Source organism: Vicugna pacos, chromosome X (assembly GCF_048564905.1).
Source record: "Vicugna pacos chromosome X, VicPac4, whole genome shotgun sequence".
Classification (NCBI taxonomy): domain Eukaryota; kingdom Metazoa; phylum Chordata; class Mammalia; order Artiodactyla; family Camelidae; genus Vicugna; species Vicugna pacos.
The window spans coordinates 12,075,630-12,616,928 of record NC_133023.1 but is presented as its reverse complement, the minus strand read 5'-3'; the positions used below and the strand labels follow the sequence as shown (position 1 = coordinate 12,616,928).

Here is a 541,299-nt window from a genome sequence, read left to right as displayed (position 1 = left end):
TGGGTCAGCTACTACACAAGCAGTCAGATGCAGTTCTGACTAATAGGAGTATTGAGTCCTTACAAAGCACTGCTCCAACATTCAGGATAGCAGGGCTCTGGATCCTGCTCATTCATTCAGTCATAGATGTCATTCAACAAACAAATACCTACTGTGTGTCTGTGACTGTTCTAGGAACCAAGGAATCATCTCTGAATTAAACAAAGATCTGCCCTCAAGGTGTTTCCCTTCCAGTTAAACAGCATTAAATAATCCTTGTCCAATAACAGTTTATGTATTAAGAACATGGTTCTAGTCCAGTTATAAGTAATAGGGATGTAATGTACAACATGATGAACATAATGAACACTGCTGTATGTTATATATGAAAGTCATTAGAGTAAATCCTAAGAGTTCTCATCACAAGAAACAAAATTTTCCTAATTCTTTAATTTTGTATCTACAGAAGATGATGGATGTTCATTAAACTTAATGTGATAATTATTCCATGATGTATGTAAGTCAAATCATCATGCTGTGCATCTTAAATGTTTACAGTGTTATATGTCAATTACATCTCAATAAAACTGGAAGAAAAAAAGATGATTCCAGTGGGTTCATATGCTTAAAATAATAAAAAATGACGTCTGTAGCAGATGACGTCGATTCCCTTCCAGAATTCCTTCACCTGGCTGGAACGCTCAGCCGCACACTGCTGTGGATGTTGGCTGCTCATAGCTGCAACATGCTCTGGAGGATTTCCTGTATCTCACTAGAGCCACTGGAGAGGTTACATCCTCCCAGAAGGGCAGCCTACAGCCCATGACTCAATGGTACAGTGTGGATACACTCTGTGCTGGCATTCACACTCCAGAGCTCTTTGTGGGATGAGGCTGAAGTTGCCTTTTGCTGAATCCACATCTTTGCTGAGCTCCTTCCCCTGCCAAACCTGCTTCCCTCACACCTCACATGTTCTGCCCCAAGAGCTCTCCCTCACTACATCACCTGCACCAAACACTCTACTTCAGGTTCTGCTGTTGGGAACTTGACCTAAGACACTGTCTATCTCCATTTTTCTTTAATCAATAGAGTATAATTTTTTTCATTTTCCCCGTTTGAACAAACCATCTGAAAACTTTCTCATTTGAATTAATGTTTGTAGAAATTAGAGGGGCTTACTTATAACTCACAGTTTATCATCGTTCAGTTGAACACAGCTAGCCACCATTTTGATTTTGACTAGTAAAACATCCTAATTGTACTAATAACAACAAACCATTTAATTTTCACCCTCAAGTGACCACCAGAAAAGAAAGGATGCATAAAGCTTCTTAATACTGGAATATCATTTCATGAGAAGTATAAAAACAAGAAAAGTTATGAAAATCTCCTCTAGTAGTCAATGGATCCAAATCTTTCATTTTTCATTTTCTTAATTGAAATATATAGCCAACTTACAATGTGTCAATTTCTGGTGTACAGCATGTTTCAGTTGTACATGCATATACATACATATATTCCTTTTCATATTCTTTTTCATTAGAGGTTACTACAAGATATTGAATGTAGTTCCCCGTGCTATACAGAAGAAACTTGTTGTTCATCTATTTTTATATATAGTAGTTAGTATTTGCAAATTGAACTCCCAATTTATCCCTTCCCATCCCCTTTCCCCCCAGTAACCATAAGTTTACCATATCTGTAAGTCTGTTTCTGTTTTGTAGGTAAGTTCACTTGTGCCTTTTTTTAATTTTTGGATTCCACATGTGAGTGATATCATATGGCATTTTCCTTTCTCTTTCTGGCTTACTTCACTTAGAATGATGATCTCCAGGTCCATTAATGTTGCTGCAAATGGCATTATTTTATTCTTTTTATGGCTGAGTAGTATTCCATTGTATAAACATACCATAGCTTCTTTATCCAGTCCTCTGTTGGTGGACATTGAGGTTGTTTCCATGTCTTGGCTATTGTAAACAGGGCTGCTATGAACACTGGGGTGCATGTATCTTTTCAAATTAGAGTTCCCTCCAGATATATGCCCAGGAGTGGGATTGCTGGATCATATGGTAAGTCTATTTTTAGTTTTTTGAGGAATCTTCATACTGTTTTCCATAATGGCTGAACCAAACTACATTCCCACCAGCAGTGTAGGAGGGTTCCCTTTTCCCCACACCCTCTCCAGCATTTACTGTTTGTGGACTTTTGAATGATGGCCATTCTGACTGGTGTGAAGTGATGAGGTGATACCTTATTGTAGTTTTGATTTGCATTTCCCTGATAATTAGCGATATTGAGCATTTTTTCATGTGCCTATTGGCCATTTGTATGGCCTCACTGGAGAATTGCTTGTTTAGGTCTTCTGCCCATTTTTGGATTTTTGTTGCTGTTGTTAATTAAGTTGTATGACCTATTTATATCCATTTTGCATTTACATTTAGTGGAAATAAATACTATCCACACTGTGATTTGTTATGCTCATAAATAATAGCACCAAAACTTCCCTCTCATATTATGTCTTAGTTGGCTCAGGCTGCCATAACAAAATACTATAGATTGGGTGACTTGAACAATAGAAATTTATTTCTCACAGTTCTAGGCTGGGAGTCTAAGATCAGGGTGCCATCATGGATGGATTCTGGTGAGGACCCTTCTCCTGGTTTTTAGACTGCCTTCTCCGTGTGTCCTCATATGGTGGAGAGAAAGGGCTTTGGTGTTTTTTTCTTCCTATAGCACTAATTCATCATGTGGGCTCCAACCTAATGACCTCAAGTAAACCTAATCACTTCCCAAAGACCCCCCCACCTCCAAACACCATCACATTTTTTTTAAGAGGACACTAATGAACTCATCTCCAAAACAGAAACTGACTCGCAAACATAGTAAACAATTTTATGGTTACTGTGGTAAAGGGATAATTTGGGAGTTTGAGATTTGCAAATGTTAGCCACTATATATAAAAATAGATTTAAAAAAACAAAAACAAGTTTCTTCTGTATAGCACAGGGAACTGTATTCAATATCCTCTAATAACCTTTAATGAAAAAGAATATGAAAACGAATATATGTATGTTTATGTATGACTGGGACATTGTGCTATACACCAGAAATTAACACATTGTAACTGACTGTACTTCAATTAAAAAAATAATAAAAACCAAATATGTCATATATTAAAAAACACAAAATGAAAGAGTTATTAACATCATGTCATGAAAACAGTTTTTGTCTATTTTGATGCCTGAAGATAAAATTAAATTTTCACTAGACTTTAATGTACACTGAGTCTAAGATCACATAGGAAATAATATGTCATTTTAAAATGAATTTGCTGACACTGTTACAAAAGCAACTTAAGGTAAATAAGCCGTATCACTTGTTAAATAGAAAAATATCAAAATTTGTCTGTAAATTTTGAATAGTGTTAAAATCGCATTAAAATGAAGTTCCTAGTATAACTTTTAATTATTTGTTAAGCCAAAATTAAACAGTACTTCCTTAAAATTGGGTATTTTATCATGCATTATACAAAAAAAGAATAATTTTTTTTTAACATTTTAAGGAACAGAAAATACAGTATGTCATTTTCAAAGGGGTTCAAGTTTGCATAAAATGGAAATGGTGAAATAGTTGATCTCTGGAGTTGCATATGATCTGAATAACTATGACTGTCCTCTCATAAGCTGAACTTGAAGCTGCAGCATACCTGGGGACCTTTATTTATCTGCCATTTTATCAGTAGGTAGTTGGATAATAGTCTTTAAGTATTTAAAAACAGGACATTGCCCCAGTCTGCCCCACTCTTTCATTGCCCATTCCTATCCTCATTGGTATTCCACAGCCCATGGAGCCTTCTTCCCTAGATCCTGTCTTGTATTTTTTCTAAACAAGAAGTACTGGGCTTACTCAAGGAAAAAAGTACACTGGGATGTGAAATGAACCAAACAATACAAATGTCTTGACTATAGAAACCCTGAACTAAGTTTATGGATTCTCCAGCCCTAGAGAATTTTCAGAATGTCTCCAAACATTCAACATCTTGGTTTTTAAACATTCAAATACCTAGAGGTATTTGGAAGGAACTGAACTAAATGACCCTTTCAATTCTAAGATGACATGTTTCCAATCACTGGTGCTCAATACTAATCCAAGCTGAGCTCTTGCACACTACTTTATTGTCTTCAATGTTAAAACACATGAAACACACATTGTAGACTTTGTCTACACCACAAGCACAAACCAGTGTGTACAATGACAATAACCAGAGAGAACTGTGATCTGGAGGATAAGAAAAGACACCTAAATCAAGTTTCCATTTGGACTAATTCATTAGCTTTACAATAAACTAGTTTGGATTTTCCCACCAAAAACAGAGGATTCTATCTTTTGTAAAGTCTTGAAATCTGTATCATCTTTCTTCCTCAGTCTTTTTCTCCCACATATGCCAATTGAGCAGCTAAAATCTAGAATTAATTGATAACTCTGTCCATGCATCTCCATAGCTCTACAAAGTCCCCTTGGGCAATTCTTTGTTAACAGAAGCACTGATCATGTAAAGATAGTATTTTGATTGAACATTATGTTGAGTTATGACACCTAACTTAAGTACTTTATATGCATTCTTTGTATATTTATATTGACATCTATTTATTATATATGTTGCAAATAGACAAAAGCAAATCCAATTCTGTGCTACTGAATGCTGGTTTACTTTGCTCTTTACTCACATTTCAAGAAATCCTGTAATGGATTTAAGAAGTTGTCATTGTAAGGAGTTCGAATTATATGAAGTTAGCCCTCCGTGGTTAGGGTAGCATCCAAAGGGTGGAGGCTAGGACTCAGAGTTAGGACTTCTGAGCACAGTACTCTCTCTCAGCGATTTCAATGACTTAAAGCATTCCCTGGGCAAGCTACTCGGCCCTTCTTTTCTTGCTTCCCTTTCAGTCATAATTCCTATCCTTATATATGGCAGTTCTGAAAACAAGCCTCCAATAAAGGGCTTGGCAATACTGGGATGAAATGAACCACCAAGCACTGCCGTATCCAGCAAGACGTTTTTCTGGGAGAAAATGACTCCTATAGCCTTGTCTCTATCAATGTCTAAAATGGCTTCCTCAGTAAACACAACCAGAGGTTGGTCCCTGCCAAATGATGCAAACAAAGAATCTTCCTCAAATCCCTGGAGTTACTCTTCTGCGGTCTAAGAGGATTACTAGGCAATAGCTTCCTGGTAACCAGGCCCAAATACATTTCCATTACTTATTTTCTTCCAGTGCCTCCACCCACCTTTCAAAACCATTTCTCTGCCTTTAGGACACACTTTTGAAAATTACCACATGCTGGTTCTTACCCCGGTGAGGTCCCAGCCCACCATGACAATGTGCCCCCTTCTCCCGCAGATACCACTGTTCCTCAACACGTGCATTTAACGTTCAATCCACTCAGTAAAGCTTTCGATTTTTCTCAAAATTTGTCTGTTAGAGACAGTATGAGGAATAGGGGGCTCCCTTGGCCCTACTTAATGATTTAATATGGTTCTTAACCTTCTCTGCACATTGGAATCATCTAGAAAGCTTTAAAAAATACTGATAGCTGGCTTCCTACTGCCAACCCCACCAAGAAGTTCTAGTTTAATTGGTCTCGAGTGCAGTTGGGGCATCAGGACTTTTTAAACTCCCCAGATGTTTCTAATATTCAGCCAAGGTTAAGAATCAACTGGAGTGAGGAAATTTGATTTAAATGCTGCCACTAATTAGCTATGTGGCCTTGAGCAAAAGAGATACTCATTTATTGAATAGGTATTCCTTAACAGCTTGTTCTATGCAAGACACTGCTAGGGACCTTCTCTCTCCAGCCTCCAAGATAAGTTAATTGGACTCAACCACATACTCATTCATTCAGCAAATAAGTACTGAGTGCCCCCTACCTGCCAGGCACTGAGCTTGGCACCAGGGGTACAGCAATGAATTCGATGGACAGAATCCCTGCCCTTGTGGAACTTACAGTTTAGTTGAGGGAGACATGATCATAAACAAATAATAAAAATTAAAAAGTCATGTCATAGAAAAGATGGAAGGATAATGGGAGGGACTGACAGCCAACATGGAGGCATCAGTGAGGATGGTGAAGAAGGGGGTGAATGGAGAGAGGTGGATAGGTTCCAGAAAAAGTCCAGGAGATATCTCCAGGATTTGGTGATGGATATGATACAGGGGTGGAAGGGAGAAAAAGAGAAGGAGGCCAATTCCTAGGTGCCAATATTGAGGGGGCACTCATTGAGTCAGAATGAGAGAAAAGAACCTTAGCCACCCTAGAAGGTTGTGAGGGTCTAGAGCTAAAGCATGAACCTGGGGCAATGAAACCAACCCCTACCTCAGATGGAGATCAGGGCAGAGGAGGGACGTTAGCTAAGAGATGCAATGGCTCTCACAAGTGGTCATTTTAGTACCTAGGCTGGATCTTTCTATAGCTACAGGGGAGGCACTAAAGAACCTGTTACCATAGGCCTGGAGAGAGGGAGGGAGGGAGAGAGAGAGAGGAGACCCACAGCTAATGCTAGATCATCTGAAGGGAAAACACATGTATGTATCCCTCACCTGGGGCACAGATCTTAAGGGACAGTGGACAGAACACTACCTGTGGAGACTGCAGAGGTACTGACTGACACACTGGGGGAAAGGTCCCACCAGGAGAAAAAGAATGTATCCTGCGGTGAGAGCAGCTCCAACAGATAAACATTTCCAAAAGGCGAGAGGCAGAGGTTAAATAAGGAGGGGGTTCCATAGAGGAACCGACTTGAGGGCAGGGGAGCAGTCACAAGAACTGAGGTCTGCCTCTGAGAGTCCTTCTGTGAAAGCTTCAACTCCTTGTCGGTTTCCGAGATTTCATTGTCTTCCCTTCACATATGGTTTTTCCCCTTTGATGCTCCTCAAACCTTTAGCACAGACTGATAGACATGCATAAGGGTCTGTGTTAGGGAGGAAAGTGAGAACTGGGACTCCCAAATAACCTCCTAAAGCTCCCAGAGATCCTTGCAGAGGGATCAGCAACTTACCCAGAGGATGGTTCTCCAGAGTGCCAGACCTCCACCCCCAGTGACGTTTGTAGCGCCCTCTAGTGTAGTTGGGAGTAACAAGCGACGCAGAGAAGTGACGTGATGCGGGTGGCCAATTTGAGAGGGGGCTGGGATTCAATCTGCCCCTTTCCCAAATACAGCGGGGAAGCATCCCTGAAGAGTGAGATGGAAACTTCCATTTGATGTACAGAAGCCAAACACCAGGCACAGCGCCTGGTTCAGAGTTGGCAATCAGCAATTGGCAGCCATTATGATGATTATGATGATTGAGATTCAGTTGCTATTGATATCCTGTGGCCTTAAATGATCCCAGAATGGTTAACAGAGTAAGAAATCCCACAGGCTCACAAGTAGACTGTAATGTGGAGGGTATGAGGGCACTGTCAATAATCCAGCTCCAAATCAACCTTTAGCCTTTCTTCCCAGCAAGTATATGTTGGCCAACTGAAGCTACTGTACATCACACTCAGACCCTAAGTCTAAAGACTTCCGGGGGACATACTTCTTGTTCTAGAAAAGCTTGTTTCTTTCACTGTGGCCCCTTTGGTGCTATTTCCCAAAGGATCAGCAGTTGTTTTGGAAGGCCCACCATGCATCAGGCCAGAGGCCAGGGGAGGGTAGAAGATGCTGCAGGAGGTGGGAGAAAAATCAGAGCAGAACAGGGCCAAGGGGTGGGGTGGGAATGGACAAGAGAGGAAGATAGGGCCAGTCAGGGTCCCAACAGGAAACAGATGGCATATTCCAATGAGGGTGATCTGAAGAGGGTTCTTTTACATAGGGGCTAATTACACAATGGCAGTGGCCAATGACAGAGGGTGGGAAAATGCAAGAACTCAAGGCAAGAGGCAGCAGAGCTGTCATCACCCCTAGGCCTCCAGGGATGGGCGAAGAGAGAGGTTACCAGAAGAAGACAGTCACACAGGCTTCCTTGAAATAAGCGGTAACCTTAGGTCAAGGGACAGCCCAAAGAGGGAACTGAGCAGAATAAATGTCTGGACCCCACTGTCCTCCCACCCTCTCATCTACTTCCAGAACTCTTCTGAGTTCCAGCCCAACTGGATGCCTCTGCACAAGGGAACCCTGTTGACACCATCCACATCGAACAAGCATCCAGGCCATAGAGCAGCCTGGGAAAGGCTGGAGGGGGCCAACAGTAGCTAACTGGTATGGGAGAGGAGAAATGGCTAAGGATTAGTGAGGCATTCCCTCCCCGCCACCTATTTTGGAAAGTTTATCTTATGCCACTTTGTTTTTACGAAAGACCTACATCAGAAATCTGAAAAGGAGTTTCGCTTTTAGGAAAAAAGGCAAAAAGTGATTTGTTTTGCAAGGAGCTGAGCCATTAGAGAGGCAGCGCGCATCCTGAGCAGGGAGAGTGGCCTCACCCAGCTCCTTCCTGGGAACTGCACTCAGCATCTCAGCATCCAGCCGCCATAGCTCTGACCTGTGTCTGTGAGCACCTGTGCCTTAACTCCATGTATTCTGTGCATCCCTTAGCAAGAGTGTCCTAAGGTAATTGCTTCTTCACTATACGCCATTTCTGCTTACAAAAGTTTTCATAGGTACGCTCTACTTTCAGATAGTGGGAAAACCTAGTATTGGGGGGGGTGTGCGCGTGAGCATGTGCATTAGATAAAACCATAGGCCCATCAGCAGCACAACAGGCTGAGTTTAATTATCCTGGAAATGATAATGGGTTTATAGTCACCATCCAAACTCTCTTCTTGGGGTGAGAGAAGCCTGGTTTTGGAAATAGCCACATCCAGGAGCAGGAGTGCGAAGAGAAAACCCTAGCAAAGAAGTAGAGTTTCCCCTGTGGCTGCTAACAGGAGCACAGAGAACTAGAAAAGGTATTGTCAGGGGGCAAGAAAAGGTGCCAGGGTGGGGTGGGGAAGAGCAGAAGGGCTCATAAAGGAAAACAGACGTTCGGCAGTCAGAGAATAGCATGGAGTAGGAGGCAGCTGTACAATGTGTAGTCAGGGCTGTAAGGAAGGGCCTCGGCCCGGAAACTGGCAGTGAGGTAGGGGGCAGGGAACAGGGTCCAGCTGAGATACCACATTTTTCATAGACTACGACTTTGCTTTCTCCTCTTTTCACCCAATGTCCTCCTGGAAGACATACAGAGCTTTCCCTAACACCGCAGTGTGTGTGTGTGTGTGTGTTTTCACTTGTCACTAAATGATCAGCCTTCAATGAAATGCTTCTATTTTGAGGCATTACCATCTCTAAAACAAGATGCAGAGAAGCAGAGGGAGGCAGTTAGGGGCTGCATTTAATCTTCTCTAATATCGCAGCACGAAGGAAACTGGAGAATGAAAACACAGTCATTTAGAAAATGGTTGATGAGTCACTGATTGGCACCGGGTGGAGAAAAAGAGCAGTCCTTATTCATTCAGAGTACGCCTGGTCTTTACAAATGGGCTCCTCACTCTGCTAGAGGGGCGTCTGGGCTTTAGAGCCCAAGAGGGTGGCGGAGGGCAAGGGCCAGCTGCCCAAGGCAGGCAGGGCCCTCCTCCTCAATCTCCCTGCATTCGGCCCTTGAAAATCCTCCAGCTTTAAGAAGCAGAAAGCTTAATGCTGTCTTGTTCCTCCTGTACCTCTTTCTTGAGGCCTTAATAATACTTTTGGGGAAACTTCAGCTTCAGAGGAAGCAGGCCAAGTAGAAGACGGCACTTTGTGTGACCATAATTTTGCCAAAAGACCCAACCCTCCATTACTCATGGAGTTCCTTTCCCAGGTCCCAGGCTACCCAGGTCTCTCTTCGTCTCCCTGCTCTTGACCTCTTTGTTGTTTATTAGTTCTATAACTGAATTGCTAGGGGTGGGAGATTAGAATCTGTCAAATTAGAACATGGTGAAATGTTCGCCGAGGGAGGAAAATTAAAGTGCCGGCTAAGCAGAGGCTTGGGGATTGCCTGGGAATTTTGTGTCTGTGTGCCTAAGGCGAAAACAAAACAAAATAAAAATCCTGCCTGCTAAGGGGTTTGGCCTTGCCTGATAGTTCTTGGACCTTAATGTGCAGATCTGGGCAATGGGTGAGGCACTGAACCCCCTCAGAGCTTGACTGTTCCACAATGAGAAGGGACGAAAAGAACGATGTAGAAGGGGAGAAAGGGCAAAGGCCAGGTCAGGCTGGGCTGGAGAGAAAGCCAAGAGACACTGGGAGAAAGAGGGGCAAATTGGGGGTTGTGAGGAACTGGAGCTTTGGGGAGAAAGACAAGTGAAAAGGAACTTGGCTGTGTGCTATGATCGTGAATCCTTCTTTACATTTTGTTGATATGACAGGAAAAATTTAAATAGTTTTTCAGTTATTTTCGGTTCATGGAGTGTGTTCTGAGAACTGAGCTGAGGTGGACAGCAAAGTGGCCTGGATTTATGCAGATTACAAGCCTGGACTGCCTTCTGCCCCTGCGTAGGCACGTCCCCCGCCCCTACCCCACGAACAACTTTTACAACATACTTGTATTTTGGGCTGTCTTGCTTAGTTGGTTGTCCTTGCTCATTCTGGGATAAATTTACCTACCCTAAGTAAAGACAAAGGAACAAAGTCTCATGTTGGATCTAGTTTCAGAAACATAGGCAGATCAGCAAGGCCCCAATTAATCTCAGCTTGGAATTCTATCTTGAATATTCAGCTGTGAATATCCAGAATCTTCCAACTTTTCAGTCTCTATATTCTTCAAGAAACTGCTAGGGTGCTGGAGGTAAAAGAGAGACTCAGTGGCCTGCAGACTGTTGAGGAATGTTCCCATTTGTTGGGAGCCTGCAACTACAGTTACTTCTCATATAATGTTACTTTAAACATTATTGTATGTACAATATACAATTTCACTCTTACATATTTTTTCTTTATCAGAATAAGTAATTTGTATTTTAATTTTATGTACTCTTTTTAGTTCCTCAAAATCCTGAAAATGACTTTCGGCACATACATCTTCCTTTTGTCCAACCAAGATGGAACTCTTCTAGGAAAAAAAAAGTTGAGCAATATACTGAAAGAATTATACATCTTAATCTAGCAGGATTTCTACCAGGATTGTAAGGTCTCAATAGACATCAAAGCAGCACCTGATAAGACATCACACCCATTCCTGATGATAATTCTTAGTTAACTAAGAATATAAGGACATTTCCCTAACAAGATAAAGAATATCTCTCATCAACCAACAGCCAACATCATGCTTAATGTTACCAAACAAACAAAAGAGCTAGAAGCATTTCCACTAAAGCAAGGAAGCAACAAAGAAGTTCTGATACCACCACTGCTGTTCACTGTTGCTGAACGTTGCCCTGTAGGTTCTAGACGCTATGGTAAGACCTTAAACAGCAAGAAGTGGAAAAATTTATCAACATTCCCAGGTGATTTACTTGTTTGCCTGGAGGAACCAAGAGAATCTAATGAAAAACCAATGGGCCAAATAATCAAATTCATTAAGGGGGGCCGTTTATAAAACAAATACCCCAAACTCATTTATATCATCTTTTCTATAAATTAGCAGTATCTACTTAGAAAATATATTGGGGAAATATCACATGGGTAATAGTTACATTTGCTTTTAAAAGTTAGTTTCAATGTAGACAAGGTGGTCCACCGCACGTTCATCTGTGACTTCTAGCAACAGAGATGATCACTTCACTGACTATTTACTATGTTCCAAGTGCTGAAATGAGGCAGAGCTTTCCAAAGTGTATATTATGAAGAAAAAACTAGCACATTCAACCCGTGATTTCATGGATATTACTGCTTACGATGGAACAGAAAAGTCGTGTTTCTAAAGTAGCTACATTTCAGTTAATAAAAGGGGGTTTTGTTAAAGGGAGAAATGGGAAAATGCTAATAGAGACAGTGAGCTGCACCGGTTCCATCTGCCCCTCCCAACCCACCCACTCTCCCCATTCCTTCTCCCCCTCCCCGGAGGCTGGTCACATCCTGGGCTCAGTCACCGGAGAGCCCCAGCAGGAGATGGTGTGGGGGAACAGGAGGGGACTGTGGCTGGGGTACTGGTTCAGTCGCCTGCTTCCTCTCCAGTGGGTGTCACTGCAGGTTGACCAAGCCCTGGTCTTGCAGCCTTTTCTAAACGCTCCCCAGTTCTGCCCATGCTTGCTTCCCTGGCCCCCTTCGGGCGGGGCATGATAACAGCTCCTCGCAACTGCTAGCCTTGGGTCCTCGCTATCCCTGAGCTGGCTTCCTTGAACCCTGCCCACACTTTTGTAACAGATCTCTTTACTGAACTTTCCTCAAAGTTGCCCTGACTGATACGGTGATATATGTGAATGACTCAAGTTTGGGAAGCTGAACTCTGCTATTAAGTCATAATAACAACCTTTTAAGTATCATTATTCCCACTTGACACAGGAGGAAAGTGCAGCTTAGAGAGTCTTAGGTAGCTTAGCAGATGTCACCAAACTCCTAAATGGCTGGACGGTCTGGGTTCGGTCTGCTGTTTTAACACTTCACTGCACAGCCTCTCAGGGAAGCCCAAAACTGTACCCCACCTGCTAACGCCTCACCTCGTCAATTCTCCAAGCAAAATACAATAGTAACTCTGGCCAACTGTGATCTAACCCCTTGGATTCCTTTTCTTCAGGCCAAATGCTTCAGAAGATCCTGTTCTGAGGAGTGGTTGGTGACATATCCCTGCACTTACAATCTCTTCTCTTAGCTAATGGTTTGGGGGTTCAGGGAAGAAAGGGAGCCCTAAATTAACCTTTAGGTTCCCACAGAACTGACACTGCTATAGTTGGCTATGACCCACTTGAGGTGATAAAAATAAAGATTAAGCCCATATCCACCCAAGAACGGCACACTCCTTCTGAAGCCACGAGAGGTCTCATATAATTTAAGCCAACTAAGAATAACGTATGGATTTCAAAGAGTTCATGAAAAACAGGACACTTTATAAAATTCTTTTTTTTTTTGCAGGGGTGGGAGTGGGAGTGAAGACTTACACTTTACTCTTTAGACAGAGGGAGGAGATTAAAAATGTAAAATAATTTGATGGAGCTTATTTAATGTTTTGCTGAGGAAAAGCTGAGCAATCTTAACTTTCGTGCCTTCTTTCTGGGAGGACAACTATTAAAAAATTTAATATTGAATTTTTTCTAAATAAAAATTATCTTTTCAGTATTTGATAACAGTGAAAGAAATCCAAAGCCTCAGATGGTCCTTAGAAGGAAGTGCAGCAGTGTGGGTAAGAGCATGAACTCCGGCATCAGCAGCCCTGAGACTGACTCCCCAGCTGTGTTATCTCAGGCAAGTTTCTTAACCTCTCTGTGTCGGGCTCCTCATGTGTAAAGTGAGACTAATGATGGTATTTGCCTCATAGGGTTATTGAGAGAAGTAAATGAGCCAATGCCTGTGGTGCTGAACATATAGTAAACACTCAACAATTGCTACTGATGATTATTACTATTTGAAGCTTCTGTGATAGGCATGGAGGAGGGTCAAAGATCAAAGAATGGTTAAAAGCAAGTACTTTAGAGTTTTATAGAGAAAATGAGCATAAACAACAATCATACAAAGCAGAAAGAATGGATGGTCTGACAGGAACACAGGGTGTCATAGAAATAAATCCAGAGAATAGAGAAATTCTTTTCAGCTTTGTATTCTAGGGAAGGATGCACACCAAAGCACCATTTGGATTGACCCTGACAAAAGTTGGGATTTGGGTCATTAGATTAGGAGGGATGGGAAACAAAAGGAAACAAAGGTTCAAAGGAAATGGGGTCAATGTTATGCTCAGGGATGAGTGACTGCTGAAGCTTAGCTGGAGCACCATGTGCAGTAGGGATGAAGGGAGGCCAAGGGGCTGAAAAAGCAGACTGGAGGAGATAAGGCAGAAGGCAGGCTGAAGGTGGGAGGGCTGTAAGAACCTGAAGCCAAGAATGGAAGGAGAACTGGGCTGGAGTCAGAGCTCTGGGCATCCTCCTCCTGGCTTTCTATTTATTCATTGGCCCATGAGACCCCTGGTTTCAGTGTCTTCATTTAGGAATGGAGAGTGCTGGACATCGCTATCTCTTTGAGAGTCTAGTTTCAATTATTTTGGAGCTATATCCAGAAGTGCAACTTCCGGATCACGAGGTGGTTCTATTTTTAATTTTTGGAGGAACCTCCACAGAATTTTCCATGGTAGTTACAATGTTTTACATTCCCACTCACAGGGCACGAGGGTTCCAACTTCTCCACATCCCCACATAAATCCCCATGTATTTCCTGGTTTGGGGAGAGTAGTTATCCTAACAGGTGTCAGACGATACTTCATGGTGGTTTACATATGCATTTCTCTGATGATTAGTGATGTTGAGCACCTTTTCATATACTTGTTGGCCATCTGTATATCATCTCTGGAGAAATGTCTATTCAAGTCCTTTGTCCATTTTTTAATTGGGTTACTTGATTTTATGCTTGTTTGTTTTTGAGTTGTACGAGTTCTTTCTATATTCTGGATATTAACCCCTTATCAAATATATTATTTGCAATATTTTCTCTCATCCTGCAGGTTGCCTTTCCACTTTGTTGATTATGTTTTTTGATCACAGGTTTTTAAGTTTTTGTTGTTCAACTTATCTGTCTTTGCTGTTGTTGCCTGTGCTTTTGGTGTCATAGCCAAGAAATTATTGCCAAATCCAGTGTCATGAAGCCTTCTCTCTTTATTTTCCTCTAGAAGTTTTATCATTTTGTACGTCACCGGCCGATAAACGTACCAGCTGCGCAGGGCCTTGGGCTGCAGTGAGAAGCCCGGGGAACCAGGCGCAGCTGCAGCAGGAGCACAGCGGGTCCAGACACCAGCAGCAAGAGGGTGCAGTGAAGAAGGATGACACCTTGGGACACCAGCAGCAGCTCCAGCACCCAGGCCCTGAGGCTGCCATCATTCTCACACTCCTCCAAGCTTCAGTTTTACGTGTAAAAGAGTGATAGAATGAAACTCCAAGAGTCTTTCTAGCTCTAAACATTCCTCAAGCGTTAATTCAATGTACACTTCCCATGCATCACATGTGAGAGAAGACATGGTTCTAGACACCTTGCATGTGCTCTTTTCATCCTCAGAATGCGTCTACTGTGAGTGCAGCAAAACTGCACGCGTTAGGGGTGAAAAGTGATGGAGATACACCCCTCATGCTCAAGGAATTCACCATCGAGTCAAAGTCACCAGGGTTTGTCACCACTTTCTTATTTCTCCTTCCCCCTCTCTTTCTTATACTCCGGCTCTTCCTTCTCTCTGACTAATCTTCCATATAGTTCAACATATGTCAGGCTGTCAACATATGGCATATTTTGCAAACAGATAAACAGTGGCACATATGCAACCATGTATTCCTGGCACACAGATTCCCCAGCTTGGCTTCATCAGCTGCAGCAGACAGCATTTGGTAAGTCTCTCTCAGAAATTCCAGAAAGCACGAGCCGCCCATGTATCCTCTGACAAATGGTTAAAAGAAGTTGTTCCATGTCTTCTTAAGTGCAAAAGCCAGAACACTGTCTCTCTGCCGTTTCAGTTCGGAGGCATTTAATACCCAAGGCTCTGTCCTCACTCTCAAATGTTTGGGATGTTCTGACCAGAGGTCAAGTTGCCCATTAACGATTCCTTTTCTTTTTTTTTCCATTTGGCAGTGATTCATGATCTCCTCTGCACCAGTAGATCAACCCTACTAGGACATGGACGGGCTGCACCCTAAGAGTCTTAGTTTTATTTTTAAATGGACAAAACAGACCTAAGTATGTGTGCAGACTCTGTAAATGCCCCCACCCACATCCTCCAGCACTTTCCCTATGTGGCAGCCTGAATGCCTGACTCTGTATTTCTTTGAGGGCTTTCCCTGCTCCTGCACACAGTAGGCCCAAGGGGCTCCTGTACCCCCTCTTCCCCAGCATCCCTCAACCAATGAGTGATGACAAACAATGGATCAATGCCCCGGCTTTCTCACCGAGGCAGTGGATCCCAGAGTTCCCATTGGGAAACTTGCTTGATAGTATATCCTAGTTGGCTTCCCCTTCCTCTTACCCAGCACCCACTACCAGTGCTTCCTGGAATGACCCCATAAACAGAGTGCTTGCACTTGAATCCTTGTATCGGGTCTTCCTCTGGCGTAACCCAAGTTTAGATCATCTGTAATTCAACTTTGGAAAAAAGGTGATAATGGCAACACAGGATCGACTCAAATTTGGGACTTTTGACTGGTGGCCCTGCACTTGAAAAATGCTCTTGGAGTATATAAACAACTAGGTCCTACTGAATAGCACAGGGAACTATATTCAATAGCTTGTAATACCCTATAATGGAGAAGAATCTGAAAAAGAATATATACCTATGTATAACTGAACCACTATACTATACACTGGAAACTAACTCAACATTATAAATCAACTATACTTCAATTTTTTAAAAAATGTTCCTGGATATCAATGAAAGCAGCAGCAGATCCCAAGCTGTTGGAAATACGACACCCAAATTCAACTTGCTCACTTGATCGGGTGAGAATGTATCCTGACAGCTAAGCAGAACTTTCTTACCGCGGTCACGTGGAAATGGAAACCAGAAGAGAGAGTGAGAAAGTTGAGTCTACCACTTTTTCTGCTTATGTGTGGCTTCTTGCCTCCTGCCTCATAAGATATTTTGTTCCTTTTCCTTGTAAAGATTAAACTGTACACAAACAATAAGGTCCAGGAAAGCAGCAGTTGAAGAAGAAAATGAATGAACATGACTGTTGGGTTGTTGTAATAGCTCATCAGAAGTTCAGTGTGTACTAAATCTGAGTTAACATTCAACTGCTAAAAACTCAGGTTAGACCCCAGGAATCAAAAGTCACTTAACAAAGGTAACTCCGGACAGCAAGTTTAAAAATAATCTTTATATGATTGCCTTTTAACTAGCTATTCCAAAATTTTCAGGGAAATTCCAGTGGCAAAATTTGATTTGTAAAAGCTGAATCCAGGGAGCGAGAAGACGAGTTTGAGGTGAGAGTGGAGGCCCATTATGTCTCGAGCCTTGATCCCTTCAGTAAGCTCTACGCTAGTGACATCCAACAGAACTTTCTGCCACAATAGAATGTTCTAGAGCTACAATGTCTAATAATGTAACTGCTAGTCACATGTGGCTATTGATTACTTGAAATGTGGATAATGCATTCAATGTATATTATAGTTATTTAAATAATTCGTATATTATTATACATGCTATACAACATAATTTTATAATTGTATTGTAATTACAATAATGGTTATTCCAGTTCCAACTTTTTTTCCCCATCCCCTTCTCCTTCCTCTCCCCAGCGAAGCCCTGGCTTGAGCTCATTTGCCTGTATTTGACCCAAGCATCCCCTCTTCAGGAGTGATTTTCTGTTCCTGTTCTTCAGACCTGCAGACTGACCACCACCTCCCAGGCTGTGGAATCTATTGGAGGGCCTGGCCCATGAGGACAGTCTCATAGAGCTGTCCGTCTCCAAACCAAACTCCTCTTTAACCTCTTTCCTACTGACTCATCCTGGGGTGGGGACACCAGAGGAAATATGGTGACTTGCCTCAAACCTTACATCACGGACATAGTACCCCATCTCTTCATCCCTACACCTGCTCTGATCTGTGGAGAGCCCTTGACGAACTGTCCCTAGTGGACTAGTAAGGCAGATGTTGTCAGATGTCTGCATGTATCCCCTTAGAGCCCTTCACCATCTTCATGCACATCTGTCACTCCCCACCCCCTCCAGCTGGCACCTGTATCTCTGTTGGAGGGAAGTCCTCAGGCTGCCAGAACCCACTCTGCTATGCAAGGAGGTCCAGAAGTGCCTGGCAATCTATAGGGCAGTGAGTCTTGATTCACTGATTATCACAGGGGTGGCGGGACTATAACTACTCTGGCTCCCTTGATCCCTGATGAGAATTTACACTATCCTCAGACCAGAACTGAGCCCAGGTTACCCTCTTGGGGACATTGGTTGATGTATCATCCCTCCCTGGAGTTCTTCCTTTTCCAGTTCCATCTCCTTACTGGTTTGTATGAACCTGCATCTCTGAGACTACTCTAGGGGAATCCAACCTAAAAGTATTTCTTTAAATAAAACAAGCCAAATCCTAAAATTCACTAAAGCTTCTGCTGCTTCATCTTTGGTTTTTTTTTTTTCAATCTCTCTTTCTCTTTCTCTCTCTGCTTGTTTTTTAAAGAGACCAGTGGGCAGAAATATTTTCCAATTAAACATTTTAAAATATTTTGAGCCTAGCAGAACAGATCAGTGTTACCTTAAACTCTTGAAAATGTTATCTGTCCAACAGATATGTACATAAAGGTCCTCAATCCAAACATGTGAACCAGGAGTTCAGTGTCAGGCCCTCCAAATATAAAAAGAGAGGGATGCTGTTAGATTCAGCAAATATTTGTTGCGGGTATACAGCGTTTGAGGCATTTGTGCCACATGGAGAGATGAAAGTAACAGGGTACCCCAAGTTGCTCTCAATTTCACACAGCTCCAGAGAAGGAGTCTGCTAATCACACTGCTGCTTTGCCAAACATACTTGGCGACAAGGACTTATTAAAGATGGAATTGGGCTCTTCAAAATCTTTTTTAAAAAATTACCAAAGGGCTACTTCATGACCTAGTTTCTTTATTAAGTAATAACGCATGGAACGTCTTGTTTTCAGTCCCCAGCAGCTGCCAAAACCTGAACATATCAAATCCAACAGATCACAGCCATCCGGGAGATCTATTAATAGCAAGATAATTTTCAAGTCCACTGTACCGAGTAGTGTTTTGTTTTTTGGTTAGGCATATAATGCATTCCATATCACGTTTGGTGAGTTGTGTTTTGAGGTTGCATTTTTAAAAATAAATCAGGCTTGTTTTAAATTAGGGCAAAAATCAACCCATCATTGTTTGGTATTTTGGCTTGGGATATTGTGGTACCACAGCTAATATCTAGGTTTATGGAACCTAAATTAAAACACACTTGTCTCTTCCATGTCCTTATACTGTGTTTATCTGGAATCACAGAAGTGAAAGAAAGAAAATAGCTCTCTGGCAAGGGAGTAAGTTGTAATAATCCCATGAAGCATATCATCTAACATGGATTCTGGTCCATTTGGGGGCATCTCAAGTGAAGGAGAAGAACTGCACAGGGAGGAAAACAACAGTCTACCCTGTTCAAACCATGTATCAAGGCCTCTGTGTGAATATGTCTTGTTTAAAAGTCCTTCCCTACCACAGGGTCATAAAGCTATTATGATGGTTAACTTTTCAATTTGGCTAGGCTACGGTGCCTGGTTGTTTGGTCAAACACCAGTCTAGATGTTGCTGTGAAGGTGTTTTACAAATGTGGCTTAACATTTACATCAGCAGACTTTGATAAAGCAGATTACCATCCATTGAGTATATGGACCTGATCCAATCAGTTGAAGGCCTAAAGAGAACAGACTGAGATTCCTCAAGGGATAAAGAATTTGGTCTCTAGACTGCCTTCAGACTCAAGGCTGCAACATCAACTCTTGCCAGAATTTCCAGCCTCCTGGCCTGCCCTGGGGATATTAGACTTTCCAGTCCTATGCCCACAATTGTGCCAGTCCATTGCTTAAAATTAATCATTTCTTTCTCTCATTTATATATACACACACACATATACACACACACAAACACACATCCCAATAGGATATATACACCAATATATATACACACACACATTCTACTGGTTCTGTTTGTCCAGAGAACTCCGACTAATACAGAGATACCTTCTAAAAGTTAAGTTTGGGATTTCACAACTAACTTTTTAACTCATCTGGAATTGATTTTGTGGATATATTCTTAATTTATTATTTCTTCAGGCAATTTCAAGTCTTTTGTGAAGTAAAAAGAGATAAATGTGTTTACCAGTCCTCTAGACTGCAATTCTGTGTATCCTGTCAAAAGCATAAACATCTAGTTCTCATTGTACAAATTCTGATGCAATAGGTCTGAGACGGGGCCTAACATGTATAGTTTATTAATACAGGCAATTCTGAAGTTCTATATAGAAGAATATATAAATGAATATTTTATATTCTTTGAATAGGAAACATCTGAGAAAGGTATTAGAGACAAAATCCATTAAGAAAAAAGCCTGACAATCTACGGGATGGGAGAAAATGTTTGCAAAAGATGAGACTGACAAGGGCTTCATTTCCAGAATATATAAATAGCTGATACAACTTAATAACAAAAAAACCCCACAAATAACCCAATCTAAAAATGGGCAGAAGACCCAAACAGGCAATTCTCCAATGAAGACACACAAAGGGCCAACAGGCACATGAAAAAATGCTCAATATTGCTAATTATCAGGGAAATGCAAATCAAAACTACAATGAGGTATCACCTCACACCAGCCAGAATGGCCATCATTCAAAAGTCCATGAACAACAAATGCTGGAGAGGGTATGGAGAAAAGGGAACCCTCCTACACTGCTGGTGGGAATGTGGTTTGGTGCAGCCATTGTGGAAAACAGTATGGAGACTCCTCAAAAGACTGAAAATAGACTTACCATATGATCCAGCAATCCCACTCCTGGGCACATATCCAGAGGGAACCTTAATTCAAAAAGACACATGCACCCCAATGTTCATAGCAGCACTATTTACAATAGCCAAGACATGGAAGTAACCTAAATGTTCATCGACAGATGACTGGATAAAGAAGTTGTGGTAAATTTATACAATGGAATACTACTCAGCCATAAAAAGAATAAAATTATGCCATTTGTAGCAATATGGATGGACCTGGGGATTGTCATTCTACGTGAAGTAAGCCAGAAAGAGAAAGAAAATTACTGTATGATATCACTTATACGTGGAATCAAAAAAAAATGAACTTCTTTACAAAAGAGAAACAGACTCACAGACACAGAAAACAAACTTATGGTTACTAGGAGTGAAGGGGGTGGGAAGGAATAAATTGGGAGTTCAAGATTTGCAGATACTAATATATTTAAAATAGATAAACAACAAGTTTATACTGTATAGCACAGGGAACTATAGTCAATATCTTGTAGTAACTTATGGTTAAAAAGAATATGAAAATGAATATATGTATGTTCCTATATGGCTGAAGTACTGTGCTGTACACCAGAAATTGACACAACACTGTAAACTGACTATACTTCAATAAAAATATTTTTTAAATAAAATAAAATAAAATAAAATAAAAATGGGCAGAAGACCTGAATAGACATTTTTCTAAAGAGGAAATACAGGTGGCCATAAGGCACATTAAAAGATGTTCAATATCATTAATCATCAGAGAAATGCAAATTAAAACCACAATGAGGTATCACCTCACACTTGTCAGAATGGCTATCATCAAAATAACCACAAATCACAAATGTTGGTGAGGAGGTAGAGGAAAGGGAACCCATGTATACTGTTGTTGGGAATGTAAATTGGTGCATCCACTATGGAAAACTATGAAGTTTTCTTAAAAAAAAAAAAAACTAAAAACAGAACTACTGTATGATCCAGCAAATCCATTCCTGGGTATTTATTCAAAAAAAAGAAAAACACTAATTTGAAAAGATACATACATTCCAATGTTCATAGCAGCATTATTTATAATTACCAAGATACAGAAGCAACTTAAATATCCTTCAACAGTTGAATGGATAAAGATGAAGTATATTACACACACACACACACACACACACACAAGAATACTACTCAGCCATAAAAAAGAATGTAATTTTGCCACCTGCAATGACATGGATGGACTTGGAAGGCATTACACTAAGTGAAATAAGTCAGACAGGGAAAGACAAATACTGTATAATATCACTTATATGTGGATATGTGGATTACTAGTGAATGTAGCAAAAAAGAAACAGACTCAGAGATACAGAGAACTAGTGGTGACCAGTGGGGAGAGGGACGTGGGGAGGAGCAATATAGGGGTAGGGAATTAAGAAGTACAAAGTATTACGTATAAAACAAATAAGCTCCAAGAACGTAACACAGGGAATATAACCAGTATTGTGTAGTAACTATGAAGGGAATATAACCTTTAAAAATTGTAAATCACTATGTTTTACACTTGTAACTTACATAACACTGTACCTCAACTATACTTCAATTTAAAGATGAAAGAAAAAATAGGAAAAAATAGAAGAAAATCATCAGGCTGTTTCAATGATCTTAATGTATGTAAATCAATATCTAAGTGACAAACTTATTTCAAAATATACCGAGCATGCAACAGGTGGGTGTTAAATGACTCTTTAAATAAAATAATAAATTGGCTGCCACTAGGAACATAAAAAAACTTTTAATTACTTTTTGAAACTTTTAAATAAAAGAAAAATGAAACCCAATACCTGATTTAGGCTGTTTAACAGAGTAATAGTATTAATAGCTAACATTTGAAAAGCACTTACTATGTGCCAGGCACTATGTGTTTTACATATATTATCTTAATCTCCACATTCAATTGCAAAGATTATTATTATAATTTCCTTTTTCCAGTTGAGGAAACTGACATTCAGAGAGGTTTAATAAGTTGTCCAAGTTCACACAGCTAGTAAAATAGCAGATCTGTGGTTGATCTCAAAAAGTCTATTTCCTGAGTCTGTAACCTTAACTGGCATAAGACAGAGAAAAAATCGTATGTAAATATGAAAGGTCATTTCTTAACAATTTGGTATCTCAAAGTTACAGCTGTGAGACAGCCAGGATGCTCCCTGGTCTCTTGCATTTCCTGACTTCATACAATTTCATCAAGCAATAAAATGTTAGGTGGATGTGATGGTGGAGATGTGCCAGCACTCAGACTGTTCTGTTGTGCTGCTTGCCATCAACTCTCCTAGATTTGTTGAGGGAGGTGGAGGGTGTTAAACCTCTAACTAAAAGCAGGTTTGTCAATTGACAAGGTTCTTATAATTTATGCTTTCCCTTGCCATCAAGACCGCCAACTAGAGAAAGCTATTTATAAGGCTGTTTATCCCAAGGTTGTTTATCCCACATTCTATTGTGCAAGGAGCATTTTTTATATCACATTTCCAGCACATCTGTACACACTACAAACAGTGCCTGCTCAACAAAAATACAGATGAGGAGGAGGAGGCTCAGATATACTCAGCAAATTCTCAAAAGGGGGTGGTGTGGCTGAGTAGTTAAAAGCAGAACATTAGAATCAGATCAGACCTTGGTTCAAATCCTGGTGCCACCACTTACAAGTCTTTGGGCAAGTTAGTTCATCTCTTGGTGTCAAAAATAGGTAAGAGGGTGTTATGAAGATTAAATGATATGATTCTGGTCAAGAACTTGCCAAGAGCTGCTACTCTGTCATCAACATCATTATCATCTCAACTTACCAGTAAAAATTTAGTAACTATGACTTCATCAAATTCTAAATTATCTATAGACTTCAATGTCATCCAAAGAAAAGAAATAGATCTTTACCATGGAAGACAGAACTGAGAGTCTAAGATTCTTGGTGACAAACCTTTCCTGGGGTCTTGATAGTGTAAAATCAGTACAAGATGGTGACCTGAGGTGGTCAAATGGAATCAAGACTGGTAATCCCATCTGCAGTCACCTGACGATCCTTGTCATTTCCTGAGAGAAATTACCTCCAATACTGTTCTGACTTAGAGATGTGACCCTTTTTCAACTCAGTATGGCCACAACTATAGACTGTCAATGCTTGAAGACAACAGGAAGCATGTCTTGGCCTATTCTGCCATTTCACTATTGCCCCACCCCCCGACCCCACATCCATAATCTCCAACATGACAGGCTTCCTTGAAGTCTGCAACAATTAAACAGAGCCATGCTCAAAAAAAAAAGAAAAAAAGAACAGATTTTGTTAAATGAAAACAAATGAAACTAAAGGAAAGGTCATAGTTTTTGTATTTCTGTAACAAATACAATCTAATGATATTCCATATCTGCAAGAATCTCTCTCTCTCTTCTAGGTTATAAGAAAATTTCTCCTTCATCAATCATCTTGCATACTTTCCTTAGGGGAAAATGTTTACATTTCATCACATCTTTGAAAATGTAATAGATCTCCATCTTAATCAACCTTTCTAATTTGGATCATTCCTTTAAAAGGCTGATGAAAACATTTATTTTTAAGAATACAACTCGGCAGCGAATTCGACTGGTATCAGAGGTACCATAAGTCAGTGCAGTTTTAGGGATAGTTTTGAGAATGAACAGCTGTGATGCCCACAGTAACTCTGGCAGATTGATGCAGCAATGGCTCCCAATTTGTTCAAGTCTCCCTGTATCCATACTCTGGGGTAGTCTCTTTCTGCTCTAACTCTAGACTTGGCCATGTGATTTTTTTGATCAACAGGATAATAGCAAATGTGAAGCAAGCAAAGATTTGAAAAGCACTTGCACACTGGGGCTATCCTTCTCTTGCTATTCTTAGGACTCTTGCTATAGCTGCCACATGAACAGACCTATCTAGGGCTGCCTGATGAATTATGAGAGAAATCCAGCTAACAGCCAGCCAATATCCTACCTGACCCAGCGACTGTCTGCAGACCCATGTGAGTGATGCCTAGTTTAGTCCAGCAGAAGGCTCACCTATCTGAGTCCAGTCCAAATTTCCAGAGCAGCCACTAGGCTGCACAGTGGTTTGTTATACAGTGAAAGCTAACTGACCCAGGGTCCCAGTGAGAGCAGAGTTGCAGAACCAGCATTGGGGCAGAAGTTGGATCCTATCAGAACAATTTTGCTTATCAACAGCTGTGAGTGACACTGATGTAAAACAACAGAGGTGAGCACCCCGGTGGTCCACCCCATCCACACACAGTTATCAACATGGTAACTATGAAAACTGGAACAAACGTAGCTACAAAGGATGGGGTGGGCTGACCCCTGACAATTCAGTGTTTACTATCAATTGAGTAGGCACTTGAAATTATGAAGATTTTAGGAATAGTAGGAGCCTCCAGTTAAGAGCCACCTAAAACTTCACTTGTCTGCTACTCTGCATCTCATGCTTTGCATAGTAAAGCTCCTGTAGCCCTTGGTTGGATCACATCAACTGGCTCGAGAAACTGGGACTTGCTCTAGGATTTTCTTTTCCAATCTACTTTTCCTAAGTATATGCTCCGTAGAATATCCCTTCAGAAAAGGGTTCTGTGGTCACATAAATTACTGCAGACCCTTGATCCCTCTTAGAATTTCACAATGTACCCTGGCATATTAAAGACCAGTTTGTCTTTATTTATTCCAGTGCTGAAATATATTGGACCATAGAATCCTTTTTGTGAGAAACATATATTAAAAACTCATTAACCAATGCTTCTCAGAGCACACTTTGAGAAAGTTGTTTTTTTTAACTTTCTTATGATGAAATACAGCGCACATATGGAAAAGTACATGAAGCACAAACACGCAGCATAATGAATTACTGTAGACCAAACAGTCTCGTAACTACCATGCTGGTCAAGAAGTAGATCACTGAGTGTGTCAAACAAACCTGTCTGGTCATGTTGGAGTCACCCTGACCCCAAAGGCCACGCAGTATTCTGGTCATCTTTCAGGTGGTCAGGACAGGCACAACACAGGCAGCAACGGAGTGAGCTTTCCTTACACCCTGCCCCCCATCCACATGCCTCAGCCCTGACCTGCAGGGACTCCTTCAAGAGGCCAATAGCATATAAGGACAGCCTGCTGTTCCAGAGCCACGTGTGACCAAGCTGCCCCTATTGACAATGCAACAGTCTTGTTTTCTTACACTGCATGGCAACCCTGGATTCAATGACATTGAATCCACTCTCCAGAGATGAAAGGCTATTGGGCAGGTTTGGATGCATCTGCCAAGACTACTAACGAATCCACCATTTCAAGCATTTTAATTGGCTGCATAATGGAGCATCAGGGTGCTAATATCAGTAAGATCCCCCAGATGTCTGGGGCATAGTTCAACATTGCAAACCCAATGGAAGGATTTAAGTTAGGCAGGTGACCATCACTGGACCTGCTGCCAGCAATAGGCTACTTCACTATGTCACTGTCAGGCTTTCCTCAGAGATGGGTGGTACGGGGCGCCGCTAAAACAATGCAGATTTGTCCATAATTCTTTTTGGCCGTTCACCACTCTTGATCCATCTGTGTAGTTTCCGAACAGTCAGCAATTCTAGGTTTTAAACAGTCCCTAAGTTTCAGTTTCTCTACGCTTTATCATCCACTTGTGATTTTTAAATTATTCTAATTCCTTTCTCCATTCAGCTGTTAGAGCAGAGTTCCATATTTAGTTTTATAAGCTTCCCTCTGTTTTGTTTTATTTTGGGGTTTTTTGCTCACGAATTTTTTTTGTTGTTGTTGGTCACAGAACTCTAAGAGTAGAATATGAATACAATTCAGGTTAGTCTATAATGTCAGAAATTTTTCAAAAGCTAATTAAAAGATGGACTGGAAAAAATTTTAGCCAGCTAAGGTTTTCCTCAGTTATCTTTACTACTGTTCTGCAATCACAGGAAACTTGGAATCTCGATACATTCCTGCTCTGGGTATCTTTGCTTTATTATCCCAAGACAAAAGCTACAGACAGAACATTATATTCTGTTGGTAATGACTGTGGACCAGCCTATTGGAAATCAAAGAACCGCCATTTATTGGTTTGCTCCTATATGCTAAGCACTGTACTGAGCTGCGGATGTACATTCTGTAGTTAATTCTCTCCACGATTCTAGAGGGAGGTATTATCATCCCTCTTTTATAAGTGAGGAAATTATGAATCACTGAATAAAATAACTTGATCAAGGTCAGACAAATCAAACAGCCAGTAAATGGCAATGGCAGGACTTGAACTCAATACAGAATCTAACCCCAAAGTTCATGGCTTTCCCACTGCAACACGTTGCCCTCTGGTAAGAGTAGGGACTTGGCAGAATTGTTCTGTGAAAGGGAACTACCCAGTGTTACCTTTGCTACAGGATAATTGGTGAGGAAAAATCTTTCTGTTCACTTTCTGTCTTGGGGTGGATTACCCTAGAAGCAGAAGCTAAGAGAAGGATTTGAGTGCAAGTCACTTCTTTGAGTGGTGAATCTAGGAAACCCCAGTAGGGGAAGTGAGACAGGAAGGAAAGGCAGCCAATAAGGGGAAAGCTAGCAAACACCGAGGGTCACTGGAGCGCACTGCTGGGGAACTCCCAGAGCCCAGTGTTGCCCCATGCCCCAGAGTGACCCCACCTCATCGCTGCTCCAGTGGAGGGGTGAGGCAGCTGGGTTCTGATCCACGAACTCACACCCATCATTAGAAGAGGGCCACACGGAGGGATTAGTTCTCCAGCACTTTAGGTCTGCCCTGAGGGTGGGCCCCAGTGCTCCCAGGGCTCAAAATGGTCCTGCTGCTGGAGCGCTGCAGGTGTTTGCAGTGAAGAGCCTTTGGTGTAGAAGTGGATACCGAGGGGATGTGGCAGAAACCAATACTGTCTGTTCCACCCTCTACTAATAAAAGCCAATGAAAAACAGAAATAAACATGAGCTCTGGTAAAGAAGAGAAGGCTATAGAAAAGTTTTAAATTCCTCCAAAGGGCTGTGCAATGTAATAGTCCTGAGATGTCCACACTGGCACCTTCAAATCTAATTTGCCGAGGAAGCAACACCGACCACACTACAGTTTCATAATTTAGCTATTATTCGAGAGCGATCCTATTAACAGTCCATTCATTTTCTCTGCAGCAGTTCAGTCACTGAAATTCACCCACTGTGTCTTGTGACTATTAGTGATACTCTGGGAAGTATTCTTTATGAGCGTGTACAAAAAAAGATTTGACAAAGGTTTCACAGGCAACCTGATACTAAGGACATGATTTCCAAATTTGACTGGGGAATGGGCTGGGCTGGGTTTAGTCTCAGACACTCTTGTAGCTGGAGTTTTTCCAGCTCACTTTCCCATTCACAAAATGGGGGAGGGGTGGAGAGTAGAGACAGTATTTAGAGATTTAAAATACTGACTAAATATAGGGGCTTTTTAATACTAATTAACCCACTTAATCCCTTTCAGAGACTAGCACTTTCAACAGCTTTAAAATAGAAGAAAAATGTAATAAATGGGGAGGGGGTTGACTATTTAAGAAAGCGACAACTGACATTAACTTGCACTGATGAGAGAGGGCTGGGAGGCTGGGGAAGTTCAGAGAGAGCAAACATTCCAAAGAAAAACAGGACAAAATAGGAAGAATTTTCAGTTTCTGGCTCAATTTCTTGTTCAGTGATGTACAACCCATGTCTTGCCTTGCACAAAGTTGCTGCACTTTAATTCATGTGCTCTTGTAAAAGTAGTTTTACACCAAGGAGTAAAAGTAAAATTAGGCTAAGTAGCTGTCAAAGCAGCCACTCTTTTCTTAACACCCCACACACACACATGCACACATACCTCTAAACACATACCTTTCTGAAGACAATATTTTTCCTTCTCAGAGATGAAATCATTTGTAAGGTGGTCCACTGCTTGGTATGGACTCTAGCCTCAGGACCTTTTGGTAACTACGGTCAGCGACATTGCTTGCTGATCCCAGCACTAATGATGGAATCAGGCTGACCTGGGTCAGCATTCAGGTTCTGTCACTTACTCATCTTAATTCTTTTACTTATAAGATGGAGCCAATACTGGTGTCAGTATTTTCTTATCAGCCATAGGAAAAATTGTGCCTTAATGGAAAACTATGCACTCTCCAGAGCAGGGAGGTCAAATAACCTTTTCTGTAAAGGGCTAGAGGGTAAATATTTAAGTTTTTGTGGGCTACATGGCCACTGCTACAACTATTCAATTCTGCCACTGTAGCATGAAAGCAGCCATAGAAAATGCACAAATGAATGTGCACGGTCGTGTTCCAATAAAACTTTATTTACAGAAACAGGCAGTGGGCTGCATTTGGCCCATGGGCAGTAATCTAGAGCATAATTATTACTGTTATTTTTCCACAATGCTCAAAACCCACAGAATGGATATCACCAAGAATGAAACCTCATGTAAACTATGGACTCTGAGTGACAATGATATATCAGTGTAGGTTCATTAATGGTAACAAATGTACCATTCTGGTGGGGGTATCATTAGTGGGGGAAACTGTGTGCTTTGGGCCAGCGGGGCAGGGATTACATAAGAAACCTCTGAACTTTCTACACAATATTGCTGTAAGCCTAAAACTACTTTAAATAATAAAGTCTATTGTACATCAACTATATGTCAATTAAAAACATACATAATAAAAAACAAAGTCTATTGGAAACTATTTTATAGTGCTTTACATTTTCTAAAACCTTTGCAAAGTTGTTGTGAGGAGGTAGTGCAAATACAGTACCTTCACATTCTAGACAAGGAAAGTTAAGCTTCAAGTACTTCAAGTTCAACTAACAAGTGGGAGAGCCTTCTGATTCTAAGTTCATCATGCATAGAACAGAGGTCAGCTTTGTGGGATGAAATCCTCTGGAAGATGAGAAAGAAAGCAAAAAGAAATTTTCCTATTTTGCACATTTCATTCCCAATAGAAACAGGAATAAATCCTACTTGCTCTGGTCAAGAAAGTGTGTTCAAATATGAGGGTGAGGGTGTGTGTATGTAGGGGGTCAGCCTCATGTGATCACTCTCATTAACTCCTCGAACACTTTATGTTGAGTTGGTTGTATCTTGAGAGATCTCCTTATATTTCAACCTTCCTCACACCTGCCTCTGCTGGTTTCCCAAGGGTAGAGTGGTCCACAAAGATGCCTCCTGCAGATTGTATCCAAAGCTCTAAGGTGGAACACAGGGCTATCAGTGTGCCAACTTCAGAACCTCTGCCTGAAAGATCTCCTCTCTCCCCTCTACCCCTGTCTGACTCATCTTTCTCATCAGGGCCTCAATTTAAAGGTTATTTCTCCCAGAGATGCCTTTTCTGACCCGCAATATAAGGTTTGTCTCATTATTCTGGCCCCTATGCCTCTTTTTTTTCTTCAGAGAGCTTATCACCACATACGATTACTTAGATATTTGCCAATTTGTTTACTGCTTAGAGTTCCTCTCCATAGACCATCAAGTTCATGAGAGCTAAAACATTGACCACCAAGAACCCAGTGTTCAGCACAGGCCCTGACACAGAGCTGATAATCAACAAATTTGTGTTTAATAAGTGAAAGTATGAATAAATTAATTAAATTAAATTAAATTAATGAAAACTAGTCACCCTTTTTAACCTCACATAACAGCCTTTTTTTTTTCTACTTCTAATCAGACTATGGATATCAAGATACCAGAGAGATAGAAAAGAATTTGGGAATAAGGACAGATTTTAAAGATGGTTATAAGGACTTGGGCTTGTGTTCTGAGTGATATGGGAAGGCACTGGAGGAGTTGGGACGTCCTTTGTGCCACCTTCTACCTCACCTAGCACTCCCTCCCATCCCTATTGACTCATAGTAGGCATTCAATAAATGCATTGATTATTCATGCATGCATGAATCAATGAATAAAAATACGATCTCTCTTTCTAAAGAACTTATGAGTGTTGTAGTAAGATACAATTCATATTCATGCAATTATTAGGGGATTCCAGGGATGGGAGGGAGTGCAAGATACATGCCAGACTTCAACCAAATATTTGGTTGAAAAAACTTGGGAATCGCATTTATATATTTCATATTGGCTCATTGTCTGTCTTGTCTCTACTGTTTCAATTATAAACCGCTTCAGAGCAGAGCCCAAGTGTACAACTGACTCAGATCCCTGGGGCCCTAGCACAGAGCCCAACATCATGATGTAAGCCAAAATAACTCTTCCACGTCTCACACTGCTTTAGCAGGTTGGATGAATTTTGAGTGCAGTGCATTTCACATGCCAGCCCTCTAGCTAGACCCTGGGTGATATCTCTTGGGGAGTTACCAACTGTGGTTCCCATCATGCAGCCAAGAGACAGCTCTGAGGATTCTGGTCTTTCCCTTCATTGTCTTGACTCTCCAGTCCTGAGGTGGGAGCAATGGTTGTGTTGTTGATCTGGAAATCACTGGCTTTTCTGCACAAAGACTAGGGGTGGTGCTCCAGGGTTGTGGAAAAAGCAATGGACTTGCTCAGCTCACTATCTGTGTGTCTACAGATGCATTGTTTCATTTCTCTGGGTCTCAGTGTTTCTCACCCATAAAATTAGAGGGTGGACGGTAGATAAGGGAATTCCTAAGATCCCTTCCTGCTATTCTAAGATTCTAATTCCTGATGTGACATGAGAAAATGATTCCTTAAATGGCCATAATCCATCTTCTAACTTCCAGAATACTCCTAAGCCATGTATGCACTATATCTTTGGACCATTTCCAGAGATTTCAGGTTTTGCTCATTTTCAAGGCACTCTTATTTCTGAAATGCCAGGCCCTGATCAGTTTAGTAACTGGCACTTATTTTTATTTTTTGGCATTGGATTTCTGACATCTGGAACAACTTCCTGTCAGATTCCAGAAGGTTCCCTCCTCAAGTGTCTTCAACAGCAGCAAATAATTTACACCCACCCAGGACCCATCATGCCTAAGATGTCATGGGGCATCTTACTGCAATTAGGAGAAAATGAAACCAGGAGCTCAGTCTGATGAAAACTGAAGTTGGAAGCTACTATTAAAATAGAAATCATTAATGTAGACAAAAAGTAGCTGAAAGTGCCAATTCATGTGAGGTAGCGTGTTTGGGAGGGTAAGGAGACTGCCAAGTAGTCATGTCTGCTGTTCTGTGGGACAGGACAAACTCACGAGCAGCATTAAGCATCTACTTGTTGGTTAATGTGCCAGAGATACTGATGAGCCGATAAAACAGGAGACACCATTGAAAGGCTCCTGAACAGAGCCCTTAAGCATCATTACCTTAGAGGGCTAGTAATGGGCTACTCTAGGTTGCATTCACCCAGATGCAGACTCTGAGAAAAGGATGGGAATGTAGTAGTTTACACAGGAAGTGATCCTACAAAGTACCTGTAGAGGAATGGGGAAGTGAGACAGGGAAGGGAAGGAAGCCAATAAAGGGAGTATTATTAAGCAGGGTACCACTGTGGGTGCTGAAGGGGTGGGAGTAGGGCCCTGACAGCACCTGCTGCATTAACCATGACCACAGTTCACATTACAGGGTAGTCAATTCACAATGAGTTCGGTGTCAGGGGGAAATCAGAGCATCTTTGAAATTAATGCACCTTTCTGATCTCTGGCCTATCTGCTTCATTTTCCAGATAACAAACCCAAGGTTTAGAACAGCACTGTCCAATAAAAATATAACACAAGCCACCTATGTAATTTTCAAAAATAATGTTAGTAGCACATTTAAAAAGTCAAATAAAACAGGTGAAATTGATTTTAATAGCATATTTTAGTCAACCCAATAGGCTCAAACTATTATAGTGTCAATGTAAACATAAAATTTATTACTGAGATATTTGGCAATTTTTTTGTACAACTGCTTTGAAATTTTCCACTTACAGCCCATCCCAGTTCTGACTGGCCACATTTCAAGTGCTCACTAGCAACCTGTGACTAGTGCCTACCACAATGAACAGCACAAATCAAAACATTTCCATCACTGTAGAAAGTTCTATTGGACAGTGCTGGTCTACTTAGTTTGTGTCATTTGCTCCAATTTAAAGAGCATATGGGTAGTAGAGGTAGTTGGCAAGAAACCAGAAAAGAACCCTAGGATCTTGAGTGAGGCTGGAACCCTGGGCTTTAAATCTTCCCAAAAATAAAAGGAGGGAAGGAGTTCTTATGGAGTCTCAAGCTACTGAGTGCCAAGATTAACTTGGCTGGTTTGCACCACTTCCTTGATATAAGAAGATCCAGAGGTCAAGCCCAGGTCTCTCTTGTTCATTACTTGGTCTCCAGCCCAGGACCTGGCCCATAGGAAGCTCTCAAGAGAGTGCTGCTGAATGTTAATGAGAAGCATCCTTTGGGTGCCTGTCAGAGATCATCAGTAGCTGAAGGCTGAGGGACAGCTGTCAGGCAACCATGAGCATCACCACCATTTTGGAGGTCATGTGGGTGAAGAAGTCATGAGCAAACTGGTAAAGGGACAGCTGGATGAAGGAACCTGGAAGACATGAAGTACCTTCCTACTTACCAATCCTTACTTAACAACCACTTAATACGGCATCCTACAAAGAGAGAAACTGAGGCACAGAGCCGTGAAGAGAATCTTCCAGCAAGACCATTGTGTTAGCTGGGAGTGAACTGCTGTGACATTGGGCCCAATACACATATTTAACAAGAGGCAATTTGCCCGGCATTTTATTCCCACAATAAATCTTATCATTTTGTGCTCCTTAGACTGGCTTCTCTTCTCTGCATTACACTAACAGCTCCCTTTCCCAGCAGCGGTGGTAATAAATGGTGTGCACACAACGTAGAAGTTAAGGTTTCAAGGTGAAGCCTTTGGAAGCGATTCCTTTATTATTTCATTTATGGCCATGCCATATTTCCTGGTGCAACTCCATAACTCTGTGGGTGGCTTTGTGTGTGTTCTGGAGAAAGGGAGAGTGAGATGCATCCCCACCCTCCAATCCTCACACACCCCTCCCAGTGGAATTTGGAAGTTAAAGCACCTCCCAGGTTTTTAAAGAAGATTTTAACCTCTCCTACTGTTCATCTGGAGCTGCTTGCTATCCAGCCAGCCATGAGAAGAAATGTTGGAGAGACAGCTGCTCCAGGGAGCCTCTTCTAATCCATTCTGCCCACCACGAGGCCCCTTCCCTAGAATTCCAACAGCACTGATTGGCGAGTCAGTCCTCTGTGTTCTGCCCACCATTTGACAGCCATTTCTCTTGAGAGTGGCAGCTAGGGAAGGATGTTACTTTCCTGTCTCCTTCCCTTCTCCACACATATAGCCCGACCCCACCAGAGCACTGGTAACTGACTGACTGACTTAATGAGTGACTGGCAACCTCCATATTTGGTGTATTAAAATCATCCAATTAGTATGACCTCTCTAGAAGGCAAACAATGCAACCTGACTGATCTACATCCTCCAAGAAGAGGCCGAGACTTCCTACAACCAAGGAGGAAAGAAACTCAATGTATATGTTGTGGTCTAGATTACTTTCAAATTCTGTTTGAATCCAAACCATAACCTGACTTTGCATACAGATTCCCCCAACACAACACATACACACAGACACAGACATACACACACAATGGGAGATCCTACAGCACTTTTTGAAGACACAGTCAATATATTCTTTATCTGGTCCATAGTGGATGCTCAATAAATATTAGCTAAATAAAATCAGTGAAGGTAGCCACCATTACTTGTTACCCTGGGAAGGCTGCATGATAAAATGGGAAAAGCACAGGCAACAGACCTGAATTTAAATCCTGCCTCTACCTCAAGCTATCTGCGTGGACTTGTGAAAATGCCTTAACTTCTCAGAGGCTCACTTTTCTCATCTGTAAAATGGGAATGATAATATTTACCTCTTAGAGTTGTTTTGACGATGACATGAGATGTTCTCAATAAAACTCCTAGCTACCTAATAGGGTACATGGGAAACATCAGTTACTTTCCCCTCTGGAATATTCTTGCCCATATGCCAGACTCCCAGGCACCCTCTAAGACTTGCCTTGAATCTAATAGTCCAGGAAGAGAAGATCCCTCCTTCTGCTCTGCTTTACTTATATCTCTTTGGGCAGCTATTATTGTATTTCTCACTCCACACTGTACAGCGTTGGGTCATTGCTCTCCAACCTGAGGTCAAGACCATTTTGTATCCTCAGTACTTACCATACTGCCTGGCATGAAGTAGGCACTCAATAAAGCCTTCCTTTTTTGTGTAGGAAAAAAGATAAGGAGGACACATACCAAGATGTAACCATGGTTATCTATAGTTGGTGGGATCATGACTGGCTTTCTTCTTTGGTGGGAGGGCTCTTCTATATTTTAAAAAATGTTTTTCCCTACAATGGCCAAGTTTTATTTGAGTAATGATATGATTCTGTAAGAATTAATAAATGTATTTCAATAACAAGATGGATGAAAAAAGAATAACAAGATGGATGGATGGACAGACATGGAAGGATAGATGTAGTCAATAGATTTAAGCACTTTCCATTCCTCCTGATTCTCAGTATCTGGGTCAGAGGCTGAGTCTGCTGCAGTGTGAGAAGGGAAATTTCCATTTCCCATGAGCCCACTCCCTATGCTCCCAATTTCCTACCAAATGGTTTTGAATCTCTACCCCTTCTGTTCAAACTCACATTTTCTCAAATATCCATTCCAAGAAGGAAAAATGGCCTCCACTTCACAATGCCAGCACTTAGCAAACTTTGTCTATAAAGGTTCAGATAGTAAATATTTCAGTCTTTGGGGGCCATATAGTCTCTGTTCACAATTTCTCAACTCTACCGTCATCGTGTGAAAGCAACCACAGACAACACCTAAGTGAATAAGCATGGCTGTGTTCCAATAAAACTTTATTTACAAAAACGCAGCAGGCCAGGTTTGGACCAAAAGCCACAGTTTGGCAATCCCCGGTCTGTGAGTTTGCCAATGTTGCTCCCCTTCCTGCCCACTTAAATTCTATCCATCCTCTCTCTTTCAACTATAACATTCCTACTTACCATCTACTGTCTTAGCCCGCTGTTACTGCACTGTAGTACATGTATTCTAGTATGTGTCAGATAAATATTAACCTTTTGCTAAGAAGTCTTCTACTTGTAGGGGGACTTTTAAAAGGGGTATGTTTAACAATTATGCCTGGAAAGAACTGGAATGGGAGAGTGTAAATATTCATAATAATAGTGTACAGGGCCTCAGCCTTATAATGATGTATCAGCATAGTAATTCCCATCTTAGAAGGAAAAGACATCCCCTCCAAATTTTTAAAATTAAGCAGCTCTACAATGACCTAATGGCAGAGCAACAAAAAGAAGCCAGGTACTACAATTCCATGTCTCATTCTTTAAGAAGTGTCCTCACTCTATTTCTAAAATCTAAAAGAGAAATAATAATAAAACCTTCTGTTAGGGGATTGAATACCTAAGTGAAGAGGAGTCTTTCGTGTCTTTGGACAAGCTGGGGATGACAAATCAAACCCCACCACTGGAGATGCTGGAGGTTCCCTTCTAAATAAGCTACCATAGAAAAGTCTGTGCAGAACTCTGCCTTCAGCTTTTGGGTTTCATTTTTCCTGCTCTGCCGAACGCTGAGCCTGTGCACTTGGCTCCAGGAGATGGGCTAAGGTTTATGCTTAAGATCACGTGGCAGTCCCAGCAGCTCTCAGCAAATGCAGCTGACTAGTCCATAAATGGTCCTTGTCGGTGACAAAACGCTTAGCTCCCTCTCCCTAAAAAGGAAATACTCAAGAAAATGTACATTATGGTCACCATGCCACTGACAAGATAATTTCCTGGCTTGCAGACCACTTGATGACAGAGCAGACCCAGGGAGGGCAGAGATGCAAAGCCTGTTGATTCCCACTTGGGGCTTTCCTGAACGTCTGACAGCCCCGTACTCCCAACAGCAGCAGCTCTGTTGGTGAGCACACGCCATCTGGCCCCGGAGCCCTGGAACTAAATGAAGGGAATACATTTGAACAGAGCTTTGGCCTGGGGTTTTAAAACATGCCTCCTATGGCTTCCTTTGGAAATACAGACTTAGTGACTTCCTCCTTCCTTCCCCTTAGGTCATCCCAACCACACCACATCTTCTCAAACAGAGCTAATGTATTCATTCATCGCCGCACAGTCACTCATTCACTCATTCACTCATTCCGTAAGTCAGCATGTACCGGGTGCTCCACAAATGGCCATACTTCAGCTACAGCAGTGTGAAAGTCAGATGTGGTCCCTATCCTCCCAGAAATTACAGCTGAGTGGACAAGACAGACATTCAACATTTACGATGATGTGTGAGGAAGGTTATGCGTGGGGCAGTACAGTGTGCTGTGGGTAGGATGACCATATAATGTGCCATCCAAATCTGGATGTTTCTGAGGGTAAAAGGGGATGCTATTAATAACTATTCCAGAACAGCAGGTTAAGCTAGGATGGTTCTGGGCCAGCTGGGTCACATGGGTCCGCTAAGCTTTGGCCATGTGGCCAGGGACCTCAGCTTGGGGGCCCACCTCCCCTCCTCTCCCTTTGTTACTCTGTTCCTACCTGCCCCCATTCTTGTCCTGCTGTCGCTCCTTTATAGAGAAGCAGAATGAGGTGGCTTGAGTGATGGAGCCCACTGATGTCAGTGCTTTAAATCCAGCACTTGGCAGTGCTGCCAGGCACTCAGCCATCATCATTTCCTCCTACTCCAGGTTACCTTGAGAAGAACCTTCACCACACAGAGCCACTAAATCCTGATTCCTGCCTTTCATTCCAGCTCCCTTCCCATATTTCAAGAATGTGGCTGGGCCTTAGGCCAGGGCTGCCCTGTGATTTTATGCTCTTTAGCAATACAAGGAGCAGGCTGGCTTTGCTGTTCTGGAAGCTCCTTCTTCAGGGATGATGGGTTCCCAAAAGCCCAAAGCTCAGTGGGACAGCAGCCACCTAGAGGGTGTCCCAAAGGTATAAACACCTCACCAACAACCTACCATTTTGTTCCATCTGTAAGTCTGAGCTGTGGAACATTCCTCTTATCATTATCAAAGGTGGACCTAATAACCATACTGCTAATGACAGCTTTGGGGCATGTGGCAGATGCTAATGAGGCTCTGCCCCACAGAACCCAGGCCCACCTCTGAGTTCACCTACAGTCACGGTAGATAACTTTCCAGCAGTCTGGTAGCTTCTCACCACAAACGCCTATAAAGCCTCTGCTGGAGGTGCTACCTGCCTGTCCTCAAGCTTGCTCAACACACATAAGGCAACCCTCAACCAGAGAGGAACGAGAGACAATGGATGTGGTAGCCAGGCTCCAAGATGGCCCCAGTAATCCTTGCCTCCTGGTATTCATGACCTTGTGTAGTTCCCTCCCAAAATGAATATGGCTAAGCTTTGTGAGAAATATAACATAGTGGAAATGATGGTGTGTGACTTTTCAGGCTAGATCCTAAAAGGCACTTCTGCGTCCATCTTGCTCTCTTATGGATCACTTGCTCTGGGGGACGTCAGCCACCATATTGTGAGGAAAATCAAGTAGCCTTATGTAGAGGGCCATGTGGTGAGGTCTCCTGCCAACAGCTAGCAATGAATCGTCAGCCAGGTTATGGAGCCATCTTGAAAGTGGACCTCCCAGCCCGAGTTAAGCCTTCAGATGACTGAAGCCCAAACAACATTTTTACTGCAACCTTATGAGACACCCTATGATAGAACCCCTAACTAAGCCAACCTCAAATTCCTGACCCTTAAAACTGTGAGATAATAAATGTTAATCATTGTTTTAAATTGCTAAATTAGGGTAACTTGTTACAAAGCATTAGATAACTAATATGGTGGATAAAGACTCCAGTTTCCCCAGAGGCACATTACACATGGCTCCTCAATCAATCCTCAATGGGATTGAGTCCTGGTTGTCCACAGTGGTAATCTTCTCATTGCATGCTTTTTATTTTTTTTTCCCCCTCTTTGTCTCATTCTCCCATTCCCTCAGGTCTGCTTCCTGTGATGATGTCCCAAATAAACTACCTGCCCCCAAGTCCTTGCCCTGGCATCTGCTTTGAGGAAACTAAAATCAAGATAGGGCATCTTGTTCCTATTCATGTATCAACTTTTCAAAGGAAGACTAGCTTTTGTAAATATTTTTATGTCTTTAGAAAACACCTAGCCTAAGTCTTTATCAAAAATAGCTCTAACATGTATTTTATGATTCCATGTATATGAAATGTCCAGAACAGGGAAAACTATAGAGACAGGACATAGATTAGTGATTGCCTTGGACTGAGGGTGAGAATGGGGACTGACTGCAAATGGGCACAAGGTGACAGAAACATGCGGTAAAAGAATTATCCAAAAACTGGGGTGTGGTTCAAGTGGTAGAGTGCATACTCAGCATGCACGAGGTCCTAAGTTCAATCTCCAGTACTGCCATTTTAAAAGGTAAATAAATAAATCTAATTACCTACCCCTACCCCCGCAAAAAAAAACTAAAAAAAAAAAGAATTATCTGAAAACTGGATCAAAGTGATGGCTGTAAGACTATATATTTACTAAACATTATCAAATTATTCACTTTAAGCAGGTGACTTTTATGGTATATAAATTTTGCCTCGGTAAGTATGAAAACTGATTTTCATAGCTGAAACATGTGTAGAAATGAGAGAAAAAGAAAGAGGTAGGACAGAGGAAAACGTGAAGGAAAGGATCCCATTGCCAGCCACTTTAGATCCGTAAGAACTAGATTTACTAGAGTCTCTTCCAAGATAAAACCAACATATTTGATACGGGACAAGTAGTAATGAGGCCAAACTATGCCTACTCAAATACAGAAACTAATATTAAAGATAAAACCTCATGAGGGCTTTATCTAACCAAAGAAGACTCTCCCAGAAATGCCACATCCATGGTTTTAGGAACCAATATTCACATCTGATATGTAAGAACACTCCTCAGGAACTTGTCTTAGGAAAGCCATCAGCAACAACCAACCTTCATGGGGTGTGAGGTGTGGTGGGGGAGGTTGTGAGATTCTGGCATCTAAACCTCATGACGAAAGGAGGAAAGCATCAACGGTTATCATCCATTTCCTTACAGTCAGAAGACCTTAGGCATACACACATATCTTCCTTCATCCCTCCTGCTGGGGCTTCCAGAGAGAAGCAGTGTCCCCAGGGAAATGAAGGGTGTGGCCCATTCTAGGAACCTCCTTCCTTCAGACTGGCCAGGTCTCTGCCTGGCTAGACTCAAAGTTCAAGAGCCTGAGGCAGGAGAGGGATGAGGGACGGAAAAGGATATTGATCACTTACTCCTTCTCTACATGTTTACTTATGGAACTTGGAGTTGCTACAGACTATCTGAGTAAAGGCCTTACGTGGACTACACTGATTTCAGAGTATGGTGGGAGCACCTGTTATGGACGTGGGGGGAAGATATAAAAGACATACATACAGACACACACACAGGTACAAACACACACACACACACACACACACACACACACGTATACATACACACATACGCGTACTGGCGAGTTAGTTGTATCAGTTAGCTTTTGCTACATACCAAACCATCCCAAAATTTAGTGGCTTAAAACAACCACCATTTATACAGATCATGATTCTGAGGTTTGTCAAGGTAGTTCTTTTGGTCTGGGCTGAGATTTCTTACTTGCCTGCAGCCAACTAGATAACCTGTAAGTTATCTAGAGGCTGGGTGATCTAGCCTGGCCACACTCTAGTACTGGGAAGCTATTGGCTGGGGCAATGGAGGCAACTACATGTCTCACACCATCCAGCAGGTCATCTTGGGTCCCAGGGTCCCAGGAACCACACGAGAACAAGCCCCAAAGAACAAGCACATTTTAAGCCTCTGCTTGCTTCATGTTTGCTAATGTCCCATTGGCCAAAGCAGATCATGTGGCCAGACCAGACTCAGGGGATGAAGAAATAGATTCTCCCTCTTGATGCAGAGAGCTGTGATGCCACAGGCAGGGGAAGTATGTGGGGCTATCATTCATATAATCTACCACACCTGTTTGTTTCTGTTTTTGTTTTAATTCTCTTCTAAGATCTGCCGGTTGTCATTCTTCTCACTCGCTGGAGAATGTGTTTTGTTCAACAGCTGTTCAAGCAACTAGAGAATAAAATTTATTTTGAGATGAGCCATTATGCCCTGAGATTAATTAAACTCTAGCTCTTTCTCTTGAAGAGAAAACCCTCTGTTGCCCTAATCAGCTATTGACTGCGATGCAGACGCCCCCAGAGTCTGATTACAAGTCAAATATAGGACGCCATTTCAGGCAACCTGTTGACAGCGTGGATTTGGCTCACAGGTCATCATGGGCCTGAAGGAAAGAAAAATGGCAGTGCAGAAGTCATGAAAGAGGAGGGAGGAGAGGAGTAAGGGCGTTAGAGGAGAGGAAGCACTCAGTTAACAGAACTGGCACTGGTGTCACCGGGGAGGAACACCCAAACACATACCACTCAACACCTCAGGAGGAATTTGTAGCCCAGAGACCTTAGCTGCATCTTTTAAAGGGTGATTCAACTGCATATGGGGTAATGTTTGACTAATCACAGTGGAGGGAAAACACTCTGTGTTCAATTACATACTGTCATAGGCAGTCAACACTGTTGGGGTCTGCGAGGGAGGAGGGGAGAGAAAAGACTGTCGGGTAATAGAGGTAGACGGGGCAGGACGCATCTGGCTTGGGAGGATTTTCCAGGAAAAGAGAGATTGCGGACTTCAGTTTCAGCTCCCCACTGTGAGACAAACATGCGGGGGAAGGAACAGGGCCCTTCAGCTCACTTCCCTCCTGCTTCACTCAGCTCCTCAGGCCAGGGCCCGAGAACTAGCAAATAACCCTCTTGCCCAAAGTCCACAGGGTGAGCACACACACACACACAGGGCAGAGGCAGGGCCGGCCAGAGTAGGAAAAAACTCACTGAGGCCTGAAGAATATTGTTCATCCCTCAAAGCATGGATGGAACAGTCCCTCAAGTGGCCCCTTTGGGGACTTGAGGGCTTGCTGTTTGGGGTGAAGGCTGCCAGTTGCCCATTAAAATCCAACTTTCTCCTCCTTATTGGGCACACAGCTCGACTACATTTCCCAGTCTCCGCTGCAATGAGGCTTGATCACGTGATTGAATTCTGGCCAGTAGGATGTGAGAGGAAGCCATGCCACTTCCAGAACTAGGATTTAAGACAGGAGACGTATCTCCTCCATGTTTTCTTTCTCCTTCCCACCACCCGAACCCACCGCCATCTAGCTTCAACCACACAGATAACACCAATACCCCAGGGGACAGCAGAGCCACACAGTAGAAGGATCTCAGGTTTCAGACTGACTGGGGAACAGAGCTGCCTCACCTGTCTGAACCACACACCTCTGAACTGTTATCTGAGAGAAAAATAAACCCCCTGGTTCTGTAGGGTACTGTGCTGTTAAGCCTCTTTGTTACAGCAACTTAGCTTTTTACCCTAATACTTTTATTCATTCAACCTAAACATTGTAGGGCCCCTTTGGGAGATTCTCCTCTGGTTTTGAGGTCACTATGAGGCCAGTCTTAAACCCTAATAAGTAAAAAAATCAAAAAATATATATCCAACTCTGAAAAGACTGTAGAATGATGGCTGATTTCCCTGAAATTTTCGGGGAAGGGGGCAGAGGATGTGTTGACACTGCACATGACTCAGACAAACTGCTTCAAAACATCCCTTTTTATCCCTAAAGTTTATCCCCTATGGCAACTGTCATCCTCTGTGTGTATCCTCTCATTCTTACTCTCGCTCTTATGCTCTACACACACACACACACACACACACGCATGCATACACCTCCTCCTCTCAGGCCTATCTCCCCCTTCTGCTCTTTGCTCTTCTGTTACCTCCTCCTCTCGTAGTCTTATCTCTCTTGTACCCACCCTCCCCCATTTGTATCCCTATCTACCATCCAGGTCACAAAAAGCCAAAGATCAACCTTAGCATCCATCCTTACTAGGAGGCAGGAAAATCAGTCAAACAGTAACAATTTTCATGTTTTTGAAGTCAAGAGGAACAGAAATAATTTATTACTTGTCTCTGTCCTGCCTAGGCAAACAAATTCTAATTGAGCATCTACTATGAACTCACAAGACAGACGTAGAATCATCTGGAAAAAATCTTGAAAAGCAACCAATGAAAAACACCACAGTTCTGAAAATTACTTGCCTGGAACTTATTAAAGGAAGGACCAAAATGGAGCCTGGTCTGTTAACAACTTGTGCTCACTTTCTAGCCCTATGCTGTTTCCTGCCCCCATCCCCGCTCTGAAACTTGGAAGGAAGTACCCGAGGTGGCTCCACAGAATGCTTGCTGGAGCTTCAGTACACTAGACCCACGAGAAGGGGAGGGAGGTAGGCCATACAGAGGGCAAGGGAAACTAAGCCAGCCACAGAGGCAGCCAGAGCAAAAGCTTCACAGCAACTCTGTGATCCGACAAGTTCACTCCTAGATATTTACTCAAGAGAAATGATACTACATGCTTGTAACAATACTTCTGCATGAATGTTCATGGTTGCTTACTCATAATAGATAAACATAGGAAGTAATGTAAATATCCAACATGATGAGAATTGATAAATAGTCATACAAAAGAATGTGATCTAGCAATAAAAAAGGAATGAACTGGCCATATCACTGTCCTAAAGGCCAGGTGTTACAAGATGGCTCCCAACGAACCTGCCTCCTGGTATTACACCTTATGTAGTTCCCTTCAACTTTGTACCAGACCAGAGCTGTTCTGTGTGAATGATAGAATACTGCATGAATGAAGGTATGTCACTTCTGAGATTAGGTTATAAAAATCTATAGCTTCCTGTTGGCTTGTCACTTGATCTGGGAGAAATTGTGTTATGAGCAGCCCAAAGGAGAGTCCCAAATAGCAAAGAACTAAAGCCTCCAGCCAACAGTCCTGTCAGTGAGCTTGGAAGCAAATCCTCAAGAGAGACACCCATGAGACACCCTGATTTCGATCCACTAGCTGCTCCTCAATTTCTGACCTCCAGAAAATGTTTAGAATAATAAAAATCTTTAAGTCTATAAAAAAAGAACAAACTGCTGATATACACAACTATATGGATAATCTCAAAAGCATTATACTGAGTGAAAAAAGCAAGACATAAAAGACAGCACACTGTAAGACTTCATTTGTGTCAAGTTCTAAAACAAGTAAGACTAATACACAATGACAAAAATCCCAGCAGTGATTGTCACTAGTTGGGGGGTAGTTTGGGGACTGACTGAGAAGGGACATAAAGGAACATTCCAAAGTGATGGAAATGCTCTGTATCTTAATTTATGAGGTCAAGGTTGGGTATATACAATTGTCAAAGCTCACTGAATAGTACATTAACGAATCATGTATTTCACTACATGTAAATTATACCTCAAACACACACACATAAATATTATCAGGAGAAAAAAAGACTATTATAAGGAAAATGGAAACATTAAACTTACAGTTTTGTTTCTAGCCATATAAGTTACAAAGCAGATCTCTACCCAGACTTATTCTTCACTCTTATCTCTGGCTTCATCTAGACTTTACCTTCATTCTGTCTCTGATAACCGCAGCAAAAGCTCTCCCCCACCCACCAAAACCATCATGCCAAATCTGTTGGGTGCAAACAGGCAGCTCCAGTCTAGGACAAACGAAATGAGCTCCCTAGGCTCATCCCTGGGTTGTGTGCTTCCAGGTCAGGCTGTGGATGAAAAAGACAATAGCATGGAGATGATAGAAGGTCTTTACCAAGTCCTAGTGCTCAATCCCACTGGAGAACTCTGGGAGAGAGTAGAGGAGGATCTCACCCAAATGATGAGCCATCTGGGTCATTTATACACCAACTCACATTGGTCACTGGTTGATGGCAGTTCATAGTGGTGTTAATTCTCCAGAACATTTGCTCTATTGTGTACATAGACAGGGTAGGATCTGGCAGACAGAGAAAGCCCTCAAGCAAAGAAATGCATAAGGTGATCACAAATAAAATGAAGACAACCTACAGAATGAGAGAAAATATTTGCAAATGATGCAACCAACAAGGGATTAATTTCCAAAACACACAAACCACTTACATATCTCAATATCAAAAAAAAAACCCAATCAAAAATGAGAACACCTAAATAGACATTTCTCCAAAGAAGACATACAGATGGCCAAAGGGCACACAAAAGATGCTCCACACTGCTTAATATCAGAGAAATGCAAATCAGAACTGCAATGAGGGACCACTTCACACCAGTAAGAATGGCCATCATCAAAAAGTTTACAAATAATAAATGTTGGAGAGGGTATGGAGAAAGGGGAACTCTTCTACACTGTTGGTGGGAATGTAGTTTGTTGCAGCCAGTATGAGAACAGTATGGAGGTTTCTTAAGAAACTAAAAATAGACTCACCATGTGATCCAGCAATCCCACTTCTGGGCATATATTCAGAAAAGACGAAAGCTCTAACTTGAAAAGATACATGCACCTCTATGTTCATAGCAGCACTATTTACAATAGCCAAGACATGGAAGCAACCTAAATGTTCATCGACAGATAACTGGATAAAGATGATGTGATGTGTGTGCGTGCGTGCGTGCGTGTGTGTATCTCCACACACACAATGGAATACTACTCAGCCATAAAAAGAATGAAATAAAGCCACTTGTAGTAACATGGATGGACCTAGAGGTCATCATACTAAATGAAGTAAATCAAACAAAGACAAGTATCATGTGATATCACTTTTATGTTGCATCTAAAACAAAGATACAAATGAACTTGTTTACAAACCAGAAATAGACCCAAAGACATAGAAAACAAATTTATGGTTACCAAAGGGGAGAGGGGGGAATAAATTGGGAATTTGGGATTAAAAGATATACACTACTATATATAAAATACATAAACAACAAAAACTTACTGTACAGCACAGGGAACTATATTCAGTATCTTGTAATAACCTATAGCTGAAAAGAATCTGAAAAAGAATATATACGTGTAACTTTGATGTATACCTGAAACACTGTAAATCAACTATATTTCAATTAAAAAAACAGAAATGCCTATGTTGGCAGCTGGACTTCAGATCGATATGGACAGAAATGGTAAGGCTTGAAGGGCTAGAGACAGGGCATTATAACTGTCTGCTATAAGACCTAAACATATAGGACCAGTATTGTTCCCTCATTGGGTCTGGGGTCTTAATCCATGCCCCCTATACTGCTTTTAGCTTTTGCTGTAAAACAAACCATCTGGAACCAAGGTGGCTTAAAACAGTAATTACTTTCTTTAGGTCACAATTCTGTGGGTTGACCAGGTAGTTCTGATCTGGATCAGCTCAGGTGATCTCTACTTGGCTCTCTCCTAGGTCTACAGACATGAGTTAAATGAATGGCTATTTTAAGTCACTCAATTTTGGGATGGTTACATGGCAAAAGCTAACTGATCTGTGGGCTATGGCAGTCCAGCTAGATTAGGTGGTCGGGTAAAGCCTCACTGAGAAGGGGCCATTTAAACTGAGCCTTAAAAGATGCCAGGGAGATGTGGATGCAAAGAGGGGGTAGAGCATTCAAGGCACAGAGAACAACAAAGGCAAAGGCTATGGCAGGAAAGAACTTGGTGTTTTGAGGGAACTGAAGGAAGATGAAGACACGCCGCTAAGACTGAAGAACAGAGAGAGAGAGAAAGGCATGTAGGGAAAATCCATTCCTACTCTGACTCATAAGGGGAAAGGAGTCATTAAAATATGTCTTTATTAATATCCTTCATTAATAGAGCCTGATTCAAAAATATATTCTGACTCTGCAGCATTTTAATTATGTAATAGAGAATATGCTAATAAAATTATCCGTGTTCTTTATACATTCTTCCTGTGCTCTTTACTCTCCCCTCTCCCCAGGCTCAGCTACAGGAGGAGGGACCTGGGGCAGAGGCTAAGTGAATATTCCTTAAAATGAAGACAGAACAAAAACTCGTCTACCAAACAAGAGTTCACAAAAACAAGACGTTGGTGTGAGTCGGCCATTCAGCAAGCCGGCCATTTGGCATGCTGGATTCTGGAAAATTGGCTTCAGGCTTTGTAATCCTGAAAAATTCCAGCTCGTCCCTCTCTGTGTGTTATTCTCTTCTGAGAAAATAGCCCAGATGAAGCCTAAGGCCCTTCTAGCTCTGGTATAATGAGGTTTTACGGGACTCATGAGTTTCATGGGGTTGTGTGTGGGTGTGTAGATGAGTAAGTAGAAATTAATTAAACTCAGATGCCTGAAAAGTATTAAAATAGAAAGGGAGTGAGAGACCTCGGAGGTTGGAGCAGAGCAAAGGGGAGGGGGTGGGGAGAGGGGGGAAGGCGTTCGCTGGGTCGTCTTGAATTGCACCAGATTTTAGTTCAACAAGAAACTAGTCCTCTAATTTCAACATCTAATGCTTGGGCAAGAATGTGTTCTAACAGGACAATGGATCTGGAAATCGACCAGAATTGAAACCCTTGTCTCAACAATCAAGTAAATTCACCAGGCAAATCCCCAAGTAAGTTCTGTTTAGTTTTGTTTTCTGAAATGAAGGAAAGAAACTACACTATATCCGGCATGGAAGCAGACTTCCAGGCAAAAATAGGAGCAAATGTGGAAAGAGAATTGAAGAATACATCATGCCTGAGGCACTCATCAGGAGACCAACGTAGTAGACCTGCTTCTGTTAGTAACTAAGTATATAACATGGAGAAAATTGCATCATCTTTCTGTGCTGCCGTTTCCTCTCATGAAGACATGACTGGACCGCAGATGGCAAAAACTTCGTATGCATGACACCAACAGCTCTGTCCAGGCCAGCAAGAGTTATCAATAATTAGTCACAGCAGTCTTTGCTGTAACATCTAGAGATGCTCTCAGAATCCATCTCAACACAGTGCTTCCAGTAACCACTACCAAGTTAACAGAATTGGCTCTCAAAATGAAACACTTTTCTGAACCAGACCACTAGTTCCGAACCTTTGGGCTGCAGACTCCTGGGAGGCTGAGAGGTTAATGAAAAATCTCTGAAGAGTCATATGCTTGCCAAGCCCTGTCTATAGGCTCAGGGAAGTACTACCTTACCAGTGTCTTCATTCCCAAAAGAGAAGGGGAGTATCTGGCCAAGGGCATTTCAAGCCTCTCTTCTGCTCTGGTACTTTCTATTCTGAAGCTAAATTTCTCTCTGTCCTCTACCTACTTCCCTTCTACCTTCATCCCCTACCCAAGATCTTCCAACACTAACAGTTTCATTTGGTCAGGAAGGGATTTCCCAACCCTGGTGACAGAGGAAAGAACCAGGCAGCATCTGACAGCAGACAAATCTCAGTAATCATCATTGCTTTGTCCTTGAATGAGCTGTGACCCACTTGAGGGTCATCTGTCGAAACTGTCTCTGGATTTCAGTTTCATATTTCAGGTCATATGGCCAGGCCTTCCTTTCTCTATCATCTCCCAGACTTTCCTAAAGGTTTAATATCATCCCAGATTCAAATTTAGTTTCTCTTTCAGCATTTTAGTGTGGAACGCTAAGACCCAAGCCAGTATGGAGCACAAGCTTGGGCACCGTCGCTTATCAGCTGAATGACCTTCAGTAGCTTCTTTCATCTTTTAGAGCCTCAGTTCCCTCGTCTGTAAAGTGGGATAGTGGTGGTGATTAAATAAGACAATGCATGTAAATTGTCTCATACAGTACAGAACCTGCCACATAATAAGTATTTGAAAAATAATAATAATAAGGATGATGCTAGCTAAGTTTACTGGACACTTACTATGGTGTCAGGTATTCTGTTAAGCATGTTACAGACAACCTGCTTAATCAAATACAGTTTCTTTTGTGATAGGATGCAAAAATAGCCACAGTTCTTTGCAGCTTCTTTATCTCCACTCCTTGATTCCAAGTACTAGACAATACAATGTGACAGAAACCACATTGTGAGTTTGAAGCCTAGGCCTAAACAGACTTTGCAGACTTCTGTTCTTGCTCTTGGGACTGTGCCCAGCTGCCATGTAAACAGACCAGGCCTGGTCTACTGGAGGGTGAGGGACAAATGGAGCAAAGACATGCTTTCCCAGCTAAAGCCATCCTAGACCAACCAGTCCCAGGCCGACACAGCAGCTGACCACATTTGCACGAGGCAGCTGATCATGTAAGCCTGACTCAGATCAACAAAACTGCCTCGCTGATTCCAGTGCAAATTGCTGCCCCACAGAGTTATGAACAAATAAATGATTGTTGTTTTAAACCATCATGTTTTGTGATGACTTCTAAAGCAAGCCATTTTCTTCTTGAGTACACAGCTAGACTGTATTTCCCATACTCCTTTGCTCCTAGATTGGCCATGTGAGTAGTTCAGCCTGATGAAATGTGGGTAGAAAGTGGCATGTGTCACTTTCATGCCAAAGCACTTTAGGAGTTGGTGTGCTTTCCCACTTTTCCTTCCTTTGTTGAATGGATGCAGAGATTCTAGCAAAAGGCTCTAAGGCCTTAGGTGTTGTGGAGCCACAATATGGAAAAGAGCCTTGGGTCCCTAAATCACCACATAGAGGAGAACCACCCACTTAATGAAGACATCCATTTGGACTTCACATGATCAAGTAATAAACTTCAATTGTGTTAAGCCACTGAAGTATGAGGATGTCTCTGTTATGGTAGTTAGCATGATCTTAACCAGCACACAGGGAGTGTATAATTAAATTACTCCCATTTACCAATAAAAAAACTGAGTAAACACAAACATAGAAACCAAAATTATGGTTACCAAAAGGGAAAGGGGGGAGACGGATAAATTAAGAGTATGGGATTAATAGATACATACGACTATATCTGAAACAGATAGACAACAACTTTATACTGTATAGCACAGGGAACTATATTCAATATCTTATAATAGCCTATAATGGAAAAGAATCTGAAAAAGTATATACACACACATATATATAAAGCAATCACTTTGCTGTACACCTGGAACTAGCACAATATTGTAAATCAAGTATACTTCAATTAAAAAAAAAGAAACTATATGCTAGTAACACAGGAAACTTGGATGGGCTTCCTCCAAAGCCCACTTCCACGGAGTTCACGGTAGCCAAAGGTTTGGGGCTATGCCATATTAGGTGCCTTCAAAAAGCCATTGCCTTCCAAAAGGTAAAATATTATGCTCACAAAAATGCACATGAAAACATCAGACACACCCAAATAGAGGGACATCTTCCAAAACAACTCGTCTGTACTCTTCAAAAATGTCATGGTTAAGAAAAACAAAGGAAAGCTAAGAAATTCTTCCAGATAGAAGGAGAGTAGCACCGCCAACTAAATGTTAATACGTGATCCTGGACTGGATTCAGTGGGGGCAGAGGAGGCAGGAAAACTATTAAGACCATTATTGGGGTAATTGATGGAAATGAAATGTGGATTTGGTAATAGTATTGAATCAATACTGTATTTTCTAATATTGGTAACTGTGCTGTGATTGAGTAAGGCAACATCCTTGTTTTTAGTAAATAGTTGTTGTTATGTTTAGAGTAAAAAGGAACAATGTTTCTAAACAACAAAAAAGAAACTGAGTAAAGAGAAAATAAGCTAGCACAAATTAGAAGATGAACCTAGGTTATCTTATTCATAGCAAGTCCACATACTAGCTTCCCAAGGTAGTTTTAAGAGTCATTCTTATTAATAGTCCTCCAGGCTTTATGAGTTACTGTGTAGACACACAACAATACAAGCCTTTGACATTTCTTGCCCTTTCCTCATCCCAAAACTCCACTAACTTTGAGGTTGGTGTGGAAGGAGGAATTCACACTGGTGTTCCTGTCTCTTCAGACTCCAGTTGCCCAGTCATCACAGCCAGAGAGAATGGCCTAAAGACCTTGCACCCACAGAACTTCTGAGGGCACTGCTATCATCCATGGCTGCCTGCAGAGCTCTGGGTCTACCACACAGGTCATACTCCAATGCATTTCAGGGTTCTCCCCTGGTTCCCATGCCTCTCACTTCATTTACACCAGTCTCTCCCCAGTATTACAATGATCAATGCAGTGGAAGGGACAATGAAATGTTAATTCAACAGTTACTTACTGGGTACCTACTACGTGCCATGTATTGTACCAGGCCCTGGGAATGCAATGAAAAAACACTGATAGAATCCCTGCCCTCACCAAGCTTATACCTGATGGGCAAAGGAAAAAGAGTAGGTATGATGTCGATAGAGGTGTGAACCTGCTTAGATTTTAATGAATATCCAGAACAGATGAGTGATGGTGCATATGGTGATTACTTTGCCAACACCTATAGGGCAGCAATTCTTCACTTCAGCTTGTATGAGGATCACCCAAAGAAGCTTCAGTTTAAAAAAGCACCCTGGTGGGGAGGGTACAGCTCAGTGGTAGGGTGCATGCTTAGCAAGCATGAGGTCCTGGGTTCAATCCCAGGTACCTCCATTAAAACAAACAAACAAACAAACAAACCTAATTACCTCCACTCCACTCCATCCCCAAAAATAAAATAAAATAAAATAAAATAAAATAAAATAAAATAAAATAAAATAAAAAAAAAGCACACTACAGGACCTTATCCTCAGAAATTCTGACCTGACAGATGAGAAGAATGGATCCAGGAATCTGCATTTTTAACAAACTCACTGGGAGATTCTAATTCATATTGTCCTTTAAGAAATTCCAATCTGTGGTAGAAACTCCCACAGAACTTTGTAGATGTTGTACCAAAACTCATGGGCAGATCCAGGCCTGGGTACTGCAAGAGCCCAAGAGAGGAGGTTCTGTGCTCCAATGGAAAGGTCAGGGAAGGCTTCCAAAAGGAAGTGACACAACATTTGAATGGTAAACCACTCAGAGAAGGAGAATGAATGGCATTCTGGGCAGATGGAACAGCACATGTAGGGGCCTGGAGGCATGAAACAGCATTATGGGGAAGAGAAAAGGCAAGAAGTTCAGTAGGATGCAGTGCTGGGTCCTGGAGGAAGGAGGTAGGACAAAAAGCTAGAAAGGCAGGCACCGATAAGATCATAAGGAATTTCTTGGGCTAAGGTAAGAGATTATCTTGATAATGGTGAGGAGTCATCGGCAGTTGACGTAGGTGACTTCTGGAGCTTTTTTCAATAAAAGTTTTTTGAATCTAGAAAGCTACTTGCTTCTTCCAAAATTACTTTATACATTGGTAATATGTATATAATATCAATGCATTTTAGTCACAAGCATTTATAGGATCTTACTATGTGAATGAGGTGGTATTATAGATAAGCAGAGAAAACAGACACTATTATTAAATAGTATTGGGACAACTGGCTAGCCATAAGGAAAAAGATCAAATTATATCCATAGCTCACACTATCCACAAGCATAAACTCCAAAAGGATCAGGGATCTAAACGTAAAAGAAAAAAAAAAAGACCTAGCCACAGCAATCAAAGAAAAAGAATGAAAAGTAATCCAAATTGGAAAAGAAGTAGTAAAACTGTCACTGTTTGCAGATGACAAAGAAAATCCTAAAGATGCTACCAGAAAACTACTAGAGCTCATCAACTAATTTGGTAAAGTTGCAGGACACAAAATCAATACACAGAAATCTGTTGCATTTCTATACACCAAAAACAAATTGTTTCCTTAATTTCTTTTTCTGACGATCTCATTTACCATCACATCAAAAACAATAAAATTCCTACAAATAAACCTACCTAAGGAGGCAAAAGACCTGTACTCCAAAAACTAGATACTGGTGAAAGAAATTTAAGATGACACCAACAGATGAAAAGATATACTATGTTCTTGTATAGGAAGAATCAATATTGTTAAAATGGCCATATAACCCAAGGCAATCTACAGATTCAATGCAATCTCTATCAAACTACCAGTGGCATTTTTCACAGAACTAGAGCAAAAACTGTTAAAATTTGTATGGAAACACAAAAGATCCCAAATAGCTAAAACAATTTCGAGACAGAAGAACAGAGCTGGAGGAATCACGCATCCTGACTTCAGACTATACTACAAAGCTACAGTAATCAAAACAGTATGGTACTGGCACAAAACCAGATATGTAGATCAATGGTACAGGATAGAAAGACCAGAAATTAACCCACACACTTATGGTCAATTAATCTATGACAAAGGAAGCAAGAATATACGATGGAGAAAAGACAGTCTCTTCAATAAATGGTGCTGGGAAAACTGGACAGCTACACATAAAAGAATGAAATTAGAGTATTCTCTAACACTATGTACAAAAATAAACAAAAATGGATTAAAGAGTTAAATGTAGACCAGATGCTATAAAACTCCTAGAGGAACATAGGCAGAACACTCTTGGACATAAATCACAGCAATACATTTTTGAGCCCAACTCCTGGAGTAATTAGAAATAAAAGCAAAAATAAACAAATGGGAAATAAACTTAAAAACTTTTGCACAGCTAAGGATACCATCAACAAAATGAAAAGACAACCTATAGAACGGGAGAAAAAAATTGCAAATGGTGTGACCAACAAGGGACTGATTTCTAAAATATACGAACAGCTCATACACATTAATATCAAAAAACACAAGCAACCCAATCAAAAAATGGGCAGAAGACCTAAATAGACATCTCTCCCAAGAAGATAGACAGATGGCCAACAAGCACATGAAAAGATGCTCAAAATCACTAATTGTTAGAGAAATACAAATAAAAACTACAAGATATCACCTCACACCAGTCAGAATGGCCACCTTTAAAAAGTCTACACACAATAAACGCTGGATAGGATGTGGAGAAGAAGGAACCCTCCTCCACTGTTGGTGGGAATGTAAATTGGTGCAGCCACTATGGAGAACAATATTGAGGTTTCTTAAACTTTAAAAAATTAAAAATAGAGTACTACATGATCCAGCAATCCCATTCCTGGGCATATATCTAGAGAAAACTCTAATTGGAAAAGATACATGCACCCCAATGTTCATCACAGCATTATTTATTAATAGCCAAGACATGGAAGCAAACTAAATGTTCATCAACAAATGATTGGATAAAGAAGATGTAAAATATATATATACACACACACATATATATACACACACACACATAGACATATACACACACTCACATATATATTCCATTGTGTGTGTATATATATACATATACATACATATAATGGAATACTAATCAGCTATAAAAAGAACAAAATAATGCCATTTGCAGCAATATGGATGGACCTAGAGATTATCATACTAAATGAAGTGAGACAAAGAAAGACAAATGTCATTTGATACCACTTATATGTGGAATCTAAAAACAAAGATACAAATAAACTTATTTACAAACCAGAAATGGACCCAAAGACGTAGGAAAAAAACTATGGTTACCAAAGGGGAAAGGGGAGAGGGAAGGATAAATTAGGAGTTTGGGGTTAACATATACACACTACTATATATAAAATAGATAAACAACAAGGACCTACTGTACAGCACAGGGAACTATATTCAATATCTTGTAATAATCTATAATGGAAAAGAATCTGAAAAAGAATATATATAGGTATAACTGAATGATTTTACTGTACACCTGAAACTAATACAACATTGTAAATCAACTATACTTCAATTTTTTAATGACAAAAAAATAAAATTTTGCATGGCCAAAAAAACACTATAAACAAAATCAAAAGACAACTGACAAATGGAGAGGAATATTCTTAAATATATCATAGAAAAAGGATTACTATTCCTAATATATAAATAATTCCTGAAAAAGGGAGGACAAGGGGCTGGGAGAAGGGTGTGATGAGGAATTAGTGCTTAATGGTTATAGAGTTTCTGTCTGGGATGATGTAAAAGTTCTGGAAATAGATATTGGTTATGATTGCACAACAGCATTAATGTACTTAATGCCACTGAATTGTACACTTAAAATGGATAAATTGGCAAGTGGTGTGATTTATACGTGTGTGTGTATATATATATATATATATATATATATATATATATATATATATATATATAAAACCACTATTAATATTTTTTAATCTTTGAAAAAATTGAAGGACAAAGAACAACGAAAACAAAACCTGATGGAAAAATCAGAAAAATACATCAACAGGCAATTCACAGGGAAGTCATAAAAATAGCCCTTAAACATTAAGAAAAATGTTTAAACTCTTTCATAATTAGAGAAATACAAAATAAAGCAATACTAAGATACCATCTCTCACCTATCAGATTGGTAAAACTTTAAGAGTATGACAAGAAATTGTGTTAACAAGGCTGTGAGGAAACAGGCAGCCTCATACATTATTGGTGGGAATGCAAACTGGTACAACTCTACTGGAGGGAAGTTTAGCAATATGTACAGAATTACATATACAAGTTAACTTTTGACTCAGCAATATATCTCTTCTGGGAAAAACATCTAACAGTACAAAAATACATACGTACAAGATTTACAAAATAATGGAAACCACCTAAACGCTCATACATGGGAGACTGGTTGAATAAATAAATGAAGCATCTGCCCAATGGAGTACTATATGGAGATGTAAAAGAAGAATGAGGAAGATATCTACGAACTGATATGGAATAGATTCCAAGACATAATGGTAAAAGTAGGGGAAAAAAAGCACAGTATGCTCCCCCTCATGTGAGAAAGAAGAGGATATAAGAAAATATAGATTATCTGCTCAATCGTTCAAAAGAAATGGAGAAAGGATAAACTAGAAACTGAGGATATTGGGTAACAAGAGGGCATCCCCTATCTGTGGGAACAGAGTGGGGGGAAATAGAGGAACACAATGAGTAGTGGAGATGAGAGGGAAGTGACATTTTTATGAGCATACTTTTTGTTCAGTTCTGGCTTTCAGAGCTGCGTTAATGCTTTGATGATCCTTTAAAAAATGATTAAAACCAGAATGTGAAGAGAGGTCAAGATGGTCCACAATCAGTAACAAATGAGTTTAAGTTATTACAAGTGAACAATGTAACCACTCTGAAGGGAAAATAACCTAAGTAAAAATTTTAAACAGTAGTTTGATTATATACAATAAAGTTAAAGACATAAAGAACTGTACATTGTTCTCTAGTTAGTAAATTGTTTTCACAGGGCTTTAGTTTAGCAATTCCAAAACTACTTTATGTGTGTGCTAGGACTGAGCAAACACACAAATTTATCATGGATAATGAGAAACAGGTTTCTCACTGTTGGGGGAAGGAATTACAAATAAGGGAAAGAAGGAAGCTAGAATGAACTCTGGAGTGTCAGACTAGACGAAATATCAGTATGAATTCATGGCTTTTAACATATGTACATACGAAGAGGAAGAGAAGTAAATATAGATGTGTTACACACGTGTAAGCATACATACATATACTCCCTACCTCCGTTTATGGAGAGCATGAGGAAGTAATGATGCCCCAGTAGCAACAAGCATACCTAGCACCCACCCACATCTTGGCTCCTAAATACCATTCTCCAATAAAAGGAATCAGGGCTCTGTAGAGAAATGGCCATTTCAAAGTTGAAGCAGGGAAACTATAAGATAAGCCTGGCATATCTTGGAGTGCCAGAAAGTAAGAAAGTGCTCAGAAAATGATAGGGCATGTTGAAAGGACATGGAATCAACTCAAAGGAGTTTCAAATGGTCAAATCTGGGAGAATTTGACCAATAAAATAATGACAGTAATGGATTACAACCCACAAGGAAAATAATATCTATACTGATATAAATAAATACATAAATAAGCAAATAAATAAAACAGTAGCTATTCCTTGCAGTAGAACAACAATGAATAAATGTAAAAGAAATGATGAAAACCGAAAAACACAATTTAGCAAAGACCACAGTAACTAATAGTTGTTGCAGGCAAGAATCATTGATGGATGCTATCTATTATGGACTGAACTGTGTCCTCCCAAAATTCGTATGTTGAAGCCCTAACCCCAAGGTAACTGTATTTGGAGACAAGTCCTTTAAAGGAGGTAATTAAGGGTAAATGAGATCATAAAGAATGAGGCCCTAATCCAATAGGACTGGTGTCATTACAAGAAGAGAAAGAGACACTAGGTATGTACACACAGAGAAAAGGCCATGTGAGGACATAGTGAGGCCGTCTACAGGCCCAGGAGGGAAGCCTCAGGAGAAACCAATCTTGCTGGCACCTTGATCTTGAACTTCTAGCCTCTAGGACTGTGAGAAAATAAGTTTCTGTTATTTAAGCCACTGAGTCTGTCGTATTTTATTATGGCAGCCCTAGCAAATTAATATGGATGATGAAATTAGTGTGCAAAAGCATCATGAGAAACAAGATATTTACATCACCTCAATGTTTCTCCTCACAAGACACTTTTAATTACAAGGGTTAAAATAGTAACTTTATGGTGGAGAAACCCTGCAGACCCCACCTCAAGCAAGTGATCAAGGTTAACATTACTAGTAATAAGACATTGACATCATGAACTCCTGATATAACAGACACAACATCATTTCTGTGGAATTCTTGCCCAAAATGCAAAACCTCAATAAAAAAATGAGAAACATTAGACAAATCCAAATTAAACGACATGCTACAAAATAACTGGCTAGTACTCTTCAAAAGTGCCAAAGTCATGAAAGATGAGGAAAAACTGAGGAAATGTCACAGAATGGAGGAGACTAAAGAGACATGACAACTAAGTGTAATGTAGGATCCTGGACCAGGAAAAGACATCAGTGGAAAACTGGCAAAATCCAAATAGGGCCTATAGACTAATTAATAGTATTTTACCAATTTTAACTTCCTAATTTCAATATTGTACTATGATTATGCAAGATGTTAACAGTAGGGGAACAGGGCTGAGGGTATATGGGAAATTCACACCATTTTTACAGCTTCTTTGTAAGTGTAAAATTATTTCAATATAATTTTTAAAAACCCAATGTTGAATAAAAAGGGTTCAGAATGTTACACTAGGAATTTATGTGCATATTCTTCTAAAATACATATACAAGCAATAAAATGCATTGTTCATAGATATGCATATACAAAAAAAAAAGTACAACCATGAGCTAGACAGTGGTTTGGTTCTCAGTCTTGGCTGCAGAGTGGAATCATCTGGGGAGCTTTAAAAACTACTGATGCAGGCTATGTTAAGAGAAGGTAAGCTACAGTCCTTCCCTTTGTCACCTAGCACTCCCCAGTTTGGAGATAGAAAACTAAGACAGATCCATATCTACATTAAATATGGGGTTCAAAATATACACAAAAAATGCTTAGGAATCTGGAAAATCATACTGACGTAATAAAAATCACCCAGACTTGGAAAAAAACTAATGCTTGAGTTCTCCTCTTCTTACCCTTCTCCCCTTTCTGATTTTATTTGTCTGCAGTGAGACACAGGCACCAGGGATTTCTAATAGATTCCCAGGTGATCCTGATGTGCATCCCGAGTTGAGAACCACTGGGCCAGAAGGAGACATAAGAAATCTGTGCTGTTTGCCTCTGGGGAGGGAAGGAGAAGCATGAAATCATCAAGAGGAAATGAATTTTACTTCACGTCCGAAGGGAAAAAAATGACTGAATGTGAGGATTTGTAATTCTGGAAGGTGAGACTACAGGTGGGTTTTTTTTTTTTTTTGGTTTTTTTTTTACATCATTCTCAATTTTTTTTCTCTATTTCTTTAAATTTATAATATCTCTTTAAGATTAAAGATAAGCTTATTTGTGAATACATAGGAGTGTCATTATGATGAATGTAAGGTATAATCAAGAAACATTGTTGGTTTCATTTTATAGAGACACAGGAACAAGGATATAAACACAGGCCTCAGATTTGCAGCCGCTGCAAGCTCACTGCAAGTCCCATCAATAATTTTAGCATCTTCTCCAGACCTCTCACCCACAGTTGAAACATGTTAATCCTGCTTTAGGGGTTCACCCCTAATTCCTGGTAAATGCTATAGTTTAGTGGCTCAGCCAAGTAGAAAAAACAAGTGGTTCAATGGTAACAACAATAACAGCAATGTTGTTTATAGACAAATAATTTTTAAAAGATGAGCACTTTCATTTGGTTAATAAGCCTACTATTCAGCCTGTTTGCAACAGCTTTGGCTGTACTGGTTGTTCTCAGCCTGATTGGTTGGTTGCCATGCTGCACAGCTGATAAACATTCTCAATTCCCACCTTAGTCTTCTTAATCTGTTTGAATTGATCTACTCACCCTCTCTCATCTTGCTCTTCAGTGGGACCAGTAGCACACCTCAAAAAGAATGCTACTCTGCAGCAAGAGAACAGAGCCAGGCTGATGGCCTCTCAGAGGGGATCAAGTCCATGATCATTAGGAGGCTTTGTCTAACTAAGCACAGAGAAGGCACTCCAGCAAAAAGGATATCAATTAATATAAGGAAAGCTACTGCAGGGGAAAATTATATTCAGTGCTGGAGAAAAAGGAAAAAGAATGCTAAAGAAAGGATAGAAAATGTGAGTTCTAGTCCCATTTCCGCTACAGTGGCTATGACATGTTTTGTTTTAATTCCTCCCCTTGTTGTCATCCATCTTCCTTCTTCCCCCCTTTTCTTAAGATTTCAATCAACAAACATTTATTTATCCAAAAGGAAGTCTAAATGTTTTTAGAAATAATTTGACTTCTGTGACATTATCAACAATTGTATTGCTGCTCAGTAGGAGAAAACCTCTCCTCCATAATGAATGGGATAATTGAAACTTCATGAGATGGTTGTTTTTCTAAACTACAGTGTGTTTCTTTTTTCCTAATACTGCAGACAACTTGGGATATCACACACTGATTAAGCTGACAGTCCCTCTGCACCCCATTTTACCTGTTCAATATCTCTATAGTCATATTGAGTGTTGGTTAATTTTGGATACATTTGTCTTTCCACCAAGCCATGGGTCCCTCAAAGGCAAGGAACTTGTCTTATTCATCTGTGTATCCATAATGCCTGGACCACAGTAAAAAAAAAAAAAATGTTTTGAATTGGCTAGAAATGATACCAAGACAGAGCAAATTAGTATGTCATCTATCACTGGCTCCCTTGTAGAGAAAATTCTTTGGCTTTGTTTCTAGGTCAATGTAGTGGATGCTGTGTTGTGCCTCTCCATTTCTCCCTTCAGGATTCAAGTCCTCATTCCTCCAGCTTACTGGAGTGTTTGTAGCCCAGCATCATCTACTTGATGGAAGAGAGCTGCCCCAGCCAGCATGTGCCCCTTTGTTGGGGGTCAATGCAGAGAAATGAAGACCTGGGCCCTCACCCTAACCCCAGACAACTCTGCAAAGGTTATCCCCGCTCTAGAGTTCCCCACAGGGCCAATAGAGGCCTTTTTCTGACTACACTATAGCTCAAATTATCCCCTGCCTAATCCCACTACTTTCTCTTCTTTCACAGGTGTTAATCCAGAGCACCCCTAATAAACTCTGCAAACTGATCTCTCCACCAGCGTCTGCTTCCCAGGGAACACAACAGGCAACACCCTCTCTCCTCTGCTGCAGGTGTGCCCTTCTCAGGCCTGATCTGTAAAACACTGAGTACCTATTGGAGCCCAGGTCTACTTCTGGGTTGAGTTTTTCTGTTCTCCAGCCCCTCTCCTTCCCACTCTTCTACAAACGTCTACCCATCTCTACTCAGAGATCCTGTTACAATCCAAACAGACGAAAATTCCCTCTCTGGGTCCCAAGTAACTAAACTGAACACCATTTAGTTGCAATGGAATCTCTTTCCAGGAAGTGTCTGCTTCCAGTATCTTTTAACAACTGAGCACATCCCAAGTTCAAATCCCAGTTTCCGACAGCAAAACACTCAGCTCGGCAAGAGGCATCCTTGGCACAGGCCAGCTGCTCTCCGAGCTTCATCTACAGAGTTGCTGCAGCTCAGGTTTTCCACCACCTGGAATTTCTTTTAGCTGGGGATGGCTTTTGGATCCTTATGGAGGAAATGGCTCCCACTGCCCCTGGGCAGAGCTCAGCCTGGAGTTTTCCCAGGCTAGTGCACCCCAAGCCAACCAGAGACGAGACTCAGAGAACTGAGAAGATGCTGGGAACTACCAAACACAGACTTGACATGACTGGTTTTGAGTTGACAGCTAGGACAGCCAAGTCCCTTCAACTCCTACCCTGGAACTGCCCACCATCTTGTTGTAGCAGATGCCCACCACAGACACTGAACGTCAGTCACACAACTGTCTGGGCATCACTGTGCAAACGTCTCTTTATTAGCAATGTAGGCCTTTCCATCTATTTTTCCCTCCGTCTGTGGAACATCCTCTCACGCCCACAAAAAAAAAAAAGCAAGCAAGCTTTCTCAGGAGGCTCAAACATTCCTCTTTCAACCATCCCCCTCCCCAGCAATACAGTTTTCTCTGTATTTGATAGAATCAAAATCAGATGCGTCGCCATCAGGATATGATAAACCGTACTCTGGTGTTTCATCATAAGAGCAGGTTTGGGACTAAAGCCAAACAGTGGCAAGGTCTTCCTCGCAAAGAAAAACTGCTTTCAAGAATCAAATAAAATTCTCCTTCTTCACACCATCCTCAACAGACGCTTCCCCGAACCATGGTACGCTGTTTTATGAGGATGATCTTTTTGTTGAATATCTTGAATATTTCCATATTTCAAATCAATGCATTTGATGATTTCAGCAAAAATAATTAGAGCCTTTAGCAAATCATTTCAGAGTCATAGGCCAGATAAAATTAAGGGGAAATCTGTCCTTAATGCTTAAAAAAAAAAAGTGGAAGAAAGACTACACTGCCTTGTTCTGCAAGCAAAGAGAAGTGATCTGGAGTGGAGATTTGATGGACTTTAATCTCACCCGTGGTATTTGGGGGCCTTCCAGCACCCACACATTTTTGTCAGGCAGTGTTTATAAAGAACTAGAGAAGCAGCAGCAATTCAGAAAAAGATTTTGTTTCAGGATGGAAAAGAGTAATCAAGAAGTCACGTGGTCTATTATTATGCAACAAGAAGGGACTTATAAGTAAGTGCTGAGAGAAACGACTTGGTAAACAAACCTTTTTTCTCTCCAAAAGGAGAAGAGGAAGAGCTAGAGACCATTTCAGTGCTACTCAGGAGGTGAGATTTGAGGTTTGATCACTTCTGCAGACCTCTAAGAGAGAGGATAGCATTTCTAAAGCTCTAGTAAATATTGATTGTGTAACTGCTTTAGATTTACTCTGGGGCTCTTAAGAGAAAGAATTTTCTCAGATTGAGGTTTTTTTCATTGCAGCTAGCCCACCAGGACAAAATGGTTGTTCCTTCTGCTTCCTGTAACTCCAAACTAGTTTGCAATCAGTATTACTGTCAATCATCATCTAATGGAGGTAACAATGATAGTGATGGTGATGATGGAGATGAGAGTGATGGTGGCAGACATGGGATGGTCATGGAAGCAGTGAGAGTAGCGGTAATATGTGGAGGAGGTGGTGATAATGATGGTAATGATGATGGTGATGTGGTAGAGGTGATGATGGTGTAAGAGTTATTGTGACAGTGACAATGTGCAAGAGATGGTGTGGTAGAGACAGTGGTGATGCTGATGCAGTAAAAGTGGTCATAGTAATGGTAGTGGTGACGATGGTGATGGGAGTGGTGACAGTGATTGTGGTGGTGATGGTGGTGATGCTGATGGAGATTATGATGGTCATGGTAGCAGTGACGATGAGAGTGGTAGCGATGGTAATGAGTTAACAATTGTAGCAGTGGTAGTGATATGGTGAACTCAATTACAGTGATAAGACCAGTCTTTTACAGACATTATGTCCCTCTTCTGAAGGTTACAAGATCCTAGAATTGATTTCTGAACTTCCTTAGTGAGTTTTCATAGTAATAAGTGAATTTATTTATTCTGTCATTCAGAAAGTATTGATTCAGCATTCACAGTGTTCCAGGTAGTGTTCAAGGTACTGGTGATACAGCAGTAAACAAAACAAATGAAACTCTGTGCTCTCAAAGAGCCTCTATTTTAGCCAAAGAGACAGACAATAAACCAAAGGGATAAATAAACTATGCATTACATAGGGTGACGATAAGCCCTAAAGAGAAAAAGCATGGGATGTGAGATAGGGAGTACAAGCAGGGCTGTGGTGTGTGTGTGTGCGCGCGCGCGTGCGTGTGCATGCAAATAAGTGAGAGAGAGAGAGAGAGATTGCAGAGCTGCTCAGCGAATATTCTCTCTTCCGCCTCCCAGCGTGGGCAGAGTATACTTCCCTAACTCATGATTATTGGGCTTGGTCACGTGATTTCCTTTGACCAATGGGATGTTCGTGGAATGTGAACCGAGCAGAGATTATCAATTGCTTCCATTGTGTGGCTTGGCCCATGTACCCTGATGATAGATCACAAGAGGAGTATGCCTTGGAAGGCCACTTCCCCTTCATTCGGGGCCTCAGCACAAGTACACAGAGAGCAGACCTGAACCCCACTGCTGTCTACAGCAAAGCTGACAAGTTAGACCTATCCCAGAGCAATCAGGTCTCAGTCAAAGCAGGGTACAGCTCAGTAGTAGAGCACATGCTTAGCATACATGAGGTCCTGTGTTCAATTCCCCAGTACCTCTATTTCAATAAATTAATTAAATATTTAAAAAGAGAAAAAAAGTCTCAGTCAAAGCCACAAGTATGGAAATAAATGCTCGTTGTGAGCCACCAAGGCTTCATTCACCCCCTAATTATGGCAATAGCTGAGTGAACACAGAGTCATCAGAATTTTAAATCAGGTGATCAGGGAAGACTTTCTTGGGAAGACGACACCTGGGAAAAGACCTGAATGAGGTGAAGCAACAAAGAATGCCAGTAGCTACTGAAAGATCTTTCTTGACAGAGAGGAAAGCAAGGGCAGACAGCAGCTCTGAGGTGGGAAGAGAAATGACATGTCCAAGCGAAGAGGCCAACGTGTCTGCAACAAAGTGAGAGAGGGGCAAAGTAACGGGCTGAGGTTAGAGAAGCGAGGGATGGGGGGCTGACTGTGCAAGGCCTCGCAGATCACAGTACAAATACTGGGAAGCCAGGAGAGGGCTTGAAAAGAAAAGTAACTCCATTTAACTTGTATTTTGAGGGGCTTACTCTGGTTTGAGTGAGGGTGAACAATCAGCTCTTGGGAGGTAAGGGTGGAAAGGAGCTAAGGCCCCAAGGAGAGACGCCAGCGGCTCGGATGGGGCACAGAGCAGGGGTGAGTGGCAGTGGTGACATTGTCTCAGACCATCTCAATGGGATGGCCCAGACTCTTCATCCTCCCACCCCAGTAACCAAGGCAGCCAAGGCTGTTAGAGTTGAGATCACTGGTAGTTATCAGTGAGGGAGCCAAGATGGACGAAAGGCCCCACCCCTACATCACCAAGCTGGTGCTGAGCACAGGGAGCGTCGCCACTCCATCCCTCTATTGTCTCGGGAGGTCTTAATGATTCAGGCAAGGAGGATCTTTTCAGAACAGCTCAGGCAGACACAAATACAGCCTGACAGCCCAGCCACCATCTCTTGTGTGCATGGATCCTTCCCGCTTTGTCCCAGTCAGCAACATGCCTTTTATTCCCAGCGTCAGACGAAGAGCCTGCCTGCCTCCCTGGGGCCCTGGCCGCCCTTAATGTTTCACAGTGGCACCAAAAGGGCTGGGATGCCTACTTTCTCCCAGTTTTTGGAGGTTCCGTTTGAAATGAATCTGTCTGGCTCAGGTACTCCAAAAACCCTCCACTTTCCCCCGGTGCTATACTATCCTTAACCAACTGCTTCTCTACTTGGCCTTGAACCTCTGTGCAGTAATCAAAAATGCAGACTTAGTCCAGCATTTTCCAAACTCTGTGGGAGACACTGCACTTTTCTTCAAGTTTCATCTGATTATATGGGAAGGTAGGTAATGGTGTGTGTGCAATTGTGTGTATGTAGGTCTGGAGGAGGAGGTACCACACAAAATATTTTTTGAGTGTTATCCAGTAAGATTTGATTATTATTATCTGCATATTATTATTTAAGCTTGTTTTCTCTGCCTTTTTTTCCTCCTTGGCTCAAGTTCAAGCACTCAGAGAATATGTTTTAGAAAAGAAATTTTCCCCAAGTCAAAAATGGCCTAAGATAAATGCATCTCTCTGTAAGAATATTTTAAAAGATTAGCAAGTTGAACTAAATTGGCCCAGTCCTCTCTTATTTTGTACAGTGACCTCTAAGAAAAAGAGAAACCTTTGTGGAAAAGTATCAGAGCAGCTAAATATTTTGTTTCCTATTAGTGAATCATCAGGTTTGGAGAAATACTTTGTTCTGACCTTCTGTAGCCACAGATGTGAGTCCATTTAGCTGGATTTAGTGTTGACCTCAGAGCCTTTGGCTGCAGGTTACCATGACAACAAGCTCCACCCCAGTCAAGGGAGGAGGAGGAGGTTTTCACCAAAGAACTCCAGACAGAAGAGTTCTTTCGCTTTTGGGAAGGAAGGCTAACTCCATCAAGGATGTGAGCAGACATCCAAGGTAGGGGTCACAAGACCATCTTCCAGCATCACAGTGGGCTGGAACCAGAGAGGGGACTCTGGGAGCACCAATGGAGCCACCTCATTTTATGGAGGAGGAAACTGAGGCCCAGCATTGGAGGTCACCAAATCTGGTCCCCAATACAGTCCTTGGGAGGTGAAGTTTAGTCACAAGTATAAACAGGTGATCTGAGGTGTGGAAGGACTGCTCATGGCGAAAATGAATAATGCAAAAGGTCACTGTGGGATGTCAAGTCTGTCCTGTGTTCACAATGTGTGAAGACTGGCTAAAATGTTGAAGCTGGGCCACTGTCCTGTTTAGATTCTCTTCAAGAACTGTGTGTGAGAACAAACTGAAAGAATAAAGCTGCCTGAAAAAGCAAAAGGAATTGGGTGGGTCTCATCAGCTGATGGTGGTCTGTGTGCACTAGTGGAGGGCCCTTCCTTGATTTGCAGCCCTCACCGTCTGGCTTCCCAGGTGAGGCTGCGGATCTCCAACCTTCATACATCCCCACCTTCCCTCCAACTTGCTATCTCTAGCCATGTGGACTTTAATTAATTGCTGTCATTATAAGTGACCCTGAGATTTTCATGTATTTTCTCATTCTCATCACTCAGCAAAACAAGTCTCAGAGAGAGTCAAGTTCAATGATTTGCCCAAGGTCACGTATCTTGTGAGAAACAGAAGCAGGTCTCTGGGACAAGGAATTCAATGCTTTCTCCATCAACTATGCCACCCACCAGGAAAACGTTACAGATTGCTAACTGGATGGTTAACGCTAGAAATGGTTAATGGGTAGAAACGCCACAAAAATGCCTAGGTAAGGACAATCTCTAAGTAAGGCAAGTGAGGAAAATAACTGCTGAAAGTTAGGAGAGAGACCAAATCGTCAACAAAAGGAAAAAATAAGTAACTACTTGATTCTCTGTACAGGTCAACAAAAGGAGGAAACTGAGTGGTACCAGCATCACATGCCCTTAGATCATGAATCCAAGATGGTAAAGCAGAGTCAAATGCAGAGGAACCACAGCCAAAGCCCAGTTGCCACAGGCACAGAATTTTCTACTACCACTGCTATACATCTGATTTTGAACTTTCCCTACTTTCCTTTGTGCCCCTTGTTTAAGATTCCACACCCCAAGAGAAAGTGTCTCGTTGTCCACTCAAAGCTTAGTGTACTAGGGGACAGATAGAGGGAAGAGCTGTCCCCTTTGCCTTCTATAATCAGAGAATCAGCAGAAGGCTGAGATGGCTCTTGCCTTCCTACTAAAACCATGCACAATGCGGTGTGTTAGTTGGGCAATACTAACTGTTGTAACAAACCACAAGGTTTAATGGCTTAACACAACAGAAGTGATTCTGCAGGCATAAAACTCCAACACAGATACTCCTGGTTGGCAGTCAACCTTCCCAGGATTATTCATGACCCAGGCTCCTTCCATATTGTAGTTCCCCCCTCCTCTTGGGCCTTGGAATCCTCTGCATTCAGCTGGAGGATGGATAAGGTACACTCACTGCTTAAGCTTCTTGGTCCAGACATGACATACTTCACTACCACTCCCATTCCACTGGTAAGAACCAGTCCTATGGCATCAACTACAGGTAAGGAGGCATGGGAAATGTAGTTCCTGGTGGGCTGATGCTTCCAATGATTCTACACTTGGCAAAAGGAAGACCAACTCTTCTATGGACAAAAAGTATCCCTGTTATGGGAGACCTTCTACAAAGAGGGATGGGGGCCAACAGTAAGGGTGCTGGGGATACACAGGTCACTCTCCTATAATCACATGAAGATGATACTTCAACAAAATTGGGGTTCTGAGGTCAAGAAGAGTGGGGTAAATGGATACTGAGTGGTCAATCAACAGTATCCACTAAAGATGGAGAAGGCTTCACCTGGTAAGAAAGGTCATTCCACTTTGGGGGCAGTGCTAATTACTAGTAAGTTCTTCTTTATATTGAGCCCAAACCTTACTCCTAGCTTTGTTCTTGGGAACTCCAGAGCAGAAGTCTAAACCTTCCTTCTGACATACTTTCAAAACTTAAACACAGATATTATATATTTCTACTCACACCAAAGTTTTCTCTTCTTTAGGCTGAACCTACTGGCTTTTATCCTCCCCAATAGATCATTTTCCACCTCTTCATCCCTCTTGTTTTTCATTTATGTACATGTTCCAGTTTGACAAAATCCCTCTTATAGGTTAATTCCCAGGAAAGAACAGCACAACTACACCATCCTTTGTTTTCCCTACAATCCCTCTAACACAGCCAAAGACTATATATTCAACTAAGGTAACAGAAGCTACTGTAACAGATAAACCCCAATATCTCAATGCCTTTACACAACAGATGTTCACTTCTCACTCACATCAGGTCCTGATTGACAGGTGGCCCCGCTCCAAGCAGTGGTGACCCATGCCTCTTCCAACTTCTGGCCCTGCTATAGTCAACACAGAGCTTCCAAAGTCACCCTTTTTTTCGTATCGAGCTAGAAGGGGAAAGAACATGGTGAATCTTGTGTGGGCAGTATTTATAGGCCTAGAAACAGAACATCTCACATTCTGTTGGCTTACACCTGACTGCAAGGGAGGCCGGGAAATGTAGTCTAACGACTTCTGCCCCAGATATTTAGCTACTGGGCACCTGCATCTCACTGATGGTTTTTCTGGAGCTTGCTATTGCCCAGATTCTACCAGATTTTATCTTAATGGGCTGCTGCTAAGATGGCCTCCCTGTCTTATAAAGTATAGAATTCATCATTTGAACTTTTGGGCAAGACTCCTCATGGCTCCCACTCATTGCCCATTTAGGCCCCTCATTCTGCTTGTGGCTTCTACAACTTTCTTCCCTTTTAGGAAGGTCTCTGTGGGCATGGTATAACAAAGACCTACCTAGAGAAGAGCAATTTTTAACTGAGTGCAATCAAATTTGTATAAGTCAAGCAAGGGTACTGACCCGTTTCAAGGATATGAAGGGCTTCAGGGAGTTACTAATTAATACCTCCAGTGAAAATCATGTAAACATTGTCACTTTCTATATTCTTTTTGCCACCATGGGTTTTTTTTTCCCTGAATTTGCAAGTAGATTTCCAGATCTTCTGTTGGTTTACTCTTCTGTGTCTTAAGTGCCACGTGAAAAAGAGGGAAAATGGTCTGTCTGGCTCTGCTCTGCAATGCTGGGAATTTTGAAAATGAACTTCAAGTCGATGTTGCTGTCATTGCTTTTTCAGGCTTTGTGGGCCAGAACATTTGCTCTGTGTATCTATTTCCAACCCATAATGCAAGACATGTAATTAGGTGTCTCCGCCTCTCCCTGGCAAGCTCAATCAGGCAGAGCCCATCCAAATGTACTGCAGACTCCTCTCCCATGGCAAACCAGGGCAGATGTTTCCTACTCCAAAGAACCACTTTCAAACAATTCTCCAGCCCACGGATCACCACTGGGATGTCAATAAACACTATTTGCTCTGAAGGAGCTCATGTTAATTAATAGGGTTCTTAAATACTGGACATAGGTTGTATGTGGCTTGAATTCTGTTAAAATATTAAAAAATAGATCAACAACCAATTTATACTGTGTAGCACAGGGAACTGTATTCAATATCTTGTAGTAACCTATAATGAAAAAGAATATGAAAACGAATATATGTATATACATGTATGACTGAAACATTATGCTGTACACCAGAAATTAACATGCTGTAAACAGACTATACATCAATAAAATAAATAAATAGATAAAATTAAAAAAAACTTCAAAGGAGATAGTACCATATAGGTCAAAAAAATCTCTTAAAAGATCCTTTTCAATAAGTGTGTGGTTCAACCTCAGGGTGTCACAAGATTTTTTTAGACCTGGAAGGAACCTATAGACTCACACATGCATTCAAGGATTTACTATGCATCTGCTGTGTGCCAGCACTCGAGTGGATGATAGACATGGAGGTGAGTCCCTAGCTAGAGAAGCTTCCAGGCCAGTAGGGAAGACAGACACAAATCAGCAATTTGATATAATAATATAAGAGATTAATATAAAATTCAGCTGAAAGATATTAGACCTGGATGAAGTCTCCCACATCATCCAGCCCAGTTCTCCTCAGCCTTTTAGAACCAATACCCCCATTTATATAAAAAAAACCAAAAGCCTCTAGGCTACCCTTCAGGAAACTACAATATCCTCCACTCCCAGGAGATGCGAATCTTTTAGGAACATGGAGTTGGCTCCCTTGGATCTTGGGCAGCCCAGAAGGTTTGTTCCTATTTTGCTTTTTTTCTAGTTTTATTAAAAAAAACTCAATGTTTTCTAAATATTGAAATGTAATTTAAAAACTCCTTCCTCCTCTCCTCCCCACATCCAACAACCATTAGCTCATCCAAGTGCCCCATTTCGAAGATGAAGACATGGAGGTACAGAGAGGGGAAGACCAAGGCTCAGGGCCCCTAGTGCCTTCAGTGTTGTTTGTGGTGAATAACGACCTGGGATGATGAAACAAAGAGCAGCTCTAGTTTCAAGAACAGTGTAGCCTTTGCTTCTCAAGATGTCACCTGTGGACGAGCGGCAGCAACATCATCTGGGAGCTTGTTAAAAATGCAGACTCTAAGGTACCGCCCAAGATCTACAGAGTCAGAATCTGCATTTTAAGCAGACCCCAGTGATTTATATCTACACTAAAATCAGAAGCAGTGTTGCAGCAGTCAATTGTTGATGCCCCCATGCCATATCTCATTTGCCCACTTGAGTTCATCAGCAGATATGGTAGACGGTTTCCAACAGGCCAATAGCTTCGAATGCGTACATCTTAACTCCATGCAAGCATAGTGAAGTAGATGTCACAAGGTAAACGCACAACCAGTGAGGGACTGAAGCTAAAAGAAAAATGCCCCATCTCCCCCATCCTTTAACCAGAGAATTGATTAATCCCTAGCTAGTATGATCTGTCCAATGATGCAAACATCTTACCAAAAAGAATTCCAAATAATCCTGAAAGATTTTGTCCCAAAGCTGACGAGAGGATCATGCTGATTCTTATCAAGATCCACTTTGTTCAGGTGACTGTTGGGTTTTTCCCTGGCTCCTTGCCATCCCTCCGCCTCCTAGTCATCTCTCGTGACTTAGGATTACCCCAGGCATGGGAAAGTAGCACCCAGTAATTTCTTGCAAACAGACTCCACCTGCTTCTCTCATACAGCTTCCCCATGTTGCTTTGGGAATTCATCCAACAGTCTCTACCTTTCAAAGCCTTGAATCAGACACCGATCTGAGGCTGGAATTTCAGGGCACTGCTTTCTTTCTTTGGATTGGGTTTTAATCATAGGCTTGTCCTTCTCATGTCACAGTGACCATAGTCCCTCGGGGTCTCTAATTTACTTTACGTTACTCTTTCTAAGAGGCATGCCTATCCATGGATGATGAATGTTGATATTCTGCCACCTAGTGGAGCAAATGGAATTGCAGGCTAACGGCTAAAAAGAAGGAATCGATTATTTAGCAACCACCATGTTCCTATTGAACGTTTATTATATAGAGACTACACATGGGAGCTCATTTAATCCTCATAACAATCCTATGATGAAAATGTGATCCTAATTTCACAGGCTTAAGAAAATTAAGCAATTTGGCGATAGCAACAGAGGGAAAAGACAAAAGCCAAAAAATGAGCTCATTAATGAATGGGTTACAGCTCTGGGCAACCGAGGCTCAACTCTGCTGGGGATCCTTCGATAAACCATGTGGAACACACCTCCGAATCATCCCACTAGAGGATGGACAGGCTGCAGCATTGGTACTGACTCCTACTCCTTATTGGTTGAGGGTTCCCCCAGGGATGGTAACTCACCCACAACTCTCGGGTGTACCTCCTTGTGGCTGAGCAAACTTCAGTGGTGTCAGAGAACAGACAGCAAAGAAATGACGATTCAGGCTTTTGAGGTGAGAAGCTGCCAGCATGCTGGAAACAGTGGAAGAATGAGATTCTGGTCCAGGCATGTCTCACTCCAAAATCCAGCTTTTAACCCGTCTATCATACTGTCTCAGTAGCTTAGCCACGTATAAAGTATATCACTTGTCAAGCTCTTGCGTGGAAAGTTCTTGCATGGAGTCAGAGCTCTAGGTAGGGGTCAGAGGACCTGGAGTTCTCCCATCCGCTCTGGGTAAGACTGTAATTTGAAGCCAGGGTCCATGTTTCCTATGGATCCCTGATTCACTGCTGCAGCTGCTGGCCTTTGACCTGCTTCATCTCCCCATGCTCACAAGCAGGTAAGCTGCATGAGCTTCTTGAGCTCTAGCCTGGCGAGACCTAGGAGATGGAAATCCTAAAGCCACCAGCTGCCACTTATAGCAGGTTGTGGTGCTACAGCCCCACAGTTCTTGGCTTTATCCACACCCTCCTGTCTTTGCATTTTCTTGTTCAACAGGACCAAGATACAAATTGTTATGAGGGAAGGAGCACGGGCTTCCACCTCACAGACCCAGATTTCTATCTGAGCTCTGCCATTTACCAGCTGACTGAACTTGAGAAGATCACTTGACCTGCCTAATCTGGTACCTCATCCATCAACGGGAGCTGATAATACCTACTACCCTTAGGATTGTTGTAGTGATTGGAGAAAACAATGTGGATAAAGCTGACCATGATACTGCGCTCAAGGAGCAGCTAGCTTATTTGGGAGGTGCAGGCAAGATTGGGAGGGACGCAGGGAAGTGAGGACAGCCGGTAAAGGGAGCACCATCCAGCTGGCTACCATGGACGGCAGCTGGAACCTCATCCCCCAGGAAAACTCTGGAAACAGTGTGAAGCCTTCAGCTCAGAATTATCCCAAACAAGGATTGAGGGAACTGATGTATTTGCGTACCTATTCCTGAGACTCATTCATTGAGGGCTACTCCATCTGAGCACAGTTGTAGGGGCAGGAGGAGGTAGGAGAGGGCCCTCAGGCACGAAGATGCAGACGCTGGCAGTTGGAAGTGGGCCAGAGCACCCTGATAGGACCGTGGACCATTAGCAGGGCGTCAGCATCTGCTCTAAGTAGCTAGCCTGTGCAGGGTACGGAGAGGCTGCTTAGTATGTCGGCCCCAGTCTCTTGCCCCTTCAGCATCCCATCCCCTTCCCAAGTCTCTCTTCTGCCATTTTGCCAAATACAAGATGTAAGGCACTGGCTCTTCTCCTCCTCTGTAATCATGTTCTGATTTAAGCCTCATGCATCATTCTTAATTTCTTTTCTTTACTCTATTCCTCTTCCCTCCACTTCCCCCCAACCTATATTACTACCCTCTTCTACACACTATCCTGCTCAGTTGCTCATGTTTGAGCCGTCATTCTTTGCTTCCCATCCTCTGATGACCAGCAACTTCTTTCCCAACTGTTCAGAAGTCAGCCTGTCTGATATTTCAGAAGTCTCTTCTCCCATAACTTATGTTAACAAAACTATTTCCTTCTTCCTAGCTCCATGAAAGGTCAGGTTACCATTCAAAATGAGTATTAAGGAAAAGAGCAGTGAGGCAGACACTGTGGATTGCTCAGCCAATGGCCATTCAATCCCTTTCTTCTTACCAAGAACACTGATTTTTTTAACCATCAAGAAGCCATGTCCTTCAGAGGGGCCAAGACCAAAGGAGAAATACTTTTTGGTCTAAGTCAATCAGAGGCTAGCCTTTCCTTGCAAGTGACCAGTTTAGATGTTGTCAGGTTAGACAGTGCTGGCCAATGAGACCTGGGGAGTGCCTGATGCAAGGTTTCCCTTGCTAGTGAAAAGGGATCTTTTTGTCTTCTGCTTCTGGGCATCATTACCTGCGTGTACCACCCAGAACTGCCACAACCCTCTCGCAACCATGAGGAAAATACAAGAGAATATTAAAGAAGTGAACCATAAAGTGAACGTTAAAGAAGGCCGCCATGCTGTTAAGCCACTGAGTCCACCAAACCTAGAGCCAACCTATCTGATTGTTTAAGCCCATTTTAGTTGAGTCATCTGTTGCTTGCAACCAAAATCACCTTGAAATGATATGATCAAGTCCTTAGACTTTAGAAGTTAGCTTTAAAAATACTTATGAGAGAATGATTTTAATACATGGATGATCTGCTCACAAATGTTCTTAATGGCCCATATATTTTCATTGGGGTTGGCCACATTCTCTAGCACATTGTCATTATGCATATAATGTTTGTAAGAATCAGCCTGAACAGACACAGGAGCACATCTAAATGAGTCCATCTGGCCTTTAATTAATACAATTCCTAAAAAGTTGGGTGGAAACTGAATTTTTCCTAAGTTGAAGAGCAAGCTAAATTAGATAATGTTTTTGGAAGTGTTCTGGATAAACCTGAGGTAGTGGTAGCTTATGAATTACTTTAAACAATAAGATTTCCTTTAAATAAGCAGGTGCATGGCAAATTCCTTTGGGTTCAGAGGAATTCTCTTATAGAAGTATATACACTCCCTGTGATGAACAAGTCCTTAAATTGGGATTTGGCTTCAGGGAATCTGTAAAATTATCAGCAACATTCTGTGTCTATGTGTAAATGTAAATTTCTCTGAGGAGAAGTTACTAAGCTTTCATCAGATTTGGAAAGGAGTTTGTAACTACACTCCTATCTCCAAAAAAAAAAAAAGCAGGGAGAAGTTAAGAGCCACTGCTAATGTAGGTGTTTTCAAAGCTGTGGCCATGCATGGTGAAGACAACAGGGAAGGGGACCAGAACTGCTGTAATGGCTCCAGACCAGGCGGAGGCTCGGTGGCAGCTCTGGAAGTGGTGGTTGGCAAGCCAGGCTGAGCAGGATGGACGGCCAGGGAGCAGAAGGGAAATAGGATCCCAATGCTGGATCCTCATTGATGCTGGCCAGGCTGGAGTTGTCTGAGCCTCAGAAAGAGGAGACCTACTGGGCTCCTCCCTTCAGTTCCCCTGTCTCCCACAAAAGGAAGGTCTGGAAGGGGGAGGCTAGAAAACGTTTTTTTAAAGGTTACTTGGGTCCTTGCTTTTACCCCCATCCTTGGCACAATTTGACAAAATGAGAATTATAAGAAATTAAGTATGAGAAAAGAACATCATGAATTGAGTGTCAGAAAAGGACCAAGGGATCAAAGAATGAAAGAAAGAGTTAAAAATGAGAGGAAAAAACAGAAGAAAAAGAAGATGGCAAATATTACCCAGACTCAATCATAATGAGCAAGAAGGAAAATCTATGATTGTTATTTTCAGGTGCTTGCATGCCCAGTGAGCTATTTAACCTTCCTAACTGTCCTGGGGAAACTGAGGCTCACACAGGTCCTGCAAGTTGCTCTAAGATCACACTGCCCCAAAGTGGCAGGACCAGGACTTAAGCCAGTACTAATCTCACAAAGAAAAGCAGCCTTGACGTGGCTAATAATAGCAGGCTACACTTTTCAGGTGCTTAATGTGTGTGACACACTATTTATTCTAAGTGCTTTACATGGTTAGCTTGATACTCAGAACAGCCAGGTACCACAATCACCATCATCCCCATTTCACAGATGAGGAAACAAAGACACAGAGAGGCGAAGCAGCTGACCCAAGACTACTGAGCTAGAAACAGGTGAAGCAAGGATGTGAACCCATGTAGTCTGCTTTCAGAGTCTGGACTTTTAGCAACTACACTCTAATGCCTGCCTATCAGCACGCCACCAGATTCCAACCCCACCGCTGCTGCTGCCACTCTTGGGGCTCTTAAGTACCAGGACAGGCCTCAGATGAGGACTGATCACAATGTAAAGACCTGTGAAGGCAGAAAAAGCTGCGAGGAGATCAAGTAGAACCGCCTTCATTTTAGACAGAAAGGCCTGGCTGCCTTATGCTCTCTCCAGAGCCAAGTGTACCTCCATGCGGGATACAAACGCATGGAGCGTGGGGCCTGAAAAACAGCCTAGTGCACTGACTTTCACGGGAAAGAGCCAGGAATGGCTCTTCTCATTTTGATGTCTGGGTCTTTGGAAGCTAGAAAAAGACTTCGCTGGGAGCTGTTTGAAGAATCAAGGAGGGGTTGCATGGGGGAAGATGAAAGCATAGAGACCACATGGAAAGACAGGTGGAGGGGAGGGGGTCGTAAAAGAGGAAGCGCTCCCCAGGGGCAGTTTTGCATTACTGACTGCCTAGCTCGCACATTTAAGTCCACCGGGAGCCACAGGTGACTCCCAGGTGCACCCAACATGAGTCTAGTTCACAACTTGATCCCCTAGAAGTCTGCCACTGTCTAGATCTTAGATAATAGTCCCAGAAGGAAAAGGGGAGAAGATTTTACAGAGGAAAATTTATTTCAGAAATCTGTTTGGCTTGTAATGTTCCTCTGAAGGCAAAGCAATTGCTTTTGTCTCCTGATCTCTACTGCCCCTTACTCTTCTGAGTTTCTTCTCAGTCACAAACACGCTTAAGGCACTTCAAGGCAAGACACAACAACAATCAGTTTAGCATGAAGATTCATTTTTAAAAAAGAAAAAGTGAAAAAGAAAGAAAAGGCTTTGATGATGCTGGCAGTACTCATTTTTGTGATATGAATCCAACTGAAATAAGGAGACGGTAGCTTTGGCAACCTGAGGAGTCCTTTGTGTGTTTTTTGCTGGAAATTCCTGGAACTCTCGGCTTCAGGGGGTTTCATTCAGCATCAGATCATCTGTCCCCACTCCACCAATAACAGAGAAAAGGGAGTGTGAGGCCCTTGGTTCTCTCTCTCCTCTGGGGTTTGAAGTGTTTCTAGGGAGAGTGTTAACACTCTTGAGAACCCCAAGGTGTGTATTTAAATTTCTGAGATGGAAGTCAAAGGTAAGGAAAGAACACGAGGTTTCCAAAGGGAAAATTCCAGAAGAAGTTACCATGGAAACCGTTCCAAGGTCTTCAGAGTAGTGTCACATTGAGCCGAGAGACGACAACAAATCCCATTAGTGGGAAATGAAGCCCTAAAGCAGAGAAGCTGAGCAAAGGAGTGAAATGAATCGAAAATGAATGAAGTCATTTTTAATAACCAGGTGACTCAGACTCAGGAAGCAGTGAAAACCAAGGTAGTAAAAGTCATCCGCTTCTGTACATGGAAGATGCAAACATAGGTATGCTTTTAGGAGCCCTTCTTCCTGGGGGCCGTATTCCAATTATATGTATAACCCTAGGCTTCTCAAGTATACCAGCACCAGATTCTAAGACTTTATTTATTCTCATACATGGATTCATCAGTTCACTCTCTTGTTCAACAGCTGTCATAATGTGTCTGATGCTAAGCTTATTCACCCATTCATTCAATATTTATTGAGTACCTACCATGTGCCAGATATTCTACTAGGTGTGAGATACCTTATAAACAAGACAGACAGATGACCTGTCTTTACAGAGATTGCCATCTAGCTTACACTGCGCTCAGCAATGTGAAGGATTCAGAGCAGCAAAAAAAAAACCGTGTTTGCTAATAACCTCAAGTAACCCAGTTTCTTTAGGAGAAAAAGAAAATACAGGTATAGTAAGAAGTTAATACTCACATACAAGAGCTAGATCAGAATTCCAGGCAAGAATACAAGCGATGTCACAGGCACTGTATCTCCATTTCCCCATTTTATCACTGCCCAAGCTCATTCCCAATCCTGTCCCCAGTTATTTAGTACCTTGCAAAGTTCCTTTGCGAGGGTAATCTTTAGTGAGGTGAATTTCCAAATCTACCTGATGGAGTGGTGAGGTGAGAAGCAATAGATTTTGAGGCCAGTTACTTTGAGGGCATAATAAATAACTGGTCCACTTTGAAATATGTCCCTGAGCCAATTCTCAGCCTTCAGGACCTACCAGTGGTGTCTTCACTCTCACCTTTGGAGTTGGACCAGTATAATTGCAGAATTTAAAATAAAACCTTAGGTTCTTGCCTTCTAGAAGACCAGGAAAATGTCTTATGAGAAGAGAAAAAATGGAATATGAACATCACCCTTGACCATGGGTCTCACACTGATGACCATGTATAAATGGGGCAGAGTCAGGCCCAGGTGGAAGGCAGCCCTGCCTCCTTCCTCTCACCTGGCATCTGGCATGCCCCCCTCCCCTTTCTGAATGACACATGGTGACTAATTTGCCACTTGGGAAGACCACTGTGCTTATTCCAAGAAAGTGACCACTGGGTTGTAGAAATGAGACTTTTTTGAATCTTTAGCTGTGTAATTCTCAAGATAGGCTGGTGGAAAAAAACTATGTGATAGGAGAGGATTATTATTTGGGCAGGGAATATTACCATGGGTTGTGTTTCCTTTCTATTTTGTCTCTAGTTTACTCATTACTGGTAGATAAACAGAATTTAGTGGACAAAGCAAAACCAAGAACTTGGGCTATCATGGATCCAAAGATGGCTAAATTTGAAGAAACTGGGGTTGGAGGGCAAGTATCAAGAGTCTATAGCAAGGGTGATGGATGGACTGTTCTCAGGCAAAACTATGGCAGTCTTGATGAAGCAAGAATGCAGACTCTGGTTCATTTCAATTTCCTTAAATTTCTCAATGAATCAAAATCATTTTCACTTCATTGAGTTTTGATGGTAATCAGGTGATAATCTACTCATTTGTCAGAATTTTCTAATTAGCATGGAAAGAAAAGGAGTCTCCAGTGTTGCTTGTCTTATTTGTCTTCCTCTAAGGCAAAGGTCATAAGTTGGCTACCTTCTTCATAGTTTTTTGAGGGGTTTTTATTTTACTTGGTAGAGGGAAGGCAGAGAATGGGGTCTCCAGTTCTGGCCTAGGCTCACAACTTCATACCTGGCCTAATTTCTACCACTCCTAAACTTAATAGCTTAAAACAACGAACACTTAGTAGCTTATGATTCCATGAGTCAGCAGTTTGGCCTGGGACCAGCTGGACAGTTCTTCTGGTGGCCTCATCTGGACTGATGCACACAGCTGCAGGCAGCTAGAGGACTGACTGCAGTCTGATCAGTTGAGGGTGGCCTCACTCACATGGCTGGTGGTTGGTGCTGGCTGTTGGTGGGACAACATGGGTAAATTGGCCACGTATCTTCGGCAGGCCAGCCCAAGCTTAGTCATATGATGGGGTTCTCAGGGTTCCCAGGAGCATTAAGAGGACAAGTGCAGAAGCACTTCTCAAGTCTCCACTTCCATTATGCTTTCTAATACCCTACTGGTTAAAGCAAGTCACACGGTCAAGCCCAGATTCAAGGGGTAGAGAAATAGATTCTGTACCTGGATGGGAACTGTTGCAAAGTCATACTGCAAAGGGTAGGGGTGTATGCAGAGAGAACAAAGTTATTGCGGCCACTTTTGCAAATAATGTTCCAGAGCTCTGTTGCCAGTTGAGATAGCAGTCCATGCAAGGACTTTCTTTTGTATCTGGCTGGCAGTGTTACAGGCTTGGTTGGACTCCATGTTTCATGTTTTTCCTCTGGTAAAATGAAATGGTTTGGAGGAAACAAAGGAAAAGATGTGAAGTGTTCAAAGTTGCCAGAAGGTATTGTTTCAATTACATTTCCGTATCATTACAAGAACAAAATCACACACATATGTATATTTGATATATATGTGTATACACAGAGAAATTATGTATATACACGTATATACTGTGTCCTTCTGATAACTATGAACAGCGTCTGGGCACCTCTTTTTTCGTGTGTGAAGGCAGTACTGATAATGTCTATCAAATAAATAAAAAGCCCCAATCTTGACTTACTCGTTTTGTAGAAATAGAAACTTTTCACATCAATTTGTAAACTGATCCATGTAATCCCCTAAAAAATACACACACACACACGCTTATATTTTCAAGCTAAACAGTAAGTATTTAGAAGTGGTAAGATTTTCTCTTCACTTTCTTACTTTTATGACAACATATGTTGAACCAGTCCTGTTATTTTTATGCTGGAGATTACAAAAACAACAGTGATGTGAATGGAAAAGGCATTGTATCATTTATCCAGGTAAGAAAACTATACATAATATACATATTAAAAATATATTTAACCCATAGGGACATAATACGATAATGGTTGAACACATATTTCAACTGCCAACTTTATCACGGAAAGCAAACATGGCATTGTTAAGACTCTATATCACATATCAGTTAAGGTTTGGTCAGAAAATCAGAAACTACTCCAGGTATTCCAAGAAGAAGAAGACTTAATTCATAAAATTAAATGCTTACCAAACCACTGAAAGGGTTCAGGAAATGGCAGTAAGGAAAAGCTGCCCGTAGTGATTAAGAAATCAGGAACCTGCAGGAATTGTAGAAAACTACCACTTAGGGTCTCAGGGACTGCCACATTGTGAGTATTTACAAGAGACTGCCTAGAAGCTGCTGAAAAATCTCACATCTATTGTCTGGCAAAGCCCACACAACTTCCTGTTATCACTGTAATGACTTCTGCTTCTCTTCTGCTTTCCAAATCTTGCAAAGGTGCCCTTCATTGAAGGACTCTATCCTGAAAGCAGGCTGGCAAAGATTTCTAGGACATGTAGCTACTAGGTGTCTAGTCCTTCAGACACCTATACAGAAAAAAGGATGAACACTTGTCAAAATAGAACCATTTAACCTTACAGCATCCACTAGTCTTAAGACTGTGACCCCACATTGTATGGATGTATTGTAACAAAATACAATCAATCTATACACACTAGTCTTATGCTCTTTTTTCCAACCTGAATTCACTGACGTACCCATATAACTATCAAAACCTATAAATGGATCATTTTCATGGTAATATATTTCTTTTATTTAATATATTTAAAGCACCCTTGAGTTCTTATGCAAGTGGATTTATATTTTTTCCTCTGTTATAAAAAGTTACTTTATACAAATATCTACTTTTTTCCTTTTTGAGTTAATTTCTTAAGTGTTATTCCCCCAAATGAATTAATGGGTCAAAGTGCATAATCAGTTCTTTAAAAGATACTGTCTTGTTAAAGCCAATGTAGAATTGTAAATTGTACTAATAAACATTATGCAGTGTAATCTTACACCATATGGCATTAATCAATCTGTTACTAGCTTTTATTTTCCTCTAGGTATATAAGGGATTAAAAAATACAGCTTCCCACTAAGACATCTGGCTTCAAAACAACTTAAGTCACAACTATACATACACACACATGTATATGTGTGTATATATATAGCTTTCTATGTGTGTATGTATATAGCTTTCTCACCATTCCTCCCTGAGTCTTACATTCTTACTCTCAAAATTTTTGGCTAATCCCTCCAAAAAGTCCACCTGCCAAACTTCTGAGTACTCCTATCCTTCCATCATTTAACCAGTGTAACTCCAAATTGAATGGTATTATGGATGGGTAGGATCCCTGGATATTAGAGGCCATATCTCAGGGGTCCTGAGAGGCCCTGGGAGTCAGCCCACACTCTAGAACTGTCATTTGCCAGAAACCAGGCCAGCCCTCCCTGCTCCAGGACTTCTGGGGAGAGTGATTAGATCATCACCACACCTCAACTTCTACACAGAGCTCTCTCCTTCAACTCTTGACATCTTCAACCTCTCCCCTTGACTGCCCTTGCCCAGCTCCTCCAAAGGTCAAGACTGTGGCCATGATTCAGAGTTATGCTCAAAGGCAACCTCCTCTAAGAGGCCTCTCTGATTTCCCAAATAAAAGAGATCTCACTGCAGAAGTGCCATGACAGTTCCTCTGGACTAGTTTTTACATAACTATTTTTTTCTCATTTGTAAGGTGATCCAGGCTCATTGTAAAAGAGTTGAGAAATATGGAAAAGATTATAGAAAAAAAAATCGCTCAATACCACAACACACAGAGATAATCATTGTTAACATTTTCCTATGTTATCCCTTTAGCCTTTTCAGTGATTTTTTTTAAAACATAATTGAGAGCACACCATGAACATAGTTTTTTTTTTACTTAACTTTTTATCATGAGCATATTTTCATGTTATTAATTTTTTGATGTCTCATCTCAACAGGAACATAAATTCCATTGTGCAGATGTATTATAATTAACTAATTCTCAGTTGTTCAATATTTGGGTTGTTTCCAGTTTTATACTATTATACATAATGCTGTGATAAACATCCTGCTTAATAAATCTTTGTCTACATGTCTGTTTCCTTAAGATGGGTTTCTATAAGTCGGAGTATCACAGTGAATTAAATGATGCTTTTATTTAAGAATTAAACAAAATTAAGGATCCTCTTCCAAGAATAATGCAATCAAACATACCCACACTTTCGCATGCCCTTTAAGGAAATTTACCTGAAGCTCACATGTGGATTTCCTTAGGGGTCCAAGGATCCCTAAGTTAAATATATTTGAATTACTAGATCAAGAGATACAAAAAAAATTAAGGATATTAATAAATAGTCCTAATTTTCCCCCAAACATATATCTGTCCCACTTTTATGGTACAGATATTATTTTATACCTTTACCATTATTATTCATGTCTTATCACCTCTGCTAGACTGTAAGTAAGCTCTTTGAGGGAAGGGCCTGATTTATCTTTGAAGTTGCCACAGGACTGAGAAAAGTGTCTAAGCTACAATGGATGTTCAGTAAAGGATCATTGAATCAACAGCTCAATTTCAAAGTCAGCAAGGAAAAGAAAGTCCCAAGTTCGGTCATCTGGAAAGTGATTTGGGGTATGCTTCATACTGATGATGAATGACACCAAGAGATGGTCCCCAGTGCCATTACGAAGCCTAGTAAGCAGAACGGGCATGCCACTTTGGATAGTTAAAGATCAATGCTGCTAAGAAGATCTTCAGATTTCAATGCAAGTGCAAACATTCCATTTATGCAGTGTGGAGGAGGGCTGTTGTCAGTCTCTGTGATTCTGAGGACTCTGCACAAGCAACAGGCCATCAATTACTTGCCAATGAAACATTTCTAAGAACTACAATGACCTATTAACTCTGGGATTAAAATTATATCTAAGTCAAATTACCAACCTCAGTTAACTTCTTGAATAGTGCAAAATTTCCAAGCAATACAGAAGGGACCAGCCATCTTGTGGCAGACACACTTAGTGGCCTAACCAACAGCCACCACCCCCCTTCCCTGCAAGAAGATACTAACTCTAATTTGGTTGGGATGGCAATGTGCCCAGGCCTAAGGGGTGATTATGATAAATGAGAAACGAATCATGAGAATTCCATCCCCCCTTTCCAGGTAGACTTCCCTCACACAACGACTATTCAAACTAATGACTTTTTGCCATAACGGCTCTTGAAAAGTTGTACCACTGTTTGAATGACTCCTTTTTTCCCTAATAGATTGACTCTTTCACCCCAAAACACACAAAACAAATATGCTATAAAAAGTGATATGACATCATTTCAGTTTCAGCCTAAGTCCCGCTCAACAATTTTACTCGACATACATTTACTTGTCAGAGCATATCATATGGAACAAATTTGAATTGAGTATCATGTTTGAATGAGCCCAAAATGTTCCGCTTTGCATATGGATACGAAGCGAGAGGGATGACGTGGTGTCATCTCCATCTCTTCAGTCTCCATGCATGTGCAATCTCACACGCTTCAAAGCACTCTTGTGTTTATCTTTTATTTTGTCCTAAAGATAATTTCCAGGCTATCACTTCATATTGAAGTGCAGTTGAGTACAAAATAACCATGAACTCCCCCTCTAAAGTAGGAAAGCTGGTGGAAACAAAAGAATTCACTTCCAAAGAATGACTCCCTCAGTCTCTTCTCCAAGCCTACTTTTTCTACATTATATTTTGTGTACAGACTGCATTATTTACTTTCACATTTTTGTTAATTTCTCATGTAAACTTGTTCTCATTATTCACTTGGCATATTTTCTTATCTGTGAAAATTATTTGGGTATCTTTGATTGGGACAAAACATGTTGTCATGTTTCCCACTGAAATGCATGGAATTTTTAAAAAATTAACAGCTTTCCACTTTAGCAGAGCTTTCAAGAGTGAATTAAAGCCATTAAGTGAGAGGCTGGGGTACTTACTTCTCAGCCCCCCTTGTAGCTAAGGATGGAAATGAGAGTAAGCTCTGGCCAAAGAGAGGGAAAGTCTCATGGGGAAGGGGGTCCTGGGAAAGATTCTTCTCTGTATTACGAGGGGAACACTTTCCTCCCATCTCTGTCTTCCTAGCTTGAATTTTAAGGTATTTTAAAGACTCATTTGAATAGAGCTATGGCAGCCTTCATGTGAACTTGAGGGAGAAAGCAACAAGAGGCTCACACAATGCCAAAGCACCACCCTGACCTTACTGCACTGAAGACACAACCCCAGACCCATTCACTGGAGACATTTATGTGTGAAGCTGACTTTACTTAAGCTTTGAGTTTACGCCACAATAAGGCAAAACAACTTAAAACTATCAGACAGTTGTGTCTTTATAAAATATTTAAGCCAGCCCTCCATGTTATTTAGCCTGGCTGCTTGTCTTCTAAAACTTGCCTCCCAGTGTGGGGATCATCATCTCAGGGTACCCCTGAAAGCTCCATTCCCCTCACAATATCATGCAGAGTCCTGGAGCACTCTACACCTACTAGGTAGGCAGCCACTTCCGCACATCATTGTTCTATTTTTATTACATAATGGGTCAAATACTCCATTGGCAAAGGTTATGAACTATCCATCTTTGCCTTGTCCCTCACTCATAGTCCCTCTGATGAAAGGGAGCAGAGACTTAATTCTTCATTGCTGTGAATTACATCACCACTTTAGAAGGCAGAGTTTGATACAGTCAGTTTAGGTTTTAAATAATCATTTTTTTTTCTCAGTTTCAAAAATACTAGGGTTGGGAAGGACACTGTAATGGTGTGTTTGAAAGAGTATAGAATTGGAACTTGGAAGACCTACATGTCAATCTAACTAAGCTCTACTATTTACAAGTATCTTGGGACCCCAATGTCCTCGTGGGTAAAAACAAGGGGGGAAGGACTCACTAAAGAATATCTGAGGTCTTATCCTGCTCCAGCAGTTTTTAGATGAGGTACCTGGCGTCTGAGAAGCCAGTTGACATAATATTTAACTTACCACGTGTCATCAGTTTCCTTTCTATTTTTAGTTCTGAGGCTTGATTTATCAAGGTTAACTGTATACTTGATATTGTGTTCAGATGCTCTATTTCCCTCCCTTGTTTCCAAGGTTATGCTGATCTCAATACTGACACTGCTGGCAGAAAGGGAAAATGAAAGGTTATGAAATGAAACCAAGTGAACAGAAACACTTTCTATGTGGGGGAAAGTGTGTGTACAGAGATGTTCATTGTAAAGTGTGTGTGTAGAGCTTTATTTGTAACAGTAACAGAGTGGAAACAACCTAAATGTCCATCACTAAAAGACTGGTTTACCAAATTATGCCATATTCCTGATATGGAATACTACGCAATCATTAAAAGGAGGAGGCAGATCTTCATGTATTGATATGAAAGGTGCTCCAAGACAGACAGACCAACTGATTAATAAATCTACAGACAGAGAGTGTGTGTGTGAAGGGTCTGAATAACGTGTATACTATGCTGCCATGATGGAAAAAATACATGTAATTTGCTTGGCCATATACAGAGTATCTCTGGAAGGATACACCAAAAAGGAAAACAGTAGTTGCCTTCTAGGATGAGAATTAAGGATTTGGACGATAAAGACATGGGGGAAACTTTTCTTTTTTATTTTTTGACATCTTGTAAATTTTCTACTATGTGCAGGCCTTATCTGTTAAACTATAAGTTATATTAATTGTTTTAAAGATTAAAAATTCTTGTAAAGAGAACTATCAAGCTATATGAGGTGTGGGTATTATTGGTATGTTTAAACTGCCCACATGCTTCTTATCCTTAACTGGTGAGAATCCTCCATGTTCTATACCTGGGCCTAGAGAAGATTCTATGACCTGGAGTTGTGATGAGCGGTGACCCTGCCCTGAGCCTCGCCCTCCCCACGGTCACGCATCAGACCTTAGGTACTGGCTTTGAGTTCATTAGAGAAGAGCCTGTGTTCCCTCCTTGGGACCAGTGGGAGGCAGCAGCCCTGGATTCCTGGGGTAAAGAGTGAGGGTACTGGAGTCAGAGAGCCCTGGATTGGATCACCAGATTTACCTTAATAGTCACATGTTACTGATGTCCCCTAAGCCTCTAGCTCCTCATCTGTTCAAGAAGGTAATGGCAGCTCCTTCATGGGTTGTGAGACTTTAACGACATAAGTAACGCACACAGTGGGGCCCGGATAAACGTTCATCTCTCTTCTCCCTCTCTCTTGACTTACATCACTGTCACCCACATATCATCACCCTCCTCAGTTTTCATAGTGATTCCTGAGTTGATGTTCCCTGAACGGTTTTTCTACAGCATTGGTTTTCAACCAGAACCAACTGTGCCCCCAGGGGACACTTGGGAGTGTCTGGAGACATTTTGTCATCATAATTGGAGGAAGGGGGACGACTGGTATCTCGTGAATAGAGACCAGGGATACTGCTCAACATCCTCCAACACACAGAACAACGAAGAATGATCCAGTCCAATATGCAGTAGTACTGAGGTTGAGAAACCCTGATTTAAAGGTGTTTATGAAGCTCTAGATGGCTGGTTGTTCCAATTGGCAGGATACTGCATTTAAGAAAATCATTTGAGAGAGAGGGCCAAGATGGCAGAGTAGAAGGATGCTCATAGCTCACCCTCTCCCACAAATACATGAAAACACATCCACGGACCCATTCAGCGAACCAGAGCACCTGCTGAACTCCAACAGAACACTGCCCTCTTCAAAAGACAAAGATGCCATAAATTTGGTAGGAGAAAAGGAAAAAATAAAGAAGAAAAAGCAAAACAGTGCGGAACTGGTCCAGTGGGGAGGAAGTGGCAAAGGAGGACTGGCACTCGTTCGCTGGGTCTCCCCTCTCCAACAGAGAGGGCAGCAGAAGGGAGGGGGAGCCTCTGAGGCTCGGATCTGTATGGAGCGCCCCTTGACCGACAGAACTAAGTTAAACAGGCACAGAGGGTCTCCGTAACTCCCAGCCCTAGAGGCAAAGCCACAGGTGGGGGAAGGGACAGGCTGCCCGAGCAGGGCAGAGGACTGGGACAGCTGCACTGAGGCAGCCCCAGGCGACTGTAGGGTGCTGCCGCCATGGATGAGTGGGTACACAGGGCAGAACAACCTGGGCCCTCCATAAAACAACACGGCTGATATGCCCTGGGGGGAAGGGTGCATACCCCCATCTCTGAAAACCAGCGAAAGGTTTTCAGATGAAGAGAGGTGGGGCTCAGGCACAGCCGCCATATCCTCCAGCGCTTAGCACCCAGGCGGGGGTGGGGGCGAAACCTGTATCCATACCTAAGGGCTTAGCAGCCTCAAAGGCCAGACAGTGACTTGTTTACAGCCTGAGGTAGATAGGATCTTTCCGCCCTGGTACCTCAGAGAACTCACGCTGCCAAGACAAACAAGGAGCTGGGTTTTGGCCCAGAGCAGGGGCGGCGCTGTTCCATGGTCTTCCCTGAGCCTGCCTACAGAGCATGGACCCCGGGTGGAGCGGGCAGCTGCACAAAGCAGGGGAGCAACCAGTGCCAGGAGAGGGTGGGTGGCCACCGCCTTCCTGGCAGGAAAGCAGCACCTGACTGCAGCGTTGGGAGGGGGTGCAATCTGCTTGCCAACAGGCACTAGCAGCAGCACAGATAAGGGGCACCAACCGAGGGCCTCTGGAAGCAGCAAGTTGAGTTTGCAAAACAGGGCAAAGACAGAAAGACCTCTCGACAGAATCATTAAGAGCACAGTCTCCACGAGAATACAGCTCCCCCCTCCTTTTTTTTAAATCTTTTTTTAATCTATTCTATTTTCTATTACCTTTTTAATTTTTACTTTTTAAACAATTGTATATGCTTCCAGTTTTAATTCCTTTTAAATTTGTCTTTTAAAATATTATTATTATTTTTTAAAATCCACATTTCATTTTTATTTCTCTTGGTTTTGATCTCCTGTTATTGATTATACACAGGTTTCAAATATTGTTTTTTGTTCTTTTCTCCTTTTTTTTTAAGGTTTTTAAAAGAAGTCTCAACTCGATTACTATTCTGATTCAACTTGCTCTTCTATTACTGATTATACACTGTTTTCAAACCTTTTTTTCTCCCGTCTTTTAAAATTCTCTCTTTTTTTTCTTAAGTTTTATTCCTGCATAGGCTTTAGATAGATAAACTCCTTAAGGACCACAATAGATATAACTGATACTCCATGAGCCACAGTGCCAGAGAGATACAAGCAATATGAAGAAGCAGAGGAACCACTCCTAATTAAAAGAGCAAGAGAAATTCCCTGAAAGCACGATCAAGGAAATAGACATTGATGGCCTACTAGATCAAGATTTCAAAAAAGGAGTGACCAAAGTACTGAAGGAACTGAAACAGTTAGTGTTCAGAGATATAAAATATGTCAAAAATGAAATTGAAGCTATAAAGAAGAGCCAAGTAGAATGGGTAAACTCATTGGCTGAGATGAGAGCTGATCTAAAGGCTGTACAAAGCAGGCTAGATAATGCAGAGGAAGGAATAAGTGACCATGAAGACAGGACAACAGAAAACACCCAATCAGAACAGCTGAGAGAAAAAACAAATAAAAACCAATGAAAACAATATAAGGGGCCTATGGGATAATATAAAGCGTGCCAATCTACACATTATAGGGGTTCCAGAAGGGGAAGAAAGAACAAAGGGGACTGAAAAGGTATCTGAAGAAATCATGACTCAAAACTTCCCAAACCTAAAGAAGGAATCAGATACCCAAGTACAGGAAGCTCAGAGGGTTCCAAACACGAAGAACTCCAACAGACCCACACCAAGACATATCATAATCAAGTTGGCCAGAGTCAATGATAAAGAAATTATTCTAAAGGCAGCAAGAGAAAAAGAGTTACAAGGGAACCCCCATAAGGCTCTCAGCTGACTTCTCTACACAAACACTACAGGCCAGAAGGGAGTGGCAAGATATATCAAAGTCCTGAATTTAAAAAAGATGCAGCCTAGGATACTTTATCCAGCAAGGCTATCCTTTAGAATAGAAGGAAAGATTAAGAATTTCACAGACAAGCAAAAACTAGAAGAGTTTAGCAACACTAAACCCAGGCTAAAAGAAATACTGAAAGGTCTACTCTAAATAGAAAAGAAGCAGGATGCTACAGAAATGAGAAACTTGTAACTGGAAAGGTGATAACTACCATGAATTACAAATAGAATAAACACAAAATTGTAAAAGAAGACATCTAAATCATTAAGAGTGGGAGAGGGAAGCAAGAAAATATATAGTTTTTTTTACATTTTTAAATTTTTTGTATTGGTAGGATGGGCTTGAGCTTGTATTACTATCTGTTAATATGAACAGTTATAGTAATGGGTTAATAGACTTACAGAAAAAGGTAACCACAAGCCAAAAACTTACAAGTGAGTCACAAAACAATAAATAAAATTCAAGATAATACAAAGGAAAATTAACAAACCACAAAAGGAAGAAGAAAGGAACAAAGAGGAAATACCAAATCCACTGCAAAAATAAGTTCAAAATGGTAATAAACACGCATCTATCATTAATTACTGTAAATGTTAATGGACTAAATGCTCCAATCAAAAGACACAGAGTGGCAGATTGGATAATAAAGCAAGAACCTTCAATATGCTGCATACAAGAGACTCATTTTAGGGAGAAGGACACATATAGACTGGGAGTGAAAGGATGGAAAAGGATATTCCATGCAAATGGAAAAGCCAAAAAAGCAGGTGTAGCAGTACTGATTTCAGACAAAATAGACTTTAAAGCAATGGCCATAAGAAAGATAAAGCAATAAACTCAAAATGGATCAAAGACTTAAACATAAGACAAGATACAATAAACCTCCTAGAGGAAAATATAGGCAAAACATTATCTGACATACATCTCAAAAATTTTCTCCTAGAAGAAATAAAAGCAAGAATAAACAAATGGGACCTAATGAAACTTACAAGCTTCTGCACAGCAAAGGAAACCATAAGTAAAACAAAAAGACAACCTATGGAATGGGAGAAAATCTTTGCAAATGCTGAAACCGACAAAGGCTTGATCTCCAGAATATATAAGCAGCTCATATGACTTAATAAGAAACAACCAAACAACCCAATCCAAAGATGGGCAAAAGACCTGAACAAGCAATTCTCCAAGGAAGAAATACAAATGATCAATAGACACATGAAAAAATGCTCACTATCACTAATAATCAGAGAAATGCAAATCAAAACTACAATGAGGTATCACCTCACACCAATCAGAATGGCCATCATTCAAAAGTCCACAAATGACAAATGCTGGAGAGGCTGTGGAGAAAAGGGAACCCTCCTACACTGCTGGTGGGAATGCAGGTTGGTGCAGTCACTGTGGAAAACAGCATGGAGATTCCTGAAAAGACTAGGAATAGACTTACCATAGGACCCAGTCATCCCGCTCCTGGGCTTATATCCAGAAGGAACCCTACTTCAAAAAGACACCTGCACCCCAATGTTCATAGAAGCACTATTTACAATAGCCAAGACATGGAAACAGCCTAAATGTCCATCAATAGATGACCGGATAAAGAAGATGTGGTATATTTATACAATGGAATACTATTCAGCCACAAAAACCAACAACATAACGCCATTTGCAGCAACATGGATGTCTCTGGAGAATGTCATTCTAAGTGAAGTAAGCCAGAAAGAGAAAGAAAAATACCATATGAGATCGCTCATATGTGGAATCTAAAAAAAAAAGAACAAATACAAAACAGAAACAGACTCACAGACATAGAATACAAACTTGTGGTTGCCAGGGGGGTAGGGGGTGGGAAGGGACAGACTGGGATTTCCAAATTTGTAGATACTGACAGGCATATGCAGAATAGATAAACAAGATTATACTGTATAGCACAGGGAAATATATACAAGATCTTGTGGTAGCTCACAGTGAAAAAGAATGTGACAATGAATATATGTATGTTCATGTATAACTGAAAAATTGTGCTCTACACTGGAATTTGACACATTGTAAAATGACTATAACTTAATAAAAAATGTTTTTTAAAAATTGGAAAAAAAATATACCTTATGTGAACTACTTCTTCGGTCTTGTCTTTGTGTCCCTGCGAATTGTTTTGTTTAAGTTTCATCTACCCAGAATCAGGAAGGTTTTTATTCTTGGCCCACGATTGGTGACAATTGGCCTTTGGCTGAAATCTGGAGACACCAAGTCACACAAGCACCACCCTCACGGAACACTGCAATTCTCAGGGGATCTTCTCAGTCGAAAACTGCCTCAAGAAAGACAAATACTGTATGATATCACTTATATGTGGAATATAAAAAATAAAAAATAATACAAATGAACTTATTTATAAAACAGAAAAAGACTCACAGACATAGAAAACAAACTTATGGTGACCAAAGGGGAAAAGGGATGGGGGAAGAAATTCGGAGTATGGTATTAACAGATACAAATTACTATACATAAAATAGATAAGCAAAAAGGGTGTACTATATGGCACAGGGAACTATATTCAATATCTTCTAATAACCTATAATGGAAAAGAATCTGAAAAAGAATATATATATATTCAGTTACTGAATCACGTGGCTATACACCTGAAACTAACACAACATTCTAAATCAACTATACTTCAATTTAAAAAATAATAAATAAACTAAAATAAAACTGCTTTTTCCAGGAAAAAAAAAGAAAAAGAAAATCATTTGATTTTAGAGCAGCTGATAACTAAATTCACAAAGGAAAATTTCAGCAGTTACCACTCTGTTTTCAAGAACATGAGTCTGTCTTTAAGCAAAGGAGAATGGAAAATTGGGGGGAAATAATTGCTACACCTTTTATTGCAGGAACTTGAGAAATTTGCCTATGCCCTTTTAGACTATGAACTGAGATAGCTTTGTATCACTCATCTATTGCTATCTAGCAAACCACCCCAAATGTAGTGACCTGTGACAACAATCAATGTTTAGTTCACATTCGTCTGGACAGTTCTCCGATCTGGGCCAGACTCAGGTGATCTCAGTTAGCCCAGATCAGAAAAACTACCCAAAAAGATCCAGTTAAAATTGCTGACCTGGAGAATCATGAATTGTTGTTTTAACTGCTAAGTGTTAGAACTGTTTGTTACATGGCAGAAGCTAACTGACAGAATGAGTATTCAGTTTGGGGCTGTTGGCAATAGTGCTATGAAGATTCTAGTACACAACTTGTCCACAATATGCATGCAGTTCTGTACAGTGTGGGAGTGAAAATGCTGGTGGATCTGCTTCCTTCTTAAAGTATCAAATATTCACAAACACACACACACACACACAAATGCATGCACAGAGCTTCATTTTCTTTTCATAGCTTCTCTTTGTTACCTTCAGTTTTAGTAACTGCCATTAGTCCATTTTTCAAAAAGAAAAGACAACTGGCAGGAAACCAGTTTGTGATGACTTTTTCATAGCCAGGCTGGGAGCTCTGCCTGCCATCTCTCCCAAAGACAAAAATGTCTTCTTCTATTAAGACAAACAAACAAACAAAAAAAAACCTTTCATTTTATCTACACAAAGAACTGTTTCCAAATACTTTTGCACATAAGAAGGAGATGACCAAGAGCACACAAGAGGAAAATAATCTCTTGGACATGTGAGAACATAAGAGCTACTGCGGTTTTTAAAAAGCAAACCTCAATGAATTGGACAGAAGTTTTGTTTGATTATGAATCAGGACCTTGGGGCAGTGCATGGGTAAGAATAGCTAATTCCTGTGGGTAAGATGAATATATGTCAGGAAGAAACATATAGGCTGTTCATGTGATTAATCAACAAATATTTACTGAGTGCCAACTGTGTATAGAGTGTTGCACTTCCTGTAACTCCTCTGGACCCTGAGGAAAAAGAGAAGGGCCATGAGCTCAGCCTGCAGTCACAGGTACCAAGGAGACTGAAGCTCCAAACCAGAAACTGGTCCCGTCCAGTTCAGGTTTCTCTGATTTCACACTGGTCAAATTTTTTTTCTAGTGTAACTTAGTTTCTTCATCTCAAAAACTGAGGGAAAAAATATGGGCATAGGTAGCCCTACACTTTTGAGGAATTGACTAGATAATGTCATTGAACCCAAGAGAAATCTTTTTGTTCTCCTCTGACTTATTTCACAAAACCTTCAGCTACTGTGGATCACTTACTGTTGCAGCCAAGAGAAGGTAAGATTTTATAAAGTCGTAACACTCTGCTGGTCTTCTTCCTTCTTTTCTGGGCTCTCTGTCTCCTGGGTAGGTTTGTCCTCTTCTACTAAGCTATTAGACTTTGGAGTTCCTCATTTCTCCTTCCCACTGTCCCTAAAATGTCTCATATACACCTGTACCTCAGACATTTCTATGACACATTTCTTCTCCACCCTAGATCTCTCCTCTGTGCTCCAGCTCTCTACCAATGGCTTATTTGACACCTCCTCATGGATATTCAAGGGCACCCCAAACCAATCACTTCCAAACCAAACTCGTAAGTGCCTAAAACAAAAACAAACTTGGTCCTTATTCATGACCTATTCCCTATCTCAGCAAGTTGCACCATCATTCATCCAAGGGCTATAGAGCAGAAGCCAGTTGATTACTCTTGGCATCCTTCACTCCCTCTTCTCGCTGAAGCCTCATGACCAAGCACTACCCAGTCCTGTTGAGTCTTGTCCTGTATCTCACTCCCATCCTTCCATGTCTCTCCATTTGCAGCTACTGCAAACTATCATCATTGCTCACCCTACTGACTAGCCCCCTAGTCCATTCTCCATACCTTTACAAATTTACAAATATCACATATATGTTTTATTTAATCCTCAGAACAACCCTATGAGGTCGAGTCAGCTGAATGTCTTCTGGTAGTTTTATATAAGGAAACTGATACTCATAGGAATTAAGTGAATTGCCCAATGAACCATACACCCAAGAAACAAAGCTAGATTTCACACCTAGCCTTTTTGCCTCTAAATGCAGCATGAGTGCCATTACATTGTGCCCCACACTCTGTTATGTCCCTGCAGATTTAGCAGGTTTCTTCATTCTAATGTTGAACATGCTATTGGTGGGTACTGCTCATCTCCGTTAAGCAGCTCTTAAATAAAATGGCTAAAGCCGTCCTGCGTTAAGGGTACTGTGGGTAATTTTGTAATGCCCCAGCTCCACTTCTTAGGGAATAAAAATGACTGCTTGGATGGATGCCTTAGGAGAACAGAGATTATGAAGAAGACAAAGGAACTGGAAATAATTCCAGGGCATGACTATAACAGTGTGTGGCTGAGGAGGGGAAAAAGAAAATCGCAGGAAGAAGGAAAGTCAAAGTACAGAGAGGCAGAATACTGGAAAGGTTACTGACATGGTATGGAAATCCCCAAGAATCAGGACAGGACAGGACAGTATCAGCAAGAGTGACAGTGAGCAGGATGTAAAAATCTTAAAGGAAAGGAGAATGACACAGGGTTGGTAGATGACTGTAACCAGGAGGAGAGGTGGGTGGTATGGTCTGATGACCTGACATTCAAAGATGGAGACGGGTGGTATTGGGAGGAAGAAGAGAGAAGGGTCTGGGAAACTAGAAATAGTAAGGAAAGGGTCCAATCCCACCTTCCAGCCCAACAAGATGAGGAACATGGGAGAGAAAACAGCTATCACCTGAGAGGGCGGCAAGAAAAGTTGTGTCCTCAAGACAAAATGAGGTTTCATAGAGAGCAAGAAGGTAAAGGAAACATTCAGAGAAGAGATTTAGAATAAAAGGAATTCTATTGATGACTGAACAAGAATTCCAGAGGGCACAGTGGAAAAATTTAAGGAGTTGGGGAAAGGTGGACAAAAAGGTCAGGAAGTGGGGTATGTGAGCTAGACTCCAAGGATTCCCCAGTAAGTCCTGCCTTCCCTGTGTGCTCATTGAGAGGTAGAGAGCCTATTTCTTCTCCCCTTGAATTGCTGTCCCTTGTCCAATAGAGAACTTCTTTCCTTGGAGTATTCCCTTTTGGGACTCAGCTACAGTGTTGTGAGAAGTCCAAGCAAAATAGAGATGCTACATGGAGGGGAACGAAGGAACTCTGCTTAACTGCCCACTGGAGCTTTCTGCCAAAAGCCTACATCAACTGCCAACCATGTGAGCAAGCCATGTTGGACATCATGGTCCAATCAGCCCCCAGAAGACTGCTGCCCCAGCTGACATCAGGAGCAGAAGAGCCATCCAGTTTAGCTCAATCAACCCACTGAATCACATGAAATAATAAGATGGTTGGTATTTTAAGCCATTAAATTTCTTAGTGGTTTGGGTACAGTAGATGGTTGAAACAGGGATACAAAAAGTAATCTGGGGACCATGGTAAGTAAGTGAGGGATGACCAAAGAGCCTTCAGTTTCTTTTGTCACTGACATCATTAGTGCTAAAAGCTTAATGAGCTAAAACTTTTTGTTCCTCCCTGAACAACCAGAAGAATGAACTGCCTTGGAAAGTGTGCCTTCTCCTCAGAGTCTCTGCACTGAGTCACATTACAATAATGACTTATTTTCTCCTTCAGGGAACATTTTTGCACATAGGCAAGACACAGAGCTCCAACCCCAGATCTGACGAGGAGGTCCTCCAGCTGAACTGTTGTTTCAGGCTGGATCTTAGAAACTGTCTCCACTCTGGAGGTGCCTTCATCTAAAACCATGACCCAGACCCCTGAGAATTAGGACTGCTTCATCCTTCACGTATGAGTCCCTTCCCCTTTGAAAGAGACACTCTGAGTGGGTTTTCATGGTAATATGAAAGAAGCTTGAAGATGCAAATGAACTGAGTAACCATGACAACAAAGGGAAGGAAACAAACCAATTATGCCTATGCAAATTCCATCCTGAACCATCAAGGTGAGAGAGAACCCAGCTGTCACCAATAATGCCTAATGGCAGATGACAAATACAGAGTGAGGGCTAGTGGCACCCTGGGGGCAGCTGTGGTAGAGGGAGAAGCTAGGCCTTCACGAATCACTGCTATATGTTCATGTTCACAATGGTGGTATGTCTGTGGCATGGGTGTGCATGTGTGTGTGTTTACTGAGCACCTAAATACCAGTGACTTTCAGATAAGGCATACTGTATTTCACTTAATTATCAGTTTAGGCCTTCCTGGACTTCAGCATCTTAGACAGCTCCACTGAAGCCCTTAACTTATCATACTTCAATTGGCATGGGGGTAGAGCAGTCCTTCTCCAATTGTAATGGGCATATGAATCCCCTGAGCATCTTGTTCAATTCTAGATTTGGATTCAGTGAGTCTAGGGTGTGCCCAACATTCTGCACTTCTAACAAGCTCCTCCAAGAACCACACCTTAGGAAGGGAAAGTGGAAGGTTAAGAGTGTGGGTTCTGCATCCAGACCAGCTGGGTTCAAATCCTCCGAATCTCAGTTGTGTAACTTCTGACACACAAAACAGGGGTGATAAAACTAACAAGGAATAATGTCTAAGGATTCTTGGGTGACCTAAATGAGTTTATGCATTTAAAATGCTTAAAGCAGTGACTGGCAAGTAGTCAACACTCAATAAATATTAACTATTGTAATCTTCTTATGACTTACCCACTCACTGAACATTTTCTACCTACTGGGAATAATGTACTATGTGCTTTACCCTGAGTATAGGTATTACTTCTCACATCTCTGTGAGGAAACTGGTCCCACTTTACAAAGAAAAACAGAGGGTTAGGGAGGTCACAGAGCTAGCTGAAGTAGCATTTGAAGACAAGCTGTCTGACTCCAGAATCCACAACATCTATGCTGTGAGTGTCATGAGAAGAAACTGTAACTATTCATGACTTACCCTCAGGGAGCTAACACACAAAAATAGTTGTTGAATCAATTACCTAATAGGTATTTTTTGCCTTAAATTTAGAAACAAGTAAACAAAAGTTCAAAAGAATTTTAAAACATGCCCATTTACACCACAAATGGGAGAGTTGGGATTGAAACCCAGATCCCTTATCTATAAAGGCAGTGGACAATTCTCATCACAGAAATAGTATTGACTTTATCCACTGTGAGAGATGGAAGTAGGTGAAGAAAACTGACTCAAAAACCACCAAGCCTTGCAAGGGCTGCTTGGCTTGTTTTGAGAATAAGTGACCAATGGAAAGCTAAAATCAATGCGTTTGCTCACATAGAACTTCTTTGCCAAAATTTCCCCTGCTCTGTTGGAGCCTCTAAAAGCTATCAGAATCCTTAACCCATGCTTCCTTACCCTTACAGTTAATGGGTTAATGGAAGCTTCTTTAATGGTCTGATATAATGTTTAGGGGGTATCTTAGTTTGGGTTCTCCCTAAGAATTCAATGCAAGTGCAAGTATTCTATTTGGGAGGTTTAGGGAAAGTGAAAAGGAGAATGGAAAAGTGATTTGGAAGAGAAGGCATCCAAAAAGGAGTACATTATCTAGTCACCTACCCACAATAGGTAACTGGAAATCAATCCCATGAAGAGGCTCTGGGAAATGGTATAAAACACAGATCTCAAATTTATCTCACATGAGGGGAAAGGAAGCTGAGGTAATCATACCTCAACAGCCAAGATTCATTGGTTGAAAGCTTCTCTCAGGGGTGTTAATTTGTTGGCACTTCAAGCCTGCCACTCATAGGAGCATAGTGGCCCCTACTGTTCCAGAAAAAGCTGACCAGCACAGAAATGTAGATGCTGCCATGTGGAAATCAGTGGGAGTGCTCTGAAAAGGCAGAGCTCAAGGGATATGGACAGGGAGCCCATAGAATTTGCTTAAAAGGAGGTCCTTTTATACAAGCTTACCTCAAGAAACAAGAAAAACCTCAAACAACCTAAGCTTACACCTAAGCAACTAGAGAAAGAAGAACAAAATCCAAAGCTAGTAGAAGGAAAAAAATCATAAAGATCAGAGAAGAAATAAATAAGAGACTAAAAAACAATAGAAAAGATCAATGAAACAAATAAAAGCTGGTTCTTGAAAGGATAAACAAAACTGATAAAACTTCAGCCAAATTGATCAAAAAAAAAAGGGAGGCCCCAAATCAACAAAATCAAAAACGAAAAAGAAGTTACAATCGACACCATAGAACTACAAAGGACCGTAAGAGACTATTATGAGGAACTAACTATATGCCAATAAAATGGACAACCAAGAAGAAATGGATAGTCTTGGAAAGGTACAATCTCCTAAGACTGAACCAGGAAGAAACAGAAAATATGAACAAATTACCAGTACTGAAATTGAATCAGTAATTTAAAAACTCCCAACAATCAAAAGTCCAGGACCAGACAGCTTCACAGGTGAATTCTACCAAACATTTAGAGAAAAGTTAACACCTATCCTTTTCAAACTATTCCAAAAAATTGCAGAGGAAGGAACACTTCTGAACTCACTCTATGAGGCCACCATCACCCTGATATCAAAGCCAGAAAAGTTATCACAAAAAAAGAAAATTACAGGCCAGTATCACTGATGAACATAGATACAAAAGTCTTCAACAAAATGTTAGCAAACCAACTCCAACAATACATTAAAAGGATCATACACCATGATCAAGTGGGATTTATTCCAGGGATGCAAGGATTTTTCAATATCCACAAATCAATGTGATACACCATATTAAACTGAAGAATAAAAACCATATGATCAATCTCAATAGAGGCACAAGAAGCTTCTGATAAAATTCAACATCCATTTATGATGGAACATACCTCAGCATAATAAAGGCCATATATGGCAGACCCACAGCTAACATTATACTTAATGGTGAAAAGTTAAAAGCATTTCCTCTAAGATCAGAAACAAGACAAGGATGCCTACTCTCACCACTTTTATTCAACATAGTTTTGGAAGTCCTAGCCAGAGCAATCAAAAAAAAGAAATAAAAAGAATCCAAATTGGAAAAGTAGTAATAAAACTGTCACCATTTGCAGATGACATGATATTGTACATAGAAAATCCTAAAGACACTACCAGAAAGCTACTAGAGCTCATCAATTAATTCAGTAAAGTTGCAGGACACAAAATTAATACACAGAAATCTGTTGCATTTCTACATACTAATAACAAAATATCAAAAAGAGAAATTAAGGAAACAATCCCATTTACCATTGCATCAAAAACAGTACAATACCTAGGAATAAACCTACCTAAGGAGGCAAAAGACCTGTACTCAGAAAACAGTAAGACAATGATGAAAGAAACTGAAAATGACACAAACATATGGAATGATATACCATGTTCTTGGATTGGAAGAATCAATACTGTTAAAATGACTGTATTACCCAAGGTAATCTACAGTCAATGCAATCTCTATCAAACTACCAATGACATTTTTCACAGAACTAGAACAAAAAATGTCAAAAGTTTGTATGGAAACACAAAAGACTCCATATTCATAAACCCCCATTGGGCCCAAAACAATCTTGAGACAAAAGAACAGAGCCAGAGGAATCAGGCTCCCTGGAGGAATCATGCTCCCTGACTTCAGACTGTACTACAAAGCTACAGTCATCAAAACAGTATGGTACTGGCACAAAACCAGACACACAGATCAATGGAGCAGGACAGAAAGCCCAGAAATAAACCCATGCACTTATGGCCAATTACTCTACGACAAAGGAGGCAAGAATATACAATGAAGAAAAAACATTCTCTTCAATAAGTGGTGCTGGAAAAACTGGACAGCTACACATAAAAGAATGAAATTAGAGTATTCTCTAACATCATATACAAAAATAAACTCAAAATGGATTAAAGACCTAAATGTAAGGCCAGATACTATAAAACTCCTAGAGGAAAAAATAGGCAGAACACTCTGAAATAAATCACAGCAGTATTTTTTTGGATCCATCTCCTAGAGTAATGGAAATAAAAACAAAAATAAAGAAATGGGACCTAATTAAACTTAAAACATTTTGCACAGCAAAGGAAGCCATAAAAAAAATGAAAAGAGAACCTACAGAATGGAAGAAAATATTCACAAATGATGAAACTGACAAGGGACTAATTTCCAAAATATACAAGCAGCTCACACAGCTCAGTATCAAAAAAAAAAAAACTCAATCAAAAAGTGGGCAGAAGATCTAAATAGACATTTCTCTGAAGAAGACATACATAAGGCCAACAGGTACATGAAAAGATGCTCAACATAACTAATTATTGGAGAAATACAAATCAAAACTACAATGAGATATCACTTCACACCAGTCAGAATGGCCATCATCAGAAAGTGTACAAATTATAAATGCTGGAGAGGGTGTTGAGAAAAAGAAATCTCCTACACTGTTGGTGGGAATGTAAATTGGTGCAGCCACTATGGAGAACAGTAAGGAGGGTCATTAAAAAAACTAAAAAAAGAGTTACCATATGATCCAGCAATCCCGCTCCTGGGCATATATCCAGAGAAAATTCTAATTTGAAAAGACAGATGTACCGCAACATTCATAGCAGCACTATTTACAATAGCCAGGACATGGAAGAAACCTAAATGTCCATTGACAGATGAATGGATAAAGAAAATGCGGTATGTATATATGGGTACATATATATACACACATACATATATATATGTACATATATACACACACATACAATGGAAGCCATAAAAAGGAATGAAACAATGTCATTGGCAGCAACATGGTTGAACATAGAGTTTATCATACTAAATTAAGTAAGTCAGACAGAAAGACAAATACATGATACCACTTACATGTGGAATCTAAAAAAATGACATAAATGAACCCATTTACAAAACAGAAAGAGACTCACAGACATAGCAAACAAACTTATGGTTACCAGCAGAGAATGGGGGGAGAGAGGGATAAACTGGGGGTTTGGGATTGCCAGATACAAACTACTATGTATAGAATAAACAAAAAGGTCCTAATATATAGCACAGGGAACTATATTCAATGGCTTGTAGTAACCTGTAATGAAAAATAATACATACGTATGTAGAACTGAATCTCTATGCTGTACATCAGAAACGAATACAACATTGTAAACCAATTATACTTCAATTTAAAAAATTTTTTAAAAAGGAGGTCCTTTCGCTGCTTCCTACTACAGGAGCTCACCAAGAGGGGAATTACATGGGGGGAAACGACCTATTTGTCCAAATTGAGTTGCCGGGGAAAGGGTATACACATCCTATACATCAAGGCTAGTCATTTGATAGTTGTTTCCAAAGAAGGGTGCAGGAGACAACGGACCACACCTACTGGGTAGAGCGTTAATAAGCAGCCCAAGTCTGTACTCTTAACCCTGAATTCATTTCAATGCATTCTTGGAATTGGTTGTGAAAAAGGGAATAAGATGCTCTGTACTTGGGGGATGGGGGATGGTAAGAGAAGGCTCAGAGGAGGCGTCCTGTATGTGTTATTAGATTTGTTCTTAATCCCAGAAGGAAAGAATACACACATTTTCTGAAATATCAGTGTTTTCCAGAATCAGTGAGGTCATGGAAACCATAATCTTTGCCATGTGCTCTCACAGCCACAGTTATGCTAATTAAAGCAGGGGGCTCTGGTAAATAGAGTGAAATCAGACCCGAGTCAGGGCTGGAGGGGGATGGGGAAGCATGTGGAGGCGTGAGCAGTTGCTTATGCCTGCAAGGCTTAGTTATGAGGCCAATTTGCCCCTGATCATCCTTTTATTTTCCAGACACCTGAGCCTTGGAAGCTGCCCATATTCCCTACAGGGTGTAGAAGAGCAGACAGCAAGACTCAGCATCGCTGTTGACCTGATCTGTCCTCACTATGACAAGAGGGAAATCATTCTAGAAGGATTTTAAAACTGGATTTGGGATCTAGAGGACTTCAGACGTTGTTGCTATTTTCACTCAGTCTCTTTAATAAAGGAGGTCTGACACTACTGTGGAATTACAGTAATGTGGACCTCACGAAGCCACAACAGCCATTCATCAGCACTTAGAGTTCGACTTCTAAAGGGAGACTTAAAATACTGAGTGTTGGAATCACCATACAACATTTATCCCAAAGACATCTAATTGCTCAGGGAAGGTAGACCTGTTCTGTGTGTCTATGCAACCCTGGCTCTTTCTTTCTGTCCCTTCTCCTTCCTGCCATCCTTGGTTCTCCATATACAAAATGTCTGTCGGGCATACAGTGGGTCTCTGTATATTTGCATAACGGCAGTCCTCTATATAAAAATAAATCCTGAAGAGATCACTTCATTGTATATATGTGTGGGTATACATATGCCACATGCATGGATTTATTTTTCCAAAAACAAATGTCTTAATGTTTCTCCTCCTTTAGAAAAATTACCAACTGCCAGATTCTCAAATTCCATGTGGAACTTTGCAATAACAGAGAAAATATATGTTAAAAGCCACAAAGAAATTAAATATATTGAGGACTCAGATTTTTGTTTGAAATGGCCCTGAATTTCTAAGACTTCACAAGTCAAGCAGAAGGCAATCCTTGGAATGGCTCTGTTCACCTCTACAGTAGCTGAACAATCTTTGGGACACTGGATAGTGATTAAGTAACCAAGGCTCATTCTTTCCCTGAAGCAAAGAGAAGCTATGCCACAGGAACACTACAGAACTGTGGGAAACACAGCTCTGGAAATAGACTGTCCTGAGTTCAAATCCAAACTTTGCCATCCACTTGGGCAAGTTTCTGAGCCTCTTAGAATCTGTTTCCTCACCTAGAAAATGGGGGCTATTCACACTTAGATCTCAGGGTTACTGGGAAGATTAGCCATATTGTATGTGGAACACCTGGTACACAGCAGGTGTCAAGAACTGCAAAGGGTCTAAGATTCTACCCTGCTTGCAAATTAACAAGCCAGCCTGCCACAGTTTTATGGATGCTGGTAGAAGATACAGATTCGTGGGTCAGAGATGAAGGACAGTTTCTTACAGCAGTAAGAGTAGCCAGATTATCAGCATTTTTCCATCAGTTTCCCAAGCCCCAGTTCCCATAGGGGGGGATGTGAAGGGGACCAGGTGACACCTGCACATGCAAGTGGGTTCTATTATAGGAGAGTAACTGGGGCAGGCTGGGCCAGGGAGTGATGGATGAAGGGGATGTAGAGGGGGAGTGAGCCTTGAAGATACAGAGGAACACTCATTTTGGAAGAGGATGAAAAGGGGAAGAATATGGACTAAGATCCCAGTGAAATGAGAGGATGGACAGGCCATGGATTGAAGGGTGTCTAATGGCTTCTAGCCTTGCACTGAGAAAGGGAATAGACCCGTGAGGCACATGATATTTTCCAAAAATGGCCTTAACAGTATTTCCAGTTCAATATGCTTTTCTAGAAATTTGCCACTCCTCCATCCAGAGGTGGAGTCTATTCTCCCTCCCCTTGAATCTGGATGGGCCTTTGTAACTGCCACAACATACAGAATGCAGCAGAAGGAATGTGTGACTCCCAAGACTAGATAAGAAAACCCACTTCTCTCTTGGACTGCTCATCCTTGAAACTGAGCCACCATACTGAGAGGAAGCCCAAGCTACACAGAGAGGTCATATGCAGGTGTTCTGGCCAACAACCTCAGCTAAGGTCCCAAACACGTTAGTGAACAAACCTGAAGATGATTCTAGCCCCCGGCTGTCAGGTCACCCTCACCCTCTGAAGCCCCACTTTGTAACAGACAGAAACCATTCCTGCTGTGCCCTGTCTACATTCCTGACACACAGAATCCATGAGCATAAGTGGTTGTTTTATGTCACTGAGTTTTGGGGTAATTTATTATGCAGCAATAGATGACCACAACAATAAACATGCTGGGGAGTGGAAAGACCTTTGTAAATAGAGCTGTGGGAGAACTGAGCCAGTGTCTTTTAAGGAGAATTAAAAACTTTCAGTGGAGTGAGACCCACCTCAGAAATGAGAAGCACAGATTTTCAGGGGCAATAGATTCAGTGTGCCAATTTCCTTGAGCCAAGCTCAGATCCCAGAAACAGTGGGTGGTCTTATCAGGCAGGCAGAGTACAAGAAGGCCACCCTCCTCCACAGCATCTCCAACACATTATCCCAGCAGCATCGCTAACAGTAATCCCAGACTCGCTGCCACACTTTCTCTTTCTGCCTATCTATCTGCATTCTTCCTTTTTATTTCCTGCTTTAGCCACACTAACCAGTCACCCAGACAGGAAATGGACCCCTCTCTCTCCTTCACTCCCATGCAGTCACCACAACTCTTTTGCCCTTTCTTCTTTGAATGAATTAAGCTTTTTAAAAAAGTATACTGGTATCAACAGTTAAAACTTATAAACTGGGGTGTGTAGAAATATAACTATTTCTTGCTCTTGAGTTCCAATCTCCATTGATGGTACTGATTATAGACATCTCAGTTTCTTCTTGCTTTAACTGCTTTGTTTTTCAGAATGTTGCCTCCCTATCAAGGATTCCTCCTCTTTTTTTTCTAATATGGTGACTAGGTGCATTTTCATGGTTGGGGTTAGGTGGCTTGGACTTCCTGCTCATCTCTGGGCAGTGGGGTGGGGGGTGACTTGGTCCACCTGATCACTTGGCATCCTGCCCAGGTCTCCACTGGGGTGGCTGGTCTTTGGTCATTGTGCTGGCACCCCCTGCTGTTGATGTGGCCCTCGCAATTGCCTCCACTGCAAGGTCCCCCAATTCTGCAAGGTCCCCTCAGGCTTTCTTGAGTACATCTGCGTTCTCAATGCTTCCATGCCGAAGTCAGGGGCCCACGAACTCCCTCGTGCCTGGAGCGTGCAAACCTATGAGGCTGTTACTGCTTCCCTTCTTCCTCGCCCAGGAGGATGGAATACAGTGCTCGCGTATTGCAAGTTTCTGAGGTGCCTGTAGTAATTCAGGATGTGCCCAGTGAGGTAGCTTCTCACCCTGATGCTTTCAGATTCTCCCAAGTCTATGAGGGTGTTTCTACCACCCCTCACTGCTGCCCTCATGCCTATCTGGAGGGTGGGAAGGGTGGTGAGAAGGGGGGACATTTGCTTCTTCCAACTTCACCTCCCAGAACTGGAAGAGTGTTCCCTCTCCTGCATGTGGGAGCTTCCCTTATGCTCTGTCCTCATCCTTCCTACTCTACGGCTTTTCCATGGTCAAGCCTCTAAGATTTGGTTTTCTATTTTACAAGAGCCCAACTGTGGGAATCCTGAGAAAACCCTTTTCTTCCCTTTGTTAGTCTGGCTTTTAAGATTGTCCCAGTAAGGGCTTTCAGAAATCCAGTTGAAATGTAAAGCTAAGCAATGATTCATTTGTCCTATGTTGTATCTGCCCCTCCCAGGACATCTTATGACAAAATCTTAATGACAGAACAAGTGATTTTCTTTTTCTCTTTCTTTTTTAAATAAAACCTACCTACCAGTCAGGGAAAACCCATGTGGATAATATTTTAAAATATTATCCTAATATGTCGGTTAAGTTGAAGAATAAAGTCATGAGAAGGTATGGCATATTGGCTTCTATGTTTAATTATATCTACTCTAAGAAAATGAAAATTTGTTGCCAATAATTAAAATATTGAGTTATTTTTACTGCATTTTGCATAAACCCAAATTCAACTTAATTATCATTATCCATAGGGGAATTGTGAAGCCAGAGGGAGAAATCTTTAAATATTACCTCATATATACCAGGTACAACATTTTAAAAGTGTTTTCCCAGGAGAGAAGCAAGACCACGAATTTAGAAGAGAAAAATCTCATCATCAGTCATCATCTGACATATCCAGAACACCCACCAGAAGTCATATTTGTGTTAATGACATTTAAAAAAAATTTTATTGAAGTGTAGCTGACCTACAATGTTAGTTTCAGGTGTACAGCAAAGAGATTCTGTTGTATGTAACTATGTATATTTTCTCTTTTCAGATTCTTTTCTATTATGTTATTACAAGGTATTGAATATAGTTCCCTGTGTTATACAGTAGGCCCTTGTTGTGTATTGGATTTCCCCATGTGTACATGCCGTTACACTTTTAGGTTGAATTTTTTTTAACTTAGAAACACGTATTTGGGAAAAGGTGAGCTTTGTGTGTGGATGAGATTAGAATGGGCAGGAGGTTCTGTTGGGCTATTTGAACACAGCCAGGAAAGGTCCCATCTCCAAATACTTTCCCCACAGAGGTGCCAAGGTGCTGAACATTTCACCATTAGACAGTTATTCCTCTAACTTAGGAATTACCCTAATCGTCCATTCTCTTTTAAAATTTTCTTATCAGCTTCACCAAATACTTAATGAACACTACATATAAGTCACTATATTAGAGCTCAAAGATGAGTTGGGGATGGTAGGTGGGCAGAGAGGAGGGAGAAGCAACCAAGTGACTGATTAAGTCAGCAGCACCTTAGTGTGACAGTTTTTCCAGAGGTTTTCCTTCCTTTGAGAATTAGGCTTAATGAGAGCCTTGGGTATCTGGAGAGAGAGCAAGAAGAAGAGAAGCAGACGATGGAGGTTGTGGGGAGGGGAGGGAAGTTGCTAGAAACTATCATATTTCCTTGATTTAAGTTGTAATTCCTCCCTCCCTCACACCCACACACATTTTAATAATTTCTCAAGTCAGGATTTATCTTGCAATCTATAAATAGATTTAACAAGGCAGCACATTTCTTCTTTTTTCTTAAGTTATTAAATTGAGCTTGTTACTATAGTCCTTCTTATAATTAATGGCATGTAATACTTAAGAGATCAGTAATATTTTTAATTGAAATTTTAATTGAGATCATTGTAGCCTTACACGAAGTCATAAGATATAATACAGAGAGATCTGTGAACTCTTGATCCAGCTTCCCCCAATGGTAGCATTTTACAAAACTAGTATAATATCACAACTGGGACATCAACATTGATACAATCCACAGATCTTAATTGGATTCCCCCAGTTTTACTAGTACTTCTGCATGTGTGTCTGTGTACTTAGTTCTGTGCAATTTTATCACAAGTGTAGGTTCACGTATCAACCACCACAGTCAAGATACTGCAAAACCCTTCATGGTGCCCTTTTATAACCACACCCACATCTCTCACTTCCCCATCCTATCCCTAACCTCTGGCAATCAGTATTCTGTTCTCCATTTCTAAGATCCTGTCATTTCCAAAATGTTATGTAAATGGAATCATACATTATATAATCCTTTTAGGATTTTTTTTCTCTTGGCATAATACTCTGCAGATTTGTCTAAGTTTTGTGTGCATCAGTAGTTCCTCTCTACTGCTGGCTAGTTTTCCACTGTCTAACCATTCACCTGTTGAAAGACGTCTGAGCCGTTTCTAATTTGGGGCTATTAGATTAATAATATTTATTGAGCACCTACTATATATGTTAGGCACTTTTGTCTGTTGTCCCAACTAATCTTTACCCCCTCAATCTTTGTAAGATGCGTATTAGTATCTGCATTTGTAATATATATTAAGAAATTGAGGCTCCATGATGCCAAATAACATGCCAAGGTCACACAAATGGTAAGTAGCACTGTCAGAATTCATACTCAGGTCTTCAACTGCTAAGCCCATGAGTGCCATTTGCTAGTTGATTTGATGGGTTTTCCCTTGCGCATCCCAGCTGGGGCTGGCCAAAATGAGCTTAGAGTGAGAGCACTTAGGGCTGTTGATGCAACCCCAGGTTTCTTCATTATTTTCCCACCACAAACCAGGAAAGGCCTGAGGAACTGGGCACTGAAATGCCTGGTAACTGACCTGCTTGATGGACTTCCATTTTAGAGGAGTCTGAGCTTAGGGGGTCATCAACAAACCAAATACAAGGTGAAGGTGAGATTTGGTTTCCCCAATCTTGATAAAGATTGAACTGTTTCTTGTGCTCTTTTCCCACTTTCTCTTTCAATTGACAAAGGTATCAAGGGAGTGGTAGTTAAGCTGACATACTGTCATTCTGAAAACAAATGACTGGAAATGCCATGCCAGCTCAGAGAGTTCCAGAAAAAGCTTCAGAGCAGTGCATCTACCCAGGGGAGGGACACACTCTGCCTATCATAACTCCAGCACAGTCTCCTGAGGAACACGTATGCCTGTCAATAATGAGCCAGCTCTCTGAGGGGAGAGGCTTCACAAAAATAGGCACATGGATGTTGACCCCTTTTGGACTTCAAAGCTGGGGCAATTCCTAAGCCCTCAATCCTGCTGAAACTGCTTCCTCCACCAGCTCATCACCTACAATTGCCACTCCCACTACACACCCCTGAAACCAATCAGAAGTTCTGAAATCGTGGCAACAGTTTCAATCAGAAATTATGGCAACAGTCCGGGCACATGTACATTTCAAGGAGGAAATTTAAACCACAATGAGATACCACCACACACACACCACAATGGCTAAAACTAAAAACACCTACAATACCAAGCGTTGGCAAGATGCAAAGCAACAAGAGCTCTCATACATTGCTGGTAGGAACACAAAATGGTACAGATGCTTTGGAAAACTGTTCTGCAATGTCTACTAAAGCTAAAATATGTATCTCTTAGAGCCCACCAACCAACTCCTTGGCATAAATTCAAGAGAAATAAATGCTTATGTCCACCAAAATACATGGACCAAAATGTTCATAGCAGATTTATTCATAATGGCCAAAAGTCCATTAATGGGACAATGGATAAATAAGTATTGAATATTTGCACAATGGAATAATACTAAAGGACAAAAAAATTACAAATATCTACAACCTGGATGAACCTTACAGAGGCTGAACTCAAGAGTACATATCGTGTGATACCTTTTACGTGAAGTTCGAGAACAGGCAAAAGTAACTTATGAGATAAACAACAGGGGCCTACTGTATAACACAGGGAACCCCATTCAACACCTTATAATAGCCTATATTGAAAAAGAATATGAAAAGGAATATATATACACAACTGAATCCCTATGCTGGACACCAGAAATTAACACAATGTTGTAAATTGACTATATACTGCAATTAAAAATAAACTGATCTACAGTGATAGAAGTCAGAATAGTGGTTACCTCTAGAGGGAATGGAGGATGGTTACTGACTCAAAAGGGGCATGGGGAACCATCTAGGGTGCTACATTTTCATCTGGGTGGTGGTTACTTGAGTACATACACAGGTAAAACTTCATCGAGCAAAACACAAGACTTGTACACTTTATGCCCTTTACTACATAAATGGTGTTGCCAAAATTAAAACTTAAAAAAAATACAAGAGTTTCTCCTCATTCACCTCAGGGTACACTGGACCAGGTCATCCTTCCTTCCTGTCCTCCTCCTCATCTATGGATCTGTTGGACACCAGGACATGTGACAGAGCCAGTTGACTGCTCCACCCAATGGATTATTTGGGGAAGCCAAATTGATACAATAGTAGGCATAATTAGTGGGAGAGCAGATGAGAGATTGGCACAGCAGTCAGAGGCAGGATAAGCACTTCACGCTAAAATGCCTCCAGAGGCTTTTCCTGTCTCCTATTAACAAAAGGGTGACTCACGCTGAGGCGGAGATGGAGGAATTACTTGAGCATGGATAATTTCCGCTCCCTTGGAAACCTGAATTGGGGAGACAGAAACACACACACACAAACACACACACACTGACCTACTTCTGACAAGCACTGATTCCAGTGGGAGATAGAGATTTAAGCACAATTAGCCGGGTGTACCAAACTTGCACAAACAAAATACGCCTTTATTGGTTTATCTAATTTGCATGCAGTAAAATTTACTCTTTGTGGTATATAGTTGTTTAAGTTTGAACAAATGCATACGGCTGTGTAACCACCATTACTATTAAGACACAGAAGGGTTCTATCACACCAAAAAATTCCCTCAAGGCACCCTTTGTAATCAACCCCTTCTCCCAACTCAACTCCAAATGTTTTCCTAGAAGCTTTATAGATTTTTAGGTTTTATATTTGTATGTATGTTCCCTTTCGAGTTAATTTCGCTTTAAGTTGTGAAGTTGTGTCATTTCATCTTTTTGCATATGGATATCCAATTGTTCTAGTACCATTTATTGAAAAGACTACCTTTTCTCCATTCATTTGTCTCTGCAACTCTGATAAAAATCAACTGACTATATTTGAGTCAATTAATTTCTAGACTCTGTTTTATTCCATTGACCTATATTTCTATCCTTTCACCAATACTGCAGTGTCTTGATTAATGTGGCTTTATAGTAAGTCTTGAAGTCACTGGAATGAGTCCACTGGCTTTGTTCTTATTCAAAATTGTTCTGTCTAGTCCAATCCATTTGCCTTTCCATGTAAATTTTAGAATTAGCTTATCAATATCAACCAAAAAATCATGCTGGAATTTTCATTAGGATGGCATTGAATCTATAGATCAATTTATGGAGAATTGGCATCTAAACAATATTGAATCTTCTGATCCATGAACATAATACCTCTTTCCATTTATTTAGATCTTTTTTGATTTATTTCTTCAGTGCATTATAGCTTTCAGCATACAGATCCTACAATGCTTTGTTAGACTTACACTTAAATGTTTCACCTTTTTTGTTGATGTAAATAGCACAGGTTTTAAATTTTGATTTCCAACTGTTTATTTTTAATATAATCAATTATTATAATATTTAATATAATGAATAATATAATCATTTGCCTTAGATCCTGTGACCTTACTAAACTTACTTATTAGTTCTAGGAGCTTTTTCATAGATTCTTTGGTATTTTCTACATAGACAGTGATGTCTTCTGTAAATAGAAATAGGTTTAAAGCATGGAGATTAAACAATATGTTATTGAAAAAACAATGGATCAATGAGGAAATCAAAGCTGAAATTAAAAAATACCTTGAGACAAATGATAATGAAAGCACAACCACTCAAAACCTATGGGACACAGCAAAGGCAGTGCTAAGAGGGAAGTTTATAGCGATACAGGCCTTTCTCAAAAAAGAAGAACAATCTCAAATAAACAAGTTAACCCACCACCTAAATCAATTAGAAAAAGAAGAACAAAAAGCCCCAAAAAGCAGCAGAAGGAAGGAAATAATAAAGATCAGAGAGGAATTAAATACAATAGAGATTAACAAGACCATAGAAAAAATCAACCAAACCAAAAGTTGGTTTTTTGAAAAAGTAAATAAAATCGACAAACCTCTGGCCAAACTCACAAAGAAGAAAAAAGAGAGAGCACGAATTAGCAAAATAAGAAAGGAAAATGGAGAAATTACAACAAACAAAATAGAAATACAGAATATCATACGAGAATATTATGCAAAACTATATGGAACCAAACTGGATAACCTAGAGGAGATGGACAAGTTTCTGGAAACATACTGTCCACCAAGACTGAATCAAGAAGAAACTGACCACTTGAACAAACTGATCACTAGAAATGAAATGGAATTAGCAATAAAAAACCTCCCTACAAATAAAAGCCCAGGACCGGACGGCTTCACCAGGGAATTCTACCAAACATACAAAGAAGAACTCATACCAGTCCTTCTCAAACTCTTCCAGACGATTGAAAAGGAGGGAATACTCCCAAACTCATTCTATGAAGCCACCATCACCCTGATACCAAAACCAGGCAAAGACACTACAAAAAAAGAGAATTATAGGCCAATATCACTGATGAACATAGACGCCAAAATCCTCACCAAAATTTGAGCAAATAGAATCCAATAACACATAAAAAAGATTATACATCATGACCAAGTGGGGTTCATCCCAGGGACACAAGGCTGGTTCAACATACGCAAATCAATCAATGTAATACATCACATCAACAAGAGAAAGGACAAAAACCACATGATCATCTCAATCGATGCAGAAAAAGCATTTGATAAAATTCAACACCCATTTATGATAAAAACTCTCGCCAAACTGGGTATAGAGGGAACATATCTCAACATAATAAAAGCTATATATGACAAACCTATAGCCAGCATAGTTCTCAACGGTGAAAAACTCAAAAGCTTCCCACTAAAATCTGGGACAAGACAAGGATGCCCACTATCACCACTCCTATTCAATATAGTCCTGGAAGTCCTAGCCACAGCAATCAGGCAAGAGAAAGAAATAAAAGGGATCCAAATTGGAAAAGAAGAGGTAAAAGTGTCATTATATGCTGACGACATGTTACTATATATAGAAAACCCTAAAAGGTCCACACAAAAGCTACTAGAGCTGATCGAAGAATTCAGCAAGGTAGCAGGTTACAAAATTAATGTTCAAAAATCAGTTGCCTTTCTTTACACTAACGATAAATCAACAGAAAAAGAAAGTAAAGAAACAATCCCCTTTAAAATAGCACCCAAAGTAATAAAATATCTGGGAATAAATCTAACCAAGGAGGCGAAAGAATTATACACAGAAAACTATAAACCATTGATGAAGGAAATTAAAGAAGACTTTAAAAAATGGAAAGATATTCCATGCTCTTGGATTGGAAGAATCAATATTGTTAAAATGGTCACACTGCCCAAGGCAATCTACAGATTTAATGCAATCCCTATCCAATTACCCAGGACATATTTCACAGAACTAGAACAAATCATAATAAAATTTATATGGAACCATCAAAGACCTAGAATTGCTAAAGCATTACTGAAGAGAAAGAATGAGGCTGGAGGAATAACTCTCCCAGACTTCAGACAATACTATAGAGCTACAGTCATCAAGACAGCATGGTATTGGTACCAAAACAGACATATAGACCAATGGAACAGAATAGAGAGCCCAGAAATGAACCCACAAACTTTTGGTCAACTCATCTTTGACAAAGGAGGCAAGAATATACAATGGAATAAAGACAGTCTCTTCAGTAAATGGTGTTGGGAAAACTGGACAGCAGCATGTAAAACAATGAAGCTAGAACACTCCCTTACACCATATACAAAAATCAACTCAAAATGGATTAAAGACTTAAACATAAGACAAGATACAATCAACCTCCTTGAGGAAAACATAGGCAAAACATTATCTGACATACATTTCAAAAATTTTCTCCTAGAAGAAATAAAAGCAAGAATAAACAAATGGGACCTAATGAAACTTACAAGCTTCTGCAGAGCAAAGGAAACCAGAGATAAAACAAGAAGAAAACCTACGGAATGGGAGAAAATTTTTGCAAGTGAAACCGACAAAGGCTTGATCTCCAAAATATATAAGCAGCTCATACGACTCAGTAAGAAAAAAATAAACAACCCAATCCAAAAATGGGCAGAAGACCTAAACAAGCAATTCTCCAAGGAAGACATACAAATGATCAAAAAACACATGAAAAAATGTTCAATATCACTAATTATCAGAGAAATGCAAATCAAAACTACAATGAGGTATCACCTCACACCAGTCAGAATGGCCGTCATTCAAACATCCAAAAATGACAAATGCTGGAGAGGCTGTGGAGAAAGGGGAACCCTCCTACACTGCTGGTGGGAATGCAGTTTGGTGCAGCCACTATGGAAAACAGTGTGGAGATTCCTCAAAAGACTAGGAATAGACTTACCATATGACCCAGGAATCCCACTCCTGGGCTTGTACCCAGAAGGAAATCTACTTCAGGATGACACCTGCACCCCAATGTTCATAGCAGCACTATTTACAATAGCCAAAACATGGAAACAACCTAAATGTCCATCAACAGGTGACTGGATAAAGAAGATGTGGTATATTTATACAATGGAATACTACTCAGCCATAAAAACCGACAACATAATGCCATTTGCAGCAACATGGATGCTCCTAGAGAATGTCATTCTAAGTGAAGTAAGCCAGAAAGAGAAAGAAAAATACCATATGAGATCGCTCATATGTGGAATCTAAAAAACAGAAACAAACAAACAAACAAAAACAAAGCATAAATACAGGACAGAAATGGACTCATGGACAGAGAATACAGACTTGTGGTTACCGGGGTGGGGGGCGGGGTAGAGGGTGGGAAGGGATAGACTGGGATTTCAAAATTGTAGAACAGATAAACAAGATTACACTGTATAGCACAGGGAAATATACACAAAATGTTATGATAAATCACAGAGAAAAAAATGTGACAATGAGTGTGTATATGTCCATGTATGACTGAAAGATTGTACTGAACACTGGAATTTGACACAACACTGTAAAATGATTATGAATCAATAAAAATGTAAAAAAAAAAAAAGAAATAGGTTTATTTCTTCCTTGCCAAATTTAGAAGCGTTTTACATATGCACTGTAAGGTCAATACCATGCCTAGTTAAAATTTTTCCCTTCCAAAAACCAAACATTGCAGTTCTTAAGATGTTGCCTATCTCTCATACTGCAAACTAATAACTAAAACTGGGGACCACTAAACTCTAGCAGTCAGGATAGGTTAGGTTTTGCTGTAGTAACAAATAGCCCTGATATCTAAACAACAAATATCTCTTACAACAAAAAAGTTGTAAAACCTTGTCCATGGTGTATATATCCATTATCAGCTGACAGGAGGCCTCTGCCCTTCATGGCCTCTCACAGTCTTAAATGTTGCCTGTGACTGTGCCAGAGCAAAGGAGAATTTCAGAAAATATTTTACAGAAGGTTCACCGGTTAGCCCAGAAGTGACTCACATACATTCTGCTCACAATTCATTGACCACAATAAGTCACAATGACCCCACTCCACCACCAGGGAGCGAGGAAATGCCTTTCTGCCATAAGCCTGCAAGTGGAGCCAGAAATACTTGGTGAAGAGCACTAATGACTATCAAGGCATATGTACGCTTACACACACACAAACAGAAGGGAAGATGAGCCGTAAAAATCATTCTAATGCAAGCTAGAACGTGGTATGTTCCTTTTGAGAGGTATAGAGAAAGTGCACGTTGAATTAAGGGAAGGTTTCTCTTGCTTGAACTCAGGCAAGGCCCCAGGCACCAGGAATCTCTAAAACTAAGCCTTGAAAGATGTTAGAAATTGGATGTTCAATATGTTTCCATTTCGTAACATAGTATAATAAAAGCAGGGGTTCTGGAGCCAGAGTGTCCAGGTTCAAATCCCAGATCTGCTCAATACTAGCTATGTGACCTTGGATAAGCCACTTAACTTCTCTGTGCCTCAGTTTCCTCATCTATAAAATGAGGCAACTAATAGTGCCTGCTGCATAGGTTGCTGAGAGGATTAAATGAGTTCATATTTGTAAAGCTCTAGAACTAGAGCAGTGCCTGGCACATGAGTACTGTAAATGGAAGCATGTGCACTCACACAGCACACACAGACATCTTCAACCAGTTTTAAATCTGTGAGATTGTTTAATACAGAGACTTGATAAGAAAAAAACAGAAAATTAGTCATCTGTGGTGAAATTTACCCTTGGTTCCCTGAACAAGGGCTGCAAACTGACGAAGCATCCATTCACTGCCTCCCTGACCCGGAAGTCCTGACCAGGGCTCCTCCTTTCACTCACAGTCACCAACTCAGATCAGATTTCTCAGGTGTAAGTCAGCATTTTTCCTTTCCTGTCCAGAGCTATGCCAGCTGAGCCTTTCCTAGATTTTCCTCTCCATCTTTGGAGACCAAAACTTTGTCTAGGAAAGTCTTTTCACCAAGCTATGTGGAAATAAACGTTCATGGATCACCTGCCTGGGGATGTCTGTGAGTCCAAAGGTGGAACAGAGTGCCACAGGACAATAAGGGACTTGGCCAAAGACACTTCCAGGAAAAAGATGGAATCAGCACTCGGAGACCTCCGTATTTCTCTGAAGATGAGTAACTAAAGAAATATTTCTACTGTAAATGGGAAAACAATAAGCCTCATAAGCAGAGTAATAATGAAACCTTTCATTGGTTTAGGTTATCTTAGTGAATAAAGCTCTTTTAGGTACATTCCCATATTTGACTCCCATAACAACTCTGAAAGGGCAGATATTAACTACTATATATAAAATAGACAAACATCAAGGTCCTACTGTATAGCACAGGGAACTATACTCAGTATCTTGTAATAAACTATAATAAAAAAGAATCTGAAAAAGAGTGTGTGTGTGTATATATATATAAATAACTGAATCGCTTTGCTGTATACCAGAAATTAACACATTATAAACTATGCTTCAATTAAAAAAAAAACGTAGTTATCAAAGGAATAAAGCCAACCACAAAACAAGAATCAACAGAATGTAGTAAATCCAATCATAAAGGACCGTCAAATGTGCTTACACATATTCAAGAAATCAATCATATGTTATAAATAATTAGTTCATTTGTGTCTTTTTTTAGATTCCACATATAAGCGATACCATATGGCATTTTTCTTTCTCCTTCTGGCTTACTTTGATAACTATGTAAGTTTAAAAAGCTAGAGCTCTAAAGTGTTGTTAGAAACAATGAACAGTACATACATGTAAATTTTAAATGGTTTTATCAATGAGTTGTTCTTCCTAGAATAAACTTTACCCAAAAAACAAAAACAAAAACAAAACAAAACTCTGTAAAGAATGCAGATGTGGAGTTTAGCAGTCATCTTTCACAGATGAGGAAACAGACTCAGAAACGAGAAGAGATTTGCCCATGACACTGCAGCTCATGAGAACCAAGAGTAGAAACCTGAACTCAAGAGCTCCTTCTCACCGTTACCTCTAAGGCCCTGTTTCCAAAAAGATGGAAGGCACACCACCAGTGGGGTGCAAAATTTCATTTTGTACTTGATATAGTGATTAGCAAAATGTAAAAACAAAAGAAACTAGAAATTGGAAGCTTCCCTTTTCAAGGAACTTGTTTAAAACATGAGTCAATTTAAAGAAAATCTTAAGCAAGCAACAGTACAGCTGGCACGTGGATATGGGAAAAATGGTGAAAACGACCCTGAAAGGAGCAAAGGGTGGAAACCCTGCTGTAAGGAGGCTGGAAAGAAAGGTCACCTCACTGTCACTCAAGAGCAAGGTGACCTTGTACTAGCCATGCCCTCTCTGAGCGTCAGTCCTACGCTGTGTCAAATGAGGGGGTTGACAGTCATTCCTGGACCTTCTCCAGCTGGAATCGTCTGAGATGGAAGCTGGGTGTTACGTCCACAAGTGTGACGGCTGGGCTGCTCTGGGCTCCCTCTGCCATCAGCTAGCATCTGCCTGAAAGAAAGCTGACAGGAGGCGGCTCGATCCATGTGCATTCCTCCACATCAGCTGCTCCAGAGATTTTCTCAGGAGCTTCCAAGGGAGGCCTGTTCAGCAGCCTGGATTCTAAAGTCTCCTTCCCCCTCACTGGTTGAGCACCCCGGGCCCCACCTACAGCCTGGGAGGGGAGGCCCTTCTGGACAGGGAGGGGAGAGTGGGTTTCCTCAGAGCCATCCTCTGGTAAAGAAGGAGCAAAAGGGAAGTCTTGTTAAGGATTCCAGCAGGGAGGGGACCGAGGGCAACAAGAGGAATGGAATTCATGCCAGGCCCACTCTGAGTGGGATCAGGGTCAGTGGGAAGGTTTTTTTTGCAAAGAGCCAGGATCCCCTGTGAATGTGTCTTGAAGGTACTTATGGGTGGATGGGTGGCAGCTCTCCTACCACTGAACCCGATCAGGACCCAGAACAAGAAGATACAGGAGGGTCACCATCAGCTCATGAAATCAGGAAGAAACCCAGGGTCACCCTGACCTGCCTTGTGACCTCGGGCAAGAACTTAGTCTTTCTGTGCCTCAGTTTCCCTATCTGCAAGATGGGCATAATCACTGTAACTATCTCCCAAGGCCATCGTAGGGATTAAGTAAAATAATATGTGTAAAGCCTGGCACGTGGTAGGAATAAATGCCACCGTTTATGTTTAGCCCTGAGAAACTGAGATGGAGCAGCCAGGATGCTGTTCCAGCTTGGAGTTAGACAAACACATGGGTTGAAATCCTGGCTTGGCCACTAATTAGTCCTGTAACTTTGGGCTGCAGTTTCCACTGATAAAAAATGGTGATACTAACAGTACTCCCTTCAAGAGAGGGCTGTCGGCAAGATTCAGCTGCATGACGGCACAAAGCACGCAGCAGAATGCCTGCATGTTTGAATTGCTCGATAAATCATAGTTGTGATCGACGTGGAGCCGCGCATCCCAAATCCTCCATCTGGGAAAGCCTAGCTGCCCCAGCTGCGGGGAGTGCAGCCAGCAGACAGGGCCACACCGCCAGGCCTGCGTGTCCCTACTAAGTTCTCTGAAGGCAGAACCTCCCACTTCTTTGGTGTCCACAGGATATGCAGCACAGCGCTGCGTATATAGCAGGGCAGCCCTAAATATTTATGGAGGGGCCGACTCATTTAACCACTTACTTCTGAAACGCGGGACGCATTTCAAGGGAGTCTCCTTTGAAACCTTTCAGATGAGACGAGGGGAAACTCCACAGAGCCTAACTCCAAGTCCACAGCAGGGACCAAGTTGCCCCTGCCAGCATCTCTCACCAACTTAGGAGCTTTCTTTTCTTTTCTTTTTCTTTTTTACGATAGGCTACTGAGCATGCGCTTTGGGGGATCCAATTTAGTTCTCATCCAAATGCCTCCACTCTCTCCCCAGGCCTGGCTGCCAGGGAGGACACTCATCTTGCACTGACCTCGTTTCCAGTTGAGTCTCCCTGTGAAAGTAGTAGTCTTGGCAGACGTGCCCTTCGAGAAGATTTTTATCTTACAGAAACTTGACAGATTTTTTGGCCTCACTCTTTAATTTGAAGTTTCTCATATTACCCCCTCCCCTCCTGCCATCCCAGCTGGAGTAATTTTTCTCTAAAGCGACTTTCTCAGTTGGTGGTTGCATTCCTGAGTGGGTTAATGGGAAAGGCAGAATTGCCACATCTTGAAAAACTTAAGCCAAAGGGAAGACTGAATATGGGACTGACCAGAAGGGAGCACAGGCCTGGGCTTTTGAGCAGGACTTTCCAAACACCAGTTCATGGAGCAGGGCCAAGGCCCCACACCCATGGAGCTGTGATCCAGGGGGGACGTGGTCACAGGAATTAAGGCCGCCATCCTGTGCAACTCCCCTCGTCAAGAGGTGGAGGCCCATTTCCACAGCCCTTGAACCCAGATTGGCCTTATGACTTGCTTCACCAGTGGAAAGCAACAGAAGTGATACTGTATCAATTCCTGACTCAGACCTCAAGAAGCCCTGAAACATCCACGCTCCAGCTCCTGGAATGCTACAACTGCTGTGCGAACATGCCTGGGCTAACCTGCCATAGGATGAGAGGGCATGTGGAGAAGGGTCCAGTGACCCCGCCTTCCCACCAAAGGCCCTTATAAACCAGCCAGCCCCTGCTGACCCAGCAGCAGCATGAGAGGCCTGGCCCAAACCAGCCCAGCCCCACTCAAGCAAAAGAATGACCTGGCTGAGCTTAGACCAGAATGGCATCCTGGAAACTCATGAGCAATTAAATAAGTGATGATTCACATTACTAAGTTTTGGGGTAGTTTGTTCCATATTAAAATAGCTAAAGGGAGAGAGAGAAAGCCAGCAAGGAAACAAAAGATGAAGATATAACACAGATGTGACATGTACAATAAAGGAAACAGAGTCAAGTAATAGATCAAGACTATGGGTGACAAATTTGGAAAAAGTAGTCAAGGGAGGACCTCTCTAAAGAGGTGAAATTTTTGCTAAGACCCAAATGAGGGGAAGGAGCCAGTGAGGTGAAGGGCTGAGGGCAGAGGAAAGTGCCAGCACAGCTTCTAAGGTATGCTTTCAAGAAAGAGAACAAAGGCCAGTGTGGCTGGAGCCTGGGGAAGGAGGGAGAACGGGCCCAGAAGTCATCAGAGAGGTGGGCAGAGGGCAGCAAGAAGCCACCAGAGGATTTTAAACAGAAGAGAGACACCATCTTAGTCCCACCTTTGAAAGGTCACTCTGGCTGCAGTGTGAGTGTGGACGACAGCTCGTAGGGTATCAAGAGTAGAAGGCTCTTACAAGGTCCAGGCGAGAGAGGTGCTGGCTTAGACGAGGAAGGTATCAATGGTGGCTGGAGGAAGGGGTCAGATTCTCAAACTGTTTTAGAGAGAAAGCATCCTTACTGCACATATGCTGGCTTAAAACCAAAGTTTGTTATTTGATCCATATGTCTAATAAAGTTTAGGTCACTAGTATTGCTTTACTCTTCATATGCTTATTCCAAAACTTTTATTGAGTTTTTAGCAAGTGTTTAATTTACTCATATTTTATACTGCTTTTTATTGTTAATAGGTGCATGAGGTTCTCCCTATACTTACAGTGGATAAAACATAAATCCAGCATTTGGTTGGAAATAGAATAGAGTATGTGGTTCACAATTCTTACATTCACAATTCTGTGAATAGGATTAAATTTTTTCTATTTAGAAATCATTTTGAACACTTTTGTTTGCTTTAGGGGGTAGGTAACTAGGTTTATTTATTATTTTTAATGGCAATACTGGGGATTGAATCCAGAAACACGTGCATGCTAAGCACAGACTCTACCACCAAGCTATATCCTCCCCTCCTCATTTTGAACATTTCAAACCAGAGTCCCCATTATCATCCCCCAAGATATCAACATTTGCTTATAAACCATTTACTTAAAATGCTAGTTTTCTTAGAAGTCACTCTGGAAACATTTATTTAACAATTACTGAATAACAGTATAGTTTGGTGATTAAAATTATGGACTCTCGAGCCAGTCCACCAGGTCCAAATTCTAACTCTGCCACTTATTACTTGTGTGATCTTGGGCATGTTTTAAAAAGTAAGGTAACAAATTGCTGTTAATAGTAGGGTGTATGTATCTTTTTTAATTGATTCTTATTTTGTGGTTGGCTTTATTCCTTTGATAATTCTAAGTTTAAAAAGCTAAAGCTCTAAACGTTCTCAGAAACAATGAACAGTACATATATGTAAATTAAAAAAATATGTGCAATATGTTGTGTATACGTATTTACATGCAATATATTGTATATGTGCAGGAAAATTGTAATAATTCTACCTAATAAAGCTGAAAAATGAAAAAAAAGGTAACAATTGTATTTCCCATATGGTGGTATTGTGATGATTAAATTACTGAATACACAGAAAGGGCTTAGAACAGGCCCCGTACATAGTAGGTGCTAAGCATTAGCTATTATTATTTAATGTTGAACACCTTTAGAATGCCAGCCTACAATGAGGGCGGCATACTTTGATACAAAGAAGAACTGAATGGGAGAAGAGTGAGGGGGAAACCTGGCAGTATTGAGGATGTGAGAGGTAGAGAAAGAGTAAATTTTGGTGCATCACTGAGAGACAGGATGGTTAAGAAGAATGGTTCTGCGGCCAGATTGCATGGATAACAATTCTGGTGCACTGCTGCTTACCTATTTGTGATCTTGAGATGTGATAATTCATGTAAAACACTTATAAAGTTTCTGGCACAGTCAAGGATCAATGAATCATCATTGTCACCATCATCTGTGTGGAGGTTACTGAGGGGAAGAGGTAGGCCAGAGGATTTTGATGAAGTTTTGTAACATTTCACTTGCCCCCAATTCCCTTTTGACATTTCCTGGAGAAAGATAGAACAAAAGCCTGAAGTATTAATTTCTTTTTTGTCTGGACTGTGTTTCTTCAAATGGGATGTCAGCCAAGATAGGATACGTGGAGCGGGGTTTATGTTGGGGTTACTCACACAAAATGATGCTCTAATCTCACTGCAAGGTAGATGCTGCCATTCTTCCTTTACAGGTGAGAAAACAGAAGTCCAGAAGGGTTAGGAGGCTTGCTCTGGGTCACTTAGTGTGTAGCAGATGCAGGATTCAAAACTAGATCTGTCAGAGTTCAAGTTCCATACCTGCCCTTCCTTCCTTAAATTTAATGAGAAAGTTTATTTTCCTTTATTACATTCCTTTTATTTCAAAGACAAGATGGGCTCATTGTAATCCAAAGATGTAGAAAGTTAATATTTTCACCCCAAGACCCTCTCTCCTCAGTATCACCACCATGACCATGGTCTCTGCCTGCCCCATGCCCAACTTGCTAAAGTTACCAATGTTATCAACAAGGTGTGTATCTTTTTACACATTTCTCCATACTCCTATAAACATATGGACACGTGTATAGATGGGGTTAACTGCTATTAATTTTTACACAAATTGGATATTATAAATTAATCTTTAAATTGCTTCTCTTAACATCACAGACATCTTTCTAAGGCAATTAATTTAGATCTAATTAATTCTTTGTAATAACTACACAGTCTACACTGTGGATATGACACACAATTTATGCAACCATTTCTCTGTTGACAGGTATTCTGGCTGCTTCAAGGGTTTTTTCCCCTATAGTCAAGACACAAGTACATCTTTACAGACCTATTTATGTATCAATGATTGTGTACCTACAGGATATATTCTGAACTTCTGGGTCCCAAATGTTGAAATTACCTATCACTGTGCAACAAACCACCCCAAAACCTAATGGCTTTAAAAAATAACCATAATTTCTTTTTGACCTCAAATCATCTTCCATTCAGGAAGGAGTCAGCAGGGATGGATCACCCCTGTTCTCAGTGGCATCAGTCGGGTCAGCTCAAATTAGGGCTGGAAGATCCACTTTCAAGAAGGCTCATTCACATGGTTAGTGAGCTGGTGTCAGCTGTGGATTAGGAGATCAGTCAGGACTGTGCATCAGGGGCCTGGACTCCTCTCCACTTAGGCCACTCCACAGGCTGCTTGGGCTCCCTCACAGGATGGTGGCTTGGTTATAAGCATGATTGTCTCAAAAGAGCCAGGCAGAAATGGCATGATCTTTTTATAACCTAATCTCAGAAGTCATGCAGCATTACTTTTACTACATTCTATTTGCATAAAGAGTCACAAATCCACCCAGATCCAAGGGGAGGGGAATTAGACTCTACCTTCTGACGTGGAGGGCAAGGTTTTGGAAGAGCAAGTGGGATGGAAGATATTGCTGCAGCCATCTTTGAAAAATACATCCCTACCAGATAAAGATCACGTAACTACTAAATAATGGAACTAAGACACAAGCCTTGGTCTGTTTTTCATTCCATAGTGGGACATTGTGTTTCAGTGGCATTTAGTTGGAGTCATCTCCTGAGGGTTGAATTTGGAGTATGCAAACCAAATCAAGGAAAGACTGAATGCAGGGACCAACCATGCACTAAACCTTACGGAAATAACCTACTAGGATTATCCAATGACTTCAAAAGCCCGTTTGCAGTGAAATGCCTTTTTGCCCATAGCATAACAAGGTTAAGGACAAGGTAGCTAGAGACCCACACGGACTTCCTAATGGCCTTGGCAACCAAGCCCCTTCCAAAGGATGTCAGTCTAGCACTGCTGCTCCCATTCATCATTTACCACTTATCCCAGAGGAGAGTTATGATTCAACCTCAATACATTCATACTATCATCAGCAAAAAAGTAAAACAACTCAGTTCTGCTTTTTGTTGTTTTTCTTCTTTTTGCATTTTTGACAGAGTAGAGCAGTTCAACCGGGAGACTAGAAGAACAAAAGGTCAGCTGAAGCAGGAAACCTACTACCACACAAAGGACAAGGTTACACAGTCAGACAAAGCCCCAAAGGTAAGCATGTAATTGTAAATATATATGCACCTAACATATGAGCAGCTAAATACATAAGGCAAACATTAACAAACATAAAAGGAGACATTGACAGTAACACAATAATAGTAGGTGACTTTTAAACACCCTACTTACATCCATGGACAGACCATCCACACAGAAAATCAATAAAGAAACACAGGCCTCAAGTAACATGTTAGACCAAATGGAATTGACATTTATAGAGCAGTCCATCCCAAAGCAGCAGACTGCATATTCTTTTTAAGTACATATGGAACAAGCTCCAGGATAGATCGCATGCTGGGCCACAAAATAAGCCTCAGTAAATTTAAGAAAACTGAAACCTTATCCAGCATCTCTTCCAACCACAATGCTGAGATGAGAAATCAGTTACAAGAAAAAAAACTGCAAAAAAACCCCACAAACATGTGGAGGTTAATGATATGCTACGAAACAACCCATGAATCACTGAAGAAATCAAAGAAGAAATCAAAAAATACCTAGAGACAAATGAAAACAAAAACACGATGATGATCCAAAATCTATGGGACGCAACAAAAGCACTTCTAAGAGGGAAGCTTACAGTGATACACACCTCAGGAAACAAGAAAGATCTCAAATAAACAACCTAAGCTTACACCTAAAGCAACTAGAGAAAGAAGAACAAACAAAATTCAAAGTTAGTACAGAAAAAGAAATCAAAGATCAGAGCAGAAATAAATTGAATAGAGAGTAAAAAAAAATAATCAATGAAACTAAAAGCTGGTTCTTTTTTTAGACTCCACATGTGAGTGATATCAATGTTTCTGGAATGAATGAGAGCCAGGTGTGCTGAGGACCAGCAGGATCGGCATCACCTGGGAGCTTGTCAGAGATGCAGAATCTCAGGCCCCACCCCCAGGTGATTCCCACACACAGCGATGTCTGAGCACTTCGGCCTCAGCACAGCACAGCACGGGATCGGGGCCGGCTGCCTGCAGGGTGGGCCAACTTGTAAACACCTCTTGTCCCTTAATCCAGACACAAACTCCAGAGCAGCGCTGTAGGGCCGAGTCGGTTACCTCCCTAGGCTTTGCTGGCTGCAGCGCCCTTGCTGGGCCTCCTTTCCTCCCCAGCCCTACTGCCCACTCCCCTCCTGGTCTCTAAATACAGTCCTGTCCTATGAAGCCTCAGGTCAGCGTTTGCTTTCAGAGAACCCATCCTAAGATAAAAGGAAGTGTGACTGGGTGAGGCTACATTTCCCACTGGCTTGATTGTGATGAGGTGTATGCAGGGTGTGCAGACTGCTTAAAGCCTCCAGCCTTCGTTCACACCCCCTGGTGACAGGCACCTGGGCCAAACCAGCTCCTTCTCCAGGCCAAAGCCATAGTATGACAGGGCCTGGCTCCCCTCGCCAACTGCCCCGTTTCTCCCTCGTCTTGGCCAGGTATCATGAGCCCAAACTTTCTGGGCCAAGGCCTTCTCTGCTAAACTGCTAACAGGTCTCCTGAAAGTAGCTTCCTAGGTCAACTTGGCTTGGGCTGGCCCTAGTGATCCCAGAAACTGTCAGAAGATGGCACACAGGTTTCAGTGCTGACCAATAGGAAAGGGTGTGGGAGCACTCTCTCCGCGGAGGGCAGACAGCCAGAGAACTCTCACTTCACCTGGATCCTCTCCTTGCCATGCTTGTTCTGAAGGGAATTCTGAGAGCCGTCCTTGACCACAGAGGATCAGGAAAACACTAAGGGCACATTTCTAGTTTTAATGGAGTGCCTCTAAATCATCTGTCTTGGCAGCACAGATCCTGCTGACTTGGGATGTCAGAACTGGCAGGTGTGAAAAATCCCCACCGTCCATCACTGTACAACTCATCTTCTCCCTGGGGTCTGAAGCTAGCAGAGCTGAGGAAAAAGAAAACACATCGAGGAGATGACACTGCAGGAAAAACAGCCAGGGCTTTCAGATTCAGAGACACCCACATTCATCATTAGCCAAATGAAGAGTTAAGCCAAAGGTCAGCAACCTCCATTACCGGCTCCCTCCTTTCAAGGGCTGGCAGAAGGCAGCCCAGATAGCTGGCAAGAGGCCCACGGTTTCTGGTCCAGGTGCCTCGTGAAGACCTTCAGCCAAGCTGTGGCCAGGAACCCTTGATGCTCCCTCCCTGATCTATGCATCCTGGGCAGAAATGGGGTAAAAGTACTTGCCCATCAGAGGAGAGCTGACATGAAGCACATGACGGGGTTCTGGAGAGGGCATGGGGAGAGTCAGGAAGGGAGACGTCTCAGAGATGGAGAGACCTCTGGGGCATACGGCTTTATTCAGGATGGCGATATGGTTCCTAAAACCATTTCCCGTCTTCACTGGCACACGGCTAGATAGATTCCTTTTCCAAACCTCCCTTGCATCAGGTGCTGACACGTGACTGAGTGCTAGCTAACAGAATGCAGACAGAAATGTGGTCTCCTTGTCCTCGCCTGGGCCAGAGAACCTCCCACAGTCCCTTCCCCCACCTACCTTCCCGAGGCAGACAATTTAGCCGGCAGCAGCAAAGCCAGAGGGCCAGGATGAGCTGCAGGTGGAAGGAATCTGGGCCCCTGCCTGACCGCGTGGAGCCCAACCCCCAGCCCCGCACGGCCAGCTGGGCTTCATGTGAGCCAGAAAGCAACATCAACGGTGTTCAGCGCCTGAGATTTCAGGGTTTCTCTGTTGTAGCAGCTGACATGACCTAAATTAATTCAGCAGAGAAGCTGAGCCATGGCAGAAGCAGCCTCCAATGTCTCCCACTTGGGCGAAGGATAGGCTCTGCCGACAATAAACCTCATGAGAAACAACCAACAAACCAACAAAAAACCAGCCACCAGGATCAGAAAGTTCCCTTCCCAGTCTGACAAGCAAGTGGACAAAGAACAAGGCAACGCAGGCTGACCAGCCAACATATGAAGGAGGCTTTGTCACCGGCTAGCTGTGTGACCAGGCCGTTGCCCCTCTAAGCCTCCATTTCCTCACCTGTAAGCTAGAGAGAACCACATCTCATTCTTGTGGTTGTTGTCAGGCTCAGATTCAATGAAACTGAATCACACAGGGCCCACCTGAAATATGTTTTCCATTCTCTCCCTTGTCTTTCTCTGGAAACTTCTCCACACTACCATTTTCCCCCATCATCACTAGGAGAGTCTAACCTCAGTGAGACCACAGAAACACATACCTCTTACAATTTATCAGGTGCAGGAGAAAGACGGCCTGGTGTGGGCCTCCTCCATCAGGCGCGGACAACTGGACCCAAGCTTTCATTCCACTGATGGATCACGTTCATTTTGAGCTGTGTTAGACTGCTCCGAGAAGTTCGTCCCCAGCCCTGAAAGCGAGTGGGAGGGCTGGCCTGGCCCCAAGACACCTCAGCAAATCTGCTCCCCGGCTCCCATGGCGGGCAGCCAGGCGTCAGGCCCCTCAGCCTCAGTCGTGCAGCTGTGACTGACAGGCAGCAGAGAGCTCGGATGTGACGGTCTGCTTCAGCTTCTAGAAAAACAGCAGCAGCAGCAGCAGGCTCCACTGGAAAACAGGCCGGCCAGCACGGCTGATGCTGACGCCCCGCTGCCCGGGGACCCCCGCCGGAGGATAAAACAGCAGGTAATTGATGGCTTCCCAAACTAACTTAGCAGACTGAGTTGACTCTGGAGTTTAAGACAGAGGTTTGAGTCCAGCCTGCCCCTGGTGGGCCACTTCCTGACAGCTCACAGCAGAGAGAGAGCAAGAGCTGCCTGTTGCTTCCTAGGCTGCAGACAGAAATAACCCCCGGCAAGCACGGGCGGCCCTCGCCCTGGGTCTCGGCCGAGGCTGCTCAGTGGCATCACCTGGGAGCTTTAAAACCGCCCGCTGCCCTGGCCACGGCCCGGCCTGATGACGTCAGCCGCCGCGGGGCCGCGCCGGGCCGGGCCGGGCCGCTGGAGTTCTGAAAGCTCCACAGGTGACTCCAGTGCGTGGCCGAGGGTGCGCATCACTGGGCTACAGCTGCCTCTTTCTCATCCGGGCATTAACTCCCTTGATGTAGGGCTGTTGGCCCCATCGGACGGGGCAGACAGTCAACACAGACGGGATAAATAATGTGCTTACAGCCATATGCTTGGTAAACAAAGGAGCTGGGATGTGGCCCAGGCCTTTGGGTATTTAACTCAGTAAGCTTTCTCTTTAACCCTTCTGGCCTCTTCTAGAAAACGAGCCTATCATTAACCTACCTCATAGGGTTGTTGTGAGGATGAAATAACTCGATTTTATTTATTTTCTTTACTTTGTATCTACATATGGCCTTCCGGTGTGCTGTATGTAGCACTTTACAGTTTTTCTTAATTTAAGTATAGTTGGTTAAAAATGTTTTGATAACTTCTGGTGAACAGCATAGTGATTCAGTTATACATATATCTATTCTTTTTCATAATTTTTCATTATAGGTTATTATAAGGTATTGAATATAGTTCCCTGTGCTATACAGTACAACCTTGTTGTTTATCTATTTTATATATAGTAGTTAGTATCTACAAATCCCAAACCGCCAATTTATGCCTCCACCCCCTCTTTCTTCCCTGGTAACCATAAGTTTGTTTTCTGTATCTGGGAGTCTGTTTCTGTTTTATAATTAAGTTCATTTGTGTCATTTTTGAAGATTCCATACATAAGTGATATGGTATTTATCTCTCTGACTTACTTCACTTAGTATGACAATCTTCATGTCCATCCATGTTGATGCAAATGGTGTTATTTCATCCTTTTTATGGCTGAGTAATATTCCACTGTGTATATATACCACACCTTCTTTATCCAGTCATCTGTTGATGGACATTTAGGTTGCTTCCATGTTTTGGCTGTTGTATATAGTGCTGCTATGAACATTGGGGTGCATGTATCTTTTCAAATTAGAGTCTCCTCCAGATATATGCCAAGGAAGGAGATTGCTGGATCATTTGCTAAGTCTATCTTTAGTTTTTTAAGGAACCTCCATACTGTTTTCCGTAGTGGCTGCACCAAACTACATTCCCACCAACAGTGTAACAGGGTTCCCTTTCTCCACACCTTCTCCAGCATTTATTGTGTGTAGCACTTTACAAGTATTAACTCGGCTAAGCTCACTAAAATAGCCTCCTGTACCTCCCTACGCCCCTGCAGGGAATTGCCCTGGGGAGTGATTTAGCAACCCTAGCAATTGCCTTTAAAATGTGTGAACTTTTTGACCAAGCAGATTCTTATAAGTTATGAAAAGGAAATAACTAAGGGTGTCTTTGAAAACATTTAACCACAAGGGTGATCATTGCAGTTTTTATAATGACAAGAAATGGAAACGCTAATGTTCGAATATAAGGGATTTGTTAAATAAATGACAGCACATCAAAAAAAACTGAAGTGGCCTGGCTCAGTTTTCAGTGGTATGTGGCATGCCCTTCCATGTTACCTGACTCTGATTCTACGGGAGCTATTTCATAAGTCTTTAAATTGTATAACTGATAGCAATGTGAACTAGCTCTTGCTTAGAGACAGGCAAATCCAGACCCTATAGGCGTTCAAATGACTTCCCTCCCCCACTGTGGAAGAGGCTGGTTTTGCCTCTACTTGCACATTCATGCCAATATTCTTCATCTATTAATGTGTCTGTTTCTTAGATTTTCTTTTGAACTGGCTATACCATCTGCCTGGTTCCCTCACTGATTAATGAGTTAAATAAAATCTTTAACCAGGGTGAAATAAAATATAATTTAATTTGAAAATATATTTTAAATAAAATAAAATAAAAGGTGCATGGCAAACAGATTCTGGGGTGGTTTCATGTTCACACCCTGCATAATCCCCTCCCCTCGAGTGTAGGCAGGACCTGCAAGTTGCTTCTAACTAGTAGAACATGGCAAAGGTGATGAGATGTTACTCCTGTGGTTAGACTATAATAGAGATAGCGATGTGATGTCAGTAGAGACCTAGACAGAATACTGATCTTGCCAGCACACACTAGAGAGACTCTCTTGCTAGCCTGGAAGGAAAAACTGCCTACAGAGAGAGCCACATGGCAGGGAACTAGGCAGCCTCTAGCACCCGAGGGCAACCTCTAGCCAACACTGCAAAAGAAGCCAGGCCCTCAGACATACAGCCTCAAGAGGATGAATTCTGCAACCAACCTGAATGAGCTCGCATGTGGATTCTTCCCTCATCAAGCCTCCAGATGGGACTGCAGCCTGGCCTATACCATGACTGTAGCCTCGGGGGACCCCAAGCAGAGGCTCAAGCTAAGCCAGGCCTGGACTCTTGACACATAGAAACTGTGAGATAATAAATTGTGTTGTTTTAAGCCACTGAATTTGTAGTAATTTGTTACACTGAAATAGAAACTAACAGAGGTATCATGGAAGAATCTTTTTTTATGTGAAAGACATTTACAAAATATTAGTAAATTATAAACTCAGACTATAAAGCAATATGATCAGACACACACGCACACAGTCTAGAAAGTGAATATAGTAGAACTTGGGGTGACTTTTATTTCCTTCTTTTCGATTCTTTCTTCTAAAATTACTTGTATTATTAACAGAACACTAGAAAACATTGAAAATAAAATATTGAATAAAATATTCAAGTGTTAACAGTGGTTATATCAGAGTGATGAAATTGGGGTTGAATTTTATACTCCAGAATTCTAAAAGTTATGTTAATTTTTCTACTTTGAAGAGCTGACACTTACTGATGTAACAAAATAAATAAATAACTCCTAATTATTTTTTTCAATTCTTGAAAAAAAATTCTACCATCATTGCTCCCAGATTGAAGTAAGAGGGAAAAACGAGACATGTCGGGTCTGTCTGCTGCGCATAGAGATCCGGGACAACCTGGCGCTAACCGCACAAATTCCAGTACCATGTGATGGATTCCAAGGCTGACCACCCAACTGTATTTTCTGAAGTTGGGCCAATTATTTAGCCTCATTTATAAAAGGGGAAAATAATAATATGTACCTCATCGGGTAAGGACATCATGGAGATTCAGTAAGATAGTATATATAATTTATTTTGAAATGAGCCTGGTATAAAATAGGTGCTCAATAAATTTTGCTTAGTGTTCCCATCGTCATCAATATCATTGTTATTAACCAACCTCCCACTGAAGAGGTGGCTAATAATTCATTCCTGGTATTGGTCTTAGGTGCAGCTTTTAAAACAAGCATAAGAGAAAAACAGATGAATTACAATTATGGCATATTAATTCAGATAGTCAAAGGAATATCACATCTCTTGAGAGACCTAAAGTGGATGCCATGCTGTGAGATGCTGAAGACACATCTCTTAAACAGAGGCTCTTAAACAGAATTAGTATTATGCCTCTGCTGGGTGACCTGGGGTGGCTGGAACTGGCCCTTTAAGAATCTGAGTCAAGCTGGTTTGAGGTTTATTGTATGCTATAATAAACTGGTTAGTTATGGTGTGAGGTGAGCCAGGTCCAGGTCAAAGCTCTCTCTCAAAGTTCCAAGGGCCTCTGGGAGCTGGGTGGGAGGTGGAAGCACTCCAAGGCCACCATGAAGCACAGCCGAAGAGCTACAGCTGCCCTTGGGATAGTGTCAAAATCTGGGCTTGGTTGGGGCAGGCCAGGCCAAGGAGACTTGACAAACAGGCTGGAGCAGGGGAGGAGCCAACATCAGGGGACCTAGATGCCGGGTGTCTGGTTGTGTGGCCACAGGCAACAGGCAAATGGCCAGCCAGACAGGCAGATGGAGTCAGGGATGTCCTACCAAGTTTTCATTGCCTGGGACAGACCTGGCCTCGGGAGTCTGGCAGAGAGTGGTGGGCAGAGGCTAGGCCAAGCCATGGATGGTGAAAGGGAGCCAAGCTACTGGGAGCAGTGCCACAGCTATGAGACGCTCGGGACGGCTTGTGGTCCCAAGGAACAATTCTAAGGGATGAGTCTCCCTCAGAAGCATGTGGCTCCAAAGCACTTTCAAGGGACAGGCATGGGACTACTCCCAGGGTGAACAGAGTAAAAATGAAATTCAACTAAGTCTTTCCCAATAAAACTCCTAAAGGATCTTCATGTTTCCTCAGGAGGACCTGTCTCCACACTCACAAAGAACTAAGCAACCAAATGGTGGCGTCTTTTGTTTAGATGAGGAGCTCAGTAGTGCACGGAAGGAAGTAGCCATGTATCCCCAGACTCAGAGAAGGAATAGCACCTCTCTGGTGGGTCAAGCTTTATTATTATTGTTATTATTATTATTATCATTATTATCATCATCATCTTCCTTTTAAAAACCCTTCAGATGTGTTTATTTTTGAAAAAACTGACCTTTTCAGACTCCAATCCTGAAATGCCAGGATCAGTTTTCTAATTCACAGTCAAACAGGTGGAAACCAATTTAGGCATGAATATTTTCCTGTGCATGGGGGACTGTCCACAATTTAACTTCCTAGTTTCCTCCCCTGGAAGGAGGTTGTTTAACTTGAAAGGATTGTCTACTTTGGTGCTATCCCATTTGCTCTCATGGGCAAAGCTACTTCCAGGTCATTGTCTCCTTAGACCCAAAACACTGCAGAACCCTGCACTTGGCTGCTAAAGCCAGCATCCCCAAATCACTGCTTTGAGGGGTCCAATACCCCACTCAAAACTCTATGAATGATACCTATAGTAGTCTGGGTGAGTAGTGCCAGATGCTGTAACAAACAACCCCTAAAACTTTAATGTGATAAAGTAAAGTAGAACATGATAAAAGTTGATTTCTTGCTCATGCCAAGTCCACTCTGCTGAATGGTTTTCCTCTAAGGGGAGGCTCAGGAATCTAGGTTGTATCCATCATGAGATTCTACCATCCTATGTGTTCAAGGTTGAGCTGTATCATCCAGCTGCCAGAAGGGGCAGAGAGGGAGCATGGAGGATCCCATACTTCATATCTAGTCATCTCAGCCAGGAGGTAACACGCATCCCTGCCACTCACATCTCATTGGAGAGAACTAGTCATGTGTGAAGAGAGCTGGGAAAACATAGTTCCTGGCTGGGCAGTCTGTTTCCAGCAACAACTCTATACTACACAATGGGGAACCCAAACGGTTGATCATCAGCCAACCATCTATTCCACAGCACCTTTTTGCCCACTGAATTACTTTCAAACTATTTAGGATGGTATTCAAAGCCTACCCCAGTTTATCCCCAATTCAAGTCATGAAGACCATCTTCCAGCCAATCAGGATGACCTAGTTTTCCCCCAGATGTATCAGTTAGCTTTTGTTGCATAGCAAACCTTTCAAAACTTAGTGGCTTACAACAACAACCATTTGACATAGAAAACAAACTTATGTTCACCAAAGGGGAAAGGAGGCAGAGTAGGGAAGAATAAATTGGGCATTTGGGATTAACAGATACATGCTACTATATATAAAAGAAATAAACAACAAGGTCCTACTGTATAGCACAGGGATCTATATTCAGTATCTGGCAGTAACCTATAATGGAGAAGAATCTGAGAAAGAATAGATATATACATATAGGTATAACTGACTGACTTTGCTGTACACCTGAAACTAACACAACACTGTAAATCACCTTTACCTCAATTTTTCAAAATACACCAACCAAAATACCCCAACAACGACCATTTATTTAGCTCACAATTCTTCAGACTGGCAATTGGGGTTGAGCTCAGCTGAGAGATTCTTGTGATCCAGCTAGGCTCACTCATGTGTCTATGGTCAGCTGCCAGGTTGCCCGGGGCTTTGGGTCTAGAAGGTTCCTCGGCTGAGCCAGCTTGCCTTTGCTTCCTGTGGTCTCGCATCCTCCAGTAGCCTAGTCCTGGTTTGTAAACATAGCAGTGTTTATAAGCTGAAAGCAGAACTGTGTAGAGCCAGCTAAAGCGCACGCTCACAACTCACTCACTTCTGCAGTATTTTACTGGACAAAGCCAGTCATAAGGCTAATTCAGATTCAAGGGGTGGAGAAAAGATTCCACCTCTTGATAGATGGAGCTTAAAACAACTCCACCAGATATGTACTGTCCTCTCCATCCATGCCTGCCTCATGATGTGCCATCTACCTAAAACCTCCCCCTCCTCTGTGTCTTTGCCTGAGGACAATTCCAGCTCAATGCCTCCTATTCCACAATGGCTTCTGCCTTAGTGGAGGTTCTCCCCAAAACAGCACCTGAGACAAGGGCTTGAATACAGATACTGAGTGAAGAAATGTGGGGAGTAAAACAGAGATAGAGGAGAAGCCAATATAAGGGAGCTTTACTGAGCTCACTGCTGTTGGCATGAGAGCTGATTCCACAGAGATCCTCTCAGCTACGGGCTGCCTCTCAGAACTGTCCATCCTTCAAGGAAGTGGAGCTGGAGCCTTTATCCACCAGTTCTCATTTTCATTGGTTAAGGATGAGCCCAGAGAGTAGTATCTTGCCTGCACTTTCCGGCTGCTCTTGCATAAGGACTGAGCCAACACCACGGCACGAGGGGAAAGACCTGAGGCGGAAAGATCCACATGCAGGCTCAAAGTGGGATGATCCACTACAGCTGTGTCTGAAATCAGAGGCCAGGGACTGTTCTGTGAGGTGCCAAGGTGGTTAGGTATAACTTCCCTGATGTCTGATTGGAAGGGTATTTTCCCCGCTTTTGGTACCTATTACATACTGTTTTTAGTTGCAGACATTTATGTATGTGCATAATCTCCTCTGCTGGACTACAAGCTCCTGGAGGACAGTGGCCACATTGGATAGAACTTTTTAGACCCCTATGTTGGCCCCTAGCACAAAACTCTATCCATTTTCTTGGCTTAGTAAAGGCAGAAACTCCTAGATCCAACACATTGTCATCTTTCACTCAAATACTTCTTCAACAAGTAACTCTAGGTACCTACAGCGTGCAGTGCTAGAGGGGTTGTAAAAAAGAAACAAACAAAAACAAGCAGAAGACTCATGCTCCCCAATCTTGAGAAGTTCTTAATTGGGTATACAAACCACGCATAGACACCATAAAGTCTAAGATGCCCAAAACAGAAGTAAGCACGTCTACGGTGGTGCCATGGGAATAATCCTGGGGGGACAGTGGTTACACAGGGAAGACTCAGTGGAAGTGCTGTATTGGTCTGGAGGCCATAATGGAGGCCATGCTGAAGAAGGAGATAATGCAGTAAGGGAGGGGCCACCTTCACCAAATGGTTCCCTATTTTTACAGTGTCCTTCTGATCATCAATATGATAACGTGCACAGAATAGAAGAGTTAGAGGATGCCAAAAAGAACAAAGAATAGAGTTAGCTATGCTTCATGATCCTACCACCAAAGGTACCCACTGAAAACATTTTGACAGAGTTCCTTCTCATCTTCTTCCTACATATTTACACTACACAATTGAGGTCATCCCTGGTTTATTTAGCATGAGAACTAGAAGAGACAGAGAAAATTGAGTCCAACTTCCTCAGTACAGAAATAAGAAACAGGAAGCCCAAAGAAACCAAGGGACAGGTGAAGGCCCCAGAGCTGAGACCAGAATGACGCTCCCTCTAGTTGCCTCTTCTTCCTCCCCACACAGTTGTGAGTACAGACAAGAAACATGTTTGGGGTGTAAGATCTCCCAGATCAGTATGTGCTCTCAAAATGTCTGTCTAGTGGTAGAGCGCACGCTTAGCCTGCACGAGGTCCTGGGTTCAATACCCAGCACCTCCATTAAATAAATAAATGAATAAATAAATAAGCCTTATTACCTCCCTACCCCCAATTTTTTTAAAGTTAAAAAAATTGTAAATAAGAAAAAAAATTGTCTTTCTACATGTGTAAACATTGGTGTGGAGAAGAGGTCAGGGCTGTCGATGGGGTCACTGAGAGGTTAGGGCAACAACACAAGTGAGAAAGCATCCAGCATGCAGCAGGGACCCCAGAAGTGTGGGTGGGGTGGACATGCGGCTGGAGTGGACAGGTGGCTGAGGTGTGGAGAGAGGCAGAGCAGAAGTCTCTGCTCTGTCTTCTCACTCATGTCCTCTTGTCCGGGCTCCCAGCACCCTGCTGCCCACACTGGAAGACAAAAATCACCAATTTCCCAGCCAGGAAGGTGGCTCTGCCAGGTCCCCTCTGTGGCTGGGTGGATTCGTTTTTCTATCAACTTTATGGTCCTTTGCAAAGAATGACTACAAGGGCTGCAGATGTTGCAGGCTCCTGTGAGCAGATGTTCAAGCCTGTAAAAATCTCCAGGAAATTATACCTCAGCCTTTTAAGTCAATGAACTAAAACCCAACATAACATTCTGGGCTCATTTATTATTTTCCCTGCAGTACAGCAGGCTGTGGATTAGTAGCCGGGAAACAAAGCACTTCCTGGGGAGTAGCCCAGGGTCACTGGAGTCCCTGATAAGGCCAACCTCTCCCTGTCTTAGCCGCTGTGGTTATCTGTCTTCTGGGCTTAACTGACAACACAAACCGTCTGGTATCAGAGGAGAAATATATTCAAGGACTCTGGGGGTGGCAAAGAAAGCAACGCCTCCCCTACCTCTCTTCCCATAAGCAACTTCCAAACCCTCCACTGCCATTATCCCCCGCACCAGGGGCGAGAGAATCAGAGCGTCCAAAGAGCTTTGGAATTATTTAACCTTCTTCCTGTGCTGGAAGCCAGTGTAGTCTTATTTAAAAAAAAAAAAAAGGATGTAGAATAATCAGGAAGGCTGAAAAGAATTTTAGAAAGAGAGCATTAGATGAAGTCACAGCTTGCTTGCTCTCTGCCTTTCTTTTGGTAAATGCAAGAACATCTCTTTTGTTCACGTATGCCTCAGTGTCTAAACACACTTTTGTGGGGAGGGACCAGGTTATGTGCACAGCGCGATGCATCGTTTCTTGGAGAATAAGGACGGGGCACAGCATTCTCACTGCCAGAAACAGACAGCGACATAGGCTGTTCTCTTTGCTCCCCTCTTTCCACCCAGCCTCGCCTCCCTTCACAGCACCCCCTCCTCCCAAGCTTGGAAGTCAATGAGAGATGAGTAACCATCTCCCTAGCATGATGTTTCCACGTGAGGCCAGGGCACTGCAAACAGCAGACTTCAAGGAACTTTCAAGAGCTGAGTCTGTTCGAAATATGCTCTGCTCCTCCCTCAGACAACTGAACAGGGTGCAGACTGGGTCACAACCAGAATCCCGGCAGATGGGAATAGACAGAGTGACACCCCTTGAAACAGAACTGGAGAGAAAAAAGTACATGAAAATGTTGGGCTCACGTTAAACGCCCAAGGGGAGAACAAGATTCCCAGGTGCCAAGCATGATTTCCAGCCAGCAAACAGCCAGGTACTTCACTGCAGAGCTCATCCCCAGTGGGATGGGCAGCCAGGATCTGACTCGGTTCTGTTGGTGGCAGTGGAAAAGGACCAGGTGCCCTTAGCTCCTCCAAACTGGTTTGTCCCTCTCTCACATAAATGTGCAGTTTGTTTTCAAAAGTCACTGCCAAGGGCTTCTCTCACAGTCTGACTGACTCACCAGACCTGTCTTTGGTGGAGTCAACCAGGGCTGTTTGGTAAGTTTGGTGGTCAGAAGCCAAAGGAGTTCCCATCTGATGGCTTCTCTTTTCTCTATGAAAATGATGACTAGTTTATTTCTTGCAAATTCAAGGCAGGTGTGTGTGTGTGTGTGTGTGTGTGTGTGTGTGTGTGTGTGTGTGTGTGTGTGTGTGTGTGTGTCTGTGTGCTGGTGGAGGGCTGAGGACATAAAGACTGGTTGTATGACAGTTTGAGGCCCCAGCTAACTTGGACAACCTGACTTTGTAGGTGCCATTGTCAGATTCTTTGTCCCGTGGGCACAGGTAGAGATTATGAGTCTGAGCATCAGTCTGACCCAGGGTGAGGTTCTGTCAGGCGAGTGCAATCGAAGGACAATGAGGCCACAGGGTTGACATTTTCAAGAGAGTGAAGAGGAGGTGGAGGAAAAATCAGAAAGAAGAATACGTGGGGCTCACGCAAGGCAAGATATAGTGCCTGTTCCCACCAACCAGAGCAGAAACTCTCAGAATTCCTGGGGCATCAATCAGGTCAAGTACTCAGAAGCCTTTGGACCCAAGACTGGGAGATGATGAGCCCTAAAAGAAACACTGCCCAGAACTGCCTAGCAACTCTTAGAAGCAAGACCCAAAAGAATCAAACTGTTTCTAAGGAATTTAACCACACCCCAGAAACAAGAGAAAACTATTTAGAGAAATGCAAAAACATACCTAATACCCAACAAGGTAAAATTCACCATGACTAGAATCCAATTTTTTAAAAATACCAGGAAAGCAAAGAAGCAGGAAAATCAATCAATTGAAACCATCCTAGAATGACAAAAATGATTGAATTAGCAGACAAAGTCATTAAAACGGTTATTATCACTGCATAACTGTATTCCATATGTTCAAGAAGCTAAAGGAAAGAGCACAGGTTAATGAGAGACAGAAATGGTAAAAAAAAAAAAACAGGCAAATTATAGCTCTTTAAAGCATGTGAGAAGGTTGAAAGCAAAACACATAACACCGTATGATGAAGATCTCAATATACACAGATGTAATACATAAAACTATAGCATAAAGCAGGGAGGAGAAAGGGGTCTTTATGGTGGTAAGGTTTGTACATTTTCATCGAAGTAGGAAAACACTGATTCGAAAGTTAAGTATGCATTTTGCAATCCCTAAAGCAACTACTAAAAGAAAGTCAACTGTTGAGAACACATCACAGAAGTGACCCAATAAAGGAAATCCTACATCTGCAATTAAAAAGCTAATAAACCATTACAAAACTACCCTCACCACAATTATTGCTCTAGGACTGGGGTCAGCAAACTATGGCCCATGGGCCAAATTTTTGTAAATAAAGTTTTATTGGAAAACAGCCACGCTCATTTCTTTGCTTATTGTATATGCCTGTTTTCATGCTACAGTGGCAGAGCTGAGTAGATGCAACAGAACCTATGTGGCCCTCAAAGCCAAAAATATTCACTATCTGGCCTTTGATAGGAAAAGTTTGCTGACTCCTGCTCAAGTACCATCCAGCCTCAACAGAACAAAAGCCCCATGACCTGTCTCCCAACACCCTGAAGTCAGCACTTCAGCCAGGGACCACCAGATGCAGCTGCAGAGAAAGAAAACTGTAACTGTGCGCCATGAGAAGCATGGCGTCCACCTCATTTCCACTTTGTAAATCTCTCAGGGAGACATCTTCAAGGCCAAACCTGGGACACATATGGAATTCAAGCTGTAAGAGAAAATGGGAAATGACCTTAGCTTTCAAATCCCCAGCATGCAGTAAGACATGCTACAGAGGTTTGGAATGGAACTGCAGGGGCCAATGTGGACTATCTGGCAAACCGTCCACCTTTGTGGTCATTCAAAATAAGGAATCCACAGTGCAGAGGGTAGAGTTCAGTGGTAGAACACGTGCTTAGCATGCACGCGGTCCTGGGTTCAAGTCCCAGTACCTCCATTTTAAAAAATAATAAATTAGCTATAAACAAACAAACAAACCTAATTACCTGCCCCCCCCAAAAAAGTAAAAAAAAAAAACAAAAAAAAACAAGGAATCCACACTCAAGCCAATGGGATAGAGGCCAGGAAAAGGTTGAAAGAGGCGAAAAGGAGGCATGTTACATTTACTATTTAACTTTTATTGAGATATAACTCACATACCATAAAATTCACCCTTTTCAAGTGTACGATTTACTAATTTTTAGTATGTTCACAAAGTTCTGCTACCATCATTACTACCTCATTCCAGTACATTTGATCATCCCAAAGAGAAAACCCATACCCATTAACAGTCACTTCCCCTTCACTCCTCCTTCCAACCCTAGGCAACCACTAATCTACTGTCTACCTCTATGGATTTGCCTGCTGCATATCTTTCACATAAAGAGATTTATACAGTATGTGGCATTTTGTGTCTGACTTCTTCCACTTAGCATCATGGAGCAAGGTTCATCCATGTTGTTGCATGTATCAATACTTCATTCCTTTTATTGATATGTACAGACACACCATATTTTGTTTATCCATTCTTCGATTGATGGGTAGTTGGGATGGTTCCACTTTCTGGCTACTACAAATAATGCTGCTGTGAACATTTGTGTACAAGACTTGGTGTGCATATATTTTCAGTTCTCTTGGATTTATGTGTACAAGTGAAATTGCTAGGTCACACGGTAACTCTGTTAACTTTTTGAGGAATTGCCAAAATGTTTTCCAAAGGAGCTGCACCATTTTATAATCTTAACAGCATTGTATGAGGCAGGCGAGAATTCCATCATTGAACCACCAATGCTACAGCATTGTATGAGGGTTCCAATTTCCCCACATTGCTGCCAAAACTTGTTATTTTCTGGATTTTTTTTAAGTATTACCATCCTAGTGTGTTTGAAGTAGTACCTCGTTATGGTTTTGATGTGCATTTCCCAAATGACTAATGATGTTGAGCAGTTTTTCACGTGTTTGTTGGCCATTTGTATATCTTCTTTAGAGAAAAATATATTCAGACTTCATCCATTTAAAAAACTGGGTTATTTGATTTTTATTGTTGAGTTGTAAGAGCTCTACATATTCTGGATACTGGGCCATTATCAGATCACTGATTTGTAAATATGTTCTCCACTTTTATGAGTTGTCTTTTCACTTTCTTGATAGTGTCCTTTGAAGCACAAAAGTTTTCAGTTTGATGAAGTCCATTTTATCTATTTTTTTTCCTTCATTACTTGTGTCTTTGCTATCATAGCTAAGAAACTATTGCCTAATTCAAGGATATGAAGATTTTTGTGTATACTTTCTTCTAAGAATTTTATAGTTTTAGCGTTTGCATTTAGGTTTTTGGTCCATGTTTAAGTAAAACTTTGCATATAATGTGAAGTAGTGGTCCAACTTCATTCTTTTGCATATGGACATCTAGCTGTCCCATCACCATTTATTGGAAAGAGAAGTCATACTTTATCGAACTGTCTTGGCATCCTTGTAGAAAATCAATGGATCATAAATGTAACGGTTAATTTTTGGACTCTCAGTTCTATTCCACTGGTCTATATGTCTATTCTCATGCCGGTACCACACTGCCTTGATTACTGGTGCTTTGAAGTAAGTTTGAAATAGGAAAGTGTGAGTCTTACAACTTTGTTTTTCGTTCTCAACATTGTTTTAGCTATTCTGGGTATTTTGAGTCTCCATGTGAATTTTAGGAAAAGATTGTCAATTTTAGCTAAAAAAAAAAGCAGCTAAGATTTTTATACATATTGCACGGAATCTAGAGGTCAGTATTGTAATCTTAACAACATTAAGTCTTTCAATCCATGAACATGAGATGCCCTTTCACTTATTTAAGTCTTCTTTAATTTCTTTCAGTGATGTTTTGTAGTTTCCAGGGTACAAGTCTTGTACATCTTTTGTTCAATTTACTCCTAAACATTTTATCCTTTTTGCTTCTTTTGTAAATGTAGTTGATATTTTATTTTATTTTCAGATTCTTCATTGCTAGTGTATAGAAATACAAATGATTTTTTTTAATATTGATTGTGTGTCTTGTAACTCCGCTGAAATTGATTTGCTCTAATTGTGTGTGTGTGTGTGTGTGTGAATTCCTTAGGATTTCCTATATATGAGATCATGTTACCTGCAAATACAAATAGTTTTACTTCCACCTTTCCAATCTGGATACCTTTTCTTTCTTTTACTTCCCTGACTGCCCTGGCTAGAACATCCAGTTAAGTGTTGAACAGAAGTAGCAAGAAGTGGACATCTCCACCTTGTTCCTGTTCTAGAGAGGAAGCTTTCAGTACTAAGTATGATGTTAGCTGTAGGCTTTTCATAGATGCCCTGTATCAAGTTAAGGCAGTTCCCTTCTAGTCCTAGTTTGTTGAGTGATTTTATCATGAAAAGGTGTTGGGTTTTGTCAAATGCTTTTTCTTTGTCTATTGAAGTGATCTTGTCCTTTATTTACATGATATATTAATTGACTGATTTTCATACACTGAAACAATCTTGCATACATGGGATAAATATCACTTGGTCATAATGTACAATCCTTTTAATGTGTGGATTTTGTTTCCCAGTGTTTTGGTGAGGATTTATGCATCTATATTATAATGGATATTGGTCTGTAGTTTTCTTTTTATGTAACGTCTTTGTGTGGTTTCAGTATCAGGGTAATACTGGCCACATGGAATAAGATGGTAAGTATTCCCTCCTCTCTATTTTTTGGAAGAGTTTGTGACAGCTTGGTGTTAATTATTCCTTAAATATTTAGTAGAATTTGCCAGTGAAGTCATCTGGTCACGGGATTTATTTTGCGGGAAGTTTTTTGATTACTGATTCAATCTCTTTAGTTCTATTTAGATTTTCAATTTCTGCTTGAGTCAATTTCAGTACTTCTATCTTTCTAGGAATTTACCCATGTCACCTAGGTTATCCAATCTGTTGGCATATAATTGTTCATATTATTCCCTTCTAATCCTTGTTATTTCCCTAAGGTCAGTAGTAATGTCGCCACATTTATTACTCACTTTAGTAATCTGAGTCTTTTCTTTTTTACTTGCTCCATCTAATTAAAGGTGGTCAATTTTGTTGATTTTTTTCAGACATAAGCTTTTGGTTTCATTTATATTTCTCTATTGCTTTCCTATTTTCTATTTCATTAATTTCCACTCTAATCTTTGTCATTTCCTCCCTTCTGTTGCTTTTTAGTCAGCGCTTCTTTTCCTAATTTCTTAAGGTAGAAAGTTAGATTGTTTATTTGAGATCTTTCTTTTTTTTAATATAGGCACTCATACCTACAAATTTCTCTGTAAGCACTGCATGAGCTACATCCCAGAAGTTTTGTCTATTTCTCCCTTCAAACCAGGCAGCTTTTATTTCATATATTTTGAGAGTCTGTTATTATATGCACATATGTTTACAAATGTTCTATCTTCTTGATGAATTGACTCTTATTATTATAAAATATCCTTCTTTGTCTCCAATAACAATGTTAGTCTTTTTAAAATTTTTTTAATTTACTTTTTTTTAATTTTTGGGAGGGAGGTAATTAGGTTTATTTATTTTAATGGAGGTACTGGGGATTGAACCCACGACCTCGTGCATGCTAAGCACTCTACCCCTGAGCTATAACCTCCCTGCAACAATATTTGTCTTAAAGTCTATTTTGTCCGATATTAGACATAGACACTCTAGCTCTTTTTAGTCACGTTTTCATGTTATCTTTTTCTTTTACTTTCAACCTATTTGTCATCTTTGAATCTAAAGCGTGCCTCTTGAAATAAAAGCAGAAATAAGCAAAAGGGAACTAAATAAACTTAAAAACTCTTGCACAGCAAAGGAAACCATCGACAAAACAAAGACAGCCTACTGAATGGGAGAAAATATTTGCAAATGATATGATCAATAAGAGTCTAACATCCAAAATATATAAACAGCTCATACAACTCAACATCAAAAATCAAACCACCTAATTTAAAAAATGGGCAGAGAAGGGGTCGGGGGGAAAAAAAAATGGGCAGAATAGCTGAATAGACATTTTTCCAAAGAAGACATACAGATGGCCATCAGGCACATGAAAAGATAATCAACATCACTGATCCTCAGAGAAATGCAAATTAAAACCATGATGAGATATCACATCAGACCTGGGAAGGGACAGACGGGATTTCAAAATTGTAGAATAGATAAACAAGATTATACTGTATAGCACAGGGAAATATACACAAGATCTTATGGTAGCTCACAGAGAAAAAAATGTGACAATGAATATATATATGTTCATGTATAACTGAAAAATTGTGCTCTACACTGGAATTTGACACAACATTGTAAAATGATTATAAATCAATAAAAAATGTTAAAAAAAAAAAACAAATTACAAATGCTAGCGAGGATTTGGAGAAAAGGGAACCCTCATACACTATTGGTGAGAATGTAAATTGCTATAGCCTCTATGGAAAACAGTATTGAGGTTTCTCAAAAAACTAAAAATAGAATTAGCATATGACTCAGCAATTCCACTCCTGGGTATTTATCCAAAAACCAAACACTTCCCATTAATTCAAAAAGATACATGCACCCCAATGTTCATAGTAGCATTATTTACAATCGCCAAAATATGGAAGAAATCTAAGTGTCCATCAAGAGATGAATGGATAAATAAGATGTGATAGACACACACACACACACACACACACACACTGGAATACTACCTAGCTGTAAAAACAGAATGAAATTTTGCCATTTGCAACAATGTTGATGGACTTGGAAGGTATTCCATTAAGTCAGACAAAGAAAGACAAATACTGTATGATATCACTTATATATGGAATCTAAAAAATAAAACAAACTAGTGAATATAGCAAAAAAGAAACAGACTGACAGATACAGAGAACAAATCAAAAGTTGCCAGTGGGGAGAGGGGAGGGGGAGGGGCAAGATAGGGGTAGAGGATTAAGAAGAGCAAATTACTATGTATAAAATAAACTACAAGGATACATAGTACAACACAGGCAATACAGCCAATATTTTGTAACTATATATGGAATATAACTTTTAAAAATTGTGAGCCAGTATGTTGTATACCTGAAATCAACTATACCTCAATAAAAAAAGAAAAAAATACATATTTGAAATGGAAAACCAAGCTTTGTATACTAATAAAGTGATGGGTGGTGATACTAACTGTTGAATCAACTGACAGTTAAGATAAACATGACACACACACAAAAATATATTCTGTTCTAGTTGAAGTCCTGTAGTCTCCACTAAATTGCTGTGATCTTGCACAAGTTACTAAAATTGGGAATAGTAGTGATAGCAACTATAGTCGCAGTAAAATTATTGCTAGTTTTATTAATAATGTTAATGTTTCATAAAAATATTCACCTCAAAAAAATTAAGTGCACCTCATGTAAACAGCATATCATGGATCATTTTTCAAATATCCATTCTCCCAGTCTCTGCCTTTTGATTATTTAATCCCTTTATATTTAATGATATAGGATCTATATCTGCCATTTTGCTATTTATTTTCTACATGAATTACGTCTGTGCTTCTATATTCCTCCATTACTGCCTTGTCTTGTGTTAAATAGATATATTTGGTGTACCATTTTAATTCTCTTTATTTCTTTTACTATATTTTTTAGCTATTTTCTTAGTGATTGCCCTAGGGATTAAAATTAACAACTAATAACAGTCTAGTTTGGATTAAGACCAACTTAATTTCTATAGCATATAAAAAATTTGCTCCTATATAGCTCCCTGGATTGCTGCAAGCTTCTGGCTAATTTCCGGAGTTCTGGAAAAGTTGATTTTGACCCTTTGACCAGTGTTCTTGTTGCTTTTATGGAGGAGAGGATTTTTGGAGGTCCTTGCTCCAACACCCCCAATGACATTACTCTCAGGCAGTTCACTTTTAAAGAGTGCCTACAGTTTTGGGAAGGAGTGAGATGGAGAAGCAAAAGGTGTGGAAAGAAAGAAGGCTGTTGTTGTTTCTCCATATGTATATCACCGTGGAAGACTGCATTTTTGCTTCCAATTATCCACCCCTCCCTCTATCCACGCCCCCTGCCCTGTGACTTTGCAGGGCTTCCATCTAGAGGCAGAGTGTAGTTCCCTGATCAACTGATGATGTTGCTTAGCCATATGGCTTTCTTTGGAGAAGCAGAATGTGGATAAAAGTGAGGGTAATAGTTCTGAGCTTAGATCATAAAGCAGTTGATATTTCCACTCACACCTTTTGTGCTTCTGCCGTCACCATGGGAACAACGCAACCAGCTAGCCAGCTGGTCCAAGAAGAAAAAGAGATATAGGCAACCAATCTGAACTCAACCTAGAGCTTGGAGCCAAGTTCAGCCAAGCTTGATCTGCATCATCCAAATGCTAGCCAACCCACAGGTGTAAACTAGAACAAATCATTTAAGCCACTGAGTTTTGAGCTACTTTATTATTATGTGGTATTACTGTGGCAATAACTGACCGATATAACACATGTTATTTGATCATACCCTTGTATGACCTGGACCTCAAATATATCTACCAGGTATTTGTGCCACCACCACTTCCCTTCTCTCCCTCTTAACACATGGAAGAGTTGTATTTAGGATATATGTCCTTCGTGAGATGTGCGCTTTGTAAATATTTTCTCCCGAAGTACAACTTGTCCTTTCATTTTCTCAACAGTGTCTTGAAAAAAAACAAAAATTTTTCATTTTGCTGAAGTTTAATTTACCATACTTTTCTCTTATTGTTTGTGCTTTTTGTGTCCTATTTAAAAATACTTTGCCTACCCCAAGATGCCAAAGATTCTCTCTTATGTTTCCTTCTAAAATTTTTATAGTTTTAATGTTTACATTTTGATTTATAATATATTTCAAATCACTTTTTATATACGGTACACGGTAAGGGTTGACACTTTTTTTTTTTGGTCATACAGTTATCCAGTTGTTCTAGCACCATTTGTTGAAAGCCTATTCTCTTTCCACATTAAATTACCTTGGCACCATTGTTAAAAATTAATTGACCAGATATGTAGTAGACTATTTCTGGACTCTATATTTTGTTCCACTGATCTATATGTCTATCCTTATGCCAATGCCATACTATCTTGATTACTGTTGGCTTTATAGTAAGTCTTCTAATCAGTTAGTAAGAGTCACCCAACTTTGACCTTTTCATTTTCAAAATTGTTGTGACTATTTTATTTTTTAAAATATTTTCCATATAAATTCTAGAGTCAGACTGTCAGTTTCTACAAAAAACAATTCTAGGATTTTGACTGGGATTTCTATGGATCTGCAGATAATTTGAAAAGCATTGACAACCTAACAATTTTGAGACTTGTGATCCATGAACTTGGTATATAAAGACAGAAAAATAAAATCCAATCTTGCTTAAGACACTGTTTTTAGAGTTTGTTGTTACATGCAGTCAAGCCTAATGCTAATCAATACAGAGCCATCCACAAATCCTAATAAATGCATCAGATATGTAATTTAAAAAATAGATGGAGGTGCTAAAGAAGAATGTCAAAATGACACCAGAATCAACCTAAAAGAGCTTCTAATTGCCAAAGATAAAACAATTTGAACAACAAAATAAATAATGATAGCATTGAATTATAACCCAAAGAATAAATATCCATGAGTCATAATGAAATAAATGACTGAATAAATAAATGAGGATAAAGAAACAAATATTTCTTATAGAATAACTTCAATTAACATATATAGAAAGAATGAGAGAACTAGAAAATCACCCTTAGAACACCATAGCAATAACTGCTGCAGGCAAGATTCATTGATGTGTCAAATGTTTGGGTACAGCATGGCTTAACTGAGTCTTCTGCTTAGAACTTCTCAAAAACAAAATGAAGGTTTTGACAGGACTGTATTCCTTTCTGGAGGCTCTGTGGATGAATCTGCTTCCATGCACATTCAAGTTGTTGGCAGAATCAGTTCCTTGTGACTGTAAGGCTGTGATCTTTGTTTCCTGGTTGGCTGTCAGCTAGAAGCTGCATCCCTCACCACATTGCCCCCTCCACCTGCAACTCCTTCTCATGCTTCACATCTCTCTGCCTTCCTCTTCTGCTTTTAAGGGCTTATGTGACCATATGGAGCCTGGTGGATAATCTCCCTACTTTAAAGTCATCTGATTAGTAACTGTAATTATATCTGAAAAGTCCCTTTTGCTATGTAACATAATATAACCACAGGAGTGCTATGTAACAGGCACAGGAGTTGCCATGTAACATAATATAACTATACGAGCAGTACTAGAGGGCTAAGATCCTGGGGGCCAAAATTCTGCTTACCACAATCCACTATCTGGTGGCCCCCATGATTCCTGTCCATTCCACATGCATCCATTCCTTATGGCCTCCAAGTCAAAATTTCTACTAAGTCTCCTTATGGTATTTAGGCTTTTTCTAAAGTGATTTAGGATTTGTAATTGTTCTTAATCTTTCTGAGCCCTCACCAACAGTCTTTAGCATCCATAATTCTACTAACAGTCTGTTCAAGGACATCTAGGCTTTTCTCTATCATGCTCCCCCACCCTAGGTAAGTTACTTCACTTCTCAGGGTTAAAAACTTCCTCATCTGCATAATAATTCTTGTTTCAAATTTTAGGAGACAGGCTCCACAGAATGATCTTAATCATCTTCTAAGTGGCTTTGGATTTCACTCATTACCAGGCTCCACAAGAAGAATGCCATCAAATGAGCCAGTGGTCACATTTGGCCAGTTCAAGGAACAGGGGAGCATTCTGGCCAAGCTGTTTGCCTGTCTTGAAAGCAGGGGTGGTCTGGTAAGCTCTGAGATGATCTCTGAGACAGGGGTCCCTGTGTCTTGTACTTTCCAATGCTGGACACAATGCCAAGGCCTGACTGCTACGAACTGCCAATTTTTAATTTAACAAACACACGTCTAATGCTCACTAGGCACCATTCTAGATGCTTTATATCTGTATTCACATATAGGCACTTATGGATGACAAAGTGATGCACAGAGAAGCATGTAACTTACCAAAGATCACACAGTTATTGAGAGATGGAGCCAGGATTTGAATTCAGGCAAACTCCAGATCTCAATGCTTTTAACCACTCTGCTATGCTACCAGAGAGCCATCCGTCAGGCCACCTCTTCTTATCCTAATAGTGGGGTCAGAAGAGACGACAAGAGGAAATTATCCCCTAACCCGATCCCACTGCCTCCAACTGGACTATTGGAGAATTAAGGAAGAGTGGTGCTTGGGAGAAAAATAAGAGGAGGAGACAAAAACCAGGGTTAGGGAAGGAGGAAGAAAGTAAGGAATTTGGACATTAATGAGCTCAAAATGTTAAAAAAAAAAAGTTTCAGCTCAATTTCTCTCTGTCTTCTGCCACAGCGAAGCTTGAAGGTGACTTCCAGGGATACGGAGAAATTCTATAGTCAGGGAGCAGAATGAAAAATGGATCAGGTGTGCTCTTCACAGAGCCCAGCAGGCTGAACACAGTAGGAGCCAATAAAAAAAACCCTGATCAAATAACATTTTAAATATTTTTTAAAATTATTGTGTCTATCAGAAGGAGGGAAGTGCTTCTTAGAAGCTAAATTCACTATACCAGCCATTCTGCCATCTAAGGGAAAATTTCCTATTGTTGACAAAGAGATCTCCACATTGTTCCTTTCCCTTACAGAGGCTGGTAAGGAAAGAATGTGAAGATACGGAAATGTTAAAGCCTCTACCATTCTTCTATGCTGCTAAAGGTGAGGTTGCAAACTGGCAATCCGTGGGCCCGAGCTGGCTCGCAGACATGTTTTGTTTGGCCGGCAGAATGTCAGCCTGCACAGTGGGGTTTTTTTCCCCCTCAGTGTTTTAAATTGGAAATAGTTGCCAACATATTAAACAAACAAGAAAAAAAGCAAGAATCCTTTGACAGATGTATTGCAAATAAGTTCTACTGTTTCGCAGCGTGCCAAAACCCTCTCAGTTGTGAATTTTGATAAACAGAAGTTCTTAATTTTAATGAAATCCAATTTATCAATCTTTTCCTTTATGCTGAGTGCTTTGTATGCCCTGTCTAAAAAAACTCTTTATGAAATTCATGAAGGTATTACCCTATGCTTTCTTCTCGCAGCTTTGTTGTTTTACCTTTCACATCTAGCTGTAGGACCCATATTGAATTAATTTGGGGCCATGGTAGGGATCCAGGTTCGTTTTTTTCCATGTGGATATCCAATTGCTCCAGCACCATTTATTGAAAAGATCATTCCACCCACTCCCCTTGCACTGGATTATGATGGTGAGTTTATTGTAAATCAAGGGATCGTATATGTGTGGATGTTTCTGGCCTCTCTATTCTGTACCATTGAGCTATTCGTCCAACATTTGCAACAATGCTACACTCTCAATTACTGTAACTTTATAGTAAGTCTTGAAATCTAGTAGGGTAAGTCTTCTGATTTGCTCTTCAAGATTATCTTGACTATTCATTGGGATGAACACTTAAAATCGGTGCATGTATGTATCTACGCTAAGCCTCAACAAAAGAAGTAAATAATGCAAAAGGGACTTTCTGGGAAGTTAAGGAAGATGAGATATTGAGCCTCTCTCAAGGAATCAGAAATCTAGCAGCACAGGAGCCTGCATGTCAATAGTCCAGGGTTGCCAAACAGCCACAGGCCCCTCCTCTCCATGCCTTCCACTGAGGCAGATGGGTCAATGCCACCTCTCATCCTACTCCTGACTCGCTTCACTCATTTTTACATAGCTGCTTGGACCCAGGAGGTATCTGAACTAAGGGACTAGTTTAGCAGAGTCTGTAGCTCCAGCCATAAGTCTGGATAACAGAGGGAGATGGAGGGACGCCCAAGGGGCTCCTCTAGAGCAGGTTTGTCAACAGGGGCACTCCTGACATTTGGGGACAGGTCATCTTGGTGGTGGGGGCTGGCCTGGACACTGTAGGATGGTTAGCAGCACCCTGGATCTCACTAGATGCCCTCCCAAACTGTGGCAGCCAAAACCATTTCTAGACATTGTCAAATGTTCCCTGGGGGCAGAGACAGAATTGCACCCAGTTGAGAACTCCTGGCCTAGACCTAGAGTGGGAACAGGAAGGAAGAAGAGAGATCTGTAGGGGTTATGGGCACGAGGTTAGGACCACTGCCAGGACCCCCCCAGTACCCACCTACCCGCCTTCCCTCAGCCAGCAGAACAAGAGATCTATAAAGAGGAAGAGGAAGACTCTGACAGAGAAAGAGTGGACGGTGCAGCAAGGAGCTGTGAACAGGACTACTGTGTCACAAATTCCAAGGGGCATCTTTCACATAGACTACAACGTGAACAGTGTCCCCTAGAGTTGTGCGATGTGATGACTCTAGATGTAAACTATTTAAAAACTCTCATCTCTCTAAATATTCTATAAATTCTGCCCTTTTCCCATTTCACCCCATTCTCCTTACAGACACACACACACACCTCTTATAATGATGTTCGGGGGAGAACTGAACGATCCTTCTATCAAGCTAATTCCTAGGAAGGATATCAGAGCCAGAAGTGACTCAGATAAAAACCTCAGTTCCTCCACCATTACTTCTGCCTCTCAGAATCCCCAGAAAGATCAAGATGCAGGCTCTCACCACACATGGGTTGAGGTTCAAGCCAATTTCATTTGCATTTCAAAGGTCCTGCATCACAGTTCTCTGTATCTGTATTTAATTTGCTTTGCTTTCCCTTTATTTCATTCCCCAAGCATTATCTTTCTTCCCCTTGGCTTTCCCTTCAGCCTCATAGCTTTGATGAAGTCAAACGGAAGGGTGGAGGCACATGCTCTACTCCGCAGTGATGCACAAGGATGGAGTGGTCCACCGCAGGTACAACAAGGGGTGCATTCTCTGTAGAAAATTTTCAAATAATGAAACCGACTAAAAGTCAGTCTGCTTTTATTATCAGCATGCACCAGCATTCCAAAATTGTTTAAACATTCATCAAAGAAAAAATGCTCCCCCCTGCCAATATTCTTCTGGTTTACATTCTAAATGATTACTGTAGTTATTGTTGTTTTTTAAAATAAATACATATTTTAATACATTTATACCATAAGCATAAGCAACATCAACAGAGAACATAAATATTACACACACACACACATACATATAATATTTGTGTCCTCTGCTGATATTGCTTTTGCCTATAATGCTACAGAATACTCACAGGTGAACCTTGACAATTTTACACGGTTTTTGTGCCAATTACTTTTTTCTGCCAAATCTTCTAAGAGGATTTCAGGGCAAATAAAAGAAGGTATTACAATCTTATTCTCAAAGATCTTTTTTTTCCATCTTAGAAAGAAAAATGCAGTGAGGGGAAAACCACTCAGATACCTGCAAACACTAAATGTTGGCACTTCCAGAATACCTCATATTTACAAAACAATATGGCCAGGCTCTTTGAAGTTGGAGTTTGCCATGGAGATGCTGTGCTGAGAGCATTTCTCCCCCAGGCTCAGGGATTTTTCAGAATTCTTAAGTAAACTTAACTGAGAATTCTTGTTCAAAAGGAATTGGATATTTTGGCTTCATCTCCAAACTCTTCGTTTTTGCACTTTGATAAGCCTTCTTGCCAAAGAAAAAAGGAGGAGGGGGTCTTGCGCCTCAGTCATCTCAGGCCCCTGCTATCCTCCCACTGAAAGAGTTCAGGGGAGACAAAGTCTCACATCATCCGATAGGACTCCTGCCTACCAGGCTTTAGGCCCTTGTGTTCTGGGCTTTGGTCCTTTGTCCAAAGACACGCCAGACGTGTAACAAATCAGACTAGGAGACTTGGTTCATGCCAGAAGCACGAGTTCACAGTCTTCCAGGGAAGCATTTCCTTTCCAAGGAGTAGAGAAAAAAAATTGGGAGAACATAAACCGCTCCTTGAATATCAGTGAACCGACTTTATTCATTTGTGCTTAAATCTTGAAAGGGGCTGCAACAGCAGGGTGCTTTCTGCCTTCCGGTGACATGCAAGGCCTTCTTACCTGGACTTGTGCCTGACTCTGGCCACTTCTCCTGCACTCATCCCATCCACAAGAAAGTCTTTTTCAGTTCCCAGAATACAGCATGCTCTGATCCTGCCTTGCCTTAGTGCACACAGCTCTGTCTGCCTTGAACACCCTCTTCTTCTTGGTTAATGCCTATCCCTCCTTTAAGACTCTTCCGTGAAGACTTCTTGGTTCCCCCCAGTCTGAATTAGATGCCCCTCCTGTGTTCTCAAAGCAACCCGGCCTTCTGCCTTCTAGCGGAAACTGTGCTCATTGCAACTTTTTCCTCTTGAGCTCACAGCTAGACTACATGTCCCAGCAACCCTTGTAGTTCACTGCTGTCATATGACTGAGTCCCAGGAAATGAAATATTCAGAGAAATTATGTGCATCACTTCTGTGCAGAGAAATTGTATCCTCACTACAGTTGTCTTTTCTCCACACACTGGCTAAGAAGACAGTCTCTAGCCCTGGAGGGAGATGGGAGCACACATGGTAGAGGTCTGGGTCACCACATAACCACAAAGGAAATGGCACAACTATGAACATCCACTTGGACTATACAGTGAGTGAGAAATGAAACTTTCATTGGATGAAGCCACTGAACTCTTGGGGTTCTTTGTTGTAGACAGCAGTTAGGCAACTCTGACTAATACATCACAGCACCCATCCCACACTGCCTTGCAAGTCATTTGTAGGTCTCCATGAGCTCCTTAAGGGAAGGAATTCTATCCTGTAGGTAGGTCTCATCTCTAGCTCCTAACATAGTGTTTGATACACAGTAGGGGCTCAGTAGATAGCTGCGGAAGGAAGGTCAGGAGGGGGAACTAACTCATGAATGGACACTGCAGCACAGCAAAGTCTGCCCTGGGAACATTGTTATCCTTTGCTCAGAATTAGCTGAGACCCTAGATAAATCAGTTTGGCCTGTCTGCACCAGTTTCCTTGACTGTAAAATGTGGTTGGCTAGATCAGTAGTTCAACTTTAGTGAGCAATCACTCTTACCCAGAGGGCCTGTTAACAGGAAGATTGCCGGGCCCACTCCCAGAGTTCCTAATTCAGTGGGTCCAGGGTAGGTCCCAATGATTTGCATTTCTAATCAGTTCCCTGATGATGCCGATACTGCGGGCCTGGGGACCACACTTGGGACCCACTTGCCTAGATGGTCTCCGATCTCTTGTATCTCTAAGGTGAGTGACCCAGTGATCCTCACCAGTGCTTGGAAACAGTCAGGGCCTGCTGGCCTCCAGTGGCCAAGCTTATGAGCCAAATCATAAATGATTTTTCCAGAGTTAGTTTGGCATGTGGAACTACAAGATTGGAAATATCCTATGTGTAGTCCATTTACATTCACAGTACAGAATAAAACCTCTACCTGGTAGGAGACTGGTGCCTCCCAAAATTATTTAAATTTCAAAGAAACTGCAACTGGAGTGCCAGATTACTTGGTTGGGATTTCAAGCCAAACCTCCCCGATTCCTCCCCTCCATTTGCACTCTCTTATGGGACATTATAATGGGAAATTTTCTGAACACAAAGAACACCAACAAGATGAAGCAAATAACCTGATGGTACTTAAGCCAAGTTTTCAGTTCAGTGGCTCTTTAAAATGCACTGTGCGTTAGCCAAGACATCCCATGACTGCCCAGTGTTTACTGTGTACAGATATTTAAGGACCTAGCTCAGCTCACCAGGAGGTGAAAATAACCAAATCTCCGACTTTGATTTAATTGGGGAAAACCTCCAACACGTTTTCACATCACTTGCATTATATGTACAAGACCAAATGCAGACCACAGTACACAGATTGACACCAAGACTCCATAAAAGCCACACTTAGTTATCACACATTTATTTTGTAACACAGCACCCCAGTTTCACAGCATGTACATTTTTCAAGGTTGGAGATTCTTGACCTACTATGTTCTCCACAGACTTTCCAACAAGTGTGAAAGAGAGGCAGTAAGGTTAGCTTGAGTCTACAAGTCACAATCCAAATATAGGACACCCTATATTTATTTATGTCTAAGATCAATATACATAGAGTTCCCAATGCTTAGCAAATGAATGAGACTCTGGCTGAGTAAAATACTAACACAACTCGTCAGCACATTATCATGAAAAGACAGAAGGCATCAAATATATACTTTGCTGCTACTCATTTTACTGTTCAATGTACCTGTAGTGAAAAAAATATACATTTTTACTTTCGAGGTTAAAATAGACCATCAGTCAGCTCATTATCTCTCTGGGCCCACAGCTACGAAGACTAAGATGGTTTCTCCCATCTCTCGCTCACTGGAACATTGTATTTGTGCTGAAGACAGAGGGAATGGCAGCGCTAAAGAAAAGGGCACACCCGCTTCCTACCCGGCTGCAGTTGAAGCCCTCACTCAAGTTGTCTTAAAACAACAAAAACAACACAACTCAGTGGATCCAATCTCCATACAACTGCGTGACCTGTTCCGTTCCCAAGGCCGAGCTCCCTGAAGGAGCTTTCGGACCCAGTCCTGTTGCCCAAAAGACTGCTTCACGATGGAACTGGGACCAGAAGTTTCCCTACTGCAGCCCTCAAGTTCCGATTCAAGCCCTCCTCCGGCGGCCCAGGGTCCTCTGGTCTTCAGGATTATAAACCACTTTCTCCAACCTCCCAAAGTCGTGAATTTAGCTTAGAGCAAGACAGGAGAACCCACAAAACAAAAAATAAACACTGCCCAAGTGTTGAAAGCAGAGCAAGGCTTCTGTAACTAGAACAAGTCCTGTCAATCAAGACCCTATAATGCCTTTTGGAAAAGGTTCCTTTATCACCAAGTGTTCGTAAGCGTAGAAAATAACTGGACAAGCCTAAAAGCAACTGTGCATCTGGGATGTCTTGTTCACAGTAACGGACTGGCTGTTTTGGGGAACGCTTGGTAAGGCGACCTTTGAAAGCCTACTTTGTAGGGTGGTGGGGGAAGCAGCTAAGAATCTGCTTGTGTTGCTTTTAAAGCCTGGCCCTCCATGACTGCTGTTCTTCCAGTTGCTCTCGGGAGGGTTACCTAGCTGCAATTCTCACCGCAACCAAGCAAAGCTGGGTGGCTCGGAGAGTAAGGCTCACAGAAACTGCCACCAATGGCTGAGCTGTTGACATTGGTGGGCAGTCTCTCTTAGCCTGCGCCAGAGGGAAAGCAAGATACGCCACCTCGGGACTCCCAAAGCCTACAGCCCCACCTCTTACTAGGAACATCACCCACACTGAGTCATGACGCAAAGAACCAACAAAGCACCCGTAACTAAAGTGTCGATTCAAGTGAGCCTTTGAAATCAGTCTTAAAAGAGGACACTTAAAACAGAGTAAACCAGTTGGAAACAGAAACCAAAGTTACTAGCATTCTATATAAACTAGAAGAGAAAAAGACCTTGCAACTGATATTCCACTATGTTCACACAGATAATGTTCAAACCACAACAGAGCCCTACTTGTCAGTAATATGGGAAGATCTGGTTGCTATGATATTTCTAATTCTTTTAAAACATATTTTAAAAATCACATCCCCTTGGTGATATCTTGTCAGGAGGTGTGATTCTAATTTGTGTAGAACAAATGTTTCTAGCTCTAAGGTGTTACACTGAAACTGAGATCTTTCCAACTACTACATTTGCAAATGCCTGTCTTAATTGCAAGAAAAACATCCATTCCAGATTATTTTCTTATTGATCTTCTGAGTACACATCTATCATTACCATGGTTGTGAGTTCATTTAAGAAAGAGACAAATCATTTAGAAACAGACTAGAATCAAGTCACAGATGAAGAGAATGCTTTATGATAGTTCAGACATTACTAGGAAATCAAAGAAAAATTCATGTTTTTGATTACTCACCCTAAACTATGCTGAAATTGAATACCTGCAACCCAAGTAACCCAATATATACTGAAGAAAACTATAACTTACTACATATTGAGATCATTTCAATCACAGTAGTCTATTTTAAAAACAAACTCCCATAAGGAATACAGGAATGGAATCCATTCAAAGCAACAGCTGTCAAAAGTTCTGCCAAGAAACTCAGGGTAATTTATTGCATCATGAAAGGCGAGGTGTTCAGGAGAACGAATAGTTCAATCATATTCTTTCCCTTCAGATTTTATTTTTTTGTCTCAATCCAAGAGAAAGATCTAGCCCTAAAACTCATTAAAACATATTTTCATATTTTAAGACTGATTAAGTAAGTAAAAGTCAACATGGTAAAGAGATGAAACCCTTCTAATCTATTTTTAGTAATGCTAGAGGCTAGAGAACTCAACTTAGAATCCGAAAAATCCCAACTCTGCCACTAGCTACCTCCTTCTATGGATTCTTGGGCTAGGAACTGTGGTTTCTTAGGACCCTAGTCTCCCCACAAGCAACTGCAGGTATAGGAACAGGTCCTCTCACCAGTGACATCCTATTGTCCAATGATAGTAAAATGGGCACAGCCTGCAGCTAGGATGCGTCTTCTCCCAGTGAGACCAAAAGCACTTCTCTAACATTTGTAAAGCAGCCAGATCCTTCCAACTAAGGCAAAGGTCTGCCTTGAATACAATGCACGCCTCCATTCCAGATATCGACCTTTGGGTTTTGCTTCATGTCTGTTGGAGAGGGGGGCAGTGAAGGTAGTATGCCACCGACCAGAGACACCGAGGTACCCAGTAAACCGGCTATCTACGCCCACTGTGCTTTCATCCTTGGGACTATGGGATTCCCAAGGGGGAAAACCACTTAACATAAGGTTATTAAACCCCCACAGGTGGGGCAACATCAACTTTCTGTCCACAGAATTCTGCCCAATACACAAGTCTTATTTTTGAGTAGTTTTGTAGAAACGATAAAATGGTGATATCAATAACCCAGCCTCCTGAGAAATTACATTAAAGACTCACAGAAATATTACCAGGAGTATAATCCTAAATTAAAAGTAAACATCCTAAGAGAACAGAAGTAGATGAGGAGGACTAGCTAGGTAATAATAACCGTGTGTGTGTATTTAATTGGTTTGTTTTAAAATCCACATCTGGGCAACTAAGAACCTGTGGTCACTATTAAGTCTAGTCAGGAAGGTCAGGTGTGGATATTACTGGTGTGCACTTTGATGCAATCCCTATCTTAAAATATTGGTGAGACTACACAACTCATGAGACTTTGATTGTCCAATGCATGCTTTTTCGTTTAATGAAAACCAAGCCAACTAAACAAAACCCCAGCCTCCTAATTTGGCTCACTCTGGTCGTGACTTGATGGGGAAAAAAAAATGTCAATATTTTTAAAATGCATAACACAGACTAATATTCTTTAGTTTATATGTCTGCTTAATGGCTATGAAGTGCTATCTCGAGTGTGTGCATATGTACTGGCAGATCAGGAGATAAAGTGCATATGCTTGTCTTTCTTGGACTGAATGGAACAAAAGGCAAACATGATGTGAAATGTCTGCGACAAAGACACTGCTGATAAAATGTGCTGCAGCCCCCAGATCTCGGAACATGCAAAAAGAGGTTACCTAAAAAATGTGCACTCACCCATTCACAATCTTTGGAAGGGTTTACACTAACTCTGAACCCTTTCCAGAGATAAAAAAAAAAAAGGCTGCCAAAAGGGCAGGAAAGAGGGGCTACAGAAAGAGTTCAAGGTTTGTGATTTTCAAAATCAAAGCAATTCAAAATCCCTTATTAGACTAGAATCAACAACTTGTTTTTCTTTAGAAACACATCATGTTTGAGCCTCTCCTGCCATTAAGATATTGATAAAGCTTGCCAATGGAATAAGGAAGCATTAAATAAATGCCTACTTTTTCAAAAAGCAGTTGACTCTATTGAAATCAAAGGCTTAATCCTACATACTGCAAAACTACCGTAAACCACTTCAGAGAGGACCCTAGGCACAGCCCACCCCTTGATCCTAAGAACGAGTAAATCAGCAAAATGCACGAGAGACAGCATTTCCTGCCATCGGTCTCTTGAAGTGAGGTGAAAGCCGGCGGGCCTGATCACTGCGAGGGTCAGGGCTTTCAGGACAAGCAGCACCTATGTAAATTTCTACCGAATACTGGCTTCTGCAATTTGAGCTGACTGCTCTCCATCACTTACACTGCTGTCGGCTGGGCTCCCTGGACTGCACATCAACTGATCACTTCCCAAGGGGACCTTCACAGAGAACAAACTAGTCCTACACCCAGTGTGAGGATCGGCTTTCCTTCATTATTTCTTCATACCCAATACATTCACAATCCAGGTTAAAATAACAAAGACAAAAACAACTACCAGAGATTGTTGGATTGCTGGTAACAACCATTTGCCCTTCTTCCCTAGTTTGAATACCTGGGTTCAAACAACAAATATTTATCAGTTCCTTAGCCTTAGCCTTTCATATTTGATGGGAAGTTTCAAATTCATGCATTTACAGATATGTTAACCCATGCAGGACAAAAGTAGAGATCTGGCAACTGTTTATTTAATTTGATCGGACAAGGCAGTGAGGCCAAATTGCTCTTGCCCAAAATTTTACATGAAAGGGCTGAGTTATCTGGGTTGACGGCCAAGCTGGGCCAAGTTAAATAGATCATGGACAAAACTACTGCTTTACAGAGGTGTAAAGGCTGAGTAAGTCTTTGCCATTCAACAGAAAACAATAGTCATGTATTATTTATAGCTAGATATAATATCGAGATGGCACTAGAGAAGCAATTTTTGGCATATAGTGGTGGAGGGCACAGTGCCAGCCTTAATCTGATGCTTTTGTTCTATTCTAGTTTTTGTTTTTATTAACATCATGCCAAAGACTATCCAGTTGGAATCGCAATTATTCAGGAAACCAACCTACTGTATATGACATAAATACAAAAATAAAACACGCATCCTGAAGGTACTGGATTATAAGGTTTTGTACAAATCATAAATTCTTTAAATAAATAATGCTCTAAATTGTTTTGATTTGCTAGAAGATTCGTTTTTGGTGAGGAGTAACATCTAACACCTTGAGGAAGTACTTAAGGATGGGAGATAAATTCCACTGATAATTACAATTTCAAGTGTGATAATCAGCTGTATTTTTTTCCACCAGAGTAAAATGTACACATGAAGTACAAGAGAAAAGGTGATACAGATTATATTCCGCCGCTCACAGGTTTTGACACAGTCTCAGATATCTATGACAAGTAGTTGGGTTGAAACATTCAAAGGAAAGCTCTTGGCAGAAAAGGTCACCCACTGTTACTTGAATCTTGGAGGTCACAACACAGTGACTGGACGAAGTTGTTCCAATTGGTTTTCCAATGCAATCCGTTCTTGATGAACCTCCTGAGTTGTACAAAACAAAGAGAAGAAAGGAGTCATTTCTTGGGTTCATCTGTATTTCATCAGGTATTAAAAAGAAACTCAAGACTGGACACACAAGCATTTAAGTGCACATGACTCAAGGACAAGTGGACTGGAAGGCATCATATTTAAAGCTGGTGACCAGACAGAGGAGGGAGGCTTCACAATTCAGTCTCTCAGCTCCTTTTCTGAAGATGATGAAATGAACCTGAGTGACCAACCCCTCACAAGCCTCATGGCTAAATCTCACCCTCCAGTTTAACAGGATCCGTGGCTGCCACCAAATGACGTTAAAAATTAAGACTGATTGGGAGGGAGCGGAAAAGCAAACGTAGACGCCTCATACGAAGAGGTGAGCCATGAGGACAACACTTTAGTTGCAATCTCTCGTTTCTAATCCAGGGCCATGCTTGATCAGGTCTGAGGGATGAGAAAGTGCACGGGTCATCCTTCCACCAAAGTATCATCCAGGCTCCTGCACAACACATGGCTTCTTGGCTAAAGGCAGAAAAGAGGATCCACAATCTGCTATTTGGGAATTCAAACTTGCAGCCCTAAAACAGGTTTGTTGGCACGGAGAGAGGGGGACACATAAAGGCATTTGCAAGTAGAATCAGTCAAGGTGGGAAAAAATTCTGTACAAAGGCTCAATTCTGAGATGCCCCAGAAGAACCAACATGCTTAACAGCACAGAACTCAATAAGCATTTATCCGCTCACCCTCCCACCTTTCCAGCCAATAGTCTTTGAGGATCTACCTACTATGGGCCAGATTCTGCTCTAAAAGTGATGATACCACCAAGGAACAAGACAGATCAAACCAATGCCCTCAGAGGGCTTATACACAAATGGCTAGAGAAAGACAATAAGTTAAAGAACATGATAACTTCCAGAAAGAAATAAGATGACATAAGAGAGTAATGGGGAATCTAGAAGAAAGGTGGTCAGGGAAGGGTTCTCAGAGGTGATGCTATGGAACAGAGACTTGAATTAAGTGAGAGGTGAGCCATGTGAAGATATGGGAGAAGGGTATTCAGGGAAACAAAATGGCAACTGCAAAGGCCCCAAAGCAGGGAATGAACTTGGTGTGTTTGATGAACAAAAAGGCCCATGTGACCAGATCAGAGGGAGCAATTGAGACACTGGCAGGAGTAAAAGTCAGAGAGTTAGGTAGGATGTTGTGGGCAGAGTAAGGAGTATGGATGTCATTCAAAGAGTGGGGGTACAGCAATGAGGGCTCTGAATCAGGAAAGACACACAGTTTAATTCAGAATTCTCACTTTGGCTACTATGTAGACAATGGATTATAGCAGGTCTAGAGTAGAAGCAGGGAGCAGCTGGAAGGTTATTGCATGGACCCAGGTGAGAAATGAAAGTGGCTTAGATGAGGGTAGCAGCCATAAAGATACAAGTGGATGGATTCTAGATATATTTTAAATCTAGAACTGATAGGATGTGTTGATGAAGTTGATATAGGAAAGAAGGAAGGGGATTTTGGATTGAGCAAGTGGGTGGCTGGTAGCGTGATTAAATGAGAAGAAGACTGGATGAGAAATGGGCATTTCAAGGAGAGGGTTGGAAATTAAACATCTGAGATATATATTAGATATATTAGGAGAAAAGCAGTTGTAAATGCATGTGTAGAGTTCAGAAGAAAGAGATGTAGGACTTGAGACATAAATTTAGGATCACTAGGTCATGGATGGTCTTCAAAGCCACAGGATTGTGTAACATCACCTAGTAAAATAACATACACAGAGGTTGCGGGTAAAGATGGAACTGAACATACATATCATACTCATTTCCTACCAGAACTCCACTAAAACAATAAAAACAATTTGGAGTACAGGGAAAACAAAAGGGAAGAGGTGATAGCAATAAAATCTGTAAGCTAGAAGGCAAACTGATGAATAGTAAACAATTTAGCAAATCCAAGAAAAATAAATGTGGGGATTCTACCACTTGCTGAGTACATCTCATGGAACTAGGGAAATAACCACAGGGTGAATCTGGGGATAAAATGGACCCACTGTGAGATGGGCATGAGCTACAACTCCACTGATCACCTGACTCCATAAGCTCCTACTCTAACTAGTGGATCCCAGTGATGTTTTGGGTCTCCTGGTATTAATGTCAGTTCAGAGCCCATGTCCAACAGTCCTCCCCCAAATCTGATGACTTCCCTTTCCCCAGTGCACAGTCACACTGGTAAATGAGCACAAGGCCCTCTGGGAAAGGCTGACAGAAAGATTAACAATATAAAAATTTAGCTACATAGTGAGGTCCTTCCTTAAGGTGACCTAGATGTCCCTTTATTGAAGGGTTTGTATCTGTAAACTGACTTAGTGTGGGAATTGACTGAGAGGCCACGAATAGAGCTCTGTTTGATGATTCTTCAGATTTCTGTTCACTAGACCTAGAATTTTTTCACTTACACAGATCAAGTAAAGAACACTAAATTGCAAGCTAAGCGTGAGGATGAAACAAGAACCAATCTGATGTTACATAGAAGAATCCTGAAAGGCTCAAACTGGCAGCACCAGATATCTATGAAAGTGTGAATGAGAGAGGGGAAGAAGACTGACTTAAATAAATGTTGGCTGAAAGTCAGCTTCAGAAGCAATTAGATCCTCAGCTCCTTCTTGCCACCAGGGCAGAACACTGAAGATTCATTCTTTGAAAAGGGCCTCTGGATTAGCAATACATAGACAGTTAAGGGCAAGGAAGTCAACTGGAAATAGGGGGATTAAATGAATATCTTGAATGCTGAGAACCACAGCCCTTTCCTCCACTGAACCAGGTTTTCCCCTCCACGTAGGAGACAAAAAGAGTTGCCTCTCTGAGGACTCCAACCAGACCAAGAGGGAAGAGCCAATTATACTGTCTTTGGGGGCTCACCAACTCTACAGTCCAGCCAAACTGAGGGACAATGAAGCTCAAAGTTGACAAGCCCCACTTGCTATGAACTTCTAATTGGCATTTTCATCCCCCTCCTAAATACAAGTGAAGAAGTACCATCAGATATTGAAGGAAAGCAACCAATGAGAAATACATACAATAATATTAAAAATCAAGTTTCTTCAGGAAGAAGAAAAACTACCATTAAGAAGATATTACACCAATGAAACAAGAAGGATACCATCAAGAAGAAACAATCAGAGAACAAAAAAAGTGAACTCTTGGTTATTAATCAATAGGAGATTAAGAATTTAAAAATAAGTCTCCAGAAATAAACAAAAAGAAAGAAGGGAAAGAAGGACGAGAAAAGAAAGAAAACAGAAAAGAAAATTAGAAAACCAAGCTAAGAGGTCCAATGCCTGAAAAATATCAGGATGGGAGAACAGGGAAAATCGGGAGGGTGGAGGTGGGCAGGACGGATCAACAAAAATCAAGAAAACGCCCAGAACGGTAGAATATGGGTTTCCAAACAAAAGGGGCCTACCAAGTACAGAGACCAATGAATGACAGTGACCTACACCCAAGCAAAGGAAGGGTGAGGGGGAACAAATGTAAATGTAAAACAAAAACAAGGTCACATACAAAGACTCATAAAACAGAACGAAGTCTGGCATTTTAGAAAATAATTTTATTTTTTATTATCATATGGTAAAATTGATTATTTATTCTTTTAGTGTACAGTTCTACAAATGTTAACAAATGTATAGATTTATGTAACTACCAACACAAGGAGGGTACATGACAGTTACAACAACCAAAAAGCTCCCTGGTACTACTCACTGATATACAAACCCTCACCTCATGCATAACCCTTGACAACCACTGGTCTGTTTCCCAGCACTATAGTTATGCCTTTTCCAGAATGTCAAATAAAAGGAACCACATAGTACATAACCTTTTGACACAAGCTTGTCTCACTCAGCATAATGCCTTTGAGTTTCATTCAAGTTGTTTTGGGTATCATTCCCTTTTACTGCTGAGTAAACTATTTCATTGTACTCAGTTTATTCATTCATCCTTTGAAGGACTTGGGTTGTTCCCAGGTTTGGGCTATCACATAAAATGGCTATAAACATTTGTGTACAGGTTTTTGAGTGAACATAACTTTTCCTCTCACTAAGGTAGATACCCAGGAGTGGGACTGCTGGGTCACATGGTAGGTGAATATATAACTTCCTAAGAAACTGCCAAATGATTTTTCAGAGTTGGGTACCAATTTTCATTCTCACCACAAATTCATGAGAGTTCCAGGTGCCAGCACAGTCAGAATTTTCTGTTTTAGCCATTCTAATACATGTGTAGTCGTATGTGATCATGGCTTCAATTTGCATTTGCCTAATGGCTAAAGATGCCTAATATCTTCTCATGTTTATTTGTCGTCCTTATGTCCTCTTTGGTGAAGTGTCTGTTCAAGTCCTTTGCCCATTTTTAAGTTGAGTTGTTTTGAGTTTTGAGAGTCCTTATCACTGAGTTTTGAGAGTCCTTTATATAATCTAGACACAAGTCCTTTGTCAAATAGCTGGGTTGCAAATATTTTCTCCCAGTCTGTAACTCATCTCTTAATTCTCTTGACAATGTTTGCAGTAGAGTAAAAGTTTTGAATTTTGATAAAGTCTGATTTTTTTTTCTGTTACAGATTGTGGTTTTGGCATCATTTCTGACCCCAGGCCACAAAGATTCCTGTTTTCTTCTACAAGTTTTATAGCTTTATGTTTTACTTTTGCATCTATGACCCATTTCAAGTTACTCTTTGTATCAGGAGTGAAGTTTCTGATCAAGGTTCATTTTTCCACATATGGATAACCAATTGTTAAAAAAAATTTGTTGAAAAGACCATCCTTTCCTCAATCAATTGATTTTGCACCTCTGTCAAAGATCAAATGGCTATATTCATGTAGACTATTCTAGTTCCTTGGACTTCACATATAAATTATAGGATTAGCAGGTCTATATCTACAAAAACTCTTGCTGGGATTTTGATTGGTTGCAATGAATCTATAAATAACTCTGGAGAAAAATAACATCACTACTATGTTGAGTCTTCCAATCCACAAACAGCATATGTCTTTCCCTCTGTTTAGGTCTCCTTAGATTTCTTTTAGCAGCACTCTGTAGTTTTCAGTATACAAATCCTGGGTTTTTTGATGAATTTATATTTCAGTATTTCATCTGGGGGAGAGGGCAAGCTACTGTGAATGGTGTTTCTTCTCAAATTTCCGTTCATTGCTAGTATATAGGAATATGATTGCTTTCTGTGTGACCTTGTATTCTGTGACCTTCATAAACTCATTTAGAAAATAAAAAGTTTAAAAATAATTCAATTTGCAATAAGGTCACTGAAAAAATTAGGAAAAAATTTAACAAAAGACACATAATACTTACATACTCAGAACTGTTGAGAGGAATTTTTAAAAATCTAAACAACTAGAGAGAGAATCTTGAAAAATTTATACTACCTGATTTCAAGATTTACTATAAAGCAACAGAAATCAAGACTGTGTGGTACCAGTATAAAGATCAACAGATAGGTCAATAGAATAGAGTAAGAGCCCATAAATAAATCCACATTTATATAGTCATTAGATTTTTGACAAAGACACCAGAGTAATCCAAGGAGGAAAAGAAATTCTTTTCAACAAATGGTGCTAGATTAATGAGATACCAATATGGGAAAAAAAGAACTTTGACCCTAGTCTCACAGTATACATAAAACCCAATTCAAGATGCATTATAGATATTGGTGCAGCCACTACAGAAAATACTATAGAAGTTCATTAAAAAATTAAAACTAGAATTACCTGGAGTGATGTCAGCATCATGGCTGAATAAGACAACCCTCAGCCTTGTGCCCTGCCAACAACAACAATCTGGGATCCATCCACAGACAAAATGCCTTGTGGGAGCTGTGGGATCCAGCAGAATACACCAACGGACCCAGGAGGAGTCTCGTCCAGCCAAGCATCAGAAAAGAGGCACAGAGACCTCAGTTCTAGCTCTGGACCCAGCAGTGGCCTGTGAATCAGCTCTAACCCATCTCAGGCGCAGTCTGGGAGCACCTGGAAAACACTGTCTTAGTTTCAAGCAGAGAAGTTTCAGTACAACCCTGACGAAAAACAGTATGAGTCTGGATGCACTGGAGAGGGTAAGAGGAACTTCTTGACTTTACTCACATTACCCTCACCCTTTCTTGGCCTGTGATTTCTCCCATGTTGGTAGGAAGAGTGAGTAAGTGAGCACCCGGTTTCCCCAGCTGTGTGGGAGACTGCCAAAGAGGCTCATTCCTCTCTCACCCCATCTAGACTACTAAATTGTGAACTACATGACAGGGGGATGGGAAGAGGCTGAGAGAGTGGTAGATTGGACTCTCAAAGGGCATTAAAGGAACATGGATCCTACTAAACGTGTCATGGGACTCCATCTAGAACCCCACTTAGAAGCCTCTGGGGATACTTCAACTGGCCATGGAGAACTCCCAGCACTCCATGGGCCTTACACACACCACCACCCAATGGCCAGCTTCCTGTTCACATTCTTAACGGCAGTGGCAAGAGCAAGTGGGCACAAGCAGAAAGCCTTACTGGCCAAAATCTGTGGGCCAGGAAAGTCCACAAATTTGAGCTGTAGTGCCACCTTCAGGAAAACAAAAGGGAGGCTGTCGGCACTTGACATGGAGTTTTGCAGGATAGAAATAAGGCATACAAGCTTAAGAATTCTGCCGCAAGGAGCAAGAAATGTTGAGCAGGTGTATCCATAGACAATCTGAGAAAGTCTCAGAATCTCTAATAGGGGTGATGAAGGTATTTCTCTTCTGAAGGTAGCTAGTCAAGTCTAGAGGAGATGACTGCTACTTCAAATGTGAAGACAGGAATGCAAATCTTCAAGGAAACATGACACCACCAAAGAATCACCATAATCTTCCAGTAACCAATCCCAAAGACATGGAGATCTATGATTTACCCAATGAAGAAATTAAAATGGCTATTTTAAGGAAACTCAATGTGCTACAAGGAAACACAGAAAGACAAATCAACTAAACCAGGAAAACTACATTACATGAATAAAATTAGAAGTTTAGCAAAGAGATAGAAATCATTAAAAAAAAACAGACAGACATTCTGGAGCTGAAGAATACAATGAATGAAATTAAAAATATAGCAGATAACATCAACATCAGAATGGATAAAGCAGAAGAAAGAATCTGAGATAGAAGACAAGGATTTTGAAATTACCCTGTCAGAGGAGAACAAAGAAAAAAGAGTTTAAAAAAATGAAGAAAGGCTACATGATGTAAGCGATACCATCGAAAGAAATAATTTGTGAATTATTAGCGTCCCAGAGGTTGAAGAGAAAGAGAAGAGGGCAGAAAGCTTTTTCAAAAAAAGTAAAGGTTGAGAACTTCCCAAATCTGGGGAGAGAGAGATGGATATCTGAATTGATTAAGTTCACAGGTCAAACAAACTCAACTTAAAGAGAGCCCCTTCAAGACTCATTATAATAAACCTGTCAAAAATCAAAGCCAAAGAGAAAATCTTAAAAGCAGAAAGAGAAAAGAAGCTTGTAACTTAAAAGGGACCTCTCATAAGGCTATGAGTGGATTTCTCAGCAGGTATCTTGTAAACCAGGAGAGAGTGTGATGATAATCCAAAATGCTAAAAGAAAAAAAAAACTGCCAACCAAGAATACTCTATTCAGCAAAGTTACCCTTCAGGAATGAAAGAGAGATAGACTTTCCCAGACAAGCAAAAGCTGAAGGAGTTCATTACTACTAGACCCTCCTTACAAGAAATGTAGAAAAAAGGAGGTTTTCAAGCTGAAATGAAATACTAATTAGTAACATGAAAACATACAGTATATTGGGGTAAAGATAAAGGTAAGTATACCTTTGAGAATTCAGAATACTCTAATACTGTAATATGATGGTGTGACAACCACTTAAATCTAGTATGAAAGTTAAAGAACAAGAGTATTAAAAATAACTATAGCTACAATAACTTGTTAATTATTCACTCAATTCATTGAGTAAAGGAAGTAAATCATAACATCAAAAACAAAAGAGGGAGTAAAAGGGTAGAGTTTTTATATGCAATTGAAATTAAGTCATTATCAGCATAAAATAGACTGTTATATCTACAAGATGTTTTATGTAATCCTAACAATAACCATGAAGCAAAAACAAAACCTGTAGTAGCTTCACAAAAGATAAGGAGAAGACAATCAAAGCATACTATTATGGAAAATCAATTCACAAAGGCAGGCAGTAAGAGAGGATGAAAAGAACAGGGAACTACAAAACAACCAGAAAACAGTAATGTGGTGTTAGTAAATCCTTACCTATCAATATTTCCTTTAAATGTAAATGAATTAAATCCTCCAATCCAAAGGCAGAGAGCTGCTGGATGGATTAGAAAAAGAAAAAGACTCAACTATATGCTGCCTACAAGAGACTGAGATTCACTTCAGTTTTACAGTTACATGTAGGAAAGAGTGAAGGGATGAAAAAGATATTCCATGCAAGTAGATACTAAAAGAGAACAGGCGTAGCAATTCTTTTATCAGACAAAACAAACTGTAAGCTAAAAACTATAACAAAAGACAAACAATGTCATTATATAATGTTAAAGGGGTTAATTCATAAAGAAAATATAACAATCATAAACATATATGCCCCCAACATTGGAGCACCTAAATATATTAAATACTCAAAGACCTGATGGGAGAGATGGACAACAATATAATAACAGTAGGGGACTTTAATACCTCACTTTCAACAATGGGTATATCATCCAGACAGAAAGTCAATAAGGAAATGTTGGACTCAAACTATACTTTAGACCAAATGGACCTAAGAGACATATCAAACATTCCATCCAACAGCAGCAAAATACATATACATATTCTCAACTGCACGTGGAATACTCTGCAGGATATATCATATGATAGGTTACAAAACAAGTCTTAACAGATTTAAGGATATCAAAATCATACCAAGTATATTTTCTAACCACAAAGTTATGAAACTAGAAATCAGTTAACAGGAGGAAAGCTGGAAAATTCACAGATATGTGGCAATTAAACAAAACACTCCTGAACAATCAGTGGGTCAAAGAAGAAATGAAAAGGGAAATCAAAAACAATCTTGAAACATACAAAAACGGAAACACAACATTCTAAAACAAATGGCCAACAGCTACATGAAAAGATGCTCAATATCACTTATCATCAGAGAAATGCAAATCAAAACTACAAGGAGATATCACCTCACACCTGTTAGAATGGTTATTATCAGGATGACACCTGCACCCCAATGTTCATAGCAGCACTATTTACAATAGCCAAAACATGGAAACAACCTAAATGTCCATCAACAGGTGACTGGATAAAGAAGATGTGGTATATTTATACAATGGAATACTACTCAGCCATAAAAACCGACAACATAATGCCATTTGCAGCAACATGGATGCTCCTAGAGAATGTCATTCTAAGTGAAGTAAGCCAGAAAGAGAAAGAAAAATACCATATGAGATCGCTCATATGTGGAATCTAAAAAACAAAAACAAACAAACAAACAAACAAAAACAAAGCATAAATACAGGACAGAAATGGACTCATGGACAGAGAATACAGACTTGTGGTTACCGGGGGGGGGGGCGGGGTAGAGGGTGGGAAGGGATAGACTGGGATTTCAAAATTGTAGAACAGATAAACAAGATTACACTGTATAGCACAGGGAAATATACACAAAATGTTATGATAAATCACAGAGAAAAAAATGTGACAATGAGTGTGTATATGTCCATGTATGACTGAAAAATTGTACTGAACACTGGAATTTGACACAACACTGTAAAATGATTATGAATCAATAAAAATGTAAAAAAAAAAATAAAGCATTCTGATAAAAAAAAAAAAGAATGGTTATTATCAAAAAGGTAAGAGATATGTGTTGGCAAGAATGTGGAGAAAGGGGAACCCTTATGCACTGTTGGTGGGAATGTAGACTGATGCAGCCACTATGGAAAACAATATGGAGATTTCTAAAAATTAAAAAAAGAACTATCATATGATTCAGCAATCCCACTTCTGGGTATCCAAAGGAAATAACATCAGAATGTCAAAGGAATTGACACGCCCATGTTCACCGCAGCATTATTTACAATAGCCAAGATATGGAAATAACCTAAGTATCTGTCCACAGATAAATGGATAAAGAAGATGTGGTACATACATGTAACAGAATATTATTCAGCCATAAGAAAGAAGAAAATTCTGCCTTTGGCGACATGGATGGACCTTGTGGGTACTATGCTAAGTGAAATGTCAGACAGAGAAAAGTAAATACCATATGATATCATTTCTATGTGCAATCTAAAAAAGTCAAATTCATAGAAACAGAGTAGAATGGTGGTTGTCAGGGGCTAGGGAATACAGGAAATGGGAAGATGCTGAGCAAGAGTACAAACTTCCAGTCAAAAGATGAATTAATTCTGGAAATCTAATGTACAGCATGGTGACTATAGTTAACAATACTGTACTACAGATTTAAAAGTTGCTAAGAAAGTAAATCTTAAATGTTCTTAAAAGAAATGAAATTTTCCCATTTGCAGCAACATGGATGGATTTGGAGGGCATTATGCAAAGTGAAATAAGTCAGACAGGAAAAGACAAATACTGTATGTTATCATTATATGTGGAATTAAAAAAAATACAACAAACAAGTGAATATAACCAAGAAAAAGCAGATTCACAGATATAGAGAGCAAACTAAAGGTTACCAGTGGCGAGGGGAAAGGGGGAAGAGATACTATAGGGGTAAGGGAATAAGAGGTACAAACTACTAGGTATAAAATAAGCTATGAGGATATATTGTATAACACAGGGAATATAGCCAGTATTTTATAATAACTATAAATGGAGTATATAACCTTTAAAAATTGTGAGTCACTATACTGTACACCTGTAACTTACATAACATTGTACAGCAACTACATTTCAATAAAAAAGAATGAGAATGAGAGGAAATTTTTAGAGGTGATGAGTAGTTTTATGGCATAAATTGTTGTGATGGTTTCATGGATGTACAATTATCTCCAAACTCATCATGTTGCATACATTAAATATGCACAGGTTTACTGAGGCATCTACAATCATATTTCAATAAACATTTTTTAAAAATGTATCACAGACCTAAATGTACAAGTTTTAACAATAAAGCCTTTAGAAGAAAACACAGGAGAATAGGAGATGTAGGCAAAGTTTCCTTATATAGGAAGAAAGTAATAACCATAAGAGGAAATGATACTTTATCAAAATTAAAAACTTCTGTTCATGAAAAGACACAAGTAAGAAAATTAGTAGGCAAAACAAAGAATGGAAGAAAGCATTCATTTCAACAAATGACTGGTAACCAAGATAATATATAAAGCATCTACCTACAACTCCACAAAAAAGACTAAAAATGATTTTTAAACAACCAAAAATTTGGTAAAGACATTTCATAAAATAAAGTATGTGAAAAGCAAATAATCACATAGAAAAGTGCTCAAAATAATTAAGCATCAAGGAGATGTAAAATAAAAACTACAAGACCACAGGACCAGCTAAAAAAACAGTAACACCCAGTGTTGGCGAGGATGTGGAACTAGTGGAACTCTCACACAGTAGTGGCGGAAGCACTAAATGCTACAATCACTTTGAGAAAAACTCTAGCAGTTTCTAATAAAACTAATCATACACACACCACATTACTGACTAATCCTAATCTGAGGAATTTACCCAAGAGAAATGAGAACAAATTTCCACACAAAGACTTACACAAGAATGCAGTTTTATTCAAAACAGCCAAAACCTAGAAACATCTTAGGTGTCTATTAATAGGAGAATCAATAACTAAATGGAGGCAATATTCACTCATGGCATACTACTCAGCAATAAAAAGGAATGGATTACTGAGACACGCAACGATGTAAATGAGTCTCAAAAACATAGTACTAAGTGAAAGAAGCTTTACAGAAAAGTGCATGTTAAAGGACACCCTTTACCTAAAGTTATAGAATAGGCAACGGTATAGCATAAACAGTTTAGAATAGTGGTGACCTCTATGTGAGTGGGGCAGAAATTAACTGGGAAGGAGCATGAGAGAGCATCCTGGATGTTCTATACCTTGAATGGGATTTGGGTATATGCATTTGTTAAAAACTCAGCAAATATACACTTAAGATTTCTGCATTCATTGTATATAACAAATTCATTGTGATAAAAAAAACCTCTAAAATATCAAACTCTAGTTAATGGCATGCATGCTAAAATATTTAAGGGATGCATAGAGATGTCTGCAACTTATTGAAAACATGTTAAAAATAAGATGGACTGAGGGCCAAAGAAGAGAGATAGATAAACAGCTAGATATGTGGTAAGACAAGTATAGCAAAAAGTGAAATGGGAGAACTGAAGTGGTGGCTATGAAAGCATTTACTGTATGGTTCTTTCAACTTTCTTGTATGCTTAAAAATGTCCATAACAAAATGTCAGGGCAAAGGGGGGGGGGAGTAATAAAAGAGAAAATAAAGAAGGAAGAGACAGCAGGGAATGCTAGAGGGGAGTCACCAGTGAAGTAGAAGGACAAGGGAAATGTGATATCCCAAAAGCCAGTTAGAAAAGACATTTCAAAGGAGAAATGGTCAATGGTGTAGATTTTTATGAAAATTCAAACAATATTAAAACAGGCCCATTGGATTTTGGCTGTAAGAGGCATGTGAGTAGAGGAAAGTGAAGCCACAGTGAGATGAGGGGAGAGAAAACTGCTGGTGAGACAGTAAGTGAAATCAACTCTTGAGAAACTTGGCTGTGAAAGAGACCAGAGAGATTGGGCAGTAGCTGAAGGAGGATGTGCGTTCAAGATAATGGACAACATAGAGCGTGTTTACGTGTGGATGGGAACGATCTAGTAGAGAATCAGGGGGTGTCGTGGGTGGAATTGCATCCTCTGAAAAGATATGTTCAAGTCCTAACCCCTAGGACCTGTAAATGCCACCTTATATGGAAATAGCGTCTTTGCAGATATAATCTAGTTGAAATGGTATTATGCTGGATTAGGGTGGGCCCTAACCCCAATAATTGGCATCCTTATAAGAAGGGGGCACCATAAGAAGAAGAATTTGGACAAAGACACAGAGAGACACAGAGAAAACGCCATGCAACAGCAGAGGTAGAAACTGGAGTAACGCAGCTACGAGCCAAGGAATGCCAAGAATTGCCAGCAACTATCAGAAACCGCGAAGAGGAAAGGAAGAACATCCCTAGAGCCTTCAAAGAGACAGCATGGCTCTGCTGACACCTTAATTCAGACTTCTAGCCTCCAGAGCTATGCGAGAATAAACTGCTGTTATTTTAAGCCATCAAGTTTGTAGTACTTTGTTATGGCAGCCCTAGAAAATGAATTCAGGGGAGATTAATGGTAAAGACAAACAGGAGAGAAGGACAGAGGTGATGTCTTTGAGAAGATGATACAGACCATTTCCAAGGTACCAGGGGAGGGGTTAGCCTTTGATAGTATCCGGACCAATCTCTTCCACTGAAGTAAGTAAAGCATCATTCACGAAGGATCCAAACAAATTAAGGGCTTACCCAGAAGCTTTGGACAATACAGAATGCTTCAAAGAGTCTTTATAATAGATTCTCCATCTCTTTAACTGGCACACAATACTTAGTCTACATATTAAAGCTACTAGTCTTCCTCTAAGCATACAAGAACCAACCATGAAAGTTAAGTACACCAACTCTCTGCCTTCCAAAAGGAGATTAACAACAAAGAGGCAAGTATTACCAACAGGAATAGGACCAGATGCTCAGCCAATGTTTGTCAAAAAAAAAAAAAAAACAGCCAGATGAAAATCCTGGTAATCCAAATCCAGGAAGCTCCTTACCTTGAGCTGCTGTTGGAGTTCACTGTTCAAGCGGGCCAGCACTGCATTTGCCTCTTTATTTTTGCGGATAGCAGTTTGAATAGCCTTCTTCTGTTTAGAAGACTGTCTACAAAAAACGTACAAACAGTTCAGTAAAATAGAACTTAGAGGTCTGGACTCCTGTGGGTCAGAACTCTGATTCATGAGAAGCACTAAACTAACTAGGGGCTAACGTCACAGGGCTCCAAAAATAAAATCATATAGTCACACGGGCAGACAGGCAGGCAGGCAAGCACACACCAAATGAAACAAATTTGTCGGGATGAATTAATTACACCTGAAATAATTCCCATTTTATAACTTGAAGAAAAGCTGTGAGTTGGGAACTTTCAAACACTTTTTCATTCCATTTATTCAAAGACATTTTAATAAGTATTTCTTCCTGACAAACCATATTAACTGGAATGCCCTTTTTGTGCAATATCAGTAGCATTTAAAAGACCCACAGGTAGCCCCTGTGGACAAGTTTGAAGGAAAGGAAGAACATTCTCTTTAGCAAAAATCCTACATTAACTTAGCTAGTCTACATACCTCTCTTTTATTTCTTTATTAGGCATGAATGCCTGAGAGAGAGAGAGAGAGAGAGTGTGTGTGTGCGTGGGTGTGAGCGAGTGAGTGAGTGCCCATGTGCATGTGCATACACCAACATACATCTGTGGCACTTGGGAAAAACAGAGAGATGTCTTAATATCAGTATTCCCAAATTAAGTCAATAGTAAATTCACAGAACAGTTATAACTACGGTGATCGTATGTCCCCCTTTCCCATTACACTTTCTGCTTACACCACTTGTCTGGCCCTAATTATTGTTAGCACACTCTTTCCCCTCAAAATTGTCAATGTGGTTGTATAACCTACAACCTTATATCCCACAGCAAGAAATAATGAACTCTAGAGCAAAAGGGCAGTCTAAGTTCCCCAAGAAAAACAAACATATTTGTAATCACTGGGAGATGGGTTCTAGGCCAGAGCAACTGGACAAGAATGCATTATGACCATTGCAGTGATCTAATGTTTACTGAGAATATACACGATGCTAGCCACTCTGCTAATCTTTAGAAGGCATACTCCCTCCGCAACAAGTTTAAAGACTAATTTTTTATCCATAAATAGGCAGGGAAGAGGCTTCAAAATCTATTTTTAAAAAGATATAGATTGGATTTCTGGTTTCAGGACAAGATAGAGTAGACACACTTCTCTATTCCTCTCACTAAATACAGTTAAAAACCTGGACACAATATACAGACGGACAATGTAAGATGACTCTGCACAGTGGATTGAAGAAGGCAAACCAGCTAGGGAACTGGGTACCCAGGGAAACACACAGCCATGAATTCCCTGGGTTTTCTTTTTTGCTCTGGGTATCCTAGACTGGATAGTAGAGAAGCCAGCAATCCACACGTGCCAATGAGGGCAGACAATAAAAAGTTCCCCTCCTCTGCCCCAGCAAAATCCTGCTCTCTCTAACCAAAGGACTTGGAAAAAGTCAGTCTAGCAAGACAGAAATTAGACACAATACCCTTCTTGAATACAGATGCAAAATCTTTCAATATGGCAAATGCAATTTAGCAACTTATAAAAAGAATTACACATCATGATCACAAGGAGTTTTCTCCAGGGATGTAAGACTGATTTAATATTCAAAAATCAATGTAATCTACCACCTTAACAGGTGGGAAAAAAAATCACATGATCATGATCAGATCAACCAATGTAGAAAAGGTACCTGAAAAAAACTCAGCACCCATTCATGATAAAAACTCTACCAAAAAACTACAGCTAACATCATACTTAATGAAAAGTGAAATGCTTTTTTGCTTAAGATTAGAAATAATGCAAGAATTTCTAGTCTCATCAATATTTTCAGCACAGTGCTGGAAGTCCTAGCTAGCACAATACTACAGAAAAGGAAAATAAAAGATACACATATTGAAAAGAAAGAAATCAAACTGTCTCTATTTGCTGATTGCATGATGGTCCATGTAGAAAATTCCAAGGAATCTATATACTTAAAAACAAACCCTCCTAGAACCAAAAAGTGATTTCAGCAAGGATATAAGTAAGTTTTCAAGATAGAAGATTAACACACAAAAATCAACAGTATTTTGATATACTAAGAATGAACACCTGGAAATCAAAATCAAAAATAACATTTACAAATACTCAAACTGAAATTTTTAGATATACAGATTTAAATGCTGAAAACTATACCATACGGATGAAAGAAATAAAATAGGATCTAAATAAATGGAGAAATATATCATGTTCATAGATTGGAAAACTCAACATAGTAAAAGATTGATGTAAAGGTTTAACACAATTCCTATCGAAACCTCAGCAAGATATTTTATAGTTTAAGACAAAATTATTCTAAAATTAAAGAGAAGATTTCTTACATAGCTACAGTATCAAACAGTAAAGTAATTAAGATAGTGATCAAGATTGTATGGTATTGGCAGAGGAAAAGACATGAAGATCAATGGAACAGAATAAAAAACTCAGAAATAGACTGAACACTAGCACAGCCAATTTATTTTTGAGAGAGGTGCAAAAGCAAGTCAATAGAGAAAGAATAGCCTTTCAACAAACAGTGCTGAAGTGATTCAATATCCATAGGCCAAAAAACAAACCCTGATCCAGATCTCACATCTTATATAAAAATTAACACACAATGGATCACAAACTTAAATCTACAGTGTAAAATTATAAGACTTCTGGAAGAAAACGTAAGAGAAAACCTTCAGGACCTAGAGCTTGGCGAAGTGATTTTAGAAGTGACAACAAAGGTACAATGCAGAAAAGTAAAAGAAATCAGCAAGTTGGACTTCATCAAAATTTTTAAATTTTTGCTCAGCAAAAGATTCTATTAAGATGATGAGGACACAGGACACAGACTGAGAGAAAATATTTGCAAACCACAGATCTAACAATTGATTTGCACTAGAATATATAAAGAACTCTCAAAACTCAATATTAAAAAACAAGTCAATTAGAAAATGGGCAAAGGAGATGAAGAGGCAATTCACCAAAGAGGATATACGATGGCAAATAGACACATGAAAAAGATGGTCTAGCTATTACGGAAATGTAAATTAATAGCACAATGGGACAGCACCACACACCTATTAGAACAGCTAAATTTTTTAAAATAGTGACAATAGCAAATGCTGGTGAGAATGTGGAGAAGGTGAACCTCTCATACACTGCTGGTGTGAAGATACAATGGTACAGCCATTTGGGAAAACAACTTGTGGTTCCTTTAAAAATTAAATATACACTTAGCACACAACCCAACAATCACGCTCTTGGACATTTATCTCAGAAAAATGAAAACCTGTGTACACACAAGAGGCTGTACACAATTACTCATAACAGCTTTATTTGTAATACTCAACAACTAGACACAACCAAAATGTCTGTCAACAGGTGAACAGCTAAACAGACTGTGGTACAACCATAGCATAGAATACTGCTTAGCAGTACTGACTGAGATACACAACTTGGATAGATGTCAAGGATATTATGCCAAGTGAAAAAAAGCCAAACTCAAAAGGTCACATGTTATGTGATTCCACGTATATAACATTTAGAAAATGACAAAGTTATAGACATGGAAAACTGATAAGTGATTACCAGGGGTAAGGAGTGGAGGAGAGGAGGGGGTATCCCGTGTCTTGTGTGACTCCCGTATCTTGATTACATTGGTGGTTACAAGACATAACACATGTGATAAAATGACACAAAACTAGACATATACACTGGCCCAATGTCAGTTTACTGGTTTGGATATTGTACTATATAGCTAGGTAAATGTAATCATTGAGAGAAACTAGGTGAAAGATACACAGGACTTCTTTGTACTATTTTTGAATTTCCTGTGAATCTCTAATAATTACAAAATAAGAAGTTTTATAAAAATACATGTTGATCAGAACAGGATGACTCCTTTTAAACTACTACCATGCAAAGTGTGCCCAGCTTACAGCAGCTCCCCTTTTCTCTGGAAACTGTCTATATCCCTTTCCCCCTTCTGCACAGGGATGGGCCCCAGGCAGACAGTCCTATTTGTCTTAAGAAACCATCACCTGTTTTCACACCTGAATGGATGCTGGCCCATGCTAAGCTGACCAGATTCTCTCTCCCAGGAGTTGGGTCCTGGTTAAGAATTCAGTTCAGCCTGAGCCCTGCACAGTGAGAATGTAACACCTGGAGCAGAAGGTGGTTGAGAAGTCTTCATAGATAAAAGTGACAGAAAACAGAAAAGAGTCAGAAGGAGCCCTCACAGGTCTACAGTCCTCTCTCCCAATTCACTCCTGCTGCTGGTTTCCATGAGTCACCCCTGAACTCTTTATCATAAAGAATATGGATTTGCCAGTTTAAGATGCTTTTTATTATTTGCAAGCAAAGGAGCCCTAAATAACACAAAGACGGGGTCTGGCCCCAAAGACCTCTCAAGGGTTCAGCAATGGCATCTAACTTGCCTCACCTCCTAAGAGTTGCTTCTAAGAGCTTGTCTCTCCAGATTCTCCTAGTCTTGTTACTCACTGTTCCAGGCTGGGCTCTAACTGGCCTGGTTTCCAAGGAGGAAGATGAGGGAGTAGCAGGGAAGGGGCATTTATTTTGCCTGGTGCTACTGTGTGTCATGCTATCTACAGACTTAGAACTGCACACTCTGAGGCACTGTCCACGGACTTCTGTGGCAGACTATCCCCAAATCCCCTTCTTGTGCCTTCCTGTTTTCAGTAGCATATCCTCCTCAGTTTGAGATAGACACGTGGCCTTCCAACTAGAAACTACATTTCCGTATCTCCTGGGCAAGTAGGTGAGGCCACATGACTAAGTTTGGGCCAAAGGGATCTAAGAGAAGTGACGCAGGCCTCTTCTGAGTCATGCCCTTCAATGTCATCTGTTTTTCTCTCCATTTGTTCCTTCCCCCTTCCTGGGCCCGGGACACAAACATGTTAGAGGTGAGCCATCTTCAACAGTGTGGATAAAGGCAACCTTCAGAGGGACCTCAAACAAGAAGACAGAAGATACCTGGGCTTCTAGACAGTCACCCTACATTTCTGGACCACTCACCAACTCAGACTTTTACATAAGAAAGAAGTCAATTTCTATGTTATTTCAGTGACTGTTACCCGGTTTTTGTTCAAGCAACTGAAGCAATATGAGAAGGAATATAAACTGGGGTCTCTAGGTTCACCCTGGACCCTGATTTCTCCCACAGAATTCTGAGTACAGCTTCTAAGAAGTGAGTTTGTATTGCTCTTTCTCTTCTTGGAAATGGTAGGTTTTCATTAGAGATGCCAATCATCAACCCCACAGACATTCTAGTGTTGCCAAACACGAGGAAGGAAGAGAAACAGACTCCTTACCTCACTGAGAACGTCATGCAGGCAAGCAGACACTGCCTCACTGGCTCCTGGGAATGCCCTTGGGCAGTCCAGGACACCTCCTGGGGTTATAGAGAAGAGCAAAGGCCACAGAGGCTGGCGCAGGCTCAGTCACAGTACTGCCACACAACATCTTCTATTTCCAAACTATTCACACAATTCTATTTTTCCAAAGTCCATCCTTAGCAGATGCACAACATACAGGAAAAAACCAATTAAGCCAAATTATTTCTAAGGAAAATCCACTTCTGTCCTTATGGGCATCTCATTAATGATGACACAACCTGAAAGCTGTTTATTACTTATAACCTGGACTAAGAAGCTCACCTGGAGGGAATATTTTATTAGTTTCTTTGCCCCAAATAGATAGACAATGATGATATCTGAAGCATAATTTGTTCCTTATAATAGGTCAGTTCTAATGTTAATTTCCTCAAAAGGTGATGATCATTTTGCAACTTGATTTGTGACTCTTTTCTCAATTTTCCCAAAGATAATATATAGTAACAACCACACGAAATGCATTGGAGAGAGGTTAGCTTACCACATGCAATGGATGTCTAAGGGCATCAGAGCTTAATTCTTTCCCAGAACCCTAGTTGAGAAAGGGCTGTAAAGACTAACCATCATGTGTCTGGCTGGCTCTCTACAGATCTTAAAAAATTATGAATGCTAAGTTGCTTCTTATTACTCCAAAAGAAACTGGTCTGGGACCTGAAATAAGTTATATAAAATTCCCTGACCCCAAAGCTTAGATCCCTGCCATTTATAGCACCATCTGTGTGGTGGTCTGGTGGGTACTAGCCTCTCTCAGCCTGACCCCCCCAATGTAACTAATGAGAGAGTATCACAGTGAGGGACAGTGACTGAACAGGCAGATAAAAGGAAATATCTCCTTTCAACAAATGCTGCTGGAACAACTGAATAAATATATGCAAAAAAATGAAGTTGGATCTCTTCCTCATACTACAGACAAAAATGAATTCACAATAGACCTTGGGCTCAATGTAAGAGCTAATACTATAAAACTGTCAGAAGCAAACACAGGAACAAACCTTCATGAACTTGAGTTGGGCAATGATTTCTTAGATATGACACTAAATTTACAAGTGACAAAGGAAAAAATCAGCTAAATTGGACTTGATCAAAATTAAAAATATTGTGCCACAAATAACACCAAAAATAAAGTGAAAAGACAAGCCACAGAATGGGAGAAAATATTAGCAAATCATGTATCTGACAAGGGACTTGTATCTAGAATATATAAAAACCTCATAACTCAAAAACAAAACAATAATCCAAGTAAAAGTGGGCAAAGAATATGAATAGACATTTCTCCAAAGAAGATATATACATGGCCCATATGCACATGAAAAGATGCTTAACATCATTATTCATCAAGAAAATAAAAAATCAAAACCACAATGAGATACCACTTCACATCATCTAAGATGGCTATTATAAAAAAAAATTAAAAATCAAGTAACAAGAGTTGGCAAGGAAGAAGGAAAAATGGAACCCTCATAGTTTACTGGCAGGATATAAAATTCTATAGCCACTGTGGAAAAGAGTTTGGCGGGTCCTCAAACTGTTAAACATCAAGTTACCATATGACCCAGCAATTCCACTCCAAGACAAATGAAAACATAAGTTTACACAAAAACTTGTACACAAATATTCATAGCATCATTACTCTTAATAGCTGAAAAGTGGAAACAACCCAAATGGCCATCAAGTGATGTGTGGATAAATAAAATGTGGTAGGTACATCTGTATAATAAAACATTATTCAGCAATTTTAAAAAATTAAGTTCTGACTCTTTGTACAACATGGATGAACCTAAAAAACATGATACTAAGCGAAAGAAGCCAGTCACAAAAGACTACATGTTGTATGATTCCATTTAAATGAAATAGCCAGAATAGGCAAATCTATAGACAGAAAGTAGTAGTGGTTGCCTGGGGATTAGGGTAGAGGAGAGTGGAAAGCGACTGTTAATGGGCATGGAATTTCTTTTTGGGGGTGATGAAAATGTTCAAAAATTAGATTGTTGTGATGGTTGCACAACTTTTTAAATATACTAAAGCTCACTGAATTGTACATTTAAAAGGGTGAATTGTATCTCAATAAAGCTGTTTTTAAAAAAGACAAAGAAAAGAAAAAGAAAAAGATCTCTGTATGAACTCCATCAGCTGCTCTGCCATCCACTTTGGAGGATGTTGTAACCACCACTGACTGACTAGCATTAATGCAAAGCATAGATTAAAGTGGAAAGCTGGGGAGTACGTGGGAGAAAGTTTAGCCATCTGTGTCCGTGACAGACACCCATCCCGTGGGTGGCTGTAGATGGTCAAAGCACTCGGCGACTATCAAGAACAAAATGTATTTCCTTTATGCACTAATACCACCAGGGAACTGTCCATCTGGAAAAAAATAAGAAAACAAAAACCATCTCCTGAATGGGGCTTTGGCTTCAAAGGCATACTGCACCCACAGAACTTGTTGCTTTTCTTTCCATAACACTGTAAGCAGGAGAAAATCAGCAGCAGCCCCTGAGCTCTGCAAGGCCCCGGAGCAGTGTCATGATGTTAGAGACTAGTCAGGCTCACTCGATGTCACGCATGGCAGCAGGTTTCTGCCCTCAACACCTTGTTCAATTTCACTACAGGGAAACTGAGGCAAATGATAGCTCTTTCTTAAAGTCAAAGCCTTCTGGAGAAGGATGGTTTGTCCAGATGATTGTCTTTTCAGCTTCTGGCCACGTCCACAGGTGTCCTCACCTTCCATTCAATGCCTATTACAGCTGATCAGACGGATACCTTAGCAGCTCTGCATGTGGCCATTCTAGACAAAAGAACCTCTCTGTGGGGATGAAAATGAAATCACACACCACATCGACTAGAAGTCGGGTCTGAGGGTCTGGAAGCTAGCCATGTGCACCAGGCAGACATGAGACGAGACAAGCGAAGAGAAAGGCTGCCATTTATATCACTGTCTTCGTCCAAGGAGAACACGGGCAAGCACAAGGAAGGGCAGTCAGAAGGAAAGGAAAGGGAGGAAGGAGGGGAAGGAAATCAAACCAAACCAAAACACAACCCCAGCCTGGGACTTGTTTGTCCCTTGGGTCAAGTTAAGTCCTGCAGCTTAAAAAGTCTCTTTCTATGTGACCGGGAGCCTGTGATCCCATCTCAGAGATGAGTACGGTGAGACTATAAGCATAAAATCACAGCTGCCCCTTGGTGTGAGTGTAAATGTAAACATATTTATATTATACACTCACACACACACATATATACATACATGCAGATTTAAAACGCAGTTTCCAACCTTGCACTCATTTATCTGTTCTACTTACTTTTGGACTGCTGGATGGGGTTTCACAGTTGCTACAGAAGCTGGCCCGCCCACAGTGTTAGAAGGTTCTTGGCTTTCTGTAGCTTGATTTTCAGGTCGGAATTTCCTGCGGATGGGCTTTGATGGGGGCTGAGAGTATGGTATGTCCTGTGGATTAAAAAAAAAAAAGAACCCAAAAGTTAAAAAATTAAACGTCCCCCATCATGTCAGTGCTCTATGTTCCTCTAGGCCTGTCCCCAAGGTCAGTTATGTCCTCTATTCAAACTCCATACCCAAGACACAAGGCTCAGCAAGACCTGGAGGGCCCCGGGCATCAGATTCCAGTAGCCTTTCTTTCCTTTTCTTTCTTTTTTTTTTTTAATATTTGCAGCCTATTACCTGTTTTTGCCACCTGGAAGGACAGAGGAATCAGATTACAGTGGCCCACCTGCCCTCTCTTCCTCCCTTCCTTCCTTTTTTAAATGCTGGGTGCATCTCCTACCAGGGGGCCTTTCCTAACTAAAGAAAAATTAGCTCTTGCCTCACTTTGGGGCTTTCGGGAATATGCTCTAAGTTTTCAAGTTTGTAAAGGTCTTCATCATGTGCTTGTCCTTCTCCTACCCCCAGTTCCTACATAAAGTCAAGCTAAAGAGCCACTGTGTCTTCTGGAAAGAGACAACTGGCCTGCTTCCAAGGAGGCCCTGCCCCACCTGCACTCCTGAGCCCAGGCCCACTCTGTGGTGGGAAGGGGGCCTGAGGAAGAGGGTGAGAAGATGAACGGAGAACACGGTGAGTGAGTGAGTGGTGAGCACTGAGCAAGTGGCTGTGACTCAGTGACACAGGTGAGCACAAGGACAAAGAAAAGGAGACTATCCTGCCCCCAGGGCACTCCTCAAGGCTTAGACGCTTAGTGGGGCTCTGTTAAGGGCATCTGCCCCTCACGCCCCCCACCACCCCGCATCTCCTGGTCTTGCCACAAGCAAGGCCGCCATATTTAGCTGGGAGGTGGGAGAGGGAAGAATACACTGTCAGTGACACCAAGGTGGAGCCCAGGAACCATCAGGACTCTAATCTACACAAAGAATCCAGATTCTAGGAAATCTGGATCATAAACACTCATGTCAGAACATGAAAACCTTAAAACGGCAGATCTGCTAGCAGAGGCCAGAAGCCCAGGGGAGGGGTCACAAGGCCATCACAGCAAACCCTCACACTGGCCTTACCTTCTTTGTTGGACTACTTTCTGCAGCTTGAGAGGTGGCTCTGTTCAGCTGTGAGTGTAACTCGGCCTCGGATGCTGGTTCAGACTGTAGCAAAAAATCACAGAGAGAATAAAAATGTAAAAACATAACCACCTAAACATATAATGAAGAGCACTTAGGAAAATAACTCCAAAGGGGAAACTGACTTCAACCAAGATACAGCCAAAGATGGTCAGGTCTGCTGATCCTCGAGAAAACCTTCCATAGACACCGCTATTCCCTCCCACCCCTCCTCCCAGCACCGTTCAACCTTAGGAAAAAGAGTCACAGGAATGCCTTCTATAACTGGATGTACATATTGCTAAAAACTAATGCTTCAAGAGCTCAAACTAGGGGGAGGTTACATACCTCAAGTGGTAGAGCGCAGGCTTATAATGCACGAGGTCCTGGGTGCAATCCCCAGTACCTCCATTAAAACATAATAATAATAATTAAAGAAACCTAGTTATGTACCACCGCCAAAAACAAAAATAAATAAGTGAAAACAGCAACCAATCACTCATTAAAAAAATAAAAGCTCAAACTAAAAATACCAAGACATTGGAAAAAATAGGGCTGGGAAAGAAGTTAACATTTCAACCCAAGCACTAACAAAAACAATATTCACAACAAAAATACTGTAAAAATTTTTTAAATATTAAATTCCTAAGAAAGAAACACTCTAGCAGACATGATACTTTATCTTAAAATAAAAAAAGTGAAGGGGTAAGCATGATGGGAGGAGCAAAGAGAGGGACTCAAGACTTCTGTGTGGTAAGGAGTCCATGAGTAAAAGCACAGAGACAGGTAGGGCCACCCCCAAAGCCCTTCAAGACAGCCAAGCAGAAGAGTCCAGGGAGGAGGGGTGCCCTGTGAGGCTCCTTATCTCCCCTGTTTGCTACACTCAGCGCTGCTAGAGTCCTTGGCTTTCTGCCGGTATTAGCCAGTGATACAAAACGTTAACATGCCGAGAAAAAATCCTGCACATGAACCGTGACCTCCACATTATTTTGACACTGGTCCTCTATTACCCACAAACTAATGGGCATCACAGATACATGCACTGCCGCACAGCCCACAGCCTGAGTGCGCCCACCTCCTCCCTAGCCTGGCCCTCTCCAACCTCTTGCACAGCCTGACCTCTTCCTTCCTCTGATTCCGCTCGGCCGCGAGAGCACTAATGTCCACCCACGTGGCAGGTTCCAGCCGCCCCCTCTAGTCTCCTTGGAGACCCGCGGCCCGGCATGGCACCCCTGACTACCACCTGCAAGCTCCTTCCTTGGCATCTGATGAGCCGCAGGCTCCTCCTTGGAATCATTCTCTCTTCCTGTTCTGGCTCCTCTTATCCCTCAGACATACGCTTTTTCAAGGTTCTGTCTTCACTGCTCCTGCTCCATTTGCCCCTCCCTGTTCATTCTTGTCTGGAGTAAGCCCATGGTGCCTACATTTCCACTGCTCTCGCTAGAAACCTTGGTTCCCGACCAACTCCCACCTCTTCTAAACCCATCATGCAGGCATTCAACATGCCTGATTTCTAGTTTCAAGTTTTTCTTATAGCCTTCTCCTTTCCATTAAGGGTAACTGTATTATTACTGTTATTATTAATAAATGCATTCTATGAACCACTGAACACTTGCTATGTATCACAAGTTGCTCTAGGTGTTTTGCACAGATTACTGCATTTCATCATCACAACCCTAGGAAGCAGAGAAGAAATTAAGGATTAAAAAGTTAAGGAACTCACCCAAGATCACACAAACAGGAAAGTCCAAACCCAGGCCTCAGGTTCCAAAGCTGGGCTGTGACACTATGATATACAGCCTCCGGCACTCTTGGGCTGAGTGTTATTCACCCAAGAAATATTTACTTAACAGCCACTACAAGCAGGCCTTGTGCCAGCACTGGTACCACAACCCCAGACCTTACTGACAAGGAGCTTCAAGTCTAGGGGAAAAGGCAGAGAAACAGCCAGCAAACATGCTTCAGTGGAAATTAGGACTCTCGTGAGGACGTGCAGGGGCTACAGGAGCAGCTGGCCTTGAAGGGCAGCAAAGACTCAGGCGAAGGTGATGTCCCAGCTGCGAGGTGAGTGATAAGCAGGGTGTGGCTCTGCACAGGGACAGGGAGAAAGGAGGCTCTGGGGCCTCCCATGCCCAGACACCCAGAATGGCAGTTCAGGTGGCCCCAAGAACACTGGGGCCAATGCCCGCAACAGGAACCACAGGAGAAGCAGGAGTGAGGGGACCTCACTGTGGGACACACTGAGTTGGGAAACAACCAAGTGAAGCTGTCCAAGAGCCATTCATTGTCAGGAGTTTAGGGGATGCAAGCACTTGCCCACCTTCCCAGGGGTCGTGACAAACAGCATCACACTCCAAGATGCTCGAGCTCAATGTCAGCTTTATGAACAACTAAGTGAAGACTCAACAAGCCCCTCAATGCAGGCCTTCCCATGACCTGTGCTGAAGAATGTGACTTGCACCTGAGGCCTTCCCCCCCAAATCTACTGCGGGTGATGCATACGTTCCAGTCCCAGGTCTCCACGTGTAGGGACCCTGCAGGACCACAGGTGTGTGCCGCCGCACCCCACCAGCCAGGCAGAGAGAAGGGGAGTGACAGACCAGTCACTCTGCCTCTCCATTGGTCAGTTCCCCTCCGTATCATCCAGCAGACAGAGAGAAGTGTCCGCCTTAACACTCCCTTTCCTGGGAAGATGACTCAAGTCTGCTCCTTGGGAAAATATTGAGGAAAATGGTAAGTTTGACCCTCTTTTCAACAAAAATGAGGATTCTAAGCATAGCAAAAGTAGTGGAGTGTCTTTATCACTGCCTCCCTTTTCTCTTAAACATCTCTAAAAACACAAATAAAAATGAGGTGGGGTTGAGAAGGATGAGGAGCAGTTGTAAGATATGTCTGAAAAGTCTTTTCCATTTAAAAATGTACCTTCCTAGGGGGGAAGGTGCAGCTCAAGTGTTAAAGCACATGTTTAGTGTGCAAGAGGTTCTGGGGTCAATCCCCGGTACCTCTTCTAAACATAACTAAATAAATAAACTTAATTACCTCCCCCCCCAAAAAATTAAAACAAAAATAAATTTTTAAAAATAAAAATGTACCTTCCTGAAATTATATGCAAGAGTCTGAGGTTTCTAGCTCTATGACTAGTAACAAACAACTCCTCGGTGTTGTTGGGCTAATCTAACCATCAATCTTCTTAGGAGGAAATTCAAGACGTCTCCACCCCTTTCTACTGCTCCATAACTGATTCCAAAAGGGTGCATTTATCAACATTCAAAAAAGCAAATCTCAGGAGGGTCCTGGAACATAAGAATCAGGAAGGTCCCGGAAAGGCAGAGCCTTACTCCAGCCAGAACTTACCCCAGGAAAAGAGATGGGGAAAGAAAGCTAGCTTTGGGGGGGGGGGGGGCGGTGACGACATCTAAAGATGAGATTTAGACGTGCAAAAGCCCTTCTTCCCAGTAAACTATCTCACTTTCCTTCATGAAAATATCATGAGGCTTACATTAGACTTAGCAGCTGGCAAGCAGAATAAACTGGGCGATTTCTTTGCTATTTCTCCAGACTTTTCCAAGTTAACAATTTTGAGAGAACGATAAGCCATGAAAATGGGGCGGGGAGTAGGGGGGTGGACACTCAGTCACTCCCTTTTTACTCTGTGTATTAGAGAAATGGGGGGAAAACTCTGCTATCAATATGGACAACATGCCCTTTGTCCAAAAGTTCTGATTGTCTGAAGTGAAATCCAATGCCTGAATCTTGTGAAAGAAATAAACACTTGGATTACAATTAATATTACAATGGTGCTCCTTCCCTCACGGCTCCACGTGTAACAACATGTACCTAGCCAGGACGCGGCGAGCCAGGAAAGTGTAATTTTTTAGCCAAGAGCTCACTGAAACTCAACCTAAGGTTCCTTTTAAAAATATATGTCATATATTAATATTAATACTCTCCTATCCACAAGTGGGAAACCTATTTTCATTCTAATTTTGCAACAAAAACCTGGAGAGGTCACATGTACTTAGAAGTTGCCGCCGTGCAGGATGTGGAGAACTGTTCTGGGGTTTTGATGGGACACCATGGGCCCTGCTCAGTTGCCTCCCCAGAAATGGACACAGGCCCAGGGAGGCTAAGCATCTGAATTCTCCACCAGAAGAAGGGATCATTCAGTTATTCGACTGTACAGATATTTATTTTATGCATCTGATGTGTCACTTTCCAAGAATCCTCATCTCAGGTTCTGCTTTTAGGCAACCAGACCTGAGACACCAGGCGAAGTACTCCAAAGAGAGGGGAGTTAAAGCACTATGGTACGTTCCTCCTTAGTCTCTTGAATCACTTGTTCTTGGGGAAGCCAGCTGCCATGCTGTGAGGACACGCAAACAGTCCCAACAAGGGGCCCATGTAGCAAGGAAGGGAGAACAGCCGTGTAGGGAAGCCATCTCAGAAGTGGATCCTTCAGCCCCCGCCAAGCCTTCAGATGACTGCAGCCCTGACTGACATCTTGACTGTGGCCTAATGAGAGACTCTGGGCCTGAACCACCCAGACTAGTTGCTCCTGAATCTCTAATTCACAGGAAACTAGAAGATAATGCTGTTAGTTGTTTTAGGCCTCTGGGAAAAAAAAAATACCCACTCTGGTATGTCTGGAACTGGGGGTCTCGTCGAGAATAAGGGTGCACAGTGGCGAAGAAGCTAGAGAAGGGCCGTGGAGTGGGTCATACGTGGTCCCACAGACTGTCGTCCCCAGATTGTCTACCAGCCACTCGGTGCCAGTCCCCATGTCTCTGCCCATCCCCACCCTGCAGGGTCGGAGACCAGGAATGACATTACAGACTCTCCTTTCAACACAGTTCCTTGCTGCCACTGAGAGTCACTCACGTGAAACCAAGGTGGGGAGAGAAAACAAGCCATGCTACTGTCCCGCTGGCAGTGGCGACCGAAGAGCATGCGCTCCAGCCAGCAGAAGGTCCAGCAGCGGCCCCGGGCATTTCCCTGCAAATCACAACTTAGGTGCTGCAGGCGGCCTGAGAATCTCCAGCTGTTTCCTTCCATTCTTGCAATATCTGAACTTTCAGAAAGTTGTGGTAAACCTGAGCCTTCACTCACCTTCGCTCCTCTAGCAAATCTAAGTCTTTTTGTAAGTACCTAACTCAGTGAATGAAATCTCTTCCAGTGGGAAACACCCAGAGTGGATTTTGTTTTCCTGACTAGATCTTGGCTGATATATCCACGCTGAGGATTTGGAGCTTAACCTGAGGGCCAGAGTCCACTAAAGGATTCAAGTAGGGAAGTGATCCGACTAGATTCTTATTTTAGAAGGATTATTCTGGATCCAGTGAGTAAAACAGATTGGAAGCGACCCATACTGGGGGAAGGGAACTCAATTAGAAGGTTAAAGAAGAAAGCAAGAGACAATGGTCATTTAACCCCGTCTGGTGAGAGTAGGGATAGGGGGATTTGAGAGCTATTTAGACTGGAGACTGGAGACCTTTGAGATTGGTGGAATGTGGTAAGTGAATGACAAGAACAGTGACACCCGGAATCCCGGTTTCCATCTTAGACAAGGGCAAACGGTTAAGAGAGGAAGTCATTTAAAGCAAGAGGAAAGAAACATGGCAGCACAGTAGCTGAATACAATTAAGCAGATTCATCACAATGCAGTGCTAGAACAACCCATCAACTAAGGGTTCCAAGGGAACATTAGTTCCACAAACTTCTTAGAGGAGGGATTGGCGAACTTTTTCTGTAAAGAGCCAGACAGTCAATATTTTCAGTTGTCCAGGTCATTAGGTCTCTGGTTCTCCAGGTCTCTGGTGCAAACTTGCAACTCCATTGTTGAGTACAAAATCAGGTGCAGACATTACAATGCATGCCCATGGCTGCATTCCCATAAACCTGATTTACAAAAACAGGTGGTAGGATGGATTCAGTGTGTGGGTCATAGTTTGCAAGGCCCTGGCCCAGAGGGGAATAGATTGTACAGATAAGCTTAGGAAACACTGCACAGTCTCTCTCCCTCTTAGAAATTCAGAGAGCACAGAGCACGTCCCAAGCTCTGAAATCCTGTAAGGTAAAGGAAGCCACTGCCTTTGATTAACCCAGCAGTTCCCAGACTTATTCGGCTTCAACTTCTTATCCCCATGTAATTCGCATTACCATCCAGCAAAACTAACATTCTACAGAACATATTTTGGGCAACACTGACCTATAGCCTGGGTTTTAAAGGAATAAAGGGAAAACATTCCATTGGACTTGAACACCAAATGCCATTCCCGTCAAATGTAGGTCCCTCTCCCTCTCGCCTTGGCTCATAGTAGGAGGCAACGTAAGAATGGGGTTGCTGCCTGGCAAGAGAGGGCTCCCTTCCTTCCTTCCTCCCTCCCCGCCCCGCCTTCCCGGCAGTAGCAACTGTTGTTGCTGCTGCCAACTAGTTCTCTGCATGAATTTATTTGCTGGGCTCTTTTAAAACCTCCTGGACACAAACACAATAAAAATCATTCATTATAGTAGTTAAAGCCGACGAACACAGCACTGATAAATTATGGATTTTTAAAAAGCAGCTTAAAAACAACAGGTCTCACGTTTCAGTTCCACCCAGGCAGGTGAGCTTTCCAAAAGCCCCACAGCTCCCATCGGAGTCCAGGTGCTCACCACACCCCCTAGCTGGGCTGCTGCAGAAACTTCAGTGGGTCTTTGTCCAGCCTTCGGTTTTTTCCCTGGTCCAATCCATCCTGCATACCACTGAGGAACTAATCTCATAAAGCCCCTTCTCATCAAAACACTTTTGTTCAAAGCCCCTCAATGGGTCCCTAAGGCCTCTGGCGCACAACACAATCGTCAGGCAGTAAAAGATCTTCCATCACCTGGCTCCAATTTACCTCTGCGACGTAACTGCGTCAGCTGGCCCACATGGAACCTGCTCCAGGCACAGAAGTATTATCTGAATCTTCAAACACACCAGAAGCTTCTCCTCTACTCGGTTCTGTTTGTTCTAGAACTTCTAGCCCCATGGTTCCCAAATATAGCTGCACAGGAGAATTATCTGAGGAATTTCTATAAATTACAGACTTTTAGATACTACCCCAGACTTCTCAGATTAGAATCTCCTGGGGGTGGAGCATTAGAACGTCTATTTTAACAAGCTCCCTGGGTGATTTTTATGTAGCCAGCCCAGACCAACTAGGGACCATTGATGGTCCAAACTCTTTAAGAGATGAGAAAACCAAATCTCCCGGGTCCTAGTCTGGAAAAGGCCACAGATGCTCAAGCAAAAACTAACTAGTCTTCTTAATTGTTTTCTTTCCATTTTCCATTGAGGGAAGGGGGGGTGGTATACGTAATGTGGTTTCATAAATAAATAAGTAAATACATACATACATACATACATACATACTTGAATCTGGGCAAAAGCTTTAGTAATAAGACTTGTTTAAAAGTTAAGTGTGCAACAACAACAAAAAAAGAATAAAATCTCATTTTTACAAGGTAAGTAGCCCAACTGCAGAACTAACTGCTAAGGTGTGGGTAAGTGGTGACCTTTTAAAAGTTGTAATACTCATGCTACTGACAGATTAGAAAAAGAAACTCAAGCTTCATTTATCTCCCAAGAATCCAGGCAGATCCCAAGACTGGGAATCACAAAGGCCAAAACTAATTTCTAGGTAGATAAGCAGACAATCCTGCTGCAGCACCCATGGGGTACCCAGCATCTTACTGGTATTCTCAATGTCATCTGGTGCTTGACTTTCACCTGACCCCATCTCTGCTAGGTAAGGACACACCAAAAAGCCACGTGGTCAAACCTAGGCATAGCAGATGCAGAACCAACAGCCAGCAGCACACTGGCCACAGCAAACTGCATCATTCCACAATCAATCCAAGAAACTGAATTTTCTGTAAGAACAATTACCAAAATCCATGACCTAAGTCACTTGTGAGAGACAGAAATGGAGCTGAAGTATAAGCACCTAGAAGGCAGGAGCTGAGTTCTTATTTCCCCATCACTTCCCTGGGGCTGAAGCTGAAGGCCAGCAAATAGCAGGTCCTCTGATCAATGTGTCCAATGAGCTAGTAATGAACCCAACACTGTTTCATATTCCAATGAACAAGTCAAAAAATTCACCCCATGGTAACTGGAGCCACAGAGCACAGCAGGTACAGGGCACGAGCTTTGGAGTCAAATCCACGCTTGGTACTTGCTTGGTGTACAACCTGGGCATGGGCTTAACCTCTCTGAGCCACAATTTCACTGTCTGCAAAAGGAAATAATCCACCTAACTCCTAGCACTGTGACACCCGAGATAATTTCTGTCTAGGGTGCTAAGCACAATAACATAGTAGCTATTCAATAACCACAGCTACTATCATAACTGGGAGTAAAATGACAATTGGTTTCCCAGGCATAGGATTTCCTACTGCAAGGAGAAACTAACTCAACACAAGGGACTTTTACTCTCTTGCCAAAAGATTAAAACCTCGACTGACACCAGTTTAAATTATAAGCAGATCCAATAGAGCAGGCTGTCCACTATCCAAGTTTGTGCCACTGGGTATTACTGCTACCAATACTGGAGAAAAGACATTTTTACAAATGAAAGCCCTTTCAGAATTCATGGCTGCCTCAGTACAGACATCTCAGGTAGCTTGCAGTGAGTATCTCCGGAGGCCCTTACAGCAGGCCAATCCAACATCAGAGGCACCCAGGGGAACACTGAAACAGGAGCTCAGAGGCAATCTCAAAGGAAGTGGATAATCAGTAACTACAATGGGCAACTAGTCCTTGGATACAGCCGTCACATAGCATAATTCCTTGGGAACTCCTGGAACCCACTGGAATATAGACACATCCATGAAACAGACCTACTGTCACAACTAAAGGACTATGGGCACCGTATCTTGGTGTGAACGACAAATATTTGACCATGACTAGCTTTTTGTTCTTTTATTTCCAATTTCTAGTAATAGAACCAAGTCTGAGTCCCACCCTCTATTCATCACATACCTAAAGCCATACTCTAATGTCATCCACTGAGTCAACCACCTGGGCTTCACAGATAAGGTGATCTATAGTAAGATTCTTTTAAGACTCCTGTTTCCCACTGGATGGGGTTCAAGAAAGATGCCATATGCACACCCCTTGCCTCGCCAAACAGACCTTTACTCAAACAGGCACCTGCCACCATCACAACTCGAAAGCATCAGGTTATGAGACCTTTAAAAATCCTTTTTGCTACTCCCCTACCCCGACATACACAGGTCTGGCAACAATACCTAATATAAAAATTTCAAAGTGCCTGAAAGTCCTAGCTTCACCCGAGGTTTTACCACACTTATAATTTTGAACTCCTCTCCCAGTTCCATTGCTCTGTATTAGTGATGGAGTGTTTCAGTAACATTTTTTCTAACGACTGATAGCTCATACTTAGATTGTGATACAAGTCCCATTCTGGGCTGACATGGCCCTTCCTGCATGAGCCAGGTCCATCAGAGAAAGGTGGATTTAAAAAAAAAATCAGTAAGAAATAGCTGACAGGAGAGGGAGCTATAAAAATTATGTAAGAGTTAGGAACCAGCCATAAAATAAATTCAGTATTGATGAGGATGTGGAAATGAAATGGGAACACTGTTGATGGAATATAAATCAGTACACTTTATAAAACCGTTTGGCAGCATCCACTAAAGCAGAACATATGCTTACTGTGTGACCCAGAAATTCTACTCCTAGGGATAGTCCCAAGAGAAATGAAAACATACACCCACTCAAAAACTTGTACATGAATATGCATAGTAGTGTTATTTATAACTGCCAAAATTTGAAGACTACCCAAATACCCATTAACAGTAGAAAATAGTGATATATTTGCTCACACAATGGAGTACTATACAGCAATGATCTACAAGTGCATACCATCTGGGTGGATCACACAAACAGCATGTAAGCAAAAAAGGCCAGACACAAGAGTGTGTGTGTGTGTGTGTGTGTGTGTGTGTGTGTGTATATATATATATATATACACATTGCATGGTTCCACTTATATAAATCTGGAAACAAGTAAAGCAAATCTATGCTGTTAGGAGTCAGAATAGTAGGAACCCTAAAAATAAGGGATAGGAACTGAAAAATAGCATAAGGGGGGCTTTCTGGGCCCTAGTAATATTCTCCTTTTTGATTTGAGTGCCGATAATGCATGTGTTTTGAGCTTGTGAGAATTCACTGAATTGCACACTCAATCTTCACTTTTCATATGCATATTCTACTTGAATAAAAAGGTTAAAAATAAATCCAATAAAGCCAATGTCCTATAATGTCCCTAAAGTGCCACCTAGTGGTATAAGTTAAAAGTAAACGAGGGAAGATGCATTTCTAGTTGACTTCAAAAACATGGCCCCATTCCTAACAGCACATTTTGGGATTGGGCTGAAACAGTGCCTTAGCTTTAAAAACAAACAAAACACACACACACATACACACACACAAAAAACCCTTTCCCCTGGCCTACGGAATCCTGACACAAAGATTCAGTAGCAAAGTAAAGTTGTCTACAGTGGAGCACCCTAGTATCAATGAGCCAATGATGCTGCACATCCCTTCCCACCTGCACTAGCCATGGTGGGAATGACTTCGGCAATGGCTACAAATTGGGACTTTTTCTTGTTTCAGAGAGAAGGTTCAGCACACCAGTAAGTGATACCTATGGAACTTGCTGAGCAGAGGAGGGTATTCAGGAGGGAGACTGGAAGAAAGAACTCCCTTATCCTGTTTTCCCAGGACAGGCTTATTTTATTTCCCTTTTCTTCACCTTGAAGGCAAGGCCTTAGTCGGTTTCCTTTCATTATGCTTGAGAACACATAGTTGGGAAGGACCACCCACAGCAAGCCTTTGAAGCTGCCAGGTGAATAAAGGATATTTGCTCAAGATTCTGCTAGTAAAGTCTGAAATACAGAGCACCTCGATCAGATAAGGTCCTCAAGGCAGAGCCGTAAACTACGCATGCAGGCATCACGAACCTGGAGTTAGGAGATGGTGGGTTAAAAGGCTGGCGGGGTTGTTGTTGATTCCTATCCTTCTCATTTCCAGTATTTCAGAGAGGTGATGATATGGACTTGGCCTATAGATTGTAGTTTGTTGACCCCTGATGTAGGCAGAGGGCCAGCCATGGAAGGTCACAGATGTTGGAAAGGACACAATTCAAGCCATTCTAGCACTCACTCTGGGCTTGTGACCACTAACTTCTGGCTATCCTGAGTCTGTTCTGATTGCCGACCAGACTCTGCCTCTCGTGATACTTACAAGAGCTAACTGTCGGTGAGAGCTGACCATACGCCAGGAACCGTCCTAAGTGATTTACGGATATTAACTCACTTAATCATCACAACCCAAGCAGAGCAGACACTGCTATTACCCTCATGCTACAGATATTGAAACTGAGACACAGAGGCTAAGGAAACTTGCCCAAAGACACAGTCAGTAAGAGGCAGAGAGGATCTGAATCCAGAGCCCATGTTCTTAACCACTCTGGCAGGCGGCCTCCCTGGGCCCCACTCCCAGTTGTCCTCCCCCGTCCTCTCCTAGTAACACCTCAGCACATCTGGGTGTCCTCCCATCCGGCCCTACTTCTGCACTGGCTTCTCCCCCAACACTTAGGAGTGCTTTCTGCTTTCTGCTGCTATGTGGTAGGGGGATCAGAGAAGAGAAATAAGGATTCCACTGTTTAGGAACCTAGAAACCAGTCTTAACTGACTTTCAGGCAAAAAAACCTGGGCTATCTCGTCAGTTATAGGAAACATGGTGTCCAGCTACTGCCTAACCCTTGACCATAAAGCATGAAAAACTGGGTTTAAACGAGACACGTGGAAAATGACATGGTTACATACACGCACCATGAGTACAAAATGGAGAATGTCAGGTGTGACTGCTTTCTGTGGGTGAGGAGGGACCAAGGAGCTACAGGATAAGGAGCACATCACAACCTCTGTGCTCCCGTAGTGCTCAGCAAAGCATAGGCCTGTGGTAAGCACATTCCATGAACTTAAGGCATCTTCCAGAGGAGTGAAGCTAGCAAAGTAAGCTTTACATAATAATATTACGAGCAAAATACTATAATGAAGGAGAAATCTAGGAAAGAAAACAAGCTACCAGTGGTAGGATAAAGCAAATTAATTAAGAGGTTTCAGAACACAAAATGTACTGTGCGTAACATGCCAACTGTGTTGCTAAAAAGACAGAGTTTGAGAAAATAATTATGAAACATGGTTGCGAAGCACAGCATAGTAGAAGTGGGCACTCTGAGGGTAGATAGTCAGTGTCAGAATCGCAGCCTTAACCCTTACTTGCTGTGGGTGACTTCGGGCAAATTCCTAAAGTCCTCTGAGCCTTAGCTTGCTTATTGCAGAGCAAGGATAGCAACAGAACCTTTTACACATGGTCAATAGGATTAAATGAGTTAATATTTATAAAGCACTTAGAAGAGCATCTGGCATATAAGCACTATACTTAACATACCTGATAAAATACATAAATAATTGCAATATATAATAATTGCAAATAATAAAATAAATAACTGCAAAGCCTCAATGGTTCGCATTCCTTTAATATAAATTCTGAAATGTGTAAATAATAATTATTTATGATGTAAAACTTCTGCTTTTTTTTCCCCTTTTAGAAAGCAGGATATAGATTACATGTGGCCTTCTGCTATACCAAATATGGCCCACTGACCACAATGTGAAAACTACTTTGACAAAGATGAATGTAAGTCTGCATCGGGGAAGGCACTTTAAAAATAAACTTTGACTTGCCTCAATGCAAGGAAATACTTCATATTTAGAAAATGAATACAGAGACTGAAAATTCCTAGTAACTTTTGCTTAGCAGATCTATAGTTAATTTTATGACATGCAATGAATGGTTTTTTCTCTCTCTAAAGGTTTATCATCAAGTTTCTAGCTCCTCCCCAGAAACCTTTCCCAGCTCTCCTCTTCTACAAGAGTGGCCTCTGTTGCTACTAGCTGTGAGGTTCCAAGTAGCTCACTTCCACTTTCTGTTCCATAAAATGACAGGCAATAACCAAGGAGAGCAGGAGCACCAAAGTGTTAGAATTAAAAAGACTCAGATACACTCAGAAGCAAGATCAAGATCCCTGGGGGGCCAAATCGCAAAGTGGTAGGCCAGGCTGAGGGTTCAGAAGTAGGCAGAGAGAGCTCAGAGCTCATACCCAGCAGAATAACAGATTTAAATGCCCCACATGAGGCAGGGGACCTGCACCAGGCTCATTCCCTGAAGCCACAGGCTAAGGTAACACTTCACTACCCAGAAACCTGCAAAGCCAAGATGAAGCCTAAGAAGGTGCTGAGCACTACCTACTTAGGAAAGGAAGCGGGAGCAGACAACTTCGTAGCCTGGTCTTGGGCTCAGTCAGCAACTGGCGCCATCTGCACGATCACTGACATCTGTACCAGATGGAAGTGCTGAATCTCAAGCAGAACTGGACTGAGAGTAGTGGCCCATGGGTGCAGAGCTCTGGGGTATGATTGGCAGAGACACCACTAAACGGCTAGAAAGGGAGAAGCTCAGAGAACTGAGAATGAAGTTTGAACTCCAATTTAAAATAAGACTGCTAGGCAAATTTCCAAAAAGCATGGAAGAAAAAGCCCAACACTAAGAACAACCTCCGCCCCAAAATATGATGAATTTACTCCTGAAGATAGAACAAGTTGAAAATAACTTTAAAATAATTTTGTTTAGAATCCTCAAAATTAAAAGCAGGGAACGCATCTGAAAAAAGAAAAGACAAATATGAAACAGAAACTGGGAAAAGTGAAACAAGAACAGATTGATATAAAGAACAACAGACTATAAAACCTGGAATCATACACATTTACACAAGAAAGGTTATCAGTTGGAAAGCTGAAGATTTCATCCACAGCCAACCCAGACAGATCATGACATAAAGAGACGAAAGAGCCATTACTAGAAATAAAAGATGGGTTGACAGACATAGAAACATAGCTAATGAATTTGAGAAGAAAACAGAAGAAATAAGTAGAGGACCAAAACCCGCAGGGATATGACTAAGAGTGTTCTAAAATTAAAGACATGATTTTCCAGCTGGAAAATGCACACCAATCACCTGGAATAAATAAATTTAAACCTATGCCTAAACACATCACAGTGAAATTGAAACAGAACACCAAAAATAAAGTTTTAAGAGTCACCACAGAGAAAATATAGTCACTCCAAAGGAACCAAAAACAGATTCACAGAATACTCAGCAGCAATACTCAGCAACAATAAATGCCCGTAGAGAAGGAAGTAATACATTCAAAATGCTGAGGGAAAATAACTTCAACCTAGAATTCTACATGCAGCAAAAAACTACCACTTACGAGAAAGGGCATAAAAGTTTACCATCCAGAGAACATGGATGAAAAAAACTAGATGATGTATTTCAGGAAAGGGTTTATTTGAATCTCACAATTGCTGGAGTTATCCTAACTATATGATTATGCAATATTATGTCTCATCACAAGTTTTGAGAGCATGGTCTCTTAAAAGTAGCTTCCAAAGGCCCTTTTATTCTTACAAAGCTTTAAATGACTTTTTTTCATTCTAGGTATCATAACAGAGAGCATTTTTCCCTTTCTCTCAATCTTTAATTGAAAGAAATCGTTAAAAGAAGAACTGCCCACCAAAACAGCTATTTAAACTTCTACCAAGTATTGATCAGCCTATCTCCAAATGTTTAACAGTAGGCACGTGACATTTATGACTGAAACACATAGAGAACCTCATGGATACCCCAATTCACACACCTACTACTCACACAGAGTCTCCCCCAAAAAAGAGAATGTACTTAAACAAGCTACCATAAGATGAGATAGCTAAATTTTACATGAATTACTTAAGTGACCTCTTCAGACCTCTAAAAAGGGTTAGTGGAAATTCACTGAGGTGTTAACTTCAAACACCAACAGGAAGAGAACACTGGCCAGTAACACCACAAAGTAATTCAAAATCCAACCACAGCCAAGGGGCCAATCATTATGTTCTCTGGACCTTCAAGATCGCTCTGAGAGTAGAACACCTTACTATCAGAGGTCTGCCAAATACTTTCATGTGGAAAAATCAGGAAACATTTCTGTATTCTGATCTTTTCCACTATTTTCCATGTAATCATTCTAACGGATGTCTAATATTCTATTAGGTAGAGATATGTACAATTCTCTTAATCAGAGCCTTCTTCATGGACATTTGTATAGTCTGTACTGTTTTTATTTTTATTGATATTATTAAAATAAATATTCATCACGGAATTTTTCCTTTCTTTTGAACTAGTTCTTGGGGAAAATTCTAGTGGCATTTGTTGATAGCTGGCAAACGTTTGAGTGTTCCTTTTAAAAGGAGGGGATTTATGCTTAATCTTTCCTCCTCTGTTCCAATGCCAGTATTTCATCACTCTCTCTTCTCAAACTTCTCACTGTGGCCATTTCCTTTGCCTTTTGAATTTCTCAATCAGTGCCAACTGTTTGAGAATATTAGTTTTCAAAAACCTTTAATAAATCCTTATAAGAGAACTTGCAGAACTCTCAAAATTCTATCAATAAAGACTGGTCTAAACCACAATTGTTTCTTCATGCTGGAGCCATGAGTAGAACTTGAGTGATCTATGAAACAATTCTACAACTAGGTACCATAGAGTAAAATGTACTGCCAAAGTCAATACAGGAAAAAAGGCCCTACACAAAGCAGAAAAATCAACTTGAATATTCAGCCTTGATAAATTCAAGACAATTTTATCTACAGTGAGAAATGTATTTATCAAAATCTAATTTTAATTTAAAATAGAGACTTTTATTTTCACTAGAGGACAACACTAGATTAACTACATTCTTGGTAAGTCTAGCTAAAGGTTTGTCATTTTTCCTGAACTTCTCAAAAAAACAACTTTTGATTTCAATGATTTCTCTATTGTTTTCTGTTTTCTATCTCCATCTACTCTTTATTATTTCTTTCCTTCTGCTAGATTTGGGTTTAGCTTGCTCCTCTTTTTTTTCTTTTATTGAAGTATAGTTGATTTACAATATTATATTAGCTTAAGTTGTACAGCTTAGTGATTCAGTATTTTTATTGATTATGCTCCATTTAAAGTTATTACAAAATAATGGCTATAACTCCCTGTGCCGTACAATATATCCTTGTTGCTAATCAGCTACATACAAAGTAGTTTGCATCTCTTAATCCCATATGCCCATTTTACCCCTCCCCACTCTCTGGTAGTATCCACTACTTTGTTTTCTGTATCTGTGAGTCTATTTCTATTTTGCTAAATACATCAGTTGATTTTTCAGGTTCCACATAGAAGTGATAACATATGGTATTTGCCTTTGTCTGACTTCTTTCACTAATCATAATATTCTCTAGGTCCATCCACATTGCTATAAATGGCAGAATTTCATTCCTTCTTATGGTTAATATGCCACTGCATATGTATACCACATCTTCTTTATCCATTCATCTGTTGATGGACACTAAGGTTACTTCTATATCTTGGCAATTATAAACAACGCTGCTAGGAACACTGGGGTACACATATCTTTTTGAATTAGTGTCTTTGTTTTTTTTTCAGATATGTACCCAGGAGTGGAACTGCTGGGTCACATGGTAGTTTTATTTTTAGTTTTTTTAAGAAACCTCCATACTGTTTTCCATAGTGGCTGCACAAATTTATATTCCTACCAAGTGTATGAGGGTTCTATTTTCTCCATACCCTCTCCAACATTTATTCTTTGTAGACTTTTTGATGATAACTATTCTGACAGGTGTGAGGTAATATCTCATTGTGGTTTTGACTTACATTTCTCAAATAATTAGAGATGTTGACCATCTCTCCATGTACACATTAGCCATCTGCATATCTTCTTCGAGAAAAGTGTCTATTTAGGTCTTCTGCCCATTTTTTAATCAGGTTGCTTTCTTTTGATATTGAGTTGTATGAGCTGTTTGTTTATCTTGGATATTCAACCCTGTCAGTCATATCATTTGCAAATTATTTTCTCCCATTCATTAGGTAGTCTTTTTGTTTTGTGGATTATTTGTTTTGCTATGCAAAAGCTTTTAACTCTAATTAGGCCCCATTTGTGTATTTTGGCTTTTATTTCGTCTTAAGAGACAGATCAAAAAAATACTGCTTGTATTTATGTCAAAGGGTATTCTAGGAGTTTTATGGCTTGAGATCTTACATGTAGGTCTTAAATCTATTTGAGTTTATTTTTTAACATGGTGTGAGATGTTCTAATTTCATTATTTTACATGTAGCTGTCCAGTTTTCCCAGCACCACTTATTGAAGAGACTGTCTTTTCTCCATTGTATATTCTTGCCTCCTTTGTCATAGATTAATTATCCATATGTGTGTGGATTTATTTCTGGACTTTCTGTCCTGTTCCATTGATGGATGTGTCTGTTTTTGTGCCAGTATCATACTGTTTTGATTACCGTAGCTTTATAGTATAAAGTCAGGGAGTGTGATACTGCCCGTTTTGTTTCTTTTTCTCAAGATTGCTTTAGCAATTTGAGGTCTTCTATGGTTCCATATGAATTTTAGGATTACTTCTTCTAGTTCTATGAAAACGGTCTTGAGTATTTTGATAGGAATTGCATTAAATCTGGACATTGCTTTCGGTAGTATAGACATTTTAGCAATATTAATTCTAACAATCCAAGAACATGGGATATCTTTCCATTTCTTTGTATCACCTTCAATTTCCTTCATTAATGTTTTATAGTTTTCAGACTATAGGTCTTTCACACCTCCTTGGTTAAGTTTATTCCTAAGTATTTTGTTCTTTTTGATACGATTGGTTTTTTTTTTCTTTTGCTTTCACTTTCTGATAGTTCATTATTACTATATAAAAAAGCAACATATTTCTATATATTAATTTTGTATCCTGCAACTCTACTGAATTCATTAGTTCTAATAGTTTTGAGGTAGATACTTTATGGCTTTCAATGCACATTATCATATCATCTGCAAATAGTTTTACTTCTTCCCTTTGAATTTGAATGCTTTTTCTTTCTTTTTCTTGTCTGACTGCTGTGGTTAGGACTTTCAATACTATATAAGATAGATGTCATAAGAGTGGGCATCCTTGTCTTATTTTTGATCTTAGAGAAAATGCTTTCAGCTTTTCACTATTAAGTATGATGTTAGCTGTAAGTCTGTCCTTATTATGGCCTATATATGGCCTTTATTATGTTGAGATATGTTCCCTCTATAACAACTTTGATGAGAGTTTTTATCATGAATGGATGCTGAATTTTGTCAAAGGCTTTTTCTGAATATATTGAGATGATCATGTGATCTTGATCCTTCCTTTTGTTAATGTGGTAATATCACACTGATTTTTGAATACTGAACCATCATTGCATCCCTTGAATAAATCCTACTTAATCATGGTGTATGATCCTCTTTATATATTGTTGGATTGGGTTTGATAATATTTCCTTGAGAATTTTTGCATCTATATTCATCAGTGATGTTGCTCTCTGATTCTTCTCTTTTTTTGTAGTGTCTTTGGTTTTAGTATCAGGATAATGGTGGCCTTGTAGAATGAATTTGGGAATGTTCTGTCCTCTTAAATTTTTTGGAATAGTTTGAGGATAGATAGTTTGAGCTCTTCCTACATGTTTGGTAGAATTTCCCGACGAAGCTGTCTCGTCCCGGACTTTTGTTTGCTTGGAGGTTTTGTTTTGTTTTGTTTACTACAAGTTCAGTTTCACTACTAGCAACAGGTCTGTTGTTCAAATTACCTGTTTCTTCTTGATTCAGTTTTGGCAGATTGTATGTGTCTAGGAATTTGTTCATTTCTCCTAGGTTGTCCAATTTGTTGGCATATAACTGTTCAAAGTATTCTCTCATGATTTTTCGTATCTCTGTGGTATTGGTTGTTATTTTTCCTCTTTCATTTCTTATGTTGTTTATTTGGGTCCTTCTCTCTCTTCTTCTTGATGAATCTGGCTAAAGGTTTGTCAATTTTATCTTTTTTAAAAAAAATAGCTCTTGGTTTCATCTTTTCTGTTCTTTATATTGTCTCTGTTTCCTCTCTGATCTTTATTATTTTTTTCCTTCTTCTGACTTTGGGCTTTGTTCTTTTTCTAATTCCTTTGGATGGTAGGTTAGGTTGTTTATTTGAGATTTTTCTTGTTTCTTGAGGCAGGCCTGTATCCCTATAAATTTCTGTCTTAGAACAGCTTTTGCTAAATCCTGTAGATTTTAGAAAGTTGTGTTTCTATTTTCATTTGTCAAGGTATTTGCTCATTTCCTCTTTGATTTCCTCATTGACCCATTAGATTTTTAGTAGCAAGTTATTTAGTCTCCATGTTTTTGTTCATTTCCCATTTTATATATGATTGTTTTAATCTGTTGACCTCTTAATTTCAAATGCATTTTAACACCCTTGGACTTGTACTCTCCTCCCCTTACGATTATTATTTTTGGTATCATATTTTACATCTAGTTGTTTTGTGGATCCCTTAAGATCCACTGGTTTTTTTAAGAGTATGTTGTCTAATTTCCACGTATTACGGAATTGTCCAATTTTACTTCTGTAATTGATTTCTAGTTTCATTCCAAGATACGACTTCGGTCTTTTTAAACGTACTGAGACTTCTTCTGTGGCCTAACATAGTGTCCATCCTGGAAATGTTCATGCGCTTCTGAGAAAAATGTGTAGCCCACTGTTGTTGAGTGGAGTGTTCCATAGATGTCCATTAGGCCTACAGACATTTATTCAACTCCTCTGTTTCCTTATGGTCTTCTGTCCAGTTGTCAATCCATTAGTGAAAGTGATATATTAAAGTCTCTATCAGTCTAGAACTGGCTATTATTCCTTTCAATTCTGATGGGTTTGTTATATATGTTTGGGGGCTCTACTGTTAGATGTATGTATGTTTATAATTTTTTATCTTATTGATAGACTGACATTTTTATCAATACATAATGTTATTCTACGTCTCCTGCAACAATTTTTGTCTTTATTTTGGTCTGATACTAGTATAGCTACCCCAGCTCTCTTTTGGTTACTATTTGCATGTAATATCTTTTTCCATCCTTCCACTTTCAACCTATTTGTATCACTGGATCTAAAATGAAGTCCTTCATATACATTTTAGGATTATTTGTTCTAGTTCTGTAAAAAAAAAATGTCCTGGGTAATTTGACAGCAATCACATTAAGTGTGTAGATTGTTTTGAGTAGTATGGCCATTTTAATAATATTAATTCTTCCAATCCAAGAACATGGGGTATCTTTCCATTTCTTTAAGTCATATTTAATTTCCTTAATCAATGTTTTCTAGTTCTCCACATATGTCTTTCACTTCCTTGGTTGGATTTATTCCTAAGTATTTTATTTTTTTGGATGCAGTTTTAAAAGGGAGATCACAAAAGACCCAGAATTGCCAAAGCACTACTGAAGAAAAGCAATGAGGCTAGAGGAATAACCCTCCCAGACTTCAGACAACACTGCAGAGCTACAGTAATCAATACAGCATGGTGTCGGTACAAAAACAGACATATGGATCAATGGAACAAAATAGAGCCCAGAAATAAATCTACAAACGTCTGGTCAATTAATCTTTGACAAAGGAGGCAAGAACATACAATGGAGTAAAGACAGTCTCTTCAGCAAATGGTGTTGGGAAAACTGGACAGCTGCATGTAAGTCAGTGAAGTTAGAACATTCCTTCATACCATACACAAAAATTTACTCAAAATACATAAATCTCAGCAATGTTCTCCTAGGGCAGTCTATCCAGACAATAGAAACAAAAGCAGAAACAAACAAATGGGACCTAATTAAACTTACAAGCTTTTGCACAGCAAAGGAAACCATAAGCAAAACAAAAATACAACCTACAGAATGGGAAAAAATATTTGCAAATGATATGACTGACAAAGACTTAATGTCCAGAATATATAAACAGCTCATATAACTTAATAACAAAACAACAAACAACCCAATCCAAAAATGGGCAGAAGATCTAAACAAGCAATTCTCCAGTGAAAACATACAAATGGCCAATGGGCACATGAAAAAATGCTCAATATCGCTAATTATCAGAGAAATGCAAATCAAAACTACAATAAGGTATCACTTCACACTACTCAGAATGGCCATCATTCAAAAGTCCATGAACAATAAATGCTAGGGAAACTGGAGAAAAGGAAACCCTCCTACACTATTGGTGGGAATGTAGTTTGGTGCAGCCATTATGGAAAACAGTATGGAGATTCCTCAAAAAAACTAAAAATAGACTTACCATGTGATCCAGCAATCCCACTCCTGGGCATATATCCAGAAGGAACCTTAATTCAAAAATCTACATGCACCCCAATGTTCATAACAGCACTATATACAATAGCCAAGGCATGGAAACAACCTAAATGTCAATCAACAGATGACTGGATAAAGAAGTTGTGATATATTTACACAATGGAATACTATTCAGCCATAAAAAAAGAATAAAATAATGCCATTTGCAATAACATAGATGGACCTGGAGATCGTCATTCTAAGTGAAGTAAGCCAGAAAGAGAAAGAAAAATACCATATGATATCACTTACATGTGGAATCTAAAAATAAAAGATAAACAAACTTACTTACAAAACAGAAACAGACTTACAGACATAGAAAACAACCTTATGGTTACCAGGGGGGAAGGGAGTGGGAAGGGAAAAATTAGGAGTTCGAGATTTGCACATACAAACTAATACATATATAAATATATATATAATAGATAAACAGTAAGTTCATACTGTATAGCACAAGCAGCTGTATGCAGTGTCTTGTCGTAGCTTGTGGTGAGGAGGAATGTGAGAGCGAATATATGTATGTTCATATATGACTAAAGCATTGTGCTGTACACCAGAAACTGGCACAACATTGTAAACTGACTATATGTCAATAAAAATACACATACAAAAAATAAAAATAAAATGAAGTCTTCTTGTATATAACACACAGTCATATATTTTTAATCCATTCTCTCTCTGCCTTTAATTGCAGATTTTAATCCATTTAATTTAAAGTAAATATTAATAAGGAAAGATTTACTTCAGCCATTTTCTGTTTGTTTTCTATGTCTTATACTTGTTTTAGTCTCAATTCTTCCATCGTCTTCTTTTGTGATTAACTGATTGTTTTCTTAGTGTATCATTTTTATTACCTTCTCATTCTTTCTATATATTTTTTTAGTTTTTTCCTTAGTAGTTACCCTAGGAATTACAATTAACATCTTAATATTATAACAAGCTTGAATTAAAACCAACTTAGTGTCAACAGTATACAAAACTCTGCTCCTTTACAGCCCTGCTGCCTCCTTATATTACTATTGTCACAAATTACATCTTTATGGATATATGCCCATTAACACAGATTTATAAGTATTGTTTTGAGCATTTTCCATTTAAATCATATAGAAAAAAGAAGGAGTTACAAACTAACAATACTACTGGCTTTTATATTTATCTATGTAGCTACCTTGACCTTTCTTCATTTCTTTGTATGGTTTCAAGGTACTGCCTAATATCCTTTCATTTCAGCCTGAAGGATATCCCTTAGCATTTCTTTTTTTTTTCTTTTTTTTTAAACATTTTTTATTGATTTATAATCACTTTACAATGTTGTGTCAAATTCCAGTGTTCAGCACAATTTTTCAGTTCTTATACGACAAGTCTACTAGTGACAAACTCCTTGAGTTTTTGCTTACCTGGGTATGTTTCAGTCTCCAATGACACTGTCTGTGGGGGTGTAAAGTGCTTCCCCAGGCCATCTGCCGCCATCAGTCGCAGTTAAGAGACTAGATTCCTCTTGCGTACTCTGCTGAAGCCATGTCTGCTGGCTAGGGAAGCACCACCCTGGACTGTTTAAGCTACCAGATGAGGGCCAAGAGACCAGCCTCCCCAGTAGGTCTCTGCTGATATCGGAGGGAAGAGCATGCATGGTGTTTGGGTGGGGTAGAGCAAGTATTCCTTTTCCAGTCCTCTGGATGGAGAGTATACTTTTCTTGGGGCATTTGTTTGTTTGCATCTGTCAGTAGTTCTGAGTTGTAGGCTTCTCCAGTGCCCAGTCCAAGATATACGGAAGATTTTTTAAAACTCAGGGAACTCACTACCACTCTACTCCTCAAGTCCTGAGGCCCTAGCCAGCCTGCTTTCCTCTCTACATCTTTTGAAATCCTCTTTCTTTCATATTAGGCCCAAGGTTTTTAGTTGTACTTAGCAAGGAGGGGGAGCAGGAAGAAATGAGTCTAAGCCATCTTCTCCTCATATGTTTTATGATGTTTCCTCTATGTTTGCAACAAAGTTTTTCTTGAAAAGAGGTGAATGCAACACATAATCAGAAACCTTAAGCACTAGAAGGATCTATCTAGTCTAATCACATTCTCTAGAAGAGATAGTAGGTTTGTGAGACGAATTTGCTTACTTCCTGCAAAGCCACAGAGCTACACATTAGCAGCGCTAAGAATGAGACCACAGACAGACACATTCACGTAATGATGTACAGCTTTCGTATGTTCTTTCGTCATTACATATGAAGATAAATCCTGAGCCTAACTAGATCTTCCCTTAATCACTGAAACACTCATTAACATACTGTGATTTTCAGCTAAACTTCAGCATACACTGTAGGACAGAACAGAGTAACACTTTGGAAGAAAACGAAGATGGCATCTTAGGTAATATATGTTTATATATTCTCTTCAGAATAATTACTGACTTTCTAGTACATAAATACAGAGAAGACTAACACTTGACATATACTAAATTTGTGTTTTGATGAGTGAAAATCAGGATATTGTATGTAACTCTGAAAGCTCACAAATCTGCTTCATCTACATAGCCAATATATCAGAGTGATTTGGTAACTAATGTACATTATATGAGATCATCTGAATATATTACAGCAAAAGATCCCATGATATTTGATACATGCCCACTGAATTTTAATTTGATAAAGAAAAAACCCACAAAATTTTAGAAGCAGTGAAATTTCTGTTTTGTTTACACTTAAAGAATGTTTCTTGCTGTTTTCTTATAGATATTTGAAAGTTGCCAGTAACACAATACTTCACTTTACTCTTTTAAAAATGGGTTTAGTGAGTTTAAAATGGATTAAGTATGCATATCACACTTCAATCAAACTTACATCTTAAAAATGTATTACATAACCCTATAAGATACTAACACAATCACTAGTAATGCCAAAATGAGAGAAAGCTCTAAAACTCTTCATTTCTCCCAGAAAAATTTATTACTTTGTATCATCAACTGTATATTAACTTATGGAAAGAATACTTGAAATGGTAAGATAATAATTTACAAGGACAATGTATTTTTAAAAAAAAACACGGAGTATCAAATATTTCAGAACTTTAGGGTCTACAAACTGCCATTTGAGTTTAAGTGAGCTTCAGACTTCCCTTCCAAAGGAAATAAAGAAAGTATTTTACATCAAGTTGTATCTAAGAAATTTGGTTTTGAAGTAGAGGAGCATTCCCAGCACATTCCCATCAGGTTCAGTATTGCCTAGGACCTGATTTTAGCCAGATGACAAGTTAGATGACAAATTAGCTGAATGGACTGTGGTTTCCTTTCAAGGCCATCTCTGTTCATGGCTAGTCCTTCACAACAGTACACACAGGACCTGAGGCACACAGCGACTAGACCTTCAAGCAAGACCTTCCCATCATGTCCTCTGACCTTTCTGAAATCAGTCAGCCCCAGAAGACTGATACCCTCAGGCCATCTGCTGTGATCTGGGTTCTTGCCCCAAGAGGGTCTGGATATATCCTCTCACCTGACTTTGTGCCTCCCACCCTCCCCAACTTGAGAAAGTCTTCCACTGTGCCCTTTAAGAACTCATGGAGCAGCACTATATACAATAGCCAAGCCGTGGAAGCACCTAAATGTCCATCAACAGATGACTGGATTAAAAAGTTGTAATATATTTATACAATGGACTACTATTCAGCCATAAAAAAGAATAAAATAATGCCATTTGCAGCAACATGGATGGACCTAGAGATCGTAACTGTAAGTGAAGTAAGCCAGAAAGAGAAAGAAAAATACCATATGATATCATGCATATGAGGAAGCTAAAAAAAAGAAAAAAGAAAAAAGAGGACACTAATGAACTCATCTACAAAACAGAAACATACTCACAGACATATTAAACAATCTTATGGTTAACAGGGGAAAGTGGGTGGGAAGAGATACATTTGGGTGTTTGAGATTTGCAAATATTAGCCACTATATATAAAAATAGATAAAAAACAAATTTCTTCTGTATAGCACAGAGAACTGTATTCAATATCCTATAATAACCTTTAATGAAAAAGAATATGAAAATGAATATATGCATGTATATGCATGACTGGGACATTATGCTGTACACCAGAAACTGACACATTATAATTCACTATACTTCAATTTAAAAATACAACATAAAATAAAATAAAATCAGCAAATGATGAGAAAAAATGAACACATGGAGAAGCATCAACAAACCCCCTATATTCTCAACTTCTACTTTCAACATCCCTTCCTCTAGCCCTAATTCAGCATCTCTCAATCCTGACTGCACTTCACAACCACCCGAGGAGCTTCTGTAGACTCCCAATGCCCAGGCCTTACCCCACACCGAAATCTCTGGGTGTGGGACCCTGGCCTTGGTAGGTTAAAGCTCCCGCAGATGATCCAGTGTCTGCCAGGGTAAGCATCACCAGGTTGAGTGACACTGTGTGCTCTCCCCTCAGGGGCTGCTTCCCCAGACAGAACTCTCTCGTCAGAGGCCCTCCCTCTCCCGCAGCTCTGGCGCCACCAGGGCTCAAGTGAGCAAGCCGGTTGCTCTTCACCAGCACCTCCAAACACGAAATCTCTCTCCCCTAAAATCTCTGTCTTTCCAAATTCCTCTTGTATGCCTGTTTCTTTGCATTTGCTTTTCCTCTACAGTAATGCTCCGATCTCCTCAGCCATTTAAAAAGAAAAGTTCTCTTGTTTCTGTAAAACTCATTTCATTGGTCACCTCAGCCCTTCCATGAAGCCCTCTTGGTCTCTCCAAGCTTAAAAGTGTTGATAAAATGCTTCCTCCATCGTGCTTCCCAACCTACAGCGTTATTTTAGTACACACTGCACTGCTCGTGAAGAGCACCTGCCATGAGAAATTAGTGGTATAAACAGGAAAATTTGGAGCACATTAGTCTACAGGGAGCCCCAACTCATCAAATGTGATGCTAATAGAACACTGAGATTATCCTTTGTACCAAAAAATATTTTCTTTATTAAAGATAATTACACTGAAGCTGTGGCTCTATCACAATTGCCGTAAAAAATGTGGCATGAGATCAACACTGTTAAAGGGATTTAGCTGTTGAAGTACCACAGACCTTAAGGAAGCAGAAAACTGACCTACAGGACAAGCATCAGGTCTACTGATGGCATTTTACTCAGTTTATATGCACACAAACAATGAGCTAATAAGTTTAACTAACTCTCATTTTGACACTGCTCCATATGAAATAGTTACCTCTAATTGCTTCCTAGTCACTTACACTATGAATAAGTCTTTTTTAAAAAAAAGTGTCACCTCTGGTCTCCAGCCAGCCAAAATACCATGCCCTGGTCTCTGGCCTGTCCACAGGAAAAGGGGAGACCAAAACATCTGATTCTTTATTTGTTCACTTGGTCCTTCTTGATCTTACCTATATAGTATGAAAAATAAGATCAGTTTCTTTGAATTTATTCCTGTTCCTAACTCCAGGGCCCCATCTGCATAATTTAATCCAGATGTTCATATCATGGTGGTGCTTGGTATAAGTAGGGGCCAGCTAGACTGCATTTTATGCTGAAAACCTATACCTCATCTTCCTCACTTGATAAAAGTAGAGTAAGACTTTTGGTGTATGCAGGAATTTATCTATCTATCTATCTATATCTTTGTGCATGTATCTGCAAATGTACAAACTCTATTACATACTTAAAACCTGTAAGTACATCACTAACTGGCCATATAGTTTTTTAAATAGTTTTCTTATTTATTATAATCTAGTCTTGCCCATTTACCAAGTTAAATAATATGAAAATTTTAAATCTAAAAAATTCAAAAATCTTTTATCTTAATTTCTTCTCAAAGCTACTAATAAATATAATGATTTTAATTATTCCAGGATTCCTAGTTTCTCTCCCCTAAGTATTACAGTTCAAGCCCCTTAAAAGAAATCTCTGTAGTTAAGTATAAATATACTTTTCCAAAGTTATCTTGTCTATATATACACACACCAAGGAACATACAAAAAAAATTTTAACAGAGCAAAAAAGTAACTCATAGTATTTAAGTTCTCTGTAATAAAATCTCCTGTGAGGTGCTAAAAAATAACCTCATGAGAGAGTAAAAAGGAATAGAAAAGCAATGAAGAAAACAACAAACTGAAAACATGACAATTTGAAATCCCAAGCTAATGTGCAGTCAACCTTCTTTTTCATTTTCATCTCTTCTAGGGAAAACCATTGGCATAAGATATAAAAATTTAACTTTAATCACATAATATAGAGATGAGATGACAGATGAAAGAAGTTTGGAAATACTCTTACCAATATCTTAAGGCTGGTGTATAATGATGTTTCCTAACCACTAAGCCCTCAGGGTATTAATAGGTATTTTATAAATAAAGGGATGAATGGTCACACAAGCTAGAAAATTGCCAGCTTTAACAAAATTGTCCACGTTTCTTTACTGCACGACTTCAAAGCCTTTAATGGGCTCACATGCACTGTGACTCTCCCAGAGCAGATACAGAGGCGGCAAATCTGTCTCATCACAGAACCCTGTAACATCTCCCAGAAGACTGCTTTATCACAAGTAGTTTGAAAAAGACTAGAAAATGCAGGTGCCCCATAAAGGTGGTTATATGAGTTTCTCCTGGGGCCAATGTTAGGAATCTGACACGGCACAAAGACTAAACACAATCATATGTTTATTACCCAGGACTTCCTCTGTCGAACGTGTGTGTCCCACTTACATTGGGCGAAAGGGGGAGAGTAGGGAGAGAGAAGTGGTGTAGGGCTGTTCTGCCTGCATTTCTTACACACCCTTTTCTATAATCTGAAAACTCCAGAGTTAGGCAGCTGAGGTGGAGGCTTGGGCTGAGCGCTGGGCTCACTGTTTACAATGTGATGGGAAATCCGGTAGACAAAGAAGCAGTCTCTTGCATTCATAGTGACTTGAGAATTTCCAGCCCCCATCAGATCCTCAGTCACCAAGACCCAAAGCAGGCAGGAAGCCCACCTTGAGCAGCTCAGATGAGGACTGCTGATAGCAGCAGCACACTGCACAACCAGGAAGTAACTATTGTCACTTGCACAGCAGGAGAAACATAAGGAGTTTGATCACAAAAGCCCTTTCAGACAAATCTTCCACGCATTCATCCGGGTGGCTCTCAAGCCCTGGTTTGAAACCAGCAGCTGGTAGATAAGCACCTCCAGAATGCCCACTAATTTTGTTGTGACAAAAATAGGGTTGCTGTTAGTGCAAATCAGGAGACTCTTCTCATCTAGGTCCTCTGAGGGGGATGTGGTGAAAGCCTTGAATGCCTGAGTGATGGAGCACCATCCTCCCGTGTCCACAGACATTCTGACTCCAATGATGGCGGTGGGGGTGGCTTTTAGGAGACAGACCTCGGTTTGGGAGCAGGCTCTACTGTTTACTGGTTATGTCACCTTGGGTGCCTTGCTTAACCCCTATATGCTTCAATATTATTTGTTTAAAAAATGTTATTATTTGTACCTACTTCATAGGGTTTTTGTGAAAATTAAATAATGCACGGAAAGCACTTAGCACAACGCCTTGTCGACTGAAATAATATACAACCTAAAAGCTGAGAGTTATGTTTTTATTCGGAGGACATTCTGAGGACTTCTTGGGAGGCAGCCTCTCAGACTGCTCTAAGGGACTGCTCGCAAGACGTAAGGGAGGAGCCAGGATATATAGCAGTTTTTGCAACAGAGACTGGGTGGTCAGAATATCAAAAGATTACTGTTAATTAAAGAAAACCAGGTATCTCAAGTTAAGGAATTTAGCACTTTTCTATGTAGGAGAATATGCAAGAGTCTGGGCTCATTGAAATCATTCCTTTGATGTGCACCTTAGCTCTCTAGGGCCAGTATCCTATGCTTCCCATCCTGAGTCTCCTCAGGATGCACTGTTGGGAGTGGTCGCAGGTTGACAGCTTGATGGTGGGGGCCTCTAGTTTCCATACTGAGTTCACCACCAGGGCTCACCCAGGGCTCACCATCAGGATGGCTGCAGTGTGATGGCTTGATGGCTGCAACATCCTTTGTTTACTGATGTGGCAGCAATATTTTTCATTCACAGCCTGCTCTATTGTAGATGCTCAATAAACAGAACTAATAATTTAAATGAGTAGAAATTATAACCAAGGAAAGGCTTATTAGGATGGAACTAAAACTTGGTAGTCAGTAATAGCACGGACTCAGATACTTGTTGACTGGTTAATCAATCTCTCTTAAAGCTAATGCTGGAATATTGGAAAAGGGTTCTCACTTGTTTTCATGTGGGTCAGGAGGAACAGGGCCTTTAATGACTCTTCAGATTGAAGGAGGAAGCCAATACCTCATGGCATTTGCATCTGGAAGTTGAGTGGACACTAAAGACCACCTAATTCTCTAAAAGAAGGACAAGCAAACAGTAAAAGTAGTTTCAGTGACTCAACAAGTCCTGAAATGCACCATATGAAAAGGTATGCTCTCAACCACCCAGAGCAATGAGGTAAAAACTGGGACTGTTCATAGAGAAATTTTCCAACATTTTCTGTAAAAAGTCAGAGAAGGTCTTTTAAAGATAGAATTTCTTCAGCAGCAATTAAAGGAAAAAGGCTCTGTAGCAACCTTCACCACATACTCCATGGATTTACTGCTTGCTTCTCATTTTCAACTCTACAGAAAGTGCTGATGAATAAGGCCAGAGTAGCGCATGCAAATGAGGCCAAATTCATTCACCGGTGAAACTGATTTTGGTGACACTCTACCACCCCTGGAGTTTCAGTTTATTGTTCCAAGGGAAAATACCATCCTAAAAAAAGCACTGTCGGCCCAAACCACAGCATTAACCCCATGCTAAAGACCATTTATTTTAGTTTATGCAGAATTAACATAGCTCCTAAAACACTGATCCAATTATAGGCACCCAGACTGCACATATGACACAGAAAAACCATGTCCCCACCTCCAATTGGAAAGGCACCCCTTCTGCTCCTTTCTCTTTAAGAAAACCACATGCAACCCTCCGCCGCCAAGAGTGAACTGTTTCACACATTTGCTTGGTTGCTTATTGAGGAAATTCTCCCTTCTCCACATGAGGTTGGGGGCTGGCTGGATAGGAAGAAATTCAGCCCCTCTCTGCTCTCCCTGTCCCATCCAGACATCATCTTGGGAACCCGAGCGTCCAGTTCTGTGGCAATCAATCCTTGCCAGGAAGTGCAGTGGGAGGACAACTCCCTGCTGACAAACAGTTCACAGAAATCAACATGTCTCTTACCTGTGATGGACAAGGTCTTGGAGGGAGTGCAGGTGGTGGAGGTAACAATCCTGACTTAGAAGCTGAAAAGAAAAATACACACTGTTAAGGACCACTGAAAACAAAACAAAGCCCTCTTCACTTGTTAACTGGGAATAGCAATCGCATTTAATATGTTTCAATTTTTAAAAATCTGAGGGCTTGATTTAAAAACAAAGAAGAGTACATGCTATTTCTAATCCCTTTTCCATTTTCATCCTATCCGAAATCCAAATATTTATATAGGCTGTTGTGATTGAGACAGTATAAAAACAATAAAGAAGTGACACCCTTTAATCAAAAAGACTGGAACCCAGCACGGAAAAGACAGTCAATCCCTCATTATTCTGATGTTAATTATTCAGTTTCATACTCTAGGCCCTTTGGCTCTTCTTCTATTTTTCCCTAGCTCTCAGCCACTGTACTGCTCATTAGCTTAAGTAGGGAGCCAGAATCCCAACAAGGCAGTGCCCTGCCCTGTAAGTGAGTGGATCTGACAGCAGTAGGGGAGGTTGAAAATGATGGACTAAAATGATACTTAGGGACTCTTCAAAGATCTCAGTTTCCTTTTTTCCCTCTGATTCTTATTATCAGGGATAACTAAATCTGTTTCTAAAATAATATGGAGCCATCTGAAGGATCTTTTGAAAGAAAGTTTTATTCTAACTTTTTAAATTTTGTGAGATACAATGAAAACTCGAATTAAGCCAAGAATGTCTGAATTGTAACTTAACAATGAAAATAAACATCTGCTATTGAATTATAAATAAGGCTCATGATCACATACAAGAAAAACTTTATCATCACACATTGGCCAAGTTAAACCATTCTTTACAAACTCGGAAAAGCACACTGTGCTCTATACAACTACATGCAGTTTATTTGTAAATCTGTGATATGTGTGCTAATATTTGGACAACTTTCTGTGCCTTAAAAATAAATCATAGCAATGTGCCAAAAACATAAAAGCCTTTGCATATCACTTTTGATTTGACCCAGCTAGATCAGACAAGCTAGAAGATGGAGTTCGAGGCTTTCCACAAAGGTAACTCGGAGTAATTTCACAGAGATTTTCCTTCTGACCTAGTGCATGGATATGGTACAAGCATGTGGCCCATCAATGATTTCTCTCAATCTGTCTTTCATTAAAATTTTTGAAACACATCAGTGAGTCAAAACTCCAGAGGTAGTGAGACCTTGAACAGCCTCCGGTAACAAAGCATGTAGCAACAGAGAATGACAAAAGCCTCAGGAATTCTCCACTTCAGGGCCCCTACTCTATAGATCCTCATGGATTGGGCCTTTAAATTACCAGTTACTTTAAAAATAAAACGAAAAACCAAACAAAAAACAAAATCTCTGCTTACTTCTAAAGGAAAGGCCTTGCAACAGAATTAAGCGTATGTTAAAACAACCCTTTATTAACAAAAGAAGACTAAGAAATGAAAAGCCATTTAGTTAAATGACTTCTGCTTTCCAGCCAAGAAGGAGTAACAGAGGCCAGATTTAGCCTTACATTTGAAACGGCCAAAACCAAACACGTACATGTTTATATAAAACAACAGTTTTGAAGACAATAGGAAACCAAACAACAGAAGACAGTGATCCCTGAGAGACAGGAAACAAACAAGGTAAGCTGTGTGACTCACTGTCCCTATTTACAGCCCTGCGAATTACTAGAAACAGAACTTAATCCAGATTCATGTCTGATTAATTTCCTTTTTATTATTATTTAATTTTTTAAAAACAAATGCCCTATTTTTATAAAAGATGACGTAAGTGTATGGTTCTGAATATACTTTTGGATAAAATTACATCACTTACAAATATTAACAGTAGTTTTCCTTCTTTCAGTATCTTGATCTATTTTTTGGTTTTGCTCTTATTTACCTGGCTAGAACATCTACTGTAAAATTGAATAATAATGGTGACCTGGGCATTTTTGTCTTCTCTTGATCTCAAAGGTAAGGCTTTCACTATTTCAGCATTGAGTATGGTATTTGCTGTAGGTATCTTGTAGATACTCTTCAATGGATTACAAAAATTTCTACCTATTTTTACTTTTTTCATAATTTGCTGCTGAATTTTAACCAAAGTCGTATCTCCATCAGTTGAGATGATGGTATGATTTTTCCACTTACGATTTGTTAATATGATGAATTACATTATGAATTTCTTAATAATAAAACACTCTTGCAGACAGGATAACCCCAACTTGGTCAGGTTTTTATATCTGCTAGATTTAGTTGGCTAATATTTCGTTAACGATATTTGCAACTATATTCATGAGTTAAATTGACAGGTGAGTTTCCTTTCTTATATGGCCCTCTGGTATGCTTGATTCAGCTAGAGGGTGTTCCCCCATCTCTATTCTGAAATAGGGTGTAATGTAAGATCAAAAATTGTTGCTGTTGTTGTTGCTGAATCTCAGGTAACATATGACAGCAGGACCACCTGGGCCTGCAGTTTCCTTTGAAATAAGATTTTTAATGATTTCGCTTCTCTGTTATAGGGTTATTCAGACTTTCTTTAGTCAGTTTTGATAAATGATCTTTGTCTAGACATTTATTCGTTTTGTCTAAGTTTTCACATTTATTGCCATAAAGGTGTTCAAATCCCCCTCATCATCTTAATCTCTGCATATGTAATTTTCTTTTTCCATTCCTAATACTGCTTGTTATCAGTCTAGTTTTTGTTCATCAGTCTCACCTGACATCCATCACGTTTTATTCTTCTTTTCAAAAAGCCAACTTTTAACTTTTTTGAGCCTCTGTATTATATGCTTGCTTTCTGTTTCATTAATGTCTGCTCATCTCCTTCCATGTACTGTCTTTGGGCTTATCCATTGTTCTTTTTCTACCTTAAATTGGTTGCTTGGCTCACTAACTTCCAGCTTTTCTTCTTTTCCAGTATAAGCATTTAAGGTTATAAACTTTTTAGCAAGTATCTCTTTAATATAGTCTCATGGGTTTTGATATGCGATACCATTCAGTTTCAAAATTTTCCTGATTTCCATTTCAATTTCTTTTATGATGTTACCTTCTGCCTTAAGTTCATCTTTTAGAATTGCCTTAATTGAGAGTCTATTAGTAGTAAGCTTAGTCAATTTAACTTAAAAAGTCTTTATTTTGCCTCATTCTTGAAAGATGATTTTTACTGAGTATAGAATTCTAGATTGACAGCTATTTTCTCCCAGCACATTGAAAATAACATTTCACTATCTTCTGACTTCCATTATTGCAGCTGAGAAATCAAATGTCAATAGAATCAACGTTTTTTGGTAGGTAGTCTGTCTTCTCTCTGGTTGCTTTTAAGATCTACTCTTTGTTTTTAATATTCTGCAGTACCAAACTTTACCTTGCAACTGCATGTGTATTTTTTCACCTCTTTTTCTTTCATAAGCTGCTAAGCGTAACCTGGAATTTCTAAACCACATGGCATCCCATTAACTTTGGGAAATTTTAAGTAATTCTTCAAATTTTGTCTTCCCACCACATCCTCTCATCTCTCCTCCTGAAGCTTTCTAATTGTGCAGTTACTAGTTTCCTCATTAATTAATGAGATAATAAAATCTTTGACAGGATGTATTTTTAATTTGTATGAAAGTCATGATTTTATCTTTTTTCCCCAAAAGAGTACTTTTAAAGGTAAAGACTGTACAGTGACTAAAGGAGGTAAGAACCTAGAGACCAAAAAATGTCAATATTTTTCTTGGTTTTTAAATAAAAGTCAGAAGTATGGGCTGTCCCTCAAAACACCTTACATTTACTCTTCTCAACAACGCTAAGAGAAGAGTACCATAGTTATTTCTGCTTTATAGATGATAAGAGGAAGCAAAATGAGGGGAAGTAACTTATCTGTATTCAAATAGGATTCAAATACTCAGGTACCATTAATGAGGGAACTAGTAAGTGGTTCTGGGTAATTTTCTAAGATCTATCGTCCAATTAACCAGTTTCCTCTTCAATTGTACTTAATGTCCTGTTAAGCCAATCTCTGAGTTAATTTCAGTTACTAAATTTTTCATTTCTAGGAGTTCTATTTGGTCTTTTTTCAAAGCGGCTTTTTCATTTTTATAATTTATTGGCTTCTTACTCATTTTCTTCATCGCCTTTCTTTCAATATATTAAATATATTTAAGTAACAGTCTGTGTCTAACAATTCCAAAATCTGAGAGTTTGTATTTTCTACTGTTTTGTTACTTCTGCAGGCTCTCTCTGATTGTGTTCCATTTCCTACAGTGTTGGCAACCTTTGACTCCGAACATAAATTCCTTGGAACGTTACCTATACGGATACTTTGGGGCCTGAGTGGAAAGTGGGTCCCTCCTCTACTACTTCTGTCAGAAACCTAAAGGCACCATCAACCTGGGACCACTTTAAACTAAAATCTTGGCTTGGTATTATGTAGGAATTTCTGCTGTCCTGATATTTTGTTAAATGTACTATGACTTCTGAGGAAACATAGTTTTTTTTAATATAGGTGATTCACAACGTTGTATTTGTTTCTGGTGTACACCAAAGTGATTCAGTTATACATATTAAAGATAGTAGTTTGAAAATTTAATTTCACTCTTACCTCATCAACAGAAAAGTGAAGAGAACTGTTTAAATTTTCTTGTTTAAATTTGGAACTGGGAAAATAGAAGAGTGACTAAGAGCTGAATGAGTAGTAAAGAAAGCACAGAGTAACCAAACTGTACCACAGAAGCCCCCTAGTTCTCAAGAACTGGTGACACTAAACTCGAGAAGTGGGGGTAAAACAAGGAAAGCGATAAAAAATAAAGAAAATTAAGTGATACTGGATCCTATTTCGTACCCTTCAGGAGAAGGGCATACCTCGACAAGACCTGCAAAGATCTGGTTCCAGCTATATCTCATGCTGTTTTTGGCTTCCAAATCCCTGCTACTGTGGTCCCTTCTGCCTGTCAGTGGTCATGTCCTGCCTCTATTCACCTGGATAACTCAGAATATAGTAAGTGACCAACAAATGTTTGTTTGAACTAACGTAAGAAAGAACTATAGAATTATGCTGCATACCCATATTAAAAAAAATGATTGAAGTACTTTAGGAGCAGCTAGATCCTGAGATTTTTCTCACACATTCTGTACAGTTTCAGCATGTCTCCCACTCCAGAAAAAGGCAAGAAATATTTTTTCTTCTCCAGGGAGGACACAAGGTCCAGATGAAGGTATAGGGGCCATACTGAAAACAGGGGGATACAGCAAATGTATATACTCTGGATGCTGAGACACTTCCAGCCCTCTCCCTCTCTGCTCCCAGACTACTGTCTCCACAGATTGGAAGACTGTGTTCTAGGGAACTGGACCAGCCTAGATGGAAGACCTAGATATTAACATCAAGAGATCCCCAACAAGATGGTCCAGCCAGATCATTCTACCATGAAGCCCACATATGGCACATCCCATCCATTCATTCATGTCTTCCAATCAGCTTTTTAGCCCCTATTCTTACATATAAGCAGACAATGAAGTACTGCCAGATATCTGCAGAAAATTTTCTAACCTAAGACACAGCAATGAAAATAGAAAAAAATGGCCTCAAAGAAAACAGATTAGATCTACACTAGGAGAAAAAAAATTAATTTATATATTATTAATATCACTAGAATGATCATTTGGCTAATTCCAAAAATATTTAAATATTTACTGTGTGCCAGGCACTACTGTTTGAGGTGCTAGGAAAACATCAGTGGAAAAAAAAATTCAGGAAAAAAAGCCCTACCCTCACAAAGCTTATACTGAGAAGACAGATAATGGGGTAGGAGTGAGGGATGAAATGAATAATAGAGTCATCAGGGAAAGCCTCAAAAGAGGTAAGAAATGTTGTTTGCAAAGATGAAATAATGAGGCACTATTGAAAAAAGAACATTTGAAAAACTAAAAAGGGCATTTAGAAATGAAAAACATGACAGCAGAAAGGGAAGGTTTAATAGAAAGGTTCAAATATAATCCAAGAAAATCTTTTAAAAAGTAGGGTAATATCCAAATAAAAGTTCCACAAAAAGAAATAGAGAAAATAGCAATAAAGCAATTAACTAGTTCAAGAAAATTTCCCAGAAATGAAGAATGTGAATTTCTAAATTGAAAAAACCCACTGAGTACCCAGGATAGTGGAAGAAAACAGACTCATGGTAAGGCACATCAACATGAAATTTCAAAAAATTGGAGTTAGAAGATTTTACAAGTTTTCAGCAGTGGGTGGGAAAGGAAGGCAAGTCACATACAAAAGAGCCCAAATAGTTTTATATTTCTTAAAATATCACTGGAAACTATAATTCATTGGAGTGATACCATCAAAATTCTGAAGAAATCTTATTTACAACTGATGACCATATGCCTGAACTAGCAGCCTGCATGATGGCTCAATTAAAGATATTTTTAGACATGAGTGTCTCAAATTGAGCACCACATACCCTTTCCAAGAAAGCTACTCAAGGATGTGGTCCACCAAAACAAGAAACTAAACCAAGAAAGAGTAAGACATAAAATACAGGATATAGGAGATTCAACATGGGAAAAAGAGGAATGGAATCCCTAGATGACAGTATAGGGAGATGCCACGATGAAAACTATGTACCAGGCACAGAAGACAATCATTTTCGATTTCTTCAAAAAGAAGAAACTAATACCTGATGTTTCAGAATTTTTTAAGAGTAACTTTAGAAAACTGAGGGAGTCTATAGTTGATTTAGGGGCAAGTACACTAAAAAGAAACAAGTTGATAATTTACTCCAAAGCAAACAAAAATCTGTGCAGCAGGAAAAGTGGAAAATTTACTATATGACTCACATAGCTAAAATAATAATATAAAGTCTATTAATCTAACCAAAATGATAATATAACTATATTGGGAGAGTGGAAGAGGGGAGAGGTGATAGGGGAGGGAGGCAGTAGATGATGACTAAAAGTCAACAAGAGGTTATAAAATATGTCACGCACAACCGAAAACTTGTGCTCTACAGTAGAATTTGACACAACATTGTAAAATGACTATAACTCAATAAAAAATAAAAATAAATATGAAGAAAATATCAAACACTGGTATATATAACCAATATAATCAACATAAAAATCATACATAAACAATATAAATAATCAACATAAAAAATTATGTCAAGAGTGTATTCTCCCAAATCTTGAGGTATGTCAATGGCCTTAGAGGAACTTCCTAGGCTTCAGTTTGTCCCTCAGTTCAGCATGGAGCCCTGGGCCTACCCTCTCCACAATATCAGGATATAAGCTGTGATTCTTTACTTTTCCAACTTCTTCCCTCTGTTTCCACAAGTCAAGTCCACTGAGCCTCACCAAGGGAAGGGAAAACTACAAGCTCGTATTCATTTCACTTCACTTCAGATTTGGAGAATCAGTAATAAATGCCACAATTTGCCTCCTCACATACATGGCTTCTGGAAGGAGGCAGGCAGAGCCAAGAGTGCACCCCAAGCCTCAGGTTCTCCCTTAGCTGATGCTCTTTTCCCCCAAAAAATGGCATTAGCTCACGCATCTTTCCATGTTCGATTGCTGCTCAGAAATCTCTTCCATGTGTTTATGATTCCGTGTTCACTTCCTTTAATGGTAGGAGATATTAATCTAGCTTCATTCTACCGATTTTATGTCTAATTCAACTTTTTGTCTCCCATAGCACCTAAGCATACTACCTTGTGTTTAATAAGTATGCACGCAGTGGGTGAATAACTGGAACTGAATTTAGCGAAAAATCTTTCTTAAAATATTTTCAGCCCATTAAATTAGATTCAAATATTTTATCCAGCATGTTCTAAACAATTCTTTTTAAAGTACACCCTCATGCAAAGTGAAACTGAAAAAATACTTTGGCTGGATAATCTTATGTACACATGCAAAAGATGAAAACGTACCTGTTAATAGTATGACCTGCTTTCCCAGAAAGGAAGAGAAGGAAAGAAGAAAGGGGAGGAGAACACATTTTCTGCATACATAAAAAACTATCATTCTCATGAAGTAACTGCAAGTTTATTCCTAAAGTCTCACAGTTAATAAGGTAGGATACCAGATATCAGTAATGCTTTGTCAAATAAGTCTCCATCAACATATGAATGGATAAAGAAGATGTAAGATATAGATATAGAGATACAGATATAGATATGTACAGTGGAATATTACTCAGCCATAAAAAAGAATGAAATTTTGTCATTTGAGCAACATGGATGGACATGGAGGTATTACGTTTAGTGAAGTCAGAGAAAGGCAAGTACCATATGTTTTCACTTCTAAGTGGCATCTAAAAAAATACAACAAATGAATTAATATAACAAAACAGAAACAATCATAAATACAGAGAACAAATTAGTGGTTACCATTTGGGGGACAGGTAGGGAAAACATAGGGGAAAGGGATGAAGAGGTATAGACTACTAAGTATAAAATAAATAAGACACAGAATGCATTACCAGTACAGGGAATACAACCAATATTTTAGAATAACTTTAAATGGAGTATAATCTACAAAAATATCAAATCACTATTATACACCTGAAACTAATATAACATTGTAAATCAACTATACTTCAATTTTTTAAAATTTTGTAAGTGTAATCAGAGAAAAAAATAATAAATACCCTAGTCTTGAAACACAGATTAAAGATTCATGAAAGAAACTGCCATTTAATCTTAAATTCAGAAAACACATTATAATTTCCCATGTTTATTAAATATATTGAAAGAAATGCATCTTTTGACACTGATCTGCTCAATCTCAGCTTCTTAGTATCTGCATCCAGAACTCTAACCTCTAAAATTTTTCATCCTCTTACTCATTATACTTAGAAATTTCCCAGCAAAATATTATTCATATATATTACTCTCTATTTACTAATTTCCTTCAGATTTTTACAAAGCCCAAATCAACGACTAAATGAAAACACGTTCCAATTCACTGAGTGGAAATAAAGCAGCAGATGTGGCAATTGAAAGCTTCAAGGAACAGAAAGCCAATTCTTCAGGGGAATAAAACTTGGAATAATGTCAGCTGTGGAAAAGGGCTCCCATCCCCCAACACTAAGAATATTTTATGAAGAAAATAAAAGCCTTCAAATGCCAAAGGGGGAAAAAAAAACACTTAAAGAATGGAAAATGTTGAAAGAAGCCTGCCAGGAGGACCTACACTTTTAAGTATCAATCAAGTAGAGAGTTGGCCATATGCAAAGCTTCAAGGATTTCATCAGTAAAGACCATTCTTCTTCTTGGCAAGTTCATAAAAATGGCTATTTCTTTGCAAAAGAAATTGTTCTTTCTTTCTCTCCTTCCTAATCACAAAAGCATGTGTGAGCCTATGCCTATCCCCTGATCACCGAATTACACACAGTGATGGGTTCATACATCATATACACCTACACAGATGATAAAATGTTTGCCAAGAGTATCTTTCCAACAATACCTGCCTTCATGCCTGACTTACCCCAAAAAACAAAAGCTCATTAAATACTCTGTGAAGCAGAACAACTTTCACCAGTTAAAAGAGATGAACTTACACATGACTTGGAATTGTTCAAGAAGGAAAATATTAATGACTGCATTTGGAAAAGTAATGAGATCAAATCCAATAGTTTTACTTTACATATGAGAAAATTAAAGCCTGGGAAAGTAAAATTACATCACTTAGGTCACAAGGTTACCATGAGGCAGCAAGCAGTATCACATTTTGAAGCTATAGGACAAGTAGTGGTAAAGAAAAGAAAAGGGTACTGAGATGGGAAATTAGCAGCTGGACAGGGGTTACTTTACATCCAGAGACTAAGCATGTCAGAAGGCTGCAAAGCAAGAATACTGAAACTTCAAGGGCCTAAAGGATGCTTCTGAATATGCTATACACCACAAACTGAGATAAGTAAGATGTTAAACACTACTTAAAAATGTGCCACTGGAGCAAATATTTAGCCTCCTAAGTCATGTGACTGTCTCTTCACAAGCCTATGTATAACTCCTCCACACTATAAAACATTCAGTGTAGAACTGGCATAAGGACATACAGATCAATGAAACAGAATACAGAGTCCAGAAATAAACCCTTATATTTATAGTCAAGTGATTTTTGACAAAGGTGCCAAGGCAATTCAATAGGAAGAGTATTTTTTCAACAAATAGTGCTGGGACAAGTGGATATTAATATCGAAAGAGATGAACTTAGATCCTTACCTCACACCATATACAAAAATTAAATCAAAATGAATTAGCAATATGAAAGCAAGAGCTAAAATTATAACACTTTTAGAAGAAAACAGGAGAAAAATCTTCAAGACCTTGGGTTGGACAAGTATTTCTTAGCTGTGACACCAAAAGCACAGTCCAAACAGGCAAGAATTCATAAACTGTACTTCATCAAAATTCAAAACTTTTGTGCTTCAAAAGACATCATTAAGAAAATGAAAAGACAAGTCACAAACTGGGGGAAAATGTTTGCAAATCACATATTTGATAAAGGTCTTGTATCCAGAATATACTAAGAGCTCCAGCATGTGCAACTCAACAATAAGAAGATAAACACACAATTTTAAAATGAGTAGATATTTCACCAAAGAAGAAAAGAAGATACAGGAATCACTAACAAGCACACAAAAAGACACTCAATACCGCTAGTCATCAGGGAAATGCAAATAAAAACCACAATGACATACCACCTCATACCTACTAGGATAGCTATAACAAAAAAGACAGTAAGTGTTGGTGAAGATGTGAAAAAAACAGTAAACAATAATGGTGAGAATACAAAATGGTACATTCACTTTAGAAACCAGTTTGGCAGTTTCTTTAAAAGTTATACATAAATTTACCATACACTCAGCAATTCCACTCCTAGGTATTGTGCCAAGAGAAATGAAAACAGATGTTCACACAAAGACTTTCATGTATTCAAGTCTTGGCATGATTATTCATAACAGGTAAAAAGAAAAAACAACTCAGATGCCCATCAAACCGAAGGATAAACAAAATGTGGTATAATGGAATACTATTGAGTAATAAAAAGAAATGGAATACTGATACATGCTACAACACGAATGAACCTCAAAATATTATACAAAGTAAAGGAAGCCAGACACAAAGATCCCCATTGTATGATTCTGTTTATATAGAATGTCCAGAAAAAGCAAATCTATAGAAACAGAAAGTAGATTAGTAGTTGCCTAGGGCGGGGCATGGGGATTAACTCTAAGGCATGAGGGATATTACTGGGGTGCTGAAAATGTTCTAAAACTGGATTGTGGTGACAGTAGCAAAATTTGATAAATTTACTAGAAATCACTGAGTTGTTCACTTAAAATGGATGAACCTTATGGTCTGCAAATTATACCTCAATAGTTTCTTTTTAAAGGGTAGGGAAAAGTATGATTAATTACATGGTAGAATACAGATGAAACAAGATGGGCCACAGTTGATAATTATTGCAGCTAGGGGTTCAGTATACCCTTCCTTTTCTTTTGTATATACATATTTAAGGTTTTTGATAATAACTTAACTTTTGGATCATTAAAAAAAAAGGAAATAGATATACTCCTAAGATCTCCAAGTATTTATGTAAGCAAAATTTCCTTTCCTGTCTCCTTGAAGTATCTCAGAGAAATCTGTCTAACATTGTAAATTATGTAGAAGGAAACACAGGAAAATTAATATTAGTTTCTTGCTTACAGAGGACACCATATTTATTCTTTTAATAGACTGTTTAACTTTAGACATTAATTAGTGTTGTTACCTATAGAAAAATACTGAGGTGTGCCCCCCAAATTAAATTAGTATAGACTGCTTTCTCTGATACCAAATCTGCTATAACAAAGATCTGAAGAAAGATTTTCCATCTTCAAAGGATTCTGATGGAGAACAAAGCAATTATATCCTCTGGATCTCAGTCTCTTTGCCCTTAATATGTGAGTTGGCCAACATGACAAGTTCTTTTTTAGCACTGACATTCTATGATTCTAGAATTTATTTTCTGGTATTTACCAATAATTCCTTCTTCCTGCACCATGGGATATGTGGCAATGGTTAGTTAGGTCTCAAATGGAAACAGTTTAACAATGAAACCAAAAATTTAACTTTGGTGAAAGTCAAGTTTCACTTCTCATATTACATTTATATAATGCATTTCTCCTAATCATTTTACTATTAAACTCCTTAAATCACTAGCTCTGTATGTATGTATGTGTGTGTGTGTGTGTGTGTGTGTGTGCACGTTTTGGAGGGAAGGATGGTAGGCAGACAAGCAACCTGGAAAAAGATTCTCTTATCTTGAAACTCTCTTTTCCATCATGAATTTTTAAAATATGACATATAGTCAAATCAACTTTTAGTCTTTTCTTTTGTATATATTTTTACTGAAGTATAGTCTTAAACATTTCAAAATGAGTTTGTGGTAACAACTACTTGACATCAAAGTTTCTTAATCACTCCACAGCTTCTCGCAATCTGTATTAACCCTACCACTCCAATAGACTACTGTAAGATTTCCTAGGAGCATAGTTTATGAACTCCTTTTCACTAGTCTCCATTCTTTTTGCTCAGTCAGCCAACTTTAGACTCTCAGTCTCCACTTATTCCTAAAATACACTCCTCCCTGGGCATGCCAGGCCATGGTACTGTGTCCCTTATTGAATTCATGTATTCTAATGGCTTCAGGTCCAGTTGTCAAGACAAAGGAATTTAGTGTTTACCTAGAAGGTCCTGAAGGTTTTTGAGTAGGGAGGTGACAACATAATTGTGCTCAAGAAAATGAATCCTGTTGTTCTATGAAGGAAAGAACAAAGCAAGCAAACCAGAATGGAAATACTTTAGTAGCCTCCCAGGCAACTGGTAATAAGAAATGAACTAAGGCAAATATCAAAGAAGGATCAACAGAATTTGACTCTCAAAATCATATCCATTCTTCAAAGGTCAGCTAAGCACATCCACAGATCGCCTCATTAGAAACCACCCAGACTCAGCACCCTTCTCACATGTAACTGTAATACTGATTTGGCAGAACATGAGGCCATATTCATATTCCTTTTGAAATTCCCCACAGTACCAAGCACACAGTTAAGTGCTAAGTAAATACTGGTTAAGTGATTAAGACACTTACCCTGGTCACCATTACTGAAGTCTACTTCAGTTTTCTTATAATTCTATAAACTAAAATGCATATAAAGAATTTAATGATATACTGAGAATTAAACTATTTTATGGTACTCTTCAGCTCACGAGCTTTATATGGTCATAAGCAGAATGTCCAACAACAGGAAAATGGTTAAATAAACCGTGGTCCAAATTAATAAAGGTAAAAGAAATAAAATAGAGTTACCACCATTTTGCAACTACCAATGAAGTCATAGACGTAAGCAGTGGTTTACTAGAAACAACTCCCATCACCTTGTGAGAGCCAACTGTGCAGATCTGTTCCAACCCCACATCCAGTGACACATCAGTAAGAGTGAAACTGGCCAGGGCAGGAATGTCTGTACCACAAAAATTGACAATGGCCAGCTGTTAAACATTTACTAACACACCACTAGATGTAGGCAATGATGAGGAATATCCATTAAATCCTTATTTGAAAGGCTGTTGGGGATCTTTGTCATAATGGATGAATCAGGTGAATACTATGTGAACCCACTGATCAATGAAACATGACAAAAACAAAGTCATCAGACATTAGATACATCCTAATGTGATGCAGTAGGAAGTACACATCATCACCAGGAAGTATTCTTGCCAAAAATAGAATCTGATTCTAATCAAGTCTAGATCTACCTACTGTTTATAGGAAATACAGCAGATGGAAGAACAGAGAACAAGCCAAATACAGAACAAGGAAATATCTACAAGATGGATGATTTTCCTATGAATGAGTGAATAGCAAGAGAGGAGTTGAAGATGGACCCTATCAATTAAAAGAAACTTACAGATGTCAAAACAAGTACACTGTGCATGCAGCCCTTGTTTGGATCTTGATTGAAACAAGACACTATAAAAAGATATTCTTGAGGCAATTCAGGGACTCTAAACACTGACGAGATATTACATAACAGTAAAGGATCACTGCTAATTTTGTTACACATGATAAAGGCTTATTCATTTGTTTTAAAAAGGACTTAACTTTTAGAGATACCTATAAAGTAATTATGTATGAAATTACAGATGAGATTATGCACCAAAGCTCTTAGCAAGTATAATCAAGCATTCAGAGAGCCAGGGGCAGGTGTAAAACTGGATGGTGGATCTAAAAGATGTAATGTGTCCAACAGCAAAATCAGCTGTACCCTCACCTCAGCAAGCCTTTGTAATCCTTCTTCAGGTTTTTCTTCTCTACAAATACAAATTATACACTATGCTACTAGAGAAACTTTCACATAACTTACTAGAAAAGAAGAAACCCCTATAAATAGATAAAGGAATAGGCAAAAGGAAGCCAAAGACAGACAATACACTGCAACCACAGCTTCCAAAGGCTGAGATTGGCCTCAATCTGGATGAACACGTGAATACTGGCACAGAAAAACTTGAACTACGCAGACTGTATTTTTACCTCCAAAAATGTTTATCTAGCCCAACAACCCACACACATATACTTCTCTATGTTTAAATGAACTTCTACACTTCAAATCTCCTGACAAAGTGACACTATACTGTAGCCAACACCTCTTGTCGATCAACTACTGAGAAGCCCAAAGGGAAACCTCAACACTCTGTCACTATGAGTTCTGAGTGTGTCACTTCTAACAATAGACCCCCTCCACAAACAAGATCAGGCCTAAAAGCAAGAATTCAAGTCTAGAAAATTAGAAGGGATTTCCTGGCCCTTCAAACCAACTGCACCAGCAGCCAACTGCCCAGATGAGTCCAGATCCTCAGCTGGTTGGCGAAACAAGGTGAAGCCTGTGACCAACAGGAATAACAGCATTCTGCCTTCTATCCTGTCTTTAATAACTCAATCTGCAGCAGAGGCAGCTGAATAGAGACATGCCTAGAAAATATCTGGCCAGGCAGACAACTTGGGAGAGGCAAGTAGGGTAGAGAGAAGAGAAGAAGAGAAATACTTGCCCCTTCTTGAGGCAGCAGAGTGTGGGCTCCAGCACTCGAATGCATGAGTTTAAGCCCTAACTCACCACCAACTAGCTCCATGACCTTGGTCAAATGAAATTCTGTACCTCAGTTTCTGCACCTCTAAAATAAAGGTAAAACAGCATCTACCTCATCAGGATTGTTGTGAGGATAAGAGATAATGCATATAAAGTGCTTTCAATGTGACCTTTGTACAAAGTAAGCCTCGAATTCTTATCAGCCATGATCACTATTACACCAGTGTGAGTTAATGGAGTAGAGAGCCCGGAAACAACTCTTGAAAATATGGCAACTGCTTAGAACACAGTGGACAACGCATATTGATGGGTAAAGAATACACTATTCGATAAATGGGGCTAGATCACTGGGTTTCACATATGAGAGAAAAAGTAAAACTGAATACAAGCATTCAGTAATGATTCTTTCAATGTTTCCTAAACATCAAAAAGGATTTCCTCCTTGATTTGTGGGCAGCTGTAGGATTAGTTAAGCAACGAGAAGTCCAATAATGAGTATGTTCCCTACCTCATTATCTAAGTTAAGGATATGTCCAGACAACTAACAGACAAGTTCAAAAAAGTTATAGGATATAAGATCAATAGGCAAAATCCAATTATATTTCTATCCACTAGCAATGAAGAATTCAAAAATGAAAATAAGAAAACAATTCCCTTTATGCTGGTGGGAATGCAGTTTGGTGCAGCCACTGTGGAAAACAGTATGGAGAGTCCTCAAAAGACTAGGAATAGACTTACCATATGACCCAGGAATCCCACTCCTGGGCATATATCCAGAAGGAACCCTACTTCAAAATGACACCCGCACCCCAATGTTCATAGCAGCACTATTTACAATAGCCAAGACATGGAAACAGCCTAAATGCCCATCAACAGATGACTGGATAAAGAAGAAGTAGTATATTTATACAGTGGAATACTGTTCAGCCATAAAAACCGACAACATAATGCCATTTGCAGCAATATGGATGTTACTGGAGAATGTCATTCTAAGTGAAGTAAGCCAGAAAGAGAAAGAAAAATACCGTAAGAGATCACTCATACACAGAATTTAAAAAAAAAAACATAAACACAAGGACAGACAAACAGAAACAGACTCATAGACATAGAATACAAACTAGTGGTTGCCGGGGGACGGTGGGTGCGAAGGGACTGGGATTTCAAAATGTAGAGTAGATAAACAAGATTGTACTGTGTAGCACAGGGAAATATATACAGGATCTTGTGGTGGCTCATAGCAAAAGAGAATGTGACAATGAATGCATGTATGTTCATGAATAACTGAACAATTGTGGTCTACACTGGAATTTGACACAACATTGTAAAATGACTATAACTCAATAAAAAAAAGTTTTAAAAAAAGAAAACAATTCCCTTTAGGATTAAATCAAAATAAAATATAGTCATTCCTCAGTATGCATGGGGGATTGGGTCTAGGACTCCCCATGGATACAAAAATCTGAGAAGGCTGAGTCCTTTATATAAAACGATGTAGTATTTGCATATAACCTACACACATCCTCCCATATACTTTAACTCAGCTTTAGATTACTTGTAATACTCATACAAGGTAAATGATACATGAATAGCTGCTGGCACACAGCAAAGTCAAGTTTTGCTTTCTGGAACTTTATGGAATTTTTTTCCTCCTAATATTTTCAATTCACAATTGGTTGAATCAGTGGATGCAGAACCTGAGGATACAGGGGGCTATCTATACTTAAGAATTTGAAGAAGTACAAAATTTGTGTGTTAAAAATGACAAAACATTGTTGAATGAAACTAAATACTTAAATAAATGGAAATACATCCTTCCATTAAGACTGGAAGAGTTAATATTGTTAAAATGAAAAATATCATGTTATATACCATAAATATATACAACTTTTATTTGTCAATTAGCCTCAATAAAGTTGGGGGAAAATATTGTTAAGACAGCAAAACTGTTTTTTAAAAAAAGAGCAATACTAACCAAACCGATTCACAGATTTAATGCAATCCCTAGCAAAATCCCAACTGGCTTTTTTTTTTAACAGAAATTGATGAGCTGATCCTAAATTTCATATGGAAATACAAGGGACCCAGAAAAACCAAAACAATATTGAAAAAGAAGAATAAAGTAGGTAGACATACACTTCCCAACTTCAAAATTTATTACAATTCTGCAATAATCAAGACAGTATGGTACTGGCCTAAGGACAGACATACAGATCAATGGAAAACAAATGAGAGTCCAGAAATAAACCTTTGTGTTTATGGTCAACTGGAAAATTGAATGGGGAATTAATCATTTTCTTAACAAATGGTACTGGGACAACTGGACTGCCACATTCAAAAAAATTAATTCTGAACCCCTATCTCACACCATATACAAAAATCAACTCAAAATGGATCACAGACCTAAATGTAAGAGCTAAAAAGATAAAACTCTTCAAAGAGGAGTAAATTTTTATGTCCTTGAGTTAGGCAATGCCTTCTTACATATGACACCAAAAATCAATAAGTGACAAAAGAAAAACAGAAAAACTAGCCTTCATTAAAATTAAGAACTTTCACACTTCAAGGGACACGACTGAAAAGGTTGAAAGGACAACTCACAAAATGAGAGAAAATATTTATAAATCATATATCTGAAGAGAGAGGTGTATCCAGAATATAGAAAGAACCCTTACAACTCAACAAAAAAGACAAATAACCCAATTTAAAAATGGGCAAAGATTTTGAATAGACATTTCTCCAAAGATGACATAAATGTGGCCAGTAAGCACATGAAAAGATGTTCAACATCATTAGTCATTAGAAAATGCAAATGAAAACCAAGATAAGATACCACCTCATACCTACTAGTATGGCTAAAATAAAAAGGACAGACAATAACAAGCGTTACAAAGATATGAAGAAAATGCAATCCTCATATATAACTAGTGAGATGGTAAACTGGTGCAGATGCTTTGGACAATAGTTCAGTAATTCATCAAAATGCTCAACAAAGAGTTAACACATAGCTCAGAAATTCCATTCCCACATACATGCCCAAGAAAAAGAAAAACATATGTTTACACAATAATTTGTACATGAATGTTCATAGCTTTATTATTTATAATAGTCAAAAGGTGGAAATAACCAAAATGTCCATCAACTGATAAATGGCTAAATAAAATCTGCCATATCTGTACAACATAGTATTATTCATCCATAAAAGGAATGACATGCTGATTCATGCTACAACATGGATAAATCTTGCAAACATTATGCTAAGTGAAAGAAGTCTGTCACAAAAGAACATACATTGTATGATTCCATTAATATGAAATGTCCAGAACAGGCAAATTCATAGAAACAGAAAGTAGGTTAGTGGTTGTCCAAAGCTGAGGGGAGAGAAAAATGGGATGGAGAATGACTGCTAACAGGTGTGGGGTTTCTTTTGGGGATGACGAAAATGTTGTCAAATTGGATAATGCTGGTGGTTGTACAACACTATGAATATACTTCTGAATTGTATACTTTAAAAGGATGAATTTCATACAATTTGGATTATATCTCAATAAAGCTTTCACTTAAAAAAAAACTGCCCAGAATGCCAAACTGAACTCTTGGCTGGCTATGTACTGCAAACCCAAAGTTTGGATATGGGTTAAGAATCCCATAATTCTACAAGATTTTACAATCCTGTAAGATTTTAAAAGGGAACAAGTATCTCTCACAGCAATGATACAATAAGGAAATCTGTAAGGTCAAAGGCATCTGTGTGGCCAAATTCATCCTTTAGAAAACTTGAAAGGTAAATTTTGTCTTGAGAACATCTCTTATTCCCAAAGGGCTTAACTTTTCTCAAATTGCAGAAAGAAAGATTCATCTGTAGAAAACACAGGACAGGCTGTTCTCACCTCAGCACTGAATAAACATACCCTCCACCGCCGCCGCCTCCCAAGTTAAGACAGAGCCCTCATCACTACCCCTGGGCCATCCTATATCTCACAATGGAGGCTACAAGAAGTCTTCTAAAACTACTCCTCAGTGTTGGAGGAGCACTGAAGAGGAATTCAAAAAACGTATCAGAGTATCATAGTCTGAAAGAATGCTCTGGAGTGCTTCTGTCATCTCAGCTGCATTCTAGGAGGTAGGTGGCAGCAGACTTGTCATAAAAATACCCTGAATACAGAATGGTAGGCAAGTCTGAGACAGAAAAACTTAGCAGGGAAGGCCATCTCTGGTACTCTCAGATACCATCTGATCACTGCAGCTATAGGGTGAAAAGTAAATTTTTTGTGCTCGGTAGTATCTGTACATGAGACAAGATTAAAAAGATACAAACGGATATTCAATGAAAAGTAAGTTCTCTCTTACTCGTGGTCCCTAGTCATCCTACTCTCTTCCCCAGAGGCAATCACTGTTACCACTTTCTTAAGTGTCCTTCCAGAAACTGTCTACACAATTCAGAACATACATACCCTGCACCATGCCTTTTTGACTTATCTGAGATAAGCTCTCCATTTAGTACACATACCTTAATCTTTTTAACAGCTTCAGAAGATTCCATGATATGGGTGTACCATAATTTCTTCACCATGGAGTATACTTCTATTATCAGTATGTCTGAAGCAGAGATAGAACATTAGCTACCCATGGGCAGATACCACCCATGGACGTATTCTGTCTGGCCATCACAATGGTTTTAATATGTGGATCTCAAAGTATTTGGCCATATGGGATGTGGTGGAAAGAGCTGTCCACCAACATCCACTCTCCTCTCTTACAGTAAGCGGGGTGTCACTGGGAAATGGCTGGCCTGCCAGGGACTTCAATTCCAGCTGCCTGGCAGCAAGCTCTATCCATGGACTAGGTTTCCCCAGTTAGATCTGCGTGGAAATGATGAGGGCTCCTGGTCTGAAGCTTCAAAGGAATGACTATGTCTCCTCCACACGACCTCTGCCCCTTCAGCCAGGTGATGCTCCACTATTGGAACAGGGCTGTTGGAGCAGAGGCAGACTGCGGTGGCCGGCCAACACTTACGGAGACCTCAGGCTGCAAACCTTAGGCATGGCTTTGGGGGAGGCAGAACAGTGTCAACAGTGGGAGGAGGAGAGTTCCCACCCCTACGCAGTGGAACAGAAGAAACCCTTTTATGAGGGGAGAAAAAAAAACCTCATCAAAACAACTGTTTCAGTGAGGAAAAGGAGGTGAGGATGTAAAAAGTATCACCTTTACTGTGTGATTTTTCTTACAGGAATTTCAGTAACAAAATACGTTTTGTAGCTGTACATATAGAGCTATAGAATCTAAACATCACAAGTCCCAGGTTTCACTGCCTCTAGACTTTGTATGCTTGCGTCATCACAACCTTAGACTTCAAACACAGCAGCTGTGTGCAACTGCGAGACAACACGACTTGGCTCAACAATGACAAAGGCGCTCTCCCTTTTACACACAGCCATCCTATTAGGACTACTTTGCCCTGTGAAAACACACGCTTTAGGTGTAATGCCAGCAACCACTTAGCTAGAGCCCTGAGACAGTCCAAACCCCTCTAAGTCACATGTTCACACCCTCTCTACAGATAGCAAAGTTAAAGCCAGTTGTCCCACACTGCAAGAGCTGGCCTCAGTCATTTTTTGTAGATTTACATCTTAAATCAGCCCTTTCTTATTTTTCCCCATATCATGTTACCTATCACCATAAATTTGAAGGTATTAATAAATACCACCCACTTCTGAGCTATTCCTTCCTTCCAAAGAGTCCTCTGAATCCTATCAGAATCCCACACCGAGTCTGCGGGCTCTCCTCCCCTCAGTCTCTACAGGTTCTTAGGGTATCTGCTTCTCCCTTTGCGTAAATACCATCACTCCTGTGTAACAACCATGTCACCTTTTTCTTCATTTCCCTCTTTCATCTTGCTTCTTGGCATCTTCTCTCCATCCTATTTCTTCTCAATGCTATCACTCCACTTCAGGTTACTCTGACTCAGTAACTTAGCCTCATTCACTCTGTTTTTCACAATCCTGTGGTCTTCATTTTTTAAAACACTGGCTTCATTTTATCTTTCCCTTTTAACTCAAGTTCTCATCTCGTTTCATCACATATCATCTTCCCCTCTTTTTTTTTAACCTTTCCTTATTCTTCATTGTTATAAACAGAGTGGCCTTAGTAGAGTCTGTCCGAAGTGATAAAGCTGGCCAAAAGATAGGGTACTAGGGCCTGGAAGAACATGGACCTTGTGAAGGAACAGGTTAGGTTAGCTTCCCCAGGCCACCCTCACATTCCTAACTGCTTGAGATAAGACAGGTCCAGAATCTCAGAGGAAAAGTGAGGCGGAGACAAGCAGCCCCAGTGGTTAGGCAAAGAGATGCATCAACAGATGCTGGGTGTGCCTCCACGCGGGCAATTCACAAAAGAAGAAATAGTAATATTCAATAATGATATGAAAGGACAGTTAGGCTCAGTAAGAATCATGGAAATGCAAACATCTGTCTATCAGACAGATACTGATTAAAAAGATGAACGTTAGCCAGTGCTGGTGAGGGCGTGAGGAAACACTCTCAGATGATGCTAGTGGTAGGGTGAGTTGACAGGTACCAGTTTCCTACATTACAGTTTGGCAACATCTGTCCACACTTCAAACACATATGACCTTTGACTCAGCACCTCTGACCTCTAGGATTCGGTCCAAGAAAATAAGTAGGTGAGGAAACAAAGATACAGATATGAAGTCATTAATAGCCTCTGCCTTGTTTATAACATGAGGGCAAAGTGAGCCTGGAGGGGAGCCTGGGAAAGAGAGGTCCAGGCCTCGGGGGGGGGGGGGGGAGCAGGGGAGAAGAGAGGGGAAAGCGGAGAGGAGGCCAGGAGAAAAGAGCAAGGAGAGCACGCAGGATGGGAGAGGAGTGGACGAGGAAGGGAGAAGGAGAGGAGGACAGGGAGGCAAGAGACAGGGGTACAGGGAAGCAGGGGAGAGAAAAGCCTCCCACAGGGCACGATCCATCACAGCACATTCAGATCGCACAGCCGCTGGAAGACACGACACTGCAAGATGGTTAATTAAGAAGCTCGGGAGACGGCACAGCAAGCACGGAGTGACCCAGCTTACCTAGAGTGACACATAAAGACAAGTGCTGCAGAGGGGTCACCACACGGTCACCATGGTGCTCTCTGGGTGCACTATTCTGATTGGTTTAGACCTGACCTCATGCTTTCCTACTTTGTCAGAATTTCAATAAGTAATCTCTAGCAATATGCAATACACTGAAATTCTACATAATTTAGACAGACCTTTGTACTTTCCTGTGAGAATTAACCCGGCTGGAAACAAATTAAGTAGATGCAATGGTATGACCTGGTTTTCATGCTGCAGAAATGCTCTGTTCTCCACGTGATCAATTTAAACTCTCATTAAAATTTCATTTGTGTACACCTCTCCTGAAAAGACAATGGAATTCAGCTATGAATGCAGATGTCACCCACCCAGCTCTTCTTTGGCATTTCTCAAACTAAATTACTTATCCTCTTGAAGTCATGTCAAAGTTGGTGACGTAAAAAGAAGCCGTCTTAATTCAGGTTTTCCTGAAAGCAGCCCCTAAGACAAGGACTCAGGACCAGGCATTTGATTTAGGTGTGGGGACAATACGACCAGGCAGGAGGGAAACAAGCCAAGAAAGGGTGTGTTCATGGAAGGGGGACGACAGGGCCAGCAGCTTGGTCCCTCAGCAAGCCCTCTCAGAACTGTGGGGAACAAATCACAGAATTGTTCCACTGGGGATGAAGGGCGTCAGGGGGCCTTGCTCAGACTCCTTTCCCTCATCGGTCTTCTGTGGGAATGAGTGACCAGGGGCCAAACATGGTGCTATTTGGATTTCGTTATTATCTCATCAACACCCTATAATTGTGGAGTCCTGACCCTGTTTTCCAGATTAGGAATCTGGGATGCAGAAAAGATTGCGACTTGCTGAAAATCAAATAGTTAATAGGTAGCTGAGCTGGACTCGAAATCCAGTCTTGTCTCTTCCACTCTATGACACAATGTCATAAAAGCCACAGCATGTCCATTTTCCAGCACAGCTGGCACTCACTCCTCGCAGGGAGAGACACAGCCTGAGAGACGCGTGCACATTTCCAGCCTCTCTCCTAGCAAGGAAACCACATAGAGAGAGTTGCCCAAGATTGTTTTAATCTTCTTGCATCTACAGAAACATCTTCTAGGTCATAATCCACTAGCCATGTGAAATTTTTATAGCATCATCATCCATGGCTACTCCCACTCCAAATACCAGTTACTATGAAATTATGCCAGAACTTGGATCAAAGTATGGGGGGAAATTCAAGACAAATTTTTATCTGATGAACTCATGGCAGAGAATCAAATTTCAGAGGGAGTTCCAGATTCTAGTATATTACAAAACAATCTATAACTTTACTGTGAGGAGAGTTACTTTATTAGAACAAATAAAACAGGCTGAGCTCTGCTGGGACACAGGGGTCATGCTAATGTGTGAGCAAAGGAGAGTCTTTTCTTGCTTTAGTAGAAAAGATAATAATCTGCAAATCACTAGCATCTGAGGTTGACTTGATTTAAAATGCACCTAGATATAGAAAAAGTTCCAGGAAATCACTGTATTTATAGCTTGCCTGCATTAGTCAGTGGAAAGGCTCTTGCTGCTCCCAAAATAACACTTGGGACGGCTCTGCATCCTCGCACTCTCACTAACATGAAGGCATGGCCCTCACCTGCTGTTCCGCAGGCTCCCCAGGAGGACGTCTCCTCTTCACAGGGAGCCAGGGGAGCAGACAGGCCCCTCCAGCCTTCCCGCCTCCAGCCCAGCTGTGCAGCAGCTGGCTCAACAAAGTTCCAATCCCAGAAGCCCCAGCCTACCTGAAGGAGCCCTTGCCCTAGACACCCACACCAAGCACCGAAGCATCAGTCAGATTTCAAAAGCAGAGCCCCTTAGCATTAAGCCCTACAGGACCCTCACTGCAAAGGTAAAATGCAGAAAACTGTGGCCAGGCATTGATCACCGAGATCCTTCACAGAAACGGCGTAAGCATCTGAGGAAGTGACAGATGGCAATCGTGTATACAAATTATCACGAGGCAGAGAACAAAACCGCGGCCACACGCTCACTGGGCTGTCTGGGGTTGAAACATGTTCATCCTCTTGGTACAGAACTTCATAAGTCTTGGTCCACAGCAAGTGTGGGCAAGGCTCCAGACACATGTGATACCTATCTGCCTAGAAGTGCCTTCCCTCCCAAGAACACCACAGCACTGTGGAGACCTTCCCAGGACAGGAAATGGCCGAGTCTGCTCATTCTCTGGACTCACAGAGGCCTCCGTGGCAGACACCCATCCACTGACTCCCACAGGAAAGGGAAGGGCTGGGGTGCAGAGGGCACTTCACCTGGCACACTGGGCTGGAAGACTTTATTCAGATCCAAGGAGGAGGCTCTGGAATGGGTTTTCTGTGGCCGCGGTGGCGGGGTGGGAGGGTCCTCGCCCCTTTTCATGGCCTCTTCTATGGAGGTGCTAGAATAAGATCTGCAGCAAAATAACGGAAGGTCAGAAGGGAGACAGCAAAGCTTCACTCGGCAAAGTTGGGCTGAAACGGAAAATACCCACAGAAGTCAAAGTGGCTGCAAAGGCCTAGCAAGCGCCCGGAGCAGCCATGCGCTGTACTGGAGCTCAGATGCCACACCACCTGCAGCAAGCACCCAACCCCAACCCGGATCAGAACCTTCTTTAACCTCTTTGCTCTTATTACACCTTAACCAGAGGAAAAGCTTTCTGTAAATTCAAATCTGTTTCCATTGAAACTGTTAACAAGAATAACATGCTAACCCTTCCGCTTAGGTCCTTCCATACTTTAACTTCCATATTAGCTGACTGCAGAACTTTTCTCCTGTTTACATGCAAATGTGATAACAGACACATATGGAACTGGGACAGACAGGCTGAAAGTAAGAATCAAATGTTCAACAGAATATGCCACAAATGAAATTCAGAGAAGGAAAATACACATCGAGCGGGCTGAAGGGTCTTGGTTGTCTTACCACGAGAAATATGGGTTTGGGGAAATTTTCAAAGCTAAAGCCACCTCTTAACCTTCTCCCTCAATCTGTAACAAGGCAGGAGCAATTTCTGAGATTATAACTCCAATTAATGGCATTTAGTGAAAAGGGAACTAGGTCACTTGCTAGAGGTCACATAGCTAGAAAGTTGCTTGAATTTGATCCAAACTCCAGCCTCTCACTGTTTCTAAATTTCATTTTCAAAATGTTCTGATACTATGAGCCAGAGAAGAAAACTTCAGGCAGGAGTAACTAGACTATTTACTAGAGACCTACTTATTCTCTAAATTAATTCAACCCACTACATTAGCCCATTGCTTAGGAACAGGTTTGTGGATGAGTTCCCAATTTGATTTTCTAAGAAGTGGACGTGTATGTCTTACATCTGTTCTGTTGAGCCTCTCGGCTAACTTCACATCAAAGAAGAAAATGACCTTTGAATCAGAGATGTACCCTAGAGACAGATTAACCTCAGAAAACTGTTCTTGATATTTAGCTATTAGAGTAGCACTCATGAAATTAGAATCTATCAACTACTGTTAAGCAACTTCAATTCTTAGTAAAGCTGGTTTTCACACGGCAAGTTTTTATCTTCGTAAATAAGTTCCTCAAGGTTTCTTTGTGGTAGTCGAGAGTTTTGTTTGTCATGCAAGGTTGCAATCTTTAATAAAGCCACCATAATGGCATGTGACATGCTCTGGGGTGGTCCCTGTAGCATAACTGGCAAGACAGGCAAGGCAAAGTCATGCAGCCCTAGGAAGAGGGCTCTGGTACTTTCAAGCAGAATAAAAGGGAACCGACAGAAAAGGACAACGGAGGTTTCAAATGCGAACTCTTGATTTAAAAAGGAAATGAGCTAGAAATAAAAAGAACTTTCTATGCTAGATATAGCTTTAGTGACATTTTTCACTCAAAAAAGAAAAATAGTAAGTGTGTATAAATCATGTGCATGTGATCCCGTGGTGTGTGTATATATACACACATACAGTTGAGTACACTATCTCATACCACATCTCATTCCATTTTATTTCCATATATAACCTGTGTATTTATATTTTCATATGGAAAGTTAAATGAGTATCAAATAAGTAATACTATAAAACTATGACTGCAACCAATTAAAATATAAATGCAGGGAATCAACAAAATGATGAATATAATAGTGTCAGAAGGGTGATTTTCCCTCTTTCTCTCCCATTTCCACAATGCTTTATTATTCTAAAAAGGAAGATAAAAATAATTCAATTTTCTTGGTCTTAGTAAAGGCCCAGTAAGGAAGAGTGAAAATAAAAACATCCAAATTAGACCAAGAGAATAACATATAAAATTTAGCCAGAGATATTAATAATAGAATAAGTGACTGAGATTTTGTCATTTCATTTGCTTTGGGAAGGAAAGTCAGTAGAAGGTTCAAAACTGTGAGGTTCAATTTACAGTTAACATAGTACACATGAGCAGATTTCTGCTGTTCAGAGGATTTTCCTACTACGAGGGCAGATAAATGTTACTATTCCTACTTTCTAAAGCCAGTACAGACTAATTTGTAAAAGACCCATTCATCCTTTAAAAACAGGATGAGTAAACATGGTGGCCATAGAGAGAAATAATCACTATACCTTTTTTTGGTAACAAAATGAATTGGTACGAATTGGTACTGTATCTATTATTTTTTTTAAACATGAACATATATAGCTGAACCTTCTATAAACAAGGAAACAAAACTCCAATCTGGAGAATCCAGACATAGAAGGTAAACTAAAGGGGTAACTGTGATTTACAAGGAGACGAGATTTCCTTAAATGGCAGTATTTCAAGCATATAAAATATGGTCAGGTGTAAATTTACTTTCTCAGGAATGCATCTAGCAGCCAAAGAAGGAAAAAGTTCACTAAGAGCTAAGGCAAAACTTAGAAAGCACATGCAGCGTCCTGTCTTCCACCGCGGTCTACTGGTGAAGAGCGATCCCAATTCCATTTCCCTTCTTTGAGGTTCTAGCAGGTCCATTAGTGTTTCTGTATTTCTCCTCGCTCCTCCCGCCTGCCGTCTGATGTCAACCACAGCACTGCCTTACTAGCTGTCGCTCTTCAACTAGTCTCTACTGATTTAAAAACTGTGAAGCTGAGAAGAGGCTCTAAGAGGATGCAACAGACATAAGCACTGCTTACCTGAAGCTCTGGGCCTCACTGAAATCGCCAAAGCATTTTCCTTCCCTACTCTAGATTTCACCACCCAGACTTCTTACTTTTTGGTGGTCACCTTGTCACAGTAGGAAATGTCAATGTTAGGTGTCTTTTGTCCATATTTCCTTCTTTTCAAAGCTGCTTCCCCCTATTCATTATCAGCCCACAACAGGTAGCTCCTATCATACAGCCACTTCTTCAAGTCACGTGACCAGAGAGCAGCAGCCCCATCTTCCAGCACAAAGAAACACAGAAACTAGTCTCCCCACACTGCGCTGTGCTGCAGGCTCCAGCCAGGCCCCTAGGGATGCATGCACTCACTCAGAGCTTCAAGTCTAAGGGAAAAGGGGATTGTGGGTTGGGCTTTGGGTTGGAAGGTTTATTTCTGGTCAGGACAGAGCACAAAGGGCATTAAAGCAGAAATTAAACAAATACTACCTGGATCTTGGTCTTGCTTTGAGACTGTTGGGATCCTTAGGAGTGGCTGAAACAAAGATTAGTTGTTGTTTGTTTGGGTTTCATGGCTGCAGTTAAACAGGTGTATAAGCAGCACGTGGGCTAGTACAGAACACATCAATGGCTAAATCTGAGGTACAGGCATCTTTGTGGAGAACTTGACTGCTTCCACGTTTTCATGATTCTGTAATTTTATTTCTAAAGCTAAAGGCACAATCAATAGGAAAGAAAAAACAATACAGTTTTCCTTTTGTCAGAGCACTAGCTAAGAGGCCAATCTCAAATCTAAGTTGATTAATGAAGAAATTCCAGCCTAAAAAGACAACCCTCTCAAGAGGTTATTTATATAATGAGCTCAGACATGAAGGTTTCTTGGTCTATCGTGAGAGCCCAGTAATAGGTTTTGAACCAGTCTCCCCTAAAGGCTACCAAGAAATCTATTGGGCTACATATTTTAAGATTTTCTTAAAATACATTACCAGAAAAGCACGACCACAAGAAATCAAAGCTCCCACAATTAAGTTGACACGAGCTACGCAGCTTTTCCCGTAAGAAAATATTCTTATGTCCCACATTTCTGTGACCAAATCGTACACAGAATATTATGGAATTAAATCATTAAAACATTTTGTCAACCGTACAACTTTTCCTACTCCAATTTAAATCATAAACTAGCTTGTTCACTACTGACATGCATGGAGCCTGCTTTCCCATCATCGTTGTTGGGAGTAATGGGAAATATTTACAAAAACATTAATCCTCTTTTTATGTTTTCAATCCTCTATGAAAACAACTTTAGAAACCACTGGTTGCAACTTTTTCATCATAAAATGTCACAAAAATTCATTTTAAAAAAACCCTGCTACTAACTAGGAACAAGAAGAAAATAGTTTGCATATTGATTGCACAATTTTTTCCAGAAAGAAAATGTCTCGCTGCATTACCCCATCCTCTTTTACATTACTCCAAAGACAAAACCCCTCCTCGGTATGAAGCATGCTGGATTGATGATGAGCATTAAACTCCTGGGGGTAGAAAGCAGGGCAGAATGGGGGGCTGAGATGCTAACAAGGCACAAAGCAAGCCAGCAACACATACTCCCTTAGCTATGGTCAGTGGCACAAGAAAGGCACTTCTCCCAACCGAAGCATTCTGGCTTCTTGTGATGAGAACACAGGCAGCTTCCAACCTCAAACCGCTGAAAGGCCGTCAGAGTCCTGGGAAGCACGGGAAGCCCGAGGAGTGCAGCATGAGCCCGGCCTCGCGCATCCCGTGCATTGGCACCTGCCCCTTCTGCAGAGCCCAGGTGGTGAGGAGAGCGGCCCTGGAGAGACTCTCCCCCAGCCCAGCAGGCTGCCCCGGGGCTGGGCGGACGGTAGGACCCAACTCACCACAGGGCTGAGGGCTGCCCTCTGAGCAGGCCGCCCACAGCCAGGTCCAGCTTCTCTCTCAGGCCCCACTGCCTTCCAGAAATACGAGGGCAGGAGAAGTCTTGGCCATGTTAAAAGACTATTCCCCGAACCAGACCGTGGTGACCGTTAATTCCTCTGTTCACTGCCATTATCTTTGTCTTCTTGCTGGGGTGGGAGTGGGTGTGGAAAGAGGGGTGGACCCTGCTAGTGAGAGATAGACAGACAGATGGGGTGAGGGGTGTGGCTGAGCAGTGGAGACCAGGCCAGGAGTCTTGAGGCCTAGGGGCGCCTCCTGGCCATGACTCTAACTAGCTGTTACCTCTCGGAAACTCAGTTTCCTCACCTACAGAATGAAGAGAAAAATGCGGCTCCTTCCTCACACAGAGAGAGAAGGTGGTGAAGGTCCTTTAAAAATCCATGTTTTTTAGAACTGCAAAATATTACTGCTGAACAGTACTCCTAACTTTTCGAGTTTATAAATCTGGTCTCTAGGACAGCAAAGGAGGTGCAGGTTGGAGCAGGCAGTGGAAGGAGAGAACTGCTCTACTCCGCCAGACCGCAGGTGGCCGCTGGCAGTGGGGCAACTGGAGAATCAGCACAGCCATCCGAAGACAATGGTGGGAGGGTGAACAGGCCTGACGCCATCTGTGAGACCTCGAGCCATACAGAAAACAATTGCCACCGTGCTGTGTGCCCTGTTGAATTAGGCTGGAATGTGACGTTAGCTAAGAAATCCATTTGATTCCACTAATATATACTGTTTCAGCAATGAAAGGGGTACGGGCATATGAGAAAAATACGTAACAAGGAGTACCTCCAATCCCTGATGGCACAGTCCCACCCCACCTGCAACCCACCGCATCCTCTGCATCACCACCACTATCATCACCACCACCACTACCCAGTGCAGAAGGAAGAGCACCACTGGGAGATGCTCCTCCTTCGCCAGCAAAACAAGATCCCAGGCAGGGCTCAGTAAGTCTCCACAGGTTTCAGATGCGAAAAAGCTGGAGAAAACTGTTCTAGTTTAGTCTTCCATTAGCCTCCAAGCCCCTGAGAGTCAGACTCAGCACTTGGGGCATGCGAATATCTGCAAAAATGGCAAGGACATGTTGTGTTGGAATCCAGGCAGAAGTCAACAGGCGGATCATAGCTTCTCGTTGAGCAGGGGAAGGGGAAGAAGAGTGACAACTTCCTAGAACACTCCAGGCATGCCATCTTTCCGGAAAACAGAAACAGAAGAAGAGGGCGAGCCTCAAGTTTAACTCTCCAGAAGGCAGCAACTCAACTGAGGTGAACTGTCCACATGGCCTGGACAGCCATCAGAATTAGAAACCACCACCTCAAAATTCTAGAGTCTCCTGCTAGGAATGCAAACACTTCCCAGTAAAGGGGATATTAAATACATTTTCCAATGAGGGATTCCCTCAAATCCACTCCAGAAAACAGAATAGAGGGAAGAATGAAACACAAACCATCCAGCATGCTGCCAGGCAGAATGGAAACTAAGTCAGATAGACTTCACATACTGCAGCACACCCTGATAGGTTCTGGCTGGTGACGCCACACCCTATACAATGAAGGAATGTTCAAAATGACTTCTAAAGCTCATGCTCGAGAACACGTAATGCTCATGGAAAAAATAGGAAGCATTATTAGCCTCAAAGGCTGTTGGAGAAGCACAATTTAACTCTCCAGATTTAAGTAACTAGTACCATAACATAAACTTTACAAACACTAGGACATATCCACTTTAGCTCCAGAATTAGAGCTGGAAAGAACTGATCTCAGATGTTTGTCCCACACAAATAAAGCATTTCTCCTATGATGAATGAACCCGAATCAGTTCCAAAAGCCAAAACTAGGCCTGAGAATTCCTACCACTCTTGGAGTCGTAGTTGATCTATATTCTTAATTTTCTATTTCTTAACATCGCTTTCTAGAGGTAGTGGTTCCCAAAATAGGCTGCACATCAGAATCACCTGGAGGGAGGGGTGCCTAAAAATACAGGTTCTTAGGCCTCATCACTGAAATCAATCATATATTCTCATTCATATTCATTCTCACTCCCTCTGCCTCTCCCTCCCCCGCCTTCTCTCTCCCTTCTTCACTCCCTCTCCCCTAACTCATTCCTCTACCTCTACCACTCTCTTTTAAACCTTTAATGAACCTGGTGTTTGGGAAATATTGTACTATATAGCATATGCCCCAATGTTATATTGACACCTTTATTTCAACTTTAAACAAAGGAAACCTGGATGATAGCTAGTTAACCAAAACAAACATGATTTACTTATTAAATATAAAGAGTAAGAACAATAAAAGAAAATGCAGCAACTCCTTTCATGTTCTCACAACCAGAGCACCAAACAGTAATGCCATCCCTAACCAGCTTCTTTCGAACCAGGTCCATTTTGGTTCAATGATGACTCCGTCAATGAAGCTGAGGACACAGGTCCAGCCATCTCCACAGTTCACAGACGTTCTGATTCTCCAAAAACCTGGGCAAACACAACTTTTATTTTTCTCCTTGGAATCCATTCCATGTATAAGCACACTGACTTGCCTCCCTGGTGGTGAAGTATAACAAAAATATTTGAGATCTTTACTTTGGAAATGGAACACTGCACCTGGGAGCTCCTGGTGATCTACCCCATCAGCTCCTTACCCAGAAACCACAATGGCTTGTTGAAATCTTCCCAACTCCAAACCTTCTTAGTTTTACACTTAGTAACAATGAGACCCTAAATTTAAACTGAGAGATACTTTTGGTGAAATGTAAATTCAGAACTTAAGAAGAAATCACCCTCTTCTCATACCTAAAAAGAAGGAAGGGATAAAAAAGAAACCAAAAGGTTGCCTTACAGTAAAACACAAGACAAATATTTGGAGAGAAACATATTCACAGGTGAATCAGTCTTCTCACTGAGACTATGGGTGTTTTTAAATTGGAAATAATTACATAAAAATATATTAAATCAGTTTTCTCCTACCTGAATCCTCAGAAATGTCCTTCGGTAAGGCTTCATCTGTAGCACTTGTCAAAGCTAACAGTGTTTTGTTTTTAAAGAACAAGAGAGAGAAAGAAAAAAGAAAAAAAACTATAAAATTTTACTTCTGAGGCACATTACATTAAAACAAGTAATTCCTAGTCAACACTTACAAAAACAGTGTTACAAACCTCTAAGTTGCTATAGCACCTACTAAAACAATAAAAACCTCCTAAAGTATGATAACAGGTTCTCCTACAGAGAACAAAGCGATGTTTTCAATGTTTTAGAGAGAGTGCCTCTAGTGGCTAGGAGGAATATTACCAGGAAGTATCAAATACTCCCTTTCATTCCTTGCATCCATACCAAAGACAACAGGATCTCTCTGGGAGTGAGTCAGGCTTTAGTATTTTTAGAGCTTGCCAGGTTATTTAAATGGGTAGTCAAGGGTAAGTAAGACCCACTATTAAAGAGACTGATCAGAGTACTTGCTGCTACAGACAATGTCCAGTTCTGCCTGTCTCTCCTATGCAAATATTTAAATAGAGAGCATTTAATTATTGTTTCCCAATGGGAAATGTATTTTTCATGTTTAACTCCCAAAGTTGCATCTATGGCAGGCCTCGACAATAAAAACTGAAATAGCCTCACTGACTTTCAGTCCCTTCAGAAAAGCCTTTCATTCATGGGTAGTGAATCAATATCAGATAACAAAAGGAACACTGGCTTGAGAATTAGAATATCTTGATTCTTACCTCTGCTGTTTTCCTTACTATGCAAATGTTCCATTCTCCTGAATTTGAGTTTACTCATCTCTAAATTTTAGGTGATAAAACATACCAGCCTCCATTAATACGGTGTATGAGGAGGGACCTGATAGATTATAAAGCATTGTATATGGGCGTGGAGAGGGGGGAGCCTCCTCCTGTTCTTCTAGAAATTCCCAGGCCACCTCATCTCTGTGCCCTGTGCTGGCTATAACATGGACACTGTGCTGCACTGCTCTCACCCGCCCAGTAAGATAGGCAAATTGTTGCTGGGCTCCGCATCATAGCCCCAGGCCAACAAAGTCACAGAGAATAAAGCCTAGGGACAGAAAGTCTCTCCAGAAGATAACTTCCGCAAGGATTAGACCTGTGTAAAAACGTGCATTCATACTGAGGTTCTGGGATCACATCAGCCAACACAAGATGTTATGCTCTCAAATCTTGCAGTTTCCAGTCACTTCATAATTAGCACAACCAGATTCCAATGTCAGGTGTCAGAGTAGCCTGAGGGTCAGCAGTGAGTAAGGGGCCAACAAGGTGAAGAGCTTTGGACACTCAAGCTCTTGTTACCACCTTATGAACTATAGTTCTGTGACAACAATTTGAACAACTTAATCCATCCAAATACATTCATCTACTGAAAAATGTCCTCATATGCTCTAGAAGCCAGCCATTCTAAGAGAAGTAGATTAAGAAATATAGATGAAATATCCCTAAAAGGAGAAAACTCATTTTCATACCTTGTTTGTCATCACCGGTCACATCTTGGGTAGGGGCAGGAAAGTCAGCCATATCTTTAACAGACAGCTTCTTGGGAAAGAAAAGCAAGTTAATTATATGGGTTGGAATAGAAATTAAGTGATGTGCAGTGTATGATGAAAATGTTTTTAAAAGCTATATATCTTGCCAATATTTCTGTCTTCAATAAACCCTGACATTTAATACTATTTTATTTTTTTAGGTTTCTAGTGAGGAATAAGTTCATTTGTATTGAAAAACTTACATACACAGAGGAAAATAATAATATATGAGATTGAGGCATATGTATAAACCACACATTGTATCTGAATCTGTGTGGGATACATCCAGAGCATCATGTAGCATTTGCCCATTCAGTCGAGAACAAACCTGTGTTCCAGTACTTTTTCACAGGCAGAGAGAGGTTCTGACAAGTGACCCCATAATGTGGGTATTTACCAGGATGTGATATGCACAGGGTGTTCACCCTGATTCAAATAGCCTCCTGGCCATAAAATAAGAGAATTTTACTGGTGAGCAGAACAAAATTTTCTGCTAACTCACTTATAGGAGAAGTCTTCACTTATACTAGTAAGATGAATACCCAAATTGGTCAGGTATTGATTAGTTTAAAATTCTGTTTAAAATCTACTAACTATAATTGCTTATAAACTCTCAACTAACATGTACTCTATCCTCTGATAAGATTAAAGGCTAATACATATTCATGTTTGATATATATATATAAACAAATTCCAGAAAGATATATACAAATTGAAGGGTTATTGGGTAGGTAGGGGATACAGATTAAGAGGAGGTGTCACTATTGCTTTTTGATAGTCTTTTTATTTTGAACATATTCAAAAAATCAAATAAAGATAAATTTTAAAACTTAAAGAAGTAGAGTAAATTCCTGGAGCTATCTGGTGCTCCAAAAGGTTAAGTGGTTTACCTCTCAGGATTTGAACAGCCCGAGAGAGATAAGCAATACCTCTGTTTTCAAACTGTTTGAAAGAATGGAGTTACAATACTGCTTGGCGGTAACCTGATCTAGGGTTTTATAATACTCAGGCAAGTCATTCTTGGCATTGCAATGAAGCCTCCAGACGTAATTTAGAACACAGAATGTATCTTTAACTGTACCTTTCTTTCATTTTCTTCTCCTACCTGGATTATAAACCAGATCCTTAGCAGAATAAAATAATTTAGGAGTAGAAAATATAGATAAAAAGAAATTCAAAAGAACACTATTGAAAGAAATTTTTAAAATCTAAATAAATGGAAAGATATCCCACGCTCATGGGTCAGGAAACTTAATACCGGTAAGATGGTAATACTCCCTAAATTCATCTACATATTTGATGCAATCCTTGCATTTTTGCAGAATTTGACCAGCTGGTCCTAAATTTCATATAAAAATGCAAGGAGCCCAGAATAACAAAAATGTTCTTAAAAAAGAAGAACAAAGTTGAAGGATTCACACTTCCCAAATTCAAAACTTACCAAAAAGTTACAGTAATCAAGGCAGTACAGTACTCACATAATGACAGACATATAGATCAGTTGAAAAGAATTGAGAATCCACAAATAAGTTCTCACATTTACGGTCAACTGATTGTCAACAAGGGTGCAAAACAATTCAGTAGGAGAAAAATTTTTTTTCAGTAAATGATGCTGGAACAACTCAATATTCATATACAAAAGAATGAAGTTGGACCTTTTCTTCACACCATACACAAAAATTAACTCAAAATGGATCACAGACCTAAATGAAAGGCCTAGAACTGTAAAACTCTCAGGAGAAAGCACAGGAATATATCTTCATGATCCTGTATTACATAAGTTTCTTCACTATGACACCAAAAGCACAGGCAACAAAAGAAAAAAGTAGATAAATTAAACTTCATCAAAATACAAAAACATTTGTGTTACAAAGGACACTACCCAAGGAAGGGAAAAAACAAAGAGAAAATACTCTCAAATTATATATCTAATAAGGGATTTATATCCAGAATACATAAAGAACACTTACAACTCAATAATAAACAACCTAGTTTATAAATGAACAAAGGATTTGAATAGATATTTCACCAAAGAAGGCATACAAATGACTAATAAGCATGTAAAAAGATGCTCAATATCAGTTGTCATTAGGAAATTCAAATCAAAACCACAATGAGATACCACTTCACTCCCACAAGGATGCCTAAAATCAAAAAGACAGATAGTAGCAAGTGTTAACAAGGGTGTTAACCCTCATACATGGCTAGTAGGGGAATGTAAAATGGTGCAGGTACTTTGGAAAGTAGTTTGATAGTTTCTCAAAAAGTTAAACACAAGTTACAATATGATCCAACAATTCCACTCCTAGGTATATACTCAAGAGAGCTGAAAACATATGCCTACACAAACACTTGCACATGAACATTCACAGCAGCATTTTTTTCTAGCAGCCCAAAAGTGGAAGCAACCCAAATGTCCATCAGCTGAAGAATGAACAAACAAAATGTGGTATATCAATACAATGGAATGCTATTCAGCAATAAAAAGGAATGAAGCACTGACACCTCCTACAAACTGAATGAACTTTAAAACATTATACAAAGTTAGTTCTCATCACAAGGAAAAAAAGTTTTTTCTAATTCTTTAATGTTGTGTCTATGTGAAACGATATATGTTCACTAAACTTATCACGGTAATCACTTCAAGATGTGTATAAGTCAAATCACTTTGCTGAACACCTTAAACTTACACAGTGCTATATGTTAACTGAATCTCAATAAAACTAGAACAAAAAAACAAACATTACACTAAGTAAAAGAAGCCTGTCACAAAAGACCACATAGTATGTGATTCTATTTATATGAAATGCCCAGAATAAGTAAATTCAGAGACAGGAAATAGCTTCGTGATCACTAGAAGCCAGGGGAAGAGGGGAATAGTTAATGACTGTTAATGGCTACAGGCTTTCTTTTTGGAGTGAAGATGTTCTAAAATTAGACTATAGTGATGGTTCCACAACCGTTAATATACTAAAAACCACTGAGTTACATACTTTAGATGAGTATGGTATGTGAATTATATCTCAATAAGCCTGTTTACAAAAGAAAGATCTACTAATCTAAGAAACATTGCTGAAGAGGAGTATAGGTGAAATTACAATCTTTAATTCTTAATGGAAATAAGTACATGATTAACAGCTCTGCTGTCTTTAGACAAAGATGTACTTCTGAGGAAACTTCTCACGACCTGAAACAGCTACAGCTCCATTCACAACAAACACCTACGTGGAGTCATCCCTCATAGGGCTGGTACCAAGAGCTATTTAAATTCCATGCATCCGTTCCTGAGAGATTAAAAGACTGGTACAAAGAAGAATGAATTAAACAGTTTAGAAAAACGTGAAATAGATAATCATTAGCTACTAAAATCTGAATACTTTTTGAATGTCCAAACCATCAATTAACCTCATTACTTTGCCCCTGAATTGTGTTTATTACATCATTATCTAAACATACCCCACTCCAAAAAATAAGTTTTATTGGGAAAGTGTTTTGTGTGTTTTTCTTTTGCTTTCTTGTTTGAATGGGTCAAAGCAAAGACTAGGTAGCTTTTAACCCACATCACCACACTCCCAGAGGAGTCAGTTAAAGTACAGGTGTCCCTCAGTATCTGCAGGGGATTGGTTCCACAATCTTCCATAGACACCAAAATCCATGGATGCTTAAGTCCCTTGTGTAAAATGGTGCAGTATTTTCATATAACCTATGCACATCCTCCCACATACTTTAAATCATCTCTAGATTACTTATAATACCTAATACAATGCAAATGCTATGTAAATAGTTGTCAGCATGCAGCGAATTCAAGTTTTGCGTACTGAAACTTTCAGGAACATTTTCCCCCGAATATTTGCCTTCCACGGCTGGTTGAATCTTCAGACTTCATAGCCACTTGTATATATGCTCCTTTCTTTTTAGACAAATGATAAATGACTACATGGGGGGAAAGCCACATGAGTCAGTAATTAATTTCTCCCCCTCAAAAAATGATAGAAGTCTTTGACTTCTGTCATTTGTCTCTGTTGGAATGGCAAAGACCATCGATATCATGGCAAGTTGGAATAAAACATTTAACTAGAAAGAATAAGAATTATGAGATTTTTAATAAAACACCTAAAACATCATAATTTTACACAAGCAAGCGGATCCAAAGCAAAAACAAAACAAAATAAAGAAACAAACAAACAAACAAAACAAAATAGGGCAACTGCCTAAGAGTTGTACCGATGTCTGTCCTGATCTGACAAACTTCTCTGGACACTGTCAACAACCCGAGTCTACCGAGGGCTATGAAAAATGGCTAATATCTTATCTGCTTCACCATCATACACACTCTATAGAAAAAGAAACTGAAAAGGCCAAAACTCTTCAAATGCACATCTATCACTCCTCCTGAAATCACTTTATCTCTTTCCCACGAATAGAAATCTGCTGAGGAAAGTAACATGGAGGCTGCCAGCCCAAGAAAGAGAAGCAGGGAGGCCAAGAGAGATGTTACAAGAGGGAGAACTACAGAAGTAGGCATGATTGGCTAGGAGAGGAGCCGAGGATGGCATCCACAACACACGCTATAGGCATGAGAGCCTCATGGGAAAGAATAAACAATCACACAGAGTTAGTTGCAAGACATTTTTTTAAACTGCCTGTATCCTGCCTTGACTTGTATCATCTTGCAATGGTTAGAGGAGTGTAACAGGAGCCTATGAATAAACCTCCATTTATTAAACATTTCCAGATTTTTTGCAGGATGGGAAGAGCAGATATCTTAAGTAGACATCACAGGAATCATAATGGTGATGATGATGACGATAGTACTGATATTAACAACAGCTATAATGACCTCCAGGTACTGATGCAGACTTCACACCTAAGGACCACTAAGCACGCAGCTAAGCCCTGCATCTACGACCCAACATTATGGGAATTCTCTTGGGGAATCAACCAAATCAATCTTCATTTGGTCCAAAAACTAAAAACCCTGTGAGGAAAGGCAGTTTTGAATGTGATTCCGGGCCCTCACATTTAGTTCTCAAACCTCCTCTCAAAACTATTCTGATTCATTATACCAGGTTAATACTCAGCTACTTAAAATACAACTTTACCATGTTTACTTCAGAACTAAAGCTTGGTTCAAGTAAATAACCTGGCTCACATTTTTCTGGCTTAGTTTGCCTATACACAAATTTCACCTCTAGAAGATCAAGAGACTACTTTACTTATTTCACCAAATCTAGTTTTAGGGGGGAAAGGGTGGGAAAAAGATAACTATAGATGTGCCTGGTATCCAGATTTGAAATGCTGAGCTTCAAAGCAAGTACTAAGTATGAAGAGAAAACGTTATGAAAGCAGATTTTCCAGAGTTTGTAAAGAACAGAAGCTAATGGATTTTATTGTACACATGTCCCTACTTATTAACATCTGAAGATCTTTTACCTCCATCCGATTCAAGTCACGGGGTTGTTGGTTTGCTGGCATTGACTCCGAATAAGAATCAAACAACGTACATTCCCACTTGGGCTTAGGAAAGGCTAAGAAGAAACAAAAAGAATACATAAGAGTACATACTATAGTTAGAGTGGTCATTGTTTCCTACCAGCTTTTCTGTGCCTACTAAATATATCAAGGAAATTAGCCAGCTCCAAAATACTAGTGATGGCACTAATCACGCGGCGGCAGTATTTTAAGTTCTTTACACATACAACCTGGTACATCGCTCATCCCCATTTTACACGTGATGAAACTAAGGAGCAAGGAAATTAAGCACCTTACTCAAGGTCATAGAGCCAGCAAATAAAGAGTAGGGACATGAACGGCCAGCAGTCCTACAGGCAGGTCCCTGCCTTCAGCCTTTCAGGTTTTAACATAGTCGTCATTTTCCACATGAACCATCACTACCACAATACTTCAGTTTTAAGTATGCTACTAGAAAGATTTTTAAACGGCAGCAACTATGGTGATAGTTTTAATACCATATACATTAACTGAGAAAATACTTCATTTTAGCTATTACTATTGGAAATAGACAAGATTCTACATGTATCAAAGAAAACTTTATGAAATACTCATTTCTTTTGGTTAGCAGAAATAACAAAAATAAAAGCACAAGTTCTTGCTGATTTCCAGCAGTGAAATAAGCATTACACTATGTGTTTCTTCCAACACAGTACAGGGACAGGGGCTGTCAGATGGGTGGCTGAATGGATCAGCATAAGAAAAGCCATGCTACTGAGTAAGCTAACACACTGAGCACTCACACTATTTCCCAAAATCAGATTCTGTTTCATCACTTTTGTCATGAAGTAAGTTTACAAAAAACATCTCAGCAATTAGAAAATTTGTCAATATTCCAAACAGGAAAAGCAGTTTGTGGTAGACCATAAAAGCAGCTACAAATCAAATTTGTCAAGACCAACTACTAAGAAATCAAAATTTTAATGCCATGTTTAAAAAATTTTTTGAATCAAATATTAAAAATAGATCAGCATTGTTTTTAATCTTTTCTCACCCTCTCATCCCCATCAGAGTTTGAAATGCCAACTCCCCTCTGGGTAAAGTACTGGCCACTGAGTAAGAGCAATCACATGCAACTGGGTACAAGTACCTTAAATTGTTCATCTGCTTACTCGGGTCTGAATTTCACTGACAGCAGGTGGGGCAAACCTCGGGCCCTGGTGAGGTGATCTTTCTGACTATACCTGGTGGTCTCAAGCTTTCCCTGGTAAAAACTCAGTAAAACACTTTTCCAAGCATGCACCGTTTCTCAATTCACCCCAAGAGCAGTTTTAACCAAGAAAAGACTTCTCTTTCTAGTTTACCAATCAGTGATCTGACTAGAATTATATGACTAATGCTTTATCATGAGGGGTTCTTGCTGTGTAGAAAGCTAACAATTTCAAAAACTACAAATGCCATCAATTAACTGCTAAATCTCTCTCCTGCATGTCCCCATCTCTCCACCCCCACCGTCACTTCCCCAGTGCTAGCCTCCCACGGCTCCAGACTGGACTGCTGCCATAACCTGCTCTTCTGGTTTCCACCCTCGACCCTCAAAACCTGCTCACTGGTCGACAACCAGCATGATCATTTCAAACACCAAATCTGATTGTGTCACTTTCCTGCTTAGAACACATCAACATCACTGCCCGTGATGTGTTTGTTCCCCACCTTGCTCTTTAGCCTCACCCCAGCCCCTCCAGCCACTGCTCCCTGTGAACTTTACATGAGTCCCCAGCTCCCAGCGCCCTCTCAGGGAGGGCCTCTGCAGCGCACCTGCTGTCCCCTCCACCAGGAGCCCACGCTTCCCCGTTCTTCACTTGCAGCCCTTAGCTCATCCTTCACGTCTCTGCAAAAACTTTTAAGGAAGTCTCTTCCGTAAAGTGCTGTGCCCTCTGACCACAGCTGGACTTCCGTTCAGAGCACCTCTCTCTGGCTCCAATTACCGGTACAGGACTTTAGCTCAGGTCCTCTAACTGCCGGCAAGTTCCATGATGGTAGGAACGCTCTTTTATACAGCATTCCGACCACAGAGAGTAACACGGGGCCTCTCACACAGTAAGTAACGAATAGATATTTCTAACAAACTATAGGGTAAAAATCAATACCAAAATCCACCCAGTCACCTAGATATGAAAATAACAAAAGCCCAGGGGTAAGCCACCAAATTATACAACTTTTCCTTCCAACTCTGCCCTTTAATTTTCACCGTTAGGAGAAAATATCAGATACAACAATTCTTGTTTCATTATTTTCTTGAAAATAGGCTTATTTGTGACTGCATGATGGTATCAATCAAATTTATATTCTTCACCAATCCTGTCAAAAATTGGATTATGGCCTCTCGCTCCCTGGCCTTTGGAGACGGTCCACACTCAGTCTATGGAGCATCTACTTTTACTTTAAACTAAGCACCCAACCCCGCACCTTATGGCCTTTCTCTCGCCTTCTGAAATGGCCTGCATTCTGTCTATGGAGTGTACATCTCTCTGAATAAATCGACTTTTACTCAAAAAAAAAACTGGACTAGATTTTTTTAAAGGCTCCATATAGATCACCTAGAAAAATGCTGGAACAAGATAAGAGCTAAACTTCTTTAAAAGCCAAATAGCATACCATAAAAATGAACCCCCAAAATGAACAGGACCACTCATATTTTGCAAAGTCTAAAAGTACAAAGACGACCTAAATAGCTCTGGCCATTTTCCTGAGCCATATACAAAACAAACAAACAAACAAAACATGCATGATAAAGCATTTAAAAGTTAACTACTAAAACTTTAGGGTTTGCCTAAAATATACTGTCACTGAGTTTGATGGGGTTTTATGAGGTCTCTCATGTTTTTGGTTAGAATTGTATAATTGTTATTTAAGATTAATCCCACAAGCTCTAGAAATGATGTGTAATTTTTGTTTAATTGAAGGGGATGTGATGGATCCTTTGGTTGTTTCTATATAAATGCATGCTGACAGCCTCCATAAAAGGCCAAGAAGAAAAAAAAAAGGCCAAGAAGAAAGAGAGGCTTCATTCCAAAAGAAGGGAGATGCCCCCTGACAGAGATTCTATTTTTTAGACTCCCCTCTACTGCATAATCAAGGCAAAAGCAGCCATTTGAGGCAGTAAAGGAATCAATAAGTTACTTCTCTCTTACTAAAACACTTTTTGCTCAGAGTATTCAGATTTTTTAAAATTTTATTAGTGACTTTTGAAATAGTCCATGAAACATCTGAACACCTAGAAAGTGACTTCTCAAACAAGGAGGCATGACACCTGGCATAAGTTCCAAGGCCATAGTGCATCAGAAGAAGAAAACAGAATTAATCAAAATGGAAAGCTAAGTGTGGGAACAGGAGATAAAGTTACCCAGGACTCTCCCCAGGGCTTGCAAGAGGGAGAGTGAGTGTATTAAATACAACTAAAGAGCCCAGGAGCAGACCTTGGCCCTTTCGTCAGCTGTCCATCCCCATTAGGGAGAGACAAAGCCCCACGTGACCTCGCTCCTAGGAGAGAGGGTTCCTGGACGAGCCTGCACTAACTTGGTTATGGGGTCTTAATGGCTAATGACATTTTCTTTAGACACTGCTCCCTTTTGCCAATAATCAATAGCCAAGCTCTGATGTTTCAGAGACCCTCCCTAAAAAGTGGGGGCTGATACAAATGTTTGACTCACCATGACTCTTTCCTATCCAAAGGATTTGGGGATAACTGTTTTAATAACGAGAAAGACAAAGAGAGTTCTATTCCAACTTTCTGGTGTGCTAGAATGTTCTGTATCTTTATCTGATTGCAGTTACATGGGTATATAAATATGGAAAAAATCGAGTGTACATTTAAGATTACAACCCTTCACACCTATCAACTGCATGCAATTTTTAAACTTTTTCATTAGGTGTAAGAGTCCTAGTTCATTCCACTGCCCAAGGCCACTTGGGGACACTGGGACATGCCTAAACTCAGCACTTGGCTATACAGAAAGATCGTCCTCTTCATTTTTTATCAGCTGGGGGTTCAGTAGTTGCCTACTCCACAATTTTCACGAAAGGGTAAGTGACCTGGGTTCCAGTCCATCCAGAGAGTACTAGAAGCATCTGGAAACCATTTTAAGAAACAGAAGTTTCTTATAAGGTCTGTATGGAAAATGCCTAAGGTTTAGGATCTATGATGAGGCCTTACCTGCTTGCAGGTACTCCGGCTGCAGAGTTGGAGGCAGGCCCTCAGGCAGTGGGTAGCCGTTCTTCCGGGCCACAATGAGGTGAAACGCAGCACAAAACTCAGGCAGGGTCAGGGCTCCATCGCAGTCAGCATCACTAAGTTCCCTAAATATAGCAGATGTCATGAATTCCTAACCCAGTGTTAGAGGAAAACTTACTCAGCCTCAAACATGCAAACACAACTCCCAGGCTCTCTGGTGGGGGCTCTGCAGGGTCCCCAAACCCATATAAAATGTCAGGGGGCCATATGGAGGAAGCAAAATTGACAGCACTGTCGTGAGTAGCACTTTATAAATAAAAAATTTAAATTCTTCAGGTTCTCTCTTAGATCTGTATTACAACAGAGTACACAAGACAAAAAAGCATAGCACAAAAACGAAAATGATGCCCAGAATTGCACAGTTAGTTGACACTCATTCGTTGTGTGAAAAGCTCTGGCCTTGGTGCTCAAAACAGTCAGACAAAGGGCTGGCCCTGGCCCCGGCCCTTTTACCGTTGTGCTGGCCAACAGATAATTCAGTTACCCGAGCTCAGATACAAGCGCTTCATTTTTCAGCTGTAAGAAAAAACCTTGAACGTTTCAAGTCACATAAATGTATCAAAAATTTACGTGAGAATTCCCTCCTGGGAAAATACAAGTAAGCTTAATAAATACTGGTTGTATTATGTTTTCAGATAAAACTAGCAACTAGGGAAGGTTGGAATCAGATAAGATGGAAAGGAAGAAAGGGAGAGCCTTGAAAAGGCTTATCTTCACTTCACCCATTGTTTCCCATGGAAAAGCACAGACCTATTTGCCAAAGTAACTAAGACCCCATGAGCTTAGTCTCTTAGGTGCAGAGACAAGTCTACTTGTGTTAGGACAAGTAGAGGAAGGAGACATATACTATCAGAGTACAAAGGGGTTACTATTTAAAAAAAAAAAACTATGGAAGGTAAGCTCCGTAACTTTCCTTTACACCCTTCACATCCTCCTCCCCCACCATGAATATTTAGAAAGCACCAGCTCCCCAGGGTGAGGAGCCAGGGAACTGTTCCAAACCTGGATGGAGAGAATACTATAAAGCTTACATGGATATGTCTCTACAAAAAGATAGGATCCCTCATGCCAATGTTAAGACTGGAAATTCTGCCGAAATAGATTATATTCTTTACAAAATGAAAATTTCTCTTTTTTTCCTCGCTTTAAAGCCTAATAAGGCTTGTTGTTCAAAAAACTATGCTGGAATATATTGCGGTAGAACCTAAATTCAGCTCAGAATCCCACATACATCGGCATTCACAAATGTCAATGGGATAGATTTCCAGTAAGATGCACAAAACATAACAAGCAATTTTAAATCCTATTATAATTTTTTTAAATCCTCATGAAAAAAAGTTTTACTTAAATATTCCAATGCTTTAATTATATATATATATAGCAGTATGGTCTCGTGGTCTCCCATCCAGTCTTGAGGAAGACTAGCCCACACGCAGCCAGGAGTCTACAGATGCCCTGAGCATTTTCATAAATGCAAACAGAGCCATCTGGACCATCCGGCATAGCCCTTCTGGAGCTGGGGACATAGCCAGCACGGCAGCAAGGCGCAGCGCACAGCACAGCTGTAAGTCTGAACTAGGGTCCAGCTGATAAACACCAGCCAAATTTACAAAGCTTGGAGGCAGCTAGAATAGTCAAATTTAACTCAATTCCAAAACACTTGTGGACCTGCTGTTCACCTTGCCTCATAAAATATTACAAAGAATAGCTTCTCAAGGTTCTCTGGTTACTGGCATCACATCAAGTAGAAAAATCGGAAAATAAAATACACAAGATGGGGGAGGGTGTAGCTCAGTGGTAGAGCGCATACTTAGCATGTACAAGGTCCTGGATTCAATCCCCAGCATCTTCATTAAAAGAAATAATTAATAAATAAACCTAATTACCTCCCTAACAGAAAAAAAAAAACTAAAAAAAAAATACACCGGCTGCAAATTCTCATACATTCACACAACTGCTTAGACTGAAAAGGGATCTAGATGAGAATAATAATTAGGAAATTACCTTTAAAATAACAGCTAATACAGTGCACGATATGTGCCAGACACTGTTCACTGCGCTTTTCATATAACATATTTATACTTCACAGCAACAGAAATCTAAGTTCTATTCATTCTCTTAGTCTGTTTAAAACAATATTCAAAAGATTAGAGTTTTAAAATGCAAAAATAGGAGCTAAGGGATGGCTATGTATAACAGTATGATACTATGTGCCATTAATTGTATTTACCATATATAGGAGAGTTCTGGAATGGAAAGCTTTGATTTGGTGAAGAAGTTCTTGGCCACAGAACCTGTCAAGAGCCATTATTTAAATAAATCATTAATTACTTATCTAGAGCAGCTTTTATATTTCTATGAAAATGAATCACCATTTTTTTCATTCAGCAATTCCTACCATATAATCACATATCTAACATTTATTCATCAAAGCAATTACAAATCACATGGCTAAAAACAACATATGAACAGCTTTTTAAAGACTATGTAAATTAGAATAGGGCAAAAGAAGCAATAACATAATAGCTACAATGACATGAAAACTATATAAATTCCTTCTTCGTTTTTCTGAAAATCTGCAAAATTTACTAAAATTTCAAAAGATATAAATCAAAATTATTAAAGTAAAAATCTGTCGAGCACTTTTAATGAAAGGATGCAAAAGTAAGACACAATCATGGGAGAAAGGGGAGCAAAAATAAGAAGACTAACACCATTAAGTTCATCATACTAGAGATAAGACAGACATCTTGGGAAAGAGTTTTGGTGAGATTTAAGAGTTCTTGGTGGCTCTTCAAGAATCACATCCAGGAACCTCTTACTACTTTTTTTATTCACTGCAAATTTACCAATATCAATGGAAATCAGATAATCATTCCATTTTACGTGTTACATACCTGCAAGTCCCAAATGCACTTAAGATGTTTTAGACTCAATCCTTATTTAGATTGAATTTCTTTTACTTTCAGCTCTCAAAACACTTTCACAATTCAAAAGCCTCAATTCTAACACAAAGAATAGTCAAATCAAAGCCCCAAGGTCTACTCTAAAGTGATAAATTCAAAGGTCTTTCCTTAGTAATCACAGGTCTTCTAACTGGCCATAAAACAATGGATTATAATGGACCCTAAAACAGGCTTATTTTCCTTTGATAAATTATTAAGGATCAAAGGCAAAGTGCCCTATAAACCAATGAGCCTTCTCCCCAAAAGCATCCTAGAAATAATGCTGACATATGACTGCGGGTCTTCAATGCAGTCACCTTGTCAAACACTTGTCAGAAATTCCTTGAAAGCCTATTTATCAGCTATTTTATAGATATAAAGGCATTCTCCCCTCATTTCATTCTTCTTTCTCCCTGCCGATCTCCTTTCTTCAAAGCACAATAGGCTCAAACCCAGCGCTAGAGATCTGGCCTGGCCTTCACACAGAGAGGTTAGGTAGGGCCACCAGGGAAACTGCGGGCCAGGGAAGGGTGCAGGTGAGAAAGCCCAAGGCGTCCCTCATGGCTGCCAACAGAAGAGCAAACCGTGAGCTGGAATCCGAACCCCCGCCCCACCCCCAAGCAAAGACTTGAAGTAATCCCAGCAGAGGATGAGGTGAATTAATGATTGTACATTCACACAATCGAGGAGTACATTGCTATAAAAGGAAACGAGAAATATTTCCACATATGACTACAGAGTAATTACCAGAATATACTGTTCAGTGAAAAAAGCAAGAAGGAGAAAAGTATAAATAGTATGCTACCATTTATCTAAGAAAATATGGAATTAAGAATATATATGCATATATAGAAATACACATGGACATGTATTTGCTTTTATTTTTAAGAACAGACAAATAAGTCATAAAACAAGATGGTTACCTATAGGAGCAGGGAAGGAACAGGGTACAGGAGACCGAGATAGAAACTAGACTTTTTTGAATGTAGCTTTAGACTCAACTTTAGAACCATGTAAATATTTTATAAAGTAAAAAATTAAATTTTAGGAACACAATCCCTAAAAATTGAAATCAAAACAAATAAAACTGAAAAGAACAAAGTTGTAGAACACCCACTATCCAATTTCAAAACTTAATATGATAATCAAGATATTGTGGTACTGGCATTAGGCTAGACATGCAAGTCAGTGAAACAGAATTAACCAAGAAATGAACCTTCACATTTATAGTCAATTGAATGTTGACAGGGATGCTAAAACAATTAAATGGGGGAAAAACGTTTTTTCAACAAATGGTGCTGGAACAACTGGATACTCAACATGCAAAAGAATGACTCTGAACTGCAACTTCATACCGTACACAGAAATTAACTGAAACTGTACCAAAGACTTAAATGTAACAGACAAAAATATAATATATATTCCTTCTTAAAGGAAAATAAAGATATAAATTTCCATGACCTCACATTAAGCAATGATTTCTTAGATATGACACAAAAAGTACAAGCAACAAAAGAAAGAACAGATAAACTGGACATCAAAATTAAAAACTTTTGTGCTTCATAAGACACCATCAGGAAAATAAAAAGACAAGCCAGAGATTGGGAAAAAATATGTGCAAATCATATGTCTGATAAGGATCTTGTATCCAGAATACACACAGAACTCTTATCCACTCAACATTTTTTTAAATAGCAAAGGATCTGAACAGACATTTCTCCAAAGGATATATACAAAAGGCCAATAAAAGCATGAAAAGATGCTCAATGCCATTATTCATCCACAAAGAGATACCACTTCATGTTCACTGGGATGGCTATAATCAAAAGATAGTAACAAGTGCTGGCAAAGATGTAGAGTAATTAGAACCCTCATACACTGCTGGTGGCAATGTAAAATGGTGCAGTCACTTTGGAAAACAGTCTGACTGATTCTCAAATGGTTAAATATACTTAACCATATGATCCAGCAATTTCATTCCTAGGTATACACCCAAGAGAAATAAAAACATACATTCTACACAAAAACTTGCACAAAAATGTTCATAGCAGCATTATTATTAACAGCCAAAAAGTGAAAACAATCCAAAAGCCAATCAACTGGTGAACAGATAAATTAAACATGGCATAGCCATATGATGAAATTATTCAGCCATAAAAAGGAATGAAAACCTGGCATATACCAAAACCTGGATGAGCCTTAAGAACATTATGCTAAGTGGAAGAGGTCACACACCAAAAACCACGTATTATTACAATTTCATTTACATGAAGAGCCCAGAATAGGCAAATCTATATAGAGAGAAAGTAGTTTCATGGTTACCTAGGGTTGGGGGGTGGGGAGAGCAGGAATGGGGAATAATTGCTAATAAGTGGTTTATTGGGGGGTGTTCTAAATCTAGGTTGTGTCTATATTAAAAACATTTAATTGAAAATTTCAAATAGGTGACCTTTATGGTATGTAAATTTTATCTAAATAAAGATTTTTTTAAAAAGAGACATCATAGTCTACTCAGGCAATAGAAACAGAAGCAAAAGTAAACAAATGAGATCTAATTAAACTCATAAGCTTTTGCATAGCGAAGGAAACCATAAGCAAAATAAAAACAACAACCTACAGAATGGGAGAAAATATTTGCAAATGATGCAACTGACAAAGGCCTAATTTCCAGAATATATAAACAGCTCATACAACTTAATAACAAAAAAAAACCCAATCCAAAAATGGGTAGAAGACCTAAACAAGCAATTCTCCAATAAAGACATACAAATGGCCAATAGGCACATGAAAAAATGCTCAATATAACTAATTACCAGAGAAATGCAAATCAAAACTACAATGAGGTATCACCTCACAGCACTCAGAATGACCATCATTAAAAAGTCCATGAACAATAAACGCTGGAGAGGGTGTGGAGAAAAGGGAGCTCCCCCTACACTGCTGGTGGAAATGGAGTTTGGTGCAGCTGTTACGGAAAACAGTATGGAGATTCCTCAAAAGACTAAAAATAGACTTACCACATGATCCAGCAATCCCACTCCTGGGCATATATCCAGAGGGAACCTTAATTCAAAAAGATACATGCACCCCAATGTTCACAGAAGCACTATACACAGTAGCCAAGACATGGAAACAACCTAAATGTCTATCGACAGATGACTGGATTAAGAAGCTGTGGTATATTTATATAATGGAATACTACTCGGCCATAAAAAAGAATAAAATAATGCCATTTGCAATAACATGGATGGACCTGGAGATTGTCATTTTAAGTGAAGTAAGCCAGAAACAGAAATAAAAATACCATATGGTATCATGTATACGTGGAATTTTAAAAAATGAAAAAAGAAGACACTAATGAACTCATCTACAAAACAGAGACTCACAGACTTAGTAAACGATCTTATGGTTACCGCGGGAAATGGGGTGGGAAAGGATAAATCTGGGAGTCTGAAATTTGCAAATATTAACTACTATATATAAAAATGGATAAAAATCAAATTTCTTCTATATAACACAGGAAATTATATTCAATATCTTATAATAACCTTTAATGAAAAAGAATATGAAAATGAATATATGTGTGTGTGTGTGTGTGTATATATATATATATATATATACACATGACTGGACATTATGCTGTACACCAGAAACTGACACATTATAACTGACTATAGTTCAATAAAAAAATAAAATAAAATAAAAAAGAGAAATCAACTAATTGCAGGATATGAACTTCTCTTGGCCTTGACAAACTAAACTTTTTAAAAAGGTATTTGTGAGACAATCAGGGAAATTTGAACAGTAAGGTGATGATATTAAGTATCATGAGGTTTTTGTGGGGTTTTTTTTCACATGTGCCAATGAATTGTGGTTATGTTTTTAAAAGAGGCCTTATCTTTACAGATACATTCTGAAATACTTTCAAGTGAAATCATCTGGTACTTCCTTCAAAATCAGCTGGGTTGAAAGAGGCTAGAAATAAAACCAAATTGTTAGAACTGAGTGATGGGTACATAGAGGTTTCTTACACTAACCACTCTAGTTGTGTCTATATTTGAAATTCTGTGAAATAAAAAAGTTAAAAGAAAATAAATACATTCCTAACAACAATCTATTTGTATTTGGCTAAATAACTGCATACATTGTGAAGAAACTCACTTAAGCAGTGGGTAAGGTTAGCAAGTACTAATCATATACAATCTGGGTTTCTACTTTTCTTCTAAACCACGTTGTCAAAATTAATTTGTTGTATCTACAATATTCCGCCTTCAAATAAAGCAATGACCACCAATCAGAAAATGTTTGCATTAACACAAGTATATTTCAACTACACGCCTTATTTCACGAGAGAAAATTAATCTTAGTCCCCACTTCAGTAGGTCAGGTTACAATTATCAAGGACATATTGTTATTTTTTACAATTGAAGTCTGAAACGAAAAAGTTTTCGACTTTTTCTTCCAGACTCTACTATTCACTGTTTGGTCTTCAGCTGAGTAAACTGTAGGCACATGGGAATTAAATCAATTCCTCTCTGTCTGCGTTTTACATGAGAACTCAACAGGAATATGTATTTCTGAAGATAACCCAGAAGAACTAACATGAGGACATAAAAATGCTGGCCAATGTTCCTCCCATATTTTCTCTCAGAAAAAGCCAGAGGAAAAAGACTTGAGCCAAAGCAAATGAGCATGAATTCGAACTTCTAGGTGCACCTAACACAGAGACAGCAGCTCTCTGCGAGGTGCCCCTGCATCCTCACTCTAACACTGACAGTTAAAGGTGCTGCCCGGTTGCCATGTTCACTTTAGGAACTGCTCCGGCTAATCAGGCACAGGGTCCGGACCAGGCTTCTCCAAATTCCCGTTCAACCCCTTTGAAAAGGAAACCTCATTTTCCAAATATCACTGCCAAGTGTTTTTCTTCGTGGTTGATAGTTGATAAGAAACTCAACATCAGAGAAAAACAAACTGAAGTCACAGAAGGTTGTCGTGCTCATTTTGTGTGAACTATTTCTCAGGCAGTGCACTGTTATTTACAGGAGACAACAAGCTGGGACCCACATTCACCCCTGGACGACTTCGTTACCTGAAATGAAGGAACTCGGGTCGGGCTGAAGGGATCGGAACTGGTTGACATAGTACTCGCGCTGCTCTTCTGTTATCCTCCAGGGTTCGTCCGGGTAGTTACTGTGGTCCTGCAGTTCTCTCTCCACTGAAAAGGACTGTAAAAATAAATAAATAAGCAATGCTCAGAGAATCTGTCTTTCATGAAACCAAGTAGAAATTTTAAACACCAATAAAAGTTACCAAGCATTATATTTATGTTTTTCTCAAAGGAATAAATTTAAACACCTCACGACTAGAATTTAACTGGAATATAAACTTCTGAAGGGCAGACATCGTGTTTCACACTTTTTTGTTGTATTCCCCAAAATTGTTAACAGTACTGAGCATGAAATACTGAACACTTGGTGAGTGACTAAAGTTCTTCCAATGTGATGAAGGAAGAGAAAAAATACAATCATTCTTATCTTCAAATATTCACCACTGTGATTCTTTCAAATTAGCTGAGTAGATAGTGAAATAATCTAGATTCTTTTTAAACCTTTTTTTAATCTAGAAGAGTTATAATCACATCATCTTTTTTTCTGAGACATTTCTGTTGCATAAATCTGAGAATCAAAAACTCTGAATCAAGTCCCACATCCCCAGGTCCCACTTCAGTGGTAAGTCAGGACCACCGAACCTCTCATTCCACGTGTGTGAGCTGGGGATTCTACTCAGTAGCAGAGCCGAGTGGAGAGATGGGCTGTCATGGTGGTGCAGCAAACAGGGTAACAAGGGGCGCGTCAGACCTACCACTAGGGGGCGAGCAAGCCAAATTTGAGGACTTCAGGATAATGGCGAAGTAATGCGGGAGAAAACAGCTCTGCCAGAGCAAACAAGGTGATTCTGGAAGGAGCAGCCCGGGGCTTTGTTCCATCCCTCCCATCCATCCTAAGGCTAAGGTGCTACTTGTCAAGGGCCGCTTTGTGGAATTAAAAGGTGAACACAAGGAGGGTGAGCCTTTAAGACAAAAGGACATGAGGAAAGGAAGAGATATTACTAATAAAAAGCCATCAAGTTGCATGCTTCTGAACACAGTATTAAGGCATTAATTATTAGGAGGGCATTCTACTCACTATCCCAAGAAAAGACAGCAGGCCATAGCAGCCCTTGCCCAACCTCCCCAACACACACACAGCATTCTGGAAGAAAATCTTCCCAGGAATACTGGGCTCTCCTCTGACACCATTCAGAGAAGAAATGAGTCTCTGAAAGTTTGAGCTGTGATTTAACCTTGAGATGTCATCTTTGAAGTTTTCATACTAGTTGAATTTCCACCAAATGTGAATCAACCATTTTAAAATGCCCTGGAAGTTAGTCCAATAGTTAATACCTTAAATTCAGAGTGCTTTGAAATTTATGAAGCATTTCACACACCCCATCTCATCTGAGCACCTCAAAACATTTGAGAGGTAAACACAGCAGGTGTTATTATCCTTTTCCTAGATGAGGAAACAGATTCAGAGAGCTTAAGGGACGTGCCCATATTCTTCAGTGAACCCCTGCAGTCAGCAAATAATGGCCTTCTCTTTTTAATCTGTTGCCAAAATCTCCGTGCTGGGCGTTGACTGTTGCATTCCCTGGTGCTGACATGGCAGCTTCTATTCCCCTGGAATATACTCCGCTTCCCGCATGGAACCGAAGCTGCCAGGCCCAGGTGGTGTTGTTAGTGTCAGCCCATGTCTATTATTTCTCCAGTCCCATGACCATGCTCACTCTACTTCCCCTCCTACATAACTTGACTCCTGAGTGGCGTCAGTGGCCTCTTATCAGGTCTTAAGTCTATTCTTACAGCAGGAATGGACAGGAGATCACAGTGATTGATTCCTCTGTTTAAAAGCTTACAGGATGACCTGTTGCCCAATAAAACCAATCCACCTTCTCCACCTGACCTTTAGCACCCTTAAAATCAAGCCTCCTCCTTGCTCAGTCATAGCAGGCTTCTGATTGCTACACGCCCTCTCCTCATGGGTCAGATTTGTGTCTTCTCCCCAGAACATCCTTCCTCTGATCCCAGCCTGCTCAATCCTATCCATCCTCAAGAACCCTAGCCCCAAAGGGCTCTCTGGTGTACCCACAGCCACTGCCAAGGCGCTGCCTGCCCCCTAGCCACCAGCTCTGCTACAAAGATGGGCCTGGCAGCCACGTGTGCACCGCATATCCCACCTCATGCCCTGTCTCACCCAACTGAGTCCGAGTCAGGGTGTGTGGGCACCCAGCCGCTGGCCACTAGGGTGCCCTGGCGTAGAAAGCTCTTCTCTAGCGAGAACAAGTTGGGCCAGATGCTCATTCTTGAGGATGTGGATAAAGAGCAGAAAGATCAACAAGCAGAAGAAGGAGACCCTGAGCAGATGCACCGCAGGGCCATGATGCAAAGTAAGGGCCAGCTGGGACTCAAAGTCATGAGGGAGCCAGAATCGAGCATAGCAGAACCTGTAACGCAGAGAAGTTTTAGAAAGAGTCCAGGGTGAGCGTGGTTGATGGCAGCCAAAAGAGGAATGGACAGAGAAGTAAACTCAAGGCAACTAGGGGAAAGCCTGTTACTGACAGAACAAATGTGAATAACTAAGAACTCCCACGCCTGGGGACTGCTAGGCCACTCCTTGTCTCTCATTTCTTGAATTCCCATAAGAACTCCAACCCCTCCCTCTTTCTCAAGAAAACGTAAGCTGGCAAGGAGAGCTCCTGATCCCTGAAACCAAAATGCCTTACAATAACAAGAGAGGGCATATGAACACTGACAACCCGTACGTGGGGTGGCCCTTCTACTGGCTAAACATGCGAACCTACCCCATCTCTTTCCTTTGCTTCTTACTGTATGTTTTTAATTGATTTGAGAAACCAAGTGATTTGAGCATCTTTAAAAAATATGAATCCTCATTATAATTATGGTAAGTATCACACATTTGTACACTGAAAGTGTCCTTAAATATCTTCACTCAGACTTCAACCTAGAGAACTAGAGCCTTGTCATATCACCCTTTATTCCACATATCATCCCTAGCACGTACAGCACCGACATTAAAAAAGCAGGCAAGGCCCACTTATTGACAGGCCCTAATAACTTCAGGAGTATGTCTTATGTTGAAAGAGATGCAGAAACACTACTCGATGCTTTGCTTAATGACAGAAAGCCTGTGAGTCCATTTCATATTTTCAAGTTTGAAATCTATCAAAAGAAGTCCCTGTCGGCCCCAGGGTCTGATCTCTGTGGGAAATTCTCAAGTTCCTTAACCAGTGAGTGATTTCAGGAACAGAGAAGGGGATATGGAAGGGGTAGATCACATTTCACACCCTTAAGCTGAAATATCCCCACAATAAGCTGATCTGCTACAAGAATCAAAATGATGTGAACTCTGCTGCAAGAACAGTGACCCACTCATTCTTTCTTTCAGACACTTACTGAACACCAACGATACTGCAGACACTAGTCACTAGGGATACACCGACAGTCAACCAGATTCTTTTTCCCAGGAGTGAGGGAGAAAGACGGGCAATCTCCAACAGTGAAGTGTGCACTGTGGTAAGCCAGGGACCTCCAGAGCACTTGCTGCTCAGGGTGCGGTCCACAAACCACCCGCCTCCGCATTATGTGGGGACTCGTCAGAAACATAGACCCCCAGCCCTACCCCACACCTAGTGAGTCATCAAGTCTGGGAGTGAGGCCCAGGAATCTGCAGTTTAACAAGCCTGCTAGATGATGCGAAGCACTCTCAAGTCTGAGAAGCAATGCTACAGAATGTGCAGGGCAAGACAAGCAAAAGGAACAGCATCTGCAAAGACACCGAAAAGGGACAGAAAATAGCCGTCTCTGGAAAGCAGCTCGGCTGGGCTACATACAGATAGAACAGGCTGCCAGTGCGGAGTGGATGTGAGTGGAGCTGCCTCAAGATGGTCCAGACCATGAAGGCCCAGGTGCACCGGGCTAAGGGGTTCAAACTGTACCCAGAAGACAATCGGGAACCACAAATAAGTATGACACAGGACAATGAAATAATCAGATTTGAGTTACAGAAAGTTCACTTTAGTAAGGAGAGTGGAAGGGAAAGACTAAAGGTCAGACCAGTTAAGGCCAGGTCAGCAACTTCGGCCAGAAGTCAAGGTGGCCCAGTGGTAGGGAGGGCTATGAGAGGAAGTAAAGCGAAAAAAGACACATGGTTCCCATCAGCTGAAGCCCATTCCAGCAGTAGGATGACAGCTCCAGACTTCTCTTGCTACAAGTCCCAGATGCAGGGAACCATCGCCTCCAAATGAACCCAAAGGGCAACCATAAAAATTGAGACAACCCTTCAGACAAAGATCTGAAAGGTCAGTCACCTGAGAGAGAATGTCTATCTGCAAAGACAGAAGGCATTGAGAAAGGGGGTGGGGGAGAGATGGAGCCTGGGGCTTCTGAGCAGAAGCCAGAACCAGGAGAAGCTCCACTTCCGCAAGCACCCAAAAGGCCTCCCCTACTTCCACTCCGGCTCTAGTGGTCTGGTTGGCTAGGCGGGGGTTATTTCCTACTTGGTGGCAATTCTGAGCTCTGCAAGAATTTTTAGGAAAATATAAAAGGGGGTTGGGAGAGAGCATCTTCCACATCTGTCTGCTTAAGCCGCATACATATGGTTTATTATACAGTTTCTCTAGACACAGGAGAATTAGATTTGCTTATATTTAAAACATTCAAACCCTTGGTTTTGTTTCAAGTGAAATGCAAATATTCGACACCACAAGTTGTTATCTCTGGGGGAAACAGCCTGTTTATAATGAAAGAGACTTCAAAAGACTCATTAAAAAGTAATACTATTAATAAAATCCCAAAAGGTGACATTTGCCCCTGAAGTATCTTAAAATCAAACATAGCTAAAAAAATATGACTTGCAAGGAGGCACTGTCAGAGAGAACTTAAGAAGGGGGTGTATATTGTTTCAACCACAAAACATATGTTTCAAATGTAATCCCACCCTGGAGGCCTCCTGGAAATATTGCCTTAGAGTCTAGCCATTTCACCTGAGGGTGTGATGATCTTTGAACAATGTCCTTTAGGTGCCTTAGTAAACAAACCATCTGAGGGAACAAAAACTCATACCAAGCCCATGGTGAATATGTGAGGACACCTGCCCCGCCAACAATTTCTCAGAAATAAGAATGCCAGTGTGACCATGATCAAAGCACGATCCTATGAGCAAAGATGTGAGAAGACTCAACCACCCTAAAGAGGAAGACGTCACCAGGCTGCTAAGATTAGACTACAGTCCAAATGACAATTAATATTTGCCTTAAGAAAGATCACGGGATTGATCTGTCATCAGACAGACATAAGCAAACCACAGCCATGCTTCTATGTGGGATTGTGGTGGCTGTCCTCTGATCACCCACGCCCTACTGTGCCTGGTGTACAGGCCTGACTGAGTGACTGCCCAGCCAGGAATGACATTTTCCAGCCCCTCAGGCAGTTAGCCGCAGCCACAGGACTGCATTCTAGCCAATGCAGCCGGAGCATAAGAGACGTGCACCACTTCCAGGCAGGTCCAGGACCCACTGAGAAGGGGTGGGCACAGCCACAGGACAAAAGAAGCCCTGGCACCTGAATCACCATGTGGAAGAAAGCTGCCTGCCAACCTGTGAGATGAGGGAGAAACAGACCTATCATGGGAAGTCATTAAAACACGGGACATATTTGTTAAAGCAGCCGTCACTCTGACCAATCCATCCTTCAAGCGAGGCCCAAAGGAAAGGCAGACCTGCCTAGTCCCAATGGCACAGCCACTCCCGCACCAAAGATGGGAGCATGAAGCCATCTTCATTTTGTAATCTGACCACCTAATGACATGAGACCATTCTGAGCCCAAACACCTTTATAATTTGCCCACGCAGACTATCTTCAGGGATGGCACGTGAGGCATCTCAGCAGCCGTCTCTCTATGCTTGGTTTACATGAGTTTATCGTTCATGAGTTTGAAGGAGACTCTCAAGGAGGATATACAGAGTAAAGAGAAAAGAGGGTTGCAGTACAACTGCAGGAAAACTGTTAAATGAGGAATGAAGAAAAGGAGCTAGAAAAGTAGACAGGGCTTAGCAATTGCGTCTGTAACATTCAGCCACTCCCAATCATACTCCATAATCTCATTTATATTGTTTCCCATCTCACTCTCACTCTAATATAAGGCCCTTGAGGACAGAAATGTTGTCTATTCTGATCACAGCTGTAGTCCCAGAGCCTGGAAAAGTGCCCATTACGTGGGAAACACTCAATAGATGTTTGATGGATGAGGGAACAAATAAACAAATGGACAAACTGTTAATTCTGACCCAGAGACAGAATGGCTAACCTGAGCTCTCCTATGATCACTGGAGCTTAACTTCATACACACCTACCAACAACTGTCACCCAACAGTGTAAAGGCTGGGCCCTCAGCCTTACCTATGAAATCAGAGGGGAAAAAAATTTTTTTTAACTTTTTATTTTGAAATAATTATAGATTCACAGGAAGCTGCAATAAATAACTTCTGGTTTTGCCTTTAGAGAAGTTAGTTAAAATTAAATCCTAGCAGAGCAATGTAAGTTTATCAGTTTCTTCACAGAAATAAACCCACAAAGATGCCTTTAACAAGACATTGCCAAACTCACTGAGGGAGATAATTTCAACAGCTTAGAAGGTTGATGGCCAAGCTATAGGAATCTCTGAGTCTAATGTGCAATGCACAGTTGCTGCTTATTAAGATAAATTAAATTTTTTAAATGATCACCACAGATATCGGACAATGTTAGATAACATGGACGCATTAATTTGCTAAGTGCCAGACACTTTGAGTACCTAACACATGTGATCTATTTTTATCTTTACAGCAACCTGCAAAGTAGGTTCCATTATTCCCATTTTGCAGAACAGGAAACTAAGGATTAGGGAAGAGACGTGACTCACCAAAATCATACACCTAGTAAATGGTAGAGCCAGAACATGAACGGAGTCCAGAGTGCATACTTTGAATCAGCATGTGGTTCTCCTGGCCTATCCAACCATCCATCCTGTAACAATGTACCATTTCCTTCTAAGAAACAACCTCACTGCAATGCCTAAAATATCGCTGCAATTCTGCAGATGGAGGCTCTCAGTTGAGGATATGAACATCCTTTACTTTCACCTCACTCCCCACTATCCAGTTTAGTTATAGATTTGGGCCAGTGAACTATTAAATTATACAGACAGAGCACCATCTTACTTCTTGCATAATTTTTGCTTATAAGCATCTGGCATGTTTTCACATCAGGAAAGAATCCTGCAGAGAGCCACACAATATAGATAATCAATCATCGCCTGTTATTTTAGTATGTGGCACTAACACTACTTTGATTAACCTAAGAAATGTTCATGAGTAATCACTGTCTCCAATTCCTCCATCAGGAACCAAGATCTGCTGCTCAGAAGCGCATTTTTCCTTCATAATGGTCAGGACTTTGCTCTCTGCTCAGCACAGAAGACGAGGAGAAAGCAAGAAATCAGCAGGGAGAGGAGACTTTGATAAGGCTGCAGACTACCGGTACCACTGCACTAACCTGCCAGCCCCATCCTTGCTGATGTGGTCAAGGCTGCCTGTCTCTTCTCCACTGCCCTACCATTAACATTCAAGGCAGCCTGAGGTCAGATGAGAAACAGATGCACCAAGAACTCAGGCTGAATTCAAGGAATGCTTTAAAGAATACGGCTATAGGTTTGAGGCACAAGAAAAGTGCAGGTCCTGGAGGCAGACAGATTTGGGTTCAAATCCAGGATGGTCACTTGCTCACCACGAGACATGGGTCAGCTGCTTCACTTCTGAGCCCATAGTTCCCCACCTAAAAGGCGGTGACCCGGCCCCCAGGGCTCTGCCTACCTCCCCACTCTCATCTCCCCTACCCCGGGCTCCAGCCACACCAGCCCCCTTTCCGTTCTTCCCGAGCCTCCTCTCCACACTCCACATACCAGATCAGCTCACTTACCACCCACGTCACTCCCTGCATGGCAGACGATGGCGAGGTAAAAACTACACTGTCTGAACACCTTTGCTGATAGAATTCCACGTGGGACTTAGTTGCCACTACAGATGCTCAGGAAGACTGATTAAGAACTGAGTCACACGGTGAAAGAGGCAGGGAACAAAGCACTCATGCTGCCAGCCCAGGTCACGCACGGTGTGGCGCTGGCGCTGACCCACTAGGCAGCTGCTGCCCCATTCTGCAGCTCTCATAGTGGCACAGGCAGGGCTCCCCCAGCCATCCGGACCTGCTGTGGGGTCTAGGGGAACTGTTCTGCGATCTCAGAATAGAGTCTGAATATTCAGCCCTTCCAAAGATTTGGCAGGTAGCCACATCCCTTATTATAAATCCCTATTTGCTTAAGCTAGTCAGAGTAGATTCTGTTGTCTACAAACAAGCATGCCCTTTGTCTAGACTTTTCCCGTTGCATGAGACACCCCTTTCCTCATCTTCCAGCACCGTCCTTCCTTTGCTTGGTTAACTATGGGTCCCCCTTCACAGCTCAGTCAAGCATCACTTCTTCAGGGAAACCTTCCCTCACTTTCCAGCCCCAGGTCAGATTTCTCTGTCATGTGCTACCCAAGTACTCTCCAGTTTTTAGGGCAATTGTCAGTTTTCCATTATACACGCAGAGGTGGGATCATCTGATCATATGCCTCTCCCCTGCTTGACTGCAAGTTCCCTGAGAGCAGGGATCATGTTTGTCGTCCTCAGGGTATCCCTGGCACAGTGACTGACCTGTATAAGCCACTTACTAAGTATTTCTGAATGGATGTGTAGAGGACTCCACCTTGCAAGCAAGGCTGTTGGGAGAACTGAGGACACATTCAAGTGAAGAGGCCATCATAGCAGCGGGACCAAAGAAGCACTCGCTCAGTAGTGATTCTTCTTGGGCTAGGCAATTGGGGCCATGACACTGCCTGCTCTTCTGAGATGGAGGGACCACTGATGCACCTAGCGGCTGAAATGGCGCCTCCATCAGGGAGCCTTTCACATTCACACCACAGTATCTACTGATATCCAGGGAATATGCTGGAAACCAACACCACACTCCTTTCCAGCTTTAAAAAGTACTATCTGGGACGAGGAGTTCAATCAGATGTTTTCAGCTATATGCAAGGGGCTAAATCAGAGGCACTCCCTCTACCAAATCAGTGTGGGCCAAAGCTACTACCAGGGAAATTCTGGACACAATAAGCCTTTAATGAAATGTTCACCGTTGGTGTGAGAAAGCAACAGTGACCCCACAAATAAAATGTGCTCATATACTTTCATCAGTACTCTAACCAGCCCGTTTGTAAAACCACTATCTGGATGCTAGAACTGGAACGTGGACCAGCCCAGCATTCTTACTTTCCCCTCCGCCATTCCCACCACCTGTAAGCATGGATTCTGAAAGGCCTTAAGACAACAACCCCAATCAGTCGTGATATCGCTGAATCAACGTCTTTTTCCTATAAACATTCTTGAATTTCTATCCCAGGTACCTTCTTCTTATATTATATCCTGGAATCCCCTTTCTTTCAGTGATCCAGCATCTCTTTACTATTTTCATCTGGTAACACAACATTTTTGTCTTTCATATATAAGTGCCTTCCAGCAAAAATCCAGGCGACTACCGTCGCTTAAATTGTTAAGAAGTGTGGGTACATGGTGAGCACCTGAGGAAGACAACAAGAGACAGCTAAAAAAGATTAAGGCTGAGAAAAGTAAATTGTAGTATCCACTCAAATAAAATGTTTCAAAAATAAGGGCTAGAAAATCTGAAAAAAAAATTCTAAGTAAGAAAAGGAGGCTGGATGCTATGAAACAGAGGACCTTTTTGAGGTAATAGTGACCACTGGTCTTAGGTAGACTCAGCAAAGCAGATCAACTTTTTACCTCTTAGGAGATGACAAAACTCCAGCTAGGGTATGAAGTCAAATGGGGAATGAATCTGGTAAAACAAGATGTCAAGTCAAGAACTAGTCACATGTGTTCTGGTAAAATTTATCAAGCCAGTTCTTCCTGTTAGACACAAAGCAAATACACACATACCTTCTCCCTCCCTGCCGCCCGTCCCTCCCTCCTCCTCCCCACCTCTTCCCCCTTCCCCTTCAATTTTAGTCAGAGGAAAAGAACTGAGTTGTCTGAGCAATGCTGAGAGGTCAACACACACACACACACACACACACACACACACACACAGAGTGTTGACATTTACCATTCCTAAAAGAGAAAATTTTTCCCAGCCCTAATCTCTATCCATAAACTAACTCAACTTTACTGCCATGAAGGTTAACAAAAAGACATCAGTGCCAGCAGGCCTGGGGCTCCAGAACCAAAAAGAAGTGGGGTCCCCAACCTCTGTCAAGGGCCTCAGGCCCAGGACCTCCTCTCGACCACACAAGGAATTTCCCACACACACTGCTGCCTCACTGACCCAAAGGAAAGGAGACACGGGCTTCTGGTTTCAGACTGGTAGGAATGACAAACCAATAAGGAAACATTGATAATCCAAAAGACAAAAGGGGTAAAGGATACTAAGAAGCAATTTCAGAGAAAAGGAAAAACAGATGACTCCTAAACTTAACATAGTCCATTTCACTATGAAAGAGAAATGCTAATTAAAACCAAACCAAGATATTGTTTCACCTATTAGACTGGCCAAGATCCCTAAGCACCTGAACACAATGCATTTGCATGGGTATGAGAAAAATCAGCATTTTCATACATTGTCAGTAAGTGTGTAAATCAGCAGCCTCCAACTTAAAATTCTTTATCAAAAATTAAAAATGTGTATATTCTATATCTTGCAGTAGTGAAAAAGAATATGAAAACGAATATATGAATGTTCCTATGACTGAAGGATCGTGCTGTACACCAGAAATTGACACAACATTGCAAACTGACTATACTTCAATAAAAGCTTATGTATATACCAAAAAATTAAGATGTGTAGTCATTTCACGCAATTATTCCACTTCTAGGAACTGACTTTACATTGGTATACATATATATACACACACACAAACACTGTGTGACTGCAAGTTGCAGATACTGATCAGAAGGGACTGGTTAAATGCTTTATGGCTGATGCACACAATGAAATACTATGCATGTGAAAAAACCAAAAAGATGTATTGTTAAAGAATGTTAGTAAGGCTGATTGTTAAGTAAAAAAATGCAAAGTGCATTAACAGATATATAGCATGCAACCATATATGTAAAAAGGTGGAACTATGTATTTTGCATATATTGTATATAATTACATATAAAAATACCTATATTCACTTGTATATGCATAAAATAATCCTGTAATGAAACAAAAGAAATAGGTGATATCAGGTGCCTCTGGGACGGGGACCTAGACGGCTGGGAGAAGGGGTGGGAAGGACACTTATCACTCTACACTTTTTGTATCTTTTGAATTTTTGACATTTTTAAAAAATTTTTAATTGCTCTGAAGAAACATTTGAAAGCTCGCAACCCACAATGCAAAAAGAATAACAGTGTAGTGTTTACTGTATAATCTGAAACGAGCAACCAAAACTTCAGAGTGCTTCTGCTACAGCCTTGTGACAAGGGAGACCACTGCAGGGCAGTGTCAGCTCCAGCCACTCATGAGAACAGCACATGGCTCTCCAGGGCCCCAACGGCCAAGGGTCAGACAGCGACGTGAGGAGCAGTGAAGGGGCCGATGCTGAAGGGGTCCGGGGGCATTTCACAGCCGGCACAGTCAGAGCTCTCGGAAAAGCGTCAAGGGGCAAGATTCCAAAATAAGGGGAAAATGCCTGAGGCACTACTGAAAAACAAAAACCAAACCCACAAACAGGCCAAGTGATGCCTTGAGAGAGAATTCCTAGACCCCGAAAGAGCCGCCACGGGCCAGCTTGCCTCCCAGCTCATCCCCCTCAGGCTGAGTATCAGGTAAGGGAACCAGAGGGGCTGGGGAAGGCCTGAGTATGCCCTACGTGTTTCCTGCTTCTTTATTCTCCAAACTCAGAGCACCAGCTCTCTCACGACTCCACCCTGAGCCACCTCACTCCAGCCCATCCCAATCCTTCAGCCACAATCTCTGCTCTCTGTTCTCCTTGTCCTCCCAGCATCCCAGTCCGGTCTACCCATAAAATACCTTCACACCATCAAAAGTTCTCCCAGTGCACTGTCAGCCTCCCAGAAAGACTGTTTCTTCCTGTACCCGACCAAACTCTTGGAATCAACAATTTACTTGTGCTGACTATTAAGTCTCTGTGGACTTATGCCAATATCACTCCAACAGAGCCTGGGGGGATTCATTTCTTTCATCATCCTTTACATACGTCTCTGCTGTTTAGAACCATTCCAAAAGGACCAAAGGAGCAGAGAGAATCTGTCTCTGGCCATAGGGACCTACAGGGTGGGGTGGGAGGCGTGATGAGTAATTGAGATTGAGTGAGAATGAGGAGAGAAAAGAAGACAACTAAGTTAAATAAATGTTTTTCAAGTTACTGACTTTTAGATTAATGTGGTGACTGGCTAGCAATGTCTAACAACCCCTCCCCTACCTCTTCATCAGAAAACTTTCACTGAAAGCATAACCAAACTCCAATTAGAATGGTAGGGTGGAAAAGTTCTCTAAATCCTATTTGGCATGATTTTGTCTTTGAGGTAAGAAGAGTAGTGAGTATTGAGAATTTACCCCAGAAGACTGTTAAGTTCATCCCTTCAAAAGGGGGGAAAAATCACAACACTTACGTTTAGGGTTTCAAAAGTGTGTGTGTTTGGTTTAAAATGAAAGATAATTTTTTCTAGTAGGATCTGGCTGGAAGGATACTTCATTTGCCAAACCTCTCTCCCTAGAGTCAGGTAAAGATATACTGCACGTATGAGATAGAAGAATACGTGTATTTGCTTACATATACATAAACCATTCCTGGGACAACGAATAACAGACAACACTGGCCATCTCTGGGACGGAAAACCAATAAAGATCAGACACCCATCCTGCTGGCTGAGCTTCACAGGTAAATGAGCAGACAAGCAACAAACTGCTTTTTAAGAATGAAAAAATGGAAACCTCACATGTACAAGAAATATTTTTAAAATTCTCACACTTCATGTTATCAATGGACAAAGGAAAAAACAACGAAGGTAAAAGCAAGGCTTTCGAAGAGTAAGGGGTTCCCACGCAGAGAACACTGACTGCGTGGGAAACACTCCCAGCTCCGGACAGGAGGAGAGGCGGCTGCTGTGGCTGCAGAGGTAAGAGGTACACGGGGCCAAATGCCAGGACCCCAAGTGCCACGGCCGGGAACATGGATGCTCTGCTGAGAGCAGTGGGCAGAGAGTGACAGTTTTCCATCAAAAGAGTAGGAGGATCAGATCTGTGTTTTTTTTTTTTTTCACAGCAAGGATAACGGATTTGAAGAGGATGGAAGCAAGAAAAGTTAGAGGCTGACTGAGGGAGCACAGGGGAATGGACAGTTAGGAGAGGTACTGAGAAAGTGAAATGACCAGAACTTGGTAGCTGAGTGGGCCAATGTGGTTAGAACGGAGTCAGAGACAGGGACCCGCGTGCGGGCCTGAGATGCTGGGTGCGGGGAGCCAGGGACGGAAGGGTGAAAGATGGTTTTGTGAAAAAGACATGTTTAGAGTGACAGTGGGACATTCAAGGGAAGATGTCTGGTGGATGGAGAGATATGATCATCAGCCTCCATGTAACCAAAGAGTAGCCGACTGAGAACTGGACCTGGGAATCACTCACATGTAAGGTACAGGTGAAGGTGAAGGAAGGGGTATTGGAAAAAAAGATTAGGAAGAGGTAGTCATAAAAGCAGGAGGAAAACCAGAAGATGGCATTGCAGACAACAAATGAGAGCATTTCAAGAAGGCAGTGTCAAAAGCTGCCAAGGGTCAATGAGACAAGCACTTAAACACAAGGTTCTTTCTGGCAACCATGGCAAAAACAGAGGCAGTGGAGCTTAGGGGGAGTAGGACGACCCATTCTAAATTCTACACCAAAGGACTACACAATCCGGACGGTTAGGATCACTTGTGAAAAGTAAACCACAAAATGACCTATAAACACATCATAACAGAGAAGCAGGAAAGAAGATTTATCATTTCTTTACAAACCACTGTCAACCATCCACATATAGGATGTACTCAGTATCTGAAATTTCAAGGGGAAAAACATCGAACATCTGAATGAAAAAAATCGAAATTTCTTATGAAAACGAATATATATATGTACATGCAAGAGTGAGACATTGCACTGTACATCAGAAATTGACATTGTAATTGACTGTACTTCAATTTAAAAAATCGAAATTCCTAAAATATTAACCAAAAAGACTATTCATTCCAATGTTCGAGCAGTGAATTTGCATCAGCACCTATGAAATGCTGAGCCCATGAGCTGCAACAGTGCTGACCCAGGGTCCCTAAAAGCCTTCCACACTTCCCAGAGGCCACCCTTGCCAATCAGGCAGGAAGGACTTGAATACAAGGCCACAGAGGAAGCTAGAAGAGAGTGAGGCTGCCAGCAGCACATTAGCACAGCAACGTGGGGGAATGAGTACCCCAGCCAGGCCTAGCACCATGCCCGATCCATATGGATCCCCTCCCACTGAAACCCTTCACTTCAGGCTCTTATCTAGATGACTAATTCAGGTGGGTGTTTTGCTTTCTGGGATGTGGAGTCCGGCCAAACCAAGTTGATAGGCACAAGAAGGAAACCTAAGAACTGAAGAAAGAAAAACACATCAGCCATGAAAACCACAGACTGCTGTCCGAAAAGAGGCCCCTTGCTCTCATCTTAAACAGAAGCCAATGCTCCAAACGGGGTTGGGGGGCACTCCACTGATAACAAACAAACATTAAGGGGATCAGGCTGTTGCAGATTCTTACAACGGACTGTTAAATCCATTCCAACTCATGCATGTTACAGAAAAGAGAAGGAACGTGCCCAAGGTCACACAGCGTCTGGCTGGACCTGGGCGAGAACCTGTCTGACTTTTCTGCACTATCCCATGAGTCCTTCTAAAGGCCAATCAGTGCCAAATACTTCTACCCAGCCCTGGCTCTCCCCAAGGATCTAGTCCCAGATATCCTGCCATCTCTTTGACACCTCCTCTTGGCTACTTCAAAAGTTCAAATTCCAATATCCAACACTGATCTCAGGATCCTTCCCTAATGCTTCCAACACTAGTTTTTCATTCAGGGCTTCTTGACTTGACAGATGACATCACCATCCAGCCAGTTTCTGAGACAAAGACTAAGGAATCATGCCCAGTGTTTGAACTTCAGGCCTAATACTTCCTAGCTGTGACCTTAGGCAAATTAAATAAGCTCTTTAAACCTCAGGTTTTGTCATCTGAAAAATGGGATAACAACAGAAATTATCTCCTAAGACAGCTGTGAGCACTGAAACAGAGGTGTATACAATACTAAGCCTGTAGAAAAGGGCCTGTACATGCAGCTCCCTCTACCTTATTGCTCACTCTCCCCAATCCCACTCCCTCACCTGGTTAACATGGAGGAATCCTTCTCCTCTCAACTCAAATGTTATTTCCCGCTAGAAGCGTTCCTTGATCCCCTGTCTGCCATGGCTAGGTCCTAACTTCCCCCTGCCATTCTTCATCTTCAAAGCATAGGGTAATGTACTTTGTGATGGTTTGATTGATGGCCATCTCCTCCAACAGTCTGTAAGCTCCATGAGGGCAAGGACTGGGAGCATTATATCTCGTTATCTGTATTCTCAACATAGCACCAGGCACTTGATAGGTGTTTAGTAAACCTTAGTTGCTTGAAGTGCCCAAGAAGCATGTTCACCAGCAGAAAAACGGACCTAGAGATTAGAAGTCCCAGGACACCAATCCAAGTGAGAGCCCATGGCCATCCCAGTCAGGGGGACTAAGGAGAAAGGGCCTGGTGAGCCCTGTCTAACCATGGTGAAGTTCAGGATTTACTGCTTCTTTGACCCTCATTCTAACAGTTCAGGATACACTAAAATATGATCTGTAGAAACATGCACAACCACACCTTGCAGATTTTTTGGATGAACCCCAGTCCCTCTGATACCTTTCTTAATGTAACCATCACTCCACAGTAGGTATGATTCTCATGTTTAAAGACACATATTTCTGCACCACAGGACCTCTAAACACAGCCAACTACTACATCTGGGGCTCAGCTGAAGAAACAGCTGTCTGTTCCAACTTGGGGGTTAAACTGAGCTGTAATGGACCTAGGAGAGAATGGCGTCTTGGCTCCCCAGTGTGGTACCAATAAGGTATTTTCCAGAATATTTTTTACTGCACCCAATGTTCATTTATAGAGCAACTCTAGAATCTGGCCTCCTTGTCCTGTGGGACTCTAATGGATAGCACAGTATTTGAAAGAAGAGGGTTCGACACTTGGCAGGTCTGGGTTCAAATTCTGGCTCTGCCACTTAACTAGTTACAAATGAAACCTCAGACTGTTACTTGACCTCATTTAGCCACCATTACCTCATCTATGCTAACAGATATAACAGCATCTAGATCTGACCATTGCAGGAAGCAAGCATTACATACAGATACCCAGCAATGGCTAAATTATCTACTATCTTTATGAAAATTCTCTGTACACAGAGTACTACCTTAGAAGATAAGTTCTGTGGCAGGCCTAACACAGAGCCCCATGCCCAGTGACTATTCAGTGGACACCACGGTCTTTCTTAGCCCGTTCATTCTGTTCCAGACGACCAGCCCACTTCTTTATGGGACTATCTGACATCACCCTTCTATTTGAGAACTACCTGACATAAATGATCCTTCTTCCTAGGTTGGACAACTGAAATGTTATACAAACCACCCTACTTCCTCTTGTCTTTAGAGTCAAACAGCGAACCCAGTTTTCTCATGATTTCTCTCAGGCAGACACACACATGTGTGCATGCACGTGTGCCCACCCTTTTCTGGAACTATGACTTCACTAGCATAGGACTCAGAGGTACCACACAAGATAACAACGGAAGACATGGTAAAAAATAAGAACTCTTTGTCCAGAGGAAGGGAAGCTGAAATTTTCTAAGCTGTGGGTAGCTAGGAGAAACTGAGATAACATTTGTGTTTCTATCATATTTCTCTTATATCTATTACATATAGGAAACTGTACTTGCTGCCACTTGTAAAGTAACTGTTGTCCAAACAGCATTGGACTGGGCACTGAGGGAAAATACAGGAGAACTACCTCTGCCTTCCACAGCTTGCAATGTAACTGGAGGCACAAAACAAATGAGCAACAGCTAACTACGCACTGAAGGTGTAATAATAAAGAATAAGGTAGAGATAAGATAGGCTGTTTTGGAAAAAGTAAAGTTATCCTAAATGAGGTGCCTAATGATTAAGCAGGTGAAGGTGGAAGGGCATTTTAGACACACCAAGATCAAGAACCAGCCAGGATTACTCTGGAGACACTGAGAAGGAGTAGAAACAAACACAGTAGAAAAGATTTAGGAAAACATACAAGCAACAGAGTAAGAACTGCAACATTTCAGGGGGCAGTTTTAGATCTTTCTTACAAAAAAAAAAAGAGAGAGAGCCGATCAAAAAGCCATGTCCCCAAAGTCTCCCACTGGCATTACCCCACGACACCACTTACCCGGATAAGGGAAGCCTGATGTCGAGGAGGTTTGGGTCCTGGACCACCTGACGAGGGTCCCTCAGGCTGGACAAGGGACTGTCTAGCTTCATAAGGAGCTGAAACAGCAGGAGAGAAAGTCAGCATGGTACACAAAGATTCCACCCCAAAATCATGATTTCACACTCAAACTGATAGTGTTTGCTCTTCAAGGAAGAATTAGCAAAGAAATTAAGAATTTAAACACATAGGGCCACCTAAGACAAACAAACCTCGGTGACCCTGGGTACAATTTAAAGAAACAATCTAAAGACAGTCAACCAATTCATGATAAGGCAGGAAAACAATTACATCAGGTTAAGATTAGAATAAATCATAAGAGTGACTGGTGAGACTAAAGTGGGATAGAAAATAATGAGAGTAGTTAGAAAAGTGCCACGTCATAAATGCTCATATTCTAAATCTATGGTAAGTTCTATATATACCCTCCTATTTAAAAGTCACCATCCACCCCTCCAAAGAAGTAAGAAAACAAATATGCATTTTGAACATTAAGAATCAACATTATTGTTTATTTTTGAAAAATAAATGGCAGTGTGTTCTTTCCCTTGTTGGAAAGAATGTAAGACCAAGCAGAGAAAAATACAGAAAGGAATAAATGTATTTTATATGTACTACTTTATTATTCGATAACCAAACTAAAAATAATTTTGCTACCTTTAAGAAAGCTTTTAAGCCACAAAAATGAATTAATTTTTTTCCTTCCTTTTATTTCCAGAACACTTACTAACAACCTTGCCAACATGGCAAGAAATCAGTTACACATAACCAGGTACTATTCAACTCTAACAGAAAAGAGAAATGAGCACCCAAGATGAAACCATTTCTGATCTCTGTGGGTTAACAGTTCAGGTTTTTGGAGTATATAAGTAAGTAAATGCTTTCTTTCTGTAGTTCCTTATAAATAAAATTAGGTAGAAAGAACAGAGCAGCATGTTATGGCATGACCTTTAGCATAGTTTGATCTTTTTAAAATAAAGAAGGTATAACAACGGCACATCATGAACAGCAAACCACTCATGGACTCACAGCTGCTCTCTGTATTTCCTCCAAGGAACTGGAACACAACATTATAAAACATTAAAACACATTAAAACATCAAAATCATTGCCTGGCAAACCATGAAATGGATTTTCCAACCCTGCTAATGGATTAGAAATACAAAAACTGTAAAAAGAAACGTACACAGAGAACACATAGTCCAAATCTTAAAAGTAAGTTTCAGCTGGTAGGCAGGAGCTGTCCTCGAAGATGGATTTTTAAGATCATTCCATTTTGATGGAACATCAAACTAAACTCCTCCTGCTGGAAAGTTTGGACCACAGGAAACTGTACATGGCTGGGACACTAGAGGACACCAGCTTTCCCTAGGAAGCTGATCCCACACGCCTCTGGCTCCCCTCAGAGGGAAGGAGCTTCTACTGCTCAGGAGGGACATGTGTCGGGGGAGCCCACCTGGCCCATGGCCCCAGTCTCTCACCTACAAGGGCCTTCCTCCCCTAGGAGGAGACAGACACACCTCAGCAGTAAGGCATGAACTCAGCTGCCTGGTGGGGCATTTCGGGAGAGGCTTGATCTTGATGCCAGATTTATCTCTTCCTACTCCCATGAGACGCCTGGGGTGGCCACACTTGCCTGAGATTAGAAAGGTGAGTGTCTAAAGCCATCTGGTCACAAATCTTAGACATGTGTTCCAGTCAGTTCTATCGGTACCAGAGCTGGTATTTGAGCCACCATCAGTCTGCCTCCTGTCTCATTCCTTAATTGGAACTGAACTCAGGAGGTAAAAAGGTAAGTGTTAACTCATTGCCTCTACTCTCTTACCTCCCAAATAAAACCCAAAACACACAACTCAGTACAAAATAAATAATTTTTAGCTCCCCTTACAAGAGGTCGTATAAGGAATGGAAGTACCACCTATGAAATGAACTCTTTCACTCTGAGATTCACTGTCAAACTAGAACTGAGACCACAAACCTCAATGCAATGAATGATATCCAGAAGGTGACTTTCAAGAATACTTAAGAGCTTCAAAAGTAAAACAGGCACCAGATTCTAGAAACACAAAAGAAAATATGAGGGAACATTTGAGCAGCTACAATGTGCCAGGAGCTGTGTGAGGAGCAGAGGTCTGTACACATTCCTCATCTCATCCACAGAGCAAGCCTTGGAGGCAGAGATTATCCCATTTCACAGACATGGGAAACTGAGGCTCAGAAAGGTGAAATGCCCATAGTCACACAGGACACAAATGAGAAATGTAGGCCACCAAGTCTATCTTTAGGCCCAAGAGACTGAAATCATAGCCCATACTCTTAAGTTAGTAGATACCTAGAACTGATACATCAGAATAAGATGTATAAGAAAAAGGAGAACAGACACATCGATTTTAAGATAAGACATTAGATATCAGAATAAACAGGTAAAAAGAGTTGAAAGCAGTTGCCTCTAGAGACTAGAAACCGGCTGAGAGGGAAGGAGAAGAGTTGTTTTTACTATAAGCATTTAAGTATTATTTAAATACATACATGTACTACTGTGATTTAAACATTATTTTTTAAATACAGATAGGAGTATCTGCCTCTGAGGATTGTAGTAGAAGAAAACAATGCACGTAAGTCTCACCCAACAAGCAACAGCTATATAGCTAAGCCAGCAAATGAAACTAGCAGAAGCCCAAGAGAGAAGCTGAAGAGGGGCTCTGAATCACAGACTGGTCTGAAGATGCTCGATCTGATTTAAAAGCTACACACACACCCCATTAGTCAGGAATCACCGCAGGATCTTGGACAGGGAAATGACCCCAGAAGAATATATTCCTAGAAAATTATCCTAGCACCAAAACTCCTTTCTGAAAATGTACAACTTAAGAATAACTTGAGAATGCTTAGTACCAAAGCCACTAAGGTTTAATAGGCTTTAGATACGCTACTGTGTAGATCAAAGGAACGATGAAATACAGAAACAGGAAAGAGAATCTTGGGTTTGTCAGATGGGTTGGTGACATTGTGAAGACACCAGAGGAGAGTTAAGAAACATGAAAAAAACATGGAATCCTTAAGAGAAACTGAGTTCTGAATATGTAGGGAGAAAGAAAATGAAAATACATGAGTTTCTCTTACTTCCTGACCTAGAGATAGATGACAGAAAAGGAAGCAGACAAGTGAAAAAAAATCCTTTGGAAGGAAATCCATGGATGTTACAGAAACAGGAATGACCAAGCTCTGAAGTGAACAGTATCAATTAGAAGCAAAAATCACAAGATGGACTCAAAGTGTATAAAACTCTCCCTCCCTTTGACTTAGACAGATGGAGAAGTCTAAATGGAAATACCTATAAACATTTTATTTCTGAATGACCTTGTTCCCAGCTACAGAGACCTAAGAGGCTTCTAATTGATGGACAGAATCAGAAAACTCAACTCCTAGAAGACTGTTTACTCAGACTCCTCTCTATGGGTATACTGTGCAAAGGAGAACCCTCTGGAAGAGTAGCTCACCAAGTTTAAGGATCATGATGTAGGAGAAAAATCTGGAAGAGGTAACAAAAACTTAGAAACCAATGTTTCAAGGATAAAAGAGTGGCCACAAGGAGCTATCACTTCACATCTAATAGAATAGATAAAATTATAAACACTGAAGAAAGAAACCAACATACCAACTGCAGGCAAGGAGCACTAAATTCTCATGCACTGCCAATGGGAATATACAGCCACTTGGTAAAACTGTGGCAGTTTCTCATACACCTACCCTAAGGTGCAGCAATTCCACTCCTGGGTGTCAGGAAAACAACAACATATGTCACAAAAACGACTCACACACCAATGTTCATAGCATCCTTATTCATAATAGCCAAAGACTGGAAATAACCTAAATGTCCATCAACAGGACAACAGGTCATCAAACCATGATACATTCATACAATGGAACACTCCTGAGTAATAAAAAGGAACAAACTGCTTAGACACACAACAACATGGAGAATCTCAACCACTATGTTGAGGGAAAGACACATAAGGGTACAGTCGTTCAATATGATTCCATTTATCTGAAGTTCTAGAAGAGGCAAAACTAATCTAGATAAAAATCATAACAGTGCTTGCATTGGAGGGACAGGGAGTGACTGGAAAGGGGCATCTCAGAGGTGAGAGAAATATTGTATTCCTTTTGTAATGAGTATTTTAATTTTTTATTGACATATTTATCTATAATATTATATTAGTTTCAGCACAGTGATTAAACACTTATATAGATTATACCCCATTTAAAGTTATTATAAAATAATGGCTATATTCCCTGTGCCACACGGTATATCCCTATAGCTTATTTATTTCATACATTGTAGTCTGTACCTCTTAATCCCTGACCACTATCTTGCCCCTCCCCACTGGTAACCACTAGTTTGTTCTCTAATCTGTGAGTCAGTTTCTGTTTTGTTACATTCATTCGTCTGTTTTATTTTTTAGATTCTACATACAAGCGATAACACAGCATTTGTCTTTCTCTTTCTGACTTACTTTACTAAGCATAATGCCCTCCAAGTCCATCCATGTTGAAAATAACAGAATTTCATAATATTTCATTGCGTATGTATGTATGTGTATGTGTATACACACACACACACACACACACACACACAAATATACACACACATCTTATTTATTCAGTCATCTGTTGCTGGACACTTAGGTTGCTTCCATACCTTGGCAACTGTAAATAATGCTGCTATGAACACTGGGCTGCATATATTTTTTTCAAATTAGGGTTTTCATTTTCTTCGGATATATACCCAGGAGTAGAATTGCTAGACCATATGGTAGGAGAATATTTTATTCTTGATCAAAGTAGTGGATGCATGGGTATATTCATCTGTTAAAACTCAAACTGAAGATTTTAAATGTGTGCATTTTATCATACATAAATTTTACCTCATTTTAAAATACAAGGCTAAGAAAGAATGAGAGCACAGACAACACTGCCAAAGACTGCTGAAAGTCAAGAAAGATGGAGAGAAGCAGGTTGTTTCCTTACCACTGGGGGGAATGAAAGCCCAATTTGAATGGAATGAGGAGAAAATGGAGCATGAAGTGGAGAGAGTTGGTACAGACAGGTTTTTTAAGGAATATTAAAAAATACATGGTAGAACCTGGTGATAGGCTGACTCGGTACAATAAAAAAATGACTCACTTGTGAATTAAAAACCAAAAAAAGGCACCATGTTAGGCATACGACTCCAACTTTCAAGCCCAAATGAAATTAGGGGGAAAAAATCCATTTCTAAAAATAGGGAAATCCAGCAGGAGAGACTATAAAAGGAAAATGAAGAATTCTCAACCCTGTTTCATTTCAGACACCAGTGGGACACTCAAATTTCAGGGGAGTGATTTTTTGTTACTACCTCTAACAGCATTATTTTGGATTTGCATCAGACTTAGTTTCCAATCACACTTCAGACTGAAAATCAGTATCAACACAGATACTCCTCGCTTATCCTCACAACACCCCTATAGGGTACTATTATTCCATTTAAAAAAGAAGAGAGGAAATCATGGTTCAGAGCAGTCAGCGGATCACCCAGGGTCACACAGCTAGTCACATAAAGCCTCACTCCCCTGATTACAATCAAAAGATTTTTCCATTATGCCACATCTGCTTCTCTCTGCAAGATTACAGCCTCTCTTTAGTCCAGCTTAGCACACATTTTTATATCTGTGTCCCTCCGAAAGTCACCACTATTTTCAACGCAGCAAAAACCTGCAGTTACCGGATTGTTTTCAGTTACAGCTCCCAAAATAAAAAAGGGGGTTATGGATATCCAATTTTAGAATACCTTTCATTGGTCATATTTTAAACTAGGAGCCCGAGCCCCAGGAGGACAAAGACACTGCGGTGAATTTATGGAGCTCTGAGCACTGCAGCCAAGGAAGCCAACTCTGCAAGTCATCCTCAGAACCAACTAACGTATCTTACCACTAACACGGCCAGCACAGCATAACTGTGAGGGAACAGGCAACCCCACAACTGGGCACAGCACAAACCTCAGCACAATGCCTCCCCTGGCAGTTCCCTTATTCTTATTCCCAAACACAAAGGCTAAATATTTTCATTTATGTGATCAGTTTTTAAAGGTTGAATCAATTCTTCTGCAGCTATATTTTCAAGTACTTTCATAAAAGCAGTTATTATATAAATATGTTTGGTATGTTTGCAGAAAGGAATAACAACTCCAAAACAACACGAATCCTTCATATGCTATGTTCCTGTGTAGACAAATCTGTACATGAAGGATTAAATCATCTAAATAGTTATCTACAGGTTTAAAGATGAGCTAGTTTGTAGGACAGCAAACAAAGCATTACTAACATAGGCTTCATTTTGTATTTTTTTAACCTTGCTTCAGAGTGTAAAATCAAATTGAGCCAGCTTTCCAAGGACAGAGGTAATTAAGTCAGGAGACTCAGCAGCTGGTGGTGATGCTGCCTGACAGACTAAGGAGTCTCTAAGACACTGCCTGGGACAGCTGGCCCCTTACCTGGATGCATCTGTTCCGTGCTGCTCCGCAGTTTGCTGTAGCCATGGCTCAAGGGCACCCTCTGGTAATGAGGCGGGGAAGAAGGAGGGGACGCGAGGGGTGACATCGCGGGAGACTGCGTTTCCTGCTTCAAAGAATCAGGGCAGAGTTCAGAGGCAATCACTCGAGGAGCATGGTGAGCTGAGCTGCAGTTATGAAGTATAATGCAACTCTACTGCTGATAAGCCGGTTGGTTTAACAAATGGAGGCGATGTTTTCTCAAAAACGCAGCTTGGCTAAAAAGCAGTGTCAGGATTCAGAAGTCTCCCAGAGAATAGTTTCACCAGAGCTCAGTTACCTAAATTACTAAAACAAGTCTGAAACACTTTCAGATACTCCAATATTTTCCTTTGGAAAATGAAAGACTCATTACATGAAATAACATTCATATTCTCCCATTTTGATCTCTTTGTCAATAGATTCAATTTGTATTCACTAATAAAGGCTCCTATTTCCTGGATTTACACTTACCAAGTCTTCCAACAAATGTGATTATTTTTAAAATATTCTATGCTTAATGCTAAATACTCTTGGAGCTTACTAGCCAAAGTAAAATGCAAAACAATTCATTATGGGTAAACCACTCCAACTAGCCCGCTCCTGAACACTGGGATGGAGACTTAATAAACTACAATTCAAATCCCAACTCGAAGTGTGAACTTCACATAGGACCCCAGGCAAGATAAGCAACCTTACTCTGCTATTGGGTTTCCTCTTTTTTTTTTCCCAATGCTACCAATAGTGATAACTTTGGAATACCCAAGTAACAAGGAAACAACAGAGACTATCTGGGTCTTAGTTTCCCCTCCAAAAAAAAAATTGCAATCTGAAACACTAATCAAGTACTCTTTTTCAAGAAAAAGAAAAGAGTACTTGCTTTGAAGTGTGAGCTCACACCCACAGACTGGGTGGGCCTCGCATAAACCCAGACTGAAGTGAAAGGATGTGTCCTCAATCACGCAGCCAGGGGGTGAGCCTAGAAAGTTCCCAGGGCATTAACCATCCTGGAATAGTGAATCCTCATTCCTTTCCAAATCCTGGTGGGAAAACATGCCAAAGAGTATTGACTGGAGACTCCTATACAGACATATTCATTTTATTGCACTTGGCAGATGTTACTTTTAAAACAAAAAACAAATTGAAGGTTTATGGCAACCCTGCATCAAGCAAGTCTATCGGTACCATTTTTCCTACAGCATTTGCTCACTTTGTGTCTTTGTCACATTTTGGTAATTCTCACAATATTTCAAACTTTTTCATTATTATTATATTTTAGGGTGATTTGTAATCAGCGATCTTTGATGTTACTGCTAATTGCTGAAGGCCCAGATAATAGCATTTTTTAGCAATACAGTATTTTTTTAATTAAGGTATATATATATTGGTTATTTTAGCCAAACTGCTAGCACACACTTAGGACACTATAGTATGATATAAACGTTAACTTTTGCATGTGCTAGGAAACCAAAAAGGTCATGTGACTTGCTTTGCTGTGGTGGTCTGGAACCAAACCCACTCTATCACCAAGGTATGCTGCCTGTCCTCCTATTATATATATATATATATATCCCTGAAGAACTAGTTTAAAACATATCTGAATTATGAAAGCAACAGTACATGGAGTTACGTCACAGGACATGCTACACCTCATTTAAGTATGAAACTTCTGCAGCAATACCTCAAGTTTCCAGCATTATCAGGATGAGTCATATAAATCAGTTTTCTGACTTAATCCTTTACAGTCACTGTACTGAAAAAAATCTTGATTTGTCTTCCTAAAACATAACAAATTTCCTTTCCTTGTAGATGATACATATTGAATATACTTTGACTTTTCTGCACGATCTAGTATCTTCATTAGAAATATGAGCTGTCCCTTGATGCCCTCAGGGTTTACTCATGTGTAAGACTATTTACCTCTTCATGATAGGCTCACTCTTCTGGAATTTTACATTTTTGTCTCTACCAAATCACCACCTGACTACTGCAATTAGTGGTCTAATTTTAAAAGCCCACCCTCCCTATTCTTTTTCCTAACCTGCTACTCAGGTGATGGCACAAGACCACATTCCAAACATGCTCCCCAAGAAAGGATTCCCTGGTGAAAGAAGTCTAGTAAATGCAGATCTTCAGGAGGTCTCTTTACTGCAGGACTTCTCAGGGCCTTTAATGTGCTAATGTACACTGTGAATCTCTAAGAATGAGTATTTAGCCTTTCCCCCAAGAAGAGGATATGAAGCAGCATTCTCCAAATACATTTCACCAGAGAAATCTTTTCTCTAGATTTTCTGGAGGCAAGGACCTATTAGAAACTCCTAGAGGTTACATTTCAAAGAACCCATCTGGAAATGCTGATTAGAGAAATCAAGTGAGTGTGTTAAATCAGTAGCCTTACTGTAGACACAATTCTACATTAAGACAGGCTCTAAATGATCCATGGGTGGCTCACGGTAATTTCTATGCATCAGCTTCTTCTTGCTGCAAGGAAACTTTACTGGCTCATTTCCAAGTCTGTAACTATCCCAGATGGTGAGATTCACTGGAAGCTTGCCAGCAGATATGAGACACCGCCACATGAGGTTTCAGGGTCAGAATCAAACGGACATGCCTGATCAGACGGATTACCTGTTTCTCCTCATCGTCCATTCTTTTGAAGGTACTTTTTTCTGTGATTAAATATGGAATCTGAACCTTAGTTCCATGCAGCTCAGCTGGGTTCCCAAATCGTATCTCAGCATCAGTCTTCAACATCATAAAGCGAGGCAGCGGCAACTCTTTAGGACCAGAATTAGAGAAGCTCAAGTGAGACTTATTTTAAAACTGCCAAAAGAGGAACTCCATGGCCAAAAGATGAATCACTTTTGAGGAAAAATTCCAGAGCACTAAATATAGATTAAATTTTATGTCAACACAATGAGGACTCCTATAATGTCATGATAGAAAAATGCTACAGTTTAACAAGGTATTTCGGCTCAACATTTTTAAATACCGTCGAATCACTGCAGAATAAATTCAGGTTTTAGACTGACCTCCCACTTCAGCCTTTAGTCCAGCAGCAAGAAAATGGATGTGGCATTTTATAAATCAATATTAAGCGATAAATGATAGCAGACAAAACTTATTTAGTGCTTATTATATGCCAGACACTGTATTAAGATCTGCAAATATTAACTCATTTAATCCTCACAACAACTCGATACGGTAAGATTATCATTAGCCCTCTTTTATGGATATGGAAACAGATAAGAAGGAGCTAAGTGACATCCACAAGATGACACAGCTCATCTGTGGCAGAGCTGGCCCTTAAGCAGCTCCAAAGCCTCTGCGCTGCCCTACAGAAAGGTCTGTTCCTCATCCCTGGGGCAAACTTACTGCATAGAACAGCTTCTCACTCTATGTTACTGCTTAAGGAATTTTCACACTCAATCTCCAGCTGTCTTTTTATAATAGAATAAGGAAAATGGTATCAAGTTAGAGCAATCTGTCCAAGGTTCAGTCACATTCTACTGTCAAAACCATTAGCCACACTCACAATGCCACAAAGAGCTGAAACACAACAGTCTGGTATATTAACTTATCCTTCAAATTTCTGACAAAACTATTCTGAAAACAGAAATACTTTGGCAAACTCCTAGTTCTCAGCACAGCAAATCACACAGAGTCACACAGCACAAAGAACTCCAAAAATGGGTATAATATGGATTACGCATAATGATTTGCATCTGTATCCACTGTTGAGGATAATACTCATCAGTGTGTCTCTGCCGTCCCTCAGCTCTCTATTCCAAAAACACAGCTGCACTTCCAATGATTGATGCTGTGCTAAAGCCAGAAAACATCTTAGCAACAGCAAGGATCCTAGCTCCCCAGGCAAAGAAGGCCCCTGCTTCCCTAATACCCACGTCATGTTTATTTTTAGTTGCTATGTCCACATTTGATTCAAAGAAGTAGGCAATATGACAAATCCCTGCATGATCAATCAGTCAAGGGCCCAAGAGACATAAATAGAATAACCAATCTGGAAAATTAAACCAAGACTTTCCTCTAAAGAGACGATGGCCGCCATTTTTAACGTTTTAGTATTTCCTAATTTCGGCAGCTCTCCAGCACTCAAGGCAGGAACGGACTTCAAAAGAAAAAAGGCAACAGAAAAGAAAATTTAAATTCTTAGCAAACCAAATATAAGCTAATCCTATGGTTCTCATCTCAGAAAGGTATTTGTTTCAGTTCAGTCTGCAGAAAAGACCTAAAAAGGTGGAACAAGATCAGATAGAATGATCTACACCCTGATCTGCCCACAAGAGGATGACACGACTTCCAAACACCAGTGGAGGGAGAAAAGAAGTAAATGCTCAGCATTTGTAAGCTTCCTGGCCAGTGTTTTCCTGGTGTTCCACAGATAACTCCGGGAACAATGGACCACAAACACAGCTGATGAACATCAGCTATGACACCAGGGCTCCCAGATATCCTTTAGGACAGCGTCACTTCACACATTCTCCTTCCTTGGCTACGGAATTTCTCCAGACTGTTCACCCGGGAAAGACAAAACACAGCTGCATTTCCCTCGTACTTTCTTTGCTTATGTGGTTTTAAACAATTCTCTCTCTGATATTCCTATTATTGAAAACTTCAAATGAAGGTGCTATTTTCCTTAAGCTGCTACAAGCTTTTAAAAAGTGAAAAGTAAAACTCAAGTTTGTAAATTTTCAGTCTAAATGTTTTTTCCTAGTCCTGTGTACACCAAATTTAATAGTGAAACTGTATTATAAAATTAATCAATATACATGCTGGAGAGGGTGTGGGGAAAGAGGAACCCTTCTATACTGCTGGTAGGAATGTAAACTGGTGCAGCCACTATGGAGGACAGTATGGAAATTCCTTAAAAAACTAAAAATAAACTTATACAATCCAGCAGTTCCAATCCTAGGCATATATCCAGAGAAAATTCTAATTCGAAAAGATAACTTGCACCCCAATGCTCATGGTGGCACTATTTACAATAGCCAAGACATGGAAGCAACCTAAATGTCCATCAACAAGTAGAATAAAGGTGTGGTGTGTGTGTATATATGTGTATACACACACACACACATATATACACAATGAAATATTACTCAGCCATAAAAAAGAATGAAATAATGCCATTTGCAGCAACATGGATGGACCTAGAGATTATCATACTAAGTGAAGTAAGTTAAACAAAGATAAATATCATGATATCATTTATATGTGGAATCTAAAAAAAATGATACAAATGAACTTACTTACAAAACAGAAACAGACTCACAGACATAGAAAACAAACTTATGGCTACCAAAGGGGAAAGAGGGGAGGGATAAATTAGGAGTTTAGGATTAGTAGATACAAACTAATATATAGAAAACTGACAAACAAAAAGGCCCTACTGTATAGCACAGGGAACTATACTCAATAGCTTGTAATAACCTATAATGGAAAATAATATGAAAAAATATATATATATACACATATGTAGAACTGAATCACTATGCTGTACACCAGAAACTAACACAACATTGTAAATCAATCATACTTCAACTTAAAAAAGAAAAGAAAATTAATCAATAAAGTAAGTACCTGCTATCTAGCCAGTGATTTATGTCAAGTAATCACAGGAGATCTATTTGTAATAGTTAGTTAGAATCTTTTCTCCCAAACTGAATTAAATTAACACACAGGAAACAAATTAAATATTTATAGGGGCCAAGGACGGCATAAGCACAGCCACCCAAGACAATCATTTCATAACGGTATTAGATTATATTCTTTGAACTCAGAAATGCTTTGTATATTAAATTGAAATGACTATTTTTTCCCTTTGATGAAGAAAACTATGCTCTCCTTTTTTAAATATGTGACCCTCTAAAAAGTAAGGGGAGAATCCTTTGTTTTGCCATGTTTGATGGAGTCATGAATGTAAGAAATACTTGAATTACCTCAAACCATTAGAAAAAAACATAAGCAGCATAAATGCAGTAACAACTGGCAAATTACAACAGGGCAAGGTGGGATTAGGCAAAGAGCCTATTTCCCATCTCAAACGGCAGCTGTTATTCACTGTCCTCCAATGCTGTCCACTAGAACTATAACATCAGCCACACATTACATTACCAAAAAAAATTTTTAAGTAAAGAAGCCAGTGACAAAAAGATAAATACTGTATGATTTCACTTACATTAGGGATCAAGAGTAAAACTCAGAGAAAGTAGAATGGTGGGTAACAGGGGCTGGGGGGAGGGGGAATGAGGAGCTGCTGAATGGAGGCGGAGTTTCCATTTTGCAAGGTGGGGAGACTGGTTGCACAACAATGTGGATATACTTAACACTACTGAACTGTACTTAAAAATGCTTAAGATAGGACAGAAATAGACTCATAGACAGAGAATACAGACTTGTGGTTGCCAGGGGGGTGGAGGGTGGGAAGGGATAGACTGGGATTCCAAAACTGTAGAATAGATAAACAAGATTACACTGTATAGCACAGGGAAATATACACAAAATTTTATGATAACTCACAGAGAAAAAAATGTGACAATGAGTGTGTATATGTCCATGAATGACTGAAAAATTGTGCTGAACACTGGAATTTGACACAACATTGTAAAGTGACTATAAATCAATAAAAAAATGTTAAAAAAATAAAAAATAAAATAAAAATGCTTAAGATGGTAAATTTTATGCTCTGTGTTTCTTATCACAATTAAAAATTGTTTTAATTTTTGTTAAAAGATACAGGTGAAATTAATTTAATAAATTTTAACCCAACGTTTAACATTACAACACGTAAGTAACATAAAAAATTATTAATGAAATAGTTTATATTCTTTTTTCAGACTAATCCTGCACCCCAGGTCTCAATTCAGACACACCACTTTTCAAGCACTCAGTAGCCAGAGTCTGGCTATGGGCTATCCCCGTGGAACAGCACAGCTTTGGCTGATGGTCAGCATGAAGGAATGTGGACCATTATGGCCAGAAATCTGTATTTTATAGATTTAAATATTATAATGTAAAATGCCGACAACTAACTGATTTCTTTTTAAATCATGTAAGGAGTATTTTGTATGAAGGGATGATTTATATAGATCTTAACTGTACCATTTAAAGAGCTTTGACAAATGTATATATAAGCAGATAACCAACAGCCAAATTACAATACATTTCCATTATAGAGAATTTGCCTTCATATCCCATTCTAGTTAATCCCTCTCCTTGTCCCACGTGGCAACCTGTTCTAATTTCTAAATCCACAGATTGCCTTTGCCATTACAGAACTTCATAAAATGGAATCACACAGTATTTATCTTTGTGACTAGTTTCTTTCCCAACATTTTGTCTGTGATAATCATTCAATACACTGTATAATCATTTAAAGACAGTTCATTCTTTTTCATTGCTATGGAGTAATCTATTTTTATGAATATATTGAAATTCTTTTTATCCATTTTCCTATGATGAACACTGGGTTATTTCCAGTTTGGGGCCATTATGAATATAGCTGCTGTGAACATTCTTATAAATTTTTTTTGATAGGCATGAATTCATTTATCTTGGGGATATACCTATGAACCAAATTCAACCTGCTGCCTATTTCCATACAGTCCATGAGTTAAGAATGGGTTTTATAATTTTGAATGTTTGAAAAATATCAAAAACAAAATTTCATGATGTGAAAATTGTGAAAGTCAAACTTCAACGTCCATAAATAAAGTTTCATTGAAACACAGTCACACTCTTTTGTTTATATATTGTCTGTGTCTGCTTTCACAGTTCAAGGGCAGAGTTGGATATTTGCAACAAAGGCCATATGGCTCACAAAGCCTAAAATATTCACCATCTAGCACCTTTCAGGAAAAGTTTGTTGACCTCTGTATTACACAATGTAATGGTCAGAGTAAAATGTAGTCTTATTAAAACAATAATGCATTTTTTATTCTTCTTTTATTGACATATAGTCAGTTTACAATGTTATGTCAATTTCTGATGTACAGCATAATGTTTCAGTCATACATATATATACATATATTCCTTTTCATATTCTTTTTCATTATAGGTTACTACAAGATATTGAATATAGTTCCCTGTGCTTCACAGAAGAAACTTCTTGTTTATCTATTTTATATATAGTAGTTAGTATCTGCAAATCTCGAACTCCCAATTTATCCCTTTCCACCTCCTTTCCCCTCTGGTAACCGTCAGTTTGTTTACTATGTCTGTGAGTATATTTCTGGGGTTTTGGGGGGGGGATTAGGTGTGTTTGTTTATTTTTAACACGTTGATCTGGGTGACAGTTGTGTTTTCTCAGGGGCCCCATCACCCAGATATGGGTGATCCATTCCTTCATACATTTAGGCAGGTTTCTACAAGTAATTTGCAAGTTTTCAATTGTAGGAGGAAATAAAACTGTAAAGACGTTGAAAAATTGGAAAAAAAATGGTTTTGCAAAACAATTCCAATTATACTGGAAAAACAAACAGATGAATGTAAGCACATATACTGTTAGCGTGTCACACTGCAGTTAAGTGAGAATTCGGGCCCCACAGGAAACACACCCAATCCACAGTGGGTGATCAACCTGTTAATGGAGGTACTGAGGATTGAACCCAAAACCACGTGCATGCTAAGCCCACATTCTGTCCCTGAGCTATACACCACCTCAACAATAACGCATTTAATGGGAAAATGTTTTACATCGCTTGTTTTTATTTAAATTTTAAATAATTTAAAATAAAAATTTACTTCTTCACTCACACTAGCCACATTTCAAATAATAGTCAGCCACATGTGGCTAGTGACTACTACATGTGATAGCGCACTTAAGATGCTTTGGTAAATGTATGAGAAGGGATTACTCAATTTTATGCTCAGGAAAACACTACAAGGCAGCTACTATTGGTATACCCCTTTTCCAGGTGAGCCATTTAAGCTCAAAACTTAAGCTCAACTTGCCTGAGGGTACACAAATAAAAACTGATAGAGCAAAGATTCAAAATTAGGTAGTCTGTTGCTAGGGCTCACACTCTTAGCTACTAGGCCATACTGTTATCCTAAAAATTAAAATATTCTTTCTAATGCAGGTTTGAACATTCAGCCTGAAACCATGGCATTTCAGAGCTGAAAATGGTCCAAAGAAAACTTACTCGGATTATCCACATCTTACAGGTGAGATGCTAAACCCAGGAAGAGGAGGGCAGGCCTCGTCTTAGTCATGCAGCAAAAACGGTGGCAGAGGTATGACCAGAACAACACTCCCGGCCTCCTGGGGCTCCCTTCTCGTCCTCCCACTACTTTTCGTTGCCTAGGCATTTACACCAACTACTTACAAGTTAGCAAAAAGTAATGACAATGATGTTCTGTAATTCCCAAGTGAAGCTGCTCCCACACATTTTCCTAAAGTTACTATTGAAAAGCATCAGGTTGGTCTTATCAACCCAAAGCTCAGTTGATCAAAGCCTTATTATAATTGCCTACCTGTACTATCCACCAGTTAATCTGGAAAAACCTCTTGCCAATTTGGAAATGGGAAGCTAGATAGCTAGATTAGCAAGTGGAGGCTGGTGTGGGAAGGGTGATCTCATAATTTTTTGGAGGGGTGATGATGAATTAAGTTATATTTACCCATTATCAACTTAACAAAAGGAACCCCAAAAAAACTTAGAACTGAACACATTTCATTTTATAAATAACTCACTCTTTTGTCCTAATTCTTTCTCCTTTCACTACAGACCATGCCAGACTAACACCAGTTGAGGTACCAGTTTGATGAACACAGCCCTGGAAGCCACATGAAATCACATTATTGCACTACTGGGGTTCAGAGACTCCCAAAGGGGCTGTGGAAAGAAATCAACGGATCTGTCATCTTGGATAAGAAAAAAAATTGCATCTTTATTCTCCCTACCCTAACCGAAAGTTAGCATTTCTTTCGATTATGAATGTAGGCCATGAACTGCTGTATCATCAGCAGTGCTTGTAACTTTGTCACCCACTGAAATCAGATTTTTTTATCACATTACAGTTGTAGACATCCTGAGGTACTGTTTATGCTCATCACTACTTTGAAAGTATGGTAGTTATTTGGATCATAGTTAAATCTTTTATTTAATACATTAATAAAGAAGCACGCATATTGCTACATAACAACTTTTTTAAATATCTTAGTTTTAATTTCAATATACAGTTGACCCTGAACAACGTAGGATTGAAGTGTGTGAGTACATCTACACACAAGACATTTTTGAAGAGTAAATACTACAGCACTGCACGACCTGTGGTTGGTAGAATCCATGGATGCAAAGGAACCGTGGATACGGAGGGCCAACTATAAATTATACACAAATTAACCCCCGAGTTGTTCAAGGGTCAGCTGCAATTGATTTCCTTTATAACGTCATGTCTTTGTATGCATTTAAAACATTACTCCAAGAAGGGTCACAGGCATCATACTGCCAAAGGGGCCCATGGCACCAAAAAGCTTCAAAACCCTACTAGACCCTGCCTGCACTTTCCCTCAGTCCTCACACCCTCCTGGCCAGACCTCAGAAAGGAGGAAGGTACAGCAGCTCCCAGGGCAAATGTCCGCACGTGGTTTTCTCCTTGGGAGTTCTCTACCGGCCCTCAACCATACCCCCCTTCCTTCCACCCTTCTATGTCAGCTCCCACTAGGGGAGGGGAGGAAGAAAGCTGGTGCCAATGGAGGCAGGTACTCACTCTCAGAGCCCTGGAAAGGCAGAATCAGCACTTGCAGGGCTGGGGAGTGAGCACCTCGTAAAGGTATATGCCCTGGGCACCCCTTGCCTTGCCCCAGTTCAGGGCAGGTGGAACCAAATCTGTACTCAAAAGTTTAGCAAAGCTCTTGAAAATACTCCACTTGCCTTTTATTACAAGTCACTCTCAACCCTGGCTCTACATAAGAATCATCTGGGGAGCTCTAAAAACTCCCATGCTCAGGCTACACCCCAGACTGACTAAATGAGAATTTCTAGGGGTGGCCCCAGGCACCTGTTTTTTGGGTTTTTTTGGTTTTTTTGCATTTAAAGTTTTCCAGGTGATTATCAAGTAAAGACAACGCTGGACCAGGGCCTGAGAAAGATAACTTCTGTAAGCGTCCCTCAGGAGTTCCAGATGAGTCTGAATTCCAACTGTCTGAGCTTTGGGGGGAGGGTATAGCTCAGTGGTAGAGCACATGGTTAGCATGCATGAGGTCCTGGGTTCAATCCCCAGTACCTCCACTAAATAAATAAACTTCCCCCTGCCCCCAGCCAAAAAAATAACAAAACTAACTGTCTGAGCTTAAAGAGTGGCAAATGATTAAGACTCACTCCCCATTCATGCCATCCTTCCTTCATTCATTCATTCAACAAACATGCCCTGAGTGTTCACCAGGCCCTACAGTGCAGGGGTTACCAAATTCTCCTCCCTTCCCCTTAGACTTGCAGACTGGTGAGGAAGACAAACAGAAATTAGTCCAATGTGTAAAGGAGTATTTACAAATTCTGATAAAAGTGTTATACGGGAGCAGACGATGAGAGACAATAAAGTAGGCAAGGGACTATCACACAGAAGCATTATCTAACAGGCCCATCCAAGGATTACCTAACTCCTGAGGGATGTGTACTTTTGTTTTAAGTTACTATTTACTCTTGATTAGGCATTTTACAATTCGGAAAGGGTAGACATTAACTTGTAGAAAACTGTTAGCCAGCAAATACTTCTTGTCTAACAGCAATGCAAATTAATTTTATCTTGAAAAGAGTATAATAACCCAGTTACAGTTTTATTGCACTGTAGGGCATTAATCAGTTTTATATGTAATTTAGCAATCTTATTCCAGCATTCTTTCTTTCCATGACTATAAATACTTCTGATTCTCCTATACTTTCTTAAAGCAGCTTTTCTATATGCTGGTTCCTTTGCTGATGAATTAATGTGACAGGACATACTTTAGATCGGATGGTGGGGACAGTCTCGGAATCCTGCAGGAGGAAGAGGAGCCACTGCGGGTAGGAGAGGGGGGAGAACCGACCGCTAGCAACCCAAGACCTTGAGATAACATGGTCTTTCCTACAGCAGGAAAGAGGTGACCCACAAATGGCTAGAAGGCCAGAGAGGCTGGAGGACAGACTACAGCAAGGAGGAGAGGTTTGAGATGAAGACAGAGAAATAGGCAGAGACCACATTATGCAAGGCCTTACAAATCAGTGCAGAGACTCTGAATTCAGTACTATGTACAGCAAGCAACCACCGAAGGGTTTTAAGGAGCTGGATAATACGATCTCATGGGTATTTTGAAAATACCATGCTTATTGCTATGTGGGGAAAGAGACTAGAGAAGAGAAGAGAGGAGGCCAAGAAACCAAGGACAAATTCACTGTGGTATTCAGATGAGTGGCTGAAGGTGGCCTGGTCTAGAAGGGGCAGAGAGATGGTGGGAGCAGGCAGTGAGACTGGGGCCTCACTGGCCAGATTCTCGATGCAGTATACTGGGGAGTGAGTGAAAAGGGACAATCAAGAATGGTTTCCAGGTTCCTGGCTTAAGCAACTGTATGTGGTGGAGGTATTTAGCAAAATGGGAAAGGCTAGGGGTTAGAGGTTAACACACATACACATGGACACAGGTCACTCATGAAGGAAGGGTGGCCTCACAACTCCCTGGGTGTGATAGGGCTACCATAGTATTTCAGATTAGGCTCTCACAAAGCGTTCTCTTTGACCTTCAAGGTTTGTGTCATCAGACATTAAACTAATGGATTTCAAGCAACACACTGGTAAATGCCAAGTGGTAACTCAAAGTTTGGCCCAATCTTGCCCTCATTCTTACACAACAATTGCTGACTGCAAATAATTATTATTTAATAAATCTTTAAATGAAGGAAGAAAATTCAGAATTAACTCTGAGTCTACAGAAATCCTCGGAGGTAAAAGGCAGCATCAAGATTTATAAAATACAATCGAGCAAGCCTTATTGGGAAAAACATTAATCCTTTACACAAGTGATAACAGGACAATCCGTGCCTCCCCCCCACCTCCCCCCAACCTCCAGGGAATTAGGCTGTAGATCTGAGCACAAATCTGGTAAAAGACTTCAATCTAACTGAACATAAGCAACAAACATATCAGAAGTTTATTCTTTCACACAACAAAGCAGCTCTTAACTTCTCAAGAAGATGAAGTTGGAAGGTACCTACAATAAAGTTTAATGACCATTTACAATGGAATGGAAACTACCAGTGCCTACCACAAATCCAAATTCAGTGAGCTGTAACTTTAAACTAATCAAAGCAAGTGACTGATAGCAGTGACTGATAGACAACAAACCTGCCACTGAAATAACACTCCATCAAGAAACCTATTTCAAGGAAATTAATTGTGTAATATCAAGGGATGCTTTGGGGGTCAGGTTTTTTTTTCCATTCAGAAAACATTTCAGGATTACAGATTATAGAGTCAGCACCTTGCTAAACAGAAAGAATAATCAAAAAGCTACTCTGCATAGCAATAAAGAGCATGGGAACTGAAGGCTAAGCTCCTGGCTCCAAACTCTAACCTTACAATCTTAGGCAAGTTACCCAACCCCCTGAACTTCAATTTCCACATCTGTAAGACAGGGAGAATAACAGTACGGGGGCAGAGACTTCCAGTGTTCACCTACAGCCAGTTCTCCTCTCCGGGCAGGCCCAGGAGGGAATTACATCTCCCCCAGTCTGCTCTGCAGTTCAGCAGATCCACGTGACAAGTTCTGGCCAATGCAATGTGAGCAGCAGTAACCTGATACAGGTCAGGCCAATGCATTTAACTGCTAGACTGAGAGATGATTTCTCCATGGTGGCGATTACAGGAACAGGTGCTGTGTTGGAGGAGCCACAGGATAAAGCAGCCAGGATCATGTAGGCCCCACAGCGAGGGCAGCTGCCCTGGAGGGTCACCCTGACCCACCACAAAGCAGGAAGCGAGCCTTTGGTTATGGCACTGAGATTTCAGTGGTGATTGTTATCACAGCTCATCCTAGGCAGTGCAAACTGACATGAGTATCTAATTTAGGTAGATGTTCTGAGGACTAAATGAGTCAGTGTCTGGCACAAACTAAGCCTTTAATAAAGATTAGCAAGATGATCACGGCCTCTTGAGGGTTTGTGTAAAAGGGCTTTGTTCACCCTAGTCAAGCTAGCAGAATCTTCTCAGCTATTTGGAATTGTCCTACAAGGTTACTGTGTACTAACCATGAATCCTGAACCTACTCTGAGGCCCACCAGGGACTTCACAGGACAGGCAGAAAGAGGTGAGCAATTTGTATCTCAAAAAGAGGAAAAGGAAAAAGTTCCTACATAGCTGTGTCAACAGAGGAAAGTAATTCATATCAGACTGACTTAACAGAAAACCTCAGCACATCCAATGAATAATCACCTTCTTCATACAGCTTTGTAAAACGAGTGAGTACTGGAGCAGTACAAATGAAACTAAGAGTTTACAGTTTTGTTTTTTGTTTAAGTTGTGGAAAATGCTCAAGTATATGGTGCATTGGGGGCAGGGACAGCAAGGTAAGAAAATGTTAAATCAAAACTTTGACAAGATAAATTCATTCTGCCAAAATTTTGGTAGCCCCAAAGTACTTAATAATCATCAGAATAGTGCTTTGGGAATTGGAGGATTATAAGATGATCATATCTGATGTGACTGGCACATAGAACCTTAAAAAACTTTAGATTCCTCGAATGGAAAATTAAACTGAGTGTTATTATTTTGCCACAGGCTCTAGAATTCCTGCCCTGATCTTTTCCTGCTAAAGAACAAAATCTACTTTAACTGCAAGTCAGTTAAAAGGAACTAATCTCAGGTCACTCTCTGAAATTTTTTCCCATTTAAAAAAGAAAAAAAAACTATAATACCTGATAAATTTTATTTTATTCTAAAGAAGAGTTGGAAGAAGAAAGGAGAAATTCCACAAATGCTTATAGAACAGGCCTTAAACCCACTAAAAATGGTTCTCATAAACAAGAAGCCTGTCATGGATAATAAAATGTATAAATGGGAGATACTTACCACATTTAATACTCTCTATCCGCACAGGGAGGCCAGACTGTGCTGCAGCGATTAATTTCAAGGCAACGTAAAACTGTGTTGGACCAAAATAACCAACCCGCTTGGCACCGCACAGTTCTGTGATCTGCAAACAGACAAGAAAAGGGATACTGAACACTCCATTCTATAACAGGAAAATGAGACAAAATAGATTATGAAATCTTAAGGATTTCACAGAGTAACTAACCAAAACATCCCTGGAGAACCTATGTGTACATGCTGGTTGGTGTCTTTTTCTTCCAGTTTACAGGGACATTTTCAATTTGGATAATTCAATTCTACCTACTCATGATGTTTCAGGACTGAGTGATTATTTCTCCTCTTTCAAAGATAAAAATAAAGGTGACAAAGGATGGCTATTAATCTTCTTATAAAGGAGAGCAATTTTTTCAGGGGGTGGATTCTAATGTACAAAGTCTAGAAAGCGACCAGAGTGAAGAGAACAGCTTAGTCATTATCACTATTTGTGGATTATCCTAGTTGATTGAAATTAAAAGTGAATTCATTACTTTTAAAGTTTTCAGGCAATATGATTTCTTAAGCATTAAAATTACAACTTGAGTGCTCACTTCAGAGAAACAAAAAAGAAGTACTAGACACACAAATATTATCAAGATGTTGCAATCGTTATTGGTAGTTTAAAAATAACAAATCAAATAGTCAATGACTTTTTTAAAGTTATTTCAAAGTAACAGATATTCAAAAGTTCAAATAATAGTAAGTGGGGTGAAGAACTAAAAAGCACCCCCACTTTCTATGCCCCAGAAGAAAACACTGTATTCTTCTACAAATGTTCTCTGCATATATATAGCACACACCTGTGTTTTTCCTGTTGTTTATTCAAACCTTGTACAAATAGAATACCACATACTCTTTTGCAACTTGTTTTTCATTTAGCATTATCCCTTGAATATTTTTCTCTAACAGCACAGTTCAAATTACTGCATTATTTTAGCAACTGTATAATATTCTGCTGTAAAGATACACTGAGGGGTTTTTTATTATTACTATTAGTTGGTTCTTATGGATGGACTTTTAGATTTCCAATAGTTAAATATTAGAAGTACTTTCAGAACAAACTATAAACAGCCACTAAGTAATCTTAATAAAATTTCAACTAAGATGTCAGCAAAAAATGGCAGAATAAGGGCCTCCAAAATTTCTCTCCTCCATGAGAGCAATGAGAGACCAACTAAAAATGGACAGAACTCTGGAAATTAACCAAAAGCTTGCAGCAATCCAGGAGTGTTTATTCAAGAAAAACAGTAGAATCTCAGGAAGAACAGTGAGCTTTGTGGCATTTTAACTGGTCTTACTCCCATTCTCCCCGACCCCAATTCTGAGTATTTCCACCGTACTGCAGGCAGGGAGATTGGCAGCCACAGGAGGAGACAGGGCAGGGCTGGGCTACTTGGAGATGAAGACCAGTGTTTGTCATCAAATTGGGATCGTTTTCAGTCATTATTTCTTCAAATATTTTTCTGTCCCTCTCTCTCTTTCTCCTTCTGGTACTTCTGGTATTTCCAATATCCCACAGTCTCCTCTCCTGGCCCTAGACTAAGAGCTGGAGTCGGGGGAGTGAGTCCTGTTTTCTCGACTATGCCCACCAAGAACAGAGCCTCCATCATATGGAACTAGTGGAGGTGGGGAGGGGATGAGGTCATGGCTCAAATGCTGCTGGCTCACTGTTCTCAGCAAGATTTAGTAGATTTTCTCAAATAAATGTTTCTCCGTTTACTGGATGTCTTCAGATCACTTTCCAGAGGCTTTAAATGATTATCCTTCATAATTTTTACCACTTAAAAGGTTGTTTCACTGCGAAGAGGGTCTGCTGAGTTTCTCATACTGCCATTCCAAAAGTCTCAACCCTCCCAGATTCATTCTTTTATATATATTTTTTTTGAAGTATAGTCTGTTTACAATGTTCTGTCAATTTCTGGTGTACAGCACAATGCTTCAGTCATACATGAATATACATATATTCATTTTTCATATTCTCTTTCACCATAAGTTACTACAAGATATTGAATATAGTTCCATGTGCTATATAGTATAAACTTGTTGTTTATCTATTTTTATATATTAATTATATCTGCAAATCTCAAAATCCCAACTTATCCCTTCCCATCCCCTTCACCCCAACCGTAACCAGTTTTGTTTTCTATGTCTGTGAGTCTGTTTCTGCTTTGTAAATAAGTTTGCTTTTTTCTTTTTTTAAGATTCCATAAATAAGTGATATCATATGGTATTTTTCTTTCTCTTTCTGGCTTACTTCCCTTAGAATGACATTCTCCTGGTCCATCCATGTTGCTGCAAATAGCATTATTTTATTATTTTTTTATGCCCAGATTCATTCTTGAGTGGAGAAGCAGTAGAATGTTAGGTAAAGAGAACAGCTCTTGGAGTAATGCCTTGGGTGTGAATCCTGGCCCGAACACTAGTCAGCTGTCTGTCTAACCTAAGGCAAGTTACTCAATTCTTGTGCCTCAATCTCCCCATTAGTGTAAACAGGTGCTTACTTCATGAAGGCTAAAGTAGCAGTGCCGACAGTAGTGTCCATTCAATAAACACACCACTGTGTAATCTGTTGGTCTACTTGTTTGTTTTGTTCCCATTCCAGGTGTATATTAGAATAACCTGAGAAGCTTTTGAAAAATAGAGATATCTAGACTCCACCCCTAAAAACTCTGCTTTAACTGGTCAGTGGAGCGGCCCAGGCACTGGTATTGTTGTAAAGCTCTCAAAGTAATTCTAGAGTGCAGCCAAGGTTGAGAATCACTGCTCTGGTAATTTCATTCTCTCTCCAGGCTTCAATGACCATCCAAATGCTAACGATCACAAAATCACTCTCCAAACCTAACATCTCAGACACTGCATGCACTTTTCCAAAACCCTCCTGGGCATCTCAAGGTGGATACCCTAAGCCATCTGAGACATAACATAAACAAACCTAACTCATGTGCCCCTCTCACATATCCTTGAACCTGCTGGTCTTCCAGCAGCCCTCACCTCACTGCTGACATCAACTACCCCACATTCAAGTCAGAAACTTACCTTCGATGCTAACCATATCCAGTTGATTCTACCACAGAATCATCTCCCAAATCAAGGCTATCTTCTCCCTTGCCACTACCTTAATCCTTCCTAATATCTCACCTGGACATTGTGACACTTGTTTTTGTTTTTTTTTTACAGAATTCACACATTTAACCATACAGGGGCAGGTTTCCTTTTTAACTTTTTTTTTTTAATTTTTTCCGGTAGTTGGTGTTCTTCTCTCAACAAAAGGGATAGGCACTAATCCTGAGAAAGGGAAAGAACTCCTAAGTCTGACTTTCGGCTAATAGTGTAACAGTTTTCCTCAAGGGTGCAAGTAGGATGGATCAATACTTATTATCAGAATTTGCTTCTAGAAAAAATGTTGCTCTTGAAACTTAAAAAATTTTTTCTACTAATTATATATTTAGCTATTTATTCATTTGGAAAAGCGTAATATACAAAGAGAAAAGCATTCTTCCAAATTGTCTAGTGAAATTGTGGTTCATTCATTTTTGTTGTTATTCAGCACTCGTGTAAATATATCACAAATCATTTATCCTTCCGCCACTGGACATTTGTATGGTTTCCAGTTTGGGTAGGAGGATAGGGAGTACTGAAAGTTCCAACCCTCTTATCACCTGGTCGGTTGCCCAGGAACCTGCCTCCAACGCTGTTACCTAGAGGCTCCCCGCCCAAGTTGCCTCATTAACGTAACAAAAGGCACCTTTATTGCTCTTACCACAGCAAATTCCAAGGGTTTTTGGAGTTCAGTGCCAGGAACTAGGTTGAAGACCAAATATATACTTCTTATTGTAAGTCACAACATCACAATAGACCATTTGTATGTAACTGATTCTCTACTAGACTAAGCTTCATGAAATAGGGAGATCAACGTCTTGCGCATTGGTTCCTTTCCCTGAAATAATTTTCTTGAAACAGTCTCTCCTCAGCTCATCTTCCAATTCCAGTTCATCCTCCATAGTGCCTGCATATCTACCTTTCAAAAGCTGGCAATACTGCTCTCCTGCTTAAAGATATCTCAGTCTGGATTCCTACCACCTTCAGGACAAAACCCTGTCTTCTTAGTACAACATTCAAGTTCCTTCACAATCCCACTCTGAGCAGCTTTTCTATTTCATCTCTGGACACACACACGCACACCATTCTGTAGCTGCATTCAGCTTCTCCTGCTTTCCCAAACACATCTTGCTCTTTTACATTTCTCTACCTAGTGTATATGGTGCAGAGATGGGAAACTAAATAGTCTTAAAGTCAAGGTTGGTCGGGGTGAAATCCAGTTTCCTTGTATGTAAAATATTATCTCTCTCATCAGACTATGAGGGAAAAATGTACTAAATGAACCCAATATAATGCTTAGCAACGTTCAAGAATTTCTGGGTTCCATCCCATTCACCTAGAATTGGAACACCCTCCCTCCCCACTAGATTAAACTCAAATGTTACTGCTCTGTAGCTCCTTCCCCAGTCCCCACATATAGTCTATTTTCCCAGTGTATTCTCTGACTACTCAAATGTCTATAAATGTCTATCACATAATACATTATTGCCTTTGATTTGCTTCAAAATAAAAGTGGGGAAGGGAGTAAGTAGAGAGCATGGGTGAAATAAGCATGAACAAGAGTTGAATATTACTCAAATTCCATGCTGTGTACTTTTGTTTGAAATTCCTCATGTTCAAGATTTTTAATATCTATTTCAGCACACTGCATATTATAATTATCTGCTTATCTCTGCCTCCCATTAAAACATCTTCTCTCCAAGGGCAAGGGGTAACTTCCATTCATCTCCCAACATAAGGATAGGCACCCAGGATACAATCTAAAAATTCTCCATCAGAGGGGAGTGGATATAGCTCAGTGGTGGAAATCGTGCTTAGCATACACCAGGTCCTGGGTTCAATCCCAAGTACGTCCATTAAAAATTCTCAATCAATGAGAGTGAAAGAATGGGAAAGGATATTCCATGCAAAAGGAAAAGCCAAAAAAGCAGGTGTTGCAGTACTGATTTCAGACAAAATAGACTTTAAAACAAAGGCCATAAAGAAAGATAAAGAAGGCCATTTTATAATGATTAAAGGAGTGATACAAGATGAAGATATTATACTCGTTAATATATATGCACCCAATATAGGAGCACCTAAGTACATACAAGAATTACTAACAGAGATAAAGGGGGATATTGATGGGAATACAATCATAGTTGGAGATTTTAACACTGCATTAACATCACTAGACAGATCTTCCAGACAGAAAATAAACAAGGCAACAGAGAAATTAAATACTACGATAGAAAAACTAGATTTGGTGGATATTTGCAGAGCATTACACCCCCAAAAAATAGGGTATACATTCTTTTCAAGTGCACATGGAACATTTTCCAGGATCGATCATGTACTTGGGCACAAAAGAAACCTCAACAATTTTAAGAAGATAGAAATTATCTCAAGCATCTTTACTGACCACAGTGCCATGAAACTGGAAATCAACAACAGAGAAACAAAGGAGAAAAAAAGGAAAGCATGGAGATTAAACAATATGTTATTGAAAAAACAATGGATCAATGAGGAAATCAAAGCTGAAATTAAAAAATACCTTGAGACAGATGATAATGAAAGCACAACCACTCAAAACCTATGGGACACAGCAAAGGCAGTGCTAAGAGGGAAGTTTATAGCGATACAGGCCTTCCTCAAAAAAGAAGAACAATCTCAAATACACAAGTTAACCCACCACCTGAATGAATTAGAAAAAGAAGAACAAAAAGCAGCAGAAGGAAGGAAATAATAAAGATCAGAGAGAAATTAAATACAATAGAGATTAACAAGACCATAGAAAAAAATCAACCAAACCAAAAGCTGGTTTTTTGAAAAAGTAAATAAAATCGACAAACCTCTGGCCAAACTCACAAAGAAGAAAAAAGAGAGAGCACAAATTAGCAAAATAAGAAAGGAAAATGGAGAAATTACAACAAACAAAATAGAAATACAGAATATCATACGAGAATATTATGAAAAACTATATGGAACCAAACTGGATAACCTAGAGGAGATGGACAAGTTTCTGTAAACATACTGTCCACCAAGACTGAATCAAGAAGAAACTGAACACTTGAACAATCCGATCACTAGAAAGGAAATAGAAATAGCAATTAAAAACCTCCCTACAAATAAAAGTCCAGGACCGGATGGCTTCACTGGTTAATTCTACCAAACATACAAAGAAGAACTCATACCAGTCCTTCTCAAACTCTTCCAGATGATTGAAAAGGAGGGAATACTCCCAAACTCATTCTATGAAGCCACCATCACCCTGATACCAAAACCAGGCAAAGACACTACAAAAAAAGAGAATTATAGGCCAATATCACTGATGAACATAGACGCCAAAATCCTCACCAAAATTTTAGCAAATAGAATCCAATAACACATAAAGAAGATTATACATCATGACCAAGTGGGGTTCATCCCAGGGACACAAGGCTGGTGCAACATACGCAAATCAATCAATGTAATACATCACATCAACAAGAGAAAGGACAAAAACCACATGATGATCTCAATCGATGCAGAAAAAGCATTTGATAAAATTCAACATCCATTTATGATAAAAACTATCGCCAAAGTGGGTACAGAGGACATATCTCAACATAATAAAAGCTATATATGACAAACCTACAGCCAGCATAGTACTCAATGGTGAAAAACTCAAAAGCTTCCCACTAAAATCTGGGACAAGACAAGGATGCCCACTATCACCCCTCCTATTCAACATAGTCCTGGAAGTCCTAGCCACAGCAGTCAGGCAAGAGAAAGAAATAAAAGGGATCCAAATTGGAAAAGAAGAGGTAAAAGTGTCATTATATGCTGGTGACATGTTACTATATATAGAAAACCCTAAAAGGTCCACACAAAAGCTACTAGAGCTGATTGAAGAATTCAGCAAGGTAGCAGGTTACAAAATTAACGTTCAAAAATCAGTTGCATTTCTTTACACTAACGATAAATCAACAGAAAAAGAAAGTAAAGAAACAATCCCCTTTAAAATAGCACCCAAAGTAATAAAATATCTGGGAATAAATCTAACCAAGGAGGTGAAAGAATTATACACAGAAAACTATAAACCATTGATGAAGGAAATTAAAGAAGACTTTAAAAAATGGAAAGATATTCCATGCTCCTGGATTGGAAGAATCAATATTGTTAAAATGGTCACACTGCCCAAGGCAATCTACAGATTTAATGCAATCCCTATCCAATTACCCAGGACATATTTCACAGAACTAGAACAAATCATAATAAAATTTATATGGAACCATCACAGACCTAGAATTGCCAAAGCATTACTGAAGAGAAAGAAAGAGGCTGGAGGAATAACTCTCCCAGACTTCAGACAATACTATAGAGCTACAGTCATCAAGACAGCATGGTATTGGTACCAAAACAGACATATAGACCAATGGAACAGAATAGAGAGCCCAGAAATGAACCCACAAACTTTTGGTCAGCTCATCTTCGACAAAGGAGGCAAGAATATACAATGGAATAAAGACAGTCTCTTCAGCAAATGGTGTTGGGAAAACTGGACAGCAGCATGTAAAACAATGAAGCTAGAACACTCCCTTACACCATATACAAAAATCAACTCAAAATGGATTAAAGACTTAAACATAAGACAAGATACAATAAACCTCCTAGAGGAAAACATAGCCAAAACATTATCTGACATACATTTCAAAAATTTTCTCCTAGAAGAAATAAAAGCAAGAATAAACAAATGGGACCTAATGAAACTTACAAGCTTCTGCACAGCAAAGGAAACCAGAAGTAAAACAAGAAGAAAACCTATGGAATGGGAGAAAATTTTTGCAAGTGAAACCGACAAAGGCTTGATCTCCAGAATATATAAGCAGCTCATACGACTCAATAAGAAAAAAATAAACAACCCAATCCAAAAATGGGCAGAAGATCTAAACAAGCAATTCTCCAAGGAAGACATAGAAATGATCAAAAAGCACATGAAAAAATGTTCAATATCACTAATTATCAGAGAAATGCAAATCAAAACTACAATGAGGTATCACCTCACACCAGTCAGAATGGCCGTCATTCAAAAATCCAAAAATGACAAATGCTGGAGAGGCTGTGGAGAAAGGGGAACCCTCCTACACTGCTGGTGGGAATGCAGTTTGGTGCAGCCACTGTGGAAAACAGTGTGGAGATTCCTCAAAAGACTAGGAATAGACTTACCATATGACCCAGGAATCCCACTCCTGGGCTTGTATCCAGAAGGAAATCTACTTCAGGATGACACCTGCACCCCAATGTTCATAGCAGCACTATTTACAATAGCCCAAACATGGAAACAGCCTAAATGTCCATCAACAGGTGACTGGATAAAGAAGAGGTGGTATATTTATACAATGGAATACTACTCAGCCATGAAAACCGACAACATAATGCCATTTGCAGCAACATGGATGCTCCTGGAGAATGTCATTCTAAGTGAAGTAAGCCAGAAAGAGAAAGAAAAATACCATATGAGATCACTCATATGTGGAATCTAAAAAACAAAAACAAAAACAAAAACAAACAAACAAACAAAAACAAAGCTTAAATACAGGACAGAAATAGACTCATGGACAGAGAATACAGACTTGTGGTTACCAGGGGGGCGGAGGGTGGGAAGGGATAGACTGGGATTTCAAAATTGTAGAATAGATAAACAAGATTACACTGTATAGCACAGGGAAATATACACAAAATGTTATGATAACTCACAGAGAAAAAAATGTGACAATGAGTGTGTATATGTCCATGAATGACTGAAAAATTGTGCTGAACACTAGAATTTGACACAACATTGTAAAATGATTATAAATCAATAAAAAAATGTTAAAAAAAAAAGAAATATGTAGGAAAAAAAATTCTCAATCAAGTGAAGGAAGCAACTCTCACAAATGAAAAGTAACTGGGTTTTACAGTACATTCCTTATCGTGAATAAATACATTACGTATCTTCAGGTACAGGCTTGCCTGCACGTGGAAAAAACCAACATCATCAATGTAGTTCCAACATCAATATAGTTATTTTGCAGAATAATTATTAATATTAAGAAAGTGTAATCCTTGCTATGTGAACAATTTAACAACTATATTTCAAGCAGTGTTAATTTACTATCAAGTTAACCTTCAGTTATTCCTTTACCATAACTACCACATAGACCTAGAAAGCTCTTAACTAAAAGGAACTGAAACTGCTGCCAAAACATTCTCTATGGTACTTTGAGACTAACACCCAAATCTGACATTAGTAAATTGCCTCATTTACCTTGGAATCTGTCCTTTGGTCCCATATACCAATAGAATCGCTGCTTTGAAGCCAATGTAGAATATACACACAGAAATGAGGTAAGCCCATAGGTCACTTTTCTTGCTCTTTGTTTACCAGACCTCCAGGAGACATACTAAGAACTTTCTGAAATAGTCAAGCCGCAAGGAAGATAAATTATAAGGCTTTGGAACTTACATATGGAGCTTCGTAAGCCTGAGACTTCTCAATCTAAAAAGCAGGTTAACTCTGTAAGGTTTTTTTTCCTTATTGAGGTTCAAAATATTCTGTCTAAATTCTCCATGGAAAAGTTCTAAACTGTGGGTAGAAATATTTTCACTCACTCTAAAGAAAAAATGGTGGGGCTTTATCCCAGATAATTAGCAGGAGATATTTTATATAATTGTTCCTTCAAACAGTCTAAGTTGCCAAGATTTTCTCAAAATAAAGAAAAAACGAAAAGACTCCACTCTTCTTCAGTCTAACCTCCGAACCTGCAACCCTCTCAGCCAGATACATCTTAGGTTACACATGGTGCAAATTTCTAACACAGGACAATAACCTATGGACTCATGTTTGTTTTCTCAGGTGGAAGGCAAGAGATGAAAAAAAAAGGAATGGATGAAATCAACTTCCTCACAGCCTACAGATGTACATTCAACTGTCGGGGTGCTGGATACACATCAGAAAAATTCACTGACCATTTGGGACAAACCTGGACCAAGTTCTGGAAGAAGATGGTAGGCCACTAAAACAGCTTCCCCCCAACCTAATTCTGAAAGATTAAGTAGCTGTGCTGAGTAATCAGTCTCCACCCATTCCAGTTTGCCTGAAATAATACTTTCTTTCTGAGCTGAAACGTAATAAATTTTCAGAACTGTTCAAAGGTTTGAATAAGCATCTCTCTTTCAAGTATTTTTAAAGACTTCCTCAGAGAGATTTAAAAACTTAAAGTCTTGGTGGGAGGGGTTGGAAGAATTCCAAGAGTACTAGTGGACTTTATTTTCTAGTCTCTCTCCACCACAGTTGGCCAAGTTCAGAGTCTCTGCTCACACATCTACTTCGAGTCCTGTCCCCAGACTCGTGCACCCTCACACACCACTATCAGCATTCTCTCCAGGATATCTTATTAAAGCAAGATTCCCCGCCGACTCAAATAGGCTATCGGGACTCCTCGTGCCCTTTCCTGTAACCCAGGCTCTTCACCATGGTTGCTGAGGCCCTCCCATCTGGCCCAAACTATCTTTCCAACAAGCCCGTGTCTGTCTCCTCCCTAGCCTGTACTTAAGGCTTCAGCCACTTCGGATGCCAACCAGTCTCTCAACACAGGAGAGCCATGCAGGCCTCTACACATCTGGTATGTGTCCTGCCTGGAAGCCGGACATTTCCCACTTTTTTACCTACCAGACTCTTTCTTCAAATCACCTCAAGACCAACCTTGTCTTTAAAACCACTGTCAATTCCATATGGCATGTTTTCTGCATTCCCATAGCCCTTTTCACTGCCTTTCCATCACATCACTAGCCTTGTAACAGCAAAATCAGTATTTCAGTCATTGCCTCCACTGTACCCCATCTCTTTCCCGTACCCTTCAAGTGCTCAGCACAAGGCAAGAGTGGGTCTTTATCATTTGTACCCCCCGGGACTCATACTTTACACTGATTGCTATATATTTAGTTGCTCAATGAATGTTTGTTGAATTAATTAATCTTCACACCCTGCAGTAGCAGAATTTTCTTCTTTCTCTCATCTTGTAATTACTTTTAGAAGTGGCTGCTAAATTGGCTTCAGTCATCTCACACTATACACCCTGAGAGTTCCTGTAGGAATATAACTGAATATTGACTTCTCTGTCCCCTCCCTGCGCAGCTGGGAGGGGCAGGTTAGGGTCAAAGCATGACGATCAGCCTCCAGGGTGCACTCTCCTGGCCCTCTGCCTCATAGCCCCAACACCTCTGCAGCGCTCCGGCCTCTCAGCACTCCCAAGATGCATCACAGACTTCTTCCTCCAACCCTCCTTCTACTTAGCACACCCCAAGGAGATGTCAGCCTCCCCAGAGTCACCCTCAAAAACAGAAATACAGAGGAGACTCTGAAGTACATGCTTATAAGTTGCACCTCAGCCTCTCAGGAAACAGCTGAAGACTCAGGTCAACTATCCCAGGTCTTCCTTCCCTAGTCATTTATACAGTCTAAAAATCAAGAGGGACGTTCAATCCAGAGGGACGTGGGTGACCACCCAAGAAAGTATGAACCCCATATCCGAGTACCCAATGTTAGGTACCAAAGCATATGCCTAAGCCAAACCACCACCCTGCTAAAGAGAGGACATTCAGTGCTTAGGAGTGATTTCAGAGAGAAGCCTACTAATACCCGAAAGCACCTATTAGTTTCAAGTGTACTGGGCACCTCCCTATCGAGAGCACTGCACCCAGTGCTACGCTAGGAAGTGAGCAATGCTGAACAAAATCACTTATTCTTTTCTCTCTCTCGTCCTCCCCCCACTCCCTTTCCCTTCCCTATCTCCTTCTTCTCCCTCCCCCACCTCTAAATAGCTTATCATTCACCTCCCCAAAACAGGAATATTCTCCTCCAGCATCTCCACATCTAAGGAAGTCAGCATTAATATTATCATACAGCATATGGTACATATTCTCATTTCCTCAATTGTCTTAAAAACAGCCTATAGAAAAATAAATAAATAAATTCTTTAAAATGGCCTATAGAACTGAATTTTCTTCCTCCCATCCAGGATTTAATTAATGTTCACCAACTGTATTTTTATTTTATGTCTCCTTAGTCCTTCCCTAATCTAGAACAATCCCCCTCCATTCTTAATAACACTGAATCCTTTCAAGAGTTCAGGCCAGTTGTCCTGCAGAACATTCCAAATTTTGGATCTCTGTTTCCTTGTGACAACATTCAAGTCAAACATTTCTGGAGAACACCACACTAGTGACACTGTGATATATAGTAAAAGGTACATATCAGTGAAGGGTATGTAATTTCACAATATCCCACCACTGAAGGCCAAGACTGGCCATTTGGTTAAGGTGGTGACTGCTAGATCTCTCCATTGCAAAAACATGCTTTCACAAAGTACTATGAGACCAATTGAATATCCTATCCCCTGACAAATCGGCTTTTGACTCTAATACTAATTCTAAGTAAATTGAGCTAAATTACATCAGCATCTACAGAACTACAATCCTAACACAAAAATCCTATGCACAAACGCCACACGTTAGAAAGTTAAGTGAGATGTTCAAGGTCACGAGTTCAGAGCCAGTACACAAAGCTACATGTGCCTGGGTCCAAATGCAAAGGTCTTTCCATTACATCAGGGGCTGGAATAACAAATGTTTATGGACCAAATCTGGCCCACTGCCTGGCCTTGTATGGCCCATGAGCTGAGAATGGTTTTTACACATGAACATTTTCAATCAATCTGATGATATGGAACACTGACTTTGAATCCTATGAGGTAAAATGTTATCCCTAAGACAAGAATTCCATAGTTCTTACTAGATCTGTATTACCAAAAAAAAAAAATAGTACTCAATTACTATATGTTGAATGCTGTCAAAAAAAAGTTTGTGGAAGTTTGTTTTCTCTCTTGTTATGTAAGTACCTATATAAGATCCTCAATTGTGCTTCTTGGCCCTCAAAGCCTAAAATATCTACTACCAAGCCCTTTACCAAAAGGGTTACTGACCCATGATAAGACTTTGCCTCCCTAAGCTATACATTACATCCTGAGGATACCCTCAAAGCCATGCAGAAAGGTATTTTTCTAAAATAACCAGCTACAGTAAGTAAATGCCAACTTAAAGAGTGAATACTTCGACTAAATGAAAAGAACACACGTGTATCCCCCTCATTTTCCACCCATTTATATACATTTGTTTAAAATTTTTAGGAGTTTTCAAACTAGGGCTTCCTACATTACTACTATAAACTTCCACAGCAACCAACTGGAGCCATACTTCAGACATGAGCAAAATCTATGCAATAATTCACATGCAAAAAATAAGATTTTGATTTTTGCAGCCTTACTGAGGTAGTATAATTAACAAATAAAATTGTCAAATATTTAAAGTGTACAAAGTGATGATTTAACATACACATACATTGTGAAAGGATTCCTACCATCAAGTTAATTAACATATTCATCACCTCTCATATTTACCTTTTGTATATGTGTGAGAATCCGTAAGTTCTACTCTCTAAGCAAATTTCAATTATACAATACCATTATCAACTACAGACACCAAGTTATACATTAGCTCCTCAGATCATATTCATCTTAGAGCTGAAGGTCTGTAGTCTTTTACCAGTGACTCTCATTTCCCCCGCCCCACGACCCCTGGCAACTACCATTCCATTCTCTGTTTCCATAAGCTCAACTTTCTTTTCTTTTCTCAGTTCCATATATAAGTGATATCATGCGTATTTGTCTTTCTTCATCTGGCTTATTTTACTTATTAGCTTTTTAGTTTTAAAAGGAGAAGGTGGTAAAAAATCTTTGTAGCCATTCTTTGAAAACATATTTATGCATTTGTAAACACACAATAATCCAAGATCTCCCAACATGTAAGCTTCTCCAACTTGCAAATCTATTTTGGAAGCTACATTCTCTTTCAGCTCCCCCAGAATGCCATTCAATTTAGGGCCAGAGAGCCTATAATATATTGTAGACCAAATCTAGCTGAGATAATTAATTAATAGACAAACAGATAGATGAAAGGATGAATGAATGAATGGCAGAAGTTTTGGTCCAAATCTGGTTTTTCAGCATTCGTGGCCCAAGGCCAAAACTGACCCCAGTAGTGGGGAAGACCCTACCTGCCACTCTGGTTCAGATGGAATCTCAACAGGGAAAATATTCGGGGCAAAAAATCAGGAACTTGTGTCTGCCAGTGGAAGCACAAAATAGTATAACATTCAGAGACTGTTTGGCAATATCCATAAGGATTACAAACAAACCAAAAAAAATTACGATCAAACTTTTGACCTAGCAATTCCACCTCTAGGAACTGACATTCCATTTTATACAAGCAAAATGACATGTGCACAAGGTCATTCAACATGTATAGTCTAAGATACAGATTTGAAAACACCTAGAGGTCCATCACCTAAAATAATAATCAATTGTGGTTCATCCACACAATAGAATTCTAGGTAGCTCTGGTGGAAATCTGTCATATCTGTGATTGCCCATCATCTTTCAAAAAGCCTCTTCTATTGAGAAATTTCCAGTATTACGAGTCTTACCTCCCAGCTTGAAAGCTGAGAATCGAATTCCTAGGCTCCTTTGCAGCTAAACTGCAAACATGACCAAGTCTCCACTGATGAGAATATCCACACAAGACTTTGCTTGAGAAGTGAGAAATAAAAGGAAAGAGGCTCTGCTCAGAGCTTCTACTTCTGCAGTTGGGAAGCTGCAGTGGCCGCAAGGTTGCCTTCCTGGCTCAAGATGACAACAGAAGCAACTGCAATCAAGTCCCTGCCACCTGCTGCTCAGTACAGGCAGGGGCACGGGTGGCTTCCACCAATACTAGGACTGCACATGGCTTGGCCTTTGTTTCTGGAAAGCTAGATGCCACCTGTTCCTCCAGCCCTCCAAACGATTCCATGAGTTACCTAAAATCCTAAACCATCTAGAGTGGATTCAGTTGTTTGCCACAAAAACCACCAACTGAAAAAGACTGAGGTAGCTCTCTGTGTACTGACATGGAAAAGATCATCAGGTTAAATGGTTGAAAAGAAAAAAAGCAAGACACACAATAGGGTATAGCAAGTACCATTTTTTTAAGGGACTGAATCTAGATGCACTGACATATATTCATATGCTATCTCTGAAAATCGAAGCTAACAAGCTTAGGTACCAAAGCATATGCCTAAGCCAAACCACCACTGGCTGCAGCTGCCTCCAGGGAAGGGAATGGGTGGGCTAGGGCACAGGGAAGAGTTTACTGAATTTCATTTTGAATCATTTGAAGTTTGAATCATGTGGATGTATGGTCTATTTAAAAAATGAATTTTGAAAAGTTGTAAAGAGTAAGAGATGAAGCCTAACCCCATGTCAGTAAGAACCATTACAGATGTACCCCAAAACCATTCCCCTGCCACCTGCTCTAAGTGCAATTCCAAAACCAGCTGGACAAAGTTGCAACAGACCTCCCTCACCAAGCTGGGATTTCACACACACGCAGTGTTCTTTCCTCTAAGTTACCAACACAGAACAAGACAGCAGCTTGCTTTATAAAAACTAGTTCTTGGAGGGAGGGTATAGCTCACTGGTAGAGTGCCTGCTCAGCATGCACAAGGTCCTGGGTTCAATCCCCAGCACCTATATTAAAAAAATAAGTAAATAAATAAATAAGCCTAATTACCTCCCAATTCAAAAAATAAATAAATTTTTAAAAAGAAAAAAAAATTTTTTTAACTAGTTCTCTTTGTCAAAAGTAGCTCTGTCTAGCCGGGGAACCGTGCAGAAGGCACCTGACCTCTCTTAGTCTTCAGTGTCATCTACTGGAATGAAGCAGTCAGACTACACAGAAAGCAAAGCTTTTTCTAGATTCAAAACTTCAATGAAAAGGAACTGTAGGGGTGAAAGCTAAAACTATGCTTTGAACCTCTCCCTCTGGCACTGACCACTTCTACTTGTATTATGGTTCTCTGTGTAACCTATTACATCCCCAAAACAAGGCCATCCTCCCACTCCCCACAGCACACAGCCCATTAATTTCTCGTTAGGAAGGCTATGAAATAAATTAAGTACGCCTACATCACTTTATCCCTTCATTCACTAAGATAATTCCTATGCATATTACTCTGTACCTATGAATTGTGACTTATGTGAAAATATCAACCTATTCCCCCAAATTTTTTTTTAAGTTTTAAAGGATATCAAGAACCTCAGGTGAGCTCAGGTAAGTCATTTTATAATCACCTGATTTAAAGCAAGCAAAGCCAAAGAGAATATAGTTGACCCTTGAACACAGGTTTGAACTGCACAGCTCCACTTATACCGGATTTTTTTTCAATAGTAAGTACTGCACAAGCTGCCGTTGGTTGAACCCGCAGATGCAGAGGGCAGACTCTAAGTTCCAAGTTTCAACTTGGGAGGATCAGCACCCCTAATGCCCATGCTGTTCAAGGGTCAACTGCACAACTTATCCTCCCAGGACTTTGAACTTATACAGGTTTTGGGGGGGGGTCAGGCAGGAGTGGGGACATTTTTGTATTAAAAAACAAAAATATGTTAAGGAATCAAATATGAGATTAATACGGTTCTTAAAGACAAGAATTCAGAGAAATTCATCACTCAAGCTAGCTTCTTTGGTTTTCACACAATGGATTGGAAGATATAGGTTTAACAAAGTTATCTACAGATTGTTCTTTATCATGCATCTACACTGTCTTTTGGAATGAGGAAGGGCTATAGGTAATGATGGCGTTTGATGGCAAGGACTTCTCATTATGACTTTTGTAAACTAGGCCTTCTTTGGCAAACCAGTGCCACAGCTTCTGAAGCTCCCAAGCCAGCTGCACACATGCAGGCACACAGCTCAGGGTCAGGAGTGCCTCGGGGCTGCACCTGCCCAGGGAGAAACTGGGATTCAGCAGCTCAAGAGGGATTCAACAGCTCAGCTCGAGGGAGAAGAAGGGACAAACGTGCTGGGGGTGAACCTCCGAGGTACAAGGAAGCATCCTCCCCACAAGAAGACAGTCGCTGTGATGTAGGGGAACTGTTTAGGGGAAGAGAACAGTAGAATCACCAGTAAGAACTCATGTTCACTGAGGGCCCACTGTGTGCCAGGCACTGACTTAAATGCCAGGAATTGATGAGATGAAGGAAACACACACACACACACAAGCAGTTTTAACACTAGAACTGAATTAAAATGCAATTACAGCTCAGATTACAAAAGAAAAGTCATTTGAGGATTCTGGCCCAGGTTTCTAGGCTCTGTATACCACCGTAGATTGTACAGCTGGAGGCAGCAAAATCTCAGGTGAACATAAACGCACTGCCAGGATCATACAAAGCTTTTACTGGTTTGGCAACTCAGACTTATCTCGGCAGCCAAAGGATTCATTTTTCAAGTTGTTTATTGACATTTTTAGTGCTTTTCATAAATAAAGTTACAGGTTGGGGTTACTTAGCATTTTTATTTGTTGATTTTGGTCCATCCTATATTTTATATCTTTTACATACACCCATGCACTCACATGCACACACATACACACACTCACATTTCTTTTTTAAAGAAACTGGTGCAATAGGCAGGGTATATATAGCTCAATAGTAGAGTGTGTGCTTACCATGCATGAGGTCCTGGGTTCAATCCCCAGTACCTCTATTAAATAAACAAACAAACCTATTTACCTCCCTTCCCCCTCTCCAAAAAAGCACAGAAACTAGTGCAAGGAAGGAAGGAAGGAAGGAAGGCAGGCACTAGTGCCTTAGTGAGAGGACCAGAACACACCAGGACACCTCATGTAAGAGAGTCTCTGTGTATTATTATACACAGATCCTTGAACCGCTTCAGAGGGAAGAACAAAGGGAAGTTCAGTCTCAGATCACACCAGAGTTCTCACTCTCCAGTCTAAACCCAGACAGACTGGAACCCTCCAGCAGTTAAACTCATACTAGAAACAGCAGTTTTTGGTAGGGCAGGCAATTTGATTTCATTAACCGGGTTTCTTTGCCGAGTTCCTAGCGAAGACCTTACCCAATTTTTAAACTAACAAATGCCCCTCTTGCCTCCCCTGACCTTCTGGCAGCCTCCCTCTGAAGCAGCTGACCCCCTCAAAACAGGCTACTGCAGGGCACTGAAGCTGGAGACAGCCCCCTCCCTATGACAGTCTCCTCCCACAGCAGAGCCTCATGACAACCGGCACACTCAGTCCCCCTACATCATCATGGCAAGTGCAGACAGCTTTAAGGGGGAATCCAGCCCCAAACCCATGCTGCTATTGTTCCTACTGTGGCCTAATGGCTACATTATATTGACCAAACTGACCTCTTTCCATTACCAAATCCCCTTTCTATGTCCCAGCGATACAAGTCCATCCTCTTGCCTCTCTAACTTAACAGACACCCATTTTTTAAGGCCTGGCCTTGCTCTCACCTGTCTGTCCTTGTCCTGCACCTCACCCCCAGCTACCCACTGACACTTCCCTGATTCCCAAGCCCCCGAACTCTCTCTACTCTCAGATCTCCTGCCACTGAGCTATGTATGGCAGGTGGGACATCCCTAGGATACATGTGGATCTCCGAGCCTCTCCCCTAAATCACCTGTAGACTCTATTCCACCAGCCCGGACAGACTGCATTGCCTGATTCGATAAAATCCACCCATTCTCCCTAACCTGGCACCCCTACAATGGATGAGCTGAGACCCAGGTCCCGATTTTTCCCAAGGCATTCTAACCCGAGTACAGTCCACTCTCACAAGCCATGCCTAGAGATCTGACAACTTAAGAGATATTTGACACATAAATAAGAGTCCCTGCCCTCAAAGGGTTTATAATCTGTTATGAACTGAATGTCTGTGACCCCTCTCCCAAATTCTTATGTTAAAACCCTACCCCTCAATGTAATGGTATTAGAAGATGAGGCCTCTGGGAGGTGATTAGGAAGAGATGAGGTCATGAGGATGGAGCCCTCATGAATAGAATTTGTGCCCTTATAGAATCACAAGACAGCTTGCTTCCTCTCTCTGCTCTCCCCCATGTGACGACACAGCAAGAAGTCAGCCGTCTGCAACCCAGAAGAGGGCCCTCCCCAGAACCCAACCATGTCAGCACCCTGATCTCAGACTTCCAGCCTCCAGGACTGTGAAAAAGAAGTTTCTGTTGTTTATAAGCCACTCAGTTTATGGTATTTTGTTACAGCAGCCTGAGCTAAGACATAATCTCATTGGGGGGTGAGTATCTAAGAAGTCTGAGCAAAGAAGACGAACATTTCTTGAACACCTACTACCCACTCTCCAAGCAGTTTACTTTCCTCTTTTATGTTTCATTTCTAATCTTTAATCCTATACCAATGGTTTTGCAGATAGGTACTTCAAAGTTTAGAAAGGTTATCAGAGAAATTCTGGAAAATGAGAAACCACCTGAATGGAAAGATCTTGCTGCCCAACAATTTATATTATAGATGTCACGTGAACCAAATTCACAGAGCCAACCAGCATGCCCTATGTTCACTAAGATACCATTCATTCTGCTCCCTTAGGAGCACACTATGGTGGTGAATGACGTCTCTTTGGGCCCACCAACTGAAAGACACTCCCTCTCTGTACCTTGGCAACCAAAGATACGTGCAAATTAGGCCCCACTATTTCCTGGCCTTCCAAATGGCCATGGGCACACAACTGTGAGAGGGAGCAGGCGTAAAGGGTACAGCCTCAGAACTGAGTATTTTCTCTCAATAGAACCAATGCATGAACCACAAAGCTGGCTCCACCCTAACTGTGCTGTAACCAACTGAGCTCACCAGAGTACAGAACAGAAACTGATGAGCATGTGCCACATTTCTTTTGGCTGCCCAGCATCAGAACCCCTTGCCAATGTTTATGAAATTTTCCACCTGCCCATAGCTCAATAAGCTAAAAATGTTAGATACCTACTTTCATGATTTCTCCTCAATCAGGGTATGGGCCCTACACCTAAGCTTGGCCAGACACAATGCACAGGTGTTTGAATCAGTGATGAGTGATGTGAAACAGCAGAAATACCAGATTATTGTTCTCTGGAAACAGCAGCAACACCAGTTCCCAGGAGTGGCAGGGCGCCGAGCCCCACACCCGATGACCAGCGCAGGCAAGTGTGGTGTAGCTGGAGGCACCCAATATTCAGTAGCTACAGTTCCAGCTTCCAGCATCCTCGCTGGACCAACTGTGTGGTGGGACATGCCTATAGTTCTGGCAGTGTTGCCCCTCAGTTGTGCATTTTTCAAGACTTTTCTACAGCTTTCCAGAGAAAGTCTGAGCTACCCAATATCCTGCAAATGAACTCCTTTTCTGCTTTAATTACCCACAAGTAATTTCTATTATTAATGGGATTGTGTTACTAAGATTAGAGAGGAAAGGTCAAAGGTGAGCCTTGATTGGTCTAGAACATCCAAACTCGGCTGTATCGATTATTTACTGCTGCGTAACAAACCACCCCAAAACTTTGGCTATCTTAAAACAACACTATTTAGTTCATAATTCCAGGGGTCAGTGAAGTGGGCTGAGCTCTGCTGGGTAATTATACTGATCTAAGCCAGACTCTGATGATCTCTGGTCAGGCTCACTTATACTTCAGCAGTCAGCCCCTAGGTTGACTGGATGCTTTCGTCCTCTTCCACATGGCCTCTGATCCTCCGGCAGGTGAGCCTGGGCTTGTACACACAGTGGAAGAGTTCCCAAAAGAGCAAGAACAGAAGCTGAAATGCTTCTTCTGGCCTAGGCTCACAACTTGCACAAGGTCACTTCTACTGTATTCTATGGTCAAACCAAGTCACAAGGCCAGCCAAGACTCTTAAGGATGGAGATACAGGCTCCACCTCTTGATGCAAGGAGCTGCAAAGTATTGGGGGAATTTCACAATCTACCATACCTGACTTTGATAAACAGCACGGTGGGGAAACTGTCACAACAGAGACAACCCTAGGGACTCCCATTTATTAGAACTGCTTAAATCTAGAATCTGTGCTCTCACCCCGACTTCCATTAATCACCACCAATGCCAGCCTCTGATTCAACAATATCTAACTAGAAGCAATACACACAGTGCTGAGCCTGCCGACTCTGCAGCCTGTAAACAGTGTTGTACAGGGCAGGCCTCTGGGATCTCTCTCACTGTAGGACATGCTGAAGATCATGGTCTAGAGTCATGTGGCATCAGACAACCAGCTCTCTGCCTTTGGGCCTTTCTTTCCTTGAACCTCAGCTTTCCTCCCCGCCAAAGCTCAAAATCAACATTTTCTGCATATGAACAAATGGGTAATTTGATCACTTTAGGCAAAGGACTAGCTAATATTCCCACAGAAAAACCTAGTATAACTTTAAGGGTATCTAAAAAAGCTCTGCTCTGATTTTGTTTATTAGGATCTTGAAGAGGTTTAACCATATCCTTTTCCAAGAGCTATTCAAACTGGCAGACCCCACAAACTGAAATTAGACGTTTCCCTGACAACTGTTGAACTGCGAAAGGAAGGGCTCCTGCAAGATGTCTCCATGGAAACCACCCAGTCCTTGCATCTACCATTTACCTTATACTTTGGTTGGCTCTCAAGCACATCAAATCAGCAATAAAAATGCAAGGAAGTTTGAAGGACTTTGGAGCAATGAAGAATGTCAATGTTTGGCACAGTAAGATTTTCCAGGAAAAAGAAGGCAAATTCAGTCCAAACATCTCAGGACTCAGATTAAGAAGCCTATGCATACCCAATCCATTTTTTTAAATGCCCCCCAAAAGAAGTTTTGAAACACAGTGTACTGGTTTCCCTAGGGCTACTGTGGCAAAGTACTACAAACTGTTAGGTGGCTTAAAACCACAGAACTTTATTGTCTCCCAATTCTGGAGGCTGGAAGTCCAAAATCAAGGTGTCAGCAGACTTGATTCCTTCCCAGGTTTGCAAGGAAAAAATATGTTCCCTGCCTCTCTTCTAACTTCCAGTAGCCCCAGGAGTTCCTGGGTTTGTAAACGCATCACTCCAGTCCTCATTTTCACATGGCGTTCTTCCTTGTCAGTTAGGAGTCCCCCCTTCTCTAGTAGGATCTCATCTTAACTTGATTACACCTGCAAAGACCTACTTCTAAATAAGGTCATATTCCAAGGGACTGGGGGTTAGGACCTCAACTATCTTTTTACAGGGACACAATTCAACCCATAACACACAGCTTTTATATAAAGTATTTAACTGTACCTATTCACTAAGTGTTTGTTAAAGCAAACTGACAGCTCCATCTAATTTGTAGCTTAATCAAAATAGAAGGTCTGTACTTGGTCACACAGCCACACTTAGCTACAATGAAATCTGAGCAATGCAACCTTTACTCTGGACAGCGACATGCCAGCTCAAAAATGGAGTTTCTACTACAAAAAAGAAGAAAGGGATAGATATCAGAGAAAAACTAGAAATCTCTATCACATAGGCAAAGAGAAAAGTCACTCAGGAAAAATAAGTCAGTGTCCAGATACTCTGGCACTTAGGTGAGAACCTGCTTCACGAACAAGACCATAAAAGTTAATGGTGCTTGGAAATGACCATGGAACTGAAATGAAGAAACTAGTTCGTGTCTAAGAGAAAACGAGAGGCAAAAGGCACTCAAAGGGCATACAGTGAATAGCATCTCAAATTAGAAGCACTTGAGGAAAAAAGTCAATCATACACAGATGTACAGGGGTACTCACATGACCCCCCTCATGGCAACATTTCAGAACAAAACTGGACCAGAACCTTAGAACATCACCAAATATAAAAATGCTACATTATTTAGTGTTTATGATTCCTGTGACTCTGATCCTTTTAAGATCCTTTTTCCCCTTACTTTTTTTAATTAGACTTTTTATTTTGAGATAATTGTAGATTCACATGCAGTTGCAAGAAATGATACAGAGAGATCCTGTGTAACCTTTACCCAGTTTCCCCCAATGGTAACATCTTACATAACTACAGTGAAAGATCACAACCAGAATACTGACTTTGACACAGTCAAGAGAGAGAACATTTCCATCACAAGGATCCTTCATGCTACCCTTTTACAACCAATCACTTCCCTCCCACTCCTTTCCCCTCAAACCCTCAGAACCACTAATCTGTTCTCCATGTCCATAATTTTGTCATTTATAGAAAGTTATGTAAGTGGAATTACATGGTATGTACCCTTGGGGACTGGCTTTTTTCACTCAGCATAAGTCTCTGGAGATCTATCCAGGTTGTGCATATTGACATTCCTTTTTATTCCTTTTTAGCAGTATTCATGGTACAGATGTACTAGTTTGTTTAACCATTCACTCAATGAAGGACATCTGTATCACTTCCAGTTATGGGCTATTAGGTACAAAGCTGCTATAAACATTCGTGTACACATTTTTATGTAAACATAAATCTTCATTTCTCTGGGATAAATTCCTAGGCATATAATTACTGGGTGATATATAGTAGCTGAATATTTAGTGTTTTTAAAAAACTGTCAAATTATTTTCCAGAGGGGTTATATGATTGTACATTCTGAGCAGCAAGGAATGAGTGATCCCATTTCTCTGTAGCATTGAGTAATGTCACTATTTTTCATTCTAGCTATTCTGATATATATATGTAGTAATATCTCATTTGGCTTTAATTTGCATTTCTCTAATGGCTAGTGATGTTGAACATCTATTCATGTGCTTATTTGCCATGTGTTTATCTTCTTCACTGAAATATCTCCTCATGATTTTTTTGCCCATTTTCTAATTATATTCTTTCAGGGGTTTTTAAATGTTGAATTTTAAGAATTTTTATATGTATTGTGGATAGTCCTTTGTCAGATATATGGTTTGCAAATATTTTCTTCCACTCTGCAGATTGTCTCTTAACAAGATCTTTCTCAGTGTAAAATGGATTTGATGAAGTCAATTTTATCATTTTTTTCCTTTTATGGATCATACTACTGTTAACTAGTCTAAGCCCTCTTTGCCTAGTACTAGGTCTCGAAGATTTTGTATTTATAGTGTTATGTCTTGCATTTAAGTTTGTGATCCATCTTGAGTTATATTTTGTATAAGGTGTGAACTTTAGATCAAGGCTCATTTTTTCTTTTTTGCCTATTGATGTTCACTTGATTCAGCACAATTTGCTGAAAAGGGAATCTTTCCTCCTCCATTTAATTGCTTTCACACTTTTGTCAAATATCAGTTGGGCATATTTCTGTGAGTCTATTTCTAGGTTCTTTGTTCTGTTCCACTGATCTGTCTATCTATCCCACCACCAGAACCACAAAGTCCTGATTACTAGAGTGATGTAAGTCTGGAAATCAGGCAGACTGATGCCTCCTACTTAATATTTCTTTTTCAAAATTGTTTTAGCTATTCTGTTTCCTTTGCCTTTCCATATAAATTTTAGAATAATCATATCTATATCTACCAAAAAAATCTTGCTGGGACTTTTTTATACAAATTATGTTAAACCTATATATTAATTTGGAGAGAACTGGTATCTTTACTACATAGAGACTTCTAATCCATGAACATGACATGCCTCTCCATTTACTTAGGTCTTCTTTGAGAAGCATTGTGTACTTTTCAGGATATAAGTCTTGTACATGCTTTGTTAGATTTCACTTTATTTTTTGAGTGACTGTAAATGTTACTGTAATTTCAACGTCCATGTATTCATTACTAGTATATACAAACACAATTGATTTTCATATGTTTATCTTGTATCCTGTGACCTCCTTGCTAAACTCACATATTAGTTCTAGAAGTTATTTTGTAGCTTCCTTAGAATTTATATACAGACAATAACACCATCTGCAAATAGGGGCAGTTTTATTTCTTCCTTTCTGATTTATATGCCTTTTCTTTCTTTTTCTTGCCTTATTGGCAAGAACTTACAGCATTAGGACTTCCAGTGCAATGTTGAAAAACAGAGGTGGGAGGAGAAATTCTTGCCTTGAAAATGAACCCAGCAGAACCTCAGAGATGTAACAAGAAAGGAAGGAAAAAAATAAAGTAGTAAATACGTGTATAAATCTAAATCAGGTATTGGCAAACTAAGGTCTGCAAGCCAAATCTGGTTCACTCCCTGTTTCTGTAAATAAAGTTTTATTGGAACATAGGCATGCACAATCATTTACATATTATCTATTGCTGCTTTGGCACTACAACAGTGGAGTTGAGTAGTTGTAACAGAGACCATATGGCCCTCTATAGAAAAAGTTTGCTGAACTATGACCTAAATAAACAATGCCTGCATAAAATAATAATGTCTTGTAGAGTTTAACATATAATACTAAATAAAGAATTTAAGAATTGAAACCATGAAATTCCTAAAAGAAAACACAGGCAGTACTCTCTTTGACTTTAGGCTTACCACTATTCTTCTGGATATGTCTCTGCAGGCAAAGGAAGGAAACAAAACCAACAATACGTGAATGGGACTACGCCAAACTAAAAAGCATCTGCACAGCAAAAGAAACCATCAACAAAATGAAAAAACCACATACTGAATGGGGAAAGATGTAAGTCACATATCTGATAAGGGGTTAATATACAAAACACATTTTAAAAAATTCATATAACTCAATAACAATAAATTAAATAAATAAATAAATAAAAGGCAGAATAACTTAATAGATATTTTTCCAAGGAAGACATACAGACGGCCATCAGGCACATGAAAAAATGTTCAACATCATTATTGGGGAAATGCAAGTCAAAACCACAATGAAGGTAGATATCACCTCACAACTGTTAGAATGGCTATTGTCAAAAAGGCCAGAAATAAGTTGGTGAGGATATGGAGAAAAAGGAACCCTCACTCACTGTTGGTGGGAATGTAAAATGGTGTAGTCACTATGGAAAACAACATGGAGGGTCCTTAAAAAATTAAGAGTAGAACTAGCATATGACCCAGCTATCTCACTTTGGGGTATTTATCCAAAGAATACAAAAACACTAATATGAAAAGATACATGAACCCCTATGTTCATCATGGAATTATTTACAACAGCCAAGATATGGAAACAACTCAAGTGTCCATCAATGGGTGAATGGATAAAGAAGATGCGGTATATACATATACGCAATGGAAAACTACTCAGCCATTAAAAAAGGTGAAATCTTGCCATTTGCAACAATATGGATGGACCTTGAAGGTATTATGCTAAGTGAAATAAGTCAGATGGAGAAAGACAAATATTCTATGATTTCACTCATATGTGGAATGTAAAAAGCAAATAAACAAAATAAATGAACAGACCAAACCAAATAAAAATAAACACATAGAGAATACAGTAGTGGTTACCAGAAGGGAAGGCAGGGGATGAAATGGGTAAAAGGGGTCAACTGTATGGTGATGGATGGAAACTAAGTTTTTGGTATGAGGACACTGTAGTGCGTACATAATTAGAAATACCATATTGTACACATGAAGCTGCTGTACACATGAAGCTTCTATGTTATAAACCAATGTTACTTCAATTAAAAAATACACATACAATACTACAATATAAGGTAAAAATAACATAAGTTGGGAGAAGGGATAAATGGAGTTAAAAAGCCTTGAACTGTCCAGGAAAAAGGATAAAGACAAACATTAGTAGTGGTAACTTTTTACCAAAACATCTCCTAAACACACCCTCTTAGGTTGAGAAGATAGAAAAACCTCTATCTGTTCCCATTCCATTGTTTTTCAGTCAAATCAAAGTAGAATAACTCATCTACTAACATCATTTAGCAACAAGATGCTTCATGTCTATAATAAATCCTTCCTTAAAACATCAATAAGGGGTACCTACCAGTTCCAAACCATCTTCCCCATGCTTTTTACTGCTAGGATGACCAGACGGAACTATCCTGACTTGCCTGGGACCGAGAGGGTTCCCAGGATGTAGGATTTTCAGTGCTAAAACTGAGAAAGTCCAAGTTGCTCACCCAACTCCCAGCTCCAGTGGCCCACACTAGTGAAATGGACTGAGTGTGGCAGGACTAGTCCTTCTCTTTGTTATTCACTTCTAGTAACCTAGTGAGCAGGTAACCAAGTGGAACTCAAAGTCAAGCACACTGCCTTACCTACAGGCATCACTTATAACGATGCCTCTGAAAGAACACAAATTCCTTGACTCCTTAAAGGTGCAGTGTGTCAACAGTTAACTGAATAAGAAGAACTCATGGATATCTTGTCAGGCTCTGTTTTCTCACTTTCTGGATCCCAGTGTCCTATTAAAGGATACCAGTATGTAGCCCAGAAACAAAATCTATTTTAATCTAAGAGAATTGGGAAACTTCCAAAGAGCACTGACCTGAAAAATCTTGACAGAGCAGAGGAAATTGATTTTCTACCAAAGCCATGCAGAGGATTAGACTCAGATTTAGGCCAATAAAAGATTTACATTCCATCCAAGTCCCAATATAACATGATGCACAGATGAAAACATGCTCGTGAACTCACATAGCTGACATACACTAGAAAGTCCAAAGTAAAAGTCAGCTCTTAAGAATGCTAGCCCCAAAGGTAAAAACACAACATATAAGTTGCATAAAACGTCTGTAATGAATCACAGCATAATCGGTCTTTCAAATAGATCTTCATAATTAATTTTTATTCTCATCCTGGCCCCTTTTCAAAACAACTGCCCACAAAACCTGAGGATCAGAAAACATCTGTCTTGCATTTATAATGATCCAAAAATTCTTAAAATTAATAATGGATATCCTAAAATTACAAAAACCTCCAGCTTCCCAACTTTCACATATTAGACAACTACTCCACCCCTCTGCTACCACCCATGCAGACAACTGTGAGACCTCATTTTTATTACAACCTCTATTCATTATACTAAGATCACCTGTGCTACACTTAGAGTCACAAGTAGTACTGGTGACCAGCTTGACCTTGATTGACCTGGGCATCTACACTGGGCAGTGTGCAATGAAAAACGGAGGTCTGCCCATCAGGTGGCCACCTAGACAGGCTACAGTGAAAATTAAAATCAAAGCTGCCTCTCACAATGGTCTTCATTTTTCCAAGTTTTCTTTAAATACTTTTTTTTCAATCTTCCTACATCTATGAAACAAAATATGATGCATAGGATGCGAAGTCAACAGATGACATCAAAAAAAGCTATCACTGTAGATTTCCGGTCAAGATGGCAGAGTGGTAGGACCACAAGCTCGTCTCTCCCCATGACTACAACAAAACCACAAATGAATGCTAAACAACCATCGAAAAAAAGACTGGAACCTAGCAAAAAAGATCTTCTGCAACTAGAAACACAAAGAAGGAACCACAGCAGGATGGTAGAAGGGGCATGCTTGCGATATAATTGGGCCCCATGCCCCCCAGGTGGACAAACCACAAGCTGAAGAATAGTTAAGTAGAAGAGGCCCTTCCACAGGAGTGAGAGCTCTAAGCCCCATGTCAGGCTTCCCAGCTCAGGTTCTCTCATTGGGAGGAGAAGGAGACCCCAGATCATCTGGTTTTGAAGGCCAGCAGGGCTTGGCTCCGGGAGCCCCATGGAACTGGGGAAACAGAGACTCCATTCGCTTGGGAAGCATACACGGAAACTCACATGCACCAGGGCCAAGAGCAGAGGCAGTGATTTCATAGGAACCTGCACCAGACCTGCCTGCTGGATTTGGAAGGTCTCCTGTGGACGTGGGGGACAGCTGCAGCTCACTAAGGGGATAAAAAGCTGGTGGCGGACATTCCGGGACTGTTCATCTACATGAGCTTTCCTGGAGGCTGACACCTTGATTGGATCATTAGCACCAAGACCCAGCCCCATCCAACAGCCTGTAGGGAAGCCTCAGGTCAAACAACATGCAGGGTGGGAACACAGCCACACCCATCATCAGACTTCCTGAGCCACAAAGGCCTCTAGACACAGCCCTACCCACCAGAGGTCCAGGACCAAGCTTCACCCAGCAGTGGGCAGGCTCCTCCTGCCAGGAAACCTGCATAAGCCTGTAGTCCGGCCTCATCCACCAGGGGCACATGCCAGAAATAAGAAAACAACAATCCCAAAGCCTGTGGAAGGAATCCACAAACACACAGGAAGACAGACAGTATGAGGTAGCAAAGGAGTATCTCCCAAGCCAAGGCACAAGATAAAATCCCAGAAGAAGAAATAAGTGATGAGGAGATAGGCAATTTATCTGAGAAAGAGCTTAAAGTAAAGATGGAAAACATGTTCAGAGAACTCAAAAGGAGTATAAATTCAAAGAGCGAAGTTTTTAGCAAAAAGTTGGAAAATATAAAGAATACCCAGAGTTGAAGAATGAAATCACTGAAATGAACAACGCACTAGAAGGAACCAAGAATAGACTAAATGAGACAGAAGAACACATCAGTGAGCTAGAAGACAGATTAGTGGAAATCACTACTTCAGAACAGAAAAAATAAAAAAAGAATGAAAATAAATGAGGATAGTTTAAGAGAACTCTGGGAAAACATGAAGCACTCTAATATTTGCATAATAGGGGTCCCTGAAAGAGAAGAGAGAGAGAAAGGACCTGAGAAAATTTTTGAAGAGATAATCACTGAAAACTTCCCCAGCTTGAGAAAGGAAACAGTCACCCAAGTCTAGGAAGCACAGAGAGTTCCATACAGGATCAACCTAAAGAGGAACACACCAAGGCACCCAGTCATCAAATTGACAACAATTAAGGATAAGGAGAAAATATTAAAATTAGCAAGAGAAAAGCAACGAATAACATACAAGGGAACTCCCATAAGGTTATCAGCTCTGTTTTCAGCAGAAACTCTACAGGCCAGAAGGGAGTGGCATGGATATATTTAAAGTGATACAAGGGGAGAACTTACAACCAAGAACACTCTATCCAGCAAGGCTCTCGTTCAGACTTGATGGAGAAATCGAAAGCTTCACAGGTAAACAAAAGCTAAAAGATTTCAGCACCACCAAACCAGCTTTACAACAAATGTTAAAGGACCTTCTCTAGTCATCAAATCATAAGAAAAGAGAACAAAAAGAAGAAAGAGGAAAAAAAAGAGAGAGAGAGAGACCTACAAAAGATTGCTTTGGCTGTTCGGGGTTTTTTGTGGTTCCTTATAAATTTTGCAAATTGTTTGTTCTAGCTTTGTGAGTAATGTCGTGAGTATTTTGGCGGGGGTTTCATTGGATCTGTGGATTGCTTTGGGTAGCGTGGCCATTTTGACAGTGTTATTCTTCCAATCCAAGAGCACAAGAAATATTTCCATTTCTTTGTGTCATTTTGGTTTTCGGAGTATAAGTAACCTCCTTGGTTAGGTTTATTTCTGGATATTTTGGTTTTGATGTAATGGAAATGTTTATGCCAGTTATAAAATTCTGGTTTTTGAAGTGAAAAAAAAAGTGAATGAAGGGCTGCAAATGGCAAAATATCCTTCTTTCTTATGGGTGAGTTGTATTCCATTACATATATATGTGTGCTGCATCTGCATTATCTATTCAACTATTGATGTAAACTTAGGATGCTTCTATATCTTGGCAATTATAAATAATGTTGTTGGTAATAGCAGGGTGTATGTATCTTTTTTAATTAATTCTTATTTTGTGGTTGGCTTTATTCTTTTGATAACTATGTAAGTTAAAAAAGCTAAAGCTCTAAATGTTCTTAGAAACAATGAACAGTACATATATGTAAATTTTAAAATATACGTAAAGTTAAAAAAAAAAGAAATGAGCTATCAAGCCATGAAAGACATAGAAGAAACTTAAAAGACATATTACTAAATGAAAGAAGCCAGTCTGAAAAGGCTACAAACTGTACGATTCCAACCTAATGACATTCTAGAAAAGGCACAGCTACAGAAACAATAAAAAGATCATGGTTTCCAGGGGTTTGGGGAGAAGGAGGGTGCAAGGAATGAATAGACGGAGCACAAGGGATTTTTAAGGCAATGAAATTATTCTGTATGATACTATAGTGGTGGCTACGTGTCAATATGCATTTGCCAAACACATAGAATGTACAACATCAAGAGTGAACCCTAATGTAAACTATGGACTTTGGTTGATAATAATGTGCCCATGTTGGTTCATTGATTGTACCAAATATGCCACACTGATGAGGGATGTTGACGACAGGGGAGTATATATGTGTGGGTGAGGAGGGTTATGTGTGAACTTTATATTTTCTGCTCAATTCTGCTGTGAACCTGAAAATGCTCTTTAAAAAATTAAGTCTATTTTAAAAAAAAGAAAGCTATCACTGTATAAGTGGAGCATGACATTGGGACAGTAGGAATCAAGAACGAAAATCAGTGAGCCAGCCTCCATGTAGAAATGGTCACATCCAACTGAACACAATTTTGAAAAAAAAAAAAAAGGAAATACTCAAAGGAAGCAAAAAGCTCCAAGCCAATGCAATCAACAGTGGTTAAAAGTGATGGGTTGATTCCTGAGGTGGAAACATTTTTTATTTCATGGTTGCACAATTAGACACAGTAAATCCATATAGTTCTATACCCAGTCAAGCCGCTTCTTTTATTCCCAAAGCTCAAACCAAGTGTAATAAACAGAAGTATAGTTAAACTGCTTAGGGAGGACCCATTAACACCCTCAAGTTTCAGGAAAACCTAATTCAATCTTAAAGATATAGACAAAAATGTATTTCTGAATTTGTCTAAACAAATCCCTTTTCCAAGAGCCACTCGAATTGGTGGGCACCACATATTAACGGGAAGGGGATGCTTCCCAGCAATAGCTGGATACAGAAAGGAAAGGCTCCTGTAAAAAGCCTCCACACAAACCAGTCTTAGCATCTACCATTTATCTTACACTCTGGCTGCCATTCAAGCACATCAAATCAGCAATAAGAACATAAAGATGTTGGAAGGACTCTGGAAAATGAAGAACCGAGTGTTTGGCACAGGGAGATTTTCCAGGAAAAAAAAGAAAGCACCAGCAGTCCACACTGCTAAGGACTCAAGAGGCCTCTGCTAGTTCAGCCCACTGAAACACAAATCCCCCAAATGAAGTATATGCAACATAGCTTTTATATTAAGTACTTGATTTTGCCCATTCACAAATGTTTATAAAAGCAAATTTGCATTTTCATTTACATTGAGAATGATTTCGGTATTCTAAAGTATGAAATTCTGCCTTGAATTTTAGAATATGAAAAGAGAATGCAATTTATAATTTTGCAACTATGAAAAATAAAGGTCTTAGGTATGTGGTAACCAGCCTCCAAGACGGCCCTCAATGATCTCCGCCTCCTAGTATTCATGATGCCCTTGTATAGCCCTTTCCCACATTGTATCAGGGTTCTCTGTGTGACCAACAGAAGTGATGATATGTGACTTCTCTGGTAAGGACATAAAAGATACTATGGCTTCTGTCTTGCCATCTCTCTCAGATCCCTCACTCCAGGGGAAAGCCAGCTGCCATGTCCTGAAGACACTCAAGCAGCCCTAAGGAGAGGCCCATGTGATAAGGAACTGAGGCCTCCTGCCAACAGCTGTGTGAGTGAGGGAACCATCCTGGAAGCAGCTGCTCCATCCCCAATCAGGCTTTCAGATGCCTTCAGCCCTGGATGACAAGTTGACTGCCACCTCGAGAGAGATCCTGAACCAGAACCACCCAGCTTAGCTCCTCCTGGATCCCTGATTCTCAGAAATTGTGTGAGATAATAAATGTTTATTGTTTTAAGGTCCTAACATTTGAGGTAATTTGTTACACAGCAATATATCACTAATACAACACATAACTGTTAATCACTTGGGCACTGTCTTCCTTTCTTTATGTTGAAACCAACGCTAAGGAGGCAGTACAGCAGTATGGAAAGAAGAGCGTTCTGCAGGCAAACATATTCGGGTCAAATCCTAGGCCCACCACCTACAATCTGTGTGCTCTTGGCCAAATTAATTTACTCCAGTGCCTCAGTTTCCTTGGATAAAACAAAATGGAGATGAGACTATCAATTTCATAGACTATTAATAAAAAATCAAAATACAGTTGCCTCTTGAACAAAATGCGTTTGAACAGCACAGGTCCATTTATACATGGATGTTTTTCAATAGTAAATACTACAGTATTACATGATCTGTGGTTGGTTGAATGCATGGATGTAGAACCACAAATTCGATTCCACTGTGGGAAAGGTCAGTGCCCCTGACCCCTGCTTTGTTCAAGATCAATTGTATGTAAAAATAACCCAGTACTAAATAAGCATTTAATGTTACTTCCCTCACCTTTTTAAGGGGTAAATGATTCTGCTAAAATTGAGACAATTTATGAACAGAATTTCAATTAAACTGAACTACTGAACCTTAGGACAGTCAGAAAAGACCCCTTTTCCCCATGGATGCAAGGGAAGACTTCAGAGCTATTGCCAGGGTCTGCCATGTAATTATAAAAATAAGGGGGCCACCCTGTGAGCTAAGTGTTTTATATATAATATTCCATTTAACCTTTTCTCAACATCTCTCCATCAATCAGGGTAAACTCACTTATACTAAAGCAGGGTTTCTCAGCCTCAGCACTACCGACATCTTGGGCCAGGTAATTCTTTGCGGTGGGGGCTGTGCTGTGCACTCTAGGATGCTCAGCAGCATCTATGCACTACATGCCAACAGCACCTTCCCTAGTTGTGACAACCAAAAAACGCCTCCAGACATCACCAAATGTCTCAGGGTGGGGAGTGCAACATCACCTCAGTTTGAGGACCAGTATGCTAAAGTATCAAACAGTGACCCCATTTTAATGGCTTAAGCTGATTTTTTCCCCTCATGCTCATGCTACAAAGTCTGTTTGGTACTGGGGCTCTCTCTACCCAACATTATTTTTATTCTGGTACCCAAGTGATGCAGCTGTGTCTATCTGAAACATCAACAGTCATCATGGCAGAAGGTCAAAGAGACATGGCTTTTTAAACATAGCATTTTTAAGAGACATGCTAGCTCTTAAAGCTTCTGCCTGGATGAAGGGACATATCACCATCCCTCACAGGCCACCAGCCAAAGCAAATCCATGGGCAAAGATGATAAGAGATAAAGAATCTTTGTAAACAGTTATGTAGTCTATCAACCCCTAAAACATCCAGAGGTACTAACATTTTATATACAAAGGAAGGTATTCACAGGCAACTTGGCAAAACTTACCACAGTCTACCAAGAGTCAACCCATATCTAACCCATATATTTAACAAAAAAACCATCAACATTCTCTCCACTCTAACACTGGTTTTCACACTGTGCTCCATGGAAGTGAACTGTTTCTAAAAGTTCTTCAAAGATTCTGTAACATTTAATTCATTCTAATTTCATTTTTTTAAATATACTTGATTCCACTCTTAAGTATATAGCCAAGAGAACTGCAAACAAATGTCCACATAAAAACCCACACATGAATGTTCACAGCAGCATTATTCACAGTAGCCAAAAGTGGGAACAACTCAAATATCCACCAGTGAATGAAGGGATAAACAAAATGTGATATATCTGTAAAGTAGAATATTATTTGACCAGAAAAAGGAGTGAAATACTGATACAGGCTATAATGTGGATGAACCTTTAAAATATTATGCAAAGTAAAAGGAGCCAGACACAAAAGACCACATATTGTGTGATTCCACTTGTGTGAAATGTCTACAGTGGCCAAATCTATAGAGTCAGAAAGTAGATTAGTGGTTGCCTAGGGCTAAGGTGGGAGACTGCTAAAGGGTATGGGTTTTCTTGTTGAGAGTAATGAAAATGATCTGAATTTGACTGTGGTGATGGTAGAACAACCCAGTGTATATAGTAAAAACCACTGACTTGTACACTTTAAATGAGTGACTTGTGTGGTATGTGACACATACAGTAATAAAATTATTACCCCCAAAAAATTTGCCAGAATGGAAATATGTTTGATTTTTTGTTTTTTTCATTGTTGTCATCTCTTTTTTCCAAATCACTATAAAATAAAAGTGATAAAATTTTTGCCAACAGCTGGGGATAATCAAGGTTCTCAGGTACAGAGCTTGGTCACATTCGGAAAAACTGTTTCCCTACAGGGAGAAGAAAATGTAATCTGAAAACAGAAGGGGGAGGACCCAGATTCACAAACTTGATGCAGGATAAGAATGAATTTGAAATTTCACAAAAAAAAATATGGTTAGTTGGTTTGTTTACAAGACAGCGCTTGTCACAGAACCAAGTACCAACTACCTACTCCTGTGTGCTCCGGCCGCATTCCGCTGGAGAACAGGAAAAGGTTACCAAACTCCTTAAAAGATAAGGGGGCCAGCCAGGACCAAGTAACAGACCAGAATGATGCCTTCACATCATAGCAAATTCACTGTCACCTTTTGCAAAATAATCTCTTGGGGGAAAGTCAGGTATGCCCCTTTATGTAAACCTCCCTCTGGTCATTTTGCCCATGTTTTCTGCATTTGTAGTCCCAGCCATGAACTGAGATGGCTTCATAGCTAAACCCCTGCTCACTCCCCACCAGGATAAGTCCCTACCACAATCCACAAGAAACTGAATCAGAAACATTAACAGTTTTGTACTGCACTGCAGCCGATTAAAGACCAGAAAACCTTTTCTTCTTAAACTTCGGTACATGGTTATGACTTATCACTTGAAGACAAATTCTCTAATGAAAGTCAACAGTGACGACTGCAAAGTACTTTGTTGGGCCTACACATGAGGCAACAGAAAAGAATTCCCTTTTAACTTTTCATTTGTTTTAAAAGATTTTTCAATGAAAGTCACTTAAGTAGGAACCTGCTTTCTTAAATTGGGGTCAGAAAATAAGATATGATAACTCTTATAATCTGCACTCTATGCAGACAGATGGTCTTCGTTTTTTGTGCCATGGACCTATTGGCAGTCCAATGAAGCCTTTTGGATCCCATTTAGGAATGACGTTTGTTTATTTTTTTAATTTTTGAGGGGGAATGTTGTATTTTTTAAATGTAAAAAAATAAAACATAGAATTATAAAGGAAACCAATTACATTAAAGTAGTTATTAAAATATTATACTAATTTGTGATACATTAATATATATGTTCTTTTATTATGACTTTAAGTATTAAGAAATAGCAAAAACTCACATGAAAAAATGCTCAATATCACTAATTATCAGAGAAATGCAAATCAAAACTACAATGAGGTATCACCTCACACCAGTCAGAATGGCCGTCATTCAAAAATCCAAAAATGACAAATGCTGGAGAGGCTGTGGAGAAAGGGGAACCCTCCTACACTGCTGGTGGGAATGCAGTTTGGTGCAGCCACTGTGGAAAACAGTGTGGAGATTCCTCAAAAGACTAGGAATAGACTTGCCATATGACCCAGGAATCCCACTCCTGGGCTTGTATCCAGAAGGAAATCTACTTCAGGATGACACCTGCACTCCAATGTTCATAGCAGCACTATTTACAATAGCCCAAACATGGAAACAGCCTAAATGTCCATCAACAGGTGACTGGATAAAGAAGATGTGGTATGTTTATACAATGGAATACTACTCAGCCATAAAAACCGACAACATAACGCCATTTGCAGCAACATGGATGCTCCTAGAGAATGTCATTCTAAGTGAAGTAAGCCAGAAAGAGAAAGAAAAATACCATATGAGAGCGCTCATATGTGGAATCTAAAGACTCATGGACAGAGAATACAGACTTGTGGTTACCAGAGGGGTAGAGGGTGGGAAGGGATAGACTGGGATTTCAAAATTGTAGAATAGATAAACAAGATTACACTGTATAGCACAGGGAAATATACACAAAATGTTATGATAAATCACAGAGAAAAAAATGTGACAATGAGTGTGTATATGTCCATGAATGACTGAAAAATTGTGCTGAACACTGGAATTTGACACAACATTGTAAAATGATTATAAATCAATCAAAAATGTTAAAAAAAAAAGAAATAGCAAAAACTCTAATAAGTGCCAAAATTTTGACACAGTGATTAGCATAAATGATACTTCAAGATATCTGCAACAGCTATGATGCAATATGAAACTGATTTATTGACAACAAAGTCACAGCTGGGGCTAACAGTACTGTGATTTGTTGCCTGCGTTGATTAACTGATGAAAATACAAAATATCCATTGTTAGTCAAAATAAAGACGTACTTTTTTCTCTGTTCAAGGTCAGGGTCCCCTTGAATTCTATCCACAGATCCCTTGGAGATCTGAGAACCCAGGTAAAGAATTCATGTTCAAAACTGAGTATAATAACCTAAGATGTGAATTCTTCCCAGATGGATGCAAATTTTAAGATGTCTGCAAACACCATTTAGAATGTCTTCTTTATAAATGACATAGAAACAAAAGGTTGTCATTTTATCATTTTTTAAATATTGCCAATGCCTTGTTCCCAGCACATAGGAAAGTGAACATTAATAAATAAATAAATAGATAAATAACATCACCTGGGATAAAAGAAGTAAGCCATGTTCACTTTTATTCTGGACATTCTCTTGACATAAATCCCGTTGTTGGACTTGGCTGACTGCCTAGAATTTTATCTGTACTAGCTCTTAACCATAGGAGAGAAAACAAATTTTATACTACTCCCAGAATTTATCCTCCACCCACCTCCTACACTTTCTGAGATTGTTCTCAGATTTCTTAATCAATATTGAAGCAAGTAAAATCTCCTGTGGCTATGAATTTTGGCAGTCTTAATGGTATCCATGGAAACGTCCTAATTGAAAACATTCAGTTCCCATTGGATCTTCTTATCTCATGAAGCATTTAAGAGAATTCATTTAAATCCTCCCACATACTTGACACCCTATAAAGAGTCTGACAGTTCTGGGTAATACATATATGGTACGGGGTTGGGGGGGGAACCTGTCATCTGTGCATTCAAAATAATTCTAGAGAATGGCTTATGGACCCTCAAAACCCCGACTAGGATGTGTTTGCAACACTTGGTAAATTTAGCATTTTGTCTGTAATATAAACAGCACTCTGAAGTTAGGCAAAGCTTATCAGAAATTTCTTTTACTACATTAAAAGCTGTCCGTTTATTAACTTATGCCATAGAAGGTAAGGTGTCAGAAACTGGGAGCCACGTGTTTTCCCGCCTTTCCTCATAATTTTACCTCACATAGTATTAAATGGCCCCAAGTTTCTACTAAGAATCAACATGGCTTTTCCTACTTTAAAGATCCAGCGCTACAGATAATAAACACAGGGTCATAAAAAGACTCAGCTCTACTAGTTTTCTCTTGTCCAAGGCACATGTGTTTTGTGTTATCAGTCGGCATGGACGTGAAGAGGGTAGAAAATCAGATGCTGCCAGGAAGAAAAGCCCTTTTATCTTTTTATATACCTCATCCTCCTCATGTGTAAAATCGTGGTGAGGACGCCGTGCCCCTCTTCTACCAAAAACTGAGGCGGATTACTGCAGCTGAAGCCAAGCTTATCCTTACCCGCCCTCCATCCGCCTCGTGCTGCAGCGCTCACTCAGCAGGAGTGGCCTGAGAAAGAAAAGGAAACACAAGGGCACACAGAGAGCATGGACACCAGCCAAGGCTGACAGAGTTTCAATAACCTGGGATTAGAAAAGCCGTACAAATATATTTATTATCAAGATGTTTCAACTTGTTATTATTATCAGCTTACTTTTATTGAGTAAAAGGTTGTGTGCTCACGCCAGATGGTCAGGAGAGCATTAGGAAATCATTTCTGAAGGACAGTGCTCAGTAATTCAAAACAAGCCAAAAGTTGAACCTCCTGCTATTCAGACAACCCATCATCCATGGAAAGAGCAGAGGCAATGAAGTGTTCCTTCTTTCCTTCATGTTTCAGCCCTGACTGGGCTATAATTATGACAAAATAAAATAACTATCACAATCCCAGTACCAAATGTGTTTGCCAATATTTAATCGAATTTAAAATAGAGGCTTTCATTTCATCACCACCCTATAAGAACCACCTGTATCCAGGGACCACCATGATGTGAAAAGCCTAAGTCATGCGGAGGGGCTCCAGAGGATGAAAGGCCACATAGAGAGAGATTGGCCATGGACCCCGACAGGCCATTCCTAGGAGTGAAGAGGCCATCTTGAGAGTAGGACCTCCAGTCTCAGCGGCCCAACCAACACTACCTAGAGCAGAGATGAATTGCCCAGCTGAGACCTTCCAAAATCCCCAACTGACAAAACTGTGAGAATGGTTATTATTGTAAACCACTAAGTCCTAGGGTAGGTTTTTAGGTAGCAATACAGGACCAAGACAGTCATCACTTCTTGCATAACTTTTGGTACCATCAGAGAAGTAACAGTGAGGCCATCTGACCATTCTTCAGATTAAAAGAAAGTAAACAAGTCAGTCCTAGCTGGCTCAGGACCTCAGAGTCACTTATCCTTAATCCTCAAATAAAAGTTCATTTCAGCAAGTAGGTCGCCTGACTTCTAGCCAATTCATCCCAATGGGAATCATTAAGGCCCCAGGGGCACTAACGGTGAGGGGTTACCACATTCAAGCTAAGGCCTCCCAAGAGCAGGAAGCCTGGAGTAGCATGCTCAAGTAATTGCTGACTCTTCAGATAAATGACCTCTTGCCTTTAGGAATCCTGTCTGTGTGAACCCCCAGAGAAACCCTGTACACTGTTTGGCAGCTACCTAACTAATAACTGGTTATGCAACCAATCAATATGCTAATCTCTCAAGAGCAGGATACACAGGCTAGTCCTGGAGTCTCTCGTCCATCTATAGCCCATCTGAACCCCGGAATCTACTAACAGTCAAGATCTTGTCAAATTTGCCAAGGAACTGAAATAGACACCCAACACCAAGAGCAAATGACTAGGTGGCTTATGTGGGCAACTTTATTATTTGAGTATTTTTAAATCTATAGTTGTTTCTTCAGTTCCAGCAAACCAGGACATTTGGCTGTGCTATCTGTATTCTATGCTGCTACTGAAATTAGTTCTACAAATATTCCTAATACAGTTAGAAGAATGGTTGAGACTGAATGAGCCCTCAAAGAATACTGAGGACTGTTACGAAGAATAAGGAGGCCTTTACACTCTGCAAAGTGTTTTACAGCTTTGTCCCAAAGCACCCTTTGGAGAGAAATTAATTTTGGTATGTTCACCTTACAGATCAGGGAATAGGGACACACAAAGACTACAGTGGGAAAGTGCCTTTATGAACCCTAGGCCTCTAACACTGCTAGAATTTATTCAAATTTATATTACCTATACCTGTCAAGCGTGGATGATGTGAATGACTATATCTAATTGGTAGACAGCCAAGATAGAAAACCTAAAAGGCAACTTAAACTCTGATGTGCCACTCTAGACGAGTAATTTCACCTCTCCTTGCCCTTATCCCGTCTAAAATACCCAACCCCAGAGGTAAAGATGATCAAACTAATGATTATTTCTGTTAACTTTCAGAATAACACTGCTTCCCTTACCAGGAATTGGAGTTACTATATAGTAGTAACTCACAGCAAAATCCAGAAACTGCCCTGTATTATATGGCAAGTAAATTTTTATCATAGTCCTGATATGAGAGCAAAAGTCGAGAGTGACCTTATCTCAGATAACACAGGAAGCTGGTGTTTACTCTAAAATACTATTGTTATGGCATATAAAACGAGGTTACCAGGAGCTGGGGAAGAGGGGAAATAGAGAATTACTGCTTAGTAAGTACACAGTTTCTGTTTGGGATGATGAAAAAGTTCTGGAAACGAATAGCAGTGATGGTTGCATAACTTTGTCAATGTACTTAATGTCACCGAATTGGACACTTAAAAATGGTTAAAGTGGTAAATTTTATGTATATTTTACTACAATAAAAAATGTTTAAGGAAAAAAATGCCTGCATGAGGAAATCAAACAGTCATGAATGGCTAAATAATGCACTAACATTTCAGTGGTAGAAAATGACTCAAACAAAAAAAGCTAAAACAGTTTGGATTTCATGTTAGGTATACGTCAATCTAAATGATTTTGAAAGCCTTTTCAATTATCATTTTTCAATCTAAACATGTTGTAAGAGACTTCATGGCACTGATCACTCTGGTATTCATACCTAAAAACACTTCTGACTTAGACAATACTTTAACCAATTGATTAAAATTTAAATCACCAATGAGGGGCAATGAGACATCAGTGCTCCTGATGTATTCGTTAGCTGAGAAGGGCACATCGCTGACACAGTACTCAGGCAAAAATGCACAATCTTCACCTAAACATGAGAAGCCACCAACCAAAACCAAATCTGGTACATGTTACAAAACAGTGTCATGAAATACCACTGTTCAAAATGTCAATGTCACGAGAGACAAAGAAAAGCTTGCAGGAACTATTCCAGATCAAAGGAGACCAGAGAGCCATGACAAATAAATTCAATGTGTGATCCAGGGCTGGCTCCTATATTAGGAAAGAACAAAAAGATCCTTATGAATAAAATTTTGGGGACAACTAACAAAATCGGAATATAGACTAGTGACAAAAGTATTGTATCAATATTAAATTTCCTGAATTGAATAACTGTATGTGCTTGTGTACAGTTTTCAAATTCAATATTTCAGTGGAAAACTGGTGCAAACAACTGACTAGATGCTTACTGTAAGGCTAAAGGAAAAAATAACTGTTCTGCTATAATCTAGTCAGTGAACATGTTTCTCACAGGGATATGGGTTAGCAATTCTGAAACTACTTTATGTGTATACCAGAATTAAACAAATAGATAAATATATGAGTTTAAACTATTAAGGCCTAAAAGAGCATGACTATGCAAGCTAATCACAAATGGTTTAGTATACATAGATGATGGATGGCTGGCTGGAGAGATATAAAATACATATATGGAGCAAGAGAAAAAAAGGTAAATGTAGCAAATGTTAAGTGAATCTGGGTAAGTACATAAGATTTCTTGGTATTATTTTTACAACTTTTTTGTCAGTTTGAAATTACTTCAGAATAAAAAGCTGAGCCTGGGTCCTTGTCACTATGTGGCAGAGAACCACTTACACAACACCAGAAATGCCCACACCGAGAAGGAAAGCTTCTGTTGCGCTGAGCTCCTGAAACCTGGGGCACACAGATGCTAGTGCTACACTAAGCAATGTGATAGGATTTTAATGTAATTGACCTTTGCTTCTTATAGGGCACAGCTCTATTTTCACTTAATCAAATGTTTATCACAAATACTCTAGAAAATGATAAATTAAATGGATATGGATCCACCAACGAATGCTAAAAACTAATGGGCAAAAGTTTGAAAACAGGATATTTGCATAGCCTCAAAACATCTCCCCCACGATACTTTAACTACAAGGGGAAAGATACTGTGAAGACACAAATTTAAACAAGGGATCAAGGTAAACATCACCATATACTATGATGCAGCAACATTATGAAATCCATGATACAGTGCACTGAAAAGAATGCACCATCATTTTTCTAGTAATCTTGCCAAAAATACACAATCTTATTCAAATCATAACATCAAACAAACCAAAACTGAGGGACATTCTAGAAAATAACAGATCAGTACTCTTCAAAAGTGTCATGAAACACAAGACTAAGAAACCGCTGCAGAACAGATGAGACTAAGGAGAAATAAGAAGTAAATTCAATATGGGATTCTGGAAAGTATCCTGGAATAGAAATAGACGATCAGTGGAAAGACTGATGAAATTTGAATAAAGGTCTATTGTTTAGTTAATAATATTGTAGCAATGTTAACTTCCTACTCTTGATAATTGTACTATGGCTATATAAGATGTTAACATTAAAGGAGCAGGGTGAGGAATAGAGGGAGCTCTGTACTATTTTTTTTTTGCAACTTTTCTAAAAGTCATTTTTCTGTAAGCTCATCTCTTGAGTGATTGAATGAATATTCCTACTGGATTGAACATATATATTAACCTCCATGCCCACTCAAAACTCCATTAGAACAATAATACAAGGCTTTAAAAAAAAGGCTTAAATCTACAAGCACGAGAAAAAAGGAATGAAGAATAAAATCATAGTGGCTAGAAAACAGATGGACATACAGTGACTGCAAGAAAGATAAACCATACGACAGACTCTGGGAAAGCTAAATAGAGCTAGAAGCAGGAAGATAATAGTATTTCAAACCAAAGACACCATTATTTTAGGTAACACTAGAAAACACAGCCAAATAAGATATGATACAATACTTTACCACTCAGATTTATTAAAGGAATTCTTTTAAGACTTAAAGGTTTTCATTTATCGCTCATATTCATAAAAAGGAAAATAAGCAAAAATAATTGTTCAAGGTTTCCCTAAAACTTTCTCGCCCTATTTTTCCACAGTGTTGTCCTCTGTGCCATCAATAACATTCAGTGATGCAGCATTTATTAAAAGAATCCATAAAAAGAAACTGGAACCATTAGTATTCAGCTTTGAAATTATGTAAAGCTAGACTGTTTTTGATTCCTGCTTTGAGTTTGCTGCTAAATACTGGGGGAGCATCCAATTTACCACCCCTCTCACTACCCCCACCTCCCATCCATCTGATTCCTATGAGTTAACAGTACTCCACTCTAGTATCCTTTCTCAAGCCACTAACACCCAGTCTACAAGCTCTGATGTAATATAAGATACAATCAATTGTGAAATGTCTTAAAATTAAGTGGTGAGGGGAACATGTGCCTCAAAAATAAAACAAATCAAGAAAGTGTAGTATTGGCTTAATGATAGAAATACAGGTCAATGGAATAGAATGGACAGTCCAAACATAAACCCTTATATTTGTGGTAAGTTGATCTTGGACAAGGGTTCCAAAACCACTCACAGGAAAAGATTGATGCTAGGACAATTTTGCAGCAAATGATACTAAGACAACCAGACAGCCATATACAAAAGAATGGAGTTGAACTCCTACCTCACACCATACACAAAAATCAACTCAAAAGGGATCAAAGACCTAAACATAAGTGCTAAAATTATAAAATTCTTTGAAGAAAACATAGGGGTAGATCTTCATGATCTTGGATTAGGCTATGCTTCCTTAATTATGACACCAAAAACAGCACTAACAAAAGCAAAAAATAACCTCATAAAAATTCTTAAATTTTATGCTTCAAAGGACACCATCAATAAAGTGAAAAGACAATCCACAGAATGGGAGAAAATTTTCACAAGTCACTTATCTGATAGAAGATTCATATCTAGAATATATAAAGAACTCTTACAACTGAATATTTTATAAAGACAGATGACCCAATTTTAAAATGGGCAAAGGATTTAAATAGACATTTCTCTAAAAAAGATAAACAAATAGCCAATAAGCACATGATATGATCAACATCATTAATTATTAGTGGAATACAAATTAAAACTACAATGAAATACCATTTCTCACCCACCAGGATGGCTATAATCAAAAAGGCAGACAACGACAAACATTGGCAAGCATGTAGAAAAATTGGAATGCTCATGTATTGCTGGTGGGACTGTAAAATGGTGAAGCACTTTGGAAAAGAGTTTTGCAGTCCCTCAAAAGATTGAACAGAGCTATCATGTGACCTAGCAATTCCACTCTTAGGTAATTAACCAAGAGAAATGAAAACATACATCCCCACAAAATGTTCACAGTACACATACATGCACACAAATGTTCACAGCAGCATTATTCATGATGGCCAAAAAGTTGAACCAACCCAAATGTCCATCAAGTGATGAATGCATAAATAAAATGTGGTATGCCCATATAACAGAATACTACTGGGCCATAAAAAAGTACTAGTACATGCTACAACACGGATGAATGTTGAAAACATAATGCCAAGTGAAAAAAGTCAGTCACAAATGACCACTTATTGTACAACTTCATTCAAACAAAATGTCCAGAACAGTCAAATCCACACAGATAGAAATTAGTTATGGTTGTTGAGGGATAGTGGGATTAGGAGTGACTGCTAATGGGTACCAGGTTTTTGGAGGGTGATGAAAATATTCTGGAAATAGTGAATTTACTAAAAACTGAATTGCACACTTTAAATGGATAAGTTGTATGGTATGTGAATTATATCTCAATAAAGCTGTTATTTAAAAGGCAAAGAAACAAGAGACAAAGGAGAAAACATATTTTTAAAAAATAATTGCATGAATGCTCCAAAGTTGATTATGTTGAATATAGTAAATCCAACAGGATAAATGTAGAAAATGAAATCTTTATCATATTCAGGATTTATTAAATTAAAATAGCATAATCAGCACAGGTGGTTTCAGTAGGATTATTAAAGAATCAAATGTTTATATGTTGGCTGAAAGCCCCAAAGTAGAAAGCAATATAGTTAGAAATAAACAGAGCTGGGAGGATTACAATTACTGACCTCGCAAAGGAAACCCATTAACTAGTTAAATGGTAAAACTCATTACTCTCCCTCACTTGGGAAGGGCTATGAGTATCTGTTATGATAAAAACCAATATGGGCATAGAAAGAGAGCTGAAATCGAATATATTTGAGATACAGCACAGCACGTGAAACTAAACTTGTAAAAACAGTAACATTTAACGGAAGGGAGGAAAGTATAATACATACCAAAGAGAGCTTGTACATAAATTCAACCTGCTTTTATTATTCAGTACAATCTCCCACTCAAGGTGTAGAAGAATACAGACTAGGGGTTGGCATACAACTTCTGTAAATACTTTATATCCTATGGACTACAAGCCTCTGTTACAACTGCCCACCACTCCACTCCAGTGCGGCTGGCCACGGACAGCTCATAAATATCCGACTGTGCTGTGTGCCAAGGAAACTTTGTTTATGGAAAATGAAATTTGAATTTCATATAATTTTCATATGTCATGAAGTATTTTTTTTATTTTTTCCCAACCATTTAAAAATATAAAAACCATTCTTAGCTCATAAGCCACACAAAAAAAATAGGCAACAGGACGGATTTGACCAACAGATTGTATTTGGCCATCCCCTGGCAGAAGGATGCTTTCAGTATAAGAAACACCTCAACATACTGGTAAGCAAGAAGGAGCAACCAAGTCTTACACCACACAATACTTGCTCATCAGAAACAGAAAGGCAAATTAATAAGTATGCTTCATCTGGAAAATAGTGAGAAAAACCATTCAGAATGTTTATGGGAGTTAAGTGAGTTCATACACACAAAAAGAGTTCCAACTGGGTACACAGCAAGCCACTCAACAACTATTTCTGATATTATTAGCAAAAAGATATTCTTACTGACTCCAAGAGAAAAGACAAAGGCAATGATTCCTTTTTTTTTTTGTAGGAGTGTAATGCTTATCAGAATTAGAATGATTATTTTCAAGTCTAAAACTACAAGTCATGGTATTTTCTCAAGAGAGTCTAAAATTCTCAAAACTAGAGTAAACTTTATTTCAGCACTAGGAAGTTGTTATTCATATATAAGACAAATTTCTAGAAGAAAGGTGAAAACATGACAAAGAGTTACTGCTCTGAGAAATTGCCCCAAGGATTTTTCAAAATAAAAATTAAGATTAGGGTCAAGAGTCCATCCTTGGCTACAGGTGAGGCCAATGCTAAAACCAGCAGGGGAAACTGACTCTTATCAAGAATCTGTTTCCTTTAAGAACCTGCAAGAAGTTAGTATTTGATCAACAGCTCAGAGCTCATCTAGTCCTCCTGACCACTTGCTGCTACTTTGGGGTTTGTAAGAACAAGGCATTTAGGCAGAACCGTATGTTACAGAATGACAGAATTATACTACTTAACCCCACTCAATCCTATGTTGCATACCCTGTAGCACCAAAGGAAAGAGCAGAGCAGCTATCTGCTTATCACCATAAGAGGTGCCTTCAATCATTATATTTACCTGACATGCAAAGGAAGGCTTATAACCCACAAATGAACAGAGCACCACTACCCGCCCTCTCCAGATAAAACTGCATTTTGAGAGAGAAAAGCAAAACGATACTCATTTTGATTTCACAACCTTAAACAATGGAATGCTGACAAAGCACCCTGCTATACATTCACCCAACCACCTGTCACCAACATCACCCTGGAACACAAAGGGCTATTTTTATGTAGTACACTACTGAGACAGATAATATCCCATTGCCATGGCAACAAGTTTTCCAGTAGATATGCTAGCCCATGAAGAATGTTAAAGAGAACAAAGCTATTCCTTTGCATCTGAGTCTACTTTGCAGTATGGGAGGTAGATTCTAACTTTCTTTTACAGCCTCGGTTTGCTAAAAGGGGCATTAGTGAGTTCAAGCAATGTACAAAGAAATCCTGAGTGGACACACACCACACAGAGCTATTTAGGGCTGAGGAAGAATCTCTACAGGAATCCTACCCTTCAGGGAAAGAAAAAAGCCAAACTAACACTAGGCCATGCCCCCAGAGGCTGTCATATGCTTTCTACTCTCCTGAACTAATTCATCTCCGGTCCTAGGGCGACCTCTCCCACCATATGCAGCTACTCCTAGCAGAATCTCCCAAGAGGGCCACTCCATTGCCATGTTTTTCTGGTGCCCTGAATAAGAACAAACACTGCAACCCATGGAAATGCCCCACTCTGATCAAAAAGCACACACCCTGTATACAAATGCACACAGACAACTCACAGTCCTCAAGGCCTCCCTGGAGAAGTGGAAGAAAAAGTTCAGACGGATCAATCCCTCCTGCCCAGCCCTCTCGGGCTCTCCCAGAGGTCTGTACACCATGCTCTGCTTTGCACAAATGGTCTCCCTGGCTCCCCACACCAGCCAGGCCCCATTCTCCCTAGCATCCAGGGCGCTGGGTTCCAGTCCAGCTTGTAGCCTGTGCTGGCTTTTCCCCCAGGTGTCCCCCAGAGCCACTCCCAGCCCTTCTTCCTCCATGCTGCCAGGGAGGCTGGCCTCTGTAAGCTTTAACATCCAGACTCCCTTGCCTTTGGCTTCCAGCCGGGTAGCCGACAGGAAACACGGTTGGTTACTGTCCCTCAGCCCGCCAACCCCTCCTTGGCCACAGTTCTGGCAACGAAGGTGTTCTTTTAGACTGCTGTCCCTGGAGGGGAACCACCTTTCAAGGCTCCAGCAACAACATTCCATCCCCGGCCCCTTCAGAACCAGGGATGACAAAGGCTTTCTGCTGCTGCTTGCCTCTCCCCACCTCAACAACATTCCTGTTTTCATAAAACCCTCTGAGCCGGCCATTTCCTGCGGGACTCCGACCACCCCCAATTTCTGATGGCTTCCTTGGCCTCAAAGTTTAACCAGCCTTGACCTTAGACTGTCCCATGTTCAGCTTCACCATACCATAGAAGCTCCTTAGAAATGATCCAAGCTCTACTCTGATACACATCCATAGAATCACCTCTTTAAGCAAGAACTCCAACATTTACACAGAATTGCTATGAAAACAATAGCCTCTCCATGGAGAGGTCATCAGGAAATCCCCCTTTCTTTTTCAGTTTGTCTCTTTAACAAAGACTGAATTTCAACCCAAGTAACTTTTTAAAGTATTAAAGTAGTGACTTATCCACATGACCTTGGGCTTAACCTTTGTGCCTGTTTTGTTTTCTTCCAACTGGGGATGATAATATCTACCTTGTGGTTTGGTTGTGAGACTTAAATGAGATGAGCGTTCTACAAGTTACAGGACAAGGCCAAGTATATGGTAATCAGTAAATAAATGGTAGCTGCTACCATGATTGTACATATGCTACAACCAGAGCAGATTTTGCCCCAGGGACATTTGGCAATGTCTGTTAACATTTTTGGTTATAACTGGGGGAGGGACAGATACTGGCATCTACTGGGTACAAACCAGCGATGCTGCTAGACATCCTACAATGCATAGGACAGTGTCACTGCAAAGAATGATTTGATCCAAAATGTCAACAGTGCTGACGTGGAGAAACTTTGATCTAGAACAAAGAATAAATTAAGGGAATCTAAACCATCCGTATGTTAAATTTCACATGCTTTACTTCCACTGCATCTCTCAGTAAAAGGACTATAAAGGTACCAGAGTGTACACAAAGGAGGGGAGTTAAAATATTTTTAAATAACTTTAAAGAGAGCCTAAAAAAAAAACTCAAAAAGCAAGCATACCAAACATCTCCAGGGGCAAAAAGCTGTTCATGTATAATCATCTGTTTTTTAAAAGGCTGACCCTGAATTAAGGGAGAAACAAAGAGATCATTGTATTAAATATGTTCTTTTGAAGGCATCAGGGGCAAACACTACATGTTTAAGAAAGCCTGCTTTTTTAAAAAAACAATTCTTAATTGCTAGCATTTATGGGATTTACTTCAATTAGTCAGGAAATTAACACAGGTGAAATACTTAATTTCCCCCAGGAGGCTGAAAAAAATCTTTTTCTGTAAACCAATGGCAAAGTGTTACAAGTGAATTAAGTCAAAGCAAACATCTATTACTAGCCTAACATTAATAGCCTCTCCTGGTCCTGAATTAAACTATGAGGATAGCCCGAGTTATTCCCAACCGTACAAATCACTTTTTCCTACAAGTTCATGTTCTAGCCAGTCTCTGAAGTAGAGATAACAGTGGTAAATAAAACAGGCCCAACAGTCAGCTGGCAAGTGCTCCAGAGGGGCTCCCTGGAGTGAAGCAGAGTTGAAAGCGCCAGGTAGAAAGGTCAAGAGCAGAGAGGGTTAGAGCCAGGACTTCTGCAGGGGCTTGACGGTGAGCTCCTAGAGGAAGCAGCTGAGCATTCATTCACTCTGGGCTTCCTTCCCTCCCCAGCCCGGGGGAGGCCGGCAGAGGGGTGGACGCAGGACGTCGGGACAGCCTTATGGAATCTCATTCGTGAACCACACTTGCCAGCAGTGCTGCCACCATTCTGACTTCAGAAATAATGAGCTACAAAGGACCGAAATTTCTAGACACCTTGTAACTCTTCTGAGCAGGGCTTAACTGTTTTTGTGCTGTGGATCCCTTGAGGAACCTGAATGGACCTCTTCTCAGAATAATGTTTTTAAATGCGTAAAAGTAAACACTTAAAATATGCAAGATTATAAACAAAATATATTGAACTACAGCTATCAAAATATTAAAAAAAACAAGTCTGCAGTAGAAATACATGTGTTTATTAACACAATGAATAAGATCAGCCAGTGCATCTAAACCACTGTAAATTATCATTGAAATACCTGCAACAATTATAATATGATTTTAAAAATCCTATTTCTATTAGTGATCGAGTCACGGGAGCTGCTAATACTACTGTGGTTTGTTGCCCGCACGCATAATAGAAGGAAATGCTCAATTTTAATTAGGGCTTGGTTAAAAAAAAAAGCTGTATTTTTTCCCCCACATCTAAATTCACAGGCCTCTGAGCTAGACTCAGGTTAAAAGGCCTGCTTTAGAGTATTCTGTGCAGGAGTGAACACGCATGGCATTCACATTAGCTTTTCCATTTTTTTCTGCCTCCTACTAGTTAAGAGGAGAAACAAATTGCCTAAAGACTAAAATTGAAAATAATACCTAAGAAATTTGCCAGTTCTACTTGGCATAAGAAAATGAATTATACATGAAAATGTTTTTTAAAAAGATAAAGAAATTTGAAATGAGTGGCTGAGCAAAAACATATATTCTGGTCCCCCAAAGCTAACCAGAATAATTTTCCCCTTCAGAAAACTCTAAAAGGCAAGTGTGGTGGAAAGATCCCAAGGTGACAACCATCCTCCCTTCATAATTCTCACTTCCTGGTGTCTGTGCTTTTGTATAATCCTTTTCCCCTTGAGAGCAGACAGAACTTGTGACTTGCTTCACATTAAAAGAAAACAGCAAAAGTAATGGGATGTTGCTCATCTAAGCCAAGTGGAGAAAGAGAGAATCTCCTGTCAACCTTAAAGAAGCAAACAGCCATGTTGTGAACTGCCTATGGAGAGGACCATGTGCCAGGGAACTGTGGGTGGCCTCTAGGAGCTGAGGACTTCAGTCCTAAAATCACAAGGAACTGAATTCTAACAACCATATAAGCTTGGAGGAGGTCTCTGAGATGGAGAATTGCCACCTGGCCAATGCCTTGATTTCAGCCTTGTGAAACCCCTGAGCTGAGGAGCCAGTTAAGCCACAGAAACAATGAGTAACAAATATGTGTTGTATTAAGCTACAACTTAAATTTATGAAAATTCATTACAGAGCAATAGAAAACTAATGCAGTAACCAACAGACAAGGTGACCAATCATCCCAGTTTGCCTGGGACAGTGTTGGTTTGAAAACTAAAAGTTTCACACCCCAAGAAATACCTCAGTCCTGAACAACCCAGGTTGGATGGTTGCTGCTATGGTCTGAATGTGTGTGTCCCCCCAAAATTCATATGCTGAAATTCTAATGCCCAATGTTACGGTATTAGAAGGTAAGGCCTTTGGGAAGTGCTCAGGACACGAGGGTGGAGCCTTCATGAATGGGATTAGTGCCTCATAAAGAGGCTCCAGAGAGATCCCTAGGCCTTTCTACCAAGTGAGGACACAGGGAGAAGGCACCAGCTATGAACCAAGAAGGGGACCCTCACCAGAAGGCACCATGCTGAAGCCTTGATCTTGGACTTCCAGTATCCAAATCTGTGAGCGATAAATGCTTCTTGTCTATAAGCCATCCGGTCTGTGGTATTTTGTTATAGCAGCCCGAATGGACTAAGACAGTTGCCCACTAATAGACGTGTACGAAGAATAGAATGATTTGTACAAAATACTAGACACTTGCCTTATCAGAAGCAAATAGAAAGTTTGAAAAAACCTGGGAAGGAAACAGACTCTCTTTAAAAATTTACCAATAATTAGCAAAACACCTCAAGATTTCTTCAACACTAATTTTCTATACTCTTAAAGTAGGGCAGTCCCCAGCTATGAGTGTGAAACTAGGAAAATGTTCAAATCCATCCTGTATTTCTAGTCTTCACTTTGTTACTTTTTCAATCTCCCTACTAGTTTTCCCAGCTGATTTATTTTAAATCAGTATTCAAACATCATTACCTTAAAGACTGTCAATAGCTCAATGGTGTGGAACCACAGGTCACAGGTATTAAACCCCTGTAAGTTCCCATCTCCTCTGACCACCTCCAGGCTCCTTCCTTAAAGATAAACCCTATGAATCACGTGATGTCTGAGACTTGCTTCAGGATAACAGAGGGGGAAACGAACAAAGGTAGGAACGCAGATGGATGAGTTAACGGTTGTTTAGCACGGGTGGCAAGTGCAGAGGAATTTAATGTATTAATGTATCTATTTGTTTGAGATTTTCCATTTTTAAAAAAATGAGAAAAAAAGCAAACCTATGAAAGCCTAACCAATTAGCTCAAAGGTCCTCTAACACTGTCAAGAATATCAGTGTGCTTTTTGCTATCTATGAAGGCATTTTTAATGTTCGTACATGTTTACAACAGTCCCCCAATCAAGTGACATTCTATATAAAGGAAAATGCCACCTACTTTCTGTAGGCATAAAGGTCTCTACAGCACCATAAAATAATGAGTCATTGTAACAGTAGGTAATGAAGATTTTTTAAAAGGAAACAAATGAATAGAGCTACATGTGTCAACAAGGATGAATCTCAAAAACATAACAATGAGAGGAAAAGCGAGTTGCAGAAGGTTACAGAGACTATACTCCTCCATGCAAAACAATTTACCATTTTAGTGACTGTGTCACTATATGATATACACACTATACACACACACACACACACACACACACACACACACACAATAAAAGCACAAAAAATTTTCAAATCATGCACACCAAAGTCAGGACAGCAGTAACTTCTGGGGTGAGGAGGGAGTGGAATGGGACCAGAGAAGGAGGTCACAGGAAACCTTCACACCTAACTGGGCTGTTCTCTTTCTCATGCTGAGTGGTGGTGGGTACACAGTGATCTGTTGGGTAATCCTCTAGTTTTGCACAACCGAAATTTTTTTTTATAAAAGAGTTAACAAGCTATATCATGCAAATATTCTCCTTTCAACCAGACAATGGTTTGGCTCTGGAACTTCCTATATCTGCTGGCATTCATTCTCTTTTACAAAAAAAGAACACTATTTATCTCAAATAGTACATATTCCAGGTTACTGTTTTGGTAAGCCTCTATCTCTCTAAAGCATATGTTACAAAGGGATATGATATAAAGATGTAAAAATAGACAATTGTTTCATTTGCATTTAAAAAAAATAGTTCTGGCTAATAATCCAGCAACCAGAAAAAGTTCACAAGAATTTTGTCTTTTACCTATAGTTTTCTTTAACAATTAAAAAGTTGCTTCAAAGAATTACAAGAAAACCTTTAAATATGACTTCTTCCCAAAGGTGAGGCTGTGCACAAGAATTTTTAAAATATCCCCTACTTCTCACAACTTTGTTTTACTTCTTTACCTCAATCAAAGCTCTCAATCAGACATTACTTTTTGGCTTTTTTCCCATTCAGTGATTTCCCCTGATAATACAGAATCAACAGTGCTTTATAACTACTTCCCTTAAAGTCTAAGAGTTAACTATCAAGTCAGTGAAAGACAAATACCGTATGTATGATCTCACTTTTATGTGGAATCTAAAAACAAACAAACAGAAAACTGGAACTCACAAATACAGAGAAGAGATTGGTAGTTGCCAGAGGCGGCGGTGGGCAAAATGGGTGAAGGTGGTCAAAAGGTACAAACTCCCAGTTATAAAATAAGTAAGTCCTGGGGATCACATGTACAGCATGGTGACTATAATTGATAATACTCTATCGTATACTTGAAAGCTGCTAAGAGAGTGAATCGTAAAAGTTTCATCACAAGAAAAAAATGTGTAACTATACGTGGTGATGGATATCAACTAGACTTATTGTAATGATCATTCCACAATATATACAAATATTGAATCATTATGATATACACCTGAAACTGTTATATGTCAATTATATCTCAATAAAAATGCATTATTTCCAGACAGAGTTAACTATCATAAAAATGAAAATTATTAATGACTACTTGAAATATACACAGCATTTTGAAAGACTAAGACACCATCCAAAAAGATAGATATTATAAAGTCTACATAGTTCATTAACTCATTACATCAAACAGAAAACTTGCCAGTTTAAGGTAGATATTTTATTTCTACATGTTATACTTGAAATATTTTCTTACTCAAACTATGAAAAATAAAAACATCTGCATTGGAATGTAAGCTCCGTGAGGGCAGGAATTTGTGTTTGATTCACTGCTGTAACCTCAGCACCTAGAACAGTGCCTGAAGTGCATTAAAAACTCAAACACCTCAAATACATGTTTAAGCCAAGCCTATGCATTCTAGTAAAATGCTGGCTTTTGAGTAGTATATGAAATACTTCAGAACCTGGGAAACTAAGCACTTTAAAGTTTGTACTTCTTTGTCTTGAAGTATTAAACAAAAACTACCTGTTTCTCAGAGATTTATATTTACTTTTTCTAATTTAAAAGTGTTTCACTCTAACATTTTTCTACCTAGTACTAGAATCCAGTTTTAAAATAAAACACCATACGAAGAAGGTCTCTATAAAGAGACCAAAAGGCCTTTTAAAATAGGCTATTATGATGCATTAAAATATAATTCAAAATAGAAAATAAGTATATGGACATATGCTCAACATCATATGTTATTAGGGAAATGCAAATTAAAGCAACTACTACATACCTATTAGAATGGCCAAAATCTAGAACACTAACAATACCACATGCTGATGAGGACATGGAGCAGAGGAACTCTCATTCATTCCTGGGGAAACTGCAAAATGGTACAGCTACTTCAGAAGACAGTTTATCAGTTTCTTACAAAACTAAACACACTCCTACTGCATGACCCTGCTCCTTGGCATTTACCCAAAGGAGTTGAAAACTTAAATGCATACAGATGTTTATCGCAACTTTATCCATAATTGCCAAAATTTGAAAGCAACCAAGAAGTTTTCCAGGATGTAGGCTGTGGAGAAAAAGGAACCCTCCTGCACTGCTAGTGGGAATGCAGTTTGGTGCAACCACGTGGAAAACAGTATGGAGATTCCTCCAAAGACTAGGAATAGCCTTAGCATATGACCCAGTCATCCCGCTCCTGGGCATATATCCAGAAGGACCCCTACTTCAAAATGACACCTGCACCCCAATGTTCACAGCAGCACTATTTACATTAGCCAAGACATGGAAACAGCCTAAATGTCCATCAACAGATGACTGGATAAAGAAGAGGTGGTATATTTATACAATGGAATACTATTCAGCCATAAAAACCGACAACATAACACCATTTGCAGCAACATGGATGTTCCTGGAGAATGTCATTCTAAGTGAAGTAAGCCAGAAAGAGAAAGAAAAATACCATATGAGATCGCTCATATGAGGAATCTAAAAAAAAAAAACAGAAACACACTTATAGACACAGAATACAAACTTGTGGTTGCCAAGGGGGCGGGGGTTGGGAAGGGATAGACTGGGATTTCAAAATACAGAATAAACAAGATTATACGGTATAGCACAGGGAAATATATACAAGATCTTATGGTAGCTCACAGCAAAAAAAAAATGTGACAATGAATATATGTATGTATGTTCATGTATAACTGAAAAATTGTGCTCTACACTGGAATTTGACACAACATTGTAAAATGACTATAATTCAATTAAAAAAAGTTAAAAAAAGAAAAGAAGTCCTCCAGGATGCGAATGAATAAACACATTGTGGTACATCTAGACAATGGAATACTATTTAGCACTAACAAGAAATGAGCCGTCAAGCTATGAAAACACATAGAGAAATCTTAAGTGTATATTACTAGTTGAAAGAAGTCAATCTAAAAAGATTACATACTGTGTGATTCTGTCTGGCATTCTGAAAAAGGCAAACCTATGGAGACAGTAAAAAGATCAGGGGTTGGGGTAAGAGCAAGGGATGAATATTTGGGGCACAAAGGATTTTTAGGGCAATAAAACTACTCTGTATGAGTCTACAATGGTGGATACATGTCATTATACATTTGTCCAAAACCAAAGAATGTACATCAAGAATGAACCATAATGTAAACTATGGACTCTGCGTGATTATGATGTGCTAATGTAGGTTCATCAGTTGTAAAATATGTACCACTCTGGTGGGGGTGTTGATAATGGGGGAGGCTGGGTATGTGTGGAGCCAGAGGGTATATGGGAACTCTCTGTATCTTCTCAATTTTGCTGTGAATCTAAAGCTGCTCTGAAAAGATAAAGCCTGTTAAGATATATTGAAAATGAATATATGTATGTATATGCATGACTGGGACATTGTGCTGTACACCAGAAACTGACACATCGTAACTGATTATACTTCAATTTAAAAAAATTAAAAAATTAAATATATATATATATATATTTCAACTGAAAAAAAATTCCTAGTATAACTCATTGCCATAACAAAGTAGCAAGTGTAGTGGTTTATTTTTATTCCAAGGAGGAAACAAAATTAAGTATTTTTATAGAACATTTACTTCAGGTAAGAACTTCATCCTTCCTGGAACATTATAGTAATCTTAATTGTATGCTTATTAAAAATAAAAAAATCTGTTACCATAGAAACTACCAGCGCTAGCTAGTGCCTCCATGATTTGGGCAGTTATACCTGTTGGGCCACTTAATAAAACTTACAGGTTCCTGTTTAACACAGAAAGGCTAAAAACAGCTACATTTGTTTTAAAGAAAGGCTAACACATTCATGGGGTAGTGCAAATCAAGATAAATGGGGAGCGCATGCGCACGCACATACCCAGACACTCCACACCACACCCCACCAGAGTGGTTGGTAAAAATTAAGTGGCTGCCGGCTGCTGGCTTTATTTGATAATCTCTTCTGATTGTATTTCTCTATCCAAGATGCCTTTGATGTTCATTCTCACCTGTATGAAGAATACTGGATTACTGCATTGTATTAGCTTAACACAGAAAGATGTATTTTGTTTTGCTGGTCTGAATAAGAGAGCTTTAAGGCTCAGAGAGAGTTACTCCAAGCAATATTCTAGGGATGTCCCCTTTTGCCAGCATCTTTTGCAAGCAGGTTTCGACTAGACATCAAGAGTATAATCTCATTCACACAAAGGCACTGTAGCTTGGGTTCTTTTTAAAGCTTAAATACCTCGAGGGAGCATGGGTTCTAATACCAGGAAAGACCCCTCTCCAACTCCTTAGGGTCAACCAACACAATTCAGATTTAATATGCCCACTATCTCTTACCACATTCCATGTATTACTGACAACAAAATAAGCCTTAACAGGTGCCCAGCTGTCACTTACTTGCTGTGTGGCCTCAGTCACTTATTCCTCTTTCAGTTGAGGAGTAGCAACAGCATTTAACAAATGTATTATGCTTGGGAGTATTCTGAGGGCCTCATGTAACAGCCATGGTCTGTGTTTTAGGATACTGAAGTTTCCTCTACCTGGTCAAGCTCAACTAGTCAACAGCAGAAGCAGAACTGTCTACATAGCAACGACTTCTTAAGGGACAAACAGCCATGTCAAGTTCTGTGGATACTGATTATATTTTCAGAAATCTGGAATTCTAAAGGTGAGAGATTACAGAGTGGCTAAAGTTATGTTCAAAAACAGACAGGCATATGTATGCTACAGCAGTACAAAATCTTCAGTGATTAAAAAAAAATCTATAAACACAATGATACTGCAAGTGGACCATAAAACCCTCAGTTACCCCTTTGAAACTAGATTTTAAAATATCACACCCCACTCTAAATATACAACTGATGTTAACTTTCATAGTGACTCCTGCTTTTAAGAAAATCTTCATTACACATTTGGGGCCTGATATTAAAACTTATCACCATTAAGTGCTAGTAACAGCAAAAGACAGACAAAGTGCTTATCAAGCAGTCTTTCTCCAAGCTCCAAAGAAAGCACAAAACAAAAACAGCATCTACTGTGCATCAACCCCCTTGTCCTTTTCCAGGTATGGAGCAGCCAAAAGGAGGTATGACACACATTACTGCGAAATTCTATTTCAAGTTCAAGTAATGATAAGATGAGAAACTACAGCTGTCCCCCAAGGTGGATATCTGGGGTCCACCTCTAGCCCTAAAAAGGAAGCCTTTGACAGACGTCCTCTTGCAGCCCTCTGTCCCTGCTGTGCAATTTGTAATTAAGGCTTTCCAGTTTAATGCTAATACTCAGAACTATGCTAGTGGGCAAATATACACAGTAGATACGTAAATATTACAAGTAGTCTATAGAGCAGACAATATACCGTCGTGGGCCCCAGGCCCTAAAGACACACATACACACACATACACACACACACACACACGCACACACCCTTCAAGTTCAAATCCTGCAAAGCACCCGAGCGCCCACTCACCCAGGGGAGGGAAGGGCAGGAGCGGCGAGAAGAGGTTAAACCAGACACCAGCCAAAACAAATACCACTTCCAGAAGACGGCAAACTTGGGTCTGGGCGGCTGCAGAGCCCCAAAAATGCCGGGGAGGGGACGGAATGTCCGTCTGTCTCAGGGGAGAAAGATGGGGAGTGCACCCAGCACCGCTGGGCTGCGGAGGAGGCTGGTGTCTCCCGGGGGACAAGGGCGTCGCCGCCATTCCCGACTGCGAAGCCCCTCTCCGAGACCTGGCTGAGGCCTCCGGGTGCCCGTGGGCAGTCCGGTTGCCCCACCCCGCCCCCTGTCCCCATCGAAATGGTCCCCACAAACCTACAAGGGCAAGGGCGCGGGGACCTACCTGGTGTAGGGTCTCGGCAGGCAGCTGCGATGCCCGAAACAGGTCTGCCACGGGGCCCGCGGCTGCGGTGGCCGCGCCGGGGGCGGCCCTGGCTGCCTCAGGGGGCCCGGACCCTGGGCCCCCGCCTGCGGCGCCGGCGCAGCGCGCGAAGAGCTCGGAGTAGCACTGCTGCTCGCCCTCGCTCAGCAGCAGCGGCGGTCCGGAGCCGCAGCCCCCGCCCGCCGTCGCCTCCATGGGGCCTAAAAGGGGGCCCGGCAGGGCACCGTTCCCGCCTGGGGCACCTCCGCCTTCTCCACAGCCTTCTCCGCCTCAGCCTCGGCCTTAGCCGCCGCCGCCCCCACGCCCCGCAGCTGCCGCGCGGCCGCTTCCTCCCGGAGCGCGCCGGCCCCGCCCCCGGACTTGAATGTTGTGCCTCCGCCGCGCGGCACATGGAGACAGGCGCCGCACGAACCAATCTCGGCCGGGGACCGTACCCCGGCCCCGCCCCCGGAACCCGCCCGCCCCGCCCCGCCCCGCCCCGCCCCGCCCCGCCCGCGCCGCGCCAGGTAACTAACTCCGCGCGCCGTCCGCCTAACAGACCGTCACCTGCTCCGCCCGCGCTGCGGGGTCCAGAGGGAAGAGGCCAGTGTCGTTCTGCGTCCACCTGGCGCGAGAGGGGCGTCTCTGGCTCTCCTCCCTGGTTGGCAAGGGAGACATCTAGACATACCTGGAGAATGGCGCTTTTCAGGGTGCGGGAAGGCTGTGGTGTTTCCTCCCTAGGACGCTGGAGCAAGTGTAGTGCCCACGACAAGCCGGGTCCTTACCAGAAAGGACGACGCATGAGAAATTAGGTTTCCCTTTTTCAATGACAGTACTGCTGATGTCTTGAAAAGCTGGAATGAAGAGATCTCCATACGAACAAGGTCCCAGTGACTCCCTATAGTATTCATGGTGGCGATGAGGTTAGGCCGCTTTCTCAGGCAAGGCTCAAACCTGGAGGAATAATATCCGTTAGTATTAAATACTAGAGTAATAGGGGAAAAAAGCCCTGGGAAGAATTGCACTTGTATATGCATTAAGCCTGGCTAGGAAACACTAACCCAAGGGGAAAAAATCGGCCCAGGATTAAGCACTAATAAAAAAAATACGTTTTAGAATCTGCTTTAATACAGGGATATATTTTTTCACCCCCAAGTACTTTTATTTTAATTAAAACAAAAAAAACCCATCTCAAGAAATAGCACTGATAACAAATATACTTTGGTATTTTGATCAACTAAAATAAGGACCAAGGACAGGAAGAGAGGAAAAGGAAAAAAAATAGTACAAGGTAAAGACAGTGGAAGGGGGAAATGTGAAGAGAGATACATAAGATTTATAACAATAAATAAAAGAAACAACAAAAAAAGAGAGATACATAAGAAGAAAAAAGAAAAGCAATGTTCCCTTTCTAGAATCTGAAGAAATGAAATAGAGAAAGAGGATCCAAAAAAAATCACTTAAGATTTCCTTACACTGTATTTTGCTTCAGACTTGCCAGGAGAGAATTAAGACAGCAGTAGGCTTGGAGACAAGAGTACTAAAAGGATAGGTAAGTTAGGAGAGGCAAAGGCTAACTCAGCTGGAAATTTCCACTTCAAAATCTCACCACCATTGTATTTTCCACAACTGTAATACCTTCTCAGGAAAACTGGAGGCTAAGAGATCATGTTTATTCTTTTGCTACCTTTCGCATTGTACTCAGGCTTCCCTGAGAATGGCCCATCATTCTAACAGACGTTAGAAAGAGACCTACTCTTCATGATAAACGCCAAATCCTACTTTCCCCTGTGACTCCTGCAAAAAGAAATGTGAGATATAATAATCCCTAACATCATAAAGTTCAAACTACGTTATCTATTTAAGCCACATAGTACTTTCTGAAGTAGATTGGGAGAACATTTTTACCCCTAATTTGCAGATGAGAAAATGGATACAGAGATGGTGTGATTTGCCCAACTGAATTCTGGATTCGGAGCTGATCTTTGTTACTCAACTCAGTTCAGTAAATTTGACAGATACTTAAGCACCAGATACTTCAGAGATGGGTAGGAGGTCTTACATCTGTGCCTATCAATCCATCAGTCAGCACTTACTAGTTGAACAGGAAGTATTGACTACGTCCCTAGTGGAGTACTGTGAGAGATTAAAAAATATATATACAAGATGTGTTGCTCTCAAGGAGTCTGTAGCCTCACTGGAAAAGACAAAACTAACATCACAAATAAAAACAAACAATAAAAGACAGTATATAATTAAGTGCTAAACTGTGTACCCCGGGCTAAGTGCTGTGGGAGTTTAGAGAAGAGAGAAAATCTCTGCGCCAGCGCTCAACCAGGATGGCTTGATGAAGGGGGCCCCCCAAGATGGATGGTGACTATTGGGTGGGGCTCAGGAGGTGAAAGGACATGACCGAGAGGGAGGATCACAGGAGAGGGAGGAGCCCCAGAGACTTGGCACCAGGGAAGTGAGGAGTGAGGGACTGAAGGCTGGGGCAGGAGGGAGGGGCAGCCTCTGATGGGCTGTGGGATGCCAGAAAGAAGCTGCTCTATGAAGGACTAGAGGCACAGCAAGAAGTGACCCAACAGCAGCAACGTTTTAACCCGGGACACAGGAAGAAAAAAAGGCATTTTTAAAATGTTTTACTATCTAAGGAATGCCAAGTACTATTCTTTATTTCTACAACACTTTTTTGAATAGAAGAAATAGTTATCAAACTTCAAAATAAACACAGGTAAGAACGTAGAAGCTAGAAATACTCATATCCCATTAAGGCTGACAGTAAACAAGAACATTTTAGAGAGAATTTCTTCATCCTTTTTGCAGTTCTAAACTTACACACTGGTTTTGGCTCCATCAAGGACCAGAAAAGTCAGAATGATAATCTATTCATGAATAGCCAAGAGATAGTCTTTAAGTTATATTTTTTTCCTTTTAAATCCAGCATCAGCGCCCTGCATGAAGATGAGAACTTAAACTCAGAACAAGGCTCTGGTGACCTATAGGGAAGAGTTTTCTAAAGCAGAGCTTGGAAAGCTAGGACCACTTATGGCTCACGAGTTAAGAATGGGTTTTACTTTTTTTTTTTTTGATGGTTGAAAAAAATGTGTGCTTTCTGTACACTGAATAATATTTCAGGACATGTGAAACTTATGTGAAATTCACATTTCACTGTCCATGAGCAAAGTTTTATTGGAACACAGCACACTCATTCATTTCTGTATTGTCTGTGGCTGTTTTGCACTGCAATGGCAGAGTTGAGTCGTCACCTAAAATATTTACTCTCTGGCCCTTTACAGAAAAAATTTGCTGACTCCTGTTAGGTCTATGAAGACCTAATATTTACTTATACCTACAGCCAATTTACGGTCACCTGGGAGGCGGCAGTATGGAGAATTCTATTTGGCTTCTCTGAGTTTCAGAATTTTCATGAGCGATACTGAGATACTTGAGATTGTATCTCAAAAGTTGGTAAACTTTAAAAAGTATTTATTGAGGGACCAACCAATGTAAACATTAAACAATTACTTGTTTGGCTGACTTTAATGTTTTTTTTCTAGAAGTGAAGAAAGGTAGATCTTTAACAGTGCGAGAAGGAATCCTATTCCCCTGGCCAAATTTTTTTCCTGAGAAAGTTTCCTCTCTACTCCCCAGGAGGAAATATTGAGGAAGTAACATTGGCTTTTCTCCCAGCTCCTCTCGCTTAGTCTTCTCTAAGGAAGAAGTGATTGAAGGGAGAAGAAACTGATCATTCCTGGTTCCAACAGTGTCTGTCTCCATCTGTCTTTTTCTGTCTCTGTCTCCATCTGTCTTTTTCTGTCTCTGTCTGGGTGCGTATCTCGCTCTCTTTCTCTCTCAAGCTCTCTCCACCACTACCACCCCTGAATTCTGCAGCCCTCAGAGGGGACCCCACTCTATCCCTGATTCCACGTGGAAAGTTTGTAGACACTCTCAGAGGTAGGGGAGGAAGCAGGTAGGGAGAGGAAGAAGCCTGATCGTGGCCACAAACCCCATCAGAATCTCCAATCCAACTCCAGCAACAATGAAGCTGAAGTTGGCCATGTGGACCTCACCTAATTTTTTCTACACTCCTAGAGAAAGAGAGGGCTTGGAGTACTCAAATCCTCGTATGCCCTACAGGGCACTAATGACGATGGAATCTTACAAGTTACTGTCTCCCATAAATCCAGTTTTAAATATTGGTGAAATTACATCCTTGTACGCACACACCTGTGTGTGTGTGTGTCTGTGTGTGTGTGATAATGTGCCCGATTCCTTCCTATACCAACTCCATCCTTTGAAACAAAAGCTCGACACATTGAGAAGGTGACTGCTCTCAAGCAACAAATGGCTTGTTCTCTGCAGCCCTGCTGGCCTCTTATGTAAGGTATCAGGCAATTCACCTCTCTCCTTCGAGTGAAGCTTTTAGTAGCCTTGGAAATGGCTGAATAGCTGAGCAGAAATGTTAAAAAACTGTGCACTGGGAAAGTCCAAGAGTTATGTCAGACAACTGGAGCCAACAATTCTCACTACTTGTTAACAATAGCAAGCTGTCTAACCTTCGGAAAGCAGCTTCCTGCTTTGTTTCCCTGAACAGGATTTTGGATAATAATTATCTTAGCCATATATTTTCATGGTGTTTTTTTTTAATTACCCATAATACTCAAAACATTCTGTCAGAGCTTTTTTCTAAGTTTTAAAGGAATAAAAAAAACTCTTACTTTAGTTATTCTGTACATCAGTCTTCACAGATTTGAGCATGGATCATTATTGATAATAAATTGACAGAATTCTAAAAATCACATTTCACCAGGCAGTGCACCCATCAGTGAGCATGCCTGCTAATGGCTCGCAACTGCTCCCTTCTTTGGAGACTTGCCCTCAGCCAACCTGGAGCTGTTTCAGGGCAGTTACATCTCCACAGCCCCCACTGAGCAGCCCCCAGCAAATTGCTGACTGACTTGAAGTATAAAAGGCCAGCCCCTTGCCTCAAGGGGAAACCAACTCTGTGGTACAAATCATGCTCCAGAGAGCCCCAAGGGATCAGGTGGGGTTAAGTCTCCAGCTGGGATGGCTTCCTTGCTTAGCCCTTCTCCAGCCCCACCCTGCTTCCTTCACTCCCCTTCTCTCTCAACGAAGCACTCACACGGGAATCCTCACCTCAGTTTCTGCTCCCAGAGAACCCAAACTGAGCCAAGATTTAACATCAGAGAGTAATGCTACTCACATCTCATAGAAAAAGCATGTGCGGCACAAGTTGATCTGTAAATATTTAAGTGGTCTCAGTAGAGTATATATAGTCCTGCACTCAAAAAACAAAGACTGCTTTCCCAGCACTGCAAACAGAATCCTTTTATGGTGAATACAGATTGTGGCCTCATTCTTCATTTTTGTTTCCTGCTCTTTCTACTTCAACCAAGTTGATTGGCCACTGGGCCATCTAGGATCTGAGTCACAGCTTTGCTAGGTCAGGGATGTGTTTATCACATCCTTGAGGGTATCACAACCCATAGGAGAGTGCAGGTACATAAATCGCGTTTCCGGTTAACTGACTTACATCCATTGTGATATGTGTTCTGTGAACCGTAAGTTTCATGTACATAGCATTCCCTTTCCGGTGCATAAGTTAAAAAAAAAAAAAAAGAACTGCTTCTCAAATACAGAACCATAGGAACAAAGAAACTGAATAAGGGCATTTTTCACAAAAATGTTTCCAAATAGTATCTTGAGGACAAGTAGCATGTCTTAATCATCTCATGCTCAATAAATAATTGATTTGATTCAAGAGAGGAATCAGAATTACCTGGAAAGTTCTAGAAACACAATGGCAACGTTTCCTTCCAAGATTTCCTCTTATAAGAAACTTGTTTGCCTTCACCACTAAATCCCCTCCTAGTTTAAACCGATTTTCAGGACATAATTTCATTCTCAATTTCATGTCTCTTTTTACATTTTTAGTCATTTCTTTAATTCTGTAAGAGTTCCAGCCAGTCACTAAAAACTTATGTTTTAGTTTAGCTGTTTCCTGATGACTTCCGAGCAATTACCATATATTATTATTATCTCAATAATATCATTATCATATATAATCATATATATCATATCATTATGATATTATTAATATCATTATTATCTCAGTAATAGTTTCCAAAATAACAATGTAGATTTTGAGTCTTGGAAATGTTCGTCTCTATCTTTACTCTCATTTATAGATTATATGACAGAATGGTGGAAAGTACTAATTTTACATTTACACAGCTGTCCAGGCAGCATGATTTCAAAGTGCTTAAGCTATGGAATTGTATTAGTAATCTGTTGCTATATAACAACAAACATTTAATTATCTCACAGTGCTGAGGGTGCAAAATTCAGAAGTGACTTAGCTGAGTCGTTCTGGCTTAGGGTGTCTCAGGAGGTTGCAGCCAAGCTATCAACAAGGGCTGCGGTCATCTGAAAGCTGGACTGGGGCTAAAGGATCCATTCCAAGATGGAGCACTCACACAGCTGTTGACAAGTGGCCTCAGTGCTCCCTGATGTGGGCTTCTCCACAAGGCTGTCTGAGTGGCTTCAGGACAAGGCAGCTGGCTTCACCCAAAGCCAGTGATCTAAGACAGAATGCTTCTGCAGCCACCTTGGTTTTTATGATCTAGTCTCCAAAGAGACACACCACCTCTGCCATATTCCATTTGTCAGAAGTAATCACTAAGTCCAACTCACACTCAAAATGAGGGAACTTAAGCTCCACCTCTTGAAAGAAATGTCAAAGAATTTATGGACACATTTTAAACCAACACACAACTCTTCACAGAACTGGTTCTGAACTACTGTCTTGTTCTTCAGAGTCTCTATCAAATTTGCAAAGAGCTTTTTAATATGGTTTTGAGTTCAAATTGATGCCAATCTCTTTATAACCTTACAATTAGAACAGACAGGATTTTAAATAGTCATAGGCATTATTTTACTTTATTAACTTTTTTGAGTAATTTAGGGCTCACAGGAAATTGCAAAAATAGTACAAAGAACTCCTATATACATTTTACCCAGATTCCCCAAATATTACCACATTTGCTGTATTATTCCCCCTCTCTCTATGTATATTTTTTTCTGAGTCATTTGAGAATAAGTTGTAGACATAATATCCCTCTACCCTGAATACTTTAGTGTACATTTCCTTAAAACAATGATATTCTCTTGTTTAAGCACTGTACAATTATCAAAATCAGGAAATTAACTATCATCTAATCTATAAACTTTATTCAATTGGTACCAATTGTCCCACTAATGTCCTTTATAGTAAAAGGGAAAAAAAGCTTTTTTTCCTCATCCAGGATCCAGTCTGGGATCACATGTTGCATTTCATTGTCACATCTCTTTAGTGTCCTTTCATCAAAACAGTAACTCAGTCTTCCTCTGTCTTTCATGACCTTGATATTCTTGAAGACTACAAGCCATTTATTATCTCAGTTGGGGAGCAAATAGTATTCAGTCTGCTTACAAACCTATATCTTCATTCCTATGTAAGCTTTGTAAATCTTTCGAGAAGCACATAAAAATAAGCACTGCTAAATATTTTTAAAGTCTATCAGTGGCTGGTGAGCCAACTGATGATTCTGAGAATTGATACAGGGAAAGAACCAAACACTGATCTTGCCTTCCTTGTCGAGCTATAGCACTACAGTCCCAAATAGTAGGTGAAGTAGAATCACAGAAAGACTAATAGAATTAAAATATCACCATTTTGCAACCCCTAATGAATAAATAAATCCAAACACTGATCATCAGTGGCTGCTAACATCACAAAAAGGGTCAGACATTATGTGCTTCTGGCTAGAATACTCAACACCACCTATGAAGTACACCTACCAAAAAAGCAAACCTATGTAATCTTAAATCTTCTAGTTGCCACATTAAAAGCAACTAAAGAGAAATATGTGAAATTAATTTTACTAACACATTTATTTAACCAAATATATCCAAAATATTATCATGTCAACATGAAATCAATAAAAAAATTATTAATGAAATAGTTTACATTCCATTTTTGCACTAAGTTTTTGAAATCTGGTGTGTATTTTGCATTGACAGCACGTCTCAATTTGGACTAATATTAAAGAAAATAATTATTCAGACACTTGTTAAAGATGGTAAGGCAGATTTTATTCAAGAGGGACTATTATAATGGGATTTTTGCAGTAGGGGAAAGAGATTGAGCTCAACTCTGAATATAGCAAGGACAAACGGACATTTATAGCAAAGAAGCAGAGTGAAGATCAATGGACGAAAAATTACTAAGAGGAAAACCTTAAGGCTAGGGGGATTCCTGCAAGATGGACGCAACAGGATTCTTGCCAAAGGAGGCCAGGGTAATATGATATTGAGGGTAGGGGATGAGGAACATGATCAGATATCAAGAGTGGGAGACTTCCACTAAACTGACCTGGCAAGGTTCTTGCTAAAAGTGGACTAAACGGGCCAAGGACAAAGCCCAAGGCTGACACCTAGTCAGAAAGAGGACTCAGAGGAGCAAGACTCAAGTTTGGTCAAAGAGAGAGAGTCTTTGTCACTCATCATATCTCAGGTACTCAATAACCACACTGGTCAGTGACCACCATATTGGACAGTGCAGCTCTAGATAGAACCAACAATGAGCAGGAAACGCAGAAAACAGTGGAACATGTTAGACATCACCACAGAGAAGCAAGCAGCCCAAACCAGACAGTGGGATTCTCTGACAAGACAATTTGATTTCTTCAACAACTAAATTGCAAGGGTGGAAAAAGAGATGGAGGGGGAATTTCTACATGAAAAGAGATTTAAGATGCATATAATCCAAGTGCAATCTGTCAGTCTTATTTGGATCCTGATTCAAACAAACAAACTAAAACAAATATATGGCACTTGGGACACAAATTGAAATTGGAACACTGGCTTGATATTTTGTGATAATAAATAATTACTATCTAATTTTTCAGGTGTTATGATAGACTTGTGGTTATGTTTAAAGAAACAAGAGTCCTTATCTTTCAAAGATATATACTGAAGTATCTAGGAAAGAAATTGTATGATTTCTTGTGAAGTGAAATTTTAGATTCACTACAAAATTATAAGGGGTTGGGGGCAGGGGTATTGCTCAGTGGTAGAGTGCATGCTTAGCATGAGGTCCTGGGTTCAATCCCCAGTATCTCCATTAAAAAATAATAACCAAAATTATTTCATTCTGATCTGTAAGCTCTCACCTGGATTCCTGTATTTAAGTGCTTTTGAACTTTCATATTATACTGACTTGTTAAACAAAATAACAATTTTAGGTCATGCCTTTCTCTTTGAAAATAGTGAAATATCTGGCAACTGCTCAGATTTCTTTTTGTTGTTTTAGAATGTGACTGCATGAGAAAGTTCAGCACATCTGGCCAATAATGCCTTCCTTTTGCACTGAAGGAAATAGAAGAGTATGTTCATTTTGAAGAGGATGTTTATTATGAATGCAGTGTATTATCTTCCCAAGACTCCACCCCTTCACTGAAATGGGAGCCAGGAACAGGAGTACCCATTAATAAGCCGGATTTTTTTTTTAAGCTTCTGAACCTCTTGGGGGAATATGTGTTTGCGAACAGTTTCCCTATTACTACACATGCCAACTCATTTACAGTGAAAATAACAACACTGGATTAAGACAAATAAAAGACTTTATCACCTCTGTAATTATTTCCATTTAGGAACCAGAGTACTGGTCTTTCTTTGGTAGAAAAAGGCTTTAATGCACTATGAGGCTTTAATCTGAGGCCTTGTGCAACAGAAAAATTGAAAACATTTTTGAGTTCATGAAACTCATTCTCAATTTTGACCTAAACCAGCTGTTTCATTTAAGCCAATGGATATTTAAAAAAACAACACAACAACAAAAAACCTATTCTTTCCTGAGCCAGCTCCCACCTAGCAAAGTTATAACAGACTTGTGATCCTTCAGGAAAGCACCATTAGAAAATTTCTACAAGCCTATTTCAGCCCCAGGGATTGTTCTTAACAATTGGCTTAAAGTATATGTATTTAGCCAAGTGTATGAGTGTTCATCAAAGACACAGCATGACCCACTAGGATGGCTATAGTCAAAAAGACAAACAATAACAAGTGTTGGTAAGAATGCAGAGAAACTGGAACCCTAGTACACTACTGGTGGGAACGTCAAATGATGCAGCCAATTTGGGAAGCAGTCTGGCAGCTCCTCAAAAAATTAAACATAGAGTTAGCATATGTACCCAGCAATTCCACTCCTAGGTATATACCCAAGAGAAATGAACTCACACATCCACATAAAACTTGTACACACATGTTCATAGTATGATTCATTAGATCCATAAGGTGGAGACAGCCCAAATATTTACCAACTGATGCATGGATAAACAAAATGTGGGGGGGAGGGTATAGCTTAGCATGCACAAGGTCCTGGGTTCAATCCCCAGTACCTCCTTCAAAAATAAATAAATAACTAAACCTAATTACCTCCCCCCAAAATAAAAAAATAATAAGTTAAAATTAAAATAATTTTTAAAAGAATCATTTAAAAAACAAAAACAAACTAAAAAAGTGGTATCGGCACACAGTGTACTGATACAGGCTACAACATGGATGAACCCAGGAAACATGATGCTAAATGAAAGATGCCAGACCCAAAAGCCACATACTGTATGATTCTATTCCCAGAAAATGTCTAGAATGGGCAAATCTAGAGAGGCAGGAGTGATAGCCTAGGGCTGAGTGGGGGCAGATGGGAGGGAAATGGGGAGTGAGTGCTAGTGGGTACAGGTTTCTTTTGGGGATGATAAAAATGTTCTAGAATTAGTAGTGATGTCCGCACAACTTTGTGAATATACTATAACCCACTGAATTATACCCTTTAAAAGCGTGGATTTTACGGCATGTGAATTATGTCTCAATTTTAAAAAGTGTTTTTAAATACATAGCACGTCACTACCACTTCCCTATTACTTCCTTGTAGAAGCAAATGAAGAACTGTGTAGTGGGTAAGATAACAATCTAGTTCCTCTCCTTTGCCTTAGTCATGCTCGGAATTTAACCCCCAGCCTTTACCAATCCACACTGACTCAAACAGGCAGTACTTCACACTGGGTGGTGCCACTCTTTTGCCACTTCATTACATCGTGTAAATGCCATGATCATTTTGGACTATGTCAATCAAAAGCAAACACCAGGAGTCAGGGGTGAGAACAGTGGAATTGAGCCGTCTCAAATGGTGCCCTTTCTAAATCTTGCCTTTCCCTGCCTGGATTAGAGTCCCCAGCAGAAGTCCCCTGTGGGGGAAAGCAGTTTATAACTCAGTCATGTCTCACATGACACAGTGGGTATGTTTCACATATGTTTCTAAAACCGTACAAGCCAGATTTTCATAAGGATAAGTGAAATGTGAACAAATTCAGGACAGGCTTAAAATAAATCTTACTATGAATAATCTTATTAAACTACTTCTACTTCCTTGTTGGGCCATCCTTGATTTTCACATATCTAGTTTACTTAAAGTAGAGGAGACAATAAAGATGCTGTATTATAGATACATTTATACATATCTGAATATTTGTTTATATCTATAATTCATTAGAGAAGAGAGCTTCCTGAACCCAGAAAATGGGTAAGTTCACATCTTAAATAGTGAAGTTAATTTACAACTTTCTTTTTAGCAACTTTCAATACCACACATCCAAAACATACTTCGTAAGACTAATTCTAAGTGGGTTTTGTGGTCTTCTTTTAAAAAAACTTGTTTTTAATTAAGTGAAAATTCTCTCTCAAATTAATTTATATAAGAATGAGGCAGAGTATAAATATTTAAAATAAGAACTAAGATAAAAAAAAATACAGTCATATCTTGGAGATATTGTCAGTTCAGTTCCAGACCACCACAATAAAGAAAATATTGCAAAAAAGCAAAAGCAAGTCACGTAAATTTGCTGGTTTCCCAGTGCACATAAAATTATGTTTACGCTATATTGTAGTTTATTAAATGTGCAATAGCATGTGTCTAAAAAAACAATGTAGGGGGCGAGGAGTGGGAAGGGACAGACTGGGATTTCAAAATGTAGACTAGATAAACAAGATTGTACTGTGTAGCACAGGGAAATATATACAGGATCTTGTGGTGGCTCACAGCGAAAGAGAATGTGACAATGAATGTATGTATGTTCATGTATAACTGAAAAATTGTGCTCTACACTGGAATTTGACACAACATTGTAAAATGAGTATAACGCAATAAAAAAATGTTAAAAAAAACAATGTATATACTTTAATTTTTAAAAATGTATGGCTAAAAAATGCTAATCATCATCTGAGTCTTCACTGTGTCATAGAAGTAACATCAAAGACCACTGAACACAGATCACCATAACAAATATAATAATAATGGTGAAAAAGTTTAAAATACTGACAGAATTACCAGAATGTGACACGGAGATACGAAGTAAGCAAATGCTGTTGGAAAACGGCACCGATAGACTTGCTCCATGCAGGGTTGCCATAAACCTTCAATTTGTGAAAAACACAGTACCTGCAAAGCACCATCAAGCCAAGTGCAATAAAACTAGATATGCCTGTAATTACCTTACCTAAATTTCCACCAGCAGATGAATGGATAAACAAAATGTGGTTATATACATATAGTGGAATAGAATTCAGCCTTAAAAATGAAGGAAATCCTGACATATGCTACCAAATGGATAGACCTTGAGAGCATCCACAAAATAAGTCAGACAGAGAAAGACAAATATTGTATGATCTCACTCGGATGTGGAATCTAAAACCATCAAACTCATAGAAATAGGGAAGCGAATGATGATTGCCAGGGGCTGAGGGGAGGGGGAAATGGGGAGATGTTAAAAGTATAGCTTAGTGGTAGAGCGTGTGCTTAGCATACACGAGGTCCTGGGTTCAATCCCCAGTACCTCCATTAACATAAGTTAATAAATAAACCTAATTACCTCCTCCCTTTAAAAAAAAAGGCACAAATACCAAAGTGCAGAATAACTTTGTAAATGCAAACAGTGCATAAGAAGTCATTGTCAATATAGAGCTGACTCTGTATTGCTGGGGCAAGAGAATCTGTAAGTGTGATGGGCAGACAAAAATGAACAGAAAGAAGAAATAGAATAATAATGTGAAAATTAGATTTTGTCTCTAGATCCCTGTGTTTTGCCTGCTCTGAAACTGTCAAATCATGGCAGGAAGCCACCAGAGCCTTGAATACTTTTCATAAACAAAGCACAATGATCTCTCTGGTAAACCAACTGAGATTTCCCAGAATAAGCTAAAAATTGTGCTTTCCAGGATGCTAAAGGTTCAAGCTGTACTACTGCCAAGAAGTTTGTAAAACCACTCACAAAGTTAATGGAAATGTTATGCTGGGAAGCAAAATGGAATGGTCTGTTGGCCAAATTCTCTGATCAAATGACGGTGCTATACATCCCCTAATATCAATGGCGTTTGTTATCAACAAACACTCATTATGATGTTTATGTGCGTAGATATTTCTCATTACAGCTACAATAAACTTGCTCTGGGTCTATGTAACAAGCATATACAAGTGAGAATTGCTCAGGGTTTTCTTTTGTTTATCTCTGAATACCCATGTTACATGTTACAAAAGCGATTTTTCGTTTCGGTGAAAATTTCTGAGGGAGCCAGTGCTGGGGTTGCACCAGCTATGCAAGCAGCAAGGCAGGGCTTTGCTAGGTGAGTCAGATGGGTGGCAAGTGACAGAAAAATAACTGAAAGTGCGTTAAGCCAGAGAGCATTTAATGGCTCACCCAAGTTAATTCAGGAACCCAAGCAATATCACCACCAGCTGTTTTGTCTCCATGTCTCCACTCTGACTATGGCTCTGTTAGCTTCATTCTCAAGCTCCACAGAGTGTCTCAAGTTGAAGTCCAGCTTGTCACTCTTCCAATAGCCCCAACTAATGTCAACTTGAATCTCATTTTCTAAGTCTAAGTCACATGCCCATCCATGACTCAGTTTCTTTGGCCAAGGGAATGCAATGCTTTGATTGGCCACATTTGAGTCACCATCCATCCCTGGAACTGGAGATAAATTCGACTCTCACCAAAGCACAGAGTCTGAGATGCAAGAAGGGCTGATCTTCCAAAGGAAAATCAGGGAGTTATACCAGGAAAAGGTTGAATAGATGATTGGGAGGGAGGTGATAATAATGCCAGTTATAGTGTGTGAATAAAATGACAGTTTTTTTCACGCTCCTTCATTCACTCAGGACAGCCAAACATCAGCAGTATGCTTCCTGATCCAGTGTGGAAGTAATCTGATTAAAATGCCACCACCCCTTGCATGTTTTTTCAGTGTCCTCTGAAAAGTAATAAGCAGTATATATAAGATGACTTTTCCATACTGGAGTGTGTTAACTATCTAGAAAAAGATGTTCATATAAGCATGACACGGATAACGCCAGTAAATATCATTTCTGCATATTCTAGCACTTTCTGCTTTCCAAAGTGCAATTCAGTGATGCATTTAATACATTGGATAGTCTGAAGTTATCGCTCAAGATCCAAAATATTGTGATTTCTTATGTTTGGCATAAAACATTGGACTTTTTAAAGATCAGACTAAGGTAAAAATGTCTCAGTGGCTCAATCACCAGGACTTTCACCTTTGATGAGTTTCTTCATTTGATGGAGAGAGAAATCACTGCTGTATTTTGTAATATATTTTAGAATCACATGCATTTCCAGTTAAACAAGGCAAATTGACCTCATACAGCTTTCTCGGGTCTCTCTTGAAACTCCACCAGAAGACTGAAAGGAAATTTTTTTCTTTTTTGGAGGGGGGACAATTAGGTTTATACATTTATTTTTAATGGAGGTACTGGGGATTGAACCCATGACCTCATGCATGTTAAGTACACAGTCTACCACTAAGCTATATCCTCTCTCCCCCGAAAGCAAATTTTTTTAAGGCACAAACTCAAAAGGAAACACACAGCCCTAAAGATGACAACAGATAGGATATGACAACAAAATTTTGAAAGCTGGAAAGTGGATGGCTGGGTGGCACATGACGTAATGAAGGGCAGAAAGCTAAGCACCTGCCAGGTGGGAAACCAATAAAAAGCAAGACTATCCATGTACCAAACCCCCAGAAAAGTCAAGGAACTAGAGGGAGAGGGTCCTCTCAAAGAGAGATGCAGGGTGGAGCCAAAAACAGAGTTGGTGAAAATTCTTTCAGAGGAACAGCGAGGTCCCAGGTCTTCATCCTATCCCCACACATTCCCAAATATAGAGTGAATACGCATACAAAATTACTTCATTTATTAATGAAGACACCTGCAGCATAGCAAAGCAGGTTCAAAGATCATTTGAGAAACTGCAATGTATATACTCAAGCGGGAAAAATATGCTGACATAAGTTGATTTAGCAACAAAACTGTTAATATCCAAGAGGACAATAAAACCAGAACCTTTGGGGTTGTCATTTCTCCTGGACATCTCTATTGAACAAAAATCTACAAGTTAACATGTAAGTTCACAGAAGACGAACCCTAATTGATAGTGTGAATGAAAAACATCACCAGCCATATCAGTAAACAAAGGATGCTGCGGCCATCAAGTCATCAGCCACTACCACAACCCCTGACAGTGAGTGGAGTGAACTCAGAGTGCAGACAAGCCTGGCCTCTGCTGCCACCCCCAGTGGTGCCCCCTGAGGGGACTCACTATAGGAAAGAACAGGATATTGGCCCTAGAAAGCCAGGTGCAGATCAAAGAATGATTTCAATGAGCCCAGACCTTCCCACACATAGAAAAGCACTGAATTCCTTAACTTGAGATACCTGGTTTTCTTTAGTTAACAGTAATATTTTAATGTTCTGACTATCTGGTTTCTGTTATAAACACTCATATATATCCTGGATTCTAACTTGCCTGGGAAGAACAGTCTCTTAGAGCGATCTGAGAGGCTGCCCTCCTCGCCCGGGTTCGAGTCCTCAGAAAATCCACTGACTAAAACATAACTCTCGACTTTTAGGCTGTGCATTTTATTTTAGTTGACAATAGAAAGTAGTATGTCAAACAAAGGAACATTGTGGGGGAGGGTATAGCTCAAGTAGTAGAGCACATGCTTAGCATGTAAGAGGTTCTGGGTTCAATCCCCGGTACCTCCTCTAAAAATAAATAAACCTAATTACCTCCCCCTCCTGCCAAAATAAAAAATAATTAAGTAATGCAATAATAAATAAATAAATAAAATATTTAAAATATATATATAAACAAGTTTACACTGTATAGCACAGGGAAATATATTCAAGATATTGCAGTAGTTCACAGTGAAAAAGAATATGAAAATGAATATACATATATTTATATATGACTGAAAAACTGTGCTGTACACTAGAAATTGACACAACATTGTAAACTGACTATAATTCAAATAAATAAATAAATAAATAATTTTTTTAAAAAGGTACATTCTTCTAGAGAGTGTAATAATCTTTGGGTAGGCCTGTTGGACAAGGCTGCAATATGACGTTAAAAGGACATTCAGTCATCCTTTTGCCTTGTTTATATGTTTTGGATAATTTTTCTTAGTAAGAGAAATAAACATCTCTTGGAAAAGCCATAATCTGAATACTTACCAGCATTCTCCATGTTACAATAGTAAGAATAATATCATCTCACATGTGATTTTAACCTTTTCAGCCTGCTGTCCTAGCTGTCTCCCCTTGGGACACTAGTTCTTAAAATTAAATGTGTAAAACACGCTACTATATATAAAATAGATAAACAACAAGGACCTACTGTATAGCACAGGGAGCTATATTCAATTTCTTGCAATAACGTATAATGGAAAAGAATCTGAAAAGAAAAAAATATATATGTATGTATATGTATAATTGAATCATTTTGCTATACACCTAAAACTAACATTGTAAATCAACTATATTTCAATTTAAAAAATTTTTTTTAATTAAATATGTAAAACATAACCTGGAGTGTTTATTTTTCAGAAAGGCAGATTCAAGCACATCAGAGATTCTGACCATGTTGTGAGAAAAGATGCCTTAGTACATAAATGTAACAGGTGGCCAGTGACAGAGTAGAGATGGGATTTGACACTGCTTGGACAGGGTCAAGGGACTCAAACAAGACAACTGTGGTGCCCATGAGGCTCCCTGGCTCTGCCTACAGTAGCTCTCCAGACTATCTTCTCCCCAAATAACCTCTAGGTCCTCCAAGCCCCTCTGGCCTACTTCTTGCTTCCTTTTTCTCCTTCCTCAACCCTCTCAGCCTACCCATCTCCCAAATAATTCCATCCTTCTATAGGGTCAGTCATTTCTCTCTCTCCTCTCTCTTTTAAAGAAACTGTTCATAAATAAGCCTTATTCCCCACTTCTTTAAGGCTTTTGCTCTTTGATTTACAAAAATCTTATCTTTTCTCAAAAACCTTGGCTGATGTAAATCAAAAGTGTTGGCTTTTGCACTATGTCCAATACAGCTCTCTCAAAAATACCACCAAAATAAATCGTTAATGAGCAAAACTGAGCTTCTTGGTTATTGAAGTCATGGAAATCACTACCTTGACGGTTTTACAGCATCTCTGAGGATGAAGGGAAAATTCGGTTATTTACAAGGTGTTTTGGCAGGTCTGGTTTAAGGCTAGTTTTTTGTTGCAGGGACTGGATTAGGATTAAGGATAAGATTTTGGTATGCTATATATTAGAGAGTTTTAGGACTGAAGGACACAATGAGGTATTTCAATCAAGCCTTAGAAAACAAAGAGTTGTTTGATGCTCTTTATTGAGATGTTGATTAGTCCTCAACATCCTTTACTGAACAGAACTATGAAGCTATTTACACTTTTATCTCCCTAGGCAAGAGTTTCCTGGGATAGTTAAATCATGCTGATGAAAATATTGGAATAGTAAAGGTATGTTAATATAGGTAGTAAACTGTAAGGGAATAGATGGTTTCATTCTCAACCACAACCTCTGAAATGGGTTTCAGAGCCTATTTTGGTGATTAAAAGCTAGACCTTGACTTTCTCTGTGCATTCCCGTTGTAATAATCTTTAAAATCTTCTAGACAATGGATGCCTCCGGCTTAAGGTGTAAGGTTCAGTTTTATAATGTACCAACTTGAAAGTACATTGACATATCTCTAGCTTTTATCTTCCTACATAAATATGTTTAAATGTCTTGAATTTTTTAAAACAAATCTCCGGGTAACCTGGGGACTCATGGGGCATTCAACATTTTCTATGATTTCTAATGTGCTTGGCTTCTCATCTTGCTTAAATACCTGCTCCTGGCAGACAGGAAGGGTCCTTGTCATCACTGCATTTCAGCAGCTCTGGAAATAGCTGCGGTGCATGGCAGATGTACACTAACTGCTTGGAGAACTGCATTAATAGACAAGAGAAAGCAAAACGCAAGCAAACAAAACCCCAAACAAAAGCAGCTTTTTGAAATGGAGGCCCAGAGTCACTGTTGCTACTCTCTTTCCTCTGTCCTTTGCAATGTCTTGTCTCCTCCACTCTACTACTTTTCTTAAAAGTATTGTTAGCTGATAGTAAGACTCTTAAATTAGGAGGCCCTCCAAAGTGTGGGTCCTTGCCTGCTGGCTGGAAAGATTCACAGCTGAGGCAGAGGGACAGAGCAAAAACTGCTTTTATTTCTCAAAAGAGGAAAAGGAAAGAAAGTGCTTAAGCAGAGAGCTGTCAGCCAAGATGGCCAGTAGAGACAGCTCTGGCCCAGGTACAGCCAAGTGGACTTTAATGGGACGCTTCTGCCATCATGTCCTCTTTACAGGTGTGACAGAGCCAATCAGTCCTTGTTCAGATTTTTCAGTCCTGGTATGGGCTTTTCCGGTTGTTGTCGTGGCAACCATCAACTGTCATGGCACTGGTGGGTAAGTCACTTAGCATTCTAATACATTACAATAAGTGTATAATGTGGTTCAAGGTCCACTGGAAGTCAAATCCTCCACCATCCTGGACTCTGTCGTTTTTCTAACCAGTTCTTGTTTCTTCTCTTCAGCTGCCTCCAGAGGCTTAGATAAGAGTAATTGGTTTCTATTTGAGGGAGGGGCAAGGGAATGATCTTGGGGGCAACAGCCTTGGTAACAAAAAGGAGGGTTGCTTTTCATCAGACTGCCTGCAATCTGGTGGACCCAGCATTCCCCTCAAAAACCCATCTCCAAAGATTCTGTTCAGCCATGAAAATTTTAAAGGGAAATGAAGGATTAATCTCAGTTAATGGTTGAGATAGGTGGTCAGAGTTGTTGCCATCCCCCAGTGCCTGCAGGCTTGTCCTAATCAACTGCTTGAGCTGCTCTTCCACGACTCAGGGAGGCTTGGGAGACTTCAGCTTTTCTACAAACAAGAGGCAGGGGTTGGGGGTGGTGGCCACAGGGTTCTGCTCCCTTTCAGTATGGATGACATCAAAACCACTAACTCAGTGGTCACTTCCTATTCCTTATCTTGCTTGATCTCCCTACGCATCTAGGATTGAGAAAGAATTATCAGAAAGGATGAAAGATAATCTAGAAAGCATTGTATCATGGAAGCTTACAAAGGAATCTTAAGGAGGGCGTGATGAACATTGTCAAATACTGCAGAGATATAGGACCAGAAATATCATCCCGTGCTTTTTGGCAGGTAGAGGGTGGTTTCTTTGGAGAGAGACCGCATTCAGCTCTTCCTCACTGCATTCCTTCTATTGCAGTTTCCACAATTTACCCGTGGTTTGGATCAAGTGCAAATACAAGCAGAGGTCTATTTTCAAATCAAGGATGACAGATATTCCTGTTGACTTATTACTAATTTCAAGAAGTTGTTAACCTAAAACAATATAACAGCCAGTTATTTTACTAGCAATAGGTTTATTCTGGAGCAGCAAAGAATTGCAATTTGCGACATGCAAATATGGTGAACCACAAAGAAGCCTGGTAAAGCAAAGGAGAGAAAAGGCTTATTGAAGAGAAGGGGAAATTGGGAGGGGCTGCTATAAACAAAAAGTCCATTGAAGGAAACTGGGAGTTCAAAGTATAGTGGCTTTTCATTGGCTGAGTTGTGACAGTCTCTCATTGGTTGAGCTGTTGCCAAGTAAGGAGAAAATCTTTCTTCCTCCTGCAAGTGGGTAGTAAAGTAGTATGACTTCTTGCTGGAGATACAAGATACGTCTCTTCCTGTTGGGATCTGTATTGACATTGACTGGTACATGTGTGAGAGCTCCCTCTTCTGGCCTCTGGACTCCATTTACGTGAGGTTTCCCTTTATTAATGGTTACAAAATCCATACTAAATGAAACCTTCAAGTTGTATTTGAGGATGTTCTTGTTTTGTCTTTTTCTCCCACTCTCCAATTTCTATTGATAAAGGAAATTCGAATAGGGCCCCACATAATGGAGGCTGCCCCATTGGCTTGGTTCACATTACAAATCTAAACCTAAGTTGGCCTGCACTGAAGGGAGACACCTCACTGCCTAGGAAACCTAACATATGCAAATCACAATCCTCCAACTCAGCTTTAGCTAGCTCACCTTACCCTAGAAAACAGGATGTGCTAATCTTACTAGGAAATCCCTAACCTCCTAGCCAACCGTGCCCTGTTTCTGCATTGCTCCTTCTAAGGCTCTATAAAATTCCTTCTTCCCCCAAATCTCTCAGGAACAGTGCTCCCCCAATCCATGGGATGTTTTCCTTTAAATAAAGGATATCAAACTTGCTACTAAATTGTATTATTTTTATCATTTGACACTGTGCAGCAATATGAAGTGTATAGACTTTGTCAAAGTGCCCACAAAGGCCACTAGAGTCACCCTTGATCAGACAAAGCAGGTTGATTAAACTTGCTGTGTAAAGGAGAGCCCCAAGTTCAAAAAGTCTCAGTAGTAACTTAAAAGAAGGAAGTTAGAGAAGCTACATACATATAAGGCTCGGGGGGCTGGGTTCAGATGGTTCTAAGGCTGGTCTGGGCAGGGAATGAACATGTATCAAAGTTTGTAAACCACACAAGTTGCTGAACCTCGGAACGCATGGATCTGAATGGGCTGATGTTAAAAACAGTTTGAGCTTAAGCAGTTTTTGTTGCAAGTTTGTGGTTTGCCTTTCTGGGACAGATAGTTATGTTATCCATTATAGGAAATTATGCTGTAAGCAGTGTTCCAATATAACATTGAAAGGACATGCAGCCATCATTTTGCCTATTTATAAGTTTTGCATATTTTTTTCTTAACAAAATTAACAACTGTGCACTAGAGGTCTGGGGGCAAAATGATACGGTGCAGAGATGACAATCTGTAGATTCAACTCAGCATCATTGGCAGCACAGTGCTGAGTTGAGAAGGATTTTGAGGCCATGCCTGGGGTCTTAAAGAAAGAATCCCATGATCTATTACAACATTCTTTTAGGATTCTGGAGAATTGGAATGGTCTGTAGAAGTTGGAAAGCTAAAAACTACATTTTCTAGATTCCCCTGAAGCTAGATTTCAGATGTGATTTGGGTTTTGCCAAGCAGATGCCTTCAAGCCAGCAGGGCATGAAGCATTGCTGTGCTGGCATAGATCTTGGCTTCAGACCCCGAGCTTCCCTGGCTGTGCCTTTCTGGAGCATGGCTGTGTATGTCTTCTGTGGACTCCATGAGCCAAACCAAGACTCTGCCATCAAAATCCCTTTGTTATTTTTTGGGGGTGGGGGCTGGTAATTAGGTTTATTTATTTATTTAATTTTTATAGAGTTACTGGGAATTGAACCAGGACCTTGTACATGTTAAGCAGGCGTTATACCACGAAACTATACCCTCCCTCGCTTTGTTATTTACATGAGCTTCTGTCACTTGCAACCAAGGGTCCTGAGTGATATATCTAATGGTACCTAAAATTTTCTATTCAATTTCAGGGCCTCAGAAAACCCATCCACAAACCCCAGATTAAAAAGCTCTACTATAAGGACTTAATAATTTATCATTTTGCTCTGAGTGTATCTACACAACACTGAAAATCTAGTACAAAGTCTCTGAAATCTCCATCTACATGGCTATAGTCAAGAGATTATAAATAATACTTTTGGAAATTTCAGAAAAAAATATTGGTCTTTTTCTCTTCTATTGATTCACCATGGTACCTAAAATCCTCTCTTAAGGGCATGTTTCTCCATGTTAAACTATGACACCTTATTTTTTTTAAACATTTTTTTATTGAGTTATAGTCATTTTACAATGTTGTGTCAAATTCCAGTGAAGAGCACAATTTTTTAGTTATACATGAACACACATATATTCATTGTCACATTTTTTTTTGCTGTGTGCTACCACAAGATCCTGTATATATTTCCCTGTGCTATACAGTATAATCTTGTTTATCTATTCTACATATGCCTGTCAGTATCTACAAATTTTGAACTCCCAGTTTATCCCTTCCCACCCCCCTCCCCCTTGGCAACCACAAGTTTGTATTCTATGTATGACACCTTATTTATTCTGTTTTTTTTTTTCAACAAATAGGTCCTATATCCCTATTACAGTGGACATTATACTACATGAAGGCAATAGACATGATTCATGCTCCCATGGAGATTTAAGGCAAGAAGAAGAGAAAGACAAGTAAGCGGAGGGGGTCTCTTATTTAAATGCCCCATGTAATATTTATCATTTATTAGACTAAATTAGAAATTTATTTACAAAATAGTCAATCTGTTTGGCACTATCTACTAAAGTTAAACATACGTCATCCCATGACCTAACAATCCCACTGGTAGATTTAGAACCAAGAAAAATGGTGCATAGCTCTACCAAAAGACTTACATGATGTATATGCATGATTGGAACATTGTGCTGTATAGCAGAAATTGACATATTGTAACTGACTATACTTCAATTTAAAATAAAATAAAATAAAATAAAATAAAGACTTATACAAGAATATATTCATAATAGCCAAAAACTGGAAACAACCCAAATGTCCATCAACAGGACAATAGATAAACAAGTATGATTTATTCATACAAATGGAAAACTATAAAGCTAAAAAAGAAACAAATTCCTGTTAGCCCCAACTATGTGGATGAATCTCGCAGATAATATAAGTGAAAGAAGCCAGACACTGAGGAGTACATACTGTTCAATTCCATTTAAATTAAGTTCAAGAATGTGCAAAACTAATTGATGGTGATAGAACTCGGTAGAGTGGTTACCTCTGGACTGGGGAGTGATATTGACTGGGAAAGGGGCATGAGACTAGCTACTACACAACTGTATATGTGTTATATCTCAATTTCAAAAGTTTTATAAAAAGCCCTGTCATTTGGAGAGGCTTTGGACTGGAGCTGGAGCAGGGTTGTATACTGAAAAGGAGACCTCTTGAGGACACCACCTGTGTTCCATATGGCAGTGTTGAAAAAGAGATTTGGAAGTACCACTGCTCATGTTTGGCTTCTTATGTGGGCTTAACTGTGACCTAGATGTATTCCATTAATAGGGGCCATTCACCTGTCAGCTCAGCCTTGGTAACTGAGGCAGGATAAACAAAGATGGGTTAAAACAAGCACTGGTTGATTTCAGCTGATTTCACCTGTGAGCTCTTATCATGAGATTTTTGAGTTTAATATAAACAGTAATCTGATCTAATTAAGTAATTACATTGCATCAAATCTGGCAATTAGAAAAGCCAAGCACACTATTGTGCTGTCTTTAAAAAAAAATTAGAGACAAAATAAGACTCAAAAGAGACAATAATTTTTTTATTTTTTTAAATATATATATTGTGCCTTACCAACAAGTGCTTGTAGTCAAAGGATCAAGGAAAAGCTAAAATAGTAAATAAAAATAAAAATTGAGGAAAGAAGGACAGCCTCTACTGAAATATTAAACTACAAGATCATCAGGATCAGATAGGTAATCATTCCACGTGGAGGGACCAAGCTAGAGCTCTGGGGTGGGCTGGTGAAGTACCACCTAGAAAGCCTTAGCCTGAAGGAGAATCTTTTGCACTGTAGGTTGTCTAGGCAGACATTTTCCTGGATGGGATGGGAAGGAGAGGGCCTCTTACTTTTTAAACTGAAGTATAATTGCCATAAAATAAAACATATCAATCTCAAGTATACAGTTCAATGAGTTTTGACAATTACATACCTGTGTAACCACCACTCAAATTAAGACATAGAATATATCCTTCATTCCAGAAAATTTCCCTGTGCCTCATTCCAGTCAATCCCCATTCAATCCCCAATACCCTCCAACCGCTTTCTGATTTTTATCACCCTAGATTAGTTTTGCTGAGAATTTCATCTACATGGAATCCAACAGAATGACTTCTTTCATTCAACATAACATTTTTGAGATTCATCCATGTTGTTGCACGTGTCTTACTTACTTACTTCCTTTTTATTACTCAGTAGTATTTCACTGTATAAATATACCATTAGTTAATGACCCATTCCACTGCTGATGGATATTTGAGTTGTTTCCAGTTTGGGGTCTTATAAATAAACTTGCTATGAACATTTTTGTACAAATTTTTGTACAATTTTGAGAAAATACCTAAGAAAATACCTAGGACTCTTGGGTCCTAGAATAGATGTATGTTTAACTTTACAAGGAACTGACAAAAAGTTCTTCAAAGTTGTCATACCATTTTATACTCCTACTAGCAGTTCAAGAAAATTCCAGTTGCTCCATATCCTTGCCAATAGTTGATGCTGTCAGTCTTTTTTATTTTAGTCACTGTAGTGATATCTCAATTGGGTTTTAATTCCATTTCCATTATGACTAATGATACAGAGCACTTTTTCATGTGCTTACTGGACATTCCTATAACTTCTTTTGTGAAGTGTCTGTTTTTAATGCCTTTGTCTGTCTTTTTTACAGCCTGCTTTATCCTCCTTAAATAAGAAGCAGTTATCCAATTTGCTGCCTGAAAGAGTTCTGTGATGAAACAGATCAATTCAAGTAGTAGATTTAGCCAATATAGCTTTTTATATTGGTCCAATTTCACTGTTAAAAAGCAAATACCCTTGCTCAAATAAATTGGTATAACCTCCCCAAAGTAAAATGCTTACTCTAGTATTTTATTTCCAGCTCTGGGGTTTATGTATGTACTCTAAATAAACAGTTTCACCACAAGCATGACAACTGAAGGCTATGGTCTGTTATAAATAAATTATGTTTTTAAAAGCCAATCTATTTGCTTTTAAATGAACTCTGGCTGGGGGAACATTGCAAATCATAAGTGTTCCTATTCCAACAAAATCAACTACACTTACAAAAAAAAAAGTGAAAAAAAGGCTTTAAAATAGCTGACAGGAAATAAACTGTAAGTTCTCATTAAAGGATGAACAAAAAAACTTTATTTTCACCTACCACAAAGTGTTTCAATAAAGAATCAAAAATCCCTTGGAAGAATCAATATTGTTAAAATGGCCATACTGCCCAAGGCAATCTATAGATTTAATGCAATCCCTATCAAATTACCCAGGACATTTTTCACAGAACTAGAACAATCCCAAAATTTATATGGAATCACAAAAGACTCAGAATTGCCAAAGCAATATTGAAGAAAAAGAACAAAGCTGGAAAAATAACCCTCCCAGACTTCAGACAATACTACAAAGCTACAGTAATCAAAACAGTGTGGTATTGGCATGAAAACAGATCAATGGATCAATGAAACAGAATAGAGAGCCCAGAAATAAACCCACAAACCTTGGTCAATTAATCTTCGACAAAGGAGGCAAGAATATACAATGGTGTAAAGATAGTCTCTTCAGCAAATGGTATTGGGAAAACTGGACAGCTGCATGTAAATCAATGAAATTAGAACATTCCTTCACACCATACACAAAAATAAATTCAAAATGGCTTAAAGACTTAAATTAAAGACAAGACACGATAAATCTCCTAGAAGAAAACATAGGCAAAACATTCTCTGACATAAATCTTAGCAATGTTCTCCTAGGACAGTCTACCCCGGCAATAGAAATGAGAGCAAAAACTAACAAATGGGACCTAATTAAACTTATAAACTTTTTCACAGCAAAGGAAACCATAAGCAAAACAAAATGACAATGGAATGGGAGAAAATATTTGCAGATGATGCAACTGACAAAGGCTTAATTTTCAGAATATATAAACAGTTTGTACAACTTAGTAACTAAAAAACAAACAACCCAATCCAAAAATGGGCAGAAGACCTAAACAACCAATTCTCCAAAGAAGACATACAAATGGCCAACAAGCACATGAAAAAATGCTCAAAATCGTTAATTATCAGAAAAATGCAAATCAAAATGACAATGAGGTATCACCTCACACCAGTCAGAATGGCCATCATTCAAAAGTCCACAAATGATAAATGCTGGAGAGGGTGTGGAGAAAAGGGAACCCTTCTACACTGCTGGTGGGAATGTAGTTTGGTACAGCCATTATGGAAAACAGTATGGAGATTCCTCAAAAAACTAAAAATAGACTTACCATATGATCCAACAATGCCACTTCTGGGTATACACCTGGAGGGACCTCTAATTCAAAAAGATACATGCACCCCAATATTCATAGCAGCACTATATACAGTCGCCAAAACATGGAAGCAACCTAAATGTCCATCAACAGATGACTGGATAAAGAAGCTGTGGTATATTTATACAAAGGACTACTGCTCAGCCATACAAAAGGAATCAAATAATGTCATTTGCAGCAACATTGATGGACCTAGAGATCATCATTCTAAGTAAAGTAAGCCAGAAAGAGAAAGAAAAATATCATATGATATCACTTATATGTGGAATCTAAAAAAAAGAAGGAAAAAGGACACTATGAACTCATCTACAAAACAGAAAGAGACTCGCAGCCATAGTAAACAATCTTATGGTTATGGGGGAAAGGGGATGGGAAGGGATAAATTTGGGAGTTTGAGATTTACAAATGTTAGCCACTATATGTAAAAATAGACTTTTAAAAAGTTTATTCTGTATAGCACAGGGAACTATGTTCAATATCTTATAACAACTTTTAATGAAAAAAATATGAAAACAAATATACGTATGTATATGCATAACCAGGATATTGTGCTGTACACCAGAAACTGACACATTGTAACAGACTACTTCAATTAAAAAAAAACTTACAAAAAGGAAGTCTTGGATTTCTGAGGTAGGTGTACACCATTCATCTAACTTCACTGTTAGATATCACTCATTAGCAATATCATATCTGTCTTAAGGATTAATCAGTTCAAATGCTTAATTATTCTGTCTTTGTCAATGGAGGCTTATTAATTGGTACTTTTATGCACTGTAAGGAACTTAATATAACTAAATGTAATCATAAATGTAACAGTAGGGTGTGGTACAATGGTCATCAGCTATGTCTCATTCCACTCAAACCTGACTGGGAAAATAGTCTCTTCTTATCTGTCTATGGCGTTATGCTCACATTATAATATCTCAAAATTTTCTAATTTTTGCCTGCTAATCTTATATTTGGACATGTCATTTTCTGTGATTATGAGTACTGAGGCCAATTTGTTCCTGTTTCACAATAGCAACTTGCTTTATCTTAAGTAGTTTTGTCATATTATACTGAGTCACCTAGACCAATTGGAGATCTTGCTAAAACGCAGATTCTGACTCAGTAGGTCTGGGGTGGAGCAAATGTTCTGCACAAATGAAACATAGACACCCTCACCTCTCTTTGGGGACTAGAGACTGGAACTCGGAAGGCACAGCCTGGCTGGGTGTCATAGAAGCAAGAAGAAGGTTGTCTTAGCAGTTATCTGTCTGATGAGTCCACAGCATAAAAAATCGGATAAGATTCAAATCAGTACATAAATTCATGTGTCAATAAATCACTCTGTTACAAAAGGATGGTTAAAAAAAGCCATTTTCAGGGGGGAGGGTATAGCTCAAGTGGTAGAGTGCATGCTTAGCATGCATGAGGACCTGGGTTCAATCCCCAGTATCTCCTCTAAGAATAAGTAAATAAACCGAATTACCTCCCCCCACCAAAAAAAAAAGCCATTTTCACATGTTGTGAGTATCTTAGAAAACATTAGGGTAGGTCTAGAAGATAAAAGTAAACAAAGAAACAATATAACAAAATAAAACACAACCTCCTATCTAAACATCAGATTACTTTACCTCCTTAGTCCAACTTAAATGACATTTTTTTAAAGTTCTTAAGTGTTCTATGGAACAGGGAAGTTAGTGACCAAATTTTTCTAGTTTGTTTTAAAGGCTGTCACCAAAGAAAATGTTAGCCTTGCAAAGGTGACCACAAGCAGAAATGCAAAAAGAAATGAGAACTAAGCAATTTAGAGTGTCAAAAATAGAAATTATAACTAGTAATATCATCACCAGTCACTCTGATCACTCCAGCCAACACCAGCATGACTCCAGATATTCAAGTGATGCCATACTAGACCAGTTTTTATTAATATATACTCATTAGGGAAAATCAGAAAGATAGAAAGAAGGAAACACAGCATCCATAGTTGTGCTACCTAAATATAACCATTATAATCCTTTTTAGTATATGTGTTTCCAATCTTTTTCTCTGCGCAGATTTGTTTTGTAAAAGGTTGTAATAATTCTATATGGATAATTTTGCATCCTGTTTTTAAAATTTTATTAAAGAGTATTTTTTTTTCATTTTTTACCTTTCAGAAATACCATGTTTAATGTCTGGATACTAGTCCATCCAGTGAATGGACCACAATTTCTTAGCTGTTGTTGGGCAATCAAGTATACGCAGCAAAGGACCTGCAGGTCCTCAGAGATTTTAAGAAACTTGCTCTAGAGTCCCATGAATATACAGACATTAGAGAATGTAAATAGAATATCAGGGCAGGGTGGAGGGGGTTCCTCAGTTCATAGAACAAAAATCAGATGAAGTGGCAAGAGAGGGGAGGGTATAGCTCAGTGGCAGAGTGTGTTCTTTGTATGCATGAGGTCCTGAGTTCAATCTCTAGTACCTTCATTAAGAATAAATAAATGAATCTAATTACCCCCCAAAAGATTTTTTAAATTTTAAATTTTGAATTAAAAACATGAAGTAGCAAGAAGGATAACACACCATTACAAGATCTTTCTTGCAAATCTCAAATTCAACCACTTCTCACATCTCTACTGCTGCCGCCCCAGTCCAAACCACAATGACACTTATCGGGACAACCACAGTAGTCAGCTAACTAGTTCCTCCGACCCCACTCATACCCACCCACAGCCCATGTTCCACTTGTGGCCTAAATATTTTAGCAATCTTCATGTTCCTTTTATTCATTTTGCAGACAAGGAAACTCGCAGAGATAATTCTGGTCAGCCTCCTCTCACAACCCTTTAGTCCAGCCCTTCCCACCCCACCCACCACACAAGGGAAAAAAAATAACTAAAAGTGCGTGAGCTCAGGCTGCCCCATTTCCCACCCGTAGGCCCTGGGCCTTGCCCACGCCTGGATGGGAGAGGCAGCCTGACCATTGTCTCAGCCACCTTCGACAGTCTCCCTCCCTCTCCTTGCTCAATTCCCAGCCTGCCAGATGGAGAAAAATACCTTCATTTTGGTTTTCATTCCATCCTGAGTATCTGCTATGGAACAGGTGCTATGCTATTCACGAGGGACAGGATGATGAAACAGACACAGTATTTTGAGCTTGCGTTCTAGGGAGGAAGGCTGACAAACCAAGTCAATAAACAAATACAGAGAAAGTTCACACAGTGGGATGAGCACTAGGAAGAAGGCAGGGTGTTAGATTACAGAATAGTAAGGAGGGGCCGACTTAGATCATGTGGTTGGCAAAAATCTTCCTGGGAAAATGACATTTAAGCTGAGATCGAAGGCAGGGTGGGGTTGGGGCAGAAAGGCAGAAAGAGAACCGTAAGTTCAAAAGCCCTGAGGTGGAACAAAAAAATGGGCAAGTTCAGTAAACTGAAGGAAGACCAGAATGTTCTTGGTGCACAGTGAGCATGAAATATGCTCAAGAGATAATCAGGAGTCCAGTTAGGTAACGCCTCAGAGACTATGGTAAGGAGTCTGGATTTTATTCAAGGTACGATAAGACAGTATTGAAGAGTTAAGTAGAGAAGAGCAATAATCAAATATTTATTAATAGTTTGTGGAAAATGGATTGGAATAGTTAACAGTGACAGTAGAAGACCAGGTAGGAGGCTGTGGCTCTGGTCAGGTGAGAGATCATGGTGGTTGGGACTGGGCTGGTGGCCATGAATATGGAAAGAACTGGGGGAATGTAAAGATATATTGTGGAGGAAGAATCAAAGGAAAGTGCTACCAAAAAACCCACTTTTTTTCAAGTAGCATAGACACTTGTCTTATTAATAATAAAAAATTAAATATCCTTAGATCAAAATGGAAAAAATATAAGTAAAGTGTATTATAGAAAAAAAAAGATGTTATACTGCCATTCATGATTTAAATTTAAATAAATTATTTTGAAGGATTTAGGTTAAATACAGTATTTAAAAAAAAAAAAACCACATGAACCATTGTATGTATAAGTGCCACCAGATTTGGAAAAACATATGTTAATTCACCTGAAACAGACACAAAAAAGTTAGAGTCAGGCACTTATAATTGGATGACTGATGACTCACCAAATGTTTAATCATTTTAAAACATTCTTTTAAAAGATATTGCCGATGGAATAGATGTAGAAGGGAGAATGAAGAATGCCTGCAAGGTTTCCAGTTGAGCGATCAGTTGGCTGGTATTGACTCTGAATGAGAAAAGGACAACTAAGTAGGGCATGAGATAAAGGCTGTACAAAAGAATTAAAAGTTCAGTTCTAGACATGTTAAGTTGGAGACAGGCTTAGTCTTCTTGACTCTGGATAAGAAAAACACAAGATGGTTCTTGTGTTTTTATGAAAATAAATGTGACCTGTGGAGGGGAAGCATATATAGCTCAGTGGTAGAGCCCGGCCTAGTAAGCACGAGGTCCTGGGTTCAATCCCCAGTATTTCCATCAAAAATAAGTAAGTAAATAAAAACTCAATTATCCCCCCAATAAAATAGTAAATTAAAAATTAAAAAAAATAAACAAGACCTTAATTGACACAACAAATTGTGATATAAAAACAGAGAGGAACAAAGAGGGAAATTTGTATAAGAGTTTCCAAAAATGAAAGCACCCAGAATGGCTGTGTTTCTTAAAGATTTTATTTGAAACTTGAAATTAATAACACCATGAGGTAAGTACAGGAGTATTGCCCTCTTACAGATGAGTGCACAAAAGGAATGGAAACTTAAAAAAAAACTCATCCAAACTACACACCTAATAAGGGTGGGAGTTAGGATTATATAAATTTTAATAACTTATGGTAAATGTAGGGAAAGATTATCTTATTATTCTATGACCTTGTGTCAGAGAGTACTTCCCCCAGCTCCAAACCCTTCCCATACATATTCTGGCTGATGATGCCACAGGCTTGGGATTCTGTAAACCACTTCTCTACCGCTAGAGGAAGCTAGAGAGAGAGTGACTAACTGAAAAAGGAGGAAGTTTGCTATCCCTATCTGCTCCCAACACCTTGGCAGCAGCAGTTTCTTCTCACAGCAGCATCTGAATCCATTTGGCAGCCTTTCCGATATCTGCAGAACCAGCTTCATTGTCCCTACACCTCAATCCCCAAAATAGCAGCCCCAGTTGGCAATGCCCCTCTCCCCTGAGGTCTCAGTCCCGGTCCCCTCCTCTAAGTTTTGAAGTTTTAATAATTTCAGCTTCTTCCTTTTGTTCCCTCAGCCATGACACCTCAGAGTTCTCTTTTCACCCTTTCATAGTTAATGATTCTTCATATTACATTCTTTTTTAAAAATTATAACCTATTATAACCTTTTATTTTAGATTGAATGCAAAGTTATAGGGTGTCCCTTTAACAGTGATTTTCCTAGATTGTCTCAAATCACAAGAGATAATTGCAACTTTTCAACAATTATTTTTTGTATAAATTTTTTTCCGAGTTGATACAATGCAACTCAATTTGGATTCCACACATAGGGACCCCTCTTCCAGATGACCTTTTTTTCCCTGCAGAACTCATTTAGTTTGCAGAACTGAAACTCTGCATCCTTTGACCAACACCTTCCCTCCACCCCGCCCCCAGCCCCTGGAAACCACAGGTCTACTCTCTCTGCTTCTATGTACTTGACTATTTTAGATCCCACATGTAAGTGAGATCAGCAGTATTTGTCTTTTGTTTAAATAACTGGTGTGGTTTTTGTCTCCTAACTGCCCCTGGCTGATACAGGCCTGAGAGATGAAAATTACTAGCCAATGTCTCTTATGAATACAGGTACTACATCCTAAATAAAATTTTAGTAAACTCAGAAACAAAAGGGCTAGAGGCACAACCTGCAGCCATGAAATGGATCATCCAGGTGGAGCAGGCTTCATTAGCTAAACCATTCATTTAATACTCTGTTCTTATGAAGCACTGCCTATACATGCAAGGTGCAGTCAAGAACAGGCCACAAGGCTGGAAGAAAACATTTGCAAATCAGGTATCAGATAAGAAATTTGTATCTAGAATATATAAATAACTCTTACAACTCAATAATAAGAAGTCAAATAACCCAACTTAAAAATGGGCAGAAGATCTGAATAGATATTTTACCAAAGGTGATAAATGAAAGGCCAATAAGCACAATGAGAAGATGTTCAACATCACTAGGGAAACACAAACTAAAATCCCAAGGACATGCCACTTCACACCTGTAAGAATGGTTGTAATTGGAAAGATAGACAACAGCAAGTGTTGACAAGGATATGGCCAGCTGGTTGCCTCATAGATGGCTGGTGGGAATGGAAAATGGTGCAGCTACTGTGGAAAACAGTGTGGCAGTTTATTAAAAGTTAAACGTAAATTTACCATATGACCCAGCGATTCCACTCCTAGGTGTATATTCAAAAGAAATTAAAACATGTCTATACCAAGATTTGTATCCAAATGTTCATAGCAGCATTATTCATAATAGGCCCATTTTGGAAATAACCCAAATATCTCCCTAAACTGGTGAATGGAGAGACATAGTGCAGTATTCCAAGGTACAGTTCACTGAAGAAAGCTGGATAAATGATGGGTTCCTTTCCTTTATTCACCAGCCTTAAAAATAATCATTCGATTTTCTAACATTTACCAAAATGACCAAAAAATTTTCGTGTTATTTTTTCAACTGAATCACAGTGAGCTTATTGATTGAATATTTGGTATGTTTAGTTTCAACTCTTGATAGCTTTCAAATTGATACAGATTCATGTAAAATATAGAAAAGAAGAAAAAGTCATCCCTAATCATTAGCATTCATATGGATATATCAAAATCATTCATAACCATATGAACCGCTGTTGACATTTTGGTTTCCTTCTGGTCTTATTTCTACGCGTATAGTTTTAGTGGATGACAGTGTACTAGATTCCAAATATTTTGGCATTTCTTCAACACAAATGTGAACAATGCCATTGCTAGTGAGCACTAGGGAAAGGCCAGTCTCTGGCCTTTTAAGAGCTCAAACCAGTGGTCCTGTTATCTTAACTTGCCAACAGTACACAGACATCTTCCCATGAATCTGTGCTCCAGGAGTCTGCAGTTCAGCAGGGGAGAAAATATAAATATAAATAACTATAATTCAAGGTAAAAATATTAAGTGGCATGAAAGAAAAATTCTATGGGAGTCAAGAGGGAAGAGAGAGAATTTCTGCTGATCATGTCACCTTCCTAGGATGCTGCCTTTCCAAGCTGAGTCACCACTGTTCTGTGGGTTCTCTTAAGATGTTACCATGATTATCTAAAAATGAAAAGAAGGACTCTAGATCAGTTCTCTTTGGCCACATGTTAAAGAATCATTTGAGGGTGCTTTTAAAGATCTCCGGCTGGACCACAGACCAATTATGTCCAATTTGGGGAGGGAGAGACCCAATCATCAGCATTAAAAAAAAATTCCCCAGATGATTCCAATGGGCAGCCAAGGTTGAGAACTGACAAAGGACCACTGTATCCAAAGCCCTATGCTAAATTCTACGCAGTGCTGTAAAAAATATAAAATGCATGTCTGAAGCAGCACTTTGCTTTTTAATAATGGGCTACTCTTACATTAAGTCATTTTTCCTTGTGCATTTCTGTCCATTCAAGCAATTAAACAGGTTAGCCATTTGAACTCATAACTGTTTGTACCTTATTAATTGCTGACTCTAACAGAACTAGTGAACTTAGCATGCAAATGGGAACTGCAAGTTCAAAGCTATCAAAAAGTTAATGATTTAACCTCCTCCCTGTTGTTGCAGAAAGATGACTATTTGATAACACTCGTGTTTATTTTGGAAGCAAAGAAGATGCCTGCTATAAAGAATGATTCCAACCTCCATTCCATTCATCTGAAAGTCTAGAGTTGTAGCTGTCTTTTTAAAAAAAAATTTTTACCGTGAAATAGTTTCAAACTTACAAAAAGTTTGCAAAAAAGGTGGAAAGAAATCCCATATATTCCCTTCACCCAAATTCATCAATTGTTAGCATTTTACCACACTTGATTTATCATTTGATGGATAAACAGATAGATAATAGACAGTTGCAGATATAGATACACTGTTTTGATTTATTTTAGGGGGACAGGTAATTAGGTTTATTCATTTTTTAGAGGAGTTTTTCTGGAGGGTTCAATCCCCAGGACCTTGTGCATGCTAAGCATGCACTCTGCCACTTGAGCTATACCCACCCCCATACCCCCTAAATACTTCAGAGTGTATTTCCCGAGACTAAAACCATTCTCTTACATAATCACAGCTCAGTCACAAGAATCAGGGAATTTCATGTCCATATAATAATATCATCCAATCTACAGTTCATATTTAGATTTTTTCCACGGTCTCAATGTCTTTTCTAGCATTCTTTTCCAGTCCAGGACCCAATCCAAGAGTACTACACATGGCATTTAGTTTTTATGTCTCTCCAGTCTCCTTTCATCTGAAATAGTTCCATGGCCTTCACCCTTGTGGACACTGACAGCTGTGAAGAGTAGAGGCCACATGTGTTACAGAAGATCCCTCAGTCTGGGTTTGTATGAGATTTTCTCATGATAAGATTGAGCTCTACGTTTTCAGGTTGGAACATGGAGTAAGAGATCTGGGTCCTTCTCAAAGTACCCCATTAGCAGCTTTATGAAGTCAGCTGCTCCCATTGCTGGTGAGGTTAACTTTGATCACTTGGGTAAGGTGGTGTCTGGTATCAGCCAGTTTCCTCCACTGTCAAGTCACTAATTTTCCCCTTGTACTGTCATTTGGGGGACTGGCAGGGCTGGGACTAAAATAAGCTGAGCAAGGCGCTTAGAGCACAAAATGTTTAGGAGACACTCACTTTAGGGGGAGTGGAAGCACTGATCCAGCGATTCTCCCTTTCAGAAAACACCTTGTCGTGGAAGCAATTCATCTGCCATCTCTTGTGAGGTTTGGGAGGCAATCTTGCAAACTTAACATTGTGATATTAAATTTGGAAAATAAAATTGAAACCAAACTCCTCTGACATCAAATTTAGTCTAAATGAGACGAGAAAGCAGGAAGCGCCATCCAGGTGGACAGGGATTAAAAACAGCAAAAGCAAAGCAAGCGGAAAGAGAGATGCTGAGCAAAACTGTCACCAGTGCTGGGAGCGGAGGGTGTCGCTCAGGATTACTGCGCAGGCCTCGTGGCTGGACTCCCTAACTGCGTCTCCGTCCCCCTAAATCCGTCTTAATACAAAAACCTGGTGTGCCTTTAAAAACGCGAGAGGCCATCACGCGGACCCTCGGCTCTGGAAGTGAAAGGTTAATCTCTTCTCCCACCAGCTGCCACAGCTCCCTAGCCGCTCTGCTAGAACAAAGCCATCTCATCCAGCCTCGCCACCGCCTCCGGGACTCTGCGCTAGTTCCAGGGCCTGGGACAGTGTCCCAGATTGTAATGTGGCTCCTTCCCTCCCCGCTTCGAGATTTCTGCTCAGCCTGGCCGGCCAGGCCTTCCCTGATCACCCCCAAAGTTCCTCCCCCTCACTCCCACTCCCTACCTCCCTTCCCCATTTCACTTTTCCCAGCACTTCTGACCATCTGACTGAAAAACATGTTTCTTTGTTTGGATGGATTTATTATGAAGCTAATAAAGCTTAAGGAAAGGTGCTAGCCATGAGTTTAGGTGGCCAGATTTGGAGGAGGGGGTGGAGGTAATTTGGTTTATTTATTTATTTTTATTTATTTAAAATGGAGGTACAGGGGATCGAACCCAGGACCTCATGCATGCTAAGCACACACTATACCATTGAGCTATACTCCCCCCATTGCCATATGTTTAAATTTGCAAAAGTAAAATGCTTAAGCTTCAGTTCATTGAAAACAGTAGCCCTCTCCATCCCAGTGTCCCCCTCCCTCACATTTCCCGTAAAGACTTTGTCCTGCATCAGCTTAGCTAAACTGGAACCATGTTCTCTTCCCTGCGTGACTCCAGGTTAGCGCTGGCCACTAGAGACATTTTGCAGGAGGCACATGTGAATCAGCAGTCAGATTTTTTGAAGCTTCAAAGGTTAGTCCAGGGGCCAGACACTGTGGCAACTTGCACTTGGGGTCTCAAATCTGATCCCCACTTAGATGGCACTAGGCAACACTCCACCGCTAGACCTTCTTCTTCACTAGACCTCCTCCCACACTCAGCTCTCCTTCCCAACTGCCATCTGGCTGACCTGCAGCGACTTTGGGCTCAACAACAGACACAGGGGCAGCAGCCCACACAGACTTGTCTACCAGCTCCCATAGCTGCCAATGACCTAACCCTATACTGAGTCCCTTACTTTATGTCCCTCATGGCAGTTCTGCTTCTCAGATGAATCCTGGCTGATACGCTTCCCATGGTGCTCGGCACTGGCGGGGTCACAGGCATTTGGGAAGGTGAGTTGGAGACCCATTTTGCTAGGATGCAGAGAGGTACACTTACCATGGTTTACAGTCACTTCCATGAATGGCTGGGTCACTGATAGCCACCCCAAATAGGAACAACTCCCAGGAATACTCCTATGACCCACTCTCAGAGGGTATGTGGCAATCTGATCATGTCTTAGGGCATCCAGCACAGACGCATGTGGGTATTGGACAAGAAAGGAGGTTTAAATGTGTAGAACCATACTATATACAAAATAAAAAGCAACATCCTACTGTATAGCACAGGGAACTATAGTCAATATCTTATAATAGCCTATAATGAAAAAGAATCTGAAAAGAAATATATATGTACGTATAACTGAATCACTATGCTGTACATCAGAAATTAACACAACATTGGGAACCAACTATACTTCAACAAAAATAAATAAATAAATAATATGTATTGAGCCAGAAGGAAGTCTGCAGAAAGTTCTTCCAATCATATTATGTGATTTTTTTCAGATTGTGTGATGCTTCTGGTATTCGTCAGCTTTTTAACGATTGTAATTTGTTATGATTTTTCTCATTCCCAATGACTTTTGTAGCTAATGTTGTATAATTAAGTATGCATTGTTGTTCCTAAAGAGGGGCCCAAACTACACAAGCTTCAGGACCCGTGAGACCTGGATCATCCCCTGCTCTTAAATATCAAGCTGATGAAATGGGCTTTCATCCTGGTGGCAGTCAGGAACCATCACAGGACTGAGACCTGTACCGAGTGGTGGCATGCTGGAGCAGGGTCTTATTGGCGCGAGACAGCTGACATTTTCAGGAATCTTACAAAGCGGCTGACATCATAACGGCAGCTTAAAATCAGCCAACGTGGGAGTATTTATACCACACAAATTGGCAAATGCTACAAATCAGAACTTCCTCCAGCCCTACCCCCAGAGAGTCCATTGTTAAACATATACTGCTGGTACCAATGATTTCTTTGGTCATAAATCTTCATGAGAAAATATGCCTATAATTAATTTACTCTCAAGTGTAGCTGAGAGAGATGGGGGTTATAAGAAGAGTAATAAAGAAAAAGAAACTCAAGACAGACAAAACCGCATCCACCTCTTCCCAATCTCACCTAAAATGAATCCTGCTGATGTTCAGTTTTAAGGCAGGGGGCGGGGGGTGGTTGCAGCAGAAAATTTTGAGTTTGTGTGTTGCATGTCGTGCCTTGGCCACTTGGGGAAGCACTGATTACGATGTGCAATTTAATATTCTAAACTTCATTTAAAATCACATAGAAGGTCACTGCTTTTGCCTCTGGGAGGATTTCAAAGTGTCTATTAAAATAAATATAAAGCTAAATATTTTCACTGATATTTTATAATTACATAAAATTATTCATGTAGTCTAAGGTGTCATGAGTTTAAGATACACCTATATATATATCACCAAGAAAAAAATGCTACCAACTGTGAAGTGCCATTGACCATTAGTCAATTATGTTAAAATGTGAAAAATGTGAGTCTCAGAATCAGTGAAATATGAAATAGTCCTAGCTTAAAGCATTGTTTAAGAAGTGAGGAAATTCTAGCTTTGGAAGGACAAACCATCTACTTAAGGTCATAGGCCTAGATAGCGACAGAACTGGAAATCGAATCCAGTTATCCCCTTGCCTACATCAGAGCTTACAGTAATAATTTCATAATTTCATACATCAAAGATAGCACTAAGGGTTAGTCTAGAGGCTCCTTCCAACTCTAAGAACATGATGTCCAAGAATGCATGAATCATCCTCAGAGAAATCAGAAAATGCTACAGAGGACACAGTGATAGCATTTAAGAAAAAGGCCCTCATATTAAGCACTGGTTCCTCTTAGAGATTTCCACTGTCTATAATAGTGCCTAACTGATATATTTACTGGTGCATTGTAGGTTCTCAAACAAATATTAAATGGGTATATCTGGCTTGATGACTATCTTGATGACTTTGGGCTAGTTATTTAACTCTCTGGAGTCTGCTTCAACATTCATAAAATGGGCATGCTAATACCCCTCTCTCGGGTGCCTAGTGAGGGCCAAGTGAGATGGGTATGTAAGTGTTCCTGGCACAGTAGCTGGCCAATGGCAGGAACACCACTGTTAATTTCTTTTACATCTTAAATTTCTGTTCTTAGATTCAAAGTTGTTTAAATGCCAACATCATAAAGCCATTCAGAAAAACCAATATTCCTATAGAGTCTAGTCCTCTAGACTTGCGTGGTCCAATAGGGCAGCCACTAGCCACATGTGGGTATTTAAATTTATAATTAAATTAACTAAAATTAAAAAATTCATCTCCTCAGTCACAGCAGACACATTTTAAGAGTTCAATATCCACATGTAGCTAGTGGCTGATCTACTGGAGAGCACAGATGCAGAACACTAACATCATCGCAGAAAGGTCTATCAGACAGTGCTGGCCTACACTAATAACAAGAGTGCAAAACTGCTTTTTATTTTCCCCCTTAACCCAAGTAAGGATAGTCCCAAAACGTTTTATTCCGAACTTCACTTGATTAATGTACTTGTGCGCCCTCCTGTGGCTAGAGGTGGAAAGTAATCTGTGGTTGAGGTGAAGCAGCGCATTTTTTAATTAAAGGGATAGTTTAGAAATCTTTAGTAATTCTGACCGCTAGAAAGAAATGGAACATAGAACAGTGTATGCATTTTGAATTGTCTAGAGACTATTAAGGAAAATCTGTTTAGAAGGTCTGAGCCTTGTGAGATAGACACGCCCTGTTTAAACCAAGAATGGATAGTACTATGTAACTGCTTAAAAGTGAGGACAGACCGCTGGGATTCTTCAATGAATGATTCCAGGAATTCTCTCAGTGGTAGCAGGCACAAACAAGCTGGATCCTGTCGCTCCCCCAGTGTGGACTGGGGGTAGGGAAGCTAAACTGAGATCCAGCTTTCCGCTGGATGAAGAGGACTCTTGTTTCTGGGTGCCAGGCACGTGGCACTTCCTGGCACTCTCCTACACCGCTGGCACCTAAACTCATCCTGCTTGGTGTATGATCCCCAAAATGTATCCCTATTTCTCCACTTGCTATGTCAGGCTGTTAGAACGAGCTTGCACAATAAAAATAGAGCACAGGGTTGGAGGGGTGAGGCCTCTCTGGGAGCAGTTGGTGCCAGAATTCAGCAGCCCGATTGGAGCACACACTCCACCATATCGGGGGCCTGGGCAGCTGCTGACTCTTCTGCCCAAGGTCCAGACTTACCACTGACACTCCTGATTGGGGGGAAAAAAAAGCTAAACTCTTTGGAAAGGTTTATTTCTTTTTCTTAAGACAACATTAATACATCATTCCCAACCACCACGACCAAAACAAAAATCAGAATTTCTGGGTTGGTGAACATGTGGACGTACTGGGATAGTGGTGCCTGGAGAGGGCGTGGAAGCTCCATGCCACTTCCCCAGACCTCGCCCTGTGCATCTCTTCCAACTGGCTGTTCCTGAGGTATATCCTTTTACAATAAATCAGCAATCTACAACAGATTATTCCTATACTACTCAACTAACAAGTTCCAGAGTATAGAAAAGCATGAAAACTCTCTAATTGACTTTATGAGGACAGTACAACCCTGAAATCGAATCTTGAAGAGTTGACAGGCAGACCTTGGAGACACAGTGGCTTCAGTTCTAAACCACAGCAACAAAGGAACATCGCAATAAAGAGAGTCTCGTCAATTTTTTGGTTTCCCAGTGCATATAAAAGTTATGTTTACATTATACTGTAGTCTATTAAATGTGCAACAGCATTATGTCTAAAATATGTACATATCTTAATTTTAAAATACTTTATTGCTAAAAAATGCTAACCATCTGAGCCTTCAGTGAGTCATAAGTTTTTTGTAATAGCAACATCAAAGATCACTGATCACAGATCACCATAACAAATATAATAGTAATGAAAAAGTTTAAAATCTTGCCAGAATTACCAAAATGCAATGCACAAAGTGTAATTAAAAAGAACAATTCTGACTCCATATTAGATCTGTTCCTTTGGCTCTAACCCTGTGCTCTGTTTCTCATGCTGAGTCATGCTGGTTCTGCACCTTTTGTAAAAGAATGTTGCCTAGAGCCTGAGATCTAAAGGAGAGCCCATTCTCAAGGCTCTGACCTTTAAGGGTATAAAACTTTCCTATTCATATAAAGATAAAAAGTTGCAGAATAGAAAATAACATTTGTCTTGTGGGAGGTTTGCAAGAACACCAGGACCTGACCTCCCTGGACAGCTGAAAGAACAAAAGGATTCCAACATCAAGAAGTTTGTACCAGCCAAATACACCCCCTCCCCTTTTAAGTATAAAAGAAGCCTTAATTCTGACTTGGGGGAAGATGGTTCTCCAGGACCTTAGTTTGCCATCTTCTCAGTCAGCCGGCTTTCCGAATAAAGTCATTCGTTATTCCTTGCCCCAACATCTCCTGATTTATTGGCCTGTCATGCAGTGAGCGGAATGAGTTTGGACTTGGTAACAAAAGTAACCAAATGTTGTTGGAAAAACAGCACCAACAGACTTGCTTACCACAGGGTTGTCACAAATCTTCAATTTGCAAAAACACGTAACATTTGCGAAGCACAATAAAGTGAAGTGCAATAAAAGGAGGTCTGCCTATAGTTTGAAAAAAAAAGACCAAAGTGCTAAATGAAAAACTATAAATAGAATAGCAAACAGAATTCAATACTATAAATAGAATAGCAAACAGAATTCAATAGTCCGTTAGCACCAAGACCAAGTAGGATTTAGTCCAAGATTGCAAAGACTTTTGCTTTTCAGATCGTTTTATTAAAAAAGAAATAAAATCTTATAGATCACCAAAAATTTAAAAAATATAGAGAAGTATAAAAAAAAGATCACCCAAGATTTTGTCACCCAAAAGGAATCACTAATATAGCAAAATAGAAGATTGCACTACGTATTGTGGTACCCACCCGACCCCTGCCCTGTTAGTTTACACAGCTTTTAAAGATACGCAGTAAGCAATGCACATAGCCGAAAAGCAGCTGCCTCCTGGGGTCTGGTCATGTGGTCAGACACAGCTTCTGGGTCCCTTCACTACCCGGAGCATGCTCAGTTGCAAGCAGTGGGTTGAACCCCGTGTGGAGTATCAACTCAGGACAGTCATCCCTCAGTTCAGCACCTACAGGTACTCTATGCTTGGTGCCTTGTCCCTGAGAATAAGTGCCAAATCACATCCCTTCTAGTGCAGCTGCAACTCATCAATCAGGGGTTTCACAATGTTTTTCAAAACCAGGTACAAGCTGACCCACTAACATTCCACATTTATCTTAGCTCACTACGTTCTAGGGAGCAAATACTTGTAATGTTGTTTTTACTTTAAAAAATCTTTATTGAGATGTAATTCACATACTGTATAGTTCATCCATTTAAAATGTTCAATTGACTGGGTTTTAGTATATTTACAGGTTTGTGCAACTATTGCCACAATCTAATTTTAAAACATTTTCATCTTCCCTAAAGGAAATCCGGAGCCATTAGCAGTCACTCCCCATTTCCCCCCAAACCCCCCAGCCCTAGGCAATCACTAACCTACTTTGTGTTTACAATGGATTTGATTGTTCTGGACATTTCACATAAATGGATTACACAATATGTGGCTTTTTATGCCTGGCTTCTTTCACTTAGTATAATATTTTGAAGGTTTATCTATGGTGTAGGATGTATCTGTACTCCATTACTTTTTATTGCCAAATAATATTCCAACTTATGGATATATATTTTATATAGCCATTCATCAGTTGATGGACATTTGGGTTGTTCCTTCTTTTTGGCTATTATGAATAATGCTGCTGTCATCTTTTACATACAACTTTTTGTGTGAATATGTTTCCAGTTCTCTTGGGTACATATCTAGGAGTGGAATTGCTGGGTCATATGGTGACTCTATGTTTAATTTTTTGAGGAACTACAAACTGTTTTCCAAAGTGACTGCATTATTTTACACTCCAGCCAGCACAGTAGAAGGGTTTCAGTTTCTCCACATCCTCACCAACAGTTGATATTGTCTTTTTTATTATAGCCATTCCCATGGGTGTGAAGTGGCATCTCACTGTGATTTTATTTACATTTCCCACTCAATGTTCTTGTTGGTGACAGGTTCAGGACACACTACCCCAGTTTACTAATCTTAGCTTATACCCTTTTTGTCTTATTGCATTTTCCCACAACTCGCCATGCTTCATCAAACCTAGCATAAAAGTACTCAGGGATTAACCACATCTTCAGGCCTTCATTTTCTTATGAAAGCTCCTGTGTCACATAAAATTTATATTAAATAAATTTGTATGCTTTTCTCTTGTTAATCTATCCTTTGTTACAGGGACCCTAGCTGAGATCTTAGAAGAGTAGAAGAAAAATTCTTTTTCCCTCCTCTCCACTGACCATTTGTATATCTACATTGGAGAAATGTCAATTCAGAAACTTTGCCCATTTTAAAATTGGGTTATCTTTTATTATTGAGTTGTAAGAGTTCTTTATATATTCTGGATACATTCTCTTACCAGATACATGATTTCCAAAAATTTTCTCCCATTCTGTGGGTTGTCTTTTCACTTTCTTGATGGTATCATTTGCAGCACAGAAATTTTAAATTTTGATGAACTCCAGTTTATCTTTTTTTCAGTCACTTGTACTTTTGGTGTCCTGTCTAAGAAATCATTGCCTAACCCAAAGTCTTGAATATTTACTCCTATACTTTCTTCTGAGAGGTCTATAGTGTGAGTCGTTCAAGATTCTTTTGGCTTTCCCGGGCCCCTTGATCTTCCATATGCATTTGAGGGTCAACTTATCAATTTCTACAAAGAAGTTAGTTGGGATTGTGATAAGGATTGAGATGAATCTGTAGATCACTCACAGTTTTATAACATACTTTTTTTCCAGCTAAATACACTGTGGATTGGACATCTTTCCATTTCAATAATTACAGATTGTTATGATTTTTTATTCTCCTATAATAACTCAACAAACATTTATTCAACAATTACAAGATACAAGGTGGTCTAGTTGCTCGTTATACCGAGATGAATAAGACATGTATCCCATCTGTAAAAAGGAGCTTTCTATCTAGGAATAGAAATAAGACATAAACATAAATAACTGTATTCCAAGTATGAGAGAGCTATAGACAAAATGCTATCAAAGAAAGATTATTTATAGATATGAGGAAGGAGGTAAAGCTTCCACGCAGATAGTCACTTAGGCTAGGGTTTCTCAACCTTAGGGATCATCCTTTGCTGTGGAGACTGTCTTGTGCACTGTAGGATGTTTAGCAGCATCCCTGGCCTCTACGCACTAGCTGCCAGGAGGACTCCTCTCCCCCAGTGTGACAACCCAAAATGTCACTGGACATTGCCAAATGTCCCCTGAGAGGCAAAATCATCCCTGATTGAGACCCACTGAGCTAGACATTAAATCATCATTGTTAATGGCTGTGTAGTACCCCATAGATAATCTAAAATTTATGGAACTAATACCTTGTAAATGCACATTCCTCTTATGGCCAATTTTCCACTGTTTTATAAAACATCACTTTTAGAATGTATGGCATGACATTGGCTCCTTAGGATAAATAGCTACATTATGCTAGATTTCCTTTTTACTATAAAAGTTATACACGTTAAAATTAGTCTTTCAAACAATTCGAAAAGTAAAGTTAAAAGGCTTGATCTCACTCCCACAGAAATATAGTCTATGGTATGTCAATTTTAAGTTTTTATATGTATTCATAAATTAATTAGAAAAACCCTTCTTTCAATGCATTTTTATCATTCCATGTGATACTTTGGTCTACTCACTGCACATTTCACCTGGAGCTCTCCAAGCCACATTTTTTAAACTACAGGTCTTGACCCATTAGTAAAATCAAATTAGGGGATCACGATCAGCATTTTTTTAATGAAACAGAACAGAATAGAATAGATCAGATCAGAGTGTATTACACACAGTTAGGATAAGGTACTGTATTGTGAGAAATTTGTTTCAGTATCATAAAACATAGATAGAAAGATGAGAGAGAGATGGATAGATGACAGCGTGATAACGTAAAAATGTTGCTGTGGATTGCAGCCAAGAAAAATTTTAAAGCTACAGCTTTAAGCAAACTAAATATATATTTAACATTCCTTTCTATAATTGGAGTGAAGTGGTGAACGATGCAAGCCTATTTTCTTGACTAAAAAGAACAATTAAGATAGCATAAACAAAAATACTTAATGTTAACACTTACTCCCTAGAAAAGCAACACTGATTCCCATTCTAGGTAATGGGTCATGTAAATTTCAAGTTAGGGCTCCATCAACTCAAATTACTCTGACTTCTTACGAATTAAATGATTCAGTAAGAATCACCCACAATGCTGTTACATGTTTGCATTTTAAACAGCGCTGTGGTATACCTTAAGATGGTTGCTGATGTTTTTCAACCTAGTTCTCTTGTACCTCTTTCTTCACTCATTTGATTCATTAAACATCATTAACAAACATTTATGACTACCCGTCAGAAACATGGGACGTGGTGGCTCATATAAATGTCGTACCTCTCTTTGGAGAGTACAAGTTAGAGTGGCAGTTTATATGGCCACGATGCTCTTGAATGTCTCTATTTCATACCAGGAAAACACAAAGAGGTTCATATGATCAACTGACTTTACATTATTATATAAGTCTTTATGTTCATTTAAGACCAAGCTATTATGATATTTAGCAACAAGACAGAATTAACAAAGGATTTCTCTTAAATTGTAGTATAACCAAGTTTCTTCCAAAACTTAAAATATTTACTTCAACTTGAAATGATTGTCATATTTCCAAGGTCACTGATGCCAAAATTGTAGATAAATGCACAAAATGGCTTTCAAAAAACATGGACAGGAAACATTTGAGAGACACAGAAACAAGTTTTCCCTAACGCTTCATAAAAGTAATGCTAGCTCTGCTGATCTATCGATGCAATCACTAAAAGCCACAAGGTAGAAATAGAAAAATCATAAAGTAAACACATGGGGGAATGTAAGGGGGAAAAATCATCTCTACTTCTAAGGACAGAATTTCATTCTGTGGGGCAACAGGTATAGATCAGTGGTAAAACGCATGCTTAGCATGCAAGAGGTCCAGGGTTCAACCCCCAATACCTCCATTTAAAAAAAAAAAGGAGAGGTGGGGGCGTATAGCTCAGTTGGTAGAGCGCATGCTGGAGGTACTTGGTGTTTGATCCCCAGTACGTCCATTTAAAAAAAAAAAGGAAAAAGAAAACTTATTTTTAAAAAAATTCATTCTGAGATCTAGTCTAACTCCTCACTTCCAAGATGAGGAAACTGAGACTTGGAGAGGATAAGACTTTCTTTAATTAACAGACTTTTTTTGAGCAGTTTCAGGTTAACAGAACAATTGAGGAGGAAGTTCAGAGAGTTCCCATACAGCACCTTACCCCACCAATCCAGTCTCCCATGTTAATTCACACATGTTAATTTTTATTAATTCAATTTTACCCATGTTAACCATGCATTAGTGTGGAACATTCATTACAATTTATGAACCAACAAAGGTATATTACAGTCATTAACTAAAGTGCATAGTTTACAAGGTTTCACTGTTTGGGTTGTACATCCTATGACTTTTGACAAACACATAATGACACGTATCCACCATTACAGAATCACACAAAATAGTTTCACTGCCCTTAAAATTCCTGGTGTTCTATCTATTCTTTCATCATTCCTCCTGAACTCCTGGCATCCTTTTAACTGCCTCCAGAGTTTTTAGCCATTCTAACAGGTGTGCAGCAGTATCTCACTGTTTTTTTAATTTGCAATTCTGTAATGACACATGATATTGAGCACATTTTCCTGTGTTTATTTGCCATCAGTATATCTTTTTGGTGAGATGTCTATTCAGATTGTTTGCCTATGTTTGAATTGAGTTGTTATCTTATTGTTGCATTTTAAGAGGTCTTTACATATTTCGGATACCAGTCTTTTATTAGATATATGTGTTTTGCAAATATTTCTTCCCTGTCTGTGGCTTGTCTTTTCATTCTTTAACAGAACAGAGAAGTTTTAAATTTTAATGAAGTTCAACTTATCAGTTTTTTTTCATGCATTGTGCTTTTGGTGCTATATCTAAGGTAAGAAGTCATGACCAAATCCAAAGTCACCTAGATTTTCTCCTGTTTTCTTCTTGGAGGTTCTTTTTCCCCCAGCTTAACAGGTATAATTGTCAAATAAAATTGTAAGATGAAGTGTACAATGTGATGATTTGATATATGTATAGACTGTGAAAGGATTCTCCCCACTGAGTTAACACATCCATCACCTCACATATTTACCTTCTGTGTGTGAGAGAGAACATTTAAGTTCTCTCTCAGCAAATTTCAATGATAGAATACAGTGTTATCAACTATAGTCGCCACATACTACATTTGATCCTCAGACCTTATTCATCTTATAACTGAAAATTTGGACCTTTTTACCAGCTTCTCCCTATTTCTCCCACCCCCAGCCCCTGGAAACCACTTTTCTCCTCTCTTTCTGTGAGCTTGACATGTTTTGTTTTGTTTTTTTTTAGATTTCACATATAAGTGATACCATGTAGTATTTGTCTTTTCTCTGTCTGGCTTAGTTCACTTAATCTGAAGCCCTCCAGATTCATCCATGATGTCATAAATGACAGGACTTCTTTTTTAAGGCTGAGTAATATTCCATTTTACACACAAAGCACATCTTCTTTATCCCTTCAACCATCAACTAATTTTGAGGTTGTTTCCATACTTTGGCTAATGTGAATAATGCTGCAATGAACATGGGAGTGCAAATATTTCTTCAAGATAATGATTTGGTTTCCTTTCTTATAGAAACCCAGAAGTGGAACTGCTGGATCATACGGTAGTTCTATTTTGAATTTTTTGAGGTACTGCCATATTGTTTTCCATAGTGGTTGCACCAGTCTGCATTTCAACAAGGGTTCCCTGTTCTCCACATCCTCACCAGCAGATATCTCTTGTCTTTTTGATAACAGCCATTCTAACAGGTATGAGGTGATATCTCAGTGTGGTTTTTATTTGCATTTCGCCAATGATTACTGATGTTGAGCACCTTTTTGTGTATCTGTTGGCCATTTGGATGTCTTCTTTGGTAAAGTGTCTGTTCAGGGCCTTTGCCTGTTTTTTAATTCTAGGAATTTTATAGTTTCACATCTAGGTCTATGATCCATTTTGAGTTAATTTTTGTCAAAGATGTAAGGTCAGTGTCTAGATTTAACTTTTGACATATGGCTATCAGTTCTTACGGCACTATTTGTTGAACAGACTATCCTTGGTGCATTGAATTGTCTTTGCTCCTTTGTCAAAGAAAGGGTAAGACTTTTTAGCAACACACCCAGGTGTTCTTCCCGTGTCAGTTCTTTTTGCTGATAAAGTGATTACAGTCACGTTTAAAAGAATTGCTCTGGAGTCAAAGATCTACTTTTTTTTAAAAAAACAAGCTCCTTCAGTTACAAACTGTGAGATCATGAGCAAGTTACCTCTCTGAGCCTCAGTCTCCTCAACTATATAATGGGTTTGACAGTAGGACTTATAATATTCATAGGGTTCTCATGAGACAAATTACCTAATATATATAAAATAACTGGCACACACTATCTGTTCAATAAGTGTTAGTGGTTATTATTATCATATTCTAAATTTAACTTCCTGTCTCAGGGACTCACTATCAAAATGTATCAGACAAGAATAGACACATATTGAACATGTATATTAATTACACAAATATAAGTTAACTATAATGTTAAAGAAACTGGGCTATGACTGTTACACTCCTAACACAGTTTCCTTAAGATGCTAGAAATCAATCTAAATGATACTTTTGTTCAGTAAATTTTTTTTAAATCTGCAAAAAAAAGAATAGACATATTTTTCTTCATTCTCTGGATTTGTTTCTAATTTTTATAAGATCATACCATTTAGTTTTTTTTTCCAAAACCACATCCTATGTAAACTCACGTGTAGTGACAGAAAGCAGATCAGTGGTTTTTCTGTGGCCATAGATGGAGGAAGGGGCACAAGGAAACCTCTGGGCATGATTAAAATGTTCTTTCATTTTGGTGGTGCTTTCATGGATGCTTACATCTGTCAGAACTTGTTGAATTGTATACTTTAAATGGGTACAGTTTACGGTACATAAACTATTCCTCCATAAAGCTAAAGCACATACCTTATTATGAGACAAGTTAGGAAATAGAAATGCTATCTGGATATTGATACCAAGGAATTGTTACTTTTTTTTGGTGTGTGAGAATTTTGAATTTTTTTCAAAAGGAGCCCTTGGAATCTTCATACTCTGTTGGTGGGAATGTAAATTGGCATAGCCACTATGGAAAACAGTGTGGAGGCTCCTCAAAAAATTAATAGAGTTACCATATGATCCAGTGATTCCACTTTTGGCTATTTATTCAAAGAATATGAAAACATTAATTTAAAAAGGTATATGCACCCCTATGTTCATCGCAGCATTATTTATAATTGCCAAGATATGGAAACAACCCAAGTGCCCATCAACAGATGAATGCATAAAAAAGATGTCAGATATATATACATATGTGCACACACACACAATGGAACATTATTCAGCCATAAAAAATGGTGAAATCTTGCCATTGTGACAACATGGATGATCCTGAAGGTGTTATGCTAAGTGAAATAAGTCAGACAGAGAAAGATAAATACCATATGATTTCACACATAAATGGAATGTAAAACACACACACACACACAAATCACAATTAACAAACCAAACCAAACAAAATCAAACATGTAGATACAGAGAACAGAGTAGTGGTTACCAGAGGGGATGGGGGGAAAGGCAAAGAGGGTAAAGGGGGTCAAGTGTATGGTGATGGATGGAAACTAAATTTTTGGTGGTGAGCAAGGTGTAATGTGTGCAGAAATAGAAATATAATGTATGTATGAAACTTATATAATGTTATAAACCAATATTAACTTCAATTTAAAAATAATAAAAATGAGCCCTTATATTTTAGACATGCATATAGAAATATCTACAGATGAAATAATATAAAATGTGATATTTGCATCAAAATAATGAGAGATGGCAGGAGTGGATGGAGGGATAGATGTAACACATGTGACCATGAGCTGATAATTATTGAAGCTGGGTGGGGCAGGCATGTGGGTTCATTTACTATTCTATTTCCTTTTTGTATGTTTGAAACTGTCTATAATTTAAAATTTTAATACCCCACACATGCAGGAACTACTGTCTTTACTTCAGTTAATAAATGGAACAAAACTGAAAGCATCACTAAGATTTTTTGATTGTTGCTGCACACCACTTTTAATTTTAATTTTTAAATAAAAATTTGAGATAATTATAGAATCACGTGGAGTTGTAAAGAATATTATAGAGACATCCTTTTTACACTCTGTCAAGTTTCTTCCAAAGGTAACATCTTGCAAAACCATAGTGTGTTATCACAACCAGGACACTGCTGTTGATACAGGTCACTAATTCAGATTTCCTCAGTTTTACTTGTACTCATGCATGTGTATTAAGTGCTATATAATTTTCTTTTTTTTCCTGTTTGTTTGGTTTTCTTGGCAGGGGGAGAGGTTTATTTATTCATTTATTTTTAATGGAGGTACTGGGGATTGAACCTAGGATCTTGTGCATGCTAAGCACATGCTCTACCACTAAGCTATACCCTTCCTCCCTCCCCCATGCTATACAATTTTATTCCTGTGTAGGTTCATGTATCCACCACCACTGTCAAGATACTGGAGCGTTCCAATACCATCGACACAAGGAATTCTCATTTTCCCATTTTATAATCACGCTTATATTCCCAAACCCCCACCCCTAATCCCTAATCTCTGACCAGTACTAATCTCTCCTCTATTTCTAAAGTTTTGTCATTTCAAAAATGCTGTATGAATGGGATCATAAAGTATGTAACCTCCTGGGGCTGGCGATTTTCACTCAACATAACTCCCTACAGATTCACCCAAGTTGTGTGTACCAACAGTTCCTTCCTTTTTACTGCTGAGTACTATTCCATGGTAGAGAGGTAGTGCAGCTTAACTATTCACCAGTGGAAGGACATCTAGGCTGATTTCAGTTCTCGGCGGTTGCAAATAAAGCTGTTATGAACATTCACAGACGCATTTTTCGTCTAACATTTTGTTTTGCTATCAGTATAATAATTTCCCCTTCTATTCATTAATTTTAGAAAATGGGTAATTTTGCAAACTTTCCAAATAAAATTTATTAGCTTAATCTATATATTTGAAGCATGTGTAATTTCCCTTAAGAGAGATTACGAAGGATTTTCTCAATGATATAGTGAATTTCTCTGGCTTTCCTTCTAACATATTTTGAAAAGCAAGTCTCAAAAGGAATTTGTAAATGACCTTATGATAACAGAACTTTTGATGACTAAGATAGCTTTACATCAATGCTGGTTTCTTCTTTGTTATAATCAAATGGAGCAATCTTCCTGTACCTTCCTGTATCTCATAAATATATATTAGGAGGCATATTTTCCAATTGATACACTCATATGCCATAACTAAGGGCCCAAGAACATGTTACAGGTTTGAAACTTGTGCCCTTAGGTCTATTGGCATAAGGTACAATAATGATATAATTTACATTCAGCTATAGATATATTGAAATTTTCTAATTTATCAGGAATTCTATTTTCAAAAACAATTACAGATACTTTCAAAGGCAAAGCATGCTTGTGTTGTGGTTATTTGCCTGCTTTTGCTCTAAGCTGACCCTTTTTTCACTCTGCTCTGTGACACCAGGGCTGGGACTCTGGAAACTGCTATTCTCCAAACTCCCAAGCCAGCTGCCTTCCCATTAGGTTCTGTCAATGGGAGGCTCTGATGGGAAACTGGAAGGAGGGACAAGGGACCTCTGGTTGTCAGTTTCCATCAAAAGCCCCCACTCTCCCCACACCTTGCGCTTGGCTCCAGCCTCCTGCTTCCTTCCTCCTTCCCAGCATCACCATACCAGGTCCCTACAGGGGCAACAGCACCCATGAGCCACGTCTTCCGTGGTCTGAGCAGGGCTGTGTGCAGCGCACCAACCAGCACACGGCCTCTCCCCCAAGCTCCCAGGTTCTGGTAACACCCCTTCTTTCCTTTTGTTCCCCCAGGTCTAAGTGTGCTAGCTGCTTCTTGCAGTGACTAATATCAGCCCTAGGGGTACAGGAAGCAGTGACAAATATCCAGGTTACCTTGTGGTCCTCTCAGCTAAGCACCCAATTCTCTGTGTTGAATCCACTGTATCGGAAACACTTTGCACGAATATTTTCCTGTAGTTTTTATACAATTTTGCAAATATTTTACTATCTTATCTATTTCCTCTCAAACCCCAAAGGCCATATTCCTTACTCAAGAGAATCTGTGGTTGAATCCAGGACTTGGAGTGGGGAGGGGTTAAGGTTAGGTGAACATGAGAGATTCTTTGGTTGTAAGCAACAGACTCAGGCCAGCTTAAGCAAAAAGGAATGTGGAAGGACACGGAGGAGCTCACAGAACAAAAGGAGCCATTCTAGATACCTAGGAAGCAGGAACCAGAGGCCAGCACCTTGGGGTGCTTCACCAACAAGTCTAAGGAATCCACATGCCAGGAAGGGTGTGGCTGACTGGCCCCCAGGGGGTTAAGTACCTGCCCTTTGGCTGGTGGAGAGCAGGGTATCATGACGGACAGTTCTACCACACTGTAAGAAATCTGAAGAAGGAAGAGGACCTCACGCCCCAAAAAAATTTAGCATGCTGCTCCCTGGAGAAGGCCAGCAATTATAACAAACTGTCGCTACAGTGAACTTTAGAAGAGATCTTGAGTGGTAAATTAAAATTCATTGTGTACTAAAACTTCGAATAAAAGAACAACATGCTTGGGGTAGACTGCTCAGAGCAATTTTTCTAAAAGAAGGTTCTACATTGGAAGCCTTTTCATTTCTGCATATGGACTGGGAAAAGGCCAGGAGGAATTTCTTAGTCAATATTTTTCGTTTGACAAATATTTATTTACTACGCACCAGTGAGTCTAAGCCCCAGGGATTCTGATCCAGGTCATTTTCTTTATTCACTATCACCAATGCTGAACTCATGTAGCCTAACAGTAACAGCGAGCACAGCGGGGTAAGGTGGCTTTTCAGAAATCCAGAGGGACATGCCATAAAGGTTAAAAAATAACACATTTATAAGTATAAAACAATTACTTCACTCCATCTAATAAAATATCACAATAGTAAATGAAAACAAAGTACAAGTTCAAACAAGTACAGTGTGTTTTCAATTTTATAATTTTCCTTCAACTCCCTCTCACATAATTGCATTGAATATTTTAAGAGAAATTACTTAGAATTCTAGCACACTAAGATAACCCTTTCCATTTGTAGAGCAATATACAAAGAATAAAGTGACCATCATCCATAGTTATCAGTAATCGAGAGACAATGACTATTAATGTTTTGGTGTATTTTCTTCCACTCCTAATGATTTGGATGAAAATAATTTGGCCAGAAACAAAACTGGTATTCTTTACGCTCTTCTTTTGCTTGTGTAATTTTCAGATTCTTCCGTTTAGTAAAGCTACCGTAGTAAGAAAAACAAACAATAAAGGAATGTATATAAGAGCAGGAGCTGTTACATGCCTTGTTTATTCCAGGTATCTCCAGTTCCCAGAACACTTGGCACACAGTAGGTACTGCAACATTTTTTTTGAATGGCTAAGATTTTTGCCCAGAACTAGTAAGACCGGGATGCTATCGAACACAGAATCACCCGCACCTTTGTCTGGGTATTATTTCCCTCTTTCATTCCTTTTGGTAAACAGTTTATTCTATCACATAGGATCACTTTTGCTGTCTCAATATTTAAGACCGATTAAATTCAAATTCCAACACTCACCAGCCATGTGACCTTGGCACCTGCTGCCTGAGCTTCCTTGTCTGGTAAGCGCTAGTCCAGTTGCTGGGGGTACAACAAAACAAAGTCCTGCCATCAATTTACATTCTAGTGTAGGAGGAAAAGCCTATGAACAAACATTTGTCAAGTGGTGATAAGTGCCATGAGAAAAGGGAAAGTAAAGGGAATAGAAAATGATTACCTGGGGGCAGATGAGGGTGTGCTCCTATTTTATAAAGGGTGGTCAGGGAGTGGATAGAAGTTTCAAAAATACACTAGTGTCCAGTCTCAAACCACAAGTTGTGACGAAGTGCGAACATGGAATCAATGTAGGGGGTAATTTGCATATTTTAAAAAATGAAATAAATTACCAGAATGCATCTCACATATTAAAGGTCAGCAACGTGTGGTGTATGTAACTTATTCTGGTTTATATACAAGTGTTCTAGCCTGTAAAACATGGCTGGCGTGGAGAAAGTGGTGGTTAACACTGTAGCAACTTTGAGATAAGCAGTCTTAGAGAAATGTACCTAAACAGCGCATCTCTCGGTTAAGACGGCCCACATCTTATGGGTGCACCTGTTGGTGTCTTATTCCGTTGGTAGACTCAGCTGAGCAAGAGAGACCGACAACCACAGAAAAAGTGGGTGAAAAGATTAGGACCAGCGCGAAGAAGTTGGGGTGAAAGGCCAAACCAAAACTGAACAGTTAAGTAATTCAAGAGAGAAAACTGATGTTACATTTTTGAGGCAAAAAAATACCTGACCAGAAAAAGATTTTAAAAAATTTAGAGACCCAGAACTGACGGATTCAATTTAAGAACAGCAACAAAAATCCAAAGCTAACGAAATAGGCTGTACACGATACTTTTGGATTTAGTGTATGATAGTACCTGAATATTTTCAGAAACTCCCCAAATATCTGCTCCCTATTTCCCACTCCAACCCTCAGTGAGGTAGACAGCATAAAAAATTTTAGTAATATCGTCTGGGAAGGTTTCTTTTCTTTCAACCCTTTTAATGTTTAATGGGTTTTGGAAATCATGCCTACCCATCAGAAATAAGTAAAATATATTAATGGGAGACTGGAAATCGTCCCCCAAGACTTCTCTGACTGTGCACACGAGTTAGTTCCCACTGAAGCAGAGCTCTAAGGCACAATTATTGTAGAACAAGATGGGCAGACTACAATCCTCTGTCTAAATCTAACTCGCCACCTGTTTTTGTAGGGTCCACGAGCTCAGAAAGATTTGTTTCCATTTTCAAGCAGTTGAAAAAAATCAAAAGAACATTTTGTGACCCGTGAAAATTGTATGAAGTTCAAATTTCAGTGTCTATAAAGTTTCACTGGAATACAGCCAGGTTCATCCATATTGTCTAGGGCTGCTTTCTCGCTACAAGCTGCGTGATTGGCCCCAAAGCCTAAAGTTTACTATCTGGTCAATTTTAGAAAAATGTCTACCAACCAGTGTTTTAGACAAGAGGGCTGTATTGTTTAAACACCCTTCCAACCTTCTTCCCTCTTCAGCCGCTCCTCCCCTCCCCAGTTTCAGTCACTAACATTCCTGGGCCTGACATGAAAGGGAGAGCGTTATAATAATGAATTGTATCGTATCAGAAACTAAGAGACACCAGACAGTAAATTTCTATATAAGGCAATACAACTGGTTCCGCTAAGGACCAGAGTAGTGCCTCGGTTTGTTTTCCCGATCAGAAAAGTGGGCATCAGAGCAGCAACTACACAATTTCGTTTGTCACCACGGTCACATGCATGAAGGCATTTGGAAAATAGTAAGGCAGCAAGCGTTTGGACAGGGGGGTGCTTTTGCAGGGGGAGCCTCTCTCGGAACCTGGATGTAGACTGAGGTTCCCTTTGCACTAGGAACCTCGGCCACCTCCCCCCACCCCGTTCCCTCGGCTCCTGGCCCTCATTTTCATTCCGTTTTGGCCTTGCAGCCCGCTTTCTCCTCACCCCCACGCACTCCTCAGGGGCTACCAAGTCCCTGGGCAGAGCAGGTCTCAGGCAAGCCAGCCCTGGGTCAGCTGAGCCCAGCTCTTCCCAGCTTCTTCACTAGGGGTGAGGTCACCCTGGGACCCCCTCAGGTGACAAGCATGACTCAGCAGGGTCCGTAGCTGGGACGGAGACTAGAACGCCAGTGCAGGGACAAAGTCCCCTGCAGCAGGAGAGATTGCAAACATCATTTTAAGTATCCAAATTTGTTAAAAAACGAAAATGTAATTCAAATCAGCTTCGGGGCGTTGGCGGCCTGTGCCTGCACAGGCCTTAGGTTTAAGCCTACGAGGGAAGCCCGGCGGCTTCTGCAGTCAGAAAACGCCCGCGGCCTCTGCAAAAGGCCCCCTTTGCCTCCGACTAACCCCATCTCGGCTCGACCAGGTCCCAGGAAAGGCCAGTCGGCTGGAGGAAGACCTTTTGGGATGCACAGAATTGTATGCCCGTGATTATCAGGGAGACTTTGAGGGCACAGTAATCTCTCGAGACTAGAAACCATTTTCCTCTCTCGCTGAGATTTTGCTTGGCTAAGCGGCAGCAGACTCCCTGCCCCCTCCCCCCCCGCCACGGCCACCGCCACCGCCGCTCCAAGCAGCCACGCCCCGCGGCCCCAGGGCTCGCCGCCCCGGGGCTCGCAGCCCCCACGCAGCTTGCACGCCGCGCCTCCCTTCGCCCCACCCCCGGGCGCCCCCATCCGCCCCCGCGGCCGGCCCTGGGAGCACTGGGCGAGTCCTCGCGCCTGCGCCTCGGCAACTTCCTGCCGTGGAACACCCCGCCCACCCCCCCCAGAAGCCCGCCTCCGAACCCCCCGCGAAACCTGCCTGCAGCACGTCATTCGTCGGAACAGCAGAGCCGTTGGCTCCCAGGCCCGCCTCTCCACCGCCTCTCACTTTTCCCAGGGCGGATGCGCCTGCGCTCAGCTGCCTGGGCGGGCTGGGAGGCGCGGGTTGAAAAGTCTCGTTCCAAGTTTGGAGAGAGAGAGAAGAGCGCCTCAGACCTCGGTACCCGCAAGCGGGGAGGAGGCAGGAGAGAAGGACGTAGCGTCTGGGGAGCACCCAGGCTGTAAGACGGAGCTCAGGCTTCGAAAGCTAGAAGTGTGTGACGCGCCTGGGAAAGGCAGGAGCGCCTGCGGTTGGGCTGCTCTTGACTAGCGAGGGGAGTCCGAAGCGGCGGCGAGGGGCGAACGACCCGACGCAAGATGGCGAGTAAAGAGAGTAAGAGGCCCTGCGGGGCGGCGCGCGCCGGGGCGGCGGGGGGCAGCGGGCGCGCGAGGCCGCGGCACGCGCCGGCGAAAGGCGCGAATTGGCGTGAGGAGCAGGGGGCGGGGCCGGGCGCGAGGCTGGGCGCGCGCCTCGAGGGGCCTACGCGGGACGAGGCCGCGCCGCGGAGGGCTCTGAGCACTTCCGGAGCCGGGCTCGGGGCCGCGGGTTGGGCCCCCTCCCCCCCCACACCCCTCCGGCGGCGTCGCTCCCTCGGTCCCCGGGCGGAGGCGGCCTCCGCCGCCGGAAAGCGGGCACGGCGGCTCCTTCCACGCGCGCGCGTCGACTGCCTCTGGGTCGCGGCCCTTGTCCGGGGGATTCTGGAACCCGCCGGCTTATGGCTGCCGAGGCGGGCTTCGTGGGAGCCGAGGCCTCTCCTGGTGGGGGATGGAGGGATCGGGCGGCTGGGTTTCTGATCCACGTGGATTCGTCTCGCAGGGTGGGTCCGGGAGCCCCTCTACATACGGGTCGTCATCTTGGAACAGGTGCGAACAGCTGGAGCCGGCAAAAACAATTGCGATGTCCGTGTAATTAATTACCCAATTTTGTATACGCAGGCGGTATTGATTGCAAAGTGCAGCAAATCGGTTTCCTGGTGTTTATATTCTCTCCACGTTCTGGAATAGCAGTTAATTGTTCGTATCCAGATTAGAGGTTAAGGGGAAGAGTAGATAAGGTGTGGCCATCTCGAGGTGACCTCCAGTATCTGTATACAGATTCTGATTCCACTCTCAGCCACTTAATCGTGTGGGCTTTCTCCAAATTTCAGTGTTTGAAGATACTGTGGAGGAGCGTGTCATCAATGAAGAATATAAAATCTGGAAGAAGAATACACCGTTTCTGTATGACCTGGTTATGACCCATGCTCTTCAGTGGCCAAGTCTTACCGTTCAGTGGCTTCCCGAAGTGACTAAGTAAGGGTTTTTGGCAACTTTTATTTTGCGTGTATTTAATTGTTGTCCCGAATTTTCTAGTTTTTGGCGTATTATATGTAGAACATAAGCATGCAATCAATTTAGCCCTTGGGTGAGGTGCCAGGTGATTTTTATTTCCAAAACTTAAGTGATTTATGGGATGATTTCTGACGTATAAGTGTGGCATTAAAAGGGGAGAGAGACTCTGTTGTGAGGATAATGATATTTGTAGGATGCATCGGATATATTTGACATTTTGGGGACATAAATATAGAGCAGCATCTCTTTGGGGGCCCGACTAATGGATTTCTTTAAAACTCTATGGGAAAATAGCATATGTGCAGAAAAGTGCACAAATCATAAGCGTATGGCTTGATAAATTTTTACAAAATGAACACGCCCGTGTAACCAGCCCCCAGGATGAATAGATTTTAATTGGTAGAGGAGGAAAGAATTTAGCAGCAGGTCACCAACGAAAAGGTGTTGTTACTGGCTTATAGTATGGGATACACTTTGAAGTTCCTGTTGGTCTTCATGAAAATATTATTTTCAGTTCTTTCTAAAATTTCTCTGATAATAATTGCTGACATATATTGAGCACTTAGAGAAGGGCACAGCTGTAGGTAGAGTTTTACGTCCTGCTATTTGGTTTAATACTGACAACAGTACAATAGTTACTTTTTATCATCCTTTTTAAAAAAAACTGATGTGGAAACTAGGGCTGAGATGTTAAATAACAAGCCCAGGATCACCCAGCTGGTAAGTGATGGAGCGGGCTTTCAAACCCAAACCCGGTGGCCCCAGAATTGAGGCAACCTGTACACCAGGTTATCGTTCTCACACAGTTGGACTTTTCCTAGTAGGAACTTGGCCACATACTTTAAAAGTGTATTAAATTTGGGTAGTGTGAGCATTTAACTTAATGAAGATTAATCAAACTAATCTAGAGGAGGGATTTTTCGACAAATTTAAAAAATAAGAGTAAATTAATATTCTTTATATAGTGACTTCATAATGGCTAGATCCTCCATGTGTGAACATTGACTTCCATACAGATAGGGGCTTCCATTGGGCCTCCCCAAAATCTCAACGTAAATATACAGATGTGGAAAGAGTAGCCAAGTACTAAATAATGGAGACTTACAAGCATTGACATTTACAACAACTTTGACCATCAAATACTTAAGAGTATTGAGGTTCTGGTTTAGAGCATCCTGTGCATTTGACTTTTTCTGTTTTCTTATTAAGCAGATTTAAAACTTTAACAACTTAATTTACATTCTTTTGAATCTTTTTGACCCACTGTGACAGTAGATGAGAGCAGGGTCTTTAAGGTTAGAGACTTGAGTTTGCATCCTGCCCCCTGCTTCTTAGCTTTGTGAATTAGGGCAGGTTGGTAAGTCTCTATCCTCCAGTAGTCTGGTCTGTAAATGGAGGTGCTGATGGTTCTGACTGCCTGCATTTGAGGGCGTGAATAAGACCATGCGTGTTAAAGTGCTGGCGCAGAGTACGTACACATTAAGTGGTGATTGATGGTAATTCTCCCACTCTTTACTATTTAGAAATAATTTGTTAGGATGGAATAACTCTCTTCATTTGTATTTCAATTAAAGACTGCTTACTGAAGTCTTTTTAAAATGTTACCTATAATGTGTTTTGCATAAAGGTTTTGAAGATAAGAGATCTAGGGGAGGAGGGTATAGTTCAAGTGGTAGAGCGCATGTTTAGCATGCAGGAGGTCTTGGGTTCAGTCCCCAGTACCTCCATTAAAAATAAACATAATTAGCCCCCCCAAAAAAACCCCAAATAAAGATAATCTATGTTTTCAGCCCAGATACTGCTTTTATGTTAACACTTAGGAACTTAACAGAAAATACTTTAACTAAATTATGTATTCCATAGTGTCTTTGCATCCAAAGAAGTGGGATCTACTGGTGGGACGTGCAGTGGCTCTGGGAATGCAAGAAAATGCCAGCCAGCCTGCATTCTTGGGTATTGAGAATGGCTGTGTGGTGACTTACAGGGTTCTCTTTAGGGTATGAAGGGACTGTGATTGTTTTGTCACTTTATAGAACAGTAGAAATGTTGGCTACTCTTAATAACCTGGCTTTTTGAGAGCTAGTCCCTACTCAGCCTCATAAGGCAGCCTTCTGCCTCCATATAGCAAGCTTCTGAATGATTACTTGCACTTTCTGAGCTGCTGTTCTCAAATTCAGTTAGGTGATCAGCCAAATAATTGATTTGGCTCTTTAAAATTTTATTTAGGTATTTCTTAGAAATTATTTTTCAAATCTGCTAGATGATTAAGAAGTTATTTAATGAGAGATGAAATAAACATGTTTAGATGGTCTCTATTTTAAAAGCTTATGTAATCATTCAAATCAAGATGATACAAAACTGCATAGAGTGAAAAATAAGTCCCCCTTCCACATCCTTTATATTCCTAGTTCTCTTACCCAGAACAGAGGCAGTCACTATTTACAATTTCTTACCCATCCTGCCAGCATGAAGAAGTATGTACAGGTATCTTCCCTCCATCTTTTATTCTGGTAGCAGGTTGTTCACTTGACTTTTTAGTTAGGCATTTATATTGGAGACTGTTTCCTATCAGCATGGTCTTTTTGTTTTAAGGGCTCTGTAGAATTCTGTTAGTGGATTATACAGTAATTTATGTCTCCAATTCCTTACTGATGGATATTTGTTTTCAATCTTTGACTACTTCAGTCAGTGCTACTGAGAATAACTTGGTGATGGTCTGTGATTGTTCAGTGGATTTCTTAGCAGTGGAGTTGAAGTGGTCAAAGGATTCTGGCACTGAAAATGGACAAGGTCTTTTATTATTCATTAATGCTTCTGCAGCCTTAGGTGCATCCAGTATTAGAGAATAGTGTGAAATTGATTGGCTCAGAGAAATAGACTATATTTTAATGATGGCAATAAAAAGACTTGTAAAAAGAAAAATCCTTACGATGATCGTGTCAGGGGAAACTGGAATAATTGAATTTTAGAGTCAAAAGGAGTATTTCAGACCCTCCAGTCCATCTTGTGATCATACTCTTTAGAAAAGTCCTATTATGAATTGATGTTTACTTGCAACTTACCTGTTGGTCTTAGTTTTTCTGCATAACCTCACAGAAAAAAACTGTCATTTTCTTCCTTTTATATCAGCCCTAACATTGCTCTGTTGTGCTTCCTTTCAAGTATTCATATTCTTTTCAAATGGTTCTTGTGAGATGTATTTAAGTTCTCTTTCATTTTAAGCCACTATTCCCTGTAAAGGTTTCATTTTGTCTAAGTCCTCCTAAAGTACATTGCCTAGAGTCTAATTTTTTAGGTGTGGTTTTTCCAGTTAAAAATAAGTGGATAGATGCTCACATGTGTTGCCTCCCCCCTGCATTTAAGTTCATCTAAGATAGAATTAATTACCTTTTTTCGATAGCCACGTTGTATTCCTGGCCACTGAACATCCATCAACTCAGACCCATGTCTTTTTTCAAATAAGCTGCTATTGCTTAGCCATGACTGTCTTAGTCTTTTGGAGTTTTTGTCTGTTTATTGCTCTTTTTTTACCTTAAGCCAAATCTTGATAAAATTTCAACTAGTTTTTTTAAAAACGTTTATTACTAAATTACGTGCCTAGAAGTAACCCCCAAACGTTTTTTTCTAAACCACTGTGTCCTTTGTACAACTGAAATTAAGAAACAGATAAATATTTAACTCATCCGGTGTTGGGGCCCAGACAGAGCCCTACTTCTCAGCCCTCCTCACTGAGGTAGGACCGTGGAACTCAGGTGAAAATTGCTATTCTGGATAATACAGATTGGGAAAGCATTGTTAATAGATAACAGACACAAAATCACAGCTTGGATCAGGGTGCCAAGAGGCATCAATGGGTTCTTGAGCCTCAAAATGAGTTTCCACAGACTAGGATAACAGAGATACCCCCCCACCATAAAAATGAGAATGTCCATTTTATAAAGTTAAAGCACCATAAAGATAAATAAAGGGTTTTCACATCATGCCATTTGCACTTAAAACCTATTTTTTAGATGAAGAAATTGAAGCCACGGGGGAGTTGTGATTTAAAGAATTGCATATAGCGAATTTTAGTTTGAGCCAGAATTTAAACCCAGTTTTTCTGACTCAACACTTCATTTTTTCCATTCTACTTTGTTGCTTCTTAACTGGAAAACCAGAAACATGTAGTGTATTAAAATGGAAGATTTTTTTTTAGGTGAGAAGTCATGATTTATGAATACAGGGATCAGTGATGGACTGAATTTGTTAGCAACTGATTTCTTGGAGGATTAGTATGATTTATTTTCTTTCCTAAACAGACCAGAGGGGAAGGATTATGCCCTTCATTGGCTAGTGCTGGGGACTCACACATCTGATGAGCAGAATCATCTCGTGGTTGCTCGAGTCCATATTCCAAACGATGACGCACAGTTTGATGCTTCCCACTGTGACAGTGAGAAGGGTGGTAGGTATACGGTGTATTTCAGTATTTGTGTTCAAGGGAGTATGTCTCTTTATGTTATTAAAACTTTATACTAGTATCTTTTGGCCCAGCAGTTTAACTTCTAGGACTGTGTCCTACAGAACTATTCACCCACATGTGCACAAGGATTTTATTGCAGCATTATTTGCAGCATTGAAAAATTAAGAGTAACCTATACCCCAGTTGTGAGTTCTTAGGAAATTTGTTAAACACATGATGGTATGTTTGAAATGCTGTGCAGCAATTACTAAGAATGAGATAATTCTGAAATTCTTCACATACACAAAGAACGAGATAAATCTGTATGCAATGGTATGGAAAGATGTGTTTGAGATAAATTGAGTAACTGGTATGTGATTATAGTATCTATTTTGGTAAAAGTAAAAACATGTGTTGGTGTATGCATAGAAAATCAGGAGGCATATACACCACGAACAGTTAATAGTGGGGGTTTTTTATGGAAGCTGTTGACTCCCATCCCCCAATCCAAATGTACATTCTCCTGTTTTGGTATTCCCACAACCATCCAATTTTGCTGTTTTTGCTTGGAGGACTCACAGGACTCAGTAGCAAATTGTACTCATGAGTTTGTTACAATGAAGAATACAGAACAAAAGCAGCAAGAAAAAGATAATGCATCAGGGAGTCTAGGGAGGACTGGCACTAGTCTCACCCAGAGCTACACAAGATGTGCTTTCTCTCTGGCAGCAAACAACAGGGGAACGTGTGGAGTATCTCCTTTCCAGGGCCACACATTTGAGTGCCAGAGTCTTTCATGGCGGGGGATGGGGGGAGGCTGGTTTTGTAGGCACCTTATGCTGGTAACCTGCCATGACAGCTGAAGCTCAGGACCCCAGTAATGAAACCAGGTGCATAGCGTCAGTCTTGATATTTGTGCAGAGCAACCCTGACAAACTGGTACAGCATGGTCCGTTGCTCCAGGTGTACACCACGAAATCATCAACCTGTCAGTGACATAAAGAACATTCTGAGGCCCATGTTCCCGGGAGTTGGTCAGGGGTCAGCTGTGATTCTTGTGTCCCTCAGACTTGCAATGGCTAAGCAACCAGACCTGTTGGGTTAGTGCTTTTTGCACAGCCCAAATGGTTGAATATGTATTAACATTTCCCAGTATTTGCTTTAGGATTTTTTAAAATGAAAAATGAAATACTACTTTATGGCTAAAGTCCTGCCACCCCTGCTCCATTCCTCCCTGCCTTCCTCACCAGAATTCATTGCTGTCCTGAGATTAGTGTGCCATTTTCAGCTTTTTGTATTTTTATAGTCATACAGTGGTAAGTATACATAATGTTTTTCAGTTTGCTTTTTTCATTCAATTTGTGTGCGTATACCATGTAAATGTCTAGCTCATTCTTTAACTGCTGTATAGTATTCCTTAATTGTGACTAAACCTCTGTTTATCCTTCTGTGAAGTATTTGGCAATTGGCCTGTGTCTGTGTGGTTTGTTTGCTCTTACGAACAGTGATTCAGTGAACACTCTTTCCGTGTCTCCTTGTACACATGTGGGAGAATCAATCTAGTTGAGTGGAATTGCTGAGGTGTGTGGTGTATTCGTTGTCAACTTAAAACAATATAAAACTTTTTCCCAAAATGATTTAGTCAGTTTACCACTTCCACAGTTTACACGCCATTACCCTACAAACCTTATGTGTTATTTCTGTAAATAATTGTAATCAGAAAATTTTTAATGGCTTTTAGTCCTGAAGTATGTACTTAATTGGATTTTCAGCTTTAGAATTAGTCTCTGGGCATAATATATGGATATATTAAGTTATTACTCACTTGCGCAATGTTTTACATTCTAAGAAGTTACTGAAATAATTCAAAGTTAACACCTTCTAAAATTTTCACTTATGGTATTTTTAATGGGTACTATCATTAAGAAAGTGATTTTTCAAACTTTTCCTTTTGAGTTTGAACAAACAGCCCCATGTACACAGTACATCTTACCTGGAAACCCAGTTTTTATTAAAAGGAGAGCTGTTCAGTTTGTTTTAACTAAAGGAATTGGGTAACTTGAATATCTTTGTAGCAGAAGTGGGGAAAAGAACCCTTGGGGTCCAGGGTGGTGGAAGCTTGAAAATAAAACCAAGGGCTTTGGAGCAGGTTCTCAGGAGGTGGAGGTGATAGGATCGGGGCAGGCGGGTGGGGGCTGTGGGCTTAAAAAGACTGAGGCATTTTCTTCCATTGACACGATGGGAAGGGAAAGTGCTGAGAGGGAAGTGGGATATTGCATATGGTTGTGTGAGAGGAGTTGTGTGAAATAGGATATGAATTTCAGCCACACACAAATAGTAAGCTGTTTTTGCCATAGTGAAGAAGGACTAAATTCTGATATTAAGTCATGGGAGCCAATGTTCATTAAGCATTCGCACATAGCAAGAACTGGCTGAAACTGAGAAATGGCTTACTGCTTTCGATGTGTTTTCGCCAGGCCCCAGCCAGTCTGTTTTACTTGTTACCTGCCTGGCTCCATTAGGCGGTTGAGTTAGTGTTCCTTGACCTGAGACACAGGGTGAGCTAAAAAGGAATGTGCAAAGAAGAAGCAATATAGGTCAGAAAGAGATAACAGTTATAATGTGAAGCCTCCGAACTTTTAAAGTGTCAGCAACTAATTCAAGTTTTTATCTATGAGTACAGAAAAGAAAATGTTCTTGTTTGCTGTTATCTGCTTAGATGTTCTCTACTTGTATTCTTTCTGCATCATTTTGTTGCTTCTTAGAAGTTATCATACTTTTTATGTGGCTTTGTCACTTCCAAGGTCTTTTAAATAACAATTTAACACTATAGTCATATTCCCACACCAGATAGAGTGGTTAGCCCACTCATTTTAGCTTTGGCACGCCACTAGCAGTTGAAGCAAGTATTCTGGTGGAATCAGTGTGTGTGTGTGTGTGTCTTGGGGTCGAGTGGGGGTTAGTTAGCATGGATTTCTGAGTCAGCATGGATTTCCAATATGAGGATGTTTTTGACGTCAGACTCAAGGAGTGTTCATATTGCTGAGGATGAACCTGTCTTAATGAAACCTAAAGTAAGCTATGAATTCATTTCAACACTTCATATGAGTTGTATTAGAACTAAAAGATTGAAGCCTGTTTATTGTGTGGTTATTTGAATTTTGGTGAAAAACTACATCATCCTCACAACTGAAAGAATCTGATTTTTCATTGTTTTAAATCCAACTGAATTCACTTGCATAAAATAGGTATCAATATTTTTCAATTCAAATGGGCTTTGAGAATAATTACAAGTGGCAAGTGAACCCGTATTTTTGTGTTCTGTCTTTCATCCGTTTGTGTTGTATTCTGTCAGGTTAAAATCTGTTGGGTTGATTAAACTAAGTGGTGAATTTTAATCTTAAGTATATGTGTTTATTTCTTTCTTCTCACATTAGAATTTGGTGGCTTTGGTTCTGTAACAGGAAAAATTGAATGTGAAATTAAAATTAACCACGAAGGAGAAGTAAACCGTGCTCGTTACATGCCGCAGAATCCTCACATCATTGCTACAAAAACACCATCTTCTGATGTGCTGGTTTTTGACTATACAAAGCACCCTGCTAAACCAGGTATGTAGTAATGAATTCAGACCATGGTTGACCTTTCTTGATTCGGAGTGATAATTGCTTTGAGGTCATTCAAACTAGTATCCTCTAATTTTTAAAGGTTTAAAAATTGTTTCAGGGGTCCCATACCCACCCTCAAGTTCGATGATCTGACAGAAGGACTTCACAGCAAGTTACACTCCTGGCTAAGGTTTATTAAGCAAAAGATACAGAGCAAAAACAGAAGGGAAAAGATACACATCAGGCAGAGTCCAGAAAAGTCAGGCATAGACTCTTCCTTCACTGGGGCCACAAAAAAATGTGCTTTCTCTCTAGCTGCAAACCACAGGAGCATGAATGTCTGTCTAGGGAAGCCCATTTGAGTCTCAGCGTCTGGGTTTTTGTTTTTTGTTTTTGTTTTTGTTTTTTTTTCCCCCAACGTCTGGGGTTTTTAATGGCGGTCTGCTCTTTGACTAACTTTGGTAAGGGAAACTCAGGACCCCAACAGTGGAGCCAGATACGTCATAAATCTTGCTCAACAATCCTTCAAGTTTCGGCAAGCTACTACAACATGCCCCACTGCTCTGGGCGTACATAGCTTCATCAGATGGCGACATGAAGAAATTTGTGAGGGTCACATTCCCAGGGGTTGGCTAGGTCACTCATGGTTGCAGGCTACCCTGGAGACATGCATGGACTGAGCAGCCAGACCTGCTTTGTTAATTTTTGCCTCGCAAAAATATTTTAATAAATCAACTTGGGGGTGGAGTAGGTTGTCACCATGTAAATTTGTAGGATAGCTATAGTTTTCAGTATTTTGTGTTAGAACTTAGTATCGGTTTTGCAAAAGAAACAGTCATCTTTATGGTCATGAAACCTGGTTTGCATTGAGTACTTGAAATGAAGAACAGAGAACAGCTTTTCAAGGTGGCTATGAGTCATACCAAGTCCTTGTTTGTGTGCAGTGCTTTTCCAGGCATTATAATGAATGTTACGGCTCATTCAGTTAGGAATGAGAATTTGCTCTTACCAGTTCTAATAAACCAGAAATCACCTAGTAGTTAACCTATTTCTTTACTTTTTTCTTCTTTTTTTTTTTTTAGACCCAAGTGGAGAATGTAATCCTGATCTTAGGTTAAGAGGCCACCAAAAAGAAGGCTATGGTCTGTCCTGGAATTCTAATTTGAGTGGACATCTCCTAAGTGCATCTGACGACCATGTGAGAAACCTATTCTTCCTAAGCTACCCATGTACTGAGAGTTAAAGTCTGTGTCATGGACAGCTCTGCTCTGAAGGAGGGTAATAGATGAAAGGTTTTCTAAGATAACACTGCTAGTTATTGTGATAACATTTCAACAGCGTTTAGAGCGATGGTTATCACACTGCCCTTTGGGAGCCTTAGGATTCCATAGAGCTCTTTTGAAGCAGCCTTAGATTGGAGGGAATGTGGGCAAAAGGTGTCCCATTATTTAAAAGTGGCCCTCTGTAATGGAAACTCTATGAAGTGTTTGGGAGGCCTGATGAAGTTACATTTTAGTTTAGGTTTTGTTCTGTTTTGGTTTGTTTCTGGTTTTGGTTTTTTTAAACTTTTTTAAGTGTACAATTTAGTAGGCTTTAGTATATTCACAGTTTGTACAACCATCGCCACTATCTAATTTTAAAACATTTTACCAAATGTCACAGAAGGTAACTCCATACCTATTAAGCAGTCACTCACTCCTTCTCCCCCAGCTCTTGGCAACCCCTAGTTTACTTTCTATCTTTATAGATTTATTTATTCTTGATATTTCATATAAATGGAATCATATAATATGCGGCTTTTTGTGTCTAGTTGCTTTCACTTAACATAATATTTTCAAGGTTCATCCATGTTAAACTGTATGTCAGTACTTCATCTCTTTTTATGGCTGAATAACATTTCATTATATAGATATACTACAATTTATTTGTTTATAAGTTGGTGGACATTTTCAGTTGTTTCCACTTTGGGGCTATTTTGAATGTTGTTACTGTGAACATTTTTGTACAAGTTTTTGTGTGGATGTACGTTTTCATTTCTCTTGGGTAGTTACCTAGGAGTGAAATTATTGAGTCCTATGATCACTCAATATTTAACTATTTGAAGAAGTGCCAGCTGTTTTCCAAAGCAGCTGCACCACTCCACATTCCCAGGGTTCCAGTTTCTCCATGTCCTAATCGACACTTGTTATTGTCCGTATTATTGGCATTCTAGTGGATATGAAGTGGTACCTCATGGTTATGATTTATAATGATGACTAATGATGTTGAGCATCTTTTCATGTACTTACTGGTCATTTCTATATCACCTTTGGAAAAATTTTTTTTTAACATTTTTTATTGATTCATAATCATTTTACAGTGTTGTGTCAAATTCCAGTGTTCAGCACAATTTTTCAGTCATTGGAAAAATTTTTATTGAAATCCTTTGTCCATTTTTAATTTTGTTTTTTATTGTTGAGTTATAAGCATTCTTTATATATTTTACATACAAGTCCTTTATCAGATACACAATTTTTAAAAATTTTCTCCCATTCTTTGGATTGTCTTTTCACTTTTTAAATTTCTTTTGCATCACAAAAGTTTAAAATTTTGAGTCCAGTTAATGTATTTTTTTAAATGACATTTTTTTGATATCATCTAAGAAATCATTACATAATCCAGCATCACAAAGATTTACACCTATGTTTTTTCTAAGAATTTTATAGTTTTTAGCTCTTATATTTAGGTCTTTGATCCATTTTGATATAGTATGAGGTAGGGGTCCACCTTCATTCTGTTTGTGGATATCCAGCTTTCCCAGCACTCTTTATTGAAAAGATTCATCTTTCCCTATTGAGTTGCCTTGGTATCCTTAATATAAATTGTTTTAACAATTAAAAGTACCATGCAAATGCAAAGTGATCTTGTTAATTATGGATCAGTGCTTGTAGCATTCTTGCCACTAACAGCCTTATATTTTCTTTCATGGATTCCATACTGTAAGCAAAAAGTGTTTGGTATGATTCCCAAGCACAAGCTGAGAGTAGACTTCTGGAGCTTTTGAAAGCTCATGTAACTTGGCCACAGTTAGCATTTTATGTCAGCTTTATGAGAGCAGGTTCCTTGCCACCTTCCTTGGTATGTCCCTGCACCTAGAACAGGGCCTGTCATATCGTGTAGATCTTTATATTTCTGTTTGTCATAATTTCTGTTAAGCTTTTTGAAATAATTGAGAGTAAATTTTTTTTTACTTTATTTTTTTAATTTTGGGCAGGGTAATTAGGTTTACTTTTTTTTTTAGAGTAAGTACTGGAAATTGAACCCAGGATCTTTTGTGTGCTAAGCATGTGCTCTACCACTTGAGCTATACTCTCCCGCCCAACAAGAGTAGATATGACTCAGTCAAGATTCTTCAGTTGCAAGCAACCAAAACCAACTTCTGATTTTGTTAAATAATTTTTTCTACTTTTTTTGTAAATTTAAAATGTTCACAATTTTTATTTTTAACTTCTAAAGATAATCTTCAGGTAAATATACTGAGTGATCTTTTTTTAAAAAAAATCTTTATTTTTATTTTTTAAAGTAAATTTATACCCCCTTTTCTATTCCTCCCACCCTCCAGCCCTGGCAACCACCAATCTGTTCTTTGTATCTGTAAACTTGGTATTTGTTGTTTTTTGCTTTTAAAATCTCTGTGTGAGAGGGAGATCATATGGTATTTGTCTTTCTCTGTCTAACTTACTTCATTTAGCATAATGTCCTTAAAGTTCATTTGTGTTGTCACAAATGACAAGATTTCATCTTTTTAATGGCTGAGTAGTATTCCATCGCATATATAATATGCCACATCTTCTTTATCCATTCATACATTGAACACTGAGGTTGTTTCTGTATCTTAGCTATTATAAATAATGCCAAAGTGAACTTGGGGTTGCATATATCTTTTTGAGTTAGTGTTTTTGCTTTTTTCACATAAATATCCAAGTGGGATTGCCAGATGATATGGTAGTTCTATTTTTAATTTTTTGCAGAACCCCCATAACTTATCCATAGTGGCTTCAAAGGTGACTCCAGCTGATTTAAATAGAAAAGGAACTTATTGGAAGGAGATTGGGTAGGGCAGTTCACAGAATTGTTGTGATGGCTAGAAAATGGCCTGGAAGGAGGAGAGGCCAGATATTTGACTCAAATCAGGCCGGTAAGGATGTCACTCTTGCCACTCCTGGAATGTTGATGTAACACACACCCCTCCCCCAATCAGAACAGATTCTTCTTTGTTGCTAGTCACAATTTGAAGACCTGGTGAAATGATAGAGCCCAGGTCAAGTTCTTGCATCCATGCTGCAGGGGAGCTGGGAAGCGGGTGTCTACCTCAGTTCTCTGAAAGGAAGCTTTCTTCCATTTCCCTCAGAGTGGACATAGGAGAGTCCTAAGCAGGGAGGATGGGTTATACTCAGGAACTTAATTACTAGTACTTTTTGAAGACACCAGTTTGGGAGTTGTTAGTCATAATTAATAGTTCACGTTTCCGAAGGGCTCTGCATGTGCCAGGCATCTTGATAGTGTTCCCAGGATCCTTCTGAGGTGAGGAGCAGGGGAGGATGGCAAGAGTTTCCCACATTCCTTTCTCTTCTGTGCATGTAAATTGTGCGTCTGAGTGTGTAATGTCAACAGATTAAGGGCCCATGTGTATTATGTAAAATTGTTTTTTATTACTGGAAAATAGGTTGATTACAGAAACCCTTTCAGATAAGAAAGCGATTTAAAAAGAGATGAAGCCCATACTAGTGTCAGTGGAATTAGTATGAATATATTTTAATGGAATTACGTCTTTCTTTAAACCGCTGAGATGAGAATCATTGCCCTGTAGCTTACAGTATTTTTTTCAGAGAAGTTTAAGACTTTCCTCAACATTTTTTGTGATAAGATGTCAAGAAGAGACTTAGCTCCCAGAGCCTGCAGATCTGTAATCTTTGAGGTCTGGGCAGGCCCCATGGCCTTTCAGGTGGCCTTATGGAGGTTCCTAGGTCCTCCCCCTGTTGCACCTCCTGATGCGTCAGTGGTTTCTGCCATGGAGGGAGAGAGGCTTGTCCAAAGGCTTTTGCTTTTTAAGAGGCACGTCTTAGTGTTAATTCTCAGTCTCCCAACATAGTGTGAATTTTTCAAGATGTGCATTTCTATTCAGTAGATAATGACCACCAGGCTCTTAGTGTTGGGTTGTGTAATTTAGATGAATTTTAGATACTTGACTGAATGTATGTGGGTGGAAACTTGCCTGCCACCATGCTCAGTCTTCTGTCCCCATTACAGTGCGTCTCCCTTGCCCTCCACATCTCAGATCGTGGAAGCTACACCCATACACACTGTGCAGCTTCAGTCTTGTTTATATTTCCTCTCCCTCATGTTTATTTCTAACTTCTGTGTAAATTTGTTTTTAATTAGGTTGTTTTAAATAAGATGTTAGAATTTAAGTTCAGTCTCTTATAACTCTCAATTGTTTGTTCCTTCTTCAGACTGTCTGTCTGTGGGATATAAATGCAGGACCAAAGGAAGGCAAAATTGTGGATGCTAAAGCGATTTTTACCGGCCACTCAGCTGTTGTAGAGGATGTGGCCTGGCACCTGCTGCATGAGTCATTGTTTGGATCTGTTGCTGATGATCAGAAACTTATGATGTAAGGTGGAAAATTCAGTGGGATTTTGTTTTATGGGTGTCCTGAATGACCATCAGTGATTGTGGTGGCCTTTGGTTTGATTTCTTTCTTTCTTTTTTTTAAATTATATCTTAGCCTTTAGAAAAAGAAAAAACAGCTTTAGTGACGTATAATTGATATATAATAAACTGCAAGTAGGTATGGCCTTTTTACATAAAAGTTACTGTGTTATATAAATGAACACCACTTTGTATTTAGAAAAAGAGAGAAAAACAGGTATGTAAACATGAAGAAACATGCTTGGGTAGTGGTACATAGTAAAATTAGGATCAGGGTGACTTTCATTGAATTTAAGGGAGGGGAATGGTTGCGTCGCGCATAGCCCTGGGGCTTCATTCAACCACCTGAAATGCTTTTTATGTCGTAAAGAAACTAATACCTGAGGCAAACAAAGCAAAATACTGATACTTGACAAAGCTAGTCAAATTGTTAACGTTATTCTCCATGTATTTGTGTATGCTTGAACTAGTGTGTAATTCAGACAGGAACCTAATGAACAAGAAAGCAGGAATAGCCCTAACTTGCTTTCCACAGATTTAGTGCATGTCGCTTGGTGGTTGGAAGCCTGACTCAGCACCCCTGTGTGGTTGGTGTCTCCCAAGGGGCGAGCATAGCGAGAAAACAGAGGCGTAGGGTGGTGCTGTCGTGAGCGCCAGCCTGTGAGGGAGAGGCTGGTGAGGGCTGCGTGGCCTGCCTGTGTGCTGTGTGCCTTGTGCCTTTGTGTTTTAGATGGGACACCAGGTCCAACACCACCTCCAAGCCTAGCCACCTGGTTGATGCGCACACCGCCGAGGTCAATTGCCTGTCGTTCAATCCCTACAGCGAGTTCATTCTCGCAACTGGCTCTGCAGATAAGGTTTCTCAGTTTTTGCATATTTGGTGTTTAAGAACCCACTTGTACTACAATTGGGTATTTTAAAATTTTTATGTAAAGTATAGAAACGAATTCCTTTTTATTTATTTTTCCTTCAGACTGTAGCTCTGTGGGATCTGCGTAATTTAAAATTGAAACTCCATACCTTCGAATCTCATAAAGATGAAATTTTCCAGGTATGTGTCAGTTTTCTGGTATCTCTGTCAGATTTTTGGTAACTTTTTGGTAGGGAGAAATCAAATTTTTTCCTTTTATATGGTGGGCATGAGATGTGTGTTTTTCCTTTAAAGCTTCTATTGTATAAGTTAACTAGTGGGAAATAGCTTGGAGCTTTTTGAGCTTGGAGCTATTTTTGTTTGTTTTGTTGGGGTTGGTAATTAGGTTTACTTATTATTTTTAGAGGAGGTACTGGGGATTTAACCCAGGACCTCATGCATGCTAAGCATGTGCTCTACCACTTGAGCTATACCTTCCCCTCTTTGAGCTTGGAGCTTTTTGAGAGGTTTGATAGTTCAGAAATTGAAGGGAAAACCTTACAAAACAGGATCACCTTAAAAAGTGAAATACAAGGATTCTTCCTTTAAGCTGTGCCAGCCTCATGGGTCCTCTAGTGAAAAAATGCATTGTATATGATTTAAAATAGAGCTTTGCATAGGCTAAGATACAGTTCACTGAAAAATTTATAAGCTTCTTGGGATGGTTTTGGGGCTGAATGAGTTTATGGGGATGCCTAGCTAAATAAGTTCCCCTGTGTTGGGGAGTACAACTTCCCTGGGGCAGGCTAAGGAAATGGACCGTTTAAGAGCACCTGAAAGGACAGGACAAGGAGGGATGGGGGCTTGTAGGCTGAGGAGAGGATGCAGAACATGAGATTTTAAAATATCAGGGATTAGAACAATAGCCACAATCTGAGGGATGGATGATTCTTGACATTTTCAAATATGTATTGCTAGGTCCACTGGTCTCCACATAACGAAACTATTCTGGCTTCAAGTGGTACTGATCGTCGCCTGAATGTGTGGGATTTAAGGTAACTCAGAGTCTGGTGACAAGAAATTGCATAAATATGCTAACCTTGTAGATGATGTAATAATTCATAAACTAGAAGTGCAATTTGCTAATCCCAGTTTAATCAGTCTAAAATTAATTTTAAGTACCTTCCTAAAGAGTCTTTGTTCCATAAAGTAGAAGTGAATCAGCAAATGGATTGTTTAAAAAAAAATGCACATGTGAGTTTTTTCTCTTGATAATCAAGCCTAAAGTTGGAGTAGGGGTGTGTGTGTTTTAACATCCAAATTGATGGTATTGAAAACATTCTTGCTATAGGAAGGGGTGGAGACATCAGTTATTCATGTCTCGTTGGATCTCACGTACCCTGAAGAACTAGTCTTTCTCAGTTTTTCTACCATTTGCTCTTCTGTGCTTTCATTGATTTTGCAGATAGGAGCTCTGCTGTGGGCTGTGTAACTGCTGGGGATGAACTTGGGAATAATATAAGCACAGCCCATGCTGTCAGAGAGCTTAAGTTCTTTTGGAGGCTCATTGTATATAGAGTTCCTCCCAATTCTTCAAGTTCCTTGACCTGAGAATTGCCATTCTAAGAAGTTCAGACTCCTTTGCCCTTTTTTATTTTTTTGAGTCTTTAGAGCCATTAATAATGTTGCTCAGTTATATATATACATGTCTATAAGATGTGGTTAGTCTTAAGTTTAAATCATTAAATTACCAAAGGTAACTTATTTCCTACCTTTGTTAAATGTACTGCTTTGAAGTGGACTCAGTTTTTCAGTCAGGGCTGCCTTAATCACAGAGACAGTAGACCCATTTTCAATGTATGGGACAGAGACTACAGAGTAAAATACTTGTTTTGTAGAACTTCTAAACATCAACTGTTTCATGTTCTTATGGAACAAACTGGCCCTGATAGATGCTTGAAAATGTAGAGAATCTTTAAGGCAGACATTTGAGTATACTCTTCTATTTGAAAACAATTTTAGCAGTAAAATTAGAAACCTAAAGCAAAAACCATTGTGGTATATAAAGTGGTGTAGCAAGGTTTGAGTCTCATGTTCTGGCAACTGAATTGTCCTTAAAGGTGCCAATAATAAATTTGCAGGCATTGTGTGATTTCTTCTTAAAATTCATTCGTGACTTGCTTACTATTAAAATAATACATTAGATAAAATTATAGATTAAAATGGTCAGTGTTAGTGATTGTACTCCTGACAATGGGAGGAGAAATGTAATTGTCTACCAGACTGGTGTGTTTGGTTTGTTTGATTAGTTTTATGGGAAAGAAAACGTATCAGTTGGAAAGTTGTGTATTTTGGCTGTTGGTTCAGCTTTATTACTAGCAAAGTCCATCTGTGAGCTAGATACCAGATACTGTGGGCTGATATTGGTGTGTAACTTGAGTGATTTCACTGTTAGAACTGCCGGCAAATTCTACAAATTGAAGTTTTTGAGATAAGAAAAAATTAAAACTTAACCTTTCCTTTGCTTATACATTCCATAGTTATTAAAGTTCTTCTGTTGTCACATCTTTAGACAGAGCTGTAGTACTGATGTGTAATTATATCTCACTCCTGGAATGAAGAAGGCTTTGATTAAGAGTGAAGTGTAACTATATGTAAAATAGATAAACAACAAGTTTATACTGTATAGCACAGGCGACTATGTTCACTATCTTGTAGTAACCTATAATGAAAAAGAGTATGAAAATGAATATATGTCTGTTCCTATATGACTGAAGCATTATGCTGTACACCAGGAATCGACACAGCATTGTAAACTGACTATACTTCAATAAAAAATAAATTTAAAAAAGTGAAATATAGGGGCTGGGCATCAGTTCTTCAGTAGATATTTTATATACTTTTTACCTTTTAATTTTAATGCAGGAAATAGTTGAAATGTTGAGTGAATGTTAAGTTAGTATTTATTATTAACAGTTTCTGTTTTGCAGCTTCAGTTATGAACAGCTCTTGCTATTTCCAGAAAATAAATACCCTACCTTCCCACCAAATAACTAATATAAAAACTCTTAACTGATAACAGTACGGAAATAAGTTGTGGGTTTTTTTTTTATTGAGTTATAGTCAGTTTACAATGTTGTGTCAATTTCTGGTGTAGTGCACAATTTTCAGTCATACATGAATATGCATGTATTCATTTTCACCATGAGCTACCACAAGATCTTGTATATGTTTCCCTGTGCTACACAGTATAAACTTGTTTATCTATTCTATACATACCTGTCAGTATCTACAAATTTCGAACTCCCAGTCTGTCCCCTCCCCTCTGGCAACCACAAGTTTGTATTCTATGTCTATGAGTCTGTTTCTGTTTCAGGAAATAAGTTGTTTTTAAAGTGTGTGTGTGGTTTTTTTTTTTAAATAAGAATGTATTTTTTTAATGGGGGTACTGGAGATCAAAGCCAGGACCTTGTGGGTACTAGGCATGTGCTCTACCACTGAGCTATACTTGCCCCACCCCAAAGTGTGTGTTTTAAGATGTGATTCCTGGGCTGATGCTGGCTTTACAAACATTCATTCTTCAAGAATTGTGTTCTTTTTTAATAGCAAAATTGGAGAAGAACAATCAGCAGAAGATGCAGAAGATGGGCCTCCAGAACTCCTGGTATATATTGGCTTTCTTATGCAAGATGAAATGTCAGATGCAGTTTGGACTGTTTGTCATTGCTTCATGTATCTGGAAAATGACTCAAGAACCTCGAATTCTAGCTCTTGAAGATGATTTCAAATTGGAGGTCTTGAAGGTTATTGTGATAGGGTTTTGACATTTATTGAAAATAGTAAATAGAGCCCAGTAGGTTTTTATGAATGTTTCTCTAAGAATAATCTAGGCTCCTGGAAAATAGTCTATAATAATGTCTCAAGGATTTGCAGTTAGAATGCATCTGAGGGTTTGGGGAGGGGGGCATTGATACTCAATTAGCAATACTGAACACTTTCTAATGTGGAAAACTTTTAATAACTTGATAATTTTTAAGTTCCCTGCCCAGAAAAATAAATGCTTTCTTGATCTTGTTGATGCCAACAGTATCCACCATCTTCCTCCCATTCCTAACTGAACTACCTTGGCATCTCCTCAGCCTCTTGAAGGTTTACATGGTGGCATCTGTCCTGTTCATCCTCATCCTTCCTGTTTGACTCCTTCATTGTACACTTCAAGTCACTTTATGGAGCATTACCAGACTTAGTAATGGTTCTTTGTCCTCACTCTGAATTCTCCATTTGTCACCACCAGTCACTTGGCAGGTCATCACTTATTCCTCTGTAACGTGTATTTAACTCTTAGGCCAGTGCTAATTTTTGGTATACTGGGGCTTGCCCACCACCTTTAAAAAGTAAAGGCCTTTGAGGGTGAGCCCTACACACAGAAGATGCTCACCAAGTCCTACATAGTGTGGACATCTGAGACCCCCTTAATCCTTGTCCAGCACGTTGCTATGCCCGACACCACTGGCCTGTGGCAAAGACATACCAGCAGGTTCAGTGTTAATACCACTGCTGCTTACAGTATCTCTCAGTAAGCTGCTGCCTTGGACAGATGACAGTATCTAAATGGTGGATTATATATTGGGTGACTTAATCTGAAAAGTCTCTTTTGTGATTCAGGGCTTCATAAATTTTAAGTATTTTTTAGCTAAGGTGTTGCTACTGCAGCTATTTTTGTCCAGCTATTTCTTTTTTTTAAAACTTTGATAACACCTTTATTGAGATGTAATTTACCCACAATTCACTGTTTAAACACTTCAGTGGTTTTTAGTATATTCATAGAGTTGTACAACCATCACCACAAATCAATTTTTGAACATTTTTGTCCCCTTACCAAGAAACTCCACACTCTTTAGCTGTCACCTCCCAATCTTTTGCTAGCCTCTGGCCACCACTAATCTCCTTTCTGTCTCTCTAGATTTGCCTGTTCCCGACATTTCATATAAAAGAAACCATACAACATGTAAACTTTTTGTGATTGATTCTAGCACTTAGCTGGAAACCTTGAAAACATGCTATTTTTTGATATTGCAGGGAGAAGAGTGTGTGTTACTTTGTATATTCTACCTCTGTAACAGTTTAATGGCCCTTGAGAAAATTCACTAGGATTTTGCTTTATTTTCGTGAGAGTCTGAAATCAAGGGACATTTACGTATAGTAAACTGGATACTATTAATAATTATAACAGTATCTTGACTTGATGACTCTTGTATATATTCTAAGCCAGTGGTCTGAAAGTGTTTTCACTTGTGTCCCCCTTACAACTATTTTTAAAAGCTGTTTATCCCGTCTCACATTTTTAAACTGATAAAATTACTAGGTAAAATAGTTACCTTGTATATTAACCTAATTGGCAAAGAGACAGACCTCTCTCATTGTCAAACTAGAGTCAAATCAGACTTGTTAGGAAGGTGTGACTTGCCAGTTCATAACAAGGTACTCACATTGTCCTTGAGAGTTGATTCTTCTGAACCTTAATTGTGAGATAAATAAGGCTCAGTGCCTTCCTGGGATGTTGGCTGTTGCAGGAAGTAAGACTGCTCCCTTCAGCATTTCTTAGCAGATCTCTGTTTAGCCCTTAAGGGGGACTTTCTGGGGTCCTTGGGGGTCCTCCCTCCCTCTCCTTGCCTTGGAGAGATTGAGGATGACTGAGAGGTATGCCTTTCCTTCAGTAAGGGGGAGAGGGGCTCTGTCACTGGGCCACAGAAGAACCAGGAGACTACTCAGGCCAGCTTTAGGAAGGAGTATGTAACCTGACATTGAGATTTACTGCCTTGAATATTTGTATGTAACTGTATATTTCATAACCTTGCTGAATTCATGTTAATTGTATTAGCTATGGCAATGGCACTGTGGTCTTGCAGGAAAATGGCCTTATTTTAGGCAATGCAAGCTGAAGTATTCAGGGGTGAGGTGTTCTATCCACAACATTGCCGCGGCTCGGCTGGTGGTGTCTGTGTAAGAGAAGGCACGTTAACAAAATATGAGTATTGGGGGAATCCAGGTGAAGCTCATCCAGGCATTCATTGGACCGACCTACCACCTCTTCTGAGGGTTTGGAAATTGGCAAAAAAAAAAAAAGTGGTAGAGGGCTAGATTACTAAGTTGGTACCACTGTCCATCCAAACTGCGGGACAGCAACCCCCCGTTTCAAGACTGATGCTCTGAAGACTATTAACATAAAATGAGATGAACTCAAGGCTTTTTTGTTCTTATTAACAGTTTATTCATGGAGGACACACCGCCAAGATATCAGATTTTAGTTGGAATCCCAATGAGCCTTGGGTCATTTGTTCAGTGTCTGAGGATAACATCATGCAGATATGGCAAATGGTGAGCTAAAATGTTTATTTTTCCTCAATGACTATCTTATAGAGATTTTACTAATGATATAATGTAATAGAAATATTTGAAATATTTAGGTGCATATTATATCAAACATTTATAGAAACAAGTCTTAAAAGACTTCCATTTTAACAAGTCTTTAGTTGATGCTGCATCTGTTGGGTCGGGAGCAGTCTGTGTACGTGTGCTCCGATTTTCATGGTTGTTACACTCTTCAGCTGGGCTCTTGAAGGCATCAGTGCTCTGTGTCTACTGTCTGTCATAGGCATGAAGGAAGTATACAGGAGGGAAGTGTCACTGCGGTCACATGGTACTGAATTCCCTGTTGAGCACTAAGCACTTAACGTGTCTGAGGCGCCATTGACCAGCCCTTTCCTAAATTTCGGGGCTATTGCCCTCTTGAAACGATGTTTGAAATATTTTTGGAAATCACCTTTTATGCATAATTGAAATAAACGGGTACATGTGCAGTGAGGTATATATATGGAATTGGACGCTGGCAAGTAATTTTTGAGAACACTGCCTAGCCTTTCCTCATTAATTTTATTAAAGTCTTCAAGGGAAAAATACAAAAGAAACTACAAAATAATTACTCTAAAATGTATCCATATTTAATTTCCAACATTAAATCACACTGACCAGTGACTCTTAAAATCTGGATAGAACTATTAAATGCAATTTTTAGATAACCATGTGAGAAAACTGGGTTTTACCTCTGATTTTATTTGGTTGTTATCTCCAGGCTGAAAATATTTACAATGATGAAGAGTCAGATGTCACAGCGTCGGAACTGGAGGGGCAAGGATCTTAAACCCAAAGTACGAGAAACGTTTCTGTTGAATGTAATGCTACACAAAAGCTTGGTTTATCAAGCGCCAAAAAGGCATTGTATAGTAGAGTCTAAGTGGGGTGGCGTATGGCGTTCTTTACCTTCTGATCCTAGCACTTTCAAGTGAGCTATTGCGTACTGTATCATATTGTAGCTTTTAGGGAAGAAAGGAATGTTGCTTAAGAAAGATCATCAGCGTTGTTTTAAAATACAAGTAGCAGGGTACTGCCTTTGATTGAAGTATTTTAAGTCCTCGTTTTCTCAGACTAAGTGCTTGCTGTGCGCAAATACGCAAGAATAACTTTTACACTTTTTCCCTCCAACACTTCTTGATTGGCTTTGCAGAAATAAAGTTTTAAAATAATTCTTGTTTTATTCTTTTAGAACCTGGGTAGAGGTGGGGATTGTGTGTGTCCCTTTATGAGGAAGCAGTTAGGTACACATGTTGAGAACTTGCTGAATTTCTTTCCACGTTACATGACTATCCTGATGCAAAGGTGGTGAGAACTTAGGTGTCTGTATTTTGTGAACCTAGAACTACCCGACTTCCATGTCATTTGACCTATAGCCTATTTGTGCCTTACCTTGGGCAAACCCTAGATTTCTCCCCAAGAAAGAATGCTTGTGTGGCCGGTTAGCTAAGGGGACAACCCAGCCTGCAGCTTGGCCATCAACCTCTTCTGTAAGGACTGCCAGCTAGGGGTGGTTTTTACATTGATTCTTAAAAGTTGTTGAGGGAAAAAACCACCAGAACTACACCATACAGACCTTGGAGCCCACTAATCCTAAAATACTCAGTACCTGACTCAGAAAAAAGGCTTGCCAACCCGTTACATTTGATTGTACGTGCTCAGATACTTTTTGCTCACCATCAAGGTCTTTTCCTATGTGCCTCTGTGTATGTACCCACTCTCTTTTTCAGACAGGCACACCTGTAGTGTTCTAACAGCTGCCCAAACTGGAGAAATCCATAGTCCTTATAGATCTGTAAATCTTTGACAGCAGCTACGCTGTAGAATTTTTTTTTCTAGTCATCTACTTTAGTGGTTTAAAAAAAGGTAAAAAGGTACTAATAGAAGTCTAGCTACACAAAAACTTGCGTCACCCAGAGTGGCTGCTGCCCTGCCTCTTTCTTAGAACGTACAATAATGAAACTATCTTTTAGGGCCCAAGAAGCAGTATCTACAACTGTCTTTGGACCATGATATTTAGAAAAAGTACCTTTTCTTCTTAGCTTTGAAGGAGAACTGACTAGAAATGTAACAAAATAAATTTAGGCCAGAAGTTTTACTTTATGATTAAAGATAGCTGGGTGAATGTCTTGCACATACTGTATTTAGAAGGCACTTGTTCACATGGGCAACAAAAGAATACACAGAAGCTGTTAAATTTATCATACATATTTACTTAATCTATACAGAATTGAGTAGATAAAATCAGATTCACATTAGTGAAAAATCTCTACAAAATGTCTTTGAAAAGCAAAACAAGACTGCCTCAACAATTTGTATCCTCATGAAAGACGTGGGCTGTAAAAATAAAGCAGTGTGTTTAGCACAAACTAGAAGATATCTGCATCGTTTTTTCACAGTTATTTCCATCTACAGTCTGAAAGAGGTAGATTTTTCTGCAACACCTGAGAATTGAACTGATAACCAGGTGTAATAAAGGCAGTTGCATACATAACTAAAAAATACTGGTCTCAAGACCAAGAAATGTACTCCTACAAGTCTGAGGATGAAATGGTCCATTATCCAGGACCCAAGTTTTCTCTACTCCTTAGAGTCTCCTGTCACTATAAATAATACATAGCAAGATTCCATGATGGTGCAACAAATGCAGTTGAAGTGATTTTTGACATTTCAACCTTTTCTGAGCCAGCCTGGTAACAATACAGTGTTCTAGACTGTGGTAGGAACAGGGTGTGCTACAAAGCCACAACACTGGGCTGGCGAGGTGGTTGCTTTAGGAGCATGTCCTTGTCAGAGGGTCCCATCTGTATTTATTTACAGGGTAACGGGAGGAAAGATTCTGAAAGGACACCAAAAGCATCCCGGACAGAATCCATATCCTTTAAACACCATGATAGCATCTAGCTAAAAATACATAGGAAGCCAAAAGCAGCAGGCCAAGTACTGTGAATCACATTGCTTTATAAAGCCCGTGAAAACAGGCAACAGGTCCGAGGTTTACAATCTTCCACACAGGACAAGCACCACAAAGAAATGTGGTGGGCTACACAAATGGCTTAAAATGGAAGAGCTGTTCATCCAGCAGAGGTCCTGTGAAATGGGATCATTAGTACTAATCTTACAGTAGAGTGCATTTCTGATACATACCTTCATTTCCTCTTGGGGAAATGAGTCCAGTATTTCATTTAGTAGCCGAAGAGGCTGCTGGAGGAGGCAACGACTCATTTTGACAGAGTAATTAGATAACTGACTTTGTGGGATTCTTTTCTGCCGCCGTCTGGCCCCTTGATTAACCTGATGGAAGCTCAGATAATCATTCTCCACTCCAGGTGCTGTTTCCTATCTATTTGGCAATTTTCAATTCTTTTCAACCCAGTTTAGATCACGAATGTGACAGGACAAATAAAACTTTAACAGAGAAAGACCCTTTTAACTGGACAGAAAGTTTATTCAGTCCAGTAAGCAATGTAAGAAGTGTCAGTTTTGCTCAGTGGAATGTGCTAACATCAGTTCTAGCAGAGCCTTTTTATTTCACGAAGTATTTCAATGCAAATTATACCAGAGACAAAGTCAAAACTCTCATCAGTGCAGCCTGGTTAATGGTGTGTATAAACTCGGTCACATTCAACATTGTGAAGAACAAAGGAAGTTAAAGAACGAATCCAAAAGTGATGTGCTGCGTTTCCAAAGCCCCCCATTCCAAGTGTAGAGAACTTGGTAATACTGGGGTTCTTTTCCTTAAGGGGGGAAAAAACTAAGGGTGAGAAACAGACTGAAAGCCTAAGTAATTAGATCGTGGCTACTTAACTCTGCTAAGTTTCTCCAAAGTTAAAAATGCTAGTTCCCTGTCTTTGTTTTGTAATTGAAGTCAGTTTCAGTTAGCATAGTCATAATTATAATTCCCTTTTAAAAACCCTGGAGGGGAGGGAAAAAAATCCCAACCCTAGAGAACTGTGCTGGCAGGACCCTCGGAACAGTTGAACACCACTTTTAAGTAGCCAGAAGGTCGTGGAGGGATTCCCACTTGGCAAAAGCTACACGTGCTTTTATCCTCGTCGTCTTAAACCAACAAAGGACTTTCAGTGACAGCTTTCCCTGGTAACTGAAGGGTGTGCACCCAAATCCCAAACGAAGCAAACCAAGCACCAGGCTCCCAACACAGCTGGCCTCCAGGTGATCCAAATTCATACGCTTCTAACCTGAAACCAGAACAACTGTTTTTTCATCACATAATTATTGAGCCTGTTTCTCAGATGATTTGCCTGTATATACTACTTTGTTTAAAAGTTACACCTTTATGTACATAGTCTGCCCAAACTCAGGAATTCCAGGCTTGTGGTCATCTATCTCAATTTGTCAAGTGATACAAATATCAAACAGCTAATCTGAATCAAATATGCTGTGTTTGCTTCTGACCCAAGCCCAGAGTTTTATTTTTACTTGGCATTTAATTGGGCCATCAGACAAAAACGAATCCTCGTGATATTTTCTTTTGAATAATATTGATGGGGGAGGCCAGGGCACTTAAATGAGTATTGTTTTCACATCAAGGAACCGTTATCAGAACAAAGTTCCCTCGTTGGTCGGCCCTGTCTGGAGTGAAATTTGAATTCGGACAGTTGTGCGCAAGGAGCGGGGGAGAGGACAAGGCCGTGAGCACATGCACCCGGTGGAGGCGGCGGCGGCAGGCGCGCACGCGGCCGAGGAGAGTCAAACTATGCAAACTGCCGAGCAGCCTCCCGTACCACGTCAGTCCAGTAGTTCTAAGAAAATACGGATATGGTAGAAAAAGTAAGAAAATTTTCACCACAAAACCAACAGTCAACTACTAACAGAGAATGTTATCCACAAAATAGAGCTCTCGGTACAGTGATCGCACTCCGTCTCAGTCAACTAGCTCGACGCCGGGCGCGGCCTCCGGGGCACCCCCGGCTGGGGCGCTGGGCCAGGCGCGCGGCTGGTCGGGGGAAGCCCGGGCGGCGCAGGCCTGGGGCCCCGGCGGTGCTGGGCCCGGGCCCGGGCCCGCGCCCGCCGCCCTGCCCGACACCTGCTCCTTTAGGACCTCCACCTTCTCGTTGAGCTCGTTCCTCTCGGTCTGCAGGGCCCGGCACAGCTTCTCGAGCCGGTCCAGTTTGATCTGAAAGGCCTTATACTCTTTATCACGGACAGTTTTCTGTCAAGAGGGACAAAGAAGGCAGGATTTATGTAACCTCAATGAATACAAACTGGGTTACTGGGTAGAAAAATGAAGTAGTTTTGAGTCACTTGTTGAATCACCTCTCGAACATGTTCAATTCCGTCGAACCCCTCCTAATGTTCTGGCCAGCTGCATTCTGCACACATCCCCACGACACCAGATGATACTTTGCACAACTAACGTCGGTCTAGGGTGACAGAACTAAATCCCCTCTTTTCATGTTTCTCGAAAGTAAGCAAAATCATCTTGTAAGAACATTTCATACTGATGAAATATTAAGGAAATTCAAGACAAAGACTAGCAGATAAAAAATTAAAGCTCTGATTAAGAACAGAGAAGGACTCATCTTATTTCTACAGATTTCTGCTTTACCAATCCTCAAATGGGAACAAGATTCAAGGTGTGATACTTCATGTTTGTAAACAGCACACTTCTGCTGCACAAAACTGCCCAAAAATCCGACGGTGCCTTTTTGAAAAGACTAAGTCACGGCAGAAAGAAAGGCAGCTGGGACGGTCGCCCAGGCTCCCAGTGCAAAATCTGAGGCCAACTCCCCGACCCCAGCCCAGACCCCAGGAACCCACCTCTGGGTGGAGCCCCAACCTCCCTGGTCTCCAAGCTGGAGCCTAACACAGGCTGAGCTGCTGGAAAGCCAACAGCTCGCCAGGGGCCTGACGCCTGCAGCCTAACTACCACCAGGACAGGTTATACTCTAACTCTGGCCAGAGTCCTCAGCGGTGACAGCAGTGTCACAACACACGTCCCCTGCCCTGTGAGGTACCTTACCTGAACATCATGAATCCCCATGACTAAGAACAAACCCCAGTCGAGGGAAATCACCTCACCTCTTCAGCCATTTGCAGAAGTGCTTTGTTATTGTTTTCCCATTTGGTCCGCCATATTATTGTTTCTTTTTCCAGTTTTTTAATTTTCTTTGTCATCTGTGGATCAACACAATTGCAGATTTAAGCTCTCAGTTCCATTTATCTCTACACCCCATCCCACCACAAGAAAGTCCGCTCCTCCCTGCCCTCATCACTGCACCTGCCTCGCCAGGGGGACAGCCGTGCTGCCTGCTGGTGGCAGAGCTCATCTCAGAAGCTACCAGGGTGGTGGCAGCAGGAAACAAAATGGAGATTCGTATTGTGAGAAAACCAAATTAAATCTCAATTTCAGAGGCAGCAACGTGGAGGAAGCTATCAGTCAGCATGCTCTGAAGCCTCACTTGTTCTGGAATGCATTTCACTCCAGCCGGGGGGACACGAGGCGAGCCCTCCTCCCCAAGTCCTATGAAAGAGTATCCATATTCGTGAGTTTCCTTCCACTAACTCACGTGACTCTTGGAAGGACAGCTCACACCCCCACCCTGAAGATTTAAGAACTGAGGGTCTGCCACCCCCTCCAGGAGCACAGCAGGCTCAGGACAAGGGACAGATTCCAGGGACTAAGAAAAGGGAACAGTGTTCCTCCCGAGCTTTGGTTATCCTCACAAGTCACAAGGCTGCTTCACTCCAGACTTTACAAAAAAGAAAATGGGTCCAAAAATCGGGAATGTTCTACCAGGACCCCGTTTTCAGAAATTCAGACAGAGATTTCTGCCTGTCAACGGACCGATTTTCAGGAGTCCTCTGTGCACTGATGGCACCCAGCTCTGGTCCCAGTTGGGGTACAGGGGATGCAGATGATGGGACCAGCGCGCTCGGGTCCAGAGGGATGGTGGGCTGGGGCGTCCTCTGTGCTCAACTTGGCTCAGCAGGGGCCTCGGCTGAGCACCAGCAGGCAGACCTGCGCACCAAATTCTCCAGATTACTGGGTCTAAAAATACCTGAAGGTGGTCATTTGAGCACTTAACATGGCAAAGCGCTGTCTGAAACACTCTCCTTTATGAAGGGCAGGTATTTTTGTTATTTTTTAACAAAGAAGGCACAGAAAGGCTGAACCACTTGTCCTCAGTCACACACTATTCGATGCAACCAGGGCCTGACCCCAGACAGCGCACCCCAGTCCCTCACCGCCACCCATATGGTGCCACCACCTGCCCACCCCCCTCCTAAAACACCTCCAAGGGGACTATGCCAAGTAAAATAAGTATAGATAGATTGATATGTATGTGTGTGTGTGTGTATATATGTATATACATCTTGGTTCTTAGTTTAATACCAAGGATATCACTTTTCTCCATGCAGACAGCAAAATCGAATAGAAGCCAAATAGGTTTGGTTGAGGAAGAAATAATTCAGCGGGAGTATAACTGAGAAGAAAGTAGAAACACCAATATGTATATGTATTTATATACATCAACCAACCAAAATATGTAGTTACTAAAATTTCCAAGAACACAGAGCTTTGGGAAAAGGGTGTGTGTGTGTTGGGGTGGGGTGGGGTGTAATCACCTGAAGTAAAGAAAACAAAAGACACAACGAACGAAAAAGAAACCACTTTATTTCTAACAACAAATTGTATTTAATAGAGGAATTAACTTTAATAAGGACAGAATCTTAAGAGCCTAGAAATCGCTAGCTACGTGGGGTACTACTGAGGGCAAAATGACTACATGTGATGCCACTGGAGGATCAGAAAGGATAAACGAAGACAGTACCATAATGACATGAACTCGTCCAAGTAGTGACTGTGCTTAAAAGCGCCTCTTATAGGGAGGCGCTCAGTGGTAGAGTGTATGCTTAGCATGCAGGAGGTCCTGGGTTCAATCCCCAGTACCTCCATTTAAACAAATAGAAATAAATAAACAAACCTAATTACCCCCTCCAAAGGCCTGGGGGGAAAAAGTCTCTTACATAAATTCCCTTTTAGGTAATGCTGCACTAAAAATACGCAAATACCTTTTCCATTTCCTGCCGGAAGGTTGTAAACAGTTCATTGCTTTTTGCCATGGTAGTCTGGAATTCTTCAAATTTATCCATATAAAGAGAAAGCTATGGAAAATAAGTATGAAATATTTTGAGTTTTAGGTAAATGATTTCAAATCCCAAATTTTTAAAAACAACATAACATGGTTGAACAATTACTTGGTGTAAGTGACAGAAATAAAAACAGACGCGCACTCAATCCTCAACATCAGACAGACATCAATGGCTGCAGTTTTAATAACCCACTGAAATGCACTGAAACAGGAAGTTTTGTTGACCTTACCATCTTTAGATGTGTTGAAATATACAAATATTTATTAGCTCCATTCCACCAATTTTCATAAAACCAGAAGGACAAGGAATAGCTGTAAATTTCATACAACTAATCTTTTATGAACTACACTCTCTCCTTATATCTGTAAAACTATCCCTGGAAAATGATCATTTTTTTTGGAATACCACCTGCACCGTTCTCAGCTTGATACTCAGGATATCTCTTTCCTGAACATAGGCAGGAAAATGAAACAGAAGCCAAAGAATTGGCTTGGTTGGGGGAGAAAGAATTCAGTGGGAGTAGTTAGGAGAAAAAAGCTAAAAAAGGTAGAAACTGATTTTTCTTTTAACTCCCACCCTCAAATAACTGTTATTCTAACTGGGAAAATAATGCTACTCAACAAGGGAAGCAGTAGACTATGGAGGCACACTCTTCTCCCCAGGAAGAGTTCAGAGAAGCCAGGGGACAGGGGAGGCGCAGTGCGGCTGAGGACGGAATGGTGGCTGGGCTAAGTCTCTAGCGCAGGCTGAATTATTTCACTTTAGACCAAGAGGGAACCCTCAGGACCCATCTAATGTAACTACATTATTTCAGGATGAGGAAACAGGCCCAGAGGAAGAAACTGCTTTGCTGAAGATCACACAATGTGTATCAAGAAAGCAGAGGAGAATAAAAGATCGCCAGAGGCCAAGAAACAGCATGAGCGCCGTGCTGCTGTGGCTTTCAGCAGTGCTGTAAGGGGAGCAGCCAACAGCAGCAGCCACACGGGCGGGGCGAGGAAGAGAGGAAGCAGCTCCCCGCAAGGTCAGGCGGGCCGGGGTCCGGGGAGATGCAGACCCGACGTCCCAGTGATGAGAGGCGGGGATGCCGGTAAGACAGCCAAAGCACAAGCTGGCAGAAAGGTGAGGCCCCAAAGCACAAGCTGGCAGAAAGGTGAGGCCGGGGGACAAGGACCAAGAGAAACGTAGGGGCAAAGCGAAGAGTGCAGAGGATTCCGCAGAGGATTTCGGAAGGCTGGCGGGTCTCAGGCAGCTGGAGGGAGCCGTTGTGGCACTTGAAGATCAGAAGTTAGGGCCATCTTAGTGTGGTCTGTTTTTATCAAAGATGGAACATGCGGGTGGACTGTCCCATCAGAGTTCAGTGTGGCCCACACGGGGCAGTTAGTAAGTGGCAACTACCACCTTGGACTTACGTACCTAGATTACAAAACAGTGGTCAAAACACACCAATAAGAGTAAGAGATCATCAACAAAGCCTGGCAACAGACTCGGTAGGAGCAAAGAATGAGATCAATTCTTGGAAGAGACAGACACATTGTGGAAGCAAGAAAAGGAAGAGGTGGCAACAAAAGAAACAAACTAATGATCAGATGACATAACTCAGAGTGACACCAACCACAGACAACAGAAGTTGCACTGGTACCAGTACAACAGCACGGGAGCTGCCTGTGACCCCAGAGGAAGAGCCTCTGGTGCCTTGCACTGGAGAGTTAGCCGTGACCCTCGATGTAAGGCCATCCTCCGAAGCCATATATAGATTGTGTATACTTTCCCACATGGATTCTCTTTTCCATTTATATGGATGGCTGAATTTATAAGGCTAATAAGGGGCTCACATTTCCTAGAAGCATTTAAGCACGATAACTTATGGTGGAAAGTTCAAAAGATTTCTTGAATTTTCACTCCTTAAGTTAGACTAGCTTTATAGGAAATGAGTATCACCACACTGTAAAGTGTGCCCAAAGACCAACAGCACTCATAAAGATTTAGGCCAGTCTGCATTTTAGAACTATAAATTTAGAGTCCTCACATCAAAGAAACTTATTACATAGTAAACTTTTTAAATGAGCAATACTTTTTTCAACAGAATGTTATCTAGTTAAGTTTTCCTGAAACAGGGAGAATTATAGGTACAAATGCCTAATTTTCATCTGTCCATAAAGACATGGAAAGTCTTTACACAAGGCGCCCACAGAGAAAGACTGCATCAGAACAAACCTAAGGGCAGGGGGCAACAAAGAAAAGCCTAGGCCCAAATGGCTTCAGGGGCAAATTTTAACAAACATTTAAAGAAGGCCTAAGACCAATTCTTAAATTCTTCCAAAAAATTGAGGAGACAGGAGCATTCCCAAACTAATTTTACAAGGCCAGTATTGCCCTGAGACCAAAGCCAGAAAAAGACACTAGAAGAAAATCACAGGCCAACATCCCTGATGAATATAGATGCAAAAATTCTCAACAAAGTATCAGCAAACTGAATTCAACAACACATTAAAAAAAAATCACATGCCATGATTAAATGGGATTCATCTTGGGAAGCAAGGATGGTTCAGCATAGGTAAACCAACAAATGTAATACACCACATGAAAAGAACAGAATGAGACAAAAATCCCAAGATCATTTCAACAGATGTAGAAGAAACATTTGCTAAAATTCAATATCGATTCAGGATAAAAACAAACTGGGTATGGAAGGAACATACTTCAATATAATAAAGGTCATATATGAGAGACCCACAGCTAATAACATGTTCTACAGTGAAAGGGTGGAAGCTTTCCCTCTAAGAGCAGGAACAAAACAAGGGTGCCCACTCACCACTTCTATTTAACACAATACTGGAATTTGTAACCTGAGCAATTAGATAAGAAAAAGAAAGAAACAGCATCCAAATCAGAAAGGAAGAAGTAACATTGTTTGCTGATGACATGACTTTATATAGAGAAAATCCTGAAGAATGCACTAAAAACTGTTACAACAAATTCAGTAAGTTTTCAGGATACGATAATCAACATATGGAAATCAGTTGTTTCTATACACTAACAACAAAATATTTAAAAAATAAAATAATCCTATTTACAATAGCATCAAAAACAATAAAATACTGAGGAATAAATTTAACCAAGGAAATGAAAGATCTATACACTGAAAACTATGACACTGATGAAAGAAACTGAAGATGACAAAAATAAGTGGAAAGATAGCCTGTGTTCATGGATTAGAAGAATCAATATTTAACTTATGGTGAAAAAGACTATGAAAAAGAATATATTTATGTCCATGTATGACTGAAGCACTGTGCTGTACACCAGAAATTGACACACTGTAAACTGACTATACTTCAATAAAAATATATATACAAAAAAAGAATTAATATTGTTAAAAATATCCACACTAGCCAAAGCCATCTACATATTGAATGCAATCTCTATCAAAATTCCAATGGCATTTTTCACAGAAATAGAACAAATAATCCTAGAAATGATATGAAACCACAAAAGAGCTCAAATAGCCAAAGCAACCTGGAGAAAGAACACAGCTGGAAGTATTATGCTCCCTGATTTCTAACTTTATTACAAACCAAAACAATAGGTTACTGGCATAGAAGCAGAGACACAGACCAACAGGACAGAAACAAACCCATACAAATATGGTCAACTAATATTTGCCAAGGGAGCCAAGCATACTGAACGAGGAAGGACAGTCTCTTCAATATAAGTTGTTGGGAAAATTGAATAACCAAGTGCAGAAGATTAGCACTGGACTGCTATCTTACACCACTCACAAAAATTAACTTGAAATAGATTAAGGACTTAAACATGAGACCTGAAACTATAAAACTCCCAGAAGCAAACATAGGTAAAAAGTTCCTTGACAGTGGTCTTGGCAATGAATTTTTGGATATGACACCAAAAATACAAGTAACAAAAGCAAAAATCAACAAGTAGGACTACATTGAACTAAAATGCGTCTGCACACACACAAAAACAATAATCAATAAAATGAAAAGGCAATCTATGCAATAAGAGAAAATATCTGTAGACAATATATCCAATAAAGGGTTAATATCCAAAATATATAAGGAACTCACACAACTCAACAGCAAAAAACCAAAAATCCAATTTAAAAACTGGCAGAGAAGGGGTAGGGCATAGCTCAAGTGGTATAGCGCATGCTTGGCATGCATGAGGTCCTGGGTTCAATCCCCAGTACCTCCTCTAAGAATAAATAAATAAACCTAATTACCTCCCCCAACCAAAAATAAAATAAAATAAAAACTGGCAGAGACCTCCTAGCAGGATGTCTTTAATAAAAAAAAGACAAGAGATAGCAAGTGCTGATGAGGATGTGGAGAAATGGGAACACTTGTGTAGTGTTGGTGGGAATGTAGATCGGTGCAGTTACTATGGAAAACAGTATAAAGGCTACTCAAAAAATCAAAAATAGAACTACCATATGATTCAGCAATCTCACTTCTGGGTATAAATCCAAAGAAAATGAAAAACAGGATATCAAAGAGCTATCTGCACCCCCACCTTCACTGTAGCATTATTCACAACAGTCAGGACAGGGGAACAACTTAAGTGTCCGCTGACAGAAGAATGGATAAAGAAAATGTGGTTTTTATACACAACGGAATCTTATTCAGCCATTAAAAAATAAGTAAATCTTGCCATCTGTGAAAACACGGATGGATGTTGAGGCATTATGCTAAGTGAAATAAGTGAAGACACAGAAAGACGAAGTACTAAATACTGTATGATCTCACCTACATGTAGAATCTAAAAAAGCCAAACTCACAGAAACAGAGAGCAGAATGGTGGTTGCCAGGGGTGGAGGGTGGGGAGAAAGGGGGAGGAGCTGGTCGAAGGGTGCACGCTTTCATTTATAACATGAACAAGTTACAGGGATGGAAAGTGCAGCATGGCGACTACAGTTAACGATACTGTCTAGTATACTTAAAAAAAAAAAAAGGAAGGACGAAAAGTCAGGAGTCCCCCATTAAGGTGGACACCACCCCCACAGCTCTACCAAGGAGTGGCTGCATGGTCAATAGGCAGTTTTTAAAATAGGTTACATGCTCATAGCGCAAAACTCTATAGATTTTCTGTTACACGATATGAAATTGCCTTTTTGTAGGTCAAGTAAGTCAGGTATCAGCAGTTTCATTTGGTTCATCTTATACAAAAGAACTAAAATCTGAAGGTTTATCAGTTTTTCTTTAGTTGGAAATCAGCTGACACACGTGGGAAGAGAGGGAGGGAGGAAGTATGTGGGATACTGGAGGAGGGCTCTGCAGATCACAGGACCAGCTGTCCCACCTGCCTGGTTCCCGGGACGCGGGGCTTGGGGTGCTACAACCAGGAAAGTCCTGGGCAAATCGGGGTGAGGTGATCACCCTAAATGGAGACGAAAATTCCAAGAGGGACAGGAGATCTACTCTCAGGTCTGCTGGCAACAAGCAAAAGCATCCAAGAGGAGATTCACAGTATGTATCAAATGAACCACAGATTTTTTTTCTTACAAATTCTACTACCCCTGCTGTCAAGTTACCTGCTGTTTTAGTTGTACTTCTTGCTGTTTCATTTGTTCATATTTGTGTCTCGATTCTGTTGCTTCTTTTAATAACTAGAAAACAGAAACATTCTGGCAAAATATTGATAGTAATTACAAATAAGACTACAATGTCCAACCACCAGATAGTTAGGCTTAATCCTTCCACTCATTAAGAATCATGAGTCTATAAATGAAACACTCCATCACATTGATTGCCAATTACCCATCTCTTTGATCTGTTCCATTGTCAACACGTAAGAATGTAGGAATAATCTTTTATTGCTTAGAAAAAGTACCCTGGAGGCCTTATAGTTTTATAAAACTTAGGGTTAAATTGTTGTGTTTTAGGTGAAAATAATTAGAAGTCTAGTATTAGCAGAAAACATGGCTAGGAATCTCAACGTTATCTGGGTGATTTAGAAAGCCCCTGTACCCCATGAGAGGCAAGACGAGGCAGGGTGAAAGGTTACAGAGCAAAGCAATGATTTCTGGTTTCTGATCACTTTTTAAAGTGGGGGTAAAGGAAGGGGAACTTCCATTTATATACTCGAGTCTAGGAAAATTACACAGTGAAGTTGTAGAGCAGGCAGCTGTGAAATGCAGTCCCTGAAGTAAAATGTCACACTTAGTCCAGTAAGTATTGAGAAGTCCTTAAAACCAACCAGAAATATGTGTGTTGTGCGTTCGCGTGTGGGTATATATGAAATTTATATTCCAACTTGGGAAACGACAACTGTCTCCTCAGTTACGCACGGGATGTTGCCGTCACATCATGTGGAAGGACCACGTGTGCAAAAAATGTCTCTCTTAACCCTAGGCTCACACTCAGCATGGTATGTTCACGTCACCAGGGCTGCTCAGGAACCAAGTCTTCATACAGGCTCACCTCGGGGCCTAGGTTACTCAAGTGAAAAGTGGATGCAACAGTCCTCATTATCATAGTCATTTCTGACTTTCACTATGTTTTTGGTTAAGCAGGTAGAGTTAAATTTGCACGTGTTAAATATACATACCCAATGAGATCCCACTGTGTTCACAATTACTGACAGGAAAGATAACCTGAGTACACATTCTGGGAACAATGCTGAGTTATTAGGGTATAGAGAATTCTGCTAAAATTTTATCAGAAAATTATACCAGAGTAAACAAGTAATTTCTCTAGTTTTGAGTTACTTGTTTGAAAACAAAGTGTAACAGAATGTAGTAGATTTATCTTTGGAAAGCTCAATATTAAAGTGAATTCCCAGATTTAATATGCTAAATACTGGTATAATTCTTTAATTTGGTGACCACTACACCAGTCCAGTGTATCTTCTGTATATAAAGTTAAATAGAAATAAAACACTAATGCTTTCACACACACACACTCCCCCCTTCACAATCTAGAGCGAAAAAACCAATTAGCACAACCCAGGGCCACATCAAATGTAGAGTAAGTTTAAACGCTTTAGACGGCATTGGCCGTTCTTTTGGCAATAATTCTTTTTTTAAGAGACAGCACTTACAAACTCTCTCTCTCTTTGATGTTTTTCATCAGCTTCTTTTATCAGCTGTGTCGTCTGCTGAAGCTTGGCGTCCACAAGCTGTTGCTGCAGTTCCTTATGTTTAAACACTTTATCAATGTGCTGGGGAAAGTAAAGTGTCTTCCGTCACTTAACAAAAAAAGGGACATAATGACGAGGAAACATAACACAAGTTACGAGACCTGGCTCATGACCCTGCTTTTCGTGCCGATCCCACCACAGCTGGTTACAGCAGCTGTCTGTCTGTCCACAGCAGCTCGCAGACCCTGGGCCCTACCCCCAGAGGTGAGCCCTCAGCACCTAAGCAGCTGGGCTCGTATCTCCTATTTCTGCCCAAAGGTGAAAATGAAGCTCAAACCGTATCAAGATAAAGATGGATAAGGAGATCAAACCGTGAAACCCATCCACCATACACATAATTCCTGAATACTTTTTTCTCTCCATTAAATTCCCCTAAATTTCTCAGTTGGAGGCAGCACACTGTGACAGTAGGAATGGCCCCGGGCAACGTCCCCCCCTTGCTGAACCTCAGTCCACTCACCCCTGGGCGGGGAACCACACCTGCACCGCACAACTGCACAAGCCAATGCAATGGTCACACTATGGAAGGTGCTTGGGGCCGGGCGCTTATCAGATACTTGGTAAAAGGCCATTATTACCTCCAAGTGAAATTGTTAAGCAGTCATTTATGTACAATAAAGACATCAGAACATCCCTTCTCAAAATCAGAAAGAGTAACTCCTATTGATCAAAGAAAAAACATTCAATAATATTCAAAATGAATCATATGCACAAGTAATGTGATTTAAGCATATATCTTTCAAATTTTCTGTATCTATAATGTAGCAGACTGTCATATGTAAACAACAAACTAAAAGAATAACTTTAAGAAAATTGACTGCTTTATAATCTAATAGAAAATGTATTCATTAGGACAAAACAAAGTTTCTTCAATAAACACGCTGTTAATAATAAAAGAGAGAGAAAAGGAAATCTTTATGTTGGAGACTCCCTATCACACAGTGAAACAGATGGGCCTAAATTGCATCTTGATTTAAACAGATTTTTTCATTTTTTTGAGGAAACAAAAATTTAAACAATGACCAGATATTTAATATTATTATTAATTTTTAGGTGTGAAAATGGTATTGTGGTCATGCCTAAAAATGAACCCTTAATTGTTTTGACGTACACCCTCAAATACATATGAATGGACCGACACCTTGGATTTGCTTCAGAATAACCCAGGGGAAGGTGATGTGAATATAGCTGGAAATATGGTTTCATCTGCTGAAGCCAGGTGATTACTTTTCTTTGTAATTTTCCATAATAAGAAGTAAAAAAAAAAAAAGCAAGAAGAAGCAGAGAATGATAAAAAAATCTTTTAAGAAACGACTAGTTTTTAAAAGGCTATATGTAAAAGTCTAAATTAATATAATCTCAATTTTGGCTTGAAAACTGGGTAAAGTATCCCAGAGATGCCATAACCTTTTTAAAAAAATTATTTCAATCTATCTGTGTAAAGGATACAATACACATAAAAGAACATTTTACAAACTTAAAAGGCAGGGAGATGCATCATTTAAAAATCCTAACTCTTCTAATTCTGCCTATTTGACCTCTAAAAGGTAAGAACCTTGAAAAGCACATTAGCACTTATTTGTTTCTAATGTAGACACCATGTCCAGACGTCCTAGCTTGTAAAAGTCTTAGTTGGAGGCCAATGGCCAACGTGAGCAGCCACAGATCCTTCCAGTAAACCTACTTCAATGGCTGGATGAGGGTTTAGAAATAGGTTCTTTTTTTTCTCCCAAATAGTATAAAACTCCCACTAGGAAAAAAAAATCTGAGCCAGAGTTGTGATGCAATGGTAGTCTAGACTGTACAGACTATCACAGTTTTCTGAGATATGGGGTATTTTGGGGCCAAATATTTATTCATTATTAGTCTAGATAAAGGGGAAAAAAATCTCTGCTAAAATCATAATTTTCCAGCATCACGTGGAAGACCACTAGTGCTGAATATGCCTCCAAGAAACTGCCTCACACACCCAAATCCACTGACTCCTGGGCCATCAAGTGATGATCCCAAAGAATGTTGTCCACGAGGAGGCTGAGCCTTTCCTACCCAACGCCCCGCTCCCACTGCGCATGCACACAACTTCGACAACACCTGCGACAAGAGCAGTGGAGGGAGAAGTCCTCGCTAATGACGAGAAGCCGCCTAAACAGGCAAATGTCGCTACCTCCTCCCGCAGCGCGTACTGCTCGATGAGCTTCTTCAGCTTTTCTCCCAGCTCAATGTTCTCCTGGCGGAGCTTGGCGTTGTGTATGTCATGTTGTTCCAGCTGCGCCTGGATTTCATTCAAAGTGATTTGGAAGTGTGCAGTGGCTTCTTTCCGTCTTTCTTCCTCCTCTCGCGCCTGTTGCATGTTTTCTTCCTTATTACCCAAAATAACTTCTGTTAATGGTGCAGACCTACAGATGAGACACTCACAAAAGATGCTCCCACTATGGGGGTTCATTTACGGCTGCCCAGAAGTGCTGCTTCTGACCTAGAATTCCTTCCCTTTATCTGCGACCAGAAGGCTCTCATTTGAAAGCCGGCAGGTTCTCCCAAGTAGATAATCAGAGAGATGCAGACTACTCGGCTCTAAAATACTGCTACGTGGCCACCTAAAATCAGACCAGGAAGGAGCTTCCCCCTCCCCCCAGCACTGGCTTCCTCCATGCTGGGTTCCCAAATGCCCTCCCCCTCACTGGTTCCTCAGGGCAGGAACTGAAATCAGCCTGAAGAGAGCGATTCCTTCTTGCACCTTACTTTCTAAGTCTCACCTTTTATTCCCTAGAGAGCAAGGGACAAAAGGAATCTGCAGCTTAAAAGCTGACTTCCACCTCTTGCTAGGATACAAGTGTTAAGAGAGCTTTACAAGCCTAAACAGTTCTCAGTCCAATCAAAATGTTGACATGCTGTGGGAAACAAATACCACTTATCTGAATGAGTATCAAAATCCAAGGACTCAAAAGCAAAGAAAAACCAACAGCTCCCATGTCAGGTGAAGGCCCATCTCCCAAGGGTCCCTGTGTTCTGGGCCTGGGGCTGCTGCCCCGGCCGGGGAGGCTGCTGAGCCTTCCTGCTCAGTCACAATCGGACGGAAACTGAACACGAAGACAGGCCGTGTCTCCGCTCTTCTCCCTTCTTCCCCTGTCGGTACCAATTAATCCTTGGGTACCTGCTCCCTCTTCTTTTAATCAGCCAAAGTGTTAAGTGCTCTTCTAAAAGTATCTGGCAGTCGGGGAACCGGACAGGCAGGGGCAACTGGCAGCATAGCCTACGAAGAGGCCCTGAGGAGCTCAGCATGGGTTTCTCTTCCCAGACCCCTTTCCCACTGGGCTTCACGTCCACTTTTCACACATGCTAATTAACTACCTCAGTACTCAGCAGGAAACTGGCAACTTTGAGCTTCCTAAGCCATGACCCCAAGTGGGAAAGCTGTGGTCTCAACATCACCCTCATCTAGGTTCCCCATGAGCAGGTATGAGGTGTGTTAAGAAGCATCAGGCCCAAACAACCAAATCGAAAAATGGGCAGAAGACCTAAACAGACCTCTCCCCAGTGAAGACATCCAGATGGCCAATAGGCACATGAAAACATGCTCAATATTGCTAATTATCAGAGAAATGCAAATCAAAACTACAATGAGGTATCACCTCACACCGATCAGAACAGCCATCCTTAAAAAGTCCATAAATGCTGGAGAGGGTGTGGAGAAAAGGGAACCTTCCTACACCATTGGTGGGGATGTAATTTGGTAAAGCCACTATGAAAAACAATATGGAGATTCCTTAAAAAACTAAAAAAAGTTACCATGTGATCCAGCAATCCCACTCCTGGGCACATAACCAGAGAAGATTCTAACGTGAAAAGATACATGCACTCCAATGTTCACAGCAGCACTATTTACAATAGGCAAGACATGGAAGTAACCTAAATGTCCATCAACAGATGACTGAATAAAGATGATGTGTATGTACACACACACAATGGAACACAACTCAGCCATAAAAAAGAATGAAATAATACCATTTGCAGCAACATGGACGTACCTAGAGATTATCATACTAAGTAAAGTAAGTCAGACAGAGAAAGACAAACATCATATGATATCACTTATATATGTGGAATCTAAAAAAAAGACAAACAGACTTATTTACAAAACAGAAGCGGACTCACAGACATAGAAAACAAACTTATGGTTACCAAAGGGGAAGAGGGGGAATTAGGACTTTGTGATTTGCAGATACAAACTGGTATGTATAAAACAGACAAAGTCCTACTGTGTAATAATAGCACAGGGAACTATATTCAATAGCTTGTAATAACCTATAATGACAAAGAATATGAAAAGGAATATATATATGTATAACTGAATCACTATGCTGTACACCAGAAACTAACACAACACTGCAAATCAACTATACTTCAATTAAAAAAAAGCATCACGTCAAGCAAAATAGAAAGGTGGCACACCTGTCTCCAAGTAGAGACAAGAATTGATTTGAAATAGGTACACAGTGACTAAATTAAGCTAAGTCAGTCCCTCCTGAAAAAGAGAAAAAGGAACCAACGAACCTTTAATGTCTTGTTGTGACGCTGAAGTTCCCTGCAAAGAGACTCGAGTTTGCTTCTTGCCAAGATAGCCTTGCTGTGTTCACTCTGCAAGTGAACTTTCTCTTTCACGATCTGGGCTTGCTTCTTCTGCAGAATCTTCATTTGCTTCTGAACATTCCTGCTCTCTTCCAGCTAAAATTAGTAAGCACTTTACATTTAGGAAGTACAGTGAAAACCTTTGCATTATGGCTGGAAGAATTATAGTGAGAACTATGGAACACATTTTCAAAAACCAAATACAGTACTGTAGTGTAATATCTTATTTAAATGGTTTTAAGCCATGCTACCCTGCCAACCTCTTTTCCATTGGGATAGGAAAGCAAGCAAATAATTTAGGGCAGAAAAAAACAATTTTAATCTCTATGCTCCTTTCAAAAATAAAATAATATGATGTTTTGGAAAACTTTTTAGGAATCAGCATCATCAAATTTTGCTTTCCTGAAAAACATACACAAGCTACTTTATCAAAACAATCCTATCCTCTAAATTAGAACTTAATAAGCAGCCCTCAGGATTCTTGGCTAGTGAGACAGGGATCACTGCAATGGTTAAGTCTGGAGCAAATGCGTCCATTTCAAGGTTAAATCAACACTAACAGATAAGATGGCAGCCTTACTGACCTTTTACTGAAGGAAATGATGCTGAGTCACAATCTCCAGAGCAAGAGTGACACCTGGTGGCCTATCAAAACATACCAAGAATCCTTACAGACAATATGCTTTCAGCTATTAAAAACATCTTTATGGAAATTCCTGCCAGAAACATGGTTTTGTTTTCGTAAAATACTCTTGTAAAGTCATCTTACTCTGGACCGTGGGCTGCAGGATCTGCACACCCGACCAGTAACTCGACGGGGGGAGGGGTGGAACTGCCCCAGCCCTCCCCGATTCGAGGTAACCACAGTCCTGAATCCTGGGTTGACTAGGCCTTTGTTCTCCTCTGTATTTTTTGTCATCTGTGGGTGGTCCTAAAAGAAACCGTTTTGGTTTTAGTTGTTCTGACTTTATTGTGGCTACTGCAATTGAGAAACCACATTTTTTCTTTTCTTTAAACGAATTCAAGCTTCAATAGCCACACGTGGCTCATGGTTCTACTGCGGACAGCACAGCTGCAGATGACATCACTAAGACTTGTCCAGGCTGTCTGCACGCAGCCAGAGCAGGGGACAGCACACCTTTTCTGTAAATGGCCAGAAAGTACATAGGTGAGGCTTTGCAGACCCCATCCAGTGTCGGTTGTCTTCTAAGCAACACTTGAAAGACATAAACCCATTCTTAGCTTGGGGGCAGTACAAAAACAGGCCTTGCTGGCTTTGACCCAAAGGTTGTATACTATTCCACTTAAAAATTATATACTGCACACAATACACTTTGTTGACCCAGTCTCTTGTCAGTGGGCATTTGGGTTTTTTCCAGGTTCTACTGCTCACAGCGGCTCGAACGTTCTCACAAGTGCTTCCTGGTATACACCTCTCCCATCAGCGATTTGTAAGAGATCATGCAGACACACAGCCTCTCCAAAACTCCATACAATCACAATTCTTTATTTATGCCACTACAATGGGCATGAAACAGTATCTCACTGTGGTGCTGATTTGCATTTCCCTGATCATCAATAAGGTTGAACATCTCCCTGTATGTTTAGGTACCTTTATGTTAAGATGCATCATGGATGTTGTTCCACTTCTATGAAATGCCTCTTATGTGTCTCTTGCTCGCTTTCCCATTGGGGTGTTTGTCCTTTTCATACTTGTTTGTAGGTGTTTCTTAGATATTCTTGACACTAAATCTTTTGTTGGTTATTATTAGTTGGAAATATGGTTTCCCCAGTTTGTAACGTGTCTTCTCACTTCCTTCTAAAGTGTCTTTCGACGAACAGAAAGTCTTAACTTCAACATAGCCAATGTCTGCAATCTTTTCTGATAATGCTTTTTGTGTTGTAAGAAATCCTTCTCTTAATCGAAGTTTGGAAAAATAGTCACCTGTTACTATATTTAGACAAATCTAAATGATATCTAAAATTTCACTTAGGTTCTTAATCCATTTGGAATTAGTCATTGTGCATGGTGTCTAAGAATCTAATTTCATTTTTCCATTAGGATATTCACTTCTTAAGCTCTATTGGTAATTCTTCCCTAAATGCAACCACAGATTCCAAAAAATGCTCTTCAAAATCCCCAAGGGGTGCTTTTTCCCCATGGAATTAATAAGTTGAATCTAAAATTTTATAGAGAGTAAAGAGGAAGGAATAACAAAGATACTTGTGATGAAATGAGAAGGATACACTTACCCAATCAGATATCAAAGTTTATTGTTATACTATACTAACCTACACAAACTAAGGAATGGGAAAGAACAGCACCATAACGTGCTTAAGGACCATTTTACAGGCCTAATGGTACCCACATTTAGCAAGTGAAATGTGCCATAAACCCATGCCATATGGCGAATGTGGCAGCCACAAGACCCCCGAGTGAACCATCCTGACTGCAGCGCAGGCACCACTCCACCCGCTCTACAGGACTTTTCTATGTGTCTAAGCCACAAGCACAGTGATGTCAGATGATGCTGTCACAAAACAGACAGAGCAGTGACGGCAAAAGGGAAGTTTTCTGAATAATCCTTGGGAAAAGGCTATTACCCTTGATGGCCTCACTGCTATGTAACCTATATACTCTACCTTTTAAAAGAAATGAGTGTGGTTTCAAGAAAGAAGGCTTATAACATTTTCTGAAACAGTAACTATTTCATCCTCCACATGTTCAGCACAAATCTAAATTGAAGAGATGATACTCACTAAGCAAGTCTTCAATGTGTCACATCTTATAAAATGAATGTAGCAATTACTACTGGTGCTGAAAAATAACCATACCCACCCCCCACACCAACAAAACACCCTAGACCCTTGCTACTTGGCATGTGATCCAAGGGCTGACAGCATCACCACCAGCCTGACCTGAGAGCTTGTTAAAATGCAGACTCTCAGGCCCCAACCCAGACCCAGTGAATCACAATGTGCCCTTGAACAGAAGTCCCAGTATCTGTGTGTCTAAGAACATCTGCCCAAGGCGACTACCCGCCCCTTCTCCTCATCCATGTGTCACAACACTGCCTGCTGTGGTCACAACACTGGGTCAAGTAGCTCACCCCCTACACTACTTTTTTCTTTTACTCTTTTCTCCATTTTTTCCTTTTTCCTTTTTAGTTTTGTTCTTCTTCTCCCACCACTTCTCACATGATTCTCCTCATGTGGATGAAACCAATAGGGACTCTCTTCCATGGCCAATGGAAGAGTTCCTTTCCCAAGCCAGCAATCTGACCTTGTTGTGTTTTTTGCCATCTTTGTGTTTGTGACTGTCCTAGGCCGTTTTCACTGATGCACAGGATTTCCTGTTGCTCTGAGTGGAAGGTGCCAGACTGCTGAATGCCAGCCAAGTGGGGGTCTACACGGACCCCTTTATAAACTGAGGGGAAGGAACTGTAATTCTTCGAATAATAAATAAAACAATTCATTTTCAAAGCTGGTCACTGACAAAAAAGGTAGTGCTTATGACATGGAATAACAGCTTCAACAACAGATGACAATGCATAAAAACTGTCCATGATAATTCACCTAAGTATTTCACAAAAGACATTGATTTAGCATATTAGAACCACTTATTCTAAAAGTTTCCCACAACCCTTACTTCAAAGGGTCCTATGACTTTCCCATTCTTCTACTTAAATAGCATGGCAGTGTTTCCATACTGACGACTGCTTTCCTAATTTTAAAAACAGAATTAACGCTACTTGAAATAACACAGGTCTGGAACAAATGAGGTCAATTTCTTCGGAAGATGGAAAAAGGAATGCCTGGCACATGGCAAATGCTAAATCAGTATTTCCCGAGACACAGTATTGTTTTAGTAAACTATTTCATTGAACTCACAACTTCAATCACAATGGTTAGAGCCTTTATCTCTAGAATTCCCTTGGGAAAATTTAAATACAGGAACCACCACACTCCAACTGACTGGCATCTAAAGAATCACAACATAGGAATGAAAAGGCTGAGTGAGAAATAGTCTAAGACTGAGTTTTAGAAAATCTATGCCGTATCTTAGCATTATAATGCTCTCTATATAGATCACCTTATAAAATGAAGTCATATAAGCAACAAAAAGCCCCAAGAAATCAGATTCTCCTCTTCAATTCTGGAGTAAAATAAAATTTTACATTTAAAGCTATATTGGGGGGACGGTATAGCCCAGTGGTAGAGTGCATGCTTAGCATGCACGAGGTCCTGGGTTCAATCCCCAGTCCTTCCACTAAAATAAGTAAATAAATAAACTTAATTACTTCCCCCCATCAAAAAAATTTTTTAATTAAAAAAAAATCTATATCAAAATCGTATTTTAAAAAGCTTATCAAGCACATACACATTTTGCTCTATTTTATATGGACCTCACTCCCTTGATTTAATACTCACAAGATCAGCATATTTCTTACAGAGAGCTGCCAGCTTCTCTTCTGGAGTTGAAAGGGTGTTTAGGGCTTGCATCAATAATAAAACTTCTTTTCCTGATGATTAACAAAATAAGAAATAAGTCCGGAAGAAGAAAGATCAAATCTAATCTGTAAATGCTTCACTTCTGTGTTCTGATATCCAGAGTAAAATAATTTGCGCCTATAACTAGAAATAAAGAGATTTACTAGCTAAATTAAGAAAGCTATTTTTAAAATCTGGATCAGCAGGCACCCCTTCCTCCCCACCCCCAACTCCAAATTTCTTCAGTCACTAACACTGCCGAGCTATTTGTAAAAAGAACTCTTGCTGAAAGCTTAAAAACTCCCTTGCTTAACTACTGATATCTAAGTTAAGACAAAGGGCAAGTTACAAAGGGCAGAATATTTTTAAAAGCTTCCTCCTGACCAAGTACGAATATAGAAGGAAATTCAAAGGGAGTTTCAGTTGGTACCCTCTGCCTATCTAAGACACACACAATCACTTGTGACACGTATCTTTTCCTTTGAGCAATTTAAATAACTTCTGATGACTGAGTAGGCATATTCTGCCTGTTAACAAATTTAGTGTTGGGGGGAGGATGTCAAAATGGCTCTTCCCTTGGGGAAAGTATTTTAAGGACTCTGGCAGGGAGAAGCAGGTGGCTGGAATAGGAAGGGACAAATGGTGTTTCAAAATAAGTGACAATAATGTTTTACTTCTTAAGTGAGGTGGTAGGTACCATTTTTACTGTTTTAAATGTTCACTCTTTATGAAGGATATTTCATTACAAATACATACATTAAAATGACTTTAGTATATGGTGTACAGACTGCTATGAGGAAAATCAGCAGGCTGACTTCAAAATAGAATCCTTTTCTATCCAGAGAAAACTTTAGTAACAAAGCTTCTCATTCAGCCCAAGACCAGTAAGAATTTTAAAAGAGATGACTAAACATGATATGATTAGAAATAACTGTAATATGACCTGCAGTTATTATGAAGATTTTTAAACTCACACGCTACTTAGTTTCTTCTGAAATACAATTCACTACCAAAAAATTCACTCTTAAAGTGTATAATTAAGTAAGTATATTCACAGTTATACAACTATTACCACTGTCTAATTTCAAAACATTTTTATCACCACAAAAAGAAACTCCATACCCGTGAACAGTCACCCCGCTCCCCGCTCCAGGCAACCACTATTCTACTTGCTGCTTCCATGGATTTGCCAATTCTGAACACTTCGTATGAGGTGGAATTATCTAATTTGTGGCCTTCTGTGTCTGGTTTCTTTCACTTTGCATAGTATTTTCAAGGTTCACCTACTATGACTCATTACTTCACTCCTTTTCATGGCTGAATAATATTCCATTGTACAGACCAACCACATCTTGTTTATCCATTCATCACCTGATGGGTAACTGCATTGTTTCGACTTTTTTGGCTACCATGAACAATGCTGCCTCAGGCACTTGTGGACACGTTTTCAACCTCTCTGAGTACATAATGAGATGTGGAACTGCTGGCTCACATGGAAACATTATTTGTAACTTTTTAAGACTCCATCTGCTTTTACACATTTAATTGGGGCTGGTAATTCTGAAGAAATCTGTCTTGTTTGTAAGGAATTAAAATTATTTTTCATATTTCTATGAATGTTTAAGTTTTCCAAGTTAACAGAAAATGGATTTAATAAGAAGGATCATTCCAAATCAGCATACAGAAAACCAAACAAATTAAGCACTGTTAACCTTAGATATAAGTATAAAAAACTTAGAGGCAAACAGTAAGCTTAAAATAAAAGGGGAATTCAGATTTCATAATGAGATTTAACATATCACATTCTTAGTCCTAAATCTCCAACACAGCAAGACAAAGAAAACATACCCTTGAAAACCAGTCTTAACCCACTTTCTGCACTATAGATAACATGTCGTCTCTAAAGTTTTGTGACTAGTTTCAAAATGGAATGATACATAGTTTTCACAGTAAATTGTGGTCAGACTACATTAAAGATGCAAACAAGGCAAGTCAGATACTACTTCTGTCACTTTGACCCCAGATTTTTTTCAAGAAAGCCAATTCTTGATTACTGAGAAAGAAATCGCTTTCTGCACTGCTACCCTGGCCCCCCGCTCTTCACTGCAGTAGACAGGCCAACTGCCCCACTGAGGACAACACATGCAGTAGCTGGACAACATCTCCCTCAACACTGGCTATTTTATAATCACGTGTGCTGCAGAAAAGACAAGTCAAATGAGCAAGGTGTGAAACATCCAACCCCTGAGCAGAGGTTGTTACCTAAGGTTTTCTCTTTGTTCCTGTTGCACTCTGAATCCTGCCGACCGTCGGGGGGGTCTGTTCGAGCCTCTCGCCCGGGAATTTCCTCCCTTGCCTCCTGTGTGCAGTACGCTGGGCTCACCAAACTCCTGCTCTTTGTTAGAAAGTCACTGCTCACATCCTCTTCTAATGAGTGTTTGTTACTTGTGCCACCGCAGTTTGCATCCTGATGTTGAAGAATATCATTTGACTGAGAGTTATGCAACATATCTGACTTCACCCCTAGCCCGCACATTCCAGCTTCTTCCATTGTGCCAATCACAAACTAGAGGGAAAGGGAGGAGAAAATAGATGGAAAGGGGGTTAAGTCAAATGTAATCAATCTTCACAACCAATCGCACACCATAGGTTGACAACTTTTTTTCTTAGTTTGTAAAATCTATGTAAACATGCGGGTCTTTAAGTTTCACTGAGAGGTGACCTAACTGTAAAGAAGAAGAAAATTAAAGTTAAAACAAATCACACAACTAAGCAGTACCAAAGGAAGAAAGAAATGCCATTTAGTTATACACCTAAACTTATTTCAAAAAAAAAAAGTATCAAGTTGTGTTAGTGCCTGGCCAATAAAAAATAAACTTATTTCCCTATAAAAATTCACCACTTAAAATTAGCATCTTAAAAGGCACAAAATTACCCTAATGAACATTAATCATTCTAGTCTCATTCTCAGGGAGATGGGATGGCAGAGCCGGCTCCCAAGCTGTCTAGCAGAAACCCATGTTCCTCCAATATCCCATGGAGCTGGTACCACCAGACGACATCGTGGGACTCCCACGTCAAGTTCCGGCTGATAAAATGTGAGCTGAAGTGGTGACCTTCTCTTGTGTAATAAAACTTTTATTCTTTAAAGCACACATTCTTTCTCCACCATCTGGTCTTCACTCTGGCTGGATGCAGAGGTCTCCGAGCATCTAAGAACTGGCAGAGCCACAGGAGGAAAGCAGCCTGAGCCCTAAATCTCACATACACATAGAAGGAAAGCTGCCCTTCTACCACTCACACTGGACTCTTAGATGACTAAGAAAATTAATTTCTCTCACGTTAAGCCACAGACATTTTGAGATTTATATTTTAAGCAGCTCTCCCTGCCCTAACAAATATAGACAGTAGGCATGGTAGAGACAGCTTCATTCTAGTATTTTATTCTCGAATCAGTAATTTAACTTTATTTTCTCTTCTACCATATCATTAACCCATTCATTTGAGGGGGTGTTTTCCCCCTTGTTAACACTACTTGGCCATATGATGGGGCGCAAATTTAAATTCTGTACATTTTCTCTCTGTATGAAAGAGGGCCTCTTCCTTTTTTGAATAATACAACTGAAGGGGAGGTGGCTAATACCTTTCTCTTATCACAAGTGGACAAAAGCTATTTTACAAAGTTAACAGGAGAACAGAGACTTATTACTTCAAGTTATTCAACTGAAGAACTGAAAATAATTTTAAGTATCCAAGTAGCAGGTAATGGAGAAGTTAAAAAAACTAAATCCTTATCTTGTACGTCTAATGCTGATAAATCAAGTACTGCACTTTTGGAAGAACAAACTGGTGCAGCCACTTTTAAAAACTCTTTTGCAATATGGACACCTTCCAACCCAGTTAATTCTACTCCTAGGATTTTACCCGAGTAGGTACGGGTGTGCAGCCAAAGGCGAAGAATGTTTAAAGCAGCACTATTTGTAATTGCCCCCAAACAAAATCAACTCAAATTTCTCTCAACAGAAGAATGGGTACACCATAGTATGTTCATGCCATCCAGCACTGAGAATGGACTAGAGGCAGCGTCACAGATGAGTCTCAGAGAATGCTGTGAGGAAGCTGCCAGAAGAATGCATAATGCAGGAAACCATTTACATATAAAGTTCAAAAATGGGCAAAGCTAATTGATAGTAGTAGAAATCAAGACAGTGTTTACTTTGAGGGGAAGGGTCCTCTAGGGGATTTGGTAATATTCCATAGTTCTTAACCTGGATGGGGTAACAAAGATGTTCACTTTGTGAAAATTCATTAAGCCTAAACCTTTATGGTTTGTATACTTTTCTGTATATGTATTTTACTTTGATAAGGTTTATTTTTAAAGCTGCAATTTATATGAAGAGTTATGAAGAACTGAACCAGAAATATTTTTCTCTGGGGAGAGAGATAGAGATGTGCTGCTTTTCAAGACATTTTAAAAATAATGTACATATAGTATTTTCATTTTTTAAAAAACAATGCATTAAGGAGAAATGGGTTTAGAATTACGGTTTGATGTTGCACTCTTAAATTCTTTCCGAAAATTTAAAAATTCTCTTCCATATGTAATGCATTCCATAGAGCAGTGTCTCTCAAATGTAATCCAGAGGTATTAGGTCTACAAAAATTTCATAACAAGGTTTTAGGAAATGACTTTTGTTAAATTTCATTACTACAGAAACTTCTTAAAGCCATTAATATGCCCAAATAACATATTACAGAACTATTAATATCATACCAAATGCAAAATGATCATTTTAACACTGTATTATAGATATAACTACTAGTTCCACATCTATTTTATATCAAATATTAAACTGTCACATCCTCGTTGGGCATGGATAATGTTAACAGAAATCCTTCACACAAAAGCAATACAGAGAAAACGGACAAAAATCCCTAAGTACTATTAATACCATCTTCCCCAATTTCTAAAAGATAATTTTTAAACCTATTCCCTGAAAACCATTAGCCTAAGAACAGGGCTACAAAACCACAATGCTGGCTTTAAATATTGATGGAAGTCTGTTAAAAGATAATCAAAATGGAAGATTGCTTATCTCTAACACGTAACAGAATTTCTCAGAAGCAGAATGATGATAAAGCTCACATAATACCAGAAAACATGGTGTCAAGCCACATCAAAAGTATAACGAGCAAGCAATTTGTTGGAAGGGGAAGCATAAATAATTTTCACTAAGGAAAACCTGAGGTCTCTCCCAAGATCAATTTTAGTTAAGAAAGCTACCTGAGATTGGAATTGGTTAATTTCCAGTTTTCCAGTTCTATCGGTGATTTTTCATAACATCTTTTGAGATATAATTCACATACCATACAATTCACTGGTTTTCAGTGTATTCACAAAGTTGTGCAACCATCCTCACAATCAATTGTACAACACTTTAGTCACCTCGAAATGAAAGCCAGTACCCTTTTAAGCTATAAATCCCTAATCCTCCCAGCCCTAGGCAACTCATGTACTTTCTGTCTCTAAGATGTGGTTACTCTGAACATCCTGCATAATGATTTCAAGGTTCATCCATGCAGTAGCATGTATCAGTACTTAATGTCTTTTTATTGCCAAATAATATTCCATTGCATGGATATACCATATTTTATTTATCCATTCATTAATTAATAGATATTTTGGATTATTTCCAACTTTGGCTATTATAAATAATTTTGTTAAGCTTAGTTATTGCAGATTTTAAGTGTTAGAATCAATTAGTCTAAGTCCTTCAATTTTATTATAGTGTTTTTAAAATTTACCTATTTTTGTCTCATTTTAAAATATAAAATTCATGACTGCAAAATCAAAAATAGTAATAATAATTTTGTTAAGAACATTATAAAAATTTATTATGAACATTAATGTACAAGTCTTTCTGGGGACATATGTTTATTTTTTGCCAGGGTACATGCCTAGGAGGAGAACTGCTGGGTCATATGGTCACCTTATGTTTATTCTGAGGACCCGCCACACCATTTTTCTAAGTAACCACACCATTCTACATTCCCACCAGCAGTGTGTGACGGTTCCAATTTCTCCACATCCTTATCAACACTTGTTGTGTGTCCTTTTGATTATAGCCATCACAGCTGCTGTGAAGGGATCTCATCTAATGACTAGTGATGCTGACAATCTTTTCATGTGCTTACAGACCATTTGTATATCTCCTCTGGAGAAATTTTTATTTTTTAATTTTTAAAAAATTTTATTTATTATTGCATTATTTAATTACTTTGGTGAGGGTGAATTAGGTTTGTTTATTTTTGGAGGACGTACTGGGGATTGAACCCAGGACCTTCTGCATGCTAAGCATGCACTCTACCACTTGAGCTATACCCTCCCCACTGGAGAAATGTTTATTCAGATCCTTTGCCCACTTTTAAATTGGGTTGTTATGTTATTATTGAGATGTAAGAGTTCTTTATATGTACGAGGTACAAGCCTCTTACCAGATAAATGATTTGCAAATATTTTTTCTCATTACTGTTCTTCATTCTCTCAGTTTTGGAGAAAAGGCACAGTATAGTCACCTATTTCAAAATGTCATAGGAAATTTAACTAAAAGTTACTCTTTCAGATTAAAGCTGTATGTAATCAATAATAACTACATAGAAAAAAAAGACAGTTTAGAAAGGTCACATCGTTCACTTAACTCAAAATAATAGCTGGTGGCACTGAGTATAAATCAGTATATTAAATTAATCTGCGTAGTGCACAACCATCACATCTCATACTATAGTTTTTTTTTGTCTTTTAATTGGTGTATTTTTTACCACATACTATACTTCTAATTTTATTTCATCACTCTCTATTTTTAGTTACTACTACTTCTTTTTTCTTCCCAGACACTCCTTTCACCTCTAAGCTTCTATCACACGTATTACATTATCACCCATTTGGTAGGTACATCGTCCCAGATAGTGACAGCTTATGTATAAAAGGTCCTCGAGTGCCAACTGATGGAAAACACAAGGGGCCAAAATGGCTGAAAACAAGCATTACCACAAGTTTGAGAAAACTACCATTATTATTTTATCATGAGGAAGAAGACAGTATTACATTTCCCTTCTCTCCTGTGCAATTAATTTTGATGTACTTTTCACATTTGCTAATGAAAGACTTATGCTGGCTCTACAAAATCTTCTTGTTTATGAATAAGCCCAGTTCCAGCTGGGCCTGATTCCAACCCTAGTCTACAAATACTCTTGAAATAGCAGGCCCCAATTTTCGCTACTTGAGACTCTGTACTGGACCGTTCAATATGAAACAAATTCTTAGGGCCAACAACTTTAAGTTGTAAATGATTTCTCAACCTTCATCTCCTTTAGCAGAGAATTATGTATCATGTGGCCAATACAACTTCCTACTCTGCCCTCTCTGATACCCATTCTGGATGCCTTTGCTTGGGTACAATCTCTCATATAAACAGCAGCAGCAGCAGCTAACACAGAGCAAATACGACATCCAGGCACTACTGTAAGCACTTTTCTATATTAACTAATTTAATCCTCACAACGTCACAAGGTAAGTACCAATACTATCTCTATTTTACACATGAGCAGACTGTGGCATGCTAAAGTATCTAGCCTAAGGACACAGTTAGAAAACTGCAGGGCAAAAAACTGAATTGTCAGTCTAGCTGCTAAGTTCATGTTCTTAATGACAATGTAGTGCATCAAGACTACCCTTTGCCATACAAACATCCTTGTCCTGACCCAGCCATCTTACAGAAGTCTGTTGAATAATGGGGAGAGATGCTCCCAAAATATTATATTTTAAAAGAAATTACAAAATAGTATGCATCATCTATTTTATACATACACATGTGTGTATATGTATGCACGTATGTATACACACATACTCAGACAAAGTATTAGGAGAAAATACATCTAGATATTAATAATAGTTATTTCTAAATGGTGTAATTATGGGTGGTGCTTTTTTTGCTTCATTGTATTTTCTAGTTTTATTACAGTGAATTTTTATTACTCCTGGAATTTAAAAGAACTCAAAAAGAAAACTACCCGCACTAAGAACACTGGAAGCATCACAGAACATGCCTAATTTTTACTAAAAACTCTAAGCACAGTCATAGATAAAAATTAATCTTTTATGTAACATAAATGGATACTCAAATAAAGAAGACTATGACCTACAACCCAACAAAAATGGGCCATCATGACGCAAGGCTTCACAGAAAAGGAAACACAAATAGCTTATCAACATATGATTAACTTTACTCACAGTAACAGAAATCCAACTTACAACTATCAGATACCATTTTTCACATCAAAAACTTTGACAACACAGTGTGGGAGAGGGTGTGAGGTACTCTCAAGCACTCCTGGTTGGGGGATAATTAGTTTAACCATTAAAGACTCCAATTCAGGGTGAGGATTGTCTGGGAAGGGGACAAGGTAACATTCTGGGGTCCATGGGAATGCTCTGTATCTTGATGAGGGTTTGGGTTCCAGAGCTGCACGCAATTGTTAAAAACTCAGCATGTACATATTTAACATGGCTTCATGGGTGAAGGGATGGATAGATAAGTAAAAAAGCAAGTATAAGAAACTGTCAATGCATAGGAAACAAATTTATGGATACCAAAGGGGAAGGGCAGGAAGGGATACATTAGGAGTTTGGGATTAGCAGATACACACTATTATATATAAAATAGATAAACAACAAGGACCTACTGTATAGCACAGGGAACTATATTCACTCTCCTGTAATAACCTATTATGAAAAAGAATATATATGTATGTATAACTGAATCATTATGCTGTACACCAGAAAGTAACACAACATTGTAAATCAACTATACTTCAATTAAAAAAAAGAACTGTCAATGATAGAAACTAGGTGGTGGCAATAAGATGTTCAGTATCAAATTCTTTCAACTTTATTGTATGTTTGAAGTTTTTCATAATAAAATGTTGGAAAAAAATCATCATGCCACATATGCTTTGACCCAACAAATTAATTTCTTATAATTTTTCCTACAGAGAAACCATTACATCTGTAAAGTGATATACGTAAGAGATATTTATGCAGCATTATTTGTAGTGACAAAAAAATCAGAAATACCCTAAATGACAATTAATAGTGGACTGGATAGATCATCTGTCTACATCTATACAATGGAGTACTGTAGCATCTGTTAAAAAAATAAGGTCATTGTGTAATTACTGACCTGTAAGGATAGCCTGAAAAGCAAAAAAACAAACTACGCTGGAGTACGTACTGTACTGCAGGCCATGATTGGGGGGGTTCAATGGGGAGGGGGGTGCCGTGTAAGTTTATGAGCAGAAGCTTATGCACAACCTCTGGAAGGAGATAAAGAATGGTATTAATGGAGGATAAACTGGGTGGGTGGGAACGGGAGGGGCAGGTCAGTGGGCTTACTTATGGAGCATGCCTGTTTTTACCTTTTGAGTTAGGGACCACAGGTTACCTTCAAAACAGTTTCTTGTTGTTTTTAAATACCAAGATGAATAGAGTTCTCTAATACAGTACCTATCATGAGGAAAAACAAGAGGAGGAGGAAATGTTTATATAAATTCCAATCTCAAATGAAAATGAAACAATAAATAGTTTCGAGATGAATTTCTATTTGAACTCTTCCCTGAATAAAATCCTGAAACAAAAGCTATCACATTTTCATTCCATTTACCAGTCTATAGTCACAAGCAGCATGTGTAGCTCTTCTGTCCTGGCCTGAAAGACACTTTGAGAGCAGTCATTTACTACAGCCCTGACCCCTACATCCCAGACCCTAGCCACACCCCCTGTCAAAGGATCCATTTCCCAAACCTCCCTCCATCATCCCAACACTTGGAGCTGAGATGACCCCTTAACTGAAGAAGAGATGCCTTCAAAATGGACAGCTACCAGTTTATCAACAATTAATTCTAGGAACAAAGAGTAACTATTATAGAAATTCTTACAAACAAACATGAACTCTCTGTATTCACCTACTACTTGTAACAGCTTTTTGAATCAATACATTTGAAACTAAGATTGCATGGGAACTAAAACCCTAAAAAAATGTAAGCTTCTTCCCCTTTTACTCTGTGAATAGAGAGAAAGATGAATAATTTTAAAGTGCAAGACTTTCACTGATGCTCCTTCAAATACTGTTGAAGCTAAAGAACCATATTTCTTTGGCTTATTTTGTTTAAAGAACTTAAATGTTTTTAGTGATGGTTGTTCTTTTACTAAGACTGGCCTAAAAAAAAAAACAAAAAAGCCAGCACCCACATTCACTTCCTAATTATTTCAACTACCATCTGCTTAAACCAGCTTGAATGCCTGTGACCAGCGCCAGGCGTGTGCTGAGAGCAGATCACTCGGGCCCTGCCGAGGGCCAGGGCGGCCCACAGAGGGAGCAGCGGAGAAAGATGTGTACACTGATGCATTTCCCGGGGCTGAGGTCCTTAGCTTCCCTAGCTCCTCCTTGCCCACAGCCTTCAGCAGCACCCCCTGAATTATGGGGGCCCGACTGGCCCCACCCAGCAGGATCACCTGCTCAATCTCATTCAGATTCTTCTCGGCACTCTGGAGGGCTGCTGCACGGGCTAGGCACCCAGTTGGGTAAGTCTGCACACAATTCTTCAAACTTGGCTCCAATCACCTTTGCCCTGAAACCCACATCGTCCATCAGGCCCGTGATCTGTGCCACGTGGTTGACATTGGCACTCAGGACGGTCTTGAGTCAACTGGCCCCACACATTCTTGGCTCCCTAAAAAGCTGGTCAGGTGCTCATGCGGCTCGAGCTCCATCTCCAGGCTCTCCAGGTTTGGTCAAATCCCACTCCCTGGATCCGAAGCTATAGCTGCATCCCCGCATCCTTAGTCTTCACTGTCTGGTATAAAGTAGGCAAAGGGACCCTTCAGAACCTACAAGCCCCATTACCCCATTTAACCATCTCCACTCCACTGAGAGGTGGGCTTTACTTTTCCCAGAAAAGGAAAGTGAGACTCAGTGAGCTGAAGTAACTTGCCCAAGATCATATTAAAGTCAGTATAAGGGGTCAGCAAAATTCAAAACCAGGTCTGTCAAATTCAAGACCCTATGTTCCCACCATTACCCTACTCCCCTCCGTTCACACCGCAGCCTTGGAAAATGAAGTTCAAAGTCAAACAGGCAGTTACAAAACAAATTTAAGAAATTCAATGTCTAAAAATACACAAGTGGCTAGATGTACCAGTATGAATTTAGGAGCACACTGGGGAAGAGCTGGAGAATTTTTAGCAGTCATTAACTCTGGATTTAAGGAGGTGAGACAGAACTAATTTGGAGGTAGGGATATCTTTAAATAATATTAAGTGATTATATTTAAGGTATTAGGGTTTTTTTTGTTTTGTTTTACTTTTTTGTGTCTTCGGATAAGCTAAATTATCTCTAAAAAGCCCTTCAACCCTGTGTTTCTAATAACTTACCCTAAGAGTCATCAACTGCCAAACAGGAATGTGAAGACAAGGGTGCGTGCTTGCCCGGGCCCGTGCGGGCCAGCGCCGGGACGATTAGTACCCAGGACACCAAAGACGCTCTCCGCTCTCAGCATGTCTGCTATTGGCCTTGAATAATTTTGGAAATGTGAACCTCTCTCCTAAACATTTCCAGTATTTTGAGGGGCTTTCACATTTCCAAATACAAATTTTACAAACCTACCATTTTCGTATGTTTTTGTATTATTTTTTTAAAATGGATGGATGGAGTTGGTGGGTTCACGTGCTTGTTAAACTAGAAAAGTGGCTTCAGCTTTAAACATCACTTAAAATGGTCTATATACTAAGGCTATTTTAAATCATTCTGGATAGCAAAGTTTTTCACACAGCTAACACTTTATCATTCACCTCAAAATTGTGTTTTAACCATTTTGGACCAAAGTTTTAAAATATGTATTCCATAACTCAATGCCTCCTTAAATAGTCTGTCTTACTGTGTTAGAACAAAGGAACGAAATGAAAGGGTTTTTATTTTTAACAGATAAAATGATATAATTAAGTTCTGCTGTACTTGTTTCTATGATACGCCTATATTCTTTAAGACAATAATTTCTTAATATCTCAAAATATAAACTCCTAAAGGTGAGATCTCATTTTTATTTCAGATATGGAATACTTGTCTGAGACTTCCTAATTATATAGCACTGTCTTCAGAAACAGGCCACACAGACCCATACATGGGAATTTACTATATTAAAAACAGTGTCATATCAAATTGGTAAAGGAACTAAACAATCTGAGATATCTCCCAAGCCTTATGGGGGTAAAAAGTGATATGCTGTCTCACCCCTCCGGATATATCAAGATTGAAACATGAAAAATGAAACCAACGAAGAATTAGAAGTTCTAAGTAAAAATTTTTTCATAACCTTAGCAAGTGGAAAAGGCCTTTCTCAGGAAATCAGACAAGTGAGAAGCTATTTTACTTTTTAAAGAAGAGATCAATTTACTAAATAACAATTGATAACTTTGGACTAGCCAAAAGACTACGTTCATAAGGGTTTCAAATGAGTCAGAGACTCAATTTTCAAGGGTTTGTGAATAAGTAGATCATAGTTAAAGAACTAAAAATGCCCAAGATACCAAAGTGTGTTCAACCTCCTTCATAATTGAAGAAATACAAATAAAATGCAAATCAAAGTAATACACTATCTTTTACCAACCAGATTTAGAAGAATGATTTTTAAAAAACCCTTCATGTGGGCAAACAGGTCCTTCAGTACAGTCCTGGGAAGTCTATTGGCAGGGTGTTGGTTTTGCAGAGGTATTTAGCAACATTTCTCAACGTCTGAATGCACTTTCATTTTCACCAGCGACTCCACTGTAGTTTATCCCACAGATATTCTCACTCAAGGGCAAAGGCTATTCAGCAAACCACCGCTTGTTACCACGCACAACTACCGGGATGTCTACCAGTAAGGAACTGGTTAAATAAATAATGGTCATCCACACAAGGTAAAACAAGGCAGCTATTTCAAAGAATAAGGCAGAGCCATGTCACTACGGACAGATCTCCAAGGTATAATTAAGTAGGGAAAAAGAAACATCTGGTCCAGGATGAACACATCAGTATAAACAAAAATGTATTGGTACAGAAGCCAGTATACAAAGAAAATTTTTCTATATATTCCTAAAACTGTTCGCCATGTACAGTATTATAAAAAATATTATTATATTTTTTCCACTATTCCACCACATACCAACCTTCGAGCCTGAAGACCTGCAGGAGTTTGTCTCGAAGCAGTTCATGTCATCTTCTCTCTTCTCCCTGCTCTATGGACCTCTGAATCTCTCCCCCCCCAATCTTTACACTACATCCTCTACTGGATTATTGTGGGAGTAGGATCTACTAAACATGATTTTTTTTTAATTGAAGTATAGTTGATTAACAATATTGTGCTAGTTTCAGGTGTACAGCAAAGTGATTTGGTTATACGTATACATATGTATATATCTCTATTTTTTTTTCCAATTCTTTTCCCTAAGCATGAATTTTTGTAGCCGTTCTGGCTTATTTCCTTCTTAAAACAATTCTGAAAATTGAAATATCTCATTTAAACTTGGCCTCAATTTATAACCATAGCTAGGATATCTGCCAAATTGCTTTACCAGTTTAAAAAATTCAGTCATGGATAATGAACTCTTTCCAAGTACAATCAGATGGTAAATAGTAAAGCCTACTGTTTGAGATACATGGGATACACAAAAGAGGGTTACGTTAACAGAGTATGTATGAGGAAAAGTTCTGAGTGAAGGGAGGGAGGAAAAAACCTAACATTTACTAACTGCTATGCGCCAGATATTTAAAAATACATTATTTAATTTAGCCTTACAATTCTAAGATAGTGAGAATATTTTTCCATTATACAGATAAACAAGGAAGCAAAGCAGGAAGGGAGGGAGGGAGAAGAAAGCCATTATCTGAGCCCTACATGCACTCAGCCTTGTATGGACATAATGCTTCTATGGGGAAGGTCCTCAAGAGTGACATCTAAAGTTAAGAAACACTGAAATATCCAAATGTCCATCGATGGATAAGCTGATGAAGGAAATGTGGTGCATACAGGCAGACCTCGTTTTATCATGCTTCACTTTGTTGCACTTCGCAGATATTGTTTTGGGTTTTTTTATTTATTTATTTATTTTTTTACAAATCGAAGGTGTGCGTGGTGACCCTGCATTGTCAGATAATGATTAGCATTTTTTAGCAATAAAGTGTTATTTAATCAAGGTATGTACATTATTTTTTAGACATAATGCCACTACACACTTAAGAGACTACAGTATCGTGTAAACATAACTTTTACATGCACGAGGAAACCAAAAAATCCACGTGACTCACTTTATTGGGTTATTTGCTTTATTGCGGTGGTCTGGAACCCAACCTGTGCTATCTCTAAGGTGTGCCTGTATATACATACATTAGGACATTATACAGCCTTAAAAAGGAAGAAAATTCTGACACATGCTACAACACAGATGAACCTGGTAGACATCAAGTTAAGTGAAAAAAAGCCAGACACAAAAGGACACACATTGTATGATTCCACTAATATCAAATACCTGGAGCAGTCAACTTCATAGAGACAGAAAACAGAATGGTGGCTGCCAGGGGCTGGGGGCAGGGTGGATGGAGGACAGAGTTTCAGTCTGGGAAGGTGACAAAGTTCTGGAGATGAATGGTGGGACAGCTTGCACAGCACTGTGAATGTCTCAATGCCAATCAACTGCACACCTAAAAATGGTTAAAACGGTAAATGTTATGTTATGTGTATTTTACCGCACAAAGAAACACAATGAATCATGATTTCAAATGTTCAAGCCTTTAGCAAATAAAACTTAACTTTATACAGGTCATCAGGAATTAACTGTAAAAATATTCTGGTTGCTAGGATTACTGAATCGCTCCATTAGCAAGATAAAGCAATTGAGTAGTAATTGGGATGCCATATTCCTCAAAACAAGTCTTAGGAAAAGGCCCAGGAAAAATAAGCCTATTCTCTTCTGGCAAAACAGTACCGGGGAAGACGAAACAAGAAAAAGTAGACCCCACTTCTGATAAAATCAAAGGGCAGAGGTTCTCCAGTACACTCTGTGGACCCTTCCAGGTAGTCAGCAGGCTCAAAAACTATGTCATAGTAACACTGAAATGGCATTTGTCTCTTTTGGTGTATAGGTGTGTAGGTGTTGACACCTACACTGATGGTGCAAACGTTATCATGAGTAACACTTCTGACTCCTTAGAACAAATCAAGGCAGTGGCACCAAAATATATCAGGAGTCATGGGTTTCATCACTACACCATGTACTCAAGGTGGGGGTGGGGAAAGTTCACCTAAAAATGCCCTTGGGGAAGCAATAAAAAATTATTAATTTGTATTAAATCTCAACCCTTGAGTACACATCTTTTTTTATTCTGTGTGAGGACACAGAGCACTTCTGCTAAACAACAAAGTATGCTGGGGATCTTGAGAAAAAGCACTAACGCAGCTCTTGGAATTATGAGCCCAACTGGCAGCATTTTCAAGGATCACCTTTTTGTAGTCATTGTTTCTTTGATGGACAGTCTATGCATGTGTATTCAGACTTGGGTATCTGGCAGACATTTTCTCCAAAATATGTGAAGTGAGCCTGTCACTTCAAGGCAAACAACTCAAAGTGTTTGTTGTCAAAGATAAAATAGTGAGTTTTCAAGCAAAATTTAGAGTTTTTAAAAACTATCTGCCACCATGAGCTTCCCAATACTTAAAAAGACTTTTCTGTGGAGATCAGTGGTGATATTAACAAGATTTTGATATTGTAAAACAAAACGTGCTAACAGTTGGAAGAGCAGCACAATTCAGTAAATCAGTACTTTCCAAATGACTAACGGATGATGTTACAAAATGATGCATGGGAGAAAACATCCATTCAAAGTGCAAAACAGACCCGGAGTTTTCAAACTACGAAACATTCAATGGGGTTTCAGATCCCACACTGGCAACTAACCTGTGAGAACAACTACTTGCCAAGTTTTGGTGTAGTATCGAAGAATTTCCACCATCATCTAAAAAGGCTATTAAAATATTCTTCCCTGTTCCAGCTACACATGTGTGTGAGGCTAGACTGTTCACACACATCACCTAAACTGGCACACTGCCGCAGACTGAAGCAGCAGCAGAGAGAGAACTCAGCTGTCTCCTACTAAGTCAATCATTAAAGAAATCTGCAAAAACGTAAAACAATGCCACTCTTCTCCTCAACTCTTATTCTGGAAAATTAGCTACTTTTAATTTTAAAAACAACAGTATTTACATGAATGTGTAGAAGGCAGCTTCTGACAAGGCCCCCAACAATCCTCGATCCTCGAGGTATCCACAACCTTGTATAATCACCTCCCCTTGAGTGTGGCCAAGACCTAGTAACTTCTAAGGAAGAGAGAATTTGGCAAAAGTGAGAGGACATTACTTCTTTGATGATGTGACGAAGGACTGCCCCTCCTCCACCATTGCGCAGGCACTCTCTCCTCGCTGCTCTGGTGCAGCAGCAGCCACGCTGTGAGGTGTCCATGGAAAGGCCCCCGTGGCAAGGGACCAAGGGAGTCCTCCAGCCAACAAGAGCTCATGAGGAACCAAGGCCCCAGTCCAACAACTTGCAAGGAATTGAATCCTGCCAACAACCACCCGAGCGAGCTAGGAAGTTGACCCTTCCCAGACAACCCTTCGGATGACTGCAGCCCACCAGAGGTGGAAGCAGAGGACCCAGCTAAGCCAGTTCTGACAGACAGAAACTGAGATCATAAATGCTGCTTCAAGCACTAAGTTTTGGGATGATAGTTATACAGCAACAGACAACTAGTACACCACCAGCTGATCTTTTCAACTGAATAATCATCTGAAAATTGTTTTGACTTCTAAAATATAGGAAACATTATTACATATAACCCAACTAAATGAAAGCTCCTTGGGATTCTCATTTTTAAGTGTGCAGAAAGATTCTGAAACCACAAAGTTTGAGGACTGCTGTGCTGGCTGCGGTGGAACAGGGACAGTGAGAGACTCGGCCAGCTCAGTCCAGCCACGGTCCGCAAGGGCTCCCTGTCTGGGCACCCAGAGCCGAGCAGATTTATCCCCAGGGAACACGCCAGGTGGGAGGACAGAGAGGAGAGAGCCGGGGCCTTCCTGTTCAACCACACTGAAGAAATCAGCCTTTCCCTTTGGGCTGTGAGTGGTGTACCGTACAGTATAACCACATGGGTGGTGAGGGAGAATTGGTATAAACCATTTTTCCTTGGCCTTTCTTTGTTGCTCTGGTTCATTCAGAAGCTTCTCCAACAGTACTTGATATATTCCCTCACGTAACCCTCAGAACTATCTTAAAGGCAGGTATGATGAACAAATAGCTTCAGTGATCAGGTAATTTTAAGTAATCTGTCCAGTCACAGACCTAGCACTTGGAAAGCAGACACTGAACTCTTATCTTTCTCTACATATTCCAAAGAATACGTTCTTCCAAGGGTATGTTAAAAATCAACAGGTGTGGTTATGGTCACACAACTCCAAATATACTAAAACCAGTGAACTGTATTCTGTAAGTGGATAATTTGTATGGTATGCACACATCATTTGCCTTTTACTCAGAGGATGATGGCATGAGATTTCACATTTACTTCTATAGCCATTTCTTTTATTAAAAGGAAGGGCGCTGGACTCCATGATTTACAAAATCACTTCTAGCTCTAAAACTGTAATTCAGTGATTATCAGCAATCTGAGAGATACCTGAATAAGCCTAAACACCTATCTAGGCAGCAAAAGGGCCAGGAAATAAGATTTTAATGCCCAAAGCTACAGCACTATGCTGGGGCCTGATCTATTTTGCCAAGGGGAAGGAGCTGAGCCACACATTCAGCACCTTCAAGTCACAGACTCCTGAGAAAATAGTCCTCTACTTTTTATGAGTGACCTAAGTGCAACATCCCTGTCCCAATTTTATGAAGTCATCCTTCCTCAGTTCCACATGGACCAATCATGATGCACATCTGAAACATCAACCCTTCTCTTTTTACTTGTCCTACTGAACCCAACCACTTCAGCTTTTTGTTACCACTGTGTTGTGTAGACTTTGAGAGGTTTAAAAGGCTCCCTCTAAAACTTTCAATTCATCCAAATTACATTTGGAGGTGGCTTTGCAGGAAGGTACACGGCAGCACACCTCCAAAATGATGTATCTTAAGGTCAACGTAGGGCCTAAGGGAATGAAACAAATGGTAGTAAAGTTATAAGGCTCAAAACTCCCCTGGTTCCTGAATTACAACTACTTTCCTATACCCACAATGGCCCAATCCCACCCTTTAAAATTTGTTTTCATTCAGCAAAAACAAATACTCGTTTTACGTACCACCAAGTTCTACTCACATTCAACAAGGAACACATTCTCATTTACTATCTTTGAGAAATGTGTTTAGAGAGCACAAGACACATGGAATATGGGTAATGCCTTTGGAGCCGAAAGACCTCGGCCTTTCAACAGACCACTTACTACCTCCTGGGTGGCCATGGGGAGATCAACCTCTCAGTTTCCTGATCTGTAAACCAGGGATGTACAGGACCTACCTTCTAGAGTTGTAAGAAGATTAGATACAATGAATATATATTGCTAGCATGTTGCAGAACTGTTTATAATATCTGAATAAAGATACAATTTACAAATCATGCAAAATGCCTACATTCTTACTTTTAATATTGCCCACATGTCAATTCAAAAAATCCTTGAAGAAACATGTTTCTAAGCAACTGTACCTCTTCCTCACCAAACCATCCTACTTTGACCTGAGACAAGGAAAAACAGAAAAATGAAAAAGTGATAGTTTAGCAATATTACTCATGACAGTCGCAGAGTGGGAGGTGGGTGATGATAAGAGGACAACACTGGTCATTTAAAATATCTTTTCCTTCAAGAACATTTAAGTAGTTATAAGCACCAAGAGAATTTCAACTAGTAAATAAAGTCAATCATAAAAATATACTCCAGGTTCAAACCCTTAAAGGGTCATCTGACCTATTTTTATCCTCTTCTAGAAATGCTCCACTTGGGAAAAATTTAACCGTAGCTAATTCTCAATGTTGATGAATACTGTATTAAACTCATATTCTACTTTATACACTTTACTGTTACATTCATTATACTAACTTAAAGTTACTGATAATCACAATAGAACCAAACAAACAGGAACTGAGGAGGAAGGGGGCGGGAAGGGGAGGAAGAAAGAGGCAAAGGGATTTCTTTGGGATGTTGGGTTAGAACTTCCCAGGTGACAGAATCTGCGCGTGGAGTAGGGTATGTCAGTTGTATTATCAATTACACAATTAAATACCAGCTCAAGGCCAACTTCACCAACTCTGAGCTGTGCTATTTAAGCAAGGTTTTCTTTTGGACTGAGCTTCAGATGCCCTATCTATATATCTAGGTGTACCACCTACTCTGCAGTGATAAGGAAATATTAGATAGAATGTCAATTTTAAGTGCCTAGCACAATGCAGGAAATAGTGAGAACTCGGAATCCTTTCCTTTGAAACACAACTCTCTAAAAAGTGTAAAATCTGAGCAGCTTATTTATTGAAAAGAAATCTATTATAGTGACTCCTTCCGTGAAGAATCTCACACAAAGGTAAATCACACACACTGTTTTATAAAGTCTGGATTTGGCGTACACATTTCTAAACAAAACTTCTCTAGTCAAGACCAATATAGAGGACACCAAATCATATACAACACCTACCAGTAACATAATATATCAACGTAGTATATTATGATCGATGAAAAGTGGTACTGCTGGAGGGATTGCTGTATCTGGTCTGCTCTCGTTACTGCTTTGCCTGTTTGGTTCTTCATAAAAATAAAATTTACCAAAGCTTGCTGACAGAGTGACAGAGTTAATGATCACTGGGTGGGTGGGTGGGGAATAAACTAGGAGTTTGGGATTAGCAGATACAGACTACTATATACAAAACAGATAAACAACAAGGTCCTACTGTATAGCACAGGGAACTATATTCAATACCTTGTAATAGCCCATAATGAAAAAGAATATGTACATATATGTAGAACTGGATCACTATGCTGTACACCAGAAACTAGCACAACATTGTTAATCAACTATATTTCAATTTTAAAAAATGTATTCCAAAAGCACCTATTAAAAAGAATTAGATGACACTGTTGCAAATGGAAGATCACTTTGGTTCTTACTACTTAATTTCTGTGGCAGAAGAGTGGAAATTCATCATCAAGTCCACAAATGGGGAGAAAAGGTAATGAAATGGTTTCTTCCCATCCCATACTCTTGCTCCATGCTGACCTGATTTCTCCTCGTTATGTCTATCACAGAGAGATTCTGGGAAAAGGGAATACAAAGGTTGGGAGACAGAGAAATGAATCTTTCATATACTATCCCCTGCACACCAAGTAAAATTCGCCACACCTGGCACAGTGCTGAATGTGTCACATTGACTCTTACGCTTCACAACAATCCTATGTGGTCGGTGTCAGCATCATCCCCTCTTCACAGTGATGCAACTGAAGCTGAGAAGGATTGCGAAACCTGCCCAAGGCTGCACAGCTAGGAAAAGGCAGAGAGCCAGGAGTCTTGAGCAAACCCATACTATTTGCCCACTACCCACTACTTATTACCATAGTGTGGATGAAAGGGTACTGGATTCCAGGTTCAACTTCACACCTTGGGCAAATCACCTGACCTTGCTGAGCAATTTATCATCTGTAAATGAGGACAATGACAGCTGCCCAGCCTTCTCCACAGCATCTGAATGACACTGAAAGAGTTAATCTATCTGCAAATATGCCATAAAAACTAAAGGGGCACCGTGTACATGTAAGACTGAGCAGAGGTTCCATGTATCTTCATCCTTCCTATTTGACCTAAAAATAAATTTAATAGTAGTTAAATACTTTTTAACACTCCAAGCAAAACTTTAAGGGAAAAAAATCAATCTTAGACATTCTGGAAAGGCAAAACTATAGAGTCAGTAAAAAGATCAGTTTGGGGGAAGAGAGGGAGGAATGAGTTAAATTTTTTGGGCAGTGAACTCTTCTGTATGATACTGTAGCGGTTGATGTATCTGTCAAAACTCTTAGAATGTAAAATATCAAGAATGAACCCTAATGTAAATTATGGACTTTAATTAATAAGAATATTTCTAACAAATGTACCACACCAATGCAAGATATAAATAATAGGGGAAAGGGGTACGTGTGAGGGGATAGATGGGAACTCTGCAATTTATATTCATTGTCTGGTAAACTTAAAACTGCTCAAAAAAAAGTTTTTAAAACAAAATTTAAAAAAACCTCAACCTTGTAAAACAAAGTCTACATAGGGATTTAGGAATTAGTATGAATGAGCTTGGCATTCTAAAAGTGCCTGGAATAATTGACAATGTAATATCCCATCTTTTTAGACCAATATTGTCCAACAGAACTTTATGCAATGATGGAAATAGTCTAGATCTGCTCTAATACAGCAGTCACTAGCCACATTGCCTATCAAACACTTGAAATGTGCCTAGTATACTGAGGAATGGAATTTTTAATTTCATCTAATTTTAATTAACATTTAAATAGCCACAAGTGGCTAGTGGCTATCACCTCAAACAGCAGAGTTTGTCTAAAATTCAAGAGCCCCATAGAAATGTATTGTAATGGGGGGTGGGAGGGGTGAGTATATCTTAGTAGTAGAGTGTGTGCTTAGCATGCACAAGGTCCTAGGTTCAATCCCCAGTACCTTCGTTAAAAAAATAAAAATAAAAACAAAAATAAAAATGTACTGTAGTATCAACTTTAAAAGAAAAAAGTTACCTCAAGAGACCATTCAAATGGATGTAGTTGTGAGACAATGCCACAATTCCCTAAGTCAAGAGTGAATGAAGGGTGGTTAAAACAACCAGGAAGCAGCAACACAGCCCATCTGCAACTGTTTCTCACTTTAAGTCCCATAATGTAACCCAATAGTGGCAAAACGGTCGCTTTTCCTTTAATTCCTTCAGTATTTTCAAAACAACCCGATTAGTTAAACATCATTTCTGCTTCCTGAAAAATAGGGCAGAGGTCAAGTTAGAATTAGGACTATATTTTCAAGCTGGTGACTTAGAGGAAATAAAAAATGAAGGGTCGTAAGGAAATAACATAAACTTGACTTCTGCAAACCTAAGACAGTCACCCAATTTTTTTAATGAAAATTCAAGAACTAAGGTTTAACCATGTATTTCAATTTCATATCACAGGAAATCAAAAGAAAACAAGATGCCTAGAAAAGCGTGAGCAAAGAAAGGTGCCTGAGGTAAGTCAACAAAAATGAGATGGTAGAGACACACAGGACTATTCTTATCCAGCTGTTAACCAGAGCGCTGCTCGAAGGGTCATTACCTCTTGGTTGTTTCAAATGATAGTTGATTAAAGCTCAGTTCCTAATTCAGACTTTTTGTCCTTATCCCAGTGGCAAAAAAGGTAACTCATGTCCTCAATTGCAGTGACTTTTTCTCAGAGTCCTCCCCTGGGGGTCCTATGAAATCAAACACTGAGATTGGCTCCCCACCCTCAGGGAATAAGTGCTGTGTCCAAAGTGATGGTGTTGAATCCCTAGAGTACATTCGGTCCACAGCTTCTTTCTCAGTTCTGCAAGTGCTGGATCTTTCTTTTAGAGTACAAAGAGAGGGAGAGAAAGAGGTAATTGAGAAGTAGTAACACCCTCATGCAGAGAGACATGAAAACACCTGACCTTAGAAATAGGTCCCAAAAGCTAACTCTTCACACTTTGCCCAGAGGTAGACGGAACCTTTGTTCTCCTTTTTCAAGTTCACGAACCGCATTAGAAAAATACTATTTCGTAATCTGACACAGGAGTGATCTTTAACAGTATTCAAATGCTTAATTAGGTAATATTAAATAGCCCCGACAGATCAAGCAGGACGTCCAAACAAGTTGAACGTTTCAGTATGTTCAACTGCAAGGAGAAAGACGGGTTTCCACCTTTCCAGCCCTTTTCCCCCTCACTTCTCTATTCCTGGGCCCAGAAAGCCCTGTACCCTGGTCGTTGTGCAATCTTTTTCGAACTCCACCCACTGACTCCAGAACAAGTGGAATTCTCCCATTCTGAAGGTCTTGATTTTCCTGTATCCAGGGAGACATTGAAAACTCCTTGACGTGAGTCAAGTAAGGCAAGGGGAACGGTCCAGCCTGACTCCCAGATTAAGAGAGACCAAAGGCCAAGGTGGGGGAGGCGCTCAAGTTTCCGCTCACCAAGGGGGTAAAAAAAAAAAAAAAAAGGAAAGGAAAGGTGAAGGGATAAAGAGAGAGAAGGGTAAGGGAGGGCTGGATTGGGAAAACCGGCTCTCCGCGATGCTGCTCGCAACTCTCCGGGATCCAGGTCCTCCAGCATCGCCTCCCCATCGCCCGCCCCACGTGCAGCCAAGCCGGTGGCTCCCAGAGAGGAGCTCCGGGGCCTGGGTCCCGGGGGCCGAGCGGTCCCGGTCGCCTGCCCGCGTAGTGGAGTGGAGAGCAGGGGGCGGGGTAAGGGGGCGCAGCGCAGCCCCGGCTCCCGCGTGGTTATCTTACTGCGCAACAGCCTAGCCCGCGTCGCCCAGGCGCACCCGCAGCGCGCCCTGCACACCTGCCCTGCGCGAGGAGGGCGAGCCTGCGACCCCAGGCAGCACCTAGACGGCGGCGCCCAGGGCTGGGAACAAGGGAAACCCGCGGTAGGCGGGGGCTGGGATCGGCAACACCTGGTGCCCGGGGCCCCGCGGCGCCGGCTGCACGTGGCTGTCATACCTGGCGCGCCCCCGCCAAGCACGCCAAGCACCCCTTCCCCCTCCCACCAGGCTGCGCCCCCTGCTTTCCCTCCCGCCTCCGCCGCGCGCCCCCAAACCCCAACCATCGCCCCCTCCCACCCCATCCATCCTGGTCCCACTCCCCCCACCTGCTCCCACCGTCGTCACCCCCAGGAGGGAAGGGGGCCGGATGTTCGTCCGGTGGCTAAGGGTAACCAGGGAGAGTGAAGAGGTGGACCCCGAAATAGCTAGCCCGAGCATTCCACCGGCCCGGCACAACGCGGGCGCCCCCCCAAGACCGACCTTCTGCCGCGGGCTGCGTCGCCGGCCGCTCCGTCCGGCCTCAACCACCTCCTCAGCGCTGCCGCTTCTTCCCCGCGCAGCCTCCTCTACCCGCGTCGCCATGAGGTGACGGCAGCAGCCAAACAAGCGGCCCGACAAGGGGCACGGAACCTCACAGGGCCTCGTGCCCCGCCCCTGAATCCCTCCGCCAATCGCCGTGAGCATGGCTCCCCACGTGACCGGAGGAGGTTGGCCCCCGAGGGAACGGAGTGGGATGGGGGTGGGGAGCATTGAAGCCTGGGCTGGGCTTCTGCAGGGCCGAAGGGCGAACGGAGGCCTCGCGAGTCTGCGCCAACTGAAAACTGGACTCCCGAACCGACTACAAGTCCCAGCAGGCGGCGCGGCCACGGCTCGCGGGCCCGGATCAGGATTGGAGCGTAATGCGGCGTTCTGAGATGGGGCGAGTATACACTGTGCTGCGCGTGCAGCCTACTGGGACTTGTAGTTTTCTGGGGACGACCTACCGGTACCGGAAGGTATTCTTTATTATCCTGCAGGGAAAGTTTAGAAATATTTCAGGGTTTGGGAAGGACCATGGTCGGGGACACGTTGTGCTTTTGTTGCTCTTCTTCGGAATTGAGCCTGAATGATTGGGGGGTAAGGGGAAATACTTCGCTACTTTCAAGGCGGGAGAGATGTAAGAATTTGAGGTTTCTGGCTCAGACACCTGCCGTGAGTCCTGCCCCTCCACCAGAGCTCTCAACACCGTTTACCAGTCCCGAGCTCCTGCGGAATGGTGGCTGCATCGTGCTCACCTGGCTGGACCGCCCGGGCTTCTAGCACAGTTCTCCGCACTTGGAGATTAATACACATTGAACGTATCCGGCTTTCTCTGCCAGTCTTTTCGTTACTGATTTTTTTTTTAAACAAACTCGTTTGCTGAATTCGTTTTTTTGTCTTGAAGTGATTGCGAAGGGGATGGAGTTTTTCTTAGGAATACTCCTTATTTACATCTGATAGAACCAGATCTCCAATGACCGAACTTCTGACAGTACCAGACCGGCATGAAATCGTGGCATGTTGCCTTAAATAACTCATTATGAAAATTTGTGTAAATCCTATGGCTTTTTTAAAATTAGAGAATACAAAACAGTGGGAGCAGGCGCCAAAAAAAAAAAACTTACATAAGAGTAAATTGCAATATTGAGGGAATTCCTCCTATTACTTATTTCTGTAAATTTGAGAAAAGGCAGAACAACTCAGTTCAGCTTTGAGATTTCAAAACTAGAGCAATTGATAATGAACCCATACCCAGACTTTATATAAAGCTGATGGCCTCAGCGACTATTCTTAAAAGCAAAAGTCCTAGCGAGATGCAGAATAAATCTATCGGAAATTCTTCTTTTAACTCGTCCAGGGATTTGAGTGTCAAAATGCGCCGTAGTTAAATTATGGTTCAAGAGAACACCGTGCAGCTACTAAAAATGATAAACGTTTTTTAAATTGAACTAGAAAATATACATAGCATAGTGGGCTTTAAAAAAAATCCATTTATATAGAATTGCCTCTAGGTTTATAAAGAGATGTTTAGAAGGACATTAATCAAAATGTTCATGTTTTTCCCTGGGAGATGAGACTTGGGAATATTTTGACTTCATGATTTTCTGTATTGTGTGAGTTTAAGTACATATGGAACAAAAAAATCAATAGTTGCCTTTATTAAGAAAGCACAAGGACTATGCAAGTGGCGACCTCAAATCTTAATGAGAAATGAAAAATATTTTAATTGTGTTTGTTTTATTTATACGTGTTCTTTTTTCAAAGGGATTTGGAAGGCTAGTAAACATATATAAACAATATGCCACAACAGTGTGTGGATACATGGATATATATCATATCATTCGTTTATAGACAAATAGAGAAATGAGAAGAAAGTGAAAGTGAAAGAAGGATGGGAAAAGTAAGCTGAAGTTATGGGACCCATAAAACACATGCCTTAAGAGTCTCGTCCACAAGCTGGAGATGAGCTATTTATTTTGAGATTCTTGACATTAGAGAAAAGAGGAAAACACAATTTACAGACTGACTCACAACATCACAAAATAAGAACCAACCGGGTGCTCTAGAGAAACATAGCTAGTACTACTCCCGTGAGAAATAGGAATTTCACAAGTCTGCTTCTTTTTGTTTGTTTGTTTGGGGTTTTTTTTTGGGGGGGTGATAATTAGGTTTACTTATTTATTCATTTTTAATGGGGATTGAACCCAGGACCTTGTGCATACTAGGCACAAACTCTACCACTGAGCTCTAGCCTTCTCCCTCACAGGTCTGCTTCTTACAATGTCTTTAATGGAGGCGATGGTGGCTTTTAAATCTGTCCAAAAGTTCTCTGATGCTCCTCCTTCCAAAGGTGGAGTCTGATTCCCCGGTTCTTGCTCCCAGGTTTAGGGATTGGATTAGAAGGAAAATAGCTTAGCTGGAGGGATATGTAGCTTCCCAGGCTGGGGAGACAAAGAATAGCTTCTGCCTGGCTCTCTGGGTCTTGGATCGCTCTCTTCTTCCCTGGGTCAGACTAACCTGATTTTGGTAGACCCATTCTTTGTTTAGAATTTTATCTTAAATATCTTCAAAGAGGTTACTGTCAAGCCTTAGCCCAAGGCTGTGAAAAGCCCTGAGCTTATCTCTGCTGCGATCCCTTGCTGGGGTTATATTTTAGGTTTTCAAGGGCTGTCATTTCTTTTTGTCCAAGTCTTTAAGAGGCACCCCTTGTTCTGTCTGCGTTAATTATTCTCACATTTGCTCAAGGAGTTGTCTCTGTTTAGAACTGTGTCTGCCAGAAAGATGAAGGTCACAGGAAAAACAGCTCCTCGCCAGTAGCGGGTATTCTCCCCAGGCTCCCTCAAGGCCATGAATACCTGAATACAGCCCACTTATTCTTATGTTTAGTAAACAGCCAGGAGCCTGAGACACAAAACTGTTTCTTTAAGAGTAGTCAGCTTTCAGTGATTCCCCTAGCTCTCAGTCCTTTTAAGAGGCCAACTCTCCACTATAACAGAAGCAGGATTCTGTTGGACTTATAGCCAGTATCAGGGAACTGGAACCTTGAGAGCTCATAGCTGGACCCAGGGCCATTTAGAGGTTTGGCCTGACTCTTAAGGAAACAGGCTTCAGAGTGCTAGGTTCTCATACCCTGTCAATGCAAGGGTGAGAAGTGTCTCAGAAGTTTTAAACAATACACGTATCTAGTATATCATTAATTTCAACAATGTGAGCTCATTTCTGACACCCATCATACTGGCTAACAAGCTACTAATTCCACCAACAAAAACCCATTTCTATCCTTCATTTTGCTGCTCAGCAAAGCCTCTGCTGTTGACTGAGCTATGGCTAACAGAAGCATTTGTAGTAGCCAGAATCTGGAATACGGACTCCCTGATTAATATAGCTGACTACCCCTGTGTGTGAAGTCCTGAGTGGGATCATTGCCAGCCCTTAATTTAACACAACACACACAGACACACACACAAACACACAGACACACACACACACAGACTACTAATACTGCTACTACTACTACACGGCCTTTGCGGGCAGTAAACTACAGATCTCGTCATGCTCTATATAATATGATCAAAGGTACTGACAAATCTAAAGAAGCAGTGTGGAAACCTAGAAAAGGGAGAGTCAGGGAGGCCAGACTGGCAGCGCCCATCCAAGCAAAGTTTGGGAAAAAGAGAATCTTGGTCAAAAAAGAGAATTTCAAAAATAACAGCCCCATGGGGAGGGATAAATTGGGAATTTCGAGATTTGCAGATACTAACTACTACATATAAAATAGATAAACAACAAGGGCCTACTGTAGAGCACAGGGAACTCTTTTCAATTTCTTATAATAAGGTATAAGGGAAAAGAATTTGAAAAATATATATATATATGTATGTATAGGTGAAACTGAATTGCTTTGCTATATACCTGAACTAGCATTGTAAATCAATTACATTTCAATAAAAAGTAAAATTAAAAAAAATAACATCCCCTTTTGCAAGGTGTGGGGATGGAGGCGCCATCATCCTAATTTAATGCCTTTGAAAGGGAGAATTGTTTTGATTTCTTATTCACTGCAACAACCTTCCCATTAGGCTCTGTCTCCCTGTGTTGGTCTGACTGTGGAGCGGGAGAGAGAGAGAGCAAAAGGATGTAGATGTGTGCTGTTGACTGAAAAATAAATGCACCACCTAAAAGTGGAGAATGCTGTTTTATTTGGTGGACTTACTGAGGACTCAAGCCAGGGGCATCTCAGATGGCTCTGAAAACCTATTTCAAAGAGGTAAGAGAGGAGCCAGGATATATAGGAATCTTTTGCTGAGGAAAAAAAACCATGTAGTCCAATATCAGAACATCAAAAAATTACTGCTAATCACAAAAAAAGACATCTCAAGTTAATGATTTTAGTGCTTTTCTATGTATGGGAAGATGCAAGAGTCTGGGTTCATTGAAATCATTCCTTCGATCTGCACCTTAACTGTCGAGGTCCAGTATGTTTTTCTCCATCCTGAATCCCCTTCAGGTGCACAGGCAGGGGCAGCTACAGTGGCTGGTGGCTTTATGGCCACAACATCCTTTGTTTACTGAAGTGGCAGGCAACATTCTTTGTCCACAGTGTACATTTCCATGTAGTGAAATGCTTTCATTGCTTACAGTTAATAAAGGGACATTCTGACTTTGTAAATCAGGGCTGAGCGCTCTAGAGGGCGCATTCTAGGAGTGTGTTCAGAAGCCCCTCCAGCGCCCAGAATGTTTTGGGTGTTCCTGTTTTGTACCTCCAGCAGGCTGTACTTCCCAGACAGGCCAGTCTACTCCTCAGTGTAAGGGCTTGTTTAGTTGACTCCCCCAGCCAGGTGCTAAACGAAGTGAGGGCAGGGGCTGTGCCCACAGAGCTCCTGTCCCCAGTGCCCAGAAGCACGCCAGGCTCAGAGAAAGCTCTCCATATATACTTCCGGCGAAAAAGAGCCTCTGAATAGATAAAATGCACCGATCTCTCAGTTTTCTGAATCTACAGATGAGGATCAAACCTCCAGTTTCTCAAGGAATTGGGAAATTCTTTGAAATTCTTCCCCATCCCTTTGTGTGACCTCTTAGAGAGTCTCCTGGTAGCCACAGAGCTGAGATCATCCCAGGGTAAACCTGGTGGCAATAGAAAGCTTTTATTCACTGGGGGTGAGGGAATAGCTCAGTGGTAGGGTACATGCCTAGTATGCCTGAGGTCCTGGGTTCAATCCCCTGTACCTCCATTAAAAAAATGAATAATCTAATTACCTCCCCTCAAAAAAGATGAAAAAATACTAAGTAAAAATTAAAAAATAAAATAGTTGAACAAATGATTTAAAAATTAAAAGAAAAGAAAGTTTTCATTCATTGATTAAACATTTACTGAGCACCTACTACATTCCTAGACACCCAGCATACCACGATTTAGAAAAAGGGCTGTCACACCAACACCGGACAGTGACACACATAACAAACAATAACAATTCAGAAGATAGAGGTATTGCAAAGTAACCTCTTGAGCATTATTTTCTACTGGTGATGGGGAGGTTAAAGGAAGGTTTAAAGTGACATCTGAGCCATATCTTGAAGGGACAACAGGAGTTAAATTAACCATGCTAGTTTGTCCACCTCAGAGTATTTTCAGAGAAAGAAAAACTTCTACTAACCATTAAAATAGCCAAGAGTATTATTACAACAAAAGAGTTGAATTTCATGTTTGTTGCATGCTATTAGGGTTGTAGGTACTGAAAAGGAGTATTTGCCTTTTCATAGAACAAAGAGCTTATTATTTAATTTGATTACTCAATACCATCCTTCTGGGCTCACCCTAATTTTAGTCCTTATAGGAATTTGGCCAATTTCAGCATTTGCTATACACGTCCACATTTCTGGCAGACAGTGTAAGATTTAAAAAATGATTATACTTTAAACCCAGTTTGCTCAGGCATATTGATGGCAGGCTGTAGAGTGTACTATTAGATTGGCAGACACTGGGGTGCCAGCTCCAGCAGGAAGAGGATACTTAAAGACTTGTCATGTATGGGCTACTGTGAGAGAGCACATGCATTTCCAAAATTCAAAGACATATATTGTGTATATAGGCTTCGTGAATTTTGTTCTGATTTATTTCTACAAGTCTCAGCCAGAATTACAGACTTTCAAGGAAATGAAAAGTATATTTGTGTATAAAGACAATGGTAAAGAAAAATACAAAATACTTGTGAGGTATTTTCTATTGAAAAATCACTATATAAAATGTCAGGTTTTCCTTCAGAGAATATTTCTGACATGAAATAACCTTCTTCACCAGTGTTTTCCAAAGTTGGTCCAAAAACCCCAGTTTCAAATTCTCCTGGAATTATAAAATACAGATTCAAGTCCCGCCCCCCCAAGATCTAATTTGGAGAAGATTGGCATCTTTAGGTATATTTGTCTTCCCATCCATTAATGTAGTAAATCTTTCCTTTATTTAGGTTTTCTTTGATTATCTCCTTACATGGCATGTACATCTTTTGTCAGGTTTATCCTTAACTACCTTGTATTTTTTGCTTGCTAATTCAAACGGTAAAATGAAAATATTAGAATGAAATAATTTCAGACATACAATCAGCTATAAAGCAAATATAATGAATAACTGCTGTTGATGCATCAGTCATGTCCTGTCAAAAGACAGAGATAAAAGTTGTTTTCACAGACAAAATTTAATATAAAGAATGGTTAACTCATGTATTGGAGGGCTGAAAAGGCAAAAAGGGAATACTAAGGTAGCAATTGTTAGAAACAGCTACAATTCCTAAAATTGGTAACCAAAAAAGGAGAGAGGTTATTATTATGAAGACCAACAGAAACAGTGACCTACTGAACAGCACAGGGAACTATATTCAATATCTTGTAATAGACTATTATGGAAAAGAATAAAAATAAGATTCTGGATATATACATATATATGTATAACCAAAATCACTCTGCTGTATAGCTAAAACTAACCCAATATTGTAAATCAACTATACTTCATTTAAAAAAAAACACAACTGACTTGGAGGAGGGGCCCAGACCTCTGACGAGGGGACGCTGTCGATGCCAGGGTCGCACCGTGAGGTTGGTTCTGGGGAAAAGCTGCCCAAGGGAATCAACTGCAACCACTGAAACCGATTAGAGCCAGGAGAAAACCGCCGCTGAGTTTCTGCAGACGAAACCCGGAAACAAGTCCCCTCTCACCTCCAGCCTGCTCTCTAGCGCCTCCCAGTGGCAGGGCCCAACAGGGAGCAGCTGGCTAAGAAGAAAGGAGCGCGCAAGCGCAGGCGTGAAGCTCCGAGAGGAAAGCGTCATGACCAGCACAAGTGCTTGGCTTCTGGCTGGATGGGGTCCTTCCTGGAGGCCCTCAGCTTGGCTGGGCTTTTGCGATGTCAGTGGCCCTAATGGCAAAGGGACATATTTACAATGTCATTATCAATGCTTAATTTCTAACAATAATCTCTTCATATCATCCAATAGCCAGTCCCTTTTCAAATTTACCCTATTGTCTCTAGGCTGTATAGAGTATACATACATACCTAATATCATATATTTTTACATTTATTGAGGTGAAAGTCACATAACATAAAGTCAGCCATTTTAAAGTGAACAATTCAGTAGCCTTTGGTACATTCACAGTATTGTGCAACCACCACCTCTATCTAGTTCCAAAACATTTCCATCACTCCAAAATAAAACTCATTAAGCAATTTCTCCCCATTCCTCTTCTCCCCCAACTACCAATCTTTGTTCTGTCTGAATAATTCATATAAATGCAATCATGCCATGTGCGATCTTGTTTCACTTAGCATAATGTATATATATTATTATAGGTACATATCTATAATTGTTAAAGTCTCATTCATGTTGGAAAGGCAGCTAGCAGTGCCTGTAACACTTTTTCATTCCTAATATTATTCAACTTTCTCTTTTCTTCATCAATGTTTCTTTGAGCCTAATCTTGGTTAATATTCATTTGTTCATTTCTGTTTTTCTATTTTCTTCTTTCTGTTTTTTTTGATGTGTAAGGAAATGGCCTTATTGATGTTTCATATTTTAAAAGTAATATATACTAAGTGAAAAGCTTTCAGACAGATATTGAGTCAAAAATGATCACCTATAATCTTACCACCAAGATAGAGCCATTATTAACACTTTATTGTAAAGCCTTCCAGTTTTCCAGATACAGCAGTGGACAGCACATACCCATGAGCATGCATAATTTTTCAACTTTTTAAAAAATGGTAAAATATACATAACATAAAATTTACCATTTTAATCATTTAGTAATAGTGAATGGATGAACTAGGCACTGAATATCAACAGCTCCCAAGGTCCACTGGGAGAAACCAGCAGCCATTTATGTCTCTTGATGTGAGAACAGCCACCATGTAAGCTTTGTGTCAATGTGATCAAAACTGAGTGGGATTGCGGGGAGGGTAGAGCTCAGTGGCAGAGTTCCTGCCTAGCATACATGAGGTCCTAGGTTCAACCCCTGGTACCTCTATTAACTAAATAAACCTAATTACCCCCAAAAAATTGTTTTTAAAAAGTTTTTTAAAAACCACCAAAGTTAAAACAAATTTAAAAAATAGAAATTGAGTGAGATCAAACCTGGGCATCCAGCTGCCAACTTGCAGGAAGTACCAAGGGCAGAGTTAGTTACTCCTGGAGCTACACTTGGAATTTGCAGTCAGCAACATCCACACTGCAGGGAGGGGCAAGGGTCAAAGGGCCTGGGTTCCTCTGTAGATAAATTGTAAAGAAAAGAAAGGGATGGAGGGGAAACTGCAGATAAAATGACTTAAAAGACATTTACAAAAATGGGCAAGACTAAACCACAGTGTCTAGGGACCCACACATCAGGCACACATGGGTGAACCATAAAGAAACAAGCACATGGTGACTGTAGAAGTCTTCTGGGGAGGAGGGAGGGAGGGAACAGTGATGGGGCTGGGGCCTTGGAGGGTATTCTGGGCTTGTGGGGAAAGCTGGCAAAGATCTGTTTCTTGACATGCACTGAGGTTACCAGGGTATTTGCCTACGAATAATTTATTAAGCTACACATTTGTTTGTATGTTCTACCTTTATTTTCCAAAAAACACAAAAAACCCCCCAAAATCCCACAGAAGTCTCCTGCTTCACACATCCCCATCTCTCAACTCCTACTACCCAGAGACCACCATTTTCATCTCTTTAAACAGTCCCCTTTACTTGCCACTATATTTTGTACTAACAGACTTTTTTTTTCTTTTTTAAATCTGTTTTATGATTTTCACTTTTAGGTCTCGGTATAGACTTCTAGCTGCCCACTTTGAGATCAATTCTTCCTTCTTTCTTAGTAATACACACCCCCTCCAAATTACTAGTTGGACACATGGACATCGAGGATAAGACCGTATTTCCCAGCCTCCCTTGCAGCTGGGCTGGCCAAATGACAAAGTCTGCAAGTGGAAATGCAGTGTGGCTGGTTTCTTATAACCAGAGAGCAGATGGTGCCATTTGCTTCTTGTCCCTTTCCCCCATCCAGATGCTGGGCACGCAGGTAGACAATCCCTCTAGGCCAACATGCACATGAAAATATGTTTAACATCACTAATTATTAGGGAAATGGAAATCAAAACCACAATGAGTTATTACTTCATGCCTGTCAGAATGGCTATTATCAGAGTAGTGGTTACCAGAGGGGAAGGGGGGAAAAACAGGTAAAGGGGACCACCTGTATGGTGACAGATGGAAACTAAATTTTTGGTGGTGAGCAAGGTGTAGTGTGTAAAGGAAGTTGCCATATGTTGTATACATGAAACATATATAATGTTATAAACCAATGTTATCTCAATTGAAAATAAAACAAACTATGTGTGAAATAGCTAAACAACAAGGTCCTACTGTGTAGCACAGAGTACCATATTCAACATCTTCTAATAACCTATAATGAAAAAGAATATATGTATAACTTAATCACTATGCTATATACCAGAAACTAACACAACTTTGTAAATCAACTATACTTCAATAAAATAAAATAAAATAACCCCTCTAGGGAGCCGAGGACTGGAAGGAACCAGAATCCCTAGCTTCCTCTTGGAGCACACTGACTAGCCTTGCTCACTTCCTCTGGACTTCATCAATGTGAAATAGAAATAAGCATCCAATTTAGAACACTGTCATTTAAAATTTTCTATCCCATGCCACCAAACTTATTCTTAAATCATAGGTATTAGATACAGATTTGTTTCTAGGCAAGAAGAGGGTCGGATGCTTTTTTAACCACCCTCCCACACCACACCACAGGGACCAAAAGAGAATCCTAAAAGCTTCCAGAGAGAAAACACAGGCCACATACCAAGAATCAAGAATCAGAATTGCATTAGTTTCCCAAGTGCAACACTAAAAGTTAGGAGGCAATATAGCAATGCATTCAAACTTCTGAAAGAAAAACTTTTCTAATCAAAAATTTTAGGACAGCTGTGTGTAAATCAATGAAGTACACCACACAGAGAAATCAACTCAAAATGGCTTGAAGACTTAAATATAAGACAAGACACTGTAAACCTCCTACAAGAGAACATAGGCAAAACATTTTTTGATATAAATCTTAGCAATGCTTTGGCCATTGGAATATGGGCAGAAGAGACATGTGTCACTTCTGAGCAGGAGCATAAGGGTCAGTTAGCCACACTCTCTTCTCTGGCTTGAGATTGGTGATGTCCCAGACAAAAGCTGCCCCTCCCCTAGGTTCTGGGGAAAGGATGACACACAGGACAGAGCTATAGACAGCCCATGAGGGACAGCTAACATGCAGGAGGAATGTTTGTTGTCGACTAGAGGCCAGCGAAGTGTTGGGGTCATATGTTACCACAATGTAACTTAACTTTGGGTGACACAAAAAGGGGTAACCCAGAAAAGAGAAAAATCTGAGGTCCAGAAAAAGGGACTCAACAAAAGAAAAAGGAGAAGGAAGACCCCAGCTCAAGAGCACAGATGGTCCAGATTCAAGCAGGAGGGCATAGGGTCGCTGGAGGGATGTTTCCTGAAGTGGATAAAATGACTAATTTACCTGAGGGGTTGGAATATCTTGGGAGCAGAGTAACATTTCTAGCAGAGACTCTGGAAAAGAAATGGGTAATCAGTGTATAGAAAATCAAGCAAATAAAAACTGAGACAACTATTAAGTCAGAGACAAAAAGTTGAGCAAGAAAAGTAATGTATTCATAGGACACTATATGACTAGGTTGTGAATAATATTCACATGGAAATAATGTAAAAAAGAGATTAAATTAACAAAATTAAAACAACTATATCAGAAAGATGGGATGGAGAAGTGTCTGTGTGTGTGCTGGAAGTTTCCTGAATTCTTTCATAAATTTCTCCTCTCCATTTTGTTTTCTCTTTCTGGACTTCCTTTAGTTAGATGTAACACATTCTGGAATGATCCCCAATTTTTATTTTTTCTCTCCTATTTTTCTACAACCTGTTTTGCTCTATTTTCTAGAAGATGGTCTCAACTTTATCTTCTAATACTTCTAATGAAGTTTTGACCTTTACCATCATATTTCAGTTCTCAAGACCTACTTCTTATTCTCTGAATGTTCTTTTTTAATAGCATATTGTTATTTTTTAATAAATGCAATATTTTCTAATATCTCATTCAAGATATTAGAGTCTGTTTTTTTTGGAGAAGGAAGTAATTAGATTTGTTTATTTATTTATTTATTTATTTGTTTATTTTTAATGAAGGTACTGAGAATTGAACCCAGGACCCTGTGCATGCTAGGCATGCGCTCTACCACTGAGCTCTACTCTCTACTCCAGAGTCTGTTTTAAGTTCATTATAAAGTTTCCTATCCACCTTTCTCTTAATGGTTTTAGCATCAGTGGTGATTATTGACCAGTCCTTACTTCATCTGGCCTTGCAAAATGGTGATTTTTGTATTTATTAGCTGGAATTCTTTATAAAGAACTTTCCTGCATCAACTCTTCATGTCATCAGTACTTCTTCAAAACTCCTTCTCTATCCTGAATATAGTAAGCAAAGGGCAAAAAATTGTCAAGACAATTATTGAAGAATACTTTGTCCTGTTGAAAGGAACCAGGACTCCTTGGAAAAATGCCTGATTTCCGGTGTGAAGCAGGAACAATAAAGGTGGGTATGGGACGTCTTGTCATCTTGGTGGGGGGGGGAATATGTGTGTATGTGTATGTGTGAGTATGTGTGCATGTGACAAAGCAAAGAAGCTAGCAAAGACTACTAAGATTGAGTCAAAGGGACTCAGGGTCCTCCTTGAAGAAGCTCTTATTGGCCTAAGATGGGACAATTTAAACATCAATATTAAAAAAAATCAATAAGGAAAACAAACTTAAACCCATCAGTTAATAAGAATCCTTAAACTGACCTCTGGTTTAGAGCCTCAACTAAGGGAGCTGAGGTCTCTGCAATTCTTTGACTTTTCTTTCTTGGTCTGAAGGAGGTACGTGCAGCTCCAGCCATCATGTCCAGGGAACGAGAGAGAGGAAAGAAGGAGGCTGACTCAGGTTTTCTGGAAGTTCCCCTAAAGACTTTTCCTTGCTTCTCACTGGCCACTCTCACCTGCTAGGGAGACTAGGAAATGTAGTTTTATTTCCCCAAACTGAGCACATTGCTGCCCCTTATAATGCAGAGTGAAGAGAAAGGAGAGAAATGATACTGGAAAGGAAGCCAGTCTGTTCAGCCACACTTTCATATCTTTGATTATATCCCATTTCTCGTTCCTGATATTATTTACGCCTTCTTTTCTTCCTTGATCAAATCTTTACAAAAATCATTTTGGCTTCCTTGATTCTTTGTCTTGCACTTCTGTTATGTTTATTATCCTTTCCTTCTACTTCTTTATCTTTGCTTATTATGAAGTCATTTTATTGATTTTTCTTATTTTCTCTCCATGTCAAGCACAGAAATTTCTGAAAACAGACAAAAAAAATAGTGTTAACATAAAGACATAACGGCCATTAATATTTTAGTGTAAGTCTAATTTTTGTATAGGCATTTTTCTATGCACATACATGCCCAACAGACACATACACATTTATTTTTGGAAGAAAAAGTGTAATATCAAATATATTTTTGTAGCTTGTCTTTTATATTTCATTTGATATTATATGGTGAACCTTCTCGCGTGTCAAATACAGAGCTCCAACATCACTGTAAGCGGTCAACAAAATCCTTTATCGAAAAAAAAAAAAATTACTCTCAGAGCCTTGATGAGCAGAACTGGAGTCAGGGTCCCGGGTAGATGGGACGGGAAGCAGTCTTGGGCCGAGCTCGGGAGTTACACTTGACTCTGGGGGGCGGTGACTCAGCCTTCATTTGCATAACCGTAATGCATTGCACGCAATATATTTGGCACCCAAGCCATAGATTTTCTTTTCACCTATTATTTCAAAGAATGAAGTGCTTACCCAGTTCACTGAAAAAAACTGCTGCAGGCTCTTGACCCGGGTTTACAGTCACCCTCACTGTTCTAGGAGTGGCAGTGCCCTCATTACTGTCTCTCCGAACTTGTCGCGCTATTCACACTCATGTTTCTCCTTCATGTTTGTGTGAGATTTTCCTTTTACTATAATGGTCAGTCTAAGAGTCTTGTAAAGGCTGAGTGACTGAAAAATTTTTGGAGGCCTTACAATCAGTAAGGCTGATATTTGTGTATGAAAAAACAGACTTATTCAACTTTATTTTAGTACATGTGGTCTGTGTGTATAGGCGCGTATTTTGTATTACATGCGCATAGTTAGCCGGTTTTTATAATAGTCAGTTTTTTTGGTTCTGGCATTCTGTGTAGGTTTTTATATTTCATGTATAAGTTTGTGTTGGTGAGTTTTGGTTTTTTTTTTTTTTTAAAGTTTCTGTTTGACGTAGATGTTTTTGCGTTATTTCGCGCACTTAGGTTGGGTGCAGCTTGGGGGTTTCAGAACACTTTTAGGGATGTTGTTGCACCTATTACTAGTTGCAACATGGAACCTATCCTTTGATTTATCTGCCATTTTACTAAATAATAGTAATCATATTTTAGACTCCCTAGAAGAACAATTGCTAATCAAGTAAGTGTGTATTTGACTTCTCATTTATGTAACGCCAGTTTTTGCTTTTTTTCCCAAAAGTATTGTACCAGTACCCACTCGCCAGCAGTATATCAGCCTTTCCGTTGTTTCACATGCTCAGCAACTCTTGCTTTTTTCAGGCTTTTACAATTTTTGACCATCTGGAGGGTGTGAAATCCACTGTTTAAAGTATTTGCATATAATTCCATTGTATGGATGGCTATGACTTGTTCAAATCAAGATTCTGGTGCAGGGCGTGTAGATAGCTTCCAATTTTTCCATTTTATAATCAAATCAGCAGTTGTCCAATTACTTCCTCAAAATAAATTCCAAGAGTGGAAATGCTGGACTAAATTTTCCACACATTAAAAAATTTGATCCATATTACTCAACTGCCATTCAGAAAGATTTTACAATTTTAGGTTCCCATCTACAGTGTTTGCATACCTTTCCTCCCACACTCTTGTCAAAAGCAGCTTAAAAAACTCTAAATGATGTATATACCTAAATTTAAAAATGAAATGACACAAGGCTTTCAGAAGAGCAGACCCTCGACTTTTGCTTCCCCATCCCAATTCCCACCTCCCAGAAACAAGCATTTTAAACCCTTAGCAGTTTCATCTGTTTGCTTTTCTATCTCATGCTTATACTGCTCTTTTCGGTTTTGTTTTAAATTACAGCAGACACTGTTAGTTGCCCACCCTAATACCAACTTTGCCTCAGCCTTCAGAGGTAGCTCAGAATTCCTGAGCATTTATGGGGTTCAGAAGCATTAAAATATCCTTGTCACCACCCAGCCGCTGTTACCTGCTACCTTGTTTTTTTTTTTCAATATGAATTTCTACTTTTCTTTTTCATTCCTTTACTGTCATTTAGTGGGGTTTTGTGGATGGAGTGGAGATAAATGCACATATTTAATCTGCCATATTCAACCTGAAATCCCAAGATACTGTAGATTTCAGAAACTAAAAAAACGCTTTGAAGACAATTAGAATAGTATCTATTTCACAAAGTCCTCTCTTAAAATAGGATAACATTTAGGACACAGGATCGACTTTAAAAAATCTTAAATGAAAAAAAATCTAAAATGGCTTTATCTAAACAAATTCCTTAGGGTGAAGATCACATAACTAATTTAATTTGTGAGAAATATATAACCACATGTGTTTAAATCTTCATGGGTATGTATTTGTCATCTGCTATGACTTAGTTTTCTAAGCACCATCTTTTGGGATAACAAACATTTTGTAATTTTATTTTCTTCATATCAATGTAGTCTGTGGAAGTAATCATTCATTAAAATTAAAATGGTCTTTCTCTTTCAGCCATCTTGGAGACTGTGGAGGCCTTCTGGGAACAGGACTTCTAAAACGATAAATATGTCTGGAAGGCTGTGGTCCAAGGCCATTTTTGCTGGCTATAAGAGGGGTCTCCGGAGCCAGAGGGAACACACAGCTCTTCTTAAAATTGAAGGTGTTTATGCTGGAGATGAAACTGAATTTAAGTTCTGGGCAAGAGATGTGCTTATATGTACAAAGCAAAGAACAACAGTTACTCCTGGTGGAAAACCAAACAAATCCAGAGTAATCTGAGGAAAGGTAACTCGTGCTCATGGAAACAGTGGCACGGTTCGTGCCAAATTCTGAAGCAATCTTCCTGCTAAGGCCATTGGACACAGAATCCGTGTGATGCTGTACCCCTCAAGAATTTATACTTATTGAAAAGTAAATAAATAAAAGTGTAGATTTGTTCTCTTGAAAAAAATATTTTAAATGGTCTGTTTTCTCCCAATGAAACTGATTATATAAACTACATCAAAATTTCTAATATATGTGTGTGTGTGTATATATATATGTGTGTGTATATATATATGTGTGTGTGTATGTGTATGTATGTATGTATGTATTTATTTTAATGGTGGTACTGGGGATTAAACCCAGGACCTCATGCATTGCTAAACATGCACTCTACCACTGAGCTATTCTTCCACCTATTTTTTAAAACTGAAAAATAAATTTGTTAAAATTGAATGCATCTAATTTTCATAGTTGAAAAATGTGTCTTTACTTAAAAATGCAGGGAAAAAAATCTATCACCAGAAAGAGCAACTGTATCAAGTAACTCAAATTATAGAAGCCCACTTAGAGTCCTGTTTTTTTCATAACCAAAAGCAGTCAAGGAGGCAAATAAAAAATTGCAAGTTGGATGAAATCCTAAGTTTTCTTTTGGTAAACCTTTAAAATGTTCTTAAAAAATCCTATTTGAATGATATTTTGATTGTGAAAAAGCATCTTGGTTACAACACGGCATCTGAAAGCACGATGAGTACAAATATCTGCTTTCTCACCTAAAAGATAAGGTTCTCTAGTTTACTTTTTCAACTATTATAAATTGAGACTTCTCACTTTAAGTTACCACTTCTGAGTATAGGAGATAATGACATTGTGACCAAGTCCACTGTAGCAGCGCACAACCTTCTGATGAGACCAGTAGGGTCAGCTGAGGATTTGACTTGCCATCAACTGCTGTAATTGCAAGTAAATGGATTTTTAATTTTATTTTATTTAAATGGATATTGTTAATTCTCATATAGTATTGACTCCATGCGCCCAAAATAGGCTTTAAGACTTAGTTTGGTTCAATGCTCGATTGCCTTTTAAATGACTTGTGTTACTTGATTTCTCATGCATAAAACACACCATCCATCCTTCACAGCCTTCAGGGCAGGCACATCAGCCCTCCCATGCCCTCCAAGAACCTCAGAGAAAGCTTGTGAACACGTAAAATGGTTCTCGCAAAGCCTCACCTCTGCGCTTCACAGTGGCCATTTTCCTTTGAAATGTGGTATTAGAAATAGCTGCTGTAGCAGGATTATTCATTGTCCCCCCACTTCCATCCCGGAACTTGGTTCCTCTTAACTGAAACAGCAGAGGTACCTATAATGCCAACTAGAAGGGCAGTGTCACCTGAGGACGCTAGTGAAGGAGTAAGAACAAGTAAAAAGCTCGGCTGCCCTGAGCGCATTTGTGCATTAGTCCTGCATCTCTCAACCTGTAAAGTCCATTCTAATCCCTGGGGGTCTGGGCCAGCAGGTCTGGGGTGGGGCCGGAGACCTTGCAAGTCTAACCTTAGCTCTATTCCCCTTTATGAAGCTCCCAGGGCAGGAGGAGGATGCGGTTGCTACCTGAGCTACACTCCAAGTACTGAGGTGTAATTCCCAGTAATGAAGTGTATTCCTATTTTGTTTCATGTATTTTTTTGTTTGTTTGTTTCATGTGTTTTTATGCACAGTATATCTTGTTGGCTAACCCCGCAAGCAGGTAATAAATACTTAGAAATTTCCCACCAAACATGATTACAAATTATTTTGCCCTTTAAAAGAGTAACACTTCACTTACCTGTGAATCCATAAAAATATAGTATAACTGTATTTTTATGCTGTGTATAAAATCTTATTTTATTTCCACAGGACAACACACAATTAGGCAATAGACAATCAGGCAAGAGGAGTATCATGTAAAATTGATAGCAACAACCATACATATTTCAATTGTCACTTTAGGTTTTGTTTCTTTCTCTGAAAACTTTCCTTTTTTGTATTTATTCAATATTCATCGATAAGAATTTTAGTGCATATACTAACAGCTAAGCACTGTCATATTCTGATCTGCTTACATTTAGGATTTTTAACTACTTAAAAACATTTAATGTATTTCTTCCCCTCTAGAAAACTCTATTAAAAAGCAAAGAAATTTTTCCCTTCAATGGGATTATTTCAGAAATTGCCAGACCCATCTCTGGGCTCAAACTCAGTAAACAGAAACTGTGGCACCAAAAGTGGAAATCTCTCGATGATGGGGTCAGGGGTTTCATCAGATACAAACCTGCAGTCCTCGCCGAGGAAGTCTGACTTATTCGCACAAGCAGATCCCAAATACAAACCCAAGAGTAAGGCTTGCACCCTCACCAATTCTCTAGTTGACTATATCTTTGCCAAAGGACCAGGGACTAATTTTTCAAGAACAGAAATATGTACATGTTTCTTATAAAGAATTACCTTCATTCTATTCCCCTTTATGAAAGGCTCCTTGAAAAACCCAAGTTACTGAAAGCAAATGCCATGGAGTGTTATGATGTTCAGCCACCTGTCCTTTTCAAGTAACCGTGTTTTGTGAACGGTCCTGCTGGTGGAGCGGAATCCAGGCAGGACTGACCAATTAAGTTCCAAAAGTTGTACTCAGACAACACAATTTTATAAAGACTGACAGTTTAATTAAGACCAAAAAAGCAAAAAACATTTGTATGTGATGACGATTTAAACAACAGGAGACTTTAAGGTGAATGGGCTTGTGACAGTCATTAATACAAAAAGGATGAAAGGCCCTGCTTTCTACAAAAACCACGACGTAAAATTTAGGAAAACAGTATTAAATGTGGTATAGTTTAAAAAAAAGGCCCCGAAGAAAAACAAATGTTTTTGCACAGTATTTCTCCATGTCAAACCGTGTGATGTCTGTATCATTATAATCAACATAATTATTTTATCTTTTGGTTTCCAGATGGAATTTTAGAAAATACTTGCAAGAAAATAGTTCTGAAAGTGCTTCCTCTTAAGTTCTTTGGTACAATTTGGTCATTTTGACAGTTATTGATCCATTAGATAAGTACTTTAACATATATGTATCAACAAAAATGCAACAAGAAGTACAAATGTTTAGAAAACCACAACTGAAGAATATATCATATTTTTGACCTCACGGAAAACAGAACTCTAAAATTTTACTTATGTTTCTGTGACAAAGATGTCTGCATCAACTACAAGAACATCTCTAGTTAGACTATTTATACTAAAGAAATGTTACATAAAACATCCCTTTTTGATTATTAGAATAACCGTCCTATGTACTTTTTTTAAGTAGAAGAGGCAAGTTTCAGCTTGAAAAAAAGACTAATTTTGAATTTCATAAAGTTATATTCTTTTGTGCCTTCTGATTCAGCAAGCATCGACATCTAGAAATTAATGTCAGTTACAGAATGTTAAGGATTATTCTTTTATTTCAGGAGATGGCTAATTTTCCTCCTGCAGCATTTTCTCTATTTCCTTATCCCAGTTTTCATCTCGTTTCTCTGATTCTGTCACCACTTCATATTCCTGAAGTTCCTGTTGTAGTTCTTTTTCCCAGTCTGCAGAATCCTCTGAAAGAAACAAATGAGAAAAAATAAAAACTGAATTCCTAATACCGGTCCCAACAATGCAGTCCACTATAATTACCTGTTTAAGTCCTAACCATGGAAATATTTACCGTCTCAGGCTTCAGCACTGAGGGTGCTCAGAAAAACTGAACAAATCTGAACAGTGGCCAAAGAGAAATAAGATTAGAACAATAAATTTATTAAACACAGAAGCAAAAGTATCAGAAGTCAGTAAATTTGGGGTATTATTTTTCTTTACCTAGGTCTCTGATTTTCCTGCTATTTAAATGGATAATTGATACTTAATATTTGGTCGCAAATTAATTTTTACCATGACCAATGATGACAATGGTAGCAAAAACAGCTAACATTTCTAGGGCACTCACTCAGCCAGGCCTAGGGCTACCCACTCTCTCTATATCACTCTTTTCATCCTTAGGACAATCCATGGACTAGATACACAATTATACACATTTGACAGATGGGGAAATGGAGGCTTAGAGGTTAAGTGATTTGCCTAAGGTCACACAGCTTGCCAGTGACAGACATATGGATGGAACCACAGTCTGTGCTTAATTATCTCCCATGAGTGGCAACAGACACAAGGACCTGAAGTCAGGTGGTCTCTCACCAAAGCCCGGCCCCTCCTGGGAGGCTCCACCTGAGCTCTCACACTGGGGAGAGTCAGAGCTGCATCCTTCTCCTTGGGTGCTCAATATACAAGCATGGCATACATACAGAATAAGGGATCTGCTATGCAGCGTTACAAAACAGCCAGAAAACAAAGCAGCTATTTAAAAAGTAAAAGCTAAAATTCATTTCCAACTCTTAAAAATTAACCTTAAACTTAGCTATAAAGAAAACAGAAACCAAATGTTTAAAATTTTTACAGCAGTGACCTCAAGGGAAAAGGCACTGTGTGTTGGGTAGCAAACCACCGATTTCACAAATATTAGGTGCTTATTGGGTGCTAAGCTCCATGTTAGGTGCTATGGGGGATAAAAAGACAAGGTGTGACTGCTCTTGAGGAACTTACAGAGGGCCAAGACACCTTACATGTAGAAGAATACTAAGTGGTCCAAGTTCTAATGAGGGTAGGAATTCAGAGAAAGAATAGCTTGCTGGGAACAGCCAGCCAATACCATGTGAATCCTGACCCAGTGCTCCTTCCAGTCTCGGTGGGGTCTCTGCTGAGGATCAGCAGCAGCAGAAAAGGAACCAGGGCACAGTCTGCTCTAGCCCTTGCCTGCTACACCCGGGGCTGAGGCCCTCCTTCTTCCAAGGTGGCCAGCAGCCATCTTCTCAGAAAACAGATGGGGGTGGGGGTGGGTGGGAGGGGTCTGAGGGTAGGGAGCCCAGATTCTCACTTCCCCACTCGCTTTTCTCCTCTGCCCCCTCTGGCTCCTCCCTCCTTGCCAGTTCTTTCCCCCAGAGGGCCCCCGCAGGGTGCAGTGTGCAAATGGGCTTCCGGTTCACCTCGGGGAGGCTAGTTTCTCACCAGTGCTCTCTGCATAACTGTGGGAAGAGCCAGCTTCCTGAACTGTAAGTCTCAGAAGACTTCATGAATGATGATTAACCCAAGCCTTTGCTTGTCATCCAGGAGAAGGCCAGTAATTTGTCCTGATGTGCCAAATAAAGCAGTCCCATGGCTGGTACTTTTTTTCTAAACTACCTTAGTTTTTAAATCAATTTTATTTTTAAAGGCAGTCCTCTCCTTCTGAGAAGCCATGCTCTCGGGGCACACAGCAGCTGGGGAGAGGGTTTTCTACATACAGTATAAACCCCAGCAGGAGGCTGGAGGGCAGCATCTCCATGAGAAGGGATGAGCTGGCTTTCCTGCCAGCTCCTGGCCACGTGCGCTGGGGCCAAGAAGCTTTGGAAGAATCACTTAACCCCTCTGGGTCTCAGTTTCTCCTCTATGTTTCTGGGCTTAGGGCAGAGGGCCTTGAGATCTGGTCATGTCTGCTAGAATCCACCTTCTGTTGGGGAACAGAGAAGCCGCTCTGGTGCAGAAGTTACAACACAGGTTTGTCTATCTGCTTCAGAATAACAGTCTTCTACAGTCAGCTTTGGCACTGAGGACAAGGACAGTGGTTCTGGTTGTTCTGTACCTTCAAGTGCAACTGTCTCCTCTTCCTTTTTGTCCAGCACCAGCTGCTCCATCTCCTTCCTCAGATCCTCCTGATTTAAGTTACAGGCATCAAAGGCATCACTGACAAACTCAGAAACACCTGGGCTCGTAGAAATCTCCTCTTCATCCTGAAATGCAACAAATGAGCTCTGGAAATGGTTTTCTAAGTGACATGCACAGAGCTCTTGTTTATGGTCCTCTCACAATTGAACGCAGCATCATTTTCATTCCCTTCCTCTGCTAGTCGAGTGGTCACTGCTCACCACCTTCTAACCTGCAGTGACTCAGTAACTAGACGCACTGCCAGCTCTATCTATACGCTCACTCATGGTTTTGATCACTGCAATCATTCTGTCCAATCCCTGATGTGCACATCTAGAATTATTCATGCCAGGAAATCGCCTGACGTCTCAGCTATAAGTCCTTAGTTCTTCAAGGACCAGACCCTTCTTCTTTAGAACAGTTAAGACCCACATTTGTAAGTAGTTTTGAAATGGTATCTGAGATACTTAACACAGAGTGACTTCATTTCCAGACATCAACTACTAGGTATAACGTAAAGCTGTATTACCTCTTGAGTTTTAAGTTGAGATTTGATTACGACAGGTGGCGTTTTGGGCCGTACTGCCTCTAAGAAGTGAGAATAAAAGAGACAATAATTGCTTGATTCAATCCTGAATACATATTATAATAACAACCAAATTATCCACAAGTATGATGATACTAAATACTTTTCAGAAAAGAGCCTTTAATGTTACGCTTTCTGTTTTTCTCAAGTTATTATGAGAAACCATCTCAACCTCTTTCCTTTGGGGATATTTTTAATATATCATCATATTCAATGCCCCTTATATAAGATTTCCAGCAGGAAATAAATTTTGATTTCAGTGTTAGCAAAATTCATTGAAGAACAGTTCTGCTCTTTCTTTTAGGGTGAGAATGAAGTTATTTATCAAGTTTTCCCTTCGTCACGAATGCTGGAGAGCACAAAGTAAAATGTAAGGCCCAGTCACAGCAGCTCCTCTTTGTCACAGGCCGCATTTTCTATCTTCTCAACCTTACAACATGTACAGTCTTTACTGAACCCCGTCTTAAGGTCACTTAGTTATACAGGCAGTATTTGGAAGACGGCATTTTCCAATATATTAATAAAGAGGAAATACTAAAGGATGAGAGACAACTGGGATTCATATCAACATCTATCTGCCAAATGCCCAACGCTGCTGTATGGGGCAGTGTCAGGTGCTCTTTGAGTGTCTGCACAACCCGCGCCTAAGGACACACTGTTTTGTGTCATCATTTAAAATTCCACGAATGAGTAAGTCTCCAGTTATAATAATTGGTACCTACACACAGTATGTGCTTGTTAAATGTTAAAAATGTGACACAAAATACATATTTTACTTTAATTACTACAGATATTAAATCATTGCTGATATTATCAACCACTTTCCCCAATGACTGGGGGTAAAACTGTCACGATAAGGATGAGTCAAATGTGTAACTGAATGGCGCCTGGCTCCAGGCTGGATATTTATAACTTGGAGTGGAATGGAGCTTAGCTCTGCTCTACAGACGATCAACCTGGAGAAATGATCAGGCTGAATGGAAGATCAAGAAATAAAGATAAGTGGTGAACTGAGTTGGAGGAGGACAGAAGGTATAAAAAGTCACATGGCAAAGGACAAGGAAAGAGATGGGAAGATGACTGGTGAGGGAGGGAAAAATATAAAGGAAGAAATAAAAAAGCCAAAGAATGAGGGAAAGCTAGCAAAGTAAAAGTTTGGGGAAGACGTGTGAGCAGGGTCAGAGAAAGGGCAACAAGAGAACAACGAGTATTTTCTCTGGAAAGAACTTTCCCTAAGGTGACAATGACACTTCGGGTACATACAAGATGACAAACTCGTGAAAGTCTCAAAGTTAAGAATGTGTTACAAGTAATTCTCATTTTCCACGCAGGCGCACCTGCGCCGGGAGGTACCTGTTAGCGGCAGCTCGGCGTCCCTGCCGAGGCTCTTCTCCTCCTTCCCCGCGGCCTGCTGCTGCGCCGCCAGGGCCGTGAGCTGGGCCGACTGCTTAATCAGGGACACGCGGTAGAAGTAGTTCCTCCAAAACACTTCTTCCTTAACGCTTTCAAAGACAGACAACACATTTGAGAATGCATGTGGAAAATGCGTGCCAGGGTTATTTGCTGCAGTGGAGACTGGAATAGATGATTGTTAGGGACATTTTCCAATCTGAATGAGGCTCAAAGGAAATTCCTGTTTGCTTTTGAATTGAAAGCTGAATAACAGGATAAAAAGAACAGCTATCTTCTCCACAGCAGCAAAAGACAGCTTACAGAACACCAGTGAAGCCTCAGCGTTTCCCGGTATTTTAAAGATACCAATGCTGCCATCAGCAGAGGAAAAGGGGAGACTGCTGCGAGAGCACGAGAGCAGCCGGGGAGACTGGAAGCAGAGCCAGGCCTCCACCCATTATTTGCTGTTTACCGAAGGATGAAGTGCTTTCAAGCAGTGAGAAGGAAGGATTGTGGCTATTGTTCCTTATGAAAGGAAATGTTTGGCAGCTTGCAAATAACTAGCAATCAGTAAGAGTTAGCGATGAGGTGGAAGATGGTTGATAAAAAGACTGAAGTGTAGTTCAACCTGATAACTCTCAGTGATTCTCAAACTTGGCTGTGCACTAGAATCACCTGGGGTGCAGTGTTGGCACCCAAGACAGGTAAGGTAAGTATCCACATAGGGGTGGCCTGGAATGGGGAATGAGAGCCCGTGCAGGGAGGAGGGTGTCTAAGCTGGGGAGGGGTGGTGGCAAAAAAGGAAGATTGATCACTCACCAGGGGATTAAGTAAAAATATTAAGGATAGTGGAAACAAGGTTTCTCATCATCAGAAAAGGTAGTTACAGTCATGGAAAAGGAAAATTCCAGAATGAACCTTATTATGAGGTATCACTGTGAACACATGGTTTTCATTCAACAGAGATGCAAACAAGTGCGTGTGTGTGTATATGAGCACACTAGCTCTGTCCACTGAGCGGGCCAAGGAGTAGTGACATCCCAGTAACAATGAGCCTGCCTAATGCTTAGACCTTGGTTTCTAAACACCATTTTCTGTTAAAAGGAACCAGAGCTCCTTGGATAAATGGCCAATTCTAGGGTTAAAGTAGTGAAAGAACAAGGTAAGCTTGGACTTTCAAGTGAAAATCAAAAACCAAAAAACCCCCACCCCCAAACCGAAACCGAAACCGAAACCAAACAAACAAAAAACAAAACAAAACAAGGTAAGCTTGGACTATCTCATGGCAGGAAGGAAATGCTCCAAGAATGATGGGGATGAGTCAAAAGGACACAGAAACCAGCTTGAACAGGCTCCCACTGGCAAATAGGTGATGATTTGAGCATCAAAATAAATACTGATAGCAATGGATTATGATCACTGCATAAAACAGGACCATGAGTCCCATACAAATATACATAAATTCATGAATATATGAAAAATTTGAGGAGGAATGAGGTATTTACAGACTTTCAAAGTACCTCCCCAGAAAATAGTTATTAATTTCAAAGAGAAAAGGAGTAACTTTATAGTCGGGAAGGCTGGCAGATACCACCTTCTTTATCAAGTGACCAAAATGTAGGCAGTAATGGGACAAAACAGCAGTACGTGCCACCTGACAGGATGCAACAGACTCAAGGAGACAGATGAGGCACTAAAACCAAATGCAACATGCTAGTCTGAAGTGGATCCTTTAGCTAAAAAGGGTATTATTGGGACAAATGGTAAAACTTGAATAGGGTCTGACAATTAGATGGTAATAACACATAAGTACCATTTCCTGATTGGGATAGTTACATCCTGGTTATGTAGGAGAATCCTTGTTTGTAGGAAATACACACTAAAGAATTCAGGGTTGATTGGGTATCAGGTCTCAAATGATTCAGAAAAAAACTTCTTTATACTGTACTTTCACCTCCTCTACAAGTTTGTGGTTGTTTCAAAATAATGATAAAAGACACTGATGACTGTGCTCACCTCAGAGCAATTAAATAAAAATCTCCAGGATGTACAAAACACGAATCAACAAAAAAACCCCTCCCCACCTGTCCCCCAACAAAACACAAAAGCAGCACAGCCAAGAAATGGCTTGGGTGACCTGCAGAGTATGTGTGGGTTGGTTTGTTTTCTCCTGTCTCATTTTATGCTCTAAAAATGTTTTGCTAGTAGAAATGACAAAAGGGTTGGAGAATGCCTCTCCACCTCCTGCTTTACTAGAAGGGATGCAAGTTCCTGGAATGTGGTGGGGTGTATGGGGTGGGGAAAGCTGTGGAAGAAAACACGACAGAAGACTTTGAAGGAGTAAAAGAAAGCCAGTGAGAATTAATAGAAAATACTGAGACCCAGGTTTGTGAATGAGGACAGGGCTTGCCTTAGATAGGATTTCAGAACATGTGGTTGTCACATCTGTGAATGGCGAAGCTGGGCCAGAATTGACAGAGACAAAATGCAAGATTATCTACACAATTCAGGCCAGGTAACAAGATGATATGCAGCTAGACGCAGCCCATCTTTTCTTTCATTAATTCCACCAATATTTACCGACTGTCACATGCGTCTGGCTTCATGCTAGGTGCTGGGGGGATTCAGGGATGAATAAGACAAGCTGTTGGCCAAAACAGATGACCACAGGAATAATGCCCTCTTACTTGTCAAGTTATTACTATGTGTCCAGCAGCATTTCCCATAATCACATGGCCTCATACCGTTCTTTTTCTCATAACATCTCTTGGAAGTAGATCGGCAGGAGGGAGACCTGGCTTAACAATGGTTCATAGAGGGTCATGGACAACTACAAGCATTGCTGTACAAACTGCAGTATGTTACAGCTGCTAGGAGAGCTAAGAAAATCTTAGGCTGCATTAAAAAGCACAAAAGACACACTATGGTATACTGTTCTGCAGTTAGACAACACATATTCACTTTGGGGAACTCATTTTCACAGGTTAATCACCTGGATGGTGACGGGGTACAGAGACTAGGACACCTGGGGAACAAATGAAGGAACTAGGGCTGTTTACCCAGATACGTTCAAGGGTCTTAAACCAGAACACCACAGTGATACAAAACTGAGACTAGCCTTCCCATGGGGGAGTGAGCTGCCTTAATATTTTCAAGGTCAGTTTTAATTTTGAGCTCTATAGAAAGTCCAAAATGAAACAGGTATACTATGTAAGGTGGGCCATACGCAATGTTTGCTCTCTTAATAAAAACAAACATCTGGACTGTTTTATTTTCCAGAGTCTCTCCCTCTCAATGTAAGAAGTGATCACAGAGGCACACCACAGAGATACTCGGTTACCCTCTAGAGAGAGTCACAAAGCAGATGACATACTAAAGGTTTTGACAAGTTCTATGATAAAGAAATCCATCAACTTTAGCAACACCCAAACGTTTATCTGACCACTTATGCTCTCATGGACCATTTTAAAGTATTAGTATGCTGTGAACACCTTCTGGGAAACACTGGGCGTATGTCAAAGCTTGAGGCCGGAAAGACTTGTGGCTTCCCTACTGTCATCAGAGGGAAGGCCTCAGAGGGTGCCTGTGACAGCAGCAGGGCCTTGTCTCATGCCAGCTGTCACAGGGAAGTACTAACATGCTAACAGGCATTTTGAAATATGGAGCAAGTGTTTATTTTGTTTGGTTTTCTAAATTGTTCCTGGTTAATGATGCTGCTGTTCAGAAGCACTTCTGTATGTCAGGAAGGAAAAGTTCAGAAGTCTTCTATTGGTATGTGATGGCTCAATTTTGTTTTGTTTTAATATGGAAATTTCAACAAAATAAAAGTAGAGAGACTGGAACAATGAACCCCACGTACCCATGACCTAACTTCAACACGTTTCAAAATCTATGTCCCTCTCCCCTGCATACGTGCTCTTCTTTGGATGGGGTTGGAATATTTTAAGGCAATGTCAGATAGCATGTCCTTTTATCCATAAATACTTCAGTAAGCATTTCTAACAGATAAAGACTTATAAACACTAACTCTAATTTCTAAATCATCCCTAACAGAATTAGCAGTAGGAAACTGGAATTACATAACTCAACGGGTAGTTTACTTAGCCAGCAACAAATAAAAAATACTATTTGCCAATATCAGTTCTCCAAAGCTTAAAAGAAATTGAAAATTACTGTCAGCGGCAAGAGAGGAGTCAAGAATTGGCAATAACCGAAACTACAGGCCTGCCGGGAGCACCCCAGGCCTCCCGGCCCAGTGCCTCGGGGCCTCTGGGCACCTGAGAGCCCAGCAGAAAGCCGGTGTGCGGCCTGGGGTGGTCTGAAACTGGCTCCCAGTTGTGGGAGCCTTCAGGCCCTTCAGGCGCAGGCACACCTGACCCCAGAGCTTTGCTACTCTTCTCCCAGAGGCAGTTACTCCTGAAAGGTCTGACCTAAGAGCCCAAGATGAAAGATCTACAAACAGATATACACACATGAATTGTTCCAAGGCCAACTCCCAGAGTTTTGTGAGCATAATAGTAAAAAATAGGTCAGATGATAAAGTGTTTTATATCCTTAATGAAATATAGCTATTTTACAGTCTAAGGATTAAATTTGTAATGAGATTTTAGCCATAAAACACATACTTTTCTTTTGGGAGGGTGGGGGAAAGCTGTAGAAATTCATTATCAGTATGTTATTATAGAGAGAAGAGTTTCACCAACACGTGTGAAAAAAAAAGATTCTATGTAATTGCTGTTTCAAGTCTGGAAGAACACTTTCAAAGTATTCTCTCACAGATGGAAGATCTGTGCTGCTATGTGAACCGAGTCTAGCAAACATTTGTTAGAACCCCTGGAGGCCAGCTAAACATAGCAAAACAAACACGTGTTTTATGTGTGCTGCTTGTGAAATCACCACTAAAATAACAAGGAAAGAATTAAGTAGATAAAACCTACAATGACAAGGAAAACCAGCAAGAAAAATACAGCGGAGACTGAAAAGTTGATGGGCAGATAGTAAGCTATCTTGTACACCAGAGAGAGCTGCGCTGAGGTGCCTGACGGCGAGGCAGCCAACAAAAAGCAGGCCGGTTTATCAGGCAGAAGCACAAAAGACGCTGGGACGGCAGGCCTCAGGCATCTCTGAAGGCTGGTGCAGAGGCCCTGAAGGAGTGCTGAGATGGCTCCTGCACTGCCCCTTCAGGCCTGGGACTGTGTTCACCTGTGGCAGAGACTGACAGTTCACCAGAAGCCAAAGGCCATGCAAATCAGGGACAGCTGGTGCAGCGGAGGAAAGGAGCAGCACGCTGCGCTGAAGCCACAGGGCTCAGACTCTACCTGATGTGAGGCCTGCAGCCAGGCAGGAAGCTGAGATGTCCTGCAGGGAAATCCTCCCTGCCCATATGGCCTATGGGAGCACAGAGCCCCAAGCACCCTTTCAGCTCGCGGTGCCTTCAGCCACGAAGGAATGGTAAGAAAAGCCTGCAACATGAACCACGGAGCCCAAAGCGAAGATTCAGAGAAAGAACACAGAGAAAAGGGTGTCTCAAGAAAACTATACTTCGTGTCTTCTCAGGAACAGTAAGAAACTGCATTCCTACAACCAGCACAGAGTGCCACACAACAGGAGCACTCACAGAACACAAAAGACCATTGACTTTAAAAATGGGGCAGATTCAAAGTAAGGCACTGGAATTACAAACAGTGAGAAAGAAGTGGAGGGAAAGGAAAGGGGGTCACCGCTGATGGCAGTGTCACAGAAGACATTATGTGTGCAGTGGAGTTGAAAGGATAAGCAGGGATTTCGTGAGGAGAGAAGGGCCTTTGGGCAGAGAAAAGCCATGGGTGGCAAAGAGAACAAGACCGCCACTGCCAGGGAGCGGGGCCTGAGTGGAGAAAAGGCAGCGGCTGGGGCCTCGTGGGCCTTGTAGGCCTTAATTTTATTTAGAAGGACACAGGCACATTTGTTGTTTTTACAGGAAAATCCGTTTTACCTTCTAACTGGGCATAAAAGAGCACATTTCATCTGCACACCAAAAATCCCAAAAAGCCCACCCTGAGTTTTAATTCGATGCCCCCTCCTCCGTGTGTGTGCCAGGGGGAGGGTACTGCTTACAGTTTAGGAACAAGGGCAAATCTCATCCTGCTCAGCAGCTCATCCTCCTGGAGCATGACCAAGGCGACGGGGTACATCTGATCAAAGTCAAAGTTAAACTGCACACCAGCTGGAGGGTCACGGAGGAAATTCCTCTTGTCCTTTGATGAAAACAGGAAAAACATGGGGAAAACCATGGATGCAATTAATACATAACAACGCATCAGTTAATTCTCCTGAAGGCTTCAGGAGCAAAGTCCACTGAGCTGTCATTAACCTGCCCACCTAAGAGAGAGCAGAGAACAACTGACCTTTTCATATATTGTTTAACAGTCTCAGTTGGAGAGGGCCTCATGGGAGGCCAAGGAATTCAATTGTGCAATCTGTTGAAATTATATCATTTGAAATCATATGAATACATTTGTTTCAGTATGTGAAAACTTTTAAATATGTGAAAATTAGTGTAAATAATCTTAGAAACACTCTACCCAAAGTTAGAGTTAGTTAACCATATCAGAAAAGTGAAATATATGACCCAACTCATTTCTCAAGTATGCACAAACCACACTTTCACCCCACACCTCTTGACAGAACCCAGAGGCCCAGGCTCTCCCTGATAAATCTCTGCGGAGCTCCTCAGGTCAGTCCCTGCACTGAGGGAATGCGACAGTAACTGAAACACAGTGCAGCTTCTCCACAGATCATGGCCAGGCTGGGGAAAGGCTACATGTAAGAGAATGAAATTAGAACATTCTCTAACACCATATACAACAATAAACTCAAAATGGATTAAAGGCCTAAATGTAAGACTTGAAACCATAAAATTCCTAGAAGAAAACATAGGCAGAACACTGACATAAATCGTAGCAATATTTTTTTGGCCTGTCTCCTAAGGCAAAGGAAACAAAAGCAAAAATAAACAAATAGGACCTAATTAAACTTAAAAGCTTTTGCGCAGCAAAGGAAGCTATCCACAAAATGAAAATAATCTACTTTGCAAATGATATGACAAATAAGGGGTTAATATCCAAAATACACAAACAGCTCATACAAATCAATATGAAAAAAAAAACAACAAACAACCTGATTAAAAAATGGGCAGATGACCTGAACAGACATTTTCCCAAAGAAGACATACAGGTGGCCAATATGCACATGAAAAGATGCTCAACATCACTATCAGAGAAATGCAAATCAAAACCACAATGAGATATCATCTCACACCTGTCAGAATGGCTATCATCAAGATGACCACAAATAACAAATGTTGATGAGGCTGTGGAAAAAATGGAACCCTTATAAACTGTTGGTGGGAATGTAAATTGATGCGGCCACTGTGGAAAATAGTATGGAAGTTTCTCAAAAAATAAAAACAGAACTACCTTATGACCGAGCAATTTCACTCCTGGGTATGTATCCAAAGAAAATGAAAACATTAATTCAAAAAGATACATGAACTCCAATGTTCATAGCAAAATTATTTTCAATAGCGAAGATATGGAAGCACCCTAAGGGTCCATCAACAGACGAATGGATAAAGAAGCTGTGGTATATGCAAAGGCAAAGCTTCCCTGGATTAGGCAAATTTTCTAGGGAATAAGGATGACTATGAACTCCTCTGGGGAGAAGCATGACTCACACTGATTAACATATAAAGGAGTGTCTCCAAACCACCCCCTTTCCTACAGATAGAGCAAAATAACCAAGGTAAAAGGCTGTTGTTTTGTACCACTCAAACAACTGACTGTTGCTACTCTATTTCTTTTTTAAAATCTTTTTTGTTTGTACATATGATATATACTCATTTTTTGAAAATTCAAAGCAGCAAAGAAAAACACAGTCAAAAATCCCACCCTCCACAGACAACTCCAGGTAAATGTTTCCTCAGGCCGCGTCAGTGTCTGTTTGAATACAATTTGACGTAAACAGGAAGACCGCACAGGCTACAGATCACCTGTTTTTCCTTTCCACTCAGGGTCCTGAACATCTTTCCATGCCTGATGTGGATATGCATACACTGAATAAGCCATGATTTACTTAGCCAGGCCCACTTAGGTAGTCTCTGAGATTGTTCCTAACAGAGAATTCTGCAAGCAACATCACTTTACAAATAGACAGCTTTTATTCCCTTCTAAAGTGATCTTTTTAGACTAAATTCCTGGAAGTAGGATTTCTAATCTAAAAGCACGATTATTTTGATACATATTGCTCGAACTGTCCTCCAGGAGACAGCAGCAGTTTATACTAACAGCATCAGTTTCATTTCACTGTGCCCATGTTGGATTTTAACAATATTTTTGGTTTTTGAGAATTCCTAAACTAATAAAGCAAGAACAACTCTGAGTCTAAATGGATTTTAGTTATTATTTACCTTCCATTACAAAAATTTCAAAGCCTGAAGCTGCCCCAACCATGTCCCACCTGCATTTCTATAGCAGCCTCCAAACGGGCAGCTGTCTCCCATCCCATTTCTCCCGCCCACAGCAACCCACTTTCTACACTGCCCCAAGAAAACCACGTATCTTACCTATGACTAACATCCTTCAAGGACTCCTTGCTGCCTTTGAGATAAAAGCTAACCTTATCAGAATGGTATGAAAAGGTCCTCATGCCTTGGCTCCCTGTCGACTTCCTCACTACAGTCTAGTCATACATCGATGCTTGCAATATCCCGACCCGAATACCGAACCCTGCCCCACATCCCCAAAACATCTATGTGCCCTCTCCTAAGACTCAACTCAGCTCCAGTGTCATCATTCCTGGGACGGCTTCCTTGGGATCATTCTTTTCTCTCTCCAAAATGAATGAAATGCTCCTTTCTGCTGCATGTCCTTAGCATCCTGTATTACAGTACTCATTACAGGGAATAATACTGTATGTACATTCACTGAGCAGCTCTCTAGCAAGCCTGCAGATTCTTGCAGGATGTATCTCATTTATGTGACGTCCTAGGAGAAGGCTGGGCCTAGAGTACTTACTAAATTCAGTTTGCTGAACTGAGTTCTCACAAGCACCTAAGGACAACTGTACTCTCCACTTCTTTTCATGTATTATGTGGCCCTACATAGCCCCCCCAATACAAGGAGCTTAAAGGGTTGCTCTGCTACACACTCTGAATTGTCCCCACCTAGTGCCTGGTAAATCAGAGAATGTTAAGTCAACTCCAGCAGAGACTGCTAACCATCTCCCAGTATCCATTTCCTCTTTCCTATCTTTCAGGATCATAACTCTGAGTTCCAGCTGGGTATATGGCCACACACTCAGAGACCAGACTTTCCAGGCTCCCTGGCGTCCAGGGGTGGCTGTGTGTCCAAGGTGCCAAAGGGATGTGGGCCTGAGTGATAGGTGCAGTTTTTTGGGTCTCGTCCTTCAAATGGTCTGGCACGACCACCTCTTTCCCAATCACCACAGGCTGGAACACAGTTATAGAAGACAATGTCCTAGAGGCTGGTACAGGCTAAGAGTAAGATAGGAAGGACTCAGGCCTGTAAGTGACTTCATGGGGCAAAGCACACCTACTGATACCTTTGGGTCACGCTGACATCTTGTGAGCTCTCTTGTAGGCATGTCTGGGTGCAAGGTTCATTCCATCACCTACTCAGCAGATGCTCATTTGGCACCTGCTGTGCTCCAGGCTCCATGCTACCTGCTAGCAGGGCACAGCACACAGTCCCTGCCTTCATGGCACTTACAGTTGGGAGTGGGTTAGTGGGGAGAGAGACACAAGGGTTTAGGCTGCCAAGGCTCTGAGACAGGGTAACTGGGAGTGCAGGGCTGAAAGGGTAGTGAGGGAAGGCCTCTAGGAGAAGGTGACATGTGAGATGAGATCTTGTGGAATGGTACAGGGTGGAGTTCCAGGAAGAGGGAAGAGGGGACAGCAAACATAAGGCACTAAAGCAGGACAAAGCTCAGCCTGATTGAGCACCAGAAAGAAACGGTGGCTGGAGTGTTGGTGACCAGGGCAGTGGGGCATGAGGGTGTGAGAAGCCAGGGGCCTTAGAAGTCAGCGGATGGAGTTTGGATTCTAGTCTACTAGAGATGAGATGCCATGAAAAGGGTCTGTATAAGAGAGTGACGTGAAGCGTTTTCACCATAAATGGACCCCTCTGGCTGCTGAAATGTGCTGATACTGGAAAGGGGCAAGGATGGGGCAACAGTCGGGAGGCCTCAGGCAGGAGATGATGGCACCAGGGCCACAGTGATGCACTGTGGAAGTGGACTTGAGTTATATTCTTAATACAGCACTGTCACAATAGGGGGCAGGCATGACTCAAGAAAGAGTCCTAGGCTTGTGGCTAGAAAAAAATGGCAGGTAACTGGAGTGCTATTCTGAGATGGAGAAGATGAGGAGACAGACAGGTCTGGGGGACAGAGGAGCTGTGGGGACTTGACTGGTATCTGATGTTTACCCTCAAATGACACTGACTCTCACTGGCCCAATTCTCTTCTGGGGATAAGCAGGCATATGACATCAGTGTCAGGTGTGGCTGCAACATGGTAAACAAAATACATGGCATGCACCTGAACTCACAATGGATACTCAAGCCTTTAAAGGGTTTACTAATGGAGAGAAAAATGCCTTGAAATGACCTGGGTCAGTGGAAGGGAGGTAAAACCCAGCTCTATGTTTGTTTTCTAGACTGAGGTTCTATTTATGACTTTGGTTTAAAAAAAAAAAGAGTGGGTTAAAAATAAAGCTTGAAAACCAATGATATAGTAAAAAGCCATATTCACTGCGTCCTATGCCAGGTGGGGTGCTGGGTGTTGGGGACAGAGATCAAAGCCAGCCTCCGCCTGCTGACCATTCCCACCCCAGAGAGAGACAGATAAGAAGTGAGGGTCATATTCGAGAGTCTCGGTCCTCACACCTGTACAGAGGTGATAAAAGCCCCTATATGCCTCACAGACAACCGGTGAGGCTCAAAAGAGGTAATGTGTGACAAAGTGCTTCCTGGAACTGTCAGGTGCTACACAGTTGTTAGCTGGTATCCCTACGTTCCTTCTGAAGCTCCAAGAGAAATTTATGTGGGCCAGCAGATGAAATTTTATTTCTTTCAATTTCAGTTTCAAATACATATAGTAGTTAAAGAGAAAATTTAGAATATAATCACTTCATTCAGAAGAATTAGAATGCTGTCTAGAAACTTCATATGACAGCATATCTCAAAAGATTATCTTAATAACATAAAAGAATGGCTAAAAGAATTATATAATAGGCTAAATTTTCCAGTAAGACAAAAGAACTTAATAAGAAGCAAATTATAAGTCAGTGAAAAAAAAGTGAAAGTTCACATGTACATTCCTAACATCTCAAAATATTTTAAAAAATTATATAAAAGAAAAACACTCTGCTAAGGATAAAGTTACGATAGGAAGAAGGTATTTCTATACGTGGTGTCACAAGATACTTACAGCCGATAGGGCCAAGATTTGTTGTTGAATTGTTTCTTCATCATTACTATCAACCCATGGGGGCACTGCTCCTTCTAAAAGGTTTTTAATGGCAAAGAAAAAGAAAAATAGGTTACAAGGGTTATACTGCGATCCACGGCTTGAAAGAATGAGAAAGTTTCCACCCAACCATTTAAGCAATTTACTAATAAGTTCCAAATATGAATATTCAACATAATCCTCAAGACTTAATGTATGAATTTTACAACTGTATGTATTTGGTAAAAAATTACTTGAATTATACAATGGAGAAACTGGACAATGCCTTGATCAGGTGACCAAAATCATCATCAACGAGGAAGAGATGGCCACTGTGGGGCGCCTTAGATGTGACGTCTTGGGAAGGGCACACCATCCCTAGGGTATTCTGGCCAAGAGTGCATAATCTGAGTCTAATTGCGAGAAAATATCAGGCAAAGCCCAAATGAAGAATGGCCTATTTAAAAAAAGGAGGGGGAGAGTATTCTTCAAAAAACTAATGTCATAAAAGACAAAGAAAGGCTGTGGAAATGCTCCAGATTATAGGAGGCCAAGAGACATGACAAAAAACGCAGTACTGTACCTGAGACTGGATGCTGTGCTGAGGAAGAAAATGTATAAGGACATTTCTGGGTCAACTGACAAAATTAGACTATGAATATTATATCAATGCTAAATCTAAAGCTGGCAACTGTACCATTGGTGATTATGCAGGAGATTATCCCTAATTCTTATGAAATGCACACTGAGTGGAACAGGAAAAAAAAAGACACAGAGTGAGCGAGAGAACATACATAATAAGGAAAATGGAATAAAAGTTTAAATCTAGGTGGAGGGTACACAGGTGTTCTCTGTACTACTTTTACTGTAATTTTTCTGTAAATTGAAATTATTTCCAAATAAAAAGCTTTTATAAAAAATTATTGTACTTGATTCATGACAAAATGTGGTAAGGAGGGTGCAAGATGAAGACTTAGGAATTGAGAAAAAAAGGGTTGTCAGAGGTGAAATCAAATGAAGAAAGAAATGGGCAAATTGGAGGCAGTAAACAGGGCTGGGATCAAATCCTCCATAAGTCTTTAAAGCAAAAAGCTGGGATGCCAAGATGGCTAACACCCGGTCTATGTCACCCGGGGCTCATGAGAAAGATGAGTACAATTCAGCAGGATTAAAGCGCCAGATGACAAACAGCAACTGCTTGGAGAGATGAGTCCCATTGGGTTTCTGTGGTGACCTGGGAGCAGATCTTGGACTAGGAGGAGGAGTTCAGCAGTGCGTGTGCAGGGTTTTCAGAGGGAGCAGCGAGCGTAAAAGGGAGGAGACAAAACTAACAAGCGCAGCTCATCTGAGCAGCTCTACCAACTGAGCCTGGAGCAGGGCAAGAGGGCAGAGCTAAGGCTGTGGATTTGGGTGGTCTGCACAGAAGATATACATGCAGAGGAAGCTCATATTTTTGTAGAAATAGTGCCTTTTACTATAATGCTGCAAAAGTCAAATGGAAGAGACATCCTGTTGGGTGCCAAATGACAGAAAAGTTATCTACATGCATGGATAGATGGACACATGGACAGATACACGGTTCTTCCTTTGGCTCATCCTAAACAAGCAAATGGTGTCAATTATAATCCAAATTCTGTTACTTATAAGATCAAATTATTTTTAATGCCTTTTTAAAAGTTAGGGTAAAGCCCCTTCAAAACTTTTTTCTTACACTGTTTAACATTTTGGTGTCCATTTTAAGTCTATTCACCTCAGGCAGCCTCTCCTAGTGCCACTTATCCTTGAATACTGAGGTCCTCCCAAGGCCCAAGCTACTGGTATGGATGAGACATGACACCCCCTCCTCATTCCTCTAAGACGGATTTTTTAGGGTGACCAATAACCTTCTGGTTGTCCAGCCCCATGGATACTTCTTAGCTCTTTTCTCTGCAGGCCAGTTTCCTTAACTGGAAGGTGGAGGTAACAGGAAGTACTTCAGAGAGTTACTGTGATTGTTAAGTGAAGAGATGCTTTTCCTCATGGTCACCTGACCTCGCTCTCCTGGAAATTCTCCCCTCTCTGTGCTTCATCGCTTCTCACCCCCAGCTGTTCTCTCTCCTGAGTAAATGGGTACTGGTTTTGATGGCAGATTTGTTTCATCACTTACTAGCTGAGCAACCTTCAGCAAATGACTTAACCTTGCTGATCCTTCCTTTTATTAAAGGAGATGTTATATATATAAAGTGCCCAGCAGGCTCTAAGAAACTGTCAATTCCTTCCATTCCCCACCCCTCCCCTCAACACTGGAGAGCTCTACTCAGCACTTTTCATGCTTGACATACTTTTCATTGAGGAGCTCACCTACTCTCATGGTTTTTACATGACTTGACTAACAATCTGTATCAGCATGTGAAATTCTCCTCCATGCTTCAAACAGGACTAAACTGCTGCTGGACCCCGTCCCATTAATTTAAAGCAGTGCTGACCAACAGAACTTTCTGCAATGATGGAAATGGCTCTGTATCTGCATTGTCCAATATGGAAGTCACTAGCCCTACGTGGGCACTTGAAATGTGGCTAGTGTGACTGAGGAACGGAGTTTTCCCAACGTGCCACCTTTGTAGCCTTCCCTGCCTTTGTACATGTTCATCTCACAGAATGTCTACCAAGTACCTCAAGCAATTCCACTCCTGAATATATATTCCAAAAACACCCCACATTAATTAAAAAAGTTACATGCACCTCAATGCTCATAGCAACATTATTGACAACTACCAAGGTACTGAGGCAACCTTAGCAGCCATTGATAGATGACTGGATAAAGAAGATACGGTATACACATACAATGGAATACTACTCAACCATAAAAAGAATGAATATTTGCCATCTGAAGCAACATGGATGGACTTGGAGGACATTATGCTAAGTGAAATAAGCCAGAAAGACAAATACTGTATGATATCACTTACACATGGAATCTAAAATATACAACAAACTAATGAATGAAACAAAAAAGGAGACTCACAGATATAGAGAACAAACAAGTGGCTGCCAGTGAGGGTGGGGGAGGGGCAATACAGGGGTAGGGTGGGAAAAAAGAGCTATTACGGGATTGTATGAAATCATGTGTGTGAAACTTTTGAAAATTGTAAAGCACTAAAGGATTTACTTTCATTCAATTTTTTTTAAAAAAGTGAAACTGCCTCTAAACCTTTCACCCCCACTCCCTCCACAGTTACCACCTCAGAGGCACCAACCAGCTCCTACCCCAAGTCCCCAAGCCAGAGTCAATCTTACTGCTTCCCATCAATCACTAAGTTATGCTAACCTGCGCAGTAGTTTATTTGTCCCAAAGAGCTGCTTCATACTTTTGAGTACCTAAGGGCAATGATGCCTATCAGGAACTCACCACAAGACTGACTAGCTCTTTTTGAATTTGTGGCACTGCTCAAAACCCACTGAATTATTTTACACTACTTTTGCCAAATTCAAAGATATGAGGCCAGTTTCATGTTTGAGCACCACTAAATGTTAAAAGCAGACCCTCTGACATTTTGTAACTGCAAACATTTAAACATGCATTTGTCAGTAAAGAAATGCAGTAAGTTAGTTCCCAAATACTCCATGACTTTTCACGGCCCTCTGTCACTCCCCTGGAAAGCTCTTTCATTTTCTCTTCTGAACAGAATGGGAAGGCAGCTGACATTTGTTGAGTGCCTCTTAGGTGTACATCAGACATTGTGCTGCACATGTTATAAAGTGAGAGATAAAAGCTTACTCTCTCTCTCTCTCAGAGCTAGGTCCCCAGAGGGGGTGATCTCACCCACTATCCCAGCTGCAGGGAACAATTTCCTTCCTTCCTTTAAACCCTGAAGGTTCACAGGTTTGTCCCCACTAGTCTTTGTGCTACCTGAAAGATGGGGGCCTAACTTAGATATTTTTGTATTTTCAGAGCCTTAGTGTGGTGTCTAGTATGTAACTGGTGCTTGATAAAATCTGGCAGGAAGGTTATGTCATGTATAATAAACCTATACCATACCTGATTTTTTTGTATGCTGCTCCTCAACAAATTTTTTCTGTTCCTTCTGGAAATCTCCTATAATTGTCTGTTAAAAAATACAGAGTCAAATTACTTTGAAAAGCTTATAATGAGATAAGAATTATATTCAAGATTTGTGGAGTCTATTTGAGACATTTTATTCATTTTCTTCAAATAAAGAGACTAAAAAAGTGATACTCCATCCCTTCACCAATAAGAGAGGAACTTCAACATTTTTGAACATTTTGAAAGGCAGTATAAGCTGCCTTTATGACAGACGATCTTTTCAAATGCAAAAATAAAATGAGTTAAAAATTGAATTTTTGTGTTATTCCATACAACACAGGTCAAATCTCATTCTAACAAATAGTACCCACAACAAAATATCTAAATAACAAGCTATCTAAAGTTTAACTGATGACCTCCTTAGTTCATTTATCGACATAAATGAAATTCCTGAGGCCTGCACCTTACCACTGCAAAAAATGAGCAAACTCACTCTTTAGAGTCTTAAAAGGGTTGTTCCTGTTGGGCTAGGACTTTCAAAACTTACCGGAATGATGCAAAGGAATAAATGTATTCTGAAATGGTTATAGCTGAAAATTAAACTCACAATATGAAAAGCTTAGTATTACCCAAAAATATCAATGTATTTTAGAATATATTAAAATAAAAACAAAGGTTATTTAAATGAAGTAACTTATAGCTACTTGCTATACAAAAAAGAGAGAAAAACAAGAATCTCTACAATATTTTTATCAGAATAAGATATCTTACTTAGGTTAATAAAGTTCATAAGAAGAAGGGATAATTATATTAGCTGCTAATGAATTTCATAAACTTCTATTTCCAAAAGATATTTAAATGTACCTTATCGATGATGTCATCTATCTTTCCTTCTTCTACTGATTTCTTTATGGTTTGTGCTGTTTCAGCAACTGACTCAGTTATCTTTTTTGTAGCAGCAGTTGCAAAGTTAAACAGATAGTCTGTAAAGAATAAAAAAGAGTCTATGCTCCATTCAAGTTCAATGGTTACTGTTTGTGATTTCTCCCTTAAAGAGTGCTCATAAGACTCTTAAACCGTAGGGAGACAACACTCCACTTTCCTCAGTGGATTGGCCATCTATACTGGGCTTTTAAATCATAGCTTTCAAAGACTGTTAGCCTACTCCCCAGCTCTACCCCTGTAGCTGTTTCAAACTTGCCTTGCCTTTCTCCAGTCTCTACTTTTAACTTATCTCAGCAAATAATCTGCCCACCTACTTTACAGTAAGATCATAAGGTCAAGGCTCCTTTTTACTTTCTTTCCTTTCAAGATCCTAAGTATCCCATCTTTCTTTTCTCTCTCTTGTTTAAGAGAGAAAGAAAGAAAGAAAGAAAGAAAGAAAGAAAGAAAGAAAGAAAGAAAGAAAGAAAGAAAGAAAGAAAGAAAGGAAGGAAGGAAGGAAGGAAGGAAGGAAGGAAAGGAAAGAAGAAGGAAGACAAGAAAGAGCGAGCTCCTCCTTTCCTAGATTAACACATCTCATGATAAATCTGGGGGAGTTTTTAAGAAATAGAAATCTTGGCAAGGCCTAACATAAATCCTCTTCACTAATAATAATGAGCAAATATATAGAATGAAATTCAAACTGCAACACACAAACTTTCCCCTTTACAAGACAAAAACAAAAACACAAAATTAACTTTCCTAAAGACCTGAAAAGACATTTGGCTCTTTTTGCATTATGATCTAAAAGCGTATTTGGAGACAAATATCATTTCAAAGTCCACATCCTACAGAATCTGGGCTGCAGGAAGCGACCTCAGGCAGGTCTTACTGGGGGATGCCCCTAGGCAACTGGCCTTCAAATTTCATCTGACAGAAAATCCTCCGTAGGTTAGAGCAGTCTTGTGCTTTGCTACTCACGTCTGCTGAGGGGGCAGATGGGCTGACTCAATACTCAGGCAGGGACAAAAACTCCAATACGAATGGAACAGGGAGCCCGGCACACCTGATTAAATCCTAACTCTATGGGTGGAATAACAGAAAATCAGGCGACTCATGCTGCTATCTGGGAGGACTATCTCCTGATCCAAATGACCATCTCTCCCACTTACCACATCCTTTACCACTAAACTGGCTTTCTCCCAGTGTCTGGTGGCATTCATCTGTTAATGACATTAACACCCATTGTGACTATACCACAGGACACTACTTGTCTCTGGTCTCATGCCCGCCATATTCCCCCTCCTATCCTATATTCATATGACTACAAGAAATCCTTGAACATCTCCAAGGAGGCCCCAGACATTCCTTTGGTTTGAAACACTTGAATTGGCTCCCCCTTTACCTGGCTATCTACATATCTTGTGAGCCTCCACTTACATATCACTTCTCAAGAAATGTTCCCAGGCTCCATGGCCAGCATAGGCATCCCTAAGATGTGTTCCCTCAGTACCTGTGTTGCCAGACCAACAATATTCATGACACTGTGTCGATTAACTCAGTGAACCTGTCTTCTCAGCTAGACTGAAGACCCATCCTAAGCCTCAATGGGGCGGGGACTGAGGCAGTCTGATTCACAAGCGTATCCCCAGAGTGATCATTAAGTAAGTACTTGCTGAATGGATGGATGGGGAGTGACGTAAGTGCTGCGCTTTAGGGAGATCCCTGATTTCTCCTTGGTTGTGATTAGGCTATTTACCCAGAGTGGTATGATAAAATGGGTAGACAGCCACACTTCTTTGTAAAAATATTCTCTGCATATAGACAAATCTAGATTTCCAAAAGAGCAGTATTTCCTTCAAGATTTTCTCAGGAATACCTTCTGAATTAGAATCATCATTTTTATTCTAAGGGAGGATTGTCATTTTAAAGCTGATATTTTAGCAGAGTAATCTCAATTCTCAGATTTCAACGACTCCATGGATGGAATACACTGAACGCTGGAGAAACACAGTTCTTGCCATCAAGGGATTTTCATTTCTAAATCAAACAACCAACCGACAAATAAAGGATTCAAAGACAACAAGAGGAGCAAGATTATTCATTAAATTGAGGCCTTCAGAGAAGGGAGGGAGGTCTCCTGAGAGTAATTAGAGAGCAGCCTGGATTCTAAACTCGGAGGGAGTGGGCAGCGGGAGGGCAGGACAAGAGATTTTTCAGGTAAGATGCTCATAAAGATGAGAAGTTTATAACTGTGTAGAAATCGGCTGACACTAAGTTAAAGGCAGTTTTTACTAAGTGGTTAGAAAAACTGAGACGTAGGTAATTAACAGGAAGTAAGAGGAGTACAATGTCCACTTCACGGACTTAGGCATAAGGAGAGGGTCTGAACTGAAGAGGCAACCAAAGACAAGGAAGTCTCAGTAAAATGTCTGCGAGTGAATAGACTCAACAATTTTATGGAAGGAGGGGGCAGATCGCTAACATGAAAAGTAGTCATTTTACCTTCATTTTCATCATGTCACAACCATCCTGGGATGAGTATGTATAATTAGCCCAGTTTACAGATAGGGAAGCTGAGGCTCACAGAGGATAAATGCTTTGCCCATGAAGACAGGGGCAGATCCTGCTGACTGCCTAGCCAACAGCCTATCCCCTTCCTCCCTGGCAAAGAAACCCAATTTTGGTGGGTGCTCCTCAAACCTGGCAGTGGTCTTAAGGACCCCTGACGCAGCCAATAAAAGTCCTCTCATTAAGCCTGTTTATTGGACTTTCTGTAATTTGCAAATGACATCACAGTGAAGACAGTAAGTAGTACAGGGAACTCAAACACAGGCTACCTGCCTCCAAACGGCAAGCAGTGCCCCAATCCCATACTGCCTCATGTCAGATGAGCAAGGGACAAGGGCTTACAGAACTGAATGGATCATAAAAGTAAATGAAAGTGGGAAGGTTCTCAAAGGTCAGAAAAAGCATAAATTTATCAAAGCAGAGGAGGGCAGCATTTAAAGCGTGCTGCTAGAATAGGAAAATAAGCAATAAATAATGGTTTCTAAGGCAGCCTTTGAAAATTGATATTCTTATGTAGAGGGTAGTTAATTTTCCAAAAATACTACATTTCACACAATTTTAGAATCTTTGTGTTGGAAGGGACTTTAACTTTTCAACTGCCTATCCAGGTAGCCCCACTTCTAGGGATGGGGAGCACATGACTTTGAAGGGCAGCCAATTATTACTGTTATCCATCTCTAGTTCCAAAATCCTTTTCACCTTCCTTGTCATTTCTGCCTCTCAGACTTAGATCTGTCCTCTTCAGTAACATAAAATGACTTCTTTTCTACCAAAATACCTTTCAAAATTTTGAGCAATGTCCCTAAAGTTTCTTCTTCTTTAAGCTAAAATCCCTTGTTCTTTTTAATATTGTTCATAAGCCATGGAATCCAAGCTCCTGACCATGTGTGTTGCTCTCCTCGTGGCAAACCTGGGTTTGTCATCAAAACTGAACTGGGTATTTCACTTCCGTATTAAAGCAGACATATATTTTCCTACATACACACTAACTTTTGGAGTCCTCTGTTGTAAACTAAGCAAATTAGACATCTAGAACTTGAAGCATACTTTCCTTACAGAAAAAAGAGGATGGCCTAATTAACACAACTCTATTGCAAATATTAATAGCACTTCTCAAAGGAGAAGGAAGAGGAGGTGGCCCTTCCTCCATTCCTGGGGGCATGGACTGGACTTAGGGACAGTTTGAAAAAGCCAACACTCATCTCTGGCCACCCTCTCACTTACATAAACTGTGCAAATGACTCAGATACTTAACACTCTCAGACATACGGGCTTGTTTGTTTTTTTAAAGAAAGAGTACAGATAAAACACTAATTTGACTTGAACAAAAACCAATCAACCAATCCGTGCTGAATAAGAAGCTACTCTGGGTCATGAGGCCTTGGGAGGTAGGGAGGAGCTCTTTGATGAGTTCCCTAATAAAATGCCCTCCTTCTGTGATCACAGCAAGTCCTAAGTTCATCAGGTGGCAGAGCCAAGCATGCAAAGATTTAATTTTTGGGGGAGGGAGTGGAATATAGCCCTGGGTGTCTACCACTCCTAACTGGTACCTATTTTGTAAAGTTGCCTAAAATAAATAAGTCACTATGAACTAGAATCTACTCAGTGAGAGTCAGGCATAGAGATGTTTGACTTCAGTTTCCAAAACATAGATGGGTCTTTTTAAAGACAATATACCCCATAGGATCAATATGTAGAAATAAAAAATACCCGATCATTTCTCTTGTCTTTTTGAAGGTTTGTGTACAAACTAGGACTTTTTCATCTCCTTAAAATCAAATAAATTTCGGAGCCAAACGAGCTCTATTATTCAGAAACTGCATTCATAATGTGTGTGTGGGCGGGAAAGTACTTCATCTAACCTTAGCCTCCCAACCTCAAGGGAGTCTGGAGAGGAAAGAGATGGCAGCGTTAAGCTCTAAAGTTGACATCCATATTGAAAACATACTTATTAAAAAATATTCACAGGTCTTTATTACTAAATACAAATGTGAGGTTTCAATAAAACCCAAAGTTTTAAGAAGCCACTTTTGATACTCCTCTGACCAGAAATGGAAATGGTTCTTCACACTCTATGAGATCAAGGAAACAACCATACCCAGCTTTTCCTAAGGTGGTATCATCTTTATTTATCCCAACTACCTAACATAGCTTCTTTGCTCTAGTCAAATCTATCTCCTCACATCTCTCAAATATTCCAAGCTTATTTATTCCCAACTTTCCAGAGGGGAAATAGTTGTTCCCTCTTTAGTGATATTATTTTGTCTTTTTTTTAGGGGGGTTAGTAATTTAGCTTTATTTATTTATTTTAATGGAGGTACTGGGGATTGAACACAGGACCTCGTGCAGGCTAACCACACACTTTACCACTGAGCTATAACTCCCTCTCCCTTTAGTGATATTATTGCATAGCACTTAGTTTTATTTACCTTGTGCATTTTGGGGGCTTGGGGGCTGAGATCGTGTACTGCCATGATTTGAGATTATGCCTATTTTCCCTGCCTCTCCACCCCACAGTAAAGTTTTTGAATGTTAAAGCCTTTCTTATCCAAAGACATGTTTCTTCACTCTCAAGATCCAGCCTGTGCTATGCTCTTGCCTTTTAGTATTTGTAGTAAATTCTTCGAAAATGCTTGCTAAATGGCTAAATGTAGTATCTACCTTTACTGAAGTTCTCTCCCTTGTAGTGCTGTCTGCTCTAGGCCCACCTTCTCAAAGATGGTTTCTTTAACTATTTATTTAAGCCTGCCAAGGTCTCTCCGGGAGCAGGATTACTACGGCATGTGTTTATTCTGCAAGCTATTACTTTTACCCTCCTCCCGAACTAGACTGTAAGCTGGGAAAGAGCATAGGCTTTGACACTAGACAGCTCTAGGTTCAAATTCCATTTCTACCATTTATTATCAGTATAATTTTGGGCCACTAACTCTACACTCGTCGTCCCAAGTCAACGAGGTGTTTAAACAGATGAAGTGAGATATTGTTCACAAAATATCTAGTACTAAACTTGCACATCACAGACAAGAATTGGCAACTACTTTCTTGCCTTAAGGAAAAAGGTCCCAATGCATCTCAAAGGAGATAAGCCTGCCTGCCCCAGGCCTTCAGTAACTCTTCTCCAATTTATTTCGGACGACACATTCCGACCTAAGGGCAAAAAGACACTTTTTCAAACAACTCGAGGTCCCCAAAGTCCCCTGTCCTCTGGGTGGGCGGTAGTCGAGGTGAAAGTTGGCGAGTTCAACAAAAAAGATTCCTCATCAAACCTAAAGACGTCGCGCCCCACCGCTTTACCGCGGCCCTGCTCCCAATGTTGACACACTTGGCAAAGACTGACATGTCACCAGGAACTTCAAGCACAGGATTTCACTGCTAGATGAAGGTTGGGCCTTGCCCAGATCCTCACCAACCTTTCCAGTTCTGAGAGGACCGACCAACAGATACACCTTCTCCCCACCCCACACCCCCTGACGAGTGGTGGTCCACGCCCAGGGCCGTCAGGAGGAAGGATGCGGGCGCTCTCCAAAAATCTCTGGTCCCGGGAGCCGGGGGAGACTCACTGCCAAGGCCTTTGGCCTGGTGAAGGAGCTCCTGGTCCCCGGCTTGCTGTGGCTCCCCCTCCGCCGACTCCACCACCGTCTCGGAGCGCTGCTGGGGTGGAGCGTCTCCCTTGGGCTGCCCGTTTCCCTCGGACTGCCGGCCACCCGCCGCCGGCTGCTCCAAGCCAAACCAACTGCTCAAACCCCGGAACATCACGCCCGCGGGGCCGCCACCGCGGTTCGGGTCACCGAAGACCCTAGTGGGTGCCACCTCCCCAGGACTCCACACAACGCGTCCCCCAGGGCGACAGCCGGAAGTCCGACCCCGGAGCAGCCAGTCTATTCGTCGCCCCGCCCCTACGGCGACTCCGCCGCCGGCCGCTCATGCGTCACGTCCGGCCAAAGGCCCCGCCTTACCGCCGGCTGATTATTTCGTAACTTAATTACGCGCGTGGAAACCCGGCAACGGGATTTCCCCACGTTGTCTCGCCCCGCCTCTTTTCCCTCTCCCCAGGCTTTGTAAGTGATTAACCTAGGCGTGGAAGCCGCGTCTTTGTCACTCTAAGCAGCCTGGCTGTGGGTTAACCTCCCCTGTTCAGGTCCAGCTGGTCCAGCCCCGCTGAAATGGATGTCTTAGCTTTCTCTGGAGTCGACGTCAAAACTAGCCCAGGGCCTCTGGGTCCGCCTACCAATTTGCAGGTTACACAGAGGACAGAGGGAAGTATTAAAGGACACCATGGGATGCAGGCGCAGAATCTAGGCTGTGAGGGACAACAGGCAAACGACCTTGTTTCTTCCAATAAATTGCAAGGAAGCGGGGGAAGGGGAACCTATAGATGAAAAACGATTTAAGAGACCTCATGGCAACTTGTGTATTTTATTTGACCCTAATTCAAACAAACACAAGAGGGGAGGGAAGTATGACGTTTATAAGAATTGGAAATTTGGGCACCAGATAGTTGATTAGATTAAGAGATTGTTAAAAAAAATTCTACTTGTGTTAGATAAACATAAAATTTACCATCTTAACCATTTTTAAGTGTCCAGTTCAGTAGTAGTAACTACGTTCCCATTGTTGTGCATCCAGTCTCCACAATTCTTTCCTGTTGCAAAACAGAAATTCTGTACCCATTAAACAACTCTTTTTTCCCCTCCCCGCAGCCCTCGGTAACCAAGCTACTCTCTGTCTGATTTTGACTACTACAGGAACCTCATGTAAGTGGACTCATACCATATTTGTATTTTTGTGACTGGTTCATTTCATTCAGCAAATGTCCTCGAGGTCGTTCATATTGTAGCATGTGTTAGAATTTCCTTAAAACTCTGCCTTAAAAAAGGCTGCCTCTAACACTCTGAAATAAATTGTAGCAATATTTTTTTTTGGATCTGTCTAAGGCAAAGGAAACAAAAGCAAAGGTAAACAAATGGGACCCAATTAAATGTACAAGCTTTTGCACAGCAAAGCAAACCATCCACAAAATGAAAGGACAACCTACTGAATGAGAGAAAATATTTGCAAATGATATGACCAATAAGGGGTTAATATACAAAATACACAAACAGCTCATACAACTCCATATCAAAAAACAAAAAAGCAAACAATCTGATTAAAAAATGGGCAGATGACCTGAATAGACGTTTTCCCAAAGAAGACATACAGGTGGCCAACAGGCACATGAAAAGATGCTCAACATGACTATCAGAGAAATGCAAATCAAAACTACAATCACCTCATACCTGTCAGAATGGCTATCATCAAAATGACCACAAATAACAAATGTTGGCAAGGATGTAGAGAAAATAGAGCCCTTATATACTGTTGGTGGGAATGTAAATTGGTGCAGCCACTGTGGAAAACAGTATGGAGTTTCCTCAAAAAGCTAAAAATAGAACTACCATATGATCCAGCAATTCCTCTCCTGGGTATATAGCCAAAGAAAATGAAAACACTAATTTAAAAAGATACATGCACCCTAATGTTCACAGCTGCATTATTTACAGTAGCCAAGATGTGGAAGCAACCTAAGTGTTCATCAACAGATGAATGGTTTAACAGATGAATGGTTAAAGAAGATGTCACACACACACACACACACACACACACACACACACACACACAGACACACACACAGGAATACTACTCAGCCATAAAAACAATGAAGTTTTGCCATTTGCAACAACATAGATGGACCTGGAGGGTATTATGCTTACTGAATTAAACCAGAGAAAGACAAACACGTATGTGAAATCTAAAAAATAAAACAAATGAGTGAATATAACACAAAAAAAGCTACTTTAAAAAAGGCTGAATAATTTTCCATTTTATGTATATTCCACATTTTATTTACCCATTCATTGTTTATGCATTGATGGACTTAGGAATTATTGATTTTTAAATTGTGGTAGTTCTATTGTGTGTGTGTTTAAAAGAGTTCTTATCTTGTAGAGAGTTTTTGATATTTACCAATGAAATAATAGGATGTCTGGCATTTGCTTCAAATTAATATAGGATGGGAGGAAATGGGTGGGGATACAGATGAAACAAACCCGGCCATGGATTGATAATTGTTAAAGCTGGACTTTTGTGTCTGCTTTTCTGTAAATTTAACTCTTCCCACAATAACATGTAAACAAATGAACAAAAAACTGGCCAAGTGAACAATTGCCCCTTCAGAGCAGGGAGTTCATGAACATACTTCCCGAACACAGTCTCAAGCATTATGTATTCCGCCTCCCTCCTAGGAAGAGTAGCCTAGTTCCAGTGACCTGCATGATTATGTCCAGGACAGATTACAGTCCTTACTCTCCAGTTTTCCAGCCTGAGGTATATTTACAATTCTGGTTCAGGACTTTAGCTTAACAAGCCCAACCTATTATTTTTCCAAACAAATTTATTGAGATATAATTCACATACCATACATACCTGTCCAAAGGGTACAATTCAATGGTTTTTGGTGCATTACACTATTAATTTTTAAAATTGTGTAAATATATATATGACATAAAATTTGCCATTTAAACCATTTTTTAAATGAGCAATTAGGTTTGAATTTTATCAAATATCCATTCAGTAATCACTATGAGTTCCCATAGTCCTAAAAATAGTTTTTGACAATGTTTACTAGAATCAGAACCCACATAACATATATTAAAATTATGTCTCTTGTGTTTCCTTTAATTTATGGGATCTTCCTTTCATCTCTCTTTTTTTATTGAGGTATAATCGGTTTCATTTAACCATTGTTAAATGTACAATTCAGTGGCATCAATGACATTCCAACCTGTTTTTAGAGAGAGTCTGGGTATTGATTAAGCTTTGAAAGGCAGGAAATATCTTAGGACCAATTCCTTCAGGATTCAGTCAGTGAGAATCTGAAAGTGGTCAACACTTTCCAGAAAGAAGATGTTTGGTTCAAGAGTGACTGGAATGAGCCTGGAATTTCATTCGGAAGCCTAGGACAGGGGTTCTAACTCCATCACTTAATAGGTGAATAATTTTGACCTGTTACTCATCCTTTCTGTCCTGCAAGTTTCTGTGAAAGGCCTGATGGCAGAGATAGGGCCCACCCCATTCAGCCTTACTCTTGCGCTAACTCCAGGACACCCCGAACCACGTTGAAGGCCGTGTTCCCTGGGGGACAGATGGTTTTCCAATCATTCTGAAGGGCAGAATTCTTCAAAACAGAATACTGTAAAAGAACACAAGTAGTCAACTTAATGACAGACTTCTTTTTTAGCTTTTTTTTTTAACTCCTCAATGCTATGCAGGCCATAAACACTCTTATGCCAAACAAATCAATCTAAACCATGTTATCAGACTCTACTTCAATTAAAAAAAAATAAGCCCTGTTATCAAATTTGTTTTTCTGCTCAAATTTTTTCCCATTTTGGATTAATAATGCAATAGTTATAATAATCCCTTTGTAGTCACAAAATATCCTCCAGCTGTTCACCTTGTAGATTAATACAATAAGGATGAGGTCTTATATCCTGTGGTGAAGAGTTTGGCTTTGGGGACAGTCATTTCGGTGAGGACACTTCACATCTTTAAAGTTCTTCATTATAAAAAGGGGAGCATAATAACTGTCCTGGTTGTAAAGAGGAAATGAAGTGCTGAAATGTGGAAGGAAACCTTAAGTATGTGGCAGGTATTAAGTATTACCATCGATGCCAACCTGTTTCACAAGCATCCTTTCCACTGGGTCTTCTGGAAGACTTGTTTCACAACAAACCCCTCTGTGCTTCCGGCCTTTTTACAAGGTGTTTTCTCCCTAAAAAAAAAAAAAAAAAAAAAAATCATTTCTTGGCCTCCATGGTTTTCCCTACTGTTCCTGCCGAGTGGAGTTTCTGCTGATTTTCCCAGAAGTTATCACCATCCCCAAATCCTTACTGCTTCTTCCACGACTGCTCTGTCATTCTTGGTGGCAGGGAACTCCCTTTTGTTTTGAAACTCATTGAAGTTCACCTTTACCCTTCCTTGTTGCTGTTGTCTACTAGCTTTGGGGTCTTTCTTCCACATTCACTGAAGACTTGGTTCCTCGGCCTCAACTGACTCCTCCAAGTTCTGCCATCCTTCCACCCATCCTTCCTTCCAACACCCTCGGTGTCCCCTACACCGGCTTGGTGCGCATAGGACCCAATTCCAGTCAAGCCCATCTCACCTGACTCCGTTTCAGTGTAGACCCTAAACTGGATCATCTCCTGGAATTGCTTCCCCTTTGCCATCTGCAACACCAGCACCACACTCTGGTGACAACTCCCCAGTTCCTTCATTCCCATAGACCCTTATCTTTTGGTCCACCTCTTTTCTTTCTCCCATTCTATCAGCTCCACACTGCTCTCCCTTCCTTTCCTCTGTGGACCAGACCCCTGGTGCACTGCTACCATCACATCTTTCGGTGCCCTCAACTTCCTCACTCTCATCTTTCTAGTCTACTCAAACAGCAAACTCTGGTTTCATCATAAATATCTATATTTATATATCAACCTATAGATATGTTGCACAATCATAGCTGGACCTCGTTACATAGTGATGGTTTCTAAACGCCACTAGGTCTTCAGTGACGCTCATCTCACTAGTTCGTTCGGCCCTCTAGTGACTCACCTGGTTATTCAAAATTCTCAGTACTTTCCTAACCCCTCTCTCTCCAAGCCCTCCTACTATCCCTCCGTAGATCCTTTCCCCTTCAGTGGTTTGTGTATATTCTTCCCTTCGCCTTAATAACCTCCTTTGTCCCTTCCCAGCACCAACCATACTCCAAATACCTTTTCAAAGTCACTAGGTGAAGCCCTGATTGTCCTCCCCCTGCCCCCGAATTTTTAATTTTTTTAGTTTTAGTTTTTGCT

At 40.2% G+C, this 541,299-nt stretch overlaps 4 protein-coding genes and 2 pseudogenes across 17 annotated transcripts; 3 read left to right on the top strand and 3 right to left on the bottom strand.

Moving 5' to 3' along the window:
* The first annotated feature begins 22,249 nt into the window (after nucleotides 1–22,249).
* LOC102531356 (poly(rC)-binding protein 2 pseudogene) lies at nucleotides 22,250–26,073 on the top strand (annotated as a pseudogene).
* A 126,540-nt stretch (nucleotides 26,074–152,613) lies between these two features.
* REPS2 (RALBP1 associated Eps domain containing 2) lies at nucleotides 152,614–416,154 on the bottom strand. 7 transcript variants are annotated; one of them, XM_006218097.4, is made up of 18 exons: nucleotides 362,236–362,596; nucleotides 303,486–303,609; nucleotides 291,051–291,199; nucleotides 288,387–288,513; nucleotides 281,817–281,914; nucleotides 264,192–264,327; nucleotides 258,388–258,451; nucleotides 256,080–256,222; nucleotides 251,846–251,940; nucleotides 246,353–246,422; nucleotides 244,849–244,902; nucleotides 240,426–240,471; nucleotides 237,141–237,277; nucleotides 212,630–212,691; nucleotides 181,981–182,064; nucleotides 180,780–180,925; nucleotides 171,992–172,097; nucleotides 152,614–158,091 (listed from the first exon to the last, which is right to left on the bottom strand). In XM_006218097.4, the coding sequence occupies exons 1-18, from the start codon at nucleotides 362,467–362,469 to the stop codon at nucleotides 158,023–158,025; spliced, it is 1,944 nt and encodes a 647-aa protein (XP_006218159.2). In that variant the 5' UTR covers nucleotides 362,470–362,596; the 3' UTR covers nucleotides 152,614–158,022. The 7 variants fall into 7 exon arrangements, with proteins under 7 accessions (XP_006218159.2, XP_072812391.1, XP_072812389.1 ...); XM_072956290.1 differs by having other exon boundaries at nucleotides 246,353–246,419; XM_072956288.1 differs by having other exon boundaries at nucleotides 288,387–288,510.
* A 2,857-nt stretch (nucleotides 416,155–419,011) lies between these two features.
* RBBP7 (RB binding protein 7, chromatin remodeling factor) lies at nucleotides 419,012–442,531 on the top strand. Of its 4 annotated transcripts, none has more exons than XM_072956674.1 (12): nucleotides 419,012–419,360; nucleotides 420,175–420,319; nucleotides 424,657–424,802; nucleotides 428,264–428,410; nucleotides 429,490–429,605; nucleotides 433,900–434,060; nucleotides 434,829–434,955; nucleotides 435,072–435,149; nucleotides 435,927–436,003; nucleotides 438,555–438,612; nucleotides 441,216–441,326; nucleotides 442,081–442,531. In XM_072956674.1, the coding sequence occupies exons 1-12, from the start codon at nucleotides 419,345–419,347 to the stop codon at nucleotides 442,147–442,149; spliced, it is 1,251 nt and encodes a 416-aa protein (XP_072812775.1). In that variant the 5' UTR covers nucleotides 419,012–419,344; the 3' UTR covers nucleotides 442,150–442,531. The 4 variants fall into 4 exon arrangements, with proteins under 4 accessions (XP_072812775.1, XP_072812774.1, XP_072812773.1 ...); XM_072956673.1 differs by having other exon boundaries at nucleotides 428,237–428,410; XM_072956672.1 differs by lacking the exon at nucleotides 419,012–419,360 and adding an exon at nucleotides 419,517–419,890.
* A 1,020-nt stretch (nucleotides 442,532–443,551) lies between these two features.
* On the bottom strand, nucleotides 443,552–490,135 carry TXLNG (taxilin gamma). 5 transcript variants are annotated; one of them, XM_072956671.1, is made up of 11 exons: nucleotides 489,932–490,055; nucleotides 480,373–480,544; nucleotides 468,015–468,318; nucleotides 465,693–465,784; nucleotides 461,187–461,357; nucleotides 458,800–458,994; nucleotides 456,537–456,656; nucleotides 455,029–455,103; nucleotides 449,397–449,489; nucleotides 447,402–447,497; nucleotides 443,552–446,532 (listed from the first exon to the last, which is right to left on the bottom strand). In XM_072956671.1, exons 3-11 carry the CDS (start codon nucleotides 468,301–468,303, stop codon nucleotides 446,245–446,247), a joined length of 1,419 nt encoding a protein of 472 aa, XP_072812772.1. In that variant the 5' UTR covers nucleotides 468,304–468,318; nucleotides 480,373–480,544; nucleotides 489,932–490,055; the 3' UTR covers nucleotides 443,552–446,244. The 5 variants fall into 5 exon arrangements, with proteins under 5 accessions (XP_072812772.1, XP_015106510.3, XP_072812771.1 ...); XM_015251024.3 differs by lacking the exon at nucleotides 480,373–480,544 and having other exon boundaries at nucleotides 489,932–490,135; XM_072956670.1 differs by lacking the exon at nucleotides 480,373–480,544 and having other exon boundaries at nucleotides 468,015–468,219; nucleotides 489,932–490,085.
* A 15,232-nt stretch (nucleotides 490,136–505,367) lies between these two features.
* LOC140692033 (large ribosomal subunit protein eL33 pseudogene) lies at nucleotides 505,368–505,770 on the top strand (annotated as a pseudogene).
* Nucleotides 505,771–508,299: 2,529 nt separating this feature from the next.
* On the bottom strand, nucleotides 508,300–536,305 carry SYAP1 (synapse associated protein 1). The gene is made up of 9 exons (XM_006218093.4): nucleotides 535,975–536,305; nucleotides 529,787–529,905; nucleotides 528,917–528,983; nucleotides 524,881–524,954; nucleotides 519,490–519,629; nucleotides 513,355–513,503; nucleotides 511,945–512,003; nucleotides 511,354–511,501; nucleotides 508,300–509,245 (listed from the first exon to the last, which is right to left on the bottom strand). The coding sequence occupies exons 1-9, from the start codon at nucleotides 536,165–536,167 to the stop codon at nucleotides 509,118–509,120; spliced, it is 1,077 nt and encodes a 358-aa protein (XP_006218155.1). The 5' UTR covers nucleotides 536,168–536,305; the 3' UTR covers nucleotides 508,300–509,117.
* Between the last annotated feature and the right edge of the window lie 4,994 nt (nucleotides 536,306–541,299).

Coding starts and splice junctions, on each gene's coding strand:
- SYAP1 (XM_006218093.4), bottom strand. CDS start 536,167: ATGTTCCGGGGTTTGAGCAGTTGGTTTGGCTTGGAGCAGCCGGCGGCG. Junction 528,984..529,786: donor TAGATGACATCATCGATAAG/GTACATTTAAAT, acceptor ATTTTTTAACAG/ACAATTATAGGAGATTTCCA. Junction 524,955..528,916: donor GCAGCATACAAAAAAATCAG/GTATGGTATAGG, acceptor AAAACCTTTTAG/AAGGAGCAGTGCCCCCATGG.
- RBBP7 (XM_006218096.3), top strand. CDS start 419,743: ATGGCTGCCGAGGCGGGCTTCGTGGGAGCCGAGGCCTCTCCTGGTGGG. Junction 419,891..420,174: donor GGGTCGTCATCTTGGAACAG/GTGCGAACAGCT, acceptor TCCAAATTTCAG/TGTTTGAAGATACTGTGGAG. Junction 420,320..424,656: donor TGGCTTCCCGAAGTGACTAA/GTAAGGGTTTTT, acceptor TTTCCTAAACAG/ACCAGAGGGGAAGGATTATG.
- TXLNG (XM_015251024.3), bottom strand. CDS start 490,135: ATGCTCACGGCGATTGGCGGAGGGATTCAGGGGCGGGGCACGAGGCCC. Junction 468,319..489,931: donor GACGCAGCCCGCGGCAGAAG/GTCGGTCTTGGG, acceptor CTTTCCCTCTAG/TTTGTGATTGGCACAATGGA. Junction 455,104..456,536: donor ATCAAAGAGAGAGAGAGTTT/GTAAGTGCTGTC, acceptor TCTGTTTTCTAG/TTATTAAAAGAAGCAACAGA.
- REPS2 (XM_006218097.4), bottom strand. CDS start 362,469: ATGGAGGCGACGGCGGGCGGGGGCTGCGGCTCCGGACCGCCGCTGCTG. Junction 212,692..237,140: donor CTTCCAGCCCAGTGTGCCAG/GTGAAGTGCCCT, acceptor TTTTCTTTTCAG/CTTCTAAGTCAGGATTGTTA. Junction 172,098..180,779: donor CCCCATCCAGCAGTCCAAAA/GTAAGTAGAACA, acceptor CGTTTTTTGTAG/ACAGTCTTCTAAACAGAAGA.